The sequence below is a fragment of the Equus przewalskii genome, chromosome 4 (assembly GCF_037783145.1).
Source record: "Equus przewalskii isolate Varuska chromosome 4, EquPr2, whole genome shotgun sequence".
NCBI lineage: Eukaryota > Metazoa > Chordata > Mammalia > Perissodactyla > Equidae > Equus > Equus przewalskii.
This window is the reverse complement of record NC_091834.1, coordinates 9,627,964-10,036,496: the sequence shown is the minus strand read 5'-3', so window position 1 is coordinate 10,036,496 and position 408,533 is coordinate 9,627,964. Positions and strand designations below refer to the sequence as shown.

Sequence of the window (408,533 nt, the reverse complement as noted above, 5' to 3'; positions counted from 1 at the left end):
CTAGATCATAAAAGACACTGTGACTTGACATCGTTTGCCCTGGGGGAAGCCAAGTTGTGAATGGAGAGGCCCACTTGGTAAGAAACAGAAGCCCCTGCCAACAGCACACGAGGGAGCTTGGAAGTGATTCTCCAGAGCCAGTGAGATCTTCCGCGTCTGCAGCCCCAGCCAACAGCCTGACTGCAAACTCATGGGAGACCCTGAGCTGGACCCACCCACCTAAGCTACTCCCGGCTTCCTGCTGATCAAGAACTGTGTGAGATGCTAAACGTTTGTTGTTGTAAGTTGCTAAATTTAGGGGTAATTTGTTATGCAGCCGTAGATAACTAATACAGCAAGTACTTAGTAATCGCTAGCCTGCTGGCTGCTGCTTGACCACAAACATGGGCCATCAGTAACTGCTAAAAAATATATAATAGGACATAATATAATGTGACATAATGGACTGTCCTGGTCACAGAAAGTGGCATTTTCCATTCTGCATGTGACAGCACTTTGTTCAAGACAATTTTTAACAGATTTTTGACAAAGCAGAGAGGAGTAACTTAGAGTGACCGAATTTGAAATCATACCATTTAGGAAACAAGAAATTGGATAGTATATTATTTCAAAGATATGAAAACTGAGGGGTGAACTAATTTGCAAGGTTCGGAAGTATGTCATGTACAAAAAGGCAAGAGAAGCAATGATCATGTTCCTTCAGAAGTCCAGTTGCTGAGGTTGATCAGTGAAAGTTATAGCAAGAATGGTGGAGAACTTTCTAGCATCCGAGATGTCCAGAAATAGATCCAGGGGTGCCCCTCTAGGGTCGTGTTCTGGAGGAGGGGCCAGTTCCACCCAAGGCTGCTGCTCACTGACCTCTGGGCCGCCTGTTAGAGTAGTTGCTCCATAAAGCCCCTTTCCACGCTAAACATATCTAAATCCCTCTAGAAACAGCAAATTTAATCAGTCACTCTCACGCTCTGTTATTTTTATACTCATATCCTATGCCCATCTGTCGTGTGTCTGAATACCCACGTCTTTGGCTGGCTTATTAATTCAGTGTCACTATAACGTCCTTCCTCCCATCCCCCTCCCCACTTGTCTCTCCCATCTCACCATTTTGCAGCTTCCTTTTATTTTTCCCGATTAATGTATATTCTTTGGCTTATAATGGTTTTTACAGAGCTGCCAATATTTCTTTTATTTTTCTAAAAGGAAAATAAGGATAAATATGTTTCCACATATGTTATGGGCCGAATTGTTTCCCGCAAAATTTATATGTTGAAGCCCGAATCCCCAGGACCTCAGAATGTGAGTGTGTTTGGAGAAAGGGCCTTTAAAGGGGTGATTAAAGTAAAATGAAGTCATATGGGTGGGCCCTAATACAATAGGACTGGTGTCCTTATGAGAAGAGGAAATTTGGACACCAACCTGTGGGTGCACACAGAGGAAAGACCCTGTGAGGAGGCGGCCATGTGCACACCAAGGAGAGAGGCCTCAGAGGAAAGCAAATCTGCTGAAACCTTCACCTTGGACTTCCAGCCTCCTGAACTGAGAGAAAGTACATTTGTGTTGTTTAAACCACGCAGTCAGTGGTCTTCTGTTACAGCAGCCCCAGCAGACGAACCCAACGTGAGAATTCCTTGTTCTGTAAATGGACTCTGTCTCAGCCCAGAGACGGGCTGCCCCTCCCCCCAAGGACCGCCACCTGCACCGGGCATGCCACCGAGCCCCCTCACACGCTAGCTCTCTTTCCAGAATGCCGTATGTCTTTATCATTTCTCCACTATTACTACCTTTCATGCTTTCTCTCTGATTCTTTGGTGCCAGCCTTCCCCACCAAAATGTATTGACTAGAGTATAGCAGGAATTGTCTACTTATTCAGACAGTGGGAAAGGCTCAAGAACATAAATTTCTGATTCCAAAAATCGAGAAGTGTTCTTTAGAGGTTGGTAAAATATTTGTAGATGATGTTCCTCTAATTTAAAGTTCATTTTAACGTAGGTAACTTTTTTGGGATTCTTTCTGGCTTCAATTAAAAAATGCTTATGCTAAGATTTAGGCTCAAAGTAAGTGCTTTCACCTTTACACACATTCAGTCACATGACTGCTTTAGTCAGGACTCTTGTTTACAAGTGAGAGAAACACAAGTCAAACTAAGCTTGGTCGAAATGGAGAATTTGTTGTGAAGGTCATCGACTTGCAAGGAGGATGATGTTGTGCGTGCGCTGCGGGGACTCTGGTAAGCCCAGCACTCTCTCTGAAAAAGAGACCCTCATGCAGCCTAAGGAGACAAGGCTGACTTCCTGGAGGAGGTGGCACCCACGGGCAGCTTCCCCTGCACAACCCAGAGATACAGACTGATGAGCCGTGGTTGCCTGGAGTATTATCATGCGCGTGGCCAGTTCGCCAGTATCAGAGCCAGCACTGTTAGCTGTGTTCTCCCCTGTTGCTTCTCAGTTGTGAATAGTGTCAGCTCAAGAGTGGGGGCCACTCTCCTGCATGAGTCAGGACTGGGTCTGGGCTCAACATACTGATATTGGAGGAAGAAGTGATCATAAGTAGGAAAGGGGGGGGCACCCCCAGGTGCCTCCTAGCTGATTCCTACACCTTTGGAACATTGCTTCGCCAGAGTTGCCTTTTCTGCCTTTCCAGATAAGACTAGCTTCCTTGTAAGCAACCTGGACTTCAAGGCTTTTGAACTCTTGAAATGCTTTAATTATTCATTCGATTCCCGCTAGGCTATTAATTCCCGGATAGCAAGGAATGTCGTTAATTCTATGCCCATCCCCAGTGCCTAGTTAAGTGCCTGAAATTTATATAAAAGACACTCAAATGTCTGTTCACTGACTAGTGGGATAACAGTGGAGTGAACCCTCATCATTGCAGGCTACTCAGACCCAGAGCTAACAGCTGAAGGCAAGACACATCAGCCCCTGGAGAAGCCTCGTCCTGGGCCAATCTTCATTCAGTCTCCCCTTCCTCTCTGTTGATGTGGTCAAGTATAGCACTGTCACCATTGTGGATTTGAGATAGCTGTGATCCTCTCTGTGCTGCAGGGATGTTAAAGAAGGAGAAGGAGGCAGAGGAGAAGGAAGATGGAGAAGAAAAAGGAACAGAAGAAAATAATATTGGCCTTAGTATTTGGAGGTCAGGGAGTTCTAGAGTGTACAATGAAGAGAACAGCATCTTGTAAGCTGTAACACTTTGATGATAGCACAGTTATGTTAAGGGTTCGTTGTCCTTAAAAGTGCCATTTTCCAGAATCTCTGGCTTTTCTAGGTCCAGAATAAGTCAGAATTTGCCTCTCCCCTTTCTGTGCTCACGTAGCATCTTGTACATTTCTCTGGCACAGCATTTCATAGTTCTCAAAGTGTCTATCTGCTCCAGTAGGCTGGGAACTCTGGAAGGCAAAGACTATTTTGAGATTATATATATATAACCTCGGGCCTATTTAAAGAGTTGGCCACATATTCAAGGCTTAATAAATGTTTTACAGATGCACTGTGGATGGACAAGAGCACCCTGAAGAAGACTGTGGTACCAAAGATAGCTGGGTGTATTCTGTCTGGCTTTCGATGACCCTTTATCCAAGGCAGTACCCTCCTCAATACATAACTAGGATGTTCCTTCACATTCGCTACTATCTTCTAGGCACACGTATTATCTCGTGTAATCGTTTTAATAATCCCCTAAGTGCCATTACCCTTATTTTACAAAGAAAGTGGCTGAGACCCGAGGAGGTAAAATGGCTTGCCCAAGTTGGAAGGTGTCAGAGTCAGAAGTTGTAAGTACGTCTATGTGATTCTTCACCACTCCTGGCTCCACATTTTCCTATTGTGCTTTTTTCTTCTTCATCTCCATCAACGTACCATCCTGTCAAAAGAATAAAATGAAGAATGAGAGCCGAAGAGTGTTCTGTGCTTCAGCTCCTCACAAACTCTCTTGCACGTGGTAGATTGTCAATGTATATTTCTTGGTTTTCCAAAGGGAGTTGATGCAACTTTCCTAAGGGCTGTCCCTCTCCAGGCCTCTCATCTTGCTCGCCAAATCCAGAAGCAGAGTCAGACGGTAGAAGCATGATTCGGCCTCATGGTCATCCAGAAAGTGCTCATGAAATTGGCAGTTTTCCAAGGGGGCTAATTTTGTTTGATGCACTGTAAGGAAGACCCACGATGGAACTAAACTAGTGCTTGGTTTTAGCTTGCTTGCTTTTTGACACCTCAACAGCAACCTCAGTCCTGCCTGAAATATCTTTGATTACCCACCACATAACCTTTAGATGACCCTGTATTCAAGGCTACACCATTAACACATAGTTAGGGTACTCCTTCAAGATCACTGGAAACATATTGGATTGTAGTTTTCTTCCCAAAGTGCCTACCATTTCTTATATTCATTTAATATAGAAAAATGTCTTTAATAACCTCAGCAGCCTGGTCACTGGCAGTAACCACTGCTAAGATTTTTATGAATATAATTTTTCTTGGTGACCACAAAAATAATGGAAACTTCATTTTTTTCAGTAAAAAATGGTGACGTTCCTGAATGGAAAAGACATGTTGGCCTCAAGAGACTTGAGCTAAGGTTTTTCCCAGAAATGCATTTAGAGTCCATCTGAGACATGACTCAGAGGAAAGAGAGTGCCTCTTCTAATATTTCTAGAAAATTCTCTGTATTAACTGTGATTGGCACAAATCGGTTCATATGCACACACTTGAAGTCACTGGATGAGAGTCAGTCCCATCCAAACCACACAGACTGAGGATGGGGAGGAGGCTGGGGTTAGGAGGAAGCGTTAAAGTGAAGATATTTTTTAATACACTTAACCCGTATAAACCTATTTACCCAAAAAAAAGCTCACCAAGAATTTTCCACAATCTATATGCTCTCACTTAACAAAACTACTGTTCTATGTACTGTACTGGGAGTAGGGTTAGAATAAAAGATGAAAAGGCAGTCCCTACCCTCAAGAAACTATAACTCATGAGTTTTTCTCAAAGAAACTGGTCGGCTAAAGGGAAACTCCCATAATGCATTTCAAACAGAGGAAATTTAACACAGAGTAGTGACAAAGATGCTCTAAAGGCTTAAAAAGCAAAAGGAAGGAAGAGGGAGTTGGGAAAGGCGCCGAGGAAGAAGGAGCGGTACCGAGAGATGAGAAGCCGCTGATGCCACTGGCTGTAGGCAGGGGACAGGCATGACCGGTCAGTTTGCCGTGGGTCGATTGCAGTCAGCTGTGGACACACCAAAGTGATGCTGCACTGACCTGTGATGGAAGTGCTGAAAGATGCTGCTAGCGTCTGAAATCGAGGCCACCGCCCCCCGCCTTCACTGCCACAGCACAAGCAACCCCAAGCAAATGCCAGCTCTGCCAGCAACGCCCACACTGTTGGAGCCAGGAGTCGGGAGATTTTCTCTTCCTCCTGCCTTCTGATCTCCGGGTAGCACTTTTGATGGGTGGAACATGAGAATCTGGTTGGTAAGACGGCCTAGAAACGGGTTTGCAGACTTCCAGCCCCAACAAGGTACAGAGGGCAGATGTGGGGCTGAGAGAGAATGGGTAAGTAACCAGCACCGCGGTGCAAGCACATCCTTTCAAACAGGAAATGTATAAAATGCTTTAGGAGCATAGAAATAATCAGCTAACCCAGATATGGGCTGAGGAAAACTACCTGAGCTGGTTCTGAAAAAATACATATAAATTAGCCGTTTATTTATTTCCTAACTCAGCCGTATTTAACTGCCCTTATGTACCAAACAAAAGGGGTGAGAGAGAGATCAAGTACAGGGAGCAGCTTTCGAAAGACGTCTGTCCCATCAGGGAAATGCAAGATAGGAACTGAGAGAGGTCAATGGGCCATGTCGTGTAGGACATACAGGCCACGCAGAGGAGTTTGGACTGTGTCCTAAGCAAAGTACGAAGTAGGGGAAGGGGTGGGGGGGGTTGAAGGGTTTTAGGCAGGGAATGACATGCTCAGACTACCCTATGTTCTGGAGAGATCATTTTGGCTGCTATGGAAACGTATTTTAGGAGGGACTGGACCAGGAGGAATCCCGGCCCCGTGAAGTCGGTGGTAACAATACAGCATGAGCCAGGCCTTTGGGACTCGGACCTTCCTGGGGTCAATCCCAGCACCTTCCTCAGAGGGCACCCTCCTTACGTAGGTGTTTAGTTCCACTTGGGAGAAACTGTAGCCCAACTCAGTCTGACACTGCAGATATTTTGAAGATGTCACACAAGAATATTTATAAATGGAGAATTCAGTTTATTTGCAAAAAACATGGGTCTTTAGGAGCAATTTAAAGGTCAACCTTGCTGATGACACAGCATATTTATTAAAGCCCAGGAAGCAAGATAGAAAGATGTGATGTGCGCTCTCCCTTCCACTTCTGTCACCACCTCTCCACATTTCTACCTGTCCACTGTGATTGGTAATGATTTTTTTAAAGGAATGAAATAGAAAAAAAAAAAATGTGTATAAGGAAAACATATGTTGCTTACTTCCATTATCAGTTCAAGTAAGTATGAGAACTGCTGGGGTCCTTTAGGATGAATGATGGAAAAGCACATACCCACAATATTTATCTTCCAAGAACTAATGCTCACCTTTAAAAGGCTGGCATTCTCCTTTGGATGGTGACATAAACGTGCACTAACCATAACACCAACACAGCAAGAGAGCGGAGCAAGTGACTGGTGCACACCCTCTGCCACTAGAATTCCTAGGCGAGAGACTTTGATGTCACCCTTTCCAGGCTGAGGGAGTGAATCCTGCGGGTATGGCCTATGCCCGGTCAGGGTTGTCTATGACGTTGGGGGAGCCGAGGATGGCAGTCCCAAGCCCTGCCAAGGGGAATCTTTTTCAGGTGAATGTGCTCTTGGCCAAGACAGACAAATCATTTTTAAATCCATGATAGAAGTAAGAAGGATGAGAATCAGGAGATTATATGCCTTTAAATTTGAGGAGCAAAATATGTGGGGCACCAGGGGATGAAGTAAGAGTGACAGTTGGAAGCCAACAGCCCGGGAGAGAAATGGAGTAAAATTGGCTTTGGGGGACTGACTCCACAGGGCAGCTCTTCTGCCCCAATGCCACTGCTGCATACACACATGTTCCTGCTGTGTTTCATGAGGCTGAAAGTATGCTGACTATTGTTGCTGTCTTTTTAAAGCATTTTATTATGGAAATTTTCAAACGCATACTAAAACAGGGAGATTGTAATGCATCTTTAAGTACCCATCATCCAACTTCAATAATTACTAGTTCTTAGTGAATCTCGTTTCTTCTGTACCCTCCCCCCCCCAATGCCAATGGATCATTCTAAGGCAAATCTTATATGACATATTATTTTGTTCATAAATATTTATGTATATGTCATCAAAAGATAACTCTTTTTTATACTCAAACTACAATCTCCTATCTAAAAATTAATAATTTCTTAATATCCAGTCATTAGTCTACACTAGTCTGACCATCTTACAAATCTCTTTTACAGTTTGTTCAAATCATAAACCAAATAAATCACATTGATATATTTCCTAACTCTTTTTTTAATCTGTAGGTTTCCCCTACCCTATCTTTTTTCCACTAGGAATTTATTTGTCGACAGTTTTTAATAGAATTTTTTCCCGTCATATAAGCAAGTGTATGTTTTCATTGAAGAAAACTGGAAAATGCCAAAATGCACGATGTAATTGTTTTAAAAGTCACCCAAAATCCCAATATCCAACATAATCAACATTTTGGTATTATTTCCTTCCTGATATAGTTCAAGGTAAAAACTAAGAAAAAATAAGAACAGCATTGTGGAGAGGCCTGTCATTGCCAGCCTACTCCACTCCCTTTTCCGCACTCTGTCTTTTCTTATATGGATCTATCTATCTTTGTTGCATTGTGTCCTAAAAATAAGTCCTCGGCTCAAATGATATGCCCCCTTTTAAGACTTTTGAAACATATTGCCAAATGGCCCTCCAGAAAGACTACCAATTTGTACTCTCCCCGGCAGTGGTTGAGAGCATGAATGTAATCTTCAATAATTAGCGGCGCTAGAGGAGAAAATTGATTGGTTTGGAAAGGTCAGAGAAGTCTTTTGGAATCCAGAGATGGCAGAGAGGCAGGGAGAGGGCACTAGGGGTGATGGGCACCAAGATGAGTCAGGGAGAGAGGCGGGCTGTCCTCCGGAAGGGAGTCATGTCACCAGCCTCTTTATCAGCCAGCCATGTGAAAACTTGGTCTGTTGAGTAAGGAGATGTTCCAAGTCAAGCAGAGCCCTTTGTAAGCTGCGGGGAGGTGGGAATTGTTCAAGAATTCTGCTGACACAGTCTGACAACCAACAGGTAAAGCCCTTCCAGTCAGCTCCAGGCCATTCATCCAGGAGCCTTGTTGATGGCGCAAATCTAACGGAATCTGTCCTTGAACACAGCTTTCTTTTGGATCTTTTTCCTTGTTCCTGCTTGAATTTCTAATAAAAACGATGTGCCAATTTCCTGACCAGATATTTCTGTGCCTTTCTGGTCCTCGTCAGGATGCCAAGTTCTAGTCTAGTTACTATGGTACGTCTCTTTTTTTGTGAGGCTTTGCAGTCTCACGAGTAGCTGAAGCTTAACCCAGAAAGGTCTTTAATTTTTTCAACTCCACAAAAATAATCTAGCACAGTGGTAGGTCCAAGGAGTACAAAGAGGATTAACACATGGGTCCTTCCTTCCAGAAGTTTAGAAATTCCTCTGAGTATCTAGAGCATATAATCAACTAAGATGAATTTTAAGAAGAAAAAAAGAAAAGAGTCAAACAACTCAAGTAAGAAATGGACAAAAGATGGAAGAAAGCAATTCACCGAAAAGCAAAGACAAATGGCAAAGTGAGGGAGAGAAAAAGCCCAACCTCACCAATACTCAGGGAAATGCAATGGAATATGCCAGGGCTGTTGGCAAGGGTACAGGGAACAGATACATTTATCTACTGTAGGTTGGAGCTGTAAATTGGTCACAGTTTTTTGGAAGGTAGTTTGGCAACATTAATTAAAATTAAAAATATACATAGGCTCATCGCAGTAATTCAACTCGTGGATGTCTATCCTAGAGAAATTCTCACACTTGTGCACAAAAAGCACGACCTATGAAGGCCATTGTAAAGGTCAGTCAGTAAAGGCCTGTGTAAGCCAAGGGTCATGCTCTGAAATTCTAGAGAGCAGCCTGAGTGTTATAACGGACCAATCTCTATGACACACAGTGTAAAGTGTGAATAAGCAAGAGGCAAAACAGGACATACAAAATGGTTCCACTTATGTGTGATAAAACAAAGCAATCACGTTCTTCAGAGATGTATATTAGCATGTACATGCATAGAAATACAGCAATGAATTACCGCTGAGGTGGGAAGAGGCATTGGCGAAAGAACTGAGAGAGGGATTTTTTTGACTTTGTCTTGTTTTTATAAGAATGTATTTATATGGGGCTGGCCCAGTGGTGCAGCAGTTAAGTGCACATGTTCCACTTCGGCGGCCTGGGGTTTGCCGGTTCGGATCCTGGGTGCAGACATGGCACCACTTGGCAAAAGCCATGCTGTGGTAGGTAGGCATCCCACATATAAAGTAGAGGAAGATGGGCATAGATGTTAGCTCAGGGCCAGTCTTCCTCAGCAAAAAGAGAAGGATTGGCAGCAGTTAGCTCAGGGCTAATCTTCCTCACAAAAAAAAAGAAAGAATGTATTTATACATTACTTGAGTGACTAAAAAATAATTTATACAAAATTTTAAATGGATTAGCAGCAGCAGGATATGATTCTTGTAGTTATCAGTTTCCTTCTGTCAGTAGGGAGAGTCTGTCTACCTCTTTGAACCTCTCCTTCTTGAAAGTAAATACTTCTTATGGTTTTACATCTTCTAATTTATAGTGGGTCCCTCAGTGTTTTACTTGACCAAGAAATGAAACTTCCAGGGCTGGCCCAGTGGCACAGCGGTTAAGTGCACACGTTCTGTTTGACAGCCTGGGGTTCGCCGGTTCAGATCCCAGGTGCGGACATGGCACTGCTTGGCAAGCCATGCTGTGGTAGGCATCCCACATATAAAGTAGAGGAGGATGGGCACAGATGTTAGCTCAGGGCCAGTCTTCCTCAGCAAAAAGAAGAGGAGGATTGGCAGCAGATGTTAGATCAGGGCTAATCTTCCTAAAATAAAAAAAAAAAGAAAAGAAATGAAACTTCCAACAACAGTTCAATTCGAAGTTCATCCTGACCTCGAAAGAAGTCTGTCTTGAGTGCCACTGGTTAGTGTATTTCTTAATGACACAAAGGAAAATATTCGTATCAGCTACTATTTTGATGGGCTTAGGTACCACTGTGACTTCGTAGTCTTGCTTAATAAGGTCAAGATACACTTTTAAAAGGGATCTTCTAAGGCGCTGTCTCAGAGCCAGCTCACGCTGCGGGTCTGCCACGTCATCAGGCTTGTGGGTGATGGACTTTTTTTAAGGCGGCGGCAAAACTTGGCTTGCCTTCTTTTGAAAGGCGTGATTTTATTTTCTCAATCTGTGCATCTTGTGACCAGTGTTGGGAAAATTGCTAGAATCAATATAAAAAAATATTTTAATTTTAACTCAATTAAAAGACAGAGTAAGATCATGTTTCTGTAGTCTTTTAAAAAAGATAATGTAGAAGATTTCATCAGCAAGGCAGGATCACGATATGAAGTGATCTTTTTTCCTGAAAGTAATCTACAGAAGATCTATAAAGATGAAGGGGCGGGGGGAGAAAATGTCCGTTCCAATATGTTGATCACAGATATGCACGTTGGATGAAAGAGCATTTTGCACGGTTTGGAGGAAAATATTCATGGCAGCTCTTCGGTCTCAGCATATGGAAAGACATGGATATGTGTAAGGTCTTCTGTTTGCTCCAACTGCAGAATTTCTAAGTTACTTTGTCCGTTTGCTGGGTTTCACTCTTACGTACATATCCCCACCATTGACAGCTATATAGAGAAAACATAGGAATCGTCTCCAGTGTTAAACTGGGGACAATTTGTGATTTGGCAAAACCTCTGATTCTCTGCCTTCTTCAAGCCGTTCGTGGATAAGGGAACTTCAAGAAAATTGAGGAAGAAAAAGGAATTACTAGTAAATATTACTAAGATGGCCACCGGAATATATCTCACATTCTTTTCTTACAATATTATTGCCTTGACCACTGGAGTATGGCAGAGGTGACCAGGCTAGGTCATAATGCCATGCTTCCATGCTGTTCTCTTAGAGCTGTACCCACAAGGCTCTGAGACGGCCCAGGCCACGCACTCGAAGAGGTTCTGAATAAATGGTCCAGATGCCAGCCCCAGCTAAGCACCCAGCAGACAGCCAGCATCAGCCATCATACGTGTGAGCGAGGAAGCCTTGAAGGTGACTCCAGCCCCAGCCACATGTGAGTGCAACCCCAGTGAGAACTGTCTCGCTGGCCCCAGTCAACCCCCAGGACTGTGAGAGGTGAGAAAATGATTGCTATTGTTTTGAGCCACTGGAGTTTTTTTTAAAGTAATAATAATTGTGCTTCTTAAGCGATCATTATATTGTAGATATGGTTAAGCATTATATACACATTTTGTCATCTAAGTTTCATAACCACCCTATTATTAAAGACAGGGCGAGTGAGACACAGTGTTTAAGTAGTGCTTCCAAGGTCACTCAGCTGGGAACTAGCAGTGTGAGCTTCAAATCCAGGTGAGTCTAGAGCCTGACTTCTCCTCTGCCTCCCAGTGGCCTGTCCCCTGGAAGGGTGAGCCCTGGAGGTAGCTGGGAGGCCACCCGGTCCGCTCCTCCCGTTCCAGAGTGGGGAAGTGGCTTTCCCTCCGGGACAGACTTTCCCCTCCAGCACTCCAGGACAAAGCTGTACTGGGAAGAGAAGCCACATCTCTCAATTCCTGTTCATCACTGGGGACCGACACAGGCCACGGCCGCACCACATTCCTGGGTCACAACCCTGGTCAAGAACAGCAGTTTGCTCTAACTCTCTTTTGTGTGAGTGCAGTAAAGTAAACATCACATCTCTAGATTCCAAAAGGTTTCCCTGACTTTTGCAAAGCAATTAATTTTTCAGTCCAGCTCCACTGATCATGGAAGATTATGTCGATGCTCTCGAATACGGCTGGTGTATTTTGACCATTTTTAGTTGCGCAGTTCAGTGGCATTAAGTACATTCACATTGTAGTGAAACCATCCCCGCCATCCGTCTCCAGAACTCTCTTCATCTTCCCATTTGAAACTCCATACTCGTTAAACTGCGACTTCCCTTTGCCCCCATTCCCAGGTCACCACCATTCTACTTTCTGTTTCTGTGAACTTGACTACTCTAGGTACCTCATATGAGTAGGATAATACGGTACTTGTCCTTTTGTGACTGGCTTATCTCACTTAGCATGATGTCCTCTAGGTTCACCCATGTTGTAACATGTATATCAGAATTTCCTTTCTTTTTAAGGTTGAATAATATTCCATTGGATGTATATACCACATTTTCTTTATCCATTCATTTGTCTATGAATATTTAGATTGTTTCCACATTTTGGCTGTTATGAATAATGCTACTATGAACTTTGGTGTACAAATGTCTGATCAGGTCCCTACTTTAAATTCTTTTAGGTACATATCCAGAAGTGGAATTGCTGGATCATATGGCAATCTTATGTTTAATTTTTTTGAGGAATTGCTGTACCATTTTCCTCAGTGGCCACACCATTTCATATTCCCATCAACAATGCAGCAGTGGTCCAATTTCTCTACATCCTCACCAACACCCATTATTTTCTGGTTTTGTTTGTTTGTTTGTTGTTTTTATGATAGCCACGCTAATGGATGTGAAGTGGTATCTCACTGTGGTTTTGATTTGCCTTTCCCTATTGAGAGCTAAGTTTGAGGATGATTAGTTACACAGAAATAGACAACCAGAATATTAATTAATCACATTTCTCTTGAGCATTGCCTGGGCTAGACAGCCCTGTCTGTACAGAAATAGCTTATTATTCTTCTCATTCTGGAACAGTCTCTTTCTTTCACTCTTCACATCCCTTAGCAGATGCTAAACACTCTTGCTCCTACCTCTAAAACAATACTCAAATTCTTCCTCTCCAACCCACTCATGATGCTCTAGTTCAGTCCTTGGTGACTTTTTACTTGGACTTCGTGTTCCCACGCAGGAATTCCTTCTCAGCATTGATGGCAAAATTTATTTGTTTTTGCAGATCCTGAGAAAAATCAGTCAAGAAACTGGGAAAATGGAAAAAGTATTATAATTTTGCGATGATTAAAGCTGAACACTCAACACAGAGATGTTACCGTTTTGAAAGAATCCACTGATGCCAAGGGCAGGAAACCTGGATATGGGAATCGAAAGTTAAGGTCAACATTTTCAGGAACCAGGACTGGAGCATGGAGGGCGGGAGCGGCCGCCGTTAACCAGACGAACTAATTGCTCATTGCTGTTGCCGTGTTCTCAATGTCTGTTTGTGATACTGTTTGCTGATAACGAGTCATTCCTGCAAGGAAAATCAATGGCAGTAAATTTATACACGTGGTATACTGCATATAAATCCTATGAGAGGGATTCCAAGAAATAAGTTTTAGAAGCAAAATAAATGCTTAAATTGGCAATTTCGACACATGATTCTATCTAGTGGTGTTAACCTTGCTAGGAGATCCAAATGTTTGTTTTTGAACACTACTCGGTCATGTTCACTGCTTTTCAGTGTTTGATTATTTGCTATGGGCTACAGTTCTTTGTAAATACTTTAACAGAAGACATGCAAAGAGAAGGAGATATGAATGTTGTTGTGGAATACTCCAATGGGAATTAGAAACTGATGGAAAGTCTGGATTAGCAAAGCTATGTAGATTATAAATTTTTACAGCAAAATCCAAATCAGGGCAAGTAGACGAAACATTTTCATTTCTAAAAAGGAATAAGCTTATATGAAGCAGCAGCTACCCAAAGGCCCAGCTTGAAGATGCTTTAGGGTATACTCTTCACAATGCGACCAATGTCAATGCGAAATGAAAGAAATTTTTTCTGCATCTGGGATATTAGTCATGAAACAAGGATGAAGGCTATGGGATAGGGCAATTGGTGCTTTGTGTGTTTAAAAATTTCATTTCAAGGGGACCACCCTGGTGGCATAGTGGTTAAGTTCACGTGCTCTGCTTCGGCTCCCCTGGGGTTCATGGGTTTGGATCCCAGGCACAGACCTATACACTGCTCATCAAGCCATGCTGTGGTTGTGTCCCACATACAAAATAGAGGAAGACTGGCACAGATGTTAGCCCAGGGACAATCTTCTTCACCAAAACAAAATCATTTTAAGAATGGATAGTGTTAAATATTAAATATGATATTTCAAGCTTTTTAAAGTGATTTTTAGCTGGTGTTTATTTTGTGTTATTATTCCCATCTTACATTGTTTTTACTTTTAAATGTCTATGTCAAGTAGAGATCATTTTTAGACGTTGTTAAGATCTATCATCTTGTCACAAGACATTGGTCAGCAACAAAAAAATTATTCATTGATTATTATACCTTTCTCTGCAGGAAATTGAAACTTTGAGTATATAACCCCATCACTGAAAAATTATTTACCATTTATTATTATGGTCATTCATTATCACTTAAAAACATATAAATGGAATCTTTTGAAAAATACAGGATAGCCTATGATTTGGGGAATTCATGAAAATTTATGGAATTACACCTTCTTCTTGGCAAATGCCAAATCCAATACCTCTCATTTAACGGCCCATCCCTCTGTTTCAGTGTTCCTGGTCTCCAGCCAATAAGAGCACAGTCACACATTCTCACAGAGTGATGGGTAAAGGTTGTGTTCTCTGACCTCATTTCTGGGGAGATAAGTTTGGGAAATTTTACAAACTCTCTTCCCCGCTTGGAGATTCAGAAAAGCCTATTAGTATAATAAAAGTCCCAACGGTCTAGCGATAGAGACTTCTGTGTCACATCAACTTTTATCTTATAGCAGAGAAAAATTGAGGCCAGAAAGGTGACGTGAGTCACTCAAGCCCCGACACTAATGAGCTCCAGACCTGGGCCAGACTGAGCCCCTCTCCACTTGTGAGTCAGGACTCTTTCCTTCTCTCCCCACAGCCCCTCTTCGTCCCCAGGTTTGTGTCACTTCATAAAGACTCAGAGGGAAAGTTCTAAAACTGGACCCATGGGACATTTTAGCTCCTAATGGGCTTATTTCCCACAGAGCATGAGAAAGTTCATGGAGTTTATGTGCCATCTTAAGATCCCGGGCTTGTTGCCAGCTGGTTCCTATGCGGGTTGTTACTTAAATATGATCCACATAAAATTCAATTTTGTACAGGGAACAGTGCTTGAGGTCCCAAATAAAGGTCTTTCTATTTTCCACAGACGCCAGTAAACGGCCACTTCTCCTTCCATATTTGTGAGTCATAGCTGCAATATAGCTTATATCAAATGCCGCAACTGATGCGCATTCATATAACAATTGTGGGGCATTCTTTCATTTGTCGCAAAAGTGAAAGTATCCACATGCGTGAATTTGTAAAATAATTTCAAATTTCCCTAGGAAGCACAATTTTTTTTTTAACATTCAGTGGAAATCTTTCTATATATGGTACATCTGCTTGTCTTTTTCGTCAGGGTACACTAAGCATCATTTAACTTTGTTGTAATTATAAACAACGTGGAACAGCGAAACTCTCCAGCCATCGAATTCTACACTGAAAAGAAGAGGCACCTGGCATGGCAGTGAAGAGCTGAGATTTACAAGGGGAACATGTGTGTGTCATCCTGGTTCTGCCTCGCACAACCTGTGGGACAGTTGACTTCACCTCTTGACGTCTCAGCGTGTTCCTCGGTAAAATGGGGATAGCAACGCCTACCCCTAAGGGTGGTGGTAAAGGATTAAATGGCTCGGCACAGAATACCCTTCAATGAGTAATAAAAACTGATGAGGATTATTTTAGGCTGGTTACTTTTAAAACTGCAGATGAGAAGGGGGCTGGTTACCTTTAATAAAAGCAACTCTGAGGAGTTGCTTGTCCTTTGTTGGGAAGCATTTACATTTGTAAGGGAAACCTCCATCTGTAAAGATGCCTCCCTCTCTGTGCCAGGAAGAAGGGGGATGACCTTATCTCTAGAAACTCTTAATCAGTGCCAAAGGCAAGAACTTAAGTTGTTACTGTCCGGCAACCTCATGTAACTGACCACCCCAACATCCTCCTTTGTCTTTAGCTGAAGATAATATTTAAGCGGTGGCTTCTGCCATTTACTCAATCTGGTTTGATTCTTATCCAAAAATTGTGGGACGGCCCAATGGCCGGACCCTACAGGCACTGATACCATTTTAACAACTCTTTTTACATATTCTTTCCTTTGTCTTGTAGGGAGGTGACTCACATACCTATGCCTTAAATTTAGCCTTGCTCTCCACCCATGTTGGCAGCAGCAGCGGTAGCAGCAGCAGCTCTGACTGCCCGTGGGTCCTGTCCCCATGCTTTTCCACACTATTCTCTAAATAGAAGAGCACTACTGCCAGACCTTGAGAGTCCAAGAAATCTTTCTTTCGACAACTCAGCTCACCGACCCTGCATCAAAAACTATTGCCTTCATGTTTCTGGATGTTTTTAAGATTTACTTTCTTTGCCTTCCTTTTTCTCTAAAGATCAGGAGCAGTCACTCTTTGTTGCTTTCTGTCCCAGAGGTCCCCATCTGTAGGGGAATCTGTCATTCATGCGTGCTCCAGATCTCCTGAACACACGCTCCATGTTTGGGTAACTCCCAGTGTGGAAAGGGAAAGCCTGCTTTCCCAAGAGAGACAGAAAAAACCTATAGCCTGCCCATCACATGCACCCATGAGACAGCTTGATTCAGAGCCCGAGATGCTCCTGTCCGAGTCCCTCTGGTCGCTAAAGCCAGTTGGGTACATTCATGGAATATGGAGGGTGCACACAGTCCTTTACTCAGAATTCAGTTGGCCTGTCCCAGCCCATGCAGAGCTGGCAGTGCTGAGCAGATGTGGACGCACTTCTCCACTCCATTTTGTCTTCCCAGATCCTACAATTAGTTTATAATAGTGAAATTTCCAGCAAACTTGCTAAAACTAATGCCTTCAGGGTCACGCATGGCCACCTATCTCGCTCAACAGGGACGCCCTCTCCAAACTCTCTTTCCTCCAGCCCCAGAGGCGCTCATCTTAACCCATTTCCTACCACCCACACCCTGGGGCATGAGCACAGCTTTTGACAGAAGCCATCTGCCATTTGGCTCCCCTTGGTTGAGCCAGAATGGAGAGGGGGCCCTCCAGATCCGGAGAATGGAGAGGAACTGATGACCTAGGATAATTGTCTTTCACGCTGCCATGATCAACCCCCAGGCATATCTTCTGTGTGTTATTATGTGAAAAAGAGTGTTCATCCCTTTCTTCATTTTGAGTTTCAGATCTGAGGCCCCTTTCAGTTATCTGAACCTTAGTTCCTGCCAGGACCGTGGGAAAAAAAGTGGATTTGGTCTGCCTGGAAGAAGAGGGGAGCGACCGATCTCAGAATGGTATTCTTTTAATGAAGAAATATTCCCCCGAATCCTAAATTCTTAAAACAGATGTCTACCTGGTTGTGCAATCTTGACCGTGTTATTTGGGTTTCATGTTTTAGGACAATTTATTTCCTTAACTTCAGTTTTCCACTTGACAAAAATGTGGTTGCAACTGTGACCCCGAGTGAAAGGACACAGTATAGTTTAACTCATCAAAAGCTAATTGGAGGGGCTTGTGCTTGGCTGTGGCAGAGTGGCTGATACCTGACTACTCAACAATAAGAGCTGGAAGACAACAATCTCCCCAGACGCCCAAGAAAATAGAACTGTTTGAAGATGTCAAAAGGGCAACCAAGGCAGTCAGGACTTTGGAGAAAGAAAGGAAACTCACAGAAGTGAGCAGGACCTCTTCCAGAGCTTTCTATCCACAGAGTGTTTGCTAAATCACAGTGTGGGCACAGAAGCCCAATAGCATCCAAAAGCAGACTAGAGGTTGCCACGGTCTCACTGGACTGGGGACGCCTCAGCTGGAGTTCAGGGCTACCAAGGCAGCTAGGAACTAAGGAGCCAAGATCCCGGAGAAAAGGGAACTGCAGAGGAAGGAGTCCCACATCCTGCATGGAATTGGCCATTGAGGCCTTTGCTGACAGCTAGATACCTAAGGTGCACCTTGCGGAGTGAGACACCAGGAAGACCAAGACAGATGCAGCCTTCTAGAGAGCTCTGCCTGGTCTAACTCAATACACACGCATTCAGTGTCACAGCAACTAATGAATAAAACATCTACAAGTGAGCAAGGAGCCTGGGGCAGATCCACAGACTGAGGAGTGTGATTAACTCAAACCTCTGCTACTAGGCTCCAAGGAAGAAAAAAGCTGTAATAGAAACCTTAATTACAAGCTACTTAGAAGCAAATGTGAAAGATCAATACGAAGAAAACAACTAAGCTTATGGAGACACATGAATAATTGAACAAGTGGAGGGACATCTCTGATTTCTGGATGGGAAGACTCAGAGTTATAAAGATATCGATTCTTCCCATGTTAATCTGTATATTTAACATAATTCCAGTCGAAATCCTGAAAGATTACTTGTAACATGATAAAAATTAATTCTAAAATTAATAGAGTAGCATAAACCTGTGAAACTATTCAGAGAATGTTTTAAAAAGAAAGTAATGATGGTGAACTGTCCCCAGCAGATTAAAATGCATTATAAGGTGATAACAGGAACAGACAAAGCTATCACGGGAATAGACTAGATCGGAAAGGCATGAAAGATATAAATGTAAATAAGCCACAAAACACAAACCTTAACAGTAACGCAGCACCGTGTCGGTCAATATTTATACTGGTTATGATTTCTTTGTTTATAATACAAACTTTGATCCATTTTGGGAATGAGGTAGGAATTAAGCTCTATTTTTCCCAAGTGGTGAACCATTAACTGAATACTCACACGGATTACAAAGTATCCTTAGCTTTGTAATTTAAAACATTTTAAACATCCTAGTTTCCTGTGATTCATTCATTGTCTCATCCTTCACCTGAACTATTTTAATTGCTTAGTTTTGCATGTTTTCCTGTGCAAGAGGCAAATCTACCTCATTATGCTTTATTTTTAGAGTTTCTCCCAGCTTTTCTGTTATGTATTCTTTCATATGACCTTTGAAATTATTTCACTGAATCACAAAAATAAGCTCTTTCTTTGCAACTGCATTTAATTCATTGATAAATTTGGGAAGATGTGACATCCTACAATGTTGAATCTCTGGACCCAATCAAAAGATACGCTGATAGGGGGTTGGCCCCATGGCCAAGTGGTTAAAGCTCCACGTGCTGCTCTTCAGTGGCCTGGGTTTGCAGGTTCGGATCCTGGGTGCGGAATTACTCCACTCATCAGCCACACGGTGGAGGCAGCCCACATACAAAATAGAGGAAGACTGGCACAGATGTTAGCTCAGGGCTGATCGTCTTCAAGCAGAAAAAAAAGAGGAAGATTGGCAATGGATGTTAGCTCAGGGCAAATCTTCCTCACCAAAAAAAAAAAAAAAAAAAAAAAGATACGCTGATAGTTTTCTTAAAGGAGGTATATTTTCCAAATAAGGAATAGAATATATATATTATCAATTACATTATTCAGCTATCATATAATTTTGTCTATATAATCTGTCAATGACCGGAACACATTCAAGTCTCTCCCTGTGATAATGTTCCTGTCACATTCTCCTTATATTTTCAGCAATTTTTGTGTTAAAGGTAATCTTTGACTTTTGATTTTCATGAAAGTGGAAGTTATACATTTTAAAAGTTTTTATTGAGCTATAATTGACATAAAACATTGTGTAAGTTTAAAGCATACAATGTGTTGATTTGATATACTTCTATATTGCAGTATGATTACTACTCTAGTGTTAGCTAACATCTCTACCATCTCATGTAATTATCATTTCTTTTCTATGATGGGAACAATTAAGATTCAGTCTCTTAGCAACTCTGAAGTTTCCAATACAAGATTGTTGTCCATAATCACTCTGCTGTGCATTAGATCTCCAGGACTTATTCATCTCCTGGTTGCAAGTTTGTCCCCTTGAACAACATCCCAGTTCCTCCGCCCCCAGGTGCTGGTAACCACCATTCCACTCTCTGTTTCTGAGTTTAGCATTTTTAGATTCTACATGTAAGTGAGATCATGCAGTATTTATCTTTGTCCGACTTATTTCACTTAGTGTAATGCCCTCAAGTTCCATCCATGTTATCGCACATGGCAGGATGTCCTTCCTTCTCATGACTGAATAATATTCCATCATATACATATGCCACATGTTTACTCATTCATCCATCCATGGACACTTAGGTTGTTTCCATATTTTGGCTATTGTGAATAGTGCTACAACATGGCAGTGCCTATATCTCTTTGATATCCTGTTTTCATTTCTTCTGGATACATACCCAGGAATGGAATCGCTGGATCATATGATAGTTCTGTTTTTAATTTTTTGATGAATCTCTATATTGTTTTCCATAGTGGCTTCACCAATTTACATTCCCACCAACACTACATAAGGGTTCCCTTTCCTCCACATCCTCACCAACCTTGTTATCCCTTGTGTTTTTGAGAACAGCCATTCTAACAGGAATAAGGTGATAGCTCATTGTAGCTTTGATTTGCATTTCCCTGATAATTAGTGATATTAAGCATCTTTTTATGTACTGTTGGCCATTTGTATGTCTTCTTTGGAGAAGTGTCTAGTTCCTCTGCCCATTTTTTAATCAACTTATTTGTTTTTTTGTTATTGAGATGTATGAGTTCTTTATATATTTTGGATATTAACCCCTTATCTGATATATGGTTTGCAAATATTTTCTCCCCTTCCATAGCTTGCCTTTTCATCTTTTTTATTGTTTCTTTTGCTGTGCAGAAGTTTTTAGTTTGATGTAGTCCCACTTGTTAGTTTTTTTGCTTTTGTTGCTTGTGCTTTTGGCGTCATGTCTAACAAATCATTGCCAAGATCAATGTCAAGAAGCTTCTTTCCTATGTTTTCTTCTAGACGTTTAGGATTTCAGGTCTTATGTTTAAGTCTTTAATCCATTTCAAGTTAATTTTTTGTGAGTGGTGTAAGATAGGGGTCCAGTTTCATTTCTCTGCAAGTGGTTATGCACTTTTCCCAACGCCATTTGCTGAAGAGGCTATCCTTTCCCCACTGAGTGTTCTTGGTGTACATTTTTAAATGGCTGCTAATTCCACTCCACCAGCTCTGACGTGCTAAATTCAGACTTTCCTATATGAGCAGACCCAAGAATTCTCAGAATTATTTTTTCATGGCAATCATGCCAGTCAGCCAGTCAAGAATCCAGTTTTGCTACTGTTACTATTTTGACTTATGAAATTATCTGAATACCAATTGTATTTTGCCCTTATTATTTTATGAAAATGGGTTGAAACATGGAAACATAAATGGGTTGGTGCTGGTGATAAGAACCGTAGCTTTTTCATAAACTTAGTTCTGTTACAATAAAGATGGAATTCATCAGATGCACCCACAAGCAGCAAATCCTCAGCTTCAAACAGGCACTTATTATAAAAATAAAGCAAAATTAAAGAAATTGGATGAATTTTATATCAAAACTATTTTAACACGATGACTATATAGAAGAGCAGTGTCCAATGGAATATAATACAAGCTATATAGGCAATTTTAAGCTTTCTCGTAGCCACATTAAAAAGGTAAAAAGACACGAGTGAAATTAATTTAATAATATATTTTATCTAATCCAATGTATCCAAAAGATTATTTCAGTATATAATAAATATAAAAATAACTAATATGGTGATTTACAACCTTTTTTTATGCTAAGTCTTAGAAAGCTGGTATTTACTTTACACTTACAGTGCATCTCACTTCCGACCAGCCCGATTTTCAGGCACTCCAAGGTCCTCATGTGAGATCAGCGGCCATTGTAATGGATGACACAGATCTAGAAGGTAAGGCAGAATTAAGGATCTTACCGCATTTTAGCTCTTTTAGAAATGGAAGTCCCTTTGTAACTCAAAGCATGTTCCAGCTTTGGCATATTGCATGTTCATAAACCTTTTCATGAATATATTATAAAAAAAGAGAATTGTTTGCATGATGTCTTGATAGTATGGGGTCCAAGGCAATTAGAAACTTCTTATGAATTTCTTTACCTGTCATATCCACATTTATAAAGTGACACTGTTGGGCATGGTTAATGTTCTTTGCTTGACTTTATCTTGATAGTAACTTTGGGACCCATGTTTTATTTTGTTTGAATTTCCCTGACATATTTTGCCCATCTTTTCAATTTTCATTTGGTTGTTTTTGTTCTAGGCGTATCTCTTGCAGATGTTAATAATTATAGACCTCCTGTTTTAATTGTATCTCTTAAAGACATTAATTCATTGGTTTAAATTTGTGATCCATTAGGTGAGTAAATACCACTTACGTGTGTTATTACTATAGGCAGTTCCACTGTCCCTTTCGTGTGAGTATGCTTTCTCTTTTCCTGTCTTTGCTTTGTGGCCTGTATTTTCTTTGAGTTCATCTCACTCTTCTCCTTGTGGTAATTTGAAAGTTACTAAGAAAGATCTTATGTCAACTTTAAGTAACATACTTCACTGTGGATATTTCAAGTCAATTTCTGTCACTTTCACAAGCAAAACAAAATCTCTTTACTTCTCCCTATGGAAAATGAAAGAATTCACCCACTTAGATTTCCTTCTGATACCAGCTCCAAGTTTTTGTTGGGGCATACCAATCTAAGTCTATTATTCTTAAGTTATTATTTTTAACACTATGGGCTATTCTGTAAAGAGGTGTAGCATCTGCACTCTGTAATGTGAACATGATTATTCTATGTTTAAATAATTTAACGTTTACTCTCAGTCAGAGCTGGCTACATAATTTGTACGCCCAACACAAAATGAAAACGTGGGAGTTTTTGTCAAAAAATTATCAAGAATTTTAAGACGGCAGAGGCAGAGCATTAAGCAATGTAGGGCTCATTTAAGCGCGAGGCGTAAGTGACTGCACATATCTTAAAGCCCATGAAGCTGGCCTTGTACAGTGTTTTCATACCACGTCCTCATTTATTAGTTATTTAGATTTATCACTTGGTAGACAGATTAAGACATTGTACCAATCCTGGGCCTGCCGGTCCTCAAATTCCTTCCTCACCCCTCCCCTGCTTCCTCTAAACCATAGAGGAGCTTTCCCTTGCAGGATATTTTCCCAAGCTCTTGAGTCAGCTGATTTGCAGTGAGGTTTGGCCAATGGGACAGTATGAGAAGAATCCACAGGATGAAGGAAGGGTGCGCCAGAGCATGTCTCCCCCTCTCCCTGTCCATCTCAGATGGCATCTGAGGCACCAACCCCCCGTGTATCTCGGGCGGTGCCTCCATTGCTGCTAGACTGGTCTGCCAGGCTTACAACTTCCTTCAGGGAACCCTGGCCCCTGGGCTCCTTTGTCCTGCCAGCCAAGAGATTTGCTGTTGCTTCTTGCTGTTGCTAATCTTGAAGTCTTACTGTCCCCTATTATCTTAGTTCTTACGTCAACCATAAAACTAATTTTCTTCATTCAATTTCCCCTGTTTCAAATATTCATGAGAAATATATCTCTTGAGTCTATACAAATAAGAGATGGTTGTCTGATACCTTTGCATGTAAAAGACACTTTAACATGGTATACAATTCATGAGTTGTGCTGCGTTTATTTCAAAAAAACTACAGAGCAGTGCTCCTTAAAGTTTAGCATGCATCAGAGTCACCTGGAGGACTTATTAAAACAGTTTTCTGGGCCCCACCTCCAGAGAACTGAGATCGGTATGAACAAGTGGGCTCCAGGATTTGATGTACTAACAAGATCCCAGGTGATGCTGAAGCTGCCAGTCCGCGGACCACACTTGAGTAGCACAGTTCTGAGAGATGCTCCGTTATCTGTAAGCATTTCATGCCACTTAGAAGACGTCTGAGTTCACCCCATTTTTAAACTGACTAAGTGACGTGAGTATTTATAAGACTTTGCCTTTAACCCTGTAGTTCGGCAAATTCACTGGAATATTTACAGCTTACCCATTGTAAAGTTTCTTTTTCATCTTAAGATCTCTGCCTGCCTTCATTTTAGAGAGAATTTTTTTCTCAAAATATTTTAAAGTATCTCTTTGCTTCTCTTTTGTTTGTTCTGTCCTCTACTTCAGGCCGTGACACCAAGTTATCCACGTAATGGACCTTGATTGTTGATGCCTCGTCCGTGACACTTCTAGGTTTCATGCGCCCCGATTGGAAGCCCTGATTGGAAGCCTGCGAGGTCCAGTTCTTCAGATAATTGAAGCACTGGGAATGAAACCAGGCCATCTGCTAACTTTGTCCTCACATATTTTTCTTAAAAATGTGGCGAAGGGGCCAACCCCATGGCCGAGTGGTTAAGTTCGCACGCTCCGCTTCGGCGGCCCAGGGTTTCGCCAGTTTGGATCCTGGGCGCGGACATGGCACCACTCATCAGGCCATGCTGGGGCGGCGTCCCACATGCCACAACTAGAAGGACCCACAGCTAAAATATACAACTGTGTGCCAGGGGGCTCTGGAGAGAAAAAGGAAAAAAAAAATCTTAAAAAAAAAAAAAAAATCTGGCAAAAACCTAGTGGGAAGCACTTCGGCCAACATGGACTAGGTCTCTTACAGAATCTGGATCTGAATAATGAAAGTGGAACCTAGGTGCCTGCTACTTCTGGATCCTGCCACCAATGTCATTCTGTGGTCAGGACCAGCCCCCTTTTCTCTCTCGGCTTTCCCAGATATTTAACCTCTGCCCTCCAAATTAGGGGTTCATAGCAAGACCTTCAAAAATCCCCGTGCCTCCCTTCTGCTCTTGAATAGTGGAACTGTGTTCTTGAACTTGGTCAAAAATAACTGATTAGTTATTTTTTACAATCTGTGAGCAGCTGTTTGGGAAAATACTTGGTTTCCGAATAAAAAAAGTTTTCTGAACTGTTACTTAAATTTTTTTTTTATTTAGGTGGGTTATAAAGAAGGTTTTACTTTTTTACTTCTCAGTAAGTTTTGTTTCCTAGTTTAAAAATAACGTGCATAATGGAGAAAATTAGGAAAGCATGGAAAATATAGAGAAATAGGAAATAAGAACTGCCCATCATCTTCCGGATGGTTTTTGCACACTCCTTTCTATATTTTTTCTATGAATTTTAACTTATTGAGACAAAAGCTGTATAATTCAATTTTGATCTTACATTTTTTATCAGAAAATTATAAGTGCGTTCTCCAAGTCAAGTGGGCAGATCTGGCAAGAATATGTCTCTATTTACATGGCATGACCAAAGATCTATTTGATTACACCTATTGTTCCAGTGTAATTAGTCTTGTACTCTCAAAAACGGTTTAATTGGGAGCCAGCCTCATGGCCTAGTGGTTAAGTTTGGTGCGTTCCACTTCGGCGGCCTGGGTTCAGTTCCTAGGCGCTGACCTATACCACTTGCTGGTGACCATGCTGTGGCAGGGACCCATATACAAAATAGAGGAAGACTGGCACAGATGTTAGCTCAGGGCAAATCTTCTTCAGGAAAGAAAAAAAACGTGTTTTAGTGGAAGAAAGTTGGAGAGGAGAGTTTTACAGGGAGGTTGAAAGATGTCAAGATAAAGTTGATTGAACCAAAATAAGTAAAGATTTATGGATATTATTTAAAGTTTGAAGATACCAAGAGAAAATTTAAACATAACTTAACTACAAAATTTGGGGAGGAGCAGAAGGAGAGGAGAGAGAAGTGTTAAAGTGAGTTAAATCCTTACCTTGGATGTTACCCACCAAGAAAAGGGCACCAAATAAATAATGCCCAACTATTCTGCAGAATGGATCTAACGGAAACTCTGTTGTCACCACATGCTATCACTGGGCACCTTTGATGCTGAGGGACAGCACCTAATCTACACCTGGACCACAGACCCTCTGCCACAGTTACTGCAGATTAACAGGCATCTCCACCTGCAGGCTTGCCGGAAGATGCCACCACTCAAATTACGAACTTCCTTCTCCTAAGTCTTACACAAGCAGCATCTCTCCTTGGTGAAAACTAGGTCACATATGGATCCCCAGCTGCAAGAGAGCCTGGGAAATGTAGGTTTGCTGCTTTTTTTTTTTTTTTTTTTTTTAAGATTTCCAGCTTCTATAGTACAGGAAAGCAATCGAGGGTGTTGGAGTTTGTGTGGAGCGAGCCAATTTGCAGAATTTGCCATAATCTTCCTGCCTAAACGACACCCGTTGACAGTATTTTAAAGAGTACAAATAATACACATCTACAAATAGAAAATTCTACAGTATAGAAGACGTAAAATAGAAGGTATTCCCTGATTCTTAGAACTCTTTGCCATCCTCACTTCCTGTATTAGTTATCTGTTGCTGCATAACAAATTACCCCAAATGTAGCAATGTTCTAAACAAAACATCCACTGTCTCTGTTTCTTGCGGGTCAGAAATCTACACACAGCGTAGCTGGTTGTCTCTGGCTCGAGCACTCGCCTGACGTGCGGTCAGCTATTGACTGGGACTTTGGTCTCATCTAAATGCTCAACTAGGGGAAGACCTTCCGAGCTCACACATGTGCTTGTCGGCAGGATTTAATGCCTCACAGGCGATGGACCGAGGGACTCAGTTTCTCAAAGGCTGGCAGACGCAGGCCCCTTCAGTTCCTTGCCACGTGAGCCTATCCGTAAGGGAGCTCACAACATAACAACCAGCTTCCTTCCCAGTGAGCAGACCAGAGAGAAGGCAAAAGAAAGCACCCAAGAGGGGCCGGCCCAGTGGCCCAGCAGTTAAGTTTGCATGTTCCACTTCTCAGCGTCCTGGGGTTCGCTGGTTCGGATCCCAGGTGCAGACATGGCACCACTTGGCACGCCATGCTGTGGTAGGTATCCCACATATAAAGTAGAGGAAGATGGGGATGGATGTTAGCTCAGGGCCAGGCTTCCTCAGCAAAAAGAGGAGGACTGGCAGTAGTTAGCTCAGGGCTAATCTTCCTCAAAAAAAAAAAAAAAAGTACCCAACATGGAAGCCACAGTCTTTCTATAACCTAACCATGGAAGTGACATCCATCACTTCTGCTGGATTCTACTTGTTAGAGGCATGTGACTAAGGGCAGCCTGCAAGGGTGGGGATCCAGGGTGGTGGGAACAGCTGCCCGCCACAGCCCTTCTCCCCCATGTCCCTGTCCCCCCAAAGTAACCACTGTTAATAATTTCTTATGGTTCCTTTCAGGGGGGGAAAAAAATTGGATTTAATCAATTTTCCAAAATTAAGCTGGAAGTGTTCCAACAGTTACTGCTAAGATTTAAATGTCAACCATCCTCAAGTGGCAGGAAAGTCATCCTCTTAGCCAAGAGACCAGATGAGCATTGAAACTCACAGCTTGTGTTCAAGCAAAAAGGTAAACAGTACAGCAATGGTAGTGTGGTGACAGTGCCCGAACTGTGTTTACATTTTCACAAATGAAAAAAACACCACCAGAGAACATATGGGCAATGCCTCCGAAGGAGTTTTTGAAAAATAAATTTGCTCAGAAAATGCCTCCACCCCTGTATACACAGAGCTGACAGGGAACCAGGATGCTCCATGACACGGGTGTGCTGTTAGCGTAATGTACAAATGACACTGACCGGTGTCTGCTGCCCCGGGTACCACACCTGGCCTCACTCAGTCCTCCTGGCCAACTCTGCAAAAGCAATATGATGAACCCCCTCAGAGATGAGAAAGTGTGGTTCTGATATGTAAGTGAGTTGCCCAAGTTCCAACCCAAGGGTCTCTGGTTTCAATGCCTTCGCTCCTTCCATTTCACTCTCCAATGCCTGAGGTCTGTTTTAGCCTCTCCCCACCTTTACTCTGTCTAAACTATTCCATGGCTCGACTGGACAGACATAGCTATGGCCTACCACGGGGCCTACCCGCTAGGGTCTCCCTCGGTTCAGAAGAGTATCTTTCAGCTGTCACCTGCCAACACCTCTCCTGTGTGAAGAAAGATTGTGCAAATAAGGATCACGTGCTTCTCGTGAGGTTCCAATTAATCTAGGTAAGTGATACCTTCTAAGGTCTTTTTTTTATTACAGAAACCAGCAAATATTGAGAAATCAGACTTCAGCTGTGTACGCGGCAGCAGGTCACTGGAGGCTGGCTTTTGTCCTGTTTGAATTTAAATTGAGAAAGTAACTAAAAATAGCTGGAAGACTCAGCTCTTTGGGGGAGAAAATTCTACAACGAACAACACTTGTAGACGATGTCCAAATATAACCAATAAAACATGTAATTATGTTAGAGAGACTGCTGGGAAATAGAAACTACTAGAAGCTATCTGACTTAGATATTTGAGCTATAACTATCTCTAAAATCTAAAGTGTTAAGTACCACTGCAAGATTACCCATTCATTTAACAAACCTTTGTTGAATTTCCTACCAGGTGCAGGAAATGCAAAAAGAAACAAAAGCATCTTTGGGACGTCTAGAAAGGCAGCGTGAGAGAGGATCATATAAAAATAATTACAGTACTCTTAAGGGGGCATTTCTCCCCGAATTCTTATGGTTTCACGAGGAACTTCCATTAGACAACACCAGGCTTTTCCTCACCCCACCCCTCTCCGTTCCCCTTCCCTGGGAACCGGGCTAAGGGTGGACTATCTGATGGAGAGTTGGGAAGAGGAAGATGGGCTCACTTCTTTGCTTCTCTCTCTCAGCTCACCTCACTCCTACTCTTGAGCTCTCTGCCCCTCTACTTACAGGAAGCCTGGCAGGGCACGTTCCGCCCGTGTGGAAAGAGTTTCATTTCGACAGGAAAGTGTAGTTGTAAGCCCACGTGACCACACACTTACACTTCACCTTCCAGGGTACAGCCTGTCAGGAATGGAGCTGATATTTTGATCTTCATCTGTCTGCTATGCTATGTCTCTCTTAGAACCAGGCAAGGAAGAGAGACATTACTTTTACTGTGCCCCATAAAACTCCAAGAAAAATGGAACATGTGCATAATTAGTATCTAATAAGTGATATGGGATACTGAGGGGAGGCCACCTCTGCCCACTGGATAGATAAGGACCTCATGGTGCGGATGTTCTTGGGGCTAGCTGTTGAAGTGCCTGGAATTACTAAGGCAAGGAAGGCAGGAAAGAACACTCTAGAAAAGATAATACAGAAAGTTACTCCACATGTAAGTGTGTGTCACAGTAGGAAAATGGAAAATAGTCTATGTGGCCTCAGTGTATGGTGGGTTGTGGGGAGAAGGAAAGTGGAGTTGAGGTCACATTGTTGGGGGCCTTGCGTGGAGAGCACTGCACGGATTCCTGTGCCCCACTCCCAGGATCCAGTGTGTCTGAGATGGAGACCGCTGTCTGTTAGTTTTAAGAACTACTCCAGATAACCCGGAGCACCGTCAGCTTCGGCAGCCATTGTCGCCCACACTAAGGAGTTTGAACTTTATCCCGTTACTAACCAGAGACCATTAGAGGGAGCTGACTTCAAACATCTGCGGAAAGATAACTCTGGTGGTCAGCGTGGAGGCAAAAACAAATAAGGAAAGCTGAAACCACAGCGGTTGGAAAGAGAGAAAAATGGAGTAGGTTCTGGGTATCTTTTGGAGGAAGGGAGACAGGACTCAGTGACTGGATGTGAGGCTAAAGAAAGGACACAGGTTCTGAAGAAGGAAGAGGTAGAAATGACCAGAGGACTCTAACTTGGCTCAGGAGAGGTGGAGAGGTGCCTGAGGGGGCATTTGTCCCATAATGCTTATGTCTTTCTCTCCATCCCTTACTCACCCACGCCCAGGAAAGGAAGAGAGGCTGGTCTCATTAGTCAGATCCTGCCACTCTTTGGACCACGCTTCTCTACTGGGTTCGCTCCCTGCACTGAACAGTGCTGCAAATCCACTGTGTTCTTTCTGTTCCACTGTGCCTTTGAGCAATGCAGACCCGCCGTTTTCTTTGTGGAGAAAAGAGCCTCTTAGATTCGGGGGCGAAGAAGAGATGGAAGAGGTCTTGCTTGATTGTCCTGGTCTAAGCCAAGGTCTCCAATTCTTCTTTTAAGGTTTTGAGGTAGGGAATCAGTAGGGTAACTATTCATCCCAGTTTGTTCTGGAAAGACCTGTTCTATCCATATTCTATCCTGTGCAGTATAGCCTTTGTGCTAAATATTTCTGTTTTTTATCTGTTTGCTTGCATGTTTGTTGCAGGGGAAGACTGGCCCTGGGCTAACATCTGTTGCCAATATCCTCTTTTCTTTTCCTCCCCAAAGCCACAGCACATGGTTGTATATCCTAGCTGCAAGTCCTTCTAGTTCTTCTGTGTGAGCCACTGCCACAGCACGGCTACTGACAGACGGGTGATGTGGTTCCACACCGGGAACCGAACCCAGGCTGCTGAAGCGGTGAGAGTGTGAACTGTGGAAATTTAACCACTAGCCCATCAGGGCTGGCTCCTAAATATTTCTGTTGTAAAGTCGTAGTATTAGTAGTTACACTAAAATTAGCTGGGATGAGTTTGGCAGACCCACACTTTGTACTTCTGGCTGCTGCCATGGCCTCATGTAGGAATGAATGATTTGCCTGTGCAGCGAGCATAGTTTTCATATTAACATGAAAACAACCAGTGATAAACTATCCTTCTTTTTCCATAAGTATACAGACAGGTGTAATTTACACCTCCTTTTTATCGACAGCATGTACAGCTTTCAATGATAAAACAAAGAATTTCTGGCTATAAGCAGATAGTGGCAGCTCCCTCTTCTGCTCTCTGAGGTGGTGGTGTATTTGCTGCTGCCCCGCTGGCCTCTGGGTGCCCCAGGGAGTTGTACCTCGGCCCATGTTTTGGATGCACAATGCATGAAGGCTCCCAGGTGATTAGTCATCAAAGTAAATGGGAAATGTGGGGAAAATGTGTAGGAACAGAGGTTGTGTGTGCCCTGCTGGAGTGCACACAGAAACAAGTCTGAGTGGTCTTGCTACAGAGATTTTATTTTATTTAGTAATACTTTTTTTCTCTTTTTTTTTTTTAAAGATTGGCACCTGAGTTAACAACTGTTGCCAATATTTTTTTTTTTTTGCTTTTTCTCCCCAAATCCCCCCAATACATAGTTGTATATTTTAGTTGTGAGTCCTTCTAATTGTGGCATGTGGGATGCTGCCTCAGCATGGCTTGATGAGTGGTGCCATGGCCGCGCCCAGGATCCAAACCAGCGAAACCCTGGGCCACCGAAGCAGAGCGTATGAACTTAACCACTCAGCCACGGGGCTGGCCCCTAGTAATACCTTTTAATTAAAGAATTATTTGCATCAATCTAGAAAAATGAAAGTACATATTTAATGAAAAATTAAGTTCTGAATGTCCATTTGTCCAGCATGTAATTTGCACAAAATTGCTGTTGACATGGGGAGGGGGGTGCCACCACTGACTGACTGCATGAGACCAGAAGGTACATCTGCTGAAGACACATCAGCCTTATGCTGGTTATCAATTTACACATCTCAGCCCCAGAGTCACCCTTTCTGCCTGCTCTGTGGTAGTGGAGATGGACCTTGCAAGCATTTTTCTTTGTCAGCTGGCACAATGTTCAGCTTTTTAAGCAGGATGCCCTGGAGAGACATTGACGAAGGAAGGGTTTTCCTTCCTGGCTCCAGTTTGGCTTGCTCCCTCCTGGAGAGTGCCGCTTTTCTTTTGTTTCTTCAGGGCTCGATGCCCACAGGGTGCAGCCTCTCTAGCATTGGGGTGCCATATTGCTTTCTGCATCTTTCAACTCAGGCAGTAACAGTGTTGGGGAGGATGTGGAGAAATTGGAAAGTCTGTGCTTGTGTCCAATTCACACTGTTAGTGTGAATGCAAAATGGTGCAGCCACTACAGAAAATAACGTGGCAGTTCCTCAAAACATAAAGAACAGAATTACCAACTGACTCAGCAATTCCACTTCAGGGTATATACCCAAAAGAATTTAAAGCAGGACTCCAAGAGATATTTGCGCTCCATGTTCATAGCAGCATTATTCACAATAGCCAAACGGTGGAAGCCACCCTAATGTCCAATGACGGATGAATGGATAAACAAAATGTGGCAGAGACATACAAGGGAATATTATTCAGCCTTGAAAAGGTAGGAAATTCTGGGATGTGTTACAACATCGATGAACCTTGAGGACGTTATGCTAAGTAAAATAAGCCAGCCATAAAAGGACAAATGCTGTATGATCCCACTTGTACAATGTACCTAGAGCAGTCACTATATAGAGCCAGAAAGTAAAATGGGATTGCCAAAGCCTGGAGAGAGGGGAGAATGGGGAGCTGTTATTTAACAGGTGCAGGGTTTCACTTTTGCAAAATAAAATGAGTTCTGTGGACAGATGGTAATCATGGCGACGCAACAATGTGAATGTACTTAATGCCGCTGAACTTTACCCTTAAAAATGGTTAAGATGGTAAGTTTAATGTGTATTTTATGACAATTTAAAAATGCAAGACAATTTTTTTGAAGAAAGATACTTTGAAGGGAAGCAAAAGATATGCTCTGTGAGAATGTTGGGGCTCAAAATTTTACATATTTCGGGCTGGCCCCGTGGCCGAGTGGTTAAGTTCGCGCGCTCCGCTACAGGCGGCCCAGTGTTTCGTTGGTTCGAATCCTGGGCGTGGACATGGCACTGCTCATCAGACCACGCTGAGGCAGCGTCCCACATGCCACAACTAGAAGGACCCACAACGAAGAATATACAACTATGTACCGGGGGGCTTTGGGGAGAAAAAGGGAAAAAATAAAATCTTTAAAAAAAATTAAAAAAAAATTTTTACATATTTCAATATAAAGAAATTTCGAATTGAGCGTATTCTCCATTTAGCAGAATCTGTTCTGCACTTGCTTGCCGTGTTAGGACCTGTACAGATAGTATTTTTTCAATTAAAAATCTAGACTATGGTTTGGAGAGAAGAGTCAAGTGAAGGTGTGAACAGTTTTAAATTTATTACCCATAAAACGCACATTTGAAGATTACTGGCAATTTTTTGAAAAAAAAATTTAAATGATTTTAAACAGTAAGTTTTTCAAAAAAAATCAGTGACAGAGAAACATATATGGCTGAGCAGCTAACATATGGCTGAGTATGTACCAACAATACTATTTTGCTCATGTTATTGCAAATGCTTAAATAATCAATACAAAGAAGTTTTTATTAAAAATGTGCTTTAATGTACATGGGAATATGTTGCTTTTTTACAATTTTTTTTTCTTTTTGTTGGTGAGGAAGACTGGCCATGAGCTAAAATCTGTTGCCAGTCCTCCTCTTCTTGTTTGAGGAAGATTGTCACTGAGCCCATCTTCCTCTGTTTTGCATATGGGACGCCACCTCAGCATGGCTTGAGGAACAGTGTGTAGGCCCATGCTGGATCCAAACCCACAAAACCTGGGCCACTGAAGGGGAGCATTGGAAATTAACCACTACACCACTGGGCTGGCCCTGTTACTTTTTTTAGAAAGTAATTTATTTTAAAAAAAGTCATTTCTACAGAACTATTTTTTTATGCTGCTACATAATAAACCAGCTGAGGGTCAAGAAATAAATATTTCAAATTATATAATTCATTCTTCACGAACTTTTTCAGTTTCAGAAGCTTCTTGTTTAGATGATAAATTATATGCTCAGCTGTTTATAAAGCTGGTATGTTCCCATTTGATCGTTGATCCTCAATCCCCCCGCAGGGAATGCCAGAGGAAGGAAGGATGCGCAGTGGGTCATGAATCGTGTTGCACTGGTGCCCAGCCAAGTGACGACGCCCTCAGAAACCAGCATTTGAGACCACTGTGCTTCCCGGGAAGCCACGCCCCACTGTGCAGCTGTGGAAGCCATGGGGTGGCTGAGGCTGGTGTGAAGCTGTTGGCAAATGAGGTTCTTTCAGTCCCGCTTAAGGCTTATTTCAGAACAGGCAGCGCATCAGACAGGCTTTTAGGCAGCTGGAGGGAGAAGGCTGTTTTGCTATCACAGCTTGTTTCCCCTTTAAAAAATATGTGTCTCAGCCGGGACAGCAAATACGGACGGTAAACTGCAAAAAGCATCTACGTCCCACATATGCCTCAGGCCTCTCGTGTGCGATGTTCAAGGCCTTTGGTTCATTAGCTCCAGACCTAGGCAGGTGGCTGTGGATGAGTCTTCCCAGACCGTGTATCCAGAGCCAAGTAGGGAACCAGGGTGCCACTGACTTCCTGGGTTCACACAGCTTGTGCGGTTCCTTAGATTCATCACTTCCTCCTCTCAGGGAGCAACTCAAGTGTGGATTGCTAAGTATAGACCTTTTAATGATTGCATTCAGCATCTCATGACCCAAACTGTGGTTTCAACTACAGTGTGTGATGGAGTTTATTTTACCAAGAAATAAATGAAGATGCCTGAGGGTCTTATTATACAAGCACTATGTCATCCTGAGTTAAGGTGGATTCTGATAGATTGTATTATTCTTGGCCAAATCCTTCAGCTTTCCTTCCTTGGGTGCTTCTGCAGGAGGGTTACACGTTCTTACACAGTGGAATTCAGGAGGGGCCGTGTGATTTGCCTTGACCAAGGGAATAGGGTGGGAGGAATGTGTGTTACTTCTAAGCAGAAGCATTAAGAGTCGGTAGGTGATTCTCTGCATCTCTTTTCTCTCTGTCACAGCAATCAGCAATATTTCAGGCAGAGACTGCTCTGCTAGCCTGGTCCCAGAATGAAAATGACATGAGGCAAAATCATAGCAACCTGTCACAATAGGGCAGGTAACGTGAGTGAAAAATCAACCTTTATCATTGTAAGTCACTAAGATTTGGGATTGTTTGTTACTACAGCATAACTTAACCTATCCTAACTAGTGCATAATTATTATAAACCCAAAGGCTATAAATAAAATCTAGGTGCACTTGGATGCTTTGCTGATGGGAATCAGGGTTGTTCAGAGATTCAGGGAAGAATGGGATGAAAAGTACAGTACAGGCAAAGCCAGGCAGGATCACAATAACATAGTCCCAGCCAAGTTAGATGTTGGGGAAACAGGAGGATGATTTCTGGGTCAAACTGCCTCGTTTAGATAGGGGCACGATTTGTTCCAGAAATAGAAGTTCTAATAGACTCAGAACCTGGTACATTCATATTTCTTATGTTGAAGAACCCCAGAAGGTGGATTATGGACGATCATCTTCGGAAAGCAAATGTTTAAGCCCAAAAGGAAAGAGAAAAGAAACAGAAAGCACCCTGGGCCATGCACAGCGTTAGCCCGGCACGTGCAGGACAGGAAGCAGGCCCAGCGGACACGATGGCTCGATGTTTGACTCAGCTGGGCCTGCTGGAAGAGAGCAGGAAAGAAGAGAAGCAATCTGGGCTCTAGAGGTTTATCTAGAATCTGGCTCTAGATTTGCTGCTTCTTTCTTCTGCAACAGAAGGCACACAAGTTACCCCAAGACTGGAATTTGAGAATTTGCTGCCTTGCTCTGCTGTTTCTGCCGTGATGACTCCCCCAGGAGCCATGGAGGCCCTGTCTGGTCACCTGATCAGGATCAGGGATCAGACAACACACGGCAGCACAGGAAACATCTTGGCTAATGTTTTATAACACTGTCCCTCTCGACATCTGTTAGCCCAGCAGCTTTTCCCTTGACCTGCTGGGGCTCTGCCTTGTGGGTAGAGTTTCAGCACGCGGTGTTTGTCGCAGGGAGGGCAGGTGTGACTAGCAGGGCAGCCTTGGGAAGTGCTATGCCTGGTCATTTAGTTCCTAACATGCAGATAATTGAATATATCTCAACTGATCAGAGGGGTGAGCAGGAGTGACTGGTGTGTCTACAGGCAGTTTTATAAGAAATAAGCACATACCTAGAGAGACTCAGCGTGCAGCTGGAACAGTCTGCGAGAGGCATAATAGGATGTACAGACAGTAGAACAAGTCCAGTAGGTCCAGAAGGGAAGATGCAAGCTCTGCCTGGGGCACTGCCCTGCAATCTAGGTTAAAACAAGCCAACACCCACATGAAGAAAGGGGAGTGCTGGATGGGCTTCAAAGAAGGCAACGCTCCTGCTTTATGGTAAGACATGAATAATGAATAATGTGAGACAAAAATGGTGAGTTCTGCTTCCCTTTCCCCATGACTGATGCTTTCATACATGTACATGTCTGTGCACACATGGACAAACAGAGACACACAAAACCAAGACACACACACAAACATGACAGTGATGACAGGGGTAGCGATGGTGAACTGGCCATTTGTGAGATGAAAGGGCTGGGGAGGGTGTCCAGACCAGAAGAACTGCGTGTCTGACTCTCTGTGCCGCCCCTTGCCCTCTGTAGGGAATCCAGAAGGAATTAATTCTGCCCTGAAGTTTGAAGATAATTCTCAATATAGATGTAGCAGGCACTGTCTGTGCTCTGCCCAGCCCCCTGGGATTGTTTTCTCCGCATCTTTCTCTCCTGCTTCTGTTTACATTTGCCTCCAGAGCACTGCACCCGTCATTCTCTCAGAAGACATCCTCAGCCTCCTGGAGCAGCTTTTATCTGCAGGAGCGCAGAGCCCCAGGGGGTACCTGTGCCTGGAGGTTGGTGTTCCTGCCTCTATGGCCCTTAACTAAGGACAGATGGGTAAGTGTGGGTGGGGGGTCTGACTTTCTGGCCCAGTGCAGACATCTCTGAGGCTCATTGACACTCCAGGGTTCTTCTGAAGAATCGGGCTGCAGCCATCCTCCCCAAGAATCTGCCTGAAAGTGCCCTCTTTCTTGCTTCTTCCCCTTTGCCCCCTGCCAAGCCCCCTGACTCCCTTACTGATTTTCTTCTGAGAGCATTTCCTTAATAAATCACTTGTACCCAAATCCTTATCTCAGAGTCTTTTCCTGGAGAATTTGACTCAAGACAATTGACTACTGCTGGCTTCTTGCTGGGGTTTGCTGAGAGGCAGAACCTGTAGGGCAGCCATGCTGTTAGGGCAAAGCAACCTCAAAATTGTAGGGTGCACCAGGCACCAGAGTGTGGGAGGAAGTGGCTACAAGAAAGAGCCCACAGTGGGTACATCCAGGGCTGTGGATGAGCTGAGAGCAGCTGTCAGCTGCAGTTGGGCACCAGGGCCAAGCAAATGTGATGAAAATGAAGACGTACGGGGCTCCCTCACGTTTCCACCAAGTGTGCTACCCGTCGAAACAGACACTTCTTCTCCATGATTCTGCCCAAAGGTGGGAGCACCAAGCCTGTGGAGTAGAAGTAGGATTAGTGGGAGGTGAGCAGGAGACTTTAGGATGTGAAGAGTCTGGGAGAGGGAGCTATGAGCTTGGATCAAAGTAACACCTCACTTCAATGGAATATTTCCCTGAATAAGATGAAGTTTTAAAACAGGAGTGACTAGCATAGCTGGAAGGAAGAAGATCAATATCCAGTTAGTTACATACTGCTGAGAAGCAAGGGGGACTCAAAAGGGAAATGCGATCTATTAGAAAAATAATTTTATGTTATTTCTTTTCATACATCCACTTTGTCACACACCTGGCACCATACTCACTCCCTGTTTAAAAGATAGACGATAATAAACTTGCAATTGGCCTGCCTTCCTCAGCTCCCGTCATAATTGTTTAGAAAGGGACAGAAAACCTGTCCTCTTGGCAGCATAGCCCTATCGAAGACCCATCAAAAAGCAACTGTGATGATGGATAGTAGATGTCTTTCAAATTCTTAAAGATTGAGCCAGCCCCTTCTAGCTGGTGTGTAGGGGTCCACAGGAGAGAATGGCTGCAGTGGGGGAGGGCTCCACTATGGGAGGGCCATGGTGGGGGTGTTTGTGGCCTGCTTTATGAGATTTCAGCCACAGGGCTCACTTCCCTAGGCTGTGGGACCATCTCCCAGGTCACAGACATTGGGCTTAAAACCTCTTGGGCCAGCTCTGAGTGACTGCAAAGACCAACAACTTTGGTTGGTCACTGCCCCAGTCCATACAAGCAGGGAGTTGCTGGGGATGAGCCCTTTCATCTTCTCCTTCTAGACTGAAGGGGCTAGACTCATGGCTGCCCAAAGAAACTGTTTAGTCTGAGTGAACCCTGCCTGGAATCCCTGCTTTTGTCCTCAAAACAAGGATGAATATTCTCCATAGGACTTTGCTCCTGATCCATTTATGGACCATGGAGCTGGTTTCCTCTTTGCTCTCATGCTGTCTCCTAACATTAGACACCACCATCTTGCAAAATAAACAAAACAGCACTTGGCTCCTTGGAGGCTCACATCACTGGATTTATCATACTCAACCTGTCAGCCACTCATCAAGTTCCTCACACTCAATCCTTCCCATTTATTAAAGGTTTTGAACCCTGCTGATAATCTTCAGCTCTGTTCCAAGTTCTTCACCCTGGGTGACTTCAACATCTATTGGGACCACCCATCTAATATATCAGTTTCTCAGTTCTTTGATCACTTTATCTCTAATGACTTTCTCCTCCATCTTCTCAAGCTACCACTCCCAAAGTAGCGGTGTTGGATTGAAGAAGTCAATAAATATTCCCACTTCTCTCCTCTAATTAAATTCTATACCAGTTATAATATAGAGAGGATAAGACAGATGGAAATGAATTTCTTGTCTTTATTACAGATAATAGCTAGATTAGAGATTGTGACTTAGCTGGGCAGCCAAGATTAAGCTTCCTGATAGCGGGCACTAGAATTAGGTGCATCTGCCCAGCTGAATAAGCACAGGATTCTTCATGAGGAAGTCAGAGGAGCAGATCAGAAGGTGCACTTCCTGGTGTGGTAAAGGAGATAAGGGAGAAGGACCTGGACACTCACATTTAACTTCTCCTTTCCAACTCATCCAGAGTGGAAGTGAATGAAAGACGGAGAGAGCTGCCCCATATGAAAGGAAATGAGGAGAATGGATTATAAGTGATCATCCAAAACTGCCTTATCTCCAAAATCCCTCATTTGAGCATCCTACTCTCTGGCCACCATGCACCCTCATTGGAATCTCTGGTCCTCCGACTCTCCCTTGTTCATCTCCCTTCTATTATAGTGTAGATCCCTGTCTAAGCTCTCACTAACATTCCAATACCTTGCTCCTCTGTACTTTCTTCATATGTCTAGCAAAACCGTGACCCTATTAAGATTCTGGGTTGTTTTGCACCTACATTCAAACAGCCAAATACTCGTGGAGAAAGACAAACAACAGAGCAAGTTGGTATCATTTAACATGCATGATCGCTAGCCTCAAATACCCCCTCAACGCTGACCAGCAGTACTATTCCATTGCCTGATCAACTCACTCTCCTGCTCTCAGCACTGACTATCGAAAATCATGCCCCATCCTTCTTTGAAGTCTTTTGGTTGCCAGCAGATGAGACCTTTTCCTATTTTACTGAGAATTGTGAAGCCACCAGAGAGGAACTCCTTCAACTTCCTGATACCAAACCTACATAACCTACCACATCCATACCCATCATCAGAGCTGTCCCTCCCCGTGGAGATGGCCCACACCTCTTCTCCGGTGCCTTGGACCCTATTTGTTCCTGCCATCAGAAACACGCCTCTCTATAAAATATCCCTTTTCTGTCTGCATATCCAACCAGTCCTTCCCAACACCATTTGATGTGCTCAAGTCTATTCTCTCTTAAAAATAACCTCCCTTCAGCAGGATGTAATTGGGGAGGGACGACAGGGACTTCTAAAATTCTGGTAATGTTCTTTTCCTGAAATTGGTTGTGGGTCTTTGGGTATTTTTTCTTCTATTCTTTGAACTGTGTGTGTATGTATCACACACTCACACACACACACACAATACATATGCTCTTTTGTATGTATGAATTTTTCACAACTAAAAAAGGAAAACAAAACCAAATCTTCTCTCAATCTCAAATCACTTTTTATCTCACCACCATATATCACTCTTTTCTTTCACAACCAGACTTCTTGAAAGAGATGTCTGTATTCTCTGTCTCCACTTTCTTAATTTTCAGTCTTTGCTCTGCCTGTTCCAGGCTGGATGTCCTGGTCCCCAATCACTCCTCTGAACGAGCTCTGATAAGGTCAACAATGACCTTCCTGTCCTCCAACAGTGGACATTGTTCAGACCTTGTCTTACTGCACAATTCAGCAGTGTTCTTGAATGTTATTAACCATTTCCAATTTCTCGCAGCTCTTCCTCCCCTTGCCTTCAATGCTGCCGCATTCTCTGGTTCCCCTGCTACCTCTCTGCCTGCCCCTTCTTAGTCTACTTTGTGGATTCATCTGCTACTCAGCCATTAGATTTAAAGCTTGTTCTGGCCTAGGTATTTTTTTTCCAATATATGCTTTCTTTCTAGGCAACCCCACCAAGATCATTAGTTTTAACTGCTATCTCTAAGCTATGTATATCCAGTTATATGTTAGGCTCAGACGTTTCCTTGGAGTTCCAGATGATATCCAGCCACTCATTTAACATCATCTCTTGGTAAGTCTCAAAGGCACTTCAGACACCTCATGTCCAAGACCTAACCCAGGCTCTTCCCCCATAAATCTGGTCTTCTGCCAGTGATCCCTTCCTCATGGAGGCCCCATTCAACTCTTGCTGGCCACTTTGGGTCCCACCATCGGACCTTTGCCCATCTAGCTGCATGGAATGTGCTTCCTTTTTCTCTTTCCTTAGGTAACTCCAGACCTTCTTTATAAGTCAAATTTCTCTTCCTCAAAGATATCTTCCATGTCCCACAAGCACAGGTCAATTTCTACATTACATTCCTTTTCTTTGGACCTCTTACCTAAATTCGATTGCTTGCATTTATTAATTAGCGTGATTATTTGGTAAATCTCTGGCCCTCCCACTGGACTCTTACCTTCCTCCCCCACAGAACGACCCTTGTTATTTCTCCAGTATGTCACTAGTGCCCAGCGTGGAGCCTGACACTCATGGAGCAGGCGTGCAATAATATTTGTTTAAGGTATGTGCGTATAGTCATAAATAAAATAATGATGAGCATGCAGTGTGATATAATTTACTTCCTATGTAAGAGTTAAGTAATTCAGGTGCTTGTTTTATTTTGAGGTCTGGATTGTTTTATCCTGCTGTGTGGCTAAGGTCCAGAGACTTGTGGATTTCAGCAGTGTACTGGACCCTCTGAGGCATCAGGATTGTAATAGCACTGTAGGCGCCATAGGGTAAGATGCCAGGAGCCCATGGGAAGAATATGAAGAAAACTCTTCCTGCAGAGAAGCATCAAAAGCCCCCACTGCCTTCTCCCCTTGCTTAAAAGCCTCTCTTGCTAAAAGCTAAAATTATATTATGAGATATGGATTATTATGGTCATGCAAGGCAGGGATGTATTTGAGAAGAAGGCATTATAATGTGGACAGGGGCTCAGCTCAATCCGTAGAAACTTTGAGTGGAAGTCTCTTCCTTTGAGACAGGCTTTAAAGGCTGCAATGCTTACTCTTCGGAATATGAAGGATCTCAGGAGGAACATGAGAATTTCCCAAGGTCCCACAAGCAGACTGATCTTTTCTACCCATTCCTATGGGATCCCAAAAAGACCACAAAAGAGGCACCCTGGCAATGGGAACAGAGAGGAATTGAAACCAGGCTTAGGAGGCTGACAAAGTAGAGAATTCCACATTGAAAAGAGAGAGTAGGGGGTGAAACTCAGTGACAATCAAGATGAAGATAAGGAGCAATTACACACATTGATCCGAATCCTGGCACTTTCCTAAGGGTTTAATATATATTAACTATTTTAATCCTCAACACAATTTTATGAAGAATTACTATTTTCACCCTAATTTAGAGATGAGGAAAGTGGAGCAGAAAGGAGCTGAGTAATTTTCCAGAGATTATTAATGTTGCACCATGGTTATAAACCTTTGAAACAGAAAATGAATTCAGACGTGAAAAAAAGTATATGGTACTGCCTAAAATGAACAAATGAGAACTGGTGGGAGGAAACCTGCCAGTAGTTCCAGAATTAAAAGAGACTCTTAATGGGATGGTTGTTGGCTCAGAGCTGGGGGCCCACAGTTGCAAATCTGCCTCCTCTAAAACTTGCTTACTTCTTGAACGAATATAGTCACCTGTCTATAGCTTAGCATTCTGAAGATTCTTCCGAACACATGAAGATATAAACCAAATCCTCCTTGGCCTACAGAATGAGACTGATGGACCTTCGTGGGACTAATTTTTCTATTTTCAAAAATTGGAGTAGGGTGGACTCTAGGAGCATTGAGAGATTGCGACCCTAGGTCCTTGATCTATTTGCACATGGATCCTTATCATTTTGCTTGGATTCAAGGACCATTTGAATCACCAGCTACATGTGTGTCAGAAAACATGATACCATAGAAGACCATTCTCCTCTTTGTAAAGAGAGAGTGTACAGAGAAAAAGGAAGGACATTCTTAATTCAGCTTGACTCACTTCTCAAGTGACACAGGGTTCCAAAATTGAAGCCCCTTGACATGAGGCCAAAGTTCTATATGGTAGTGAAAACAGAAATATACTCAGAAAATGCATTAGTGTCAAAAAAGTTGGGGACAAATGTTTAAGCCTCTGGAATCCATGAATAGGAGCTGCAAGGGTCGTATGGCAGCTCAGTAAACAGGATCCCAGTGATCCAGATAAGAATTTCCCAGAAGAACACTGGGGGACAACAGGAGGAAGAACATGCCAGTGAAGGGGTCCCTCTGGGTCTGCAGGGTCAGAGCCATTCCACTCCCTAAGCCTCTTGTGGATCTGGGTCAGGGACCCTTGGAAGAGCTCCCTAGGACGACGCTGGGGCTGTGGATTCACTCCCCAGGGAGAGTTGGATGTGTCTTTCAGCACACGCTAGAGGGCGCTGTGAAAGAGTGGAGGTGGTGACTGCACAAGGACCAGCAGAGATGGGGATGAGTTCTAAGAATTAGGAGAAAGTGCCAGAAAGGGAGATAGAGTCAAAGAAACAACAAAAGATGAGAACAGATAAAAGTGTCTTATAAGGGTTAGAGAGTACAACATGAGACCAGGTAGAGTCACATTAGGGACATCATGTGGCAGGTACAAAAAGTCCTCCTATTGCAGGGTTAACTCACGTGAAAGAATTCTGACAAGCCTAGCCTTCATGGCTCCATATGAGGGCCTCTGAAGGTCAGCTCTGCATAAAATACAACATGAATAAACAGAAAGTTGTACCACACTCCTGAATGAGCAAATTTAATCTCACGAAAATGTGAGTTCTCCCATTGATATGGAAATTGAGTGCAATCTAAATTAGAACCTTGACTTGTGAAGGCTTTTTTGGATGAAATAGGTTTCAAGTTCTTATGAAAGAATAAATGTTCAAGAATAGTCAAGAAGATTTTTAAAAAACAGGACCTCATAAGATATTAAAACAGGTGAAGCCTTTATAATAAAGGCAATATGATATTAGCATTGGGATAGGCAAAAAGAGATAAGTGGAATTGTGTATAACAGAGTACACTAAAATAGATTCCACTGCCTGTGGGAATTTAATATGGGGAAAAATATGTTTTAATCCAGCAGGCAACCGTGCTTTATTTAATAAATAATACTGGCAGAACTGGCTACACATTGGGAAAGAAGAAATTTGATTGCTGCCTCTCGTGCAAAAATAAATTCCAGATGGAGCAAAATCTTAAACATAAAGAATGCAACAATAAAATCCAGAAGAACACGTAAGAGACCATGTTTGCAAGCTGGAGGTTGTTGAGGCAGGAAACTCATAAGCTATTAAAAAATTAGTCATATTTGATTTTACAAATATTAAGACATTTTAAAAGGTAAGATAAAACAAATATAAAAGTAGCATACAAACAGTGGATTGAGAAAAACATTTGCAATGGATGTAACAGCTAAAGGGGATATTGCATACAAACGACCATAACAAATTGTAACCACATCAGAAAAAGACAACTCATTAGAAAAATAGAGGTTATGAATAGACAAGTCATAAGAAGGGCAAATTCAAATACTTGAGACATCAACGACGGGTCTTTAAGCTTCCTAGCAGTCAGGGGAAAACAAATTAAAGTAATTGTGAAGGGCCATTGTGCACCAACAATATTGGCAAAAATTAAAAAGGAATTCCACCTACTGTTGGTGTTTTACTGTCAGGAAAAGGGGATGCTCATCCACTGCTGATTAAGATGTGAATTATTCAGCTTTTTGTGAAAACAATCTAACAAAATCTATTTTTTAAAAAAAGCAACCTAACACCTGGAAATCCAATCTCTAGGTATAAATGTAGCAATGCAAAAATAAATAGGTACTCAGATGCTTGTTCCAGCATACTTGGTAGTACTAAGAAGCCTGGAAATAAAGTGAATACCCATGAATAGGGGAATGGTTAAATACATTGAGGTGTATCTGACCGAGAAACATCATGCAGTTATTAAAAAATCAGCTAGAGCTACACTAGTTGACTTGGAGGAATTTCCTGAAACTTAAACTAGGAATGCAAGATGCAGGGGATATATATGACACAATCCCATTTTTATGAAAGTAAATGACAAAAAAGCCCCCTGATTTTATATATATCTGTGTGTATATGTATTGTGTATTTGTGTGGTTTACTCATATAAAAGCATGTGTATGTTCACAAATATTTGCAAAGAAGATCATGAAAGGATGGTCACCAAAAGGTCACTGGTGATCACCGCAAGACGCCATGTTTCTAGGTGACTCTAGTGTCCTCTGAGTCTGGGGATGGGCGCCAGAGCATGGGGGCTAAGAGGACAGGCTATGGAGCCAGACGGGGGAGATTTGAAGTCCGCCTCTGCTGTCTTTCAGCTGAAAAACTTACTTAATCTCCTTGGGCCTCAGTTTCCTTGTTGGTAAAACGGTTTTATACCAGCTCACTCAAAGACTCCTGAGAATTTAATTAAATGAGTCAACACTGAAATCACCTAGAGCAGAGCTTGGCATGCAGTAAGCAGTGTTTAAGTCTTTCGCACATTGCTTTATTTTGTTGCAATGAGAAAGTATTATATACGTGATCAGAAGAAAAGTTGAATGACATTAAAGGGACAAACTAAGGTATTGCTATAGTAGAATTTTCTGATTTAAAAAATCGTGCAATTTTTTAACTTCTTCCCTTCACTTTCTGTAAAGTACGAGGGGCAAAAACACCAAAATTTCTCTTTCTGGGTGGGAAGTAAGAAAGAACAGAAGAGAGGGAGAGAGAAAGGCAAGACGGAAAGGAGGGAAAGAAAGAAAAAAGAATGATGTGTATTCACCTCTCTGGAAAGTTCTCTAAAGCACAGGAAGCAGATAGTGCCAGGTGCAGAAGAGTGTAAACGGTGTGATCATTTTTTCCAGTCAAAATAAAGACATGTAGACAGCCATGTGAGCAAGGTGTAGGAATAGTAGGTCCCAGCACACATCCTCCCGCAAAAACAATGATTTAACAACTATCCATAGACTAAAATAGCTCTGGAATACAATGAAGAAGCTGCAATAACCCAGTGGAGCACAAAGACAGAGGATGGCCACGTGAATAAGGGTAGGAAGCATTTTCCTGGATCACCCCACCTCTAAACCAGCAAAGGTCAGCACGAAGAGGAATCCCCTTGGACATGAGTTCCCTCCATGGGAGAAAAGGAGAGCAGGAGGGCCCCGGCAACCTCACCATCAAGGCCCCCAAAAGCCATCACTGTGGCTGTGGGCCCTCAAAGCCTTCGCCACTGACGATCCCCGCAGTTGTCATCTCTGTGGACCACAGCTGCCGGAGTTTCCCAGAGCCTAGATCACTGCGCCCCCCTGAGGCCAGTGCCACCACGTTCCTCCCCCTCAGCAGTGGCGCCTTTGCGCACGCACACCCGGTATCTGGCGGCGTGCACACCCTCGGAGCTGGTGGTGCACCCGGAACCGGCATCCGCGCATGGCCCTGGACCCAGCAGCTGACTACGAGCCAGTGCCCTCACGCCTGCTCCCAAGGGAAGCTCTTTCCCCAGAGAAGCCACTTGATAAAGGCTGGAAGAGGTGACTACTTCAAATGTAGACACCGATGCAAGACCACAAGGAACAAGAAAAATCAAGGAAACGTGGCACCACCACCAGAGAAATGCAGTAAATTTCCTGCAACGGACACAAGAAATCTGCGAGATCTTTGACAAAGAATTCAAAGCAATTGTTTTAAAGAAGTTCCGAGAACTACAAGAGAACACAGATAATTCAATGTCAGGAAAACAATACATGAACAGAATCCAAATAACCCGAATGAAAAATGGGCTAAGCACTCAGACTTTTCTCAAAAGAAGACATAATCGCCGTCAGCTACATGAGAAGGTGCTCATCATCACTAATTATTATGGCAAATCAAAACCACAATGAGATATCAGCTCATACCTGTCAGGATGGCTATTATCAAAAGCCAAAAGATAGCAAATGCTAGCGAAGATGTGGAGAAAAGGGCCCCTTGAGCACTATTGGTGGAATGTAAATTGGTGCAGTCATTCTGGAAAATGGTATGGATGGTTTTCAAAAAATTAACAGTTGCGGGGCTGGCCCCGTGGCCGAGTAGTTGAGTTCATTCGCTCCGCTGCAGGCGGCCCAGTGTTTCGTTGGTTCGAATCCTGGGCGCAGACATGGCACTGCTCATCAAACCACGCTGAGGCAGCGTCCCACCTGCCACAACTAGAAGGACCCACAACGAAGAATATACAACTATGTACCAGGGGGCTTTGGGGAGAAAAAGGAAAAAAATAAAATCTTTAAAAAAAAATTAACAGTTGCACTATCATACTATACAGGAATCCCACTGTATATTCTGGGTAGATACCCCAAGGAAACAAAGTCAGTATCTTAAAGAGGTATCTGCACTCCATGTTTATTGCACCATTATTCACAATAGCCAAAGAATGGAAATAATTTAAATGTCCATTGATGAATAAATGGATAAAGAAAATGTGAGATATATGTGTGTGTTATCTATGTATATGTGTGTATGTACACATACACACAATGCAATATTATTCAGCCATAAAAAAGAAAATTCTGCCATTTGCAACAACATGGATGGACCTTGAGGATATTATACTAAGTGTAATAAAACAGACACAGAAAAATAAATATTGCATGATTTAACTTATATGTGGAATCTGAGATAGTCATACTCAGAGCCAGAGAGTAGAATGGTGGTTGCCAGGCATTGGGGGATGGGGCAAATAGGGAGATGTTGGTCAAGTGTAGAAAGTTTTAGTTATGCAAGATGAGTAAGTTCTGGAGATCCAAGGGACAACACGGGGACTGTGGTTAACAATACTGTATTGTATACTTGAAATTTGCTAAGAGGGTAGACTTTAGGTGTTCCTACCACAAAGAGAGAAAATAAAGAATGTGATAATCATGTGAAATGATGGAAATGATAATTCGCTTGATTGGGATCATTTCACAATTTACATATGAATCAAAATATCAAGTTGTGCACCTTAAATATATCTAATTTTTATTTGTGAATTATACCTCAACAAAGCAAAAAATAAAGACATATACTAAATATATGCTGGTATATGTATAAAATACTTTCTGAAAGGAAATCAAAATAAATTTTAATAGTAGTTACTTTTGAGGACTTCAACTGGGGGAGGGGGAAGAAGAATAAACTTCTTGCTATTTTGTGTCTTTCTCCATCGTTTGAACATTCAAACCACATACATATATTATTTTATTTTTTAAAATGTCATCAGGATTTATTGGGATGATAGGATTATGGGCCATTTGCATTTTTATTTATCTATTTTAAATGTGTTACAAATGTCCTTTGTTTTTGGTAACAGTTTAATTGAGATATAATTCACATACAATAAAATTCACCTATTTAAAGTGTCCAAATCAATGGTTTCCAGTATATTCATAAAGTTGTGAAACCATTACTACTACAATTTCAGAATATTTTCATCACTTCAAAAAGATTCCATGTACCCTTTAGCTACCTTCCACTTATCCCCTCACTTTTTCCCCTCCCCCAGTCTTAAGCAACCCTAATCTACTTTCTGTCTCTGTAAATGTTCCTGTTCTGGACATTTCATATAAATGGAATCATACACTATATGGCCTTTTCTACCTAGCTCCTTTCAATTACCTAATGTTTTCATGGTACACCTGTGTTGTAGCGTAAATCAATACTTAATTCCTTTTTTATGGGTGAATAATATTCCCATGTATAGATATACCACATTTTACTTATCCATCCATTAGTTGATGAAAATTTGGATTCTTTCTACCTTTACACAATTATGAATAATGTTTCTGTGAACATTTCTGTCCAAGTTTTTGTGTGGACATGTGTTTTCATTTCTCTTGGGTATATATAGGCATACCTCAGAAATATTGCAGGTTTGGGTCCAGACCACTGCAATAAAGCAAATATCACAATAAAGTGAGTCATATGAACTTTCTGGTTCCCTACTACATATAAAAGTTACGTTTATACTATACTGTAGTTGATTAAGTGTGCAACAGCATTATGTCTAAAAAAAATGTACATACCTTAGTTAAAAAATACTTTATTGCCAAAAAATGCTAACCATTACCTGAACCGTCCGCAAGTCATAATCTTTTTGCTGGTGGGGGGTCTTGCAAAAATGCAATATCTGTGAAGCATAATAACGCAAAGTGCAATAAAATGAGATATGCTTGTACTTACAAGTGTAATTCCTGCGGCAAACTGCAAGACTATTTTCCAAAGTGGCTGCCCCATTTTACAGTCCACAAGCAGTGTTATGAGGGTTCTAATTTCTCCACATACTCACCAACATTTCCTATTATCTGACTATTTTTTTAAATTTATACTTAGTTTTTTAGGTTTTAGGTTTGCAGCAAACTCAGGGGAGGGTACAAAGATTTCCCATATATTTCCTGCCCCCACACCTGCATACCCCCCATGATCAACATCCCCCACTAGAGTGGTACCTTTGTTTAATTGATGAACCTACTTTGACACATCATTATCATCCAAAGGCCTTAGTTACATAAGGTTCACTCTTGGTGTTGTACATTTTAAGGGTTTGGACAATTGTATAATGACATATATCCATCATTTAGCATCATATAGAATATTTTCACTGCCCTAAAAATCTTCTGTGCTTTGCCTATTTATCAATTCTCCTGTCCTAACCCTGGTAACCACTGATAATTTTACCATCTCCATAGTTTTGCCTTTTCCAGAATGTGCTATAGTTGGAATCATACAGAATGTAGCCTTTTCAGATTGGCTTCTTTCACTTAGTAATATGCATTGGGTTTCCTCCATGTCTTTTCATGGCTTGATAGCTCACTTCTTTTCAGCACTGAATAATATTCCATCGTCTGGATATACTAGAGTTTACCCATTTATCTACTGAAGGGCATCTTGCTTGCCTCAAAGTTTTGGCAATTATGAATAAAGCTGCTATAAACATCTATGTGTAGGTTTTTGTGCAGACATAAGTTTTCAATGATTTTGGGTAAATATCAGGGAGTGTGATTGCTGGATCATACAGCAAGAATATGGCAAGTTCCAAAATGACTGTACCATTTTGCGTTCCCACCAGCAATGAATGAGCTACTTTTGCTCCACATCCTGGCAAGTGTTTGGTGTTGTCAGCGTTCCAAACTTTGGTCATTCTAATAGGCATGTTACAGTATCTCGTTGTTTTACTTTGCATTTCCCTGATAACTTATAATGTGGAGCATCTTTTCACATGCTTATTTGTCATCTCTATATCTTCTTTGGTGAGGTGTCTGGTAAGCTCTTTGGCTCATTTTTTAATAGATTCTTTTTTTTCATATTGTTGAATTTGAAGACTTTTTTGTGTGTTCTGGATAACAGTCTTTTACCACATAAGTCTTTTGCAAATATTTTCTTGTGGCCCGTCCTTTGTCTTCTCATTCTCTTGACATTGTCTTTCATAGAGCAAAAGTTTTTAATTTTAATGAAGTTCAGCTTATCAATTATTTCTTTCCCGGATGGTGACTTTGATGTTGTATCTAAAAAGTTATTTCCATACCCAAGTCATCTAGCTTTTCTCCTGTGTTGTCTTCTAGGAGTTTTATAGTTTTGTGTTTTACATTTATGTGATCTATTTTTACTTAATTTTTGTGAAGAGTGTAAGGTTTGTGTCTAGATTCATTTTGTTGTATGCGGATGTCCAGTTGTTCCAGCGCCGTTTGTTGAAGAGACTATCTTTGCTCCATTGTATTGCTTTTGCTCCTTTTGTCAAAGACCAGTTGACTCTGTTTGTGTATGATCATTCCCACTTCTTAGAATACCTTCTCTCCAAAGATCCAAGAGGCTCCTCCTTCAGGTCTTTGCCCACATTTCACCTTCTCAAAAGACTCACACTAACCACCAAATTTAAAATGGCAACAGCCAGCACTTGTCTCCCCCCTACTTCCAATGTTCTTTTCCTTACTCATTTTCATGTATCCATAGTACTCATCATCTTCTAATGTACTTATTTATTAGTTTCCGTGTTTGTTGTCCTTCAGCTCTCCTATAATATAAGCCACAGGTACAGGGATTTTTCTACATTTTGTTCACTGATGCGTCCTGAGTACTTATATTAGTGTCTGGTACATAGTAGACAAAGAAAAAAATATTTGTCTAATGAATAAATGAGTGAAGAGCTGAAGCATCTAAACAAAGACTGCACTGGGCCTCTTTTAAACTCTCTCCCACTCCTTGGCCACTTCTTCTGGCTTTAAAAAAGCAAGGAGAACATGAACTCCTCAGCCCTCAAACTGAAATTTTAAGAGAACACAAGCTGGCCCCATACAGTGGGAAGACAGTAAAGAAAACACTCACATTATATCCGAGGAAAGGGGGTGTCAGGGCAGGGCCAAGGAAGCGTAATTAAGATGAAAAGAAATAGAAGTGCAACCTGTAAACATATCACAGAAAAAATAAAGTGAGAATTCTTCCATGCAAAAGGCAAACAGAGCCCGACATAAATAAACATGTATCTCAAAGAACAGAAGGAAATTCCTCAGAACCACTCTTTGCTGTAAAACAAGTTACCAAAAACATAAACTCAATAAAGCAAGAGCTTGGAATTGTGCCTTTGACAATGATGAACTATCTTGTAGTAGACCAAAGCTCCTGCTGGGAATGTGTAGAAAAGTTGAGCAGAATTAAACCAGCAAACACACACACAATCACACTCACATACACACACCACACATATACACACACCATTTGAAGGCTTCAGAGCTACCAAGGCAGTGAGGACTTGAGGAGGTAAGAGTCCATAAATTAGAAAAGAGAAGAATTTGAGACTGACACTTGGCACCATTTTTCACTCCCAGCTTCCAGCTGGGAGCTTTTACTGATTAAAAGGCAGCTGCAAGGCTAGAAGGTTGAGGAGAGAACTGATGCTTATGGTTACGAGAGAAGCTGAATGGAACTTCTGGAAGTCTGATGGGACTTGGATATAAAAATTGGAGAACAAGCTCACAAAGGAGGTAGAGATCTGGTAAACACCCTGAACATTCATTTAGGGTCACAAAAGGATAGACACTCCAAGTTAGAGTGAATCATAAATTGTCCAGACTTCACAAAAAACAAGTTTGAGTGAACTCAGTCTCTATTGGGATTAATGTGATTTTCATTTCTCTAACTGCTCACTGAAAGCAAAAGTAAATCTTACTTGGAGGAAGATATCATCAAGATCCTCAACTTATCTTGACGATATGTCACATACAATGTCTAACATTCAATCAAAAATAACTTGGCATTGGGGCCGGCCCTGTGGTGTAGTGGTTAAGTTCGGCATGCTCCGCTTTGGCAGCCCAGGTTCACAAGTTTGGATCCCAGGCATGGACCTATACCAATAGTCAGCCATGCTGTGGTGGCAACTCACATACAAAATAGAGGAAGATTAGCACAGATATTAGCTCAGGGCTAGTCTTCCTCAAACAGAAAAAGAGGAAGATTGGCAAGAGATGTTAGCTCAGGGTGAGTCTTCCTCAGTGAAAAAATAAAATAAAATAAATAGCTTGGCATGCAAAAAAAAAAAAAAAAGGAAGGAATAAAGGGGAAAAAATGATTTGACTGAAAAGAAAGAGAAAAAAACAAGAAAATATTTGGATGGGAAATTCAAACAAAGTTATCATATAAGAACATTAAAATAGTTTGGATTAATATGCCCAAGAAATCAAATGACAAGATGATGAATTTCAGCACATACTGGATGTTATAGAGAAGAATCAAATGGGAATTCCAGAACCAAAAGATATATAACTGAAATTAAGAATTCAAAGTTTGGAGGAGATTAGGTTGTGAAAGTTATGAAACATCGTTGCTTCTGCCCAAACAACATATCAGATAAACTAAGACTAAACTTAATTTTAAAATGACATTGAAGAGCTGTGGAAACAATAAAGTCTAAAAGATCTATATTGAAGAACATGGCAAGTCCTGTCTGGGTGAGGAATGACTGGCAGCCATTTTCACATGTGGAAGTAATTGTCCTATCTGGTAGCATAGTTGTGCTGCTGAAAAAATTCTTCAAAGAAGAGATTTGTTGGCTTAGCTGTTGGGAATGTTGTCAGGAGACAGCCTTTGGTTGTTGATAAACCCTTCAGTGATTGCCTCAACTGCAGAAATCCACATTGCGCAAAGTCATGGCCTTCTTGGGGTAGCCTATCTCTAATGACTGGCTGAGGCATTTTGGCTCAACATGGGAAAACTGCAACTGGCCATTTATTCCAGAACTCTTTGTGGGCTTGGCTGAGACTACTGGGTCTGTGTTGCAGCTTGACTTTTCTCTCTGCCTTAGTCTGCTTCTTTCCTCTCCCTTCTAAAGACGTTGATTCCTAATAAACATCCTGCCTATTAGGCTCTGTCTCAGAGACTGCTGCCTGGAGAACTCCATCTGTGACAGTTACGGCCATGAGTGACCAAAAAAGTGAACATGAAAGTGGGGTTTTCGAGCTAGATTACTCTCTGCCCAGCCGGCAGTGAGGACCCCTTCACTGGTGATAAGTGGAGCACAGGCTGTTGTGAAAAGTTTCAGCAGTGATAAATGCTGCTGATACCCATGGAAGAGAAGGCACTAGCTAGTGAAATGTATTAGCCAATGTTTGAAAAGTATGGGAGAGGAAAGCACCTCAACATATTAAAGGCCGTATGTGAAAACCCCACAGCTGATATCCTACTCAATTGTGAAAAACTGAAAGCTTTTCCTTTCAGGTCAGGAACAAGGCAAGGATGCCCACTGTCACCACTTCTATTCAACATAGTACTGGAGGTCCTAACCAGAGCAATGATATAAGAAAAAGAAATAGGCATCCAAAGCAAAAAGGAAGAAGTAAAACTGTCCTCGTTTGCAGATGCTATGACCTTATATACAGAAAACCCTAAAGACTCCATAAAAAACAGTATGGTACCGGCAAAAAGACTGTTAGAATTGATAAATGAATTCATTAAAGTTGCAGGATATAAAATCAGCATACAAAAATCAGTTGTATTTCTATGCATTAACAATGAACTATCTGAAAAGGAAATAAGGACAATGCCATTTACAATAGCCCCAAAATGAATAAAATTCTTAGGAATAAACTTAACCAAGGAGGTGAAAGACTTGTACGCCAAAAAACTATAAAACATTGATGAAAGAAATTAAACAAGACACAAACAAGTGGAAAGACATCCCATGTTCACAGATCAGAAGACTTAATATTGTTAAAATGTCCACAGTACCCAAAATTATCTATAGATTCAATGTGATCCCTATCAAAATCCCAAAGCCATTTTCTATACAAAGAGAAAAAACTATTCTACACTTTGTATGAAACCACAAAAAAGCCCTGAATAGCCAAAATAGTACTGAGCAAGAAGAAAAAGCCAGAGGCATCACACTACCTGATTTTGAAACATATGACAGAGCTACACAATCAAACAGTATGGTACCAGCATAAAGACAGATATATAAACCAATGGGATAGAACAGAAAGCCCAGAAATAAATCCATGTGCATACAGTTAACTGATCTTCGATGAGCGTGCCAAGAATACACAGTGGGAAATAATAGTCGTTTCAACAAATGATGTTGAGAAAACTGGATAGCCACATGCAAAAGGACGAAATTAGAAACTTATCTTACACCACACATCAAAATCAGCTGAAAATGGATTAACCAAGTTAAACATAGGACCTGAAACTATAAAACTCCTAGCAGAAAACATAGGGAAAAAGCTTCTTGATCCTGGCAATTATTTACAGATATGACATCAAAAGCAAGGCAAAAAAACCTGAAAATAAATAAGTAGGACTACTATCAAACTAAAAACCTTCTGCACAGAAAAAAAGAACAATCAACAGAGTGAAAGACAGCCTAGGGAATGGGAGAAAAATATTTGCAAACCATACATCTGATAAAAGGTTAATCTCTAAAATATAAAAGGAACCCTACAACAAAATAGCCCAAAAACTAATAACCTGATTAAAAAATGGACTAAGGACTTGAAGAAGCATTTCTCCAAAGAAGACATAAAAATGGCCAATAAATATATGAAAAAAAATGTTCAATGTCACTAATCAGTAGGGAAATGTAAATCAAAATGACAGCTTCGCATCACACCTGTCAGGACAGCTATTATTAAAAAAAAAGAGACAACACGTGTTGGTGAGGATGGAGAAAAGGGAACCTCTGTGCACTGTTGGTGAGAACGCAAAATGCTACAGCTGCTACGGAAAACAGTATGGAAGTTTCTCAAAAAATTAAAAATAGAACTACCATATGATCCAGGCATCTCACTTCTGGGTATTTAGCCCAAAGAATTGAAAATTATGATCTTGAAGAGATATAAGCATTTCCGTGTTCACTGCAGCTCTATTCACAATAGCCAAGATATGGCAACAACCTAAATGTCCATCAACAGAGAAATGAATAAAGAAAAAGCAATATAAAAATACAATGGAATACTATTCAGCCTTAAAAAGTTAATGAAATTCTGCAATATGCACAACATGGATGAACCTTGAAGACATTATGCTAAAGGAAATGAGCCAGTCAAATACTGCATGATTCTACTTACACGAGGTATCTAAACTAGCCAAATTCATAGAATCAAAGAGTGGAAGGGTGATTGCCAGGAACTGGGTGAGGAAAAAATGGAGAGTTAATAATCAATGGGCATAGAATTTCAGTTAAGCAAGATGAGTAAGTTTTACAGATCTGCTGTACAACATTGTACAGTCAACAGTACGCTATTGCCCACTTAAACAATTTAAGTGGGTAGATCTCACGTTAAGTATTTTTGTCACAATAAATTAAAGGTGAAAAAAAGAAAAATATGTGGGAAACAGCAACTAAAAAGATTACAGAGTTAGACACCTATGGCTAAACTCACTGACACTCTAGAAAAAGACAAGGAAAGACTAAAAGCAATTAACTAGCAATTGAAAGACCAGGTGAAAGTCAGAGCATCCTCTTGGTAGAATGGAAAGAGGCTCTGAAAAGTATCTTGCCGTGGGAGAGCAGAGAAATCTGAGCACAGGGCCCAGGACTTCATCACCAGAGTAGCAGAGCTCCAAAGGTTAAGCTCTCAGCCATGGTAGGCCTTCAATACCAACATTACAGCCTTGTTTGTGGAAGAATACGACACTGACACACGGGATGGGGATGTCTGGGTTGAAAACCCTGATAATCTTCAATCCATAAATTTCCCTAAAACTTCTGCACCTTCAGAAATGGCCCTTCCCTCCCTATCAAGAGCTAGCCCTCATTCCCTGGAAGAAAATTCAAAGGTCTCTCTGTTGCAAGGCAAGGATGTACCTCAAAGCACACCCCTCACTTCCGGCCTGGCTACTAGGCATATAATAAGGGTGAAGTCACAGGATGTCTCAGCCAATGGTGTGCAGGGAGGAAAAGGGCTGTACCAGTGAGGAGCTGCATGTCCCAGATAGCATTCACTGCAGGAGCCGGGCAAGGATGTGTGGGACTGGATTCTGAGCACGTTTGATAAATGGGGCCCGGAACATAAGATTGGATAAGGGAAAGTTTATAAATTAGTTGCACTCTCCCAAGATATAAGGTTTAACACTTTGGCAAGGACTCCAACCTGGCTAGGACAATGGCTCCTAGAAGCACGGAAAAAATAAAGGTCCATGCCAAGTGAGGAAAAATACCAGAACTACTAAGCAGACAGTGGAGGAAGGGATTAAGGGACTCAGGGAAGTGGGCATGCGGGAGTGGATCTACTATGTAGGCCAGAAAATGCAACAGATAATTGTGTTTGATGGAAAGGCCTTGAAGACCCACCATTTACCAAGCTCATCAGGAATGCAGTGACATTATTAAGAAACTCAGTGGTAGCCTTCTTTTGTAGACCAGGGCTGAGGAGAAGCCATTATCAGACTAGACCATGACAGCAATGGGGAAGATAAGGTTCCGGAACAATAGAAGCCTGGTGGATGCTATTATCATAAAGAGAGACAAGGTTGGAGGAGTAGCTCCCCAGTGTATATGACGCAGTGGATCTGAGCTGCACAAGGTAGACTGACTGCAATGGGTATGGAGATGCAATACCCAGATTCCCTTTCAAAGAAGGACTGTTGCCCGCCCTGCTGAGTGCTATTAGCCCTTCAGAGATTGCCTCCATTACAGAGGTCACCCCACACTTCCAGGGGAAACCCACATGTTATGACTGCTTTTGAGGAATGAGTACAAAGGTCTGGACATTTCTGCACAATGCAGGAGAAATTGGAAGGACCATTCCAGTTCCAGAGCTTTCCGTGTGGCTTGCTGAGGCAGTTGGGCGTGTAGTGCAGCTCAGCTTCTCACTCTGCCTAATCCTGCTTGCCATCCTCTGGCACCTCCAAAGATATGTCTGCTTCCTAATGCCTTGAACCTTTGAATGTTGACCTATTTGGGAAAAGGGTCTTTGCAGATACCGAGTTAAGGATTCGAGAGGAGTTCATCCTGGATTATCTGGGTGGGCTCTAAAGCCAATGAATGGCTTCCTTATAAAAAATACAGAGAAGACAGACACACAGAGAAGAAGAGAGGAGGAGAAGGCCATGTGAAGATGGAGGCCGAGATTGGAGTGAACAGCCACAGGCCAAGAAACATCAGTAACCACTAGAAGCTAGAAGAGGCAAGAAATGGGAATCTCCCCTAACACCTCAGGAGGCAGCACAGTCCTACTGACACCTTGATTTTGGACTTCAGCCTTCCAGACTGTGAGAGAATAAATTCCTGTTATTTTAAGTCATGTAGTTTGTGGTTATTTGTTATGGCTGCTCCGGGAAGCTAAACACTTCCTTCCACAGGTGCTGATCTCAAGGGCACTCCATGAAAACAGCCTGCACATTGAGCTCTGTCTCAGAGTCTGCTTCCCTGAGAACCAGCCTGTGACATGGGTAGACGACTGGGTTGCCATAGTTAGAGAGACTTTTCCAAAACAAGAAGAAGCCAGCTGAATGTTTAATGTGAGCTGGCATGACAGAATGGAATCTTGAAAAGACCTTTGATAGGCAGAATAATGGCCCCTCAACAACGTCCATATCCTAATCCTTGGGACCTGAGACTATGTTACGTTACATGGCAAGGGGAAATTAAGGTTGCCGATGGAATTAAGGTTACTAATCAGCTGATTTTAAGACGGGAAGATTATCCTGGATTATTTGAGTGGGTTCAATGTAATCACAAGGGTCTTTAAAAGAGGAAATTGGAAGAGAGAACCAGACAGATGACAACGTGAGGAGAGGAGGACTTGGACTGACATTGCTGGCTGGCTCTGAGGATAGAGAAAAAGACCATGAGCCAAGGAATGTAGTTCTAGACACTGGAAAATACAAGGAAATGGATTTTCCCCTGAGCCTTCAGTAAGGAATGCACTCAACTGACGCCTTGATCATAGCCCACTGAAATTTGTGTCAGACTTCTGATCTACAGACTTGTAAGATAGTAAATTTGTGTTGTTCCAAGCCACCAAGTTCATGGTAATTTGTTAGAGTAGCCAGAGAAAATTAACACAAGCCCCAAACATAAAGCTAGCCCTCTAGACTCAGCAAGTCTTTCCCACTTTGTCTGAAATAGTGGTGTTTGGTGATGGAACTGGAAGACAGAGATACCTCTTCATCTCACTGTGCCTGTGTCAGAGGCTGGAGAGGCCTGATATCATCTCAAAAACACTCGAAACTAGAAGATAAATTAACTAAACCTGCACCCTGGCTGCCACCAACTCAACTCTGATAAAATCGAAGAGATCAGCCCTTTGGTAGTGTAAGAAGCTGGAAACAGAGAGAAAGATCTCAAGGTCTTGTACTAATACTGCTAAACTGCTTGCAAAGCCTTGCTGGAGGGAGTAGGGACATCTTTTTCAAGAGGACCAGGGATAAACTGAAACTAATTAAAGCTGCTGTTGATCCCCCACCCAGCTTAACTCCTAGCAGATCAAAGAAATCGTGCCTTCACCTAGCTGCATGACAGAAAAGCTTGTGCCATTTTTTGGAAAAAGATCATTTGCTTCAATGTCTACTCTTTTATACACAATGTCTGTCGTAAAACTTAAAAAAGTATAAGACACATGATGAGGCAGGAAGATGTGACCTATAATCTAGATTTAAAAAAAAAAACATTGCTAGAAGCAGACCTACAGATGCAGAGGACCCGGATACTGGAATCAGAGACGTGAACTTCATAATCTTGCTTTGTAACCTTAGTGAGATATTTAGGAAGTAAACTCTCGTTTATTTCAAATTTAAAGTTCTTTCAGTTTTTTCTCACCCATCAGATTGACAAAAATCCAAAAGCTTGACAAGATTAGCAAGATTGTGGGGAGACAGACACGGTCATACATTGCTGATTGGGATGAAAAATAGTATTATCTTATGGAGGAGAATTTGACAATTCTGAACAAAACTACATAGGCTCTAATTCTTTGACCTATAGACTCCACTTCTAGGAATTTACCCTGAAAATACACTTTTAACAACATGAAAATACATATGCAAAAAATTATTCATTGTGGCATTATTTGTAATTATAAAATATTGTAAACTACTTAAATGCTCAAATATAGGAGATTGATTTCACTGGCTAAGTTTGGGATAATTTGAGCATCAAGATTAATAAGAACAATAATTATTGGCAGAATAAACTGTGGTAAATACACACTATGGAGTTCTGTAAACTGGTAAAAGAAATGAAGAAAATCTTTACGAACTGAAAGGAAGTAATTTCCAGAATACCTTTTAAGTGAAAAATACAAAAGAATATATTTAATATGCCATCTTTTTTTGTAGGAAAGAAGAGAAAATAAGAAAAAGTACACACACTTGTATGATTTTGCAAAAAGAAATAGAAGAATGATAATACAAAAACTAAGGAAATTGGTTACCCACAAAGGATGGAGATGAGGGGATGGGGTTAGGAGTGACCTTTCTATACAGTTTTGACTTTGGGATTCATATTAATGTTCTACATGGCCAGTAAAATAAAATTAACAAGGATGGGGAAAAATCTCAAACTAAATGAAAAGAGTAACAAATGAACCTATTTCCAATGAGTAAAGTGATTTGCCTGAGGTTTTTCAATTTTTATTGTGCTAAAATATACATAATATACAATTTATCATTTTCACTATTTTTAAGTGTGAGTTCTGTGGCATTAAGTACATTCACATTGTTGTGCAATCGTCACCACCATGCATCTCCAAAACTCTCTTCATCTTGCAAAACTGACTCTGTACCCATTACACAGCAACTCCCCATTGCCCTCAGTCCTAGGCAACTGCCATTCTGTTTTCTGTCTCTATGAATTTGACTACTCTAGGCACCTCATATAAGTGGAATCATATAATATTTCTCCTTTTGTGACTGTCTTGTTTCACTTGGCATCATGTCCTCAGGATTCATCCATGTTGTAGCGTGAATTTCCTTCCTTATACACAATATTCTATTGTATGTATATACCACATTTGTTTATCCATTAATCAGCTACTGGACACTACCTCTTGGGTAGTAGGTATAATGCTGCTATAAACAGGGTGCTCAAATATCTCTTTGAAATCTTGCTTTAATCTTTTGAGGGCGTATGTATCCAGAAGTGGAATTGCTGGATCATATGATAATTCTATTTTTAATTTTTTGAAGAAGTGCCACATTGTTTTCCATAGTGGCTATACCATTTTACATTCCCACCAAGAGTTCACAAGGGTTCCAATTTCTCCACATTCTCACCAACACTTGTTATTTTCTGTTTTTGGTAGTAGCCATCCTAATGGGTATGAGGTGGTATCTCATTGTGGTTTTGATTTGCCTCTTCCTGATGATGAGTGATGTTGAGATTTTTTCATGTGCTTCTTGGCTATTTGTATATCTTCTCTGGGGAAATATCTATTCAAGCCCTTTGTCTATTTTTTACTTAGGTTGTTTGATTTTTGTTGTTGAGTTGTAGGAATTCTTTATATGTTCTGGATATTAATCCCTTATCAGCTATATAGTAAGCAAATATTTTCTCTGATTCCATGGTTTGCTTTTTCACTCTTTTTTCACTCTGTTGATTGTTTCGTTTGATGTACAAAAGCATTTAACTTTGACCTAGTCCGATTTAACTAGTTTTCTTTTGTTATCCATGCTTTTGGTGAGATATCCAAGAACGCATTGCCAAATACAATATCCCGAAGCTTTCCCCTTATGTTTTCTTATAAGAGTGTTACAGTTGTAGATCTCACATTTAGGTCTTTGATCCAATTTGGGTAAATTTTTGTGCATGGTACAGAGTAGCAGTTAAATTCATTATTTCAATGACACTCAGTCACTCAGTCGCAATGAGAAAAGTCTGAGCCCAGAGCTTGGTTTCTAAAAACAGTTTTCCACAAAAATGAACAAGGCTTCACGGAGAAATGGATTATTCAAAGGCTGGGACAGGGAAAATACAACATGAGCCTGGAACATCTTATTGTGCCAGAAAATAAGGAAGTGCTCGAAAAATCTTGAGGACATATAAAAAAATGAAGGAACTCTCACTGGCCAAATCTGGGATAATTTGAGCATCATGGTAAATAAGAAAAATAATAAAGTGAATAAAATAAGAATCCGTGAGTCCATACTGACAACAGATAAATTAATAAATATGTGGGAAGAAAGGGAGAGCTCTTTCATATAGTAGAATGCTGGTTAATAGACACAGTAGCATTGATGGAATTAGAAAACAATTTAAAAACCATCTTAGTAAAAATAGATTTAGGTAAGAATCGTTATGCATGCCAAGTTGGGGGAGGGAGAGTTTGGCAAGAAACAGGGTATTGACATAGTCTCAGAGTATCTGCCAACTAGTTTCTTATTGATTACAAATGGAAAAATAGTAGCTATATAGTGGAGAAACCTGACAACACAGATGACTATAATTAACTACATCAGTGAGGGGCAAAGGGACCGTGTTTAAATGTCAAAGTCTGGGCTTTGAGGACGATGACCAAGTTAGTATTAAGAAACCTTCAGAAACATCTAGTGTGGCTGGGAGGCATGGAAACATGGGAGGGTGAAGAAACAGAAGATGATATTTTGGAGAGGATTGAAGGACATGTGTCTACGATGTGCTGGGAGGTCTACAGCTGAACCACACAGAGTATGGGATGGGCCAGCTGCCCAGATGCCCCCTCAAGAAGGGCTTGCTGCCCACCTCTGCAGGAGAGCAGTCCCCAGGCAGCCTCCTGCCTGCGCCTGCTGGATGGGCTCCAGCAGGAGAGAGCAGCCTGGCTCCACTTCACACTCCTCCTGGGGCCACCTGCCTCCAGTGGCCCACGTCCTGCTGGGCAGGGGGGTAATGGCCCAGCCCCTGTCAGCTGGTTGGGGACACTCTAGGCAGTGCTCATGACAGAGCCCCCTCCGGATTGGCCAAGGCTTCCTCAGGCCTGCCCGGCAGTGGATTTCTGCCGGTGCTTCTCCCTCCCGCTGCCTTTCACAGGTTCACCGATCTCTGATCAACTTGCATCCCAAACCCAGCCTCTGCTTCCGGACAACCTCACCTTCAACCGGCTGGCTCAAAAGCCACTGCTTGTTCCACTAAATTAAGAAGGAAAATAAGGACAAAGCATATACTTACAAAAATACATTGTTTCAAAAGAAAGCAACAGATGAGCACAAGCCGTTCCAACTAATGAAAATCCTGCGTTTGGAAATCTGTTTGTCAGTTATTTGGACTGGGGGATAATTTTTTCCCAGCGTACACTGTTTTGACCAAAGAGGTTGGGTTCTGCATTAGTTTCCTAGGCCTGCTGTAACAAAGTAACACAATCCGGGAGGCTCAAAGCAACAGAAATGTATTCTCTCAGCTCTGGAGGCTGGAAGTCTGAAATCAGCGTGTGGACAGGGCTATGCTCCCTCTCCCGGCTTCTGCAGTTGCTGGCAACCCTTGGAGTTCCTTGCCAGAGCAGCTGCATGACTCCCGTCTCTGCCGCCATCGTCACATGGCCATCTTCCTTCTGTGTCTGTCTTCACACGGCATTTTCCTCACTGCGTGTGTCTGTCTCTTCATCTCTTCTCCTTCTTTTATAAAGATGCCAGTCCTGCTGGATTAAGGGCCCACCCCGCTCCAGTATGACCTCATCTTAACTTGCATCTAAATTACGTCTGTAAAGACCCTATTTCCAGGAAAGGTCATACTCACAGGTGGCAGGGGTTATGACATCAACTATCTCTTGAGGGGACTGTAAAGAAAACACTCCTCCTGTGCGTTTCTTCTCTACTCTCAATACTTCTGGCCGCCAAATGTGGGGGAGGGGTTGAGTTTCCCCAAACCAAGCAATTCTGAGTGTCCCACGATTCAATGCAGTCCTGACGTATCTATCTGGAGTTCGGGTCTCAGAGATTAACAGCTCAGTCCCACAAAACTGCACCCTGCCCCCCTTCAGACACCAGCTGTAAGTCCAGATTGTCACCTGTGCTTCTGACCAACTGGCTATAAATCTGAGATTCCCACAACCCCCTCCTTGGATTCAATTAATTTGCTAGAGTGGCTCACAGAACTCAGAGAAACATTTTACTTAGTAGATTACAGTTTACTGTAAAAGAATAGCCAGATGGAAACCAGGTATAGGGTGAGGCACGTGGCAAGGGGTACCCGTCTGTGCACCCTCCAGACACACGACTCCCGCAGCACCTCCATGTGTTCACCAACCCAGAAACTCTGAATTTTGTCCTTTTGGCTTCATTACATAGGCATAGTTGATTAAATCATTGCCATTGGTGATTGAACTTGATTTCCAGCCCCGCTCCTCTCCCAAGAGTTTGGGGGTTGGGAGGTGAGGTGGGGGTGGAGCTAAAAGTTCCAACCCTCCAATTAAGTGGCTGGTTTCCCTGGCAACCAGCCCCACCCTTAGGGGCTTTCCAAAAGTCACCTCATTAACATACAGTGATACAGTTATTAGCATACACAGGTGGGGTTGAAAGGACCTTTCTTAGGAATAGCAAAAGGACACCTTTATAGCTCTAATCACTTGGGGAATTCCAAGGGTTTTAAGAGCTCTGTGTCAGGAACAAAAGATCAAATATAACATTTCTTATTCTAAATCACAATATCACAGGGACACAATTTAATCCACGACAGATTCTGTCCTAGAGTAGTTTACTGGAGCCTAGTAATGTAAGCCTAATAGTGCTGAGCTATAGCTGTCACAGGGAAAGCAATACTGTGGGAACTATTCCTACCATCGCCACCCGACTCCCTTAAATCCTTGGAGGTGGCTCTAAGCAGCAGTGTGCTGGGGGGCTTTAGAGAAGAGAGGTGAAGGGAGCAAGGACATTTCACAGTGAGAACAGGCAGAAGGTCGTGTGACCTCTGGAGAGGAAAGAGGCTGTACTGCAGGAGAGGAGGCAGATGTTCGGGAGAACACACGCTTAGTCCAGGTTTCCTGTGCACAAAATCATCCTCTGACTCTCGGCTGGTCTTGCTGCCAGATGCTTTGGCTGAAGTGGGGGCTCTGCTTTGGAGGGGTATTGTGGTGGGGGATCCTATGTCCAAGGTGTCAACGAAAATAATCCATAATCAATCTATAAATGAGAATTTGGGAGAGTTTATTCTGAGCTAAAATGTGAGGACCATGGCCTGGGGCCTTTCTCCCCGAAGGAAGAAAGGGCACCAAGGAAGTGGGGTGTACAGAGTGGTTATATATCCCCAAAGAGGATGTTTCACATATGACTGAAATGTCCCTTTTACAATAGTTGCGAGACTGCTCTGTCGGCACAGCGATTGATGGACACAGCAGGTAGGTAGGTTGCTGTCTCGGTGAACACAGCAGGGTGGCAGGTTTGGTGTCTGGAGCTGGGTGGTCAAAGGTGAGCTCAGCAATTAGTTCCTAGCCTAAGGAAAGAGGCTTATCCTCGAGGAAATGCCAATGTGGGGGGAAGTTGCACCTTTATCTTAAGGCCATTTGTTCTTGCCATCTTAAATGTTTAAAGCAGATATACAATGCACGCTCGATGGCCATGTCAGGCCCTTTTGGAAAAACAAAGTCAGGCCGAATTAGGTTTATACCAAATGGCTTCCTCATATACTCCAATATATCCTGTTGCTTGCCATTTCTATTTGTCACAGGTAATACGTCTACTGCACAGGTGGCCACCGCTCTGGGAGCAGCCATGGAGAGAGGAGGGTGGGGAGTGGCAGAAGATAGGGTAGGGGTGAGGGAGCAGCCAGGCCGGCGAAGGCAGTCGCCTCTGGATGGCTATATTCATGTAAAATATCAATAGGACAAAGTTTATCAAAACTAAGTTCCTTAAACCAAAACCGTCTCTGCCAATATATGATAAAATTAAGCGTGTGTTAAGATGTTTTAAAGTAGATCAGTTACAAAGGTGGAGTTTGTCAAAGCTGACATGTTCCCCAATAAAATAGTCCAGCCATGTAAGCAATCCTCAGGGCGCTCTCCGTAGCCCAGACATGTGTGCAGATTCCCTCACTGTACGTGGAATTGTTATAGCTTATTTGTGGATAGCAAACAGCTTAAAATATCTGCAGGAACTTGTTCCCTTCTTCAGAAAGAGTTGTGGCTAATTAGAGTTTCTATTTTGTTGTGCTTCCTGACCTCTCAATTGGCCTGTAAGCTATAAGTGATGTTCAAACAATTTGTTTGGGACATAAAAGTTGTTTTGCATCTACTTTGCATAAAAGCATCAAACATGGTGTTGAAATACGTTCAAATTATTAGGCAATTTAATACAATGTTATTGTTTCCCTCAGTGGCCAATGGCTCTGTCTATGTAAAACTAAGCTCTTGCCTCTTATTTCATATTTTGGGATACATTAGAGATATATTATGAGTATAGTTGGAGGTTCTTATTTTTAGAACTCGTTAAATTAAGAGAGGAAGACGGTAGTCACACAGGCGAAATTTAGTAAAAATATATGTGGAACTAAAATGTAAATAGTTGGCATAATTTGAAGAGCTAACTGTGAATCTATACTTGAATATTTTCATTTGAAATGTACAAGATAATCAGTCAAAAAATATATATATGCACATATTACAGAGCATCCTCCTTTCACTGCTATTTTAACATTTGTGAGAGAAAAAATTTCATCGGAGTCTTTAAACAAAGAAGTAAGTATAAGAATTAGTTATAATTTGGTTAGGGCCAAAATTGCAGGTAAGTTCAACCAGATGTTTCAATGGAATAACTCCTTAATTACCTAAACAATGACACAAAGCCGTTGCAGCTAAGTAGAATATATAGCATATAACTCTTATAAATGTTAGCAAAGAGCTAGATACATTAAACAATGGATCTAGAAATCTCCTTCCCTAAGGGTCTAAATTGTACAAAGATAGGCAAGGATAAACTTCTGTCCATTAAAACAGATGGAAAATGAGTTTTGTGATAATATAGTAGTAATTCTGGGCCTATTTCAAATTATCAAAACCTGTCATAACTCACATTTTTGACTTATCAACCAATTGGAAGTGCAATTTAGAAGGAAGGAAGGTGAACTGGAAGTTAAAATTAATTCAGGAATTCTGCCTCACTCAGATGAATGCTGGGCTTTTTGTGAAACTTACCCGAATAAACGTTAAATATAATTTGACGTCTAAGCTTGTCCTGAAATTGGAGAGAATTGGGGTTATTTTTCATGAATAGTGAAAGCTACATGGAACTGCATGGGCCACATTTTTCCTTGACTGATTGAGGAGAAAAATGGCTGGCAACTACGAGGGAGAGACACAAGCGATCACGGATTTTGGTGGGCGGGCTCAGTGGGGTTGGGGATGAAGGAAACACACAAAGCGTGGATCCCACAGCGTTGGAGGTGGAAGGTGCTGCTGAGACCCCTTGTGCTGTGGATTTCCACCGTGTGCAGAGATCTCTGCAGCTCTGGGGATCTTCCTTAGAGACAGCTGCAGGGGATAAAGGGACAGGCTAATCGGTGGGGCTCTTGGCACCTAACACTCTCTGTAACCACAGAGGGCCCTTCTGATGAATATATTTGGGTCCTGCATAAGATTTTGTATGAAAAAAAGACTCCACTGTGTGGCATAACAATGTTTAAATGTCATTATAGTTAGGGGTCCCCTTCCCCACCGCAATTATTGCAGAATTATGAGAAGATTACCTAAGGATGGATGCTCATGAGCTAGTCTCAAGCATGCATGCATTTTCCAACAAATATTTACAGAGCTTCTACTAAGGAGCAGCTAAAGTGCTTCGTCAATACCCCAGAGTGGCTAGAATGAGCCACAGGGCAACCTGAAAATGGATACCGCTCTACCTCTCAGTTGGAGAGCAATGATTTGCTAACAGTTTGCACGTTACAACTTTTTAATCTGCTCAGCATGTATTCCAAATAGAATTATCAAGAAATGACAAGCTTCCCTTTTCCACCCACGTTACAGAACTAGATTTGGGTATCTGAACGATAAGAAAAGTTAACCAATTGAGATTTATTTCAAAAGGTATTTGCTGTGTTCCAAAAGTTGGTGCGAGAATAACTGCAAGGAGAGACAAAGGCTGGTACAGTGGCAACTGCTGGCGTGGGCTCCAAGGAAGCAGAGGAGAAGGAGCCGGCTGCTTCAAGCTCTGTCCCTTGCTAGCTGGAGAGAGGGCAGAGATGTCTGCAGCGGGAGCTGTCTCCAGGCCCAGCACCGGGGCTGAGGGGACCCTGGGGCTCATAATCTGAGTGACCATGGACTGATATGTTCTGGAATATTCTGGTGTATTCCAGCATTCTGAGGCTTGCATCCTCATGGCCAAGACCCTGACAAATAAAAATGGCAAGCAATAAGATATATTGGAGCATATGAGGAAGCCATTTGGTATAAACCTAATTCGGCCTGACTTTGTTTTTTTCCAAAAGGGCCTGACTGTGGCTGTTGAGCACGCATTGCATATCTGCTTAGACGTTTCCTATGGCCAGAACAAAGGCCCTTGAGATAAAGGTGCAACTTCCCCCCAACATTAGCATTTCCTTAGGGATAAGCATTTTTCCTTAGGCTAGGAACTGATTGCTGCACTCACCTTTGACCACCCAGCTCACCTGTGACCACTCAGCTGGAGACAACAGACTGCCACCCTGCTGTGGTCACTGAGACAGAAGCCCTACCTGCTGTTTCCATCAATCGCTGTGCCCACAGAGCAGTCTCGCGACTATTGTAAAAGGGACACTTCAATCCTATGTGAAACACCCTCTCTGGGGGTATATAACCAGTCTGTGCACCCCACTTCTTTGGTGCCCTTTCTTCCTTTGGGAAGAAAGGCCCCGGGTTATAATCCTCAGATTTAAGCTCAGAATAAACTCTCCCAAATTTTCATTTATAGATTGGTTATGGATTATTTTCGTCGACAACCCCAATGTAGAGCTAAGTGGAAGCTGACTCCAATTCCTGGCTTCTCAGCAGTGTTTTCTCCTGAATGTTGACCAAGCGAGCAACCGAGTTTCTCTTTACTTCCCTCTGATGTTGGAAGCTGGGTGACCAGCTCATCCAGGTGTACCCAAGACTCTCCTGGTTTTAGCACTGAAAGTCTCGTATCCCAGAAGACCCTTCATTCCACGGCAAACTGGGACAAAGAGTCACCCTAAGGAAATAAGAGGCAAATGAATAGGCTGGGTATTTCAGTAACAAACCATCATGAAAGAGAGTGGCTCAAAACAACCATCATTTTGTTGTTCACCATTCTGAAATCTTGGCTGGGATCAGCCGGGCGGTTCTTCTGCTGGTCTTGCTAATGATTATTTGTGTGGCTGCATTCAGCCAGGGGTTGTCAGGAGGCCGGGCTCGGCAGGGATGCAGGGACATCTGGGCCTTGCTCCCTTTCCAGGCAACCTCATGGCCTGTCCCTTTCCAGGTGGCCTCTCCCAGGGGCTTTTTACAGTAGGGTAGCTGAACTTCCACATGGTGGCAAAGGGCTCCTCAGAGAGCAGACCCTGCCTGGCTTCTCAAGGCTCAGGCCTGGAACGGGCACAGTGTATTTCCACCATTACTTCTTGGTAAATGCCAGCACCGTGTCATTCTAGAATCAAGGTGAGGGGACTACATAAGAAGTGAATACCACAGGGTAGTTCATTGGGGGCTATCAAGGTGCCAGTCTACTCCAGAGGTTCAGTGAGAGGCTCACTTGGCCTCACAAGATTCAGATGCCTGATTCACTTCTGACCCGTTTGCTGGCCACCTTCCTTACTCTCCTCACATTCTCAGAGAGAGCTGAATATGGACCTTCGACCATTGGTCAGAGCCTTCGAGAGCTTTGGGTAGGTACAGTATAGGTCAAGTTTATCCCTGTTATTCTGACTTCTGCCAGGCCTACTGAGGATGGTGAATCCCTGTTAAGATTACCAGAAGGTTTGCAAGAAGCAGCAGGTGAGGAGGCCTGGGTCTTACAGGCAATAAAGGCCTCGAGTCTTCTCTGCAGCACTTCCTGGGGAGTGAGCGCCACGTGGAATCTCTCCTCAGGGCAGATTACAGAGATCACCAGCACAGCCCCTGGTTTACAGGAACTGACCCTTTCCAACATGGAACCTCCCTGGTCCCACTCTCCTTCTGAAGTTTAAACAACTGTCAGCATTGGTCCCTCCCTCCTTTCCTCTCCACCTGCCTCAGACTGCAGCTCTAACCTCTGCATTGACTTGGCTTCCCAATGGGCTTCCCTCCCTGCGCTGTGAGCCCTGCCATGGCAGGGCGACGTCCACTCCTTCTTGAACACACAGGATAGATGGATGGCGAGGGCTGCAGTCTCCTGGGAGACCAGCCCATCACTCTCCACTTCAGAGCAGCTGAATCTCGCCGGTTTCCACATCTCCCGGGCTTTTCCTTCCCTCTTCCCGTCTCCCCCCGCTTTTTTTTTTTTTTTTTTTGCAGGAAAGAATCGGGCCCCCTCTCACCTTCCCCCAACACAAACTGCCTTCAAAGAACCCCTGAGCTGCCTCGGAGCCCAGGACGGCTGCTTGCCTTCCTTCCCTTTCGTCTCCTGACCTCCTCTTCCATCACTGTGGGCACTATCTGCGCACTGGGACTTGTGGCTTCTTCCCTCGTTTTAACGCCACCCCGCCGCGTGTCACCGCCGGGCCGCGCGCATCCCGCCTCCGCTCTGTAGCTTTAAGCAGGTCCTCGCTCCGCGCCCCTCCCTCACCGCTCCGGGCGCTCGGCTGCTCCTAGCCGCCTCTCCCGCTCCTCCTCTCCTCCTCCTGCTCCTCCTCCTCCCGCTCCTCCTCGCCGCCGCCGGCCCCGCCGCCCGCTCTGCATCTCGCAGCCTCCCGGGCCCCGCAGCCATGGCCGACATCAAGACGGGCATCTTCGCCAAGAACGTCCAGAAGCGACTCAACCGCGCGCAGGAAAAGGTCAGAAGCGGCCGGCGGGGCAGGTGGCAGGAGCCCAGGGCGCGGCGGCGGGGCCGAGCCGGCCGGGGAGCGGGAGGCCGGGCGGCTGCGGCGCTGCGGGGCCGGGGTCGCGGGGCCGCCCTGCCCACCGCCGCGGCGACTGCAGCCAGGCGCCACCTGGCGCGGGGGGGCCCGGCCGGGACGGGAGCGCCGGGGGCGCGCAGACCCTGGCCCCGGGGCGCTGGGTCTGCGGAGTCCCGCGCTCCGCTTCCCCGGCCGCGCGCTCCCCGGGCGGGAGCCGGCCCGAGCGGTCGCAGGTGCGGCCGGGCCGAGCGCATCTCCCTCCCGGCGCCCGCTCGCCCGCGGCAGCTGGAGGGATGCGGCCGCGGGTCCGGGCGGGAGGTTGCGGCAGCCGTCCTTCCTCCGGGGGGAGTCCTGGCCGCTGGATTGCAGCAGAACGGAATGATCTGGCACAGAAGTTACCCCCAAATCTTCAGATGAGTAGGGCTGATCGCGAAAAACCACCGGCTTTAATACAGTGCTGTGGAGTGAATCCTGGAGTTCAAAACAGAGATCTAGATACATACTTTTTTTTTTTTCTCTTTCTCGCTCTCTTTTTTAATCTCTGTGTGTGTGTCCCTTTTGACGCCAGTGTCCTTCTCTGGAAGGTCAAAAATAAATATGACCTGAACCTAACAGTTCTTCTCCGCACATTTCTGCACCAAGGAGGGCGTTTCATTGCATTTAAAAAACATCTGTGTTGCACGGGTTGAGTTCTCTGGTGTTTTACAAGCCCTTCAGTAAATTGGCCACAGTAATTTATTTTTCTCCCCCAGAGATGGCCACAAACGAATCCCAGGTCCGTAGCAAGCACAGCCCTGAGCAGTTGGAGAGGTATTGTACCAGGCACTGGCTTTTCCTGTCTTCTCTGATGACCGCTGGTCGTTAAGACCTTGCCAGCACCGGGGTCTGCATTTGTGTCCGGAGCACAGGACGTTCGTATCGTAGCTCAAGCACTGTGCTTGAAAATGCACACCTGCCAGAGAGCCCCATGGTTTCTGTCAGTTGAACTGTGTTCTCTTTCACGTGGCAGTATTTTCCGTCCCCGGGATTCTGGGTGTTTAGTGGTTTCTTGTGTTCCTGGAAGTCAGATTTGCTGCGTTGCTCACTATGACAGTGAATTTCCCTCTTCAGACCCAGACCTCAGGCTGCCCCCAGTCCCGCTGACCTGAGGAGCGGAGCAGAGTGGGGCTGATGCCTTTGCTTGTTCCCGGGCTGGAGGCTGGCTGCTGCCTCTAGTCCCTCCCTCCACACATGCACCGTCTCAATGCAGTAAGAGGATTGTATTTCTTTTAATATCTACCCAAGCTCATCCTGAACTACCGTGATCCGCCTGCTGCTCCTTCAGCAGCTGAATTAGCAAGGCTGCCTGCCCCCTTCCAGTCCCTGGTTACTTGTCCAGAAAGGAGCCACGATCTTCTGGGATCCCGGCCAGGTCTGGTCATCATTTTTCCATATTTCATTTTACACACTTACTTGTGGGTGTTCCTCCCCGCCCCTCCATTCCAAGTGATTTACTTGAATCTTTGGTCTGAAGCCTTTCACTGAATCCACTTTTCATCCGTGAAGGAATTTAGCCATGCTGTCTGCCGTTTCACATATCAAATTATTTCTTAATCTAGGTCACCAGCTGTTAATATGCCAAAAATAAATGAAAAGAAAATGTCATCTGTCTCACGGAGCATTCAGGCCCTTATGAATTGTTGAAAACTCACTTTTTCATGGTTAAGGTGGAGTGTGTGTTATGATTGCTGTTGTGGATGGTGTTGCTCTTCTATGGGTCTGTGGGAGCGGAGGTCTCAGGGAGCCTTAGGCAGGGCTTCAAGTGTCCCATATTTGTTTTTCCTGGGGCAAGTTGCTGATGAAAAGTGCCCGTGGCACCTAATCTAGGAGGTTAAGACACCAAGAGGCTGAGAGTGTGGGCTCTGCCCCTGGGTAGGTTGTGCCTCCTTCCTGAGCCTGTGCAGCTCAAAGGGAAAAGCCGTGTGGGAATCCAGGATAGGCAGCCCAGCCCAGCCCGAATGGAAGCTGCTGGAGAATGGAAAGCAGAGGATGTGGCTATTGCTGCCTTCATTAGACGTCTCCTCCAAGGATGCCTTCTTTTTGCCTCTTCAGTCTCTTCCTCTTCTCCAGTGCCCAGACTCTCCGTCGCAGTGACTACGCCTCGTGTGTTCTTGAGACCCTTTGCTCCTTGTTTATACAACCGAATTTTCTGAGAAACGAGTCCACTCCCTTGCCTTCCTCATCCTCTGTGCTCCACCTAACAGCTTGCGTGCATTTTGGCTCCAGAGGCATGACTGAAACTACTCTTAGAGGTGTCTTATGGATTTTTATGAATTTAAAATGCATTTTTTCTTATTGAAAGTCTATGCAGGGTCATTGGAGAAAGAGTGAAATATACATAAAAGCCAAAAAAAAGAAAAAAATCTACCAAAGTAGGATGCTTATAATTCTACCACCCAGAGATTTTACTAGCATTTGATGTATCTCCTAGTAGATCTCTTTCCATAGGAATATGTATATATTTATACAACAAAAATAGGCTCATACGATATAGTTTTGTAACCTGTTTATTTCATTTAATAATCGTGAGCATTCTTCAATATATCTACATATTTTCCATCAATATTTCATATATTTATTTATTGAGGAAGATTAGCCCTGAGCTAACATCTGCTGCCAATCCCCCTCTTTTTTGCTGAGGAAGACTGGCCCTGAGCTAACATGCGTGCCCATCTTCTTCTACTTTATATGTGGGACGCCTACCACAGCATGGCCTGCCAAGTGGTGCCATGTCCGCACCTGGGACCTGAACCAGTGAACCACGGGCGGCCTAAGCAGAACGTGCACACCTAACTGGTGAGCCACCAGGCTGGCTCCTCCATCAATATTTTAAATGACTGAACAATATTGGAATGTATGGATTTTAATGAACTCCCTATTTTTGGGCATTCAGTTTCCAGCGTTTCTGTATATAAACACAGATCAGTGAGGAAACTTGTGGGGAAAAGGCTGGCACACATCGTTAAGTCTTTCCTTAGATAAATTTCTAGAAGAAGAATGATAATTGCCTTTCAGAAAGGTTGTATCAGTTTACATCTCACTAGCAGTCCACAAGATGATTGCCAACACTGGATCATAAAATTTGAAACAATCTTTAGATATGTCATTGGAAAAAATTAGTTGCTATTTATTTCATTGGTTTGATTTTTAAAAACTGAACATAACTTTTTGCATTCCTGTTTTTTCATTTGCAAATTATATGTGTATGTTTTTGCCCATTTTGTGTAGCATCTCCATCCTGGTGTTTGTAAGGGCAAAAACTTTATCAATCCTAAAGGTTATAAACATTCTGCCGTCTTTTTCTGTTTACTTTTTAAATTTTTTGATGATATTTTTCTCCTATAGAGATTGTTTTTATTAGGTTTATGTTTGATGTATATTTGCTTATATTTGTCGATTGATTTCAAAAGCTTTCTCATTTGGGTGTTGAATTAGTCAAAAGCTTGCCGCTTGTAAGTCTCAGAGAACTCAATTCAGACTGACTTGAGGAAAAAAGGGAATTTAATTACTAAAAATAAAAATATGGCTCTTGCACATATAAATTTAAATGAGGTTTTAATATATAAATATGTATTTGTGCATGTGTGTATTATATATATTAACTCATCTGATTCTATGAAGTAGGCACTGTTACTGTCCCCGTTTTATAGATGAGGAAGAGGTTAGTAAGTGGTAAAGCGGGAGTTTGAACCCGAGCAGTCCAATGCTTTGCCATTACATGATGCTGCCTCTTAGAATTATAAAAAGGGCAGGGGTAGAAGAACTTCCTACTTGCCCCAGAAGAACCAGGGGCTCAACCGCAGATGTCAGGGCTCGGGTGCCTTCTCCCATCTCTCATCTCTGCCATCCCTTCTGCCAGCCGCATTCTTGGGCAAATTCTTCTCTCTTGGTGGCAAGATGGCTGCCAGCAACTCTAGGCAATAACACGTTTCTCCTTCAATGTTTACAGAGAACTACTCTGAATAGCTTTCATTGGCCCAAGTGGGACCTTGTGTCTATCCTTGGAAGAAAAAAAATCTCTCTGGCCAAGGGCCAGGACCGTAGGTTGGATTGGGCCTGAGTCACAAGCTGCTGCTGAAGCTAGGATGGAGAAATTCTCCCCGGACCACGTGGACTGATGGTGCAGGATGAGGGGAAACCAGAGTACAGAAGGTGGGATGGATGCTGTGCTGGAAAAATAAGAAGTATCTACTGAGGCATACTTAAAAGGCCTTCTCTGTCCCATGTTTATATTAATAATCACATATTTAATAATTTATAATTTGATATTTGGTTTAAAATTTCCTATCGAATTCATATATGCACAGTTTAAAAAATCAAATATTAGTGAAAGGCTTACTATGAAAAATAGCAGACACCTGTCCTTCCTCTCATCAACTTCCAGTCTTGTTTCCTCAGAGGCAGCTCTTAAAAATATGCTTATGTATGGGCCAGCCCGGTGGTGTAGTGGTTAAGTTCGTGCTCTCCACTTCGGCAGCTGGGTTAGCGGGTTCTGATCCCGGGCACAGACCTACACACTGCTCATCAAGCCATGCTGTGGCACTGTCGCACATACAAAATAGAGGAAGATTGGCACAGATGTTAGCTCAGGGCCAATATTTCTTGGGCAAAAAGGGGAAGATTGGCAACAGATGTGTTAGCCCAGGGCCAATCTTCCTCACCAAAAAAAAAAAAAAAAGCTTCTATAACTACTTCTTGATCTATGCTTTCATGTTTTGTGAAGATAGGGAAAGATTTAGCTTTCTTACATTCATCCTTCTACTTCCACGTCCCTTAGTCGTATATTATAGCAAAAATTGTTGATTGCTGAGATAACATTTAAAAAAATTAAAGTATAATTTTCATTGAAGAAAGTATACAAATCTTAAGTATTCCTCTTGGTGAATTTTTGCATATGGAAATCTCCCTAACTGCTACCCAGGTCAAGTTATAGAATGCTTCTGTCATACCAGATAGCCATCATCCCTCATGCCTCTCCTGTTCTTTGTCTTTTTTTATTTGTACCTTTGTAATTCCTTTACTGTACTTTCCCTGATGAGCATCTTTTCATGTACTTATTGGTTTGATATCTTTTTTGTGAAATGTCTGTTAAGGTCTTTCGCCTATGTTTATTTGGGTTGCTTGTCATTTTATTATTGATTTGTAGAAGCTCTTTATATATTCAAGATATAAGTCCTTTGGCAGATAGACATTTTGAAGAAATTTTTCTCCCAGAAAATGGGTTGCCTTTTTACTTTCTTAATGGTGCCCTTTGATGAGCTGAAGTTGAAAACTTTTATGAAGTCTTATCTGAGGATTAAATTTTTCATTCAGCTTTGAGCTTTCCCTGGAGTTAATAATTGCCTTTTCCCCCCATTTACATATTTTTGCATGAACTATTTAGAATTGCTTATTCTGGCTTCATCAGATCTGTCAAATCATATCAGTATTATTTTCAGAGGTTCAATATATCAGATAACGTAATTGTTCTGTTTTCTCCAACTGAAGGACCTTCCCCACGGCCCCTCCTTTTGGACACTCTTTTGCTGTGATCTGGGCTGGTTTTTTCTAGGCCTGCTACATAGCTGTCGTCCTGGGTCTTTCCCAGGATGTTGGGGTCAAGGAAAGGACTTGAAGCCTCCTCTATTGTGTGTTCCCAGACTTTCCACCAGTCTCCTGTTCTCAGTGTTGGGCTTCCTCCTCACTTTCTGCAGGACTTGGTTGCCCCAGGTTCTAAGCCTGAGTGTGTTTGTGTGTGTGACTGTGTAGTGAGAACTGGCTGCTCTTTCCTTGACTGCCCTATACAGACACCTTTTTTCCTAGCTTTCTGTGTTCTGCTGAGTTGTTTCCATTCTTCCAGCTCCTTTCTGCTTCTGTAAAATGTATCGAACTCTCTTAGCCACTAGTGGTGCCTGCACTGTTTTTGCCCTTGTGTGCTCAGACCTTTTTTATTCCTTTTCTGTCATTTTAGTTGGGTTTTGGGAGTGGATGGACATAAACACATTCATTCAGTCTGTCTGTTTATCCATAAGCATTTTTACTTAAATATTTAATCCCTCGGGGATTTATTTTTTTGGTCCATCTTTTTCTATTTTTGAAATCTAGTGACATTTATTTGGTCTTAAGCCTCCTTGACCTCTATGCACTATTTAAATTGGCAGAGAGCTTTAGACATATTTTAACATTTAAACATTTTTTTTTTATCATGCCTCTGGTGAGCAGAGAAACATTTGATATAATGCTGACCTCTTTAGGCATTGATTTTTTGTTTTTCTTTTGTTTAATAAGGGAGTTACACTATTTAAATTCTGAGGATATGTCCAGTTTGATATTCTTTGTGCCAGTTATCTGTCCCAAGTGATTATTATATGATAGTCTTAGGTACAGTTTTTTTTCTTGCATTATATCTTCCCAACTAAATTGTAGGTGCTTGAGAACAAGGACCAAGCATCTTGTGAATTGTATGTATTCAGTGATGTATTGATGTACTGATTTGACTTTCTGTATTCTTGCTTGTTTATATCCCACCCCTGTAAACACATGGACTTAAAGCATCCTTCCACATTATCCTTTCTCTGACTTTTGTGAAATTATTGCAAAGGTTTCCCTGTGTATCACTGTTGTCTACTCTTTCGTTTTGTAAAGGTAGTACATCAAATAAAATTATCCTTCTGGGTTCGTACATGGTAGGACCTCCATCAATATTGGGTCGAACTGTGCTAAAGTGTCATTTTTGTAAATCAAACAGTAAAATATTGGTAGAATCATGTGGTTCAACGCAATATTGACTGTGTGATATGGCAAGAAAAACAATGCAGTCTCCGTCTGTGTGCCTAATTATGTGACATTTGTGGTTTGTTTTGCATTATTCCCTTGCTGATGCCCACAGTGAGGTTTATTCTCAAAGAGAAACATGTAGATGATGTTTGTGTGTGTGTGTGTGTGTGTGTGTAAGTAGAATTGGGGAAGGAAGGCCTGGCTCTGGCCAGGAGATTCTTTCTGTGGGGCCCAGGGCCTTGTCTGTAGAAGAGTAGCTGTATGACCATGTTTGCATCCGAGGACACTTTGGAGACTGAGTCTCTGAGGCCGTCCAAGGTTTCCCCTGTTAAGATCATCTGAAGACTTTCTTGTTGCCTGCTTCTACATTGTACAAGCTTCTACCTTCTTGTCCACTAAGATAGTTTCTCTAGCTGTATTAGATACTGCCCAAATTACAAATAATGCTTATGAGGACATTCTTTTCTCTTTAATTTTTTAAATTTTTTTAATTTAAGTTAATTTTTATTGAGTTAATGATAGTTTACAATCTGGTGAAACTTCAGTTGTACATTAATGTTTGTCACTCGTGTTGTAGGTGCACCCCTTCACCCTTTGTGCCCACCCCCCACCCCACCTTTCCCCTGGTAGCCACTAATCTGTTCTCTTTGTCTACGTGTTTAAATTCCTCTGGCTTATTTCACTTAACATAATTCCCTCAAGGTCCATCCATGTTGTTGTGAATGCGACGATTTTATTCTTTTTTATGGCTCAGTAGTATTCCATTGTGTGTGTGTATATATATATATATATATACCATATCTTCTTTATCCAGTTATCAGTTGATGGGCACTTATGTTGCTTCCACGTCTTGGTTATTGTAAATAATGCTGCAATGAACATAGGGGTGCATGGGACTTTTGGAATTGCTGATTTCACGTTCTTTGGATAGATACCCAGTAGTGGGATGGCTGGGTCATATGGTATTTCTATTTGTAATTTTTTGAGAAATCTCCATATTGTTTTCCATAGTGGCTGCATCAGTTTGCATTCCCAGCAGCAGTGTATGAGGGTTCCTTTTGCTCCACAACCTCTCCAACATTTGTTACTATTTGTTTTGGTTATTTTTGTCATTTGAATGGGTGTAAGGTGATATCTTAGTGTAGTTTTGATTTGCATTTCCCAGATGATCAGTGATGATGAACATCTTTTCATGTGCCTATTGGCCATCCGTATATCTTTTCTGGAGAAATGTCTGTTCATGTCTCCTGCCCATTTTTTGATCAGGTTGTTTAATTTTTTGTTATTGAGTTGTGTGAGTTCTTGATATATTATGGATATTAACCCTCTGTCGCATGTATGACTTGAAAATATTTTTTCCCAGTTAGTGGGTTGTTTTTTTGTTTATGTGGACGTTCTTGACAGAGTAAGGTTTCTTTCCTTCTTTTTTTTTTTTTTACACGCAAACGCTCACACAGTCATGCAACCTTCTTTCTCTGGGAAGGTATACAATAGGGAGTCAGCACTGTAGGACCTCAGATTTTAACATTAGTAAAAGTTGCCATTCTTCTTTATAAGATAGCAATATTGTGTATGTGTGCGTGTGAGATTCATAAGCGATACTTTAATGGTCAACTTGTCAGTGGACCAATACAACTTAAAATAGCTGACATACTTGTATAAATAATATGGGCCACTTTACTTAGGGTATAAGATTAGGCCCCATTTCTTTGAATATTCAAATTAAATGATTTCGACATCCCATCCAATTTGTCATGAGAAGCTCTTCCTCCTGCCAACACAGGAGTCCTTGTCTTGTGATAGGTTCAGAAACCCTTTAGGGAGTTTCCCCTCTTTAAAGGAGTCAGTGGTTTTGACTATGGATTTATGGAAAAGGATCTCAGAAGGAGTCCAGCATTCAGATGTCCATCTTGTCCCCCGGGTGAGCATTGCAGTGAACAAGGGACACAGTGCCCTCGCTCATGGTTCTCACAGTGGGGACAGGGGCAGGAGACCTTTCTCTCCAGGGTTATACTCAACTCTGGTCATTCCATGCCACAGCATGCCTGAGTTCTTTGTCAATGGGCTCATCATTTCCAAATACTCTTGCATATATACACGTACAGCTCCCCCACTCAAAGATTTCCCCATGATGCCAGGATTCCTAAGTTAGGAAAGATTTAATATTGGCAAACACTGATTATCCATCCCATTCCATTCCACTCCACCCTATTCCGTTTTAAGAAAATGCCCGTGGGGACATACCAAATTGATTTCAAGTCTGCAGTTTGAAAATACTACCATAGAGGACCTCCAGCATCCTGTCCTGTAAGTTGACCTTCCTTTGGGCTACACAGTCCATTCAAAGATATGTGAATGTGTGTGTGAGTGTGTGTGTATGTGAGTGTGTGAGTGTGATTAAGTTTCAGACAAAAAATATTGTGAAGCATTTTGGCAGGGGGTGCGTAGAGAAGGGAAAGAGTATTTAAAAAAATGATATATTCTGACATTTTAAAGTATGGGAATTTCCATTTTACTATTCAAACAGAATTTCTGATTTTTCCAGCCATTTACACTAGGGGCCATCTGAGTAGAACTCCTGAGGAAGTCAGTGGACCTGTGGGCTTCTGTGAAGGGGATAACAGATGTAAATATTTCTTGTGTTGCAGATATAATTTTCCAGACATTCTCACTATTGGCTAGTATTTACATAATGAAAGTGGCATTATCACAGAATTCAAGGAATTTACCCATGAATGAATATATTAAGACTATATATATAGCATTATGCAAAATTAAAGTGATAGTAATCACGATTTCCTGGGAACATATCCATGGGCCAACTTTTAATATAGAAATGCTGAAACTTCTTTCTTATTGATTCAAAATCTAAATTTAAGTGTAGTACTTCAGTAGATGTATTTCCTGAATACATATTGAGAGAATCTCTTATTAGGAATGATGTTGAATAAAGCCAAGGATAAGATCTTAGTTTTGAAATATTTGCTATGCTGTAGTCATATATCACTTTTGATTACTCTAAAGCTACTTAGAGCGATGTACATAAATCAGAAAACCAACATTTTGGTCATTTTCATCTTATTCCCATATAGTTATTTGGTTAAAAGTTTACTTCATAAGTGAGAAGAACTTGAATATGTTTATATCTGTATGTTTTTCTCTATCTTGGGGTGCCTATAATGATTTAACCAAATACGCATGGGCCCATGCATAAGTGTGCTTTTATTATGGCACCTAACACTCATTGAGTAAAGGATGCTAAATTTACATACTCTAATAGTTATGTATTCTATTGTGAAGTCAATCTGGTAGAATTCATTTGTTTATTTAGAATCATTTATTAAGAATCTAATGCACTTGCAAGATACCCGTAATTAGCAGTCAACAAGACCATCCTGGTTGAGCATACCGACCAGCAGGAGTTGGTAGAGAGATAAATCTTTGAACGTGAGATCTACATAGTTATTAGTGAAAATCATAATTAAAAATTCTCTGAGGGAAAAAACCAGTTTATGTAACTAGGGGACTAACCTAGAGTGCGAGGAGTGGACACACCTACCCAAAGAAGGTAGATTTGAAGCAAAGATCCTAAGGATGAGTTGGAGCCATCCAGGCAAGAGGACTGGGTGACAGTGCGGTGACTAGGAGTCAGGAAGCGTTCCATTCATCAGACTCTTTGCCCTTGTTCATTGCGGATAAATAAAAGCCATAGAATGTAGATATCAGAATCGACTGTTAGCATTGGTCTGGTAAATGATCTCTTCTCTCATTTGCATGTTTAACGAGGCAGAGTGGACCCTAATTGGGATGGTCCTGCTATAATAGCAGTCCTTCTTTTGTGGATCAGATTGTTGTCCTTGTATGTTGAAGGGTCCTTCTGGGGCAAAGTTCCCCCTTGACACAGAGGCAGAACACTCGTTCAGAGCTGACTCATCCTCTGAATTATCTTCATACAAAGATTCCTTTGTACAACAGCGGTAAACTCCAACCCAGTCTGCTTTCGTGAATTTGTAGGGTCTCTTATCTTAAGCCATCAGAAACTCAAAATAAAAATGAAAGACCTTATAAAATTCTTAAATGTCACACATCTAGAAAGATTAGTTTGTCTTTGAAAAGTTTGATTGCACTTGAATTCCCAAGAATTAATGAGAGAGAGAGACAGAGAGAGACAGAGACAGAACAGAGAGAGCACACATGGTTAAGGCTGGCACCAACTTGACTTAATTATGTTGTCGGCGTTGACTTGATTATTTTGTAGTCAGTGGTCTTGAATTTAGGAATAATGTCTTTGAGGTGATTTGCAGCTTGGAAAAAATCTTAAATTTGGAAGAGAATCTTTTGTAGTGGATAGTCTCTTCCTCTACCTAAAAATGATGGCTAAGGGGGCTGGCCCTGGGGCCGAGTGGTTAAATTCATGCGCTCTGCTGCAGGCGGCCCAGTGTTTCGTTGGTTCGAATCCTGAGCACGGACATGGCACTGCTCATCAAACCACGCTGAGGCAGCGTCCCACATGCCACAACTGGAAGGACCCACAACGAAGAATATACAACTATGTACCAGGGGGCTTTGGGGAGAAAAAGGAAAAAAATAAAATCTTAAAAAAAAAAAAATGATTGCTAAGAGTTGACCGGCATGGATGGTCGGAGCCTTGGATGGATCCCCCATTTTGTGGTGGCACAGCCTAAGAACAGTGCGACACCTTTCATATGCCCTCAGTGTTTGAGACATCTGTACAAACAATCCTGCCTCTTTAATCTACATATTTCTATGGCAAAATATCAATCTTCTGCCTGCTGTCTGTTCGGTAGGTTCTTCTGTGAGTCTCTATGAAAAATATGTCCAGACTTTTCTTTCCACCCCTCTAGGAAATTCTTGTGACCATGGGACCAGTAGCATTCCCACTCAATGGGTTGGGAGTTGAGAGGGCTCTCCTGGGGACTCATATTGGCCCATAGTTGCTCCTGTTCAGCATAGAGAATGACTCCAGAGATCAAGTACCTCCAGGGCAGTGTTTTCTCAAAGCGTAGTCAGGAAAATTTGGGGAGGGTGTGAGTTAAAATGCAGATTCCTGGGCCTAGTTATAACCTTACCAGAATCTCTTGAGTGAAACATTGGAATGAGCATATTTAATAAGTTCCTCTGGTAACTCAAGGCTTAATGAAGTTTGGAAAGCACACTGCTTTAGAGAAGGGAGTTTGGTTGAAACTTTGTGGTGGTTATCAGCTCCTAGGTCCATTTCGGGGTTATAATATGGAGAGTAAGGCTTTCTACCAACCAGTGACTATAAATTTATCTCCAGAGTAATAAAGAGAGGAAGGTGAAAAGCAGTGCCCTTGGAGAATGCTTAAAAATACCCTTATGCTTAAAATAGCCTACTTAAATTTCAAAGAAATTGGTTAGTTGTATGGAAGCCAAATTGGAGATATGTCATCAAGAGCCAAGTGGCTTCCTTGTTAAGAATGTTGTAAAGCATGGAAGGTTGGATTTTGTGTAATCAGATTCTGTAAAAACCATTATAATTTTAGAGTCTTGTTGGTTAGTGCATCAATCACAAAAAGGAGAAATGCTTGACTCAAAAAACTGTTGCATATTTTTTTTTTTGTTGGGAAGGTTGGCCCTGAGCTAACATGTGTTGCCAATCTTCCTCTTTTTGCTTGAGGAAGATTGTCACTGAGCTAACACCTGGGCCAGTATTCCCCTATTTTATATGTGGGATGCTGCCACAGCGTGTCTTGATGAGCGGCGGTGTGTAGGTCTGCACTGGGATCTGGGCCTGCGAATCCCGGGCCCCTGAAGCGGAGTGTGGGAACTTAACCACTATGCCATCAGCAGGCTCAAAATGGTTGCATATTTTTGATAGGTGACAGACAGAGAAGGGGTGAGTTTGGGAGATTTGTTTATAATTACATTGATTTGGTCTGTTTTATGATGGAGTGAGTAGTAATGATATTGCTTAAAGTGTGTAGTAGGGAGTGTGGTTGAAACTCAGAGGATGATTTTGGTCTCCTGTGGACGAAGCCCCATTTGTTAGGAACTAGATTATGAGTTCTAAGTTTAATTTTTTAAAGTATTTTATTGAAGATTTATGTGTCTATATTCTTAACAGATACTGTTTTGTAGTTTTCTTTTCTTGTGATATCGTTGTCTGGTTTTTGTATCTGAATAATAATGGCCTCAAAGAATGTTTTGGGAAGTGGCCCCTCTTCTATTTTTTGGAAGAGTTTGTGAAGGATTGGTGTTAATTCTTCTTTTAATGTTGGTCAAATTCACCAGGGAAGCAATCTAGGCTTGAGTTTTTTATTTGAGGGAAGTTTTTTGATTGCTAATAAAATCTCTTTACTGTTTTAGGTCTATGCAGATTTTCTGTTTCTTTTTGAGTCAGTTTTGGTATTTTGTGTCTTTCTAGGAATTTTCCATTTCATCTAGTTTATCTAATTTGATGGCATACAATTGTTCATGGTATTCCTTTATATAGTAGCATTCTTTTTTTAGTCTCTCTAAGGTTGATTGTAATGTCATCTGTTTCATTCTTAATTTTAGTAATTTCAGTCTTCTCTATTTTTTGGTCCGTGTAGCTAAGGACTTGTCAATTTTGTTACTCCTTTCAAAGAACCAACTTTTGGTTTCATTGATTTTCTTTATTGCTTTTCTGTTCTCTATTCTATTTGTTTCCATTCTAATCTTTATTTTTTCCTTCCATTTACTTTGGGTTTAGTTTGGGTTTAGTTTAACATGGAAAGTTATGTTATTGATTTGACATCATCTTTTTTTTAATATAGGTGCTTACAGCTCTAAATTTCTTATTAAACATTACTTTAGCTATATCCCATAAGTGCTGGTATGTTGTGTTTTCATTTTCATTTGTCTCAAAGTATATTCCAATTTCCCTTATGATTTCTTCTTTGATCCATTGATTATTTAGGAGTCTGTTGTTTTATTTCCACATATTTGTTAATTTTCCAAATTTCCCTCATTATTGCTTTCTAATTTCATTCAATTGTAGATGGATAACATACTTTATATCATTTAAATCCTTTTAATTTTGTGGAGGGTGGGGGGTGGAGAATGGAGTGAATGTGGTCAAAAGGTACACACATCCAGTTATTGGATAAATAAGTTATGGAGATGTAATGTACAGCATGGTCACTATAGTTAACAATGCGATGGTGTCTGTTTGAAAGTTACGGAGAGAGTAGATCTTAAAAGTTCTCATCACAAGAAAAAAAATTTGTAACTATGTGAGATGATGGATGTTAACTAAACTTATTGTGGTAATTATTTTCCAATATGTACGTATATCAAATTATTATGTTGCACACCTGAAACTTATACAATGTTATGTCAATTATATCTTAATAAAACTAAAAAAGAATAAATTTGTTAGGCTTGTTTTATAGTCTAACCTATTGTCTATCCTGAAAGGTGTTCCATGTACACTTGAGAAGAATTGTAGTCTGCTCTTGTTGAGTAAAGTGTTCCATGGATGTATGTTAGGACTCTTGGTTGATAGTGTCGTTCAAGTCTTCTATTTTCTTATTGATTTTCTGTCTAGTTGGTCCATCCATTATTGAAAGTAAAGTATTAGAGTCTTAAACTATTCTTTTTGAATTGTCTGTTCTTCTCGTCAGTTCTATCAGTTTTTGTTTCGTGTATTTTGGTGCACTTTTATTAGGTGCATAAATGTTTATATTTGTTAGATCTTCTTCATGAATTGACCTTTTGGTCATTATAAACTGTCCTCCTTTGTGTCTAGTAACAATTTTTGTCTTAAAGTCTATTTAGTCTGATATTAGGATAGCCACTCCAGCTCTCTTGGTTACTGTGTACATGGTATATCTTTTCCATCCTGTACTTTCAACCTATTTGTGTCTTTGAATCTAAATTGTGTCTCTTAATGGACAGTAGGTAGTTACATCTTTTTTCATTCATTTTACCAATCTCTGACTTTAATTGGAGTGTTTAATTTATTTGCATTTAATGTAATTACTGATAAAGTAGGATTTGTGTCTATCATTTGTCTTTATTTTTGTTCCTCAATTTCTCATCACTGCCTTCTTTCTATTAAATAGATATTTTATAGTATGCCATTTTAATTCCATTGTTATTTTTTTACTATATTTTTTGAATAATTTTCTTGGTGGTTTCCCTGGGATTACAATTAACATCTTAACTTGTAACAATCTGGTTCAGATTAATGCTAATTTAATTTCAGTGTTATACAAAACTTTGCTCCTATATAGTTCCCATTTCCTCTATAATTATGGCTGTATGCAGTTGTCTTTTAAATCAGATAGGATAAAAAATGAGTTAGAAACAAAAATACATTTATACTGTATTTAGCACTTACCTATGCAGTTACTGAATGTTTCAAAATATATTTTCTTATGATATGGACTTTGCTGAGTAATAATTAGCTCATTCCCCCGTTTCTTAAGACTAAAGCAAGATCGTAGAAGGAGATATCTAGTATTAGCACGTTTATTAAATATCAATCTAGCTAAAAACAAAGTAATATAAAGAATTAGTCTTTAGCTTTATTGTAAATAAATACATACCTACCTTCTGTTAGACTGGATTATGGAGAAGAGGTTAGCACGTTTATTAAATATCAATCTAGCTAAAAACAAAGTAATATAAAGAATTAGTTAGTCTTTAGCTTTATTATAAATAGATAAATACCTACCTTCTGTTAGACTGGATTATGGAGAAGAGGTTTCAGACTTCTCTTAATAGTTTTACAGTTCTGTTGTTAGGAGCTGTTGTGTATTACTTAAGACTTAAAATATATGCAAAATTTTATGCTTTTTTTCCCCCCTGGGTCCCCATAGCTTTTATAAGATTCTCAAAAAGATCTGCGACCTTAAAAAGCTTAAGCACCAATGAGTGTAAACTATTTAGGGACTCTTTCTGCTTAAACGTTTCCGCAAAACTCCTGGAGGAGCAAGAAAGAGAATGAAGTCATTGGTGGATGCTAGAAATACTGGCACCCGGGCACCCAGTATGGTCTGTTCTGGTTTTGCTCATGTTCCTTGCCTGTTGAAGACTCAGAAAATCTGGGTCTCTCAAGATTAGCTAGTTATCATGATTATTTCAACATGGACGTGTGGTACGTGCCCTCCATGACCCCAGATTCCTCATCACACATGTTTAAAAGAATTATTTTGAGCTGTTATTTAAGGGATAATATGCAAACCTGTGTGTACGAAACAAAACAAATATGTAACCTGTGTTACAACCACTCAGATGAAGTGAAGTGTGTTTCTAGAACCCCGTAGGCTCCCTCATGTTTCTTCCTCTCCTCTGCTCACTTCTTCCTATCTGGTATCAGCTATTCTGATTCTATTCTCATAGGTTAGTTTCACTTGTTCTTTAAATCTGTATAAGTGGAATCATATGGTGTGTACTCTTTTGAGTCTTATTTCTTTCACTCATCATAATATATATGAGATTCATCCATGTTACTGTGTGTAGGAGTTCATTCATTTTTATTCATGAATAGTATTATACTATTTGATATCCCACAATTTGTTTATCCATCCTCCACTTGATAGGCACTTGGTTTCTTTCTAGTATTTGGCTGTTATGTCAGGCTTCCATGCACATTCTTATGTGTCTTTTGATGGACAAAACCACTAATTTCTCTTGGGGTAATACCTAGGAGTAGAATTACTGATTCATCAGGGTAGGCATTATTTAACTTTAGGAGATAGTGCCAAACAGTTTTCCAAAGGGATAGACCAACTTTACACTTCCATCAGCAATTGTGAGAGTTTAGAAAGTCTGTATCTTCAAAGATAAGTTTGATGTTGCAAATTGAGTTGAATTTGTTCACTGCTTTATTTGCAGAGTACTTGATTAATGAATGAATGATTTCCTCTCTGTATAGTTTATACATAATCATAGGAACATTTCCTTGCAAGAACCTGTCAACATCTTGTCTTTGAATTAGATGGTGGAGTGGTCACCATTTTTAACTCACACTACAACTCACATGGGCAGAGGAAACGGACAGATGGTGCCTGTATAGACGGGGTGTGGGGGAGGATGATTGTCATGCGGATAGTCTCCTGGTAGCAAGGTGCTTTGGTGTGCTATATTCGGCCTCTTGTCCTCTGGGAGCTGTGTCTGGCCCACATGAATGGCTTTCTCTGCAGGCGTATGTGGTTCACTAACTTATGATCTGCGTCTCTGGGCTCAAGCAAGGCCCATTGGCATGGCGTGCTCCAACTGACTCAGCCTCACCTTGGTTTCTTCTGGCACTGTACCTTCCTCTGCCATCTGGCTGGACTGACGCTGGGCTCTGATCCCCAGCCCTTGCTATGGAGCCACGTGATCACTGCCACAGCAACCTGTCCCCTCTTCCAATCTGGCGAGTTTCTCGCCCAGGCTTCCAATAACTATGTATTCACCACATGAGTATCGAGGGCAGCTTGGGCAATCTAGACTTCAGGGTCTCCTCACCTCGTTGCATTGTGCAGCCATGGTGATGCAGCTGTGCCCTAGGTTGGTGCGTAGGGCAGGCCGAAAAGTGATCTTTCTAGAGTGCTCTGTGGGATGTAAGGGGGCTGAGGCTCTGCTTTTCCCTTGACATTATCTTCACTTGAAAGGGAGGAGAGGGGAAAACTGGCATGTGCTTTTCTTCCGTCTCTTTTTCTCTTCTCCGTGGATGGGGAGGCTTTCCTCTTCATTCTGTTATGTCCTCCTGCCACAGAGCTTGCTAGGCTGTCGTGGATGAAGGCGGCATCTTCATCCCACTTTGGGAGCGAGGACTCTGTGAGCTGCGCTTTATTTCCCTCCTTAGCACTTGATTTACTAAAGAGAGAAATGAAGGATTGTGGAAAATCTGCACTCGAAGCATCTTAATTCTTGTGCTCAGTCTAGGTTGCCTTCAGAATTAGGTGCTTTCTATCTCTTAGGCACTATTATGAGCAATTTACATGTACTCACTCATTTAATCCTCGTAGCAAACCTATGAAGTAGGTGTTATTATCCCTAGCTTACAGATGAGGAGACCGAAGTGCAGAAAGGAAACGGTTAGGCAGCTTGCTAGTTAAGTATGGGGTTGGGATTTGATCTGGGAGCCTGCTTCCACAGAGCCCACGTTCTCTGAAGTGACTGAAGACTTTGCAGGGCAATATTCTTTTCCTCAGATCTGGTGATGTTCTTCTGCAGTGTTGAGTTGAGAAAATGTCAGGTCTCCTGTAGTGGCCAAGGGTGGGGGAGAAATTCCGTGTTGTCTGATACCTGAAAAGGTTTCATTCCTGTACGAGTCATTCACTGCTTTATGTGTCACTGTATTTATGTTCCTGGGACCTCTTGGTTACCTTCTTCTTAACTTTTGCGCTTTATGTACTGGATTTTCTTAAAGTGGGGCAAACCGATGTGACAATCACCTGTTTTTGGTTGTATGGTAGTTTGATCTCAGTAGCTCGAACTACTTTAGTAAACATGATGCTCACAGTCTTGTGGGATCTGGGAAGGAGGCACTGGGAATTTGGGTCTTAGTGCCTCAAAAGATGGGTTTGGAAAAATCATACAGAATTCTTGAGTATCGAAGTTCATTTTACTTCTTACAAGGTGAACATCCTGCAACATCTTTATGGCTCACCCTAAAGTTGAGCACCAGGAGAGGTAAGAGAAAGATGTGCCCCTAAATGTGACCTCACAGATTGGGGCAGAGCGAGCAGAGCGTGGATGTGGGTACTCTACCAGGTTCACAAAGGGCAGCTTTCCACAAAGGGCAGACTATTCCTAAGCCATTAGTGAGCTTGTGCATGTTATATATCTGCTTCTTAGAAACTTGCGTATACTAAGGATGCTGATTTTCTCTGAATTTAAGCTCACAAGAATAGCTCCATTTTTATTTTTCCAGATGCTTTTCCAGAGCCTTTCTATTCAGTAAGTTTTATGTGATCTATCCTAGAAACTCTATAGCATTGTATAACAGTTCCAGTTCTTTCTCTTGGTATGTGGTAGAGATTGTAGTTTGCCCCTAGTATCAGTTCTTCCCTTTTCGTTTGGTAACAGAACCCTAATTTGTGCTGGGCATATGGCCATCCAGCTAACGATAGCATTTCCCAACCTCATTTGCAGCTAGATGTGGCCATGTGAATAAGCTCTGACCAGTGGGTGACAAGCAGAAGGCCTGCGTGTAAAACTTTTAGATCTTGATCTTAAGGGTAAGAATTTACCTTCCACTGCCCCCTGTCCGTCCCCGCTATCTGGAATGTGAATGTAATGGTGAGAGGTGGAGCCGAGTCCTTCGCCTATGAGATGGACATCATGCCATCTCGTGTGTTGAATGTCACAGGAAGATGAGATGGAAGGAGCCTGCATCTTCCACACTGTGGAGCCACCATAACATCCTGGGCTACTTACACTAGGACAGTTACTTGAAAGGGCAAGAGAATTCTATCTCTACAGAAGCTGCGGTGTTTTTTGGCTGCTTCTGCAGCTAAACCTCTGTCCTGAGGTTTAGTTTTTTTTTTTTTTTAATTGAAGAGTAGTTGGTGTACAATATTATATTAGTTTCAGGTGTACAGCATAGTTATTTGACATTTATGTACATTATAAAATGATACCCATGACAAGTCTAATAACCATCTGTCACCATACAAAGTTATTACACTGTTATTGATTATATTCCCTGTGCTGTACATTACATCCCCATGACTTACTTATTTTGTAGCTGGAAGTTTATACCTTTTAATTCCCTTCACCTATTTTCCCCATTCCCTTATGCCCCTCCCCTCTGGCAACCACCAGTTTGTTCTTTGGATCTATGAGTTTGTTTCTGTTTTGTTTTGTTTGTTTGTTTTGTTTTTTAGATTCTCTATATAAGTGAAATCATATGGTATTTGTCTTTCTCTGTCTGACTTATTTCACATAGCATAATACCCTCTAGGCCCATCCACGTTGTTGCAAAGGGCAAGATTTCGTTTTTGTTTATGGCTGAGTAATATCCCATTGTATATATATACCACATCTTCTTTATCCATTCGCCGAGTGATGGACACTCAGGCTCCTTCCATATCTTGGCTATTGTAAATGATGCCACAATGAATAGTGCATATCTCTCTTTAAATTAGTGTTTTTCGCTTTCTTTGTATAAATACCTAGAAGTGGAGTTGCTGGATCATATGATAGTTCTGTTTTTAATTTTTTGAGGAACCTCCATATGGTTTTCCATAGTGGCTGCACCAATTTACATTCCCATCAACAGTGTACGAGGGTTCCCTTTTCTCCGAATCCTCTCCCACTTGTTTTTGTTTTCTTTTTCTTAAGAGCCGTTCTGACAAGTGTGAGGTGATATCTCATTGTGGTTTTGATTTGCATTTCCCTGATGATTAGTGATGTTGAGCATCTTTTCATGTGTCTATTGGCCATCCGTATTTCCTCTTTGAAAAAATGTCTATTCAGGTCCTCTGTCCATTTTTTAATTGGATTGTTTGTTTTTTTGATATTAAGTTGTATGAATTCCTTATATGTTTTGGATATTAAGCCCTTATCAGATATATCATTTGCAAATATCTTCTCTCATCCAGTAGGTTGCCTTTTCATTTTGTTGATGGTTTCCTTTGCCGTGTAAAAGCTCTTTAGTTTGTTGTAGTCCCATTTGTTTGTTTTTGCTTTTGTTGCACGAAGGGACGATCCAAAAAATATTACTAAGACCAATGTCGAAAAGCTTACTGCCTATGTTTTCTTCCAGGAGTTTTATGGTTTTGGGTCTTACATTTACGTCTTTAGTCATTTTGAGTTTATTTTTGTATATGGTGTAAGATAGTGGTCCAGTTTCATTCTTTTGCATGTAGCCGTCCAGTTTTCCCAGCACCATTTATCGAAGAGACTGTCTTTCCCCCATAGTATTTTCCTGCCTCCTTAGTTGTAGATTAATGGGCCATATAAGCATGGGTTTATTTCTGGTCTTTCTATTATGTTTCATTATATGTGACTTTTTTTGTGCCAGTACTACACAGTTTTGATTACTATGGCTTTGTGGTATAGTTTGAAATCAGAGTGTCATACCTCGAGCTTAGTTTTTCTTTCTCAAGATTGCTTTGGCTATTTGGGGTCTTTTGTGGTCCCTTACAAATTTTAGGCTTATTTGTTCTAGTTCTGTAAAAAATACCATTGGTATTTTAATAGGGATTGCATTGAATCTGCAGATTGCTTTGGGTAGTATGGACATTTTAACAATATGAATTCTTCCAATCCATGAGCATGGTATATCTTTCCAACTATTTGTTTCATCTTCAATTTATTTCATTGTTTTATAGTTTTCAGAATACAGGTCTTTCACATCCTATTCCTAGATATTTCATCCTTTTTGATGCAATTGTAAATGGGATTGTTTTCTTAATTTCTCTTTCCAATTGTCTCTTATTAGTGTGTAGAAATGCAGCAGATTTCTGTATATTGATTTTGTATCCTGCGACTTTACTGAATTCATTTATTAGTTCTAATATTATTTTTGGTGCAGTCATTAGAGTTTTCTATACGTAGTATCATGTCATCTTCAAATAGTGACAGTTTTACTTCTTCCTTTCCAATTTGGATGCCTTTTATTTCTTTTTCTTTTCTGATTGTTGTGGCTAAGACTTCCAATACTATGGTGAGTAAAAGTGGTGAGAGTGGACATCCTTGTCTTGTTCCTGATCTTAGAGGAGATGCTTTCAGCTTTTCACCATTAAGTATGATGTTAACTGTGAGTTTATCATATATGGCCTTTATTATGTTGAGGGATGTTCCCTCTATGCCCACTTTGTCGAGAATTTTTCTCATAAATGGATGTTGAATTTTGTCAATGCTTTTTCTGTATTTGTTGAGAGGATCACATGATTATTAACCTTTGTTTTGTTAATGTCGGGTATCACGTTGATTGATTTGTGGATATTGAGCCATCTTTGCATCCCTGGGATAAATCCCACTTGATCATGGTATATGATCCTTTTAATATATTGTTGAATTTAGTTTGCTAATATTTTGTTGAGGATTTTTGCATCAATGTCCATCAGGGATATTGGCCTGCAATTTCTTTCTTTGTAGTGTCCTTGTCTGGTTTTCATATCAAGATAATGCTGGCCTTATAGAATGAACTTGGAAGTATTCCTTTCTCTTCAAATTTTTGGAATAGTTTGTGAAGGATAGCTATTAACTCTTCTTTAAATGTTTGGCAAAATTCACCTGTGAGGTCATCTGGTCCTGGACTTTGCTGTTGGGAGTTTTTTGATTACTTATTCAATTTCATTACTACTAATTGGTCTGTTCAGATTCTCTGTTTCTTCCTGATTCAGTCTTGGAAGATTGTATGTTTTTAGGAATTTATCCATTTCTTCTAGGTTGTCCAATTTGTGGGCATATAATTGTACATAGTAATCTTTTATGATCATTTGTATTTCTGTGGTTTTGGTTGTAGCATCTTCTCTTTCATTTCTGATTTCATTTATTTGGGCCCTCTCTCTTTTTTCTTAATAAGTCTGGCTAAAGGTTTATCAATTTTCTTTATCTTTTCAAAGAACCAGCTCTTAGTTTCATTCATCTTTTCCATTGTTTTTTTAGTCTCTATTTTATTTATTTCTGCTCTGATCTTTGTTATTTCTTTCCTTCAGTTAACTTTGGGCTTTATTTGTTCTCCTTTTTCTAATTCCTTTAGGTGTAAGGTTAGATTGCTTATTTGATATTTTTCTTGTTTCCTGAGATAGGCCTGTATTTCTGTAAAGTTCCCTCTTAGAACTGCTTTTGCTACATCCCATAGTTTTTGGAATGTTGTATTTCCTTTTTCGTTTGTCTCAAGTTATTTTTTGATTTATTCATTGGCCGTTGGTTGTTTAGTAGCATGTTGTTTATCTTCTATGTGTTTGTGTTTTTTTTAAGTTTTCTTTTTGTAATTGATTTCTAGTTTTATACTGTTGTGGTCAGAAAAGATGCTGGATATGGTTTGAATCTTCTTAAATTTATTGAGACTTGTTTTGTGGCCTAACATGTGATCTATCCTGGAGAATATTCTGTCTACAGTTTAAAAGAATGTATATTTGGCTGTTTTTGAATGGAATGTTCTGAATATATCTGTTAACTCCATTTCGTCTAATGTGTTGTTTAAGGCCAATTTTTTTGGTTGGTTTTCTGTCTGGAGAAACTATCCATTGATGTAAGTGGGCTGTTAAAGTCCCATCCTATTATATGTTACTGTCAGTTTCTCCCTTTATGTCTTTTAATATTTATTTTATGTATTTAGGTGCTTCTGTTTGGGGTGGATAGATATTTACCAGTGTTAGATCCTTTTTTTGGACTGATCTCCTTATCATTACCTAGTGCCCTTCTTTGTCTCTTGATAATAGTGTTTGTTTCAAAGTCTATTTTGTCTGAAATAAGGCTTGCTACCCCAGTTTCCTTTTCATTTTTGTTTGCATGGAATATCTTTTTCTATCTCTTCACTTTCAGTCTGTGTGTGTCTTTAGATCTGAAGTGAGTATTTTGTAGGCAGCATATATATGGGCCTTGTTTTTTTCTTTATTCAGCCACCCTCTGTATTCTGATTGGAGCATTTACTCCATTAAGTAACTATTGATTGGTATGTACTTATTGCCATTTTGTTAATTGTTTTCTGGTTGTTTTTGTACTTCTTCTCTTGCTCTCTTCCCTTGTGATTTGGTGATCTTTAGTGTTATGTTTGTATTCCTTTCTCTTTATTTTTTGTGTATCTGTTATTAAGGCTTTTGGTTTGTGATTACCATCAGTGTCAAATATAGCAAGCTTTATATCACAGTCTACTTTAAATTGATGGTCACTGAAGTTTGAGCACATTCTAAAAGCTTTATAATTTTACTCAACCCCCACGTTTCATATTTTTGATGTCACACTTTACATCTTTTAATTTTGTGTATCCCTTAACTGATTATTGTGGATATAAATGAATTTACTACTTTTTTCTTTTAACCGTCAAACTAGTTATATAGATGGTTGATCCACTGCTTTTACTATATGTTTGGTATTACCAGTGAGATTATTTTTTCTTTCATAATATTGTTATTTCTAGTTATGGCCTTTTCTTTTCTGTCTAAAGAGGTCCCTTTAACATTTCTTGTAGGGCCGGTTTAGTGGCGATGAAGTCCTTTAGCTTTTGCTTGTCTGAGAAACTCATTATTTCTCCTTCAGTTCTGAACAATAACCTTGCTAGGTAGAGTATTCTTGGTTGTAAGTTTTTTCCTTTCAGCACTGTATGTATCTTGCTGTTCCCTTCTGGCCTGTAAAGTTTCTGCTGAAAAATCAACTGATCATCTTGTGGGGGCTCCCTTGTACAGAACTAGTTGTTTTACTCTCTTGTATATAACTAGTTGCTGCTTTTAGGATTTTCTCTTTAACTTTTGACACTTTAATTATAACGTGTCTTGGTGTGGATCTCTTTGTGTTCATCTTATTTGGGACTCTCTGTGCCTCCTGGACTTGGATGTCTGTTTTCTTCACCAGGTAGGGGAGGTTTTCAGCCATTATTTCTTCAAATAGGTTTTCTGTCTCTCTTCTCTTTCTGACACCCTTATGCTAAGAATGTTACTACACTTTTTGTTGTCCCAGGGGTCCCTTAAGCTATGCTCATTAAAATTTTTTTTCTTTTTGCTCTTCCAATGGGGTGATTTTCACTACCCTGTCTTTCAGATTGCTGATCCGTCCCTTCTGTATCATCTAATTTGCTGTTGATTCCCTCTAGTGTATTTTGCATTTCAGTTATTCTGTTCTTCAGCTGTGATTGGTTCTTTTTTATATTTTCTATCTCTTTGTTGAAGTTCTCACTGTGTTATCTGTTCTCCTCCTGAGTTCAGTGAGCATCTTTATGACAATTACTTTGAACTCTTTATCTGGTGGATGGCTTGTCTTTGTTCTGTATAGTTGTTTTTCTGAGGTTATGTCTTATTCTTTGGTTTGGAACACATTCCCTTGTCTCTGTATTTTGCCTAACTCCCCATATGTGTTTCTATGTGTTAGGTAGGTCAGCTATGTTTCCCAGTTTTGTAGTGGTGGTCTTATATAGAAGGTGTCCTGTGGGGCCTAGTAGGGCAATGCCCCCTGGTCACCAGAGCCAGGTGCTCCAGGTGTGTCCCCTGTGTAGCCTGTGTGCACCCTCTTGTTGTGCCTGGGCTTTAATTGCTGTGGGTGTGTGGGGCTGGCGTCCTGCAGTGGGAGCTGCTTTTGAGGCGTGTTGGCCAGGGTGAATCTGCAGGGGAATACCGGGGTGCGGTGAGCAGTGCTAGCAAGGTAGATGGAAAGTCAGAAATGGCATATGCCAGGGCTGGGCCAGTGAGGTAGAAGGCAGTTAACCCAAAAATGATGCATGCCAGCGCTTCCATCCCTGGAGAGAGTTCCAACAGATCCCTGCTGCTCCAGGACATGCCCTAAAATTAGTCAATGAGTCTCCTTCATGTATAACTCAGGTACATTTCAAACTGCTGCCTCTGCCCTGGGACTCGAAGCCAGTGAGTTTGTGGGTGCACCCTTTAAAAGTGGAATCTTAGTTTTCTCTAGCCCATTGTCTCTCTAGGACATAAGCCCCACTGGTTTTCAAAGCTGGATGTTATGGGGGCTCATCTTCCCAGTGAAGATCCCCTGGGCTGGGGAGCCCGATGTGGGTCTTGGGCCCCTTGTTCATCCTGGAGGACCTCCACAGTTGTGATACACTTCTCGCTTGTGGGTTGCCAAACTAGGAGTATGGGTCTTGACTAGATCACATCTCTGCCCCTCTTACCTATCTTGATGTGGTTTTTTTCTTTATATCCTTAGTTGTGGGAAAATCTGTTCTGCTAGTCTTCAGGTTGCTCCCAGCAATAGTTGTTCTCTGTGTAGTTGTAGTTTTGGTGTGTCCATGGGAGGAGGTGAGCTCAGGATCTTCCTACTCCACCAGCTTTGTCTTCTCCCTAAGGTTTAGTTTGAACCATTTGAAATTGCCATTTTTTGTGAATCAAAATTGCCAGATATCATCAATTTCATACAGTTCAGCTTAAGACTACACATTCATTTAATCATTGTCTTTTCATTGAGTTTTGCACAGGATGCATACTGTGAAAGTAGAGTGTTTTATGGAAGCTGCAAAGATAACTCAGACACAGTGGAGAAATAGTCAGTTCAGAACAGGGGATAATGAGCAGGTGTTTGGTAACTTAGAAATTATCCAGATTCTATCTGTTGAAAAGATTGATCTCTTTAGTTAAGACCTCCTGGAAGCATCGTAGGATATTTTTATTCTAATTAGTTGGAAGGCAGCCACCTCAGCAGCCAAGTTTATCAATGGATGGCTTTGAGGTTTGACCCCTGGGTGGTATTTTCTCTTGATTTGTGATGCAAATGGTCCACCTGTATTGGGTCGTATGCCAATGCTAGGTGCTGATGATTCTAGCAGGGGACTATTTGGAGCCGGCCATGATACTTTAGAAGGAGTGTCTTTGGTAAAAAAATAAGCTGTGTTTCTAGAACTAAAGGTTTTGCTAGGATTTGGAAGCAGTTCAGGATTGCGGGAAGAGATTTTGGAATTAGTCAGGTGTGGGTGTGAATCCTGATCTTCTCCCTTCCCAGCTGTGTGGTCTTGGGGCAAGTCTCTGAACTTACGTTTCCGCTTCAGTCAAATGCAGATGATGATGCTGATTTTTCAGACTGCAGTAGAATCTGAGCTAGTGTTTTAAAGATTGGCACAGTATGTAGTATTTCCATAGAATAAAAATGGTAGGTATTTTTATTTTCTCTGCATTTTAGTGTCTTTCTCAAGGTGGCAGATTAGTGCTATAGTTATATGTTTTTGATTTTATTTTAGACTAGATGGCAAAAAGAGGATCTAAGTATACACTCCACACATCTATTTGGGCCAAATGGGGAGGTGCCTTGTTTAAAGTGAGAAAACCTGGTACATAACACATATTTGCTTTGGTCACATGCAAGGATGCTAAAGAGGTGCTCCAGAAGCACAGGTGGAGACAGACCATTTGACCTCATCTACCTGCCCTTGTGTATCTCGCAGGCAGAGTGTGTGGCTCTCATTCTCAGTCATGGGGAAACAGATCCACAGTATCTTTTGAAAATCTTGATTCCTGTTCATGCAGAGAACCAGCTTTGGGTAAGATCAAGATAGAAAGACATTTTCTCCCAAAGCTCTCTAGATATCAGTGCTTATGAGGCCCTTTGAGGAAATGAAGAACTTGATGCTGTAGGTAAGATTTGAAGCCCCCTTTGAAACTCTAGCGACATTTTCACTGTGATAATGGTAAAAAACAAAAAAAGTCTTACTAGAATCTTCGTTGAACTTACAATTTTAGAGCTAGAAGGGAAGTGAGAAATCAGAGGTGTGTCCTCAGACCTGAGTCATTTGCTTAGCCTACTGTTCAAGTTGTATAGAGAGATACTGTTTGGGATCTATTACATTTGCAGGACCTAGGCTCATCTCTTGTGATTTGGCCATTTCATGAGTAGTAAAAATTAACTACCTATTGCTTACATTTCTGAAATAAGGAATTAATTAAACCCTCTGTCCCAGTCCAACGCACAGGAAGTATATTTGAGACACCTGTGGACAAGATGAGCTAATCTAAGCAGGCAGACTTAGGGAGGCAGCCTGTGCCCAGTGGGTAGAATTCAGCTGTTGGTTTCACGTCTTCTGAGCTGCTGCAAATAACAGGTGCGGACTCATTGCACAGGGCAGGGTATAGAATTCAAAAGAATATTTCTTATTGTGGCTATGCCTTCCACAGTGTAGACTGGAGGGTTAGGAATGAGAGCTGTACATAGGGGTTAGTCGGATAATCATAATTTTGTAGAACAAATATGATCCTGGGGCTCAGATAAGAGAAGTTACCCTTAAATTATTTTTTAATGTGGTAAGAACACAAGATGATCTCTACCCTCCTAACAAACTTTTAAGTATACAATACAGTATTGTTAACGATAGGTACAATGTTGCATAGCAGATCGCTAGAACTTATTCATCTTGCTTCACTGAAAGTTTATACCTGTTGATTAGCAACTCGCTATTTCTCCTCTCCCAGCCCCTGGCAACCACCATTCCACTCTTTGATTCTGTGAATCTGGCTATTTTAGATCCCTCACAGGGCTAGAATTATGCAGTATTTGTTCTTCTGTGGTTGGCTTATTTCACGTAGCATAATGTCCTCATGGTTCATTTTGTCACGTATTACAGCATTTCCCTTTTTTAAGGCTGAATAATATTCCACTGTATGTATGTACCACATTTTGTTTATCCATTCGTCTGTCGACGGACACTTAGGTTGTTTCCACGTCTGCACTATTGCGAATAATGCTGCAGTGAACGTGGGAGTGCAGACATCTCTTTGAGATCCTGAGTTCAATTCTTTTGGAATTAAGGAGTGGGATTGCTGGATCACTGAACATGATATTTGACCTCATCTCTGGGTATCGCCCACCTCACTTCTGTTTTTCTTCCTTTCTGCTTTCTCATTCTGCTCCTCTGTCTTTATACTCCTTGGTTCTTTTCTATATGAGCTTGTAATATGGCATTAAATTACATTTCGTTTACTATATTGCTAAATGTTTTATGTTCCCTTTTTATTTATTTATAAAACAGGTAAAGATGGACAGACCCATGTTTAACACCTGGGCTCTTCCAATTACTTGTTTGGCCAAGGGAAGTAATTTAGCCCCCTTAATTTTTACTTTCCTCATTTGCAAAATTTGTAAAACACTTAATTTAAATGATTATTGAAGGGGTTTAGTAGATAATGCAAATAAAATGTCTAGCTTAGTGCCTGGGATAGAGTAGGTTCTCCATACGTGGTAGGTGATGTTTTTAAAATCATGTAAGTACAGCATTTTATATTTTATAGAACAAAATCTCAATTAAGTTGGCTTTTGCTTGCATGTGCCTTTCAATGGATTTTTCATTTTTGTAAGTCACTAGATTTTTTTTATAATATGCTAACCCCCCGCCACTAGTTTTTTTTTTTCGTTTTTTTTTTATTCAGTTATTGATAGGTTACAATCTTGTGAAATTTCAATTGTACATTAATGTTTGTCAGTCATGTTGTAGGTGCACCACTTCACCCTTTGTGCCCATCCCCCACCCCACCTTTCCCCTGGTATCCACTAAACTGTTCTTGGTCCATAGTTTTAAATTCCTCATATGAGTGGAGTCATACACAGATTATCTTTCTCTTGCTGGCTTATTTCACTTAACATAATTCTCTCAAGGTCCATCCATGTTATTGCAAATGGAATGATTTTGTTCTGTTTTGCAGCTGAGTAGTATTCCATTGTGTATATGTACCACATCTTCTTTATCCATTCGTCTGTTGATGGGCACTTAGGTTGCTTCCACGTCTTGGCTATTGTAAACAGTGCTGCAATAAACATTGGGGTGCACAGGACCCCCGCCACTAGTTTTTGACCAGAGTAAGTTTTTAGAAAATGGTCATGGAGTGGATGCATTAATGATTGTCTATTGAGTATTTGTAATGTGATTTGTAACTAAGTTTCCTTTTTTAGAAATATTTACAATTATCAATGTGATACCTGTTCGCTGCTGGAAAGCACATACAATCCATCACCCAGAGATAACCACTCTTTTAATGTGTATATGCTTTCTACCATATAATCCCAATTTTGTTAAAAAAGAGAGAGAAACTTGTACAATTGCGCTTATACATTCTATAACTTTAGATGCAGTGTTTTTTGCTTAGCACCATATTCATGGTTCAACACACTTGGAGAATGTGGTTTTTATGGCTGGAGTAAGGATGGACCATTGTTTGAACCGGACTCCTCACAGGCTGCCCTCGTGGAGCTCTAGGGATGGGCTCAGGCACTCTCCACTGTGTCAGATGTTTCTAACAAGACGTCTAGAAGTGTTCTGAGCCAGTGGCCGCTGCAGCTGAGTTGGGGCGGGAGGGTTTCTGGGTCTAATCAAGTACGCGGAGGAAGTGTAGCAGATGGTTCTCAAGTTGGCTTTGAGGGGTTTTATTGGCACTGAGTCAAACAGAAAGGAAAGAAAACCTCCGTGGAAGACGAGCCCTTGTTTATCCAAAGACACCCGTGCCTTTGCCCTCATGTGCGCTGCCCGCATACTCTTGCTGATGCTGACTTTGAGACTGTTAACTGGCATTGAAAATAGTTCCTATTGAAACGTCAGGCATGAAAGTGGAGAGCTGATTTCGGCAGCCTGCCTCTCCGCAGCCTTGTAGTTTGATGACTAGCCTCTCCTCGCCAGCCATCTTACTTTGTGGTGGGTGGGGTTGGTGCCAAGAGCCTGTGGGTTTGCTTTTCCTTAAAATAATGCTCTTTGCTTCATGATGACTTATTATTGAGTACACAAAGCACAGTTAATACAGTAACAAAAAGGTAATAGCACATTGAAGCTGCCCATTATGTTGTTCAGAAAACACATATCTTCTCTGCTACTCGTTCTTCTGTAGGAACATTCCAAATGTAGGCTTGCCAAGAGGAAACGGACAGGTTGAGCGAAAATGGTTGTTGCATGAGTTTGATTGCTGATGCAGGCTGGACGTGTGGGTTAAAATGGTTAGCTGCTGAGGGATTTTTATCACGCCCAGGAGAGAGGCGAGCAGAAGCCTGTAGTCCACTGAGGACAGCATCTAGGGACCAGGCCTTCCACCCCGATTTATCTCTGTGCGAGGCCCTTGCTTGTTTCTCCAGTTTGATGTCAGTATTGATAATCAGTTCGGTAGTGACCATTAGTGGTATCAAGATCTTGGGGGATGGGAGAGATACAAGGCAGAGACAAAACTATCAGTCTTTCTTCTTTTAAGTCTGGGGGCTTTTGGGGCGCTGATCAGGATAATAGCTACTGCTACAGAGCTCAAAACCCTAGACAGAGATCAAAGTGATGTATTAGGAAGGGGGGGAGCTACTCAGAGAAGATGAGGTGGAAGAAGGGGGCAAGACAGATAAAATTTATCGAATTTAATTTTCACAACAGTATTGGGAGATAGAGAGCTTTATAGGTGAGCACACCAAGCTGCAGGGAGAGAAAGTGGTGGATAATCAGAACCACTGGCAGTGACGAGGAGGCAGCATCTGGGAAAGGTGGCCCGTGGATTCACGCTCAGACGCCCACAGTCCTGCGTCCCATCAGAGCCTGTGTCTTATGCAAGCAAACACCCACAGAAGCTCTGACCACAGGGATTTTACGAATAGCCACAATTTGTATCAGCCTTTTCACCAAGGAGGAAAATAAAAGAAAGTGCCGTCTGTTAAGTAGTTTTCCTACTGCTTTATAAATGGAATTTTTAATAGACTCGATGTTTGTAACACAGGAATAGTTCCCCAAACGCCTGGATATAGGAAGCCTTAGATCCTATTTTCAGTACCTTTAGTGATAGAGGCCATTAAAATAAAATCCATTACCGGGAAAATTGTGCAAGCTCCTGGGGTTCCTCCTTGTAGCGCCCGGACCCCCTGCACTTCCATTTTATTGTGCAATCATGGAAATAGACGACGTAACAGACGTTAGACCGTTCTCCAGTAGTGGGAACAAACCCTTCTGGTTTCTCTCTATCACCTCCCTTCTGTCTGTCTGTAGCTCTTGCTTCACTGGAGGCCTGGATGTCTTCTGGAAGGACCTTCTCACACTCCTGCTTTTGACCACTATGGCTTCTTTGATGTTCGCTTGAAACATTGCCCAAATACCCTCTGCTTTCAAAAAGTGGGCATGTATCATTAAAGTATAACCCAGTTTATATTTAACTCTTTTAGCTTTTGGGGTGCTCTGCTTTGGAAATTTGGTTGCAAGGGAGCTTGTAATTAAGAAAATGAAGTGCTTTACGTGCTGGTTAGAATCTTCGGTGTTGGGTGCGGCTTCTGTAATTATTTGGGAACTTCAGAAATTACTGGTGAAATTGAGAAGGTTTCAGTTAGTAGAATTTAGGACATTTCTTTGAATGTGTCCTTTCTAAGTCACTGTCCCGTCAACAAATACTTTCTGAGCCTCTTCGGACATCTCATGGCATCATGGGTGTCATGGGAATCGGTCCCATGTTGGAGTCAGGTAGTGCAGTGATTAAAAGTATGGGGTTTCCCAAGGGAATTGAAAACAGGTGTTCAAAGAAAACTGTACATGAGCATTCCTAGCAGCATATAGTAGCCAAAGATGGAAACATCCCGATGTCTGTCCACTGAGGAGTGGATAAACAAAATGTGTTGTATCCATACATGGAATGTCACTCGCCTTAAAAAGGAATGTTGTTCTTACACTGGCAAAACATGAATGAATCTAGAAAACACTGTGCTAAGTGAAAGGAGCCAGACACAAAAGGCCATTTATTGGATGATTCCACTTATATGAAATATCCAGGATAGGCAAATCTGTACAGACAGAAAGCAGACTAATGGTTGCCTGGGGATGGGGGAGTGAGGAATGGGGCCTCACTGCTTAGTGGGTACAGGATTTCCTTTTGGGGGATGAAAGTGTTCTGGAACTAGATAGTGGTGATGGTTGCACACAGTGAATGCACTGATTGCCATTGACTTGTCCATTTTGAAATGATTAGAATGGTGAATTTCATGTTATGTGATTTTCACCACAATTTTGAAAAAAGCAATGAAACAAAACAAAATGTAACAAAAATCAAAAGCGTGGGTGTTGAAGTTGAGCTGCCCTGGGTTTGAGTCCTGGCTCTGCCATTCACTTACTGTGTAAACTTGCACGAGTTACGTGCTCTCTCTGAGCTGGTTTCTTCATTTGTAATAATAGTGTTTCCTACAGTAGCCAGTTGTGAGGGTTATGTGAGACAGTCATATAAGGGGCAGTGATAGGCCCTTGGCGATGGGGTTCCTTTTCTAGTGAGTTTAGGCTGCAAGCATAAAATAGCATTGGAAGTCCCAAGTGAATATTGGGTCAAAATTCTAAAATAAAAAGACATATTGAATACATTCTTCCTTTAGGTTTTCATGGGCAACCAAGTACGACCTCTAAAGAATTCTTAGGAAGTACTAGAAGTCTTTCTGAAGTCTCTCAGAAAGGTACCAAAGGGGGAGTACATTGAGTGATACCGGCAGAATGTTCTGGAGATGCTTTTCACCTCATCTGTCTTCCATCATCCCATTTATCATGCTGAGGTGGCCCCCTGAATACTCTCCTCTCTGCCTCTTGCCTTATCTCGCAACGCCTGAGCCTTAGACCCTGCTCCTCTGGTGTCTCCTGCCCTCTCCTCTCTTGCTCCCTCCTCTCAGCTCTTCTTCACTGCGTGGCTCCATACCTTCTTCTGGGTGTCACTTTGGCCTCTTTCTAGGCCTTTTCAGTTCTGCAGCAACACCTCTGACCCTGATCAGCGCCCCCGAAGCCCTCAGACTTCAAAGGAGAAAAGCTCATAGTTTTTTCCCTGTCACTGGAAATTTGTATTTACGTGATAAATATCCTTCTTTCATCTTCACTAGTATTAAAATGAATCACTTGTGAGTCCTTTGTCATTTTTTTGAAGGCTAGGGAAGTGTTAGTTAATAAAAATGATAATCTGTTTTGACTAATCACCTCATACCTCCAAATAGAGAAGTCATTAGAAAAAAATGAATGGGGGGCCGGCTCCGTGGCTGAGTGGTTAAGTTCACGCCTCTGCTGCGGCGGCCCAGGGTTTGGATCCTGGGCGTGGACATGGCACCACTCATCAGGCCACGTTGAGGCGGCGTCCCACATCCCACAACTAGAAGGACTTGCAACTAAGATATACAACTATGTACCGGGGTGGGAGTTTGGGGAGATAAAGCAGAAAAAAAAAATAAAAAAAATAATAAAAAACAGAAGATTGGCAACAGTTGTTAGCTCAGGTGCCAATCTTATAAAAAAAAAGAAAAAAGAAAAAAATGAACGAACATGCTATTCTTATAGACAGAATGAGAAGAAAAGAGAGAGAAAGGAGAAGAACGGAATGGGGTCTCGTTTGCGTTAGTGGACAAAGTCAGTCCTTACGAGGCTGATGGAAGGGTGGAGTGAATGTGGATCATGTAGGGTAGAGATTTTATTACAGGCAGGATTCCCGGGGGTAAGAACAAGAGCTGGTCTTGGATGATGATCTCATTCAGATCTCAGGAACCTTAGGAGGCAGTTACTGAGGAAACTGAGGCTCCCCTCCGGGGAGAGTTTTACTCAACTAATGAGTAAAAGGTGGCTGAGCCTGGATTCCAGCCCAGGCCACGGGACTCAGATCCCATGCTTGCCCGCTCCTTGCAGGGCTGGGGCAAAGGTGCGCATCCTCATTCCTCTGTGTCTCCTTTCTCCACCCCACACCTGACTGCTTCCCAGCACACCAGCATAACCCCGTCCACAGTCATGGTGGGCGTGCAGAAGGAGCAGAGGCTTTGGGTCTGTGGAGTCAGGCTTTATTACCCATCTTTCATTCTTGTTGCAGTTTCTGTCTTGCCATTATCTGCTTCCACAAGGAGGGCCGAGTAGATGGGGACGTTTGCTGTTGACCACCTGGCAGGGTGTCCAGCAGTGATCTTCCGACCCTGTTTCTCAAGGACTGCTTGGGACAAACCCTTGTGCTTCTGTGTATGGTCTTTCCACTTGTTCCTCACCCTCGTCTGTCAAGCCTTGGTAGTTAAAATTTGGCTTCCTGCTCTATGTGTGATGATTTTTTTTTCTACATCTGTTTACTATGGGCTTTTTCTATGTGTGCTTTGTTGGGGACAATGCAGATATCTCCTCCTTTATTTGGAAAGATTTCAGTGCCCAGGCAAATGAGGACCAACACTTGAAGGTTCATCTACCAGCTGTGGTGTTCATAAATGACGATGTTGGCCCATTCCACACAGGAGCAATTGCCCTTATTTGTGTAGTTTTGAAGGTTTCTGGAAATTCACTCAGCATCTTGATCAGCATAGAATGTAATTCTCATGTTGAGCTAATTCTTTCTGCAGTATGACCTGAGTCCTTTATGCTCTGTCTGTTGTCCACTGAAGAGAAAGGACATCGCCCGTCACACATTGCATACTCACGTGTTTTGTGAGATTTGACAAAACCTGTATTTCTTTTCTTACTTTTGTTTCCAGAGTGAGAGCGGGGCCTGAATACAACTCAGCTGGACTTGGTAGCACCCTCTACTCTGGAACCTAGGAATAGTCTTGGGGCTCAGGGTGGTGTCACATAGATGACCGAGTTATATGAGTGGGGAAAGCGGGAGCTGTGTGAGGCCCGGTACTAGCAATGAGCTGTTGCGGTGGGTTTGATGAAACCTGGCATGCCCAGTTTCAGAGCCCGCATGGTGGGTAGATGTGGAGGCCTGGATCTTCTTTGCTGCCTTCATTTGGGCTTTCCTGTGGATCCACACAGAAAATCTGCCGGTGGTTTTGTATTGATACTTGCAGGTAATTACAGTTTTGCTTTTGGGATCTGAGCAATACACAGGGTCCTCTGGAGCTTTCAGGGGTTCCTTGTAGGGTGTTAGGATGAGATGGGGAGTTGGGAGGGTGAGGAGAACGCTTGCTCTCTGTTAGGCACTATACTTGCTGTTTGTTTTCTTCTTGAGAGTTGTCAGCAGTGTGAAGAGGCAACGATGATTGGCCTGTGTACAAAAGTGGAAACAGAAACTCAGAGGGCTGGAGTTGCTTGCACGAAGTCATATCATGGAGCTGGCCTTTCCAGGCGGGTCTGTGGGACCCTGAGGTCCTGGTCTCTCCATTATACCACCTGACCTCTGAGAAGGGGGATTATGTTAATGTTTTTAATCCAGCAAGCATGTAATGAGCAGTTCTGTGCTCAAGACACCATGAGGGCTTGAAAGAATAAAAGGACGAATAAGACATAGCTTGGCTTTTCAAATATCTTATAAATTAGATTATCAGATCACACCTTTGAGTGCCCTAGGCCATGGAAAAATAACTATTTGATTTAAAGGACCTTAATGAAATGGAACTTAAGTTAGATTGAGCAAAGAAAAAAGTGAATGTAAGTGTGAAATAAGACAGAGGTCTTTGGCCTCGTCTCCCGGGGCGACACCGCTGGCCGTGCTTTACATGGGGTATTGATTTGAGCACGATCTGGACAAGGAGGGCGGTCAGACACCTGCTTCTCTGGGAGAAGTGCCTCCAGTTAGTGTCAGTGTGAGTGTGGGGACAGCTCTTCCAACACTGACGGAGAAGGGTCAGCAGTGGCTGGCTGTGCCTTCGAGTTGGGATGCTGGAACCTTCTCTCTTGGTTTCCATCTCAGCAGGGTAGATCTTGGCTGGCCATGGGCTTAAAGTGTGCCCCACGCTGACAGTGGAAAGGGCTGCTTTGGAGCTAGAGAGGAGAGCCCCTGGGTGACCAGGAGCCTTGAGAGAGATCAGAGTCTCGGTGCTAATGAGCTTCAAAGAAAGGAGGAGAATCGACATAATGAGCAATCCTTTGTAATGGCCTTTTGAATACCTTCCCCTGTTTGGCAGAAGAATATGCTGTACCTTTGGCTCAGTACCAGCAGGGTAATGTTTGTCTATGGTGTACCTGTCACTTTGTCACAGTGTCTTAATGTTTTATTCCGGTTGCCTTACAACAAGATTGAACAAAGAATGCTTAGCCCAAGCTCACTAATGAATGTAGATACAAAAGCCCCATATAAAAATGTTGACAAACTGAATTTAGAAGAGCATTCAAGGAATTCTCCTCTGACCATGTAGGATTTCTCTTAAGTATGGGGATGGTTTAATATTTATCATGTCTTTTAATGTCACATCGAACAATAGGAAATTACCATGTTTTCTAGGTAAAAAATGGTCAAAGATTGGCATTTTCCTATGGTTCAACATAAAAATGTAGCCAATGGATAGGTAATAATTCCAATAGGTATGTAAAAATGTCTGATAAAATTCACCACCCATTCCTGATTAAAACTTTCTTCCTTTCCAGGATAAAAAAATATTAATCTTATGGTGAACATCATAGCCATTCCACTGAAAATCAGGAATATGAAAAGGATCCCCCAATTAACAATATTACTTAATGTTGATCTGGAATTTCTGGGAAATCCAGAGTCATGAAATGGAAATAATATTGTAACATGAATGTGACATGAGTAACAGATACAAAGAAAAATTTAATTATTCAGCTACAACTCATACAATTATTTAAATCACTTAGTAATAAATTTAGTACATTAGTACATATGAGACAAAGAAAATTACTATTTTTTATATATCATCAATATTTAGAAGATATGGCAAGAAAAATTATTGCATATAGCATAAAAACAGCAAAATATAAATTCTGGACAACTCTACTAAGCAATGTGTGGGAATTATATACAGAAAATTATATGCTGAGAGCCATAACTATAAGCTAAGTGATGGTGTAAAAATATCTGAATACACAGAGAAGGGTGCTATGTTCTTTTAAGAAGACAATGTTTTAAAGATGGCAACACTCCCCAACTTAATCTCAATTAAAACAATCCTAGCAGAACATAATCAGATGAAAATACATATGAATATTTTGGATTCTTTTGTGATATTAGAGGACTCATCCTCTTCATATTTAATATATTATAAAGATAAAATAATTAAAATAGTGGGGAATTTGTTCAAGGATCTATACAGGGACTAGATTAGAACTCAAACCCCACAGAAAGGCAGACCCTTCATGGAAGCATCACTGTGATAAAGGGAAGCACTCCAAAAATATATGAAAGGAATATTCATCAATAGTTGGTCATAGAAAAAGCAGCTGATTGGGGAAATCACGAATTATTCACCTTACATCATAAACAAAAGTGTTTTTCAGATGGATTAAATATGAAAATGCGGTCAGATAAGACTATAAAAATTAAAGGTGAATATATAACTGAATCTGTGAAGAGATGAATTTTCTAAGCATAAAAGCAACAAAGCAATGACATAGTTTTGATCAGATAAAAATTTAAAGCATGTTTATTTGAAATGTATTAAGCAATATTAAAAAGCAAGTAACTGAAATATATTATTTGCAACATACGTGAATTATTCCTACTGCATCAAAAGATCTTATAAGTCAATTAATGTGACTTCTTTAAAATTAAAGTGGAATATTTAAAATAGCCCAGCAGGGAAATGGACCAATGACTGGATTGGATGGTTCTTAAAAGAAGCAATAAACATGGTTCAGAAAGATAGGAAAAAGGTCAGATTAATTGGTAATAAAAGAAATGCATTTAAATTGGGATTTTACCTCTTATTTTATTAGACTCTCAAAAAAAAAAAAAGGAAAGAAACAACTCATTTCCTCTTGGTGAGGGTAGTTAAAGGGTCTGTCTCTCAAACTGCTGGTCGGGAATGTGATCCTTAAACATTTTTCAACCTTTGATTCAGTAACTCCCCTTTTAGAATATATTATAAGAAAATTAAAAGCTACAAGCGTATTTTCTATAACCATGCTTTGGATGGGGAAATTTCTAATGTTGGAATAAATAATGTTGGAAAATCGGGGCTTTGTTAATTAACATTGGATCTATTGATTATTTAAGTTACCATTAAAGTATGTACAAAATTTACGTAAAGTAATATTTTAAAAATTTCAGATCTATTTAATATTAATAATAAAGTATTAAGTAAAAGTGCGTGCTATAGACTAAATATAATTTTATACGTATGAACATATCAATTTATATAGATAAATATTCATATATAAAGGGTAGGCCATGAGTGATTTATTGTGTCCTATAAATCAAGAATATCTGTCCTTTCCTAGTGCTTCAAGAGTATTTACACAGCTAATACTATATTAAGCTATAAAGAGCCTCTCACTACATTGCTAAAAGCAGACATTACATAGACCACATTGTCTCCACAACTGAAAGAGTTAGAAAATAACTCAAAATTTTTATCACCATTCAGCCACTTGAAAAATGACAAAGAATTCTGTTAAGTAACTTAAGTTGAATAGAGGAAATCAAAATCATATTCAGACACTATATAGAAGTTAATGGCAGTGAGCACATTACATCCTACAAGTCATGAGAAATGTACAAAACTATATTCAGAGAAAAAGCAATTATTTTAAATGCTTTTGTATTAAACAGGAAAGGATGAAATCAAATAAAATGAGCTTCTACTCGAGAAGCTAGGAAAATATAGTTTAAGGACGGGAGGAAAAAGGAGTAATAAGATTAAAAGCAGAAGTCAAGGAATAAGACAATAAAATCAATATGCATAAATGTAGTTCTGGGATGAACACGAAGAACAAAATCTAGAATGCACATCAAGCAAATAAGAAGAAAGGGGATGAAATCACAAATACAGGGCTGATAAAAAATGTAGAATACTAACTCTATAAGTTGGAAAATTTTGCTGAAAGGAAGTAGACCTTGTCTTACCAGATATTAAAACATTGCAAACACAGATAAACTTAAGTACTGACAAAATTTTAGTGAAAGGAAGTGAACCTTGTCTTACTAGATACGAAAATTTACAAACATAATTAGACAAACCAGTGGAAAATTATAGAAAGTTGAAATCTAAAGCCAAAGCTATGTAAGAGTCATTTAACAAGTCTATTTGGGCCAACATCATTATTTTGGGGAAAAAAAACATTGTATTTATTCTATACACTATATGCAAACATAAATTCACAGCTCTAATGCAGATTAATGGGCAAAAGATAAGGTGTTGTGAGAGACAGAAGGTGAAAACATGTGGAGACCGAGGGTAGGGAAGTCTGCCCGAGCCAGGTACCAAGGTGGATGCCATACCAAAAAGATTGACAGATTTCACTCATTTAGAAACAAAACAAGAAGAAAATTTACCACAAAGAAGATTAGGAGATAAATAAAGATATTTTCAAATTATAAGACAGCTAGCTCACAGCATGTGGTATTGTTATGTTCCATTGAGTTTTGGTGGGTGGCTGTTATTAAGCCGAGTTTAGCTTATCAGACGTTAATGTTGCCTTCTGTGTGAATTCCCAGTATTTGGTAGGAGTGATTTCTGCCTCTGCTTGTGGGAGATGATAAAAATCTATTTTAATTGTGGAAAAAAATTTTAAAAGGATAAGTCACCTCAGCATAAGAAATGTATATTTAATTCTGTTTAAGAAATCCCAGACAATGCGTTACTTCAAAGCATATCTCTTGAATTAAAATATTCATAATTAACTATAAAAAATGTATGTTTTTTATCTCAAACTCCTAGTTACAGAGCTGATTCCAACTCATCTAGGTCAAGTGTATGATCTGCTGAACTGAGTGATTCATTATATCCCTTCTCCTATTTCTCTTATGTGACAAATATTCAATAGAGGGCGATTATTTAACATATAACTTTCATGATGATGAACTCCTATTAAATGGAAATGCAGTAGTCTACATAAATTTGCATGAATTCCTATCATTTTATATGTCACGCAGTTTCACAAGTAAGCAAAAGGATTGACTGAATCAGAAGATTTTATTATTTATTTTATCAAAACCATAGGATGAACTGGATCTTGCTTTTTCTGCCTTTTCAGTTTACGGTAGTGGTTGACAAAGAACCACGTATGCCTTTTAATATTCAGCTCAGAGGTTTATACAAAGACCAGAAGAGAAGTAGTATATATAGAAATGATCTAAAATAGGTTTTTTTTCACGTATTCAATGACTATTTCTTGCGTTCTTGCTGTGGGCCGGGTGGCATTGGACCTTATCCTAAAGTCAGGGGGAACCGGTTGAAGCAGGAGAGAGAGACAGTTAGCTTGGAGTGTTTAAAGGGTCATTTGGACTGTGGTGTAGAAAATGGATTAGAGGGTAAATAGGACTTGAAGTGGAGAGATGAATGCATAGTGAAGGGACAGATAACAGAGGCCAACTGCCCAGGAGTAATGGCAGTGGGCTGCAGAGAGGTGGATAAAATTGAGGGGTCTTTGGGAGGTGGAATTGACAGGATATGGCCTCGTCTTGCTTGTCCATCTTGCTCACTACCCTCACTACTAGCAAGAGGGACAGTCAAGGACAATTTTAGATTTCTGATTTGAAAGAGCAAACACAGAAGGAAGAGGATTGGACTGCCGTCCTTTCTCATCTTTCCCTTTCTGTCAGCAGTTTCAGCTTCTTTTGATCATGCTCAACTGCATCATGCAAACGTGAGATTCTGAAGCTACAACATGAAAGCACGACTCTGAGCGTGTTTATACCGTAGTGTCCCAATTTAAGATTTGGTGTGAGTAATGCACTCTTCGCTCTGGCTGTCGTGTGCCCCCAGCTCTCCGTGGTGTCTCATCATATACAAATTTCACCTCCTGCTGCCCACACTTCTTGCCTGGGGTCTCTCTTTCTGTAGGTCTAAAAAATTCCCTGGGTTCTTTACTTATGTCTAAAGGGCAGTTCTGTGTGTTCCCGCGTGGAGCTGGAACTGAGACCAGAGGCTGGAGGAGGTCCCACTGACCGCGCCTGGAAGGCGGTTGCTTGTGAACAAGCTCGACCCTTCTGTGGACTCAGCCCTTCTCTCCCACAGGCAAGGGTTGCCTCCTCCTTCCCAGCAGTTTTCAAACCTTACACATCAGTAGCTTCTTTTGCGCTTACTCATGTCCAAGTTAAAGTTGGGCTTTTCTGGACACTCTTATTTATATTTGCCCTACATTCCTTTGGGAGGATTCTTGCTCTTCTCTGTAGCTTCTGCTCTGAATTTGAGCTTCACTGGCCATTCTGCTATCCTTTCTACCTATAGGAGAACCATGTCAGGAACTGTCTATTGGCTGCTGAGTTCCCCAGCCCGGACTCCGGACACTGTCTTTTTATGCAGGCTGTTTTTAAGATGACCTTTATCTTCCCTAGCGTCTCACACCCCATACACTGGCACAGACCATATGCCTGTACCCACCACTCCACCTACTGCTGAGGGGAAAGCAGGAAGCAGGGGTGATGCGTGGAGGAGAGAGAAGGAAGGTACACAGGCGTGGAGCCCTCGGGAGCAGTTAGCTTCCATTAGGAAGCAGGGATCAGAGTTAACAGGGCGAAGGTATAACTGGATAGCTGTACCCCTCTGTCCCTCCACAGTCACGGAGCACTGGCTTCTAGCGGGCTTCCTGCCCCAGTTTTGCTTGGCAAGTTTCTCTCCTGGAGGGCAAAGGCCGTTTGTGTCCTTTCTCTCTTGTACGTCTGGTATGTAACACATACCATTACAGCGGCCCAGAAGTCAGTCTTAAAATTCTTACTCTTTTTTGACTCATGTTATCCCGCCTTATGTTTCTTAGATTCTTTGATTGCCTCTGCATCACCTAGGATGATCATTTGTAAAATATGGCCCATAAAAAAATCCAGAAATAATTTAGAATTAGTAATACTGACTTCTCCATCTTGCCAGGATGGACTGCCCTTAGGTGAAATTTGGCATGCGGGTGTGTTTGTTTGGCCCATGGAGTGTTAGTTTTTTTAAAACCATGCATTTAAATATCAGGAGAATCACTTAATAATCTAGATTTCAGATTTCTGTAGAGAAATATGAAGATGTGCCAGGACTTCATATTACTGGCTTATGCTCCTGGCAGCAAACTGCTGGAGTGGAATAGATGGCCCTCCTTCAGATGTGTTCTCTCTTCACCAGGTCCAGCTTTAGGCAGGTCATCTCTCTCTGCTGAGCCTCAGGGGTCTTTACCCTAAAATGGGGTAATAATCACAACCTCACACAATTTTCAGTGTGGATTACGTTCTTATAAAGGACCTGGCGCCATGTCTGATATGAGGTAGACAAGCAGTGAATGTGGGTTACTGTGCCCCAAAGAGCTAGTTTATGGGAATCAGAGGAGATGGTGTGTTTTGGGAAGTGTTTTGGGGACACCAGAAGAGGTAGTTGGAAGGAGCTTGGAAGTCACTGGGATCATTCATGTATCTTGTGTACAGACCTGGCAGAACCCTTGTCATCCTAGATGTCTCTCTCTCTTGCCCCACATCCAGTCCATCAATAAATCATGTCAGCTCTACTTTTAGAACATACCTGGAATTTGACCACTATCCACCGCCCTCATCGCTCACTTGGTTGTGGAATTAATCTCCCAACTCGGCTTCCGGCTTCTGCCCTTGACCCCTGCGACCTGTTCTCACGTGCCCCCCAGAGTGCTAAGGTTGAAGGTGTCAGGCCTCTTCTCAAAACGCTCTTGCGGCTCTCCATGTCATTGAGGAAGAGCCACTGTTCTTACCTTGTCTCACAGGCATTGGTGATCTGGCTCCTCCTCATGTCGCTGACCTCATTTCCTCCCTCCCTCACCCCAACTCTCTCTACTCCATTTCTCTCCTCTCTGGGTTCCTTATTGCATTTGAGCATTTCAACCATCCAACACACTACGTATTTTACTTACTCGTCTTATTATTATTTTCTTCCCAGTTGCGTGTAAGCTTTGGGCAGGAATTTCTAACTCTGTGTTCACTGCTGTGTCCCCAGCGTCAAGAACACCTGGGTGCCCTCCAAGTGTTTGTTGATGAAGGAATAAAAGTTACTGAAAACATGTAACCAAGCAGGGTCTAATGTGGCATTCTTCTTTCCAAAGCGAAGCTATAAGGTAACGCAACAAATTAACACTTGCTGTTTTTATAGAAGCAGTTAGCTCATGCGACAGAACTGAAAGCAATCAAGGGAAAATCACAAGTCCCTTAATATTTTTATTTCATGAAATGTGAGAGCCACCCAGGAGGACTGCTTGTTATCCCTTGGTGCTATGGATGTGACCTTGGTTAATTTGACAGCGCCTGCTCCCTTAGAATACACATTCATTAGAGGGTCCTGGGAGCTCCTGGAGCTATTTTTTTAAAGCATTCAAAGCAATTTAGTGTATATATTCCTACACTGAAAGAATAGATTGTGTTTCACAAGAGTGGAATAGATCCTTTTATAAAGACAAAAATAATTAAATGTTTGACCTGTTGTTAAGATGCTTTATGGTTTCTTTCCTCTAGAAAGCCTTTTATTTATATCATTTAGCTGACATATTCATTATCTCCCTACTGTGTGCCAGGTGTTTTATAAGATATAAAGAGAAGTATCAAAAAGATGTCTGCAATTCAGTCAGAGAGATAACGCAGATTCCAATGCAACCGCAAGAGCAGGTGTGCAAGTATGATAAAAGACATGCAGCTTTAATAGTCCTGGGGACCTAGAATATGCCAGACACTGTCCTTGGTATAGGTCAAAGCAGAAACCCTTATTTAATCAGCTGGGAGGTAGGTATTGCTATTCCCTCTTCATCAATTAGTGAAGTGGGATGCAGAGAGCTTAAGTAACTGGCTCAAGATCGCACAGGTGAAATCCTGCAATGGAAGAAACTGAATTTGAATCACGGTCGTTAGATCCCAAGGTCATATCTCTTTCCACTCCAACATGGCTGAGAAGGTGCCATGGTCCATGAGGGGGAAAAGATCATCTCTGCAGGGAGAGACGTCAGGGAAGATTGAATGGAGGAACTGGCTGTCGAGGACTGCAGTGTCAGGGCAGTGAACAGGACGGAGGTGGGCAAGGGGGCGTGCTGAGTAGTACAGCTGAGGGGCTGCCAGCACTTTGGTTATGAGCTTATTGTTGGCAAAGTAGGGGAAGGATGATGAAGACCTAGGGAACTTCGCAGTATTTCCCCACTTTTGGGGACCCGTTCAAACTTAGGAGAGCAGAGTTGACAGAAAGGAGGCATTGGGCCTCCAAGATGTTGTAGGAGAGGAAGACATTTCCTCTACCAACTGTGGGTTCTTCTGGCCAGAGAATGAATTAAATTTACATGAGACAGAATAACAGGAGAAAATTAAACAAAGCGTTATAACATGTATACATGGGAGAGGCTCAGGCTAACTGAGCAGCTCACCAAAATGGCTGAAGCCACCACCTTAAATATCATCTTCAGCTAAAGGCAAAGGAGGATGTTGGGGGTGGAGGGGGAGTCAATCATGGGAGATTACTACACACGTACAGTAAACAAGATACAGATTTAAGTCCTTGCCTTTGGCATTGATAAAGAGTATCTAGAGATAAGGTCATTCCCCCGTCTTCCTGGTACAGAGAGGGAGGCACCTTTACAGATGGAGATTTCCTTTACAATGTAAATATTTCTTAACAAAGGGTAAGTAAACTCTGGTTTTCAGTCTTGCTTTCCTGTCTGCAGTTTATTAAAAGTAACCAGCCCCAAACAATCCTCATGCCAAGGAGACATATCTTGGGGTGGCCAATTCCAGGCCCCCACAATGTGTACATTATTCTCTCTCTTGGTTGGGATAATATTTGCTTGGCAATTGCCTTAGCTTTAGGGGACTAGAGAGCATGGGGCCAGTTAACTTAGCCCTGGGCTCAAGGGAGAAAACAATAATGGGACTTCATTTTGGAAGAGCTCTTATGGTGTAGTGGAAAGACAACCCTGGGCCTTGGACATAGATCTATCTGGGTATTGATTGCCATCTATCAGTAAGGAGCTGTGTGGTATGTTTTTCCTTCTCTAAAATGATGATAATCGTATTTATCATGTTCTCCTGAATATAAGACAACCCATGAGAATAATCACGCTCAATCTTTTTTTTTGTCTTGTGTACATATGAACTTATGAGGGTATAGTTGAAATAGTTGAATGTCGACTTATGATATTAATGTATTAATTTAGTCACATATATTTAAAAATATTTTATATAAAAGTCATATCTTCTCTTAGGGAAGTAGCTTTTTCTATTCTTACATTTTATCACACAATTTTTTAGCCTTTCACATGCATCTTTGATCTCAATGTCTTTGTTTCCAGTGGAGCTGCCTTTTCATTTCTCTGTCTCAGTTTCTCTGAGCCTTTCAATATTCTGTCAAAGTTGTTTGAAATAAGTCACCTGTATGATGCCATCCTTGAAATTTTATCCCAGGCAACAAGAAGCCATTAGGATAGTTTTTTATTTTTCACCCATCCCACTTGTGATTGTGATTTCCACCCACTGAATTGTTTCAAGTGATTTCTAAAATCTTTTCCCATGACGAGGTCTAGCCTTTGCTGTTGTGTGTTCACAGGTGTCCTCTATGGGCGTACAAAACTGGCATTGATGGATGTTGGATCAGGTTACTGTGTATACCCCTAACTCTACTTTCTTGTTCTCATTTAATAACTGAGTGCTATGTAGTATGAATTACTGTGTAAGCAACCAAATACAAGGCCTTTATTCTTAGAGGAATCATTTTGTTTAATGAAATCTTATCTTCGTCAGGCAGAAATAGTATTCTGCAAGATTGTTATGATGAAATAATTCAGATAGTGGAGAGAATACACCACATTTTGACATGACCATTTTGCTTTAGATGCAGCTGTTGTGATGTTTTGATCCTTTCTTGCTGACCCACAGTGAGACTCTGGTGGCCAAAGTTGATGAAGTGAAGTCCACGATCAAGTTCCAGATGAAGAAGGTGCTTTGGATGGCAGCAGCTGTTGGCTACGTAAAGAGGACGGATGATGAGCTTGTGTACAATAGCCACTTAGCTGTCAATTTCCTAGTAGTCATTGTTCAAGAAGAATTGATAGAACATCCAGGCTTTATACATCAAGAACACCATGGACAAGCCCTGATGTCTGTGCTAAGGCACAGCTTAATAAACCCTAGTGCCACCATTAAAAAAAATTAGGGGCTGGCCCCATGGCCAAGTGGTTAAATTTGCACGCTCTGCTTCAGTGGCCCAGGGTTGTGCCAGTTCGGATCCTGGGTGCGGACATGGCACCACTCATCAGGCCATGCTGAGGCGGCATCCCATATAGCACAACCAGGGGCACTCACAACTAGAATATACAACTATGTACCAGGGGGCTTTGGGGACAAGAAGAAGAAGAAGAAGAGAAAAAAAGATTGGCAACAGATGTTAGTGCAGGTGCCAATCTTTAAAAAAAAAAAAGGTTATTTTTTAGTCTAGAAGGTTTTCTATAGTCTAGAAACCAAGTCATTAAACATTCTGCTACTTAAAAAAATTACTGAGCCAGGCTTAATGGCCTGCTTTGGCAGCCTGGGTTCGTTTCCCAGTTGTGGAACCACACCACCCATCTGTCAGTAGCCATGCTGTGGCAGTGGCTCACATAGAAGGACTTACGGCTAGGATATACAACCGTGCACTGGGGCTTTGGGGAGGAATTAAAAATTACCAAGTAATGTATAAAACAGTCATCCTTATCCTGTGTGTAAGCTTTATAGTCTCACCAAGCCTGAGATGAGGATTAGGGTACAAGTGGGGATGAAAACGGAGTGAGGAATTCGATGAGATTCAGAGATTGGGTAAATGCTGGTGTCAAGAGTTAGACCTGATCTGGCAGCTAAACCACCATGACCATGTACCACATATCACAACCAAACTGTAAACCACATAACCAAGAGTAAATTGTTTACCACACTTATGTATTTCAGAAAGGGACATCTGCTCTCTCTGCATCTTGTATGGTCTGAATCTCAGATTATCCGATTTCTATCTTAATGTTTAATGGTGATACTTTAGTATCAATTAATAAACTTGTTAATTGAAATTGGAATTTGATTGATAACAAATTATGGTGCTTTCTTTTCTAAAATGTGGAGAATGGGCACACCTGCTGTTTGTAGGCTTCCATATGCTAATCTTATTTGACTGAATATCGGTTGGGAGTGGTGGTTTAGGGAGCAAGAAGAAGTGTGGACGAGGGTATTTGAACTTCAGATATCCATGAAATATTCAGTTAAATTTTAACAATTATGGCCACAATCACACTAAAATATATATTAAATATAGTATCAAGAATTCTTTATACTGATGTTTTGGTGGTAAAGAAGTCACAATGTTTAGACTCGAAACCAGTTCTAATGGTTTTCTGAAAATATCTGTTATTTATCCTGGTTATAAAAATAGTAAATACCCAAAACAATTAATCCAAGATAGCCTCCCCTAATTGGAGGGTTGATCAGGCATAGAATAAAGTCAGGAATGTGAGTAGGGCATATTAATTGGCAAAAAACAATGTTTTACATTTTAACAGGTCTATTTTGATGTGGTGGCATTAACATGTCTGGCACATACAGTAGACATTTAGAAAATCATAAATCACAGAACCTTTCCTTACCCAGATCAGTTCACTAAGAGAGGAAAAGAAGAGTCGTGACACATAATGATTATACTATGCTTAGAATTCCTTTGCTTTTTTTAATATCTAGGGAACCCAAATTCAATGGAAAAGATTCAAGATAATAAGGAACTGCCTTATGTGTAGATGTTGAGAGAATGGCACAGACCTAAAGCTGGGAGGAAAAGGCTATTTGAGATAAGATGGAAGATGTTTTAGAAAATGATAATTAATAAGCTGTTTTGAAGTTCAGAACCTTGAAGCCAAGAAGCCTAGCTGAATACTCAAGACTGTTTGGGACTTAATGTTAAATATAATGATTTAGGACTTGGAGAATGAGCACAGTTGACAGTCACAATAATTATGAAGATTTTCTTTTGGAATGAGTCAAAGGCATTGGCATACATAGATATATGACGTTTTAGTATATCAAAGTCGGATCATCCTTGCAGTGCGTTTTGTGCTATTTAAAGATTTCTTTCATTGTTTGGGACATTTGTTAATTAAAGATTTTGTTCCAAAAATTAAGCTCAGAGGACTTTGATTTGCATTTCCCAGCCCCTGGTGAATATCCCAGGTTATCACATAGTGCCTTCTCTTTTGCAAGCTTTCATTAGTTAATTGTCAGAGTCTCTCTGGATCCCTTTTCAGTTGATTTCAGTACAAAATGTTTAAGTATCAGAGGATTTTTTATTACTTGGACTTAAACACCACTGATAGCTTGGGAAGTTTAAGCTGACAATTTCCCCTGGAAGCACCTCGTCTGAAGCACTTCCAGTTGATGTCAAGATTGTTCTTTGATGGGACTAAACAGTCTCAACTGCCGAACCTTGTCTCCCACCTGCTGTAGGAAACACTGGTGCCCAGAACTATTTCTTAATGTTTCCTGATATCTGAGGTGGTCTGAAGTGCAATGAAAGGTTTGGCGCCCAGCGTGCAGACTGGCATGCCTTCAACTCCTTCATTTATTTACTCCTTAAAGAGTCATGAGAAAAGCTATAAAGTTGGTAAAGGACCTCATAATCTCAGATTTTAACCAGATATCACACAGGTACTGATCATTTTGTTCTTTAACACTGTAGAAATTCAGAATAGCTGTGGAGTTAGTGTGGTACACACATAGTGGTGTGTGCGTGTATTTATATAGTTAATAATATTTGGGTCAATATTACTAGGGAACGAAGTGTGTTACAGGGAAAAGAATGCAGACACTGAAGTTAAAAAGGACCTGGTTTATAATCTAGACCCTACTGGGCAATTCATATAATCTTGCTAAGCCTCCATTTCTCCATCTGTAAATTGATGATAAAAGTGCCTATTTTGTTGGATATTAAAGAGTTGTGGGAGAGTGCCCAGCACAGGATGCAGGATAGAATAGTTGACGATAAATAGTAATGATGGAGATAAATGATGATGATGATGATAAGTAAAATTGGGACCAGTGGTCCCAACTCTGGTGTGGTAGAATATAGGCTATTGATTTTCCTGGTTTGGGTAATGTGCTTTCATCTTGTACACTGCGTTAGCTTTAAACCACTCCTTCCATCCTGGACCTTGTATTTTTGTGTGAATGTGATAAATGTAAGAGAAAAGACCAGTCGCTGGTCATGTTGCTGACTCACCAGCAATTAGCACTTTCATATCTCGATTTGTTGCGAGCGTGAGTTACTATCTAGAGTAGTTTCGAAATTGAGCAGATGCTCTTGATTTGAGATCCTCCGTGATTGGTACACAGGATAGAAGTCTGAAGGAATTACTGTCACTTCACATCATGCTGTTACGAAATACCAAATTTCGGGCACCACTGGTATTCTAATGTAGGGTTTGTTTTGCTCAAAGAAAGCCCTTTTAGAAGATTCTGGTGAGAACGGGGCGGACACATGGTACAAGACTGGCAGAACGTTGACAATTATTGAAGCTGGTTGATGGCTCTATGGGAGTTTATTATACTGTTATCTCCACATCTGTATGGGAATTCTGAAAATTCCCATGGTAAAAAATTTCCACGTTTAGAAAATTCTGGGACGGTTGCCTTCCTGTTGGACTCTTCAGAAGTAATAGGCGTGTGTTAGTCCCATGTCTGACTTCATGCAGCCATCTTTTATGTGTTATTTAATGTATTATGTCGTTCTTTGTAGGATGAGATGATTTAAAAGGGTAAAAGCTAAAAAGCTAAATTTGAAAAAAACGTGAGAACGTTATCTCAGTGCAAAGAGATGAAGCTTAGAAAGAAATCTCTCAGGATAGCTGCCATCTCATTGTCCTCTGATTTAAGGATTATGTAAGTGAAATCCTCTGTGTATGCAGACTCCATAGTTATGCATACATTTATATTTAATTTTTCCACCAGGAGAAGTAATCAGTGCTGAAGCATTATGGAGATTTAGAAATTCTTCCATATATGGCACTTAAATGATGAAGGACATTCAAAAATAGCCCTCACTGCATTGAAATAGCCTATTAGAGTAGACAGGAAAATTCCGCTGGCACAGTGGACCATGAGGCTACTTAATAGATCCATGTATTAAAAGCTTATGCTAAATTTAGATCGGTTGTGTATAAAATAATGTCAAAACCTAATATAAAGCGCTTTTTTTGCATTGCTTCCTCAAGGATGCTTATGTTTAAAGAGAAAATGTATTTTTCTTCAGCCAAGGGTATGTCTGTGCGACCTGGTCCACAGATGACTCAAGGCTAGCTGTCACCGTCACCTGCATCCTCTTACTTTGCAAGAGCCCATGAGCGCCCTGCCACAGTTAATGGCCGGGTTTATGCATCTTTCCTTCCCTCCAGCTGAAAGCTGGTGATCAACTTATATCCACTACCCTCTGTCATGCCAACTGGAAAAAGGATGTTTGCTCACTGTTTCTCAAAGAGTAATGGTTTCGAGCCTGGACCGTGGAGTCAGACAAACCTGAGATTAAGTCTCCAACACGACTTCTTAATAGCTTTGTGACACACGGCCTCACAAATTCTCAGATTGCTCATCGTAAAATGGGATAATAGTGATATCTACCTTATAGCGCTATTGTGAAAGGAAATAAGATACTGCTCCTCTCTTAACTGGGACCCGATGAATAATTATGTGGATTATTGTTATTATGATTATGAATCGTTGACTCTGAAGTCTGAATGCTTGAACATGTAGCTTGCTGCATCTGGAAGTTGGAAGTTGCCCTCTTTCTTGGTTGTCGTGGAGAATTCAAAGTTGAGTATTTTGTAATTCCTACTTGGAAGGGAGAGGAAATTTGTCTAAAACCTGAAGCCCATGGGGAAAACGTAGAGCTGGTGGCTACTTGGCCAAAATACACGTATGCCCTTGCCCGCTGGATGCAAGCCCAGATCTTTATATGATGGCCATTTATTTAGGTGGAAGTTGTAAGGACGTGGCTCCATCTGCTCGGGTCTCTGCAGAGGCAGCAGTTGAATCAGACCTTGTGCCCAAGAGAGTACAGAGGGAACATTTCCAGAAAGCCTCCTGCCCATGGCATTGATTTCCCGTCTCTTATCACAAATCTTCCAAATCCCTAGGATGTCCTTTCCCCTTGCTACCACGTGATGTGGATTCGTGGTTAAATGCCAAGAATTACTTACCAGAGAAGAAACAGCGTATCCCTAAGGGGAGCCTTAATTGAGGGTCGAATAACTGCCTCCAGAAGAGAGTCCTTCCTGGATGGCAGTGCCTGGAAAGGGAGGTGCTAGGTGGTAGTAAATGACTGACCTGTCTGCAGAGACACCTCATGAGGATAGCCACATCTAGAGAGATATACAACTTCTAATAGAGAGGCCTAGAAGCAATGATATCCATGCAACAGTGGCCCATTTCCTACTAAAAGGAACGATTTCCTACTAAAATATCTTACTGCAAGGGCTCCTTGGAGAAATAGCTGTTCCACGTGTGGGCGGGAAATGTAGAAGATGAGTCTGGAATATCTTGTGGCCCCCTAAGGCAAGGAAGCTATCAAAGACTAACCAGGGTCACTTCCAAAGGACACAGATGCCACCTCGAAAGTTCTCCCGGTGGCCTGAGACATTACCAGAAGAGCATCAAAAGGATAATAACTACAATGGGTTGAAACATCAAATATATAAAAACTAATGAGCTCTTAATGATCCTAAAAATGTTTAAAAAGATATGCACATATAAAAATAAACTGGTTGTAACCAAGTCATTTTTCATGGATTCAGGCAGATGAAGATGAAATCCTAAACCCTCAAAGCACAGTGACAGTCCCATCTCTCTTTAACTCTGCCACTAGAGAGCAGAACTCAGTGACCTGAGGGGTGTGACAGTGGTGAGGGTGGGAGAGGGGGACAACTTCCAAGGGTTGTTATTCACTTAAAGAAGACCGCAGGACTTGGCGGACAGCAACAATGGGGTGGCTCCTGGCCCCTCCTCACTCTGCCTCCCCAGTCCCTGGTGCACGGCCCTCAAAGCATTGTCCCTTTATATTGCTGTTTTGTTCAGGGCTGTTTCTCTATTAGACCATGAGCTTCCCAGGGGGCAGGGGCTCTGATTTATTCTCATCACTATTCCCATTGTCTGCCCCAGTGCCTGGCACATTGTAATGCTTGATAAGTGTGTATTGAATGAGTAAGTACCTGATGAATTTGTCTATCCTAGGAAGTGGGTCATCTGAAAACTGAATGCAAGATGCTTCACTATGAATATTTACATATGCGTGTTCCCCATAAATCCTTTATTGTATATATTTTTTGCTTATTATAAGTGTGTATCTTGATATTATTATTGCACTCTTAAAAGGTGTATTGCTTGTACTCTAATAGTGAAATACTTAAAAAAAAATCCACCATTTATTTAATATCTACCATTTGCTAGGCTATAGATTGGGCACTTTGTAAAGCTTTCTTTATTTGACCCTCACAAACCTCTGAAATCTCTGTTTTCTAGATGGGGAAATGAAATCTCACAGAATTTAACTAACTTGCCAAAGTCACTCAGCTAGGAAGTGGTGGTGCCCAGGTCTGTGGAGTTCCAAAGTCTATATTCTTTTTACTACACTGAGATAAAGAAATGTAATCTTGGGCTCACGGATGTTTTGGGTGAAAGGGAGCTCTGGTGAATATAATCCTTGAGAATGCATAAACAGGACAGTGGTGATTATTTTAACTTTGACATTTTATTAAAAGAATTCCCTATTCCCCTTAGTAATAAACCATGAGATTGCCAGGGGGTTGTCTACTATTATGTATGGAGAAGCATTCTAAGATAAATTTCCCCTTAGACAAACATGTAGTGAAGATAAATGGAGTTAGAATCCGTGGGCCAAATTGTGCTTCAATATGGGATGGTTTTAAAATCAGGCCTTGAATAAATAAGGTTGTTTTAGGATAGAGCCTTTCAGATAGTCACAGATTGCACTGAATAGAGTCTGCTTTTGACTGGGACTGTGTGTATCCTTCAGCATGCCCCTTTGGGCAAAAGCTTTGCCATATGCCAACTACTGGGGCCATTATGTCTGCTTAAGCTGATGGTTGATTAGTAGTTTAAGAAATGCATGTGAGTGACTTAGAACCTTAGACAGTGGAACTGGGAGGAGAATGCAGCGTGGGAAGCCATACAGAGGAGCATGACGTTCTTTCACACTTTCAGTATGTGTTTGTGTTTCTATCTACCATCTATATGTCTTCCAGACTGTCTATCTGTCTACCTACTCACTGGTTCTCAGACTTTTTGGTCTCAGGATCAATTTACACTCTTAAAAACAATTGATGACCCAAAGAGTTGCAGTTTATTTGAATTATATTGATTGATATTTCCTATATTAGAAATTAAAACAGAAAATTTTAAAACTTAAGAATACATGGGCGTACGTTCCATTAGCCGTCAGAGTAAAGGTGTCATCACACGTCATAGAGAGTCTGGAGAATTCCACTGTACCTTCATGAGAGTATAAGGGTGAAAATATTTTTGACATTGTGGACTCATTGAGGGGTCTTGGGGCCCCCCCGATGGGTGCGTGGACCATACTTTGATAATTGCTTATCTGTGTGATCTTCATTTCTCCTCTTCTTTCTTGAACCCACTCCAATCAGGCTTTTTCCCTGACCATGCTGCTTAAATTGCTTTTGTCATGGTCAGCAGTGACCTCCACATTGTTTAATTTAGTGGCCGTTTCTCAGTCATCACCTTACTCGATCTCTCAGAATCATTTGATATAGTTTATCATTCACTTATCCTTGAACTGTTTTCTTCATTTGCCTCCCCAGGTATCAGACTCACTTCCTCTTTTGCTGGTTCCTCCTTATATCCTTGACCTCTTATACTGGAGTTCCCCATGGTTCTGTCCTTGAACTTCTTTTCTTTTTTATCTACATTATTTACTTGGTGCGGACATCATCCAAACTTGTGTCTTTAAACACCATTTATGTACAGATACTCCCAAGCATATATTTCCAGCCTTGACTTCTCTCCTTAACTCCAGATCTGTATAGCCAACTGCCCACTTGACATCTCTTTTTGGATGTCTAATAGCATCTCATACTTAATCTGTGCAAAACTGAGCTGCTCAGCTCCCCCCCAGCAAACCTTTTCCCATAGGCTTCCTTATCTCCACAAATGCCCGTCTTTAAAGTTGCTCGGTACAAAAACTTGGAGTCATTCTCAACCCCTCTTTCACACTCCTCATCCAGTCCATTACCCAGCCTTATCTGGCTCAAATTCTAAAATGTATCTGGAATCCTACTACTTTCCACCACCTGAGCTGCTATCGCCGCCATAATATCTTGCTGAAGTTACTTCAGAGCTTCCGAACTGTCCCCTGGTCCCTCCCGCGCTCTGCTGTAACCTCTTCTTCACACAGCGATCAGATTGTTCTTGTTAAAAGGAGAGTCAGATCATGGCTCTCCTGTGTTCCACATGCTCTGGTGACTTTTCATCTCACTCAGAAAGAAAGCCAAAGTTCTTACAAGAGGCCCCCAAAGCCATCTCCGTTATCTCCTTAACTCTTCCCCGGCTCACTTCTGTCCACTCGCGCTGACATCCTTGTGGCGCCTCTGGCCTTTTGTCCTTACAGCATCATCCTCCTGGAGTACCCCTTGCCATTCTTCTGCAGGGTTCCCTCTATTATCAAAACAAAAACAGAAGAACACAAGAGAAGTTTGGGAAGGAATAGAAATGTCTGTTACCTTCATTGTGGTGGTGGTGTCGAGTTTCTTTGCATATGTCCAAACTCATCAAATTGTACGCATTAAATATGTTCTTTGTATATCAATTATACCTCAATAAAGCTGTGAAAAAATAACTTTAGACCATTATTCAAATATCACATTCTCAAGTCACATTCTCTTGTCAACATCCGTTCCTGCTTTATTTTTCTCAATGACATGTTTCACCATTTAATATACTGTATATTTTACTTATTATTTAAAAAAATTGTCTTTCTTCTCTCCAACCACAGCTGAAAAATCTATTAAGGCAACAGTTTATTATGTCTGTTTCTTCAGTGCCTAGAGTGTGTCTGGCATCTTCTAGACTCTCTGAATTTTTGTTAAATGAATGAATGAGTGGGAAGTAAACTGTCTATTTCATTTCCTTAGGTTGAGAAAGAATTTATTGAAAATATCAAAGAGGGGCCAGCCAGGTGGTGCAGCGGTTAAGTTCACACGTTCCACTTCGCTGGCTTGGGGTTCACCAGTTCGAACCCTGGGTGCGGACCTACACACTGCTTGGCAAGCCATGCTGTGGCAGGCATCCCACATATAAATAAAGTAGAGGAAGATGGGGACGGATGTTAGCTCAGGGCCAGTCTTCCTCAGCAAAAAGAGGAGGATTGGCGGCAGATGTTAGCTCAGGGCTAATCTTCCTCAAAAAAAAAAAAAAAATCAAAGAAATGTAATAGCATTAGCCAATTCTAGGCTCCAAATTTTAAGAATATTTAAAATAATGTATAATTTTAAAAATGTCTTAGAATAAGGCATGACTTTGCTCATAGGAAGGCCCTAATTTTATATTGAGGTTACAGTGTAGACTCACACCTACGTGATTGGGTGCCTTGGGAATAAATTGATTTTGTAGTGGAGGGCCTTCAGGGTGGAACTCTGCTTTCAGAATAAGTGCTGTAGGGTTCTCAGAGCCTTGTCATCATCGTCATCATTACGATCATCATCATCATCATCATTTCATTTATCTTGCAACTTCTCATACTCAGATAACAGCACTGATAAAGAGGGTGACTGTCTTGGGATCCTTAGGATACTGGCAGGAAAGACCACTCCCCTGACAGGTCTGGTCCATCCATCCGGGTCATCATACCTAACACCCCTGGGGTTTGGAGACCCAGGTTGGACGTTGGAGGATACACAGTCCCGACAGCTATGAAGGCTTGGCAGTTTGAATAGATGTTATGCAAAAAGCAGGGAGGTTCAAGATAAAATAATTTGGGAAATAATCAGTTAAAGTTTCTGCTTTTCTTAGGGCTTTTATTTTGCTATTGTCCATTGTAAACCTCTAAGAAGAATGTATAGGATGCAGTGTTTCACACACTTATTGGAATACAGAGCCTTTGTTCCTGTAACATCTCACTGGGGGAATAACTGAGTATAGTAATGAGCGTCACTATTTGTATGTGTTACATTTTTTCATCTTTCCTCTAGCCTCCAACACTAGGAAGAGAAAGACATAAAAATTAAGTAGGAAGGTCTTGTAATTAAATGCTTTTTCCAAAATGGGAACAAAGTCTAGGAGGGTACTTTATGTACATGGAAGTGGAGCAGTGCTTGGATGAGAATCTGTAAATAATGCTAAGAGGTCGGCTGGGCATTTTGGAGATTCACATTAGGCTAGCTTTTTACAGAAACATTTCCTTGTAACTTGGGGCCTGATCTTACATTGTGTGCGTTGTCCTTCTCTTTCCCTATGCACGGTATACTTACAAGTTTCTATCAGAGAGGGGCTCAAAGTTAAATTCAGGTGTAGGCATTAATGTCAGTACTTCAGATTCGCCTGTAAATACCTAAAATGTCTTCCCATGATTGATTTTGATTTTTCCTTTATCTCTTAAAGAATTGTTCTGGGAGTATGACCATTGACATAAATATTATTGCACTCAACACAATTATTGCTGCTTTTGTAAGAAGAGTTCTGGGCCAGATATTTCTTGCATCTTAGGCTATTAAGTTCTCTCTTAAGATCTCAGTGCATACCAACTGATGACTGATCGTAAGTCAAGACAATATATCCCAACAGCTGTAGCCACCACCCAGGAAGAGACAGCCTACACTTGATGTATATTATATTAAGACACAACTTAGGAATTGTTAGTTTGGAAGTGAAGTTGTCACCCATACCTACTTTGAGCCTTAAGAATACCATTCTCTGAAGAATGGTGCTGGAGGTGAAAGCAAAGCCAGCAGATGGTGAAGGGAGTCTGGCCATGTTTCTGTTGTGCCAGAGGAGAGTGACCCCTGGGGACATCCCTGGACAGGGGCCAAGAATGGGCATTTCTTTCTCTCCCACTGTCATAGACAGTGACTTGTTGACAGTCCGTTGTTGCACATTGTAGACGAGCTGGAACCCAGCAGGGGACACCAACACAGCCTCTGCCGGGTGTTTTGTAGTCTTTCCATTTGTCCCTCGTTGGCTTGGAGTCAGTTCTCAAAGCGTGGTCTAGGGACCCCTGCAGAGCCCAAGACCCTTTCATGGGCTTTCTGAGGCCAACATCATTTTCATAATAATGCTGAGATGTTATTTGCTTTTATCACTCTCCTTCTTTTACAAGTATACAGTGGAGTTTTCCAGACGTTGGTATCTCAGCAGAGTGAACGCAGAAGTAGATGTGAGGATTCAGCTGTCTTCTATTAAGCCAGACAGTAAAGAGCTTTGCAAAAATGTAAAAACGAAGCCAAAAAAACTAAACCATAAAATGTGTTATTTATATTGACATACCCAAGGGGTTTATTGTTATTTTAAATGACTTCATAAATATTTTAAGTAATTTTTGGTTAAAATTTGAATGTGGTAAATATTGATGAGATATAACTGCCATAAACTAAAGATCTTTGTGAACTTTTTTAGTATAAGCATGTCCCAAATATTGCATGTGTTTTTATTTGCTCATCTGGCAATCTTAACTGCTTACCCCTTGTTCTACAGGGAGAGCTCGTTTCAGCACCTACTCTGTGTGGGGAGAAAGTGGAGAAACCACAGGCTCTTTGCTTATTTGTTGACCGCCAGCTCAGCAGGTGGTGGAACCAGCTTTCATGAGTAAGGGCACACTGGGTTCTTCTTGATGTCTTTCTGACTTTGCAGGGGTGGGTGTGATTTTCTGCTGGAAAGAGTTGAGGGTTACTTGAAGAGCATCATCTGTAAGGATGCAGGGCCACTCTGGTTCCCTGTGGCCATGTGAGCAAGTGTTGCCAGCCCTGCTCTCTGTCATTTATTACTAGGGACAGGTAGTTGTGTCTTTTGTCACTCATAGCAGAGCCTGCATAGCTGGTGCAGTTACTGTGCCTGTTTCCAGTGTTAAGCCGTTGGACTTTGCCAAGAGAGGGCTACAGGGCGAGCTCTCAAGAGCTTTCACTGGCATTATTTGATTGATTGACTGACTGATTGATTCATTCATTATTTCTCCTTCTTCCCTCTTTTCCTCCCTTCTCCTTTACCTCTCTGTCTCTATTTCTGTCTCTGTCTCTGTCTCTCTCTTATTTTCTCTCATTTGTTCAAAAATGTTCTTATTTGTTCATTGCATTCTGCAGTGTATGAGGCACTATTCTAAGTGCTGGAGAAAACCCAAAAAGTGATGTTCTTGCCTTCAAGGAACTTGAAGTATCTCAGAATTCTTTGCAGTTGACTTGTGCTAATTACGCTCACAAGGTAATGAAGATATGAGCCAGAATGTAGATGCCTTAGTTTACAGTGCAGGACTGTCCTTTCCAGTGGATTGGTTTCTTAGCATTTGCATATAGAGAAGAGAGGACTCGTATGCAAACCTATACGTGACAGGGCTGGGACTCGGGTCCAGGGAGGAAGGGGGATGCCCCGGCAGCGAGGTGGTTTCCCTCCACTGCATGCGGTTTGAAGACCTGCTATGCCGCCAGGGTGCATTCATCCACAATGCAGCTTGTTCCTCTCCTTCCTTTTGATGTTTTTAAAATGAGGTTTTGGATGTCGTTTGCTTCGTAGCATTATTTTTTTTAGCTATAATAAAGCTTTATGTTGGAAGCAGCGTATCTTCTGCCTATTCCTGCTACATAAAAATCTATTTCCAAATTTCCTCGTGCTCTGGTAAAGATGATTTGTATGTAGATTAGAAGAGAATAAGATGGAAAGCCCTACCCCCGTATGGATCTTCTTTAAGAAATAATAATAATAAGTAGTGGTTATTGAGAGTGTTTTATGAGACTTATAGGTATTATTTCATTTGGTTTCTCAAAGCAATCCTGTCAGGTAGATTTCACCATTTCCATTTTATAGGCGAAGACACGAATTCCAGAGAGGTTAAGTGACTTGCCCCAGATCACATAGCTGTTACATGGCAGAGTCCGGATTCTGTCTCTCAGTCCATGTTCTCATCCATTTGCTTGCTGCGCCCCTCGCTTTCCTTGTGCTAGACACAGGAAGGAGTTAAGTGGAGATCTCTCTGGCACGAGGCTCGGGTTTCTGTCCTGTTCTTTAACCTTTTCTTTAGGAATACAGATGGAAAAGAACAATGAGTCACCTGCACGCCCCATTCTTTTGCCTTTCGTCTTCCATACTCTCCGTTGATAAAGAAGACAAGATCAGCATTGTCTGGGCATCTGATTATCACTCCAGATGATTTCCTGGAAGGCCCTAGATGGTTCATTCTGGGTATTCTCAGGCGGATAAGTATGAAAACAGGAAAAAGTAATGAAGACAGAACAGCAATACATTATAATGAAAATTGCTACAATTTAATATCTGAGGATATTAAATCAAACATTTGAAGGGCTGTTGTGTGGAGCGGGGATTAGTTCTGTCCTGAAGAGCTGAGCTAGGAGACCCGATAAAGCGAAATGACAGTTATGAATTGTGGAGCTCAGTACGTATGAGGAAGCTCTTTTGTTCTGTTTCCTCTTCCCCTGCCTCCATCCCTCTATCCCTGCCTTCCTTCAGTTAGACTTTCCCCAGTGGTGTGCCCTCCTTCAGAAGGTTTGGAATTCTCCAGCATCGGATGGTCCCTTCAAAGGCTTGTTGTGAAGATGTTTTAGTTATGGGTTGTGTCCTTTAGAGCTGTGGTCTTACACAGTGCCACATCTCACAGTGTGAGATTCCAGTGGCAGTCTAGCCCAGAGGCTTAAAAAATGCTTATCAGTTCAGAAGATTCCTTGTAACAGTTACTTAGGGAAGGTGAATAAAAGCTTCAGCTGTGGGTGGAGGAGGTTACAGGAGTGCTTTTGCTGTTGCAGCCCTGTCAAGTTTGGAGAGGACCGGCGGGAAGCCCACCTCCTCTGTCTGGCTCTGATCCCGGGTGAGCGCCCCATAAGAACAGAGGGAAGGCGGGTTGCAGAGGCTGGACATTCGTGGAGAAGTGAGGGGCAGGCGAGGCGGAAAGAGCATCACGCTGCCCTTTGATGACTTCCCATAGAATCCTGGCTTTGACACAGAGTGTTCGCTCTCCATTTTGTACATTTATAAACATTTAAAGAATTAACATTTAATTACACAAATATTCATGACTGTATTTCCCAGGTTAAAAAAAATCAAATTATTACAGATAAGACTGAACATTCTTTTTTTCCTCTATCCCCAGTGCCTGATGGAGGCTCTACAAAGAGTGGGGCTGAAAACGCATCTGTTCATAAATGAAGGATGCAACGGGAAAATTGGGATCCACACTTATACTATTTAGTCACTGTGAAGTGTTTTAATAATGATTTTTATTTAGGTAAAAGTAATGAATGCCAATTATAGAATTTTGGAAAGTCTGTATAAAATAGAATAAAAAACTTACACATGGTCCTTCCATGTGAAGATAATGTTGGTAACCACGATCATTCTTTTACTCATCCCATAAATATTTATTTTTGGAATAAGTGGTTTTTTGGTTGGCACATTTTTCGGGCCAGCCATTTCTCTCTTATAAGTGGCAAAGACTGCATGAACGTCAGCTGCTGATTGCGAATCTTATTTCAACTTCCTGAATCTTGCATTTAGGGGAGATCCTAATGAGAGGGTGATAGTCGGCTGGAGTTCTAATCTCCAGGAGGTCGTGAGTGTTCGCTTGTGTCTTGAGGACCCTGCTGTCTGAGTAGGACTTCACCAGAGGCTGCCTCGTCTGCCCGCCAGATGCCGTGGGGCAAAGTCTGCTGCTGTGGGATTTGGATAAATCACCTTCTCTGTTGTCTTTCTTACTGAATCTGTTTAAGTGCTCAATGGGAATAACAAATCCTCTGTCGTCTTGCTCATTGTGATGCAAGGAAAATAAGAATATATGTGATAAAGTTGACATCACTCATCGTGGGAAGGAAAGACGATCCAGTCATGTTGCTAGCAGTGTTAGCTGACTCCTCAGGAAGGAGAAAAAAAGAACTTTAGATCTTTGCCTTACACTTTATATCAAAGTCCATCCTGGAGGCAGCCTGGCATTGTATTTTAGCCCTGCTTGTCTAGAGCCAGCCTGCCTGCATTCAGGTCCTGGCTCTGCCCCTTTGATCAAATGACTTCACCTTGTAGGCCTCCATTTTGTCATCTGCAAAATGGGGATGGTAGCTGTAGCTATCTTAGGGAAGTTGTGAGAATTAAATGAGTCGCTCTAGTAGTTGCTGCTTAGAACTGTAATTTATAACAGTATCTGGCACAAAGCAGGTTCCATACAATTGTTTGCTATTATTACTGTGATCTAAAGCAGTAAATATTTTTTGTGGAAAGAAACCATAAAACAATGAGGAGGAAATATAAATTAATATTTATCTGATCTTAAGATCGGGAAAGACTCCCTAAGCGTGTACTCAGTGCAGGAAACCACAAAGGACTGATAGCTTTAGCTACGGAAACATTAAAGTCCATAATGTATAGGTCAACCGACACAGCAAAAGTATTTGCAACATTAAAAGTAAGTAAAATACAGAATAAATAGTTGTACTATGTCTGACAAATGAAGAGGTAATAGTTAGGCTTCAAACCCAATTTGGTGCTCACCAAAGCTCAGCCTTAGATTTACCTTGTGTTATATTGTGGTTGCCACTAGCTCATGTTCAAAATTATGCATGTACACTGATAGGAGTGTATGTACGTGTGGGTGCATGTATGTATTTCTTTCCTGCTTGTTCCATAAACTATTTAAGTACACTTAGAGTAATGCAAGAAGTGCAAAATAGCAAATGTGAAAAATAGGGAAAAAGAAGAGAAAAACAGTGTATGGAAGACTGAGGCCAAGCCCCACGCAGCTATGATTGACAGCAATGTAGGAAGCCAGAGCAGCCTTACCATCGAGTGTCCATAAGCCCAAATCTACTGAATTATTTAAGGGAAGTACAAATAGTTTTGATACTGAGAACGGCAGAGAAATTTCTTGACAGGGTCTTCAAACAAATTACTGGTAATTTAATGGATAGTAATCTTGACACCATTTTGTTAATAGCGTTAATGCTAATGACCCATTTCATTCTGTTGGTATAGGCTGGTGGCCCCACACCAAAGCAGTTTACAGGGAAGTGATTTGGAGTTGAAGATGCTGGTATTGTGATGCAGTTTGGCTACCACGAGGGTCCTGGGCATGCTTGTCCTCAGATGCCTGCCTCTGGGGCAAATGCTCCCCTTCCCCTGCGGCAAATGCTCCCCTTCCCCTGCTCTCTGTGTTGGAAGGGGCTGGACCCTGAAGGCTACATTTCCTAGTTTGGCTTCTGGCTGGGATTGGCCAATGGGAAGCACTGTTGGTAGGTTGGACGGTGGGCGGAAGGATAGAAACCAGTATTTCTCCCCTTCCCACTTTACCTGGGGTGCCTCCTGTAGCAGCAGTTTTGTGTTCCTCATGGGTCCAGCTTCCCATGGACTGGCCTCCTATGATGCCAATTCTATCAGGTGACCTTGGCCCCTGGGCTCATTAATGACATCACCTCCTCTTTGTTTCTCTCCAACTCAGGTGTGCGAGCAGCTTCCCAGAGTTGCTAATCTTTGGAATACCTCACTGTCCCCCTTGGCTTCTCAGCTCCCCCACCTCCCATACTGCAAATATAGGAAGTGGTTTCTGCTTTTCCGATGATCTCAACTGATCTGGCTGGATTCTGGATGATGATATGTCATCTCACTAATCAGCAAAATAATGCAAATGAGAAGCTTGAAGACTGGCCTCACCATCTGGTCTTCATTGCTGTGTGGAATCCATGACTTATTATAAAAGTCTTCTTTGTGTTACTTCTTGGAGTATACTTTCTTTGCCAAAGGGCTGCTTGGAGATTCAGACTGAGCCTTGTCAACCAGCTCGGAGTCCTGCCTCCAATTTCCAGGACTCATTAGGGCAATTTCCAGGCAGGCTGCAGTGTTGGAACCTACTTGAACATCCATTTGCACTGTGCACAGTGTTATGTAACATTTGTTCTGTCATGGAGGATTACCATTTAGATTGAAGAAATGGAATTCATTTGTTTCAGTAATTTATTTCCAGGAAACTTATGACCTTACAAATGTAACATAATTGGAACATTTCAGTTTTCTGTTTTATGAAAATTGCTTCCGTCTTTATATTAATAAGAAAAGGAACATATCAAAATAATACCTCAAAAGACATAGACATATGACTTTTTAATCACCTCAAGTTCTCTGGTCCCTCACTCAGAGAGCCCCTCGTGCCAGCCTCTCACAATGATCACAGTGTTCCAACACCCCCACCTGTCAGACCTCTGAGCTCTGAGCCAGGATTTGCTTTATATCCCAAGTCTTTCTGAATTCTGACATCCATGCAAATTTCTTTAAAAAAAGTGCTTTTTCATATTTTTATACATAAGCTATACCAATTTATTAGAAAATGGAAAAAGCCCTATCCTAGCCATTATTACTCTTTATGTTACTTGGTTTTTTCCCCCCGTTTCAGTTTGAATATGCTTTGCACTAATGGTGTGTACTTCTCTCAGGTGGTTCTGTTTTTCATATAATGTGGGCTGGTATTTATTTCCTTTGGGTACAACTGTATAAGCACAGTAATACAATATTTGTAGTACAAACAGATACAAATACACACGTAAACTTAAGCTACCATATAACTTAAAATGTCAGCTAGCACTAGAAATTGAGTATAATGATTTAAAAAAATTACCTTTCATGATTATAAAATGCATAATGTTGCATTGTATTTTATTTAGCAGTTCACCAATTTGGGGGCATTTCTTTTCCTTTTCACAAATAACATTATGATGAGAGTATTTTTGTATAAAGTCATCTCTGGGTTTTAGACTATTGCCTTAAGTAGCATAAATAATTTCTCAGTATTCATATTATGCAAATTATATTTATCAGCCAAAATAGGTGAGGGTTGGATTATTAAATCATGTCACCATTTTACGTCTAGTGTTAAAACACGTATCTCCTAGTGGCCATATTGTTACTGGTGAAGAGCATGGATGTCGTTGTTGCACAGACGTGGATTTGAGTCTCATCCCCACTCAGTTATGTGACCTTGGGCCTTTCTAAGCATCAGTTTATAACTCAGTAACAATGGCATTTATATCACCCATTGTTTAGAGGTGCCCAATGTGGTAGGTACTAGGCACATTGAGGCTGTTAAGTACTTAAAATACAGCTAGTTGAATTGGGATGTGCTGTTAGTGTAAAATCTGCACTTTGAAAATTGAGTACAACAAAGAATACAAATATCTGATTAATAATTTTATATTTATTACATATTGAAATGATAATATATTGGAAATATTGGGTTAAATACATTATTAAAATTAATTTGAACTATTTCCTTTTTTTTCTTTTTTGGTGAAGAAGATTTTCCCTGAGCTAACATCTCTTGCCAATCTCCCTTGTTTTGCTTAAGGAAGATTGTCACTGAGCTAACATCTGTGCCAGTCTTCCTCTATTTTTTATGTGGGGTGCCTCCACGGCATTGACTTGATTAGTGGTATCTAGGTCTGCACCTGGGATCTGAACAGCAGAATGCACAAACTTGACCACTGTGCCACTGGGCCAGTCCCTCTTTTGATTTTTTAGTGTGACCAGTAGACAATTTAAAAGTACATATGTGGCTCACATTATATTTCCATTGGACAGGGCTAGTTTTGGGGGTACATGAGATAATACATGTGAATCTCTTAGCACAGTGCCTGGCATGTGGAAAGAGTTTAATTAATACAGATCTTCCTTCACTTATGATGGGGTTACTTCCCTGTGAATCTGCCATGAGTTGAAAATATTAAGTCGAAAATGCATTTAATACGCCTAACTACCGAACAACATAGCTTAGCCTACTCTACCTTGAATGTGCTCAGAACACTTACATTAGCCTATAGTTGGGCAGAATCATCTAAGATAAAGCCTATTTTATTAAAGTATTTAATATCTCATGTAATTGATTGAATACTGAAAGTGACAAACAGAATGGCTGTCTGGGGACAGAATGGTTGTCACTGTATTCTTGTTCACCCTCGTGGTCATGGGGCTAACCGGGAGCTCCAGCATCATGAGAGAGTGTCCTATTTACTGCCTATGCTAGCCCAGGAAGAGATCAAAATTCAAAATTTTGAAGCGTGCTACCTACTGAATGCGTACCGCTTTCACACTGTTGTAAAGTTGAAAAATCGTAAGTTGAACCTTGTCACTTGGCGACAGTCTGTGCTATTGTTTGTATTATTATAGCAGTAGCAGGAGTGATAGTCATTGTTGTTGTAAGTGTCTCAGATGCAGAGGCTGAGCACTAAGTGACTCCTTTGCACCTGAGGGCAGAGGGAGAGAGAATGCGCCCTAAGCGATGCAGGAGAGCAGACAGAAACCCAAGGGTGAATAAAAGACCCAGGGATGGTTGGTCAATAGTGAGTGCAGGCGATCTCCAGCTTTGTTCCGCGGATGTCTGAGCTTGTTTACGTGTAGAAACAACCAATATTAGTTTAGATTAATTCTTCCTGGGGAGCCAAGAGGGGTCTAGCCATAACCTCTCCAGTGCCTAAGGGAGACAAAACATCTCTCTGACTTGTTAGGAGTGGTTGAGTCCAGTTGGACGTCGGAAAGAATCCACAGCTCAAGGGGCTTCCACAGCAGCCTCCTGAGAAGTTAGCCCACCTTTGGCTCTTCCTGGTATGAAGGGTCTGCACGCCTGGAGAAGCACCCTTGTCAGAGTCTGGGGGCGACTCTTGTCATGCCCTCCCGGAGGCTTCTCTTTGCTGCCACACTGTGCAGAGGAGGCTCCCCCTTCCTCTGTCGCATGAGCTACTGTTACAAATTTATCAGGTGTCCTTGGGCAGTGCTTACGTGTTGATTCCCCTCCCGGGCCAGGCTGCACTCTCATTAGCTCTGTCCTCCTCCATTGGCACCCGCCACACACACGTGCTCTGATGCAAAGCAGATGCCTACACTTGATAGGACTGGGCACTAGGTGTGATTAGCTTGGTCAGTCATGGTCCTGGAGTAGGGATGGAAATAGCACTCCATGGGCTGCTGTGCCTGTCCCATGCCTGTGGCAGGCATCAATAATCAAATGCAGCACTTTTCCCTATTAAGTCAAGATGCAGCTTCAGAGCAATAATAGTAGTGACAATAATTATAGTAATAATATCTCTCAACCAGTTTTTCAGGCAGCCGTGTATGCTAAAACTTATTTGTTCCAGAGTTTGGGTGAGTATTAGCTCAAATCCATTATGGAATAGTCACAACTTTAGAAGGAAGGATTCTTTACATATTAGCAATTACAAATTATATAAGTGGCCTACTTAATTTAATTTGTATTTGCTTGTAATACCTCAACAGTAATGAACAATACTGGTTTTGCTTTAAAGTTAGTGTTTCTTAAAAGTCTTGGGGAGTGTGAAGACACTTGGGAAAGTTATTTTGGAATCATATTTAATATATCTGTAAGGGGCTGGCCTGGTGGCGCAGTGGTTAAGTGCGCATGTTCCGCTTCTCGGCAGCCTGGGGTTTGCCGGTTCGGATCCCGGGTGCGGACATGGCACTGCTTGGCACGCCATTCTGTGGTAGGCATCCCACATAGAAAGTAGAGGAAGATGGGCATGGATGCTAGCTCAGGGCCAGGCTTCCTCAGGAAAAAAAAAAAAAAAGAGGACTGGCAGTAGTTAGCTCAGGGCTAATCTTCCTCAAAACAAAACAAACAAACAAACAAAAATATATCTGTAGTCCATACTACCTAAAGCAATCTACAGATTCAACGCTATCCCAATGACATTCTTTGCAGAAATGGAACAAAGAATCCTAAAATTCATATCGGGCAACAAAAGACCCGGAATTGCTAAAGCAATCCTGAGAAAGAAGAACAAAGCTGGAGGCATCACAATCTCTGACTTCAAAACGTACTACAAAGCTACAGTAATCAAAACACCATGGTACTGGTACAAAAACAGGTGCACAGATCAGTGGAACAGAATTGAAAGCCCAGAAATAAAATCACACATCTATGGACAGCTTATCTTCGACAAAGGAGCTGAGGGCATACAATGGAGAAAAGAAAGTATTTTCAACAAATGGTTCTGGGAAAACTGGAGAGTTACATGTAAAAGAATGAAAACTGACCATTCTTCTTCACCATTCACTAAAATAAACTCAAAATGGATCAAAGACCTAAAGATTAGGCCTGAAACAATAAGTCTTCTAGAAGAGAATATAGGCAGTACACTCTTTGACGTCAGCTTCAAAAGAATCTTTTCAGACACCACAACCCCTCAGACGAGGGAAAGAATAGAAAGAATAAACAAATGAGACTTCATCAGACTAAAGAGCTTCTTCAAGGCAAGGGAAAACAGGATTGAAACAAAAAAATGGCCCAGTAATTGGGAAAAAATATTTACAAGTTATTTATCCGAGAAAGGATTAATCTCCATAATATATAAAGAACTCACACAGCTCAACAACAAAAAATCAAGCAACCCAATCAGAAAATGGGCAGGGGACATGAACAGACATTTCTCCAAAGAAGATATACGGATGGCCAATAGACATATGAAAAGATGCTCATCGTCACTAATCATCAGGGAAATGCAAATCAAAACTACACTAAGATATCACCTTACACCTGTTAGAATGGCAAAAATATCCAAAACCAAAGGGACGAATGTTGGAGAGGCTGTGGAGAAAAAGGAACCCTCATACACTGTTGGTGGGAATGCAAACTGGTGCAGCAACTATGGAAAACAGTATGGGAATTTCTCAAAAAGTTAAAAATAGAAATACCTTATGACCCAGCCATCCCACTGCTGGGTATCTATTCTAAGAACCTGAAATCAGCAATTCCAAAAGTCCCATGCACCCCTATGTTCATCGCAGCATTATTCACAATAGCCAAGTCATGGAACCAACCTAAGTGCCCAGCAACTGATGATTGGATAAAGAAGATGTGGTATATATATACAATGGAATACTACTCAGCCATAAAAAAGGACAAAGTCGTCCCATTCACAACAACAAGACCTTGAGGGTATTATGTTGAGTGAAATAAGCTAGACAGAGAAAGATGAACTCTGTATGACTCCACTCATAGGTGGTAGTTAACATATAGACAAAGAGAACTGATTGGTGGTTACCAGGGGAAAAGGGGGGTGGGGGGAGGGCACTAGAGGTGAAGTGGTGTACCTACAACATGACTAATAATGAAGTACAACTGTAATTTCACAAGGTTGTTAACTATCATAATCTTAATAAAAAAAGAAAGAATTAAAAAAATATATCTGTAAAATTTTACAGGCATTTCCAAAGAAACTTTATATCAATATATAATGAGAAAATATAAATATAAATGATTATATAAGTATTCCCATTTATATCTATTATATTGTTACAATTTCCCCATACATTTTAGATGCTATCAATGTTAAAATGCATGTTTAAAACAATGATTTCCTGAAATGGTGATAGAAAAATTGTGCATAAATATTTTCAGCATTGATTCAAAGGAGGCACTTAATTCTATAGTTTGATGATGATGATAACGATGATAATTTTGGTGGAGCTGGCAGCATGGTATACACACAAAACTCCATTTCTTGGTTTACAAATTATCCTATATAATTTTAACTTGAGATTTTCCAAACAGTACAAGGTTGCCAATATAAGGTTTTCCTGTAGTTGCAAGCTCAGGTTTGTGACATCCATCTGATGACGGCATGGCTGTGCAAGGGCAGATACCCTTAAAGAGTGTGATCTGAAGATTTATAGATGGCAGTCGTAATAACTCTATCCCCAGTGTGTCTTAAAGCCCATGAGCTTCAAGAGGAGTCAAGCTCTTTCTTAGCTTGACACCATTAGGACAAGTTGCTTTCATCTCAAGGTGCTTTTCCTAAAATCATTAGTTTTTCTTTTTTTTGGTCAGAGTCAAAAAGTTTTACTCCCCCCTCTTTTTTTAATTGAGGTATAATTGACATATAACATTGTATTAGTTTCAGGTCTAGAACGTAATGATTTGATATTTGTATATATTGCAAAATGATCGCTACAATAAGTCTAGTTAGCATCTGTCACCACACATAGTTACAAAAAATTTTTTTCTTGTGATGAGAACTTTTAAGATCTACTCCTTTAGCAACTTTCAAATATACAGTACAGTATTATTAACTGTACATTACATCCCCAGGACTTATTTATAAGTTTGTACCTTTTGACCCCCTTCACCCATTTCACCCACCCCCATTCCCCCACTCTGCCAACCATCTATCTGTTTTATCTACGAGCTCAGTTTTCTTTTTTTTTTAGATTCTACATATAAGTGCGATCACGTGGTATTTATCTTCCTTTGTCTGACTTATTTCACTTAGCATAATGCCCTTCAGGTCCATCCATGTTGTTGCAGATAACAAGACTTCACAGTATTTTGGCTGAGTGATATTCCTTTGTGTACATTTTCTTTATCCGTTCATCCATCCATGGGCACTTAGGTTGTTTGCGTATCTTGGAAATTGTAAGTAATGCTGCAGTGAACATGGGGTGAAGATACGTTTTCGAGTTAGTGTTTTCATTTTTTTTAAGATAAATACCCAGCGGTGGAATTGATGGATCACACAGTGGTTCTTGTTTTAAGTTTTTGAGTAACCTCCATTCTCTTTTCTATAGTGGCTGTTCCAATGAAGTTTTACCTCTTAATGGGAAAGAAAATGCTACAAAAGCAGACAAACAGGTGCCCCAAATGGAACAGAGACAAAAATAAAAATCACAGGGAATTAGGGAAAGAAGCAGACTGTGGGGCATGTGGTAAGAGGGTTTTGAGAAATGCAGTTCTTGTAAAGGTGGTCCTGTTCAGATTGATATTTTCAAATCTTAGATATTTTCAAATCTTACCTGTATTACTTGTTGGTGCGTGATTTCTGGAAAGTTACTTAACTCAGGCCTCTTCCCTGTGGAATTCATAGTCTCCTGGGAAAAGTGTGGTGTGTCTATTTACCAAATGTCTTGAAATAATTTGATCATGGTGTGTTTATTATTGGTGTCTGGCCTAGTGAGTTCTCAAATAGCATTGGAGAATAAATGATTGAAATATATGAATGGAAAAGGATTGATTTAGAAAGTCTTTTCTCCTAGAGTAGAGAGATTGGTTGGTTCTTCTGGGGCATTTATATATGCACTTAACAAGCTGCCCCTGAGTGAACCATGGAACCCATTCATCCATTCATTCGCCCACTCATTCATTCATTCACCATTTAATACTTAATGAGCATCTTAATATGTATAATGATAGGCCCGCAAAAAGTCTTGATCTAATGCCTTGTCCTCAGAAAATACATTTTAATTCAAATAGGAAAACGTAAAATGCTTAACAGTTGGTTTCCCAGCAGGGTGCAAATGTGCTTGACCTCAAGTTACAGCTATTAAATTCAGATATTGGTGGCTATGCTTAGTAAGGAGAATTATAGAAACGTTCCAGGAAGCTGCATCTGAGACTAATGATGGCTTTAGATTCTGTTTCAAGTGAAGCTTTCTCCCGTAAAAGAAGGGGAAGAGTAAGTGTGAAGACACAGCTTTTGCATTGTTGTTTCTTGTTTGTTTATTCTTTTTGCTGCTCTGTTCTTATAACAGCAAATCACAAATAAAAGATGCTTCTGTTTCTCTCTCCTCTTTCTAACTGGTACTCTCCATACCCATGCCTCTCCTTCCTCTCCTCTCCTCTCTCTTTTTGTGATCAAATCATGGTGCCTTTGAGTATTTTGTTACAAGCCCACTGTTGCCTCAGAAGTTGAGGCTGTTGGTGTCACCACCCCTTCACGTGTTTGAGAATCTGTGTCTATAGCCTGGCTCTGTCTCTTCATTGGTGTGGGAGGCCTTTAAGTGTTTCTTCAGTTTCCCCTTCTTCTCTCCTGCTTTCCCATTAGGCGATCATAAATATTTATGCACGAGCGAGTCCGTATGGATGCTGTCACAGTAGTATAAATGACGTCAGCCCAACTTAAGATGTGTTTTAAAATTAATTGATTTAATGAGAAAAGGAAAGCACAGAGCAGTTCGTATGACCTCACCCTGTCAGACAGCTGCCTAGAGCTCCAGGTGGTGAAGACTTTCTCTTTTGAATGTCAGGGTTTGTTGGAAAGAATTGAAAATATTACTGTGTTTTGCTTCGTATTAAACAGGAAGGTTTCCTCCTTCTGTGTTGCCAGGTTGCTCCTTCCTTGCCTTGCTGACTTTTCTCATTTTTCTTTTCCAGTCTTTCCATCCATGGAATGACTTCCTTTTTTCCTCCCATTTCCGTTTCCATCCGTCTAGCTTTCCCATGTTCCTTTCTACTTGGCCCCTCAGCTGAAGTCCCATCTCTTCTGGAAACCCTTCAGTCTTGGTCAGCTTGAACCATAGACTGAGTAGCTCCAACAACAGACGTTTACTTCTCTGAGTTCTGGAGGCTGGAAAGTGCAAGGTGGAGGTGCTGGCAGATTTGCTGTCTGGTGAGGGCTCTCTTCCTGGCTTGTGGACGGCTGCCATCTCTCTGTGTGCTCACAGGACTTTCCCTTGTGCATGCACATGGAGAGAGAGAGAGGGTCTTGGTCTCTTCCTCTTCTTATAGGGTCCCTAATCCCATTTTGGAGGCTCCACTTACCTCCTGAAGGCCTCACCTCTAGATCCTGTTGCATGGAGATTACGGCTTCAACCTATGATTTTTTTGGGGACACGTTCAGTCCTTAGCACCTTCCTTCGTCTGAGCCAGAGTAATTCTGCCTTCCTCTTTCCTTTAGGGTTCACGCATGTGCCAGTCATGTGGCTTTGTAGGTTGATCTTCTCTCCTCTGCTTCTCCATAAACTTGATTAGCCCAGGAGCCCCTGCACTTTGCTTTCCTCTGTTGTTCAGTGCTTAGTACCGTGCTTGGCATGTGGTTGGTATTTGGTATTTCTTGACTGAGTCATTGACTGATCATGACCCATGTGCTTGCACCTCCCTGGACTGTAAACATGAAACTTTCCAGAGGGTGAGACAGGCCTTGCTGTCTAACCTCATGAGAGGAACCAAGTGTTGATCATTTAGTTTGGAATGCTGGTAACTGTTATGCAATCGTATTTTCAGAGCTGGAAGGGAACCTAATGGTTCATTCTTCAACACCTATTTCTATATAGGAAACATGACTACAGGAGAGGTTAAACGTCTTGCCTGTGGATTCACACAGAAATAGCCACACACCAGCAAGTGCCTGCTGATAGTCTTGGCTCCTGGGCCTTTGAATACCAAGAATCAAAGGGTGCTTCAAAAAAGATGGAGAGTCGATGCTTCGTCAAAGATAACTTTTCTGAGTGAAAGGGTTAACTTTCTTTAATAAATGGGTGGATTTTTAAAATTTCCTTATAGCTCAGGTTTGAGAGAGCAGCGGCAAAAATAACATGTCCATCAGCCAATGGCAGATCTGGAATAAAACCCTCACAGGCTGTTTCTGCAGAATGAAATAGCTATGCTGTGGCCTCACCCCACACCAATGAAATCAGAATCTCTGAGGATGGGTCTAATGCATCGATATTTTTTAAAAGCACCCAAGTGGTTCTGCTGTACAACCAGGCATGGGAACCACCAGTGGAATGAGGTTGGCTACAAATAATATAAAACAAAACAAAACAGATTCTCATCTTGAATAGACATGACCTCTTGAGCAGTGTGGCTTAGATGAGGGAAATGCAGCCACAGGGTCGCATTGTACTATGAAGACTGCAAAGATGCCAGAACTTTACTTTCTAAATACTTGTGAGGTCAGCTTGTGCTGGGTAACAACCACCCCAAAACTTACTTGCTTCAAACAACAAACATTTATCTTTTCTTTATTTCTGTGGGTCAGGTGGGCAGCTGTCGTGGTCTGGGCTGTCTTGGCTGATGTCAGCTGAGGTTGCTGGCATCTTAACTGGGGCGAGATGGTCTAGGATGGCCACACTCGCTTGATACATTGGTTTGTTATTGGCTGGGGTGGTGGGAATGCCTTGGCTGCGTGTGCCTTATTATCCAGCAGCTTAGCCTGGGTTTGTCCGTGGAAAGCTGGGTCCAGGGTTCCCAAGGAAAACAAGGCATGCTCTTGAGTAGGGACCTTTCAAGCCTCAACTTGCGTAAAGTTTACTAAATTCTCATTGGCCAAAGTAAATCACACGGCCAAGTTCACATTCAAGTGATGGAGAAGTAGCCTGTACCTCTTGATGGGAAGAGCTGTAAGGTAATGTTGCAGAGCAGTGTGGGTATGGGAAAAGAAAGACTTTTGTGGGCATTTTGTCCAGTATTCCAATTAGTAGAATTCCATGTGAAACATAAGAACTGTCTCTGGACATACACATTCTTATATTTTTATATTTTGAGTGGCCTTATAATAATTAAGCAAGGCCGTGTTAAGAGAGCTTGGCCAACAGTCTGTAGGCACAGATGTGAACTGCACAAGGAACACGTGGTCTCTTGATTTGAGATAATCCACAAGCTCAGCATCGTGAACAATAGGTTATTAAAAGCACACACCTGAGTTTCTAGTGCTGGCTCTGTCACTTCCTAGCTGTGTGATGTTGGGCCATTTATTCAATACCTGTGAGCCTCAGTGTTCTCATCTGTAAAATGGGGCTAATAATGGTACCTACCTTATAGGGTATTTGTGAGAGTTGGATGGAATAAAGCATGTGGCACAGTTCTTGGCACAGCATGAGCATTCTGTACGTGAAGGTGTTAGAATCAGACATCTCCACTTGTCAGAGAGCCGAGATGGAACTCCCGTTAGTTCCTATTTTATATGACTCGGGGATCCAGTGGGGCATCCGGGCCTGCAGGCAGTGCTGGCTGACTGAGCATACTGCTGGGATCCCTGGCTCCCCATTCTATTCGGAAACCCAGTGAACTGAAATCCCAGGTCTCTCTTTCTTCCAGGACATTCTGTAGAAGCCACTGCCTCTTCTCCTGCAGCCTAAAAGTTAGATTTGCACCTTTGTCCTTCATCTCTGTTCACCTCTTATGGGGGAGCTGTAAAGTCTGCAGGCATTTCACTGCTCTGTCATTCACTGTTGGCATAATCAAGAGGGGAGCTCAAGAAATATACCTGGCTACCTGATTGTGATTTTAGAAGTGTGCCTGCTGGGCTTGCCCATGGGCCGGGTTACAAAATGCTGGCAGCTGGTGAGCTGCATGTATTGTACCCGCGAGGAACCTGAGGAGGCTGGAAAACATATGAATTATACATTTTTACGACGTGCACATGCAAGGAGCGTGTCTTCTGTGACTTGAGCTTTTCATTAAACAAACTGTTCTTGGATTCCAAATCTATACTTTCCTACATCTTACTGTTTCCTGGTTGGCGTGTCACCGCCAGGATGACTTACAGGGAGTGACTACAATGGAAGGAGGCAAAGTGAGCTTCATCACACGGAAGGTCTGTTTGTCTCGCACGTGTCAATTACAAAAACAATGAGCGTTATTTTCTTTCATCTTTTGCCCCCAAGTTGAACTACCCCGGTCACTGGAGCTCAGATGTTGAAAGTCACAGGACTAACACCCTTCAGTCACCAATGTCTTTTGAAGGCGGCTTTCTTCGAGATGTGAAAAGTGTTATATAACATGTTGTTTCGAATCTTGTAACCTACCAACATTCCTTTAAAAGAAAATGCTTTGTCTTTCTCCACCAGATGCTTACTAACCAGTCTTGTCCCTCCTCCACGGCATTGTTCCTTTCTTTCCGCCACCCCGAGGACTAGAAATAGCATTAGTCCAAGTGTTTAAAATGGTTCCTCAGATTGAATCTGAGGAAAGTTTCACGGTGGAGACCACTTTTTAGGTCCAGAAAGTTTCAGTTCCCTGAGTAGACCAAGATGCAAATTAAAAACTAGGCCCCTAATTGCAGGACTGCATTGTCAAATGCCCATGTGTGGCTTTTTTTTTTTTTTTTTGAGGAAGATTAGCCCTGATCTAACATCTACTGCCAATCCTCCTCTTTTTGTTGAGGAAGACTGGCCCTGAGCTAACATCTGTGCCCATCTTCCTCTACTTTATATGTGGGATGCCTACCACAGCAAGGCTTGCCAAGCAGTGCCATGTCTGCACCCGGGATCCGAACCGGTGAACGCCGGGCCACCGAAGTGGAAAGTACAAACTTAACCGCTGCACCACCAGGCTGGACCCCTGATGTGTAGCTTTTGAGTCCCAGTTAGCAGTTTTGGGCCAGGTGTGCCTCACCTGCGTTTATCACGTTTGGTGGTGCATAGCCCCTGGTGTCACAGGCAGCCCCAAGCCATCAATGCACACACCTGTTTGCTCACCACCTTTGAGTTGTGTTCTGTTGAATTCTTTCTCTGAGCTGTCTGTCACGTGCTCTCCTTTGGATGGATTTTCTTTAGGATCTGGGCTCAGAAAGGTTTCAAGAACAACATTATTTGCTGCAGTAGTTAAGTCAGTAATGAGCATTATGAACATTTCTAGGCAGCCTAGTGGTCAGCTTGTCTTGCAGTTTTTCCCTCTTTAATGTTTCAAATCTTTCTCTTTTCTCCTTTTCTTTGTTTTGCTTCGTGTCACTGAACACTGCCTGAAATTATTTGGTTTATTATACTCTTTTTTACTCTCTCAGAATAGAATGTAAAGTCCATGAAGGAAAGGCCTTTGTCCCTTTTCTTCACGAGTGTGTCCCCAGAGATTGGCACAGTGCCTGGTGTAGAATCTGCTACATTGAAAGCTGCAGTAATAGCTACTGTGGCTGTGTCTACCGCATGCAATAGTGTGTACGATCAGTAATGGTGGAATGAATGAATGAATATGCCTATTACTGCATCTCGGTTCAGTCTATCTTTCTCTTCCTTGCCTGCCTTCTACCACAGCCATCTCAGTTGTCCCATGCTTCCTTTATTTTCCACCCCTCAGTTGGTCCTCCACATTGCTGTCCTAGACCATATCCTTCCTTTGTTCCACAATTCCTCACAACTCCATTGCTGTTAGGATGGTGGTACCTGGACCCTCCATCATCCGGCCCCCGTCTCCTCCCAGCCTCTTCTTGTGTCGGGGTCTGCCCACACTCTAACAACAGTGGACTGAAGAATGGTGTTGTTCTGCATTCATGCTTCAGTTTCTTGCTTCTCTGTCTTTCCTTCGTTTATTCAACAAATGTTTGAGCACTTATTATGCATCAGACCCTGTCCTAGGTGCTGAAGATACAGCAGCACACAAGACAAAGCCCTTTTCTTTGTGGAACTTACGATGGAATGGAAGCACTACATGAATAACATAATGGTGGGTAGTCTATTTGTTATGAAGGAAAGCAGAGCAGAGCAGGGGGCGGAAAGGAAGGGGTAGAGGGAGGGGAGTGGGACATGTGTTCTCCTTTGTTCAAGCACTCTTTCCCTTCCCTTCTGCATCTGAGAGTAGTTCCCATTCATCCTTTAAGACTAAGATCTGGGCTCATTCTCTCCGGAAAGCCTTCCTGGACAGCTGGACAGGCAGAGGGCGGTGCCCTCCCAGGTGTTCCCCAATACCTGGTGTGTGAGCCCATCACATGGCTGGGTTTTATACTTGTCACATTTCTGCATCCCTGTCTAAGCTGTGAGCTCCTGAAGGCCAGGACTGGGTCTCACCCATCCTTGTGTCTCTTGTCCTAGCAGGGTCTGGCATACAGCAGGTGTCTAATAACAGTAAAAGTAAAAGTTATGCAATGCTCACATCCGTGCTTCTGCCACTGTTTATGTTAGGGTAAACAAAATATAGCAGGAATTAGATCAAGTGTTTTCTTAAAAGTTGGGATGTTTTTCTCTATGTTAAGTTTTGTTCAGAATTTTTTTTTTCTAATTTCCAAAGCATATGTGCATTGTACAAAATTTGGAAAACAGTGAAAATTATGAAGATAAAAGTGAAAAAACCCATAATTCTATCTCTGCTGACCTTTAACCGCTGGTAACATAGTTGCTGCATAGCCTTTATATATAAAAGCTGCACATGTCTCTATATATGCACACATACACGTATTGGAGCATGCTTTTCTTATTGTCTTATTTTTTTTTACACAATAAAATACTGAGAATATTTCTCCCTGCTTTCGAAGATTCTAGGTGTGTATTTATTTGTTATTAGATATATGTGATATTGTGATTTATAATAAGAAATGGTCTTCATCCCGCATTCCTGGCACAGAGTTCCTAAAACCCTTGGACTTTCCTAAGCGATTAGAGCAATGAAAGTGTCTTTTGTTATACTAATGAGTGATTTGAACTGTGCCTAGGGATGGGGGCAAGTTGCCAGGGGAACAACCCAGGTGATTAGAGGATTGAAACTTTCAGTCCCTCCCCGACCCAGGTCACTGTGGAGGGGAGAGGGCCTAGTGGTCTGGAGGGTGAATCAGTCGTCAATTACCAGTTATTTAATCAATCATGCCTACATAATGAGGCCTCCATTAAAATCCAAAAGGTCAGGGTTTGGAGTGCTTCTGGGTTGGTGAACATGTGGAGATTTGGGGACACTGGTGCATCTGGAGAGGGCATGGAAACTCCACACCCTTCCCCAGATACCTTGCCCTATGCGTCTCTTCCGCCTGGCTGTTCCTGAGTTATATCCTTTTATAATAAACCGGTAACCTAGTGAGTCAAGTGTTTCTGAGTTGTGTGAGCCACTCTAGCAAATTAATTGCACCCAAGACAGGGGTTGTTGGAACCTCCAATCTGTAGCCAGCCGGTCAGAAGCACAAATGACAACCTGGACTTTCGATTGGCATCTGAAATAGGGTGGTCTTGTAGGACTGAGCCCTTTACCTGTGGAATACGACACTATCTTCAGGTAGACAGTGTCAGAATTGAGTTGAATCAAAGGACACTCAGCTGGTGTTGTAGAATTGTTTGGTGGCATAGTTCCCACACACATTGGAATTAGTACTAGGATCATTAGTATGGTATTCTTTATTATAATAGTCCTTAGAACTTAAACTATGGGAATTCTTTGAGGAGAGGGCTGAAGTTAATTTCCTCCAGAGGGGATTTGTGTTTGCCAAGGCCAGGCCCCTGGATGCACCGTCACCCCTGGGAACCGTGGGTCTATCCGTGCAGGGTTGCTTTAAGCAAACTACTCGGCTTGAGGTTGTGTCCATTGACCCCACAGATAGTGGGATGTGGGCTTCAAATGCAGCGAGGCCAAATTGGGCTCACCACTTTCAGAAATGGGTTTCTTTCTACTCCCCCAGTAGCAAGGTCAAACAGAAAGTTTTTCTTACGTTCTCTTTCTAGGGACAGGGATAGTTCAAATTCACCGTGTCACTGCAAATATAGCCCTTTGGCATCTCAGCCTTATGCAGGAATGGGGAGAGAAGGGTGCAGGTCTCCCAGTGGACTCCCCACCCTGGGCTAGCCATAGCTAAGCTTTGTCTCTTGTCAATCCAACCAGTGTGGCCATCAGAGCAGTGGAAGATGCTCCCTGGGCTGGAGTCTCCCAGACAATTCTCCTTGGCCTCTTGGAATGTCTTACTTCTTGCCAGCTCAGCAATACAGTGAAAACAGTGTTTATTATCTTTTGTCTGGAAATTTGAGGTGGGAGGGTTGTTCTAGATTTCTTGCTCATTGTAATGTGGGAAAGAGAAATGCCAGTAACATATTTACCTAATTTCCTATTTTTTGCTATTTGGTTTGTCTCTACCACTTTGCTGTGGTGGGTAAAGTTATAATGAGCATTCTTGTAGAGACATCTTTGGAAACATCTCTGATTAATTCCTGAGTGTATTCATAGAAGTAGAATTGCTAGGTCAGTGAGTATAGACATTTTTAAAGATTTTGCCAGATGGTCACAATTCCAAACTGTACTCCAGAAAGAGCGAATGAGATTGTACACTCATAACAATGCTCATCTATTTATTTTAGGCCTCTAGAGAGCATGACTGATGTTTTCTGTGGCTTATATGTGGGGCAGACCATATGCCCAATGGCCTGGGTGGTATTCAAGTCACAGATTTACTCAGTTCTCTATTGAACACTGGAGACCGCCAGAAACCATCAGTGACATGAATCTAAGTTCCCTCTTGGGCTTCAAAGGGAAAAAACCTTGGGCAGCCTTGATAAAAATGCCTGGACTGTGAGTCTGTGCATCTTCCTGATGAGAGGAAGCCAGGCTCAGCCAGGTGGGCAAAGTGGAGGAGTATGGGTAATGGGATATGGTGCAGCGGGAAGGACCCAGCCCTGCGTTTGCAGGCCTCCAGCACCTCTGAGCATGTTCTGAGAAGGGCTTCTTCTGGAGGCAGAATCTAGCAATGCTTAGAGAACCTGGGCTCTTTGGTTGTAGCTTCACTAAGCTTAATGTGCTTAGCAACTGGTGAAACCTGTAAATGACCTGTCGCCCCTTCTGTAGCAAAACAGAACTCTTTCCAGCCTGTGGAGTTGAAAGATGAGGCTCCAAGCATGTGGCTCTGGTCCTCCCACAGGGCACTGCCTCTAAAAACCGCCAGACTCTGCTTTTATATCAATTTGAATTTTGAAATTTTGTTTTACAGAAATCAGATTCTGGCAGTACTCGAGACCCCGTCAACCTTAGCAAAAGTTCATGACAACAGTTTTTAAGGGCTTTAATCTGAGTAAATATCTATTACCTTTCCTAGGATGCAGGCTTGTTTTACACCTGAGCCTTTGGAACTTTTTTTTTTTTTTTGAGGAAGACTAGCCCTGAACCAACGTCTGCCGCCAATCTCCTCTTTTTGCTGAGGCAGACTGGCCCTGAGCTAGCATCCGTGCCCATCCTTCTCCACTTTACATGTGGGACGCCTACCACAGTATGGCTTGCCAAGCGATGCCGTGTCCACACCCGGGATCTGAACCGGCGAACCCGAGGCCGCCGAAGTGGAATGTGTGAACTTAACCACTGTGCCACCAGGCCGGCCCCGAGCCTTTGGAACTTTGACTCAGTGTAATACGTATTTAAATGCACACTACTTGGTGCACATTAAAATGGTCTATTTGGACGCTTAGGAACCTGTTCTGAGACTAGTTTTGTTCTGTGTCTATGTGTATGTGCATCTGTGCTTTAAAACTGCAAATACGTGCCCCTGCCCCCACCCCAGGGGTTCGAGATGGGCATACCAGAGCAGATGGTCTCGTGCTGTCAGCCAGGGCCTGGCAGGAGGCAGAATTCAGCTTGGATGGTTCAAGAGCCTTTAGTGAATGGAGTGTTGGCACAAGTGTGCAAGTGTTAAGGGAATCAACCAGAGACTGGTAGCAACAACAAGAAGCTGTAACCACTGCTAGGCCTGAAGGGGCTAGGGGAGAAAATGGTGCAGCCAGACCTGGTGAGAGCTGGAGTCATAAAGAGGGGTCTCCAGATGGGAGCTGTAGGGGTGAAGGGATGTAAGCACAGCCAGAAATGCAACTCAAAGCTGGGATGGAGCAGGGCATGACCTTTCTCTCCTCATCCCTTTCTTCTGCTGGTGCCTCCCATTGCCCAGGAAGTTGGAGGTGTGGGAGCTTGGTTGCTTCCATCCTGCAGGGTGCAGGGAACTGTAGAGAATAGGTGTGGGGCCAGTGGATGGTTAGGTCTCTGGACGGTCTCGATGTGAGAGTCACACAAATGGCTTTATTTCAGCACTTATCGGCTAAATGGTGAAAGAGCAGTGGAGAAGAAGAGGACAAGGGGAGAAAGCTTTAGCTTACACTTGGCCGAGTGGGTCATGAACCACAGCTTTCTCTCCCCCCTCACTCCATTATTTTAGCCTGGTTTATATTGAATTACTCATACAGGGCAATTAATGGTGCTCATCTGTGTATTCTAGTAGGCTGGACTATGCCTGGCAGGGGTTACAATGTAGGGGTTCTGTTTGGGCACAGATGATCTTCAGACCCCTGTGTGGGGCCTTGGGGTGGTGGACAAACGAGGAAGGAAGAGTCATGAAGCCTCAGTGACTTATCCGGGGATAGAGAACCGGTGTCTGGCCGAAACAGGACATCGGATCATTTATGTTCCTGAGGGATGGTTCACTTCTGGGTGTTATATAATTTGGTATTAAATGAAGATAACTACTCCTTAGGAATAAGCTGAAGGATTTGCCCACATCTGACAAATCCCAGCACTTCTGTGGTCATCAGAATGATCTGTGCGGACGGGCTACAACAGAAGTCTGCCGGGTGAGCCTCAGGCCACCAGGTTGAGGAGCCCTGTTTTAGAGCTGCGGGGCTCCCCAGGGCTAGATCTCTATGGTGCACCTCAGGGTTTCCCCAAGTGGGTTTCCTAGAACATCGGTCACTTGAGATACTCCTTTGACAAAAAGGTTCTCTGGTCAAAAACATTTTGGACAATACTACATTCTGCGTCTCCCCCTTGGAGATTCAGAGTGCACTTGGCATGTTAAGGCCATACGAAGTCTTCTAGTTTCCTGAATAATTTTGTTTAAGGGTGAGTTATCATTTAAATTTACATTTATTTAAGTTTATCTTTTGTCTTTCCGATTAGTAATGGAACTCTTTAGTTTGGCGTTTAACACCCAGGAGAGTTCATCTATATAGTCCATATTCATAAAGAAAACACATTTTAGTTGCTCATCCACCTGCTTTGAGACCCGAGTATGGTACAGACATTTCTTTCCTTTTCCCATTTCCTAAGAGTGTATAGCTTAACATTTCATAAGCAGCCTGCCTGGAACGTGCGGCTCTGCGTCTTTCTCTCGCTTTCTCTGTCTCTTTCTTCTCTTCCCTCGCGATTCCCCCCAACGTCCTGGATTCATCAGGGAGAAGAGGAATTTGAGTTTCTGAGGTCCTGGGCACGTCTGGAAGAGAATTAGGTCCTTCACTTTCTTCAAAAAGCACCTTCCTCTTGCTAATACCGGCCACTTTTCACAGCATAATTTAAGTGTATTTTATGCTGACAAAGTCTGTCACGAGACTCCCAGTAAGAGGTGAGGAGGGAAGAGAAAAAGGAGAGAAGCAGTGGTGGGGAGAGAACAGCCCCTTTGCCACAATTCTGTTCAGAGGAGGCGGTGACTGTTGTGGGTATTTGCACATACTCTGTGCTGGGCTAAAACATGATGTCTTGTTCACACCAGGTGCTGGAGTGGGCACTTGGTTACAGATTGCTCGTTAGGTTTTGGAGGAGGAAGCAAAGATGGGTCCGGTGGTAATGATGTGATGGCGTGTAAACTACTGGGTTAAAGGCTATTTCTTATTTTATGTAAAAAGCCATCATAGGACATTTGACATAGAAGTAGGTTTGCTCTTTTTTACAGCTATGATTGTCCGATGTTAAAATTCCTGGCTTGTAATCCCAGTTGCTTGAAACATTGGTTCTGAAATCCCAAACTAGATGTTGCTCCTTTGGTTTCAATTGTTTCCGCATGAAAGGGCAGGAGCATCCATGGGGTTTTGAGCAAGCCAGTGGTGACTTATCATTTGGGGGGATGGCCAGGAAAAACTTCCTGAATGTTCCTGTTTCATTTGTATGAAGTTATTGGATGTCACTGAGCCAGAAACTCCAGTTTAATTCACGTATTGTGGACAAAAATGTGACTAATTAGAGTGATTCCACTTCCTATGGAGTGGTTTGCAGAATCATCTTTTTATAAAAATCTAATTGTGCTGACTTCATTAAAATGCAAATTAAACCACAAACAACCAGAACCCAGTCAACTCTGCAGAACATTAACCATTTGGAAACTTTTCTGTCGTCTGCTTTAAGAGAATGGAGGAAATGCTAAGCAGAGATCATGCATTCGTTTTAGTAACCAGCATGCAAGGTGTATCTTAAGATCATTACAGATTCAATCTGATAACCTTGATTTTTTTTTCTGCATGTACAACAAATGCCCAGAATAATGACGTAGGTTCTTTTATTTCCTTGTAGGATTTGACATAAAGTTTGTCATTTTTAGAGCAGGCTTCCCAAACTTTAATGTGCGTGGGAATGTTTTTAAACTGCAGATTCCAAATGAGTGGGTCTGGGAGAGGCCCAAGATTCTGCATTTCTAGCAAGCTAACGGGTGAGGCTGATGCTACTGGTGTGAGGACCCGATTTGACTGGAAAGATTTAGAGAAGGAAATGTGAATAGGATGAAAGGACTCCATCAAATAAAGAATCAGTTATACTTATTGCTTGGTAAATTCATCATAATCAGTAATTCTTGTAAGCTGTGCAATAAGAAGATTTGAAAGTGTTTATAGGTTACTCTCTTTCAGTTAACCTGGACATTATATTGATGGCACTATAGTATTCTTTCAATTTTCTGACTAATCAAATATTATGTTATTATAAATTATGGCTTTAACCAGGTACACAGGAGCAGAGGGAAAAGAACCAACATTTTTAGAAAGTAATACTTCTACAATGTGGCATATGATAATGTGTGGAACCGGTGTGTCCAGTGAACCTAAAGTAATTATCTCCTGAGCCTGCATTTTGTGGAGAGAGGTTTTATTCTAGAAACACAGCCAGTTGTTTTTCCAAAAACACAGCCCCAGCTTTTTCTCTATTGATTTCTATCTTGTGGCTTCTGTGCTTTACTCCAGGGACCCTGCATGGGATTCGATTTCCTGTGGACATGAAATAAGATTTATAGGAAGTGGGTTTTTTGTAGGAGTTGTTTACTTTTTACTGTGTTCAGGATTTACTAGGTGCTGAGGTCAAAATTTTGAATGAAGCCGCTATTTTGGTATGACAGAAGTTTTCAGTTTTCTCTTCTGGAAGTTCGCCTTAATGTCTCCAGAGAGATTGTGGGATGTAACATCCTTTTATTATTCTCCTTTTTTCAAAATTGTTTTGGCTATTCAGTGTCTTTACATTTCCATATAAATTTTAGAGTTAGCTTATTCGTTTCTTCAGAAAAGCCCGCTAGGATTTTGAGTGTGATTACCTTGAATTCTCAATGGAAGAAAGTCGACATCTTAACGACATTGATAAAATGATATTATGCAAACTCTTGTGATAAAAGTCCTAAACCTTTTAAAAGGAAAAACAGCTTCTGTCCTTTGAGATGCCTTCAATTGAAGGCTGAAAACATCCGACTAAACACTTTTGAATGATAATTATCCTTTGCCAACTGTAGGGCTCATGTTCCTGAAAAGTGTCGTTGTTGGCAAAACCCCATTGTTGTGGGATCAGTATACTTAGACTTGCTTACTGTGCCGATTGTTTCTGGTGGGGTGAATTGTACTGGTTTGTTTTTAGACCAATTGTGCAGGGTGAGACAACGTGGTCCTATTTTTACAAGTATGTTGGATTGTTTTGATTCATTATTTCTCACAGTTGAGAGGTAACGAGGTAGTGGGAGATTTTGAGCTAAGAATTTTGAGACCCCAGTTCTATTGCAGGATGTCCTGTGGGGAGAGTTAAGGGAAACCCTCCCCACAGGGCATGGGATGGAAGGCCTCTGTGCCTAGAAGCAGTGGAGGATGCTGGGGACCTTTTACCTCCAGGCCTGAAGAGGAGGAGGAGGGAGCCGTTATCAGAACTCAGAGAGAGGAGATGTAATTGTTGGAGGGACCACCGAAAGGGAGTGAGGCTTCTGGGATGGTGGCGTAGGGAGGGAGCCAGGAAGCCGGTGCTCCAACCTCTCCCTTCTTTTGCCCTTCCATCTCCTGCTGGCGCTTCCCATTGGTTGAATCCAGACAGAAGCCAGGGGGCCAGGGCAGGATGCAGCCCCTAGTGGTCCGCTTCCTGGAGTGCTGAGCAGGGTGAAAAGGGTGGAGTGTGGATCTGGAGCGGTAAATGCAGAGAATGCACCACAGATGTGTCTGCAAGTATTTACAGATGGCGCGAACAGCTAGTGAAAGGCTGTTCCAGAAGTTCCTTTCTCTTATACGTGTATTGTATGAATATCCCTCAGGGTCTCCAAAAAACGATTGTGTTCTTCCGCCCCACTCTGTCCTGCAGTAATTCACAGTCACCAAACTATGCTTCTTAAAACAGCCCCCTAAGCTATTCCCAAGTGGCAGACAAGAGTCTTGTGATACAGCTCCAAACAGCATACTGTTAACACAATATTTCTTTGAAGCCTCAATTTTATTTTAAAAATTCATACAAAATTTGCATTTAACTTTATAAAATATCCACGTTAAGCATAGGAACATGGTGATTCCAGCTCGAGAAGCCCAAATTCAGTCTGAAGGGTCGGCCTTCCACAAAACCAGGTTTAAGAGTTGCTCTTCTTTAGTAATTATCTCCATGCAGATCAGACTTTAAAAACAGCTGCAGAAAACTACAAAGGCATCAATCAAAATAGAGAAATATATGCAAAAATAATTAGTACTGCATGATTTTCTTGTTTGTTTGTTTGTTTGTGGCAATTACATGCTCTGCAGCGAGAAGTGTTTTCAGCTCTGAGTCCCTGGGAGCAGGAGGCGGGGTCCTCTGACACAGGCGGCCAGAAGGAGCAACCTCTTTCTCGCCCGAGTCTCTCCAGCACCTTCTGTCGGCCCTCTGTCCCAGTGCTCTTTAAGGAAAGGTTATGCAGGCACTCTGAGTTCCTTCTTGAGCACAGATCTTTAGAAAACAACCACAGGAACACTCTGAACTGAAAATACTGCGCCCAGTGCTATATTAGGACTCATTTCCAGAGGAAGTACCATTTGGTCTTCAGTCTATTAGCAATCTCCTTTTTTTTTTTTGACTTCCATTCAAACCTGCAATATGTATAATATTTGTTTTTTTTAAATCAGATTATTGTTACTTTGGAATCAATAAACATTAAAGATAGAAACCACCAGTGAAATCACCTTTTGGCCTCACAACCTGTTGGATCCATCTGAAATCCTTGGTAATAATGAGCCTTGGCATTTGGACTATGTTGCATGGATTTTGGGAGACCATTTAAGAACTTGTGGAATTTTGGTGGTACTCTAGTCAGGGATTATGCAGAATATTTTTTCGAAAGTTCTCTAAGTACCCTATAGCCTTTCTCTTTTTCTTCATTCACAATGTGTTTACGAGGCAGGAAGGGACAAGTTACAAAAAGGCATCTTTTAATAAAAAATGGAGGGCAGTTTGCTTGAAGAGGGCCAGTGACCTTCCTGATATCAATCAGCGGCCCTAAGCAGGGTTGCAGTGGGGTCTTTGGTGTGAGGATTCTGGTCACACTATCCTTTCCAGCAAAATATGCTGCATTTTTAAATGCCTTTTAGTCTTGGAAATAAAACCTACACAGGGACAAGGCAAGCTGCTCTTGGTATGAGGCCAGATTCCACCCTCAGTCCCCATACCCGGGTTTTCATGATTCCGAGGAGAAACATTAGCAGTGCGGCAGCGTTTGGTCTTCTGGTTTAACGAGGGGCACGTGGAAGGATTCTAGTCCTGCTGCTGCAAAACTCTCCTCAGATGCTTCAGATAATGCGAAGGAGTCACCAGTGAAGACCATTTCTAGGAAGCTAGGCCGCTATTCTGGGCTTTCTTGGTTGTTTTGGCAATGCTACCAACACATGTGTGTTTCTTGGAGCTGGACAATTGCTTAGAGACATTTATTGAGCTGCGGATAGAGAATTGCTGGAAACCATGCTCCAAATAAAGATGGTTCCATAGTCTTTACAGTGTCCCATTAGCCTTAAAAGATCCATCTGTATCATAGAAGGTTGAAGATGTGACCTCAGCAATACACTTGACTTTCCTCGGAGTCTCATCCATTGGATGAACGAATTGGATGGATAAAATCTAAGCTCCCAGTCAGCTCCTTCATATTGCAGTTTGCGATGAACATATTAAATCAAGGAGAAGAAAAATAACCCTCACTAAACACTTTTTGGGGGCAGGCATCAAATTAGGCACTTTTACTTGTGTTCTCATTGTCTTCCCAGGATTCTCCCCCTTTTAAAGATGAGGGAACTGAGGCTCAGTGAAGTTAAAAATTTTGCAGAGGTTATTCAGATCTGATGGATAATCGAGTGGGATGCAGTTTTGTTTGACTTTCACATTGAATTTTCTTTGTGCTGTGCCCGTGATGTTTCTTAGAATTCAGAGCACTGGTTCTTCATCTGATGGAAACTATGAACTCCTCCTAATAAAAAGCACATAATTTCAGGTCATTCATGGATGCTGTGGAATCTATCCATGGACCCCAGATAGAAAGCTCCTTGCCTAGAGAGAGGCCATGGGCATTTTTCTTTTCCTCAAGGGAGATCAACAGCCAGTCTTCATGGTCTTCACTTTGCGGGTTTCAGTTGGAGAGACTATGTCCCTGTGATTGTTCCTGAGGATGTATTTTCATCAAAGAAAGGGAAATTTACCCCATTGGGATAAATCACAGGGTCTCAAGATGGATGCGTGCCTCAGGGTTCATCCATGAGCCCCTAACATCAAGTACTTAAAGATTATTGAGTATTATGTGTTAGATGTCAATAATTCTAACAGCCAACATGCTTGAGCATTTATTGCTAGGCATTGAAACAAAAGTTTGACACATTTTATCGTACTACCATAGAAAGATTAAGAGCCTTACCCAGGGCAGACTCTGAGGGGCGGGGCTGGGGTGTAAAGCTGCATTGTTCAAACTCCCTGTTGTCACTCTGGTATGCTGCTTCCTGTCGCTTAGTTCCTACCCGCAGCGAACATTCGCCATTTTAGCTCTCTGTTTTCTTTTAAAACTTTTTCAAAACCAGAAAATTCACTGTGGAGTTTTTACCTGAACCAACCAATCAGGAATTACCTCCCACCCACAATCTGAATTCCTCTTGCTCTTAAATTTGCTTGTTTTTCTCTGAAGAAGTCCAGTATGAAGAAGGAGACTCTCCTTACGAATGATCAGGGGATTTTGGATTCTGCACCCGTGTTTGTAGGGAAGATCAGAGAAGTCCGTAAGATGCATGGAGAGAAGAAACGGTTCCCCAAATTGTGCTCCATTGAATGGTAACTTTATGAGATGTTAATGGTTTCATGTGAGCAAATATGTGTGGGAAACACAGGGCTAAATAATGTTACATGAATTTCCTTATTGCAGGACTTCTTGGAACCTTTGATATGCTTGTAGTGATCAGGAAAATTATAAAAGGCTTATGAATTATCTTGGGGGTGCAGTTGACTATTGTCCAATTTATTTTCCATCTTTATGTAAATTTGTCTCAACATTCCTTATTGCCTATATAGGTGGGTTCGTTGAATTCTTCTTGGAACTGGTTGTAATATCTTACCAGTTCCCTCATTAATTAATGAGGTAAAAAAATAATCTTCGACAGATGTTCATTTTGTATTTGTATAGACATCGTGATTTTTCCTTTTTTATCCTTTAACAATATTCTTTGACACTTTGATATGGTGGTTGGTATTTTTCAAACAGATTTGACCCTGGAATTTTAGTTCCTTTTTCGGTATAGAGATTTCAGAGATTACTTCCCACAGAACACACTTTGGGAAACACTGCTTCAGAAGGAAGATGGTAAATCAAAAGTGTAGCTGAAAACCAAATGCCAGCCTGATAGGAACTTACAACATCCCTGCAAAGTAGAAAGGGGGCAGGCGTTCTTATTCTGATTGTGCTCCTGATTCATGTGGTGCAAAGCAGATAAGCTTTTATCCCAAAGTACTATAGAGAGACCATGCTCAGTCCTATCCATTATCAAAGATTTTAGTGCAGGCGCTCAACATACGGTCTTAATTTTTTTTTCCAACCATACCTGAATTTGCCCACCTTTCAACCTTTCAATTCACCTCTTGAAATATAGGAGAAAGCTTGTTGATAAAGATAGAACAAAACTTCCCAAGTCTTCCCTATGATTTCTAATAAGTTAGGGAATACTCTTCGGCATGGAAACTCTGTTGCCAGAATGAGAGGGAAGTTGGGAGCATTTGCTGAAAACATGTCTTGTGGTGCAAAGATTATGGGCTTTAAGGGGCTCATGAAGGTGAGTGGTGGCAAGAACCAGACCTTTGGTGCTGTTGGGTCAGAACAGGTGTAATGAGAGAAGACCTGGACCTAGACACCAGAGGCAGCCATGTGGAAAGCCATGGTGAGTCCAACTCTGCATTAGGCTCCCTGGGAATTTGTCACTTGTCCTAATGGAATCATCTTGTCTTGACGTCTGTGGAATCAAGTGAGGTTGTTTTGTTTTGTTTTGTTTTTCCAGCACCATGCCCTGCTGCTGCACTCTGTGTGGCCTGATCTTGCAAGGAGGTGATGTCCTCCCAAGGCCTTTTGCTAGTCAGAGGTCAATTGGAAGCTTTTTCTCCAAGTGGGGGTGGAGTGGGGGAGAATACACATTTTGTATGACCTGCGCCCCTCACCCAGGGTATTTGAATTAATACAGTAACTATTTTGGATGGAGATGGTGTCAGATCACACAGTTATTATATTAGCATTCCTGACAACGAGATACAGTCAGTGGGAGTGGGGTATGGGATGGAGGAAAAGGACTTAGTCATCAAAGGAAGAGTATATGGTCACCAGGCCATGATTCTTTCCTTGCTGCTGTCTTCAGGGCGCTATAGCTTAGTGGTTAAAAGCTGACTCTGCAGTCAAACCGCCTGCTTTGAATCCCAGCTCCATTACATACCACCTCTATAACTGTGGTCAATTAGGTACCCTCTCCAATTTTCAGTGTTCTCATCGGTAAAATGAGGATAATCATTGTAACTTAGCTCACAAGATTGTTGGGAGGATTAAATTCATTTTTAGGTAACATGCATTTAGAACTATGCTTGGTATATTTTAAATTTCTGTAGACGATAGCTAATGAATTAGGGAATTATGGAGTTATTAAGCTGGGGCATTTTCACAAGAGGAAGAAAGCAAGAACATGTCCTTTCTCCCTTTTCTGGAGCACTCACCTTTTCATCTGTTCCATAGCCATCCGCACTAACAGCTCCCTCTTATCTTAGGCAATTTACAGTCCTGATTGAAATCCTGGGTTCGGTTTTGTGGACTTTTCGTTCTACCTCAGTTAACATTTTCCTTCCTATTTGTGCTTCAGGTCAGTGTTTTGAAATTGCTGATTCATCTTCTGTTGGTATAGTGGGTAACTGAGGTCGCAAAGACTGCCTGAGGAGTCTGTAGAAAGGAGTCTGGAACAGAATGGCTCCCTGGTGAGCTGCTTGGGTGTGGAGCCCTCCCTGGCTTCCATGGCCACGTGTCTTGGGAGCAGTTGTCCACAGGTAGATTGCCACCATTTTGCAGACATGTTTTCTCTCAAACATTTGGTCTGTGGTGAATGGAAGAGTATCTTCCCCTAGCTAAGGAGCATGAGGATTAATTTAAATGATCTACAGAGATTGGAGGATCACTGTATTAGACTGCCCTATTGGCATGAGACTTGAAGGGAGCTCCATCCTTGAAGGGAGCCACTGGAGAAGGAAAAGCCAGTCCCTCTCAGAGCCGCAGGGGACGACTTGCAGGCTTTAGCAGACTGCCACATGATGGAACTTTGGTGTAAATGCTGTATTCTGGGTTGGATACTGCAGGTATCAGCTTTCATAGAAAAGTATTTCTGAGCAAGGTGACCCAGCCCAGAGGGAGAGAGCAGACACCTGGCTTCCCGGAGAAGGATGCATCGGATGCCAGGACTCACGATCCATTCATCTTTGCTACATCAGTATTCCTCAAGCCATCTTTTTCCACCAAGATTTACTTTTTCTAAGTCAGAGGACTAAGATGTCTTCAACTTTAAAGATGGGGGAGGATAGAAGAGAGCAGAGTTCTGGAACCTGATACCTCACCATGTAGACACATGATTGAAAGCAAATTTGGCCAGTGCTTACTGTATCTGCATTTTGGGAGCCCTTCTCACGTGCCTCTATTTCCCTTCCAGGCTCCTTGACTTTCTTTCCTCCATCGCTTTCTAACTCCCAGTTGCCTTCATCCCGCTTAGGATAAACCTGTCTGAGATGTGTACTCTCTCTTTGCCGTATTCTCAAACTTTTTAAGTCTGAAGGCCACTCAAAAGGAACAGAAGGCTATGAACATCCCCTCTCTCATCTGTTGTTCTTTCTTCTCCAAAAGCGTTTCCCAGAATTGACAGGAAGGGTCATGCCAACTTCTAAGAGGCTTTAATGACGTGATGGCTAATGTACTGTTGAGATCTGCCAGAGCCAGGAGTGGATGTCATATGGTGCAGAAATAATTCTGCAGAGGACAGATGGAGGGCAAAGTGAGGACCTTGACGGGCACATACCAAAGGATGATTCTTCTCGTTCCTCTTAAATTAGGGCATGTTAAAACCACTTCTTTAAGTCCTGAAATTTACCCAGAGAGAGATCAAAGAACTAGTACCCCAAAGTTGAGGAAACAGTGCAGTGCCTTCCCAGTAGGTCTCTTCAGGACAGGCAGCTGCCCTGAGCTTGTATGTACCCAATGGTCTCCCTCCCGCCCAAGGTTTTGGAACTTTGCACAGTGTCAGAGTGAGATCTTGATTAATGCTTTGGCTTTGCAGTTGCGTATATAACGGATGAATGAATGAATCATCTGAATATGGGCAGAAGTGGAGACCAATCCTCCATGTCTTGTCTAGAAGAGGCCATGGTCATCCCATGTAGTTGATTCTGGATTCACTGGATAACGTATATATAATTTTTTGTGCTCTTTTTCTTTATGAAGATAGAAAGTGTGAAGAGAGGGGTGCTTCCTTGTTCAGAGGCGACTAATTAAATTGTGCGGTTCTCTCCTTGGCTTAGTCTGCCCTAGGGAAGCATGAATCACCCAGAGTTGGAAATTTGTCTAGTCTGAGCCCTCATCCAATGCATGGATCTCTCTAAGGCATCCCAGTAGCCAATCCCGCTGAATTCTTTTTATCATCACCTTTGTCCCAGTATGAAGCCATATATAAAAACCTGTCTCTGACAGCCCTGTGGGCTTCATCTTGAATTACTTTGTAGTCTGCATCCTTTCCTCTTATCAGTTTCCCCACTTCTGATGGTAGGACCAGTTTTCTTCCTTGGGACCACACGTCACCGTAGGTTGACCTTACTTTGATCCTCCTTCCTAACGACAGAAGTCTTTTCCTTGCGGAATAAAAGATTACAGATTTTTTCTTTGACTTAAAATGCCAACTACTTTTTTTGAAAGTTGCCAACATAGTATTCCATTTCTAATTTAAAAATATTAAGAAGGTATTCATTATTCTCTTAATACTACAATAGTCAATATTTAATTTTCACTGGACTGTGAGGATTTGAAACTTGATCAAAATTTTGGCTTTACGGTATGGGCAAACTGCCCACATTAAAGAGTTCTAAATTTGTAGGGGCCTTACTTGGGCACTTTATACATGAGCAATTGTTCTAGAAAAGAATATGAGATTGACATCATTGGAGAAAATTGGCAACCCAAGCTGAGGAACTAACTGCTTTAGGAGACACTGAAAGAGGATTTATTTGTTGAGGTGTTCCAAGTTACCATATTCCTGCCTTTCCTTTCCATTTAATTTTTTATTTGCCTATGTTATGATGTCTTTTAGAATCAGGTCAGAACTTCTGAACTTGGGGCTGAAAGTGAGAGAATGAGCACACAGCTAGCCCCAGGGGAATATTTCAGAATCTCACGGGAAAGGAAAGGCAGTTTGCAAAAACTGATTCAATTTAGGATATTATTTTGCATTTGAAAAACAGCAGCAACAAAAGTAACAAGAATCTTATTGTTTTGAAATAGTAAAGTGTCAATGTAGATAAAATTATCCTTGAAGTATAAGACTTAAGTCCTAAGCCAAAATGCACAAGGCACAGAATTTTCTTCATTTTGCCTGTAGGTGGGAGATGTGTCATGTTGTCAAAGTCTGAATATGAGATGCATGAATATATAGTAATCCTCCTGTAATATCAATGGTGCCAAACTCCTTCAGGCTTAATTGGTATTTTCAACATAGCCAGTAGAGCAGTAAACGAGAGAGGTCACCTAAATTATGAATTCACTGTCAACTAGTGTGACATAAAACAAGGTAAAAGATATATTTTTATCATCTCAATTTTATGTTTCAGGGTCTTTGGTGCCCTAAGATGTTTTCTATGTAGCTGATCAGTCTCATCACCTTTATCGAGGCTGGTGTAGAAAATCACAGGACGGCTATTTAATGTGGGCAACTGCACTTCCATGGTTTCTGCCAAAAGTCCTGTTGTGTGTTTCTGGTTCTGACCTTTTCCTGTCCCACGTCTGAACCATTTCCCTCTCCCTGGAGTCCCTACGGCAACCTGGCCCCCCTGGCTCTTGGCAGATGACCTGCTCAGTGTCCACGCAGAAATCTGAGGTCAGCCTTGCGTCTTTTCTGTCCCTCATCCTTTTCATCCCAGGAGCCACTTCTTAAGGGTTTCTTTTATCTGTTCCTTAGCTCAGGCTCTGTCATTTATCACCTGGATAGTTTAAATAGCCCCTTACCTGGTCTGCCTCTTCCAGTCTTTCTCTCTTCTAATCGTCCTTAACATTGTCACCAAGGAGTGCAAATCGAATCATGTGGCTGCCTCCCGGGAACCACTTCATTGCCTCTCCATGGTCTATGCAAGAACATTGAAGTCTTTAGTCTGGCACAGGAGGCCTTTCCATAATCTACCGTCAGCCTACCACTCCAGCCTTGTCTAGCCCAGCTCCACATCTTGCACCTCGTGCTTCAACACTGTCAGTCCCTAGATTGCAGCTCGCTTTCCTGCAGCCCCTAACACAGTGTTTGCCATGCAGTCTTCCCAGGTCAATATAAGTTGGAGATAGGAATGAATACTTTCTTCTCTGCCTACCATTCGTTGCGATTTGCGTTCTTCTCTAGGGAAAATGGCTAACATGATAAATTTATTATGGATTCAAAAATTAGAAGATATTTAAAATTAGAATTATAATTTGGATTAGGAGATGTTTATTCCATTCACCTGTTTGGTGAATGAACCCCTTCCCCAGCCTCTCTATTGGTTAAGCTCAAATAAGTGCCAGGACAGCGGACCCATTACCTCTACCAACAAACGATTTAATTTCCAGAAAACCATAATGAAAAGTTTTTGTGCAAAATTTTTCTTTTTATAGCTTTTACCTGCCAAGGTTAGTTCGTGATCTTGGTTTCTAATGGAACATGTCCAATCTCTGTTTACCGTGATGTTCCTTTGGATAATTGAAGAAAGCTGCGCTCTTTGCTCTCCTCTTCTCCCTAGTAATGCACCTAATTGTATCAAATATACCTCTTACCCCTTGGTGTCAACTCTCTGCCTTTCTGGGGAGCCTTCAGCTGGCTCCAGATTGTCTATGTATTTATGTGTTTACCAACTCATCCAGCGAGAGGAGCATTTGGGACTGCTCTCCTGGTAGCTGTCATGCTTATTAGTGCAGCCTGAGAGTACATTAGATGCTCTGGCAGCAACATCACTTTGTCAGCTCGTATTGCGTATCTGCTAAAGTCGTACCTTAGTTCTACTTAAGGGCAGAAGCCATGTATTCCTAGCGTTCATCCTGTTACATTTTGGTTGAAAGTTGAATACATAAATCTAGTACTTGTACGATTACATCTCTGACCTAACTTTTATCCCTGTTGAATTTCATCTTGTTAGAGAAGCTCTTTTTGTTAATCCCGATTCTTATCATATAATGTATCCAGTATCCTCCCCAGCTTTTTGTCTACATAAGCTTATGCCATTGATGAAATTATTCATTAGGTTAGATAATAATATCTATAATAATAATAGATACTTCTTGAGCATTTATTATATGCCAGGTATCATAGCTCAGCATTTCCATGTGTATCCTTGGTAGTTACATGCAATCTTGTGAAGTACCATTAATACCCTCACTTTACGCTTCATACTGAGTGAGCCACTGCCTCAGGTATAGGTCCCTGAGGGCTGCCTTTGGGATCTTTCTTCTAGTTGATGTTAATTCACTCATCAGTATCTTTTGGGGAGATTCAACCGGTTACTAACAAATTCACTAACTTCTACTAGAATCTATTATGTAAAATCTCTTATATACAGGATATCAGTATGATAAACTCTTGTTTATCTATCTTTATGCTTTTTCCTGCTTGCTTTAGTAACATATAACCATTGAGGAAATTGTGGAAAATGTAGAAAATTATAAAGAAAAAATAATAGTCACCCTGAATCTTATCTTTTAGAAATAACCACTGTTAACTTTAAAATGTTTTTTAATTTCTTAAAAATTGATACATGATCTCATTTTTTTATGCTTATCAGTTTATTCCCAAGTTATAGTGCCCAATTCTTGCAAAAAATGCAGTATTTTCTGCTCTTTCAAAGAGACTCATAACTGAGAGGAAGTTATTAGTTAATAGAGTGATTATTTGTCCTTTTAATATTTATGTTACTGGATCCTTCCAGCATTTTTTAAATAATAAATTTGCAATGTGGAATAATATATCTTTCATATTATTCATAGATAACGTTGGTTTGTGAAATGAAACTGTGTGATATTGAGTAATTGATAATGTGTGTGAATCTGTATATGGTTTTATTTAAGAAAAACCCTTTGTTTTTAGTGCCAAAGGAAGGCGTAGTAGCATATATTATGAACAATTAGTTTTAGAATAGAATAACACAAGCGGTTTTTACTTGTATACTTAGAATGATTACTACTTTCCTCCAAAGAAAATTTATTTCTTGAAGGAATCTGCACGGACTCTGATTTATTGGTTAAATACTTTGATACTTTGGTTTATTTAAAACATTATAAACCAAGTCTAAGGGGGAATGAAAAATAGCAGCTAAGAAAACGTCTGATGAAAAAAGGCATGTTTATTACTTATTTTGTACTCAAGGAAAGTGGTTTCTCTCTCTTTATTCCCAAAGTATAGTATTATCTTCTTCCTACCCTAATTTTCAAACAGAAAGTACGATTTGTTCCTTATGTTTTGGTAAATCATCTTCCTCTAGAGGAAGCATTTACGCATTTCTGGTGATTTGTTGCTTTAACCACTGCGTACGCTACAACTTTATTTTCCGGAATCCTTTTGTTTCAACCCAAAACAGTTCTGATCATTTGAGCAACATCAGAATGACATCTGCCTGGGCATCTGATTTTTCTCCTGTCTTCCGCTTGAATCTGCCAAGTGGACTGCTTTCTTCCAGTTCATTCATTTTCTCTCTGCCCTTTTCGCATTTTCTTCTGGAAAGCCTTGTTGAATCAAATAATACTTCTTTGCCAGAAAATGAGTTCCTTTAATTCATATTTCTTTTCCTGGGAGAAAATTCGGATTTGTCACCATACACGTTATTCTGGGAGCGCTGGCAACTCAAGGCTTGTAACTGCATTGGATGGGCCTAAATTCTACCACCTGGTGGTCTGTTTGCCGGGAGGGGTGGCTCAGTGAAGTTAGCATTGCAAAGTCAGGTGGGCCTGCATCTGACGCTGCACACCTGTGAGATCCATGTTCCTTCCAGGAGTGTAGTCTCAACTAGCAGCAGCGTGATGCCTACGTACAAACAAACCGAAGTAAGATGATGATAATAATAGTGGCTAACATTTAACAAACATTTAATATATACTAGAAACTCTGTTAAATACTATATAAGGTTTTGTTAGTAATTTGAAACAATTCTATGAAATAGATGATGTTAGTATCCCATTATATTATATCCCTTTATAGAATATAATAATATTATATCCCATTTTATAGGAGAGGCAAGGAGAGGCTAGGTACTATGAAGTAACAGTGCCCATGTTACAGCATAGACAAACGTGGGTCTGGCCAACATGCCACAGTGATGGCAGGAGAAGCAGGCCTTTAAAGCCACTCCATCATCCCCATCAGCCCTCCCTCAATCCTCACAAAGACACGTGTAGTCTACTTTAAAATGTGTGCTCACCAACACAGCTTCAAAAGATTTCCTGAGAACTTTGTCTTCTAAATGAGATTGCCGCCTCTCAGGCCACCCGTGCAGCAGTTTTGGAGCCCCACTGCTTTAGAGCCTGTGCTCTTAACACTGTTCTGTGAAGATAAGCCAAATACAACCTGAAAGTGAAATAAAATGTATTGACAAGGTCAGAGCAAGTGTATGAACTCTCAGTAGAATGGGATATACTACTTGGATCAGAACCTGGGCTCCTCCAGTAACTAGCTCTGAGACCTTGGACGAGTTCCTTAAACTCAGTGTCTCATTTTTCTCATCTGTAAAGTGGGTTTAATGGCCTCTACCCTATAGGGTTATTGTGAGAATTAAATGAGTTAATACATCTGAAGCGTTTGGAAAAGTGCCTGGAGCATGGAAGAGCCCAGTCGCGGTATTATTATGGGAATAACAGGAAGCCCATAGCTATGGGAGTTTTGGTACTCGGTTGGATGGAGAGAAGGTGATGTTGTAACTCAGACTGGAGTGGTCAGGCTTCATGGAGGATCTGGGAAGCTACATGATTGAATAATGGGAGAGGGATTTTTGTAGGATGGGGATGATGGGAAGAGTCAATGTAGGAATGAAGCGTCGCTTAAAGAAAGCCTGGAGCTTTTAGAATCATGACTTGGTGTTTTTTTTTTTTTGAAGAAGATTAGCCCTGAGCTAACTGCTGCCAATCCTCTTCTTTTTGCTGAGGAAGGCTGGCGCTGAGCTAACATCCATGCCCATCTTCCCCTACTTTACATGTAGGATGCCTATCACAGCATGGCTTGCCAAGCGGTGCCATGTATGCACCCGGGATCCGACCCGGCGAACCCCAGGCCCCCGAAGCGAAACGTGCACACTTAACCAATGCGCCACCGGGCCGGCCCCATCATAACTTGATCTTAAGTTAGGGATGATAAATAGCTTTCAGCTCACAGGCCAACTTAGATACGTTTCATGCAAAACTATTCTGAGGTCAAGTCTAGGTTCAGCAGGATAGAATGGTGTGATAAACTAGGATTCCCCACAGCATTGGAATATGACAGCACGCATGCCAAATATTTGCTCTTCTGCCTCTCAGTGACTTTCTCAGGACGAGGACCTCGGTGTCTCACTACCCTTCCAACCACTGCTCTTTCTGCCACATGCTGGCTCTCTTGATATGTAAGAAGAGTGTCGGCAGGGCGTTGGGACTTTGGGATCCTTCATGAGAAACTAGGATTTGATTCGAGAAAGCAGAGTAAGGACTTAGAGGAGGGAAATAAGATGTCCAGAGGCACATGTTAGAAAAGAGAGCTTGGAAACCTTGGGAAAATCAGAAAAGAGGTGGTGATGGTAGAATCTGATGGTTTAGCAAAGTAGGTCTTGCTCTACTTCAAATAAGAGATTAAAAATGCCTGGAGAAACAAAATCGAGAAACAGAGGTTTTGTTATAGGTGAGAAGAATCATCATGGGTTTTTGATGGATTGATTTGCTATGTGGAAATAAAGGCAAATAATTTAGCACCTGTTATAGATACCACTCCCTATGACCACCTTAAAATTTTGATAGAGAAGTTTGGCATTTCTATTTCATAATATTATAAGCATCCATTTTATTACGTGGATCAGCCATTTGGTACTGTCTTTGTGGCGACGGCACTGTGAGGAATGGAGTAGAAGAACTGGGTTTGAATCTGGTTCTGCTGCTTGTAAAGGGTATGATCTTGGGGAGGTTGTGTGAAGTCTGAGAGTCTCAGTTCACTCGTCTGTGAAGTCAGATGTGCAGGTTCCTGTGAGGATCAGCTGAAATCATAGACACAAAGTGCCTAACGCAGTGACTGGCCTGGAGAAGGCTCTTAGTGTTGGCCGGATTCCTTCCTGCCTCTCTCCCCTGCCTCTTCCATCTCCCCTGTGGCTGTGCCATCAGAGGCAGCTGGTATCAAGATGTGGGTGTGCAATAACTCGAGGAGTTCTGAATCCTTCGTTATTTTCCTTAGAAGACAGAGTGTGGGCTTATGATGTCATCCAATTATAATTCTTTTGTCTCTCTTTACACCCAGGAGCAGTTTTTTGTCGTTAGTGTTTTTGTTATTTTAGTTTACTGTACAATTTCTAGAAACATAAAAAGCGAAGAACTATGATTCGAAGTTTGCATAAAGAACTTTCAGCAAGGGGTCTGCTGAAGATTGCCTGTATGGTTGTACATGTGTAGCCTAGAAGACATGGCTTTCTTAGGGCATGGTAGCATTCAGGAATCTTGAACGAGAAGATGAGAATAATAGTTAAAATGTATAAATCCTATTTGCTTCCAACGAGGGGAAAAGGCTATATGGGTGGGTGGTGATAGAGGTATCAGGCCTCAGAAAGGGGATTTTCCTGAGAGCCTGCATTAAGCTACTTACTGTGTGATCCTATTTCCTCCGCTGTCATGTGGGTAAAATAAGTGCCAGATAGGAGGGTAGCAACAACTAAAGAGGTGCTGTGCCACTTTCCCCAGTTTCAGGCACGTAGCAGATGCTTCATAAATGATTGTTTCTTTTCTCCCATTCTCTGAGACAAGAGTGCCTTTTCACTAACATACAAAGTTGTAGAACCGAGGATTGGACTGTTGCTGCTTGTCCAGAAGAGTCTGATAACCTTCCTTGTAGACCGCTGCCATCGGATGAGGTGTTGCTGCTTCCCCATGACTTCCCTCATCTAGAGTAACAAAGATTTATGAATTAGTAGATTTTAAGAATTAGGGAAAAATTCATATGGTAAATGCTAGGTGTCTTTCCCCTGCTACTTTAGTTTTCTTGTTTTTTAAAATTTGTTGGTTTTGTGGTGGGGGGTCATTTGGGAGACACAGCTATAAAAAGGTAAAAGGAAAAAAGAGGAATCAAGCAAACTTTTTTTTTTTTTGAGGAAGATTAGCCCTGAGCTAACTACTGCCAGTCCTACTCTGTTTGCTGAGGAAGCCTGGCCCTGAGCTAACATTGTGCCTGTCTTCCTCTACTTGATATGTGGGACGCCTACCACAGCATGGCCAGCGTGCCAAGCGGTGCCATGTCCGCACCTGGGATGCGAACCCCGGGCTGCCAAGACGCGGAACGTGCGCACTTAACCGCTGCACCACCAGGCCGGCCCTCAAGCAAACTTTTTAAAAAATTATTTTGCTATGTTTATTACAGATAGTTTTTTAATACACCTTTATTGAGGTATAATATAAATACCATAAAATTCACTAATTTAAGTATAGAATTCAGTGATTTACCGAACTATGTAACCATTACCACAATTCAATTTTTTAAAAAAAATTATTTTACTGAGGTCATACTGGCTTACAACATTGTGTAAATTTTTGGTGTACATCATTATATTTCAGTTTCTGTATAGACTGCATCGTGTTCACCGCCAATAGTCCAGTTTTTATCCACTGCCATACATATGTGCCCCTTTACCCCTTTTGCCCTCCCCTGATCACCTTCTTGTCTGGTAACCAGTAATCTGTTGTCCTTATCTATGTGTTTGTTTATCTTGCACATATGAGTGAAATCATACGATATTTCTCTGACTTATTTCACTTAGTGTAATACCCTCAAGTCCATCCATGTTGTCACAAATGGCACGATTTTGTCTTTGTATGGCTGAGTACTATTCCATAGTGTATATATATATATATAGCACGTCTGCCTTATCCATTCATCTGTTGATGGGCGCTTGGGTTGCTTCTATGTCTTGGCTATTGTGAGTAATGCTTTGATGAACATAGGGGTGCATATATCCTTTTGAGCAGTTGATTTCATGTTCTTTGGATAAATACCCAGTAGTGAAATAGTTGGATCATATGGTATTTTTATTTTTAATTTTTTGAGAAATCTCCATAGTATTTTCTATAGTAGCTGCATCAGTTTGCATTCCCACCAGCAGTGTATGAGAGTTCCCTTTTCTCCACATTCTCTCCAACACTTATTTCTTGCCTTGTTAATTATAGCCATTCTGACAGGTGTGAGGTGATAACTCATTGTAGTTTTGATTTGCATTTGCCTAATAATTAGTGATGTTGAATGTCTTTTCAGGTGCCTGTTGGCCATTTGTATATCTTCTTTGGAAAAATGTCTGTTCATATCCTCTGCCCATTTTTGATCAGATTGTTCTTTTGATGTTGAGTTGTATGAGTTCTTTATATATTTTGGAAAATTAACCCCTTCTCAGATATATAATTTGCAAATATCTCTCTCAGTTGGTGGGTTATCTTTTCATTTTGTTGATGATTTCCTTTGTTGTTCAGAAGCTTTTTAGTCTGATGTAGTCCCATTTGTTTATTTTTTCCTTTATTTCTCTTGCCTGAGGAGACATGGCTTTCAAAAAGATACTGCTAAGACCAATGTCAAAGAGTGTACTGCTTGTATTTTCTTCTAAGAATTTCATGGTTTCAGGTCTCACGTTCAAATCTTTAATCCGTTTTGAGTTAATTTTTGTGGATGGTGTAAGATAATGGTCTACTTTCATTCTTTTGCATGTGGTTGTCCAGTTTTCCCAACACCATTTATCGAAGAGACTTTTCTTTCTCTATTGCATGTTCTAGGCTCCTTTGTCAAAAATTAGCTGTCCACAGATGTGTGGTTTTATTTCTGGGTTCTCAATTTTGTCCCAGTGAGCTGTGTGTCTGTTTTTGTACCAAAATTTTTTTGATTACTATAACTTTGTAGTGTATTTTGAACTCAGGGAGTGTGATACCTCCAACTTGGTTCTTTTCTCTGAGGATTGTTTTAGCTGTTCGAGGTCTTTCGTTATTCCATATAAATTTTAGGATTTTTTGTTCTATTTCCATGAAAAATGTCATTGGGGTTCTGATTGGTATTGCATAGAATCTGTAAATTGCTTTAGGTAATATGAACATTTTAAATATGTGTATTGTTTCAATCCATAAGCATGGAATTTCTTCCCGTTTCTTTATGTCGTCTTCAATTTCTTTCAATAATGTCTTATGGTTCTCAGTGTATAGGTCTTTCACCTGCTTGGTTAAATTTACTCCTAGGTATTTTATTCTTTTTGTTGCAGTTGTAAATGGCATTGTATTCTTGATTTCTCTTTCTGAAAGTTCATTATTAGTGCTTAGAAATGCGATTGATTTTTGTATGTTGATTTTGTACCCTGAAACTTTACTGTATTCTTTGATTATTTCTGATAGTTTTTTGGCGGATTCTTTAGGATTTTTTGAATATAGAATCATGTCATCTACAAATAGTGAGAGTTCTACTTCTTCCTTTCCAATCAGATACCTTTTATTTCTTTTTCTTGCCTAATTGTTTTGGCTAAAACTTCCAGTACTCTGTTGAATAAGATTGGTGAGAGCGGGCATCCTTTTCTTGTTCTTGTTCTTGTTCTTAGAGGAATAACTTTCAGTTTCTCACCATTGGGTATAATGTTGGCTGTGGTTTTGTCATATATGGCCTTTATTATGTTGAGATACTTTCCTTCTTTACCCATTTTATTGAGAATTTTTATCATAAATGTATGTAGGATCTTGTCAGTTGCTTTCTCTTCGTCTATTGTGATGATCATGTGATTTTTATTCTTGATATTGTTAATGTGTTGTATCACATTAATTGATTTGTGCATTTTGAGACATCCTTGGAATAAATCCCACATGATCATGGTGTATCATCCTTTTAATGTCTTTTTGCATTCAATTTGCCTCATCTCCATTTGCCAATGCAGGTTCTGTCCCTTACTTCTTCCCCTTCTATATTTTTGTTTTCATAAATTATGTTTTTTGTCTTGTTAGTTTGTGATCATATTGAAGTGGGTATAGTTGTTTTTGATGCTTTGTTTCTTTTTGTCCTTTATGGTATAATTAAGGGTTTGCCAACCTCTTCTGACTTAGAAGAGCTGCAGCTTTCTGATTCTATTTTTTTTTTTTTTTAAAGATTTTATTTTTTTCGTTTTTCTCCCCAACGCCCCCCGGTACATAGTTGTGTGTTCTTCGTTGTGGGTTCTTCTAGTTGTGGCATGTGGGACGCTGCCTCAGTGTGGTCTGACGAGCAGTGCCATGTGCGCGCCCAGGATTCGAACCAACGAAACACTGGGCCGCCTGCAGCGGAGCGCGCGAACTTAACCACTCGGCCACGGGGCCAGCCCCTCTGTCTGTCTATTTAACCTTGCTCAAAGCTTTGTAAACCTTTGCCTTTTTGTTTGATGTAGGAGGGCTCCTTTCAATATTGCTTGCAAGGCAGATCTAGTGGTGATGAACTCCCTTAGCTTTTGTTTGTCTGGCAAAGCTTTTATTCTCCATCATATCTGAAGGATAATTTTGCTGGTTATAGTATTCTTGGCTTATAGTGTTTGTCTTTCAGTATTTTGAATGTATCATTCTACTCTCTCCTAGACTATAATGTTTATGCTGAGAAATCTGCTGAAAGCCTGATGTGGGTTCCTTTGTAGGTTATTTTCTTCTGTCTTGCTCTCCTTAATATTTGTTTTGGTCATTTAATTTTAACAGTTTTACTATTATATGCCTTGGAGAAGGTCTTTTTGCATTGAGGTAATTAGGAATTCTGTTAGCTTCCTGGACTTGCATGTCCAGTTCTTTCCCCAGGTTGGGGAAGTTCTCAGCTGTTGTTTCTTTGAATAAGCTCTCTGCTCCTTTCTGCCTCTCTTCTTCTGGGATACCTGTAATCCTTATGTTACTTTTCCTAATTGAGTCAGATATTTCTCAAAGAACTTCTTCATTTTTTAAAAATCTTATTTCTGTCTCCTCCTCCACCTGGGTCATATCTAGGTTTCTATCTTCAGTCTCACTAATTTTCTCTTCCATATGATCTGCTCTATTTTTAATGCTTTCTACATTATTTTTTCTCATTAATTGTGTTCTTCTTCTCCAGAATTTCTCTGTTTTTTTTTTTTTTTCAGAGTTTCAATCTCTTTGGTGAAGTACTCCTTCTGTTCATTAATCGTATTCCTGAGCTCATCGAACTGTCTTTCTGAATCTTCTTCCAACTCCTTGAGTTTCTTTATGACAGCTATTTTGAATTCTCTGTCAGTTAGATTGTAATGTTCTGTGACTTCAAGTTTGGTTTCTGGAGAATTGTTATTCTCTTTCTCTTCTGCCGTGTTACTGTAGTTGTTCCTGGTGTTTGATGAATTGATCCTCTGCCAGTGCATTCGTGGTAGTACCCACCTTTCTTATCTGGGTAAGGCTTTGATGACTTTGGTTCTGAGCTGCTTCGGATGGTATTTAACAGCCTGCACTTCCCACCCTCTGCTGCCTCTGCCAGAGGTGTCGTCAGTGCCCTCTTTGTGCTCCTTGTGCCTCTCAGGTTGCTTGTGTCTTGCTGCTTTCAATGTCCCTGCAGTCTGAGGTGTTGCCAATGAGGCTACCAGGCTCCAAGCACTTCTGCTGCTTCTGGGGTTGCCTGGATCTCGTGTTCCTCCACTGGCTCTTCATTGGCTCTCCATGGGCTCAGATGCTGCTGACCTGCACATCGTCTATGCCACTGCTCCTGGGTTGTCTGGGGATGCTGGTTGCACTGCTGCCAGAGGTGCTGGGTTCATGAGTGTTGCTGTTGCTGCTGGGGGCCTGGGGACCCAGGGACTTGTATGCAGCCCTTGCTGCTAGTGGAGCTGGTTTTCGGGGTGCCATCCATGGGGGCAGGGTCACCGGTTCTGCTGTGGTTCCTGAAATCTCTGGTCGCAGGTTTCTCCTGCCACCACTAGCGGGGAGCAGCAGCTAAGCAGGGAGAGGTTTCTGTTGTTGCTTGCTGTGCAGCCTCTGGTCTCTGGTGCTAGCCAGTGTGTTTTCAAAACTCAGGTCAGGGCACCCTGTCCAAGCTGGGAAAATCTGAGTTTTGTATAGTATCCCCATTGTTGGAAAGACCTGGCCACTCCAGGGGCAGGGGGAGGGGGTGTGCATACTGGATCTGCTGGGACATGGGCAGGGAGCAAACCACACCTTTTCTTTCCTGCCCCTGCCAAGTTTGCTTGCAGGTGTGTGGGCCTGTGTGATCACTGTGCCCTGGGTCACTGCTGCTGGGGGAGGGGGAGAGGGTGCTGTCCTAGTTCCATTTCCTCTTGGGGGTCCAGTCCACCCACCTTTAGATGTATAGATGCATGGATCCCTTAGGCATCCTGTTGTGCTGTGTAAGGAATCCTCTGTTTGTCAGTGGATGTCCAGTTGCTGTAACGTAGAGGGGAGAGACAAAGGGAACAACTCACTCCCCCATGATGCTGACATCACTCTTCAAACTTCCTCTTTCTTAAAGCATTACTTAGAATGAAAATATGGGCATAGATGGGAAGGGATCTTGTAACAAGCTCGAGAGTCCCTCTGTGATTGAATTTTACTTTTCTTGCTCATGGGCCTGTGTAATTTTGCTTTCCCCTCTCTCTCTTACAACAATAGTAATAAAAATAATAGTAACAATATCCTGTGTTTGCATAACTCTTCTAGGTTGATCTTCTTGTTGTAGTTTTTGAAAACTAAAGACAAGATTTTCATGTAAACATAAAATATATGTGTCATAGATTTTATTCAACTCGTTAATTAATGAAGTGCCCAGTATGATGTTAAAACTGATTCACAGTGTATTTGTCGAGCTGGGTATTTATGGACTGTTTAATGAAGAGATTTTAAAATAAGATTGCTGAGTTAGATACAAAACTATTTAAAGTCCTACAGGGTGATAAACTATAATCTTTGGGGTTATCTTTTCCATTGGACGGAAACAGTTATCATGCCTTTCTAAGAGAAATTTTCGAGTTAACCTCTGTCCCTGTGGAGCTGTAAAATGCCCATTCGGCAGGAGGCCAATCAGAAATGCAATCCAGCACAGCACCAAAGGACGCCCAGTAATGTCTCTTGTCTCTTTCCAAGTTTTAGGTAGTTTTAATGAGGCCTTGAAAGACCTCATTAAAACTTCTTAATTTATACAAGGGTATAGGTTTGATTTTAGGAAACAAATTGGTATAATCTCGTGTAAAACCTAGCCATAGAAAGTGCTTTGTAAGAATATATGTTTTAATACCTGAATGTTTATGTTTCACAAAAATATATTTGGTAATGCCGTAGGGCGCGTGTATCTGAGAAGGCAGTGTTTGCAGAGTTTTTATATTCTTAAACACGTTGGTGTTTTAGGTACTAGATACAGGAGTTTGAATAGTGAACCCAGTTGTGGCTCTCAGAATCCTTCTGCTCTGTCTCATAGTAACTTTCTGTTGTATCTCTAAGAACGACTTCTCCTGATAATCAGTCCTGTGCTCTAGGATAACAGGACTACTCATGCCCAATCCCACAGTCGTAATGATTTTTCCAGTGATCTTTACTTAGGCTGCTTCCTTGGCTGGAATGTCCTCTGCCTCCTTCCTGTCTATTGGAACTTCCAGTACCGTTTGAGGAACCTCTGCAGAGCATTCCCTGAAGCCCTCAGCTCTAAAGGAGATTGCCCGTAACACTTTGAAAGCCCCTCATGTTGCTTATTACACATTGTCTTTGATTTGTTATTTGTGAACCTGTCTCGTCTACCCCACTAGATTATAAATTTCTTAAGATTAAGTGCTGGGGCCTTGCTTTATTCGTTTTTGTATTTCTGGATGACCAGTGCTTATCGTGGGGCCTAGCGTATCCCAGTGCCTCTTCAAGAGTTTCGAATTGAAGGGAATGTGGGAAGATGGTAGAGGGAGAACTTACCATGTGCCTGGCTGCAGTGACTCTAATACCATCCCTATGAAGTAAGTTAATACTTCAGTTGAATAACTTTGGTTCACTGTTTAACAAACAGTTGAATACCTGTTATACATCAAGCTTTGTGCCAGATGCCTTGGCCAAAAAGACAAGGCATAGATTTTGTCTTTTAAGTCATATATAGCCTACTGGAGAGAACAGATACGTAAATAAATAAAGGCAGTGTAGCATGACACTTGCTCAAAGTCACGCAGCCTGGGAGTGATGGGTTTGTGGTTAAAGCCTGTTGAACTCCAAAGCCAGGATGTCCCAGAACAGAAAAACCAGCTGTGCTAAGAGTGACATCTCCTCAAAAGAGCAACGCAACAACCTTGCTCTGCCTATTATTGGAAAACGTTATTAAATCAAACCATTTTGTTTTATTTGCAAACTAGGTCCTTCAGAAGCTTGGGAAAGCCGATGAGACAAAAGATGAACAGTTTGAAGAATATGTCCAGAACTTCAAACGGCAAGAAGTGAGTATGTTTATCTAGTTAAGGGAGTGGGAAATGAGTTGATTGGGTTTGTGTAGTATATGATTAAAATGCTTTAAGGTTGTAAGAACTTCATTGGGGTTAGTGTTTCCTTGAGGGTTAATGCTTGCTAATGCTGTAGACTTTCTTCTGGAGGGCCGAGGAAGAGGCACTAGGCGCTGCGGGAAGAAGATTTGTGTTTTAGCATCTCAGGAGATTAAGACTTTGCTTCTCTGGAGCTCCTTAATACAGATGACTGATCTAAAGGGGAGATGATGTTTTCGGTGATTTATACGCCACTAAGTATTAGAGAAGCAGTGGTTAAACACTTCTGGCAAAATTACTTTAATTGTTGCCTGCTTTAAGATCATGCATCCTCAGCAGGCATTATGTCTCTCCCAAGGGGCAAAAATTGGTTCTTGGTGGGTGAAAAAAATCATGCTCTTTTTATGTGTACATGTCACGAAACAGATATATAGTATATCTATGGTATTAAACTTGTCCAAGGAGGGGTGCGATTAGAAAAAAAATGTCTAAAAAGGCCCTTCAGGGGAGGCAAGAATGAAAAATGGGTGAGAAACACAGTTTGTGATGTTTGTTCCTTTAATGGGCTGCTATGTGCTCAACAGATGCATGTGTAAAGAAATAAACTTTTTGAAATGGGCTGTTTCTATCTCCAAGGCTTTGATAGTTGGCTAGTGTATCACTCTTTAGAGAGCATGCGTGAAGATCAGGGATGGGGGAGAGATACAAGCCAGGCCCTCTGAGATTAGAAGCCTCAAATCTGGAGATCATTCTAGAGGTGGAGTGGGAAGAAGGCTGGGCCAGCAGACTCTGGAAAATGGGATTTGGACATGGGGATAATGTGAGGACATGGATTTGTTTTTCCTACTATCGTTCGAGCCACCAGTGTCCACAGAGGAAATTGTGGCCTCAGGGGTGAGGATGTGTGGCTTCAGGGATGACACCCCAAAATGGGAGATCATCACAGGTTTTGTGTCACCCTCTTTGCTTCTGTTTGCAGATCCCTGATCCTGGAGGTTTCTTTCTTCCATATGTGTAGCAGGGTTCCCATTGTCTTCTCGCTGGTAACATGTTATTTCTTTTCCTCACCAGCAGGGGTTGTAAAATCCAGTAGGTATAGAGCCAGTAGACTAGTCTCCACCAAAACACATTCCTGAATGCTTTCAATTTCATCCCGAGACTAAGCGTGGACATGTGCAGATAGGAACTGCATTTACTGTGAGGGATGGGAATCTCGTTCTATCTGAAAGTGAGAAACAAGAGGGGAGGTGGAGAAGAAAACAGTGATAGAAAAACAGATCATGACCAAATAACTGAGTATTAGAGAGAGCTTTGCATTAACCAAGGTAGAAGAGAGAATTCCTAGAGAAATGTTGGATGTAGGCGCATAGAAGAAGTTGTCCCCCAGGCTCCTCCAGGAGAACAGATTCTCCACGTCTCCTTATGTTCTCATTTGCCAAGTTCTCGCGCATTCTCTCATGCATGTGGATAACACTCATACCGATCATTGTCTTGGATTGCAGCAACTTCCCACCGAAAAACTTGTCAATCAGTGCCCTCTTACTTCACAGGGCAATCCCAAATGTCTGCTTTAAGGGATCGGATTTGGATAAAGAAGTGAGTCATGTTTATAGTTTTCCCTGCTTGAGGGTTTACACTCTACCCTTTGGAACTTAGCCTTCCTGTCTGGTGTGTCCCTATGGAGCTAATTAGTTCTTTGCTCTTGGATTTTTCCTCTATCATTTCTATGGCATTATGATGTTGTTAGCTCCCCAGAAGGTTAACCTGGGGAAACATCAAGTTCAGGAACGCATTCATGACTAGGAGGCGCTCTGCTTTTTTCCATTACATTGAATTTTTATTACGCATTTTGGACTTTGTTGACGGAACCATGGGAGGATTGTGTTTTGTCTAAGGTATTAGGGAAAAGTGCAGTTGGTTAAATCATCAACTTCATCGGTTAAGTGATCTGTGCCAGAAAGAGCATCAGCATGGGGTAACTTTATAATGCTGCCCTGCCATCAATTCCTGTCGCTATACACATTTTCAGATGTTATGGAGCAAATCGTATACTATCGTTCTTGAAGACTAATACCTTAGGTCTCTGAAGAACATTAGCAGATTTTAAGATCTGGGTAAAACTTCAAAATTTGGGGAAATTTGAGCAAGCAGTTCTACTTTATGAGAGTGAGACAAATAAAGCGAAATAAAGAAATAGCATTTCTTAGAGGGTCTCCTGACCCCCTTTGGTATCCTTTGCAAATATTTTTGGATCGGAAACATCTTGTATTTGCACATGCTCATTTTGATATTTTTTGTTTTAATCAGAATGAGTGAATTTATAGTCATTGTACTGCAGTGAGGAGAGAGGGTACCTTACCCCGTCCGTATTTTAGAGGGAGAGAGGGTGGAAAGGAAGGGGTGGGAGGAAGGTAAGGAGAGAGAACTGTTAATTTTCTATAGAAATAAAGTAAAGATTGGGAAGAAAAGCTGAAGGCTGAATCTATTAATACTCTATAGAGGGAAAAATGTATCTCTTTAACCCCCAATATGTATTGGTGACCAGTTCACGCCTGTTGCCTATGCTGAAAAGGTGTGCTGCTTATGTGGAAGCGTTAGGCTAGGAAGGAGGATATACAAGATTGTGGTAACCTCTACAAGGCCTATTATTTTTCGTGTTAATGTAATGGTGAGTCATTACTCTAAAGGCAGAAGGCATTATCTAAAGGCGGCCTACTCTGAAGACATTATCTGAGCTAGGAAATCTAGATTTCATATTTAAATTTTCTGTGAATATGTATTTTTCAAATCCAAAAAAGTTACTATCTGCAGTATAAAATGAATTATATTTGGATCTGTGCATTATATGATAGTCATCTGGCCACACTCCATTAACACTTAATCAAAAGTAGACCATTCTGGAATGTTCTAGAAATTGTTCAAACATTCTGAGCCCTGATCTTGATTCTAAATTCCCTTTAATAAAATCGTAAGGGTCCTCATAGTTATTGACATAGTCCCTACTTTTTCATGTTGGAAACAAAGGTGGCAGAAGGGTCTATGTTTGAACTCTAGCTTGAGGCTTATCTTTTCTTTGATTGCACTCCCAAATTTTGTTTTTGATCCCAAACCTCTTTTCCTAAAAGGTAGTTTGCATTAGATTAAGAGCATGGATGCAGGGTCTGTTCCTGCTCTCTCAGTTGTCCACTGGACTCCCCATTGCAGTGTCTTTGAGGTCCAGGTTTCATAAACTGCCCAGTTAGGACAGGAGGAAAGGGGAAAGTAGAGTAGAACAAAAGGGACTGGAGGGAGCTCCTCTGCAGAGAGCTCAGGACTTTCATGATGAAGAGCGCTAAGGAAAGCAAGGGTTATAGAAATCCAGCAGGAAGAACAAAATCTGACTTCCACATTTCCTCCCAGGATTTTTTTTTTTCCCCTTCCTATCTGTTTTTCCTCTCTTACCAGAGCTGCTAACAAGTAGCAGAATTGCTGGTGGGAACATCAACTCCTTTCAGTTCACCTGGTTGCCTGTTGACGATCCATTAATGAGCAGAGAAAAGGAAGTGGAACAAAGGTCCTTGGCCTCCCTCCCTCCTTCTTGATAATAAACTTGCCCACTAAGATGGCACGCCTGTGGCAAGTGTGCTAACACAACAACAAAATGACACAGGGGCTGGTTGGGCCCAGATAACCAGCTTTGATCCCATTTCTGTGAGCACAGATGTGAGCACCCCACTGGAGGTGCGACGTGTGAACAGTCCCTCAAATAAAGGAAAAGGAGGTCTCACTTCTCACATCACCACAGCTTCTCATTCCCTCTTTTAAATACCATAGCAGAGTAGTTTTGCGGGTTCTCTCCATGCCCACCACCGAAAACAGTCTAACTCTGGTGTAATACAAAAGAAGAAGAAAAGAAATATCGAGAGCTTGAAATCCTCTCCAGTGGTGAGAATTCGGAACCAGCAATTCCATTTATGAGGATAATGCAATGATGGTTTGAAAGCTGGAACATGTCTTCTTCGTCATCTCTCCTCTGCACAGGGATCCTGTTTGCCTGCTTTCATCTTTTTATCTCCACAGGACTGAGTGCTTTGCACATAAGCTTTAAAATATTTGTTAAACTTGAAGCTGAACCTAGTGGCAGAAATGATTATTTTGAGCACATTCCTAGAGCATGTTTTTATTCCTGGGATGGAAGAGATGTTGAATCTTGTGTGAATTTTTGTAAGCAGTTTCACGACATTTTTTAGGACGTGCTTATATAAATAATTAAAAAGGAAAATTACAGAAGAGAAGTTTCTAAGAAGAATGTAAATACAAAATGTACTCTGACAGTGGGTTAAAGTGTGGATAAAATTTTTATTTATGGGAAATCATATTTACATTCTGAAAACTTTTGCAGGTTGCTTGAGCAAAAGGCCTAGCGAGTACCTTAGAACTATTTTTTTTTTTTGTGCCACAGATGGCCATCATGTCAGTGTATCCACCTTTCGTATATTAATAGTGACCTTCTGAAATAGCCACTGCTTTGATTAAATGTGAGCTCATTGGGTCTGTTTTGAGTAATTGTCGAGTTCTAAATGGCAGTGTCCTGGCTCAGAGTGTGGAGACCTTCCGTCAGCCACAGAGCCTCCTGTCAGGTCACTAGACCTTCTGGGTTTTGAGTAAGAACCTCAGGTGGCCAGTTTTGTGGGCAGCAGAGCAGTGGTTTTCAAACTTTAGCTGCATCAGAATCACCTGGGAGGCCTCGGTACAGTGCAGGTTGCAGGGCCCCACCCCTAGAATTTCCAATTCAGTGGCTCTGGGATGAGGCCTGAGAATCTGCATTTCTGACAAGTTCTCAGGGGATGCCACTGAAGCTTCTTGTCTAAATTAGCTGTTAGTCTGATGGTTGCTAAATGATGATTTTTTAAAAATTCCTTATACACTTATTAATTAGCATTCTACTCTATGGTCAAACTTTCTCTTCTCCCCTAATTAATTATGTCGGTATGGACTTATGGATTCTTATTTTATTCAATGGGTTATGACACATTATTATTATTAGTGGTGGTTTTGAAGCACAGTTGTCCCCAATTTGGCCAGTGGGAACTCCTGGGAGTGGAATCCTGTGTCCCTTTCAGATGTCCCCATCATTCTTTGAGAACTCTATCTTACTTTTTGGCACAAGATGTTCCAGGTTCATGTCATGCTTTTCTTTACTCAGCCTTGGAATCAGCTGTTTCTCAAGGAGTCTGGTTTCTTTCAGTGGAGAATGGCATTTAGAAACCAAGATCTGGGTGGGAAGTATTCTCTGTGCTTCTAGGCCTTCTAAGTGGACAGAACACACACACACACACACACACGTGTATTTACACGCACAGACATCTATACTATTTATTTCTCAGCTTTCTGAAACCATGCCATCTCCAATTATAATTCAGTGTCTCCTGCTTTATTTGAGCCTTCTCTCTTTCTGTGTTTGTACTTCCTTCTTTGAGAGTGAGAAATCTGGCTTCTCAATATACATATTTATTTGTGCATCCCCTTTATGTAACCCATCTCCTCATTTCCTGTGTCGCACCAGTGGAAAGCGTTCCCTGCTCCCTGGCTGTGGGCTGATTCATATCAGCTTGCACTTTCCCCTCCCCTCTGCTCCAGAGGCCCGCTGGCCAAGACTCACCACCCACTTGGTGCACCAGCCGAGAGGTCCCCCTTGCCTAGTGGTGTGCCTGCTGGAAGTTCTCTGAGCCCTGGCTTCTGGCACCATAGCTTCTGAGAGTTTCCCCTCTACCTCCACTAACTCTGACTGTGCACCAGTGGAAATTACTCAGCTATTACTTGTTAGCACCTAATTGAATTTTACAATGGGATCTATTAAAGAAAAAAGCCATGTCTGTGGGACAAAGTTGACTCACGGGCTGCACTATGCTAAATGTACCTGCATTACTATACATATAAGTATACTAAATAATAAGCATTATTAGCACCCTAAAGAAAGGTAGCAGTTAATGTAGTCTGTTAACTTACTGGAATCTTCTTTTTAGACTTTAATAGGATGATTGTTATCAATTATAAATGTACACGTTGCATTTACCCTTGAAGAATTAAAATGTGGTTCCCCCCAGAGTATCAGGAATTTCTTATGAGAGGTGTAGTAGTAAATTTCACAGGATTGTAGAATTGGCCCTAATTACCCTGTTTCCATTGTGGCTACTGAGGGAAAGCTCAGTAGAGTATCAATACTGGAATGAGGGCTTAACTCGTGCCAGGGCAGCTCTGGTGCAAATTATGGGTGTATTATTTATAGAACATATTCCTCCCATTGTTGATTTTTATACTTTTATCTAAAATAGACATTATTTCAGGTCATGCATTTGAGAAAAGAAATCATTCAGGGCCAAGGGAAGGTAGAAGAATAAAATATTTAAATTATGTTGACACAAATATAGCAGGGCTCTTGAAGATCACAGTGTGGTCAAAATATAGCAAGTGCAGTGTCGTGATAGTCATGACATTCTTTAATGGTGTGTTGCTAAGTGTCTGGTTGCCTTCACATTCAGTTTTTGCCCTTTGGTAGATATCTTTTGGCAGAACACAGCAAGCTCTAAATCGGATCAGGCTTGTTTGGGTCCTTTATGTAATGGATAAGGCTGTTAGGGGGAAAGAGATGTGTTTTGATGCTGGGTGAACACCTGCCCAGGTCTTAAATGGACATGGCAGACCAGGAGGACAGAATTCTGGAGCCATTTCAGTAAAGAGTGTGTAAGGGAAGCTATTACTGAAAGTCATGCCTCATATCAAACCTTTCTAACAGAGAACAAATAGTCTATAGATCAAGAAAGCAGCATAAAAATGAAGTGGGCAATAACTCGTTTTTCCTTTAATGAAGTGTAATAAAGCAAGAGGTGATGCTGGAGGGGTGTGTTATACTCAGCCTGCACTTACCCAAAAACCTCTCTACCAATAACTTGCTCCATTCTCTAAAAAATGTCTGACTCCACACGTACATTTTAACTCAGGAAACTCTCCGGCCTTCTGTCTGGGATAGTTCCTTTAATTTACCCTTGTCAGAATATGTGTTTGTACACTTGGAAAAAATTCTGCTTGGTTGATCTCTGTCTTTATCAGTCCCTGCTCTGTAGGGCACGAATTATTTGAGCTACAAATTGCTTTGGGCTGCTTCTCACATTCAGAGCACTAAGCTTTTCTTCAGCTGCACCCTGATTTAATCGCACTGCCTTTTTAGTATTTGGCAGATAGAGCCTAGCAGCCCTGCAGATGGCTTCTCTCTTCAGGCATCACGTTGAGGGAGCTGATTCGAATCAAGATGCTCTGGTGTAATTAAGGGCGGAAGTTGGTGGAGTGAATAGCTGGTGGTCCCTGGTGATGGTGTCATTTAGGAACTGGAGTGCTTGCTTCCAAGCTCTTCTTTCACCTCCCCCCCCTGCAGTTGCTTCGTTATGATTGCACTGCCCTTGCCTGGGCTGCCATCTTCATCTGTTCACTACTTTTCTTTAAGGTCAGCTTACAAGATGTTTCCTACCTGATGTCTTTCCAGTCCCCTCAGCCAGGATCTTTCTTTCTCTGTATACTCTAGTCGTACGTTATTTGTGTTCATACGATAGTCCTTGTTTCAGTTTTCTTATGTGAAAGTTATTTAGATGTACATCTCTGTCCTCATTAGGTTATAAAATATTTAAAGGAAGACATCCTTAGTCGTTTCAAAAATCTTCCATGTCCCCTGGCACCTATTAAGTGCTCAGTAAATATATCCCTCCTTGTCACACACATTCTCTGTATTCACCTTTTGTCTTGGACATTACATGCCTCCTCCCTTATTCAATATCAGATCCCTCTTCATTGTCGTTTACTTTACCTCTTTCATCCCGATTTTTGACAGCAAAATATTCCTTGGGGAATGTCTGACTTGGCCTGGACTCGGTTCCTACCAGGGTTATTATCAAGACTAGAACAAGGCCCTGGCCCTGCCCTGGGTTCCAAGCTGCCCTGGGTCCATGCTGTTCCATCTATATCTGCTGGCATTTACAGTATTTTCAATCTTTTAAGAGCTTTACATACTTTTGCTAACTGAATATAATGTCATTTTAATTATGCAGAAGAATGTTTTTAGTCCTTGAATCCCAGTTATGTTCTCCGATTTGTAGATTTTTTTAAAAATATATTTTTTTAGAGTAAGCTCATTCTTCTCTGATAGGATAATATTTTTACCACAGAGCATTAATATATTTAATTGGTATCAGTTAATTGTGTCTGATGAACGTCTGAAGGAATTGTGAGTCTTGTTGCCTAAATTTATCCTGAGTTTCCATTAAAGTTTAAACTCAGTAATCACACAATATTCTATGAGGGAATTTGTATATGTCTGCATCTCTGGAAATAAAGTTTACCTAGAGTTACTCCTATGTCTAAGTAGCTATAAATTTCTCTGAGAATTCTGTAATACTGAACACCATTTTAGTGTGCACATGTTTTCTAACATTTAAAGTGTTTTCTTTTAATATCAACTTTCAAGGAAGTTTTTAGGTTATTTGATAGATAATCGCGTGTGAATACACGTTTAGAACAATAATATGTAACTGTTTAGACATCCATTTGCCTCATATATTTTGTGTCTTCGGCATGCCAGGGATGAATCTAGGTCTTTGGGAATCTTCAGTGAATAAGACAGACAAAGGTTGGGCCGACCCAGTGGCACAGTGGTTAAGTGTGCATGTTCCACTTTGGCGGCCCTGGGTTCACTGGTTTGGATCCTGGGTGCTGACGTTGCACCGCTCATCAAGCTGTGCTGTGGCAGGCATCCCACATATAAAGTAGAGGAAGATGGGCATGGATGTTAGCTCAGGACCAGGCTTCCTCAGCAAAAAGAGGAGGATTGGCAGATGTTAGCTCAGGGCTGATCTTCCTCAAAAAAAAGACACTGCCATTGTGGATCTTAGATTCCATAACATTGGGGAGCAAACAATAAACAAACCACAATAAATAAGCAGATTATACTGTCTGCTAGAAAATGATGTGAGCTGTGGGGAAAAACAAGTAGAAAATAAATAGAGCAAGATGGAGGGTGTCAGGAAGCTTGGAGACAGCAAGTCTCAAGTTTTGCTTCAAAGGGGAGCAAATAAAGGAGACTATAGCTGGGAGGGGAAGTGGGATCAAAAGGACATTTTCTTAGGATGGCAAAAATATGTGTATTCTGACGAGGCTCCTTTAGTACAGAGGACAAAGTGATGGCTCAGCAGAGAAAGGGGAGAGCAGCTGACTTTTGTCCTTGGCTAGGCAGGAGGAGATGGGGTCTAGTACACAGCTGCAGGGATTGACTTGAGCTGGGAGCAAGACACTTAATCAAGGATAACAGGTAAAAGGCCAGATCTAACTTTCCTGGGGATACACATCTATCAAAGCATTTCTTGGCTGACTCAACACATAATTATTGAGTGTCTGCTAAGCACAAGGTGTTGGAAACAAAACGATGAACAATTCAGATGTAGTTGCTATCATTATGAAGCTTGTGTTCTAGTGTGCAGAAGTCGTCTTTCCTTTGAAGCAATTAAAGTAGTATAAAAAGACAGAGGATCTTGAGATAATGTTACTGTACTTCCTTCATTATGATGCACTTGGATATCCTAGTTTCACCACTTAACATTAACACATGAGTATACTCTCAACCCAGTTGGTATTCTTAGAAAAAAAGGTTTCTACATCTTTCCTCAATCTCTTTTCCAGCTAGACTCCCCAGGCTCAATGGCTGCTAATAATTCTTACTCCAAAGGCTCTCATTCTGTAGAGCTGCTCCAATAGCATACTAATTATTCATGCAATGGTTATGATTGGCTGTGAAATTCTTAGTATAACTGATTTATATGTAGTTATAGTCGCTGTATGGCAAAAAAGCAAGGGAATATAATTTGCTGCTAAGGGCTACTAAGTCTTTAGTTAAGACTGTCAGTCTCCTTTGTAATATTATTCTTATGGAAGAGATGTGTTTTACGTATAGAGGCTTGATTTAGAGTCCGTCTTTGATAAGTATAACCATGATTGCTAATACAGTTGACTTCTGTGGGAGAGAGCAGATAGTGGAAACCTGTACCTGTCGAAAGAATGTATTGGCCCTTGCTCTTCAAATTGTCCTGCATTTTTTACAGTCTCTCGATATATTTCATTTTGAACACGGTCATTACACCTCCACTTTTTGCTCGCTTGCTTTCAAGGAGCAAAATGAGTCTGCCTACTTTGTGTGTTGGGGATTGCTGTCCACGGTGCCAGATGGGAGAAAGAAGACACAAACATTCCTTGGAGATCCTGTCCATCTTTTACCTTCTCTACTCTTGTCTGTTTCATTCCATCTACATGAATATCTCTTCAGTGATGGCCTATATAAGTCAAAAGCTTTGCCTGAAACCTCACTAAAATTTGACCCAGTCAAACTACAGATGTTCCAGGCATCACTGTTTGTGCCGCTTCCCATGGAGCCAGTTCCCCATTTAAGAAATCACTTCTAGTGAAAGCTCTTTATGTTATTGCTCTGAAGATTTCCTTTTATCTATCCTATTCTATTACCTATCTTTAATAGTATTCCATCTTACTGCATTAATTAACCATTCCAGCTGGGGAGGGTTTAGTATCCCATTCCTCAGCATTCATTTAGAGACCGATTCCATATTTCTTACACTTCCCCTTGAGAAGTAAGCTCATTATCTAGTTTGGATGCTCCTCTCTAAATGAGCCCCTGAGTGACTGTACTATTTGGTAATGGGATCCAGAGAATTAGGCATATCTCTCATCTAGGCCTAAGGAGACTGTCTGAAATGGTTGTGAACATCTGCACAGATGAGCTGCAGTTGATTTTCAGATTTGTTTCAGTGTTGTTGGTTCCCATTGCCTGTAATTCTCTCTCATAACTCACCCTGAAAGCCCCATGCTGACTTTGCATTGGAGTCGCAATCTAAGTGACGGAGGTACGTTAGAAGGAGTGTCTGATGGTGACTGACTGAAACCTGGAGCCAGACATATTTTTAAGTGTCTTTTGGCCATCTCATACTAGAGCTACATTCTAGAGTTTCCATCGACATATTAAGTATCAATTAAATTATAGACACAGTAAAAAATTATAGTAGAAGTTCCCAAATAACCTTTTGAATCACCTGGAGGCCTTTTAAAAATTCTGATTCCTGGGTCCCACTCCAGACTTCTGAATTAGGTCACACATTTGACTTGCGTCTGTAAAGAGACATCATATAGCAGTAACAACTTGGATGCATGCCTGAGATTGCATCAATATAGTAAAGATAATCGTTCCCTTAATTGCACATCTCTTTGAATGTGTTTCTAAACCTTGATGATTATAAGAATCTTCTAAGAAGCTTTAAAAATTTACAAATTTCCAAGCCAAACTAAATTTGGTTTAGGCAAAGGCAGCAATAAAGTATTTTTATTATTAAGACCTTCCACAAGTAGGCTTTGGCACTTATAAAGTGTTTTGTATACTATCTCACTTGATTCTCATAACAATTCGTAATTATAATTCTGCTTTATGTATGAGAAAACTGAGTATGTGGTGTAAAAGGTTTTATTTTGGGAATGAGCTTGAATTTTCTTTTGACTGTTGGTATTCATGCTTGTTTTCTCACAGTAATTTATCATATTGGCTTGATTTTTCTCAGATCCATTGTTAAGTAGTCATATTATCTCCATAAATTAGTCCCATGTATTTTAGGATCCTCTATTACTGCAACATTTAAAGCTATAAAAATACTTTCTAAAAAAGATAGCTGTATATTTGAGACTTAGAAGTACAAATAAAAAAACAAGGAAGCATTTTAATTCCCAAGTAGCTTGTTTTGGGGAGGTTTTATGTATTCCTTGTGAAGATATTCCTTTGTGATATGACATGTAATTTAGTCAAGGATTTATGAAACGCTTATGCTTTGCACAGTTTATCATTTAAAAAGTATTGAGTAGAGTAATAATAGTGACGTCTAATGTTTATTGAATGCATACTATGTGCCTGGCACTCTGCTGATACTTTCCATGGACTGTCTCCCTTGACCTTCATCATAGCCCTAGGAAGTGAGTACTATTATCATCTTCATTTTACCAATGAGGAATTGAAGGCCTAGAGAAGTTAAGTGACTTGCCCAAGCTTGCACAGTTAGAAGTAGCAGAGCTTAAAGTTTAAAACCAAGCGGTGTGATCCCGGAGCCCACAGACTTAGCCACCATGCTATATGAATCACATGGAAGATACTCTGTGGATTGTGAGCTTTTGAGAAAAACAAGTGAACAATTGGTATTTTTATGTACAGATAGGACTGCATCATGAGAGCATGGAGAGTGGTACCTTTAGTTAAATTCTGCTCGTTGGTCAACAGTTGATTCTTCTTGGACAGCCTCATGCATCATCAGCTGGCAGCCATGCCTTTACAGCCTGGGGGCATAAAGGTGGTAGAGCACAGTGGTCAAGCATGTGGGCTCTTGAGGAGGATTATGGGACCGGAGTAATCCAGACTACTTGGGCTCCAATACTAGCTTGCCGTCTACTAGATGTGTCGCCTACAGGCTAGTGTCTCAGCCTCTGTGCCTCAGTTTTCCCTTTTGTGAAAGTCTACTGGCCTTGTAGTTATTGTGAAGATTGTGAGTTAATAGAGCCGTGGCACTTAGGACAGTATCTGGAGCAAAGAGAGCACTCAGTAAGTGTTAGCCTTTGTTATTATGTTGCTGTGTTAAAGTCTTGCTTTGAGGACATTGTTATGGGCTGAATTGTGTACCCCCTAAATTTGTGTGTTGAAATTCTAACCCCCCAGTACACCTCAGAATGTGACTGTATTTGAAGATTGGGCCATTAAAGAGGTAATTAAGGACAAATGAGGTCATATGGGTGGGTCCTCAGCCCTATGAGTGATGTCCTTGCAACAAGCAGGACAGATACCAGGGAATGCACGCATACAGAAAAAAGTCCTTGTGAGGACAGAGTGAGAACTCAGGTGGCCACCTGCAAGCCAAGGAGAGAGGCCTCCGGAGAAACCAAACCTGCCAACACCTTGGTCTAGGACTTCTAGCCTCCAGAACTGTGAGGAAATACATTTCTGTTGTTTAAGCCATCTGGTCTATGGTATTTTGTTATGGCAGCCCTAGCAAACTAATACAGACCTCACCAATGGCAGTTTCAGAAACATTCTGGAGCTTATATTATGACTGGAGTAATGGTAGACAGGGTGCGTCTTTCCCTCTCATGAATGCATCTTTGTAACTTGACACAGCAATAGTTTTTTAATACTTTTACATCCTGTCCAATTTGGTCAGGATAGAACATCATAGATAGAGCTGGCATCCATACCCACAGAAGGAGACACTGGACAATAAGGCATAGGAAGACTTGTTGGGATGGGTCTCCTGTGGAGTTTACTTAATTTCTGGGTCACTCTCCCTCCCCCCACCCCACGATATGCAATACTGTGCTCTAGGTATTGAGGCGGAGGTTGAAAAGGTATTTATATAATGCCCCTAATGCACCTTATAAGTGAAGTCCTTTCTCTCTCTCTCTCTGTCTGTCTGTCTCTGTCTCTCTCACACACACACACTTGGAAAAAAGTCAGAATGACTTTTCAAGGGTCACAAACTCAATTGGCTAAAGGCACTAAAGCATATCTTCAAATCGTATGCAGTCTGCAGCCTGTGGTGATTTTAATAGTACTAACTAGGTAATTCTGTCCCCTTGCACACACAGTGGGTTAGCTTTACCAAGCGACCAGAATAGAGATCTGTATAAACTCAAGTTGGCTGGCTTAAGGGATATTTATGGAAAACCTGAGCATGTATTACTAGCTAGCTTTCTTATTTTGTTTTGTTGAAAGATAGAAAGTATATTAGATTTGATTTTCAGATCATAAGTATTCTTCGGGTTGCTGACAGGGATAGTTGGAAATTGGGCCATGAATCTTGAATAAAATGATAGAAACTGAGGTGATCTCATTGATATCCATCTCCCTTCTATGCACCACCCCCTACTGCCATCAGCCCAGGAGAATGATTTCAAAATCCATTCCTGTTTCCTGTCTGTCTCATATCTTTTGCATTAATATATGCCAAAAGAAGTTTAAAAAAATGGAGAAGTTGTTCCATGAAATGAATGCTAGGTTCTTAACAAAAGCTCCTGTTACTACAAAGAGCTCACAGTAAGAAAACAAAAACATAAATTTCAGAGGCCCTGCTGCTTTTACCTTTGAAAAACTCTCGTCTTCCAATTTAATGGCACCTGAACTTGTCATAGGGCGAGCTCTATTTCCTGGTAAACCGAGAGTGCCTGCGGTGCTCAGCAGCCTGGCATTGTCTTTGGTCGTAAGTGGGCTCAGATATTACGCCTTATTAGTCATCTGTTAATCAAGGTGCTGATTATGGCCTCATTAAATCTCATCTCCTTGATAATCTAATTTTCTTCTAAGCTTCAAAAATGCTCAGAAAATTTATTAACATTGCTTTCAAGATTGAATTAACATGTCTGAACTCTGAGAAACTGAGCCAATTTTAATTTTGACTTGTTACTTAGCCTTTTCAAGAGAAAAATGTCAGTAAAGGCCAAAAATAATAATGCGATTGTGGGCACTTCTTAGGCTCATGATCACAGATGAGATGACAGGACTTGCCTTTGTGAAATCACAGCTTTGTGAAGTTCTATCTCCTCAGATCCAAATTTCATATATCTGTTAATTTTCCACTTGAGCCTCTTTCTAAATATCAAGTCACAGATAGTTTCTGATTTAAAGAGGCAATTTGAGGAAAAGTTTTTCTGTGTTGTGTGTGTTGTTTTCTTTCTCCTGTCAATTATAACTCTTTTTGTAACAAGAGTTACCTACAAATATAAATCAGTACTATATTTGCCATATTTTAACAAGTCAATTCAACAAGCTGTTGCTTGTTTGATAGATACTAAATACCTATTGCCTCAAGGTGTTTGGCTAGACCTGTGTAACCTTATGAATAAAATGCACTGGATTTGATTTTGCAAATACATTTAGGGCCTCAGTGGTACATGCCTGCCTAGGGGTGTCATGCACATGGTAGTATGTGGGCATGGTGCCCCAGAATTTCAGTGGTTGCTGCCTGAGTTTAGTTCCTAGAAATAATTAATTTATTCTATGCATTGTGTCTACAATTCGATCAAATTAAATACCTCAGATATGGCTTCTTTCTTCTGGGCAGAAGTAAGTTAGTTAAAGGTTGAGCTAACAAAATTGTTTTGGCTCTTGAGGTCCTAGGCATAAGTTTTTACACATATTGATACATTTTTAATGCTTCAGAATTTAGTGTATCTAAACACTCATTAATTTCAATTGTCATTTGTCACAGCTTAATGCAGCCCTGTTTTTTTTTTTTTTTTTTTTTTAAGATTTTACTTTTTCCTTTTTCTCCCCAAAGCCCCCCAGTACATAGTTGCATATTCTTCGTTGTGGGTCCTTCTAGTTGTGGCATATGGGACGCTGCCTCAGCGTGGCTTGATGAGCAGGGCCATGTCCGCGCCCAGGATCCGAACCAACGAAACACTGGGCCGCCTGCAGCGGAGCGCGCCAACTTAACCATTCGGCCACGGGGCCAGCCCCAATGCAGCCCTGTTTTTTAAGCCCAATGCGTAGAGACGAAATTGCGTGACAGTCTGTGGTAGCTCTTCTTGCCAGAGACTTGGCTCACCTTGGAGGAAATCTGTCGGTAGTTCTTCTATGCTTTTACCAAAGTGCAGTATGAAACTTTGATGTGGGAGAATTTATAGCTGGTCTTTTGATGCTGTGTAGATGACATTGTCACGTTTGAGAATCAGCGGTGTTCTGGAGCTGTCCAAGGTGCTGAACTTACAAATGAGAGCTGTCCCGGAGCCCAGCCTGTCTGGGAACCGACTTATCCACTTACCCCTAACCCCCACTGCCCAAGACATACGTGAAATAATTAAGAAATTGGTGTTACTGAGGACTAATATGATTTTAAACAATTTGGAAACACGTTTAATTAGGTTTGGAATGTGATTTCTTTGTATTGAATAACAACAGCGTCTGAAGCCTTGCATGGTGATGAGCCTGCCACACTCTTTCTTGAAGTATTTAATTAGATTTTAAACTTCATGGTAATCCTTAGTGGGGATATCACGAGTGGTGCACACAGGACTAAGGGAAGAAAACAACAGCTTCAAGATACTACTCAGCAGGGGAATAAAGGGATTCTTTGACTAAAGGCAGTGATTCTCAGACCTGTGTAAAGATTTAAAACCATGTATACTTTTTGCATGCCTGTTAAGTTTTGATGTCTCTGTGATGAAACCCAAAATGACCCTGGCTTGTTTTCCGGGACAGTCAAGAAGCAGAGAACTGGGGAGACTGCTTCCTTCTCCCCCAGCCTTGCAAGAGTGTGACACCCAAGGGAGGGAGAAAGTGGGAGTAGCTTTAATGAGGAAGGAAAAACAAGCCAATTCTCTTGGGCTGTGTGGGAAGAAGGGGGCCTGGGGGACCGTCTTGGCTTGAGAAGCGGCAGCTCCTGACACTGATAAATGATTCAATTGAATAAGTAAATGAAGAACCTCTGACTAACACCAGAGCCACGTTATACTATATGTCAGTGCAAGGAATTTTGTAGGTGGCAAATCTTTCTTGGATCTTGTTCAAAGAGATGTATGAGTAGGCAGTGCAGACAGCTTAATTATAATAGACTCAGTTGCCCTCGTGTTGCCATAAGCATTGAGGAAAGTGTGACCGGGAAATAGAATGATCATTTTATCTTATCTTGTAGAGAGTGACATAAAGAAATAGAAGGGAAAATACACACGTGTTGTCTCAAGGTTGTGGAATTTTGAATCTCTTTTCTTGACACGCACAAGCACAATACATAATTCAAGCCTGAGTTAATAATGAAATGGTAATTTCCAGAGGAATTTGGAATGAACTTCAGATTCAGTGAAATCTGAGCAGGGCTATAAGAATTTATTTCTAATTTAGAACTTCTTTGTGATTCACGTAGAATAATGATGTTAAGAAAATTTTAATTATGCCTTAGGTTTTGTGGAGAACTACTCTATGGCATATTGTAGGAGAAAAATTTCTCTCCAGAGCCTTTGCCGTCTTGATTTAGGCAGAATTTTAGATGAAATTCAATATGGTTTTTACCAAATGATTTATGAACCTTAATACTCATGGGGGAGATTAAGAATTTTAATAGTTGGAAAAGGAGCAAGTCATTTAAATTAGCTTCCAGTTTACCTGCTTAAATTGAACTCATCTATTTAAGCCATTATTGTATAGTTTGAACTTTTTCCCACTCTTATAATATCTAAAAAGTCTCTTTTGGGGTTCTTCTTTCATTTTTTAAAAATGTTTATTGTTTCCCTTGGGTAAGATGAACACAGTGTATGGATTGGAGCCTAAATTATTTTGTTCTCTTTCTTGTTCTGAAAGAAAAGAATGACTTAATTGTGGTCTTAATCTGACAGGCTTTACTCCCTAAATACTTGGGACAAGAATGCCCTTACCCACTGTTCTTTTGCTATTTCCATATGCTCTGAACAATCGTGGTGACTCATAACCATCAGTTACCGTGGCAGGCTTTGTATTACTTTCTGAGGGGAAAGCATCCTTCTGGGTGAAAAGTGAGCCTTTCCTAAGCTCGGTGCCTCTCACTTTTCCAGGGAAAGACCACAAACGGTAGTAGAGCGGAGCCCTGGAACAGACAACTGAAAGCAGGAGATGTCTGTGAAGTTCTGTGTTTCATCTCCATGCAATTTTTCATTCTACATCATTATAGGTGGCTTTGTTGTTGTTAGCACCATCAAGTCAGTTCTGACTCCTAGGGACCCTGTGTGCAGCAGAGTGGAACCTGCCTGGTCTTTCTGCACTATCCTCTCACCTTCTGGTCCTGTATCAGACAAGCTCTGCTGCTATTCATGGGGTTTTCATTGCCAACTTTTTCAGAAGTGGATGTCCAGGTCCTTTTTCCTAGTCTGTCTTAGTTGTAGAAGCTTTGCTGAAATGTATCCACCATGAGTGACCCTGGCGGTATTTGAAATACTGGTGGCATAGCTTTCAGCATCACAGCAACACACAGCCACCACAGTATGACAACCTACATACAGGTGGTGTTTCCCGGTTCCCTGGGAAACAATCCTGGACCCGGTGGTGACAGCACCGAATCTTAACCACCCTCGCTGGCTAACAGGTGGCTTAGTGGTGTAAAAGAATGCCTTCTCCTCCATTTGCTCCTTTCCAACCTTAATAAATTGATGTTCCAGAGACATGTTTTAGGTTTATTTTGTGGCTTTATATGCTCTAGACATTAAGTACCCCCAAGGTCTACACTTAACGATTTGAGAAATGTGGCCTTAGGGATTCAGACCCTCCTAAGTGTACCTTGTAGGCTTTAGATTGTTCTGGGTCTAGATCTGTTGGGTAAATCGCGTCTGATTTAGATATTATTCTCTCTAAGTTATCTGCCGTCTGTTGGGAAAATGATCCCAGGCCTTGCTGTCCTCTTTTAGTACCATTCTACATCTTTCTATCACTTGACTAGCACTCGGGCTTCCATTTGCTAAGCCATCCACTTTGTCCTAAATCTTTCCAATTTGATTTCCTTTCTGAAATGTTTCTGTAAATGTCTTTAATGCTTTTCTGCTAACTCCATCGGCTTTTTTTTCCCTCCATTAAATCTCAGCCTTATCCATCTTTCAGCATCTCCACTGTTGATGGCGCACCATTTTTTCAGGTCGTGTAGGGCAGGTTATGCCGTGGAAGCAGTACCTTAATGGCTTTCAAGAGCAGAGGTTTATTTCTTGCTCGAGAAAATAAAAACGACAGCTGTGTTTCACGTTCCCTTCACTCCGTGTTCCTGTCTGGAACATTACAGAGCTCAGGATGGAGGGAATAGAAATGGGAGCCCTATGTGATGGTTTTTATATCTTCTGCTCACAAGTAGCACATGTCACTTCCACTCACGTTTGATTGGCTAAGTCAAGTCCCATGGCCAAGCCTTATGCTGATGGGGCAGGAAGCATGATCCTCTCCAAATGGATCTGTAAGGAGGCACAGAGTAGATTCGACAACAACAAAATCTCCCAGTGCCATATCTTTTCAGCTTTCTGTATACTCAGAATCTAACACAGTGCCTGTCACAGAATAGATATTAAGTAGAGGAAAGACCTACTTCTTTTCTTTCCCAAATTCTTTTCGTGGTGGCGTTGAGGACCTCGGTCTGACTCCACCTGTTTCTTATCTGGGTCCCCTTTCCGACTCGACCTCTATCCAGGTGTTTATCATCAGTGTTTTCTCTTCATTCTCCCCATCCTTTCCCTCGAAATAGTGTTCTATTATACTTTGATGTTTTGGAAATCCATCCTGGTTTAGTTTTTTATCCATCTTGTGGAAATTTGTATATTTCTGAATGACCTAACAAGACAAGCAACACCTAGAGTTTTGATTTTAATTCACGTTGAGACACGAGGAAGGGAGTCAGTTGTTGGGAACTTTGATGATTTCTGTTTTTTCCTTCTGAACAGAACTGTTCTGCTTGATGTTTGTATGTACAGCAAATGAATTAACCCTCAACTTGTATCTGGTAGTACCTGGGCTTAGAGAGCAGACAAAAACAGCTGGAGCTTAATGCAGATGAAGAAAACCTCACGTGAGCTTTACATAGATTTCATCGGAATAATGTCCCTACACTGGCACTATACCTATAAGAGGATATTCGCATCCAGAATCCCTTTTGGGGTCCAGCATAGTCTTAACACTTCTTTTCAGAGTTTCTTTCTATTAATCACTATCTGTCTTTAAATATTATGGGCTTTTTGTCTTTGCTTTTGTACCCCCAAACACTTTGAATGGCTGTTACAGAGCTAAATGTAATCTGCTTTGCAATTTTGCAGTTTTTTATTTAGGTATTTTAGTTCCCCTATTAGATAGTAATTTTCTGAAGGAAGTAGGTTTATTTCTTTCACCCTTTCTCCATTTTTTGGTAAACACTAGCAGTTGCATGTTGAGTTGAATATGACTATTATTGTTGCTGTATTATTAACAGTCAAGTTAGAATTATAATATAGATGCTATATTATTAATTATCAAGGTGGAGTCATTCTGTATTGCTAGCTGTCTGCAGTTCTGTTAAATGATTATGCAATTAAAATGCATATAATGTTTATATTTTCCTTCGCAGTGTCATAGCACACACTGTGTGTGCCCAACCATGTGCCCCCAGCATCTAACCTTTTCTGAGCCCACTGGACTTAGTTACAACTGCCAGCAAGGGCAGCTCTTTGCCTGAGGGCTTTCTCTGGTTACTGGAGAGTTCTCTGCCATTGTGTGGACATACTAGGGGAATGAATGTCCCCGAGGAGCAGCCCTCAACCATTGACTGACCCCAGGAGTTGATGGATAAATGCTCCAGCCCCCTTGCCCCTGGTTAGGATATCTATAGGGTGTTTGATACTATCTCCCAGGATTTCCCAGAGGGACTAAGGCCAGGTTGCCCCCTGTGGTGACTTGCTTGATAATACACCCTGCATTGGCTCTCTTCCCTTCCGGGCCTCACTTCTCCACACCCTCATTGACATTTCCTGGATTAACTTCAGATTAAACTACTTGCAATCTAATCTCAGATTAGAGTCTCAGAGTTTCTAAGAGTAATCCAAACCAAAACGAGGATTCATAGGTCAAAATTTACATTTTAACAGTTTCTCTATTTCAGTAATGTCCAATACAAATAGAATGCAAACCACATAGCGTAATTTAAATTTTTCTAGTGCCTACATTTAAAAAAGTGAAAATAAACAGGTGAAATAAATTTTAATAATTTGGTTATTTAACTCAATATATCCAAAATATTATCATTTTAACATGCAATCGATATAAAATACATTAATGAGGTATTTTATTTTTTGGTACTAAGTCTCTGAAATCTGGTGTGAATTTTACACTTATGGTACATCTCCATTTGGACTAGTCACATTGCAAGTGCTCAAAAGCCACATGTGACTAGTGGCTACTATATTGGACAGTGGTGACCAATTCTCTACCGTTATAGCCCATGTATCAAAATTTAGAGATTTGCTAGCTGTTGAATATGTAGGAGGCTTTTTGGTGGGTCATAGTTTCCATTCTTAGCAAAATCTTACTTGCCTTCTCCTTTTCTTTTAAGCTGAATAAAATCTTTGTAAATATCTAGACTGGCGGGCACCTTGTTTAGTTTGTGTTCACATATTTATGTTCTTTCAGGAATGCGCCTCTGGCAATAATAACTCTGAGACTTATTGCTTCATACATGTTTGCATGCAAAATATAGACAAGATGCTTACCATCTCTGTGTTTGTGTGTTTTTCAGGCAGAGGGTACCAGACTTCAGCGAGAACTCCGAGGATATTTAGCAGCTATCAAAGGTAATGTGTGTGAGTTGTTTGCTGCATGTTGCCAAGCACGGGTTGTTCTTGGAATTCATGAGTGACGGGATCGAGTGTTAATTACAAAGCCATTTGGCTTTCTGGCAAGATGGGTACTTGAGCACAGGTGTTCATTTCCACCCACCCCTCAGTTCCCATTGAAATGATAATCAGAATATACAAGGAGAAAGTATGTCTGTCCTCATGCTGGAAACTGGGAATAAATGCTTCCCATGTGCCAGAGATTTCTAGGAAGAGTTGTTCAATAGAGTGAGCTTGAGACCTTAATAAAAGCTGCAGCTGGCTTAAACCCAAGGGAGAGCATATCCCGAGAGCAGAACACTCAGACTCACACACGCTTAAGCCCTCTTGCTGGAACGGGGAGGGGACGGCGGCAGAGGCAGGGCGAGGCTTGTCAGGAATCACGGCCCTGCCTGCCTGTGGCTTGCCAGGCCAGCTGCACTTGCAGTTCCGCCACTGCCTGAGGACAGAGAGGCCCTGGCACTGGTCTCTGGCCTCAGCCACGCAAGGAATAGAAATGAGCTAGTGGTGGAGGAGGGAGAGAGCAATAGGGAGGTGTGCTTCGCCTCTGCCTGCTGTACGTTATCCAGCACCCCGGAATGAGCTGGGTCCAAGGGCAGCCAGCGATGTGTTGGATCATTAGGCAGACTTTGAGATTAGTGGGGAGAGAATGGATTATCTGACAAGGGGTCTTGGATAAACAGGCTAAACGCTCAGAAAAATGTGAGATTCCCAGCCTCACACTTTACTCCCTCCTTCACAATGCTAAATATAGTAAAGCTTTAGATTTGTATACAAAGAGATGTTCAAAAGTGCTAGAATAAAATACAGTAGATTTAGTCTCTAGTCTTGAGAGACAAAGTCCTTACAAGGATAACCCTAAAGACAGAAACCATAAAGGGAAAGCTTGAGAGATTTGACCTCACAAATATATAAAACTGATATACAGATGTTTAAAAAGAAACATTATTTTGACAACATACTTAATGAAAGCAAACCAAGATATAAAGAGCTCGGTGTGTAAACTAGATGAAGATGAGTTGATTGAAAGAAAACCTCTGAAGAGGAAGTTAGCCAAGGAAGAACTATGGATGGGTAATAAATGTGAAAAATGCCACCCTCACGAGTAATCAAAGAATATTAGATAAAGTCGAAAGGGAGATTCTGTCATTTTTCTTTCACATGTTCAAAGACAGTAAAATTGTTTTAGAAAACACCGTAATAATTGGCAAAGCTGTGGGGAGCAAACCCCTTTCATATACCACTGGTCAGACAGCTTTCCTGGAGAACAATTTGGCAAAAGCCTTTAAACGCCTTGTTTTTTGGTTTATTTTGTTTTTGGCCTGCCTTTTGACGCAGAAGTTCCATTTCTAAGAATTTATTCTAACAGTTTCAATATGGATGTGTGAAATTGATTGTAAAGATAGTGATACATAATGAAGTAATGAAGATTTTAGTGATAAAAAATTCGTCATAATAATAAAAAAATTAGTGAAATCGATTTGTAAACTGAAATTTGTTTAACCTTTTATATGCCAGGCATATAATTTTAATCCTCATGACAACTGCCTGAGGCAGGTACTTTTGTTATCTTTATTTTATTGATAAGAAAATCGAGGCACAGAGGTTAAATAGCTTGTCAAAGGTCATGAGCCTAGTAAACAGCAGGGTCAATGCTACTGTGGTCCTTGTGTCTCTTCAGGCCTTGCCTTATCCTCTGTCTTATACTGCCTTTAGCTATGTTACCTTCATTGGGCATTGGTTTCACAAATTAGAGTTCATCTATATTTTAAACTCTAATTTGTTCATCTATACAATGGAATAATGACAGTTTACTGCTGCTACTTTTTAGTGGGTACTTACCATGTGCTGGACTCTATTCTACGCATTCTGGGCATATTACCTCTTTGTAACCCCCAACACAGCTATATGATACGTGACATTAGCCTTATTTTGCATTTGCAAAGAAGTAAGCCTCAGAGAATTTAACTTCCGCAAATTCACTCATAATTAACTGCTGTAGTGAAATTAACCTAATGCATTTATAACTGTTCGGTCGGAAAATAGAAGGCACTCTAGGTATTTCTTTCATTATTGATTTAGGAGTTGAACACAAGAAGTTGTGTATTATTTCAAGCACGGGATTTTCTCTGTTAGCTGATTTTTTAAAAAATGTGGCTAACTTTGTTGAGTGAGCAAATTCAGTCTCTTTCCTAAGTCTGTATATTTTGGTCTTTTTTACCTTGTTAGTACGGAGAATGCTGTTTGGAAAGGCTGACATAATAATTTTCCTTAATGTGATCTAGAAGGTGATTCCACTGAGTGAGGAGTTAGCTCCCAGAGACACTGGATGGAGCATCAGAGCAGCCTTTCTCTCGGCCTGTGCCCTGCATTCCGCTTCTAATGGCCACATCTCCCTAGGAAGGAGAAAGGACCTTATATTAGCTTGTCCCCCCAATCACATTTTGCTAATTGAGTGATGTTGACAAATGGTACTCCATGAAAGAGATCTATGTCTAAATTACTTTGGCCAAGACTGGTTGAAATCAATTTTTAAACAGGTTACTAAAGTTTATCAGAACCCTTAAAATGCTAATATGATCTCCAGCAGGCCTGTGGGGTGGGCAGCGTCTGTCTCCCAGTTATTTGACTGTGGGATGCTTTTCTCATCTCAGTCTTACAAAGAATTAGCGCTCCTTGGAGCACATTTTGGGTTTTGCGAAAACACTTAAAGACAAGAGTCATGCCTTAAGTAAATCATAATTTGTGTATTCAAAGTACAGTTGTGAATTTCAAAGTGCAGAGTGCTTTCCTGGCCAATTTTTCTGGTTTTCACAAGAAGACCTCTAGCCAATTAACTGTCCTGTAATGCAGGCAGCATTATAGAGGGATGAGATCTGGGCCTGGAGAGTGAGGGGCCCTGGGTCTGGTTTGTGGGAAAATCACTCAGCCTCTCAGCTGCCTTGGGTTCCCTATCTAAGGTGCTGCAGTTGCTCTGAGAAGCCCCCCAAATCTCTGGAACTGGGATCCTGTGAAAGTGGGTTAAATGAACTCTACCCTTCCTCTTATTATCGCTAATCCCTGGGTCGGGGCATTCGCCTCTGTAGGTCTTTATTATTTCTGCTGATGCTTGGGCTTTCCAAGGTGAATCTTATGCTCTCATTCATTTTGGCAGCAAACATCTCATTGAGCCTCATTTATGGGCCTGACACTGTTCTAGGTGCTGGAGATGCAGAGATGAACAAGATGCAGTGCCTGTGATCATGGAGCTTGCAGTAGAGACAGGGAGAAAGCTGAACAAACAGGAGACCAAATATGCATAGTAATACATATTTTAACATAAGTGAGCACTGTGTGTACTCACAACAGAGGATAGACTGGATCGGGAATGGTCCTTCCAAAGAACTTACACTTGAATGGACCCAGGAAGGGGATATACGTAGTCACCAGGTAATAAGATGTGCTAGAGAAAGAGGATGACATTGGAAGGACTCTCCAGGTAGAAGCAGCAACATATACAAAGACCCAGGAGGCAGGAGGAAGCCTGGGCTCTTTAGGGAACAAGTACATCATTTAGGTGCAAGCAGGAAACTGAGCTGGATGAGACGTGGAAAGGCAGGCAGCATTTGTATAAAGAAATGTGTATGCATCAATCATATTGGAGTTTTATTCTGTCAATGGAGAAAAGGAGTCATTACTTTATTGTAGGCAGCGGAATGAGTCGTGATTAGATTAGCATTTTAGAAAAATTATAATTGTGGTTGTGTGTAATTCAGGCTGGAGGAAATGAAACCTCAAGGAGACTTAGAAATCTAATCCAATAGTTTAATAATAATTATAGCCAACATTTATTGACCACTTATGTGCCAGGCCCTGACATAAGCTTTTTACTGCCTCATTTCATATAATTCTCACTACAGCGTATGGCATGTACTATTATTTATTAATAATGTACACTTTGGAAAACTGAGGTTGAGGATGGTTAGGTAATTTTCCTAAGATCACACAGATGATATGTGATGGACTAAGATTTTAACAAAGGCCAATTGTAATTATTATGCCATCCTTCCTCCAAAAATATTTTTCATAATAATGGTTGACATTTGAATGTTTGCTGTTTGTAAGTACTTTGCTGAACCATTTACGTGGGTTATTTCTTCTAATCTAAACGATAGATGATGAGGACCTAATCTAGGGCAGTGGCAGTGGGCGGGGAAGGAAAGGTCTTCATGTGAGAATCAGGCAGACTGGGTATGTCTTGGTGACAAGTTCTGTGTTAGGGGATGAATTTGGGATCACTTCCAGTTTTCTAACTGGGACAACTGGGTGACATTCATGAGGATGGGGAAAAGGAGTAGGGCAGGTTCGGATAGGAAAACTCTGAGTTTGTTTGGACTGTGAAGTTTCAGGTACTGGTAGGACATCCACAGGGAGATGTCCAGTGGGGATTTGGAATCAGGAGTCCTTGGCATGTGGGTGGCAGTGGAGGCTAGACACAGGGGTAACGAGAACACAAGCTCTAAGTGGAGCCTGCAGGTGCTGTAATTAATATTTGTTAGTTGTGTGTGACTTATGTGTAAGCAGGACCCCAGTGGCAGGGCTGACTGTTCTTGAGCTGACTCACTATCTGCCTGTTTTTTCCCAAATTCTTGCTCCTCTCCACCTCTCCTCCTTGAGACTCAGGGAGAAAGGCTTCCTTTTCTCTGAGGCAACTACTGTCTTTTTTTTTTTTTTTTTTTTTTTTCCTGAGGAAGATTAGCCCTGAGCTAACATCTGCTGCTAATCTTCCTCTTTTCTTGCTTCAGGAAGATTAGCCCTGAGCTAACATCTGTGCAATCTTTCTCCACTTTATATGTGAGATGCCACCACAGCATGGCTGACGAGTGGTGTAGGTTGGCACCCAGGATGGGAACCCATGAACCTGGGCTGCCAAAGTGGAATGTGCTGAACTTAACCACTATACCACAGGAAGGCCCCCAACTGCTTTCTTCTTAAACAACTCTCTTCTAAACAATGGCAAAGCAGCTAGATACGTACAGTATTTTAGATATTCTTTTAGTGGTTTATAGCTGCTGCTGGTTATTGTCATAATGTATTTTAACTGATGTTCTTTTTAACTAGACATATACCTTCAGGCTGTTCAAGCGAAGAGGACTCTTGTAGCAGTGCATTTATGCAACAAATCTTAGACAATGAAAATAGAAGCTCACAAATTTGGTTGCAAGTGGAAATAGAGCGTATTATAATAAATGCCGTGGAGAGGGTCCCAAATTTTGAAGAGAGAAATGTTTCCTATCCAGTAGTAAAATGATAATTCTTCTATATATGATGTTGGACACTTATCTTGTAGTTTTAGAAATTACTACTCTTTTAAGAAAAGATTAGATGTTAGAGATTATTAAATGCCATTTAGCATCTGTTCTGTTTTAATGTTGCCGAATTACTTTGAAGGGAACTTGGGTGTTATCTTTATTTTTCTTTTATGATTTATCAGCAGAATAAATTCTAAATCCCTAAAATCTCTACCAGTCTTTCTGCCCCTTAAGAGAAAGGCTTGTGTCTTGTTCACTTTTGTATCGAGCAGAGTACTTCCTATGGAGTGTTCTAGAACGAATTTCTATGTCAAAATGGATTTTCTCCAAATTGTTAGTCACTACTTATCCACACAGCAATTAGTAATTCTTTTTGACTGCTAATAGATATATTTACTGCAACATTGTGCTTTTAGCCTCAATGAGTAAGGTCTTATATATTTTGTTTTAAGCTTACATTCAGTTTTATTTTCACCACAAAGCTTATTTGTCCTACCATGCCATCATTTCTTTTTCTTCTTAAGACATGAAGAACCTATCAATCCAGCTGTTTATAATTTCCATCAGACTTAAGACAGAGATTTAAAAGAAAACTTCAGAAGCCTTTTGGCATCCGAATGATAGAATGATAACTAGTGACTCACTTTTGGTGTGAATTTGAGGGGCACATTTCTTTGTATAGATTTGCTTGTACTTAGGGATGGGTGAATATATGTACTTGAGAGAATGTTGCTGCTACCTCAGCGGTGCCCACATGTACAAGAGAGAGATTCTCCCTCATTTGGATTCAAAGTGGTGAATGCAGGAGGCAGATGCAGGGTTTTCATTATTTTTTGGCTGTGTTGTCACGTCTGTGACCATTTTGTCAGAGTCCCCAGAGACTTGAGTCATCACTGTCCTTTCCTACCCTAGCCTGCCGGGGCTGCATCTTGTGGTGGCCAAGTCATTACGGCCAGTGTGGGCCGTACAGCTCGTTGTAAAGGGCATCCTCTAATGCGCCCAGTGATATACTTCATGGAGAGAAACTTACAGGCTACCACACCTCATGTGGCCCAGAAACACGTTCAAACTTTGAATGTGCAAAGACCGTGTATGTATCTGCATCCTATGAGGGGAAGGAAAGTAGGGATGTTCTATGCTTGAGAGTGAAAAGTCCTGTGAAATACCAAATTATGTGTTGGTTTTTGTACATACTCTTCAAGGCTATACTTCTCTCATTTTAGACTTCTTATATTTTGTTCCTTTCTCTCGCACTTGAACCTGGAAATGGCGACCTTAAATCCAGCAAGCACGTGATTGAGTCTAGAGTGTTACAGTTTAACAGGAACGTTCTGTCTTTGATTCACTGGCACTAAGTTTGTGAGATGTGTTTTATTTCTAATGACAGCACTCTGCTGTTTCACTCCCCTCCCTTTATCTAGCTCCTTTTCCTATTTGCTAGTGACAAAGACCAAGAAACCAAACTGGCCAGGTCTCACGTTCCAGCTGGTAGGGAGAGTCTGGTGCTGGACAGTTGCTCCTCCAAGTCACCAGCCTGAGACTCCTCCTCGTTTGGTCTCAGCCCTGAGCTGAGGTCTCCATGGCAATCCCCATGTTACCCTCCGTGTTTGAAGGGGAGGCGGAGGGGAGACTGGAAAAGACTTGGTGATACTTCAGTGACCATGTTGTACTTGAAACTTCACCTCTTTCCTCTTATTAATAACCACATTTTTGCAGCGTACCAAATGCACCTCTTATGAAAATTCTGATCCGTAGGCTTAAGAACTCTAAACTTTCTGAGAGTTGTGATTTAAAACTGTATCTATAGCTTTTAATAATATTGGAAAAAAGGAAAACATTTTTCTTTGAAAATTTTTAGGCCACTTAAACCGCTTTTAACTGTTATGCCCTAAAACCCGGTTGATTTTGCTTCTACCTGCTTCTAAAAATATGCTTTGTTTCTTGTATTTAAAGTTGTTAAGGATGAATATTATTTTTAGAACTCTGTAGTTTTATGGACTGGTCTTCAGGTGTCCTATACATTTCCATTTCCATGCCATTTAGTAAGTGACAGCATACATCATAGGACACATTATTATTGTTGTTTTCAGAATAGGACAACTCGTTGATTTTTTTTTTGAAGACCTGGTATCTGTCATTATCATGTAAATAATAGAAAATGCACAGTGTAATCAGATGAGTTTTAGAGACCTCATGGGAAGACGTGACGGCAGAGGCAAGTAGCAATCGTGCCTTCACAATTTTTCCTTAAGTAATTGGCGAGTACTCAAGATTTTTCTCTTACTTAGAAAAGTAGGAGGAGGAGGAAGAGACTCCCCACCCATTTCTGTCTAACGGGAGCTGCTTTTCTCCACTGCTAGGCATGCAAGAGGCCTCCATGAAGCTCACCGAGTCGCTGCACGAAGTCTACGAGCCGGATTGGTATGGGCGGGAAGATGTGAAAATGGTTGGCGAGGTAAGAGCCAGGATCGGAGCACGTGGGAGGCCTGGGCTGGCTTCTGTGAGGCTCCCAGAAGTCCTGTACACTCAGCCGATCCCCTGAACCCCTCCTGTCATTCAGGGCCTAATCGTGAGGGGACACCATGTCCCCAGAAGGCATCATGCAGTTCTGCCATCGGATTGTCCCAAACTCAGAGTGAACATGATTATAAAACCACTTGGGTGGAAGCTGTGGATTAAGAATAAGAGTAGCATTTTTCCTTCCCTTATTACCCATCTTAACGAGCTCATTTCAGCAGGAGAACTGGCTCACGGCGTGATTTTGTGTACTGACTTCACCCCTTTGCCCCTCCTTGCCCCATCCCTCCTTGAAAGCAGGAGCGGGAGCTGGGGAGAGCATCTATTTCACTTCAACACCAGCAGGGCCATTCGCTGGTGTGCAGGACCTGAGGACAGACGCAGCTGGTCTGCTAATAGGAATTTAACTTATGAAAGGCTTTGTCCCTAGACCTGTATCAACATCTGAGGTGCAACTTTTGGCCGAGGCCCATCTGGCTGGCTGGCAGGAAGTGGGTGTTGCTGCTTTGAAGTGGCAGAATGGGGTGGAGACCCAGAGCAGCTCTATGTGATGTTGGGCGAGCCCTTTAATCTTCTCGGGCTTTAGTTTCCTCATCTGCAAAATGAGAATAATAATTATACCTACTAATAACACATTTCAAGACTGCCTTCGCGTCGTCAACAGTGCACAGTTCATGTGATTATTACGGATATTAGGAAACCACCTGTCAGATTCTCTCACGTCCAAGTTCTTTGTTACAACAAAGAGCAATTGTTTGTCATGCCCCACTTCAGGTGAGCTCATTGCTACTCATTTAGGCACAGGAAACACAAGAGATGTGGCCGCCCCAGCTCAGGGGGAAGTCTGATATGTGATGAGCTGACCGTCTGTGCAGCCTTCGGAATCAGGTTAACCCTGAAGCCCCATGCTGCTCCAAGGAAATTCTGACATCCCCACATTAATCTTCATAATCCCATTGTGACTGAGATAACAACAGAGATTTGCTTTTGAGGAAAGCTCATCTTGGCCCTGTTACCTCTTTTGTAAACTTTCGGGATATGAATTTGGAAAAACCAGCCTCCACTCACCATTTTCCAATGCAATTATTAAGTCGTTGCATCTTCTCACATTTCTTCAGTATAAAGACACTGTGTTTCAACATCGTGTTGTTAAATGATTAACTCATTTTGTAAATTTCTGATTAATGCTATATAATTAAAAATTCATAATGAAAAGAAGAATATTGAAAGGAGTAAGAGAAACTTTCATTAATGGCTTTTCAGAACACCGCCTTACATTCTCTGTATGGCAGGTGCCACCATTGACATTTCTTCTAAAGGATGACTGCCATCTTACCTTGGTCCTTGAGGCTGCCGGGGTTTGTGGAATCTTCAGTTGCAGATCCAAATATGGGCTCTTTTGATGGTGAAGGAACTGAGCACTGCGTGTTCAGAGGGTCTACTTACATCAGAACACGAGCCTTTTTATACAGAAGATTTAGATTTTTTGTTTGCATAAAATTTTTGATTTGGGATTTGTACAATTAGGATTAGTTTTTGGTTTTTTTTGAGGAAGATTAGCCCTGAGCTAACTATTGCCAATCCTCCTCTTTTTGCTGAGGAAGACAGGCCCTGGGCTAACATCTGTGCCCCTCTTCCTCTACTTTATACGTGGGATGCCTACCACAGCATGGCTTTTGCCAAGCGGTACCATGTCCACATCCGGGATCCGAACCAGTGAATCCCCGGCAGCTGAGAGAAGCGGAACGTGCACGCTTAACTGCTGCGCCACCTGGCCGGCCCCTAGGATTAGTTTTTGAAGTGTGAAAAAGAAACAAAGAAAATAAGGAAAAAGAAGTTTCAACAGCATAGAAACTTATCTCTCTCCCATAAGGGAATTTGGACCTGGGCAGCCCAGGTGTGGTGTGGCGGGTCCACAAGCATCAGGGGCCCGTCTTTGCCATCGTTGCTGCCTCCTCCGGGTTCAAGATAACTTTTTGAATGCTGGCCATCAGCTCTCATTTCTGCATTGCAGTCAGCAAAAAGGAGGAAGCGTGGAAGAAAAGCCCAGTCTCTCCTTTTAGGAACACTTCCTGAAAGAGCATCCCACTGGCCAGAACTTAGTCTTATGCCTACATTTAGCCGCAATGGAGGCTGGGTAATACAGTCTGTATCCTCTGCTGCTAGATACCTGCCTCAAACTGGGGGTTTTATTTCTGAAAGAAAGACAGGGTAGATCCTGGGGAACAAGTAGCAGACTCTGACAGGATGTAGTGATGGGAGAGAGGTGGAGGTGATGTTCTTGAGCACCTGCGGTGTGACTCGGATTCTGTGAAGCACTTTACGTTGTCAACTCGTTTAACTGGGGAAATGGAAACTCAGAGAGGTTCGCTTTTCCAAAATCGCACAGCTGTGATATGAATCCTGTTCTGGTGAGGCAGCCTGGTATACTAGACAGATCAGGGGCTTCAAATTGAAGAGACAGACCTGGGTAGAAACCTGAGTCTGCTGTTTATCAACTGCATGACCTTGGCCAAGTTATGTAACATCTCTGGGCTTCAGTATCCTCTTCTGTCTAGTGGCAACAATGAGAATTTCTTCATAAGGCTATTTGAGAATTAAATGACCACACGCACACTCACATAACGTGCTTAACCCAATGCCTTGACAGTGATAGCAGTAGTAATCCCTACTAGTCAGTGTGTGTTTGTCATAGTTGATACTCCACAAGTGATAGGGCCCTTCCCAATGTGACTGTAAATTTTCTTCTTTTTCTGTTGAGACTTCAGAAATGATTTGTTGTTTGTCTGGAATTTCGTGGAATGTTTCAGAAGCAAGCTGTCTCAGTGGAATTATTTACAGTCTCTTAGCCCCGAAGTCCCCCTGTGAAGACCTGGGGTCCTTGTGAAGCCTCTGCCTTCTTTAGTAATTCAGAATCAGAGATACATTTTTTAATGAGCTAAGCTTTAGATGGTCTATATTAGTACATTAGAACTGGTCTCCAAACTGCCTTGAAATTGTATTGTATTATTAAATCCACATTCTTTCTAGCATTTACTATCTATGAAAGTATTTCTTATCTAATTTTATATTTTCAGATTTTTTAGAAGTTTGGTGAAAGGTATCCAATTTAATTTAGCAGTTATCACTTTATTTCTCTTTTTTCTTTCAGAAATGTGATGTTCTGTGGGAAGACTTCCATCAAAAACTAGTGGATGGATCCTTGCTGACACTGGATACCTATCTGGGCCAATTTCCTGACATAAAGGTATTTTACTCTGTGTCTATAAAGGGAAGAATTAAATGGTCCCATGTACTTATTGAAACATGGGCAAGAGATAAGTGGAATTAAAAGTCCTCAAACTGGTATCAATGACAGTTGGTAACTTTTCATTTATTTAAGCATAGGATTTTTATCCTGTTCCTATCTGTTTTAAATGAAATGTAGCCAGAAATCACATATTCCCCTTTAGTGAACTGCTTCAGCTTTTCTTTCTCTACAGAAGTGTTTTTATTCCTGTAGATACAAAGTCGTACGTCAGATACGAAAAAAAACCTCAATCTTCTTTATGTTTAAACCTTTTTATTATAAAGCATTGGACAAGAATTTCCATTAGAATAATCAACAGTCACAGGAATGGAGAAACTTCATTGCAAACATGAGAGCAAAATCTAATCTTTCCTTGTTTACTGTTTATTTTGCATCTGTTCACAGCACACCTGCATATTTGTTCTCTCCTGGAAATTTTCAAGTTCAAACTGAACTATTAAGATATAGGCATTTCAAATACATTTGCATTTGGATCTAAAAATATCTTTGTCTAAAACGTTTGTCTTATTTGATACTTATTTGACACTTAGGTCTATAGAAAGAGAAATACACAGGTAAAGGATTAAATTTCGTAGATTTGGAGTTGATTCTGGAGGTAAAGACGGATTTTTAAACCATCTGGGTTGTATATAGCAAAAGGTAACATTAATAGATCTGCTTCCCCCCGCCCCCCCAACTGTCTTCCCTGCTCAAGGAGGAGTGCCAGGTAAGACAGCCATGCCTTCCCTTCCTGTAGGGTGAGGAGGCCGTGAATAAGCATCCATGAGCATCTGTGGTGCCTTGTTAAGTGTCTTCTGGTGCAGAGTTCGACTTTTACCTGGCCTTCTTTGTAGCCATTGCCAAACACCAGGAAGCCATCTGCAGTAATGTGTGCTGGCTTTCGCCATGAAACATAGTGAATTTTCTTGGCCAAAATAGCACTCACATCAATGACATTAGTTTCCGTGATCCTACAAAGAATGCCTAACGCTAGTTGGCCAACATACAAAGTGTGTTTTCAGACACCAGGGACACCAGACAAGAACCTAACTGGATCAGACTAGATAGATTAACCTCGTTGACAAAATGTCACAGGGAACAAATCCAAATGATGGAATCTCAATAAAGCTGCCATAATGGGCACCAATGCACTTAATTGAGTCGTTGCATAACTTATCCTTATTAAAAGGTATAAATCAGTGTTTTAAAAATTTTCTGAGAAGTTAAATTATATTAAAAACATTTTAAGATTCTGTAAGGCTGCATGCACCAGCCTAGAGGAAGTGTGTTTTGGGAGCTCTTCAGGTCATTTAATAGACATTCGAATTTTGTCTTGGAATTTGTAACATTCATGGAGCAGTTTCAGAATCATTATCACACTTCAGAACATTGTTTATTGCATGGTGATTTAATCTCCATAAAAATCAATTCTTAATAAATCAGAAGAGGATCGAGAAACTTTGTCTTCCTACCTGAAAATTGCAAAGCAGCTTGCAACTTGTCTAAACTATTCATATAATATATGTTCATAATATGACATAGCTAAGCAAATGAAGGCTGCGATTGACTAGAGAAGAACACATTTGAAAAGTTGTTGAGTTTTAGGAACAAAAACTTAGTATCATCAAAAAAGTATGGAAGATCTTATTTGTTGTAGTTCTGCCCACCGATAGTTATTTGGAAATTGGCCAAACCCTCTAGGAGCATATAATTTTGGAAAACAAATAACACACAGAAGTACCTGCGTTGAAAGAAAGAGAGATTAAAATAAAATCATGATGGATTATATTGGCTAGTCAGTTTGTTCCATGTCAGAAAGATGAAGAACTCAGTAGAACTTTTACTTAAGCAGATGGTTGAGGTCGTGCACAAAGATGATCCTCTAGTTACTGAACCATCTTTACACTAGAGATTTGGGAACAATATCATCCAGCTGGATGCCCTGAAGATAAGTGAAATGGATGTCATGATTTTACCTGTATCAGGGAAAGAGGCTGAAACAATCTCTCTCTTTCTCTGAAGTCACAAGTAGCATATATGTAGGGTATCAATCAAGACAGTTGAGAAAATAGCAGTGTTTAACTTGAGAAGGAAACAATTTGGAATTGGAGAGAAGACAGGATAGCTGTTTCTAATATTTCAAAGACTCTTCTACTGTGAAAATGCACTTAAGTCATTCTGTGTGCCTGTACTCAGTGGATGAAAGTTAGAAGGGAATACATACAGACTCCATCACTTCATATAGTTAGTGCTGACTGATGATGTAATGAATAGGTTATTGATGGAAAGGAGGGTTATCATGCAAAATGCTGAGTGGAGAATTTTCAAAGTGTGGAACACAATCAACATCCTTGACTCCCATTAAAATCAACAGGCCATGTGTAGTTAAAACCTCAGGCAAATTCCCAAATATTTACTGCAGCCTTTCAGGGAGGGCTGTGAAGTACCATTCATGAGAGGATGATGTTTGACTTTTCCAACTGTGATTGGCAGGGTACCCAGTCTTATGGTTCTTACTAGGCGGAACTGACATATAAAATCAATGTTATAATAAGAGCCAGCTTGTCACCAACCCAGGCAGGCTTACAGCTGTGAGTACTTATTGTAAAATGTAGTTTAGATTCTATCTTGGCAACCATGCATGAGCAACTAAGCATATATTTACAGCAGTGTGCCAAAATGAATCCCGAATTGGAGGTATTATTGAAATAAAAAAATGCAATAAATTATTTTCTTTACTGTGTAAGGTCAGTGTACAGTGGGAAATCTGAAAAAATTTTAATTAAAGCATGTAATTAAACTATTTACTATTAAACCAGAACATTTGTTTAATTGAATTTACTATCGGATAGTTAAATAAGAATTGTATCATTTTCTATATACAAGCTACCCTTACTTAGGAGATTTGGTTCTTTTTTCAAGTTTCCCGAATATCAGATAGGTAAGGAAATAAGATCAATTTGTTTTTCCAATACAAAAATGTATACATCAAAATGAATGATGGCCTTCAAAATAGTCACTTATGCCATGGTAAGCTGTAGTCTGTGGTGGACTTGTCAGTTACAAGAAAATGAGTCACATTATTTATTTCACTTTGAACGAAAAATAAGATTACCCAATGTACTCTTCCACCTTATTCCCAAGATTGGGAGTAATTGAATTCTGGCTCTTTTCAAAAATCAAATTCGTCTTCAAAGAATCAAGATTTGCTTCTTAGAAGGTATTACGGGAGACTCAGCCCCACGCCCCGCTCCCTCCACAAGTCCACAAACCATACCTTCACTAAAAATAGTGAACTTTGTCACCTCACAGGCACACTATGTCTGCCGTCGTTCATTGAAGGGCTCCACTCTGCCCTGCCTGGGCTAATTCATCACGTATCTTTGAACGAATGCGGTGTGTCAGCCACATTTTCCACTACTAACACCAACTGGAAGTAATAGGTGCAGAGAGTAAAGTAAAAGAGAGTGGAAGCAACTAAATGAGAGTAACCACCCCAGCCCACCTCTCACTGTCCTGAAGCAGATATAGAGGAATAGTGTAGAATGACGGTTGGTGGCTGAATGATAGAGTGTGTCAGAGAAACGTGGGAGCTGTTAGAAGGAGCTCTAACCAAGAGTGAGGAGCAGGGCTGAGGCCCAGTGAGGGCACTAGGATTCAGAATACAAGGAGACACCTCCTCTCGCTTGCTGACCCTGAGAGTGAGGGCCTTCTTAAATTTTGTGCCCTAGGTGTCTCATGTCACCCTACTCCTGGCACTGGTCATGGAGCTGATATCTAATTCATCTTTTGCTACAGATTTTCTGAGCAATTTTGGACAAATTAGAAGTTAATCTTATGCAACTTCAAATTGTCTACCTGTAAGATGGGAATAACCACTGGAGCATCCGTACTGTGGGTGGCTGTGAGGATCCATGGGACTATGTTTTGTAAGCCATAAACATTTATAGTGTCACTGTTTTTCTTCTTCCTGCCATATCAAATTTAAAGTTTTTTTTAAGAATCTTCTTCTGTTGTAGTTTTCCATGTTATAACTGGACCACTGGGGAGCTTTTATAAAAGGACAGATGCCTGGGCTTTGTCTCAGACTAATTACATCAGAATCGCTTAGTCTGAGGCTCAGAAGTCAGTATATTTTACACTCTTTGCTTATAAGTTGTACCTCTGTATGTAACTTAATCTTTTAGCAGTTGCCCTACAGTTTACAATAAACGTCTTTAACTTATCATGTCTAACTTCAAATAATATTACAGCACTTTATGGATTGCCTAAGAGCCTTATAGCAGTACCCTTCCAGGTCTTGTCTCCCTTCCTTTGTGCTATTACTGTCGTCCAGTTTCCTTTACATATGTTATAAACCCACGATACATTGTTTCAGTTTTTTGCTTGTAGATTATCCATTACCTTTTCAAGCAATTAAAAGTAAGAAAACAAAATCTTCTATATTTACCTTGGTTTTTACCATTTCTGGTACTCATTTCTTTGTGTAGCTCCACTTGGTATTAAAATTCTTACGCTGGCAATGAATTCTCCTAGCTTTTGTTTGTCTTAAAAAAAAAATACCTTTATTTCACCTTCACTTTTGGAAGGTATTTTCATTGGGAATAGAGTTCTGAGATCTGTTTTGATTTTTTTATTTTTCAGTACTTTAAAGATGCCACTCCATTGTATTCTGGCTTGCATACTTTCTGAAGTGTAGTCTTCCCTAATTCTTACCTTTGTACTTACTGTTTTTCCTTATTCTTAATTTGAAGCAATTTGGCTGTGATGGATCTGGATGTGTATTGTTTGGAATTTATCCTTCTTGGGATTCTGTGAGTCTCTTAGGTCTGTACTTTGATGTCTTCATTATTTTATAAAATTCTCAGTCATTATCTCTTCAGCTCTTTCTTCTGACTCTTCCTCTTCCTCTCATCTCTTTTTTTTTCCTTGAGGAAGATTGTCCCTGAACTAACATCTGTGCCAATCTTCCTCTATTTTTTTTCTTTTTTTGTATGTTGGATACTGCCACAGCATGGCTTGATGAGCCGTGTGTAGGTCCACACATGGGATCGAAACCCGTGAACCCCAGGCCTCCAAAGCGGAGTGCGTGAACTTAAACACTATGCCACTGGGACAGCCCCTCCTTTCATCTCTTTTTGAGACTCCAATTACACTATATCAGACTATTTGATGTTGTGTTATGGGTCTTGTATGCTTGATTCTGTTTTTCTTTTTTTGTCAATTCTTTTTTCTCTTTGTATTTTTTTTTTTCTTTTTAAAGATTTTATTTTTTTCCTTTTTCTCCCCAAAGCCCCCCGGTACATAGTTGTATATTCTTTGTTGTGGGTCCTTCTGGTTGTGGCATGTGGGACGCTGCCTCAGCGTGGTTTGATGAGCAGTGCCATGTCCGCGCCCAGGATTCGAACCAACGAAACACTGGGCCGCCTGCAGCGGAGTGCGCGAACTTAACCACTCAGCCACGGGGCCAGCCCCTCTCTTTGTATTTTAATGGGAATAATTTTTCTTGATCTATCTTCAACTGTGCTGTTTCTTTTCTCGGCTATTTTAAGACTAGTGAAGAAATTTTTTCTCTCATATCATTTTTTTTTCTTTCTAGCCTTTCCATTTGACTATTAAATTTTCTGCATCTCTGCTGAAATTCCCCATCTGTTTATGTATGTTGTCTACCTTTTCCAACTAGATACTTTAACATATTGGTCCTAGTTATTTTAAAATTCTTGTTTGATACTTCTAACATCTGGGTCATGTCAGAGTCTGGCTCTGTTGATCGCTTTTCTTTCTCATGGGTTGTTTTTCTTTTGTGTGTGTGTGTGTGTGTGTGTGATGTGTTTTATAATTTTTGATTGAATGCCAGACATCAAGTATAGAATGGTGAAGACTGAAGTAATATTTATGCCTGGAAATAGGCAAGCCTTTTTGTCAGACCATTAGTATAGCAGTTCAAATAAATCTGATTGCAAGTTGAGCTGCATTTGGATTTTGTTGTGGCTGCTGTTAATTTCAGTGCACTATGGCTTTCAAATTCCTCTGGAACTGGGCTGCTAAAGCCTTGTGCTTATATTCTAACATCTATAATGGTCTAAGGCTTTTAGGTTGAAGTCTAGTTTTTGCCTCTTCTTTGACCTGCATAGGGGGCGCCCTTGGATGCCAGAGAGTTTTTCCCATTGTTTCTGCTCCCCGTCAGATTTCAGTTGACCTTGTATGCAGACAGGTCTCTCTCCTCGCACTCCTTCCTCCAGTGGTAGGCATCTACTGCTTGCTGTTCAGTGCTAGACTTGTAGTGGGGTCTGGGCTGTTTTCTGCTGTACTTTTCTGGCCTGTCTTAAGCAAAGTCAGCCTCATATCTGTGGTTGGTCTTGAGCAGAAGTTTCCTGCCCAAGTAGAAACAGACCTCTTCTTGTTACAGCACTCAGATCTTGGGCCCAAGAAGCTTTGATGCCCCTCCTCTAGGGGTAGAGATATTTTCTTCTACCTTTCTGTGTATAGCAATTAATTTTGCATGTATCCTTGGGGTCACAGGGGATCCTATCCCTTCCCCAGGGCCAGATTGGTTTTGCTTCTACCCCTCCCCCTAGAAGCAGTGGATCTTTGCCTGGCCTCTGTGGGCAGGAGGATTTGTTGCTCTCTCCTCAAGCAGCTTAAAGCTTTTGCTTTGTAAGGGAAAAATGTCCATGGAAACGGGCAGGGCTTTGTGCCCACCCCGTAGCAGCCATAGATCCCCTCATTTTCACCTGCACTGTGAGGGAGTGCTTTGTCCCCAAACATCCTCATAGCATCCACTGGAGGCCCAAGGCAAGAGCTCGCCCATAAATGCAATTCCGTCTTGTGTCTTGGACATCCAGCTGTTCCAAACCGATGTGTTAGCCCACACTAGGCCTTTAACAATTAGTTAAAATTTTAGCTGACCTCTTCTTGTCCACTTGTATGGTGGCCACAGCTTTTACCTGTGCCTTGCTAAAGGTCAAATGGTTTATGTGTCCCATCTCTCCTTGGAAAGACTTGTCCCTCTTAGAATTCAGATTACTTTATTGCCTTGTGACCTCAGGTCTCTGATATAATCAAGAGGAATGATGCTTTTATAGATTTCCCAGATTGTTTTCTTATTAGTATGAGAGTAACATTCTTTGCAGCTCTATATATCCTAGCTGGAAATAGCAGTCTCTAGGAATCAATATAACTCCTCAGATGATTCTAATGAACAAAAAGGATGGACAAACACTTCTAGGAAAAAGGATTTCTTACTCCTAAGAATCGGCCTTGTAGAACTGCTTTATAAATCTGCTTTATAGAACTGCTATTAGTGTGTGTTATTAGAATTATAAAACCAAATCCTAATGAAGGATTCCACTATCTTCAAAGTGGAGCATTTAAGATTTAGAATAGAGACTAAGAGAGAGTATAGGTTTACCCACTCCCCTCAACCGACTCTGGAATTTTTCTGGTCTTTGACTGCAAATTCTGCCTTCAGCTCCTCTTGATTGGCCTAATTATTATCAGAAGGGGAGATATTTACCTCATGGTTTTCGCACAAAGGATTGAAGGGTATAGTCTGATTTCCAGGGATCATTTGTCTACTGAAATTCTGGTTCACCTCAATCGCCAGTCAAGATCCTCAGCTGCTCTGGACAAGGAAAGCATTTTGGCCGTCAAAAAGAGAACCTATAACCATATCTCTTTCTTAGTGCCTGTATTTCCCTGTTGGCAGAATCGCATTGCAAAGCGCAGCAGGAAGCTGGTGGACTATGACAGTGCCCGCCACCATCTGGAAGCTTTGCAGAGTTCCAAGAGGAAGGATGAGAGTCGAATCTCTAAGGTAGGGATTGATCCCCCTGTTGCCACCAGTCTCCATATCCTTTGACCTATAGCAACTTTGCTTTTTAAAATCAAATGTTTCTTTTTTAGTGGAGATTGGATTTGGGACAGAATTTAAACTGAAACCTGGTGCTTGTGGGCTGCTTTCCATAGTTTTTAATAAAAAGAAAGCTTTTTACATTATTATAGAGTTCACATGGGTGACACTGACTCAGACATTTTGATCAGCAGAAGCTTTGGTCCCCAACAATACTGTAGGATCAAAGAAAGTAATGCATGTTCCTGCACTTGTTTTGTGGTTGTGGCCCATACGTGATCCTGAAATGCAGATTCCGATGGGAAACTAAGTTTGAAATTCTCTAACATAACTTATGAGTGTCTGAGGGTACATACATGTGCTAGATTTGCATAACATGCATTTTCTTTTGGAAAACCCATTTCAGTAGCTTTTACCACGTATGTCAGTCATTTACAGATGCCAACTCACTGAAAACACCTGCTGACTACTCCCTATGCCTCCAGTCTTGCCTCCTCCTATTTGCCTACACACAACTGCCTGAATGGTCTCTCTATATCACATATCTAGATATATTTCTCTACTCTGTGAGTCTTTTAATGGCTCCCATTGCCTGTAGAAAAAATTCTAAATTCCTTAGCAGGGCGTGTTCCACCTTCACAATTTGGTTCTGACTCACTTATTCATCCTTGTCAACTTTCAAGTCTTCTTTTCCCTCCTTTCCCTCTTCAATGCACACCTCTTAAGCCAGAGCCTCCGTGACCTACACATTGGTTCTGAGCAGCTGCAATAACAGCTGCCCTTCATGGGAGGCCCCACGGATGCTAGGCACCACAGTCCACACTTCCGTTACGTCATCTTCCCTTCATACTCACAACACCTCTGAGGCGGGCATCACTATGTCCATGTTTTGGATGGGATATCTGAGGTGCAGAAAGTAAAGCAATCTGACAAGTTGTCATGGTTAGTAAGCTAAAATTCCAACCCTAGGAACTTCACCTTTGCTTATTGTAGTATATTCTCCACCTCCTTTAGCAAACATTTGTTGATTCTTCAAGATTCGATTAAAGTATCACCTTCCATGTGAAACCTTCTCTTTCTTCTGCATCTTCTTCCTCAATAGCATGCTCTCTAACGGCTTGTAAGCCTATTATATAATGTAATTATTTAGACTTATCCCTAGACGGGGAATTTCTTGGGGAAGCATCCATTTCTAGTATTCTGAGCAGAGTGGTCTATGAGCGAGGCAGTTAACATATTTTTGTAGAATGAATGAAGCTGTCAGAGACTGCCAGAGCAACCATTGTAGTCAATCCAGTTGTCTTTTTTAAATAAAATTTAATAGCTCACTTTTATTGAAAAAAATCGTGTGGATTTTAACCAGATTTCTTTTCTCCCTAAAATGTTTCCAGGATGCCATAAAGCTATTCCTGTTTTATATTAAATGATGTTGCTGTGTATAGAAATGGCTTGTGTTTAGGTGATTTTTTTTTGTTTGTTTTAGTGTAAACACATGTGTGTCGTTTCTAGGCAGAAGAGGAATTTCAGAAAGCACAGAAAGTGTTTGAAGAGTTTAACGTTGACTTACAAGAAGAGTTACCATCGTTATGGTCAAGGTAAAGATGTTTCTGTGCAGGTTGTGTATGTCCCTTTTAGAAGTTCAAGAACAGTGTGTATCCTTTATCTTGTCTTCATTGCCTGTGATGCTTCAGTGCTTTCCAATGGAAGTATTCTGTAATCTATGCTTTCCAATATGGTAGCTACTTGCCACATGTGGCTGGCTGTTGAGCACCTGGATTATGGCTAGTGTGACTGAGGAACTGAATTTTAAATTTAATTTATTTTGTTTTAATTCATTTACATTTAAATGACCCCATATGGCTAGCAGCTACCGTACTGCATGGCACAATTTTAGACCTTGGTATAGTTCTCAAGTGGAGAACCAAATCTCAATTAGAGGCATAGGGAGCATTGCCCTTAACCTTGAAATTTACAAGAATTCCCTTTCAGCTCTAGGCAGAACTTCCTTTATTCCAAGAGCTTACCTTGTCTTCTGGCATCGATGCCAAGCCTCTACTTTCAGCCCTCACTTATTAAGCTGAACTTCATTCCCATTTTAGACACTAAATATTCTTCTTATTTACAGGTACTTTGCATTTCTCATGGCAGTAGGTGCAGTTTTCCTACTCAGTGGTAGAAACAAGAAGTTGTTGGGTGAAGTGGACCTTATGTCTCTCAATTGCCATCAGCACTCCCATGCTACCACCCTAAATAAACAGAATTGTGCTTACCCTAAACCTTTGCTTTAAGTAAAATCTTCCAGCCCAGCTTCCAAACTGATAGTTGCCCCTAAAACCTTCCTATATAGAAATTATAGGGCTACTTATCCTCCAGAATTATAGGCATTTTGAGGGTCTAGATTGGAGTTTGTCCATTTCTGTGTTCATCCTTAGTGCTCTCAATTTTTTGCCAATAGTAACCACTCAGTGTTTATTTTTGAACTACTGAAATATCTAGAGGAAATTTTGGCTAGTTCACTATAAAACCAGTCTTTGGGTAGTGAACATGATATAATCTACACAGAATTGGAAATATATTACCATGTATACCTGAAATTTATTTAATGTTATAAACCAAGGTTACTGCAATAAAAAAAATTTAAAAAAACCCCAGTCTGTAGGACATGCCGTCTTCAATGTCCAGCCATAACTCAAAGTTCAACATGTGTGAACTTAATTCACTGCTCAGCTGGATTTACTCATTCTTTCAACATCTGCGTTTCTGTCTTTGGTACCAGCATTGCTGGGCTCCCAGCCTCCAAGCTTTGGAGTCATTAACTACGGGAAACCAAAGGACTCTCGATTGTTAAAGGAAACAATCCTTTTCCTGTGTGTTCCTCTGATTGGTCTCCCCCTCTCTATTCTCATTGTTATCACCCTAACCCTCATCATCCTCTTGTGAATTAAAGTGGTAGTCTTGCGCTCACCTTTCCATCTTTGACCTCATCCTCTACACTTCTTCATTCATCTCTGTGACCTGCTTAGGAGCTTACTGTATATGCCCAAAGAACACCTATCCTCTCCCACAGTCAGCATTTTGAACAGCTTAAATATGTAAAACTTTTAGAGATATAGATGAGACAAATAGCTATAATTTTAAGTTATTTACAGATTTTCCTCAATTTACGAAGGGATTATGTGCTGATAAACCCATTGTAAGTTGAAAGTGTTGTAAGTCAAAAATGCATGTAATGTACCTACCCTACTGAATGTCATAGCTTAGCCTAGCCTGCCTTAAACGTGCTCAGCACACTTACATTAGCCTATGGTTGGGCCAATCATATAACACAAAGCCTATTTTATAATAAAGTGTTGAATATCTCATAATTTATGAATACTGTTCTGAAAGTGAAAAACAAAATGGTTGGATGGGTACAGAATAGTTGTCACTGTATCGGTTGTTTACCCTCCTGATGGCAGGCATGGCTGACTGGGAGCTGTGGGGGCTGCCCCTGCCCAGTGTCACGAGAGAGGATTGTACAGCATATTGCTATGCTATATCCGGGAAAAGGTCAAAATTCAAAATTCTAAGTACAGTATCTACTGAACGTGTATTCCTTTCACACTATCATAAAGTTGAAAAATCCTAAGTCAAACCATCATAAGTTATTCATTTAAAATTACAAATTCTCTGGGCCAGCTCCGTGGCCGAGTGGTTAAGTTCGCGCGCTCTGATGCGGGGTCCCAGGGTTCGGATCCTGGGCGTGGACATGGCACCGCTTGTCGGGCCACGTTGAGGCGGCGTCCCACATCCCACAGCTAGAAGGACATGCGACTAAGATATACAACTGTGTACAGGGGAGTTTGGGGAGGTAAAGCAGAAAAAAAAATTACAAATTCTATGAAATTGTGTGGTTTTTAAGAAATGTTATTTTTTGCGCCCTTGTATTTCAAGATACTTGTATTGAAAATCTTTATATCCATCTTTGGTATCTGTGTCTTTGTCCTCATTAAAGATACTCATCAAGTCAGCCAGTGGTTGTCCAGAGTTTATCATCTTCCTCAACAGATATTCCATCCCAAACGCAAGTTGTCGTTTGCATATAATTAAGACAGTTATTCTTTTCACTTCCTCTGTAAGGGAATTTTTGTGATCTCAAATGAAATTACTTTCTTTATTGCTTTTTAAACTGATCTTTAAAAAGGCTTGGGTACCACAATGTTCAACACTTCCAATTATGAGATAATACTCCTGGGAAAATTGCCAAAAAGACAGTTATTATTTGCCTTAATGTGTATTGAGTATGTAAATTTTTTTTTCTAGTGCTCTTCTAGAAGAATCTAAAACTAGCATTGACTGATGTCATTCCAGGCTTATGTGCCTTCCCAAATAGTATTTAGTTATTCAAACTTGTCAGTGTCTTTTAATATGAAAGACTTCTGGGGACTTAAACACAACTGGAATATTTGAGGGGGAAATTTTGGAGAGAAACCTTTCCTCTTAGCTGGTCATACCCAGTATAAATGTTTCAGTGCTTTTTAATAGAGTCTAACTTCTCATTTCAGCGCTCAAATCTCTTTCCTCTTTGTGTCAATCAAATCCTGCCCTTTGATCAAAACCTAGCTTAGGCCTCTCTTTAAATGCAGTGTGTTCCTTGGTTAAACCCAGATTACTCAACCACCGTAATTGTGTGTGTTGTGTGTCTTTTTTTGTGTGAAAGAGAAAGAGATTGTTTATTGAATGCTTTCTATTTGCCACATATCATTTTATATACTTTACATACATAATCTCTAATTATCACTATTACACATATCCCCATTTTACGCATGAGGAAGTTAAGGATCCTGTTGCTTCAACACCTTGCCTAAAATTGTGAAGTTTGTGAATCCTAAAGCGGGCATTTAAAGACACTTCTGTGGTTTTTGCTATAGATTTTGATGCATTTAGGGCCTCTCTTTATTTAAAATGAGATTGCATGTAGTCTTTCATAAATAAAATTTATTTCATAAAATTATTTTATGAATAGATATGTTTTCTTCCCAGCCATATTGCTCCACCTTGAAACTGAAATTTGTCCTTTGTATCTTCTGTGCCTCCTATGGTGAAACAAGTAATTCTAGACAAGTAGTAACAAGCATGTATTAACTGATTAATGCCTGCAGTCCTGAAGCAAACACTCATAACCATTCGATATGTTGGGTGGAGTGTTCTGTAGATGTCTGTTACATCCAGTTGGTCTGTAGTGTTCTTCAAGTCTTCCATTTCCTTATTGACCTTCTGCCTAGTTGTTGTTTTCATTATTAAAAGTGAGGTACTGAAGTCTCCAACTGTTATTGGTGAACTGTCTATATCTGTTCAATTCTGTCAGCTTTTGCTTCATGTACTTTGGGGTTCTGTTGTTAGCTGTATACATGTTTATGACTGGTATATCTTCTTGATGGATCAACCATTTTATCTTTATAAAATCTTCTTCTTTGTCTCTAGTAACAAATTTGTCTATTTTGTCTGATATTCCTACAGCCATTCCAGTTCTCTTTTGATTGCTCTTTGCTTGCATGAATTTCTTTTACTTTCAACCTATTTGTGTCTTCAAATCTAAAGTGTGTCTCTTGTAGACAGCATATAGGTGGATCGTGTGTATATGTGTATGTTTTATCCATTCTGACAATCTCCGCCTTCTGATTGGCATGCTTAGTCCATTAATTTAATTACTGATAAAGTAGTTTACCATTTTGCTAATTGTTTCCTGTATGTCTTAGGTCTTTTTTGTTCTTCTGTTCTTTCATCACTGCCATATGTAGAAATTGTTTCAAATTTTGGATGTATAAAGGAGAAGAGAAATAAAGTACTACCTGGATGGGGGGATGTAGGTTCAATTTTAAAAGAGGAAATACTAGGGTATGTTTTTATGTTGTAAACGAGCTGACAATTCATAAGAGATGATAGAGAGGTATTACAAAGAAGGACAGCTCCAAAGTGGATACTGTAGCTAAATCTTCAAAATGAGTGAAGTCACCAGTCATTGAAAAGGATATTCTAGGCTGAGGTAGAGCATGCATGAAGGCATGGAGCTTGAAGAAGATGTGTGGGTTCATGGAACTTTAATTAGTTTACTGTATCTGGAGGTCAGAGTGAAAGTGTCAAGGAGGAGGGTTGCGGTGATAAAGCAGGAGAGAGCCAGTGGTCAGATTTATTTATCGTTCATTCAACAAATATCAGTTGACCACCCACTGTGTGCCAAGTACTCTTTCAGGTGCTGAAGATCCTGTACAGAAGCTTACCTTGAAGAATAGGGGAAGGCAATTATCAGGAAATAAATAGAGAATGAAACATCAGACAATAAGTTCAGTGAAGAAAATAAAACAAGATAATTTAATAGAGGGTGACATGGGGTGGGCTAACCAGTGTAGACTGGATGGTTAGCAAAGGCTTTTCTCAGAGAGATTGACAATACATGAGGAAAAGGAAGTTTTGGGAAAACTCTCCGTTTTGTATATGTTGAGTTTGAAGAATTACTAGAAAGTCCCAAAGGATATGTCTATTGGGCTAACCAGGTGTGGATCTTAAAAAGAGGTTCGGGAGTCATTATCTTACAGGTGGTAATTGATGCCATGAGAGTTAATGAGGTTAGTAGTGGAATAGGTCAGATGGCAAGATGAGGGCCAAAAACAGAACCTTTGAGAGCACCAATATTCAAGGAATGTGCAGAAGAGGAGCCTCAGAAGAACCGGACAAGAAATAATTAGAGATGTAGAAGGAGACATGGAAGAGACCTGGAAGAATATTATCTCAAAAAGCCAAGAATAGAGAGAATTTTAAAAGTGAGGGAGTGCCAAGAGTGTCATTACAATAGAGAGATCAAGTAGATGAGGACTAAAGATGCATTGCCTTCTGTGGACTTCCAGGGAGGTTCCAGTCAGGTTGGGTCACAAGCCTGCTTACAGGCATTGGAGACTCCATGGGGGAGGAGGAAGCAGAAACAGTGGATATCGTCTGTTACTTTGAAGATCTTGACTGTGATGGGCATGAGGAATCGTGGCAGTAGATATAGGGGGGAGGGAAGTTTGTGTTTTGGTTGGATAGTCACATGGATGTTGAGATCTGCTGTGTTAGTGTTGGGATTTGGTGAAGGAGAGAGAGGGAAACCATGAGACATGTGCCCTTGTGGACAGTGAATGGGCTTAGGCGGGGGTGCTGGGAGGTTGATAGGTGAACCGTGAAGAGGTTGAATATGTGTGGGATAAATCTCGGAGGAGGAAGTATAAATAAGCTCAGAAGATCAGGGGAGAGCTGAAGAAAACTCTTCTGTCTCCCACTCCACCATCATGCTAAGTCAGGGATGGCAGAGGATGCTTCTTCCATTGCAGGGACCTCAAGGGGAAGCAGTGACCACCATGCCCTCTGGCCCCCACCCCACCCTGGGTCACAGGTTTCTCTTAGGGCAGTGCAGAGGGGAGAGTGTCCTGGCCTGCAAACTGTGGCTATGATAAGCTTGGCTGTCAATCCTTCCCATTGTTTCCAAGAACAAAGAAATGTCTTAATAAAGAGATTAAGTTGGTCTTGACAGTTAACCAGAAGGGGCCTGAGGATGCCTCTGAGAAGTCCTTTGGGGAAATGGTAATGTCTCAGAGTCCCTTGTTTATGAAGAACTTGTGAGATGAAACCTCCCAAGCAGATAATATCAGCATTCGGAGCCTGGTACTCTTTGTGGATGCATATGTCACTGCTGGTGACGCTAGTTCTTTTCAAGCCAGGGTTGCAGTCAGAATATGCCCTCCCAGGCAGATGAGTGCCATGGTGGGTCATTCATTGGCTTGTTCGTTCATTCATTCATCCATTCATTCATTCATTCATGAAATATTTACTGCCTGCCTGCTCTGCCCAGGTGCTGTATTTGATGCTGGGCCTATAGGAGTGAAGTGGTCACAGGCAGTTCCTACTTTGAGAGCCTCTGGTTTCATGAATTGGAGAAAATCACTGTCTGATGAGTTGCATCAAAAATGCTGAGCACTTTTTTCCTAAGTTAAATACATCCTAGTTGATTTAATTTCTAAATTCTGAAAAGAAACCATAAGAGTATTAGAAAATTATAGATAATTTGTTTAGACATTCTAAATAAGGTATTTCTTTCTGGCACTGCACCAATTATTTCTCTAAGTAATAATTAACCTAAACGAGTTAACATATGCCGTATATCAGAAAACAAAACTTAAAGATGGAATATTCAAGCTTCGATATATTTAATAGAAAATCCCTTACAAATAAATAAGAAAGAGCAAGCACTAAGAAATAAGCAAAGAACATGAACAAGTGACTCACAAAGATGCTGGCTCTTGCCTTGCAAATTTACAGAGGTTTGTATGAAGTCGCATTCAAAGTTGAGGGAATGTGCAAGCCCAGCCCGCGTGGGGGCAGTTTGGCGGGGCCGTCAAAGCTTCTGTTGTCTGTGACTTTCACACGGCATTTACACTCAAGAAACTTACTCTGAGGAAATAGTAAGGCTGTACACAGAGTTCTCATTCATAGATCTTCATCAGGGTTTTGTGTATCATAGTGAAAAAATCAACGAAAATAAAATAATACCCGCCAATCAACTTCAACTACACCACACCCGCCCGCATCTGCGCCCATTTTCTGTTTAAGTCTGACCCATTCTTCAAGGTCTCCTAGGTTTGTCCTCTCAAGTGGATGTTTGCAGCTACTCCAGGGCCCATTGCTCCCCTCTCCTTTCAGTTCCTTTAGCTGTCTGTATCTGCTCATTTTCGATATTTAATCGTGCATGGTCTTTTGCGGTAACTGACATTCACATGCTGTTTTGAAATGTGCTCCTTTCCTACCAGTATGAATGTAGCATGTGTTCATTGATCAGCCCCTCTGGTGCTCCTCTAACTGCATTAGTTCCTGGAGTCACCTTAGCCCACCACTAGGCATGCACCCAGAGCCTCCTAGGCCCTTTGTTGAGTAATCAAATGAGGAACAGGAATTACTGTTCTATGGGGATCCTAGAGAAGGGATCCTGGGTTGCCACTTAAAGTGCCCAGGGAGATTTCTCTGCAAACCACACAATGAGCCAAGTCCCTCTGCATAATATTGTCAGGGCTCCTGCAATCTCTTCTCTCTCCCATCCAGCTGCCGCCTTAGTTAGCTTCTTCAAATACACATCCAAGTCGTCAGCTTTCCCCTGTCTCAAACACAGCCAGGGGCTGCAAATAACCATTGCCTGCAAGTAACTGCCGTGGGTCCTGGTCTGGACGGTCCCCTGCCTCAGAGCACCGATCAGCCTCACCCGGCCCTCATCTCCCAGGCTTCTGGTCTGACACTCCTAAGTATGTACTATTTCCCAAACACACCATGTCAGGATTTTTTTATGTATATGCACACACATATACATGATTATGTATATGATTTTAAATCAATTAGAGGAAAAATTATGTGAAATCAGGTACACATGATCACAATAGGTATAGAAAATTAAGATTAACTGGGACGTGGTAGGAATTTAAGGTACAGGATAAGCCATAGAAAAAGTAAATCTTACCAGCGGGATGGATTTAGCACTCAACTGTTATTTCATCTCTCAATCTCTAAATTGGACTTCTAGCTTTTATTTTGTTAAAATTCCAAACCACCTAATTCATGAGAAAACACAGATTTTGGTAGCACTGACATAACGTTATTCATGCTTAAGCAGAATTTCCTGACAAACATTCCGTGCTTTTCTATTGCATTTTCCTCCTTTTAAATTCAAATACTGGTTCTTCATTTATTAATTGCATGACCCTGGACAGTTAATCTCTCTATGCCTCAGTTTCCCTGGATATAAATTGAGGATCGCTGCCTCAGGGGTAGTTATGAGAATTAAGTGAGGAAATGTATGAAAGTGCTTAGATGGCTGCTCTTTCTTTTGGCTTTCATGGCAATGCAGCATTCTTCCACCTCTGCTTGTTGGAATCCTACACACAGCAAGTTGCAGCTCGACTACGGGAAGACCCCTTTTTTCTATCCTTTCAGCTCACTCTTTAAATAAGATGGGTGCCTACTGTGTGCAGGCACATTCTTATTCCCTAACTATATTCTAAACTCCCTAAATATATTTTTGTTCCATATATTAGGCCTACCTAATGTTTCTGTATCTAGGTCCTTACTTGATTCTTGATTGAGATTTGGAATCTAATTAACTAATCAGATTGCTGGGGTTATTTTCGAGAATGTTATTGAAACAAGAACATGAATTAAGTCACAGCAGTAATTTACTTGGATGGATTCAGAAGGATTGAGTCAATTCAGGGTCCAAAGAACCCTCATGTAAAAACAGAGGGAGCTTATACTGGGTGCATGGGGCTGAATCCGTGTGTGATTGGTGTGCTTAGGGACATAAAAATGAAGACTGAGGGACTCTGCTCATGTCACAGAGCACCGCCACTGATGACTTTGCTTCACAAACACATGTGAGGTGCTGTGAATGGACAGCTTATGTTTCTATTTTCTTAGTGATAGCACGTTCTCACTTTAGCTAAAGAATTGTAATTAATTTGTGGGTTTTTTAATTTCCCTCTGTTAAACAAATTTCAGAGTCCAAATATATGGTACCAAAACTGGCCCATTTATATTTTATAAGAATTAGTAATAAAAATCTGTATCCCCAAACCTTTATCTATCTATCTATCTATCTATCTATCTATCTATCTATCTATCTGTCTGTCTATCTAAAATACAATCAAATTCTTAGGGCATTGATTCCAAAAGTGTTGTCTTGGAACCAACAGCATCAGTATCACGTAGAACGTGTTAGAAATGCAAGTTCTCAGGCCCCACCTCAGACTTACTGAATCCAAAACAAACTCCAGGTGATTCTGCAGCACATTAAAGTGTGAAAACCAGTGTCTTACAGTATTGATTACATTTTAGAGGAGGTCACGCTCTATGCTCAAAAATGTTATTTTTGCTCACAGGAAAGATTGGGCATACTTTGGGTTACTTTATTTAATCTAGTGTTTTTCAAAATTATATAAGAAAACCTATTTTTAGTAGATTTCGTTGACATTAAAAACACAGTTTTGCAGACTGGCCTTTCTCCTCTCTTCTTTCCTCTTTGAATCTCCACATGGCAGACGAGTTGGATTTTATGTCAATACTTTCAAAAATGTCTCCAGCCTTGAGGCCAAGTTTCATAAGGAAATTGCGGTGGTGAGTAACGATGATTATTTTTACTTATGGAATGTAAAGTAAATGAACATTTATTCTGGCAGCAAATGAAACGGTGTAGCGTCATGCGAAGAATTCACTCTCTTGCATATTTCTTTTAAGTGTTATGACTCGTAGTAATATTTCTACAGTTTTTTGTAGTGACCACATAGTTTTTTATATCTTCTAGAGGTTTTAGTTATAAAATTTAGATATAAAAAATACTGTCATGAATCGCTGCCTGATTTTATTTCTGTTTTCAAATTCCTTTTCTCTTGTCACAGTCTTTTTTTTTTTCAGTCAGCTTTTAAAGTTGGAGTTTTAAGTGATACTTTAGGCTGAGGGAAATTTCATCTCCAAATATTCAGATCATCAGCCACTTTGTCATCCACTAATATTTTCTTAGTTGAGCTGGGTGGTTGTGTGATTTTAGTAGAGTAAATGTAAATAATGTTTTTTTTTTCTGCTGTATACTCTGGTTAATAAATATATTTTGGTTTTTCTTAGTTTATTTCTGTTCGTAGTCTTTCAGTTTTGACATGAATTTTAAGTGGGACCATATACAGAATTTAAATTATACTGGTACCATAGATACGATCATAAGATTCTTAGCTTTTCAATGAGCAATTCCTGTCTTGGGGCAATAGCCTGAATTGGCACCAGAATGACTTGCAGCTAATAGACAAGTGGCCTCTGTCCCTTTAGCTTTGCCACAAACTGTATGAAGTGATGACGAAACTGGGCGACCAGCACGCTGACAAGGCCTTCACCATTCAAGGAGCTCCCAGGTAGGCCATGTTCATCACAGCCAAGTTCATGTCCCTGCACCTTGAATGCCATGCTTGTTGCAGTGTCTGCAGTCTGTCCCAGCCTATACTGTTCTACTCATCCTATAAAAATCCAAAACCGAGGGGCCGTTCCATCTAGAGGCTGACGCCAGCCTTCGGTCTGTCCTTTAACATCTACCTTTAGCCTTCAGATTTACCCTACATGGGCTTTTGTCACTGTCACGATGGAATAGATTATCTGCCTCTCTCTGATTTCCACAGGACCTGACAGCAATGCTGTAAATTTTTAACATATAATTTCTAGTTGTGTACTTGTTACTTTCTTTGGAGAAGAAAGGAATCTCCCAAACTCAGGACCATCCGGGTGCTTATCATTGGTGCTGGCATCTGTAATGAAGCCATTTTGGGAAAGGAAAGAGGAAGCAGTGAGACCTCACAATCATCTTCCCTCCTAACTCGACCTGGGAAAATCTGTGTTGTTTTGGTTTACTACACGTTGTTATTTTGGGTATGCCTGTCAAATACACCGACGGCCCAGTGATCCATAGGTATATTGTCTGCCTTGCCAGGATTTGGCTTCACACCAGCTTTCTCCTGTGCTTTTGGAATCCCTTTTATTCCATCCCTCTCAGGCATTATGTACTCAAGGAATGCAGGCTAGTGAGCCTTGGCTGGAAGTCAGAAGACCCAGCTTTCAGGTTTATGACTGTAGTTAACTTGCTTTGCCTTCCTTGATTAAGTCCAATAACCTCTCTGGTTAAAGATCTCGTTTTTTTTAGTCAATAGAAAAAAAAAAGATGCTATTGAATAAAACAGATATTCTAGGGTAATATACAGTCCTGAAATTCTATATTTGTGATTTTAACATCAGTCAGTGTATACACTCATACGCCTGCACATATAAAAACACACACACTCCTACACAGGCACCACCATCACCATATTCAGTGTTTGGATCTCTCTGGGGGCAGCTGAGTTTCTTATTCCATGCTCTTTGGGTTAGCTGTACTTGTAGTCTCTGCCACGGCTGCTATACCAAGTGAACCTTACGTATATCTTCTCTTTCTACGGGAAAGACCATTGCCTAAAAGAATACATGAAAGGGGTAGAGCTGTTGTTTCCAGTACAGTTATTTTGATATGGGGCTGGGGACAAAGAGAGAATTGTAATAACATCAAAATGACATTAGAATGTTTTAGGAATGAAGTACATGAAAAAAATTAAGGGTTGCTCCCTGATAGAAAGGTGAAAGACAAATCCATCTGAAAATTTCAATGTTGCTGAATCAGATTAAATGAAGATAAACATGGGGCCATGGCCACTTAACAAATGTTCCTTTCATTTTTTTCAACGTTCCTCCGCAAAATGAGGGAGTGAGTGAGCTCAGTGGGATCTTATTAAGATCAACTGGGGCTGAGCTCCCGACCAATCATGGAGGCCATGATTGCTGGCATGGGCCCAATCGTGTGCACATCCGTGTTCTCTCCACAGGACCCGTTCCCTCGGCCCCTTGAATATGTAGACCGTGCCATGGTGTACATGCTCATTTATTTTGGGGTACATACCTGTTCCCTTGATTTGTAGACTTTAGAAATTCTTAGAGTGAAGGATGTGTCCCAAGTGTCCTCTTAGTCATTGCCTTTGGGCTATTCACAAGCATCTGGCCCTGTGCCAGAAACGTGGCGGGTTCTCAGGACACATTCCCAAGTCTGGTCCGTCACTTAATTTGTTTGCACATTGCCGAGTGTCTGAGTTGCATCATTGTGTTCCATAAGTTGTAGAAAGAGAAACAGTTAATGAATTGATTCCCAAATGTTGTCAGAAAGCACCCCTACAAAATCTTAGCACCATCCTAAGAATGCCTTTTTACATAAAATTGATCATTTTCAGGGTAGAATTTTTTTTTTCATAGATTATGACAGCAAGATTCTTTTGTAAATCAGAAGTGAAATGAGTTCCATTAATTCAGCGTATATTTGGAAGATTCTCGTAGAGCCTGTTTGCCATAGTGGAAAGAACAGGGGGTTTGCATTACTAAGGCCTGAATTCAGATCCTCTGAATTACTGAGTGTCTTTAGGGTTTTTAACCTCTTTGTGCCCAACTTTACTTACGTGTAAAGTGGGGACAATAACGCATGAGTGTTGTGGTGATTAGAGATAGCATATGAACGGGGTCTGGCACACAGTGTACAGTGAATGGTACCAATTATCACCATCACCATCAATAATAACCAGAATAACCTGGAAAGGGGGATAGATGACACAGCACCTGTTATGCCTCAGGATTTCTCTGGGTTGGAGGACCCCTGATAAATAAGTACTGTTCTGAGAAGGCCCCTTACTTACTCTTATGTGTGCATCTAGTGATTCTGGTCCTCTCCGCATCGCGAAGACGCCATCGCCGCCCGAGGAGCCTTCGCCCATCCCGAGCCCGACAGCAAGCCCCAATCATACACTGGCACCTGCGTCTCCTGCACCAGCAAGGCCTAGGTCACCTTCGCAGGTAGACAGAGATCAAGTATACTGGGGGAAATGGAAGAACTCGTGGTGAGACGACCCCAGCTGGGATAAACCCACGCTGCTGGGGCATAAAGAGGAGTTTCCAGGTGGAGAGTCTCTGAGGGGTGAGGCTCCAGGCACTGTGATCGTCACTAAGGACTCCCCTTAGTTTCTTAGGTGGATTTTTATATTTCCTCACACCTTCTCTGCTTGAGTGTGTTGAGACTTCTCTATGCAATCTCAGCTTCCTCAGGCTGGCATGGTCTTCTCTTCTCCCATCTCTTGCTTTTCCGAATCCTTTCCTTCAAGGCTCCGTTTAATCCTCCCTTCTCCATGAAACCCGCCTCCTGTAGCACCTTAGATAACACTTGGGGCAAATACGGCCAAGAACAACTGTTCTGTTTATCTGTCATTTCACGTTTTTTTTTGTATCAGCCACAGTATATTGCATATGAGTAGGTGCTCACCAAAAGTGTGTGGAACAAGTGAAAGGAAGAAACAGTAAGGGCCAGAAAAGGTACATGTAGAGAAAAATTGCCACCCTTATCTTTGGGTGAAGATGAAATTTCTTTAGGAATCTTGAAGTCTGCAGTCTGGTTCAAGGTTCCGTGTGTGTGGCTGGACCTCAGGAGAGTCATAGAAGATGTATGTGATAGATTTCCAAAGTTCTTACTTTTCAGAATACTGGAGTGGACAGTGAAATGTGTGCTGCCTATAGGTGATCTCGCTGATTCCAGTGAAAAGCTTGCTTGATTTTAGTTTTAAAATTCTAATCTATTGCTGGAGTGAGATATCATTTTCAGTTTACTTCAGAGAAGGTCTTGCCTTAGTTTAGCTTTAGAGGCACAGGGACCTGACCCTGTGGCCCACTGTGTGGATAGCACTTGTGTTGGGATGAATGGAGCCTCGTAGCCTGAATACGTCTCATTGGACCCTTGCTTGTCAGTGTTCAGAGAGCCGCCCAAGTAGATTGCATTCTTTACCTGAATCAGGTAGGTTATTTCTATAGGCAGAGCTACCTTTCAATCAGTGGTCGGTCTGTCTGCCTCGCTCCCTTCACATGACATTTCTGCACCTCGTGTGCATCCTCTTAGGCTGAATTAACCACTGTTTGTTTGTCTTGAATGCTTTGTAGACAAGGAAGGGTCCTCCTGTCCCACCGCTGCCTAAAGTCACTCCGACAAAGGAACTGCAGCCAGAGAACATCATCAGTTTCTTTGAGGACAACTTTGTTCCGGAAATCAGTGTGACGACACCTTCCCAGGTGAGTGCCTGGTACACACTGGGATGTCCACGAAGGTCCCATGGTGGAGGGACTCTCTGAGGTCCCCTCTAAGGAAAGCGGCAGGCCTTAGAGGCAACAGTCTAATTTCAGTTGTCGTTTAGGTTTGCTTGGTATGTATGAAGCATTCACAAATAGGAGAGATACAGTATTTGAAAATACTCATTTTTTAAAATTCTTAACAGGAGTACATGCTTATTTTAGAAAATTGGGAAAATATTGGAAAGTGCAAAATGAAGAATTTTAATAATCACTTAAATCAGACCACTCTGACAAAGCCACTAATGGACTTGGGTTTATTTTCTTTTAGCCAGTTTTTTTCTAGGTATCTATTGATTTTGCACCACAAAATTCAGATTGTATTGTTGTGTATTCTTGACTTTTCTACTTAATTTTATTGAGCATTTTTTTCATATCATAATACTGTCTTTTCAAAAAAAATGTTTAGCCAGAGTATTCTATCAGATGGATGTACCAAACCCTGATTGTGGCCACAGGTTGCTTCCAATTTTTCTGTTACTTCGCCAGCACTATTCATTCATGTTTATGCCTTCATTATTTCTTTCATGTTGATTCCTAGTAGAGAATAGGAAAATGAAATGAAAACAGGCGCCTATTTTTAAGTCTTTTGACCTTTAGCAGAGTCTAATCCATTTATGTGATTTGGCAAATGGAAACATTAGCATTCCTCCTGCTTTCAAAGACCCCTGGGTGCGTGTGCTCCACCGACAGTGCTCTCGTTGGTCTGCAGACCTGTCCCTGCTAGTGGTGTGGCTGTCCCATTGCCTCAAGAATAGTCTTGACTTCCAGGGCTGCTCCTAATGCCATAGACGCCATGTCTTTGCTTTAGGAGTGAAAGTCTTAAAGGGAAGCCATGCCAATATCACTTCCTCCCAGTGTCCTCAGGGTCAGAAATAGTTACATTTTGCAAGAGGTGTGAACATGATACTATAATTATGGAACGCATTGATAACAACACTATGTACAACATCCCAATTACAGTCACATACTGTTGATGGTAATGGAAATAATGTACTAGTAACAGGGAGCTCAGAAAATAAGAAGTCAGGAGCAACGCGGTGGCAAATCGTTTATCATCCCTTTCAAGAGCATTTATCAGTAGGTACCATGCTTTAGTGATTGTTTGCCTCCTGTTGTTTGTACGAGATGCTGAATTTGATGAGCTAACTCAGGCCTGAAATGTGATTTAGCAGCTCGTTTTAGGAGGGGGAATAGCATGGTTATCAGTGCATGGACAATTATGTCTGTGGAAACACAGAGGCCACCAGGGGTAACTGTCTTAGAGCCAAATGATCTGTCCCTGCATCTGCCAGTTGCCTGGCACCAAACTTGAATGGTTCTCATTTCCAAGTCGTGCTGGCCATTTGTGTCTGCTAATAGCTCAGCTTCGTTCTCTTTTTTGCTGCATCAGTTTTCGAAGTGAGTGTGTCGGACGGTGATAATACCCTTACTCAAGTTGCTTTCACTGGGACCCTCCAAGAACACCCTCTCAATTCCATCACAAATCGAGAATGTGGTCACCTAGAAGCCTTGTGTACTTAGCTGACGACATTTCCATTTAGCATTTAAGGCAGCCGAAGTAGAGAAAATGTATCACTAGTTCTGAAATAAAGATGGGATTCTTTCTTTAAAATGTTTCTTTATTTGCAGTTTCCTAACTCATCTAAGGGTCCTTCATGGTGACGGAAAAAAAAAAAGAATGAAAGCACATTTTAAAATTACAAATACCAGAAGAGGCCCCTATGTACTTCTAGGAGCATTAACTTTTGCTGGTATTGTTGAGTGAGAGTGATGGGAAAAGTGAAGAGTTGAAGGAGAGGGAGAGGACCCACCTTTCAAAGCAGAACCATCTCCAGCTGTGGCTGCTGCAGTGACGCCATCAGCTGGTAGAGCCACCGGCCCCAGCTTGCCTCGTCTGAATGCACGACTCCAAGGCTGTTGGGAAGGGAAGGAAAAGCACCCCTCCACCAGTACCTTTTATAACTTACTGGCTGTGTGTCATGTCCGTTAGTCTGCCAGGTGATTTTGCAAAAACTGACCGCCAGAGACTTTATGGGGGTGCATTTTGGGGGTTCAACTGCATTTATGTTGTATTGTTTTAATCTGGGGAGGAGGCAGAAGGGGGTTTCTGTCATTTTTGCTGAATCTGAGAAGCAATCTAGCTCTAGCAGGTGGACCACAGTGTATGACTTGAAGCATTTGCGTTGACTCAGTGGCTGTTAGTCTCACGTCCTGATGTCAAGAGAGAGAATGAAGCAGTGATTTATATTTCAGTCTGTTTTCTCACTTATCGAGTGATGTAATCTAGCTTTCTTTACAAATTTACAGATGCTGCCTTTTCCTGAAGCGTCTTGACAGTTTCCTCTGTAGATATCAATAGAGCCATTTTGTGTTACTTTAGCCTTTTGGGTCCCAACTAGCAGAGACTCTGATTCGGCAGATCTGGGGTGGGGACCAAGAATCTGCTTTGCTAACAAGGTGATGTTGATGCCACTGCTCTTGGGACCACGTTGTGAGAACCAGTTTTAGGCCATCAGGATTTCCATGTGGTACAAATTTGTGGCCATGAACAAACTACCACAGTGAATGAACAGATTTCTTCCAGGGAAATATCTATTTGAGTCAAGTGTATGTCATGACTGACCATTTATAACTGCTCCCTTTAAAAATAGTGTGACTTAAAATGTTCCGTATTTAGGGCTGTTGGACTCACACACACATGTATGCGTATAGTAGTTTATGTGTTGATAAGATTGTCCATCAAGATATGTATTGTAAATGAATGGTTTGTCTCATCTGGACAGTAATGTTTTTGGACATGCACAGAGAAATGATGAAAAAGAATAAATAGAAATGCCAGGAGAAAATGAAATGTCAGCTGCGAGGAAACAGAATATTGAAAGCTAGACAGCTCAGATGTATCTGAAAAGGTTTCTCCCAGACACATATATTGTAATAATAGAGAGTGGTCCATCTAAATTTTATTTTAATATTTAAAAAATATTTAATGGGTCATTCTATATTTAACAGATAGGTTTATGTCCCCAGTTGGCTATTTTTATCATATGCTTTATGGGGAGGAAAAGCATTTGTATTAATCCCACCCAGAAGCTCAAAATGTGATGATTGCAATGTTCCTCATCTCTGATGGATTTGTGTTCCTCATCACAGCGATGATTCTCTTGAGTGTGTCCTGGGATTGGAAACAGAAATCGGTCAGGCCTACAGAGCCCTCTAATGGCCCAAACCTTAAATACATCTCAGAATCTTTGGGAAATATCCTTACCTGCTTACCGGAAGATGCTTGAGTGTCAAGCTCAAAGAGCTGTATACAGAAATGGACCTGCCAAAGGATGAACCCATCCTTCTCTATTTTTCCCTCCCAGACACCTAATAGACATCCCGTGTGTATACGTGTGTGTGTTTTCCTGCATTATTCTTTTAAAACCGCATTTTCCTTCTATTCCTATAAGATGCTGGGAAAAGGGGGTCCTTGGTCATATGAGGCTGGGAGGGGCTGCATCCCCTTTTGCTTTTTCATAGTTCATGTCAGCATGTTCAAATCTCTGAGAAATTCTGCAGCAAAAGCCCTATTTGTTTAAATCAGAGTTTCCCAGACAATCTCCCCTTCCCCAAAAAGCCCTGTTCCTGGGAAATGGATGTTTGGTAAGACATTTTAAAAAGGAGGATTTAAAAGCTATTATGTCCCTGGAAACTAAATTTGTGGCACAGGAATAAGATTTTAACAGGAGAGCAAGACGAAAAAAGCCATCATTTATATACACATAGATATGTATACGTGCAAGGTTGTTTCTTTTCTCTTCCAGGAATGTTTTGAGTTGCTTTCTAGTTTCGCTTGAAGATTTAACTTTAATTCAGATGTTCATGCTTCCCTCTCACCAGGGCTTTCCTTAGGGATTGTGGCCCTGAGCAAATTTTTTTGGAGGTCTCTGTCCACCTAAACAGTTTGAGTCACTTGACATGAGCATGTTAGCAACATCTTGGTGGCAAGTCTCATGAGATTCCATAAATGAAATGCCATGCCAGCCAGAGGGGCAAACTGCTCACCAGCCACCTTGTCGGAAGCAAGCCTGGCCACCACGGTCCCAACAACCTGGTGGATGTGACCCCCAGAGTTCCTGGGGCATGTGATGGACCCTCCATATGGAGTAGGGTCGGGGAGTGCTCCAAAGAGGAGAGATGGGGCCAGGCCCAAGCAGATTGTAGTGCAGACTCGGGGTGCCCTGACCACTGGCACTGCCAGCCACAGCTGGTCCCCACAACCAGAGGAGGATTTAGAAAATTTCAAGCAAGGTGCTCAAAAGTGGAGGAGCCTCCTTTGGTGTAAGGTCTGGGGCAGCGTCTGTGCTTGCCCATCTTCCTGTCAAGTGGCAGAAGGGAGAAAAGATGGCCTGTTTGGGGATTTTTCTCATAGCGGATACCCCCAACTATTTTGCCTCAATCTTTTTCCCAACAATGATGTTGCAGTTTTTCTCTCTCTGATAGAGCTTTCCCATTTACAAATCCAGAGGGATTATCTTTTGAACACCCAAGCTTATTCCTCCAAGCCTTTCTCATGGCTTCTGTTGGGGGTGCCTGCTGTGCTGGAAGGGGAGACATCAGCACAGCCTTTAAATCCTGTGTCTGTCGGGATCCATTTAGCACCATTAACTATGCTACTTTTATATTTCTGTTTTGCAGCCAAGTACTGCATCTTACATTTTAAGTTCATGAAATCATCCTCTTTTTCCTAGCCAATCAGACTGAAATAGGTTTTCAACTTGGAAAATAAGGTCATCAAATGGCCCCTTTTTCTCTCCACAATCCTGATGAGGCCAGCCTGCAATTATGCGCATATGCGCTGCTCATTCCTGGGTATCTGTAACCTGGTTTTAAATACCACCATGGCTTTTCTTTTTAATGTAGCATCTTTCTAGACCAGCTGCTTCTTCTTTCAGTTGATATTTTTTCAAAGTAAACATGTTAATGTTCTTTTAAGATAGAAAGAATTAGTGAGGTGAAAATTGGAAGGAAGAAAAATATACAGTGCATTTCAAGCCCAAATGCAGTCAGTTTATCGCCGTGGTGGATCACCCACAGCATTGCTCCGTTCCTTGAGCAGGGATAACCAAACCGTGCAGTTCGTTTATCATATGGGATTCTGACAGTATTCTTCAATCATTGAGTTATTTGGCCTCACAACCTTCCATGGTTCTCAGCCTCTAGAGCGTCTAACAATGGCCAGACCCCTCCCAGTTTCCCCCTATTTTGTATCGTCTGTTGTACACCCTTATAGGGCATCTCGTGATTGAACCCTTTTTGAGTTTTTGTATTTTCGAATGTGGTTTGAGGTGTGGGTTAGGGAGTGGTGGTTAGCTGGCACAGAGAGGAAAGCAGGAGGAGGAAAGGAAAGAGCCAAAGGATGAGTGGGGAGTAGAGAAGGAGCTCAGGATGGGGAAGCATGCGAATGAGTGATGGCTGAGCCCCCAGCCAGAATGGGGATGGCTACTGAATGTCTATATTCCTGAGTCTGTTATATATGCAGGGTCTTGTTCAGTCCGGTTTTGCCATCGTTCCTGTGATTTGCAGGTCATTATCCCTGCTTTAGAGAGGAGCCTGTCATCTTTCTGCCCCACTGTGGTCTCCCAGGGCAGACATGGAAAGCAGAAGGCTGTAGTCCATGTGCACCAGCCTTTTAAGCACCTGAAGAATAGCAGAGACTAGACATCCAGTACATGAGCAAATCTATTTTAACTCTTTCTTCTCTCAATATTCAGGACACGTGTTCTTTAGAACTTCTTTGGGTTTTTGATGTTAGCAAAGTTTTTCAGGTTGTTACACACCAGTGATGTTATTGGTAAATACCTGGATAGTGCTAGAAGGGTCTTCTAGCCACTTGTCCGTCCACTAGTCTTAAGAGAACCTCATTGTAAGCGGAGGCCTGATCGGTCTTCCCTGCCATGTCTATTCTCATTACTGACAACTTTACACTCTTAGTCATAGTATATGTGAGGGCAATGAGCAAAACTCATGGCATGCTACGCTAAGAATAAGTTTGTAGTCTAGCAACTGGTTCCAGTAAAAAGCAAGCAAGCAAACAAACAAAAAACCTAGGAAAACAGTTCCCCAGAACGTTTAGTTTATTTTGTCAGCTCGTTATGGTATTGCAGGATTGTGTAGATGGGAGTCAGCACATGAAACCAATGTGGCAACAAGATAAAAATTGACGAGTCTAGGTCATGGGTAAATGGGCATTAATTATATTCTTTTTTAAGTTTTATATATAATAAACTTGTGCAATGAAATCTTGAAAACATCATTTTAAATGTTTGAAAGATGTCCCCTTAAGATTGCAAATATAAAACTCTTGAACCGTGTCAGTGTCCTATAGTCATTACCATTATTTGTATTGACTACAGCGTACCCATCCACAGTGGTCTTATCATAGGCTTCCAACCACAAAGTTAAATTTCCTTGGGCCACTACTTCATCATAATTACTGATAAAATGCTGTTTTACTCACTGATAAAAATTGTAAATTATTTTGTGCCCTTTCAGTAAAAGGCATTTTATTATAAGAAAAACAACTCCCAATTGCCCTTCTTCCTAAAAACTTTATTTATCCTCTCTGTCTTGAGCATCCTTATCCAAACTCCCCTGCCTCATTGGGAAGTTATGAGATAAATGTCCAGCACAATACCTGGGATATAGTAAATGTTCTCAAAATAGGTTTAATGAAAGAAAAAAATGGAAAAAACTCTTTGGAAGAAGTGATACCTGTGGCCTCCCTGTAATCTGGCTCACTGTAGTGTTGTGTTATGACTAAGAAGTCATTGGGCCAGCCCTGATGGCCTAATGGTTAAAGTTTGGTGCTATCACCACTTGGGCGGCCTAGGTTTGCTTCCTGGTCGTGGAAGCACACCACCACTCTGTCAGTTGCTGTGCTGTGGCAGCAGCTCACATGGAAGAACTAGAAGGACTTATAACTAGGATATACAACCATATGTTGGAGGGGCTTTGGGCCGGGGGGCAGGATAAATCATTATGGGGGTGTGTGTGTTTGTGTCTGTCTATCTGTGAGCAGCCTTGGGGGATGGTTCGGAGACTATAAGTGTTATTCCTGAATATTTTGTGGCTAAGCTATAAGATGAAATCTCTGTTACCAGACATGCTTATGAAAATAATACCCAGGGCTGGCCAGGTTGCGCAGTGGTTTAGTGTGCACATTCTGCTTTGGTGGCCTGGGGTTTGCCGGTTTGGATCCCGGGTGTGGACATGGCACCGCTTGGCAAGCCATCCTGTGGTAGGTGTCCCACATATAATGTAGAGGAAGATGGGCACAGATGTTAGCTCAGGGCCAGTCTTCCTCAGAAAAAAGAGGAGGATTGGCAGATGTTAGCTCAGGGCTGATCTTCCTCGAAAAAAAAATAATAATACCCAAAAGAATGCATGGTTCCTATAGAAAATTTAGTAAATTACAGAGAAACAAAAAGTAAAAAAGGAAGTATATTTCTATTTTCCAGCAAAAACTACTCTTACTAATTTAATTTATATAATGCCACATTTTCTTTCTCTCTAAATAGTGACTGAAAGGTGTATTTTTGGAAATTTGATCGTTGTATATCAGTTTTGTAATTTGTGATTTCTTTACTACAAACATAGCAGAGATATTTTCGTGTCAATTTAATCTGTATTGCATCATTTTAAATTGCGGTAGAACACTATGTTATTCTGAGGATGTTCTGTATGTGGTATGTTTAAGCAATCTCCTATTGTTAGGATATTTTCTTCTTTTTTCTTTTGTTAATCAGCTTTATTGATGTATGATTGACATACGATAAACTGTACATATTTAAGGCATACATTTTGATAAGTTTTGACATATGTTTACACCCATGAAACCATCACCAGTGTCAAGATAAGGAAGGTATCTGTCAAAAATTTCCTTGTGTTGCTTTGTAATCCCTCCTGCTCCTCCCCACACACTGCACCATCTCCAGGCAAACACTGATCTTCTTTCTGTCACCACACATTAGTTTGCATTTCCTGGAAGTTTACTTAAATGGGATTATACAGTATGTACCCTTTTTGGTCTGGCCCCTTTTGTTCAACATAATTGTTATGGGAGTCATCCAGGTTGTAGCATGTATCTGTAGTTTTTTCCTTCTTATTGCCGAGTGGTGTCCCATTGTATGGATCTATCACAGTTTTTCTTTTCATCTATTGATGGATATTTGAATTGTTTTCAATTTTTGGCTGTTGTACATAAAGGTGCCAGGAACATTTGTATACAAGTCTTTGTGTGTACGCACACTTCCATTTCTCTTGGGTAAATACCTAGGGGTGTATGGATCATATGGTAGGAATAAGTTTAACCTTTTAAGAAACTGCCAAACTTTTCTAAGTAGTTAGACTTATGTTTCCATCAGAATTGTATGAGTTCCAGTTCCTCCACATCTTTTCCAACGCTTAGTATGATTACTCTTTTTAATTTTGGCCATTCCAGTAGGTGTATAGTGGTATTTCATTGTGATTTTAATTTGCATTTCCCTAATGACTAATGATGTTAGTCATCTTTTCATGTAGTTGTTTAACATCCGTATGTCTTCTTTTTTTCCCCAGCTGTATTGAGATATAATTGACAAATTTAAATTGTATGTAACAAAGGTATACAACTTGATGCTTTGATATATGTACACATTGTGAGCTAATTTTCCCAATCCAGGTAATTGACATACCCATCTCCTCACCTTGTTACCTTCTTTTTGTTGTTGTTGACGTTGATGATATGAGAGCACTTACGAGCTATCCTCTGGGCAAATATCAAGTATATAGAACATTATTTTTAATGGCAGTCACCATGCTGACCATTAGATCTCTAGGATTTGCATAACTGAAACTTTATACTCCTTGATAAACATCTCCTCTTCTCCCCCTCCCCCGGCCCCTGCAACCACCATTCTACTCTCTGCTTCTATGAGTTTGACTATTTTAGACTTCACATATAAGTGAGACCATACAGTATTTGTCTTTCTGTGTCTGGCTTATTTTTCTTAGCATAAAAACCTTCTGTACACCCAAGAAAACAATCAAGAGAGTAAAAAGGCAGCCTAAGGAATGGGAGAAAATTTTTGCAAACTATGTATTTGATAAAACGTTAGTATCCAAAATATATAAGGAACTCATACAACTCAATAGCAAAAAAACAAATAATTGGATTAAGAAATGGCAAAGGACCTGAATGGACATTTCTCCAAAGGAGATATGCAGATGGCCAACAGGCATATGAAAAGGTGCTCAACATCACTAACCATCAGGGAAATGCAAATCAAAACCACAATGAGATATCACCTCACACCCATTAGAATGGCTGTTATCAAAAAGACCAGAGATAAGTATTGGTGAGAATGTGGAGAAAAGGGAAGACTTGTACTCATTTGGGGAGAATATAAACTTGTACAATCATTATAGAAAAAGTATGGAAGTTTCTCGAAAAATTAAAAACAGAACTACTTTATGATCCAGCAATCCCACTTCTGGGTCTATATTCATAATAAATGTAAATGAAATCTGTATCTCGAAGAGACATCTGTACTCCCATGTTCATTGCAGCATTATTTACAATAGCCAAATTATGGAAGCAACCTGAGTGTCCATTGATGGATGGATCAAGAAAATGTGGTATGTATATTTAATGGAATATTATTCAGTCTTAAAAAAGAAGTAAATCCTGCCATTTGCCACAACATGGATGAGTCTGGAGAACATTATTACATTTGTATATCTTCATTGGTGAAGTGTCTATTAAAAACTTTTGCTTGTGTAATTATTTATTAATTTATTTGATCAAGTTTTGAGAATTCTTTATATATTCTGGATACAAGTTTGTTATCAGATGTATGATTTGTAAATATTGTCTCCCAGTGTGTGGTTTGTTCTGTCGTTCTCTTAACAATATCTTGTGAAGAGCAGGAGATTTTTATCTTGATGAAGTGCAATTTATCCATTTCATTTTTTATGAAATATACGTTTCATGTCACATCAAAAAAGATCTTTGCTCAACCTAAGGTCACAAAGGTTTTCTCCTGGAAGTTTTATGGCTTTAGGTGTTGCATTTAGGTCTGTGACCAATTTGGAGTTAATTTTTGTATATGGTGCAAAGCATGGCTTGAAGTTTATTTCTTTACATATGGATGGAGAATTGTTGAAAAGTCTCTCCCTATTCCACTGAATTGCCTTTGTACCTTTGTGGAAAATCAGTTGTCCATAGGTGTGTTTCTATTTCTGGACTGTGGTTTTCCGTTGATCTCTTTGCCTCCCTTATGCCAGTACCACACTATTTTGATTAGTCACTTTATCCTGTCTTAAAATTAGATAGGCTTAGTCCTTCAACTTTGTTATCCTTTTTTCAGACTTTTTTTGGCTATTCTAGGGCCTTTGAATTTCCATATGAATTTGAGAATCAATTTGTAAATTTCTACAACACCTTCTGGGATATTGAATTAGATTCCTAGGCTCTTGTAACAAAGTGCCACAAACTGAGTGGCTTAAAATGACAGACGTTTATTCTCTCGTTGTTCTGGAAGCTAGAAATCTGAGATCAAGGTGTCAGCAGGGATGTGCTCCCTCTGAAGGCTCTTGGGAGAATCTGTTCTTGCCTTTCTCCTAGCTTCTAGTGGTTGCTGGCAATCCTTGGTGTTCACTGGTGTATAGATACATCATCCCGGTCTCTACCTCTGTCATCACACTGCCTTTTCCCTGTGTGTGTGGGTGCTCTGTATCTTCACATGACATTCTCCTGTGTCTCTGTATCCAGCTTTCCTTCTTCTTATAAGGAGACCAGTTATTGAATTAAGGCCCATCCTAATCCACTTTGACCTCACCTTAACTTCATTACATCTGCAAAAACCCTATTGCCAAGTAGGTCACATTCACAGGTTCCTGATGGGCATGAATTTTGCAGGGGGTGGCGGGGCAGGGGGGCATACAGTATTCAACTCAGTATGGATGTTGATGGGTATTGCCTTGAATCTGTAGATCAATTTGGGGAGCATTGACATCTTAATAATATTGACTTATCTTACCAATAAACACAGTCTGTCTCTCCCTTTATTAAGATCCTCTTTAATTGATCTTTGCCATGTTTTATAGTATTCAGTGTCCTGATGTTTCACATTTTTTGTTGAGTTGATCTGTAAGTATTTCATACTTTTAGTGCTATTATAAATCATATTTTTAAAGTTTTAGTTTCTGGTTGTTCCTACTCTTATGTATAGGTACAACTGAGGTTTTTTTGTTTTGTTTGTTTGTTTTTGAGGAAGATTGGCCCTGAGCTAACATCCGCTGCCAATCCTCCTCTTTTTGCTGAGGAAGACTGACCCTGAGCTAACATCTGTGCCCATCTTCCTCTACTTTATATGTGGGATGCCTCCCACAGCATGGCTTGACAAGCGGCGCCATGTCCCCACCTGGGATCTGAGCCAGCAAACCCCGGGCTGCCAAAGCAGAATGTGCCCACTTAACCGCTGCGCCACCGGGCCAGCCCCACAACTGAGTTTTTTAATATTGATGCTATATCCTGCAGCCTTGCTAAACTCAATATTAGTTCCTTTAGCCTTTTGTATATTTCACTGGATTTTCTAGATAGATCATCATATCTTCTGAGAGTAAAGATAGTTTTACTTTTTTCTTTCTAATCTAGATAGCTTTTTTTTTGTTTTTCCTCCCTTATTTCACTGTTAGTACTGCCAGTATGACGTTGAATAGAAGTATGAAGCAGTCATCCTTGTCTTGATCTTAGGGGAAAAGCATCCAGTCTTTCATTATTAAACATGATGATAGGTGTAAGTTTCCATAGATACCCTTTATCAGTTTGAGGACGTTGCCTTTTTTCCCTACTTTGTTGAGACTTTTGAACAGGAATGCATTTGGATTTTCTCAAATACTTTTTATACATCTATGAAGATGATCATATGAGTTTTCTTTTTTACTGAGTTAATATGATGAATTAATCACATCCATTGGTTCTCAAATGGTAAATCCATGATGCATTCCTGAGATAAACCGCATTTGGTCATGATGCATTATATTTTTATATATATTTTTATTCAATTTGCTAAAGCTTTCTCTAAAATTTTTGCACCTGTGTTCATGAGGAGTATTAGTCCATGGGGTGTTTTTGTTTTTTTAAAGTCTTTTTCTGATTTTAGTACCAGGGTAATGCTTCCTCATAGAATGAATTGGGAGGTGTTAGCTCCTCTTCCATTTTCCAGAAAAGATTGTGTAGGACTGGTATTTTTTCTTCCTTAAATGTTTGGTAGAATTCACCAGAGAAGCCATCTGGGCCTGCAGGGTTGTTTTTTTGTGGACAAATGTTTTAAACTATAAATTCAATTCCTTTAATAGATAGAGAGCAATTCAGTTCATCTGTTTCTTTTTGAGTGAGATTTAGAATTTGCGTTTCTCAGGAAATTTGTCTGTTTCATCTAAATTGTCAAACATGCTGGAATAAAGTGACTCATAATAGTTCCTTATTATTCCTTTTAGTATCAGTGGTGATGCCCCCTCTCTCATTCTTGATATTGGTAATTTGTGCCCTCTCTGTTTTTTTTTTTTTATTTTCTCCCCCTTATCACTCTGGCTAGAGGCTTATCAATTTTATTAATCTTCTCAAAGCTCTACCTTTTGGTTTTATTGATACTCATTGCCTCTCTTGTTTTCTTTTCTTTTCATTTTTTTTTTTTTTTTGAGGAAGATTAGCCCTGTTCTAACATCTGCCACTAATCCTCCTCTTTTTGCTGAGGAGGACTGGCCCTGAGCAAACATCCATGCCCATCTTCCTCTACTTTATATGTGGGACGCCTACCACAGCATGGTGTGCCAAGCAGTGCCATGTCCTCACCCGGGATCCAAACCTGTGGGTGAACCCTGGGCCGCCGAGAAGTGGAATGTGCAAACTTAACTGCAGTGCTACCGGGCCAGCCCCCTAGCTTGTTTTCTGTTTCATAAATTTCCACTCTGATATGTATAATTTTCCCCATTTCTATTTAGAGTTTTATTTGCTCTGTGTTTTTCCCCCCCTAATTTTCAAGGTAGAAGCTGAGGTTATTGATTGGAGAGCTTTCTTTTTTTCTTATATGGGGTTTAGTGCTATAAATTTTCCCCCAAGTACTGCTTTAGCAGCATCTCACAAATTTTGGTATACTGTTTTTATTTTCATTCAGCTCAAAATCTTTTCTGATTTTCACTTCAGTTTCTTCTTATTCTTCTTTTTGCTAAGGAAGATTCACCCTGAGTCAATATCTGTTGCCAATCTTCCTCTCTTTGCATGAGGAAGATTTGGCCTGAGCTAACATCTGTCCCACTCTTTCTCTATTTTGTATGTGGGTCACCACCACAGCGTGGCCGCCAACTCGTGGTGTAGGTCTGTGCCTGGGAACTGAACCTGGGCCGCTGAAGTGGAGTGTGCCGAACTTAACTACTAGGCCATGGGGCCAGCCCTTTGATTTCTTCTTTGACTCATCAGGTTATTTAGAAAGTATTATTCTTGTCCAAATTTTTATGGATTTTCCAGAGATAATTCTGTAACTGATTTCTAAGTTAATTCCAGTGTAGTCAGAGAACATGCTTTGTGTGATTTGAATGTTTTTAAATTTATTGAGAATTTTTTATGTCCCACAATACTGTCTGTCATGTTTCATGTTTCATGCACACTTGAAAAGAATGTGTGTTCTGCTGTTGTGTGGCGTGTTTTATAAGTGTAAATTAGGTCAAATTGGGTCATAGTCTTGTCTTTATCTTTTATAACTTGCTGATTTTCTCTCTACTTGTTCTTTCAGTTATTGAAAGAGGACTATTGAAATCTCCCCTACAAAGTTGTACATTTTTCTATTTTGTATTGCAGTTTTCTTGGTTTTGACTCATGTATTTTTTTCTTTTGGAAGATTAACCTTGAGCTAACATCTGCTGCCAATCCTCCTCTTTTTGCTGAGGAAGACTGGCCCTGAGCTAACATCCGTGCCCGTCTTCCTCTACTTTATATGTGGGATGCTTACCACAGCATGGCTTGCCAAGCAGTGCCGTGTCCACACCCAGGATCTGAACCGGCAAACCCTGGGCCACTGAAGCAGAACATACACACTTAACTGCTGTGCCACCAGGCCAGCCCCTGCTTCATGTATTTTAAAGCTCTAAAATCGAATGCATAAATGTTTAGGAATTGACTTCTTTTTATATCAGGAAATGACCTTCTTTAACCCTGGTAATATCCTTTGATTTGAAACCTACTTTGACGTTCATATAACTATTCCAGCTTTCTTTTGGTTAAATTGGCATAGTATCTTTTTCATCCTTTACTGTTAACCTGTTTGTATCTCTGTATTTGAAGGTAGTTTCTTGTAGGCAGTTACCTAGTTGAGTTTTGCTTTTTGAATCTAGTCTGATAATCTCTGCCTGTCGTTATATTATTTAGACCATTTTCATTTAAGGTGATTATTCACATGGTGAAGCTTAAATCTAGCACCTTCATATTTGTTTTCTATTGTACCCTTATACCTATGTTTTATGCCTTCTTTTGGACTAATCATTTTTATTATTCTCTTTTATTTCTCTGTTTATTAGCTGTAATTTGCTATTTTGTTATTTTAGTGGTTAAGTTAAGGGCTTAAAGTATACATTTTAAGTGTTAGAGCCTACCTTCAAATGGTAGTATACCATATCAGGTATAGTACAAGAAGCTCACAATTGTATACTTACTTTTCTTCTCTTCTGGTTTTTGTGCTTTTTTTGCCATGCACTTTGCTTTCACCTGTGTTATGAACTTCACTTATATTATTTTTATTTAAGCAATCAGTTGCTTACCTATGTAGGTACCATTTCTTGTGCTCTTCATTCCCTTGTGTGGATCCATATTTCCATCTTGGATTATTTCTTCTGCCTGAGAAATATCCTTTCACATTAGTTGTAGTACGGATCTGATGGTGATGAATTCTTGCTGCTTTTGTACGTCTGAAAAAATTTTCATCTCATTTTTGTTTTTTAAAAATATTTTCAAGGTGCATAAAATTCTAAGTTCGCAGTTACTTTCTCTCAGTACTTCAAAGATATTGCTCCACTGTCTTTTTGCTTACATTATTTCTGGTGCTAAATCTGCTATTATTCTTATGTCGTTCCTCTGTAAGTGACATTTCTTTTTTCTTTGGCCACTTTTCAGAATTTCTCTTTAACACTGGATTTGAAAAATTTAGTTATAATGGGTCCAGGTGTGCTCCATGTGTCTCCCATCCTCCTTGGCCAGTGGCCACCCAAAGCTTGTACATTTCTTGGTGAATGGCAGGGATACAAAAAAAGCAAGTCAGCCATACATGCACCTTTGTAGTCTTGTTTACGTATATTCACTAACATCCTCTGGCCAAAGCATGACACCTGGTCGATCTCAAGCCAAGGGATAAGGAAGTAAACTCCATCTATCATGAGGCCATGGCAAGGCTAGGCATAAGGATTATGCTTAAATTGTACACCTCTACTGGAAGAAATCTGGTCCCTTAATTGTAAACATAGAACTCCCTAGCAGAAGACTCTTCATGAAGTATAACACAGAAGATTATTATAATGGGTACTAATTTCCCATTGAATATATCTCCCCACTGTGGTTTCCACATCTCCGTCCTTAGGAGCACATTCCAGGTCCCATTTCCCAGACTTCTGATGGCAAAACAGTACTTAAGATCAAGCATGTTGGGACCACATCAGACCTACTCTAATGCTGATGTAGGTGTAAGGAATGAGAAAAGTTTCCTTTTGTTATGTTAAGGGAAATTACATGTGACTGTGTTTCAACATGTAATGACAGAGTTGTGAGTACTTCTCTGCCCTTTATGAAGAGATACTACATAAACAGGCAACCCTTTTTTGGTCTTTTTGTAGCTCTGTCAAATCACGCTTTGATGTAGTGCCTTGAGGGATAACACTCAAGGTTAAGGGAGCAAAACCACATAGAAATTGAGCCTGAAGAAGCCAGCTGCACATTTTGAAGTCAGCCAAACTGGTATTATGGATATTTCATGACAGTAATTTTACACACCTATACATCATTACTAATAGTAACTAATAACAACATAGCTTTCATTTCCATTTTGAGTATTTCTCTTATATTGTGTATAGTGCATTTATTGTCTTTATTATTCATGATGATCTTACTAGGTATTATCACTTTCATTTTCTGCATGAAGAAATAGAGGCTCAAAGAAGCTGAATTAATTAATTGCTCGACAGAGACAGCAAGCAAGTGGCAAAATTGGGGTACAGACCTAGATTTATCTCAATAAAGGTCTCAGCATAGCTCATTACAATCTAACGCCTATGTTCATCCTTCATCTCTAAATTCCCATTTGAGATTCCCGAAGAGGATCTGTTAGGCTCATAAGGGACTAATGGGGATATTTGTGTGGGCTAAATTTTCATGGAGAACTTGCAAAATGTCAAGAATTCCTCTGCAGATCCTTGGGGTCCCAAACTGTTTGGGAAATGTGGGACCGGGTCTCATCAGAAGCCTGGAGTAGCCCTGGAGTCAAATGTATCTGGCTGTGCACGGTCCTGTGTCAACGGCATTGCAGCTGAGGAACCCGGGATAATATAACCTCGTTTAGCCCATTCTCCTCATCCTAAAATGGGGAAATGATGCCATCTGCCCCATGATTTTTTTTAAGGATTAGACAATGCAGGTAAAATGCAGTTTGGGGAATGTAGAAAAGCAATTCTTTAAAGGCGATAATGGTGTTGTCGTCATTAGACTGCAGCAAAGTGCGTTAACATGAATTAATGTTCATGTGTATAAAGTTCTTAGAACAGTGCCAAGCACTTTCTAAGTGTAATATAAGTGTTTGCATAATTTGAAAAATATAATTTGTGCCAACATAAAAGTTGGTGAAAAACAAAACTTACAGAGATTTTGAATAGGGGCCAAGGGAATCAGTTGACAGTTTTGTGATGGTAACTTTTAAAGAAAGAGGGATCTCAGAAGAGCATTATTCTTGTCAAATTTTCAAAAGTATATGGGAGTAATCATGCTGCTAAATAGGTAACTCAAGACTAATTGCATGATTTACGATATATGATGTCTAAGCATTTCCTTCTACACTGAGTGCAGATGTACTAAGAAAAGTGTTATCTTATGCTCCCAAGCTTTTCATACGTTTCTAAGTTTTGAAATTTTTATGTGTATGACCAATATTAATTAAAATAACTCCTGTTCTTTAAAATCTTTCTTTAAACATCTGTATTCTTATGTAATACTTTATCTATTGTTGTGATCTTTCAATTTTTAGACAATGAGTGGACATATCAAATACCAAATACATGTAACTTGAATTGTGTGGGACCCCGATTCTCTTCACTGCGGTGTAGTTTGTGGGGACTTTCTTTCAACTGTGCCCCTTACTGTGTAACGTGAGCCTGGGTTAGGCCAACTTCAAGCCCATATTATTTTCCTGTATACCATGATACTGCAATAAATGAACAAATGTTAATGTTTAGTATTAGAATCTTTTTGCTATTATAATAGCAACACTTTCATTCTCTGTCTTATTTGATTTACCTTCTCCAAGAATGTTATTAGAGTGGGAGCTCATTTTGCAGGAAAGATTAGGGGACATGATTCTCTCTGTCTCCTTCTCTCCCTCCCTTTCACTCTCCTTCCTTCATACATACAGTGGAGACAAACAATATTATGGATGAAGAGTGGATCATATGATAACTAAGTCAAGGGATAGGGTACCTCTGAGGGGATGAGGCAGGTGGGATGTGGTCAACAGTAGACAGTGATCTCTTCCTTTTTAAATTTTAGCTTTACGGAGTAATGTCACCACTGTGGTTACTGTGATGGGTCCAAGCCTTGGTCCATTTTGCCTATGTGGTCATCTGTATTCTTGATCTGAGATTTATGAACTAGCAGAGAAGGAGATAGCTTGGATCTTGGTGGCTTTGGGATACATCTCTCAGACATTGTCTTTGTTGGCTGGACTTGGAGCCGGACAGTGGACAGGAACTGGATTCTGGGCCATGTTCCCAGGTGTCTTAGGTTATATTTGACCAGAGCTGGTTATTTCCCCTCTCGTCACATTTACCTAGTGACTCTAGGAGAATATGGATAAGCCACCTAAATGGTAAACCATCAAAGCATGCTTTCAAGATATGAGATGATATTAAAGGATTATACATGGGGTATTATCATGAAGTCTTATCAGAATCAATCTATTGCATGTTTTGTTTTGTTTTATTTTGACAGAATGAAGTTCCCGAGGTGAAGAAAGAGGAGACTTTGTTGGATCTGGACTTTGACCCTTTCAAGCCTGAAGTAGTGTCTGCGGGTTCTGCCGGAGTGACCCACTCACCCATGTCTCAGGTATCAAGTGGGGTTTTTTTTTGATGTTTGAGGATGATACTTCATTGACTTTAATAAGCTCAGTAAGCTAACAGGTACATTTCCATGACCCCTCTCCCTTTCAAATGACTATTTACTTTTGTTTCTTTTTGGTTGAAAAGTATTTCCTAATGGTAAGGAAGGGTAGAAAGAGGACCTCACCAATAGCAATTATTCCAAACCTCCTCATACTATTAACATTCCCTGTCTGTAGAGCTGGATAACCAGACATTCCAGTTTGCCCAAGAATTGTCTATCTCAGAGTAATTAATAATAGTGTTCCCTTTTGCCCTCAGAACTGTCCAGGTTTGGACGATACATTTTATGGCTTCCTTAAGTAAACCTTTTTCTTTTGACTTTGGGTTTAATCTTCTCACTGTTTTCTCTACTTTCCTTCCTCATACTTTGCAAATTAAGGCATAATAGAAATAACCATGAGATTATGCCCCACAGAAATGTTTTTTAGTATTGATAGTTCTGAACTTGATGATGTTGTCCTCATTCTCCATATTCCAGAAGCTTCCCTTATGTGATCTTGATTATGGCTTGATGCAGAGTTGGCCTTGCATATCCCAGCCTACCTTTTCTCTTTACTCATCACTTCCTCACTCTCGACAATTTTCTCATTTTGATAGGTATTGCAGTAGCATTCGCTGTCAGAGGAATACTGGTGGTGGGTGCTGTAATGACTTGTGGGTGATTCCTGGAATATAGTTAGCTTACAATTATCTATGCTCATGGTAGGAAGTTAACTCAAAAGTTTGGCTAAACAGTAAGTGTTTATATCAGTATTTTGGATGTGGTTGAGGCCTCACCTTTGAATTTAGGCAAATCCCAAGATTCTAGAATATATTTCAAATTAATTAACGAAGTTGTATTATAAAACTCAGGTTAAGACTTGAGACCCAGCTCAATTTTCTGGTCTTGAAGCCTTCTTGATGGCTTATAGTAAACCACTGGGGAACTGGCAGCTCATTTTGAAACTCAATAAATAAAACTTCTCTTTAATCCATGCTTTGTCCCAGAATGTGATTTGGTTTCTAAAAGACCTCCCTGTTGTAATGTAGCAACAATAAGAATCTGAGATGTCAATAAAGCAGGAAATTAAGTAGATCAGACACTAGCCTGAAAGGTAGTGCAAAAATTGGTCTCTTAGATGAATGTTTGAGAAAGTTCTGTTAACTCCTTTTTAAGAGATTCATGTCATGTATTCGAATATTAAAGGCTCCAAGAAGTCCTGCAATCAAAAGAAAAAACTGTTTAGATTTGTTTAACTTAGAGTTTCCCAAATTTGTTTGACCACAGAAATCTGTTTTAGTGACACTTTTTTTAACATTCCTTGGAATGTTCTCTAAAACATACTTTGGGAAATGCTAATGTACTAATTGTTGGTAAGTTTGAGGGTTCTGTCTTTGTGGCCAAGAAAAGTAGGAAATGAACATACGTATCATTCAGAATGCTTCCCTCTCAGAGCTTTCTCGTTGTGTGCACAGCCAGCAGAATTCAGGGGACTTCCTCTGCCCGACTCTCCAATGCTCATTACTTTACGGGCAGAAGGAAAGTTTGCACAGTGGGTGCTGTGATGATCAGTGGGTGAGAATCCACAGCATTTCTGTCTGCAAGTTTGAATCAAGAGGGAAACTTCTTTTATATCAATTCATGATCAAATTAATCCATAAATCTTGAAAGTTTGTGTGGATTTAGGAATAAGAGATTCTTTCAGAATTAAAAAAAAAATGACCTTGGTTAAATCTTGGAAAGTCTTAGTTCTGAAGAAAACACGTTACTGCAGTTAGGGAAAGCTGTGTGTGCCCCCGTTTGCTTCCCTCCCTCAGGTAATAAACTCCTCTGGCTTCCCAGTGGCTGTTGATTGAGTCACCTCACTGCAGAGTCGTCTTCCGATCCAGCTCTAATCACATCTCTCCCCTTTTGCTAAGAGGTCGTCTTAGGCTGAGATAACACAAAGCGTAGAGTGGTTAGATTCTGCTGGCCTTCTTTCCCCTTCACTCACAATAATCTCCCCTACCCATCGCCTGACCCCATGTTTTGAATTGATGTTCTCGCTGCTCGCAGACTACCTCACCTCGTGATCTCTGCAGCGTCTACGCGAGCTTACACATCCTTTTCATGATCCTGAGGATGGATAAACATGATGTTTCACGTTGCTGCTTTCCCTTAGAGAAAATGCTTGTGCTGTCTGCATTGTGCAGGGATGTGTAGTAGCTTCTTAGGAGCTATGATTCTTGAGGGGCTGTGAAGCAAGGAAACATAAACCTTCTTGATAATCAGAAAATGCATCTCAGATGCAGAAGGAGTCCATGTGCAAAAACCTGTGGCTTTCAATGGAGCTGCTCTACTCTTTTTTCTTAGTCATTCTACAAATAGATGCAAACCCGGAGAGCAATCAGATTGCACAGAGATGCGGGGGGGGGGGGGGGCAGTGTAGTTAGAGTAGGCCCAGACAAGTGGGTGGGTTCAGTCAGAACCACAGGTCCACATTCTATAGTACGGATTCCAAATGGGAGGCATCTATAATTCCATCTGGAAACCGTCATATCCTTAAGATGGGAGTGCCAGGCTCTCTAATATGCTGTTCACATTTAGTAAACATGGATCCATTCTAGTCACAAAGATATGGGTAGAAAAGGATGTGGCTTTAGCGGTAATTCTCAATCACAAAGAAAATAAGAAAGAGAGGTCTCCCCCACTTTCTCACACACAGTGGAAATCATCTGAACCATCTGAATTCATTTCTTAGGATCAATAAGCTTTATAATTAAAATGCCAGTAATAAGTGTAATTCATCCATATGTCTTAGGGGGCACCCTGCTAATTTGCATGATTACCAATTAATTGAGCTGTGTATTATCATCTAATTCAATGTACTGAAGAATAAGTTGTGTGAGATTCATTTCCCATCAAATGGTCATAAGGCATCCTCTTGAATTTGGTGGATGGAGGGGAGGAAATACCATTAGCAATGATTAGGATCTTCATTTCCTCAAAGATGTGATAAACTCTGATATCTGGACATCTTGGTTTACTTCATTTTAATTTTTTTGCATGTATTAAAGTAAGCCCATTCATCATGTTTTGGATATAATTTTCCACTCTTATAGAGAAAGGCAGATTGACTAGACCTGTGCTATCTGATATGGTAGCCTCTAGCCACATGTGGCTATTTAGATTTAAATTAAATAAAACTAAAAATTTGGTTCTATTACACTAGCGCATTTCAAGTGCTCAACAGCCACATGTTGCTAGTGGCTACCATACTGGACAGCACAGATATAGAACATTTTCATCACCCAAGAAAGTTCTATGGAACAGTGCTACGCTAAATGTTTCAAAAATGTTTATGATTTTATTTCAAGAGCTTTTATCACCTCAGCATTTTTTACATGCTTGGGATTTGTACACTAACCATATTTTTGTTGGTCTCTTTGCTTTCAGACGTTGCCTTGGGACCTTTGGACGGTAAGAGTACTAAGAACTTGTATTTTGATGTATCTGGATCCCTAGAAATTTAGAAAACTTATTATGTTTTATTTCGCCTGTGATGGAAAGAAGACCCATGAATTTTTAATGATAATGTAGTGCCCTAGGACAATCGTCAGTCACCTGATGGTTCCAAGCATTTCTAGCACCTGGAAACAGTGGTGGAAAAGAATGTCGTGTGCCAGAGCCCTGGGTGGGCAAGAATTTGATGTTATTCTCCCTTATGCTTCTCCCTGCAATTATTGGTGGCTAGAGGAGATGTTGTAGTGAGGGACATGTACCTTTGTTGCTGCTTTTAAGTAGAATATAAGACAAGTATGGATGAGAAAATGTGTGGGTTGGGCTACCCTGCACGGGGAACCATTTTTTCATTATCATCTTCAATGAAGCTTAGTCAATAAGAATTTGAGCTTCAGAGCCAGACAGTCCTGGGTTTGAATCCAGACTCGACTTATTGTAGCCTTGTGACTTTGAGTGATTTCTAAAACTCTCTAAGCCTCAGTTTTTCTCATCTGTAAAATAAGGGTAGTGACACCAACCTCAGAGGGTTGTGTGAAGATTAAGTGATAACATTTGTAGAATATTTAGCCCAGGGCCTGGTATGTATCAATAAAAGGTAGATATTACTCCTGATGTTATTTATTCAGCTAATCTGATGTGCATTGATGAGTACTTCCAGAATTTAGAGTCAGGAAACAGACACAAACAGAGCTGTGTGGTGGCAGCATCTGTGCTGTGACATTTAAGAGGTTGGCCACACCCATTAAGAATCTCACATCCCGCGGAGTAGGGCCTTTGTCTGCCCTGTCTTAGAAGAGCCCTGGTCACGTGGTCTTAAGAACTCATGTTTTCTTCTTTTTCAGTGAGACACAACAGGAAAGTTTGGTAGATCTGGCTATTCACAAGCTGGTCTTCTGAAGGGACATTGCTTTCTTCTCTTAAAACAGAAAGATGGTTGTCCCCTTTCCTGTCGCAGGAGCAGGTTTACACCACACTTAGGATCCTTGGAGCATCACAGAGAGCTCTCACGAGAAGAGCTAAAGGATGTTGATTGAAAATATTTTTTATAGTGAGCTGGTTTTACTTGTATGTTCACAAAAAGAGATGCATGGATTGACGTTCAGGACATTTGAATTCTAGTCTCAACTTTGAGATAATTTTCTTGGAGATTAAGAGGACAATGTTAGTTTTTTGTTATTGCAATATTTCATATGTTTAGTTGGAGCTCTACCACATGTTTCCTTCCCTAGCTGGAAAGGGTATGATGAGGGTGAGGGAATCATCTAGAAGGAGCGTTTATTATTTCAAATGACAAACCTGTGAGGAATGGCAACAGTGACAGGATTGCAAAACAGTAGCTCCCTAGACATAATTGGTCACATTTCTTAGTCTTGTCAGCTCCTTGTGTGGTTTCTCTGTGTGCAGGCAGGGCTACTGGACTTGGGGGAGAATGTGAGGCGAATCCTCCAGAACGTTAGAGTGGTTAGTATCAGACCATCCTCCATCCAAACACCACCTCAAAGGCAGAACCAAGTGCAGGAGAAATTTGGGGAAGAGTTTTTTCTGGAACTGTGTCAGAGAGATGAGACTGTAATTCTGTGGCCGCTAGTGCTTGATCTTATTTTGGTGTTCTCAGGCTTATTTATTTATTTGAAACTTTGCATTTCAGGGTCTGCTAAAGCAGAAGTCATGAAATAGCCATAAAACATCCTTCTTGATACTAGCAAATGACAGAGGCTTTCTTCATGTTTCAATTGTGTAGTCTTCAACAGTATTGGAACAAAACTCATTCCTGTCACAAAACGATTTGTAATATTTAACCTCAAACCAGTAAAGTCACAGCCTTTACCAGTATGTTGACTCTAGACAGCATGGAATTTTAATGTGCTAGTGAATTTTTTTCTCTTGCCTTATGATTACTATTATTATTTATTATTAATTTTTGTTTTTACTCATACAGACTAGCACTGATTTGGTACAGCCGGTAGGTAAATATCCAGAAAATTCTGGATTTTTTGTATTTAATATGCATTATATACATGGTATATTATCTAAAATGAGCTTTTCTTCTCATGGCATTGCTAGTCTCAAATTTAACCTTAAGCCATTTAATTTAAATACTCTCTAGTTTTAACTGGCGGTGCCCCACTGAAGAGCTGTGTGTTTCTCATCAAGTCTTACCGTGATCTGTTTCATCTTATGTTTCTTTTTTTCCTTTGCTCTTCTGCATACTCTAAAGACTGACTCTTCAAAAAGTCTTTCCCTGTGTAACCTGATCATGGAGGAAACTCCAGACAGTGGGTTGACTGAAGAAATTCAAAGATCTCAAATTGATCTAGGTGCATTTATTTGGGGCCCTGATGCTAGTACAGACAGTGTCAGCCAGGAAATTACCCAAGGTGGGTCTCAGGAAGACTCTGCGTGTCTCTCTGAAGCAGAGCAAGGCACGGGATTGTTCACCGGATTGCTTCCTTCTGCTGACTGGCACACCGAACAGGGTGATCATGTCTTGGGGCCAGCCCCTCCATGTGAAAATGAACAGTTGTCCCCAAAGCCCAGGCCTGAGGCTGAATTTGCTGTTGCTGCTTGTATGGAGATGGAGCAGCCGTATGACTTGCCTGAGTCACAGATGCCAGCCATGGAAACTGGTGGCCTGGTCACAGAAAGTCAAGAGGATGTTAAAAGGTCAGAAGACGAAGAAGAAGAGAAACAGAAGACAGAAGATTCTCTGTGGGCAGGTGTGGAGACATGTGAAAAGGTAGACACTGGAGCTGTTGATATCAAGGCACTAGAAGGAATAGAGGAATTTGGAGAGAAAGCTTGTGAAAGTACAGGAAACAGGGTAGTACATCTTCTTAAGATGGCAGGGAAGAGCAACCAGGAGACCTCAGAAATCAATGAAGAGGAAAGTAGGAAAGATCTAAGAGCTAGGTGTAAGGAAAATAGCAATGGAAAGTATTTTGAGAAAGCTGACATATTAGAAAAAGTCATGGAAGGAGTAGATATGGCAGAGGAATTTAGTGACAGAGACCAAGGGCTAGATGAGGGGATTCAAGTAGTAATAAATAATTGTGAAATTACAGAGGGCTCTGGAGCTGAAACTGCCAATCACACAGGTCTTTTGAATCTGCCTTTCCAGACTGACTCTGTATCTAACATTGAAGATGTCAGCCCTGAGGAATGGGTTTTTGCTAGAAAAGACATAAAGAAAAATTTGCTAGAGCCTCCTAACCATGATCTAATATATCACTCAGCCTCAGCACAGGGCGGTGCAGATGCTGAAGAGATTCAGTGTGAGCCTGTGTTATGTGATCCTGGAGGTGACAGGGATGAAAATCAGGCTGTTGTTTTATCAGTAACACATGAAGTGGCAGCCCAGTCTAGGACAGATCTTAATTGTTTTCTGGGAACTGATGCAAACAGAAGAGATTGGTGTTTATGTAAGGTAGAAGATTCATTAATAGAAGGCTCTGAAAGTACAGTGACTGGGAACTGTAGTCATACCATTAACTTGCCAAGAATTGCAAAAACAGACTTTAGGGGAACAGATCCAGGTCAAGTCTGGCAGCCAAACTTGGAATTAGCAGTGAATAACATGGATCTATTGGAATTCTCTGGTAAACCAGATGGCCAAGCAAGTGGATTTGCCAGTTGGCTTGAGTCTACTAACCACTGGCCTATCAGAGATACGGGAGGCTTAGATAATTGCTGGGAACATTTAGATATAGTTGAGAGCAAGAAAGGGCTGGAGGTGGACTTAGTAGCAGATATATGTGGGGAACGAGCCATTGCTAGCTGCTGGGAACAAAGCCGAGAGACAGCTAGACCGCTGGTCCTGGGAACCTCCCAGAATGCTAGCACCGAGAGTTCCGCTAGTCCCCAAGACCATGACATCAACAACTCAGATTTATCTGAAGATGAAATTGCTAACCAGAGATATGGATTGTTATACCAAGAAATAGAGGCTGATAAAGAAGAGGTACTTACCCCGATATGTAGTATAGACTAGTCCAAGACTTCTGTAGGTTCTGTTTTTCCTAATGTTTCCCACCTGCCTCCTTATTCATAACTGTCTTCTCTCAGGCCTACCTCATCTCCTTGACAGCTTGTCTTGTACCTCTTGAAATCTGTTCAAACCAAACACAAATAGGTTGACAAAAAAACTCCGCAAAAAGCAGACTGATTGTGTTGGGAACTAACAGAGTCTTATTTTACCATCCCGTTTACTGTGTTTATTGTTTCTACTCTCATCTTGCTATTCAAACACTAAAAAAGATGTAGAGCAGAACTAATTTACTGTTGCTAAAGTGATTCCATTCCAATACGAACACGTAAAATGTCTCTACCCAGGCCCACTGGATCTATAGAATCTCATAATAGCTGTTCATCAAAATGATATATTAGAGAAATACTGGAAATACTTCTGGATTCTATCAATAGACTGAAAAAAGAGTCACTTAACCCTTCGTGACTCTTCTCTAAAAGCATCTTCTCATAATTGAGAAAGTGGATTATGGTTAGCACTGAGCTGTGCACCAGCACTCATTGTAAAAATAATCTTTCTTTTTTTTTGTCAGCCTATTTAAAATAATACAGTACTGCTTTTTGCATTTCCTAAGCACTTTCATGCACAGCAGCCTTTTGTATTATTTTAAAATTTGTGGCAGTCTTTACTTTCCAACTTGTCTAATGGATATTTACCGATTATACAAAAATGATGAAAAAATAACATTCTCTGGTTTCCATTTCTGTTTAGGCTTCTGCTGGTTCATTTAATGGATTCACCCAGGTAAGAAATGGATTTTCTGGCAAAATCCATCTTTTGAGAATGATGCAAATTTTTAAAATATGGACCTCTGTGTTACTGGTGTAGCCTAATGATTAAGTGTGTCTGCACAGAGCTTTACCCCACTCCTTACGAATTCAATAATGGAAACAGTAATAGTATCACCATTGTAGGGTTGTTGTGAAGATTACATGAGATATGCATGTAGAGCACTTAGCCCAGCAGCCTAGCACATTCTAAGTGCTCCGTGGCTGTAGTTAGCTATTGATATTATTAGCCATACCATGGGATTTTTCTGAGGCCTCTACTAGAAGTTAGAAGTTGTCTTGATTTGAGAGATCCACTAGGTTCAGCTGTTGGAAAAGAAGAGAGAGGATTGTTTTGAACTAATGAGATGGGTCTTTGGAAAATACAAGAGGTTTTTAGGAGCCTCCTTCTAGAGATTCGTATGGGAGCCACGCTACACAGAACCTTCCCTCTTCAGTGGTTCTCCAGAAAGGAGCCACTGCGAGATCAGAAACGAGCTGTTTGCTCTGTCCAATAAGACAGTGTTTTCCTTGGGAGTCTGTGAAAGAGGAACCAGACGATGGACTGTCCAATTCGCTGTACATGTCCAACAGATGAACAGTTGTAGCTCATGTAGAAGGCAAGCCCATGGCTATCAAACTCATAGAATAAGTTCTGAAAACCTCTTCAAGGGAGGTTTCAACCAGAGGCTTATTTGTGATGAATGGTTTGTCTCAGAATGTTAGACATGAACAATTTCAAATTTTAACATTTAGAATTTCTCTATTTAAAAATTTGATTACTTTCCCCCATCTTACCAATAAAAAGATAAAACCCACTCACACACCCACACCCACATACAGATACACACAAACACAGAGATTGTAATGCATCTCTTCCATCTGCGTAAAACTCTTTTGAAAGGTCATGTCATAAGAATTGTTATTCATTTCTCATTCTTTTAAGTTTGTATTTTTATCAGTTATAAATGCACGTAATTGAAAGAGTAACAAAATTTTATGAGTTTTTTATTTTAAAATTTGGGACCATCATACACCCCCTCCATTTGCTGTTTCTTAGAGGTAAACACTTTCTCTACTGTAACAAATTCACTAGCTTCCCCCCCATATATGTACATGACTTTCTTATAGGCTCCTTCTTGATTCTGAAGCATTACCTATTGACTTATCTCTCTGGACCGTGAGGATTTAAAGCACTTCAGCCTCCTACCCTTCCAGTTCACATTTCTCGTCAGCTTCCTGCCCTTCCTCTGGAGTAGTTCTATCATAGCCATCTGGCCAATCTATGGTAATATTATAACGATGACGTAAATGCTCTTAGTGCTCAAGCCATGAAGTTTACATTTCCTTTTATGCCAACTTTTTGTTTTCCTTGGAGGAAATTATTGTAGGGTCTTACTTGTTTGCTTGTTGGTTGGTTTGCTTCGTTTTCTAGGTACTGATAAGTTCAGCTAGTTCAACCCCATACTCTGTGGTTACATAAATCTCTTCTTATTTTGTTGGAAATATTGAATATTAATCAGCCTCATCTTCTTGACAAACTTGCCTGTCTGTCCTTCTGGACTGCCCCAGTCTGAACTGCGGACTCCATGGCTGCCACTTGCTGCACAGCTGTCACCACAGGCTCCCCGTTACATCTGTCCTGGGGATCGCCTTCTCCTCTTTCTTCCACTCTTTTCTCGACACTGATCTTCCTTGTTTGTGGTTTAATCCCTCATTTGCGTAGAGCACGTCTTCCAGTAGCCTCCTGAGAAAAGTGTGCAGGAAAGTATGTATTTGTAACCTTCTGCATGTGAAAATACCTTTATTCCCATATACATAATGGATGGTTAGTTTGGATATTATATTAGAAGCTGAAAATCATTTTCGCTTAGAATTTTGAAACCATTGCTTCACTCCATTCTACCTCCTAGTGTTCCCACTGAGAAACTGTCATTTTTATTCATGATATGTTGTAAGAAATCCTCTCTCTCCACTCTGATCCACCTTATACACCTAATCCCACCCTCCTTTTTGTCTCTTTCTCTCTGGAAGTTTGTAGAATCTTCTTTTTACCCTACTGTTGCTGAAATTTTACAATTATGTGCTATGGTCTGAGTCTATTTTCAGACATTTTACCAGGCCCTTTAAATTTAAAAGTATATATCTTTCAGTTTGGGGAAATTTTTTTTCACTGATGATTTTTCTCTATTTCCTGTGTTTTCTGACTCTGTACTACTTCTCTTTTTCACGTCTTGGCTTCTTGAGCTAGTCTTCTAATTGTTTTTTTTTCTTTGCTATTTCCTTCTCTCTGTCATCTTTCTCTGCTTTCCAACACTTCCAATAGATTCTTCACTTCTCTATTTTTTAAGTTTCTAGGAGGTCTTCTTGTTTACTGAATATTTGTTTTTTAATAGTATCCTCTTCTTATGTCATGAATACAACATCTTCCATTATGTTTCCCAGGGTGTTAGTAATAGTAATCACTTTTGAAGGTTTTTTCCTCCAGTAAAGTCTTTGTTTCTTCTTCTTGCTCTCTATTTTTTTTTTACTGTTTGTGTTCTCACTTTCATATTTGAGACTCTTCTCAAATGTCTGGTGACCTTGGCTGTCTAATCATATTTAAGAATAGGACACTAAAAAGCCGAAAGGAAACTTGTACAGGTAGGTAGAGCTCACTGACCGTGGGTATTGTTGCAGGATTTTCTGGCCCATCTTTCCTGTTGGGGAGCCCATGATGTCAGATTCTTTAGGCATTTTCTTTCTTAAGCTGGTCCAATTTTCCTGGGAAGATTCTTCTGGTCTCCTGTCTGGGAGGTACAAGCCTGGCTGCCAGTGTAATGGGAGGTGAATGGAGAAGAAGTTGGGGGTCAAGTGGGTGAGGGGCCCATGTTCTTGATATTTATTATGTAAATGTTCACTTAGTCCTGCTACTTTCCTAATATGCCGGTGTGTCCCCTAGTCCAGGGACCCTCTGTTTTGGCCTCTGGAAAAAATCCCAAGTCTTGTTCAAGAGTGGAAGGGATATTGCTTAGATTTCTAATAGATGAGAGTTATCTTGTGGTGTAATTACTTTTTAATAGACTTTCACGCAGTTCCCTGCCTTTAGCACCACCTTCCTTTCTTCCGTTTCCTGTGGTCCTCGTGTTTCTAATTCTTGATCATTTGGGAGTTCTGAGTAATAAATTGGGTTGCTTTTTGGCGTTTCTTATATCACCTCAAGGTACGGAGTTTTTGGACCCATCAAGTTACTTACTGTTCATTTGTCTGCTTTTCAGTTTCAGAATCTTATTGCTGTTGTCTTTCTTCTCATTCTTTTTGCTCTTACAAATTTATGTTTTAAAAAAATTTCCTTATTGTTGTTTGGTTTGGATTCTGGAGGTAACAGAAGTAATTGCACATGTTCAGTCCACCATCTTTAGCCTAAAGTCATTGGCTCTTTATTTCTGTTGGGGAACTTCTGATATCAAATTTTTAAGCACTTTTTTTTTCCTTTAAACTGATCAGATTTTCTAGGAAAGACTCTTCTGGTCTGTCTGGAGGGTATAAGCCTGACTACCAGTGTAGTGAGAGATGAATATTCTCTTAGAGACCTCTGTTCCCTTTGACTTCCTCCAGCTTGATTGTTTAGGTCAATGAATATATTGTATACAATTTTTAAGTTATGATTCATACTTAACCCAAAAAAGTCACACTTAAGTGATATAATAAGATTGGATTTCCAATGTTTAAAAAGTTTAAATGTGTAGCTTAGAGCTACTAAATTCTAATTCAGTGTAGATGTCCAGAAGAGAAGCTGCAGAGCGAAGATGCCCCTGAAGACACTGCCCTTTATTTAATGTCTCTCACATGCCATCATATTCTGCTAGCTCAGATTTTTATTTAGAAAAACGACTGTGTTAAAAATTACATTTGCATTATTTTTGGTTTTCTGCTTTAAAATAAAAGGAGACTTTTAAAAACTTTATAATGTGTTCATTGAAGTTATAAATTTCCTTTACACAGTGTTTCATTAGAGTCCTACAAATTCTGACATGTAGTGTTTTCATTGTAGATTAAATCTATTTTGTTAAACATTTGTTTTCCCACTATACAATTGGTGGGAGCTAATTTAAAAGTTATCTTTGTTGTTGCTTTTTTATCAAATTAGCTGGATTCCTAATAATTTTTAATCTTTATTTTCTCTCCAATTTTCAGCCCCAGGACACTTCACTATTCACGATGCAGACAGACCAGAGTATGATCTGTAACTTGGTAAGTTGATTTTGGTTTGTGTTTTTGGGAAGTTGTTAGTTACTGATGAATGTTCTGAGGTTGATCATCCTAGGGTATCTAGAGCTTGGATATCCAGAATGTGGTTTCTGCAGCCCATTGTTTTCTAGAAAATAGGAAGGAAAGCTTCTGAAAAATCTCAGTGTGACTTTGAATGTGGTTGCTTATATTTATAAAGGCACAGTGATCCCAGCAAAAACCAAAGTCTCCTAATTATGGGCTTCAGTGGGACACAGTAAATCCATCAAGGACACGGATATTTCCACGTGACTGTAGTTTAAGTTACAGGACTGAAAATGAAATTGCCTCAAGAATTCATGCTTTGAAATAGGTCCTTGCTTTTTCTTGAACCTGAAGCTACCTCATTTCTCATCTCATCCCTTCATTTTGTGAGTTGTAGAAAGAACTAAGGCATAGTAGAGGTGTGATTTCTGCTTTGCTGCCAAATGAGATGAGAAATAAGCTTCGCCAGGGAGTGGCTAGGCAGCAGAGTTCCTCTTGGTGTTAAAGGAGATTCTTGCAAGATCGGCGGCGGTTATCATGGGAAAGCTTTCTAGCCGCAGCTTACTCTTAAAGGTGAATGAAGAGACCTTGAGTTATGTCATTTGTGAACTTGTTCGTGATACATCCAGAGGATTTGGCTCTTTGAAGGTTAGTGCACAAGGGTTATTTGTAGCTCACTGGTTTTCCATGGGGATCGTGTATAATTATGCTAGCTCCTGGCTTTCACATTGGAAGCTTGGAATTGCACTTGAGTAGAACAAATTTTTCTTTTTAGATGATTTCACTTCTAAGTAAGGAATTCTGTTCTGGGAAGTTTGTCTTAAAGGTTAATATGATATTTTTCAAAGGCAGGTGTATCTCTAACACCTTGTCCATAGATTGTCGTGCTTTTGACTTTTGTGTAACCGGGTGAAAAGAGGAGTCTGCGTGGCCTGCAAATAAGAATTCAAATGTTTAAAATACAAATTATATTGGTGTTAATAATGGAGCCAGGGAGACTCATGGTTCATATTCATTGGTGATTCTTGGGCTGGGTGATTGAGTAAGGGTTGTACTGATGTGTGAGGATGAGATTTTTAATTGTCAATTGTGAATGGGTTAAGAAAAATGGAGAAATACTGGTCTAAAAGGAGAGTCAATGGATCATAATTAAACTCACACCTATTACTTTGATACAAAAGTCCAGGCGTAGAATCAGTGGCTTTAAATTTCTCTGAACATCTTTCCAGCCCCCATAGCTGGTTTTAGGAGCTTCCATTGCCTGCCTTCCCCTTCTCTCGATATGTATTCTTTGAAGCAGACATCTTGAATCTTCTTTACTTTGGGGAACTTAACTGTGTCATGCCCAGCATTGCAGATGCTGCCAGTTGTGGCTCTGCCCTGTGAGGAGCTAGGAAGTCACAGTGAATCTGTATCTCCGACTGAGTTGTGTTTATACAAAGGCTTCCCAGGGGCAGGACAATTTCCCAACATTTGGTTCACTGACTGTTCTGAGGGAGGTGGATGTTGAAGTTGTTGTCAGCTGCACGTCTTCCCAGGCTGCATCTTACAGCCCCATGGCATATTCCTTGAGTCAAAGTTCAAACTCTTTCAAATCTGCAAGCTTTGCCCAAGGGCTCAGAGTTGGCTGCACGGTCCTTTCCAGTTCTCACTAAATTAGCTCTCCCAGGACTGGAGAGGCAAGACTATCAGGCAAATGCTATATTGGAGTGTGACTAGACTCTTAAGCCTGCTGTCGTGACCCATCTCCTCTTGCTCTGCATTGACCCACCTTCCATCTTATCACAGAGGATGCTGGAAAATGTGCACCAAGGCTACACTCCTTTTTTTGTTCTAAAGGAAAAATTCCATGTATGAGTCTTAGAGTTAGACCATTATGGCATCCTGCTGCCGTCAGTAAATAAAGAATATTTACTCCCCTGAATGTATAATGATTGCTATTCCAGCAAACAATAAGGATTCATTACCAGAGCTCCAAAATAGGTGTGGCAAGGTAGCATCTTGTAGAAAAAAAGTGTGTCAAGGGAGGCATCTTGTAGAAAAAAAGTGGTTGAAGCAAGACACAATTCCAACAGGGACTATTTTAGATCTTTCCACGAGAGATTGTCACAATTTCCCTTTATTTTTCTTTCTATCTTGACAAAGGATTTACGATTTTACATTATCTTAGAAGGAATGGAAAAGTGACTTCTATTTCCAAATTTGAGTAGCTAATTTTGTGTACAATCGTGCTTTCATGTTTCATCCTTACTCATCATTCGGTGAATTATAGTTATCGCCTGGAATTTTAGTTAAGTTGTATTGCTATATTGTAATATTTGGTGTGATATTATAATATTGGGGAAAATGTTGTGACTTGTGGGGACATAACCAATCCTACGTCCTCTTCATACAATGTGTCTGTTGCATTGTCTGATTTCAGCAAGCAAATGCAGTTCAACTCATTTATGAAATCACTCCACTTATTCTTGCCTCCTGTAAAACTTCAGAATTTCTTCAGTCTTCCCAGAAACCCAGACTCTGATGCAAATATTTTTTTCATTTTAAGCTATCTTTACATTTGGTGTTTTTTAAAAAATATACAATGATATATTTATTTGACTCATATTTTGAAACTTCTCTTGGCTCCTCATCTGACTTCAGACTTCCTCTTTCCATAGTGTAGACTTAGCTCACAGGGGGACAGCCATCTGCATATGGATTTCTTGGTGCTTTGTCAAATTACCCTTCCTATTCTTCCTTGTGTAGGTCATTTGATAACATGTTCTCGTAGCAAATCACCTTGACTTCCAAAATGGTAAGATCATACCCTGAGAGCTTACAATATCTCTTTGCTGCTATGAAAACTGATTCCATTACAAAGATAATTCTTTTTGAACAATAAAAGTGAAATCTTTTCTCATAAAGGACTCCTGAGAGTATATTAGAGTGAATTTTTATCTCCGCCTTTCTTAACAATTGTGTCAGATCACCTTTTAAAGGTTATAAAAGCCCATAAAAATATCCAATCTCTGCATACTTATCTACCAGTGTCCTTTCATTTTATTATGCCCCTTGAAGAGAAGGGCAGTGTGATCGTGGCATGAATCTCAGTGGTGGATTTGGTGGGGGCACAAGACAATTATTTTTTGTATTTATCCAACACTAGGCTATTCATTATTCATTTTCCATATCTCAGCATAACTTTTCCATTACTTCTCTATGGAACTTGTCATGTGCACCAACTTAGGTGGATGTAAGAACTGGAGGTGGCTGTTGATTGGTGAGTCTGGCAGAAGTTATTGGTTTCTCCAATCAAAGTGTTGATTGGAGACTTCTTACTCCTGTAGGAAAACGCCTTTAAACTTTTTTACAGTTTAAATGTTCTGATGGAAAAGGATCTTAACATGCCCTCTAGTGCCCATCCATTTACTGAAATAATCACTCTAAATACATATGCTTATTTATGTTAATCAAAATTGATAAAGAAGGATCATTTTCAGTAACTGTGGTAACAGGCATTTGCTGTGCTGTGTTTAATGGCCTGTTATTTACTATTGCCAATTTTAAAACTAAGCATTTAAGAGATCCCAGAAGCCTGATTCTGCCTATAATTGGAATCAAGGTGATGTCTATGCATATGGGTCACAGTGGGATGAAAAGTCCACACAATTAGAAGAGTCTAATTGGTGCCCCGGAGAATACTGCCCTGTGCTTCCTTAAAGAATTAGTTTATTATACGAAATAAAGTGACTGTGAAGGATTTTGTTGGAGGGAAAAGGGGAAAGGATTGAACAGGAATGTTCAAGGCAGCTAAGTGTCTATGATTGTGGTGGCTGTTTGCCAGGGAGCTGGGTGTGCTCCTCCCAGCCTGGCAGTGACACACTAGCTTTATAATGACCTAACTGTGCAAATAAATGCATTTCGATCTGAATATTGGGATGACCCCTCAGTTTTTTTGGTGTAATGCATGTCAACAGAGCTGGGAGGTCCCCGGGCAGTGTGTCCTGTGAGCTCTTCCTCACTCTTCCAACTGGCAAGGCTGGGAGCTCCTAGGATCTCTTCTCTCTCTGCTAAGTAGCAGAAAGTACCATTTTAGGATCTCTTAATAGATATCATGAGAAAGTGAGTAACTTGTAAGTAAGTAAACTGAGTAGCCAAAATGCTAGTCGTTGTCTCACTTCAAAGGAAATGACAGATGATGGTAAAAAGAAGCTTAATAAGAGTCCATTCCTAGACCTTTCAGTTCTGTAAAGACCTGTGACGTCAAATGTGGGGCTTTTTTCCAGCACAGATTTAATGAAGCTAACTGCCTGTGGGATGATGATGAAAATCTTAACTGTCCATTATTCTGTAATGTTGTCTATTCACGTGTTGAATCTTTTTCCTCTAACCCTCCAAACAAACAATCAAAGGCTGAATCTGAGCAGGCTCCACCCACAGAGCCGAAAGCAGAGGAGCCCCCTGCCGCTGCAACACCTGCTGTTGGGCTGGAAGCTGGACTGGACACCCAGGCTGAGGAGCCAGCGGAGGGGGCTGTGGTGAGCGCCACCTCCCTCCCACCCTCCACCTGCCTCCCTTGCTGCAGCCATGCTCATCTCATGACCCCATTTCTCACTTCTCATCCATGCTTCACCTGGACGAAATCACCTCCATGTCCATCATGGCTCCCCAGGTTCAAATAACCTTTGTTCCTTTGACAGAGAAACTCCCTTCACTTTTATTTTTTAAAAAGGAAGATATCCAGAGACCGGCTCTTGTGATCTAGAGAAAATTATCATGCAGTCACAGGCTTGGTTCTCAGAAAAGGATGCCTTGATTCTTTCTGATATCTCCCTTTCATGGTAGATGGGTTATAGAAATCACAAATAATCAGAACTATTAACGTTGTACTCTACCTGTGACAGCTGGAGATATGCCTGCATTAGAGACCAACCTTCAGGTGACAAACAGCAGGATACTAACTTCATTGGTTATGTCTACATATTGATTTCTTACAATATTAGTTTTGTAAGTTGATTAAGGCCCAATAAAGGATTGAAATCCCATATCATAAATCCATGAATCTATAAGGATTCCTATGTGTACAACCATTTGCTCAAAATTGAGTCTGGTGCTGGCTCGTATAATAGGAGACCTTGAGGATGTATTTTGTACAAGGATGGAGACCCATCTCCCTGCCTGGAAACCTCCTCTTACCCTGCTCCATGCAGCCATATACCACACCCCGTCACAAGCTGGGATGAGCTCTGTGTGCACCATGTTGAATTGGATAGTGCAACACTCATGACAGCGTAGAATAATAATACAAGGAAAATTTAATTCACAACACCCGTGGAGAGTAAAAAAGGTTATGAAGTGCAGTTAAAGTATTTCCCAAAAATTTCAGTCAGGGTACCATTTACCACAACCTTTAGAATCTATACAAAGAGGAAAAGCAATCTCCCTATTCCCCAAAATAACATTGTCTAGATTAGATAACAAGAAATAAAAGTTATATCTCTTGCTCTTGGTTCCCTATGTTATTTACCAGGAAAAGGATAGGTCATCTATCAAATCTATAGTTTATTAATAGAGTAGAAAAATAAATAACAGGGCAAGATGGTGATGGGAAATACGAATTGAGAATAACTCAAGAAAAATGATCGTATTTTCCATTCACAGATATAGAGTTGGACCAAGTCCTGTAGGGAAAACAAGAAATGTGTCCCACTAGATTGATTGAGTCCTTCCCAGAAGTGCTGCTTGCACAGACTTTAGCCTGGGGAGTGCTGAGGCTCTGTGGTCCGGTGTCCGGGGGTTTTCTTCCTGACTGTCACCCCTAGATTCACTGGTGATCTCAGTAACTCAGTGCAGATAGAGCATTTTCATTTGGTGTCAGATTGTGATCTGTCAACCCAACTTGGCTTTAAGATTATTGAAGTAACAGAATAAGGGAAAGGTACAATTGAATTTTTGACTACTGTTATAATTTAGAAGATAATTGATTTTAAAAAAGAATATAGATGATGCCAGGGAAGTAAAAAGATATTTGATTAGGTTCAGATATTGATTTAGAAATTGCTTCAATTCTGGAAAGTTCTCATCAAATTTCTGTTTTGAATAGCAGCACAGACTTCATCTTTACCAGTGCTTTCAAACTACATTGATTCCATGCCCCAGACTACTCAGTATAAGGGTTAATGCCATCATGCCCTTGGTTTTGAGCATAGGCATTTGATGTCATACAATAGATTGGAGATGTGAAATAGACAAGCTGGCATGTTAAATACAGGTTCCGTGGTTCTCCATGACCCCTTCTTGGAGGGTCATGACCACACAGCTCTCACACCCATCCTTTTTTTTTTTAACAAACTTATATAAGTAGGTTTTTGGTATTTTAGAATCTAAGTTCATTGCTTTTCCAGTAAAAATATTTGCAGCTACCAATTATCAAGTACCAACTTGGTCATACTTACTATGTGTAAAGATTTATAAGAGATTTGTCATCTTTTTAGCAAGTGATATTAAAAAGATTTAACAAAACGATATAGTATAAGCATCAACCATCACTAAAACCAGCTTCCCTTATGTCGGGTAAGGAGATGTTTGGGAGAGTTCTTCCTTCTGAAAATCCTTGTCTCCTAAAGCTTATAAACTTTAGAGGTTAAAAAATTTAGATTCCTTGTGAAATACAAGGCAGTTTGGAGAGTCTTATGAAGGATTCGGGCACCTACCTGCTGAGACGCAGAGGTGATGTAAGAACAGTTGGTACAGAGCTCACCGTGTGAGCCACCGTCTCCAAGAAGAAGAAGTTCAAGTGGTTCATTTCTCCATCCTTGTATGGACTGAAAAATAATAGTAATAGCGTTAACCGCGACAGGGCAGCTTACAGCAGTTCAATTTGCCTAATGCTCATCAAAAGTGGCTACCTTCCATATTTTTAAAATTAACACACTTGGATAAAGTCATTTCTTCCCCACATTCTCCCTTCTATTAGGAAAATAAGATCACATAGAATATATTTTTGTTCTCTAACTTAGATGTATAGGTCCTTTCTTCTAGTCGTAATAATCTAACATAATATTAGTGTTATTTTTTCTAAAGAAAGGTCTCTTCTGTTGCTAGATGTGTGGCATTTAGTTGTAAAGACATAAAAATCCACATTGTATCCTGAGCATTAATTAACAGCGTGGTTATGGCTGTCATCAGTCAGGATTGGGTTGACATGACTTTTTGAGGTCATCCTTTTCACTGCTGAAATGTCACCACATGGTTATTATTTCGAGTCTTGACAGAATGCATTTCATATGAGGCGAAGTTTTTGGTGGTTTGTTAAAAAAAAACAAAACAAAGAGACAAATGTAATTTCAAAAACAGGAAATTTTAGCAGTGTTTCACAAAGAAACCTGGGGCTTTCAAGAAAAGTTTAATTATTACATTTTTGTTTGTTGTTTTATTCCCCACGTAGCTAATATTGTCTTTGGTTTTTCCCTACTACACCCAATTTTACCAGTATATCTGCAGGATGCATTTTAAAATCCAACACTTGCTACCTCTTCTCCAGATGTTTCCCTGTTACAGAAGTAATAAAAATTTTCTTTAGAAAAAAAATGATCAATATTTGTTTCAGATATGTATCAGAGAATTAGGTTAAAAAGCCCATAAAGATGATTTTTACTCACATTTTCCCATTTTCTTGCAAAGAGTCCCCTTCTAATTTTCTCTAAATTTCTGTCGGCTCCTGTATTTTGTTCAAATAATGTGAACTGGGCCAATACCCTTTTTTTTGCATTTTATTTTTAAAGAAATAATGTTCTGTAATTAAATTTATTAGCACTGTTTCCAAAACATGTAAGTGGGGAAATGACCAAGGTGCAGTTGTTTTTAGAATTGGTAGAGAATTCTAGAAGATGAAACACTGACACATTATTTTGGAGACTCTTACTTTTGATTTTGCAATGTTTTGTTTTTTAAAAATTTCACCAAACTCAAGTTGACTTGTTGGGACCAATTTAAACGGGCAAATAGATGTGTATATATGGCAGACTGCAGTCTCTCCACTTCATCTTGCTATGAATATTTCTGTCTGCTTGAATAGAATACTTGTGCTAGTTTCCTCCTTCGTTCAGTTGTCAAATATAGTTGAGTCCTTGCTAGATGTCAGACTCTGCTCTGGATCTGGCGAGTGTGATGATGCAGTAAGTAGACATGGCTCCTGCCATCGTAGTTCACACAGACTAGCGGAGGAGGTCGACATTACACAGTGGTCGCGGCCTCCTTCTGTGACAGTCATGTGCTTGGGGAACAGCATTTGAGTTTTCTCCTTGTACGGAGTAAGCATGAGAGCCTGTGCTTGCACTGTGCCTCCAGATGTGAGCTCCCAGCATCTGGTATGTAAGAGGAAGATGCTGAAGATCTGAGGAAGCCAGAGGCACTTGATTGCTTATTATAGAGTGTTCTCCAAACTCGAAGGGCTCACTCTGAAGCATGTTTGCTTTAAATTAAACTAAATATATACATGCCTTGGAGATGGATGTACCTTTTTACCTTTCTCAGAAAAAAACAAAATCATAGGAATGGTGGTTTTCTCTGAGTTTGGCTGTGTTCCCATTAGCAACTAATTACATTTTCAGTGCCCCTCAGGCCAGACTAATGGCACTGTTTCCTTTTTGTTCCCAGCACAGAGCAGGCTGTATTTATACTACATTCCCAGTAAATTCTCGGTCATTCACTTGTTGATTGATTGACAATATAATCTAGGGGTCCTGAAAGAGACCACAGCTGGATCTCTTAAAACATAGATGTTTAGACTGTCATTTTCTTCCTCTTTGTTTCCATTCAGATAATTGGTTTTTATATTTAGGGAAAACAAGCTGTTTATTGCCATCAAAAGCTGTACCGTCTCTTAGTATGATTCACAGTAGCTCTGTGACAGCTGAGCCCCAGTTGCCTCAAATGTAAATGAGTTAATAATGACTTCCTTCAAAGTTTCCTGTGAGGGCTTGGAAATAATACGTGCCACTAGTTGAGCATCCAGCACATAGAGTTCCTCAATCGATGACAGTTTGCTGATATCAGTATTGTCATTATGATCATGAAAAGTGGTTTCCCCCAGATAAGCAGAAGTTGGTGAAGGAGAGGCACCTCTGAGAAGGAGAAGGCAACAGATGCGGAAGATAACACCCTCCTTTTTCATTTTGCTGCATGTTAGAAACGTTAAGAGACTCAGTCTCCCCCATCAGCACAGATTTCCTCTTGGTTCCTAAAGAAGCTGTGTCCCATCAAAATTCTCTGTCCTTCCTAAGAAGGCTTTCTTCTAGGGCCCTTCATGCCGGATCCATTGACAGGGAATGTTCCTACCTTCATTGCCAGGGAGATGCGGGCATTTGGAGAACAGGCTGCATCCTCCTTCAGGTGGTCGTAGAAAGAGAAAAAAGGCAAATGAGACGTATACAAAATTGACACAAGTGGCTGGGCCTGGATCTTTCTTTCTCCCTACCATTGTGCCGAGTCACAGGAAAGAGATGAAGTTAGCTAAGACTGAAATGAAAGTAACAAGATGGTGGACAGCTCCCCACACCTCACACCTCACAGAGCAGGTGGACCTGGGTGTGTCAGTTTCCATGTCTGGAAAATGGGAGCATCACTGTTTGGTTATGTGGCTGACATTGAATATTCATTAACCACCTGCCAACTGCTAAGGAGCACACACAAACCATCTTCCCTGCTTTCTGGGATCTAATATTCTAAAGCTCCTTCTTGAACAGGCCCGTGTGAGGATTTGCATAATGTTGTCATTTGTTCAGAGTGTTATTATAATTATATGTGAACCTGAACATCAGGTTTCAGATTGCTCTCCCACTATTGAGAAGCCATTTGTAGATGATGGGTATATAGTGATTCTTTTTTTTTTTTTTTTTTTAAAGATTGTATTTTTTTCCTTTTTCTCCCCAAAGCCCCCCGGTACACAGTTGTATATTCTTCGTTGTGGGTCCTTCTAGTTGTGGCATGTGGGACGCTGCCTCAGCATGGTCTGATGAGCAGTGCCATGTCCGCACCCAGGATTCGAACCAACAAAACACTGGGCTGCCTGCAGCAGAGCGCGCGAACTTAACCACTCGGCCACGGGGCCAGCCCCTATAGTGATTCTTAACTGTTAATTTTGGCATGTATTTTTTTCTTACCAAGGTGAAACTCACATAGCATAAAATTAATCAATTTAAAGTGATCAATTCAGTGGCTTTAGTATATTCATAATGTTGTACAATTATCACCTCTATCTAGTTCCGGAACATTTTCATCACCCCAAATTAAAACCTCCTCCCCATTAAGCAGCTACTCCCCATTGTCCCCTCCCCCAGCCCCTGGTAACTGCCAGTCCTCCCTCTGTCTCTGGATTTATCTACTCTGGGTATTTCATATAAGTAGAATCATACAATATGTGACCTTTTTGTGTCTAGTTTGCCGTATACTTTTTGTCACATACTAAATCTAGTGCTTTAGCTTGATGTTTTTGACGTGGCTTCGGTTGTAATTAACATCAGGATTAATAAACGCTCCCTATTCTCTCTTCTTAGTGCATATTGGGCTCGATTCTCGAGCCTCTGTGGAAACCATTCGGGAACATTCAGGAAACCATCAGCACAGCTGGGGAGCCTGTGTAAGACCAGACCCATTCAAATGTTATAAAGATAACTCTGCTTAGACAATAACGCCCATCTCCCACATTCTCAACATCAATTGTAGTCCCACCCTGTAAGTCAGATTTTAGCCCTGGCAAAACCTTAAAGATGTGTTCCACTGGCTCAGCTCTCTCATTCTACACGTGTCCATGCTGAGATTTATTTGGTCCATGAATAATATAGAACTGTTGCAATTCCGCATCCATTTCTTGCCCTTTGTTGTTTTGTCCATTCTCTCACCACCTCTAGGGTAGAAAGGCCCTTTACACAGACTACTCCTCATTAGTGGACATGGCCTGGAACCATTGGTATGATCAGGAAAATGTTCTTGATTTGAGATCAGAGGTCCCTTCCTTTTCTCTGGCAAATTGCCTCTGTTCCAACATGGAGTCTCAAACAGCTCAAATGCTGCCTTTGAGAATTACTGTGTGTGGCCTCAAGTGAAAGGCAGGACAGCTAAACCTCCAAGAGAGCTAAGTTATAGTAAACAGGGCCATATTGTAATAATAGATACTACCGAGTGTTGATCATTGATGCACATTATCCCACAGCAATGCATGAAACAGGCACTATTTAGGCATCATGACCCCATTTTACAGATTAAGGAAACTGAGACACAGAGAGTTGAAGTGGTTTCACCAAGACCACACACCCGGAAAGTCATGACATGAAATTCAAATCCTGGCATTTTAACCTACAGATATCTATCTCTTGACTACGCCAGAGGCTATGTTTATAAAAAGAATAGATTTTCTGAATGTCCGTCTATCGACTAACCTCATATCACATCTAACTAAAGCTATCAGGGTCGCAACCGGGCTGAAGTCTTTCAGGACTTTCTACAACTGATGCGTAGGCTTGGTGGATATTCCTGGTTTGTTGCTGAGGGGTCAAAATGAAACAGAAATGTTTGTGTGGCCTCAACGTTGAGCTTCTCAGAGGCAACGTGTGTCCTAATCCCTCACTTTGGCTGCAAAGCAAGTGTCTAAGAGGATGTATTGGGAAGACTCTTGAATTGGGAGTCTGGAGAATTAGTTCCGTGTCTGACCAGTGAAGTGGCCTTTGGAAAATCATTGGATCCTTCTCTGCCAGTTTTCTTCTCTCTTCTTTAAGAGGATTGTGCCTGATGAACTCTCTTCCTGCTCTCAAAAATCTACAACTTACTAGATTAAAAAACTAAGGATTTCCACATCTTTTGTGATAATGAGGGCACCCTTTGTTTATGGCTTCTTTTCCAGCCTCTATTTGCTAGCCACTTGGGTGACAAATTATCATGGAGTAGGTTTTACTCACCAATGCCATGGACCACTCAAAGGCTGTGACATCACAGAGTTGGCACTTGAGTCTTTCAAGTACAATTGTCAATTGCCTACCCCTGCTCAAGATTCAGGCCCCATACTACCATCTGGCCAGATCCTAGGCTGTCTGGGGAGGTGTATGTGGTTCTTGGCAGGGTCAGGGTTGGGGTTTTGTCAACAGAGCATGATGACATTTCGATAATTTGCAGATCACCATGTTTTGGTCTCACGTCTGGGTGTATCTGGAAGCCCTGCGTCTGCCTCCTGCCAACCCAAGCCTGGGTCCCCTCACAAGAAGGCAGTTTGAGCAGTGGCAACAAATGCTCTATATATCGTTCAAAGATAATGTAGCCAGGCAAGGTAAAATGTTTATTGCGCTGTAAAGGCATTTCCTTAAACCGCCTCTTTGACAAGCTATTTGTGACCTCCATTGAGGCTCTGCTTTGTGGCTACTTCAGAAACTAGTACTTGCTTGTGTGCCCATCTTGGAGAGTGTGCAGTACACAATATTGCCTTTGCTTCAAAAGATAAATCCACTTCTCCTATCCACTTTGCAAATAAATCTCTAATTAAAACTTTAATGTTTTAATATGTATCATTATTGGATATTCTGCCGTGACCTTAAAGACCAAATTAACCAAAAATTTATTGACTTTGACATTTCTGCAGAAGATCTTAGTTTTTAAAGATGTTATGGAGCTAATTCTGACAGATGTTGCCATGGCAACACTGCTGCCAGCAGCTGAGTCGCACTGGGACCTGACTGCTGAGGGTTTCTGACAGGACTGCAGGCAATACTAGGAGAGTAGATTGAAAAAGATGATTGAGATGAGGGTCAGGGAAAAAAACCCCACTAAATTCCTTTATTAGAAAGAAAGCACACAGATGTATCAAATGAAGTTTGTAATACCAGGTGCCACCTTTGAAAGGAACACCATTGGCGGCTCAGTGGTCCAGGGGGGAGCTCACCCCTACAGTCGTGCTGAAGGAAAATTATGACCTCCAGTGTCTTCAATATAGTTTGTGTGAAGAGGAGCACCAGCCACCAGCTTGTGTCTTAGTACAGGAATCTTCTCTTTGGGGCCCTATCTGCCTCTTGGGCTTTTCTTTAAAATGGATCCTGAAAAAAATCTTGTATTTTTATTCAAATGCTACGATCTTCAGACAAGTCAAGAGTTCAAGCTGGATCCAGAAGAAGGGATGGGCAGAAGGCAATGGTAGCCTGTAGCCAGGATTCCCACTGTGATATTTATCTCCCTTTGTTACTTCCCAGAGAGACTCAGGGAGTCACTCCAGCTTATTGCTAATTAGTGGAAGAGGCAGAACTATAACTCGGATCTCCAACTCCATCGCCAGTGCTCCTCCCGCTCCACCGTATTCCCTCACTTGTAACATGAGAACATTGGGTTAGATGAGCGCTCTGGTCCTTCTAGCTGTGGGATCATATTAATCTCTAACTTGTGAACATAGCTATGAAAGTTCACAACCTGATTGCTGTGTTCTCAGTTGTAACTCTGTAGTGCAATGGATGAAGCCAGGAGAAGACCAGTCAATCTTCTTTTTCACTTTCCAATTCTGTATATATCTTTCTAAAGAGTGCAATCTACAAGACTACAAGGCAAAAATAATGTGGAGAAATTGTATACAACTAATGTCTTCTTAATATCTTTTTATCATATAATTTGCTATTAATTAAGAGGGATTTTATGACATATTCGCTTAGGTGCCCACATAGTACATGTATATGAATAAAGAAAGATTTTATTTATCATCTATGCATCTCATTTTAAAGAACAGCATTCCAAGACTGTAAGTGAGTGCATTGGCTGTTTATTAGCACACCCTTGCATTCTTTGTCAAACATCACTTGTTTGGCCGTTGTCTGTAGGAAGCAGGGGTTCTGTGGAGGCATCTGGTCTCAGGATTACTCTGGAACTCGCTGATTTGAGAGATGTGTTGTCTTTTTGCATGCGGATTGGTGTGAAAAAACACAGAATTTAGAGTTAGACTTTTCCAATCCTAGTTCACTGACTGGATGAATTACTTCAACTCTAAGTATTAGTTGACTTGTCTAGAAAGCAAGAATGATATCTAATAGTATTGTTGGGTGAATAACGTGCAATAAATGTAAAACACCCAGGATAGTGCCTGGAAAATTGTAGATGCACAGTAAATGTCAGTTTCCCCCACAGGCTACAGAATGTGCATGTATTGAAACTGTCAAGCGGAAGCCTGTCAGTGGATCAGAATTATTACTCTCCATGTTTGGGGTAAATTGGTAAACCTAGAAGTCAGTGAGCTTTCAGCGAAGCGCCTCTACCAAGAGCAAATGTCAGGAAGAATGGCTGCTCTCTGACTCTGGTATACAATGTCCTTTAGCCAGGGTAGAAGACCATTTGGCTAAAATTAAAAATATGTAGCTTACATTCTTTATTTATCATTTGTGTCATTTACCCCAAGAGTATTTTAAATGAAATGCATGCCAGGAGCGCATAATTGAAGATTGTATGAGAAAACTGAAAACATTAAAAAATAAATCACAAAAACATCCTACCAGATTCACTGTTACCAGGTTTTTTTTTTTTTTATTTGAATGCTCTTTGCACTTAAATATACAAAGAAGGTCAAAGCATCAATAGTGCTGGATTCTAGAAATACTAACGAAGCCCAGGAGAATTTTCCACAAGTGAAGGCATATAGACAGTATAGTTACTGAGCCCAGCGTAGAAATAAAACGGTGTGAGGGCCTCATCCATCCCCACCCCAGGGAGAAGATGACTGGCATGTCACCCCCAGGAGGATGGGAGCATCTTTCTGAAGTGTTCTGGTCATCTTGGGCCTCCTGCCATTTCCACACCAGTGCATCCTTTGACACGATTCTTTGGGGGATTCAAGACAGGTGGTCACGTGCAGACACTTGAAAAATCCCTCCCCAGCCCCTCTTCTGGAAAGGACATCTAAGAGTCCCAAGGTGGAGAGTAAAATGGAGCAAAGAATATGTTTCCATGTCCACTGGAAACGTTAGAGTTTTCTCCTAGTTTTAGATAACGAAGCAAATAAGCATATTTTAAAAATAGCATAGGGCCTATATATAGAGCAATACAGAATAAGGAAAAGATTGCAAAGTAGATACAGAGTTTAAATTTACTTTACAGAAGAAAACCAAATTTACCAAAAGTACAAAGGAAAAATTTGAAAATTGTCTGCCTTTTGTTGTCAGTAAAATTCAGGTGTCCCTGAATATGTGAAGGAAAAAATGAGAGATGAGATGATCAGGTAACCACATGGAGATGAAAAAGAGACTTGCTTATGAGGTGGATGAGAAAGGAGCTCAATGATGTAAGAAGAGATTTTAAGGGGAGGAAATGTAATGTTAGAATTAAAATTTGCATAAAAAGTGGTGAAGACCAGAAGCAACAATGCAGAGAATTGATTTCCTGATTTGAGGACAAACTGGAGGAGTTCTCTTAAAACAAAGAGAAAAAGCATAAGCAGAGGTGATGGATGTGGAGGCCAAAGACTGAAGACACAACTCATGGATGATTACTATTCTCTAAGGAGAGACTGCAGAATGGCGCAGAGGTGTAGCGGCCAATTTAACAGGAGAGAACAAGCATGAGCTGAAGTTTTCCTAGCTGAAGGAACTCCTGCGTGCAGATCATAAGAAATCACCAAAAGGCGGAATTAATGGGAGGCTAGCCTCTAGATATATTCTTTTCAAATTTTAAATTCAAAGTTTACCAAAAAGCTCTGCAGGCATCTAGATGGGGGGAAACATGCACGACAAAAGGACAACAGTTAGACAGACCTGAGGCAAAGACGTTATCAAATATGTGAGGGATATAGCCAACTAGTGTTCCGTGATAGAACTGTTAAATAAATTGTTAAATAAAAAAGCAATAAAGTATTATATAGCCGTTGATAGGATTTTTCTAAGAAACTTGATCTGTGTGTTGTAAAATAAACAAGTAAATAAGGCCCTTATGTGCATAGAAAATGAATAAAAATAAATACATCAAAATGTTACCATAAGTTATTTCTTATTATTTTTAAACCTGTGGTATGCATTATTTTTTAATCGGAAAAATGTCTGTTTTCGGCTAAAAGAACCTACCATATAAATAAGTATGGAATTTCGTGCTAGGGCGTCACTTCAGTTGTCCTCATCCAGCCCAGTTACACGAGTGGCAGGCTGCTTTTCAGGCCTTATTCAGGGCTCATATTGCCAAGAAAGCAAACAATGAATAAAGTCAGTCAGTCAATAACTTCCATGAAGGGCAGAGATTACAAGTTCTCCTGCAGCCTGTCGCTACCTTCACTACTCTGGGGTCTCAGTCCTGGTTGACCTGCACCCACGGCACAGTCTCCTGCAGGGACTGGCTAGTTTCCGTCACCCAGCTCTGTTTCCCCACTTTGCAGGATACTGCGTCCATCACTGCATTGCATTCACTTCATTCCACTTCCAGAACATTTTGCTAATGCAATTAGGTGTTGGAGGGGACTCAGACATGAATGCCAGAACCTTACTGCTTTCCGCCAAGGAGACTGTTGAGGCAGAAGATGAGAAAGCAGTGAGATGTGCACAGTGTGTAAATTGAGAGCCACGCTCACCATCACTAAGACAAAGATGGTCCGTTCTGACTCTTGTGATTTCTATGTGGTTAATGTGCATATTGGCGACAGTCATGGTGGTCGTGCCTCCTGGACCTTGTGGACACAGTAAACAACATGTGCCTAAGGGCAGGGAGAGCTTTTTTTTTTTAGTTTCTCTTTGCATTAGATGTTTTCTACTGTAAATATATTTGGCCAACAGATAGTACAGTTTTTGTGTTGTTTTATGTTTTTTTAATTGAGATATAGTTGACCTATAGCATTGTGTTTATTTCAGATGTACAACATAATGATTCAGTATTTGTATGCATTGCCAAATGATCATTGCGATAAATCTAGTTAACATCCATCACCTTACATAGTTAGAAAAAAATTTTTTTCTTGTGATGAGAACTTTTAAGAGCTACTCTCCTAGGAAGTTTCAAATATGCAATACAGTATTGTTAACTATAGTCACCATGCCGTACGTTACATCCCCATGACTTACTTATTTTATGACTGGAAGTTTATACCTGTTGACTATCTTCATCCATTTCTCCACCCCCTACCCCCCATCTCTGGCAACCGTCAGTCTGTTCTCTGTATGAATGAACTGGGTTGTTTTGGTTTGGGTTTTTAGATTTCCCATGCAAGTGAGATCATACAGTATTTGTCTTTCTCTATCTGACTTATTTCACTTAGCATAACCCGTTTAGAGTCTGTGTTGTCGCAAATGACAGGATTTTCTTCTTTTTATGGCTGAACAATATTCCATTATATATTTATATATATGTGTATATATAAAATATGTGAATATTTTCTCTATCCATTCATCCATCGACGGGCATTTAGAAAGTACCGTTTTGGTGTAAGATAGGGTAATGGTGTTTTTCTTCACATTTGGAATGAAGAGAAAAGTTTAATAACATTGAATATCAGAGGCTTGAACTAAGAGAACTTGAATACTTGAGTATTCAGTAGTTTGAGTCCTTTGGTCTCCGTGGTTAACACTTAAAAAAACCCGAACAAATAGCAGTCATTTATCATTGTGGTTTTTCCTGGCAGGTGTAATATCTACAGTAGCAAGCAGAGTCTAGAAAATGCTTTTCTTGTTTAAATCTACAAGTAGCTACCAAACTAGAATGTATAAAAATAATAATAATAAGAGGGATAACTCTGTCTTTGAAAACCATTTCAATCTTTCTTTGATTTTATCTAGAACTAACACCTAATCTAAGCAAATGGAATCCTGTTTTCCATTTTAATGTTGGCCTACTCCTGCAGTCAGTAAATATGCATTGGAAATATTTAGTAAGAGCCGAAAATGTGGAACAGATTCCAGACATAAAGGGAGGATTGAGGCACCCTTCATTTTCAGAGCAGTGCCAGAGGCAGACAGATATGAGGAAATACAGGTAACCGACAGTCCTTCTCGGTTTCTGTAATGTTCCTAAGCTCTGTGAAAGCAAAGTGCTAATTTTGGCTGGAGAAATAGGAAGTCGTTACTGATGGACTCAAAGCGGAATGGAGGAGTGTTCATTTCTTCCATTTTCCAAGTAGGTCATTCAAATTGTTTGGTTTTTCCTCTCTGTGAAGTGCCCATTTCCTTAACACCATGCCTCTACCAGCATTAATTTCAGTATTTTGGTGACTTTTGTTTGCCATCATTCTTACCAAGAATTTTCTACGTGCTCCCTCCCTTTTTTTGTGACAGAGATCAGGTAAATCGTTGATAGACTGAAGCTGGGGTATTTGCTCCTGTGAGTTCAGTGAACATGAGACCGTGGACAAGACTGAGCCCTTGGCCTCCACCTGCTGGTGGCTGGCATCACAGCAGCCACGCTGGCAGGTCTAATCCAGCCAATGAGGTATATTTAAATTATTTAGCAAAGGAAAGGTGATAACATGTATATCTTGCAGTGGTAAAATCTGATACAGTCAAATTGGTAGGTATATAGAGCACTAGAGATAAATCAGAGACTCATTATTAACATGCTATTTGTATGGAGAGAGTTCAAAAAATGACCTTTGGCAACACCATTAATGCTTCACAGAAATATATTCTCTTCTGGAGGTGTTTCAATTCAGTTAATAGTAAAATCCAACTACTAATAGTGTGTCCTTGGAACGTGTATGCATAGAAGAATTTATGTGTAATCACTTTGAGAAGTAGCCTCTGAAATAACATAACGGCTGCTTTTTCATATGTAACAATATGTATGTGTGATGTGTGCGTGTGCTGGTATGTGTGGCTCTATTTGTCCATACTGTCTGCGTGTATCCTGAGTCCATCTGGTGCGAAGTTGTTGAAATCATTGGGATGTGCACTTCCTGGGTGTGATTTTCCAGACAGATGGAAAGCATTAAGTAACTTAGAATGATGACAACACAACTTGCTTTCTATATTTGAGTCCATAAATCCAGTGTTTGCTCATAGGCTTTATGTATAGTTTCTGATGTGGAGGAAACTTTGCTAGGTCCTTAGGATCCTGGAGAAAGCTTGCTGATTTCTCCAACAGTAAAGCTGTGAGCAGTTGTTTCATTATTCTTAGAATTAAGATGCTCTCCTATTATGTTCTGATTATTACTCTCTTGACAATGGCGACAAATACATAAAAAGAGCAATGTTTATTTAAAACAAGAGATGCAATTCTCCTAGATTTTTAAATAAACTTTTTATTATGGGAATTTGCAGTCATTCAGCAAAATAGAAATCCCCGTGTACCCGTTTCCCCACTTCAATAATTATCAACATTTATAAATTCACTTTAAATAAGTATGTGACAGTTCATGTAAAAGGATTTCTGAGCCCATGTACTTTAATGACAGGGTAGAAAAAAGAAACACATGCTGTGCATTGACTACATTTTGGATCCCTGCACACTTTGGAGAGCCAAATTCTCAAGATAAGAGATTCTCATAGGAGAAGGAAGGAAGTCAGTTTCTAAGAATATGAGTAATACTTGGCCATGTAACAAATAGTATAGCTGTTAACATTATTTTTCATTCCCAAAGTAAAATATGTGGCAGAACAGTGTATTTTGCAACAGGTTACTTTAATAAATAAAAATAAATTTGGGTCAGAAGGAAGGTTTTTAAAAATCCCTTGCCGTGACTGTAGACGAGTGACTCATACTCTCCCTCTCCTGTTTCTGGTTCCCACGCCGCAGGCACTCTCCATCGCCCGTCTCAGGATTCTGGGCTTGACAGTTAATATCTGCAGCATTAATTTAATAGAACAAACTGAGCAGAGTTTATTCAATAAAGAGGAGGAACGGCTAATGCTAATCACATCAGATGGCAGGTTCAATTTTTGAAATATGTGTCCTGAGTATATTCAATAAGATCAATCTGATATTCTTTCTCAGTCTTTCTGATTTAAACATCTCAAATCAGCTCTGCAAAGCTGACACCAGAGTCTTGTTAAAGATGTGGACTCCAAAACCAATTTGACCAATTTGTTCAAAAACTAAAACTTCGGATTGCAGCTTCTTTGTTTCATTATTGCAAGATTTAAATACTACTTAAATCTCTACTTCTGACTGTGTTCTGGCTTTAGAAACAAAATACTCATTTTTTTTTTTTTTATTCTACTTCTCCCAGTAAAGGACCCAAAATCTGGTTTATTTTTGATTATAATGCATATTTGATAACAAAATTGATTTTCCCTTCATTTTCAAGAGGTCTCGTTGAGAAAGCTCCCTAGTGTTTTTTTTTCCATGAATGTGATTTAGCTTCTGGGACCTGCCTCATGAAGATTTTAAAGTTTATACTGAAACGCAATTTTTGAAGATTCTGACTTTGCATAATGAGGACGCTTTTCTTATGCAGCTTTCTTCCATGACCTAGGTATTGGGGCAGACCTCTTCCATTTGGTGACTGAGATGTTCTCTAGGGCATTGCTATCATCTGCTTTCAACCAACAGAAATAGAAATAGCTTGTAGAGGGGACCCCCCACACCTTAAAAGCCATGTCTCAGGAATGGCAAATGTCACTTGTACTCAAATTCCACTTGATACAGCTAACTGCAAGGAAGGCTGGGGAATGGAACATTGTTGGGTGCCCTGGAAGCAGAGAAGACAGAGTTTTGCTGAACAGATAGGTGAGCCTCTTGTATCTGAATCCTGGGCTTCCGTACATTACAAAGAAAGCTTTGAAATCTGAGGAGCTTCCGCAGACAGAGAAGTGAAAGGGCTGAGCTGACTCTGGTTGAGGCCCGTGGAGATACAGACATGACCTGTTTGATTTCTGGTTTACAGATCATCCCTGGAACTGAGGCTGATGTGACTGTTGGAATCTCCATGCCGGCAGCGGAGGGGGCCCCGGTGGAGGAAGCAGAGACAGAGAAGGCAGCTCTTCCAGCTGGGGAAGGAGCAAGTTTAGAGGAGGCCAGGATTGATGCTGAAGCCGCAGAGGCTGTGGATAGCGACAGATCTCAGCCAGAAGAAACAGCAGCAGCAGCACCTCCGGTAAGTGCCCTGGTGAAGGGGAGGTTCTCAGGAGATGGTGCCGGTTGGAATGCGCTGTCTGTTGGTGAATGGTGATAACTCTTTTGGATGCAGAATAAGTTTGTAGCCATTCCGTGGCATTACATGCCACCAAAAAAAAAAAAAAAATCAGATTCTCAGAAAGGGTGATTGCAACATTCCTGCAATATCAGCACTGGGGGCTTCCGCACAGATCCCCGGTGTTATGACAGACTGGACTTAAGCACAGAGAGGGGAAAAGGAAACTCTGCAATAAAGTTATGGAGAAAAGGAATGAAGCACAGACGATGAAAAGGAGGACAAAGGAGGGAGGAGAAAGAGAAGATGATGGAATGATAGGGTGGTTGTGTGGATTAAATGAGAAAATAGCCGTCAAGTGCTGAGCCTGCTGCCAGGCACGTGGTGAGAACCCAGTATTAGTAGTTAAATCATATTACTATTATTACTGTTTTGTAGTGGTTATTATTAGGGTGCCCCAAATTCACCCCAGCTTAAGGCTTCTTTCACCAAATGCCGATCCTTATGTTGCATTTTCAAAAGAAAAATGGGTCCTTAAATACATACATGAAGTTAGACCCAGCCCCAGCTCCTCAGTTCTTCAGAGAAGCATTTAGGTAACAAGCCTGCATATTCCATGAGGTGGGAGCCTCAGACCCTGGTGCCAGAGCATGGACCGCTCTTCTAAGCCCCATGTTTGGTTCTTCTGTGTTCTAGAAGGTCACAATGTGAGTGGCTTAATGTTATACTTTCTATTTTCCTGATTATTGTACTCATAATAAGTTTCCAAAAACCTCTCCAGCTTTACTCAAAGCTTGACACTGAATTATCCCTTTCATCCTACTAGAAAAACAGATTGTATTGATATTTGGAGAAATAACTCAAAAGTATGTTCCATTTTTTTCGAGAGATTTTTCTTGTCACAATGTCAGGATTATTTTGTATATATTGTTAGACTTGTTGAAAGAGGGTATTATTTTCTCCAAACTGAAGACTGGAAGTGCTTGTGTCCACTGATAGCTGAAGGAGTGTGAACTTGATCTGAAAGGCAGAAAACATCTCCAGACTTCCATGAAGCTGGTGAAACCCCCCTCCTTGCTCATCTTTGTTAAAAGACAAAAGGGACGTCTTGATCCTTTGGTTCTGCTTTCCCCCCTGAAAATAGAGTACGTGGTGTGGTTGGTGGTGGTTGTAACCCCTCAAGCTGTAACTGCAGTGTGGGCTCTAAGGAGAATCAACAAGCAAAGGACAGGGAGATTATTTCCAGACATGGGCCAGCTCTTTGCCAACAGTATGGTTTCAGGCCATTCGGGAGTCCCATGGGACTCAGAGAGAAAAGCACTCAGGGGAGGTGAAATGTCAGTGGGACAAGAATGGACCACCGCAAGAATGTGACGCCCTTGGAATCCTACTGCGGTCGCTTTCAGGACAGTCGCCACCACCCTGCCCTGCCCACGCTCCCTCCTTTCAGTCTCCGGTCCCTCTTCTCAGTTTCCACAGAAACCTCACTCTTCCCAGCCTGCGTGATTGTTCAAGCATGCAGAAACTAATCCCACGGAGGGTTTCTGACTTAGGAGAGAGAGAAAGGAGGCCGTGTCAGGAGGAAGGCCCTGCAAGGTGGAAGGCCAGAAAAGTTTGGAAACAGCAGGCATTTTGTTGAATGAGGGAGCTGGGGAAAGTGGGAGCCAAGGAGGGTGGGGCAGGGGTAGAGGCAGCCCATGGAGAACACAGAAGTCTTGTCTCCCTGGCCTGCTGGGTATCACCATGACTTCCTTCCTCCAGGAGAAGGTCATCCCTTCTGTCATCATCGAGCCCGCTTCCAACAACGAAGGGGAAGGAGAGCACGAGATAACCATCGGTGCAGAGTCCAAGGAGGCCACTGATGCTGCTGCTCCTCCTGTCTCCACCAGCGTGACGCCAGAGCTGGCCTTGGAGCAGGAGGCCGGGGAGGACTCCCAGCCGGCGCCTGCAGCTCTGTCTGCCAGCGAGGTCTCTCAGGAAGTGCCGCCCGGCTTTCTCTACAAGGTCTTTCCATTGTTTCTTTCTTTTAATCTGGTGGCCATTTGTCCTTCCTTTGCTTTGAGGCCCTTTTGCTTGAACCTGTGGTTTTCCAAGTTTTACTTTTGCTCTTTGCAATCTGTATTCTTTCTCCGTACTGCTCTCGCCTTCATCCCAACATCACATTGCCACCTGGCAGGGTTTACGGGCTGCTGGACAAACAAGAACTACGGTAACGTCTTACCATATTGTAACAACCCATAATTAAAGGAAAGTTTGCCACAGGGCAAATGATATGTCCCTTGGTGCATGGGTGGATTGCTTCGCCCGAGGGTCCTCCCCTCTCCCCTCCCCTCCCCCTTCCCCCCTCCCCTCCCCCCTCCCCTCCCCATGGAGCCCTGGGAGTCCCTCCAGCCTGGGCTCTGATCAGGGCTTGGAAATTACCCTTGTGCTCACTTGCTCCCCATGTGGATCACACGCCTCCAGAGGGTGGAAAACACGAACCATTGAGTCAACTCTGGCACCTCCTTACTGTGCATGCCCCAAAGTAGGGAGCCAATAAGTGCCTGAAAAGTAAGTGAATAAATACATCAATGGGCTTCTATGAAAATGAAGAGAAAAAGAGGCCAAATTAATGGGAAGAAGGTTTTTGCTCAGAGAGGCCATCAAATGGCTACTTAGAGCCTTCATAAATCCATGGATCCTTACCAGAAACCCCTGTGAATACCTGAAAACACTGGCTTAGGCCAAGGGTCGAAGGCAGAGAATCCTACCTAATAGAATATGGTGGGAATTTTAAGTTTCATATTTGATTTTACATTTCAAAATTCAGCTCTTTTTCTTTTAGAAAGTACTACATTTATGTGTGTTTGTGGAGCTGGAATTGAATGGTAACAGTCATTATGTTTTTCTTCTCTCTCTCTCTGCTCATTAGAAAGTAGCTGCTATCTTACCACCTCACGTGGGGACAGAGCGAGTATAATGGACTTATGAATGAGATGATGTGGGGAAAAAATTAGACATGTGGCTAGTGAGGGCTTGTGTTTTAAGTAAAGCACAAGAAGTGAAGGAGGCAGCGTGCACGTGAGGCCCCCCCTGGCTGGGCCCGTCCCTGGCTTCCCCCACCACCTGCGATGTGAGCTGAGCATCACTTAACTCCTCTCTCGGGGGGTGGGGGGGGCTTCAGTTTTCTTATCAGAAAAATGAATTTGGAGATAAGCTCGTCATTTCCAGATCTGACATTTTATGACTCTATATGCAAAATCCACGTTTCAAAAGCTAGTTGTTTAATCTCAGGGGGGTCGAGGAGAGGACATGGGAGAAGTAAAACGGGCCATTAAATAGTTATTCCAGCTGGGTGATGACGCCATGGGCTTCATTATACTATTCTTTCTGCATTTTAAAAAAATTTTCTATAATCAAATTTTAAAGAAATTTTTTTAAAAAAGGGAAGGAAGGGTGGGAAATAGGACAAATGTTATTGAAGGGTGCAAGCTTGCAATGATATTAAAAATACCCTACAGACCTACAGCACAGCATGATGAATATAGATAACAGTAGTATATTATAATCATCACACTTACTAAGAGACTAGAACTTAATTACTCCAGCCTCTAAAAGGAAATGATAATTATGTAACATGGTACAGGTCCTAATTATCAGTACAATGGCAATCATGTTACAATCTATAAATGTACCAAGTTAACATGTTGTACACCTTAAGTTTACACAATGTTATATGTCACATATAGTCCAGTTAAAAAAAGAAAGAAAAAGAAAGAAAAGAAACAGATTGGCATGGTTTAAAGAGTAAGATAGAGACGGAAGTTAATTTATAAAGGAATTGATCACAGGGTTTAATTCAGCAGTGATTTCCTTATAACATGCAAGTGATGGTTTTCCTAATTATTAATTATTTGAGAAGCTGGGGTTAGAGGAACTTTCTGCTGCACATTTTTAGTTCCGGTTAAAAAACAAACAATAATAAAGCATCAGTGATAATAAAATGCAAATCTGTAACAAAAATATGACTAATTAAAATTTAATGACAACATTTCAACTCTTGCAGAAGGCATTGCACTAGTAAATATACACCCAAGTGGCCTCAGGATCAGTCTATAAGAATTGGATTTTTTTTCTTTTTTTTTTGAGGAAGATTAGCCTGAGCTAAGTACTGCCAGTCCTCCTGTTTTTTGCTGAGGAAGCCTGGTCCTGAGCTAACATCGTGCCCATCTTCCTCTGCTTTATACGTGGGACGCCTACCACAGCATGGTTTGCCAAGCGGTGCCATGTCCACAACTGGGATCTGAACCGGCGAACCCCAGGCCGCTGAGAGGTGGAACGTGCAAACTTAACCGCTGTGCCACCGGGCCAGCCCCAGAATTGGATGTTTTAAGTAAACAGAATAGGGTTTCCTTTCTGCCTTCAGAGGCCTTTTCCTTCCTTGGGATGTGATACATAGCTTCCTCTTTTTTATCCAGCTTAGAGATGCTTCTCAGAGTGCCTGCTGATAATCCGGGAGACTGATTTTACGTCTCCTTTTCTTTGTAAAATTGATTGGTTCTTTTACAATCTTTTGCAGGTGGAAACACTGCACGATTTTGAGGCAGCAAATTCTGATGAACTTACCTTACAAAGAGGTGACGTGGTGCTGGTGGTCCCCTCGGACTCGGAAGCTGACCAGGTAAAGGATGAGATTGGAAGGTGCTACAGGCTATATTGGTTTTTCCTGAGGGTCACTTGGACACAGTGACTCCCTGAGGACACTTTCATTTTCTGAGATGCTCCAAGGCAGCTCTGAAAAGGATTTAAGGGCTGTGACCACACACATCACTAATTTTAGGTTTTTAGCACGTCTCTCTTGGGATGCTGTTATATTGTTTCTTTTTTATACAAATAGTTGACCATTTCTTATTACATACCCACTTTCTAGGGGTGTCGTCTCTGAAACACCAGCCTTGAGGAAATACAGACGCTATCCATGTGCATTAGAAATCCCTTCAAGAGTAGTTAATGGCCTCTGGGTGTGTGGAGGGGACCAGGAAAGAACATGAGGGAACTTTCTGGGGATGGAAATGTTTTATATCTTGATATGGGTGAGGGTTACACGTGTGTACGCGTTTGTCAAAAGTCACTGACCTATACACTTAACAACCTTTGCATTACACCGTATTTAAATTATACCTCAACTTTTTAAAAGGTTCTCTAAAAAGAAAAATCATCTTTGAGCATACAGGTCTGATGTTAAAGAACCGAGAGAACTCCGTTGTATTCTTGTTCATAGGGTTTGTGAACTCCTGGGCCCTGCCCCGTGGCTGAGTGGTGAAGTTTGCATGTTCTGCTTAGTTGCCTGGGGTTTGCCAGTTCAGATCCTGGGCACGGACCTAGCACCACTCATCAAGCCACGCTGAGGTGGCATTCCACATGGAAGAACTAGAATGACCTACAACTAAGATATACAATTAGGTACTGGGGCTTTGGGGAGGAGAAAAATAAAAAGAGAAAGATTGGCAACAGATATTAGCTCAGGGCCAATTCTTCCTCTCCAAAAAAACCCGAAAAACAAAAAAGATTTGTGAACTCCTGAAATGGTATGCAAAATGTGTAAATTTGTTTAACGTATTTTTCTTCAGAGAAGAGCTATAACTTCCCTAGTATTTTCAAGGAGATTTATGAGCCCTTTGCCCCGAAATAAAGTCACTACTTAGGATTTTAAGGCTTACATGTGCCACATTTTGTTGTTTCTCTTGATAGTACACTTACCAAGATAGATTACATGCTGGTTTAAACAAAGTCTCTAGCACAAAAAAATTAAATTAGAAATTAATAATAAAAATAATAATAATACATTTTTAAAAGCCCCAAGTATTTAAAAATTTAAAAAATGCCATTCTAAATAATCCATGGATCAAAGAAATCACAGTGTAAGTTTAAAAAATATTTCATAGTGATCATTGATTTCCAAGTTTTCAGCCTAAGAAGATAAAAAGAGATCAAATTAAATACAAAGTACATAGAAGGAAGGAAATAATAAAAATAAATTGACCAATGAATGCATTTCTTTGAAAGGATTAATAAAATTGTTAAAACCTTAGAAATAGTCTTCAGGAAAAAATGTGATGCATAAATTTCCAATATCAGGCAAAAGTGTGTACATATCTCAAAATCTTTAAAAATCCCATTCTAAAGTTATAAAATATATAAAAAGATATACTTAGAAAATATAAACATATTTTTTGCTTGAACCATAAGTTATCTTTTAAGGGAATTAAGAGCAAAAAAGCTGGTCTTTCGTGTTTACCAACATACTTAGCATTTCCGGTCCTCTTATATGCTTCTACAGATCTGAGTTTCCAGCTGGTCTTGCTTCTTTTCTGCCTGAAAAATGAAAAATTTCCTTTACCAAGTCCTGTTGTGCTGATCTGCTGACACTAAATCCTCTCAATTTCTGTTTATCTGAAGATGTCTCAGTCATCTTCAGTTTTAAAGATATTTTCCTTAGGCTATATCCTTAGATAGATTAGAGAGAGAATTCTGAGTTGATTATTATTTTCTTTCATCTCTTTAAAGATGTTGTTCCTTTGTTTTCTAGTCTCTACTGTTTATATTAGAAGTCAGCTGTTGCTTGTTTAAAGTCATTTCTTGGTGTATACAATGTGACTTTTTCCCTGACTGCTTTGTAAGAATTTCTCTGTATCTTTGGTTTCCAGTGGTTGGCCTGTAATGTGCTTAGGTGTTGGCATTTTATAGTTTTCATGCTTGGGGCTCACTGAGCTCCTTAGGCTTGTATCCTGATGTTTTTCACTACATTTGGAAGACTTTCAGCTATGATTTCTTAAATTTTTTTTCTCTTCCTCCTCTTTTCCTCTGTCTCCAATTACACATATGTTGGACTTCTTGATGTCTAAGACTGTTCTTTTTTGTCCAGTGTTTATTTTTCTCTGGTACTCAGGTTGGATAATTTCTGTTGATCTGTCTTCAGTACAGTGAGGCTTTCTTCTGTTCTTTGAATTTGTTGTTCAGCTTATTCAGTGACGTTTTCATTTCAGATTTTATATTTACACAGTTCTATAATTTCCATGTTGCTCTTTTATATAGTTTCCATTTCTTTGCTGAGATTTCCCACTCTTCTCTCATTAGTACCATCTTTCAATTTAAGTACTTGAACCTATTTATAATAGCTGCTTTAAATTTCTTACTGCTAATTCCAAAGGCTGGGCCATGTCAGGGTACATTTCTGTTGCTTGGTTTTGATCTTTGGGTCATATTTTCCTATTTTTTCTCATGTCTGGTAACTTTTTTAATTGATTCCGGACACAGTGGATCATACATTGTAGAGAATCTGGATCTATTTTCTCTCCCTGAAGATTACTCCTTTTTCTTCTAGCAGACATTTAAATTGCTGGATAATTACTTTGAATTCCTGTACGTTTGTTTTACGCTTTGTTAGGATGGGTCTGTTTCAATTTTGCCCTTACTCTTAGGATGAATTCTTAGTTCTGGGACAGCATCTCTACCTCTAGGACATGGCTCTTCAGGGATTTCAGTAGAAATCCCAAAGGGTTTATCAAGCTCCCTAACTTTGTAAGATTCAAACTCAACTCTGCCTCCCCTCCACTGGCAGTGCTTAAGTTTCTACTTAGCATGTTTGCCTTCTGCTGTTGCTTTCTCCCAGGCTCCTTGTGGTGCCCCTTATGCCTTCCCAGCTTTGGGGGGCAGCTCAGGATTTCAGGAAAGTTTCTCTGCATATTTGGGGACCCCTCTCTATAGCGCTCTCCTTTTCAGGATATCCCCCATAAAAGTGCAGCTGCTCTGGCAGCTCTAACTTGTTCCTCTGAATACCTTGCATCACACAGACAGGATAATCCTCCCTGTGGAGAGGGGCAAGGCGTACCAGCATGACTCTCAGTCAGTGCAGTTCCCAACTTTCAAGGGTTAAACATCTCCCAATTCCTGCATGCTGCTGGTCACCCTCAGTGCCTTCAAATACTTGTTGTATATGTACAACCCCATTATTTAGAAGAACAACATCATATAAACTTATATCTTACAACGAATAGTCATTTCTATATATTGATAGTTGCATATATGTATACATATGCATATATAGATATGTATAAACAGATGGTTATTCTAGTGTCTATTATTGTTCTGTGCAGAAGCATTTGTCTGATACAAGCTATTTTGCTCTTACCCAAACTGGAAATCTTTAGTCTACTTACTATTTTAAGCAGTCAAATTTTAATTTTCCATATTTTCCTCAGCTAAAGATTGATATTGGCTATTATTCTTCACTTTTTAAGTTGGATTTCAGATTATACATGTGGGAATATATCTTGATTATGGGTTTGTGCCAGTTTTTTCCTTTTCATCTTTATTGAAACTATTTTCAAATGCATGGCTCTGCTTGGCTCCATTAGCTTTCTCACTCACTGTAAATAAAGTCAAATATAGACACTTGTGAGGAAAATACGGCCTTTTATATGCTTCCTGGAGGTTTAGAAAATATTTAGATATCATCTTTTACTTTAAGTATAGCTTTGTCCTTCACATACATAACATCATAATTTTAAAGAGGACACTTTTCCTCATCAGCTAGGATATTATCAGTTATTTTATTGTCATTTTTTTCTCAGTGGTGGTTTTTTTTTTGCCTTCAAAATTGGCCTGTCTAAATGTTTATATTTCTTGTCTATATAGCAGCGCCAATTTATAGTCTCAGATTATATCCAAAGGGAATGTATTCAGCTTCTTCATTTAATTTTTGAGACCTCGCTTTATCTGATGTACTTGAACTGGAGATTGGTTCAGATTGCTTCTGGCCATCCTTCATCTTAAGTGGGATCTCCTTCCTCTATTGGTTAACATAATAAAGATAATCGTTTCCCACCACTTTCACTTCATACAGTCTGTACGTCCAATACTCTTCCTTCAACTCAGCTTTTTCCAAGTAGCGTCTGCTTATCCTTAGGAGGCCGAGGGCAGACAGCAGCTTCCTTTCTCAGTTTTGTGTGTCATCACTCATGCTGTACAACCATACGCAGATGGGTTCTTTAACCTTTCTGTGGCTAAATGTCTTCATTTTTGTGATGGCACACCTGTACGATAGACAGATGTTTACGAGGAATTTAAAGAATACATGAATGTTTCCAACAAGAATGTCATGACAACAAACTGCTTTATAGTTTATATAAACTTGAAAAATTAGGATAACAGCAATAACAAACACAGCAGTCATATCAGGTGAGACATATCTTGCTGTTATTATTTGATAAGCCCTGTATACGTGGTTGGTTTGGGTTAAATGATGTAAGCTGGGGCGCAGAGGTCTTTCTTATAAGCAAGTGATTCGGGATGAAATGTGAGACCTACCATGGCCTTGTCAGCACTGTATTCTAACCCAGGTGTCCTCAAGCCTTTCTTTCACTATGACCCAGAGGACAGAGAATGTTCCTGTGCGTGACACTTTTTCACATGTTGCTTCTCTCTTTGCACTGGCTGTAATTCGAATCCTTTTCTGTTCCTTAAGAACTCATGTCATGGGGCCGACCCTGTGGCCAAGTGGTTAAGTACGTGCGCTCCGCTTTGGTGGCCCAGGGTTTCGCTGGTTCGCATCCTGGGCGTGGACATGGCACTGCTCATCAAGCCACACTGAGGTGGCGTCCCACATAGCTCAACCAGAGGCACTCACAACTAGAATATACAGCTATGTACTGGGGGGCTTTGGGGAGAAGAAGAAGAAGAAGAAGAAGAAGAAGAAGAAGAAAAAGAACTCATGTCATAATCCAGTTAGCATCGATTAACCATATTTTATACAAAATTATAATATTAATATTGACTTTCAGTTAACTATACTTTATGTACAAAATAAATAATCTCAAATGTTTCTTCTTCTTTTTTTTTAATTAACAGCTTATTTGGGACAAGGCTTCCCACTGATCTTAGCACACTGGTTTATGTGTAATGTGACATCCTGGTGCAGGACCACAACACTAAGCAAATTATTTTACTGCTGGCAGTGCAGATTTTCTCAGGAGTCTGTTGGACTTTGAAAGCCTTGTCTTTTTCTTGCAGGATGCGGGCTGGCTGGTAGGAGTGAAGGAGTCAGACTGGCTTCAGTACAGAGACCTCGCCACCTACAAAGGCCTGTTTCCGGAGAACTTCACCCGGCGCCTGGATTAGGGCCGAAAGTCTTGTAGAGAGAGCCTGGTTACTGGGTTTTTAAACCTTCAGGAAAACCTGAAGAGGTCACTTTTGCTATTAAGCTCTTAATGATTTACAGACTGATGCCAGACAAAGCTTGAAGGATATATCAATGGCGCATGTGTGCAAAACAATGTAAGAGAAAAAAAGTCAATTACGAAAAAAGTCCTCATTGGTCCCCATGTTATGGATAACAGGTTTCTTTGTGTTTTGTCCAAGCTCTGGAGACTCTTGTACTTGATCCCGTCCTGCCAATTCTAAAGTAGCTTTCTCCAGACCAGAACCTGAATCTCTCCACACCAAGTGTATGGTATTGAGTGGCTGTCCTGCAGAAGCTGTGTTGAATTATCCTGTAGTATGAGATTATCTCAGTCCCCCTGAGCACATGCTCTCTCTCTCTCTCTCTCCCTTTCAAGTTTACTGTGTTTAAAAGTACACTGCTGCAAAAGTTTTCAATGTCCTTTTCCAACACACCCTTCTCTCTCTATATATGGACACACAATCACACAAGCTAGTTTCCATCACTCTTGGATCTATGTGTATGCACACAACTACATATGCATAGTTGCTTTCCTTTCCATTGTAGCTTGTGGCCTCTCGAGTGTCATTGATACATGCATTGCTCTTCTTTCGTCCAGCATTACAGTTGCAGTTTTGCCTCTGAGCAAAACCAGTCATCCCATTGCCAAAACAGTCGACAGTATCTGTGTTCGTAATGTGCATTTTTGAGGATGCGATGACGAGTAGCATGTCTGAGTGGCCGCCCCTTTGGAGAAAGCAGAACCTGATTATCTAGATGTCCGGCTGCTGAGGCTGGCGGTCGGCTAGTCGGGATGGGCAGCTAGGTAGTCTCAACATCTACCTTTCTGAGATTGGCCAGATGATGGGGCATGTAAATCCACCCCAAAGGAACACTATTCAAAAAAGCTCCTATATATTTCCACCTCTTTATATTTATGCAGCTCATCTTCACAGATCGTCCTAAAATAAGATAGGTGATGTATGCTGTATCCACACCATCTGTAACAGTTATGTTTCCAGTGCTGTGTCATTCCAAATAAACCTTTGGTAATCTCCAGCAATTACCCTAATTCCTTCTGATGAGTCATTTGTTTTGGAAAGCTTGTTTCAGTCAGATGCACTCCTTGAAACGGTGTACGCTGGAGTTGTTATTTGTGCAGAAATATGCTTTTTCCCTGGAGTTGCGCCCTGCAGCCTGCCTCCTTTCTCCACACCCCTTCATCCCAGTCATTGCTGGTCACTTGGTGGTCCCTCTTGCCCAGCAATCACTAGAGCACAAATAACAGCTGTGGGTGGAGGCCCCCAGAGGTGCCAGCTGTGGCCACCCAGTCTGTGTATCACGGAAAATCCGGCAACCTTCATCATCAGCAGTCTCTTCTCACACCAGCCTCATTGTTGGGTGGCTTTTCTTTCTGACATGTTTATGTTCGTAGGTACATAAAAAAAAAATAGATCTGATAGAATAGAAAAGTCAATTCGCTGGGCCATTGTTTATAGAAGAGAATTCTTAAAACAAAAACCCTTCATTTGATTTAGATTCTTTTCTGCCGATATAATTCTGTACACAATATAAGCTGATCCAGAATGGGCATCATTAGACTTTTAGATTTGGTATGTATTTCTGATTCATGGTTTGCATTCTCCTGCTGGATTGCTGACTTGGATGTGCAAGTGTTAATAGAGAAATAGTGATTATTGACCGAAGAGTTTTCCAGGGGCTAATTTACAGGGAGGCTGGGTCATCATGAAGGCTAGTCTAGGGCAAGAAAATAGCATGCTGCTGCCCAGCGGCGTAAGTGATAATTCAGCAAATAAAGTGCAGTGATGTGAGATTGATAATAGAGAGCCATTCCTGACATTGGGAGTACATGCGAGAGGTCGAAAGCTGAGACTGAAAAATTGGTTTTTATAATAAAATGCACTTAATAGTCTACAAAGATAATTGCTACATCTCCCGGAGCTGTTACTCTGGAATTTCTCTCATACTCCTCCCTATAGTGCATGTCAAAGTGTACAATTTGTCTGCACATAGCACCTTAGGTAACTTTAACCGACACCTGTAACATTCCTAGATGAATTTAACAACTTCCTCCAAAATGACATGTTTTTAATTAGCTATTTTGTCCTGGTTTATAGCCTTGAAAAAAAATTTTAACACCAAATAAAGGTAAGCAGATTATTTGTTTTAAGAATTTTCAAGATCCTGGATTTTCCAAAGCACTGAAAATTAAGAGGATGAGGGGTGGAGGATGGCATAGTGGTATCTCCAGAGATGTCCCCAGAGATGGAGGGGACATACTTCTCCATTTCTGTGGACTTTCTAAGGGACAAGTGAGCAGTTTCAAGGAGTCGTTGTGGTTACTAGTGTGAAGTACTTTTCAGGTCCGTTTCTCATTTAGTCTAATTCAAGTTCTCAGGCCACAAAACCATCACAGGCGCATCACCTGGTCATATATTGGTAAGTTTGTAGCTAAATTTTATTCCAAATGGCCTTGACCCAAGAAGCCCTATTCAAGCCTCCGCTTCATGTTTTAAAATTTCTCTTACAAACCCAGTGGCACTCGAACCTTCAAATAGTTCATAGAACTTTCAAAGAATCGGATAAAGAAAGCCTGTGGTTTTTATTAAGCAGACACCTATCTGGCATTCCACCACGTATAGACTCTCATTCAAACCTGAGTGATGCATATAATTGCAAAGCAAAGCTCTTTGGCAATTTGAAATTTTAACAACATCTCCACTTGGCCAGGGCCCTGGGATGGGAACAGCTTCATGCACCATGCTGTCACATTGCTTCCACCATGGCCTGCTCTTTCTGACAAAGCTGGGACAGCTTTTGTGTGAGGCAGAACACCACATCCATTATGTTTTGGGCTACCAGGGAAAGATTTTGCAGACTGGGAATTCTGAGCCCTCTTTTATCACATAAAGAAGCCTATAATCAGGCTATTGGAAAAAGCGTACATGACTCCATGGCCCATTCTGATGACCCATTAAAAAAAAAAGAAACCTTTGGGAAATTGCAAAGGTTATGAGAAATCAATGCGTTTAACGATTACCGAGCTTGGTGCTTCATTCCACACAAGTTGCACGGCCGAACACCTTGATGCCTTAGAAATAAACGGATTTGCCTTGTAGGACTCCACTACTCTTTTCAAAGGAGCCCAAGCTGCCTCCTGGTTTTTACTTGCAACCCGAGTAAAAACCGTATAAATGTTATGTGCCAGACCTTGGAGTTGAGCTGATCACACAGTTCCGCTACCTGGTGGTGTAGCTCTGTTTTCCCAGTGTAAGGACTCGAATAAATGGAGTTGGACGTTTGATAGCTGCATGAAGATGATGAGCGATGAACTCTTAGCAATCATAGAAAATCAAGAGCCCTGTGGTTCTGTTCATCCTTGACCTCTGCCCGTCCTGGACCTGCTTTATGATCATCCCGTCATGCAGGGCCAGGCTGACACGAGCCCTAGCTGTTTACAGCAGCTGTCCTCAAGGCACACAGCAGGGGTTTGATAAATGCTTCTTAAAAGCCAAATAAAATATGCTTGAATAAGTTCAACAGTCCATCCAAATGGTTTGTGACTCCTTGGTTATCCTTTATAAAGATTGCTTAATGACAGCACATACTGATTTTTTCAATTTATTTGTTTATCTATTTATTTTGAGTAAGATTAGCCCTGAGCTAACTACTGCCAGTCCTCGTCTTTTTTGCTGAGGAAGCCTGGCCCTGAGCTAACACCCGTGCCCATCTTCCTCTACTTTTTTATATGTGGGACGCCTACCACAGCATGGCATGCCAAGAGGTGCCGTGTCCACACCCGGGATCCGAACCCACAAACCCTGGGCCGCTGAGAAGCGAAAGGTGCGAACTTAACTGCTGCGCCACTGGTGAGAGGAAGGCCAGGTCCCTTGAAGCTCTTTCGAAGGATGTCTCAACTTTCTCTTGGTTTACCTAAAGTCCAGTTAACTCCCAGTCCCCTGTGATCTCAGGTCCAACACTCAGGTTGCCTTCGTCTTGCAGCTTGGGTCAGAGTCCTGTATTTATTTGCCCTCCCTGGCACCCACCAGGGCAGGTCTGCTGTAAGCTCTAGAGAAACGCTTCCCGATGCATTCTAGTGCCACGGAGATCCAGTGTGGTGCAGGAGCATCTTGTTCCTAACACGTTGCTCCCTGGCTGATGCCCTTATACCCTCCCCGTCAATAAATATCATTAAACTCGGTGTCCTTGTGTTCTGCTCTCCAACATCCTACCATGACCACAAGATTTCTGTGGCATTTGATGATGCCACCAAACTCTAAGATTCCAAGAGATGAATTTTCCGACCTCTCTGATTGTTCCTTCTGTCACCTTTACTAATTTTTCTTCCTTCTCCCAGAGGGTGCTGGAATGGGGGTTGGGGTGGGGCAATATCAATCTCTGTCCCTCGGTTGTCTTCCAGGGATGCAGAGAATGTTTCCTTTGGAGTGTCCGATCCTTGCTCCCAAGTCCACATGGTCATTTGTTCATTAAACATTTGACAAGCTCTTGCTAAGTGTCATGACTGTGCACTGGGACCACAAAATAAGACCTGGTATTCAAGGAACTTCTCTGGACGCCTGCCACAGGGCACCACCAAGGGGTCCCCTTTCTTCAGAACCCTAGGCCTGAGAATGTGGGAGCTCACTTCTGTCTTCATTTTCCAGATTACAAATACCTAACTTTGTTTCTTCCCTCAAAACATCATGCGACCTCACACTTTCATCCCTGCTACCTGAGCTAGGAGTGGTCCTCATTCCTGCAAGAACAACATTGGAGCCCTGTCGTCCCCCTCATCTCCCTACTTCTGGTCTTCCCAATTTGGCCCACTCCGCAAACCACGTTACATACACTGATGTCAGAATGACACTCTTTCACACGCTCGCTCTTTCTTAGACACACACACACACGAATGATGAACGTCTATTATATGTTGTATTAAATCTCCATGCCTCTGCTTAGCTTTCAAAGCCCCCATGTCTTCACCAATACTTGTCTTCTGCTTCCATCAGACACATCTCCTCTGTCCCCTCCTGCCCTCCCATTGCACCTCTACACTCTGCTCACCCCATTGTAACCGCCCTCTCCCGGAATGCCCTCCCCTCTCCTATTTGCCTCTGCAACTCCCCCTGCCCTCAAGGCACAGTTCAAGTCCCATCTCCTCAACAGAGCCTTCTGCACCGGTTCACCCCTCTACCTGTACCCATTTGGCCTCTTACTGAATTTAGTGAGAAAATGCTATATTTTAGTCTTTCGTTTCCCCCACTAACTGCTAAACTATCAACCTTCTCTGTATTCTGAACCCGCACCAGAACCTTCTACACAAGTGCACCAAGTGAATGAATGAAAGACTGAGTGATTGATTAGCTCACGGAAGTCTAGAAACTCTAATCTAAGGATCAGCATAGACTGAAATCTGCAATTATAAGAATGTTTTTGTGATATTGGAGAAGGAAAAGTTTTCTTAAACAAGGCTCCAAAGTATGCAAAGTATATGGCCAAAAATAAAGTTTAACTACAAAATTGAGAATTTCTATTTAATGAAGGGTACTTCAGACAATTAATAGACAGATGATAGATTTGCTGAGGATGTTTGTAACAGCCAAAACTCACAAAAAGTAAATATCCAGAATACATAAGAAACTCACTCAAGTCAACAGGAAATTAATAATAATGATTATAATCTTAATATGATTTTAATAGTTTAATTATATCATTTCATCTTTTTATATTTATAATATTAATAAATTACTGTTAATAGTAAATATAACAACTAGCATTTGTTGCATGTTCATTATTTGCCAGACACTTTCCTGAGTTTTCTGCATATATCAATTCATTGAATCTTCATAAACCTATGAGGTAGTTGCTGTTTTGACTTCATGGAGATGAGGAAGCTAAGGAACAGCGATATGAAGAAACTTCTTCAAGGTCAGTAAGCGGCAGGGCCAGGCCATAGTCCAGGCAGCCTGACTGTGCTGTAAGCTATAACCCTCTGCTTTCCAACCTCCTTGTCGCTGTACGTAAAGGACTAGAACAGGCAAATCTTTGAAGGAGGCCTTTCATTGGATACCAGGTATAAGAAGAGCCCCTCAGCTTCCTAATAATCAGACCAGGGCCAATAATCTCATAAGACAATGAGAGACTGCTTAGTAGCCATCATGTTGGTGAAAATTAAAATGTCAGATAACATACATTCCCAGGGAAATGCTTACTCTGGGCATGAAGAGACCCTGAGGTGTCAGTCACAGCATCGCTGGTGACAGTCAGGAATGGATGCAAAGCAGTGGCTGCAAGCCTTGGGGCAATGAGCAGAAGAGAGGAGGGGTGTGCTAGGTGTACAGACAGACATACGGACAGGGATAGATAGGAATGGTAAGCCACTTACATCAATGTAAAAATGCATCATTCACAAATAATACTCTAGTTTTCACAGATGCACAGGATTGAAGGGCACACATCAAACATTAGATTGAGCATTCATGGGGGAAGTGGAATAGACAATGAAGGGGAAAGCAGAATAAAATAACTATATAAAACTATATGATATGACGGGCACAGATTAATGATGATAGTGTGCCATGCACTGGGAAATATGACAGAAAAATATGAGAACTAAGGTTAGAAAAAAAAGCAAAAAACAAAAAGAAATCAGAAAGTATTATATCATGGAGACACCCAGAAGGCACTAATTTCAGGATAACCCATTGAAATCTCTTAATTAAACTTTGAGACTTAATGTTCCACAATCCATAACCCGGCAATCTCAGAAAGTGGTTTCAACTAGTAAATTAAGATCAGGGTAATTCTGAAGGGAATTTGTTCATTTTCTTCCATGGCTGTGGAAAACAGGTCATTTTCCTTCTTCAGGGAAAATCCTTGTACACCAGCTGCCACCGGACCTCTAGCTGGCCCTGGCCATTGTGTGTTGGTTTTGGGAGTTGGCCTTATCCTCAAGGCAGCATCCTTCTCCAAGACAGTTGAAGCAAACCTGGACTGAGGATGCTCCCACATTTGAGAGCAATGGATTCAGACACTCATGCCAGCCCTCGGGGAGCTCAGTGATACGCAAATGAAAGGAAGTATGAGAATTTAGTTTTTAGCCAAGACATTTTCCAAACCATAGTCAACAACCATGCCCTTCAGAGACGAGCATATTAAGTATGTTGTTGACAGTCCCATTGATTTTTAAATACCATGAAACACTGAAACATTTTAAAATTATGAATGAAGTTGAAGCATGGTGGGGCGTTACAGACAGATGGCAAATTCTACATGTCCCCAAGAGAATTCTACTTTGTGTATTTATATTTACTAAGGGTCTTCTCTTTTGATTTCTAGACAGGGCCAGAACCAAATACCTTTACGAATCAGCACAATTCAGCCTTCGGTATCTACTGCAGTTGTGTCCATGCACCTGTGTGTGTAAGTGTGTGTGTGTGTGTGTGCGCGCACATGGGCTCTTACCCTCTCTAAGCCTCAGTGTTCACATTCTTCTAAGGCAGGAGTTTCGAGCGTTGCCTTTATACTGGCCAGAAATAAGTTTGCTGGAGTCATGGGCTTCAGGTAGTGGTCAGACTGGGAAACATACACATTGGCTAGCCACACCATCACAAGATCTTTAGGAATTAATGTGTTTTTGTCAAGGAACCTACTTGGAATAGAATTTTCCTAGAGTGGAATCGAGAGGAAGCAAGCAACATGCATTATAGCTGGGATCAAAATAAAATGATCAGCGTCCATTCTTCATTCTGCTACACCTATTATTTCAATATCTGGAGTATCAATTCAGTTCAGGATCACAAATTATTAGAACTAGGCGGGACCAAAAACATCATCCACTCGTTTCATTTAGAGGCTGGGGAAATGGGGCCTGGCAAGGAGTCACTTGCTTAAAACTACCATTCACATTAGGAATACAGGTTTGGAAAATACAAAATTAGGAATACACGTCGGAAAAACAGGGTTCCTGCCTTACATTTCGGGGTCCTTTCATTCATTATGCTGAGTCTCTGCTGTTAATACACATCGATTACTGGGGCTCCAACACAGAGGAACATAGCATATGAGACATACCTGCAATGGCCAGGAGGGGGTGCTAGAAGTCAGTGTAAGCAACGTGCGATCAAAATACTGTACTTTTTAAGCAGGAATCAGGGAATTGAAAACAAATCAGAAGTATAACAACATCACATTTTGCATTCAAATGCAACAGCCCAATGAAGACAGAAATTAATCCCTAAATAGTAACCAGCCAAGCAGGTTACTTAGGGCACAGGCCCTGGAGACGGGCACACGGTTCAAATTCTTGGTGTGCTCTTAGGCAACTCCAGTTAAGTTACTTAACCACCCTAATCCTCTGTTTCATCTGCAAAATTGAGATCAGTAACACCTACTTTGTGCTTGCAAGGAAGGAATAAATATGCACAATGTTTGACATTCAGAAAAGGGTATTCACTATTGTTTCATGGATCAATACTTCTGATAGGGCCTTAAACAAATTAGTCTTTTACAAAAAGCCATGAACGGTTAACTCAAAAGTGCAAGAAGAAATTTATACTACCTTTTGAGGTCTACCCCTGTTAATTGAATGACTGCTTCTCAAGAATTTCTTATACACTTTGCTTGGTGACAGAGGAGAGTTATTCTTGAATTTCTGCAGTCTTTCTGAAATTTTCTTCATGGTCCCTTACGCTTCATAGTTTTAAAAAGAAATTCTGTATATATCTATATACTGAATTCTATGTATGTTGAATGGACGGTGGCATGGGTTTTGGAATTTGTTAGACTTGGGTTTGAATCCAGCTCTATTAGCTACTGATTAATTGAACTGAGCGGGTAAAACTTTTTAAGATTCTGACGATCTCATCTGCTAAATATGGTTGATTATAACTACTTTCAGGTACTATTATAAGGATTAACTTACAAGAATTATCTTGTGCTTAAGACTAACTTAGACAGCATTTATTTTATATTATTTTGTTTTTTTTTTAAAGATTGGCACCTGGGCTAACAACTGGTGCCGATCTTTTTTTTTTTTTCTGCTTTATCTCCCCAAACCCCCCATGTACATAGTTGTATATCTTAGTTACAGGTTCTTCTAGTTGAGGGGACAGCATTTATTTTAAAAACAAACAAATTGGCATGGTCCCTGGCACATGGTGGATGATGAATCCAGAGGAAGCATCATTATTCTCACTTACAGAGACTTTCCCAGGACACATCCTCCAAGTGGCAGTGCTTGGACTCGAGCTGTCATTTTGTCTTTTTCAAAGCAATATAACTTCACAGCGTGACAAGGTCTCACGTCAAAATCTTGAAAGTGTCCTTTTTGGCAGCTCTGTCTTGAGAAGGACCATGTCCCCTCAGCTCACAGTATCGGATTACATCATTGACTGCCCAGGGAGTTGGGCTCCCAGGCTGAGCCCATGACTGGTCCATTCACAGGGAAAGGAACTCTGGAAGGCTGGTACCACGTGGAGCTGATCAGAACCTGCAGTTCCCTGAAGACCGCATGCACCTGGCAGCCAGAGAGCCCGTGGGAAGAGCAGGCAGAATGCGAAGCTTTCATTGAGGTTTCTGGGCTACACTCAGCTTCCCTGGAAACTGTGCCTGCCCAGCCCTGCCCCAGCACAGGCAGGAGATGCTGCTGCTCTCTGGGAAGCTGCAGGGCAGCACATAGCAGCACGGGGCCCAGGGACAGGAATTGGGCCCCTTTGTCCACCTAGTGTGGCTTACCCTCTCCTCCACTCTCAACTCCTACTTTAGACCCATGTGATGAGGAATGATTTACATTAGAGTCACTGCTTCCCATCCATGTCCCAGCCCAGACTGTATGAAAATGTTCGCTGACGCCTTCCTTTAATCTTCTATAGAAAGAACACACACTATAATTCAGTTTCACTGACACCCTTATAAGAATCTTCCAAAACACACACATGGTACTTTACACCATAAACATGAATCGAACACCCGGGCTTTGCTCCAAATATTCTCTGCACTTTTTCTTTCCCATTAAATTTGGGAACCCTACGTGAGGTGGCGTTTTGCACTCGAGGATGAACAGAAATCCTCTAAAAAATTGATTTGTTGCCCTCCCCCCATACAACCATTTGACTTTGAGGAGAGTCAGATGTAGACCAACATACCTGATCCTAATTCTTTTACTAAAGCAGGTTCAGTGCTTATAAGCTTTGCTGGTGGTGCCTCACAGTTTACTGACAGCTGTGAAAGGAATCTGGTTCAGGGCGAGAATACAGAGGCTGCATCGCAGGACAAGCCCATGGCAGCAGCGTGAACACTGAACTCTGAGTTGCAGGGAAGTCCCCCGACTCAGGACCACTCCCTGCACCAGGGGACATGGAGCTGCATCCATGGCTCTCCTGCCCCCTCCATGGGCTCAGGCTGTCCCTCCCTCTGCTCTGGGCTCTCAGGGCTCCTGGCTCCTCCTCTTATCCAGAGGGCCTGCTCTCAGCCTGCCCCAGGAGGCTCTCAGGAAATGGGCTGAGCAGAGAGGCAGGCTCCTCCCCAGGCCTCCCCCAGCCCCACCCTCTCTGGGTCATCAGCTGGGTGGTCTTCTAGGAGAGCCCCTCAGTCACTGTCTGCCTGTGACAGCTGTGCAGAGCCTGGCACTGACTCTCTCCTTGTGTCCTGGGCTCCCTGTCTTTGAGCAGGACTGGAGTGTGAGAGGGTGTCTGCCCCTCCTGTCGTCTGTCCCTTTCCTTCTAAGGCCCGAGGAGGAAGGCATGCTGTGGGCTCTCGCCTTCCTTCTAGCTTTCCTGGCTCCTGGTAAGTGTGCTGCCTCCATGCTCCTGGGATTTTTCTCTTTTTTGGCAACAGGAGGCCATACTGAGGGATTCCTATTAGCTCTTCCTCATTACTTTCTGTTGTTCCCATGGCAGCCACTCAGATATCTCCCAACCTGGAAGGGACACAGATGTCAGTCATCAGACAGGCTGGATCATCTGTTGCAATCACTTGTGATATTAAACAAAGCAGCGACTACATCCACTGGTACCGATTCCAGAAGAGGATGGCCCCACGACATCTTCTCTACTACCAGTTCTCCAGCTCAAAATTTGTGGAATCTGGAACCAGTTCACAAAAATACCATGCTTATGAAGGCCCAGGGAGGACCTGTAAGCTTTACATCAGATTTCTGGAAGAAAGTGATTCTGGTGTGTATTACTGTGCTGTCTGGGAGAGGCACAGTGATTCAGATCTCCTCTATCCTGCACTGAAAACATTGCTTGTGGATGCCAAGAGCAGCCTTGACACACAGGGTAGACCAGCCCCTGCCTCCATTTCTGACCTGACTTCACTGTGCTCTGAACAAAGAGAGACCCTGAGCTCAGTGCCTAACCCCCACCGTTATATCCCACTGGTCTACCACCTACTACATGAGCCATAGCACTTCCCTAAAGACCCAGCTCCCATCTCCAGGCCTTAGACAAGCAGTCTCCAGACAGCACATTCTTTCCGCTCTCCTAGGAGCTGGTGGAGTCCATTCAATCTGCTTCCTGGCACAGACAAGGTCACCTAGAGTGGATGTGTTCGGGAAAACATTTAGGAGAGCAATATAGGAAGGCTAATGGTACTGAATCATTTATCCAACCATTATCCAGAGAAAATGGCTGGGAAAGGAGCTCCTGCCTTGCTCAGGAGAATGAGAAATGATGGAATGAAGACTTTGGATTTCATGAAGACCTTAGGCTGGTTTCCGACATTTCTTTTGGACAAACTGATATTTCCTTCACCATAACCAACCATGGCACTGTTGAGACAGTGAAAGTGTCAGCCTTTGGCCACACACACACACACACACACCTTAATCTCCAAAACTATGATATCCCCTATAATTTCTCCTTTATGTCGACCCCAGAGATCACCTACTGCGGTCTCTCCAGTTTCGAGGTAAAACAGTAATCCCACCATGTCCTGAGCATTTCTGTGCATCTGGGACAGGGCTACATGCTTTGCTCACATCATCCTATTGACTCTCTGGACAACCTCATGAGCTCCCTTTTTAAAGATGAGGAAAAGGAGGTGACATAACTTGCCCAAGACTACAGAGCTATCCTGTTATTTTAGGACATTTAAAATCCCCTTCTGATGGGACCTCTGGTGAAGTGCTCCATGACAGCTCAGATGGCAGGCATGGGTTTCTGGCAGGGATTGCTGTTCTGTGCTTGACCCTCCCTCCCAAGCAAGCTGCACACTCATTGCTCTATTTTAGTATCAAGAGGTAAAAGAAGCATGAGATTTGTCTCCAGCCGGACTTGGCTCCACATCCCTATCTCATTCTCCGTAGGTGTGCAGCCTTGGGAAAGCGATTGAAAACACTAGCCCCGTTTCCCCACTTCTAAACTGAAGACAATAATCTTCATCCCACAGGGTTGTTTTCAGGATTTAATAAAACAACGAACACAAACCAATTAGTGCAGTGCTGGCATGTAGTCCAGTGTAGACCAATCAAGGATTGCAATTACTACTGTTGTTACTATTCCACCAATGTTCTTTAAGCATTTCTCAGAACTCCCACCATTCATCGTCTCTCCTTTCACCTTGTGGTCAGAATTCTGTCTCATCTCTCTCAGGCTCCTCCCCCGACCCTTTCTCTCACCAGTTGCTCCCTTGTGCCCCCAGGGAAGCAGAGGCTCAGGCCCTAACCTGGCCTCCACCACCCACCGAGGTGCACATCCTCCCAGAAGTTTTCCCAGCAAGGTCTGTCTGGGCTTCTCTCTCCCCGGGCAGGACGCAGAGCGATGCTGGGCTGCCTTGCCCTACTGTGGTCCGTCTGCTTTCCTGGTAAGTCCCGAACCCCTTCCCTTGTTTCGCGTGCACCGGAAGGCTGTGAGGCTCTCCTCGTCCCTGTCTCATCGCTGTCTCCATCGCAGGCAACCAGGCGGCGGTCAGCCTGGAGCAGCCGCCCTCCGTGACGGCTCGCCTGGGCAGCTCGGCCATCCTGCCATGCGTGGCCAGCACTACAGTCAGCTACATCCACTGGTACCGCCACCAGGAGGGCAAGGCCCCTGAGAGGCTCCTCCTACTGGCTATGTTCCAGTCGGACGTACAGTGGGATTCCGTTGTAAAAGCAGATAAAGTCACTGCGATGGAAGCCAAGGACGGCACCAGCTGTACCCTGTCAATACTGAAGCTGGAGAAGAGCAATGAGGGTGTGTACTATTGTGCTGCCTGGGACCTGCACAGTCTTGCAAGCTCACCTGGCCCCCACTCAAAAACCACTCGGATTCTCCACTTCATTCAGGCTTAGCAACTTCCACTGCCTTTGGGTCCCTTGGCTTGGCCTGGGGTCATCCCTCAGCATCTTAGATTCTCCCGGATGCCCCTCCCCTGGTCCACTGCAGGTAACAGGATGAGACTAAAGAGCCACTGGGGCATAGCCTGGTGTGGAGACAGGTGCTACTGCTAATCAGAAGGAGCCTTTCTAAGATCATCCAGCTCAGCGTTTCTGAAACATTTGGAGGAGGATCTGTGCTGCTCAATCCAGTAGCCACTAGCCACACGTGGCTATAGAGCACTTGAACCGTAGGTGGCCCAGTAAGCCAAGAGGAGAAGGGCTGCGTGTGTAATACAAGCTGTATTTTGAAGACTTAGTCTAAAAAAAAGTGAAATACCTGATAATTTTTATATTGATTTGCATGTTGAAACAATATTCTGGATATCTTGGATTAAATAAAAATAGTCCTAAAATAATTTCACTTGTTTCTTTTTACTTTTTTTTTTAATGCAGTGGCTAGAAAAATTTTAGTATGTGGCTCAAATTGGTGACTCACATTTATTTCTATTGCACTCTTATAGACTGACCATTTAAGAATCTGACCATCTCCCCTGAAGAATGCACAAATAAAATATTTTGCAGGGAATTTCAAAGATGAAAGACTCTCTAGAGATTGACCACAAAATGGCTGAAAGCTGAGACTGGATGTCAGTTCCTAAATCCAGTTTCTAAGCTGTTGCCCCACCATCCATCAGCCGCTTTGCAACAGAGGAGTCAGCAATTAGATGCACAGGAGACAATATTGCCACCTTCTCAGCGCCCTCGTCCGTTAGCAGGCCCTCTGCTCAGATTGTGGTGGTAGATGACAATCCTCATGCAGGGTGAAGCAGTCAGCTTTGGGGAGACATTGGGCCCTCTGCCTTCCAATTCTCCCCTGATGCCACGTCATATGGGTAATAGGGTGGATCTCCGGTTTCTCTTGACCTCTGTTCTCTCCTCTGTAAAATGATGTGGTTTAACTCCTAAAATTATATGACTTTGATTTTGGTATTAAAGCAAAATCATACAAATCAGATATCACTATGATCACTACCTTCTTATAAAGCCAGTCAACTTTTTGCAAAGAAAACCTGTTACTGATCCTCTGGCCCCAAACAAGAAACCCCTCTGTTGCTATATGAAGGGAAAAAAAGAAAAGCTCATTGACGCGTAAGCTGAATTTAAATGCCTTTTCATGTGAAAATTCAAAATTTATGTACAGCTTAATAGCATCAGTAAAACAATTAATGAAAGGAAAGTCTAAATGATCTGAAGGAAATTGGTTCCTCAGTTTCCTTAATTCATTATCTCTCTGTCTTCCTGAACATCTGTTTTTGTAGTTAGAAATTTATAACTAAGACACACCTGCTCGTGAAAGAGCCCAACACCCCCATCCTCTCCTGAAGGTCTAGGTCAAGGCTAAGACCCCCTAGTACGTGTGAGAGGGGATCAGGGTGGAGGGGGCTGAAAATTACTTTAGCTCTGTTTTCAGGTTGTTCCTTCATTTTGAGTTCCCCGTTGTCCTAATAACACAGAACCCTTTCTGCTTCCTGCCCCCACCTCAGTGCCTGAGTCCATGGAGGAGGGAGCTCTGTGAACTGGTGATAACAAGGAGTGTGGCCAACAGGGGAACAAGCTCCTCACTCATCTCCTTACAGAACAGGATCATCCACATTCCCCAGAGGAGCTGCCCAGTGCTCTGCTGTGAGCCTCCACACCGCCCTACACCCTGTCTTCTCCCCTCACTGACTCCTGCTTTGCCCTTTACGAGCTCTGTGACCTTGAGCAAGGTCTTAACTCTGCTAGGTGACGGTTTTCTCATCTCCAAAATGGAAAAAACAACAGTGCCAAAAATGTATCTTCTCTGAATTACACCACTTGATTTCATCCTCAACCTCTGGGGTGATAGACTAGCTCTTTTCTGCATGAAAATCCTACAGGGAAATATTTAGAGACCAGTTCTAGATCTTTCTGGAGTGATCTCATCTTCAGGGGAATCACTGCCGGATTCTTGAACTTTGATTTCTAAGAAATGGTTGCAGCTTGTTTCACTCTCAGTGTCACTTGCTTTCTGGGATCATTCCAGCTGGTCTCTCTCTAAATGAGGGATTCAGCATGCCAATAGCATGGCTGCTGCATTTCTGCTGATGCCCCAGGGCATGTTAATTGAAAGCAACATGACAGAGTATGACAGTAATTGCCATCATTTTTTCGTGGGCTTGCTGTGTGTCAGGCACTATTCTAAACACTCCACCGGGACTATCTTATTTATTATTCACCAAAACCCCATAAAGTAGATACTCATTTTATTCTCACTGCATAGATGAGAAAACTGAAGAAGAAAGAGAGCTATACGAAGAGCACAGGCTTTACAGTCAGACGGAATTAAGTCTGAGTCTCAAATCTGTCTCTGAAGACTGTTTAATCTTTAGCCATTTCCCCACCTGTTTCTTCAAGTGCTTCATGAGGACTATTTATGAAGTTAAATAAGCTAAATGTATGGAGCTGAATACGATAAGTGCTTCAAAATGCTTGGCATCTTTAAAGCATTCAGTAAGTGTCCATTACTTGGTGACGCTTTTTAAAACTTATATTAAAAATGTTGATTTTTTCATTGCCATTTCACCAAAAAGAAATACTTCAATGTCTATTCATCCCCTCATTCCTTTGCTCCTTCATCCATTCGGCAAACGCCTGAGATGGCAAAGATCAATAAGCATGGCCTCCCTACCCTGGGAAATCTTAGTGTCTAGCAAGAGAATAATGAGCAGGAAGTGCTATGAGAGAGGGAAGCACAAGGTGGCGTTCCTAGACAGCACTTGGAGGCGTGTCCATCCCTGACTTCCTGGGTAAGGAAAGCTTCCTGGCAGAGTTGGTGCCTGAGCTGAGCCCAAAACAATGAACAGGAATTAGCCGGAAAAGTGGGATACACGGCAGCCAGATAGGAAAATCTGCGAGTCAATCCGTAGGACCGGTGGAAAGTGGATGAAGTTGAGAGAGGCAGGGAGGTGGTGGCCCCATGATAGAGAGCCTTATGACCCAAGAACTCTAGACTTTATCCTCACACAAAGGGTGTAGCAGGGTGAGGAATGTGAAGCAGGGACTTGACCTGATCAGATCAATCCTGTGGTCTTGAGGAAGTTGGGTAGGAGAGGCCAAGATTAGACGTATGGAGATGAGTGTTGTGGAGGCTGGAGCAGAGCAAAGAATCCACAGGGATTGAAATGTAATGAATTAGTTAGAGGGGAGAATTGAGGCTGACACTCAGGTTCCTGGCTTGGACAAAGTGAATAGCTACATCCTTCACTGAGACAGGAAGAAGAGATGGGTTGGGGGAGAGAATGAGTTAACCCCGGGCTATGTGTAAAGTCAGTTTGAGCTCCTATGTCAGACATACTTGAATATGCTCAGTAGACAGCTGGATATGTGGGTATGGAGCTCAGGAGAAGTGTGGGATGGGGATGGACCTGTAATTTCCTCCTATCATCCCTTCCCACCCCCTCCCCCAAGATAATTAAAGCCATGAATAGGAACAGATCCCTCAGGTGGAGAGTCAAACTGAGAGGAGAAATCTGGAATATAGCAATTTTTTGGTAGATTGGGGAAGAGCAGTCTGTAAAAATACCCTAGGACAGATGGAATGTCTTGGGTTAGAGAAAGAAGAACAGGCAAAAAGGAAACTCAGGAATCCAGAAAGAGTAAGCCCAGTTTCATAGAGGAGAAGCTGGGGTTTGGTAGAGATATATCGTTCAGGTGGCTGAGGGAGAGGACGTAAACGTGAACCTTAAACAGAAGAAAACAAACCAGAATAGAGTATTCAGAGCCCTGAAGGTGCCGGTACCCCTCTAAGCTGTAGGGTGTGTGGGAAGCTGAACAGATGGCAGCAGATTGAGGAAACAAAGTCTCTCCAGCTGGTTGCAGAAGTTCCCTGTGGGCCCAACAATGCACAAAACAGCCCAGACCACCCTCCGTTCTTCCCATCAACTATTGGCAGACTACTCACTCAGGTTACTGAGGATGTCTTCTGTGACAGGCAGTGGGAGAAATCAGAGATGACCAAGGTGATAGCATTAAGTCAGCATGGTCTCCCTATAGACAGCTGTCCACGGTTAGGTGCCCTATCATTGCATCTTTATTACACCCCCAAAAGTTAGCATCATTCCTTGCACATAATGGGAAGTTCATGAGTACTGTTGGGATAAACGAGTCCTCTCAGAGTTCTATGGCGGCTGTTTGTACCATGTGGTGTGATCTAAGGTGGAGGAGCTTGCTCTGCTGTCTTCACATAGAGTGGACGTGCTAACAGTGGTGAGGACGCTCCTTCACAAGGAGGCAAGGGAGCCGTGTTCATCCTCCCCAGTGGGAGGTTTGACTTGGTGGACTCAGCCAAGCCACATGGTCTGGGACTCCTCTCAGCAGGGGATGCAGGCTGCCCTGGAGGAGAGGGCAGTTCATGCAGACATGTTGTCATCTTCCAAGCCTTCTCTGTTGTAGTCCTTGGAGCTTCCAAGTTGTTTTCCTCCCTCAATTCACATTAGATATTCTCTAATTTTGTAATATTTAAAAAAATCTTAAGTTTTTGAGCATAACTCTCTGCTTTCCCTTTTTTTCAGTGTGTGCGTATGGTGTAGGCCATCCAGAGCAACCTCAACTTTCCAGTACTAAAAGACTGTCAAAAACAGCCTGCTTGGAATGGGTGTTATCTGGTGTAACAATTTCTATGACGTCCCTATATTGGTACCAGGAAAGCCCTGGTCAAGCCCTGCAGCCCCTGCAGGACGTTTCATCTGACAACGATGTCAGGATGGAATCAGGCGTTGCGATGAGCAAATTTGAGGTAGACAAGATACCCGAACCTTCTGTGTCCACGCTCACCGTTCACAATGCAGGGAAAGAAGACTCCGCCACCTACTGTTGTGCCTTCTGGGAGGAGCACAGAGGCAGATGTTAGAGCCACGTCAGTCGATAAGTGTTCAGTGGTTTCTCACTCACTATTATGACCTGGGAAAGCACAGTGACCACTCATATGCTTTTATGCAGTTTTCTAGAAGAACACTCATGTGAGTGACTGTATGTGGAGTTGCCAAATTCTTTATTTTCTCAAAAAGGAAGCTTTGTATAAGTAGCTGCAAATGATCAGCCTTGTCTTCTCAAGAATTCACTCTCTGCCCAACAGGCATTCCCATGGCGCCCACGTTTATTCATCTAGGTCAACCTCCCCCACTCTCTCTTTTATTTTCTGCCGAGATATGTATGTCACATCATTTCTAAGAATTCTTTTGTACTAGTCATTTTGCATTACACTAGTTTTTTCTGATCCACCTATCTCCTTTGATTGACAAAACTGGATATTAGATTAAATGCTATTCATTTTCATACAAGCTAAAATGTACCAAACGTAGCACAATCTAATTACAAGCAGAGCCGACTGCAATGATAATATATCAGATGCATGCCCTGGAGTGGGGATATTTGATTTTGCACAAAATTTATGAACACTGCTACTTAATGAGTTTGAATCAAAGTCTACTTTGGGTTGGAGTTTGAGTGGCTCATTTTCCGTCTTAAGATTCCATTCATCCAACAGTAAGTGTTTGACTGACTCCTCTGAGCCAGGCACTGTCACAGCAGACATTGCAAATCTCATCTGCTCTGTCAAGGCTGCAGGTTGCTCCTGCAGAGCCCCTTTCTCCTGCTATGCTGCCATTATCTGGCTACACATATGGTAAAGCAAAGTGGTTAGGACCCAGGCCTCTGGTACACAGAGCTCCAGGTCTGACCTGGTCTCTGACACTGCCCAGCTGTGTGTCAGGCCAATACCTTCTCTAGCCCATCTCCTCACCTGTACAACAAAGGTCCTGTAGTTACCTCGTGGGTTGTTGTGAGGGTTCCTGAGATGATGCACACTAAGGGCTTGATCCAGTGCATGGCACATTGTGAGAGCTCAGTAATGCTAGCTGATAAGAAATAAACAAACAGAACAACAACTAGCATACGTACTCATACAGGAACACACACACACACACACACAACTTTGTATACCAGGGCTTAGCACCACATCTGGCATACTGTGACTGACTATTACAGTTTAGTTAAAGAGACGTTAGCTAGACATGAAGATACTCTCATGAGTAGTCATCCCAAATCAATATAAATCTAAGTCTTCAATCATGGTTCTATAGTCCCCTTGACTTACACACATTGGGGAGACAGTGGCCTTGTGCTTGGAGCAAACTGCTTCTATTGGGGGAAAAACAAGTCCCTATTTGGAGTCATTTCCTCCTCCTGCCCTTCTCCTTTAGGCTGAGGTAGCTTCTCCAAGGACACTTTGACCACACTCACCAAAGGCAACCAGCCAGAGGAAACCAGCCCCGGCCTAAGTGAACGTTTGTCAGTTGAATGGTGGTTTAAATTGCTGATTCATAGAAACACTGAAAGCATCTATTAGAATGTACAGCACTGAATATAGTGGGGACTCAGGCAATGTCTGGGAATTGAGATGAATATTTTGATTATTATTGCGGTGCCCACATTACCTAGTGGGTGGGTGATTTGTGTCCTTGGATGCCTGAAAGATCCTGACGATTTTGGATCAACTTATTTTTCCTTCAGACCTGAAGTGGGTGAGACACAATAACTCTGAGTAATAGAAGCAACATTATAGTATCTAATGAATGCTGAAGAAAATCCAAGAAATTCTTCAGAATCACTATTTTCATGCAACAAATCTATCACCCAATTCCCCACACATCCTAGTACTGTGGGAAAGTGATGTCTGTAACCCAGGAATTATCTTGTAAAAATCACATTTCAAGAAATTGTGAGGCCCCCCTGAAATCCATGTTGACTGTTTTGTGTTGGGGGCTCTTATCATTCACCCCCCAGCATGGGTTCAGACGAAAGAGCACGGCTTTGGAGTGGTCATCTCTGGATGTTGGGATCATAGAGTCTTCTTTCTGTGTCTTTTTTATAGTCTCTAAATTGTCTAGTAGAAAACATTAAGACTTTTGAATTTTCTTTTAAAATTTAGTTTGAAAATTAAATTCACGTTTCAAAATATTCCAACTCTCTCTGCATATTATTGAGCACTTAGAGACGATGTGTGAAATTTGGCGATTAGAAAGACCTGCAATGGGCTCTGTCTTGACCACTTTTTCTCCCTTTTTCTTTAACAATTTTGCTTCTTTTACAAAATGAAACCTGTTTTCTGTCCTGATTCCTACTGATCCAGTCTGCAAGTTAGAGACAAGGTTCATGCTTGGGTGCTCAGGGTGGCTTATTGGGCTTGAAAATCTCTTTTTCCCCACGTTGTACAGATATAAAGTATTACAGCTAGCAGTAAAAACACTCAGTCTTAGTCTTCCCATTGTACTATCACTTTCTTGCTTTCTTCACCTCTCTTTTGTCCAGATGCGGCTGCAATGATGAGATCCTCTCAAGGAGAACTGCACACATTGTGGCATGTGATCTGGCTTTCCTTTTGGAAGGTCATTTGGCATTTTTATTGCCTGAGAACATGATCCTCTACCTTTCATGGAAGGTTGCTAGAAAATCGGCCTCATATGATCTTCACCTGGAGAGTGACAAGAAGACAGACTTTCAGCAAAGATTCGGTGTGTCCCCTCCTTCTGCAGGGGTGACTCTGCAGAACGTCTTCTGTTTTCCCCTCAAGATCATCTCTCCATGTTTCTCCTCCCTGCTCTGTGCCCCAGGAGGCTGACTTCTATGGATTACACTAACGGGCTTCTTTGCTCTCTGATTTCCATTTAATTTTGACCAATGGAAGTTGACATCCAAAGGACCAAAACTGTGTCATCTGGTGAAAGCATTCTTTCCTTGGGCACTAGGATTTCTAAGCCCTGGGAAAAAAGGAACAAATTCTTCCAGTGAGTTAATTGGTATAAAAGAGTGGGCACTCTCATCTCCACCTCTTGGTTCTTGGACATAAACCTATGGGCTATGGGGTAGATGGCACTATACACTGGCCACTGGGGGAGGATGCAGCCAACCCAAGGCCACCTGTCCGGGAGAGAACCCTGACCTCACTCTCCTCGCACTTCCTAGTCTCCTGCTGATGCTTCCATTGACTGCTTTCACACAGCAACTGGAGAATAACAAAGACCTTTAATGCAGTCCATGAGGGTCTGACTTGTAAGGCATGGTGGAAGGTAGAAAGAGGTGGAGAGTCCATCTGGAGGAACAAAAGAAAGAAGTTAAGCAGATGGTCGAATAGGTGGGTTCTGTTTGCCCCCAAATAAGTAAAACAAGTTGGAAAGAAGATTTTATCTAGTTTGTTTCATTTCACTTCCCACAAAGCCACGATGATCCCATATCTAACAGAACAGGATGTGCCCCTATTTCTTTAGAAAGAAAACAGGAAACTAGACAGAGTTGAGAGATTATCATTAAATTCAGTACTTTCTAGTTAAAGAACTTAATAGAGAGGAGCATGTAGATTATTTGTAATGCTTTTGTTCTTGGGTTAAATGATGGATTCTCGGGTATTTGTTGACTTACTAAGTAAATCATCAACATATAAATAGAATAGAATAAGTAACATAAATGAGATCTATGTGTAGATAAATAATTACAGTGCATTATGAACCAATATTATGATTACTCCAATTCTGTGTTTTTGATTTTCTTTGAAACAATAAACAAGTATAAAGAAGTGAAATAACTCTAACTCATTAAATTATTGAGACTAGAGAAGTGCTTGCCACTTTTATAATGTTACCTAAAGTCTACCCCCTGCTTATAGTTGTTATAATTGATCTGTGTCTTTTGCAGATCCTAATCTACTTTCTGGCCGCTTCTGAGTCAACATTTAACTGTTTCAATCACATGCTGATCGTTACTATTCTACTGTAGTTCTGTTGCCTTTATTTTTTTAATTTTTAATTTTATTTTTTTGGGGAAGATTAGCCCTGAGCTAACTGCTGCCAATTCCCCTCTTTTTGCTGAGGAAGACTGGCCCTGAGCTAACATCCATGCCCATCTTCCTCTACTTTATATGTGGGATGCCTGCCACAGCCCGGCTTGCCAAATGGTGCCATGTCCGCACCGGGGATCTGAACTGGCGAACCCCGGGCTGCAGAGAAGCAGAACGTGCGAACTTGACCGCTGTGCCACTGGGCCGGCCCCTGTTTTTTTTTTAACTTACAAAGTTACAGAGTAACTACCAAAATTCCGTGGTTATATTTTGAAAGCGGTAGAATTAGAATTGGCAGTCTGTAGGTCAGCAAATTTCTTTGACTCTACTTATTTTCTTTGCTTAGCCAAAGAAAAACAAAGAATTAGTTAATATGTACCGAGTTGAATATACAGCCATTTTCTCCAGGAGCTCAGTTCTCTATGAAAATAATGTAATGTTCGGATAAGACTATAATAACAGTAGCTATTGTTTATTGAGTACTCAATACGTGTTAGGCCCTGTATTATATATTGTTTAATCCTAATAACCACACTGTGAGATAGCCATTATCACTATTAATTCAATTTTACAGATATTTTTAGGTACAAATTTGAGGCTTTGATAAATGAAATGACTTCATAGTAAGCATCAAGGCTGAGATCTGAATCCAGATGTGTCTGATTACAAAATCTATGCTCTGGATCCCAGAATGATGAGCAAAACAAAACAAAAAGCGCTAAAGCTTTCTAAAGGAGACATTTTGAGGGGAAATAGGAAATTTAACCATTCACTTTATGATTAGGTTTTTTTTTTAAAAGATTTTATTTTTTTCCTTTTTCTCCCCAAAGCCCCCTAGTACATAGGTGTACATTCTTCGTTGTGGGTCCTTCTAGTTGTGGCACGTGGGACGCCACCCCAGCGTGGTCGGACGAGCAGGGCCATGTCCACGCCCAGGACTCGAACCAACGAAACACTGGGCCGCCTGCAGCAGAGGGCGTGAACTTTAACCACTCGGCCACGAGGCCAGCCCCTATGATTAGGTTTTTTAACCTGCAGGGTGAGGTTCCCTTATCCAGGGCCACAAGAAATTATTTAAATTAACACCCACAGTGTTTACTTAGAGATAATCTGCAGATGATTCTCTGCTGAGAATTTTATTATGTAATCAATTTTTGCTGATTTCTGGGTCCCAGGAAATTTTTTTAACAAAAAAAAAGATAGTCATAACAAAAAACTATGTTTGTTGAGCAACAGAAGAGCATCCAGATGGAACACAAAGAAATATTCTTGACTACCACCTGTGGTGCAGCACTCAATCTGCTGGGGAGGACAAAAGTGTTCTCCAAAGGTGGATGGACTAGAGAGTCAAGGATGCCTGGGTCAGTCATGGAGACTGAGCAGAACACACGTATGAGAAGTTGTTTGAAGACGTTGTGTGCAGAATCTGCAGTGTTCCTGGGCACACCCCCACCCACACTGGTAACAGCCTGAGAGCTGTTCAGAAATGGAATCCCCTTAGTGAGGAGAACCTGAGTGTCAGGGCCTGTGGTGACTAGTGATCATTTTCCGCTGACTAGGGAGAAGAGGTTCATGGAGGAAGCAGCCACCATATATAAAAACTCAAAAGTGAATCAAGGATTTGAAGATGCAGAATATGTTCCCACAAATGTACCCAAGTAGGAAATTTGGTCCTGTAACAAAAAGGGTTGAAACAGAGAATTCTAATTTATTGGATGAAACATCATTAATCAATCAAATAGGATAATGGGGTAAATAATAATAGGACTAGTGCTATGCTATTCATTATGTATGTACCTCAAGGGAAATAAAGAATTAAACTAAATATTCTTTGATTTAATGAAGGATATAAGTGTTCTGAGAAGATAGAAATGAATGAACCACTGAGAAGGCTTGATGGAACCTGAAGATTCAAGAAAAGATATTGCCAAATAAGAAAACGAGAAAGTTTACTTTTGTCACACACAGCCTGGTTGAAGCAGTAAGAAGGATTAGTAAAATACCTTTTGTAATCAAGTTTTCTGACACTGAAAGGACATATCTTGGGAAAATAGCATCCCAAAGTTTCATATATGTTATCTACAGATCTTTATTATTTTTTAATCAAACTCTCCAGTCATTAATTTTCACTAACACTTTGGGTACAGGAAAAATAGGCCATTTGTAGCCAGTTCCCTCCTTGCCCATGTTTGCTGTGCGTGGGGATGTGGGGGATCTCTCTGAAGGAGGGGATGGGTGTGCCTGCTTCCTAGCCTTGGACATGAAGCTCCACCTCACAGAGCATCTTCTAGGAGGGCAGGGCTGAGACCCCACAGCACCTCATGCTGGGGAGTTCTTCAATCTGGAGATGCCATTGATATCACTCAAGTCAAGGAACTAAGAGCATGTAAAGAGCATACCCCAAATCCCAAACAGGCCTCCCAACAGTAGATCTGTGCTCAGCCTGCTTCAACAGAGAAGAGAGGAAAGAGGTGAAGGTCGTGGAATCGATGAACTCCTGCCTTATGCAAGGGGTTGTGTTACGTACCTTCCTTAAACTGATGCTGAAAGATAGGCTTGTTTATTTCATCTGCACAGTTGAGGATGTTGAGTGTTAGACAGCAAATAAATCAAATTGATAACAGGCAGAATTGGAATGAAAAGCAGCGCTGAATGATTTTGTGCTCTCTTCTATAGTACACTGTGTGGAATTGGTATAAAAGAAATAAGTTCCAGTTCCAGCTCTACCATTTACTACCTGAGAGGCCTTATGTTACACCCTCATCCCCTCTGAGACTTGCTTCCTGCCTCAAAATATTATGATATTGATAGAATGAGCTAATGGATGTGTTTAGGAAATTGTAGACACTACATGAAAGTAAAGAATTATAGTTTCATTTTAACATCTTACATCCATTCCAATGAGATCTATAATATGAATTATCTCTTAGTGATAAGCAATATTTAAGGAGTGCTCACATAGGGAACACATCATGCTTGATCCACTAGGGGGATTTAACAATGACTAAAACATATGGCTGGTGTAGAAAAGTGAAATTTAGCACAGGATATATGAAAGCAACAGGTAACAACTGGTCAAGCAAGGCAGCAGTGCCAGATGCTAACTAAGTGATGGAGGTATTTGCAGTTATATCGACTCAGATGAGGGAGAGAAATCTCTAAGAAAAGACAGGATGCTACAGATATTAAATGATATTGCTCATGAGTGAATAGAATTTTTGTGTCTGGATATTTAAGAGTTTTATTTTGTCTCAGTCTTGGCTGAGCCCAAGGCATAAGGCAACAGTCACAAGGTGTGCCTGCATCCGTAACAAAAGGGACAAGAACAGTGATTCTAGCTGGGGGCAATCCCCCCTCCAGGGGACATTGGCAATGCCTGAAGATATTTTTGGTTGTCACTATGGATTGGGGGTGCTACTGGCATCTAGTGAGTAGATGCCAGGGATGCTGCTGAACATCCTACAATGCATAGGACAGCACCCCCTGTCAAAGAAGTTTTGAGCCAAAAATGTCAGCAATGCCAAAATTGAGAAACCCAGGGCAAGCTATGTTTCTGAAAGACTTGGCATGAGGTGGACAGAACTGATAACTCCAACCTTTGGTCATGAACTATATATAGCCTGGGTACAAGAGGAGTTTACAGAATCCTGGGGAGCACTGACTGCAGAGACTTTCTCAAAGAGCATTGTTGGCAATGTCTTGGTAATCTCTCTCTTCTCCCAGTGAGGATGTGAGGAGGCAGCACTCCTACCTCCACACCAAGCAAGGGGACTCCCCAGGCCCTGGGCCCCCAGGGACCAGAGCAGAGGTCTGTGTGAGGGGTCATGGAGGTGTTTGACCTGTATTCTGAGGGCTGGTGGGCGTAGAGACCAATGATGACTCTCACCTGGAAAAGTCAAAAGGTGTCTTCAGGTCATAGCAGACTGGGTAACTTGGACCAACTTTCCTACTGAAATCAACAAAATAATCTTGATGAAACAATAATAATAATAAAGAATCTTCCTGAAATATTTTCAGACATAACAAGATAAGAAGGTATGAATGACTTTTACTTTAGTAAATGGACTGCTTATTTTGGTGTCATATAGTTATGGGTCAAGCTTCCATATAGTGCTTACCAATTAACAACCTCAGAAACGACTGATCTGGGCTCGGGGCTCTGAGTACCCATTTCCTCTGCTAGCATTCTAGGTGGCTCCCTCCTCCTGTTCCATGTTCCTATCTCTTCTGCCTTCCTTTTTTTGGGGCACACAGCCTGGACAGACAAGATGTTATGGCTACAAATATTCATCTGCTCTTCACTGTGGGAATAAATTTGTTTCCGTATTTCTCAGATTGGTTGAGGGATTTTAAAAATTCATGTTTTATTTCTTGATAATTTTGTGATTTTTTTCAATGTGCTATTCTTTTTTTTATAGCTCGAATTGTATAGATACAATCAAAGCAACTGAAAATATTTATTTCAATAGCAGAAAGGAAGCATGTATTTTTACTGTAAGGTATCCAAATATAACTTTTCATTCATACAGAGGTACTGATAGACACCAAATCAGGCTTTTGAGTATAAAATATTTACTTGAACAAAACCCTTGTTCAAGGTCAGTTACAGGCAAAGAAGTGCAACCATGAGGTACATAAAATTCTGTCTGCTCCTCTTTAGTCTTTAATATAAAATTCACAGAAGAAGACATGATGACCTAATATATTGGCCCCTGGGAGCCTACAGTATCATTGGAACTAAGATAATAAGCACACACAGCCCTTATCATGACTGTGAACGTATCCTTCCCTACATGGAGCAAGCTTGGTCCTGAGTCCAGACCTCAGCCCTGGCTAGACCTCAGCCTCAGCCTGCAGCACTTCCTGTGCTTCTCAAGTCAGTGCATCATTATCAGAGGGCAGAGGAAGGGGAATCTAATGGTTGTCAATTTTATCTCCACAGATGCCAGTAACTGTGCCCCAAATGTCTGGTTTGATGTGGATTCCTGTTTACACACTTTGTTTGTTGAAATGGCCTGATTGTCTCAGACAGAAGGTAAGGTCCATTATTTTACTTCTCAGGGAAATGTAGCAGATCCAAATGCCTCCCAGAGTCTCTAAGAGGGTGAGGGGTGCTGAGGGGACCAGGGCACGCAGCGCACTCAGGATGGGGATGAGAAGCTGCAGGGTGGGAACTTCATATCCCAAGGCATGGTGTGAATCACTGGTGGGTTTCAGGTCTGGCTATTGCACCAGCCAATTCAGAGGAAGAGGCCAAATCCCAGAGACCAGCAGGGTAAAGGGCTGGAAGTCAGTGAGGACACAGAGGGTGCCAGGGGGAGACTATAAGAACTAACACTCCTCCCACGTGTAGTGATGTCATGTGGGGATGAGAGGAGGAAGAGTGAAACAGAAAAGATGAAGGCTGTTCCAACGAGACTGAGCTAACCAGAAAGAGACTGTTCCAAACTGGAGGAAACCATTTTACATCTGTAAGTTTAGCGCCTCCCTCCACTATCAGAACAAGAAAGAGATGAGATGTATCATTTACATATAATGACGCTCCTCTGCAACACACACTCAGTGGTAGTGTGTGTCTGTTCTACCACATGCCCTGCTCAAGGGTGCCTGGGTGAGGGGGCACCAGTGGGGACAAAAATCCCATCCTTGCCCACCCGACTCTACACCCGGGAGCAGGGCTGCAACAGCCTGGAGAAAGAGTGCCTTTTTCTAATTATTCTGCCTAGGTGTGCATCTGTTTTTAATTAGTAAAAGGGAGTCTTAAGTGCTATGAGAGGCCCTATTTATGAGGTAATAAGTACAAAGAGTTACATAGACAAGATACAGGGTTTTAAATAAATTGAATCCATGAAGCTTCTTGGCTCTAAGGAAAGATAAAACTAGTCTAGATAAAAAGAATTGTCAGAGAACCAATGAAAACAGTGTTGTTAGAATGAAGTAACCAGACAAATTCCAGAGCCCTGAGAGAAACTGGTAATCATGGCAAACACAGGGAAAAAAGGTCTTTCCATAGACTACATAGACCACAAAGCCCAGACCCTGGAGTCAGAGCACAAGAGTGGACTTGAGCATCTCCAGCGATGTGATGCCCACTCCAGTGACTCCTGTGAGGATTATGAGGTTCTAAATCCAACATGCTTAGCATGCAGGCTGCAGGAGAATAAGGACTCAGTAAGATTAATTATTCACACCTGGAACCAAATTTCACTTTTGTCTATAACTTCTTGTGTGAAATAATTGGGACAATTAATCAAGAAAAATCTTCCTCCGGGGACATTTGCAAAATTGCTATCAGCACTAGATATACCTATCTCTATCTCTGTCTCTGTTTCCATCTCTATCTCTATATCTTTCTATCTATATCTATATCTGTGTCAGTGTCTATGACTATGTATTTATCTGTGTCTACATCTGCATCTATATCTGTGTCTAAATCTATATCTACCTGTCTATCTACCTAACTATCTGGAAATGAACTGGTGGGTTTGCTGTTGACACAGTCTGACTAATACTCTCCAGACAAATCAGAAACCTCAGAAATGTCATGGATGGTGGCTCCTACTTGACCCACTATTTCTTTCCCTGATGCCAGCGGTCACACGCACCTGACACTGATCTGAGGCTTCTGGCCACCAGTGTTCTCAAGTCTCTTCCTTGACTTAGAGGCAAAGCCTGGGTAGACAAGATGTCCAGCTACAAGCTATCACCTGCGCTTTCCTCTGGGCTAGTGAGTTTGTCCTTCCTTCTGTTCAGATTAGGTGAGAACCTAAAGAAAATTTTTAATGCTACCTCTGACTATTTTAGAGAAAACTTCTGTTGAATTCTCTTTATCTCTCTCTTTTTCTAGTTAGTAGTCAAAATGGTACAACCAGAAATATCTATATTGACAATAGAAGAGAAGGATAAATTTTTTCATGTTCTGTACTCAACACTGCATCTCCTACCTTAATCATATGTTGATACCAACACAAATGAATCAGGCTTTGGAGCATCTGATAAATAGTTGGTCTATTACAACACCTGCTCAGAGGCAGTTAGATGGGAACAAGAAATAGGCAGTATTGAGAGATCCTGTCTCCTCCACTGCAATTCTTTTTATAAAGTCCCCAGAATAAAGTAGTTGAAGCCCCATATAAATGGGTACAAAGTATTAGAGGAGCCAAGACAATCAGCCCAAGAATTCCTTTTCTGTTCTGGACTTGCGTCCTTTCCACATGGGCAGCCTCAGCCTGGTCCCCAGTCTCAGACTCAGGCCCTGCCTTGTGTTCCCTGAAAGGTACCTCAGTCCTAGAGTCAGCAGGGAAAGGAGGCAGACAGCCGCCAGCTGAGCCCGCGTGATGTCAGCCTTCATGCTCCAAATTCCAGTTGACCTGATTGCACCCTGATCAGGGCTTCTGTCTGAGACTTGATGAGAACAGCCTGAGTGAGTCAGTCATCGATCCTTTGTCCTGAGATTTCCAGGGAGTGTGGATGGCACAGACTGAATAAAAAGGGACTTGAAATGAAGGAAGGGTGCTCCAGGTCATAGGATGTTACTGCAAGTGCCAAATGTTGCATCACAGGAAGTAAGATTAATGCAAGTGCCGCTAGAATATAAATGCCACATAATTAGGAACTTTCGTCTCTGGCTTTTCTGATATTCCCAGGATCTGCTTAATGCCCTGCCTGTAACGAATCCTCAGTAAACATTTGCTGAATACGTGTTTGAATAAAGGATTCTCAGCAAGCATTTCTGAGGAAGCAGATCTAGAATGTTCCCTGTAAGGAATCCTAGAACACGCATTCTAGAGTCTCCAGAGGAAAGGAGATATATATGTGAAGTACAATGTCTTGTTTAAGGACATGGGTTCCAGAGTCAGACTCTCCGGTACAAATTACTGTACTGCCACTTCCTCCTGTCAGAACTTGCACAAGATGTCTGCTCTGTCAAAGCCTCCATGTCTCATCTGTTCCCCTCCAAAAATGGGAACAATAAAGAAAGCACCCACTTAATAGGTTTTGTTAAGATTAAATGAGATAATGGGGCCCAAATGTTTGCAGCACCGTGCTTACCACATAGAATGTCTTCAATTATTGTGAACTATTCATATTTTGAGAAGTAAATAAAATGAAATGCCTATTTTCTGAAAGCGTTTAAAATAATAAGTAAAAGATAAATTCTACCTTCATTTACTTCCTTGTTTGAAACAACTAGCAAATAAAAAAAATTCATTTCCAGGAACGTTTCTAAAATGGTCATTTTTCTTCTCTGGCTCCTAGCATCTAAAACTGTGTTTAGGGAATTTCCCATCTTATGAGTGTTGAAGAAAGAATGAATAGAAAATGTCTAGATACATTTTCTCAGCCACCCTTGCAGCTAAAGTCAGGTAGATAGGGTGGGCTTCACCATTTAGACACACTTCCTAAGAGTGCCACCCCTATCTCACACACACACACACACACACGCACACACACACACAGATGCTGGAGTTGCAGGAGCTGGAAGGAAAGGTCTGGCAGGGATGGTGATACAGGGGACCTGGTTCCAGGGTAGCTATGGCTTCCCAAGCAGTGGCAGCATCCAGGCACCAGAGCCGAGCGCCTGGAGCAGCACTGGCCTTGACTGCAGCGTCGGTACCCCTCTCCTCATTCCCTGTACAGGGGAACAGTGAGTCCTTCTAGTTGTGGGCCATGGGCCTTCTGGTCTACCACCCTCTGCTCCTCAACATTCAACTTCCCAGTGTTGATCACCTCAGAAAAGATATTTACTGGAAAAGAGGGAAAACAGGGCAGCTGCCTCAGGAGAAAAATCCAGCCACTGAGCCAGCTTCTTCCCCTCTTTTCTCCTTGGGAGAACCCAAGCCAGTCTGTTTTCACATTGATCCCACACGATATGTGACAGAGCTGGACATAAGTTTCAGGGACAACCGCTGTCCAGAGTTAAAAGAGCTCTAATACACACAAAGAATTCAGAGAAAACCATATGGGATCATAACACTAAAAGAAGCAGCTTAGCTGAGAAAAAGTGGAGGAAAAGAAGTTCTTCAAATATGGAAAAATGAAATGCTAATGATATTTGACTGCTGTCCCAGGTTTCTATTTCCAAATGGTCACCAAAGCATTTAACAATCAAAGTTGGGGACAAAATAAAATGGTTGACAGCATGGGGAAGTTAAATTAACAAAATGGTAGTAGCAGTGATAATATTTAACAATTACTGAAAATTTGATAGATGCTGCAGACTGTGCTAAGTACTTTTAGTTACTTAATGTGCACAAACTTTTGAGTTGGGTAGAATTATCGCACCCATTTTCAGATGTGGAATTTGAAGCACAAAGAGATTAAGAAATTTGCACAGGGTCAGGCAGCTTCTAAGTGATAGGGATGAACAGGGAATGGCAGCCGACATTAAAAAACGCTTCAGTGACGTGGGAAGTTGCTCAGAATATAGTATGAACCGAAAGGAGAAGAATACAAAACTCTATGTGTATTCCACATGTAACTTATAAATATAATTAGAGTTCACAAAGTCATATTAATATGCATATATATGCAAAGAAGAAATCTAGAAGTTAACTCATCATAATGATAATAGTTGTTGGTCTTAATGACATGATCATGGGCATTTTTATTTTCATCTTTACCCTGTTTCTCTGAGTTTTTTCAATTAGTGTCTTTACCAGCATGAGCCCTTATAACCCGCATGACTTTTGTTGTCACATTACTCCTCTGTGCCTCATTTTCCTGATCTATAAAATGAAAACTACAAACATCCATATCGTGTGATTGCCTTGAAGATTTTAAAAGAGAACATTTAGAAAACACAGCCTAACAAATAGAAAGTACTCATTAAATATTTGCTATTATAAAAGTTAATGGTTATTAAACATTTTAAAATATTATGCTGAGAAAAAGCCTTCATAAAATAGCTCCTAGACAAGTAGAAGCCCTTCCCATTTCTGCAGCAATCAAGCTGCCTCCCTGGCCCCCTCACCTTCACCCCAAGAGCCCTAAGGAGACCACCAGCCTTATCCTGAGATCAGCAGGGCATGAGGCCCACAGAAATCCCTAACCTCAGCCCCGCGGCCAGCACTAAAGGCCAAGGTCCCACCTGACCCACCACTTCCTTCTCCCTCCCCAGTTCAGGCCACGCCCACTTGCCACTGACCTGAGGCATCCAGTCACCAGGTCCCCATTTTCCTGCCTTCTCCTTGAGGACACAACCTGGCAGACAGGATGTCACTGCTGGAAGCATTCACCTTCTTGTCCTTCTGGGCTGGTGAGTCACACTCCTTGACCATTTCGGTCTAGATGAGTGAGCAAAGAAATTCTTTAACGTTTCTTATATTGTCAGAAGTTCACTGGAAATTCTCTTCTTCTACTTACAGTTGGACTTGGGTTAACAAAAGTGGAGCAGTCCCAGATATCCATTTCTGCAGAAGTAAAGAAAAGTATTGACATACATTGCAAGATAACGAGCTCAAATTTTGAAGGGGAATACATTCACTGGTACCGGCGGAAAACGTATGAGGCTTTGGAGCATCTGATTTATGTGAGCTCAACAAAATCTCCAGCTCAAGCTAACCTAGGTGGGAAGAAAAACAAAATTGAGGCAAGAAAAGATTCTCAAACTTCCACTGCAATCCTTACTGTAAATTTCATAGAAAATGAAGATGTGGCCATTTACTACTGTGCTGGATGGTACCCACAGTACTAGATCTGTTGAGACGACCCACACAAGATCCCCTCCTTGGGTCTGTGCCCACCCACATCCTTCCCAACCGTGGCAACCACAACCAACCCAGCTGGGCTCCTGGCTTCAGCCTCTCCTTCTCTGCAGCACTTTCAGAGCTTTTCAGGAAGCCATTTTGGATTAGGCTTGCTCATTAGCTTCCAGATGACCCCAGGAATTGTGCTTCCAAAGCTTTATTTGACACTATTTACCAACGAATTAAAGTCCCATCTGGGGACAGAGAGCACAATGGCTGTGCCACTGTCCGTCATCTCACCATCCAGAGACTCTCAGTAATTGGGCAAGGTTCAGACTGAGACAGGAATTGCCATGAGCCATTATTATCATATATACTCAAGACAGCCCCTCTACAATATAACTGTTATCGGTCCATTTTACAACTAAAGAAATTAAAGCTTAGCGAATTTAGGCTTAATGATCAGCCAAACACAAGAAGTCCATGCTTTTCGAACTCAAATGTGAGACCACACTGGAAAGTTTAAGGATTGCAGTTCTGTAAGTGAACACTAGAGTGTCTGGATAAATTAGGGATGCAGCAAAGCCGTTTTTCAAGGAGGTGTGGGGACAAGGATTCTGCCCATATGATATCATCAGAACAGAGCTCCAAATTCATTGAGACCCTTGGATGAGCCCACCATATTGGGTAACTCTTGATCTGCTGGTTAAAGAAGAGAAAGAATCTGCCAAGACCAGAAGAACTAGCATTGTGTGTGTGTGTGTGTGTGTGTGCAAGTCCTCTATCTGTGGTCTCAATTCTTTGACTATATCAGCTTCTTTAGCCCTCACTACCTACAAGGTCTGTTCCATTATCATCAAGCATATTTGACTCATGAGGTAAGTGGGTACCAAGTGGTTCAGTCACTTGTCAAGTCACACAGCTGGTGCGTGGCTAGTTGGCAGAGTAGGGTAGGGACCCAGATAATCTGGCTCTTCTTGCCTGTTACACTAACCACTTCTTATTCTTTTTTCTGAGGAAGATTAGTCCTGAGCTAACTACTGCCAATCCTCCTCTTTTTGCTGAGGAAGACTGGCCCTGAGCTAACTTCTGTGCCCATCTTCCTCCGCTTTATATGTGGGATGCCTGCCATAGCATGGCTTGACAAGCAGCGCATAGGTTGGCACCCGGGATCCGAACTGGCGAACCCCAGGCCAACGCAGTGTAACATGGGAACTTAACTGCTATGCCACTAGGCTGGCCCTGACTTTATAAATTTTTAAAAAATGAACTACAAACATTTTTATAAATAAAATACTATTTAATAAGGTAATTTTCTCTTGTTCACTAATAAAAATATAACTGGAAAACATCATAAAGGATTTATTATGTGGCAGGCACTATTATTTCTATTTTATGTTCATTATCAGTTTTAGAGTGATAATATAACTTTCTGAAGTTTCTGAAAGATATTTTTTTCACAATTATAGACGCAGGACCTGAGACACAAAGCAACTAAATAACTCAGCCGACATCAGAAGGGGTAGGTAAGTAGTATAGGAGGGTGATTACTTTCAAAGGTCATTAACAATGATATTCACATAAATTTTTTAAGGACTTGATATATTTTCAAAGTATAAAGTTAACTAAAAGAAAAGAATATGGAACTGTGTGTAAAACTTTAAATAAAAAATAAAAAGACTTTTAGAAAATGTTTTTAAAAATATATTTTTAACTCAAAAAAATATGTGCAATGATCCAAGCAAACATCATACTATGTATAAATGTGTGGAGAAAACACTTAAAAGTAAATGATGGCTTTTATTTGCATCACTTCATAACACCTTTACTCAGATTTTCATCAATGAGCGTCTGTTGCTTATCCAGGCTCCCACATCTACCAGCTTTGTGGCTTGGGATCAGTCACCTTTGCCACATGTTCTCATCTGCCGAAGGGAGATAATAGTACCACTGACTCTCAAGATTGAGAAGTGAAGTGAGATAAGGCAGGAAAACACTTAGAACAGTGCCAGCTCATCCTCAGTACATATTAGACTTATGCTAATTTTAAAGGCTTACTATTACATGTAAAAATGAACATTAATTGGGGGCTGGCCCTGTGGCCGAGTGGTTAAGTTCACATGCTCCGCTGCAGGTGGCCCAATGTTTCATTGGTTCGAGTCCTGGGCACGGACATGGCATCGCTCGTCGGACCACGCTGGGGCAGCGTCCCACGTGCCACAACTAGAAGGACCCACAACGAAGAATATACAACTCTGAACTGGGGGGCTTTGGGGAGAAAAAGGAAAAAAATAAAATCTTTTTTAAAAAAAATGAACATTAATTAAAAATACCCCTCTCTGTGACACTGTGTTCATCAGATAGTTCCAAGGTCCAAGTCAAGTGGAAGCCAATCTCATTCCCACAGGTTGTCCGATATTCCTTCTGGCAACTTCAATCCCGTCTCCTCTTGAGGGGCACCAAGATTATGAGTGAAATTTAATTTCTCTGAGTTATAATCTGTATGGTCGCATCCCAATTAATTATAAAACAAAATGCTCCATTGTGTTTCAAATCAAAATGTTTATGGCTTCTAAGATGAGATATGAATAATGTGAATTTGAAACTTTGGTTTGTCTTTTATTTATATTGTAAAATACTGTCCATATTTCATACTCTTGAGTGCCGAATCCCAAAAAATTAATTTGCGGACCAATTTTATTTTATGACACAAAAGCCATATCCTCACATCTCTGGAACAAAGTTTCTATAATGTGAAAATTAATGAAAGTTTGAAACAGAATTAGGTCAACTCCAGACTGCCCCATCCACCCCACAGACACATTCCCATTCAGACGGTGAACCCTACTGCCCCATCTGTTGAGCACCGGTGGGTCATCAGAACTGTCAAAACTGCTCAGCTCTGCAGCAGGTAGCGAAGTGTCCCCTAGGACCACCTGACCCACCACTTCCTCCTCTTACACCAAGTCATACCACACCCTCTTCCCACTGGCGTGATCCCTCCAAGAACCAGGGGTCTCACCTTCCTGCCTTCTCTTTGGTGACACAATCTAGTAGACAGGAGGATAGTGCTGGAAATAATTTTCTCCCTCTGGGCTTCTGAGTTGCTCCTCCATTATTTCAACATAGACAGGAGATGAAAGAGATTCTTTATTGTTTTCTTTTTCTGTCAGGTGTTCACGAGAATTTCCCTTTTTTGTTGGCAGTTGGACAAGGGCAGTTAAAGGTGGAGCAACCTGAAATGTCAACCTCCAGGGCAACAGAGAGAGAGCTCACATGTCTTATATGGTGCCTACTGCAGATGCTGAAAATACAGTTATGCTCTGGTACCAGCAGAAACCAAAACAAATTATGGCGCGTCCTATGTCTATCATTTCAGTAAAAATCCCAGTTCAACTGGCTTAGGTAAGAGAAATGACAAGTTTGAGACAAGAAAAAGTTTTCAAACATATACTTCAATCCTTACACAAACTTCACAGAAAAAAATGTGGGCATTGACTACTCCACTGGTGAGACCCCCAGTACTGGAGGTGACAAGACACCCAACAACAGCCTCCCCCAGGTCTCTGCCCCGCCACAGCCTTCCCACAGGAGTAAACTCAACTACCTCCCGCCTGGGCTCCCAGCCTCAGGCTCGCCTCCTCTGCCGCACTTCCTGAGCTTTCCAGGAGGCCAGCATGGGTTATCCTCACACATTAGGCCCCACCTTGAGCAGGAAGCACTCCTGACCATTATGTTCCCAAAGCTTCATTTAACACGACTCCCTAAGGAATTAAAGTCTTGTCTGGGCATGAGCGGACACAGGCCCCGTTTATCACATCACCATCCAGAAACTTCCACTAACTGTGAATGACTCAGGCTGAAGGTGAGAGCCATTGTGAACACAGGACTCCTAGATACAGTACATATATGTTACCATATATAGTTATCACAACACCCTTACAGTATAACTATTATTTGCCCATTTTACAGGAAAGAAATTAGGGCTTAGAGTGTTAAAGTGTTTTGCTAAAGACAAGGAGTCCAGGTTTTTTTAACTGGACCAAGATGCTACCTGGAAAATTTAAAGATCATAATTCTATAATAAACTGAATACTTGAGGTAAAAATGGAGCAAGCGTCTTTTTTCTGAGGGAGGAGGAAGATGGTTCCTCACTTCACATTCAGGCTGTGCCAGCGTGATGCCATCAGAACAGAGCTCTGAGTCACTGTGGCCATTAGAGGAACCCACCATATTGTGAACAACTCTTGGAATTGTCTGTGAAAGAACAGAGAGGAGCCAAGAGAAGAACAGCTAACAATTTTGCCTGTGAGCGAGTTCTCTGCTAGTGTTCTCAACTCTTTGTGCATATGAGCTCCTTTAACCCTCACAGTAACCTCTGAGGTCTCTTCCTTTGTCACGAAGCCCATATGAGCCGGGAGGTGAGTGAGATACTGTGTGTCTCGGCAATGTGTCCAAGTCACACAGCTGGTACGTGGCAGAGAAGGGTTGCACCCAGGTAATCATCTAGCTCCAGAGTCTGTCCTTTTGGTCCTTGAGGATAAAAAGAAGTGCTATGCATTGTTCCTACCCCCATGGAGCAAAGAAATGTAACCTTTGTGGAAGATTCTCTGACACAATTTGTCATTTTGTACTGAATATGTGATCAGAATTTGAGTAGTTAGGAGTCTTCACAGAATATGTAAAATGCCAATAAATTAGTGATTTGTTTTCAAAGATATAAAATAATAAACATTCTATTGTTTATGATTCCACCTCTGAAATAATTGTGAGATAACTGAAGACTACCCTTTAGTCCATGCATCCTTCTCATACAGCCCATCCTGAGCACCCCATGGAAGAATATGGATATCACTTTGCATCTGTGCCACACATATTCCCTTATTGAAGTTTCCAGGGTCATAGCAGCGTACTCATCCCCATCACCCCCAATCCTGTCTCTCACTTCAAGGAGGCCACTGGAAAGAAGGGAGGGGAGTCACAGGAAAGGCAGATGTAGGACCAGTTTGCCAGCCTTTCTCCTTCCGCCTCTGACGCTTGCAAACTTCTGTGATTGCATTTGTCCCTGTAATTCCTGACCCTCGCGTTCCCTCTGTGTGGGCCAAAATTGGCTTCTTGAACCTATACAGGCTCTACTAGTTACCTAAACTTTTAATAGAATCTCAGGTGGAGAGCAAGACCTGAGAGAAACGCAAAGAATCTGAAAACATAAGCCCTTTTCAGACAGGAGGGCACAGACAAGCTTGTCAGCAGACCTCTGCTACCTTTCCTACATGGTTGTCACATCTGGACTCAGAAGAGCCTCACAGAGCAGTAAGACGTGTCCACAGTGAGACACCTGTGCTCAGAAGAAAATGCTCTGGCAGCTTTTTACGTGTCAGAGAAAAAGGTGACAGGGAAAGAGAGACCTGATTTATACTCTATTCAAAGGATAGAATACAATGCAGCGATTGAAAATAGTGTGCTGTGGATTTATTACTAAAATTTAAAAATCTTTATGATATAATACAAAGGAAAATTCATTAGTATATAATAACCTCTTAAAAGTGTATATGTCTATGTTAATAGAAGAATAAAAAAAAGGGGGAAGGAAATTCTCCAAAATTTTAAGAATAGTTATTCCTGAAGGAATACATAGTTTCATTTCTTCTATGTGCTTTCATTAGTTTTACATATTTTCCTTAATAAGCTACCATGATTTTATTGTGAAAAAGATTTAAGAAAGTGATTTTCTCGTGTTTGATAGTAATAATAAGAGTTCATAACATCATTGAAGACTCATGATGTAGCAAGTACTAATATCTGAGTGTTTTATGCATTACACTCATAATGCGATAATGTAAGCCTCTTAATATCTCTAAAAGATATATATGCAGGCAAGGTGCACATGTGGAAAGTGAGGCACAAGAAGCTTAAATAACTCAGCCAGTGTCAGATAGGGTTGAGTGGTATAGGAGGGTGTTTAATTATCTTTGGTCACTAAAAATAATACTCACATAGATTATTTAAAGACCTATAATATTGCTCATAATAATAACCTAACCAAAAGAAGAGAATATAAAGCTAAATATGCAAATCCCACTTAAAGTGTATGTATATATAATACCAAGCAATCCTATTTGTATCCATAAACATATAAAGAAAAAAAAATCAAAATAAAAGGAAAATTTCAAAGTAAAAGAGTGACTTTTATTGTCATTTTTTATACCTCATTTTACTCAGATTTTCTTTCATGAACACTTGTTACTTATCTGTGTTCTCGTGTTTACCAGCTCTGTGTCTTTGAATGAGTCACTTCTGTTTGCCACTGTCCTCATTTGTGAAAGGGAGATTATCATAACAGCTACCTCACAGGACTGTTTGGAGGATAAGAAAACATTTAGAAGAATGCCTGACAAATAGCAAGTTCTCAGGACATTAGATGCTATATTAATTGTAAAGCTTATCCTTACATAGTAAACCTAGCATGCTTTGAAAGCAGTCCTGCATGTGGCATAATGCTGAGGAGACAGCTCCAAGGTCCAGGTGAGCAGAAGCTGATTCCCACAGGTTCTCTGTCTCATATATCCGCCAGCATTCACGATCTAGTCCCTTCTTTAGGCACCCATATGATAAATGAAATTGATTTCTCTTAGTCAATCTGCCTGGTGACATCTCAGTTCATTTTAAAAAAAACAAAAATACTCCAGTACTAGTGCATATGGCATGTTAGATAATGTCTATGAGATGTTTCAGACTCTGACTTTTGTTTTGCCGTGTCTTTCTTGTTGTCTCTTTCCATGTCATTTGTTCATGGGAATTTTTCTTTTTTGCTTGCAGTCGGCCTTGGACAGCTAAAGGTGGAACAACCTGAAATATGAATTTCCAGAGCAAGAGATAAGAGTGCCCACATATTGTGTAAAATGTCCACTGAAGACTTTAACAGAGAATTCATACACTGGTACCAGTAGAAACCAGATCATTGTATAGAACATCTAATAGCTATTGTTTCAACAATTCTTGCTTCAGGTCCCTTAGGTGGGGAGAACAACAAACTTGAGGCAGGTGAAAACTCTCACACTTCCACTTCAACTTTGAAAATAAATTTCTTAGAGAAAGAAGATGAGGCCATGTACTACTGTGCCTGTTGGATTGGGACCCATAGCATTAAAGTCACCAAGATAACCTACACAAGAACCATCTTCAGATCTGTGCCCACCCACATCCTTCTCAATATTGGCCACCACCCAGACTGCACACCTGAGTGCTCAGCCAGAGCCCCCGGCCCTGCAGAATTTTCTGGACTTTTCAGGAAGACATCCTAGATTCTGCTTGTATAGTGGGTCCCACATAAAATCAACAATTATGATCCAAATTAAAGCAATTTGACACTATTTTCTTACTAAATTAGTCTATCTGGGAACTCTGAAAACACAGGATGGTTCAGAGCAAAATCCTTTTGTCTGTTAATTCACTGTAGGGACAGCGATTTCCGGCAACTGAATGTTTCAGAATGAAGGCAGGAAAGTTACACATATTACACACATATTTCTTGTTCTTATTATTTCCCATTTTATTCATGAGCATAGGAGGTTTTCAGAGGTAGAATGATCTGTCAAGCATAAAAATTGCACGCCTTTTATGAGTATCCTGAGGCCATCATGAAGAAATCTAATGACCATTAAACCCACAAGTAAACAATCAATTATTTGGGGTATATTAGAGTCTAAAGTATAAATCTTATATCCTAGGGGAAAAAGTGGCACCTCATTACCCATTCAGGGCTCCATGCTGGGACAAAACCAGCCCCACTCCGTTGGAACGAGCTCCCGGGCACATCCGGTAACTCCAACATGGCGGACATACCCTAAAATCTTGTTCTCCAGGGTTCTGCAAAGAAAACTAAAGATCCTGCATAAGGATCAGATGGTTAAAGAGAAGGACAATGTATGCTCCCTGCATCTATAGGTGAAACAAAGGTAATATCCCACAAAAATTAATAAAATAAAAAAATTATTGAGAATTGAATTCTGTGTTTAGTAATTGGGTGGGTGGGAGTTTTCAAGGAACAGGGAAACAAAATGTAAAAGGTAAAACTATAAACATTCCTTTCTCATGTCCTTGTAGTCTACTTTCAAACAATGAGGAAATTAAGGAGGAAAAATCTTTACTTCAGAAAATTGTCTAAGGTTGGTCCCTTTATTTTTATGGCTATCTTACCACACAGTTGCCACAATGTAGTTGATCTAGTTCCTGAAATAACTGCCACACGTGCACTCTCCATCTCTCCCTTCTGAGAATCAGGTTGTGCTATTAAGCGCGGAGATGCCATGAAAGCAGAATGAAGGAACACCAGGGGGCTCCCACGGCAGTGTCAGCCCCTTCTCAGGGGCACACTCAGGATTGTGTGTCCTACACGCCGTCCTTCGTGCTTCCTGACTGTGGTGTGTCCACAGTGGGAGGAACTCCAGGGCCAAAGTTTCCACAGACCCTGAAAGGAATATACAGAGTCAGAGAACATGAACCTTTTCCAGAGAGAAGTGAACGAAAAGATTCAATTAAGCCTCTCACAATATCGGTGCTAAATACTTCAAATGGATTCTTTCATTTAATCCTCAAAAGAACAGTGCAGAATTCGACTGAGGTGGCCACCCAGGGACTAACCTCAGGCGATGAAGCTACTTTGACTTTGCAACAGACCACTGGGATGTTTATGAGGGTGAAAACCTGGCCACGCTACAGTGATGAACAGGAGAAAAAGGGGCACCTTATCTAAGTGGTTTTAAAGCGACAAAATACTACGAAGGCTTTAAAAACATGTTTTTTGAAGAATTATAAGTAAAATTGAAGATATTCATCACATATTAGCAAGAAAAATGTTGAACACAGAGCCCATCTATACAGTAAGCTCTCAAATACATAAATGTATATAGACAAAAGACCAAAAGGACAGAAATTCCCCAGTTTAAAAAGTAGATGCCCCTGAAGAAGAGTTGGTTTTAATTTCTTCTTGGTACTTCTACAGATTTTATACATTTTAACCAAAAGCTTCTAATACTTTGAAAGATATGTATGCATATCTGAGTCAATATTTTATTGATTTATACATTTAATAATGAGCCTGTTTCTATAACCATATAAAATATAACTATATATATGACATGCTTAAAATTATGTATTTTTAATTTCCCATCTAATTATATTATTATTCTATATCTCCTAGAAAAACAAAAACTAAAAAACTACAATTAACCATAATGGTAATAGTGGTTCCACGAAGCAGGGAGTAAGTAAAATGTCCATGTCCAGCAATCCTTAGTTTTGTAAATAAAGTTTTATTGAAACACAACTGTGTCCATTTGTTTACATATTGTCTACCCAGCTGCGTTTGCACTACACTGACAGAGTTGAGTAGTTGCAACAGAGACCCACAAAACCTGAAATGTTCACTATTTGGCCCTCTACAGAAAACAGTTGTTAGTCACTGCCCTGGAATGACATACTGAGGAGTGACATTTATTTTTATTTAATGTTTTCCTATTTCTCAACATTTCTTCAGTGACCCTTTGTTACACATCCACCCTCCCCATATTAGCTGTCTTACTCTGGATAAATTGCTTAACATAGCTTTGATTCATTTTCCTCATTTTAAAATGGATAACATAATTATTTTTACCTGAATAAACTGTTGAGAAGAGCAACTTAAATAATACATATAAAGTTCTTACAATTCTTGGAGCATGTCTAATGCTCAATAAATTGAGACATTCTGTTGACCATTTGGGTTATTATTTCATATTCAAAAATAAAATTATTTAGACTAATACTCTAAGTCCTTGGTACTCAAAGTTGGATTCACGGACCAGCAGCATCTGCTTCGCCAAGGAGCTTGTTAGAAATGAGGAAAATCAAGCCTCAACACAGACCCACTGAAGCAGAATCTGCATTGCGCAAGGTTTCCGGGTGATTGCCACACACTTTCCATTCGGAGAAGCACGGCCTGGAAGGCAAAGAAAACTTGAAGGTAACACAAACCAACATAAGAATATGAGACTTTTCCTGAAAGGAATGCATAAAAAGTGTGGATTAAGCCTTTCTGAAGGAATAACTCACAAAATCCTTGGAATAGTGTCATAAACAAGTCCTAAGATGGCCACAGGGGGACACCACAGGACAGATCTCAGAGGGTGAAGCCATGTTGGCTCCTCAGTACCCTCCCTGGAATCCAGGGGGAAGCTACTTTACGTTGCACTCAAATTTTTGGAAACACCATATGTCTATCAAAAAGAGTGACTTTCAAGGAATAAAGTTGAAGATACTAATTTGAAAATATCAAGAAAAACAGGAGATCATAGAATTGCATACATGGTCAGCTCTCAGATACATGAACATATATATATTAATAAAATCAAGGTAATTAAAAACTTCTAAGAGTAGTAAAGCCTGTGTGATGGATGATTTTTATTTCTTTGTACTTTTACTGATTTAAAAAATTTTTTAAATGATCTCACTACATATTGTAAACATTCTAACATTTATATTTAATTATTCATAAATTTTAGACATAAAACTATGTATAAGTCTGTGGTCAAAATAAATAGTATAAACAGGTCTATATGTAAATGACTACTTAAACTATATAAATATATGTGTGTATATAATTTTAAATTATATTCAGTCAAGCACAGCATAGTGACATTTCAGTCAACAATGCACCACACATACAACAGTGGTCCCATAGGATGAGTACCGCAGAGCCTAGGAGTGTAGTAGGCTACACTGTCTAGGTTTGCATGAGTACACTCTATGATGTTTGCCCGGTGATGAAATTGCCTAATGACGCATTTCTCAGAGTGTATCCCCGTTGTTAAGAGACACACGACTGTATATGCATATAATTTAGGATTTGTATATAATCATATAACTTTATGTGTATCTGTGTATGTATATGCTATAGAGGAAGAAAAGTATAAATAAATGTACTACAATGAAGATAGGGTTTGCCCTACAGTGCTATAATAATGGGAGTCTTTTACCATTATGTTTATATTTTCCCCTCTTCCTCAAAATTTCTTCCTTGAGCTCCTATTACTTACTCAGGTTCCCAAATGTACCATTTGCGTGATTTTGGATAAATGAATTGACACCTGTTTGTCACACTTTGCTCATCTGTACAATGGTGACTAAAATAATACATCATAGGACTGTTGAGAAAAGAAAATGAAATAATATATATATAGCACGCTGCCTAAAATATTGCAAATTCTTAAAAAATAGTAATTGTAATGGTTTCTATTGTAATCATTGCATACCAAAAATTACTTTTAAAGCATCTTCTCCGTATTGTGATTTTCATGAGATAGGCTACAAGATCTAGGCTGGCTTCAAGCCCTTATCCATTGTACAGTTTTTTCTGGAGTTGTCTCAATCAAGTGAAAGATATGAAATTGAAATTTGGTTTCTCTGAAAGTGAATATGTATTGTGATGCCCAAATTAATATTAAAAAATGTATACCATGCTTTATGCATTTGGATTTCAATTTGGTATCCAAATAATATCAGTAGTAATTTCAGTAATGGATATACTTATTGAAAAATACAGCTGTGTTTCTTACATCTGGGTCCTGAATCCTTAGGAAATTTATAAGCGGAAAAGTTTTTGCATTAAACGCAAAAGGCATGTTTTCACATGGACTGTATGAAAAACTGGAGGGACCCAGGGTATATGAAGGAAAATGAAGTCAATCTCTGCATCAACCCCAAACCAATAACGATCAAGGATCTGTCCTCTGATCTGCTGGACACCCCTGGGGCACTGAGGCTACAGCAAGCTCAGACCTGTCTTATCTGCAGTGAACACAGAAGGGTCCCAGGAAACCATGTGACCCAGCCAAGACAGGTCACACCCTCCTGTCCCTGACCTGTGCCATCTGGGCATCAAGTCCTTGTTTTCCTGCCTTCTTAGTAGGATGTCATTGCTGGAAGCATTCATCTTCTGCCTCTGAACTCATAGCTGCTCCTCAGTCGCTTCAACTCTTGATGAGAGAGCAAGGAAATTCTTTAATGGTGCACCTTATACATCAGGTGTTCACATGGATTTCTCTTTTTTTGCTTACATTTTGTTTTTGACAGTTAAAATTGGATCAACCTGAAATATTAATTCAGAGAGAAAAACATACAAAGTCCAAATACTGCATAGGGTGATATCTAGCCACGTATACTGGTTGAAGCACAGCCTGAGATATTTTTCCCAGCAACATCACCTGCTCAGGCTCAGTTAGGTGCTGCAGCCAAAATCAATGTTCCCAGTTCCATTTTGACCTTGAAAACAAATTTGCAGGAAAATGAAATGTGGGTATTTACTACTGTGCCTACCTGCCTGTGGGTGTTTACTACTATGCCTGCTGTGTTACAACCACAGCCATGAGAAGTTCCAAGACAACCCACACAGAATCCCTTTTCAGGTCTGTCCCTACCCACAGCTTTCCCAGGATGAGCAACATGACCAGTTCCTCAGCTGTGTTCTCGGTGCTGGCCTCCACTTCCCAGTACTCCTTCCTTGACCTCTGAAAACTTGGATTATGTTCATACACTAGGACCCACATAAATCAAGTCAGGTATTATTTTTTTTTACTATGTAGAGATTACCTATAAGTTTATATGGCTGAGATTCAAAGGAAATCATTGAGTGCCAGGAAACATGTTGGCGATCCTACAAATCTTATATAATCATCACAACACTTTTGCAACGTCGTGTCTATTTTTTCCACTTTAATAGGAATAATTTGAGGCATAGAAAAAAAACTTTTTACATTTCATATCCCATGCTTCTTCAATTCTGTCAGCCCATCCTGAAGTTTAGCATTCATTTACTTCACACTTATTGGAGGAGAATGTGGGATGAGCTCACACCTCCTGCTCTGGAAAGGAGAATTATAAATCTTCCCACTCTGTAGGGTCATGTTACAGCCCAAGCAGCACGCTTCCTTTTGCACAGGCCTCAGATCCGCCTGGGGGGCAGTGGATGTTCCCACAAGCAGGTGGATACTCCTATCAGGATCCTTTCCCTGGGGTTCAGCTGTGAGCCTGCTGAGGATCACGGTGGCTATTTATTCCGAGATGCTGATCCTTCTCAGTCACAGTTCTAAAGCCTTCAGTTACAATTCTTCTCACGCTTGTGACAATCTGTTGACATTGGTGCTCTCACGATTCATTTTATAGATGAGGAAGCAGGAGCCCAGAGACTTTATTTACTTTGCGGTCAGGGAGTTACTGAATGGGGGTGGAGGGCTGCGTTTCTGGCTTCGGTGTCTGTCCTTGTAACCACCGTGTTATCCTGCCTCTGAGACACAGGCTGTAGAAATGGCACGTAATCTGTGGTTCCTACAGCTAAAGAGAAAACGAGCTGTTATTCAAAAATAATTACTGAAACAAACAGATGACCGTTCTATGCCAAGTGTGAAGTTAAGTGTTGTCTTCCCAGAATAAGTATTAATGCTATGGCTGATTTGATGCCCAAAATATAAAACAATTACAAAATATAAACCAAAACAATAACATATTCTTTTCTTTTCTTTTTTTTTTTAAATAATAGAAATAAATGAAAAAAGAAAAAATTTCCTTTAGGATACTTCTAATAGGACATCTGCCTTTGACGTTTCTAGAACACATCTCTAGAGCAGTGTCTATTCATTTCCGTACTGTCGATGACTGCTTTTGAGCCACAATGACAGAACTGAGTAGTCATAACAGAGGCCTTATGGCCTACAAAGTCTAAATAAAATATTTCTTGTCTGACCCTCTACAGAAAAAAATTTGCCAGCCCTTACTGTGCAACGTAGGGTTAGAAAATGAGTTTGTAACTATAACTAAAATTCAAAATGCAATAAAAGAAAATATTGATAAGTTTTAGTACATGAAGTTGAAAACAAAGCTTTCATGGTAAAAAGCAATATAAGTTAAATCGAAAGACAAATGACAAAGCATTAGAAAATATTTGCAAGATGTTTAGCAGATAAAGGCCTACTATCCCTCATATAAAATACATTTTAAAAATAGAGGCAAAACCTTATAACATCCTACTGGAAAATGACAAAAGACATGAAAAGCCAATTTATGCAGAGAGATATAAAAATAGCTCTTAACCATATTAAAACATGCTCAACTTCACTTATAACAAGGTAAATGCAAATTAAAACTACATTGAAAGACCATTCCTCACCCATGAGATTGGTAAGAATTTAAAACTTTGACAATATACTTCATTGGTGAAGCTGTGGGTGAAAACAGGTGCTCTTAGATATCGCTGGTGAGAATGCAAAATACAACCTTTTCGTAGGGGAATTTGGAAATATCTGAAAAAAAATTCATAAGTGTTCACCTTTCAACCTAACAAAAATACTTTTAAAAATTTACCCTGAAGGCACAACTTTCAACAATATGAAAAGACGTATGCACAAAGTTATTCATTAGGTAACTGCAAAATATTGGAAATTACATAAGTATCCAAACACAGGAGATTGAATAAATTATGGCACATGCACAAATTGGAGGACTACACAGCAGGAAAATAGAATGAGTGATGCAATCAACTTTAATTCTATATACTGGCAACTTATAATTGGAAATTGGAAGTTAAAAAATAGTACCGTATACAATAGCAACAATAACCATATCAAAAACCCTGTACAATATTTAGAGGTAAATTTAACCAAAAATGTGCAGGATTTGTGTCCTGAAAACTTTGATGGCAGAAGTCAAAGAAGAGCTACATAAATGGAGAGATATACCGTGTTCATGGATTGGAAGACTCAATATATTTAAGATGTCAAAATTTCCACAAATTGATAAATAGATTCAATGTAAGACTTTATCTAGAAATCAATAAGCTGGTTGTAAAATTTATATGAGAAGGCAAAGGACATAGAATAGACAAAACAGTTTTGAAAAGATTTTGAAGACTTGTTATTAAGCTACAACGATCAAGACAGTGGATATTGATGAAAAGATTGGTACGTAAATAAGAGAAACAGAAAGGGAATCTAGAAACAGACCCATACATAAATGGTTAATGTTTGACAAAGGAGCCAGGGAAATCCAACGGAGGAGGGATAGACTTTTCAACAAATGGTATCGGAACAATCGTTCATCTATGTGGAAAAAAATAAACCTCAATCCATACGAAACACCATGTACCAAAATTAACTCAAAACGGAATAAAGGCCTAAATTTAAAACCTAAAACAAGAAAACATCCAGATGAAAATACAGGAAAAAAATCTTTATTGCGTGGGATTAAGCAAAGATTTCTTAGGAGAAAAGAAAGCAAGAATCATAAAAGAAACATTTGATAAATTGCACTTTCTCAAAATTAACATTTCCACTCTTTTCAAGACTGATAAGAAAATGAAAAGGTTAGGGAAAAAATATTTTCAAAACTCATATCATAGAAAAGACCAGTGTCCAGAATATATAAGGAACACTGACAATTTACTCATAAGAAAAGCAACCCCTTAAAAAATTGGAAAAAGGACCAAAATGTGCTTAGAGATGTAGAGAGATGGAAATGGCATTGCTTCCATCTTATGACAACTTCACAAAAAGTTGGACAAACTGAAAATTAATGATATCGCTTGAACCCATTAGAGAATTGAGTTTGGAGGGCAAGTGACTTACACAAAATCTGGAGACAGACAGGCACTTTCAGGGAAACAGGGGAGCTGAGCATTTGGTTACCTTGGACAGATGTCATCAAACATGTTAAGCTGGTCAGAAAATTAAACCAGAAATTTGTAATGAAATAATAAGAGCTGAGTATAGAGTAGTAAGCGAGTATGAACCCTTGGGGACCACAAATATAGGGAGTTTCTCACCATCTTTTCCAAAACCCCACATGATTCTTTCAGGGAAGATCAGTGAGAATCCACAGAAGGCTTCCTCCTTGGTGCTGGCTGCAGGAGAGTAACAGCAGCCACTGCCAAAGTCCACCTGGACCTAATCCATCCCATCTCTACTGTAGGAACTGACTCTTCAGGGGAAGGCACGGGTGAAATCCCACTGCAGTTAAGAGAAGGGAAATGAAGCTACCACCAAAACTTTGCCCAGAACCATCTCTCTTATCTCCACAAAGTGACAAGTTTTCATCTGCAGGAGGATGGGCATCAAAACCACACCCTGAAGTAGGTGGATACCTATTGCATCAAGGAGAGGGGTATGAGAATTAAAAATGTCCTACCTCTGGAAGAGGGGCAGGGACCCTTCCGAAGGCCACATCCTCAAGACCCAGTTTCACTTACCTCTTTACAACAGAGTCTAAATCAAAATATCAGAGAATGTCTCCCTTCCCCAACTCTGACCACCGTGCTACCAAACCTTGAGGAAAAATAATGGTGGATACAGAAAAATAATAGCTAAGAGAGCTTGAAGAAACAGACTACCTATGGGGATCATAACAAAGGCAAGACTCAAAGCCAAGTGAGAAGACAAAAACAAAGTATGACTAGAGAAATTTTAAGCCTCTGAACCTTAACAACGACAAACTCAACCCTGATGATTTTGCAACAACAAACTACAAACCCAGTGTAACTCCCGACTAGGCTAACACAAACCCCCACATGAAGACCTAGCAGAAGGAATGCTGTTCAATTTCAAGCACAAAATATGTTTACCTCAGTACATATTGTACTATAGAATACGTCTAGCTTCCAACCAAAAGCTTCAGAGGCGTACAGAAAGGCAAGAAGTAGAGAGAAAGCAATTAGAACCAGACTGAGACCTGACACAGATGCGGGAACAATCAGGGAATTTAAACTAAATATGAGTAATACGGTAAAAGGTCTGATGGAAAAGGTGGACAAGACGTAAGACGAGACTGGTAATTTCAGTAGAGAGATGAAAATTATGAGAAGGAATCGAAAGAAGATGAAAGAAAGAAAAAACACGGTAACAGAAATGGAGAATGCCTTTGAAGCGCTCACCAGTAGACTCAAAAGAAAGAAGGAAAGAGTTAGTTAACATGAAGATAGGCCATTAGAAGTTATCTAAACTGCAATGCAAGGAGATGAGAGAGAGAGCGAGCAGAATATCATAAACCACAGAACAGGACTGTGGATGATGTCTGATTTTCAAACATATTTGTAATTAGAATCCCAGAAGCAGAAGAAAAAGCCAAGGGGGAAGAAGAAATGTTTGAAGAAATAATGGCTGAATATCTACCAGAATTAGTAATGGACACCAAAAGCTAAGATAAAGAGCAAATCTTGAAGACAGCCAGAGGGGAAAAAATCGTGGACTTCTGTCAGAAATAATACGAGCAAGAAGACGTTGGAGGGAAATCTTTAAAGTTTTGAAAGAAAAAAACCTGACAACCTAGCAAAAATATCCTTCAAAAGTAAAGCAGAAATACAGACTTTGTCAGAAAAAACAAAAACTGAGGGACTTCGTTGCCAGCAGACTTCCTCTATCAGAAAAGTTAAAAGAAATTATTCAGGCAGAAAAAATATGATAGAAATCAAAAACTTGAACCTACACAAAGAAATGATGAGCACTGGAAATAGAATAAATGAAGGTAAAATATAATCTTTTAAATCTTATTTTTAGTTTCTTTAAAATAGGAGTTGGCAAACCTTTTCTGCAAAGGACCAGATAGTAAATATTTTCAGTTTGTGTCCATGTAGTTTCTGTCCCAACTACTCGGCTTTGCCATTGCAGCACAAAAGTCATTGCTACACTCAGACCTGGAAGGACAGGGAATTGTCATGACAGATGGGAGGGTATCTGTATTGAGAGGCCACCCGACAGGAGCTGTAGCCTTTAGTCAAGGGACACAACCAACCTGTCCTAGCTGAGTTCTCTAGAAGGTGCCCCTCAGAATTTGAGTGTCAGTAGTTTATTTGGGAGGTTCAGGCAGACCAGCAGGGCAGTAAAGAAGTGACACAGGGAAGGAAAGGCAGGTGATAAAGTGTATTTTAGTGACCAGCTGCCTAGTGAGCAGCTGGAGAGTAACGGTGTTCAAAAACAGTGATAAATGAAATAATGAATTTCTTGTTCTGGTCTTATGCTTTGTGGAGCTGGTCATGTAAAATTAATAAAATCTGTGAATGATCCAGTGTGGAGGTGGAGCAAGGAATCTTGCTAAGGGTTAGAACACGGCAAGGAAGTCATTACAGAGTAGAAAAATGTTCATGGTATCATATGAAGTAATAAAGACAGAGCATAAAATTGAATATACAATATTAGTCTATGTGAAACATTTAAAAAAGGGACAGGGGCTGGCCCCGTGGCCGAGTGGTTAAGTTTGCGTGCTCCACTGCAGGTGGCCCAGTGTTTCGTTGGTTCGAATCCTGGGCGCGGACATGGCACTGCTCATCAAACCATGGCAGCGTTCCACATGCCACAACTAGAAGGACCCACAACAAAGAATATACAACTATGTACCAGGGGGTTTGGGGGAGAAAAAGGAAAAAAAATAAAATCTTAAAAAAAAAAAGGGACAGGAATTAATCCATAAGGGAATACACCAAACTGTTAACAGTAGTTGTCTCCGGGTGACGGGACAAAAAGCGATTGTTTTCTCTTCTGCTTGTGTTTCTTTATGATCTGTACTGAGTATGCATCCATTTTTTACAATAAGAAATAATGTTTTTTGTTTCAAAGATATGTTAAGGTACTCCAAGGGCACCGCATTTCTATGGTTCCTATTTAATGGTACATTCAAAAACAAGAGAATCTGAAATGTTCCCTTTGCCTGGGTTATTTAAAGCATAAAGCTGGGTCATACCTAAGTAAGCTCTCCCTATGTCCACGGTTGCCTGACGAAGTGTAGTTATGTGCAATGACGTTAGAATAGGACAGTTACCCAAGAGGCTCCTCAAATGGAGACTAGGTTCTCTCTCTCACTCCATCTCTCCCTCTGTCTCTCTCTCTCCATCGCTCTCTGTTTTAGACCAATAAAGGACTTTAGTCCTTTAACCAGAAAATGGCTTCTTTACCTTAACATCATCGGAAGGCAACAATCACACAGTGGTGAGAGAAATCTGCTGATGAATGGAGTTAGCAGAGCTGTTTCCCCAGGATGTTTTGGGGGAATACCATAGGTCCCTTTCATGGGTGCCTGCAGTCTATGGGTCTTAGCTGTGTGTTCAGAGCACCACTTCCTCTGACTAAATCAGCTCTGAGATTAGCTCTGTGATCATTTCATTATTCAATCTTCTCTCCTGACAGGTGCGGGCAGAATGCTGCTCCTGTCACACGTCATTCTGGTGGCTTCCCTTTGGACTTGTGAGTGACTCTACCCAAGGGGTATCTCACTCATTGGAAGGGAGGCCATAGAAAGCGTGGACGGTCAAACCAGCCCATTCAGGTGGAAGAAAGCCACATTGGCATTCAAACTAAGTTGACAGATTCCAGACCCCAAGCTTTCCATGAATAGAGAACAAACGTATACTGTTTCAATGAATATCAAAATTTCCCTAATTTTTGCTTTCATTTTTCTTTCAGATACAAGTGAAGACATCCTAATAACACAACTCATAACATCCATTACCAAGAAAAAAGGAAATACAGCATTTCTTGAATGCAAAGTAAAAAGAGATGACTTGAAGAAGAATGCGCACATACACTGGTACCGACAGAAGCCAGGCCAGCCTCTAAGACGAATTCTCTACATTTCCTCAAATGAAAATGTCGTCCACGAACGAGGCGTCAGTGAGGACAGATACGAAGCCAGGAGACGGCAGGGCGATCCGTCGGCGAGCCTCAGGATCCACCACGTCGAGGAGGCGGACGCGGGGCTGTATTACTGTGCCTGCTGGGACACACGGCAGGGACGTGCGCCTCTGTCGCTGAACAAAAACCCTCCCACGTCGTCACACCTGTGAAAACACACACACCTCCCCCTTTCTCTCTCCCGGAGGGACCTGCCTACTGTCACAGAGGGCTTTTCTCCTGCACATGCATCCTGAGCAAGGTCTGACCTCAGAGCCCATGGACTCAGTCTGTGGTGCTTCTTTCAGTTCGGTTAGTTTATTGTGTAGCCTCACCTCCCTGGGGCCTGGGCTGGCTTTTGTAAGTGTCCCAAATTGTCCCTGCTTCGCCATCTATGGGAAGCCTACTGGGAAGGAGGCCATAATCCAGTGCTGAGAATGATTTGTTCACTTTCAAGGAGGGGAGGGAGGGAGGGAAGGTGGAGGATTGTCCAAGGAAGGAAGGGAGGGAGGAAGATATGAGGCCTTTTGAGTAACTATGTACCTGGGGTTCAAGTTCCTGCTCAGCCACTCAGTGACACTGTGACTTAGGGAAGTCACTAGATCGTTTTCCTTCTGTTATTCCAGTTTCAAGTGGGCATGGTGTTGACCTCACAGGGTTGCTGAGGTTTCATGTATGAGCATAGAGTTCAACGAGTCACAGTGTCCTTTCCTGTTATAACTCAACCGCCTCACTGAGCCATCTCAGCAAAAAAGAGAAACTCTTTAAAAATAGCATCTTACAGTGTCCTCCAAACAAAAGTAAAGCTTGGCTTTAATTCTAACAAACTAAGAATTGTGAAAAGGAAAAGAGTGGAGGGTAACAATCCGTAGTATCGAAAGCAATAACTACAGAGATTGTTAATATTTACCAAACTTTGTGAACTTTCTGCAAACTACTGATCTATAAAATGTATATACTTCTGCATAAGGTTGTGGGATTATTATCTCATTTGTTACTATACACAATAGTGATAATTTCCTTCCAATTCTCATGACAGCCATACAAAGCTCCCACACTGTCACAAAATATGGTGAAAAATCAAAAACTCAGGAAGTGAGAAAAAGCTCAAGAATAGGCATATTTGAAGCAATATGTGAAGGAAAAATGGGAGGGAATTTCTCCCAAGGAGAAGTTAACATTGAATTATTGTAACAGGTGTTTTGATGGGTCTCCCAGGATCTGAGAGTTCCTTAATACCAGGAAAGTGATAAAATAGCTGCGACAGATCTTACTGAGAAGGACTCATTGGTTCTAGAGGAAACCTTCCTGCCCCATCACTGACTCCCCAGAACAAGGGCCACCACTGCATCCCTGGTCCTGATTCATGCCTGATTCACAGAATGTCCATTCTGACCAGTCACTGGCCATGCCAACCCCATGAATTTTCCTTGTGTCTTTGGCTTGAGTTTGTAGGTTGGCTTTTTTCCTTTCTTGTCTGTTCGTTGGTTTTATGTCCAGAGTCAACCTCTTCAAGTGCCTCTGAGTCCTTTCCTTGCTTTTCAGAGGAGACACTGAAATTAGAATATCTCAGGATCAACTCTCCTCTACCCTGAGACCAGATAAAACAGGGCACCTAAGTTGCAAGCTGTCTGGGGTTCCCCTAGAGAATGCCACTGAGCATTGGTACCAACAAAAAAGAAGGGGAGCCCCTGAAACGAGTCCTTTATGGCTTAACCAAGAATTGAAAGCAAGACAAGCCTAATTACCAATGGGAGACAGATAAGACAGATAATGGAATCTTTTACCTGACTATCAATCTCGCCAAGTCCGATGAAACCAGCTGCTGCTGTGCCTGCTGGGATCTCACAAGGTCACTGAGTCAGAAGGGACCTGTAAGAAAACCTTGTCTATTACTAACCCTCAACTCCTTTCACACTTGAGCACCACAATAGACTCTTCAACGCTCTTAATCATAGGATCACAGGCTGTTGGGACAGGAAGGGCTCTTAGCCCAATGCCCCCACTTCGAATGAGGAAGCTGGGGCCCAGAGATGGTGAGTCCGAAGCTAGTTAACCACAGAGGTAGGGCTACACCTGCATTTCAGGTTCTCAGTCCAGGGCTGTTTCCTGCCACTTGGTGGTCAGTGTTGAACTTCTTTCAGCAAAACTGCATTTCTCTCAAAAGGAAGCTTTAACAACTGTGTCTTGTCTTCATAATGTTATCCTCAGAACATCAATCAGGTCTGATATGTAGACAAAGTATGTGACTGCCACACCATTGAGAAGGGATAATGGTCAGCAGGAGAGGGACCCCCAGCTATGTCTACCTCCCTGTTGTTTTCCCATGGCTATTTACTCCCCTTCCTTTCTGTGGCTTCCTGTCCATTCTGAAAACCCCAATAACTGAAATAGTTTCCCTGGCATATACATCAAACATATGGGCGTGTGGGAGGTGGAGATTGGTTTCTTTACAAATACATTTGTAAATTCCTTGCCAGTTACAGAAGGACCTGGCAAACCAAGGCCTCAATTCCTACTATTCACTCTGATAACCTGGGACCAACCCTAACTGGATGGTCACACACGTGGTTCCAAGTTTGGTAGCCCTGACCCGCTTTCTGCTTTGCTAGAGTGACTCGGGACTTTTTCATGTCCAAAGTCTTACCAGCCACACCTTGAAAATACCAATTATGGTAATAACAACAGAATCTATACCATCACTTTACAGCTAAATATCTGTTTTCTTGGATGTCTAATAAGTAGCCAGAAAAAATCTCTGGTTCCTCTCCCAGTCTCTCACCCTAGTCCCCACAGTTTGTGTTATTTTTCTCCCTAAACTCCCCTAACTAGTAAAGGGCAAACACAGTAGTAAGAATGTTTGTCATTCTTGAATGACATTCTTGAAGAATGCTTCTGTTTCCTTGGCCTTCCACATCCTTTGCTTCCTCTGGTATTAAGAGAAGGAGATGAGGAAACCCAAATATTTTTTAGACAGTTCCCATGGTGTGAGATCTGAGAGGAGGAGACAGGAGACCCTGGGAACTGTGGTTTCATCTGCCAGAAAGTGAACCACAGACTAGATCAAACCCCGTGGGGCTCCACCTGAGTCTAGAATTGGCTGTCAAGACAGAGCCCCCAACCAAAACTCGCAGATCCAACACAGAGAACTCCCACTCCTCTCTCCAACTTAATGCCAGTTTAGAAACTCTTTATTTTCCAGCTTACACATGCAGAGTAATCAGCAAGCCCATGACAGAAATAGCCACTTAATCAAAATTATAATTATAATTCTGAACTGCACGCCCCAAATGTTTCCATGGACACTTCAATCTCCTAGTGTAACTCAAGGACAAGCAAAAAGAAACTAAATTGTGGGATTGAGTTGTATATTTGGATTAAACGAGACTCAGTCCCCACAGATTGTTTTGCTGGGTGCTTGCACTGACTGCTCACTGCTTTTTAGAATTTGCAAATCAACCCTTTCACCTACTTTTAATCTAGTTTGATATTTCCTGTGATTCTTAGAAAGTAGCATCCAATATCTTATACTCGACCATTTGAGATAGAGATCCTCTATATTATACAGATCTGGAAGAGAATTGGAAACTATGTCCCTGCCACATCCATCTTTCCAACACCCAAGAAGCGTGAAGTAGTTGAAAGAACAGGGTTTGGAATCCCGTGAACTTGAACTCAAGTCCAGGCTCACTTTGAACTCCTTGACTCTCAATTTCCTTCTCTGCCTTTTAAGAGTAGTAACTACTGTATAGGTAAAGCTGAACAGAGATAAATGTGTGGATGGTGCCTAATTCATAGCAGACCCCATCTTTATGCATTTTCTTTCCGTTCAGCACTAGAAAACACAGAGTCCCAGCTTGTGGCCTTGGAGCAGACAGAAAGGTGGGAAGGACATTCAGATCTAAGGTTGAGTGTTTATTTCCCAAGAGAGATGTTTCCACATGCAAGTGCCTTTCATGCACGTCTGTTCAGAACAGACAAACGCACACTTCTTATTTTGAAAAAAAGAAATACGTACTTCATTAAACATGTTTTGCCTGTGGGCGTTGTATAAATTAAGAAGTGTCCCTTTTATCATTATATAATTCCCATCTTTTTCTCTCGTTATCTTTTTTGTCTTGAAATCTGTTTTGTCTGATATAGATATAGCTACACCCACTTTGCTTTGGTTGCCATTTGCTTGGAGTATGGTCTTGCATCCCTTTACTCTAAGTCTATGTTTGTCTTTAGAGCTGAGATGTGTTTCCTGGAGGCAGCATATTTTTGAATCTTGCTTTTTAATCCACCCTGCCACTCTGTGATTGTTGATTGTTGCATTTGATCCATTTACATTTAGAGTGATTATTGATATTTGAAGGACCAATACTACCATTTTATCTTTTGTTTTCTGGTTCTATATTTCCATTGTTTCTTATTCCTTGTGTTTCTGTCTGCCATTTCACTTTGGTGGTTTTCTGTGATGTTTCCTCTCAGTTTATGTTTTGTGCCTCTGCTCTGATTTTTTGTTTTGTGCTTACCATGATTTTTGTATAAAAGATCTCATAGATGAGATAATTCTTTTTCTGATAGACTCTGACATCCATTAGCCTATGCAGGTTCCGTCTTTTTCCTCTTCCCTTTTTATGTTTTTGTTGTCACAAATTGTTCTTTTTTGGTTGTAAGTTTGTGACCAAACTGATGTTGTTATAGTTGTTTTTGATGACTTCTTTCTCTTTATCCTTTATGTCATAATTAAATATTTACTGACCTATTCTGATATAGAGCTGCAATTTCCTGATTCCATCTGTCTATTTATCTTCTTGCTCAATGCTTTGTAAATTTGCCTTTTTGTTTCAGGTGGGAGGACTTGTTTCAATATTTCTTGTGAGGAAAGTCTAGTGGCGATGAATTCCCTCCGCTTTTGTTTGTCTGGGTAAGCTTTTATTTCTCTGTCATATCTGAAGTATACTTTTCTTGCACCCAGTATTCTTGGCTGATGGTTTTTGTCTTTCTGTATTTTGATATATCATTCCACTCTTTCCTAGCTTGTAAGGTTTGTGCTGAGAAATCCACTGAAAACCTGATGGGGGTTCCTTTGTAGGTTATTTTCTTCTCTCTGGCTGACCTTAATATTTTTTCTTGGTCATTGACTTTTGATAGTTTTAATATTATATGCCTTGGAAAATGTGTTTTTGCATTGAAGTAATTAGGAGTTCTCTTAACTTCATGTACTTTCATGTCCAGTTCTTTCCCCACGTTTGGAAAATTCTTGGCTCTTATTTCTTGAGTAATCTCTCTGCTCCTTTTTCCTCTCTTCTCCTCTGAGGTGCCTATTATCCTTATGTTATTTTTCCTAATTGAGTCAGATATTTCTCATAGAAATTCTTCATTTTTAAAAAGTCTTAGTTCTCTCTCTTCCTCCACCTGAATCATTTCTATTTCTATCTTTGATCTCAATAATTCTCTCTTCCATATGGTCTGCTCTATTTTTAATGCTTTCCATTTTATTTTTCCTCTCATTAATTGTGTCTTTCATCTCCATCATTTCTTTTTGTTCTTTGTTCGAATTTCAGTGTCTTTGGTGAAGTACTCCTTCTGTTCATTCATTTTATTCCTGAGCTCACATACTGTCTTTCTGAGTTTTCTTGTACTTTGTTGAGTTTCTTCATGACAGCTCTTTTTAATTCTCTGTCAGATTGTAATCTTCCGTGACTTCAAGTTTGGTTTCTGAAGACTTGTCACTCTCTTTCTATTCTGCTGTGTCACTGTAGTTCTTCATGGTGTTTGAAAAATTGATTCTTGGCCAGCGCATTTCTGGTAGCAACTATCTTTCTTATTTGGGTACAACTTTGGTTCTGAACTACTTTTGGCTGTACATGAGTGCTGGCACTTTCCATCCTCCACTGCCTCTGCTAGAGGTGTTGTCAGTGCCCTCATTTTGCCACTTGTGCCTCTGAGGTTGCTGATGCCTTGCTGCTTATGATGTCCCTGTAGTCTCAGGTGTTGCTACCAGAGTCATCAGGCTGTGAGCACACTTCTGCTGCATCCAGGGTCACCTGGGCCTTGTGTTCCTCCACTGGCTCTCCAAGGGCTCTATGGGCTCAAGTGCTGCTGCCCCATGCATCACTTGTGCTGCTGCCCACAGGTTGTCTGTTGGTGCTGGTTGCACTGCTGCCAGGGGTGCTGATTTCTTAGGTGTCACTATCACTGCCAGGGGCCCGGGGACCCAGGGACTTTTATGCAGCCCCCTCTGGTGGTGGAGCCATTGTCAGGGGTGCCACAAATTGGTGCTGGATCATTCTATGTTTCCTGAAGTCTCAGTTCACAGATACCACTTGCTACTCCTGGAGGAGGGACAGGGGTTAAGCTACAAGTGTTGTTGCTAGTCCTGCAACCTCTGGTCACTGTGATGTGCCTTTTGAGACCTCATGTCTGGGCACACTGCTCCTAATGGGGAAATCCACATCCTCACTGCTGGAAAGACTAGGACCACTGACAGGAGAGGAGGAGAGGCCTGGGTTGCTGGCACCATTCTGTGTTCTGAAGCCTCAGGACGTGTGTGCCACCCACCATTCTGTTGTGCTTTCAAACCTCAGGTCAGTGCCCCCGACCCTGCTGTGGAAATTCATGACTTGGATGTTGTCCCCACTGCTGGAAAGACCAGCACCATTGCCAGAGGAGTGGGAGAGGGCTGGGTCACCAGCTTCACTATGGGTCCTGAATCCTTAAGATGTGTTTGCCATTCGGCACTGCTGTAGGGGACAGGGGCCAAACCATGAGTGCCCTGTTTGCCTTTGCAGCCTATGGTCACTGGCATGTGCACCAGTGTGAGGATTCGTGTTTTGGATCACTACTGGTAGGGGAAGGGGAGGGGGAGGGGGCTGCTCTCCTTTTTCCACTGCCTCCTGGAGGTCCAGTCCACTCACGTTCAGATGTATAGATTCATGAATCACTCAGGCATTCTGATGTGCTGTGCAGAGAGTCCGTTTTTGGTCAATGGATGTCTGACTGGTTGTAACTTAGAGGGGAGATGCAAAGGGAACAACTCACTCTGCCATAATTCTGGTGTCACTCTAGTGCCTGAACGTTTGCATCATCTGTTCTAGACACATTCTTCTCATTTGAACCTTACAAAAGTCCAGAGAAATAGATATTTTCATCTCCATTTTAAAGATAAGGAAACCGAGGCTCTGCGAAGTACCCAAGGACACATCACTAGCAAGGGAAGGACTGGAATTAGAACCACATCTTTCTGATTTTAACGTGTCTTTTTCTTCACGTTCAATCTCTTTCATGGTAATTTGATTGATTGCGTGTGGGTCTTTTTAAAACTCTAACAAATCTGTTAACATTTATTGCACTAGCCCTTCCATCCATCTCCACGTTGCTATAATAATCATGGCTCTAAGGATGCCTCTTAGCGGCTTATGGCAATCATCTTAAAACATGTCTCCTTCATTGGCATTGCTTCCCTGACCAACACACCTTTCTGCTTATACAGTGATCTTCTTAAAGCACAGATCTGATCATGTCACCTTTCTCCCTAAAACCTTCAGGAAGTCCTCACAATTTATTGCTTTTTAAAAATATTTATTTGAAAATACTGTAAAAAGTGAAAACTCTCTACATTCCTCCTTCTTAAAAATTAAATATTAACTTCAGTTGCCTCCTACCCACTTCCCATTCCAAGCTCTTCTACGCAATGGACACAATTAGTCTCCTACTTTTGCTTTCTAGTCATATCTCTGGATGCTTTTTAATTTAAATGATAATCTACTTGAAACCTATTTTATGTGATATGAAGTAGGGAGCTCTTTTTGTTTTCCCAACAGATAATTGATAGTCCAAAGCCATTTTTAAAGTAACCTATCATTTCCCTACAACTTAAAAATGCCAAATCATATTTTAATGTTGACCTCTACTTTTAGCATTTTTCTGGAGGATTTCTGTTTTGTTTTGTTTCGTTATTCTTGCATCATTGTCAAATCATGTCAGGAGTTTTGTAATAAATGTTAAGATTTACTACACCAAATGTCTATTCACTATTATTTTTCAAAAAACTATTTTTCAGTTGTCTCCTATTTATTCTTCCTATTAGAATTCAAAATCAACTTATGTAGCCCATCCCCAACCCTTACACCTTAGAACCAAAATCAAAATGCTGTCATAACTCTGACTGAAATTGCAGTTAACTTATATATATATGAATTTAGGAAAGATTAGCATCTATATGATATTGAGCTTTTCCTTCACAAAAATGGCATGTCTTTCCACTTATTTGGGTTTTCTTTTATGCCCTTTAGTAAATCTTATACTGTTTTCTGCACACTGTTCTTGCATTTTAAAAGATTTATAACTGTTTACTTACTCTTTTGCATTTTATTACTTACATCCTTCATGGATCTTGAAATATTGACAGCTCCAAAAGTGCCTGTTAATTCTGCTCGTGGTCTTGGAATAAGGAAAAACAAATGTTAAGGTGTCAGACCAGGATTAAGTAGGCATTGTTCACGTCTCCAAAAGGTGCAAAGGGTATTTGATGGCTCTGAGTAGTAATAACTTGAAATTCTCAAAAAATGCCTTTTCAGATCTAATTTTCATCCAGCCCTCTCATGCTCTCCTATTGTGTTGGGGGCTGTGAGCTGCTGTGATGGGACAGTTGGTCATCGTGACTATCTCATACCTTCATTCTCATGAGCAGAGACGATGTTTGCTCATGGGACTCAGGCTGAGGGAGGGTGGATCTGAAGTGGACACAGGGATGCTCAGGGCCTGTCTTCTCTGGGTCCTGGCAGATGGGCAACTCATCTGAACTCAGAGGAACACTTAGCTGCTTCTGGCAGTTCTTTTCCTCCTGATCCAAGATTACAATTAATAAGAATACAGACTAATCTTAACAATAAGATTACAGAATAGCCTCCAAGAGGCTTTTCTTTCAACGTATCAAAGAACCAGATGTTGTTTTCAATTTTTAGTTCAAGTAAGGAAACATATTTTTCATAGGAGATATACTTCTATAAATTTCTTCTTTTATTCCAGGAAAAATAATGTCATCACAGAACTTATTTTCTCTTTTGGCAGTGCCTGGGAAAGAATCATGTTGCCAAATGTTAAAGTGGGTTTATTAAAAATGAAGAAGCTTGTTCACATTTCTTGAGTATATTTGTGTTGGCGTATTTGCATTTCAGTTACTGAAGAGTTTCTTCCTTTCAGAAACACATTCCCAAATTGCTAACGAAGCAGCCCTGGTGTTTCTGAGAACAAAACGGCCTTCCCTTTGATGTGATCTCTGAGCACTTTCAACACAGTTGAACACCTGGGGAAAAAAATGTCCTAATTCTCTGAATGCTTTTCCTGGTAATTTAGAAAAGTAGTTGGTTGACCAGTTAGGCCTAATCTCTTCTTTTTCTGCTCTTATTCTTTCTGTTTTCTATCTACACTTTTGGATGATTAGTGCCTTGTTGGAAAACAGACGTTTGGGTCAATTTATCTGAGGCAAACTTATAAAATATCAGATGTCATGAAACCTATATGCAAGGACTTCCAAAGGAACCCAGAAGATCACATTGCCAGTACAAGGCTATTCAACTACTAGTCATATCATGAAGCTTAGGAGAAAGCTGAATTTTTGTAGAAGCTGTAACCAGTGTGATAGCTCAGGCTGGATCAAGATGTTTGGAAAAGGGACTAAGCTCGTAGTAACTCCCTCTGGTAAGTAACTTTTTTTCTATTTTTGTCCTACTAATGAACAACTGACTGATGCTTTTTAGAAAAAACAATTTAGGATCTCCCTTATCTGACCACCATATACTTGGCCTCAGCATGTGAACAGCACGTTTGCAGCCACTGGTCTCTGTACATGAAAACAAAACTGCTTCATTAATGGTTTGTTCACTTCCCTGATTGTAAGCAGATTGAAATTATACTTTTAGAATAAACACACAAAATTGTAGACTCAGGCTAGAAATAAAGATATTTTGAGGACCACGTCAGTAAATCACTGGTATAAGTTATTGGTTCAAGATAATTTTCTCGTAGAAGATCTTTTAAATGAGAGACACTTTTATTAATTACTTCTTCTTTATATTTTGAGATAAAACATAATGCTCCTTTCTCCCAATAACTGGAAAAAAACCTATATTATTGGTTTGCATCGTGTCCTTCACAGCGGTGCAAAAATTACTTCTTATAGTAAACGACTATAGAAAATTAATAAATCCCACTGCTTATTGACCTGGCTTCTTAGAGGTAGGCTGAGATCAGTCAAAATTTATGCTACCACAGTTCTTGTTGTATTGCTCAGTGATGGGCCAGTTTAAGGGAATTTGTAAGCTCAATAAGCTCCATTTTGACTCCAAAGTCCATGAAAAGAGTCTGCATGGTTTTACGTCCTCATTTACTCTTTTACTCTGTCAGCAATCATTCACTGAAGATGGTTTCTGTGCTGGATCCTGGAGATAAAAGAGGGCACAAGACACAGATAGAACAAGTCCCAACATTGCCAAAGCTTCTAGTGTAGTGGATAAGTGCTCTAGATTCTGGCTTCATTGGGCCCCATGTTCTTTGGCCTGTGGCTGCCAGAGAGCCAAGAGGTCTTGGACTCATGTGCTCATTTCCTTTTTTAATTTAGGTTATGGTTATTGCTAATAAAATCCATATATTTTGTTTGATTGAAGAATTTGATGAAATGGCCTCTAACTATCCCATTAAAGAAAATAATATTAGCTAATATTTGCTGATGGCCAGACACCATGCTAAATAGTTTCAGTGCTTTAACTCATTCCTCAGCAGTCCTGTATAGAAGATCCTCTTATTTCCATTTCACAGACAAGCAAACTGAGGTTTAGAGAAGTTCAGTTACTTGCCTAAAGGCACATGACTAGTTACTATGTCAAAGTTTGGGATCCAACAGAGACTTGTCTGTTATAAAGTGCTTGGTCTGGACTTTTATGTGATATTAGAAACATTGTCATATTTTTTTTTTTTTAAAGATTTTATTTTTTCCTTTTTCTCCCCAAAGCCCCCCGGTACATAGTTGTGTATTCTTCGTTGTGGGTTCTTCTAGTTGTGGCATGTGGGACACTGACTCAGCGTGGTCTGATGAGCAATGCCATGTCCGCGCCCAGGATTCGAACTAACGAAACACTGGGCCGCCTGCAGCGGAGCGCGCGAACTTAACCACTCGGCCACGGGGCCAGCCCCTGTCATATTTTTATAGTCTGAATATTTACTCTTCTGTAGCCTGACCTTGTAAGTGGACTCTTTAACTAACTTCTTCATTAGTAACTGCTTACAATTTGTATTAATATTCATGTGTGAAAACAATAGTTTTCTTCTAATCATGGCACTTAAGTTACCTCTCTCTTTTCCAAAAAAGATCATGTAAATCATATTGAATATGCATTTATTAAATACTTAAAATAGGATTCTTAGGGTATCTCTGTAGAGTGACAAGTCATTTTGCCACCATTCCACTCAATTTTCTTTCTGTATTAGCATCAAATTCGCCAGAAATATTGAAGCTGGTAAGAGAAGCGTAACAGTTGTACTGTACTGCATTACTAAATTGCGTAACCCACAGCTGCTTTTCCACTATGATGAGACAGCTGCAGAAATACCTAAGTAAATAGGATCCTCTGATGAGCAGCACGGGATTTTAATTCAATGCCCTGGAAACGGGAAGTTATTTTCAAGTGAAAAGGAGCAGTCTTTAAACAAGCAATAACGTAAGAGATCATCGTTGAGAATGTACACTTGGTAACAACTCATCTGATCTGCTATCAGTGGGAATTGAATTCTGAGAAAAAGTTACTTTAGTATCAATCCAGAAACCCCCATTTCAATACACATAAATCACAAAATACCTGTAAAACATATTGAATATACACTTATTAAATACTCAAATATATTATTTCTATTATTGCTCCTCTTTGGAAATTAAAGAAACAACTCTAAATTACACTCTAGGCAAAGAACTGACTTTATACATGAAAATCGTTTGATGAAGGAGATTTAGAAGATTCAGGCAAAATGAGGAGAAAAGATAAAATCATACTCTCCAACATACGTGCGGCGAGATGGGAAAAGACATAACCCAAGCTGCACAAGTGGGGAGGGGTCAGTTCTTCAGTTCTTGACTGCACTCATATCTAATGTGATTTTGCTTGAGTTTCATCTCTGTTAAACGTTAGCTGGGCCAATCTTTATATATTTATATAAATATGGAAAAAATATGGGTACAATTTTAAAATAGGCACAAAGGGAAATTTCTATAAAGGCTTTTCTGATAGTGGCAAAAGGATGGCAGGAGAAAGCGTTTGGTCCTGGCACACAGCTCTTTGTTACAAGTGAGTTTTCTTTAAATTCTGTAGCGTAAGTTGGGGAGGAGAGGCAGGTAATGCAGGTGCTACAGGTTAGAGTGTTGGTGCTGGCTCAGAATTCTTGGATTAGACCCAGTTGTGTCGTGAATCACAGTGGGATCTCTGGAGAGGTTGGTGACTTCATCCAGGTCCTTGGAAGCAGTTCTCTGCCTGACCCAGCACACAGGACATTAACAAGGAATTGACTAGTTAGAGCAACTGTGGGTCTGTAAGGGGTGGAGATCTTAGGTCCATTTGGTATTTCTGTGTTGAAATATTTGTAAAGAAGTGTAGATATTTTATTTATTTGATTCCCAAAATAACCAATGGGAAAAAATGAACAGAAGTGCTAAACGTGCCATTTGTTCAGAGGATGATTAATAGTAAGCATCAAAATAATTAACGACTATATTCAAGAATGTCACAAGATGGGTTTATTTTTTCTAAATTCAGTTCAGTAAATTTGTTCAGTCCTCATTAGCCTTAAAGATGAAATTTTGCCTGAATGAGGGAGAACACCTTGCAAGGGTGTTGCTAGCCTATTGAAATGAAAGTTTTTAGAGAATTGTCACAAAGCAGATCAAGCATTGAAAAAATGAAGGAAATTTTATATTTTGATTTCTCTAGTAGATATGATCATGTGAACAAAAAATTCATAAGTTAAAAAGCAACTTTCTGGTGGTCTTTTTGTCAACTGACTACATACTCAGTATAAATTGTAGCAATCAAATTAAACAGTGGTGACACAGATATAATTCATGACATCCTGAAAAATGTTTTTTAGGAGAGTGTGGTGCAAGGAAAAATATAGACTTTGATCCTGGGTCTGTCACTTTTGGTATAATCATCCTTTAGCAAATAAATTTTGATTCATTCATTATTTCTTTATTAAAATTGTAAATAATATATGCTCATTATGGAAAAAATTGGAAAATACAAAAAAGTAAAGAAAAAATTAAAATTTTATATTGACGTGTATCACTGTTAACAGTTTGACATATTTACATTCGTTCATTCCATCTATGCAACAATCATCCTAATGGGATGTTTTGAGGATTAAATGAAATTAAATATGAAAATTACCTACCACAAAGCTAAGGACAATCTTGGAACAGTTGATGATAAAAACGTTGATTCCTTCTCCAGAATTCGAATTAGTACCTGGCTGAGTTCTTTATGAGATCAGGAGTATAGATAGATGTATTAATTACCATCTAGTCTACAGGTCACTTTAGAACAAACGATCAGTAATTGGAAAAGCTTTCAACTTCTAAGATAATTACTACTTGCTTCTATAAATGGTTACAGTATAATAAGCATTATCTCAAATGTTATTAATCTGAGTATAAGGTGATCTCGCATTTTCCAGCAGAAATATCTGGGAAGAAAAAAAGTGGTTTTTTTTTTTTCCCCATCACTTGAACATATAAACTTATGGTGATAAAGATAAAAGTCAAATATCCACTTATAATATTTAGTTTCTTACTTGGATTATAGCTAGCAAGTTAAAAATTATATCAATACAAATATTTGTTGAGATATATTGCCTTTTTGTCCTTACATTTCACCAAAAATTTTGTTCCTACTCTTCACATGAATCTGAAACATCCTCTTATAGCACCTTTCTGGGCCGTCTCAGGGGTTGAGTGTCTGTTTTTGGATGCCTGTCGGATGATGTCACTGGATATTTTATCTAAAGAGGCAATTATCCATTTACAAAATAAAAATAAAGCATTTTTTTCATTATTCTGTTATCCTATAAATGTGCAACATAAGCATAAACTGTAGAAAGTTTAGTCCCAAGTAATATTTACAAAATACGTGTTAAATTTCTTTATTTTCTTTCACAAGTGAGCTCCAAAACTGGCATTAATTGTGTTCATTTCAGTTTCATCTCACTTGGAGATCCTGGCCAAGTAGTATTTTTTGGTCACAGCAGAGTATTAGAAAAGCATCTTTTAGTATGAGAGGTTCCCAAGGACTGAAAGATAAGGCGACCCCTGTTTTCTGAGGAATAATTTTGGGAAAGAAAGCCTCACCTTATGTTCTGGCACTTTTTTTTTGAATTCTGCATGTTTTGTGTCTACAGCACGGTGCTATTTGCAAACACATTCTCCCATCTGTCATGTCACATTCATTTTAGACTTCTCTAATCTATCAACCCCTGGGGCGGAAAAAGAAACAAACTATTTGTAATGCACAAACTATTTGTCATTTATTTCAGCTGCCTATTTCCAAAATCTACTTGAGAAGACCTAAAATCAAATACACAAATGCAGTCAGACCATGAAAGAAAAATAGAAGTTCAAAACCACTAAGGAAAGCAGAAGAAAAAAAGGCCTGTGAATATCTAGTGAGAAGCACAGGGTCAGTTTTTATACTCAAATGTAAGAGAAAAATTTGGTGGAATTCATGATCTTCATTAACTGGTGCAACGAAGCACACCAAATTTTCAAATAGGGTGTGTCTTTCCCACCATATAATTGGAAAAGTACTTCAATGCATGAATCCTTTAGGAGAACAGTGAAATAAGGAGTGGACGTTGCCTTTAACATCCATTTTATAAAACGGAAGAAATGGTCTTTCAGCAAACCCATTTTATCCCACCACTGCATCAATGCTATGGGCATCATAACATTGAGTGTCATCCACAGATGGTGACCCTCAGCAGATACAGTCAGGCAGGTAACATTTAGTGTCTAATGTGACAATAGGAGGATTCGAGGACAGACCTCCTTCCATCTCTCTAGTCCTTCTGCCTTGAAGGCCCACTGCCAGGAGTTTCAAGCTGAACTTTCTGGATAAGCTAGAAAGATAGCTTGAGTGAGAAATTTCTGGTGAAAATTTGGAATGCAAATAGATTGTGCTGTTGATCACGGAAAAGAGCTATTTGTTTTGGACAACACAGTGAAGCAGTTCCATACGCTGCGTATTATTAGGCTTTAGCCAAAGTTCTCATTGATTTTCTTACACTGGGAATACAGAAGATAAGACAAGACAATGATTGCCTATTAATTGTGCGTGTGAAAGGCACGTTTCCTCTGATGACGGCTTTGAGAAATCCAGGCTTATTAGAGCAAAGTGGAATGCAAACGAAGGGACAAGTCTTCATGCTTACTTGCCACGGATCTAATCCAAAATACTGAATCCCTATTAGCAAGGTTTGGTCACATGAGATTAAAATGTCATGTTGGAGCACCAAATCATCATAAACAAATGATTAATAGTAATGATAATATCTGTTCCATTTTCCCCCACAGATATAAGCCTTCCTGCAGACATTTCTCCCAAGCCCACCAGTTTTCTTCCTTCAATTGCTGAAATAAAGCTCCATAAGGCTGGAACATATCTTTGTCTTCTTGAGAAATTCTTCCCTGATGTTATTAAGATATATTGGAAAGAAAAGGATGGCAGTACAATTGTGGAATCCCAGGAGGGAACAACTGTGAAGACTAACGACACATACATGAAATTCAGCTGGCTGACCGTTACTGAAAATTCAATGGATAAAGAACACAAATGCATCGTCCAACATGAGAATAATAAAAGAGGCATTGACCAAGAGATTCCTTTTCCTTCAATAAAGAAAGGTAAGTGTATGTAAATATAAATATAACCCTCCAGAACACTTTTTTTTCAAAGCAGATACCCCACCTTTTACGTCAATTATTAATGAAAAGCAAACAAATATAAATCTTTCTTAAATGTCATTCCATTTATTGGTAACATAAATGTCCTTTTATTTCCCCACAGAGTAAAAATGATATAGGCTTTGGAACATAAAAAAGAAAAAGAAAAATTTCCTTAACTTTTCTCAGCCTCATTTTAGGGTTTTGTCATCAAAAATATTAAGATCATGATGTCTTTTTAGGGTTGTTGATGGATTAAATGAAACAATATATGTGAAAACACCCTGCAACTCAGCATATAAGACATGCTCACAAAGATTCCCCGTTTGATATTATACTTGATCACGAAGTAAGAACAATTACATGTCTTTCAGGAATGTTCCACTCAGCAAGCAAAAAGTCGCTCTTGCTTTAATCTTGCTATACACAAAGTACAAGCCCAAAACAATGTTATTAGGCAATAAAATGGTGTTCATTTGAGATAACAGCTCAGCAAACAATTGAATAATTTGGCCACTGCAGTTTTTTTATGGTCTTAGGTTTTTCAGATTTGCATTTTATATACCATCATAAGGTAAAATTTCGTAATTAAGGAATGGATAAGGCTTACGCGTACAAACATACTTTCATTTTACATAATGAATGTATTTCGTGCCATTGGTAAATGCAGCTCAACAAATATTTACTGCTGAACTGGCCAGTGCCAGGCCTGGAGGGGATGTGTGGACGCGGACACTGGGATGACTTACTGTCCAAGGAGGATGCACTATTGTAAGAGAATACATTCTTTTCCTAATCACTCAGGGTCACTCGTGATTCAGGCATGATGTCCAAAGGAGTCCCTTTGATGCAGATGCTGCGCATATTTAGACAGTGTGGGCTGAGGGCTGAGTGCCTTGGACCCGGCAGTGGTCCAGTAACTATCTAGACTCAGGACCTGATGTCAACACACCAGACCAAATGCCCCAGAGCACTCATAAGAAGGAGCCAGTTTGTACTTTTCCCTGTGGTTAACAAGCCCTTGTGAAGCCGTGGAGAGCAAGCACAGAACAAAACATGTGAAGACCTTTGCTGTGTAGCAGTCTGAATTCTGAAGTCAGGCTTTACATTCTCAGATCCTTAGTGTCATCAGTGACCAGATTAGGTTCCAACACTTGCCCTGACTTTCTCCTGGGGCTGGGATGAAGAGCAAATGAAATAATGTCAGTGAAAACACAGCATGGATGTCTTTATTTTTGTATTTATTGTATTTTTAAATATCCTTTCTTAAAACTAACTAACATAAGATTTAAAAAACAGCCCTAATTTACTATTTCTACAGCTAAGAAACAGATGGGAAGCAAATACACAGAGCATGAGTTTAATATAACCGCTGGGCTGATGTGTCGCATTAGTACTTCAATCAGCGCATGGGAATAAGAGATTTTCATTTATGTTTTAATGAATAAGTCACCATTAAGGAAAAGAAAGAGACTTTTAAGACACGTTAAAGTCTGTTCTTGAAGATAGTTTAATATCTAAACATGGTTATGCTAACATTTTCATTCTTGGAATTTGTCCCAAATCCTATACCTCAAACTCAGTTTTAGAGCCGCCAAAAAAAAAAGATCCAATTTAGTGCATAAAATTGCGTACCTGAAGCATTTCCATACAGACAAGAAAACATCTAGTGGAAAAAGGATAAACCAAAACAATCATTTCAACTCTGTTTTCTTCCATCCAACAGTCAGTTATCTAAATTTTTTTTTTTTAAAGATTGGCACCTTACCTAACAATGGTTGCCGATATTCTTTCTTTTCCTGCTTTTTCTACCCAAATCCCCCCAGTACCTAGTTTTATATTTTAGTTGTAGGTCCTTCTAGTTGTGGCATGTGGGACCCCTCCTCAGCATGGCCTGATGAGTGGTGCCATGCCTGCACCCAGGATCTGAACCAGCAAAACCCCGGGCCGCCGAAGCGGAGCGCGTGAACTTAACCACTTGGCCATGGGGCCAGCCCCCAAAAAAGATTTTTATTTTTGTATGTTTGCCTTCTTTTGTTTTTACATTGTAGATAAATCCCACCTCAGGTTGTCTATATTCAGGGAAGTATAAATATGGCTTGGCCTATCTTTCTATCTTTGGAAAGAATTGCACTGAAACGCTGAGCTCCTGTAATGAAAAGTTCATTTGTTCAGAATATTTAACATATCTGGAAGAGAAGATGTTTTTACTGTCCATAATGGAGGAATTACGTTGTTTCTCTACAGATTTTCTATTTCTATGGATTATTTTTACATGCTCTATCTCACTGAATCCGCCACAATGATCCTTTGGACGCTGGCTGTGCCGTCCCTGGTATGACTCTCGGCAAGTCACTTATTCTCCCAAGCTTATTGCCTTGTTTGTAACAAGGAGTGCTCCAAACTACAACTCACTTCAGTGTGACTGGAACATTAAACAAGATAATGCGTGTTGCTTCCATTTAACATAGTGCCTGGCACGTTCATAACCACTCAACAGCTGTGAGCTTTTATTCATATCTTGTCACGTCCACAAACACCACAACTCCAGAAAAATCATGTGCATGAGTTGGCCATATTAGGATATGCATGCTCTGGAAAGCCATGCCTCATTCCTTTACCCTCATGGGAAACGTGTCTAAACCAAACTCTTTCAAATGTGAGATTTTGTAGGGGATTCTAAGATTTTATGACTTGATTTTGGTAGCAACTCTTCATGTCAGCAGCGTGTGCTGAAGACTGTGGAGTAGCCACATTTTCTGTGCATTTTCCCACTTGACAGGTGTTTCTCCATCACCTCCTTTGCAGCAGGCAGTGTGCTAGGAGCTGTGAGTACAGACAGAAAATGAGATAGTCTTGGATATTTCCCTCCAGTTGTGATAAAGAAGAAAACAACGTGTTCTTCATGAGGGTCAACATCTTCACGAGCAGAAACACAATGCATGAATTAGATCTACTGAATTATACAGAGTCAGATGAACTACGCCTGGAATTGCAGGGCCCATATTTTTAATGACTCTTTCCTCTCTGCTGGCAGATTCTGTCTATCTATCTGTCTGTCTGTCTGACTGCCTATGTATCAGCACACGCACAGATACACACTGTCAAATTACGGATATGAACTGTTGACTAATATTTGCTCTCATTTCTTCTAGTGGTCGCTGCTTTTGATTCTACTAAAACTTGTGTGACAGACGGAATCTGTAAGTTTTTGTATATGTTTGCCTTTATGACATGCTATAGCATTTTTTTCCTCTGGAAAAATTTAACTTTTGAATTTCCCTAGTCTCAGGTAGTAAAACTAAAATGACTCATGTGACAGAATAGACTGGGTGATATTTTAATTCAATGCCTCATTTCCTGGGAGCATCTTAATCCAGTAAATGCTGGTTTGGGATGAGATGACCGTAAACTAGAGGGTGCAGTGGTACGCTCTGAATTCCTCCAACAACGGACTTCATTCATTTGTTCAACTTTTGTTGCTAATGATTGAGGAATGTGTGATATCAAGGTGCTTCTAGATTTTTAAAAAATCCTTGGTCCTTGCTAGAAGCTAATAACATGAACTGACACGTACTGAGAGCTTCCTATATGGAAGGCATTGTGCTGGGTTTTGCATGCAGTTTCTTGTTTAATTTGAATAATACTTCTAGGAGCTGGTACAGTAGTTTGTTTACCATTTTACAGATTAGGGCAAAGAGCTACAGTTAATTAAGTCTTTGCACCATGCCACACAACTAGATCTGGGGTTTCAACCTGGCCATCTGAATCAAGAGTTCATACACTGACTCAGCCCTCTCTTCTTCACCTACAATATGGTCTAGAGCTAGAAACCCCAAAGCCAAGGCTCTGAGACACGATGGACATGTGGTGGGGGGTGGGTAATTACAGGGACTACACCATATCCCAGACTAGACTTGAATCCCAGTTCTTTCAATGATTAGTTGCATCAATATAGGAAAATTACTTACATTTTCTGAGCCACAGATTCCTCATCTGCCAACCAAGAATAATTACACCTAACTCAGTTATTGAAGAGATAATGTTGCCTATGTGCAATGACTAGCATAGGATATCTCATTTGGCTGTCACAGAATCACTGCTAATTTCTGGCTCTTTCTCCCTACATATGTACACAGAAAGTGACTAGAAGCATTGGCTCCAGCCTTGCTGATCTTTCCTTCATTTCCAATATCTAGGGGGCTCTGGACCTCAGCTAACACATTAGCTGATCAAAGGCAAGGAGTTGTGAGGACATCACCTCTGGGATCCCTTTCCACAGCAAGTGCTAATGATTCTGAAATTTTGACTCTATGAAAATAAGACATTTAAAAGGGGAATTTCCACAGGAAGAGACTTAGCAGTGTGGTTCACTGAATACTCAGTCTGGCTCATCATCATTGTCGTTAATTACTTCTTACCATTATACATTTCTTGCAAAACTTCAAAGGATATTAAGTGCAATTTCATCCTCATAGCCACAATGAGGGACAGTTAGGAAGGACAAGTGAGTGAGCCATGACCTCCTAAAGTTTCAGAGAATTTGGATTAACCACTCTCGTCCATTTTACATAACGCCTTCTTTACTCACACCTCCTACCAAACCCTCTGTGAACACCACCGAATTTCCGTAGATTGTACCCTTTGTAGGAATCTCACTGCATGCACAACATGTAGTGGCTCAAATGATTCTAAATCAGAATTCCACTTTATATTTATGCTTAGGATTTTGGTGTCTGGGGCATTTATTGCACTTGGAGATGCAGTATTACAGAGTACCTAAGAATGTGTTCTTTGAGGTTGCGTTGCTAAGATTAAAATCTGACTTCTAATAATAACTAAATGCATGATATCAGACAAACCACTTCTCTCTCTGGCTTCAGTTTATTTGTAAAATGGGAGTGACAATAATGATGTCATAGGCTATTGTAAAATGTAACAAGATTAAAGCTTTGCATGCAAAGCTCTCTGAACAAAAGTTTGGCATTTGGTTAGTGGTTAATGAATATTAGTTATTATTATCACTTAGAGACACAGTGGGGATGAAGAGATGCTAAAAGCTATGATCACAAATACTCTATTCCATTGGACACATTCACTAAAAATGCAATCTTACCTTTTATATTTTGGAATAGTCTAAGTGAATTTAGCAGAGGTTGTTGTTTGACATGACCTGTAAACTGCATTCTGAGTTGTCTTGTTGTCTGTGGTGGGGGTAGATGCTTACTTTTGGGTTTTGGTAGTGTGAGGTGTCGCTGGAATGTAGGTTGTCAGAAATAGATAACTGTGACCACACTCCCATTAACAGGTCCCATCCTTTATAAAGAACAGTTGAAACTAATCAAATGACTCCTCTCAGCCCCCCTGCAGCTGCAGCTCACAAGCACCTCTGCCTATTACACCTACCTCCTCCTCCTCCTCAAGAGCGTGATCTACCTTGCCATCATCACCTTCTGTCTGTTTAGGAGAACGGCAGTCTGTGGCGATGGAAAGAGTTCTAACAGACGGTGGCGCAAAAAAGTCAACTTTTCTTCATCGTTTATTGTCCGTAAACGCATCTCCTGAGGATCTAGCTGGGCCTTCTCTCTGGGTTTGGGTTATTTCAGCTTACATGTGTCCTTTCTATTATGTTGTTATCGTGTGGTGGTTTTTCAAACAACTAGGGAAACAGAAACTCTTACTCTGTAACAGCAATGAATTCTGCCATTACTCAGGGGAGGGACATGGGGTCGTCCTTTAGCACCACTCTCTCCATGATCTCCACCAGTTCCTTGAGCAACCTGCATAACAATGTCTTCCGAGTACAGACAGCATGCAGCTCTTGTCCTGTCCCTTAGGGCCATTTAACCAGATAATCAGCTAGGAGCCTTCCATTTTGCTCATTCTGACCCAAAATCTTTGCTACTTAAGTTCTGGACTCTGTTTTTCATAATAGGCACAATAAAAAAAATCAAAAGTCTGCATTTGTCTCTGTGTACTTTAATTTGATGAAATCTAACGGAAAGTCCAAGGTAAGAAACAGTGTGACGGCTGAGCCATCAAATCCAGCGTTGGCTGTAATGATGGTCAATACCACAGTTCTAATTCTTTCCCTGCGATAATGGTCATGATGCTTTCTTTGGGGCACTGGCTCCAAGAGGAACCACAGTCACATGAAGGCACCCAGGTTACTTCTCTTTCAAAGGTCACCAGATTCAGACTCATTTGGTTTGGGACATTCTGATGGTGTCAGTATAACATCTAGCATAACTTGCACTGTGTGTGCTCAGCTCTACACTAGTGTTTCACAAGCACCGTGTTTCCTGGTCCTCACACTAACCCCGTGAAACCTGCACTCACACCAAGAGGCATCGCAGTGGAAGGGTTGCGCCCCTCGACTCCGAAACTTGAGTGCCTGGGTTTGAATCCCGGGTCTAGCATTAGCATCTGTGTGACCTCAGGCAAGCTATTTGGACTCTCTGTGCCATAACTTCCTCATCTGTAAAATGGAGTTACAGCGCCCTGTCTCCTGGATTACATGAGCTAGTAATGCCTGGTACTTGCAAGCCCTCAACAGCATTAGCATCCACTGTTGGCAGTTCTACTTTTGAGTAGTAGATTCTACCAACACAGAAACACGCACAGTCATCTGTAATCTTATTTCCCCACAGAAAGGTTAGGTGGGGATGGAACAGGGCCTGTGAGCTTCTACTTTGTACCAGGCAACCCCGTTAATCCTCTAGGAGCCCCCAGAGGTAAGTACAATTATAGTCCACACTGTAGATATTGGAGAGATGAAGTTTTCTGATCAAGGTCACTATTTTCTAAATAGTGGTCATTAAAGCCAGGTCTCTCTGAACTCAGAGCCAGTATTTTTATATACACTATCAGGTGGCTTTCCCTTCAACCACTGTCAACTGGGAAAAACAAAACAAAACAAAACCTGCACAGCTTCTCTACTAAAGGCATCCTCCAAGGAGTCAGTGAGAAATTTCTTAGGGACCCGTGGGTGCATCTGTGTTTTCTCCTCATGTACATACTCTGTTATTACCTTTATTGCTCCCTTTGTTGTCAACACTATGGAAATCCTACTTTATTCTGTGACCGTGTGTCCTAGATTTGCAACTGCTCTTTTGGGGGCTGCTAATGAAATGGACTGAGAGTCTCAGGCAGAGCAGGCCTGTTGGTGGTGCTCTCTGGGTGCACCATTCGGACACCCCAGCTCCTCCCCTAGATGGAATGGGCCCGGAGATCCTCAGAATCACCTGTGGAAACCTCTGGTAGGTCCAGGTGCATTTCTGATTTAGGAAGTAGATTATATATCCTTTTTGGTTGTGTGCTTTTCCCCCACAGCACGACTGCCATGTGGTGTGGTGGGAGAAACACTGGCCCAGAGGTCACACCTCACACCCCCTAATTACAGCCTCCGCTCCTTCGTCTTCCTCTAACTAGCTGTGTCATTTGTTCATGACCATGTCACATTGTCTAAGTTTGCCTAGCTTTAGAAGAAAGTGTTCAAATTAAATAATTTCAGTTGCTAGTGACATTTACAAATTCAATGGTTACCATCCTAATTAAGTAATAATAGCAAATGCTGGTATGGTATTACTGGGACTGGCCTAAGTACAGGTTTACTTATTTAAGTCTCACAAGAACCCTGTGAAATATGTACAATTATCTCTGTTTTACAGATGGGGAAACAGGCAGAGAGGGGTGAAGAAGTCCCCTTAGTTAGACAGCTGATAAGAAGCAGAGCTGGGATTTGAACCCAGCAGCCTGATTGCAGGAGCTCTGCTCTTAACTTCCACATTATTTGCTCCTAGAGTATAAACAGGTCACTTTAGTTTCAATTAAAACAGGAAAATTTCCCTTCTTAGTAGGTTAAGGGCTGGTGGAGAGAACGTCCTCTTTGCCTGTCCACACTTCCTCTCCTTGCTCCTATGCTGTTGGGACAATTCGAGGATCATAGTCAACCTGCCACATAATTTTTCGTCCTGGAAAGACTTTTATACGCTGACCTCCACCCACCCATAGGACTTCTGTGATTGAAGTCCACGGCACTGTGTTGGATAAAATGAATACCAGAACAACAGGTTGCATCCACAGGTGTGCAATGGAAAAACCAGGCAAAGATTTACACAATTCCACATAAAAACACTCGTGTCTCAATAGTCTTTATAGAGCAAGAGTCTCCATCCACTTCTCAGCTGTAACAGAGGGGAACCTCAAGGCAGTCATTCTGAAAATGTCCCCATTATGAATTCTCTCTACTGTTTTGGAATTCTTTTCCTCAGAGACTTCATTTTTGAAGGCTTTCTGTCAATGAAGCAGGTCACAATTAAGTAATAACTGACTTTCCCCTTTATGTTAATCAAAGAACTCTATAACTGCCAATTAGAAATTCTGAGTAATAAAAGATAACCAGAGATACTACACCAAAATGACACAATTCACCCAAAAGACCAGAAACACCATTTTCGTTAGCCATGAAATTTTATCCGGGTAAATGTGTGGTCTCTGTCAAGTTCTGTTAGACTTTTTTTTATTTGTTTGCTATCTTTTGTTTTGTATGAATAATGGCAAGTCCCTACCACTTAGTGAGCATCAGGAATTCTGCTGGGCAGTTTGCGTGCTTTATGTCTAATGCTCTCACTGGACCACATATGGGTATCACACTCATCTCACTGATGAGAAGACTAGGTCCCAGAGAGGCTAAGAAATATGCATAAGGTTAAGCATAGAGTAGTGCCCGAGTCCACGTGACTCCAGGTCTGCCTGACTTAGGACCTGCTGCTCTATCCGTTATCCCAGCGCCTCTCCTCTTGGAAGCCTTTAAAAACCACTGAGGCCCAGACTTCATCACAGGCCAGGCACTGGACTTTAAAAAATATCCTTCAGTAGTTCTAATGTGCTCCAGGGTGGAGGCCAGCAAGTGACTGAAAGAGCTCCTGAGCGCCAGCACTGCTGTCCTAGATCGCACGCAATGAGGAGCCGTCACCAGGCCCATGGTACAAGGAAGAACGTGCTGCAGCCTGGAAAGTGTTCTCATCATCCCACCCATTGATTTCCTAAGGAAATGAAAGGTATGAACTAAGATTTCTGTGCAAGGGTGTTCACTCAGTGCAGCATCGTTTGTAGCATCTGCAAATTAAAGCAAACGCCAATAAGAAACTATGAAATAAACTACAAAATGTCACGTTATTGTCTGCTATGCATCTTCAAAGAATGTAGCTTGTTTAACGAAATAGAAAATTAACCAGAAGGTGTTGCTGAAAAAATGATATGCATAGCATGACGCTATAAAACTTGTTAGATAATACCTTTTGGTTCAAAAATTCAAACACTCTAAAAAATGCATTAAAGGATCTTGCTTTAACTACTGTCTCTACCTCCTGACCTCTTACTCGTTTCTTGTGCACCCTTCCAGCTTTTATATATGCAAATATGAATCTACATATATAAATATATATGCCTGTATATATAGTCTCATTTTATCTCTTCTTACACAGAGGTAGTAAACGATATACATTATTCTGAGCTTCTCCTTTCCCTTAAACATCCTAGAGCTCTTTTCATGTCAGTGCAGAGGGACACTTAGAGGCTGCATGCCATTTCACTGGTGAATGTCAACACTTTAATACAGTCAGTTTCCTGTGAAACTCATTTCCAACCTTTTGCTCTTGTAAGGAATGATGAAACTATAATAATGTTTTCTGTCACTGTGAATGAGTGTACTGGTCATTTTGATAGATATTGCCAACTCGCCCACGACAGAGAGAGCACCGTGCTGTATTTCTGTCAACGTGTCAGTGAATGCCTAGAGTGTGCCTCAGGACTTTCTAATCTGACAGGTGAAAAATAGTGTCTCATCATGGTTGTAATTTGCTTTCTCTTGCTGTGAGCGAAGCTAAGCATCTTTTCATATATTGAAAGTTTATATTTCTTTTTCTGTGAAATATTTGATCATTTATTTTGACTATTTTTTCTATTGAGAAATAATACCAACATGTACTACACTCATTTATATGTATCCTGTTTTCTACAATCATAGGCATAAAACAACATGTTCAATGTATGCTAGGAGAGTGAAAAAATGATAAGAGAGTGTAGATTTGTCTATTTTCTCTAACTAATCTTTTCAAAGTAAAAATTTTCATATATTAAAAACAAAGACTGTCTCATTTGAAATTGGGAAAAGTTTTTTGTTTATTTCTTGATAATCAGCCTCAGTTTCTGTGAAACACTTTTTTGGGAAACTAAGTAGAGGTTCCCATTTGGAAACAAAATAAGACCCATCAGATCCAAGAAAGATTAAATTTAATTAGATCTACTCCTCGATCCCCATGAATCTGATCATATTCTCTAGGCCCAATCTCTGGCCCTCTCCTTAGAGACCTGGAACTATATCTACGTTGGGAAAGAGTAGAAGCAAAGAGGAGAAACATGCAAATCATTGGAGCTTTGTGCAGGTGACGTCACTGTCAGGCACTACTAGGCAGTGTCTCCCATGGCTTCCAACTTCTGAGCAACTTCCTTCCGCACTGGGCCTGGGCTGCCCTGAACGAGGCGGCACAGAGAGGGAGGGCACAGGTGGTGGAGGGGACAGCCTGGGTGGTGGGAGGGGGCTGGTGTGGCTACTGGTGTGTTATTTTCTCAGGCTTTTTTGTGTACATGCTCTGTCAAATGTGGTTGATTCGTGGAAAATGCTCAAACTCAAACCGACCCCTACTGGTTGGGGTTTTGTAAGCAGTAGGTAGGGTGTCATAAGATAAATTAAGGACAGTTAAACCGCAACCAACCTTGCTCACTTTCAAAAGGTCACAGCTAATGGGAGGAAAATATCCACTTACACACACATGCGATTGCTGTCCAACATACTCTTAGGCTGTGGTCGGGGGTTCCCTGCTTTTTATATACAGAGTTACTCCAATTAGCCACAGTGTGAGTTGGGAATCTTATGCCCAGGACTGTTCAGATGCTGCATCTCAGTCCACTCTCATGACCCTGTTCTGAAGGAAAGAGCAGACAGGACATCATGGAGTACTAAGGTCATCCTAGCCAGCCACCAAGTATCCAAGCTCTTCCATGGTATTCGATTTACTGAGGCTAGTACCTTGGTTTCATTTTCTCAGTGTAGACAGGGTGTCACAGATCTGTGCTTCTGAACCCGGTCGCATGGATGGACTGTAGCTGTGGGCAACAGTGATGTGCTGTTTCCATCACAAGAACACAGAGACACAGAGGCCCTGAGTCCAACTGTGTAATTGTCATTTACTGAATCATATGGGTCCCTCTAACGAGTCAGAGTCAACCTGAGTAAGGCTCAATAGGGGATATTAACATCAGATAAAAGTGAGATTTGGCTCAATTAGAAGAGGGCTGTTCAGCAATGAGAGCTTAAAGAGCAATTTTCCCCACTGCCACCCATCTAAGCATGGTAGAGAGCGGGTGCCCAGGCCCACGGACTCAATCTGCCCGTCCAAGAGGAAGTGGAGCTCTATCGTTGAGATCGATGCTTTAGGCTTTCATAGTCTGACCTCACGGAACATTCAAATCTTACACTCCATTCTTCTTGGTCTGTGCTCTGAGAGCCGACTTCCGGGTGAGCCTTGGCTTCCTCCGAGGATTGGCTGCATCTGCTGGTTGAGCCCAGCATGTCTGGAGGAGAGATCTTTCTCCGGTTAAGTTAATACACTGACGTCTTGCTTAGGCATCATCTGTGGGCCTGGGCACCCACTCTCTTGGTGTATATGCGACTCCATCCTGAGACAGGACATTCTCACAGCGGTAACGCCATTGAGTTCCTGAGGTTTCAGTCCCACAGCAGCCCCTGGAGCTGTTCCTTATCCCTCTCTCCTCCATAGGAAGCTCTTCTGGTTAGGACCCAGCCTCCCAGTGAGCCTCCCAGTTGCATTTCTGTCATTTGGCCCATTCTTACAACAAGCACACATGGAGTTAATGTGATCTGCATAAATGGCCACTTTCCACCCAAACCAGGACCATTCCCACTACACACAATTGAGTTTTTCTTGAATCAATCAATGAATAATGAAGGAAAACTAAGAGACAAGCTGCCTGCTTGTGAAGCATCGAGGTGAATATTCATGTTACAAAAAATAGCTCACCATATGATTTTGTTCATTTAAATACAAATTAGTTAAACATAAAGGGAAAATGATGGTAATGATTTCATAGTGTGGGTTCAAAGTAGGAGTACTCAGACTATTTCAGAACTGTACTCCACAGAGAAAGATACTATTTCATGATAAAAGTAACACAAATGTCTGGTGAACTTTTATACGCATTCACAATTCCTCCTTTTCTCCCTTTCCTAATTCCAACACTTCTGGCTAAAGACATAAGGCAAAACAAGAAAAATAAAACTAATCATTTTGATATATTAGATTTTGTTATTTTAAAATTGTATAAAGAGCACATACGCATGATTTAAAAAACACAAGTGAAATACATGGTATTAAAAAAGAAATACAAAAGAAATCTGAGACATGAAACAAAAATTCCATTCTATGAATCAAAACGAAAAGACATCTTGCTTCCTAAAACAGTGTTATTCCAATTTATTACGAACTCTTGACTAGGAATGCAGCACAAGCCTTCTCTTCAGCTCTCCCTTAACAGATCAGACTCGGTCTCACTGAATACAAGACGGCGGATCATTCTATCATCTTACCAGCCACAGGCAGGCCACTGAATGTAGACAGATGTGGGACGGTGTCTGTGAGGTATTACAATAAATAAATTCTCTATTAGCAGTTCAAAGAAGGCAGCAGTGGACGTCACCATTTCAAACTTCAATAGGCAGAGCCCATCTCTAGTTGTTTTTTTTTCCTCCACTAAATTTCAGTGAGGGTTTTCACACTAGAAAAGAGAGAACACAAAATATTTGAGACGAACTCTAAAGGCAAAATCCTACATTTGCCTTATGTTTTTATAACAACCTCTGTGCCCTGAAGATGAGCTGTGTTACAGACACTTGAAGGACCCTGGGTGTGGCCACACAAGAATTTATTTAAGGTGTTTCAGAAGAGGATCTCCTATTCACATGCCCACACTGTTGCTTCACGTCCAACCACTGCTGTGGAAAGAAGGGGCCGCAGTATGTGGGTGTTTCTGCTGCGGGCACAGGGCCTCCACCCACCACGACTCCGGCCGCCTCTGCTTCTCCATGACTCCGAATCCATCCACGACCTCTCCCTTCTGTGACTAAACAATCAGGCAGAGTCGCTGCTGCTACAGTTGACTTCAGTTTATTTGCTTGTGTCTCTGAGGATGAACTATTTCCTGTGATGACCTGGAGGGACTCACCCACGTGCCCACCTTGAGGCCCAGCACGAGCTGCTGCTCTGACGATCATGTCCTTCATCTCTGAGGCTCCAGAGCACTCGAGAGACATCCCAGTGCAGGGCTGGAGCGGACCCTGGATCCACACTGGGTGGGCCTGAGTCCCGGCTCTGACACTTGTTCCCTGTGTGGCCTTGGACAAGTTACTCACCCACTCTAGTCCCATTTGCCTCAGGTGTAAATGGAGACAATAACAGGACCACATCTCACAGGACTGCGACCCTCACAGCTCACTAAGTTAGGGTTTGTGGATAAACAACATCTGACATGGAGACATTCTGACTAAGTCAACAATAACGAACTCAGGCTCCTCCTTTAGAAGTTTGAGACACTGAGGTATTTTTCACACTTCACAAATTTGTATCTAAGCAGGAAATGTTAAGAAATATGACATTAACAAAATATGACTGATAAATTCATGTAAATAGGACAAATCTGGCTACTCACTCACACGCATATTCTTCGAATTTTACTTGGAATCTACTCAAAGAAAATGCTCCATGTTTAACTACTTTGTTGTTACAGTTTCACCTTCAAAGCCTTACCTTCACAAATGTAGCTCTCATAGTTCTACAAGTGGTTTTTCACTGTCCTGCTTTTCTTCAGATCCTCCATGGTAGGGAAGGGGAAGGAGAAAAAGCATCGCACTCCATTCAAGTAAGAAACAATTTCTTCAGTATTACAACATAGATACATAACATTTTAAATGAGAGACACATGCTTAATCCACAAGAGGTTTACGCTAACAAAAATGAGACAGTAAAATAGAGCTTTACTTTATCTCTTGTAGGAGGAAAGCCTTTCACATAGCATCTATCACTACCACTATTCTGTCAAAATGGTTTTCCCGATGCACTTCTACAAATACTCACGTAGACCAAGAACTATTATCCACTGCTATTCCTGCTCCGACACTTTGCTGACAAGCTTGCGTATGTTTTTCAGGCGCAAATAGCTTTGAGTTTTGGTACAAATAATTTAATCTACATATTTTCAAAATAAGTGTCCCCAGTGAGTGAGAGAGCTCTGACGGCTGCCTGATGCCCAGGGCGATGCCTCCTGAGCCTCATCTTGTTCCTTCATTTGACCCAGTCATTCCACCTTTGAATTATTTCCGTAGGATATATCCCTGAAGAAATAATACTTGTTTTCCATTATGTAGATTTTATTTCTAAAAATTACCAATAAAAGCTAAATGTATGAGAGTAGAAGAAAAGTTAGATAATTATTATATTGCCATGAAATATCTTACATCCACTTAAAATTATATTTATAGTTTATAACAATGTGGAAAATGCATATGTGATAAAGTAAAAGCAAATACATAAATAAAACTATATGTCCTGTAAGACGATAGTTAACGTAGATTAAAAAAAGTAAACATGAATGTACAAATGAGAAACTAGAAGAAAATAACGAGCTAACTCACATATATTTCTGGGGATTCCAAAATTTCTACAATCAACTAAAGCTGACCTTTCAAATTTTAGATGGGGTATAAATAATATGGGCAGTGTGACCTCACTTGTGTTAATTACAAACACAAACTAGAAGGAAAGAAACTAAACTTCACACTGATGTTGCTGAGTCGTGTGAAGGACAGGGGATCTTTATTTTTGTCTTTCCACATTTGTATAAAAAGCTTGTGTTACTCTCACAATCAGGGAAGGGGTATAAAAAGAAGCAGTGAGAAGACCGAGGCAGCAGGTCAGGGATGTGACCTCCTCACCCTCAGGAGCAGCCTGCCTCCCGTGCTGTCCTCGTGTCAGAGAACACACTTCAAGAGGGACGTGTTTTCTTCTGAGAACGTCTACCAGGATTACAGCAAAGAACAAACCTGCTACAGGAGAAATAACAGCCGAGGATCCTAAGAGAAGATCGTGTCCCACATCTTAACCTCATCAACGTCCCACAGTTCAGGTTACGTTTGTGGTGAAATAAATAGAGAAAGATATAGGGTTGGAAGGCTCCACTTTCCAGCCATTAAACTGCAGTAAATTGTAGAGACACTGGGGTGGTTTAACCACCTTCTCCTTTTGAAAGGAGTCTGAGGAAGACGGTCAGACCAAGTCTTCCTGCTTCTGGGCTCCCTTTCCACCTGTCAGGCTAACGGCATGGCAGCTGCAACGACCTGACATATCTTGGAATTATTTGTGAGTCCTAAGTAAAGTAAAACTTTTAATTAAAACTTAATAATATGTATGCGTTACATAACATAAATGTGAATGCCAGCAAGGCCTTCTGGCTCTGGGCAAGAGAGGAGGTCAGTAAACTCTCTTTTGGAAAAGCAATTATAAAACTGGACCAGATGATCTAAACTAACCGTTTAGCACTCAGGAAATGAGCACAGCCACAGAACAATCTGAGAAGTGCTTATGCTTGAAAAACTGCAGAATTCAGGCAACAACAGTGGTGTTCTTGCGCGGAGTTGCCCCCATTCCTTTCCCACCTCCCAACACCCAGCTTGATGGGCATGACGGTTCTTCCCATTTAGCGCAGTCCATGAGGACAGGCAGAAAAATTACACTGTTGGAGGGAGCTCACTTGATGTGGGTTGGGGAGTGCTGTGATGGTGAACTGACAAACTCAGTGGTGCAAATGGGAAGGACCAGAGGCTCTGTCGGCTTGAAGTTGTGGTCATGGCTGCAATACGCATATGCTTGGCTGAAGCTGTGTGCATGCTCAGAAGAGACCCAAAGAGCCTGAGCTAGCCAAACACTTGTGCTCAACCCTGAGGCTGCGAGCCTATGCAGAGAGATGTGAAAGGACTCAGCGAAACTTACAAGCTGGGGAAGACTCCAAATGGCCTGCACTCAGAATGTGCTACCCAATTCATACACATATCCACCTGGCAGAGGATGGAAGGCTTAATCAAGGGGCTTGAGCACAATGTTCCTCCCATCACTTGCTACCACTAAGCTATGTAGCACCAGGGGTACCCACTAGGAAGTTAGGCTTAAAAATAAGAGAATTAAAAAGAAAATTCCAAGAAGAGATATCAGCCGACATATACCACAGGGGACATAATTTCACAGATTTAGTTCAGGTCATTTTCTAAGGAAACAAACAGCAATAGCAGCAACCTTATGGGGGAAATGTCAGAATCTAGAGTTGCTACAATGTATTTTCAATAAAATAGTTTTTAATAAAAAATTAGAAGACAGTGAAACAACTAGAAAAGTGTGACTAAACTTAGGAGAAAAATGAAAACAAAACTCACAATTCAATGCAAACTGTCTCAGAGTGTATCCATATTTTTTTTTTTAGCCAGACTTCAAGAAAGCTATGATAAATATGTTCAAAGAAATACAGAGAACAATGCTGAAAGTATGCAACGTTAAATCAACAAGTATGGATGCCCAAGAAAGAGACAATTACAAAAGAAAAAGTTTAAGAAAATAAAAGCAAGAGTAGAAAATCATAAAGATGGAAGTGAAATATTGACTCGAGGGGATTAAGAAAGAATACCCAAGTTGGCAGAAGACATAGTCTGCAAAGTTGTAGATAGAGTAATAGAAATTATCCAATCTGTATAACAGAGAGAGAACAGACTGAAGAAAAACTGAACAGAGCTCAGAGACGTATGAGATAACACAAGCATACTAATATACGTGTAATAGGACTCCCAGAAAAAGAGAAGAGGGAATTATGAGGAGAAGTGCTTGAAGAAATAATGGCCCCACATCCCCAAATTTGTTAAGAAATATTAATCTACGCTTCTAATAAGCTAACAAAGCACTGATTAGCATAGATACAAGAGATCCACTTGTAGACACATCGTAGTGGACCTGCTGAAGACCAAGAAATGCATGAAAACACAATACTTCAAAATTTATAAGGTGTCACTAAAGTACGGCCTAGGGGAACATTTATGGCTTTGAATGTCTATATTGCAAAAGATGAAAGATCAAAAATTACTCATGAAAAAGAATAGCAAGCTAAACCCAGCCCAAGCAGAATAAAAGACATAATAAAAATTGGAATGGAAATAATTGAAATTGAAAACAGAAAACATGAGAGAAAAACCAATGAAAACAATGGTCAGTTCTTTGAAAATATCAACAAAATTGTATTTCTATATACTAGCAGTGAACAATTTGAAAATGAAAGTAAAAAAACAATTAGATTTACAATAGGGCAAAAAGAGTAAAATACTTAATAATTAAATTAACAAAAGAAGAAGAACACATATATGCTGAAAACCATAAAACAATGCAGAGAGAAATTAAAGAACATCTAAATAAACGTAGGGAGAATCCACGTTCATAGATTAGAAGATTCAGTATTGTCATGATGGCATTTCTCCCCAAATTGATCTATAAATTCAATGCAGCAGGCTTTTGGGGCAAAACTTAACAAGCTCATCCTAAAATTTACATGAAAACACAAATGACCTAGAATAGCCAAAATAATTTTGACAAAGAACAAAGATGGAGGACAGTTCTGATCACCCTGCAAAAGCAGTTGGGGAGGGAGCCCCGAAAACGAGATTTGGACATTGAGATTGACGATGCCACACACACCAGAGGGTCTGACAAGGTTCATTACTTACAAATCGAGGTCTCAGGGGACAGCAGGGCAGGCTCTTCAAGAAAGGCCTTACAGAACCTGATTTCAAAGCTACACAAAAACAAAATCATAGTCATCAAGCCAGTGTGGTCCTGGGGCAAGGAGAGCACACAGATCAACGGAGAGAACTGAGAGTCCAGAAATAAACCCTTATATTTACGGTCAGCTGTTTTTTGAGAAACGTGCTTCGTTAATTCAAGGGGGTAATGATAGTCTTTTCAACAAAGGATGCTGAGACAACTTTACAACCATGGGCAAAAGAATGAATTTAGCTGCTTACCTCCTCCATACACAAAAGTTAACTCAGAATAGCCAGAAGGGGGTGCTAGAAGGTAGTGTAAGTAACTAAACACAATCAAAATACTGTACTTTTAAAGCAGGAAGCAAAGTGAGAACAAATAGGAAGCATAACAATATCACATAATGCATTCAAATGCAACAGACTACTGAGGACAGAAATTAACCCCTGAATCACAAACAGCCAAGCAGGTTACTTAGGGCACAGGACCTAGAGATGGGCACACTTGGTTCAAATTCTTGGTGTGCTCTTTATTAGCTAGACAACCACGAGTTAAGTTACTTAACCAGCCTAAGCTTCTGTTTCATCTGCAAAATGGGGATCAGTAACACCTACTTTATGCTTGCAAGGAAGGAGTAAATATGTACAATGTCTGACATTCAGTAAGGATATTTACCAATATCATGGATCAATGATTTCTATTGACTTTAAAAATTAACTATTACAAAAGGCGATCGAGTCAAAAGTGCTAGAAGAATTGTCTACTATTTTTTGAGGTCCACCAGTATTAATTGAATGAATGCTCTTCAAGACATATGAGTATATACTGAATTGTATATATATTGAATGAATGGTGGCATGCATTTTGGAATTTGTTCGACTTGGTTTTGAATCCAGGCTCCATGACCCACTTTCTAAGTGACTGGAGTAGGTAAAACTTTTTAAAATTCCAATGATCTCATCTGTCAAATGTGGTTGATTATAACTACTTTGAAGTACTATTGTAAGGATTAAATTGTTATAAGAATTAAATGGTACTTAAGATAGACTTAGTAATTATTTGAAAAACAAACAAATTGGCAGGATCTCTGGCATGTGGTAGATGATGAATCCAGAGGAAATGTTATTACTCCCACTTACAGAGACTTTCCCAGGACACATCCTCTGAGTGGCAGTGCTTGGACTCCAGCTGTCATGCTGTCTTTTTAAAAGCAATACATCCTCACAGAATGACAAGGTCTCACATCAGACTCTCTAAAGTGTCCTTTTTGGAGGCTCCTTCCTGAGAAGGACCATCTCCCCTCAGCTAAGGGTATAGAATTACATCATCACTGCCAAGGGAGCTGGGCCCATGACTGGTCCATTCACGGGGAGAGGAACTCTGGAAGTCTGGCACATCTGGAGTGGATCAGAACCTGCAGTTCCCTGAAGACTGCACGCACCTGGCAGCCATAGCACCTGTGGGAAGAGCAGGCAGGATGTGAAGCTTTGGTTGAGGTTTCTGGGCTACAGTCAGCTTCCCTGGAAACTGTGCCTGCCCAGCCCTGCCCCAGCACTGGCAGGAGATGCTGCTGCTCTCTGGGAAGCTGCAGGGCGGCACAGAGCAGCACAGGGCCCAGGGACAGGAACTGGGCCCCTTTGTCCACCTGGTGTGGCTTCCTCTCTCCTCCACTGTCAACTCCCATTTTAGTTTCGTGGGATAAGTCATGATTTAGATTAGAGTCACTGCTTCCCGTCCACGTCCCAGCCCAGACTGACTGTATGAAGATGTTGTTCACCGACAGCTTTATTTAATCTTCTTTGGGAGGAACATGCTCTATATGATTCAGTTATACTGAGATCATCATAAGAATCTTACAAAACACACCTAAGGCACTTTACCCTATAAACATATATTAAATACCTGGGCTTTGCTCCAAATGCACTTGATAACAGAGGTATGTGCCCTCATGATGCTCATTTTAAATACTGTTGACCTATCTCACTGTGGTCACAAAACACTATAGAAGGGAAAAACGTGCATTCAGAGGTCACGAAATCACAGGAAAGTCTAATAACTGATGATAGACTATTTTCCATGTTGCTGGTTGATGGCACCTCATGGCCAGCTAAATAGAAATATAAGCAATAGTCTGTATGCTATACTCTTCTCCCCAAGGCAGCAATGTTTTGACAGCTCTTCTATCTTCACCGTAATGATTCTGATCTCTTGATACACGACAGGTACAATTATTAGGAAAAGCAGCAGTAGTAAATTTACTTTTGTGAGCTTGGACTCATTCTTCCATCATAGCGACTTGACCAGACACACTGCCTACGTGCCAAAGCCCCCAGGAGACCAGAGAAGAGGAAAAGATAGAAAGAAAGGGAGACAAAGAGGAGAGAGGGCATCATGAGAGAGGGGGAGGGAGGTATAGAGAGACTGAGAGCATAGAAATTAGTAATAGAAACAGAGAGAGAGAGAGGGATACAGAGCAGAGTGGGAGCGAGAGAAAAAGCGAGAGTGACTGAGACGCTGGCATACAGACATAAAAAGAATTAGTGAGAGAGAGAACCATACACAGAGAAGTAAAGATCTCTGTAATGAGGACAGAGAAATAGTAATGGAGAGACAAAGAAATAAAAAGACAGAGACGGACAGTCACAGAGACAAAGGAATAGAGAGAAGGAAATAGAGAGGTACAGAGATGGAGGGAAGATGGATATAGAGAAAAAAGAACAGAGAGTAGAGAGAGATTTTGATATAAATATAGCGAAGGAGAGGTAGAGAGAGAGAGGGGTAGACATACAGAGACAGAGGTAGAGAGATAGGGAAAGATAGAGGAAGAGAGAATCTGAGATAGAGGGAGAGAGAGAGAGAATGACAGAATTATAGAGATAAGGGATTCATGTGGGCACACTGAGTGTGACAGAGTTAGGAAGATAGAGGTAGACATAGAGAAAGAGAGGTAAATACTGTCAGAGAGAAAGTTAAAAGATATATGTATATTTATATACATATTATTACGAATTATATATTTACATATTGTTAGACATTTATTTACGTGCATATGCTTATATTTCTAACTTTATTTTTTCCCTTATATATATCATCATTCTACTCCTATCTGTCTATGTATTTATGTATCTATGTATTTATCCTTGTATGTAACTATGTATGCATGTATCTACCTCTATTTTTTTGCACAAAAATGCCATATAACAAACACCCCAAAGCATAATGGCTTAAATAATCACCATTTATTAATTCTCAGAGTCCCATGATCAGCTGGCTGTTCTGATAACATGGTCCGGGCTCAGCTGATCTCAGTTGGACTTGGTCACATTGGTCAGCTGATGGGTTGGCTGTAGGCTGGCTGGTCAAGGTGGCCTGGGCTGAAATGAATCAGCTCTCTTCAATGTGGTATTTCACCCTCCAGAAGGCCATTCTGGACTTGTTCTCATGACCATGGTGGGGTTCCAAGAGAGCAAGCAGAAGTGTGTTAGGCCCCCTGAGGCCTAGACGTGAAACTGAAACGCCATAACTTCCTCCCGTATTCAAAAATGTGGAAGTAAACTGCACCTCTTGGCTGAGGAGCTATGAGTCCACATCAGAAGCAGTGAGCTCCAGACCGGAAAATTTGCAGTGAGCACATTCGGCCCTGTGTCTCTCACTGAATGCAACTAGAAACCCTGTTCTGAGGACTCTGAGAGTGGAGAGAATCCTGGTGTCTTCTGTTGTCTCTTCATCCTTTCCCTGCTTGGCCCAGAAGGCAGACACAGTTGCAGGAAATGCACAGCAGAGCGAGAATGCTACAGCCCCCACTTGTCTGGCCAGAGGAGAGAAAGGCGGGCCCTGTGCAATGCAAACTGTTGTAGAGATTGCAGAGAGGAGAGAGTTTAAGGAAGAAATCTCACACAATGGTGTTTGAACAACTGGGTTTAACCCCTAGCTGCACAGGCATAGATATGACCCTAACCAGCCTACCATTGGCTTTGCAAACTGATCAGGGGTAAACCATGGCCCAGCTCCAAGACTGACCACTGGGAGGCGCTCACACAGGACAGATCCAAGTAGTACTGCAAAGGCTTTGAAACCTGCTCTGATTGGAACTGCCCACCAAAAGCAGGTGAGAACTCACAACCCCTAACTGGGTCAATTGTCTCCGAGCAAAACACTCAGCCTTCCCCATAGTATGTAAACACTGCCTAGAGCCCCTAACACAATATTCAAAATATTCAGGCTACAGTCCAAAATTACTCAATATATGGAGAACCAGGAAAATCTCAACGTCTCACAATGAGAAAGCCATTAACAGATGCCAATCCTGAAATGTCACAGATATTGGAATAAGGAAGACTTTAAAGTAGCTTTTATGACCACGAGAAGAAAGTGAAAGAGGGGTATAGATAAAGACATAAGGTAAAATATGAGAGATACAAACAGAGAAATAGAAAAAGTAAGACAGACAGTAGAGATAGGCAGATAGAGAGAGAGAGAGAAATGTAGGGAGGTAAAAAAGAAGAGAGAAAGAGAAGTAGAGAAGGAGAAAGAGACTGAGCGGGAAAGGGAGACAGAGAGAAAAGCAGAGAGGGAGGGAGAAAACAGGAAACAGAAAAAGAAAGAGTGTGGACCTAGAGAAGGAGAGATGGAGGGAAATGAAGAGTGATGGAGACAGCAGAGGGGAGACAGAGACATGGAATGGTGGAGAGAGAGCCAGTGCAGGAGGCAGAGCTGCACAGCCATTGATGGTGGTCGTCTAGTCCAGGACATCGTTAGGGTTGCAGGATGGTAATTTCCTAATTTAATCCTTCTCCTGCATTTATTGGTTGTAACACTCGCATAAAGAAAAGCTTTCATTCATAAGCTCTGTGGTATCATTAAGCACAGTTGGTACAGAAATGGCAAGGGAAATATTCCTGTGTCAGAACAATGAGATGATGCCTTAGCAGCCTCCACAGGTGACATTAATTTTGAGTCTCATCAGTGAGCCTGTGTGTTATTATATATTATGTCTTTAACATGCTGTGTAGCTGTTGTGCTTTTGGTGCTCATGTCGTCCTCTCTGCGGCCATTGAGAGACTCTGAGAGTTGGCTTTTGTGTCCTGTGTCATGACCTTAGGCGTCTCTTGTGGGTTGTTTGCTTTCAGGAGAGACAAGGTGTCATTGATCTTGTCCACCTCCTTCCCAGTCCTGGATTCAGGCATTTCTCCGTTAAGCCCAAGTCTTTTAGTGAGAAATGGTATTTGATGCCACAGGACAGACGCTGGGAGAGCTCATAACGGCTCAATGGTCATTGCTTTCTAGTTTTTTCAGTGGCTGACTTAAAAAAAAATAAATAGTTCTTAGAAAAAACAGATTCAAATGATAGATCATAGAGTTTTTACTAAAGTTTGAAAATTTTTATACATGCCATTTCCCTTATATTGAAATCCTGATTTCTACAAGTATCAACATAAATTTAAAAAGTAGACCTATAAACAATATTATATAATTACCGCTAAGAACACTAGGCTCAGATTGTAGTTTAAGATTTTATTCTTTTTCTTCTTTCTCTCTCCATTGTGTTCCACGAATATTTTGCCAATAGTGCCCCCTTTTCATTACTGTAACTTCAGAATAGTTTTTACATTCTGTGGAGTACTTTTCTTTTATTACTTTTTTAAAGAATTTTCTTTCCACTCTATTGTGATGGCATTTTCTCCTTTCTCAGCATTAAACCACGATTCTGTCTGCAGGGATGTGCTGGGCCTCCGCGGCACTGAGCTTGCTTCCTGCATAGGGACTTGGAATGTTCTCTTGCAGAGCTGCTGCTGCAACACCTCATGTCCCTGCACGTGTGGTCCCCGGGGCAGAAGGAAGAGCCAAAAGACCTGAGAGAGAGGCCAAAACAATTATGGAGAGGGGATTTTTCTGCATTCTACTATGAATACTGTAAACATGTCTGAACACATTTATAAAAGTGGGGGGTGAAAATCTGTGAACACATCACTTCAATAGTCCATGATTTCTCTATTCTTGTTTGATCGCCTATCTACCCATCTGTGAATCCAAGTAAATCACAGCTATGGGCACACTTCCTGAGTGGAGGGCTGAATAATAATACACAGGATGCCCAAGGAAATCTGAATTGAAGATAAACAACAAATACTTTTTGATTCAGGTGTGTCCCAAATATTGCCTAGCTGTCTGCACAGTTTTTTTTTTCGCTAAATCTGTCAACCCTACTTGAGTTGGCCTTTTTGGTTGAGAATGAATAGAAATCATCTAACAAATTGACTTCATACATGTACACAGACACACATACACACACACACACACACACACACATACACATCCATTTGACTTTGAGGAGAGTCAAATGTAGACCAACATAACTGATCCTAATTCTTTTACTAAAGCAGGTTCAGTGCTTGTCAGCTTTGCTGTGGGTGCCTCACAGTTTACTGACAGCTGTGAAAGGAATCTGGTTCAGGGCCAGAACACAGAAGCAGCATCGGAGGACAAGCCCATGGAAGCAGTGTGAACTTCCCTGTGTTGCAGGGAAGTTCCCCGACTCAGGACCGCTCCCTGCACCAGGGGACATGGAGCTGCATCCATGGCTCTCCTGCCCCCTCCATGGGCTCAGGAGGCCCCTCCTCTGCTCTGGGCTCTCAGGGCTCCTGGCTCCTCCTCTTCTGCAGAGGGTCTGCTCTCAGCCTGCTCCAGGAGGCTCTCAGGAAATGGGCTGAGCAGAGAGGCAGGGCTCCTCCCCAGGCCTCCCCCAGCCCCACCCCCTCTGGGTCATCAGCTGGGTGGTCTTCCAGGAGAGCCCCTCAGTCACTGCCCGCCTGTGACAGCTGTGTAGAGCTTGGCTCTGACTCTCTCCTTGTGTCCTGGGCTCCCTGTCTTTGGAGCAGGACTGGAGTGTGAGAGGGTGTCTGCCACTCGTGTCATCTGTCCCTTTCCTTCTAAGGCCCGAGGAAGAAGGCATGCTGCGGGCTCTCACCTTCCTTCTAGCTTTCCTGGCTCCTGGTAAGTGTGCTGCCTCCATGCTCCTGGGTTTTTTCTCTTTTTTGGCAATGGGAGGCCCTACTAAGGTTTTCTGTTAGCTCTTCCTCATTACATTTTGTTGTTCCCATTGCAGCCACTCAGGTATCTTCCAACTTGGAAGGGACACAGATGTTGGTCACCAAGCAGGCTGGATCATCTGTTGAAATCACTTGTGATATTAAACAAAGCAGCAGCTACATCCACTGGTACCAATACCAGGAGGGGATGGCCCCACAACGCCTTCTCTACTACCAGCTCTCCGGCTCAAGGGTTGTGATGGACTCAGGGTTCAGTTCATGGAAATACCGTGCTTATGAAGGCTCAGGGAGGACCTATAAACTTTCAATCAAACTTCTGGAAGAAAGCGATTCTGGTGTGTATTACTGTGCTGTCTGGGAGAGGCACAGTGATTCAGATCTCCCCTATCCTGCACTGAAAACATTGCTTGTGGTTGCCAAGAGCAGCCTTAACACGCAGGGTAGACCAGCCCCTACCTACCTTCCTGCCCTGACTTCAAAGTGCTCTGAACAAAGAGAGACCGGGAGCTCAGTGCCCAAACCCAACCTTATATCCCACTGGCCTCCTCCCACATGAACCATAGCACTTTCCCAGATTTGGGTCTCCCATCTCCAGGCCTTAGGCAAGGAGTCTGGTTGACAGGGTATTCTTTCAGCTCTACTCGGAGCTGGAGGCGTCCATTCAATCTGCTTCCTCAGACAGACAAGATCACCTAGAGTTGATCTGTTCAGTAAGACATTGGGAAAGTATCTGGCTGCACACCCAGTTGAGCAAGCAGTGTGGAATACTGTGTGAAGAGACTGAAGAAGAGACCCAGAGATGGCATATGAGATAAATAGATATTTTCAGACCTATGTATAGGGAGTGTCCAGGGGCAGCTGGCTGGACAGAGTTGTGCACTCCTTCCTACAGGCAGAGACGGGGTTGCATATATAGGCAGGGGACAAAGGCTATGGTTTTGCCAAGAGGGACTGTCCTTGGTGTGAACTGTGTTCGAAAGGAAGGGCAGCTCATGTGAAAGGTCTCTGTGTTCCTTTAAGATGTGATCTTCTTTGTGAGAGATAAGTTAAGATCCGGGTTGGCCAGGCCCTGGATCATTACAAATCCCAGAGGGTTAAAGTTCTGCCCAGTAGGGGGCCGGAAGGACACATGGCTCTTTAAGGGCTCACAGTTTATTACTGAGCATACAAGACCCTACTGGGAGCAATATGGGGAGCCTAGCTGTAGCGAATCATTTATCCAATCATTCTGCAGAGAAAATGGCTGGGAAAGAAGCTCCTACCCTACTGAGGAGAATGAGAAATGATGGAATGAAGAATTGGGGCTTCAGGAAGACCTCAGGATGGTATCTATCTGACTTATCTTTTGGACAAACTGCTATTTCCCTCACCATAACCAACCACGGCGCTGTTGAGACAGTGAAAGTGTAGGAATAAAGAGATCCTTGTAGAGATGCCAACCAGTGAGTACTACTCACAGCTTCTTTTGAAGGTCAGCCACAGCCAGAAGTGCTCTGTCTTAGACAAGTAAAGCCAAAGCTACTTTCACCCCTCCCCCAACATTGACATGGCCAAGTCCTAAACTGGAATGAGTCTTTCAGATTATTTTTTTCTCAAGAATTAAAATTAAAAGACACTTTGGTTGAACAATCAGGCAATGAACAGTATATATTTGAATTGAAAAGTCATATAGGAAAGGGGTTGTGGCTGCCATATTGGTCCATGTTTAAGGATATAAAATTAATATTGAAGTACAGAAATGCTGTATTCACACTGGTATGGTCTGTTGTGTATTGGATCCTCCAACTTTCTGCCAGAACTCTTAAGCTTGACGCTAGCTTAGAGTTTAAGCTCCTAGAACAATGTTTCTCAAACTGTGGTCCATGGACCAGCTGCATCAGAAGCACCCAGGAGGCCTTGAATAGAAATATGTGTTCTGAGTAACGTTGGACAAAATCAACCAGACTCTTAGGAGAAAGGCTGAAAATGTGTATTTTTCAATGACCTCCACACTAATTCTTATTCAGCTTGATTTGTAAGAACTGCTGTCCCAGCACAAACAGATAGGGTGACCTGTCTCCCTCTGAACTGGGCCTATTCCCAGCCTGACACAACAATGCATTCTAGAAAGGTGTCCCTGGGCTTCCTCCCAACACGCTAAGCCCTCCTCTCTTATCACACCCTGGATGCTGCTGCTCTAACCGGTCATCACATTTCTCCATGACGATTCCACCAGAACCACAAGTGGAAACTTCAGTCCCTTCTCACTTCTGTGACCTCAGGCAAGAAGAACTCTACACTAAATGAGCCAGCTTGAACTTGCCCTACTGTACCAGGGACCATGTATTTTAACTAATTTGTAGCCTCCAGAAAGCTTGTTCCTTACCTTGAAGCGTAGATGTGTTCTCATTTATATTTTTCTAATAGTGTTAGGCTTTGTTCTGCACATTTATCTGTTTGCTGTGCCTTGAGTTAACTTTTTGTGTATGGGAGTGAGGTAGGAATCTGAGTGTGGAGATCCAATTTCTCCCCTAAAATATTGACTAATCCATCATTTCTCCCACTGTTTTTCATGGTCCCCCGTCTGATAACTAAGGTTCCAGAGGCTCACACAGCCCTTCCTGCTCTCTCTCTTCTTTTCACTGTAGGTGTCCACTTACACGTGACAGTTTCTCTAAGGAAACAGCTTGAGGTGGAGTCACTGCATATGCATGACTTCACCTTTACAAATGGGCCTGATATGTATTTTGTCTATTCCTCTGTTAAGAATTCAAGATTCTAGTTATTATGGCTTTATTACAATTCTTTCTTTTTTGTAAGCAAATTTTCTTGCATTATTTTTTCAAAATTTTCTTGGCTTTATTTTATGCATGAATTAACCCTCAATGTATGTTAATTATCTATTTTTAAAGTAATAAGTTTCATGAACTATGGTAGAAATGCATTGTGTATATTATAAAACATACACAAAAGTAAACAATTTAAAGTATGTAATACAAACAAATAGTAGTGCTAACACTTTCTCCCCACACACCAACGTATTGTCTTATGCTCTCAACCTTGGAAACCACAGCGCCACCAACACCAATGCCAATAACACATTTCATTGTAAATTCATCTAGTTTCGGGACTTACCTCACTTAGCCTAAGACAAATCATACTCAATGTCTTCTTTTTTTCTTCAAACCAAATTCTTATAATCCCTGTAATGTACACCTTTGTTTCATTCACAGAATTATTTCTGGGCTTATGAATGGACACTCTATGGTGTCTTTTCATGTTGCTTAAAAGAAACTACCCTTAAACCTGATAAATCTTGGGCTTGGTCCACTGCTTAAACATACCTTTGTGAGGAATGTCCAGGGAGTCCGACTCTCATCTTCTGGTGACTGAGAATAGTAGTGTGGCCTCGTAGAGTTTCACTACCTTTACTGGTTGTAAACATGAGGTTAATGTTGTCAAAGGGCCTGGCCCCTGCCTGACATGTCCTGGGTACTCTGGATGAAGCTGATGAATTTGAAATGACAGGTTTGTTCCATGCGTGGTGTGCACACCAGAAAGGAGGGAGCAGGTGTTCTGATCCTGCCTCAGCTGCTCATAGTCCTGTAATGTGGAAGGAGCCACCTGCATTTTGGGAGCTGTTTTGAAATCTTTAAAAAGGAGAAACGACGATGCTTCTCGTAGGAAGGGTTGCCCTTTCAGCTGCACGTGTCCAAGTTTCTGTGTTTCTTTAGCAAACCTATGACTTGGTTTTAAAAATGGGGTTAATAATTCTAATAAAAGACAAATGAGTTTTTTAAGAAAAAGTATTCAATAGACAGTGTTATAAAGATGCAAATTGGAGTCGAAAGAAAGGAAATCATATCCACAGTACTCTTATCAAAATATATCAATTGCTTTCTACTTTTTGGTTTTCCAGACTTGTCCATTTCACTAGTAATTGTCCTCATGTGTATATCTAATTGATTCCAGATGGCAAAATGAAGAAGTCAGATTAGATGAGTTCTCAGATTCTGTGATGGCCAGAAGAGCACTGTCCCGGGTCTGATAAAGTTGCCGGGGTCTCAGAGGTTAAATTAAAAAAGTCCAAACTTCAGTACCTGGGTCTCTGCTCACCCCTCTGCCTGAGTCTGATCTGCTCTCCCCACCCCCTGCTCCCAGGCTGGCTGAGCTCAGCTCCGTCAGAGCGGTGTCAGTCCTGGCAGCAGCAGGAAGACCCGGATGAGAGGAAGTCCTCCTCCCTCAAGCAACACCTGCTTCTCTTTTCCTGGAGACCAGGGGGATCCTGAGGAGAACCCTCCAGACTCAACATGAAGGTTGAGAGGGAAGGCCCTGGCTGCTCATTGACTGTGTCCTGAACAAGAGTTTTCGTCTATTATATTTTATAAATGTGTCTCTTTTGGACGAGTATTACCTTTCAGTGCCCCTTCGAGAGGAGCAGAGACAACATAGCAGGAAGAGAAGTAGAGGAAAGGAGAACAAATGATATCTGTCGAAATAAATTTCTAAGGCCAAGATGGAGCCGCTCCCGCCCAGGGTGCCACGTCAGGAAACTGAAACTTAAATAATTTTCTTTTCCCTGTAAATGCTGCGCTTGATCTGAAATGCAGAATATGAGCCAGTCAGTCCCTAGCTGCCTAGAATATGTGATGATTTCCCTGTTCTAAATAAGGTCAGATATGCAAACCCAGCCAATCACCTTAAGCCAAATACTCTTTCCTTGTTCCCTGATTGAACTGCTGGCTTTATAAGGAAATCGCTCACTTCCTGGTTAATCCTGCCTGTTTCTGCATTGCTGTTCCTAAGGCTCCATGGAGCTCCTCTTGCCCACAATCCGTGGGAAGAGGGCTCCACTGCCTGTTGATTCAGGCCCTGATATTGATGCCCCTACATTAACCCAAGCATATCTGGGGTTAAAAGCATACGCACTCATCCCCTTTCTCTTCTTCTTTAGTTGTATTCATATGTAATTATTGGTTTCTATTGGTTCCCTGAGCTTCACATATGCATGAAACTAGTGTTGAGATTAGAGCACTGACCTCACCCTGCTTAAGGCACAGAGAAGTTACAAATTGCTAAAACCCAGGTGGCCTGGTGCTGAAGTCATGGCTACTTAAGGGTCCTTGAAATTTATTGTAGCAAATCTGATGTCCAGAGAATGTCGGGAAATGAAAGCTTCCCAGACCCCAAATCCTCAGCTTCATGGCCCCGGAATCCACCATCCATCATGGAAGCAGACAGCCAAGGACATCAACCTGCAGACTCCCTTATCTCATCACCCCTCTCCCTGTGCTTAGTCATGTTCCTCACAACCTTTACAACCCCTTGCCTCCTGTGTTTCAGAGAGATGGATCTGAATGCTGACTCCTGTCTCCTGGCTGATGTCACCTGAAATAAACTTCTTTCCTTGTCCACAATCCTGGCGTCCAGTTTTTGGGCTCCTCTTGTGCAACAGGTAAACAAACCTGTGTTTGTGTTGGAAACACTGTGAGGAACTGTACTCCTGAGTCCATGGATTGTGTTCCCTTGAATAAGGGTATCAAACTCATTACTATATTGCATTATTTTTATAATTTGTCACACTGAAAAGAGTATTTGGCTGGAGGTGAAGGGAAGCCTTTATTAAAATCTATGGTCGGTTATTATCAATAGTTGTTGAGTCTTTAATTTGAGCAGTAATTGAAAAAAGTGCTTATAGTAATTGAGAGAAACACAGTATTCAAAGATGATAATGTGAAATAAAATTTATTTTAATAAAAAAATAAATGTCAATGGATTGTCTCACCCAAAGCAATGTTTTCTTATTGGTGAAAATCTAGGAAACAGAGAAAAATAGAAAGAAAACAGCTCACCCAATTTCCCCCTACCCACTTTCTTCCCATTTATATTGAGACTCTTTTCACCTCTCCTTTTGCTATGCAGATGTCACCACAATTGTCTCTTTCTTTTCCACTTAACATTTTGCCACAAATGGGCTGGATACCTGCAGAAGGTATAAATGATAGCCCTGAATATTCTTTTAACAAATTATTCTATTACTTTATATTTTCCCAACATCTCATCAACTCAGCACAACCCCAAAGCCTACATTTGGGGACACTTGAGCCTTCAATCTTGGTTATAGCTGAGCAGGTCTGACTTTCAGTTTTTACTTTAGAAGAGGAGCTCAGGAACTGGGTCTGGTGGTCCATGCTGAAGGACCCACAACTTCCCTCACCAGGTGACTCCCCTTTCCAACTGCTTGCTCCTCTTGGCTTTCAGGGTATAATTAGTACAACTAACTAGCGTTACTATACCCAGGAGGCCATGTGTATAATTAATGTACCTGGAAAGGAATCTTCCTTTCAACTGGAAGTGAGCACTACCTTTATTTATCAAAGCTTCATTTCAGATGCATTCCTCTCCGATCCTTCACAATGCGTTGTCTTACCATTTCCGAGGATATGGTGCTGGAATGGGAGAACCTGGTCCTGACCCCTGACCCTCACTGCCTCCTGGCTTAATTTAGGCTTCCTCCTTTGGCTAATCACACACACACACACACACACACACACACACACGCACACACACCCCTGATTCTCTGAAATGGTAATATTCCCCATAATTTCTACTTTACGTGAACCCCTGAGATCATCTACTGAAACCTGGCAGTTTTGAGGTGAACAACAATCCCACCGTGTCCTGGGCATTTCTGTGCGTCTGGGACTGGGCTACATGCTTTGCTCACATCATCCTGTTTCCTCTCCAGGCAACCCCATGAGCTCCCTTTTTCAGGTGAGGAAAAGGAGATGACATAACTTACCCAAGGCTACAGAGCTATCGTGTTATTTTAGGGCATTTAAAATCCCCTTCTGATGGGACCTCTGGGTGAAATGTTCCAGTGCAGCTCAGATGGTGGGCATGGGTTTCTGGGGGGGATTGATTTTCTGTGCTTGTCCCTCCCTCCCAAGTAAGCAGCACACTCATTGCTCTATTAGAATCAGGAGGTAAGTGAAGCATGAAATTTGTCTCCAGACCGACCTGGCTCCATATCCCCACCTCATTCCCCGTAGGTGTTCTTAGCCTATAAATACATAAACCAGTTTAAGGGAAAAGTGTTTATTTGGGATCAAAGAACTACAAGTCAAAGGGCACAGATTCTGGTAGAAACCGAAATAGTTTCTCATGTAAAACAGAGGGCCTCAGGATTTTCATGGGAAAAAAGGAGGAAGATGAGGTAAGTTGTATTAAAGAAGAGTTCATTGGTGCCAAATGAGGGAAGGCTAGGACTGTACTTCACAGACTGGCTTGAGATCCTGTCATCAGGCAAAACGCTAGACTTGTACTTCATTCATTGGCTAGCGATTTGATCATCAGTAAAGTCCAATTTCATCAGTTCTTACAAACAGGACATTCTTGTCCTTACTGACTGCTTGGAATGCTGGCAGTTTGGTCCAGTTTGGAAGATAAAGAAAAGAAAATGAGCAAGGCAATTCCTCGGAAATGTCTGCTTCTGCTCTGTTTTAATACGACTCCACTCATGTCGTCTTTTACAGTGTGAAACTTTGGGGAAGTGATTTAATATATGAGTCCCACTTTCCTTACTACTAAACTTACGATAAGAATATTTATCCCACAGGACTATGTTCAGGATTTAATAAAACAGTGAATGTAAACCAGTTAGTGCAGTGCTAGAGTGTAGTTGATATCCGATCAAAGAATGCTATTACTGCTTTTATTATTCCACCAGCATTCTCTAGGCTTCTCAGAGCTCTCTCCATTTACCATCCCTCCCTCCCCTTGTGGTTAGATTCTGTCTCTTTTCTCTAGGGCCCTTCCCTCCCTCATTTCTCATCAGTCACCTCCTTGTGCCCCAGGGGAAGCAGCAGCTCAGGTCCTAACCTGGCCTCCACTACCCACCAAGGTGAAGATCCTCCTGAAAGCTCACTCTGGATTCACCCCACCTGGCCAAGACACAGAGCCATGCCAGGCCACCTTGCCCTCCTGTAGGCCCTCCTGTTCCTGGTAGTTGCAACCCCTTTTACCAGTGCAGGGTGCACAGGAAGTTTCTGAGGCACTCACTGCACCTGCTTCAATGCTGTCTCCCTTGCAGGCTACTGGGCTCCAGGCAGGCTGCCGCAGCTGGCCTCAGTGGTGGCATGCATGGTCATTCTGGCTCAGCTTGGCCATCCTTCCATGCATGGCCCACATCACAGTCAGGTATAGACACTTAGTACCACTGCCAGTGGAAGGCAAGGACCCTGAGAGACTCTTCCGACTAGCCATGTTCAAGGCAGGTGTGCAGTGGGATTCATTCCTAAAAGCAGACAAAGTCACCACTATGGAGGAAAGGACAGCACCAGCCATATCCCGTTGGTGGTAAGGGGAGGGAAGCATGATTCAGGCATGTACTACTACACTGCCTGGAACAAGAACAGCCCCACAAGCCGGCCTGTATCCCATGCTAAAAGCACACGCACTCCCTACTCGGTCAAGGCATGGAAACTTCCACCGCCTCTGGGGCCCTTTGGTTCCCCTGCGGTCATCACTCAGCATCCTAGACACTACCAGATGCCGCCTCCACCAGTCAGCTGCAGATAACAATGAAACTAAAGAGCCACTGGTCAGCACAGGCTGACGCAGACCCAGGGAGCTGTCTAGTCAGAGGGGCCTTTCCAAAGATCATCCAGTTCAGTGTTTCTGAAGCATTTGGTGGAGAATCTGTGCTGGTAAAACCAGTAGCCACCAGTCACATGTGGCTATCGAGCACTCGAAATGTAGCAAGACCAATAGTCCAAGCTGAGAGGGACTGCATGTGTACAATCCAAATCACGTATTGAAATTAAGAAAAGTAAAATGTATCATTACAATTTTTTATGTTGACTGCATGTTGAAATGGTATTTTGGACATCTCAGAATAAATTTAAAAGGTTTTAAAATTACTTTGACATGTTTCTTCTTTTTCTTTTTTATGCAGCAGCCAAAAATTTTTAATTTAATTTTTAATTTTAATGGGTGACTCAAATTTGCTTCTATTACACTGTTACAGACTAACTATTTAAGAAGCTGACCATCTGCCCTGAAGAATGCATAAATGAAATATTTTGCAAATAATTTCAAGGGTAAAGACTCTCTGGAGATTTATTACAAAGTGGCTGAAAGTTGAGACTGGAAGTCAGTTCCTAAATCCAGACTCTAAGTTGTTGCCCCACCAACTGTCAATCATTCTGCAGCAGAGGAGTCATGGAAATGCAAGTTTCATTTTATTCTGAAAAGAATGAAACTTAAAGAATCTAGCTAAGGACAAGGTATAGGAGGTAAGAATAGTGTGTATAGTTTTATATTTATAATTCCCATCATTAGATTAGCAATAAATGTATAATCAACTAACAATCCAGCATCCAAATCACGTGCCTTTGTAAACTACGATGTTTTGTTATATATTTTGACATTTTGTCTGCAAGAGACTCTGGAACTGTGACATTTAACATCACACCAGTTATGTATATACTTTATTCAGCAGGTGATGACAAAGGAAACAGTGGAGCTCTGAAACAGTTCAGCAGACTTATAGGATAGGTACAAATTTTGGAGGAGACATTGAGAGTCAAAATGTGGTGTATTCTTCATCATGCTTAAACTTCAAGAAATTCCAAAATAAAATGTGCTTTTGGTGAACATATTCTAAAGTGAAATAAAATTCTGACGAGTACATTACTTGATAAGATTAATATAATAGCATTAATGAAAATAATAAATTTGTTAATAGGAATTTTCAAAATATTACTGTTTTGATTCTAAATTCAAGCCACCGTAATTAATTTGGAGGTGCAGCTTTAATATTGTCCTACTCAAAAATCTGGGGTGGTTCAGTTGTGACACTGAGATATTATATAAAATTAGACATCAAGTTAGAGAACTCCATCGCCTCAGAACTGGGCATGGCATCCACATTTGAAGCTGAAAGGTCAACTTGACTGTCAAGTGCACATGGAAATGGATTCCCGTTAACAAGTGACCACGTACTATTTTCAAAAAAGTGAAAAATTTCCTCTGGATATTTATTTTTATGGCAAATAAGACAAATATGGTGCATTCCAGAAAGAGTTAAATGAAAAATGAAGTTTCACAGAGTTGCAGAATGTGAGAAAGTGTTAATGGGCCAAAAGAGCCTAAGTTACAAAATTCACAGGATTGGAAAAGAGAAGTACTTTAGAAGGGACCAAATATTCTCCTGTGTAGGGAGATCATCAAATTTACCTGATCTCCTACCCCATCCCTGCCACCCACCCACCCACCTTGAAAACATGCTTCACTATGGTAGAACATAAGCGATTTAAAAAAATACGTGTGTTCATTAATGTTAGATGCCTTGAAATGGAGTGGTTAAAAGTCATACTCCATCTTAGCATGTGGCGAAAGAACAAAGGCCAAGTTGTAATCCAGGTTCTGCCACTTACCAACCATGACTCTGGGCAAGTCACATAACTTTTGGAACCTCTTTTTCCATTGAAAATAAGAAGAATAAACACCTCACAACGTATTGTGTATGAAAGGCTATGGTAAGCACTACTTCAATGGCAGCTTTTCGTCTTTTTACTATGTGATAGGGTGTTCCAAACCACACAATATTTTTGCTTCTCTAACGATTCTTTTTAATTGCTATTCCATTTCCCCCACAGATAGACGCCTTCCTGCAGACATTTCCCCCAAACCCACTGTTTTTCTTCCATCAATTGCTGAAATAAACCTCCATAAGACTGAGACATACCTCTGTCTTCTTGAGAAATTCTTCCCTTATGTTATCAAGGTATATTGGACAGAAAAGAGTGGGAATACAATTCTAGAATCCCATCAGAGCAATACCATGAAGACACATCATGAAACACATACGTGAAACTCAGCTGGCTGACCGTGACTGGAAAGTCAATGGATAAAGAACACAAATGTATCGTCCAACACGAGAAAAATAAAGGAGGGGTTGACCAAGAGATTCCTTTTCCTTCAGTGAACGAAGGTATGCGTATATAAATGTAACCTTCCGGAAGACGTTTTTTCAGAGGGATATCCCACCTTTTCTGTCAAGTATTAATGGAAAACAAACAAATACAAATCTTTCTTAAATGTTGTTCCATTCACTGGTGGAATAAATATTCCCTTATTTCTCCAAAGAATTAAATAGCATATGTTTTGGAACATGAAAAAGAAAAATTTCCTTAACTTTTCTCAGCCTCAGTTTCACATGGCAAAGTATTAAGATCTCAGTGATTTTTTTTCTAAGATTGCCACCTGAGCTACCATCTGTTGCCAGCCTTTTTTTTCCCTTTTTTATTCTCCTCACAGCCCCCCAGTACATAGTTGTATATTGTATTTGTAGGTCCTTGTGGTTGTGCTATGTGGGACGCTGCCTTAGCATGGCCTGATGAACGGTGCCATGTCGGCACCCAGGATCTGAACCAGGGAAACCCTGGGCCACTGAAGCAGAGGGTGTGAACTTAACCACTTGGCCACGGGGCTGGCCCCCTCAGTGATGTTTCTTGGGGTGGTTGTATGTATTAAATGAAATAAGATACATGAAAGCACCTAAGAAATTAGCACACAAGATATGCTCTAACAGAGATTCCCTTTTTAAGATCTGCATTGATCAGAAAATAAAAACAATTATATGTCTTCCAGCAATGGTCCACTCAGCAAGCAGAGTCACTCACTTTCATCTTGCTATACTAAGAGTACAACCCCAAAACAAGCCCACTAGGGACAAAATGGTGTTCATTTGAGGGAGCCAAATCGCAGCTCAATAAAAAATAGAATAATTTGGCCATTGCAGTTTTATTGTGTTCTTAGATTTCCCATATTTGTATTTTATATACCACCATATAGTAAAATTTCATAATTAGAGTTTGGATTAGGCTAATGTGCACACACATACTTCCATCCTACATAATGAGTGTTCTTGCCATTGGTAATTTCAGCTCAACAAACATTTATTCCAGACCTGGCCTGTGCCAGGCCCGGATGGGACGTTTGGATGAGTACCCCCGGAAGAATTACTGTCCCAAGAAGGAGGCACTACAGTAAAGAGAGTACATTCTTTTCCTAATCACTTAGAGTCACTCGTGATTCAGGCAGGTTGTCCCAGAGGAGTCCTGGCAGTGGTCTGGTAACTTACTAGACTCAGGACTTAAAATCCTGGTTATGAACACAACAGACCAAAGGCCCCAGATCGCCCAGAAGAAGGAATAGTTTGTACTTTTCCCTGTGGTTAACAAGCCCTTTTGAAGCCTTGGGGAACAAGCACAGAACAAAACATGTGAAGACCTTTGCTGGGCACCAGTCTGAATTTCTGAAGGCATTCTGTATCTTTCTGGGATCTTTAGTTTCACCAGTGATCAAATTAGGTTCAAACATTTGCCCTGGTTTTCTCCTGGGGCCGTGGTGAAGAGCAAATGAAATAATGTCAGTGAAAACACTTGCTTTTGAAAACGTAACGTGTGTATTTATTTATGTTCTTATAGTATTTTTTCATATCCTTTCCCCAAACTAACTACCATAATATTTAAAAAACAGACTTACTTTACTATTTCTACAGCTAAGAAACAGAGCAGAAGCACATACACAAAGCATCAGTTTAATATAACCACTGGGCTGAACTGTCCCATTAGGTTCTAATTTTTCTAGTGATCAGGGGAAAATAACAAGTATAGCAAGTTCCATGGTGATGATCATCATAGAGAAGTTCCGATTCATCATGTGTTTACCTGGCACCTAATTTCTGGGACAAATGTCTCCCATGGGCTCCTCAGGTCAACAGAGCTAATGAGGACGTTTCTGCTAATGTTATCGTACAGCGAATTTCTAATGCTGTTTCTTGGAAGTTTCTGTTTTTGATAAAAGCTAAGAACATAACATGGGAGCACAAATCAATGATGTGTTTTTGAAGAGATAAAACTAATCTGGACCAAATTTTTGTCCAACCTTGATTGAGAAAGAGAATTTAGGATACATACACAGATTTTATTATGAAAAATTGTTACTTTATTGTTTTTACCTCAATCAGTGTATGTTAATGAAAGAGTTTTATATATCTTTTAATGAGTAAGTCACTGTTAAGGAAAAGAAAGAGAATTTTAAGATGCCTTAAAGTCAGTTCTTGAAGATATTTTAACATCTAAACAAGATTATTCTAACATTATCATTATTGGAATTTAGTCCAAATCCTGTACTTCAAACTCCTTTTCATAGCCACCAAAACAATAACTCATTGGGTGCATAAAATTGCATATGAGAACCATATCCATATGGACAACAAAGCATCTAGTAGAATAAGATTAACCAAAATAATCATTTTGGTTGTGTTTTCCTCCATCCAAGAGTCAATTATCTATACACATTTTTTATCTTTGTATGTTTTCCTCCTTTTTTTTATGTTGTACATGAGTCTACCTCATGTTTTGCATATTCATAGAACTTTAAATGTGACTTGGACTATCATTCTATCTTTGTAAAAATTGCACTGAAATGTTGCACTCCTGTAATAAAAAGTTCATTTACTGAGAATAATTGAGGTATCCGGAAGAGAAGATGTTTTCAGTATCCACAATGGTGGATTTATGTTGTTTCTCTATATGTTATTTTCTATTTTTGTGGATTATTTTTACAAAGTACTTTCCATATGCCCCATCTCACTGAATCTGCCACAACGATCCTTTGCATGCTGGCTCTGCCCTCACTGGTATGACCATGCAAGTTACTTATATTCCCAAACTTATTTGCTCATTTGTAACATGGAATCCTCAAAAATACAACTCACTTCTGTGTGACTGGAGCATTAAATGAGATAAGGCATGTGAAGCACTTAGCACAGTGCCTGGCACAGTAATAATCACTGAATAACTATTAGCACTCTTATTCATATTGTCGTCACATCCACAAACACTACAACTCCAGAAAATCATGCGCATGTCTCAATTGAGACTCATGTCTCAATGTCTCAATATCTTTACAGAGCTAGAGTCTCCATACACTTCTCAGCTGTAACCGAGGGAAATCTCAAGGCAACAACTCTCAAAATTTCCCCGTTATGAATTCTCTCTACTGTTTAGAATTCTTTCCCTCAGAGACTTCACTTTTTGAAGGCTTTCTGTCAATCAAGCAGGTCACGATTAAGTAATATTTGATTTTCCCCTTTATATTAATCAAAGTCCCTTATAACTGCAAATTAGAAAATCTGAGTATGCGCCAGCCCAGTGGCCGGGTGGTTAAGTTTGCACTCTCTGTTTCGGCAGCCCGGGGTTTTGCTGGTTTGGATCCTGGGCGTGGACATGGCACCACTCATCAGGTCATGCTGAGGCAGCATCCACATAGCTCAACCAGAGGCACTGACAACTAGAATATACAACTATATACCGGGGGGCTTTGGGGAGAAGAAGAAAAGAAAAGAGAAGATCAGCAACAGATGTTAGCTCAGGTGCCAATCTCCAAGGAAAAAAAAATAATAATTAAAAAATAAAAGAAATTTGGAGTAGTAAGAGATAACCAGAGATACTACACCAACATGATACGGTTCACCCAAAAGGGTGGAAACTCAACATTTTCGTTGGCCACGAAATCTTATCTGGGTAAATGCATGGACTCTGTCATGTGTTGTTATTCTACTTTTTGCTTGTTTGGTGTCTTTTGCTTTGTTTGAATAAAGGCAAGTCCCTATCACTTGGTAAGCATCAGGAATTCTGCTGGGCAGTTTGTGTTATTTATGTCTAATGATCTCAGTGTACCACATCCAGGCATCACGTTCATCTCAGTGATGAGAAGACTAGGTCCCAGAGAGGCTAAGAAATATGCTCGAGATTAATGGCGGAGTAGTGCCTGAGTCCACATGTCTCCAGGTGTGTCTCACTTAAGCCTTGCTGCTCTATCCATGATATCAGTGGCTCTCCTCTTGGGAGCCCTTATGCTTTTTTTGGGGAAGATTCACCCTGAGCTAACATTTGCTGCCAATGTTCCTTTTCTTATTTTCTTTTTGGTGAGCCCCCGCCACAGCACGGCCACTGACAGACAAGTGATGTGCTTCTGTGCCAGGGAACCAAACCTAGGCCACCAAAGCAGAGGGCACCAAAATTTAACCTCTAGGCCATTGGTGATGGCCCTTAGGAGCCTTTAAAAATCACTGAGGCCCAGACTTCATCACAGCCAGGCATCAGACTTTAAAAAACCTCCTTCAGTAATTCTAATATGCACTGGGGTGGAGGCCAGCAAGTGACTGAAGTATCTCCTGAGCTCCAGCGCTGCTGTACCAGATCACATGCAGTGAGGGGCTGTCAACGAGCCCATCACACAAGGGAGAACGTGCTGTAGCCAGGAAAGTGTCCCTACCATTCCACCCATCAATTTCCTAAGGAAATGAACCATATGTACTAAGATTTATGTGCAAGGATGTTTACTCACTATAGCATCATTTATAGCAGCCCCAAGTTAACCTAAATTTTCCCCCAAAACTAAAAAATAAACTAAAGTATGTCATATACTCATCTACTATGCATCTTCAAAAAACGTAGATTGTTTAAAGAAATGGAAAATTAACCAGAAAGCGTTATTGAAAAAATGATACGCAGAGCATGATTCTTCCTGGTCTGTGCTCTGACAGCCAACTTCTGGGTGAGGCTTGGCTTCCTCTGAGGATTGGCTGTATCTACTAGTTGAGCTCAGCATGTCTGGAGGAGAGCTCTTTCCCAGGTTAGATTAATACACTGACGTCCAGCTTAAGCATCATTTGTGGGCTGGGTGGATATGTGACTCCACTCTTGAGACAGGACATTCTTGATGTGGTAACACCATTGAGTTCCTGAGGCTTCAGTCCCATGGCAGCCCCTGGAGCTCTTCCTCACTGCATTTTTCTCCCTAAGAAGCTCTTCGTCATTAGGACCCAGCCTCCTAGTTGCATTTCTGTCATTTGGCCCATTCTTAGAACAAGTACAAATGGAATTGATTAGATTTGCACAAATGGCTAATTTCCACCAAACCAACACCATTCCCACTACACACAACTGAGTTGTTCTTGAACGCCTCAGTGAACAATGAAAGAAAACTGACAGGCTGCCATCCCATGAAGCACTGAGGTGAATATTCATGTTGGAAAAAATAGCTCACTATATAATTCAGTTCATTTTAATTCAAATTAGCTAAACAAAAAGGGAAAATGATGGCAACGATTTCATAGTGCGGGTTCAAAATAGGAGTATGCAGATTATTTCTGAACCATACTTTAGGAGAAAGATACTGTTTCACGATAAAAGTAATACCAAACATTGGGGCTGGCCCCGTGGCCGAGTGGTTAAGTTCGCGCGCTCCGCTGCAGGAGCTCAGTGTTTCGTCAGTTCGAATCCTGGGCGCGGACATGGCACTGCTCATCTAATCCACGCTGAGGCAGCGTCCCACATGCCACAACTACAAGGACCCACAACGAAGAATATACAACTGTGTATTTGGGGGCTTTGGGGAGAAAAACTAAAATAAAATCTTTAAAAAAAAAAAAAAAGTAATACCAAAGATCTGGTGATCTTCTATAGGTATTCACAATCCTTCCTTACCTGCTTTTGTAATTCCGACATTTTAGGCTGAACACATAATGCAAATCAAAGGAAATAAAACTAATCATTTTGATATGTTGGATTTTATTACTTTTTAAAATTTTAGGAACTCGGAAGTGGATGAGTTAAAAAACACAAGGGATTAAATGCAGGCTGTTAAAAAAGAAATACAAAAGAAATATGAAACAGTAAACCAAAAAATTCCATTCCGTGAATCAAAATAAAAAGGCATTTTGCTTAATATAACAGTGTCATTCCTATATATTAAGAAGTCTGCTGATTAGGAATGCAGCACAAGACTTTCCTGTAACTCTTCATTAACAGATCAGAATCTGTCTCACCAAATAGAAGATGGATCACTCCATTATCTTACCAGCCACAGGCAGGCCACTAAATGTATGCAGATGTGGGACAGTGTCTGTGAGGTATGACAATAAATAAATTCTTTATTTGCTGGTCAATGAAGTAAGGAATGCATGTCACCGTTTTGATCTTCAAGAGAGAGACCCCATCTTGTCTTTTTTTCCTGCAGTGACTCTCAGTGAGGGTTTTTCACAATAGAAAGGAGAGAACACAAAAATGTTTGAGATGTAGTGTAAAGGCAAAATGCCACATTGCCTTATGTCTTTACAACACCTCTGTGTCGTGAAAATGAGCTGTGTTGCAGATACTTGAAGGACCCTGGGCGTGGCCACACAGAATTTATTTAAGACGTTTTAGAAGAGGATCTTCTATTCACATGCCCACATTGTTGCATCATGTCCAACCACTGCTGTGGACAGAAGGGGCCCGCAGCATGTCGGGTGCTTCTGCTGCGGCCCAGGGCCTCCACCCACCACGACTCTGGCCGCCTCTGCTTCTCCACGACTCCGAGTCCATCCACCACCTCTCCGTTCTGTGACTAAACAATTAGGCAGAGTGGCTGCTGCTACAGTTGACTTCGGTTTATTTGCTTGTGTCTCTGAGGATGAACTATTTCCTGTGATGACCTGAAGGGATTCAACCACGTGCCCACCTTGAGGCCCAGCACGAGCTGCTGCTCTGATGATCACATCCTTCATCTCTGAGACTCCAGAGCACTTGAGAGACATCCCAGTGCAGGGCTGGAGTGGACCCTGGATCCACACTGGCTGGGCCTGGGTAATAAATAAAGTTACACTTTGATTTTTGTAGGATCAAAGCTGTTAAATCAGGATCTATCATTCTCACTAACCTGTCAAAATGGATACAGTTATGTATTTCTTAAAATATTCATACAAGCCAAGTATTATTATCCACTGCTATGTGTCTCCCACAACTTTGCTAAAAAGCTTGGGCATGTTTTTCAAGTGCAAATAATTGAGTTTTGGTACAAATAACTTAATTACATATTTTTGAAATCACTGTCCCCAATGAGAGATCAGTGAGGGCTTCCTAATGCTGACAGCCATGCCACATGGTCTCTCCTGTGCTGTTGCCAGCGACCGCTGTTACAACCATTGAGGGTCACTGTCTTATATGATTCATTCATTTTTGCCCAGACATTCCACTGTGAAATTATTTCATTAGGCTACATCTCTGAGGAAATATTACTTGTTTTCCACTATGTAGATTGTCCCTCCAAAAATGAGGAAAAACCTAAATGTGTGAGATTAGAAGAAAAGCTAAATAATGATTATATTCCCATGAAATATTTTCTGTCCACTTAAAATTATATTTGTAGTTTATAACAACATACAAAATGCATGTGCTATAAAGTAAAAGCAAATATGCAGTAATGAAACTGTATGTACTATAAGATCATGGTTGATAAAAATTTAAAAAATTAAATATAAATATACAAATGAGAAAGACTAAAAGAAAATAACCAGATTACTTACATACATTTCTGGAGATTCCCAAATTTCTACAATAAACTGGAAATGACTCTTTAATTTTTAAAGCATAGTATAATTAATATGGTCAGAATGACCACAATTGTGTAAATTACAAACACAAACTAGAAGGAAACAAAATAAACTGTCACACTGTTGTTGCCGAGTCGTGTGAGGAACAGGTGATCTTTTGTCTTTCCACATTTTTGCAAAAAGCTTGCATTACTCTCATAATCAGGGAAAGGAAGTAAAAAGGAGCGGTGAGAAGACCGAGGCAGCAAGTCAGGGATGTGACCTCCTCTCTCAGAAGAAGCCTGCCTCCTGTGCTTTCCTCATGTCAGAGAACACACTTCAGGAGGGACGTTTTCTTATGAGAATGTCTACCTGGATTACAGCAAAGAACAAACCTGGTACAGGAGAAAGAATGGCTGAGGATCCTAAGAAAAGACTGTGTCTCACATCTTAACCTCATCAATGTCACACAGTTCAGGTTACATTTGTGGTGAAATAAATAGACAAAGATATAGCGGTTGGAAGGTTTCCCTTTCCAGCCATTAAACTGCTGTAAATCGTAGAGACACTGGGGTGGTTTAACTGCCTTCTCCCTTTGAAAGGAGTCTGAGGAAGACAGTCAGACCAAGTCTTCCTGCTTCTGGGCTCACTTCCCACCTGTCAGGATAATGGTATTGCAGCCACAGTGAGCTGACACATCTTGGAATTATTAGGGAATCCTAAATAAAGCCGATTTTTAATTAAAACATAATAGTATGTACACTTTACATAATATAAAGGCGAATGCTAGCAAGGCCTTCGGGCTCTGGTCAAGTGAGGAGGTCAGTAATTCTCATTTTGAAAAGCAATTATAACGCTGGACTAGAGGAAAAACTAACCATTTCAGCACTCAGGAAATGACCACAGGCATCCAACAATCTGAGAAGTGCTGATGCTTGAAAAACTGCAGAATTCAGGCAACAACAGTGGTGTTCTTGCTTGGAACTGCTCCCATTCCTTCCCACCTCCCAACACCCAGCTCAATGGGTATGAAGGTTCTTCAGTTGAGGGCAGGACCTGAGGAAGGGCAGAAAATGTGCACGGTTGAAGGGAGCTCATATCATCTGGGATCAAAAGAATGTGATGGTGAACTGACAAACTCAGTGGTGTGCAAGCAGGAAGGACCAGAGGCTCTGCTGGTTTGAAGTTGTGGTCATGGCTGTAGCAAGCACACGCTTGGCTGACGCTGTGTGAACGCTCAGCAGAGACCCAAAAAATATGAACTAGCCAAATA

The 408,533-nt window shown here is 41.1% G+C and overlaps 1 protein-coding gene, 1 long non-coding RNA gene and 2 gene segments (V, D, J or C); all 4 read left to right on the top strand.

The window, feature by feature from the left end:
* The first annotated feature begins 10,670 nt into the window (after positions 1-10,670).
* On the top strand, positions 10,671-14,372 carry LOC139082757 (uncharacterized). The gene is made up of 2 exons (XR_011538962.1): positions 10,671-11,459; positions 13,211-14,372. It is a non-coding gene; the product is annotated as an uncharacterized lncRNA (long non-coding RNA).
* Positions 14,373-69,039: 54,667 nt separating this feature from the next.
* On the top strand, positions 69,040-296,378 carry AMPH (amphiphysin). Of its 6 annotated transcripts, XM_070615426.1 has the most exons (22): positions 69,328-69,765; positions 176,851-176,931; positions 198,291-198,345; positions 206,039-206,133; positions 209,347-209,442; positions 217,193-217,300; positions 218,846-218,931; positions 228,427-228,502; positions 229,205-229,287; positions 231,652-231,790; positions 232,922-233,050; positions 251,373-251,489; positions 254,961-254,984; positions 256,966-256,989; positions 257,245-257,763; positions 259,762-259,794; positions 263,994-264,050; positions 268,466-268,591; positions 284,863-285,072; positions 286,870-287,112; positions 289,667-289,768; positions 295,159-296,378. In XM_070615426.1, exons 1-22 carry the CDS (start codon positions 69,697-69,699, stop codon positions 295,264-295,266), a joined length of 2,580 nt encoding a protein of 859 aa, XP_070471527.1. In that variant the 5' UTR covers positions 69,328-69,696; the 3' UTR covers positions 295,267-296,378. The 6 variants fall into 6 exon arrangements, with proteins under 6 accessions (XP_070471529.1, XP_070471527.1, XP_070471530.1 ...); XM_070615428.1 differs by lacking the exon at positions 257,245-257,763 and having other exon boundaries at positions 69,040-69,765; XM_070615427.1 differs by lacking the exon at positions 268,466-268,591 and having other exon boundaries at positions 69,524-69,765.
* A 9,530-nt stretch (positions 296,379-305,908) lies between these two features.
* On the top strand, positions 305,909-369,835 carry LOC103541522 (T-cell receptor gamma chain C region C10.5-like). The segment is given in 6 exon segments: positions 305,909-306,112; positions 306,226-306,529; positions 357,540-357,595; positions 363,504-363,833; positions 367,028-367,075; positions 369,232-369,835. Coding segments are annotated over 6 exon segments (987 nt in total).
* On the top strand, positions 307,366-309,037 carry LOC139082748 (T cell receptor gamma variable 8-like). The segment is given in 2 exon segments: positions 307,366-308,131; positions 308,221-309,037. Coding segments are annotated over 2 exon segments (420 nt in total).
* Positions 369,836-408,533: the final 38,698 nt, after the last annotated feature.

What these genes read in the sequence shown, in the direction of transcription:
- AMPH (XM_070615426.1), top strand. Translation starts at nt 69,697, where the DNA reads ATGGCCGACATCAAGACGGGCATCTTCGCCAAGAACGTCCAGAAGCGA. An exon ending in ATGAGAGTCGAATCTCTAAG is followed by an intron (nt 217,301 to 218,845) that starts GTAGGGATTGAT and finishes TGTCGTTTCTAG; the next exon opens with GCAGAAGAGGAATTTCAGAA. An exon ending in GGCCTAGGTCACCTTCGCAG is followed by an intron (nt 231,791 to 232,921) that starts GTAGACAGAGAT and finishes AATGCTTTGTAG; the next exon opens with ACAAGGAAGGGTCCTCCTGT.